The sequence below is a fragment of the Hyperoodon ampullatus genome, assembly GCF_949752795.1.
Source record: "Hyperoodon ampullatus genome assembly, chromosome: 4".
NCBI lineage: Eukaryota > Metazoa > Chordata > Mammalia > Artiodactyla > Ziphiidae > Hyperoodon > Hyperoodon ampullatus.
This window is the reverse complement of record NC_136917.1, coordinates 147835562-148412277: the sequence shown is the minus strand read 5'-3', so window position 1 is coordinate 148412277 and position 576716 is coordinate 147835562. Positions and strand designations below refer to the sequence as shown.

Sequence of the window (576716 nt, the reverse complement as noted above, 5' to 3'; positions counted from 1 at the left end):
CAATAAAATAATTTTTTAATTGTAAAATTGAACTGATAGGTGCTATAAAGAGAGCTACAGGAAGCTATCAGAATATATAACAGGGAGACTTGCCCCATCTGGTAAGGGTGGTCAAGAATGGTTTCCCTAAGGAAACGATGCTTAAGATCTAACAACTAAGTATGTGCTAAATATGCAAAAAAAGGACGTGGGGCAGGCAGAGACGATGGGGAGAATAATCTCAGCAGGTACAAAAAAATCTGTGGGAGAAGACCTGAGAAATAAGGTCACTACGGTTCAGTTCAGTGTACGGTGGGGAAGTGGGAAAGCAGGGCAGAGGACCTCAAAGCCATGACTATCTTTATACTGAAGACCACTTAAAGAATTTTAAGCTGGAGGTTGCCATGATCATATTTGTATTTAAAAATACTATTCAGGTGCCATGTGAAAAATGAACGCAAAGTCAGGTTAGGAGGCTACTGATTATTGAGCTTCATGGAAGGATGACCCTGAAGGTGGCAAGCTGTCGAGGGCTGATGTTGAGAAAATAAAATCCACAAAACTTGGTGATGGAGTATATAAATTATAAACGAGCTCATTGATTCTGATTCTGATTTCAAATCAGCAACTGTTTTAAATTGGCTGGTAAAACAAATGAAAATAGAGCCATTGGATTAAAAACACTGAGACCTCTGAGTGAGAGAATCCCTGGGGTCGGCGTGGTTATTTTCTTAAGCAAAAGTTTCGCTGCATTCTCATGGGCTCTGTGGAAATGCTCCCCGATAGACTGGCGGTGGCGTGTACAAAGCAATGTCCTAGGAAGGGCGCTCGCCCCTGGATCACCAAGGCTTGGGTCTTGGGAACCCTGGACTGCAATAAGGAGGGCTCGGTCGGTTCACCGCCACGGACTTCGGGGCCCTGAGTAGTCCCCAGAACTCAGCAGTCACACCAGGTCGTGGCGCCGAAGCAGCACGGAACTTCGGCCTCTATTCCGGTGTTCAACCCACTGCCAGGGATGGTATTCAGGTTGCCGGAGACTTGCCGGAAGCTCAAGACTTAGCCCCTCTTCTTCGCTACGGTGGCCGAAAAGGCCCTGGAATAGTAAGCCAAGTCAGAGCGAAGAAGGCGCACGCGCATTGCGGACTTCTGGGCTCTGGGGAAGGCCCAATACCTGACGGGCAGAGAGTGCAGGTTTAGAGTCTGTAGTTTCCTCTCCCGCCCCGCCGCACCCTGATTTTCTAGAAGGGTTGTCACCCAACAAGCTTGGTTTAAAGAAAGGAGGACCCGCCATTCCCCGTTGTCGATTAGCTGCTCGTCATCCATCAGGTTAGGAGGCGGAGTTTGGGCGCTTTCCTGTTGCATCAGCAGGTCCCTCCCGGACTACGTGGCGCAAGCGCAGTGTTCCTGGGCGTTCCAACCCACCTTTGCCTGGCGACTTCTGTCCTTTCCTCCTGATCGAAGTTTTGGGGTTTAGTTTTCTCTTAGTGGTTTTCCGGTGTCCGAGGAGAAGGCCAGTAGCCCTTCAGGGAAAATGGGAGACGAGAAGTCGGTGAGTGGGTTGAGTGGAGCCTGGAGGCCGGGCTGGGGCTCTCCTGGTACCCGTGTTGCCCAACCGGGGGAGGGAGGGGGTGGAGGAACCCGAGGGGGGCGATGGAGCTCCCGGACAAGTCAGGGCCCCCTTTGGAGAGGAATCTCAAATTGATAAAGCAGGGCGGGGCTTAAGATCGTCTCTGGGTCCATCCCCTTTTTGTAGATGAGGACACTGAGACCTTGAGTGTCTTGCTCAGAGCCATACAACTAATTAGAAGCCGCGACAGAATTAGAATCTAGGGCTTCGGACTCCTAGACTAGGGTCTCTGGCTCACTTTAGTCGGGAAGAATGTTGCAGAGCCTCATTTACTTTTAAAACGACGTACGGGTAAAAAGCCCCAGTTTAAGGAAGGGAAAACCAAGTTATCGAGATCTGCCCAAGTTTGGGGTGGTTTATAGTAAATGGTGGAGACCGGATGACCCCAGCTGACAAACTCTAGAAAAGTTACACACTTCCCTGCGTGGTGGTGGAGGCATGCCTTATCCCATTCATAAATGCTCATTTCACCTCTGGACTTTCCCTTTAATGTCATAATTTGCTTAGGAACATCTTCCCAATCCTCTTCTGTGTACCAACTTTTGGGTTGAAATTTTAGATTGCTTTTACGTTGACATATAATATGTAAACTCGCCCATTTTTGTTTTGTTTTCATTGGAAGTAAAGAACAGTTGCCCATCGTGATTTCACTTGTTATAGGAAAGGTGAAATGGGCCTCAAGGTTCCAGAGAGATCCATTTTAACGCCCTGGCTCTACTGTTTACTAGCGATGTACGAATGGGAAATTACTTACTCTTTTTGAGCCGTTGTTCTCATTTGTAAAATGGAGAGGTATTTAGAAGACAAAAAAACGTGATGTTAATTCTCTTCTTCTTTACCTTTATTCCTGTTCATTTAGCAAATATCCATATGATCAAAACCAAAAACATTTATTCAGAGAAATAGAATTATTTCCCTCTCTTTCTGTTTTAAAGCTATACAGGCAGACTTGCAATTAATTTTTCCCCTCTTTTTTTAAAAATAAATTTATTTTATTTATTTATTTTTGGTTGCACTGGGTCTTCGTTGCTGTGCGCAGGCTTTCTCTAGTTGTGGCGAGCAGGGGCTACTCTTTGTTGTGGTGTGCGGGCTTCTCATTGCGGTGGCTTCTCTTGTTGTGGAGCACTGGCTCTAGGCGCACGGGCTTCAGTAGTTGTGGCACAATGGGCTCAGTAGTTGTGGCGCACGGGCTTAGCTGCTCCGCAGCATGTAGGATCTTCCCGGACCAGGGCTCAAACCTGTGTCTCCTGCATTGGCAGGTGGATTCTTAACCACCGTGCCACCAGGGAAGTCCCTTTTTACCCTTCTTTTCACCTGATATATTTGACTAGTTACATTAATCATATAGTATGGTGAAGGCATGCAGGTAATCTTATAATCATGTTGGTTAGTACTTTACTTGATTAGAATGCACTTAAGGTGTGTTCATTGTTCATCTATTGACTATAAATGAACCTTCAAAGTTCATTAATTCATGAATTCCTGAGTGGGGGAAGTGTTAGCTCAACATGAAATTTGGAGTCATATTTTTAAAATTTGTTTTGTTTTTTAAATTATACAAGTCATAAGTTTTATGAAATTGAAAAGAACAATCAGAATGTCCACAAGGGATAAATGGATAAATAATGGAATGTTATTTGGCAATAAAAAGCAGTGAAATACTGATACATGTAACATGGATGGTCTTGAAATCATTATACTAACTGAAAGAAGTCAGTCAGAAAAAAACTAATATTGAATGATTCCGCTTATATGAAATGCCCAGAGTAGGCAAAACTGTAGAGACAGAAAGATTAGTGGTTGCCAAGTGCTGGGGAGAGGAGAGGACAGGGAGTGACTGTTAATGGATACATGGTTTCCTTTTGGGGTGATGAAATTGATCCTGGTGATAGTTGGGCAACTGTCTATGCACTAAAAACCATTGAATTATATGCTTTATGTGGGTGAATTTTATGGTACAGAAATATATCTTAATAAAACTTTTTTAAAAAACTCAAAGATCAAAAAATATATGAAACAAAAGTCCCTCCGACACATCCCCAGTTCTACCCTCAAAACTCCTTCACTGCTGATGATCACATCCCCCCTTAGAGCTGACCACTGTCAACATCTGGGTGGGTATCTTTTTTTCCTGCCACTTGTAGGTTTTCTGAACCTAGAAAAATCATCTAACTTTTTAAAATTTAATCTTATCTATAAAATGGGAATAATAATGATAGTCATCTCACAGTGTTTCTATGAGAATCAGATGTGATTGTGGAGGAACTTTGTAAACTGTAAAACTTTATGTAGTGAAATTTGCATTAGGATGTTTCTATCTGAGAAGTTACAAAGAAGTAAGTAATTTATTCCTGAGAAGATACTCTTTGGAGTATCCCATAACGTGGTTCCATGTTTCTCGACCTCAACACTCTGGACATCACGGACTGGCTAATTCTTTGTTGTGGGAATCTGTCCTGTGCGTTGTTGGATGGTTAGCAACCTCCCCGGCCTCTACCCACTCTCTGCCTGTTGTACATACCACACCACACCGCCCTCCCACCTTCCCCCCACTCCCCACCTCCGGTTGTGACAACTGAAAAGGTTTCCAGACATTGCCAGGTGTCTGCTGGGGGCAGAATTGCTTCTGGTTGAGAACCACGGGTAAGACCAGTTCTTGCCATTGGTTGCCTTTTTGCACAGGACTTATTGTAAAACTTTCTATGACTTCCTGGAATTGAATTGAATTGAATTCTAATTGAAGTCCACATCTTTATGGTAACTTTTAGTGCTTGCTTCTGTCTAAGCCCTCATCTGTCTTAACTGACAGTGTTTCCTAAAAGGTTTAGTAATTCTCTCTCTCTCTCTCTCTCTCTCTCTCTCTCTCTCTCTCTCTCTCTAACATTTCCAACAATAAGTTTCTGTGTACACCTAGAATGAAATTTCCTCCATTCTCAAAATCCAGCCTGTTGAAATCTTCTCCATCCTTTAAAGCCCTAACAGTTACTAGTGTCTTAGCTTATCTGACATCTGATCAGAGTACTACAGCTGTGTTCTTTTCTCCTCCAGGAGTTTCTCACATATGTATACCTTACCTTCCCCAAAGAGATTAAGTTTGTACATGGTAGGGATTGGGTCTTATGTTTGCTTATTCTACAGGGTTTAAAAAAAAATACTGTGAGCACAGAGGCTCTGGGTAGTACTTGTGGAATGGATGGATATATATTGCATTAGACTTTTTTTTTTCTGAAAATACTACTGAATAAATTGCATGCTTCTTGTAGCTATATATTTAGTATATGTCCATTTAAACCTGAAGCGAGAGTCATGTGAACAGGTAAAATGAATGAAATTTGAGGACTTGAATATTATCAAGTAACTCTTCTACTTTTTTAGGGCTTGTCTTTATTGTAAGTTGTTAACTTGTCTTTGACAGTGGTGAAATTTTCTAGTCTTTCAAAATCAGATTTCCACTTAAAAAAAAATAGATGCTAAAATAACATCCTCAAAACTTTTCTGGAGGCAGCATGGATGGGTGTCAAATGAGATTAAAATGTAAAACCTGGGCTTCCCTGGTGGCGCAGTGGTTGAGAGTCCACCTGCCGATGCAGGGGACACAGGTTCGTGCCCCAGTCCGGGAAGATCCCACATGCCGCGGAGCGGCTGGGCCCGTGAGCCATGGCCGCTGAGCCTGCGCGTCCGGAGCCTGTGCTCCGCAACGGGAGAGGCCACAACAGTGAGAGGCCCGCGAATCGCAAAAAAAAAAAAAAAAAAAAAGGTAAAACCTTCATGTCTTTTTTGCTTATTTAGGTAGGTGCCAGTGAGGAGAAACGAAAGGAAGGAGGCAAGAAGAAGAACAAAGAAGGCTCTGGGGATGGAGGTCGAGCAGAGGTAAATGTTTTCAGGGCTCTGTCATCGAAGATTGACAGAGGCAGGGAGCTGTCTCAGACTCATCCTATGCGAGATTCTAATGGTTTTCGTGGGGTTTTTAAGATGGCACTAGATGGAAAAATCAGGGAGAAGAATTAGGAAATTCTGAGAGGGGGAGAAAGACTTGGAGTTACTTGTTATTGAAAAAGGAAAACAACTGAAGTATGATTGTAAAATAATGTGTGGGATTAGATATGAAAACTACTGAAGTATGATTGTAAAATAATCTGTGGGATTAGATATTAGAGAGAACAAACGTTGGTGAAAAGAGGACTGTGGTAATTAGTTGCCAGGTTGAATGCTAGCTGTCTGACCATTTCATTCGATGAGACGTTAAGAGACTTGGTGTTTGGGCTTTTACTGACCACAACAGAAACCAAAGAAAGCCTTGTTCCTTCACCCCATTAGCACTGTTTCCACCTGGACCTGCCACTGGAGTTTGGTTTTAAGCCAGGACAAATCTCCTTGATGCCTCTCAAGTGTAGAGAAAAGGCTTTCAGTTCACCAGGCTCACACTAAAAGGAACTGGCATTTCAAGAGTCATCCAGAATTGACCTGGTTCCTGGGTCTTGCTTTAGGAGGCAGTTAAGCTTGTCTTCCTACTTAGTTTTTGAAGTTGAACTGCTGTGAACCGTGCTTGACTTTTTGCTTTTGTCATTGCAACCATTTTATTAGAGACTCTTTAGAAAACGACCAGAATGCAAGACAAAGGAATAGGCTTTTAAGAAGTATGCTATATAGCACAGTAAACTGACTTTAAAGAGTTGTTTTTATAAATGTTGCATTGCTAAATTTATAGTGCTTCCACTTAATTTAGGGTAAGTTTGTAGATGATCAAGAATCACTAAGTGTTGGCGAGAGCCCTGCATGACCGCTTCTGTTGTGTTTTGTCCATTATATCCCACCGTAATTGTGGGGAATTGTTGATTGTGAATTTCAGAATTTGCAAGTAAGTAAGAAAATGCATATGTTCCCTAATTTCCTTTTTGTACTTTCAATACAAGTAGTACATGCTGTTCTGTTACAGCTTGAGATTTAGCCTGGAAATAGGAAACAAAGGGTATAATTAGAGGACTTTTTTGAATAGAGAATTGTGCATGTGACATGTGGTTGATTATATATGTTTTAAATGATCTCTCTGGAACAAAAGTGTACAGTGAGATGTCGAAGACCTTTCTTCCTCCTCTATGCTCCCATCATTTGTGTACTTGTCTTGTTCCCCTTCTAAGGGCAGTGGGCAGGTCTTACTCTTCTCTTGCATCCGCAGAGCCAGGCCCAGAGAGTATCTGCTCCATGAATGTTGAATAAATTACGTTTGACACTAAGTTCTTCTGATCAGGAAGTGCCAAATGGATGTGGAGATAAACTGTAGTAAGATACAGAGGGTCATGTGGGTGGATAGGACTGTAGTGATGTCTGAGTATGTGGGACCATGTAATGTGCTTTGGCCTGAGGGATTCAGAGCAGGGTTGTAGAATGATAGGCTTTGAGCTTTTAGTTAATTTATTGATGCTTCTTCATTGAGGATTATGGACCCCTGTGACAATTTAATGAAAATCCCCCAAAGAGCACCTAAATGACTAAAGAAAGGGAAGGACTGTGGTCGGAGGGAATTATAAAGATATTAAGGCTCTTCCATTTAAAAAATTGAAGGACAAGAAAAAATATGATTGAAATGAGAAGGAAATTTTGTGTAAGGGAAAAACAATAAAAGCAGTACTTCATATAAGGTAAACTTTGTTTTTATTATTTCTTCCACTTTTCTAAAAAGGAAAGCAAGTGTGTACTGATTATTTATTTCTTCATTTGTTGTCTTGCAGTTGAATCCTTGGCCTGAATATATTAACATACGTCTTGAGATGTATAATAAACTAAAAGCAGAACATGATTCCATTCTGGCAGAAAAAGCAGAAAAAGATAGCAAGCCAATTAAAGTCACCCTGCCTGACGGTAAACAGTTGGATGCAGAATCCTGGAAAACTACACCATATCAAATTGCTTGTGGAATTAGGTATAAGCTATACCTGTCTTGACCTTCTGTTGTTTGTAACTAAACTTTTTTTTTGTTTTATCTTGCCAAGTTTTATCCTCATGATATTTTTATGTTCCTGTTCAATGTTTTTATTGTTTAATTTACCTTATTTGGGATTTTAAAAAAATCAAAATAATGTACAGCTTTATAGTCAAGATTCAAAGTTAATATCTGAAAGAGTCAACTTTGGTCTTATTTTACAAAAGATTTTATATAATTAGTTCTTCTACTTTGATCATAAAATGTCACATAACCAAGTAGAGAGTACTTTACTTATTTTGACTAAAAAGTCTCAGTTTTAAAGCTAAAAATGAAGGTAGCTAGCTCATCTCAAAATGGGAAAGTTAAGAAACTAATATATGAAATATATTATGAAACTATATATGAAATATATGAAACTAACACATGAAAAAATGTACTGTTTTTATAAAGCTAATGTTAAAACTTTTGTCGGGCTGGGGAGAAGTTATTTCAGGTAACTGAGAATTAGATGCATACTTTGTAATAGAGTAAATGCTTTCCTAATCTAATATGATTGGGATGAATAGTTGGTAAGTTTATCAAAAAAATGATAAAGTTGGGAAGGCGTAAATTGGTACATGTATCTTCCACCAAGTGTTGGCAAACTGGTCCTAGCCTGTTTTTGTACAGCTCAAGAGCTAAGAATCGTTCTTATGTTTTTAAATGGTTTGAAAAAAATAAGACAACTAAGAATATGCAACAGAAACCATGTATGGCCTTCAGTCTAAAATATTTATATGGCTCTTTACAGAAAAAGTTTGCCAACCGCCATTTAAACATTTTAACTTAAAACATGTATATATTCATTTATTCACTAATATGTATATAAGGCCAAAGTTTGGGGGGTGGAGTGCTAATTAAACTTTTACATTATCTTACCACACTTGGGAAGCCATCTGAGTGCAGAATCCTTCCAGATTTTTATGTAGTTGTTTCATCCACACCTGACTTGACAATATTTTTTTAGTGACTTCCCTTTATCAAGTCTTCCCAAACATTCAACTTGGTTTGAATGTAATTCAAACCAAGAAACTGTAATTCCCTCGTTGTGTTACTTATATATTTCTATTTATTTATAATAATTACATATTGAGCTGAAACAAATGAAATCATATATGAATTGTCAAAAGTGGTTGATTATCATCAATTTCATATTGTTGAACCTAAGACATAAAATAACAAGTGCATAAACAAATTTGGGAACCATCACAGCTGATTCTTGGTAAGCCTACTATGCAACTGGTGGGAGTTAGGCCCACGAGCTATGTATTCGTATATGCCCTGGCCTTCTTACAAAAGGAATGGAATGTTGCTGTTAATTTGACAAGTACTTCTACCTAACATACTTCTGCCTTACTCCAAAGGAAGTAAGTAAGAAAGTTGTAATGTTAAAGAAGTTTCCATGTGAGATCATAAGTAACTAGATAGACCTTTAAATATCAGTTCAGCCTTTCACTTGAGAGATAATTTCGCAGGTGAGGTTAAAAGATTCCTCCGTTGTTGCACGATGAGATTGTAGCTGTGTCAGTACTAAAATCCAGGCTCCTGTTAGTGCAAGAACTTTTTCTCTACATGCTACAATATTGTTCTTCAGATTATGTTGTAATTTATCAAGTGGCCAATTGGAAAACTAATTTTCTCTTTTTTTGAATTAAAACTTTTATTGCGGTGTAAGTGTCATAACATATTAGTTTGAAAATATTTGAGGCGGGAAACTGCTAGACTATTATAGACTGTCATTTCTCTAGCTGCACATTCACATCTATAATCTGACTAACCTTACTCAATTCTGCTTGAGCCACCTAGCTTCCTGGACCTCTCCTAACATATCTCTGCTTGCATCCATGCCCATTCTCAACATTTGAAGTGCCATCTCCTCTCCTTTTCTTCCTGTCCAGATCTTTTGATGCTTCATCCCCTCATTACTTTATTTTTTAAAGCCTGTTCAGACTACTCTGAACTATGCTGCTTTCCCCTCCTCAGAACTCCTGCGACTTCTACACTTGGTGGGTCTAACATCTCATCACTTGAGGAGAGAGTTGTCTTTTGTACTGTGTACTGTACATTTAGATGACATTTTTATCCGTATTATAAAATGTTTCATTAAATAGTATTTCACTTCACCTGTATATTTGTTATAACTAATATCATCTTAGGCATTTGCAGAATTATGAGATTAGCGTTGCTTCTCAGAGGAAAGATCTGTTATAGATTTCAAGCAGGATAAAAGCAGAGAGATTATTTAGAAGCACCTCCACCCCCCTTTTTTTCCTTTGGAATCTAAATAGCTTGGCTTTATGGAAAACTACTTTTGGAGAAATTTAAAGATAAACTACTGGAAATTGTTATTGTTTATTACAGTTGCCATGTCTGCTTAAACAATAAGCATTAAATGAGGTCAAATAATAGTGTTCTGAATTTTCAGCATCTTCTAGTTATATTCTTAGGGACTTTTTTGAATTTTGTCACTTTTTCATTTTATTTCAGAAAGGTAAATGTACATCTATATATAATATACAGGCATACCTCAGAGATGTTGCCGGCTCAGTTCCAGACACCACAATAAAGCGAGTATCACAGTAAAGCAAGTCACACAAATTTTTTGGTTTCACAGTGTATATAAAAGTTGTTTACACTGTATTGCAGTCTATTAAGTGTGCAGTTGTTTGTTAAAAAAAAGTACGTCGTAATTTAAAAATACTTTATTACTAAAAAATGCTAACTATCATCTGAGCCTTCGGTGAGTCATCGTACTAACATCAAATATCACTGATCACAGATCGCCATAACAAATACATATAATAATAATGAAAAAGTTGGAAATATTGTGAGAATTAACAAAATGTGACACAGAGACACAAAGTGAGCAAATGCTGTTGGAAAAATGATGCCAATAGGCTTGCTTGATGCAGGGTTGCCACACACACACACAAAAATGCAGTATCTTCACAGTGCAAAAAAAGGAGAGATATGCCTGTATATAATGTTTATTTTCCTGTTCTTGTTCTCAAATTAACTGTTGTGCTGCAGAAAATTCTTTTTTAGAGTCTTGTGTTTTTATACATCTGTGTATGTTTTTTAAAAAGTCAAGGCCTGGCTGACAACACTGTTATTGCTAAAGTGAATGAAGTTGTCTGGGACCTAGACCGTCCTCTGGAGGAAGATTGTACCTTGGAGCTTCTCAAGTTTGAGGACGAGGAAGCCCAAGCAGTAAGTTTTTATTCAGATTCACATTTGCAGACTTTTCCAGCTTATTACTAAAGCCAACGGGTGGCTAAAGTTGATTGATGTCTCATTGTCATATTTGAAATCTTCATTTTGTCTTTCATGTAGGAAACATAGTAAAAGTGCTTGTCTTATAAAATTAAGAAGTGCACTTATTCAAGTTTATTTTTACTCTAGATACTTCAGTGGGGAAAAAGTGCTGGGAATTTTATTAAAAATTGATTAAGCAAGTAAAAATTGTTTTTTGCATTATTAGTCAACACTTAATCAAGATGCATATATTTAACAAATTCAAGCATGATTTAAAGTTCTCTTCTATTGGGCAATTGATTTCTGTATTTTTCTTGCCTTAAAATGCAGATCTGCTGAAAGCACTGTAAAAATCAATCTGCATTTGATGGCAAAGTTTTCTCCTTATTTCCCCATGATGGAATACCATATAAGAAGTAAAATACGTTGTTTTAGTGACAATGGTTTACTTATGTATGTGAATCAGTGGTTTTCAAATGTATTCTGGAGTCCTTAAGTTTTTTATGAGAATTTAATTTTACTTATTATTTATTTACTGAAGTATAGTTGACTCACATTATTAGTTTCAGGTGTACAGTTTTTATGAGAATTAAAAAAATTTTTATTTTGGTACCTTACTAATTAATCTTAAAAACATTGCTTTGGGTATATTCTGTCTCATCTGAATTACCACCTTAAAACCAAGTACTACCTTTTGATTTCAAAGCCCGTATGTTGGTCCTTGGTTTTATAATTGTATTGTAGGGTCAAGTTGTACCATCTTAGTTTTGTTTGGGGCCAATAAGAGAAAAGCAGCTATAATTCTTAAGTGATGTTCCACAGCCAAGTAAAGGCCAGAGCATAGCCTTTACTAATTTTGGAGAAATTTAAAGATAAACTACTGGAAATTGTTATTGTTTATCACAGTTGCCATGTCTGCTTAAACAAGAAGCATTAAATGAGGTCAAATAATAGTGTTCTGAATTTTCAGCATCTTCTAGTTATATTCTTAGGGACTTTTTTGAATTTTGTCACTTTTTCATTTTACTTCAGAAAGATAAATGTACATCTATATATAATATACAGGCATACCTCAGAGATATTGCGGGCTCAGTTCCAGACCACCAACTCAGATATTTTGAGTCAGTTCCAGGGATTGACTCAAAAGATCCCATGGCCATGGCAGTTAATAAGACAATCACATTGTGAGTGCCTATTGTTTTCAGGAAACAGAATCCATCCCGTTTAATTAATGATGCTAAACTTGTATTTTAATTAGTTTGAAAACAACTAAACCAGATAGATAATTTCTAAGGTACAAATACAATTTAGTAATTAGAATCATTTTAAATTATTTTGGCTCTGAATAGAATCACACTGCAGTCTATAGATTTGTAAATTTAGGTTTTCACGTCTTGGGTTTATTTATAATAAACTTTATATATCTTTCAAAACAAACAAATTAATTTACAGCTTGTATGCCCAGACTCAAACCATCCCATTTTTCTTTGATTTTCAGGTATATTGGCACTCGAGTGCTCACATAATGGGTGAAGCCATGGAAAGAGTCTATGGTGGGTGTTTGTGTTACGGTCCACCAATAGAAAATGGATTCTATTACGACATGTACCTTGAAGAAGGGTAAGTTATGTAACTGGATAAAGAAAAATAAAATCTGAATTACTGTGGGTCCATGCATTATTTTTAAAGAGTTCTCAGTTAAGGAGGAATGATATAAAACTTATTGCTTCATAGTCACCAAGTACTCCCACTAACAAAACTTAAAGTGTTGTAGTAACTCACGGAGTAGTAGAGAGTTCTCTTCTAGATCAGTGGAGGTGGAACCCTAAGCTATGTAGGGAAATAAAATGAAGCTTGGACCTCTCCTGTTCTTTAAACCCAGTTATAAAGTTAGAGGAGTGTTCACTAGTTGGAATGGTCTTCATGACGACGAAGGTCAAAGCCACTGAAATTATGAAAACAGTTTATTAAAAATGTCTAGTTTAAAATTCTTAATAAATGATGCAGGGGTCTAATTTTTTATATTAAAACCCTTGAAGTATTCTAAAGAAATGTTTCCCCAAGCTGCGGTGTGAGTGGAATGGAATGGAAAGAGATTAATTATATTTTCTTCTTCAGGGGTGTGTCCAGCAACGATTTCTCTTCTTTGGAGGCTTTATGTAAGAAAATCATTAAAGAAAAACAAGCTTTTGAAAGATTAGAAGTTAAGAAGGAAACTTTACTGGAAATGTTTAAGGTAAATTGAACTGTAACATGGCCTCCACTTTTATTTCACTCATTAATGTTACGTAAAGTACATTGGGCTCTACGCAATGCTCTGTGGTGACCTAAATGGGAAGGAAATCCAAAAAAGAGAGAATATACTTATATGTATAGCTGATTCACTTTGCTGTATAGCAGAAACTAAGACAACATTGTAAAGCAACTACTCCAATAAAAATTAATTAAAAAAAATAAAGTACATTGGGGCTTAGTGTACTAAGTTCTTTAGAAAAATTTAACAATGTTTTTAAAACATGAAATACATACTTATATTCATACGGTGCTTAGATGTACTTTGAATTGTATTTTAGCTATAGTATTTACAAGTAAAAATTAAAGGATGGTTATTTAAAAAATAATTTTTCCTATTTTCAGTACAACAAGTTCAAATGCAGGATATTGAATGAAAAAGTGAATACTCCAACTACCACAGTCTATAGGTGAGAATATCAATTGTCATTAACTACCATTGGTGTATATGTCATTTTAAGTCTATGTTAAAATTCCTTTTAATTTATCTCTAGGTGTGGCCCCTTGATAGATCTCTGCCGGGGTCCTCATGTCAGACACACTGGCAAAATCAAGACTTTGAAAATACACAAAGTAAGCAATGTAACTTTGAAGGCACTATATAAACATATTTGTATACTAAAGATGTATGTTTAAACTTGCATTCGTTTCTCTTTTCAGCCATTTTTCTCTTGCATATTTAAGTGTGGATTTTTTTCTCGTGCTGTCTACTGACTGTGGGCACTACATGTCACTAGCCTTTATTTTAACTAAAATTCTCTCAAGCACTGACTGAGTGACTCACCACTCATCACCAGAGCACACGGGGATGGAGATTTGGAGGATTTACAAAATCACAGTCATGGGCCATCTTGGCTCTAAAAGCTTTGAGACTCACTGTAGGAGTGTGTGCTCTTGCCTTTTGTATGTCTAAGGTAGTAATTACCCAAGTTCTTTTTTAACCAAACTAATCCTGCCAATCAGATTTTTTTTTTTTTGGCTGGTTGGTTGGTTGGTTTTCCATTTTTGCTGAATCATCTTGTGGGAGATGCCCCTGCAGTCAGTCTTATTCGTGGAGTTGTGGTGTGAGTGGGTCTTGAGGGCAGGGCAATTTCAAGGGCATTAAGCAGCCAGCTTTGTGCTGTGGAATGAGTACAACCACCCTAGCGAGGCCTCAGCAACTGAGATGCTTACTACATGTGCACTTTCTGTGCCATTTTTCTTGTCATAAGGACTAAATATGAATTTGACTCATGATGTGACTAAGAGAGAAAACATCAAACTCTTAAAATAAATGATATTAAAAAATTTGGGGACTTCCCTGGTGGCGCAGTGGTTAAGAATCTGCCTGCCAATGAGGGGACACGGGTTTGAGCCCTGGTCCGGCAAGATCCCACATGCCACGGAGCAACTAAGCCTGTGCTCCACAACTACTGAGCCTGTAGTCTACAGCCCCCATGCTCCACAACAAGAGAAGCCACTGCAATGAGAAGCCCATGCACTGCAAGGAAGAGTAGCCCCCGCTCGCCACAACTAGAGAAAGCCTGCGTGCAGCAACGAAGACCCAATGCAGCCAAAATAAATAAATAAATTTATTTTTCAAAAAAATTTGAATATAATCTCATGGTTATTCCTTCTTTTCAGAATTCCTCCACCTACTGGGAAGGCAAGGCAGATATGGAGACTCTGCAGAGAATTTATGGCATTTCATTCCCAGATCCTAAAATGTTGAAAGAATGGGAGAAGTTCCAAGAGGAGGCTAAAAACCGAGATCATAGGAAAATTGGAAGGGTATGTTCAAAAAGAATAAAGATGTGTGTAGACTGCGTTTTCTTTATTTTCACTTGAATTGAAATTGTATTACGTACCAGGAATTTACTTCTGCAGAGATGCTGTAGCTTTCAGTAATTATTGTACTGTCCTGTGAAAGCTATAAATTACTTACTCATTGTCCACATTATCTTTCTAGAGTGTGTTCAGTACCGCACAGAAGTTCATTTTGACTACTCCTTTTATTGAGAACAAATGCTGATGACCTACATTTTTCTTTAAAAAAAGTATAGCAGCATAGCAGCATTTCATAGAGCTGGGAGATGCTTTAGAAATCCCCTGGTCTCACTGACTTATTTTAAAGATGTGGAGGGCTTCACTGGTGGCGCAGTGGTTGAGAGTCCGCCTGCTGATGCAGGGGACACGGGTTCGTGCCCCGGTCTGGGAAGATCCCACATGCCACGGAGTGGCTGGGCCTGTGAGCCATGGCCACTGAGCCTGCGTGTCCGGAGCCTGTGCTCTGCAATGGGAGAGGCCACAACAGTGAGAGGCCCGCGTACCGCAAAAAAAAAAAAAAAATATGGAAACTCAAGTCCCAGGAAGATTCATCTGTTTGTTGCCCAAGATGACACAGCAAGTCATTGATGGATTCTGTGGTGTCCTTTTCTTTATTCTTCTACCCCTGACTGTTTTCTAAGCTGGCAGTTAGGTTTGGTAAAAATACTCCCTTCTAGAAGAGTGTTTACTCTGTGCTGGGCGTCAGGTCACGGCTGTTAGGTTGTGAAGTTTGAGCAGGAGGCAGCATCCACTGTCCTGTGCTGCTGACTGCCTGAAGTAAGATCCAGCAGGAAGGAGGCCGGCAACAATTGGTGGGGTCCCTCCCTGAGGACTTGGGCATTTGGTGGGCAAGAAGGTAGGAGGGTGTGCTTCTTTCACCATGACCCAAAGTTGCCAACTTCTTCTCCATCTTCTATTTCATTATCAGTGTCTTTTACTCAGTCTCCTTCCTGCTGTTCTTAGAAAAAAAAAAAGAGAAAGAAGAAAAGGTGGGGAGGGAGGATCTTTGAGCTTTGAGGGATTAAGACTCTGAGAGCCCCTGCTGTGCATCGTAGAAGAGAACTAAGACCCTTGCTCCGTGTGACTCTTGGGTAAACTTGACTGGATTCAGGAATGTAACAGTCAGAGAATGTCAGAGAATGCACTTGTGCCAAGTGGTAAAGCACCTGCAACACCAGAAATGTCAACATGTTTTCCTTGACTTGGGAATGACACCAATTAAAATATGAAGCATCATGACCATATTCTGAACTCAAGAACCCTGAAATTTATGTTGATATTATATACATATATAAACTTTCTTTTGCTTTTGTTTTACCCAGGACCAAGAACTATATTTCTTCCATGAACTCAGCCCTGGAAGTTGCTTTTTCCTGCCAAAGGGAGCATACATTTATAATACACTTATTGAATTCATCAGGGTAAACCATATTCATTACTTTCTTCTGTAGATTTAAGACATAAGTTGATTTTATTAAATAAGATCTGCCAAAGGGAAAGATAATCTTTTGTTTGAGAAGAAACATTTCAAATAATAAATGAAAATGGACGTATTAGGTCTCATAAAATGTTTAAAAAATTCTTTCCTTCTAATACATGATCTTGTCCACATACATGGGTGTGCACGCATGAGACAAGCTGGTGAGCTTGAAGTGGGGCCTGTAACCCTTTACACAGGAGCTCTGTGGCTTTCTGACCGTTCATTTGTATTTTCCTAGAAAAAGCAAGTTAATCTTTACATTGCTTTTTTTCTTTGTAAACTATGAAGTGTTTCAAGCATAAATTTATAGAGAATAATACCGCCAACATCTCTGTACTCACCACCTAATTTAACACATAACTGCATTGGGCTATATTTGCTTCAGATGTTTTAATTGAGGTAAAGTAATACGTATACAGTAGGGGAAAAAAACCTCCCCTTTGAGATCCCTTTCTGATCCATTTCCCTCCTTTCCTAGAAGAAACTACTGTTTAGAAGTTAGAATGGATGGATCCTTTTTGTCCATGTTACTTTTACATCTATCCCATAAATATGTATCCTAATTTATAGTGTTTGTTTGTGTGCTTCAAACTTACATACATGAAGTCTCATTGTATATCAGTCTGCACTGTGATTTTCACTTTAGATAGGTACAGATCCAGTTTGTTTCCAGTTGTTACATATTAGTCTGTCATATAACTACCACAGTGTTCATTTCTTTACTGGGGGACACTGATGTAATTTCCCATTCTCCCATATTACCAGCTGTGCTGCAGTAGCCGCCTTATGTGCATGTGCAGGAGCTTCCTCTTTGGTGTATACCTCCAGGTGGAGCTTCTAGATTATAAGATGTACATCTTGAACTTTACTAGATAGTATAAAATTGCTCTTGAAATTTTTACTTCCACCAGAAGTATAAGCATCTATTCCTTACACAGGCATTGTATTTGTTTGCTAACAGAGTGAATATAGGAAACGAGGATTCCAGGAGGTGGTCACCCCAAACATCTACAACAGCCGACTCTGGATGACCTCGGGCCACTGGCAGCATTACAGCGAGAACATGTTCTCCTTTGAGGTGGAGAAGGAGCTGTTTGCTCTGAAACCCATGAACTGCCCGGGACACTGGTATTCTGCAATTTTGAGTTTCTATCAAAGATTTTCTTGCAATCAGTCCCAGATTGTTTTCCCTCCTTTGAAAGTATTTTGTGAAAAGCAAATTATGTAATCAGAAGAGTATTTAAATGCACCATCATTGTGGTGTTGTAACATCTTCTGTGCCCAGCTAGATCCTCAGATCTACAGATAGTCAAGAATGGAACTGGGGTAGCAGCAGTGAACAGGCAGAATACAGAACAGGGGCGACTGAATGTGGGGCACAGCAGATTTTTTTTTTTTTTTAAAGAAACATGTATCAAAATCTACTGCTGATGAATTGACCTCCTTGGAAAATCTTCCTTGCCTTGAGGCCGCTCACTTTCTATCCTTGGAAGTTGGGTGAAGAGCAGCGTGGCGGCAGACTAGGGAGCGCTGTGGCTGTGGGTAGCTGAGTCATCGCTCCTAGCACTGCTCCCAGTAGCAAGACCTCGAGGGCAGAGGGCCGAGACAGAGGAGTCTCCACGAGGGGACTAGCTTGTAGGTCAGGGAACCAAGGTCAAGTTCATTCTTAGTTTTCCCAGATTCTTCAAAGTTTCTGAAGCACTTTCAGACTAAGAGGGAACTGAAACACTTTTGAGAGCAACAAGAAAGTACAGACTTTAGTTTCTGCTGAAATAAATGATTTGTATATAGCTAAGATTTTCTTTAAAATATGAACCTTAAAGGCAGTCCTCAAATTAATAGAGATTGAGCACAAGACTTATGGGAATACATTTTTTATTTTCTCTTAGTTATAGATGGTTGTATTATAATTTATTTGCTACTTTATTCATGCAAGTGCTTACACTGTTGTATGAAGCCCAGACTTTGAAAAGTGTTGTTTATGTGAACAACTAGAACCAGTAGCTTTTTGACAGCCTTCCTTATAGTATTAGAGAAGCAGTTTTATTCTTGTGAAATTAAATATCAGTGGATTTTACTTTTCTGTTTTCTTTAGCCTTATGTTTGATCATCGGCCAAGATCCTGGCGAGAGTTGCCTCTGCGAGTAGCTGATTTTGGGGTGCTTCATAGGAATGAGCTGTCGGGAGCACTCACAGGACTCACTCGGGTACGAAGGTTCCAGCAGGATGACGCTCACATATTCTGTGCCATAGAGCAGGTATAAGACTCTGGGGTGAAACACTTGGAAAAGAAGTGTCACAAAACTTGAGGAAAATTAATGACCACTGTGTCCCTGTTTTTTTTTTTTTTTAATTTAAAGATTGAGGATGAAATAAAAGGTTGTTTGGATTTTCTGCATACAGTATATAGCGTATTTGGGTTTTCTTTTAAACTGAACCTGTCTACTCGCCCGGAAAAATTCCTTGGAGAGATTGAAGTATGGAATCAAGCTGAGAAAGTAAGTGGTGATTTTCAGCATGCTTCAATATTAGTTGACTGAAATTGGCTTGCACCGTAATGTGAGAAAGCAAAGCCTCTTTAAATGGATAAAAGCAAAAGAAAATTGAAAATGGTTTCTAGGCTTGTATAAGCTAGTTTTTTTTCTTTATGATTCTGTATTTTAGAAATGGTTGAATGTTCTTTCAGTCATCAAGCTGTAACCTTTAAAAGGGTTTGTGTATGAGTATGTCTAGGTGGACAAAATGGTAAAGCAAAGAATAGTGACACGTGAAAGTAGTTGTAGTATTTTTAGTCTCAAATTAGGCTGGAAGAAGTTGCATTTGAACAAAAAGTTAAAATCATTTTGCTTTATCCTTAGCAACTTGAAAACAGTCTGAATGAGTTTGGTGAAAAGTGGGAATTAAATCCTGGAGATGGAGCTTTCTATGGTCCAAAGGTCAGTACCAAAGTCTATTTGAGAGTAATATGTCTTTCATTTTTGGGTGAAGAAGAGATTACTTTAAAATAAGTTTAAAAAAATTCAACCCTAATACAACCGAATCTTTGCTTCTTAGATTGACATACAGATTAAAGATGCCATTGGTCGGTACCACCAGTGCGCAACAATCCAGTTGGATTTTCAGTTGCCCATTAGATTTAATCTTACTTTTGTAAGGTGAGTTTCTAGTGTCTGCTCTGAATATTCTTCTTCAAGGACAGAAAAAGGAATACATACATATAATAAAGCAAAACAAATCTTTTCTTTCTAGCCATGATGGTGATGATAAGAAAAGGCCAGTGATTGTCCATAGAGCCATCTTGGGGTCATTGGAAAGAATGATTGCTATCCTCACTGAAAACTATGGGGGCAAATGGTAATTTTTGTCATTGTTTCCTTCTGTTTTGGTCTGGACCATGTAAATGTCACGTGTAAATGTTTTGTCTGACCGTGTAAATGTCAGAAACGTCTGCTGTCCAATTTAGTTATATGATGGAAAGGAAGAATGATTCTAGTTGGTCACTTCTAATTAATGATAAATATTCACTAAAAAGTAAGAAATCACAATCTAAACCCAAACTTTTTAGCTCTATGAATGTTTGTTATGAGTAATTATTTTTATTTTAGCACTTGATTTGTTTGAATATTATACAAATGCCTTCTAACTAGGAATTATTATTCAGTAAGAAGCTTATTGTTTTGATTGCTTTTCAAGTAACTCTGGGCATTTATAAAACTTTGATGTTTTTGTCTGAGTAAACAAGAGTAGGCTTTTAGCAATACTTTGTTCAGTGTTGCTGATCATAATAAACAAGTATTTTAGGCTCTTTAGAAGCCAAGGTTTTTTTTTTTTTTTTTGATTGTAAGTACAGACTCCAAACTGATCAACATTTTTGTGTCCTATTTCTAGAAGCTTATGTTTCTACTGGCAAGATATAAGCACATGACTTGCATTTTATTTTCTAAGCAGCTTTATCTGGGCCCACATTTTGTAAAGGCAGTTGAAAACAGCACATGGTTATAAAACACCCATTTTGTAGAGCCTGACAGACTACACTGCAGTCATCTCAGTTTCATTTGCAATTTGGTTAGTTCAGACATGGGGTGGGGTGGCGGTGTCATACTTTAAATGAAATAAGCTAATCTTTTAGTTATATTTCATGAAATCAGATCAAATGTGGGCAGTATTCTCTATGCACAGTCTAGAGAATAGGGGGATCCTCAGATAACTGCTCTACGAAACCTGAAGTAGGTGGGGGAAAGCCCACAGTTTGAGTAGAATTTAGTGCCTACTCCAGCCTTTTCCCTAATGTAACAAACAACTTGAACATAGAGGAGTGATCAAGAGAAACACTGGCCTGATGTCTTCAGCATGGGGAGGGGTTGGACACCTGAAATACCTGAAAGGTAGAATTGAGGATGGGGTCACCTTTTAATAAGTAGTGAAAACACACTCATTTTTACCAAGTACCATCACCAGTTATTATCGGTTCCAATTTGTTGAATCCTGCAAAATGGGTCTTGAATAAACTGAAGGTACAGTCTTTGTCCCCCAGTGAAGAAAAAGTAATAAAATAACCCTTGAACAAAATAACTTTTTGAGTAAAATAACTTGAATCACTAAGTGTTTCTTAATCTTTGTTAAGCCCTCTGGCAGCAGGCATATGGTGTTCTGTTACCTGATGTGTTGATTTGTGGGGTGTAGTCCCTGCCCTCTGTTTGCTTTGCTATATCTGCTTAGCGAGACAAATCTTAGTTACAGATTTTCCTGATTTAGGGTTAGTTTTCTGCTCCTGAATCTCCCTTTAGTTCTTTTCGGATATTGAAAAAAAGCCAAGTTTTTTAGAGTGGCCCTTGCATGTTTCAGGAAATGATACTGAAGAGTGAATTAAGAAATGTGCCATCCTTGTTGAGGAAAGTGCACAAATCCACATTAAATGTTTTTAATTTCTTCTAAAGGCCCTTCTGGCTGTCTCCTCGCCAGGTAATGGTAGTTCCAGTGGGACCAACATGTGATGAATATGCCCAAAAGGTAATCCTTAAGTATGACTTACTTTAAATTTAAGAGCTGTCCTTCAGCTTTTCAATCTCATAAACTACATGTATTCTTGGTAAAGCAAGCTGCTTGCGATATAGAGAAATGTTTCTATTTTCAGTCTGTGGTAAGCCTCAGTAGATCATATTACCTCTTTAATGCTTTTTTATGTGGTTCCATGCTTAGCAGACTTAATTTAGAGAGTGTTTTGTACATACTTGTATTTTTTAGTTTTTAGCATTAGTAAATAGCAAATACCTCAGTATGACATGTAAATTCAAATGCATAGTGCAGTTTAAACTGCTCTTTGACTCAGTAATTTTGCTTTGTTTCAAATGCACATTTCTTTAATTTGAAACTTTTTTTCAGGTTAATGGCATGACAGAGAAATGTTTGCCTTACCTACCAAAAAGCTACCTTACTAACAAATATACAAATATCCATTCATACTTCATACCTTAAAGACTAAAACAGTCTGTTCTGTTATAGCAACAATTTCATACTAAGAAATTTCAAATTATCAAAAGCTTTTTTTAAAAAAAGCATTGTTTCATAACTGGCAAAGTAATAAATTGGCTAGTTAAAACAGACAAAAATCTAAATATCAATGAATAACATTGTAACATCAAAACCACCATGTTTTCAGGTCATCAAAATAAATTGCACTCGGGTCTCAACTGTCTTTAAGAAATAAATGATCATTAAAACAGCTGATAGGCAAACCATTCAAGATATACCATGTTCCTATTACTGCACATGATAGTTTTAGTTAGAAATGATCAGAATCAGCTATGCTCCATGTTTAATGGATTTTACTTTATTGTATTCGCATTAAGAAAGCTCACACAGTAGGAAAAAAGTCTGTATTAGTTAACTCACTTTTCAACTGGATATAGTACTGACTTTCTCCTTTCCATCTGGGGGTGGAGTAGCGTTTAGAATTACGTGGGGTGGATTTTGGTTATATTGAGTGGAGGGGAGGGTGAGCACTGCTATTGATACTTAATGACTAGAGACCACAGTTGTTAAACAGCCTAAAATTACCAGGCTTCCTCCCCAATTACAGAATAGCTCAACTCACATGTGCAGAGGACTCATGTTAAAAAAAAAAAAAAAAGACACTGGTGCTTTATTCTTTAAAATAGGTTACAGTTGAGAGTGTAGTCTTATCCTGGCACTCTAATAAACTAAGCAAGAACCCTTCTGAAATTTGCATACTTATAAAATCCCAGGAGGTTCATTGGTTAATGATCACTAAGGCACAACAACCTGTTAGTGAAATAAAAATGGTTCATTCAGATCTTTTTGTCTTATTAGTGGTAATTGGTTGTCAGATAGATGGAAAATGTAAGCTAGTTTATTTAATTTAATTCACAATTTATCTCTCGAGCAGAGTGTGTAGTTTTGTAGTTCTAAGTCACAATAATATATGCTTCAGTATATCTATTAACATTCCTTTTTAATGCTGGCATGATTATCCAAATTGTTTGTTAAATAAAATAATTTAAGATCAAAATATAATTCTGATTTTAGATCTGAAGAATCCTCTATCTCTATTTAAATAGGTACGGCAACAATTCCACGATGCTAAATTCATGGTGGACATTGATCTGGATCCGGGCTGTACATTAAACAAGAAGATCAGAAATGCACAGTTAGCACAGTATAACTTCATCCTAGGTAAGAAAGGAGACTCACCAAAGAAAACCTGCCAACCTTTAGAGAAACTTGAAATGCTGAGACTTAGGCTTAAGAGAACTGCGGTCATCAGTAGTTCTTTCCAGTCCTGATCTCAAACTGTATGTTTGTTCTGTTGATGTAACAAAGAAACACTTTAGTTTGAAAAAGAGTACTTGAAAGGTTTGTCTAAAAATCTCCCCTTCACCTCCTATTTTTTCATATGGTGAATTTTTATTAAGTTGGCTGGATTAAGTGACTTAGTAAACACAGCAGTTCTAGTCATTGCAAAGTGGTGAGTTGGGGTTTTTTGTTTTGTTTTTTAATGACTAGATTTGGTCACTGGTACATTTTAATGAATCAGAAGCTACAGGGTGGATTTCTGTTCCAATATTCAGTAGGAGTCCTTTCACCTAACAAAACTTTGTGGGTTTTGGTTTAGTTGTCGGTGAGAAAGAGAAAACCAGCAGCACTGTCAATATCCGTACCAGAGATAATAAGGTGCACGGAGAACGTACTATTTCTGAAACCATCGAGTGGCTCCAGCAGCTCAAGCAGTCCCGCAGCAAACAGGCAGAAGAAGAATTTTAAGGAAGAACTTTGCCCAGATTGGCTCAATGGAAAAGGATGAGCATGTTTCCATAACAGTAACTTTGTACAATTGAAAACATCAGCTTCTACTGACCTTGGAATAGTTTGGCAGAGTCCGCAGAGATGACTGCAGGATCAACCTTTTTTGACCTAGACAGATTTTAGAAAATATGTATTTGAAGGAGGTAATTAAAAGTGACACAGTAAAGTGATTTTATTCATTAAATTTCTGAACACTGGAATAAAAACATGAGGAATGCTCTGATGTAATGTGGAAGAATGGTTTTGTAAATTTAATACAGCTAAAATAAAATTTTTTTCAAATTTGATTAATGGAAAAGAAAGATGAGAATTGGATTCTGATATAGAAATAAAAACTTTTACTCATGTAAGTTTCAACTGCTCTGTCCCTCGTGTCCATACAAACCTACCTGGAACAAATTGCGTGATTCAATATTTATCTTTCATCTTTTATAATACAAATGATGTAAGTTGGGTGGAGGGGTAAAATCTGTAGTGTACTGCCGTTCTCAAACTGGGGTATGAACCAGGTGCCTGCTTCTCAGTCACAGGGTGACATCGTGTAGGAATGTCACTTAACTGTTTTGGTATACAAACCTTTTAAAACAAAACCAACCATGAAGCTAATTTAGAGTAGATTCGCACAAATTTTTAAGAAGAAGGATGAGTCTTCAAAGAAATGCATGCTTCACAGATGTAGAGAACAAACTAGTGGTTACCAGTGGGGAGAAGGAACAGGGGAGGGGCAATAATAGGGGTAGGGGATTAAGAGGTACAAACTATTAGGTATAAAATTGGCTACAAGGATATATTGTGCAACACAGGGAATATAGCCAACATTCCATAATGAATATAAATGGAGTATAACCTTAAAAATTGTGAATCACTATATTATACACCTGTAACTTATATAATATTGTACATCAGCTACACTTCAATAAAAAAAAAAGAAATGTGTGTTTATGGCAGACTGTTCTGGGCCATAGAATCCTTTATACAAATTCCCTGTTGTCTCATAAAGGGTAATTTATGATTTTTTTTTAAACCATTGAATGGTGTTTGGGAGAACACCACAAAATAAGGAATTTCTTATGTGGATACATATCATTTCCTCTTTAGTTATTTTAAAAGACAACATCTTGTCAGTTTGTCAGTAACTCCAGTAGTTTGTTTGCTAGGGTCACTTCAAAACAGAGCCCATTTGCATAAATTAATCCTCACTTTAATAAAGGAGATAAGATCTTTAATCATAGGGATTTTTTTTCCTGAAACTTCATAATTAAGCCTTGCTTATGACTGTCTTATAACTTAGCCTTTGATAGGTTTGTAATTAACTTCTATGCTTATCCTTAGGAAATTAATTTTGTATTTGAACCAGAACTTTGCATTCTCAAGTCATGACACCAAAATTTCTGATTCATTTTAAAACTGTATTTGACTTTTATTTTTTTTAATTCACAGTATCTTAGTTTGTATTTTTCCTCAATTAAAAAAAAAAAATCATATTACAGCATTATTTTAAATGGCTTCTGTAATTAACATAGTCCAAAGACCAACTACGATTTACATAGATTTTTTTAGTACCTGTTTTACACTTAAAGCAACAAATGGCTTGTATATTAATAATTTCCTTGAAATATTTGGAGGAGCTTCATAAATCTTACAAAACTTAAGACATAAAAGTATAATAAAGACATAGGTAGGCAGGACTGGGAATCAAACACTCTTTGTAACTGACACCTTAACTTAGTCCCCGCTTCCAGTGGAAGCATACGGGACCACTCTTATCCCATCAAAGCTCTTATGTCTGTAGTTTGTTTTCTTCTCCTTCTCTTTTCTGGAGAGCAGAGACTTCTATCATTGTACCCTTCTGATCTCTTCTGGCATATAATGAAGAATTGACTGAACCCAATTGCTGGGAATTCCCTGGCAGTCCAGTGGTTAAGATTCCATGCTTCCACTGCAGGGGGCACCAGTTTGATCCCTGGTCGGGGAACTAAAATCCCACATGCCCTGCGGTTCGGCCAAAAAGAAAAGAAAAAAAAAGAAGTGACAGAACCCAATTGCTACGACTATCGAGAGTTATATGATCTGGTAATGAAATATACAGACAGGAACTATGTGAGAACAATGACATCTGCGAAGACAGATTTTGTCAAGTAAAATAGGTACCAAAAATAAAGTAGGTACCAAGATGTGTAAAACAGGCACCAAAACCACAATCAGGTTAAACCAGAATCTGTAGAGACATAAAGTCAGGAGTACTGAACAGGCAGGTAAAGATGGTTTAGGCAAGTGAAAGGGCAAAGGGCCTGGGACAGTGAGCTGAGGTCACACCTGAGCCCCTGGTGACCTCGTGTGCCCAGTGCATTATCCACTTGCTTCACTTCCTCACCTTTATACATCCCCAGACATCTGTGCTGTGACTGCTAGACTGTGCTTCTCAAATTGTACTGGACATGGGAATCAGCAGGAGATAGCGTGAAAATGTGCATTCACTCTGTAGGTCTGGGTCCTGGGATCCTGCATCCAACGAGCTCCAAGTTGATGCTGAGAAGCACAGTCTAAGGAGAAGGTAAATCAAATTGCAGTAAAAGGCCTATAAGGAAACCAGCCTATTGTACTTTGGACCCTCATCTGATTCCCATGCTCCCAGGCAACCACTTTAGCCATGCTGGTGTAGGCTTCTGTTCCTGTTTCTAAATATATTACTCTCTGATTCATCACTTTTAAAATGCTTCTTCCAACTTACTGTTTTAGAAGATGTGGATTTTAATTTACACCTGTTATTTCCTCTCTCCATCCTAATATATCTCAACTTTTTGTTAAATCCATAGTAGGTGTTATTGTTACTATGTCCACAAATATTATGGTCTAATAAATCATATTCTGTGATTACATTTTCCTAGTACAACTTTTTTTGGGGACTTAATTTTTTCTTTTAAAATGTTTTCCTTAAGTATCTGACTTAAACAGCTCTTTGTTATACCTTTCATTACAGTTTTCCCAAAAGTCAATTTTCTCCTCAGCTTTATTGAGGTATTGACATATATGTAATAAGTTTAAGATGTACAATGTGATCATTTGATACACATAAATATTGCAAAATGATTTACTGCAGTAAAGTTAGTTAACATCTCCATCCCCTCTAATTACCATCCAAAACTCAAATCTGACAGACAGTTCACTAGTTCCATTTATCTTCCAAGGCAAGTCTCTTCTAGAATCTTCCAGTGTCCTGCTCATGGCAGCCCTCACCTGGGTCAGCTCCCACCTTCCTTCCATGTTTGATCCTCTTCCCTGGATTCCATGTCTTCCTTTCTCTTCGTTTACTGCTTCATGTTGGTGGACAGGATTTTCCAGGTGCTTTTCAAAGAAGGATGCATGAGGTTAGGTATAGAATCCTTGGTTGAAAATAATTTTTTTTCTCAGACTTTGGAAGACATTGCTGTCACTTCCTTCTGCCTTCTAGTGTTTCTCTGAGGAATCTATTCCAATTCTCAGTCCTTTGTGTGTTACCTGTCACTTTTTTCTATGAAAAGTTTAGCTCTCTTTTCTTTAGGCTTATTGTTCTGAAATTTCATGGTAATGGTGTAGGTCTTCTGCCTCCCATCCTGGCGAGCAGCCTTTTCATTCTGGAGATGGTGCCCTGCAGTTCTGAGAAATGCTTTTTGTGTTGTCTTTGATGGTTTCCTCCCTTACCTCTGTTCCTAATGGGCCTTCTATTATTTAGGTGTTCTACTTTAGGAGAGATTTCCTTAACTTTCTCTTTCCATTATTTCATGTGTGTGTGTGTGTGTATACATGCACAGACTGGAGAACTGTACTGAATTGTGATCTGGTGGGCAGTTTATTTTTCCTTCTGTTCTTAGTGGAATTTCTATCATTTAGGTGATTTACTTTCAAGAGTTCTCCTTAACTTTGTCTTCCCATTCATTCTATTGATTAAAAAAAAAAGGTTTCACCTGTCACTTTCTTAGGTTTCCAGCATTCTTCTTTGTTCTCAGCCTATTCCTTATATAATAACATACTGTAGGGGTTATAAGTTTCTTTAGAAAAGTTTCTTCCAATCTCCCTGCAAGGTAAGCCTATGGCTTTTTGGCGTTGCATGCAGGAAGGGTTTGGGAGGGGAAGTCTTATCATTCAGTATGCAGACTGTAACTTAACTCTCCCAATGTCCAGGCAGAACCTCATCCTTTTGTTCCTTGGACCCTGGTGTCCCAGAAGGCTACAATCTCTCTGATTCTCCAGAGAATAAACCAAACAGTCTTCTGGGAGGTGCAGCATGGAACAATCACCTGACTACGCAGGTAGGGTTGCAGACAGAGGTCTAACTACTCTTTATGAAGACTTTGAAATAATACCCTTATATTTAGTCCCCTTTCTTCCATTGTACCTAGTGCCTCTAATTCCTGAGACTTCCTGGGTTCTTCAGGGCAAATGATCTTGCTCTTTCTACCCTTTACAGGAATTTAAATTTGACCTTCCTTTTCTCTGCTGCATCATATACCAATGCCCTGTTTACCTTCTGTTACCACAAAACTGGGTTCGCCTCTTGGTGGGTGTTGAGCCAAAAGACACAACCAAGCCAAAGATCTGGAGAAGGAAGGATTAATTACTTGCAGGAGATAAGGAGAACACTGGGGATCTCTCCCAAAGTAGTATCTCCCCAACAGCAAAATTGGGGAAGTTTTAAGCTAAGGGTACCCGCATATTCATGAAGCGGTTTGAACAGAGGAGAATTCAGCATAGAATTGGGGCAAAGGTTGACAGATGCCAAGCTTTAGTTGAATGAAGTCACAAGGGTCAGAAAATGTCAACATCATCATCCCTTAGTCTCCAGTTGATCAGGTGGTTGAGTGCTCAAGGGGGGTTTAAATTCTGCAAAAATGTGCTTCAGGATAATCCTTACCATGGAAGCAGAACTGGGAGTCTTTACAACTGATTTATTAATCTGTAGATACTATCCTTAAAGCAGACATTCCTCAAATTCAATTATTCCTAAAAAGATTACTTAAAAGCTCTTATCTCAGTTACCTCTATTTTATTTACTTAAAAGTTTTTGACAGCCAAAAAAAAGGAATTCCCTAATTCCCTGGCTGTCCAGTGGTTAGGATTCCATGATTTCACTGCCTACGGTGCAGGTTCAGTCCCTGTTCGGGGAACTAAGATTCCACAAGCTGTGCAGTGTGGCCAAAACAAAGTTTTTGTCATATTATTATTTTTCTTGCTGACAAAATTTGTAACAGGAATAATAAGGTCTTATTTTATTTCAGTAAACCTAGGTACGATAAAAGTATTATACTTAATGTTGAGGACTCTGAATTAATCAAGCCAACAAGCTTAAGCTAATGTTAATACCAGGTATTAATTCAATACTGAATATTTCCCAGATCACGTGAACCTGAAATTCATTCTGGCCAGCTTCTTTTATATTTCTTGAGTAAGTGCTTAATTTCCTTTAAACCAATTAAATAGACCTTTCACAAATTAATTTTGGCAACTCCATACATCTACAACACACACATAGATATGTACAAACACACAAACACAGAGACCATGAGTTCTCATTCCAAAATTTCAGCCATGAATCAGGCACAACAATGTAAAACCCATCACTTACAAAGGAGGTTGGATTCAAGTTGGGTTTCTGGTAGATGGAACAAATTAAAGTCACCTGTCTAGATGACTAAACCCTCTCTACTAATATTTATGGAAAAGACCCCCATAATATATTTGCATTTAAAAAAGCTGGCAGAAAGAAGGGTTCCTGGAGAAGTGCAGGTAGAACACTTGCATCTCAGAGGCATAGGAGGAGAAAGGCAAGTTCCTCCTTGGAAAACTTTGTTTCCTGAAGGCCAGAAAAAAGTCTTTTCCTCAGTACTTACAAGCCTCTTAAGATAAGTAGGGGCAGTTTGGGGAGTGGTAAAAGGATTGATGGGTTTTCAGGTTATTTCTGGAGCCACACCTCTGGTCTCATAAAGACTAGATTTGTAAAACAAGGACAGTTCTTTTTTCCTCAGAGAACTGGGTGGTCACCTCAATGAGATAGAAGGACTGACACACCCGGTCCCTGTGTTGGAATGCTTTACTCTCCCTCCTTTTGCTTAGCAGAGAAGGTCTCCCCACCAAATTCCTATCAGGCTCCAAATATCAGCTATGGTCAGTTTAGTCAGACTGGTGGCCTTGCATTTTGGTAACCTATTTACAACCACTTTTGGGGGTCACACACCTCAAAAGTGCTGTGTGATCCCAGAAAAATTTCTGGGTTTAAGAAATTCTTCAACTATGGCCCTCAGTTTGGCCTTTGGTCTGAAGAGATTTGCCTACAGCCTCAGGTAGTCCCATTTCCAAAGGTAACTGTTTAGTAGTGTCTTCAGAATGGACAAGCAATCAGATAGAAGATCACTAGAATGAGTACTCAAAGAAGGATAGAGGGGAGTGGTGGTTAAAGTTTTAGGTACCTTTTATACCATTAATCTTTCATTAGCCTTCTACAACGTATCTTTCAATGAGGCTATTTTGGAATTTTGAAGCCCTTTGGGGCTTCTGCATACCAATTAAAATAGGTACAATAGTTTAAAATGAGGGCTCTCTAAAATTTTAAGTTTAGATATTTCTCCAATTCAAAGGATCCGTGGAGTTAGCGCTATGAATATTTTCCCCTGCTAATAAAAGATGAAAATGAAACAGGAGGGAAGGGCAGGGGACAACCTTTAAAAGCATGACATAGTCATAGGACGTGACAAAAACTTAAAACCAGCTAGGTCCAAGATAGCAGAAGATTCAACTTCCAGTAGAACTTGAGCCTCATTATATGCTCATTGTAATACATTAGCATATGCTAAATGACACATCCACTAGCACCATGACCATTCTGAGGCCAACCATAAAAGGTCAAAAAGTGGGCGGTGAACCAATTCCTGGAAATCTCTGCCCCTTCCCCCTAAAATAGTCGGAATAATCCTCCCACTCATTAGCCAATGAAATTACCTAGCCCATAAAAACTGACCACACCATATTTCAGGGCTTCTCGCCTTCTGAGATGATCCACACTCTGTGGAGTGTGTTTCTCTCTCTAAATAAATCCACTGCTTAACTATCACTTTGTCTCTCATTGAATTCTTTCTGAGATGAGACATCAAGAACCTGAGCTTCATTAAGTCCTGAGACCAGGTGTGTGATCTCAATTAAAAGACCGTGGGTTCACGTCCCAATCCGAATTGCACGGTTTCAAAAACATTTACTACTGCTGTTTCCAGTAGACCCTGCAGGCACAGATCCTGAAGACTGATGGCTTTAACTGTGCACTCAAAATTGTTTTGGAGTGTCAAAAGAACCCCAGCTTGGCCATTTCAGGGCCTGATTTCCTTTAGTTCCCAATTAAGTACTTGCAAGCATACATAAGCCCGGCTGGTATTCCCATAGGTAGCTGTTTGGCTTTTGAGGCACAATTTCCCAGTATTAATTTCATAGTTCAATTCAGATATGAGATATCCGAACAACTTTCTGAGGACAGTGTAGTGGATCGCACATGTGCTGCTTCTGAGTCTAGCTCCCCAAGGAGGGTCGGTTTGACTTCTTTTATGAGGCTTGGTTTCTCCCAATGCCAGCCTAAAACCATCGCGGGTGCTCAGAGGCGCTCGGTGATCAGTTTCCATCAAGCCCCCTAGACGAGCACTATTTACTTAGTGGTCATGGTGAGGGTTCCCCTATGGGACCACTGCGTGTCACGAGGATTGATCCTCAGACACTTCTGCAAGGTCCTCAGTCACCTGAGGATGCCGTGTGGCTGGAAGGAGAAAAATATCCTTTTATTCTTTGGAGCTGAATAATTCAGTCTCTCATTTCACTAGCAAAAGTTTTGTTCAGGCCATATATCAACTCATTTTTTTCCAATTTAAGCCAAATTTAACAAAAACCCGACCACCTATGTTTCCCTGGGCCTCTTGCCCAGACCCCCTAGTCCTTGCCTAGGAAATGCACCAGTGCCCCTTAAGATTCCAAGTCTTAAGTGAAAACCAGCTCAAATAAAATTTTGAGGATCATCACCCAAACAATAAGATCCAAATATCAGGAGAACTCACCGGAAATCCTGAGGAGTACCGAGAAGCAGTGGGGCTCAATGGGTCATGCTGGTACTGAGGGCCAGTTCCAGGTGGACGCCAAGTGTCCTCTGCCAGGTGTCTCTGATATCCTGATGACTACACCAAGCATATGTCAATGAAAAATAAATCAGTCGATCTAAAAAAGAAACAGAAATCTTTATTCAAGCCAAATTTGAGGATTATAACCTAGGAAGAGCATCTCAGAAAAAGCTCTGAGAACTGTTCCACCCATCAGAAGTCAAGGCACAGTTATATAAGTTTTTTGAGACAGAAGCTGTACACGAAATGACATATTATTGACAGTTTACACAATCCAGGTCTAAGCACCATGCGACCCCTATCAAGAAGGAATGTTATTTTTAAGGAGTTGTCTTATTAATGCTAGGAGAATGTTGCCCTTTATGGTTGAGCAGGTATTTCCACTGATGGGGGAGGTTTGGTCAGTGCATAATGCAGACACACAATGCACAGTTGAGGGAGAGAGGAGGCTAAAGGGCAGAGAAGGATTTCTACATTTAAATTTTTCTTGTCTCACCATAAAATATGAATTTTATTTCACACAAGAAAGAAGTGACTGGACATGGGAGGGAGATGGGATGGGGGGAGTTTTGGGGAATAAGAGGCAGGGTTACTGTGGAATTGAGGATGGTATGATTAAGGGATGGTGCCGTCCTAGGAGGTACTGCATAGATAATTGTATTTAGACTCACAGTGGCCTGTGTGAAATGACATTTATATGTTGACTTTGAAAATACAAAGTCATGTGCTTTCTAGAGGCTCTTAAAGATAATCAATCTGGGAGAGATTTAGGTAGAACAGTTTCTTCGAGGTATGACTTCTTGGAGTTTTCAATATCTCAAAGTTCATTATGAGTCTCCAATGATGCCAGAACTTCATTTACGCAGGGAAAGCCTGATCTATGAATATTCACGTCTATTTTACCTCTAAGCAGCAGAGGGCAATCTTGCCCTCCTTATGCAGATCGACATACATTTGACAAGATTGAGATAAATCAGTTAAAATAACCTTAGCTAGTTGCCACTTCTCTACAAAGACAGAATTAAATTCTTTCATACAGTCCAGGCAGGGCTTCGAAACCCTCTCCTGATAAAATGTGAGGCAGAGAATACCTGCTTCCTGGACTAGTTGGTTCACAAGAGGAAGGGGATAGGGCTGATTGGACACAACTGGCTCTTTCTCCTCTATCAGATAACTGTTCCCTTAGTTGGGGAGTGGGGAGTGAAGTGAGCTGAAGAGAGGGACCAGGACACTGGGTCTAAATAGGAGTAGAGAATAAACATCCCCTCTTAGAAACTGTTTAGATTCTTATTCCTATTCAAAGTTACTCCAGCCAGTGAGAATGCCCAGGTAGATAAGAGAGAATTCACACACGCATATTTTGGCTGCAAAGGTCAAAACTTCAGCCCAGGCCTTTTCTCTGAAATATAAGTGAGACTCTGAATTTTTTTTCTGTAGCCACTATTTTCAAAAAGCATCTACCACTTGGAACCTCAATTATCCTCAATTGACTGCATACACAGAGGCCCAAGGTCTTGGTTTATGTGATCTGGAATGAATAAATTCAATACACCAACAAGTCTCAGCACCAGCTCATGCACTAAGAGAAGAAACAGCACTTATGTGATAAAACCTACATCTGTGGCTGATCCTGGGCAATGTGTAAGCTGGACATGGGTGGGGCAGTGGGGGGTGGGAGCGGAACTGAAGGGGAAGGCGGGGGACCTGGGCTCCAAAGTCCAACTAGAAGTGGTCGAATCCCTTCCCCTCTGTGGGCTTCAGTTTCATTTCCTGCATAAAATGAGAGGTTCGAATATGGTGGCATCCTTCCACCTTAACACGAGTTCTATTTTAAAAGTACAAAAGGAATAGTTTTTTTTACTAACGATGCGCCTATGTTAAAAAAAATCAGTAAAGTGGATGTGATGACATTTCAGATAAAGAATAAAGGTTTGTAGATGGCAGAATGGACAATTACTGTTCTCTATCAAGATTCTTAGCAGAGGGACTTCCCTGGTGGTGCAGTGGTTAAGAATCTGCCTGCCAATGCAGGGGACACGGGTTCAATCCCTGGTCCAGGAAGATCCCACATGCCGCAGAGCAACTAAGCCTGTGCACCACAACTACTGAGCCTGCGCTCTAGAGCCCATGAGCCACAACTACTGGAGCCTATGAGCTACAACTACTGAAGCCCATGCACCTAGAGCCCGTGCTCCGCAGCAAAAGAAGCCACCGCAATGAGAAGCCCGTGCACTGCAAGGCACAAGTAGAGAAAGCTCACGCACAGCAATGAAGACCCAACGCATCCAAAAAATAACAATAAATAAATAAATTAATTAAAAAACCAAAAAAGTTTCTTAGCAGAAAACAGCAGAACTGGCTCTAGATCCGGTGGAGAAGAGCTCGTTAAAAGATACTTCACAGAACCTCCAGGTCAGGATTGGGGTTGGACGTGGAAACTGTGCAAGAAGGAACAGCCCAGAGGGCAGTGCTGGATTCCTGGTGGAGCCCTTGTTGCAGCCTCCAGAGGACTCCAGCTCACCGCGCCTGCGCTGGGGCAGGGCTCCGCCTCGCATCTCCACCAGGGCTGCCTAGTAAAGCTGGGCATCTCTCGGCCATCATCGTTCATTCCCCTCTCTTGGCCAGCTGGATTCTCAGGGTGCCTGCCTCCTTCTTCCCAGTGAAAATCTTGCTCCTTGTGCTCTAGTTTCAAGGGAGGTAACATGCCTTGCCTCAGGGAGGTAACATGCTTTGCCTCAGGGAGGTAACATGCCTAAGGGAGTAATTGCCCAGATGTAGGAACAGAACTCAAAAATATTGCATCACCAAAGAGTATAGCAAATGTCCCTGCCCACTGTTATTATATCATCCTACAGGCAGAAATCCAGGAAACTGAGATTTAATGCATCACTTAATGCATTTGATTTGCTTGTGAATGCTCATACATCATGGGACCAGAGAACCACCCTATGTTAATTTGCCATCACATGAAAAATATTTAAAAAATCAATTCTGGGAAGTGAAAGTTGTTACTGTGCTCATGGCTCTGGAAAAGGACGTGTTAGGTTAAATGACTCATTGAATACTAATTCAATGTGCAGCTAAATGGAGAGGTTGGTTGAATAAGCTGTCTTAAAGAGGATTTTTGAGGGGAGGAAGAGTAGTTGGGCAGAGGGGTCAGTCAGCTCTTAAGTGTTTGTGTTGCAGTGGTTAGCTCTTTTAACACATTTCAAAATCACCTAGGGTCCTTGTTAAAATCTTGGGCTGATTCCTGACTTAATGAATCGATATCTGGGGAATATCATCTGGAATATACGATGGTTATAGTGGTGTGAAAGCAATACACATTCAGTAGAAACAGTGCTTTGAATTTTGAATTTTGATCTTTTCCTGGACCAGCGATATTTCGTACGATCCTCTCTTGTGATGGGGGCAGCAACAGCCAAAACTCCCAGTCAGCCATGTGATCATGAGGACAAACAAATGATACAACCATTCTGTTTTTCACTTTCAGTACAGTATTCAATAAGTTACATGAGATTTTCAACACTGTATTATAAAATAGGCTTTGTGTTAGATGGTTTTGCCCAACTGTAGGCTAAAGTAAATGTTCTGAGCACCTTTAAGGTAGCCTAGGCTAAGTTATAATTTTTGGTGGGTTAGGTGTATTAAAAGAATTTTCAGCTTATGATATTTTCAACTTACAATGGGTGTAGGGGGACGTAACCCCATCGTAAGTGGAGGAAGTCCTGTATAGTTTAACAAGCTCCTTAAGTGATTTCTTTCATATACCAAACCTTGAGAACTACTGCTTTATATGGGAAATATAGGTACCTTGAGGAAACAAAGCTTAAAAATTTAAAGCTTATTAATTAATTAATATAGCAGTATACCATTTACACTGTATTATTTATTCTAGTCTCTGTTGATTTGATGTAATATCTGCTATTTACTTTGTAGTCTACAAAATTCGAAGTGACAGTGTTTTACTTTTATCAGTACATTTGAATTTCAAATGCCTAAACGTTTCCTAGGAGTCCTTAGTCCACATTTTTCTAAGCCAATCATCACAATCATGGCACAGCTTCTTACCTAAGCTTCTAAATCATTGTCTTTGATAGCAGAACTGGAAATAGGGCTTGTTTCCCCTCCTACTGGGCTTTTAGCCTGGAATTGGCATTTATTTTTTGAAATGTAAAAGTCATCCTCCTTCAAGGAAAAATATTCCATCAAACTTTCCCATTAGCTAAGTTTTTGAAGCCAGTACTTCCCAAACTTAATGTGCATCAGAAAAACCTAGAGAGCTGTGGAGTCTGCAAGGCTTCTGACTCAGTGGGCCTGGGATGTGGGTGGGGTCTGCACACTGGGCACTCACCCCAGTGGATGCTGGTGCACGAACCACCCTTCAAACTGCTTGGACTGCCCCAGATCCCCTTGTGATTATCCTTCTGTCATAATCACAGGAGGATAGCTGAATTGTGTAGGACAGTTTCTAATGAGTGAAGTCTCAGGCTCAGGAAGAATGCAAACAAATTGGGGTGATCAAAGTGTTGCATCATGTGTACAGAAATTCCAGGGCTGTGCCCCTGTGTTGGCTGTACCTGCAGAGACGCTGCAGTGACCTGCGGGGGAGACATGGAGCCTAATTGTTCATCATCATTTCTCACCTGTGGGCTGTGCTTCCTGAGGGCAGTGATATGTAACCACCTCTTACACAGGGCTTTAGGAATTTAATACTTTTGCTTATTCCTTTCAACAACCCTGTGAAGAAGGCATTATTATGATCAGCCTCATTTAAAAAAACTGAAGGTCAAAGAAGTTGCCTTGCCGGAGATCATGGCCTGAAAACCGTCACCAGCTACCAGTGAGGATGGATGAACTCCTTAGGGAGCCTTAGCACATGGCTCTGAGCTCAGGTCACTGGCAGCAAAGCTCAGGTGAGAGCAATTGAGCTGCCCTGAGCAAGCCAGCAGAGCTTCCCCTTACCTGGGAGGGAGATGCAGCCTTGGGTTGACACCTGACCCCTTCTAACAAGGCACTTGCAGCTGTGGGATCTTGGGAATAACCCTCCTCTCCTCCTTTCCCCGAAGGCATGTCATAGGGTCTGAAATCTGTCCAAGGAGTATTTTTTCCCTTTGCATTTAAATAGAGCCCATTTGGTCTTGGTGTTATCTGTAAGGTATACCATTTCAAGACCCTGCAAGTACCATTTCCTCTGCAGAAATGGGGACCCAGGATGGCACCTGGCCCATAAGAGGTAGGTACACACTGAGACTCCCCAGACTTGAGCTAGTCTGTGGTGGGCTTAACTGTGTGGTGGCTAGTTAAGGTTACAGGCGCAGGTGGTGGCTATGAAACAGAGGGGTGTTGATGAGTAAGGATAAGGAAAGACAGGACCCTTCTAGTGCCCAGCCTCAAGACAGGGGAGAACTCATTCTAGGTATGCTCTGGACTGAATTAGAAAGACTACAGAAACTCATGCACCAGCATTTGGGTAAGGCTTCTCTCTCTCCCTCCCTTCCTTCCTTCCTTGTTTCCTGAATAATTTAGTCCAAATATCACTAGGTAGAACTGAGAAAAATTGGGACCACCTATTGTAAGGGGAGGGGCAGGACCAGAGCAGGGTGTCAGAGCCTACACGGGGTGAGGGAGGCACTTGTGTGGGTGAAGGAACGACATGAGCAGAGGCCCTGCACCCCTGGTAGTCTTGGCAGGGTGAAGAGGGCGTCCATGTTGGGTAGCGGTGGTGGCCCAGAACCGGAAGTCAGAGCACAGGGGAGGGACGGGTCAGTGGGAGGTGGGGGGAGGTGGCGGTAGGAGATGGGAGAGGAGCCCACAAGTACAGTTATGGAGCAGAGTGGGAGTCAGGGAGTTACAAATATGAAGGGAAACTCAAATCAATCTGCGGTACTGCTTTGGAACTGAAGATATCATTGTGGACCCATGATTTTCAGTATATATAGATAGGTATGAAAATAAATATAGCTATGACTGTTCATGTGTACATACCCACACTTACACAGACACCACCTCAAACAAGTGATCCAAAAAAATTTTTGTTTTGGTTGTGTCTCACGTCTTGCGGGGTCTTGGTTACCCGACCAGTAAAAACGTGGAGTCCTAACCACTGGACCACCAGGGAATTCCCAAGTGATCAAAATTAACATTAGTAGCAATGGGACAATTTCCAATGGTGTGCCCCCAATAGAATTCAATGAGAAGATTATATCACTTCTGTGATATTCCTGCCAAAAATCATAACGTGAATCTAATTATGAAAAAGTATCAGGCAAATCCAGATTCAGAGACATTCTACAAAACAACTGGCCTGTAATCTTTGGACGTGTCAAAGCCATAAAGGTCGAGGAAAGACTGATGAATTATTCCAGACAGAAGGAGAATATGATAAGTAGATGCAAGGTGTAATTCTAGATTTGATCCTTTTCTATAAAGGACGTTACTGGAACAATTGGTGAAACCTGAATGGTGTCTGTGGATTGGATGCTGGATGGGTATCAATCTTGAGTTCCTGACTTTGATGGTTGTTTTGCAGTTATATAGGAGGAGGTTCTTGTTTATGGGAAATATACTGAAGTATTCAGGAGTGATGGGGCATCAGGTCAGCAACTTATTCTCAAATGGGTTCAAGGAAGAAAAGTTCTTTGCGCTATTATTGGAACTTTTCTGTAAGTTTGAAGTTATTTCCAAAAAAAAGATTAAAAGATGTATGTATTTCTTTAAAATTGCTTTTGGGATTTAAGAAGTTCCTCTTAACTTTTTTTTTCTCATTGAGGTATAATTTACATGCTAAAAATTCAGCCCTTTGGGTTGTATAATTCAATGAGTTATAAATATTAAACATTTTATTACAATTCCCTTTCAAATATTCAGATATGGAACATGTAATACTAAAATACATTTGACTTTCTTAAACAGGTTAGAAATCGTATGATAAAACAAGCAAAGGGGCATGGCATGAAATCTGCCCTTCACTGCAGAGAATGTTTGCCTCTCCTGTCCTTTCCCCATCAACGTGGAATTAGTGCAGTGTGGGGAGAGCGATGTACCTCTGCCAGGAAAAGCCTCATTGGCAGCAGGGAGAAGCCCTACCCACCTGCCCCTCGGCTCCCCAGGCACCTTCCTCAAGATGCCACTCTCCCCACAGCTAAGAAACACACCTAGACGCTCCACTGTGGTCTGCAGGCACTTAACTTCCTTGTCCTCCAGTCAGCTAATGGGCTGTGAGGTACGGGCTGACACTTGCTCAGACACAGCAGAGACCAATGCTGTGAGCTGGGGCTCAGCTCTCACGGTGGCTTGGAGGGAAGGAGTCAGAAATGGATCATGTTCACTGCAGCGCTATTTACAAGAGGCAGGACACAGACGCAACCTAAGCATCCATCAACAGATGAATGGATAAAGAAGAGGTGACACATATATACAATGGAATATTACTCAGCCATAAAAAGAAATGAAATTAAGTTATTTGTAGTGAGGTGGATGGACCTAGAGTCTGTCACACAGAGTGAAGTAAGTTAGAAAGAGAAAAACAAATACCGTATGCTAACACATATATATGGAATCTAAAACAAAAACAAAAACAAACAAAAAAAACTGGTTCTGAAGAACCTAGGGGCAGGACAGGAATAAAGACACAGATGTAGAGAATGGACTTGAGGACACAGGGAGGGGGAAGGGTAAGCTGGGACGAAGTGAGAGAGTGGCATAGACATATATACACTACCAAATGTAACATAGATAGCTAGTGGGAAGCAGCCGCATAGCACAGGGAGATCAGCTCGGTGCTCTGTGACCACCTAGAGGGGTGGGATAGGGAGGGTTGGAGGGAGGGAGATGCAAGAGGGAGGAGATATGGGGATATATGTATAACTGATTCACTTTGTTATAAAGCAGAAACTAACACACCATTGTAAAGCAATTATACTCCAATAAAGATGTTATTAAAAAAAGAAAGAAAGAAAAAATGGATCACTGAGCATGAGATTCATAGGTTCTTTCCTTAATTCATTCTCTAGCTTCCCTGCCGACATTCTTGCAGCCAGACAGAAAAATTCAGCTCATCACAACTCAGAGGTTCAGAGAAAGGGAGACTATTTTTTCTGTAATCGGAACTTTCTCCTGAGCCCTCTCCTGTGGGATACTAGGCAAAAATTAATTACATCTCCAATCCTGTCTAAAGTGTATTCCCTTTAAGTGGGGTTCAGTTTCCATTAGTTAAAAATGCTCAATCCCTCATATAGCTTCTCTTCCCATCTTTATTATTAGGATTGTGTCTGATTTTGAAGAATATAGCTTACTTGACCTTGTGGCTCTGCAGGGAAGTTGGGGTCCCCAGGAAGCCCTAGAGACCTGTGCTGCCCAATAAATCTCCTGGTTTCTGGATGATTTGTCTTTCCTGCTGGGTAACATCTGGGTGGGTATGACTCAGGGTTGTTATTGTTCCATAGGCAGTGCACTCAGAGGTGCTTTCTGGGTGGTCTTATTTCATCTCAGCTCCTGCTGGCACCATGAACAACTAGAGAGCAGGCTAAGACACTCATTTGTCTCCAGCTTCTGCTTTTTGTCCTGCAGGATTTTCTGCAGGACCCCGTTGTCCCAATTAAAACTTCTGGCAATTTCCTCAAGACAGACAGGCAGGTATGTCCAGGTCCTGTGCAGCTACAGTGGACAGGGCCATGGACCTGGGATGCTGGGGAAGTGGCTGAACCTCTCTCTCCCTAAGATTCTTCATCCATAACATGAATATAACAGTAGCTAATGTTAATTGAGCACTTACTATATTTGGCACTCTTCTGTGTTCTTTATAATATACCAGGTAGTTCCTAAGTCAGTGCCTCTCAAATTCTCTGAGAATGACTAGTTTCAGAGAAACAAAGAAACAAATGACTAGTTTCTTCTTTAATTTCCAATTTTACACAGAGCAATGTTTTTAAAAAATACAGTAAGTATGAATTAATAAAAAGTTACATAGAAAAAAACTATAAAACTTGTACATATTGTCCATTGAAAGTTGTACATATTGTCCATTGAAAGACTAATACAATCACTATTCTATTATTAATACCTTGTTTCTTCACAAGCATAACTTCACAGAGTAGAGTAGTGACTCCCCATATTAAGGGCCTTTATACACACTTTGAATAAATGCTGTATGTGTCAATATTTAGAGTTTGTAATGTGACAGATGAGCTTTCTTTTTGTTTATAAACTCATCGATCTAAGTTTCTCTACTTAACTATACTTTCATATTGATCTAGTTGCAGACTGGTAGCAAGCAATTTGTGGATGGCATTCATCCATAAAATACTCTTTGTTTTTGTTTTTTAAGAATTATTATTTTTTATTGAAGTATAGTTGATTTACAATATTGTATTAGTTTCAGGTGTACAGCACAGTGATTCAGTTATATATATATATGTATATTCTTTTTCAGATTCTTTTCTCTTATAGGTTATTACAAAATATTGAATATAGTTCCCTGTGCTATACAGTAGGTCTTTGTTGTTTACCTATTTTATACATAATAGTGTGTACATGTTAATCCCAAACTCCTAATTTATTCCTCCCCCCTTTTCCCTTTGGTAACTATAATTTTGTTTTCTATATCTGTAGGTCTATTTCTGTTCTGTAAATACGTTCATTTGTATCTTTTTTTTTTACATTGTACATATAAGCGATATCATATGATATTTGTCTTTCTCTGTCTGGCTTACTTCACTTAACATGATCATCTCTAGGTCCACCCATGTTGCTGTAAATGGCATTATTTCATTATTTTTATGGCCGAGTAATATTCCATTGTATATATATACTAAGTCTTCTTTATCCATTCATCTGTTGATGGACATTTAGGTTGCTTCCATGTCTTGGCTGTTGTAAATAGTGCTGCAGTGAACATTGGGGTGCATGTATCTTTTCGAATTATAGTTTTGTCTGAGTATCTGCCCAGGAGTGGGATTGTAGGATCATATAATAACTCTATTTTTAGTTTTTTAAAGAACCTCCATACTGTTCTCCATAGTGGCTGTACCAATTTACATTCCCACCAACAGTGTAGGAGGGTACCCATAAAATACACTTTGAAAAGCACTCTTTCATATGTTTTTACTTGCATTAACTAATTTAATCATCACAATAAGTCTATGAGGACAATATTATTATTATACAGCTAGTGAATTCATCTAATAAGTGTCAGAGTTTGGGGACCCAGGTTTTGAGACTCCAAGGCCCCTGTTCATACCTTGTTGTAAAGGGATGAAGGGATGTGCCAGGTAGATTTTTCTTTCCTGGGTCTTGGAGACCCCTGGTGGAGTGAACTAATGATCAGTAGCCTGTGGAAACCAGCAAACGAGATGAGGTAATTAAGGGCATGGGATGGAATTAGAGTGGGCTGGAGTGGTCTCTGCCCTCCAGGACCAATGAAAGTAATGGGCAAAATCAAAGAAGCTGTGGTGGGGTCCCGGCTCCTGGTCCTGGGGGTGTGGGGAGGCCCAAGACTAAAGAGGCCCCTGTTGTTCAGTGTTGATTATATCATTCAACCAGAAGATAAGGAGTAAAGCATGCAAAGGATTGCCATTTCTTCTGCAAACCAAATGGCTGATATGGACTGTTGATTGTAGATAGCAGAACAATCGGACTAATTAACCAAATGCAGCTGAAAGAGATGCTTGACCCAGCTGTCCATCCTGCTGCATTCCTAATTTAGGAGGGAGGCTTGGCTCCTAATAAGTCTTTATTTCTAAAAAGTTCTAGAAACTTCCCTTTTTAAAGTAAAGTGTTTTACTGGAAAGAGAATAAAATGTTTCCAATACCTTACCTTACTCTTGCAACTTAAATAAGATCTTAAGGATTTGGGAAACATCTTCTCCATGATAAAGCAGATAAAGAGGTAGAGGGTATATTTCTTGAATTATCTTATCAAAAGGAGTCTGGGTTAGAAACAGGTGATGCTATTCAAGCTGTTCTTGCCAAATGCAGGGAGGTGGAAAGAAACCAAGAGATGGTAGTGTGTGTGTGTGTGTGTGTGTGTGTGTGTGTGTGTGTGTGTGTGTGTGTGTGTGTGTGTGTGTGTGTGTGTGTGTGTGTGTGTGTGTGTGTGTGTGTGTGTGTGTGTGTGTGTGTGTGTGTGTGTGTGTGTGTGTGTGTGTGTGTGTGTGTGTGTGTGTGTTTCTCCACTCTGGGTGGCAGCTCTCTGACTTCCTCACCAATAAATTCTGATCCAGCCTGACTCCATAGAAGTAGAGGTGACTGCGAGTCAGCAGTAAGTAATGGGACTATCTCGTTTACAGAAGACTCTCAACTTACTAGGGGTAGACATGAGTGAGGCCGAGGTTTGAGAATTGGGGTACAGATGTCCATCTGAAGTACTGCACCTACAATTTCTCTTCCTCTGTTCCTTGGACAGGCCTTTCTCCAAGACCTAGTATAAGGCCCAGGTCTGGAGTTCCATTTGACAGTACCCCATCCCCATGCCAAGCTACAGAGAAAAAGAACACACCAGTTTAGCCTAAAACACAGTATGATCTCTTGCTTAAAATGCTTTAATGACCCTATCCTTAGGCTAGAGTAAAAATTTCTTTAAAAAGGGTAACAAGGCCCATTGTAATCTCAACCTTTATGGTAGGCGGAATAATGGCCTCCCAAAGCTGTCCATGTCCTATTCCCAGAGCAACCCGTGAATATGTTAGGTTACATGGCAAAGGGATATTAAGACTGCAGAGAAAATTAAGGTTGCTCATCAGCTGACACTAATCTAGGGAGAGTATCCTGGGTTATCCAGGTGGGTCCAATGTAATCACAGGGTCATTATAAGTTGAAGAAGGAAGCAGAAGAAGAGAGTCAGGGGAATGTGATGTGAGAAGAACTTGCCTAACTGGTGCTGACTTTGGCGATGGGAAAGGGAACAATGAGCCGACGCACGCAAGACGCCTCTAGACGCTGGGAGAAGCAAGGAAATCAATCCTCTGCTAGAGCCTCCAGAAGAAACAGCTCTGCCAACACTTCGATTTTAACCCAGTGAGACCTCAGTTGGACCTCTAATCTACAGAACCGTAAGATAATGTTTTTCTTGTTTGAAGCCACCGAGTTTGTGGTAGTTTGTTGGAGGATTTAAGCTCAGCTTCCAAAGAGGAAAGCCAGCAGTATCGTTCTCTCTTTTCTTTTTTTCTCTTCTGTTGTAGTTCTATCATCAATTTCACCTCTCTCAATGCACGGTTAAATGAGAGAAACATCCTAGAGCAGGTTAGCAGGTTCTTTCTAGTACTCGGTGGGAGAGCTATTATGAAAATTATTCAAGATTATGAATGTAAAAGGATTCATTCCAGGGGCTTCCCTGGCGGCGCAGTGGTTGAGGGTCCGCCTGCCGATGCAGGGGACGCGGGTTTGTGTCCCGGTCCGGGAGGATCCCACATGCCGCGGAGTGGCTGGGCCCGTGGGCCATGGCCACTGAGCCTGTGCGTCCGCAGCCTGTGCTCCGCAGCGGGAGAGGACACAGCGGTGAGAGGCCCGCGTACAGCAAAAAAAAAAAAAAAAAGGATTCATTCCAGAATGCCTGTGATACCCAGCAGATCCTATAGGTAAAGCATAGTTCTATCCATTTAAATGTATTTGCTCTATTGCTCTCTGGAATTATAAGCCCGGGATGTGGGTCCTGGCTTGAAATGCCTCATATAGACTGACCTTGGTCAGCCGTGCTGCAGGGAGCAGCCCAGCTGAAAATGATGAAGCTGAAAGGAACGAGGATATGTCCTTATAACAGGCTTAGTAACAGCCCTTTGCTGACAGTTGCAGAAAGGTTTTCAACATGGTGGTAGGACCAGGGAGTATCAGTGGCAGTGCTTTCACTTCTGATTCCCCAGCAGGGATTGACTTTCCCAAGACAATGGAGTTCTGAGCTCTGCAGTGAGCTGAGCTTTCTTCCCTGCCCTACTGCCCCCAGCTGGTCCCTCAGGGCTTTGTTCCGTTAAAGGGCTGTGTGACCTCAACCTTTCTGTGGCTGAGTCTCATCTTAAAAGGAAGCTAGAACCTCCCTCCCAGAGACCTGAGAGCATAGCTGTTTGTAGTACCCAGGGAGCAAACGCTGAGGGCTGGGTTGTATGTGATTAAAGTGACGATGATAATGGTTCTATATAATTAATTCAGTCATGTTCTTAATTACAGTTGTCATGTGCTTCTCTGTTCATATGAGATCTGTTTCCTTTTTTTCTTTTATAATTTTTGTTGGAGTATAGTTGATTTACATTGTTGTGTTAGTTTCAGGTGTACAGCAAAGTGAATCAGTTATACATACACATGTATCCACTCTTTTAGCTTCCTCCCCCTTCCCCCCTTCCCCCCCTTCCCCTCTTTCTTTCTTTTCTCCCTCCCTTCTTCCCTCCCTCTCTCCCTTCCTTCCTTCCTTCCTTCCTCTCTCTCTCAGGATCATAGTTCCCTAACCAGGGATCAAACCTGTGCCCTCTGCATTGGGAGCACAGAGTCTTAACCACTGGACTGCCAGGGAAGTCCCCATAAGTTTGTTTTCTATATCTGTGACTCTATTTTGTAGATAAGCTTATTTGTACGATTTTTTTTAGAGTCCACATATAAGAGATATCATATGATATTTATCTTTCTCTGTTTGACTTAGTTCACTCAGGATGACAATTTCTAGCTCCATCCATGTTGCTCCAAATGGCATTATTTTGTTCTTTTTTTATGGCTGAGTAATATTCCATTGTATATACGTACTTCTTTATCCATTCTTCTGTTGGTAGACATTTACGTTGCTTCCATGTCTTGACTATTATAAATAGTGCTGCAATTAACATCTCATGCAGCTTAATATCAAAAAAAAAAAAGAAACTTTCAATAGCAACCTAGATGGAGTGATCAGGGCTTCATCAGCTGTTCATCTACTCATTTACTCAACAAATATTTATGAGCAGGACTACGTGCCAGGCAGCATTTTATACACTGGTGACATGGGAGAGAACAGTCAAAGATCTCTGCACTCATAGCATGTACTCTAGTGAGGGATCAGTAATAAAAATAGGACAAGTGCTGTAGAAAAATAAGGCAGGGAAGGGGTCAGAGGATTCCTAGAGATAAGGATAGTGAGAGAGGCCTCTGTGAGAATTGAGACTTGAATGAAGATCAGAGGATGTGAGGGAGGAAATTATGTGTATATCTGGGGGAAGAGTTCCCAAGGCACGGGGGCAGCAAGTTCATCACCATCGGTCATTATCTGTTAATCAGAGAATTGTTAATATTACTCCCTATCCTACTCTCTGTACAGCAGGGCCAACCACTATCTGGTCAAACGTTCTGGGCTTGGGTCAGTCTCTGTTCCTTAGCTTCCAAAATTTTACATACACCTGCTCCCAATGTCTGAAATATTGGATTGAACCATATGAAATTGCCAATATGCAACCATATTTGACCCACAGAAATGGAAGCTTCACATGGTTCAACCTAATACATTTGGCAAGGTCCCAAGCTGTAATGAAAAGTAAGTGTAAAATACAAGCACCCCAGAAGTGGCTTGGAGGAGGCATTTGATGTATGTTAACTCTCTTCTCTTACCCTTTCCTCTCTGAGAAAGTCTGGTGATTTAACTTCTTCCACACAAATGTGTAGGGAGCTGATAGTTGAGCCTTTTCTACAAGCTGGCATTAATGATGGTCGCTCTAACTTTTCCAAGCATGTTTATGCTTTAAAGTTTATGTTCCCTGGGTGGTTGGCCATAGGGAACTCATATATACACCTACCCATGGCGGGCGTGGTCTTATCCAACAAGTCAACCAATATCTCAATACAATTGGCCGTAAGGGTTGAACACAACAACAGGCAGGCAACCCTCCTTCCAAGTGCTTTGTCTCATGTCTCAGTTTTTCTCGTAATGGTCCCAGCTAGCTCTGGGGCTTGAACAAAAAGACAGTGCACAGGAGATGGTGAGAAGAGCTGCCAGTGGATGTTGAACTTCCTCAAGGCTTTAGGTCTGCTCTGATGGCCCTTCAGGACCATTATACACGTACATTGTACCGAGTGAGGCTGACCTCTTCAGGGAGGGCTTCACATTTAGACTTCTGCTGTTTACCCCAAATGCAGTTGAATGTGTGTGTGTATACACCTATTTTTATAAACATTCAAGATTTACAATTTTCATAACTTTGCTTCAACATTCTTTCATTTTTAAAAAATATATTGGAATCCTTAAAAAGTCACTTAGCCTTCTTTAAGAGCTTTGTGAAACCCTAGGTCAATTTCACTGAGAGGGTCAAGGAAATGAGAAAGTAGAGGACTTCTCTGTGACCCTGGGACCATCTGGATCACTATCACCTGCAAATTCTGGGGCCTTCTCCTGCCTACTGAGTCAGAATCAGTGGGACTGGGGCCAAGGAGCCTACATTTGAAGAAATATTCCCATGTAACTTATACAAACTCCAGTTTGACAGCGTAAGGCTAGGGAATTGGATGGGTCATTAGACACTGGATTTCCCTAGCAAAGGACTAGGGCTGAGAATGGAAGGAAGTCAAAGACCCTGGTGAATCTGGGGCCGTGACTAATGGTGCCAGAGATGAGGAGTGGAAGAGGGATGTCAGGTGGATGGCATGACTCTCAAGGAGGAAGTCTCTCCCATGAGTGGCCAAGTAACAATGGATGTGTCCTGGGCCCACCAGATTTTCCAGGCCCTTCCCTGGACATCCTCTTGTTGGAGCTCCACAGCTGCGCTGGAAGGTTCTGAGGTAGATCAAATAATATCAGAACCACCTTACCAAAGAGGAAAGGGGTAATGAACATGCTCTCTCCTGTCCTTACCCTGCGCTCCCTCCTTGACATCCCACTTCTGGTAACACCCAGATGGGCACAGCAGATAGGAAACTCCCAAATGGTTCTGCTCTTATTTTAATCCCCAAATCCATATACTATGCTTGATGGTGACTTGATAAGGAGTTACTGATAGTTTAGCTTCCTAGAGTGAAATGTGGGAGCTATTTGTGAAATCCCAGCAATTTATTAATCCTTCAGGATGACCTCTAATCAGGAGGAAAATTGGCTTCTTTGTCAAGTGAAGAGGAAGGATAATTGGTGTATTTGAAATAGGCCTTGTCCACATAGCCCCCCTACCCACTTCTTTTGCTTCCAGGCCTTCTGTGAGTCACATCCTTGACAGTGGGCAGAGCCAGTAGGCAGGACAGAAGGGGAACACACAACAGACTTTGAACTCAAGACACCCTGAGTCTAGCCTACTGATCCCAGCCTGGCCAGTCACAGCCACAGCTTAGCCTGTCTTCCTAGGTGGCTTTCAGAAACCCAGGCTTCCAGGCTGGAGTGACTCAGCCACCCATCGGCCTTGTTGAGGCAATGTTCCCCACTCACTCAGCTATCCCATTGTGCAAGAGAAGCCTGGATCTTACCGTTCCCTTTCCTCAAGAGTCTCTGCCCCCAGCTGTGAAATTCCCATGAACTGCAGTGCTGTGGGCAGCACTGTCTTTAGGCCTGGGCAGCAGGGGCCCCTGGCCTAAGCCTTGGCTTGGGATGGACATGTTACAAACACTGAATCACAAACACTTCTGCCTTTGTGGTCTAGTAAGAACATTTTTTAAAAGTTTTGGAACTAATTAAGTAAGTAAGAGTTATCAGAAAGGAATCCTGAGGTTTTTTCTGATACCAAATATGTCATTCCAATGGCAACTGGCTGACCTACAGTGTAATTCAATTTTGACACTACTTGGAATTAGCACAGACTCCACAGGTTAAGGGCTCAATCCCACCAGACTGTCCCCACTTCATATGCCAGTCACAAATGGGGTCTGCAGGCACCTGCAATGCTGCCCAGCTGACTACAAATTCAGGGTTTCCCATAACCCCCTCTTCAGGTTCCATAATTCACCAGAATGACTCACAAAACTCAGGAAAGCACTTTACTTACAATTACAGGTTTATTATAAAGGATACAAGTCAGGAACAGCCCAATGGAAGAGATGTATAGGGCAAGGTATGGGAGCTAGCACAGAACTTCCATGCCTTCTCCAGGCATGCCACCCTCCCAGTACCTTTCCTTTTTTATTTTCTTAATAAATTTATTTGTTTTTGGCTGCACTGGATCTTCGTTGCTGCACGCAAGCTTTCTCTAGTTACGGCAAGCAGGGACTACTCTTTGTTGAAGTGTGCAGGCTTCTTATTGCAGTGGCTTCTCTTGTTGTGGAGCATAGGCTCTAGGTTCGTGGGCTTAGTAGTTGTGGCTTGTGGGCTCTAGAGCGCAGGCTCAGTAGTTGTGGCACCCGGGCTTAGTTGCTCCGCAGCATGTGAAATCTTCCCAGACCAGGGCTCGAATCTGTGTCCCCTGCATTGGCAGGCAGATTCTTAACAACTGCGCCACCAAGGAAGTCCCCTCCCAGCACCTTTCTGTATTCACCAACCCAGAAGCTCTCTGAATCTCGTTGTTCAAGAGTTTTTATAAAAGCGTCTTTATGTAGGTGTGATTGATTAAATCACTGGCCATTGGTGGTTGAACTCGATCTGCAGCCCTTCTCTCCTTCCAGGAGGCCAGGGGCATGGGGTTGACAGTTCCTATAATTTTGGACTAGCACCCTGCCTCCCCCTTGAAGCTATCTGGGGACCTTAGCAAGAGTTATCTCATTAGCGTAAACTCAAGTAGGGTTGAAAGGGGCTCTATGAATAACAAAAGTCATCCTATCACTCAGGAAATTCCACATTTAGGAGCTCTGTGCTAGGAACCAGGGATAAAGACCACATATTCATTTTTTAAAAAATTATTATACTACAGATATACACACCGGCCTCCCCAGGCCAGAGAAGAATGTGAGTCTGAGAACCTATAAATTCAGGCTAGGGAGGTAAAAATCACAGCCTGGACCCAAGGAAACCAGAGAGAGAGACTAGCTGCTCTGGCTTAAAGGTGGACACCCCAAGGCACGTAGGGAACATCTAGGGGCCCTGGGCATACCTGGTTTCCCATTAAACTGTGTTCCCTCTCTTCTCTCTGCCCTAATGATGTGGTTTGGGAAGGCGTTTAGAACTGACTGCAGATTATGAATTGGAAAAGTAAGACACAGGGGATGGGAACCCACCTGTCCTGACCTTCTGGGGAGCTTGGTCAAGTCAATCTCCATAATGAATTTGGGTTCAGTCTTGGGTCTGGGCCACAAGCATCTCTGCAGGTAGTGCTGGTCCAGAGATGGCTCATTTAGCCTCTCAGTCATGAGAGTGATCCTGGGGGAGTGGGCAGGGCCCAGGACGTAGCTCATTTGATAACTTTTAAACATTTAGACTTTTGGTATGTGGACCTTCAATCGTTCTCTTTCTCCAGGCCCCACAAATGCTAGGAGGGAGCCTAAAGCAAGCATCTCTCAGGGCCTAGAATGGGCAGGGGGGACACCAACCTCTTGCCTGATGCAATAACCTACGGCAGTTTTAGCGAAACTCTGCCGTATGCCTCCCTCTCCTGCCTGGGTTGCAGAAGGCAGGGATTAGCACAGACAGGAGGAGGGTGCAGATTAATGCAAAGACCCTGAGATGGCCCCGGCTGTGTGCTTGGTCTCCTGCCATGGTCAGTGGGTAGGGCAGGACACTGTGTCTGCATTTCAGCCTCTTTGGCATTCCACTCCTGAATTCTCCTCCTCGACCCAGTACACACACCCATCCACCCACTATGTTCTCCATTCCAAATGGGCTGCTTTCATGTTCGTAAGCATAACCTGGGCATTCTCGCCTCTGCCTGCTCCCCGTCCTCTGTCAAATTCCAACTTCTTGACCACACATCTCTCCTATGAATTCATGAACAGAAGAAAAGATGTTCTTAAAAGATGTTCTTAAAAGATGTTTAATGACAGAAGTTATTAAATTCTTACTATGTTCCAGGCACTATGTTAAACATTGAAATTCTCAGAACATATTATCCTTACCAGTCACTTGCCAAGTGAAATCAGGATGAGTAGAGGTTTTGATGTCATAGTGGGTGGTCACACTGGATCTCAAGAGGTGGAATTTTGGGGAGGAAGGATCAGTAATAGTCCAAGGTCTGACCTTCAGTTTAGAAACAGAATTTTATGTGATTTAGAGGTATTGACTTACACTAACCAAACTCACAGGAAATTGATGTATAAACCAAAACATCAATTTACTATATTTCCAGGAGTACTTTATCAGATGATGGTGATAGTTGTATAGGGTGATGAATGGTTTTCTTCTTTTGGAAAGTAGTGGAAAATGACATGTGTAGTTTAATCTTTGCCTGCCTCCTCTAGGCACTATGAAGAACAACCACTGCTTTTTCCATGTTTCTCCCTCAAGAGATCGATTTATCAATTGGGGCCTCAGCTGGCTTTCACAGGTTGGCATAGCTAGGCTGTATTTGCATTTCCAAATTTTTAATGCTTCGGCTAGGAAAATGAACACAGATTTTGTCAGGGTTCCATGAACTCAAACCTAAAGCTAGATACTAGTGAGCCTTTTGCTAGTTAGAAGTGAATAAGCTAAAATAGGAAAAAATTATCATTTTCTTCCAAACATTTTTTTCCCTGAGACATAGGTGACTGCTATTCCTTCTTTGCCAGGAAAAGATAGCAGAAGCCAAAACAAATGAACATGGAGCAAACACATATTAACAGATGATCCTTCTGCTTCACTCAGACATGTGTACATATTATGTTTATAGCATGTGTTACAGAGTATGTATTGAATTGATTAACAATTCTCTGAATGTGAAACAACTGGAAAGGAGATGAAAATACTGTTTTAAACATAGCTGTAGGTTTTAAGTTGCACTCCTTCAAGCTCTTTGGGAGAGACTAGCAGAGTTTGAAATTACTTTCCACTTGCTTTTGGTGGTGGGACTCTATTCCTTTGAATGAGACACTGAGCAGAGATTGGGTTTCTGAGATGATTTTTCCAAACTGTGATCTTTCCAAACTGTGATGCCTTGTTATTCTGATTCTCTATGTACTAACTATTCTGCTTCGTGGTGTATTTTGAACTATTCCCTTTTAAAGTATTTTACTTTTGAATTTTTCTTCTTAGAAGTTTGGGTTAGCTCTCTGATGGATGGCAAACTCCTTGAGGGTGGAGACTTGTCTTAATACTTCTTTGAATCGATGAGAGCTTAAAGTACAATGCTGGTTGCATAATGGGAAGTCAATAAAATCTTTAGTGAACAGGTGAATGAATGCAGGAACCAGGGAATTATGCCAAGGCTAGGTTTCCACTGTCTCACTTACAGTCCCTACATGACAGCAGGGTAGTTCTTATTCACCGAAGACCCTGGACAATGCTATGGCAAACTAGACATGGCCCAGAGGGTCATCTGCCATATAACCTGATAGGAGCCCCAGAACACCCTTCTTTGTTTACTTGGCCAGAGTGGATATTTTCTCCTCTTACTTGGGACCTCAGAGGTCATGAGTAATAGACCAGTAAATGCATCTTGAGCGAAGCTGGCCTTTGGAATCGTCTTATAAAAAAGTATAAATGTGAGCCTAGGGATACTGTGGCACAAAGAAATAATCAGCAAGATTTCAATTTGGTGATTATCTTGAAAAAAAATCCCAACAATGGAGGCCCATAGCTGTACCGCCTTCAATTCTGATCTCCCTGCTCCAAATACTCTGACAATTTAGTTTAAATTGTTCCCAGCATTGTAGCTCCCTAAGAAAGAAGGAAGGGAGAAGTGTTTGTCTGTTTGTATCTTCCTTCCTCACCTTCTGAGGTTCAGATGCATCAGGTGCCCATGTCCCAACCACCAGACAATGAAGAAGAGTTTTCTTAATGCTCTGCTCTTTAGTGGATCACAAAGGCAATAAAGGACAGCTGGCTCCCCAACAGTACATAACAAATCCATTTCTCAATCCACAAGGGCCAAGGAGAGCTAATTTAACCTCATACTTCATTAGCTCATCCCTTGTCTGAAATCAAAACCAAATGCAAGCCAATCAGCCGAAAACAAATTGCCATTTTGTGCAGCCACAGGTTTAAGCTGGTCCCCTGTGGCTCCACCCATCGGACTCTGTTTGCAATTATTTCCACGGAGTTGGAGAAAGGTGTTCCTGCTTATTATCTCATCAGCACCGTCATTATCTCCCACTTTAATTTCTCCTCACAAGGGGCTTGCTTTCCTATTGAGACTCATATTCCTTTTATTTGTTTGTTTGTTTGTTTCTTTATTTTTTGTGGTAAGCAGGTCTCTCACTGTTGTGGTCTCTCCCATTGCGGAGCACAGGCTCCGGACGCGCAGGCTCAGCAGCCATGGCTCATGGGCCCAGCCGCTCCGCGGCAGGTGGGATCTTCCTGGACCGGGGCACGAACCTGTGTCCCCTGCATCAGCAGGCGGACTCTCAACCACTGAGCCACATGGGAAACCCTCGTGTTCAAGTGAGAAGTGCCAGCTCTGTGAGTTGCCAGGGGGGCACAACTTTTTCTCTTCCTGAAGACAAACCACCAGGGGCAGCCACGCATGACCAGGTCCAGGTTTGTGACCAAGGTGATAAGGATGACCTGGGGCCACGTGGAACTGAGTAGTTTGGCCTTGGATGTCTGAGATGAGGCAAAACCAGGAGAGGTTTGGAAAAGGAAGGCAGTTAGGAGGCCAGGAGAATGACCCTTGTCCGGGAAGATGCCTAACATCAGTCTCCAGAGATGCTTTGTGAAGGGGCTGGGAGGGAAGTGGACATGTGAGTTTGTGAGCCTGGCCGCCTGGGTGTGAGAGCAGAGGGCACCCAGGGCTGGGCTTGTTGTCCCCAAATACCTCCTCACTGTGGGTTGATAATACTGCATTCTGTGGATTCCAGAGAGCTGTTGTTATTGTTCCTGTAAGTATTGATAGTTTCTGTAATTAATATTTGGGGATTGGGGTGAGCCTGAGACACAGACACCCCGAGGTCTCAGAGTGGGAAGGCCCGACCATAGCTGGCTGCTAGTGGCCTCATCAGTTTACTGCAGTGGGCTGTGCATGTATGATCATCCTTCTAGGTTCCATATCTGAAGAGGTTGGGAAATGCTGTTGTAACTAATCCTTTCCCTGACAGACAAGGGTCAGGCAAAGTGACTTAATCTCAAGGAAACAGGATCTGCTTCTGAAATTTCAGGCATTAAATTTGTGATCAGGAGACTTTCAAAGGGGCTCAGAGATCAGGCAGAGCATCTGGAAAACTAAAGGTCAGAATCCAGGGAGTGTCCAGAGAAATAGGCATGACTGACAAGCAGGAAGATCAGAGCTTGATACCCAGCCATTCATACTCATCCCTGCAACCCTGGAACTCTGACTCAACCAAGACCAGACTATGAGAACAGGTACAACAGATTCTGGTCTGCAGAAGAACCGAGTAGGCACCCTAGGTTCAAACAGAAAACACCAGATCTAATAAGGAGGTCGCACATTCAAAGCCATTGTCCGCCATCTTTCTTCCCTATACGTCAGATGCTGCCCTTGTGATCATATTCAGCATCCTTTCATCCCCCAGCATACACACAGTTATCTTAGTTTGGGTTCCCCTACAAGCAGAGCCTGAGACAAGGACTCGGATGAGAGCTGTTTACCCGTGAGGTGATCTCAGGAAACAGGTGAGGGAGCAGCAACAGTGAAACAGGGACAGAGGAAAAGCCAGCCTCAGGGTGTGTTACAGAGGTTGCTCTGTGGGCAGCTGGGGCTCAACAATGCCAGGACCTCTGCGAAGGCTGCAGCATCCTCTAGGTTTGTGCACCTGGCAGATGGGGGCCAGAACATTTATTCACTACTTTATTCTCCAATTGTTGAGAGTTGCCGCCAGCAGTCTTAACTCCCCCGTACCTCAGAGCTGCACGTACACGAGGGTGCTCTGGAGCAGAAAGCAGACCCATGCATGGCACGGGCTTGAAGCAAGAGACCCTGGGCTCATGTGGGACTGAAGTAGGGCCTTGGGAATGTGACGAGGGCACCAGAGTTGTCTGCTATATCAGTCAAGCAAGGCTAGGTTACAGCAGCTGTTCTTAAAGTGTGATTCCCAAAACTAGCTGCATCAGCATCACTTAGAAACTTATTGTTATTATTTTTTATAATTTATTTATTTTATTTATTTATTTTTGACTGCGTTGGGTCTTTGTTGCTGCATGCGGGCTTTCTCTAGTTGCGGTGAGCAGGGGCTACTCTTCATTGTAGTGCACACGCTTCTCACTGTAGTGGCTTCTCTTGTTGTGGAGCACAGGCTCTAGGCGCGAGGGCTCTAGGCTCGCGAGCTTCAGTAGTTGTGGCATGTGGGCTCAATAGTTGTGGATCTTCGGCTCTAGAAAGCACACTCAGTAGTTGTGGCGCACGGGCTTAGTTGCTCTGTGGCATGTGGGATCTTCCCGGACCAGGGCTCGAACCCGTGTCCCCCGCATTGGCAGGCAGATTCTTAACCACTGCACCACAAAGGAAGCCCTTTATTATTATTTTTAAAAGAAATTTTTATTTTATATTGGAGTGTAGTTGATTTACAAAGTTTTGTTAGTTTCAGGTATACAGCAAAGTGATTCAGTTATACATAAATCTATTCTTTTTCAGAATCTTCTCCCATATAGGTTATTACAGATTATTGAATAGAGTTCCCTGTGCTATACAGTAGGTCCTTGGATTATCTATTTTATATATAGTCGTGTGTGTACGTTAGTTCCAAACTCATAATTAATCCCTCTACCCCACCTTTCCTTTGGTAACCATAATTTTGTTTTTGAAGTCTGTGACTCTGTTTCTGTTTTGTAAATAAGTTCATTTGTATCATTTTTCTAGATTCCACATATAAGTGGTATCATATGGTATTTGTCTTTATGACTTACATCGCTTAGAATGACAATCTCTAGGTCCATCTATGTTGCTGCAAATGGCATTATTTCTTTCCTTTCATGGCTGAGTAATATTCCATTGTACATGTGTACCACATCTCCTTGATCCATTCATTTGATGGACATTTAGGTTGCTTCCATGTCTTGGCTATTGTAAATAGTGCTGCAGTGAACATTGGGGTGCATGTATCTTTTCAAATTATAGTTCTCTCAGGGTATATGCCCAGTAGTGGGATTGCTGGGTCATATGGTAGCTTTATTTTTAGTTTTTTAGGACCCTCCATACTGTTCTCCATAGTGGTTGTATCAAGTTACATTCCCACCAACAGTGCAAGAGGGTTCCCTTTTTCCACACTCTCTCCAGCATTTATTGTGTGTAGATATTTTGATGATGGCCATTCTGACTGGTGTGAGGTAATACCTCATTGTAGTTTTGATTTGCATTTCTCTAACTCTTAACCATGTTGAGTATACTTTCATGTGCCTCTTGGCCATCTGTAGGTCTTCTTTAGAGAAATATCTCTTTAGATCTTCTGCCCATTTTTTAATTGGGTTTGTTGTTTGTTGTTTTGATATTGAGCTGCATGAGCTGTTTGTATATTTTGGAGATTAATCCCTTGTCAGTTGCTCGTTTGAAAATTATTTTCTCCCATTCTGTGGGTTATCTTTTGTTTTGTTTATGGTTTCCTTTGCTGTGCAGAAGCTATTAAGTTTAATTGGGTCCCATTTGTTTGTTTTTTGTTTTTATTTTCATTACTCTAGGAGGTGGATCCAAAGAGATATTGTTGCAATTTATGTCAAAGAGTGTTCTGCCTATGTTTTCTTCTAAGAGTTTTATAGTATTTGGTCTTACATTTAGGTCTTTAATCCATTTTGAGTTTATTTTTGTATATGGTGTTAAAGAATGTTCTAACTTCATTCTTTTACATGTGACTGTCCAGTTTCCCCAGCACCACTTATTGAAGAGACAGTCTTTTCTACATTGTATATTCTTGTCTCCTTTGTCATAGATTAATTGACCATAGGTGTGTGGGTTTTTTTCTGAGCTTTCTAGCCTTCTATCTGCTTCCATTGATCTGTAAGTCTGTCTTTGTGCCAGTACCATACTGTTTTGTTTTGTTTTTTTGGCTGTGCCATGCAGTTTGTGGAATCTTAACTCCCCAACCAGGGGGATTGAACCCAGGCCCTTGGCAGTGAGAGTGTGGAGTCCTAACCACTGGACTGCCAGGGAATTCCCAGTACTGTACTGTTTCGATTACTGTAGTTTTAGAGTATAGTCTGAAGTCAGGGAGCCTGATTCCTCCAGCTCACAGAATGAGTTTGGGAGTGTTCCTTCCTCTGCAATTTTTTTTATTATTTTAATTTTTTTTATTAGTTTCTGCTTTATAACAAAGTGAATCAGTCATACATATATATCTGTTCCCACATCCCTTCCCTCATGCAGCTCCCTCCCTCCCATCCTCCCCATCCCACCCCTCCAGGCGGTCACAAAGCACCGAGCTGATCTCCCTGTGTTCTGCGGCTGCTTCCCTCTATCTATCTACCTTACGTTTGGTAGTGTATATATGTCCATGCCTCTCTTTCGCTTTGTCACAGCTTACCCTTCCCCCTCCCCATATCCTCAAGTCCATTCTCAAGTAGGTCTGTGTCTTTATTCCCGTTTTACCCCTAGGTTCTTCATGACATTTTTTTTTAAATTCCATATATATGTGTTAGCATACGGTATTTGTCTTTCTCTTTCTTACTTACTTCACTCTGTATGACAAACTCTAGGTCTATCCACCTCATTACAAATAGCTCAGTTTCGTTTCTTTTTATGGCTGAGTAATATTCCATTGTATATATGTGCCACATCTTCTTTATCCATTCATCCGATGATGGACACTTAGGTTGTTTCCAGCTCCGGGCTATGTGAATAGAGCTGCAATGAACATTTTGGTACATGTCTCTTTTTGAATTATGGTTTTCTCGGGGTATATGCCTAGTAGTGGGATTGCTGGGTCATATGGTAGTTCTATTTTTAGTTTTTTAAGGAACCTCCATACTGTTCTCCATAGTGGCTGTACCAATTCACATTCCCACCAGCAGTGCAAGAGTGTTCCCGTTTCTCCACACCCTCTCCAGCATTTATTGTTTCTAGATTTCTTGATGATGGCCATTCTGACTGGTGTGAGATGATATCTCATTGTAGTTTTGATTTGCATTTCTCTAATGATGAATGATGTTGAGCATTCTTTCATGTGTTTGTTGGCAGTCTGTATATCTTCTTTGGAGAAATGCCTATTTAAGTCTTCTGCCCATTTTTGGATTGGGTTGTTTGTTTTTTTGCTATTGAGCTGCATGAGCTGTTTATAAATTTTGGAGATTAATCCTTTGTCAGTTGCTTCATTTGCAAATATTTTCTCCCATTCTGAGGGTTGTCTTTTGGTCTTGTTTATGGTTTCCTTTGCTGTGCAAAAGCTTTGAAGTTTCATTAGGTCCCATTTGTTTGTTTTTAGTTCCATTTCTCTAGGAGGTGGGTCCAAAAGGATCTTGCTGTGATTTATGTCATAGAGTGTTCTGCCTATGTTTTCCTCTAAGAGTTTGATAGTTTCTGGCCTTACATTTAGGTCTTTAATCCATTTTGAGCTTATTTTTGTGTATGGTATTAGGGAATGATCTAGTCCCAAACTTTTACATGTCCCTGTCCAGTTTTCCCAGCACAACTTATTGAAGAGGCTGTCCTTTCTCCACTGTACATTCCTGCCTCCTTTATCAAAGATAAGTTGGCCATATGTGCGTGGGTTTATCTCTGGGCTTTCTATCCTGATCCACTGATCTATCTTTCTGTTTTTATGCCAGTACCACACTGTCTTAATTACTGTAGCTTTGTAGTATAGTCCGAAGTCAGGGAGCCTGATTCCTCCAGCTCCGTTTTTCGTTCTCAAGATTGCTTTGGCTATTCGGGGTCTTTTGTTTTTCCAAACAAATTTTGAAATATTTTGTTCCAGTTCTGTGAAAAATGCCAGTGGTAGTTTGATAGGGATTGCATTGAATCTGTAGATTGCTTTGGGTAGTAGAGTCATTTTCACAATATTGATTCTTCCAATCCAGGAGCATGGTATATCTCTCCATCTATTTGTATCATTTTTAATTTCTTTCATCGGTGTCTTATAATTTTCTGCATACAGGTCTTTTGTCTCCTTAGGTAGGTTTATTCCTAGATATTTTATTCTTTTTGTTGCAAAGGTAAATGGGAGTGTTTTCTTGATTTCATTTTCAGATTTTTCATCATTAGTGTACAGGAATGCCAGAGATTTCTGTACATTAATTTTGTATCCTGCTACTTTACCAAATTCATTGATTAGCTCTAGTAGTTCTTCGGTAGCATTTTTAGGATTCTCTATGTATAGTGTCATGTCATCTGCAAACAGTGACAGCTTTACTTCTTCTTTTCCAATTTGGATTCTTTTTATTTCCTTTTCTTCTCTGATTGCTGTGGCTAAAACTTCCAAAACTATGTTGAATAAGGGTGGTGAGAGTGGGCAGCCTTGTCTTGTTCCTGATCTTAGTGGAAACGGTTTCAGTTTTTCACCATTGAGGACAATGTTGGCTGTGGGTTTGTCATATATGGCCTTTATTATGTTGAGGAAAGTTCCCTCTATGCCTACTTTCTGCAGGGTTTTTATCATAAATGGGTGTTGAATTTTGTCGAAAGCTTTCTCTGCATCAATTGAGATGATCATATGGTTTTTCTCCTTCAACTTGTTAATATGGTGTATCACGTTGATTGATTTGCATATATTGAAGAATCCTTGCATTCCTGGAATAAACCCCACTTGATCATGGTGTATGATCCTTTTAATGTGCTGTTGGATTCTGTTTGCTAGTATTTTGTTGAGGATTTTTGCATCTATGTTCATCAGTGATATTGGCCTGTAGATTTCTTTCTTTGTGACATCCTTGCCTGGTTTTGGTATCAACGTGATGGTGGCCTCGTAGAATGAGTTTGGGAGTGTTCCTTCCTCTGATATTGTTTGGAAGAGTTTGAGAAGGATGGGTGTTAGCTCTTCTCTAAATGTTTGATAGAATTCGCCTGTGAAGCCATCTGGTCCTGGGCTTCTGTTTGATGGAAGATTTTTAATCACAGTTTCAATTTCAGTACTTGTGATTGGTCTATTCATATATTCTATTTCTTCCTGAGTCAGTCTTGGCACGTTGTGCATTTCTAAGAATTTGTCCATTTCTTCCAGGTTGTCCATTTTACTGGCATAGAGTTGCTTATAGTAATCTCTCATGATCTTTTGTATTTCTGCAGTGTCAGTTGTTACTTCTCCTTTTTCATTTCTAATTCTATTGATTTGAGTCTTCTCCCTTCTTTTCTTGATGAGTCTGGCTAATGGTTTGTCAATTTTGTTTATCTTCTCAAAGAACCAGCTTTTAGTTTGGTTGATCTTTGCTATCGTTTCCTTCATTTCTTTTTCATTTATTTCTGATCTGATCTTTATGATTTCTTTCCTTCTGCTAACTTTGGGGGTTTTTTGTTCTTCTTTCTCTAATTGCTTTAGGTGCAGGGCCAGGTTGTTTACTTGAAATGTTTCCTGTTTCTTAAGGTGGGATTGTATAGTGCTATAAACTTCCCCCTTAGAACTGTTTTGCTGCGTCCCATAGGTTTTGGGTCGTCGTGTCTCCATTGTCATTTGTTTCTAGGTATTTTTTAATTTCCTCTTTGATTTCTTCAGTGATCACTTCGTTCTTGAGTAGTGTATTGTTTAGCCTCCATGTGTTTGTATTTTTTACAGATCTTTTCCTGTAATTGATGTCTAGTCTCATAGCATTGTGGTCAGAAAAGATACTTGATACAATTTCAATTTTCTTAAATTTACCAAGGCTTGATTTGTGACCCAAGATATGATCTATCCTGGAGAATGTTCCATGAGCACTTGAGAAAAATGTGTATTCTGTTGTTTTTGGATGGAATGTCCTATAAATATCAACTAAGTCCATCTTGTTTAATGTATCATTTAAAGCTTGTGTTTCCTTATTTATTTTCATTTTGGATGATCTGTCCATTGGTGAAAGTGGGGTGTTAAAGTCCCCTACTATGATTGTGTTACTGTTGATTTCTCCTTTTATGGCTGTTAGTATTTGCCTTATGTATTGAGGTGCTCCTATGTTGGGTGCATAAATATTTACAATTGTTATATCTTCTTCTTGGATTGATCCGTTTATCGTTATGTAGTGTCCTTCTTTGTCTCTTCTAATAGTCTTTATTTTAAAGTCTATTTTGTCTGATATAAGAATTGCTACTCCAGCTTTCTTTTGATTTCCATTTGCATGGAATATCTTTTTCCATCCCCTTACTTTCAATCTGTATGTGTCTCTTCGTCTGAAGTGGGTTTCTTTTAGACAGCATATATATGGGTCTTGTTTTTGTATCCATTCAGCCACTCTGTGTCTTTTGGTGGGAGCATTTAGTCCATTTACATTTAAGGTAATTATTGATATGTATGTTCCTATTCCCATTTCCTTAATTGCTTTGGGTTCGTTATTGTAGGTATAGTCCTTCTGTTGTGTTTCTTGCCTAGAGAAGTTCCTTTAGCATTTGTTGTAAAGCTGGTTTGGTGGTGCTGAACTCTCTCAGCTTTTGCTTGTCTGTAAACGTTTTAATTTCTCCATCAAATCTGAATGAGATCCTTGCTGGGTAGAGTAATCTTGGTTGCAGGTTTCTCTCCTTCATCACTTTAATTATGTCCTGCCACTCCCTTTTGGCTTGTAGAGTTTCTGCTGAGAGATCAGCTGTTAACCTGATGGGGATTCCCTTGTGTGTTATTTGTTGTTTTTCCCTTGCTGCTTTTAATATGATTTCTTTGTGTTTAATTTTTGACAGTTTGATTAATATGTGTCTTGGCGTATTTCTCCTTGGATTTATTCTGTATGGGACTCTCTGTGCCTCCTGGACTTGATTCACTATTTCCTTTCCCATATTAGGGAAGTTTTCAACTATAATCTCTTCAAATATTTTCTCAGTCCCTTTCTTTTTCTCTTCTTCTTCTGGAACCCCTATAATTCGAATGTTGGTGCGTTTAATGTTGTCCCAGAGGTCTCTGAGACTGTCCTCTGTTCTTTTCATTCTTTTTTCTTTATTGTGCTCTGCATCAGTTATTTCCACTATTTTATCTTCCACCTCACTTATCCGTTCTTCTGCCTCAGTTATTCTGCTATTGATCCCATGTAGAGTATTTTTCATTTCATTTATTGTGTTTTTAATCAATGCTTGATTCATCTTTAGTTCTTCTAGGTCCTTGTTAACTGTTTCTTGCATATTGTCTATTCTATTTCCAAGATTTTGGATCTGGGAAATAGAATCTTGGATCAGCTTTACTATCATTATTCTGAATTCTTTTTCAGGTAGACTGCCTATTACCTCTTCATTTGTTAGGTCTGGTAGGTTTTTATCTTGGTCCTTCACCTGATGTGTGTTTTTCTGCTTTCTCATTTTGCTTATGTTACTGTGTTTGGGGTCTCCTTTTTGCAGGCTGCAGATTCGTAGTTCCCATTGTTTTTGGTGTCTGTCCCCCGTGGCTAAGGTTGTTTCAGTAGGTTGTGTAGGCTTCCTGGTGGGGGGGACTAATGCCTGTGTTCTGGTGGCCGAGGCTCGATCTTGCCTTTCTGGTGGACAGGTCCACGTCCGGTGGTGTGTTTTGGGGTGCCTGTGGCCTTATTATGTTTTTAGGTAGCCTCTCTGCTAATGGGTGGGGTTGTGTTCCTTCCTTGCTAGTTGCTTGGCATAGGGTGACCAGCACTGTAGCTTGCTGGTCGTTGACTGAAGCTGGGTGCTGGTGTTGAGATGGAGATCCCTGGGAGATTTTCGCTGCTTGATATTATGTGGAGCTGGGAGGTCTCTTGTGGACCCGTGTCCTGAAGTTGGCTCTCCCACTTCAGAGGCACAGCACTGACTCCTGGCTGCAGCACCAAGAGCCTTTCATCCACCCGGCTCAGAATAACAGTGAGAAAAAGTAGAAAGAAAGAATTAGTAGAAGAAAGAGAGAGGGAAAGAGAGGAAGAAGGGAAGAAAGGAAGGAAGGAAGAAAGAAAGAAAGGAGGGAGGGAGGGAGGAAGGATGGAAAGAAAGAAGGAAAGAAAGGAGGAAGGGAGGGAGGAATGAAAGCAAAAGGAAGAGTGAATGGAAGAAGGGAGGGAGGGAGGGAGGAAGGAAAGAAAAAGAAATTGGAAAGAAGAAGGGAGGGAGGGAGGGAGGAAAGAAAAAGAAAGAAGGAAAGGAGGAGCGGAGGGAGGGAGGGAGGAAGGGAAGGTAGGAAAAAAAGAAAGAGCAGGTAAAGTAAAATAGAATAAAGTATGAAATATAGTAGCGTTATTAAAATTAAAAAGTAATTATTGAAAAAAAACGGACAGATAGAACCCTGGGACATATGATGGAAGCAAAGCTATACAGAGAGAATCTTACACAGAAGATTACACATACACATTCAGAAAAAGAGAGCAGGGGGAAAAATCAAAAATCTTGCTCTCCAAGTCCACCTCCTCAATTTGGGATAATTCGTTGTAAAAAGAGGAAAAGGGCGAGAAGTCTGAAATCTTGCTAAGTCCACCTCCTTAATTTGAGATAATTCGTTGTAAAAAGAGGAAAAAAAAAGGGGGGGAAAGTCTTAAATCTTGTCCTCAAGGTCCACTTCCTCAATTTGGGATGATTCGCTGTCCATTCATGCACTCCACAGACGCAGGGCACATCAAATGGACCGTGGAGCTTTAATCCGCTGCCTCCGAGGCTGCACAGAGAGATTTCCCTGTCTCTGCTCTCACAACTCCCGGGTCTCAGCCCTGGACCTGGCCCCGCCTCTGCGCGTAGGTCGCCGGAGGGCGTCCGTTCTTCGCTCAGACAGGACGGGTTTAAAGGAGCCGCTGATTCGGGAGCTCTGGCTCACTCAGGCAGAGGGGAGGGAGGGGCGCGCAGTGTGGGGCGGGCCTGCGGCGGCAGAGGCCGGCGTGACGTTGCAGCAGCCCGTGGCGCTCCGTGCGCCCTCCTGGGAAAGCCGTCCCCGGGTCCCGGGACCCCGGCAGTGGCGGGGTGCACAGGCCCCCCGGAAGGCGGGGCGGACAGTGACCCGCGCTCGCACACAGGCCCCGCGGCGGCGGCGGCGGTGGCGGCGGCGGCGGCGGCGGCAGCCCCAGCGTCCCACACCCGTCTCCGAGGTCCGCGCCCTACCCGCGGCTCGCGCCTGTCTCCGGCGCCTCCCCAAGCAGCCCTCTTAATGCCCTCTCCTCGCGCACCAGGCAACGAAAGGGAAAAAAGTCTCTTGCCTCTCTGGTAGCTCCAGACCCTTTCCCCGGACTCCCTCCGGGCTAACCGTGGTGCACCAACTCCTTCAGGCTCTCTTCCTGCCGCCAGCCCCAGTCCTCTCCCTGCGCTCTGACCGAAAGCCGATACCCGAGCCTCAGCTCCCAGCCCCGCCCGCCCCGGTGGCGGAGCAGACAAGCCTCTCGGGCTGGTGTGTGCCTGAGGGCACCAATCCTCTGCGCCAGAATCTCTCCGCTTTGCCCTCCGCACCCCTGTTGCTGTGCTCTCCTCCGCTACTCCGAAGCTTTCCCCCTCCGCCACCTGCAGTCTCCGCCCGCGAAGGGGCTTGTAGTGTGTAGAAACCTTCCCTCCTTCACGGCTCCCTCCCACTGGTGCAGGTCCCGTCCATATCCTATTGTCTCTGTTTATTCTTTTTTTTTCTTTTGACCTACCCAGGTATGTGGGGAGTTTCTTGCCTTTTGGGGGGTCTGAGGTCTTCTGTCAGCGTTCAGTAGGTGCCCCGTTGGACTTGTTCCACGTGTAGATGAATTTCCGATGTATCTGTGGGGAGAAAGGCGATCTCCGCGTCTTACTCCTCCGCCATCTTCCCTTTGTCCTGCAATTTTTTGAAATAGTTTCAGAAGGATAGGTGTTCACTCTTCTCTAAATGTTTGATAGAATTCGCCTGTAAAGCCATCTGGCCCTGAACTCTTGTTTGTTGGAAGTTTTTAAATCATGGATTCAATTTCAGTACTTGTGATTGGTCTGTTCATATTTTCTATTTCTTCCTGGTTCAGCCTTGGGAAATTGTACCTTCCTAAGAATTTGCCCATTTCTTCAAGGTTGTCTATTTTATTGACATATAGTTGCTTGTAGTAGTCTCTTATGATCCTTTGTATTTCTGTGGTATCTGTGGTAACTTCTCCTTTTTCACTTATAATTTTATTGATTTGAGCCCATTCCCTTTTTCTTGTGATGAGTCTGGCTAAAGGTTTATGAATTTTTTTTTATCTTTTCAAAGAACCAACTTTTAGTTTCATTGATATTTTCTATTGTTCTCTTCATCTCTATTTTATTTATTTCTGCTCTAATCTTTACAGTTTCTTTCCTTCTACTAAGTTTGCAATTTGTTTGTTGTTCCTGTAGTTGCTTTAGGTGTAAAGTTAGTTTATTTGAGATTTTTCTTGTTTCCTGAGGTAAGATTGTATTGCTATAAACTTCCCTCTTAGAACTGCTTTTGCTGGATCCCATAGGTTTTGTACTGTTGTGTTTTTGTTTTCATTTGTCTCTAGGTATTCTTTGATTTCCTCTTTGATTTCTTCAGTGATCCATTTGTTGTTTAGTAGCATATTGTTTGGCCTCCACGTGTTTGTGGGGTATTTTTTTACAGTTTTTTTCCTGTAGTTGAATTTTAATCTCATAGTGTTGTGGTCAGGAAAGATGCTTGATATGCTTTCAATTTTTGTAAATTTACCAGGGCTTGCTTTGTGGCCCAGCATGTGCTCTATCCTGGAGAATGTTCCATGTTCCCTAGAGAAGAATGTGTATTCTACTGCTATTAGATGGAATGCTATATAAATATCAATTAAGTTCACCTGGTCTAATGTGTCATTTAAGGCCTGTGTTTCCTTATTGATTTTCTGTCTGGACGATCTGTCCATTGATGAAAGTGGGGTGTTAGTTTACCCCAGTATTATTGTGTTACTGTCGATTTCTCCTTCTATGGCATTTAGTATTTGCCTCATATACTTAGGTGCTCCTATGTTGGGTGCATATATATTTACAAGTGTTATAGCTTCTTCTTGGATTGATCCCTAGATCATTATTCAGTGTCCTCCTTTGTCTCTTGTAACAGTCTTTATTTTAAAGTCTACTTTGTCTCATAGGGGTGTTGATACTACCACTTTCTTTTGATTTCCATTTGTATGGAATAGCTTCTTCCATCCCCTCACTTTCAGTCTGTACGTGTCCTTAGATCTGAAGTGGGTCTCTTGTAGACAGCATATATATGGGTCTTGTTTTTGTATCCATTCAGCCAGTCTATGTCTTTTGGTTGCAGTATTTAATCCATTTACTTTTAAGGTAATTATCAATATGTATGTTCTTATTGCCATTTTGTTAATTGTTTGGATTTGTTTTAGTAGGTAATTTTTCTTCCCTTCCTCTTTTGTTCTCTTCTCTTGTGATTAGATGACTAATTTTAGTGTTGTGTTTGGATTCCTTTTTCTTTTTTCTGTGTGTATCTATAGTAGATTCTTAGTTGGCAGTTACCATGGGGTTTGATATAGCAGTCTATATATATACAAGATTGTTTTAAGTTGCTGGCCTCTTAATTTCAAATACATTTCCAATATCCTGCATTTCTACTCTCCTCTTCTCATGATTGCTGGGTTTGATATCATATTTGTGTGTGACTGATTTTCTACCTTTACTGTATGTTTGCCTTTACCAGTGAGCTTTCCCATTCATAATTTTCTTGTTTCTAGTTGTGGCCTTTTGTTTTCCTCCTAGAGAAGTTCTGTTAACATTTGTTGCAAAGCTGGTCTAGTGGTGCTGAATTCTCTTAGTTCTGCTTGTCTGTAAATCTTTTGATTTCTCCATCGAATCTAAATGAGATCCTTGCTGGGTAGAGTATTCCTGGTTATAGGTTTTTTCCTTTCATCACTTTAAATATATGGTGACACTCCCTTCTGGTCTACAGAGTTTCTGCTGAAAAATCAGCAGATAACCTTATGGAAATTCCCTTGAATGCTATTTGTTGCTTTTCCCTTGTTGCTTTTAATAATTTATCTTTGTCTTTAATTTTTGTCCATTTGATTAATATGTGTCTTGACGTGTTCCTCCTTGGGTTTATCTTGTATGGGACTCTCTGTGCTTCCTGGACTTGGGTAACTGTTTCCTTTCCCATGTTAGGGAAGTTTTCAGCTATTATCTCTTCAAATATCTCAGGCCCTTTCTCTCTCTCTTCTCTGTATGGGACCTGTATAATGCAAATGTTGGTGTGTTTAATATTGTGGCAGAGGTCTCTTAAACTGTGCTCATATGTTTTCATTCTTTTTTCTTTGTTGTGTTCCATGGCAGTGATTTCTACCATTCTGTCTTCCAGCTCACTTATCCATTCTTCTGCCTCATTTATTCTGCTATTGATTCATTCTAGTGTATTTTCATTTCAATTATTGTATTGTTCAACTCTGTTCTTTATATTTTCTAGCTCTTTATTTTATTTATTTATTTATTTATTTTTGCAGTACGCGGGTCTCTCGCTGTTGTGGCCTCTACCATTGGGGAGCACAGGCTCCGGATGCACAGGCTCAGCAGCCATGGCTCACGGGCCCAGCTGCTCCGTGGCATGTGGGATCTTCCTGGACCAGGGCATGAACCTGTGTCCCCTGCATCAGCAGGTGGACTCTCAACCACTGCGCCACCAGGGAAGCCCCTCTTCTAGCACTTTGTTAAACATTTCTTGTATCATGTTGGTCTGTGCCTCCATTCTTTTTTTGAGATCTTTGATCATCTTTACTATCATTACTCCGAATTCTTTTTTGGGTAGATAGCCTATCTCTACTTCACTTAGTTGTTTTTCTGGGGTTTTATCTTATTCCTTTGTCTGGAGCATATTTTGTCTCACTTTCTGTGTTTATGATCTTCGTTCTGCAGGCTGCAGGATTGTAGTTCTTCTTGCTTATGGTGTCTGCTCCCTGGTGGGTGAGGCTGATCAAAGAGGCTTGTGCAGACTTCCTGGTGGGAGGTACTGGTGCCTGCCTACTTGTGGGTGGAGCTGGGTCTTGTCCCTCTGGTGGGCAGGGTCATGTCAGCTGGTGTATTTAGAGGCAACTGTGGGCTCAGGTAGACTTTAGGGCAGCCTGTCTGCTTATGGGTGGGGCTGTCTTCTGCCCTGTTGGTTGTTTGGCCTGAGGTGTCCGAGCACTGGAGCCTACAGGCTTGGCTTGGGCCAGGTTTTGTTTTCAAACTGGGGGCTCCAGGAGAGCTCACGCCAATGATTACTCCCCAGTACCTCCACCACTAGTGTCTTTGTTCCCACAGTGAGCCAACACCCTCCCCCCACCAGCTCTCTAGGAGACCCTCCAAGACCAGCAGGTATTTCTGGCCCAGGCTTCATTGCTTTTTACCCAGGGTCCCAGTGTACATGAGACCTTGTGTGCACCCACCAAGAGTGGAGTTTCTGTTTTCCCCAGTCCTGTGGAGTTCCCGCAATCAAGCCCCTCTGGCCTTCGAAACCAAATGCTCTGGGGGCTCCTCTTCCTGATTCCAGACACCCAGACTGGGGAGCCTGACATGGGGCTCAGGACTCTCACTCCTGTGAGAAACCCTCTGTGATATAATTAATTTCCAGTTTGTGGTCACCCACCAGGTGGGTATAAGATTCAATTGTATCACAGATGTGCCCCTCCTACCATCTCATTGTGGCTTCTTCTTTGTCTTTGGATGTAAATTTTTTTTGGTAATTTCCTGTCTTGTTTTTTGATGGTTATTCAGCAGTTAGTTGTGATTTTGGTGTTTTCATGAGAGGAGGTGGGCTCAAGTCCTTCTAGTCTACCATCTTGTCTACAACCTCTGGAAACTTAGAAATGCAAATTCGTCAATCTGAATCAGATATTCTGGGGGTGGAGCCCAACAGTGCTCCATATGCCTCTTGCTAGTCAATCTCCACTCCCGCCCAACCCCTATTTTGAATTTTTCCGCTATAAGTTGGTTTTGCCTGTTTTCAAATTTTATTTTAAAAAATTATCCAGTATATATTCTTTTTGATAAATTTTCTTGTCTTCAGCATAACCTCTTGAGTTTCTTACATATCATTACTTGTATCCACAGTTCATTCCTTTTTACTGCTGAGTGGTATTCCATTTTATATATATATCACAGTTCATTTGTCCATTCTGCTATTGATGGACACCAGATTGTTTCCAGTGTTTTGAATATTTCGAATAAAGCTGTGTGAGCATTCTTATTATTATGCAAGATTTTTTGACTGGTAATGTACTCTTGAAGGTTCATGATAAGAGAATACAACATGAATGCTGTACTCCAACACTCGTGGTTGTATAATGCATGTTCTGCGGTGATTACTCTAACCCAGTGTTTTCTCAGACTTGAGCACATCACAGCCACCTTGTTCTTAGGAACTCCAGACAGCACTGCACTTGGAGGCCATTCTAAGGAGAGAAATCACCAATAAAAAGCACTAAAATGTGAAAAACATGGCACTAAATAGACGATGAAACTTTTTGCAGCTGTGTACTTATCCTAGAGCATGGCTAGTATGTGATTTTGGAGTTAAAAAATACATTTTAACAAATAGGCAAATTCACAAATGTGGAATCTGCAAATAATGAAGTCCTATTGTCTATAAAGCTTGGAACTTGGTGCATGTGGTAGTTTTAAATCAATTTGGCACTTTTTTCTTTGAGAGTTTGGTCGATGTCCTCTCCCCTTGAATATGAGAAGGGACCTGTGTGTTGTGAGCTCAATTCCAATCTGTGTAGAGGTGACTCCTGGAGAGTGGGGAGGGGTAATGAGTGGGGGCTCAAGCAGAGAAGGAAGTGAAAAATTGCTAAAATCAGGTAAAAGTGTTGGTCAGTGTCAATGTGATTAGGTCATCTATGTCTGCTAACTGGCATTTTTCAAAGTTAGGCTTCTACCCTCCCACAGAGACTGGGAGATAAGTGCTTTATCCTTCCCAATGATTACTTTTCAAAGGAATGGCTTTCAGGTCCTTTACAAAGACACGTCTGGATTATAGGTGATACATATACATCTCAAAGAGACAGAGGAAGGATTTACATTAGTAAGTTTTTAATAAATGTTCTGAGAAAAGGGAGGTCAGGGGCCTACCTATCCAAGTGTTGGCTGGAACAAATGCTTAATTCTTTTGGCATGCTTGAGCTTTTCCAGACAGGAACTCAGCAGGGGCTGGGTCATCCCAGGGACACGGCCTTAAGCTGCTGGAATCCATGCTAGTGTTTTGTCAAGTCTCTTGCTGCAAGGGTTTGGACAGAGTCATTCATGCCAAGTTTTTGCAGTTCTCAACACCATGGAGCAGAGACAAGTTATCCCTCTGTGTGCTCTCTGAATCCCTGACACACAAAATCTGTGAGCACAATAAAGTAGTGGTTTTTCTTACACCACTAAGTTTGTGGGTAGTTTGGGAAGCAGCAATAGTACCTGGGACATTTCAATTTATCTCATCTGGTAGCAGTGACCCCACAGCCTTCTGCCTCTCATTAGTGTAAACAAACCAGCCCAGCTGGTTAAAGGGCCTTGGATGACTTGCTCATTCCATCCTCAGTCATGGTATAAAGAACACTCAGCAGTTGGCTGCCATGGGTTGAAACAGGAAGAGTACCACTGTTTTGATGGGCATCCTGCCCGTGATTAGCTCCAGGGTAGTGTAGGGTGGTGGAGGTGTGGCAGGGAGAGAAAAAGGCAAGTCAGGAGACAGCAAAGCATTAATGATTGTGCCAGGAAAATTTAGATTAGCAAGTAAAGAGCCCTTGGTGGAGAGATTGCAGTGAGGAACTGTGTGGCAGGGGAGGGACAGAAGGTGATGTCCAGTGGCATTTTCACTGGCCAGATTGTGAGAAGTCATCATATTACAGAATATCAGAGCAGATCTGACTTCAGAGGGCACTGAATCCAGCCTTAAGCATTTCCACCAAAGAATCCCTAAGGCATGAGAGAGGCCCAGAGGCTTGACTGAAGTGGCCTCCACGATTGAGGAAACGTCCTTGAAGTTTCCTATTTTATGTTAAAAATTTTACTCCAGGGCTTCCCTGGTGGTGCAGTGGTTGAGAGTCCGCCTGCCGATGCAGGGGACACGGGTTCGTGTCCCGGTCCGGGAGGATCCCGCATGCCGCAGAGCAGCTGGGCCTGTGAGCCATGGCCGCTGAGCCTGCACGTCCGGAGCCTGTGCTCCGCAATGGGAGAGGCCACAACAGTGAGAGGCCGGCGTATCGCAAAAAAAGAAAATTTTTACTTCATACTCCACAACATATATTTTATTTAAAAAATTCTTTCCTTCTCCAAACTTTGTGCCAAATTGATGATTTGGAAGCTGCATCATTTTTTTCTGTGCTTTTAACATCCCTTGGACACTTGGACTTAGTTCAACACCCTTGTTTCATCAGTAGAGTCATCCACACATCCATTGGTTTAACTTTACCAGGTGTCCTCCCCATGTCAGGCATGGCATGAAGAACTGGATGGATGATGATGAATAAGAAATGACTCTTGGGGACTTCCCTGGTGGTCCAGTGGGTAAGACTCTGAGCTCCCAATGCAGGGGGCCCTTGTTCAATCCCTGGTTGGGGAATTAGATCCTGCATGCATGCCACAACTAAGAGTCCACATGCTGCAACTGAGTCCGCATGCTGCAACAAAGATCCCACGTGCCACAGCTAAGACCCAGCACAGCCTAAATACATAAATAAATATTTTTTAAAAAAGAAATAACTCGCCATTAGGGAGCTGATCATACACTGGGAGAGACAGAAATGGAATTGAATTATTGCCTGAGACATGACCAATGTCCACAACTTGGTGGTGGCAGAACTGAAAACTAGCAACCAGTTCTTCTGCCCCCAGTTTAGTCAGCTTGCTTCTCACCATACTGCCTCTCCTTCAAACACTGGGAAGACCTCAGAAAGAGGATTAGCATCAGACATTAGTAAAGTAGAAACACTGGCCTCATAGTTTCAGCCCCTGGATCCTGCACAAGAAAGTATTTTGCAAGGCACATCATGTTTTCCAGTACTGTGGAGTTATAAAGAGTTGCTTGAATGTTTCAGGTGTCTATAATTAATTACTAGCTATGAAGATTAGCTTATCTCTGTGTGTTGGTTCTGAAAGGATTACCAAGTTCAGCTTCCAGAATAATCTTCCATTTCTCAGTTGCTAAAAGCCCTTCATGTGTTCCACCAACTTAATTACCTTGGCATCAACACATTTTTATTAAGTGCTTACTATGCACTAGACTGTGGGCTATGGGTCCAGGAACAGAAATACTAGACAATAGTGTCCCTCCTCAAAGGGCTGAGTCTAGAGGAGCAGCATGTAAGCAATAATATTGTTAGAAGCGTCCTTGCTAGCCTGGGTTTAAGAACACAGTGTTATTGATGGTTGAGTTAGTTTTTCCCCGCTTCTGTTTCTACCTGCTCTGAGGGAATTCCAGTCTCTGTAAATTCATCCCCAGTAGTTCTAGGAGGAACAAGAGAATGTCTCCTGTAGACTAGTTTTCTCTCTCTTTCTTAAAGAAATGTTATTGAAGTATAGTTGATTTACAATGTTGTATTAATTTCTTCTGTACAGCAAAGTGACTCAGTTATATATCTATATATATCTACATCTGTATATCTGTATCTGATCTTTTTCATATTCTTTTCCATTATGGTTTGTCACAGGATATTGAATATAGTTCCCTGTGTTATATAATAGGACCTTGTTGTTTATTCATCCTATATATAATAGTTTGCCTCTGTTAATCCCAAACTCCCAATCTTTCCCTTCCCTACCCACCTTCCCCCTTGGCAACCACAAGTCTGTTCTTTATATCTGTGAGTCTGTTTCTGTTTTGTAGATAGGTTGATTTGTGTTGTATTTTGGATTTAACATATGTGATATCATATGGTATTTGTCTTTCTCTTTCTGACTAACTTCACTTGGTATGATCATCTCTATGTCCATCCATGTTGTTGCAAATGACATTATTTCATTCTTTTTGATGGCTGAGTAATATTCCACTGTAGATATATACCACATCTTCTTTATCCATTCGTCTGTGGACATTTAGGTTGCTTCCATGGCTTGGCTATCGTAAATAGTGCTGCTATGAACACTGGGGTGCATGTATTTTTTCGAATTACAGTTTTGTCTGGGAATATGTCCAGGAGTGGGATTGCTGGATCATATGGCAACTCTATTTTTAATTTTCTGAGGAACCTCCATACTGTTCTCCATAGTGGTTGTACCAATTTACATTCCCACCAAGAGTGTAAGAGGATTCCCTCTTCTCCACATCCTCTCCAGCATTTGTAGACTTTTTAATGATGACTATTCTGATTGGTGTGAGGTGGTACATCAATTGTAGTTTTGATTTGCATTTGTCTAATAATTAGTGATATTGAACATCTTTCCATGTGCCCATTAGCCATCTGTATGTCTTCTTTGGAGAAATGTCTATTTAGGTCTTCTGCCCATTTTTGGATTGGGTTGTTTTTCTTTAATTGTTGAGTTGTATGAGCTCTTTGACATTTTGGAAATTAAGCCTTTGTCAGTCGCATCATTTGCAAATACTTTCTCCCTGTCTGTAGGTGGCTTTTTGTTTTGTTCATGGTTTCCTTTGTTATGCAAAAGCTTATATGTTTGATTAGGTCCCATTTGTTTGTTTTTGCTTTTATTTCTATTGCCTTAGGAGACAGACCTAAGAAAATATTTGTACAACTTATGTCAGAGAATGTTTTGCCTATGTTCTCTTCTAAGAGTTTTATGGTGTCTTGCCTTATAGTTAAGTCTTTAATCCATTTTGAGTTTATTTATTTATTTATTATTATTTTTTTGCAGTATGCAGGCCTCTCACTGCTGTGGCCTCTCCTGCTGCGGCGCACAGGCTCCAGCCGTGCAGGCTCAGCGGCCATGGCTCATGGGCCCAGCCACTCCGCGACATGTGGGATCTTCCCAGACCGGGGCACGAACTGCGTCCCCTGCATCGGCAGGTGGACTCTCAACCACTGTGCCACCAAGGAAGCCCCTGAGTTTATTTTTGTGTATGGTGTGAGGGTGTGTTCTAACTTCATTGATTTACATGAGACTGTCCAACTTTCCAAATACCACTTGCTGAAGAGACTGTCTTTTCCCCATTGTATATTCTTGCCAACTTTCTTGAAGATTAACTGGCCATAGGTTTGTGGGTTTATTTCTGGGTTCTCTACTCTGCTCCATTTATCCATGTCTGTTTTTGTGCTAATACGATGCTGTTTTGATTACTGTAGTATTGTTTGAAGTCTGGTAGGGTCATCCTCCTGCTTTGTTCTTTTTCCTCAGGATTACTTTGGCAATTCTGGGTCTTTTATAGTTCCATACAAATTTTAGTATTATTTGTTCTATTTCTGTGAAAAATGTCATGGGTAATTTAATAGGGCTTGCATTAAATCTGTAGATTGCTTTGAGTAGTATGACCATTTTAACAATATTAATTCTTCCAATCCAAGAGCATGGAATATCTTTCCATTTCTTTGAATCATATTTAATTTCATTTATTAATGTTTTGTAGTTCTTGGCATATGTCTTTCCCCTCCTTGGTGAGGTTTATTCCTAAGAATTTTATTTTTTTGATGCAATTTTAAAAGGGATTGTTTGTTTACATTCCCTTTCAGATATTTCATAGTTAGTGTAAAAAATGCAACTGATTTCTGTATGTTAATCTAGTATCCAGCTACATTGCTCAATTTGTTTATCAGTTCTAGTAGTTTTTGTGTGGAGTCTTTATGGTTTTCTATATATATTGTTATGTCATCTGCATATAATGACAATTTTACCTGTTCCTACCAATTTGAATACATTTTATTTCTCTTTTTTGCCTGATTGCTGTGGCTCGGACTTCAAATACTAAGTTGGAGAGAAGTGGTGAGTGTGGGCATCTTTGTCTTGTCCCAGATTTTAGTGGGAAGGCTTTCAGCTTTTCACCATTGAGTATTATATTGGCTGTGGGTTTGTCATAAATAGCTTTTATTATGTTGAGATATGTTCCCTTTATACCCACTTTCATAAAGGATTTTATTATGAATGGATGTTGAATTTTGTCAAATGCTTTTTCTGCATCTATTGAGATGATCATGTAGTCTTTGTCCTTTCTTTTGTTAATGAGGTGTATCACATTGATTTGCATATGTTGAACCATCCTTTTACTCTGGAATGAATACAACGTGGTTGTGGTGTATGATCATTTTTATGTGTGCTTGGACTTGATTTTCTAATACTTTGTTTAGAATTTTTGTGTCTATATTCTTAAAGATATTGGTCTGTAATTTTCTTTTTTGGTAGTATCTTTGTCTGGTTTTGGTATCACGGTGATAGTGGTTTCATAGAATGTCTTTGGGAGTGTTCTTTCCTCTTTAAACTTTTGGAAGAGTTTGAGAAGGATCAGAATAAGTTCTTCTTTGTATGTTGGTAGAATTCCCCAGTGAAGCAATCTGATCTGGACTTTGATTGTAGGGAGTTTCATTTTGTTTTTTTATTACAGATTCTATTCCATTTCCAGTGATTTGTCTGTTCAGGTTACCTATTATTCTTAGTTTTCAGTTTTGGTGGGCTGTATGTTTCTAGAAAGTTGTCCATTCCTTTGAGGTTGTCAAACTTGTTGGCATATAATTGTTCATAGTATTCTATTATGGGTTTTTGTATTTCTGCAGTGTATGTTGTGATTTCTACCCTTTGACTTCCTGTTTTGTTTATTTGGGTTTTCTCTCTTTTCTCTTTTATTTTTTACATCTTTATTGGAGTATAATTGCTTTACAATGGTGTGCTAGTTTCTGCTTTATAACAAAGTGAATCAGTTATACATATACATATGTTCCATGTCTCTTCTCTCTTGCATCTCGCTCCCTCTCACCCTCCCTATCCCACTCTTCTAGGTGGTCACAAAGCACTGAGATGATCTCCCTGTGCTCTCTGGTCCTGGGCTTTTGTTTGTTGGAAGATTTTTAATCACAGTTTTCAATTTCAGTGCTTGTGATTGGTCTGTTCATATTTTCTGTTTCCTGCTGATTCAGTCTTGGCTGGTTGTGCATTTCTAAGAATTTTTCCATTCTTCCAGGTTGTCCATTTTACTGGAATAGAGTTGCTTGTAGTAATCTCTCATGATCCTTTCTATTTCTGCAGTGTCAGTTGTTACTTCTCCTTTTTCATTTATAATTCTATTAATTTGAGTCTTCCCCGTTTTTCTCCTGATGAGTCTGGCTAATGGGTTATCAATGTTGTTTATCTTCTCAAAGAAGCAGCTTTTAGTTTTATTGATTTTTGCTATCGTTTCCTTCATTTATTTTTCATTTATTACTGATCTCATCATTATGATTTCTTTCCTTCTGCTAAATTTGAGGGTTTTTTGTTCTTCTTTCTCTAATGGCTTTAGGATCAAGGTTAGGTTGATTATTCAAGATGCTTCCAGTTACTTTATTTTAAGTTTTAAAAAATAGTTTTTATTGAAGCATATCATATGATAATGCTTATCATATTTATGATCAAATTTTGCTTTTCTGAAAAACAAATATGCATCACACTAAGATGAGTCCAAAAGTAGAGTATACATGAAGCTTCTATGGTAACTGTATTCATCTGTTTTTTTAAAAAAATCTTTATTGGAGTATAATTGCTTTAAAAACGTGTGTTATTTTCTGCTTTATAACAAAGTGAATCAGTTATACATATGTTCCCATATCTCTTCCCTCTTGCGTCTCCCTCCCACCCTCCCTATCCCACCCTTCTAGGTGGTCACAAAGCACGGAGCAGATCACCCTGTGCTCTGTGGCTGCTTCCGATTAGCTATCTATTAAACTTTTGGTAGTATATGTATGTCCATGCCACTCTCTCACTTTGTCACAGCTTACCCTTCCCACTCCCCACATCCTCAAGTCCATTCTCTAGTAAGTCTGTGTCCTTATTCCTGTCTTACCCGTAGGTTCTTCATGACATTTTTCTTTCTAAAATTCCATATATATGTATTAGCATAAGGTATTTGTCTTTCTCTTTCTGACTGACTTCACTCTGAATGACAGACTCTAGGTCCACCCACCTCATTGCAAATAGCTCAATTTCGTTTCCTTTTATGGCTGAGTAATATTCCATTGTATACATGTGCCACATCTTTTATATCCGTTCATTTGATGATGGACACTTAGGTTGTTTCCATCTCCAGGCTATTGTAAATAGAGCTGCAATAAACATTTTGGTACATGAGTCTTTTTGAATTATGCTTTTCTCAGGGTATATGCCCAGTAGTGGGATTGCTGAGTCATATGGTAGTTCTATCTGTAGTTTTTTTTAATTTTATTTTTTTTTAATTTATTTTATTTTTTATTAGTTTCTGCTTTATAACAAAGTGAATCAGTCATACATACACATCTGTTCCCACATCCCTTCCCTATTGCGTCTCCCTCCCTCCCACCCTCCCTATCCCACCCCTCCAGGCGGTCACAAAGCACCGAGCTGATCTCCCTGTGCTCTGCGGCTGCTTCCCACTATCTATCTACCTTACGTTTGGTAGTGTATATATGTCCATGCCTCTCTTTCGCTTTGTCACAGCTTACCCTTCACCCTCCCCATATCCTCAAGTCCGTTCTCAAGTAGGTCTGTGTCTTTATTCCCGTTTTACCTCTAGGTTCTTCATGACTTTTTTTTTTTTTAATTCCATATATATGTGTTAGCATACGGTATTTGTCTTTCTCTTTCTGACTTACTTCACTCTGTATGACAGACTCAGGGTCTATCCACCTCATTACAAATAGTTCAGATTCGTTCCTTTTTATGGCTGAGTAATATTCCATTGTATATATGTGCCACATCTTCTTTATCTGTTCATCTGATGATGGACACTTAGGTTGTTTCCATCTCCAGGCTCTTGTAAATAGAGCTGCAATAAACATTTTGGTACATGACTCTTTTTGAACTATGGTTTTCTCAGGGTATATGCCCAGTAGTGGGATTGCTGGGTCATATGGTTGCTCTATGTGTAGTTTTTAAGGAACCTCCATACTGTTCTCCATAGTGGCTGTACCAATTCACATTCCCACCAGCAGTGCAAGAGTGTTCCATTTTCTCCACACCCACTCCAGCATTTATTGTTTCTAGATTTTTTGATGATGGCCATTCTGACTGGTGTGTGATGATATCTCATTGTAGTTTTGATTTCAATTTCTATGATGATAAATGATGTTGAGCATTCTTTCATGAGTTTGTTGGCAGTCTGTATATCTTCTTTGGAGAAAAGTCTATTTAGGCGTTCTGCCGATTTTTGTATTGGGTTATTTGTTTTTTTATTAATGAGCTTCATGAGCTGCTTGTAAATTTTGGAGATTAATCCTTTGTCAGTTACTTCATTTGCAAATATTTTCTCCCATTCTGAGGGTTTTATATTGGTCTTGTTTATGGTTTCCTGTGCTGTGCAAAACGTGGAAGTTTCTTTAGGTCCCATTTGTTTAATTTTGTTCTTATTTCCATTCTGCTAGGAGGTGGGTCAAAAAGGATCTTGCTGTGATTTATGTCAGACAGTGTCCTGGCTATATTTCCTCTAAAAGTTGGATAGTTTCTGGCCTTATATTTAGGTCTTTAATCCATATTGAGCTTATTTTTGTGTATGCTATTAGGGAGTGATCTAATCTCATATTTTTACATGTACCTGTCCAGTTTCCCCAACACCACTTATTGAAGTGGCTGTCCCTTCTCCACTTTAAATTCCTGCCTCCTTTATCAAAGATAAGGTGCTGATATGGGTGTGGGTTTATCTCTGGGCTTTCTATCCTGTTCGATGGATGTATATTTCTGTTTATGTGCCAGTACCATACTGTCTTGATTACTGTAGCTTTCTAGTATAGTCTGAAGTAAGGGAGCCTGATTCCTCCAGCTCCGTATTTTGTTCTCAAGATTGCTTGGCTATTTGGGGTCTAGTTTGTTTCCATACATATTGTGAAATTTTTGGTTCTAGTTCTGTGAAAAATGACAGTGGTAGTTTGATAGGGATTGCATTGAATCTGTAGATTGCTTTGGGTAGTAGAGTCATTTTCACAATGTTGATTCTTCCAATCAAAGAACATGGTATGTCTCTCCATCTATTTGTATCATCTTTAATGAATTACTTCAGTGTCTTATAATTTTCTGCATACAGATGTTTTGTCTTCTTACGTAGGTTTATTTCAAGATATTTTATTCTTTTTGCTTCAGTGGTAAATGGGAGTGATTTCTTGATTTCACTTTCAGATTTTTCACCATTAGTGTATAGGTATGCCAGAGATTTCTGTGCATTAATTTTGTATCCTGCTACTTTACCAAATTCATTGATTAGCTCTAGTAGTTTTCTGGTAGCACCTTTAGGATTCTCTATGTATAGTATCATGTCATCTGCAAACAGTGACAGCTTTACTTCTTCTTTTCCAATTTGGATTCCTTTTATTTCCCTTTCCTCTCGGATTGCTGTGGCTAAAACTTCCAAAACTATGTTGAATAAGAGTGGCGAGAGCGGGCAGCCTTGTCTTCTTCCTGATCTTAGTGGAGATGGGTTCAGTTTTTCACCATTGAGGACGATGTTGGCTGTGGGTTTGTCAAATATGGCCTTTATTATGTTGAGAAAGTTCCCTCTATGCCTACTCTCTGGAGGGTTTTTATCATAAATGGGTGCTGAATTTTGTCAAAAGCTTTCTCTGCATCTATTGCGATGACCATATGGTTTTTCTCCTTCAATTTGTTAGTATGGTGTATCACGTTGATTGATTTGCATATATTGAAGAATCCTTGCATTCCTGGGATAAACCCCCCTTGATCATGGTGTATGATCCTTTGAATGTGCTGTTGGATTCTGTTTGCTAGTATTTTGTTGAGGATATTTGCATCTATGTTCATCAGTGCTATTGGCCTGTAGTTTTCTTTCTTGGTGGCATCCTTGTCTGGTTTTGGTATCAGGGTGATGGTGGCCTCGTAGAATGAGTTTGGGAGTGTTCCTCCTTGTGCTATATTTTGGAAGAGTTTGAGAAGGATAGGTGTTAGCTCTTCTCTAAATGTTTGAAAGAATTCGCCTGTGAAGCCATCTGGTCCTTGGCATTTGTTTGTTGGTAGGTTTTAAATCACATTTTCAATTTCAGTGCTTGGGATTGGTCTGTTCATAGTTTCTATTTCGTCCTGATTCAGTCTTCGCAGGTTGTGCATTTCTAAGTATTTGTCCATTTCTTCCAGGTTGTCCATTGTATTGGCAGAGAGTTGCATGTAGTAATGTCTCATGATCCTTTGTATTTCTGCAGTGTCAGTCGTTACTTCTCCTTTTCACATCAAATTCTATTGATTTGAGTCTTCTCCCTTTTTTGCTTGATGAGTCTGGCTAATGGTTTATCAATTTTGTTTATCTTCTCAAAGAACCACCTTTTAGTTTTATTGATCTTTGCTATCATTTCTTTCATTTCTTTTTCATTTATTTCTGATCTGATCTTTATGATTTCTTTCCTTCTGCTAACTTTTGGGTTTTTTTGTTCTTCTTTCTCTAATTCCTTTAGGTTCAAGGTTAGGTCGTTCTTTCAAGATGTTTCCTCTTTCTTTTTTTTAAGTTTTAAAAAATAGTTTTTATTGAAGCATATCTTATGAGAATGCTTATCATAGTTATGATCAAATTTTGCTTTTCTGAAAAACAAATATGCATCACACTTGGATCAGTCCAAAAGTAGAGTATATATAAAGCTTATGTGGTAAATATATTCATTGGATTTTTTTCCTACATCTGTATTGGAGTATAATTGCTTTTAAAGGATGTGTTAGTTTTTGCTGTATAACAATGTGAATCAGTTATACATAGACATATGTTCCCATCTATCTTCCCTCTTGCGTCTCCCTCACTCCCCCCTCCCTATCCCTCACCTCCTCCCTATCCCTCCCCTCTATGTGGTCACAAAGCAGCGAGAGGAACTCCCTGTGATTTGTGGCTGCTTCTCACTAGCTATCTCTTTTACTTTTGGTAGTATATGTATGTCCATGCCACTCTCTCACTTTGTCACAGCTTACCCTTCCCACTCCCCACATCCTCAAGTCCATTCTCTAGTAGGACTCTGTCCTTATTCCTGTCTTACCCGTAGGTTTCCATGACATCTTTTTTAAAAAATTCCATGTATATGTATTAGCATAAGGTATTTGACTTTCTCTTTCTGACTGACTTCACTCTGTATGACAGACTCTATGTCCATCCACCTCATTACAAATAGCTCAGTTTCGTTTCATTTTATGGCTGAGTAATATTCCATTCTATGTATGTGCCACATCTTCTTTATCTGTTCATCTGATGATGGACACTTAGGTTGTATCCACCTCTGGGCTATTGTAAATAGAGCTGCAATAAACATTTTGGTACATGACTCTTTTTGAACTATGGTTTTTTCAGGGTATATGCCCAGTAGTGGGATTGCTGGGTCATATGGTTGCTCTATGTGTAGTTTTTAAGGAACCTCCATACTGTTCTCCATAGTGGCTGTGCCAATTCACATTCCCACCAGCAGTACAAGAGTGTTCCCTTTCCTCCACACCCTCTCCAGCATTTGTTGTTTCTAGAATTTTTGATGATGGCCATTCTGACTGGTGTGTGATGATATCTCATTGTAGTTTTGATTTGCATTTCTCTGATGATTAATGATGTTGAGCATTCTTTCATGTGTTTGTCGGCAGTCTGTATATCTTCTTTGGAGAAACGTCTATTTAGGTCTTCTGCCCATTTTGGGATTGGGTTGTATTTTTCTTGGTTATTGAGCTGCACGTGCTCCTTGTAAATTTTGGAGATTAATCCTTTGTCAGTTGCTTCATTTGCGAGTATTTTCTCCCATTCTGATGGTTTTCTTTTGGTCTTGTTTATGGTTTCCTTTGCTGTGCCAAAGCTTTGAAGTTTCTTTAGGTCCCATTTGTTTATGTTTGTTTATATTTCCAATTGTCTAGGAGGTGGGTCAAAAAGGATCTTGCTGTGATTTATGTCAGAGAGTGTTCTGCCTATGAGAGTTTGATAGTTTCCTCCCTTACATGTAGGTCTTTAATCCATTTTGAGCTTATTTTTGTGTATGGTGTTAGGGAGTGATCTAATCTCATACTTTTACGTGTACCTGTCCAGTTTCTCCAGCACCACTTATTGAAGAGGCTGTCCTTTCTCCACTGTACATTCCTGCCTCGTTTATCAAAGGTAAGGTGATGATATGTGCGTGGGTTTATCTCGGGGCTTCATGTCCTGTTCCATTGATCTATGTTTCTGTTTATGTGCCAGTACCATACTGTCTTGATTACTGTAGCTTTGCAGTATAGTCTGAAGTCAGGGAGCCTGATTCCTCCAGCTCCGTTTTTCGTTCTCAGGATTGCTTTGGCTATTCGGGGTCTTTTGTATTTCCATACATATTGTGAAATTTTTGGTTCTAGTTCTGTGAAAAATGACAGTGGTAGTTTGATAGGGATTGCATTGAATCTGTAGATTGCTTTGGGGAGAACAGTCATTTTCACGATGCTGATTCTTCGAATCCAAGAACATGGTATATCTCTCCATCTGTTTGTATCATCTTTAATTACTTTCATCAGTGTCTTATAATTTTCTGCATACAGGTGTTCTGTCTCCTGAGGTAGGTTTATTCCAAGATATTTTATTCTTTTTGCTTCAGTGGTAAATGGGAGTGATTTCTTGATTTCACTTTCAGATTTTTCACCATTAGTGTATAGGTATGCCAGAGATTTCTGTGCATTAATTTTGTATCCTGCTACTTTACCAAATTCATTGATTAGCTCTAGTAGTTTTCTGGTAGCACCTTTAGGATTCTCTATGTATAGTATCATGTCATCTGCAAACAGTGACAGCTTTACTTCTTCTTTTCCAATTTGGATTCCTTTTATTTCCCTTTCTTCTCGGATTGCTGTGGCTAAAACTTCCAAAACTATGTTGAATAAGAGTGGCGAGAGCGGGCAGCCTTGTCTTCTTCCTGATCTTAGTGGAGATGGGTTCAGGTTTTCACCATTGAGGACGATGTTGGCTGTGGGTTTGTCAAATATGGCCTTCATTATGTTGAGGAAAGTTCCCTCTATGCCTACTTTCTGGAGGGTTTTTTATCATAAATGGGTGCTGAATTTTGTCAAAAGCTTTCTCTGCATCTATTGCGATGACCATATGGTTTTTCTCCTTCAATTTGTTAGTATGGTGTATCACGTTGATTGATTTGCATATATTGAAGAATCCTTGCATTCCTGGGATAAACCCCCCTTGATCATGGTGTATGATCCTTTGAATGTGCTGTTGGATTCTGTTTGCTAGTATTTTGTTGAGGATATTTGCATCTATGTTCATCAGTGCTATTGGCCTGTAGTTTTCTTTCTTGGTGGCATCCTTGTCTGGTTTTGGTATCAGGGTGATGGTGGCCTCGTAGAATGAGTTTGGGAGTGTTCCTCCCTGTGCTATATTTTGGAAGAGTTTGAGAAGGATAGGTGTTAGCTCTTCTCTAAATGTTTGAAAGAATTCGCCTGTGAAGCCATCTGGTCCCTGGCATTTGTTTGTTGGAAGATTTTAAATCACATTTTCAATTTCAGTGCTTGGGATTGGTCTGTTCATAGTTTCTCTTTCGTCCTGATTCAGTCTTCGCAGGTTGTGCATTTCTAAGTATTTGTCCCTTTCTTCCAGGTTGTCCATTGTATTGGCAGAGAGTTGCATGTAGTAATGTCTCATGATCCTTTGTATTTCTGCAGTGTCAGTCATTACTTCTCCTTTTCACATCAAATTCTATTGATTTGAGTCTTCTCCCTTTTTTGCTTGATGAGTTTGGCTAGTGGTTTATCAATTTTGTTTCTCTTCTCAAAGAACCAGCTTTTAGTTTTATTGATCTTTGCTATCATTTCTTTCATTTCTTTTTCATTTATTTCTGATCTGATCTTTATGATTTCTTTCCTTCTGCTAACTTTTGGGTTTTTTTGTTCTTCTTTCTCTAATTCCTTTAGGTTCAAGTTTAGGTTGTTCTTTCAAGATGTTTCCTCTTTCTTTTTTTTTAAGTTTTAAAAAATAGTTTTTATTGAAGCATATCTTATGAGAATGCTTATCATAGTTATGATCAAATTTTGCTTTTCTGAAAAACAAATATGCATCACACTTGGATCAGTCCAAAAGTAGAGTATATATAAAGCTTATGTGGTAAATATATTCATTGGATTTTTTTCCTACATCTGTATTGGAGTATAATTGCTTTAAAAGGATGTGTTAGTTTTTGCTGTGTAACAATGTGAATCAGTTATACATAGACATATGTTCCCATCTATCTTCCCTCTTGCATCTCCCTCACTCCCCCCTCCCTATCCCTCACCTCCTCCCTATCCCTCCCCTCTATGTGGTCACAAAGCAGCGAGAGGAACTCCCTGTGATTTGTGGCTGCTTCTCACTAGCTATCTCTTTTACTTTTGGTAGTATATGTATGTCCATGCCACTCTCTCACTTTGTCACAGCTAACCCTTCCCACTCCCCACATCCTCAAGTCCATTCTATAGTAGGACTCTGCCCTTATTCCTGTCTTACCCGTAGGTTTCCATGACATCTTTTTTTAAAAATTCCATATATATGTATTAGCATAAGGTATTTGTCTTTCTCTTTCTGACTGACTTCACTCTGTATGACAGACTCTAGGTCCATCCACCTCATTACAAATAGCTCAGTTTCGTTTCTTTTTACGGCTGAGTAATATTCCATTGTATATATGTGCCACATCTTCTTTATCTGCTCATCTGATGATGGACACTTAGGTTGTTTCCACCTCCGGGCTATTGTAAATAGAGCTGCAATAAACATTTTGGTACATGACTCTTTTTGAACTATGGTTTTCTCAGGGTATATGCCCAGTAGTGGGATTGCTGGGTTATATGGTTGCTCTATGTGTAGTTTTTAAGGAACCTCCATACTGTTCTCCATAGTGGCTGTGCCAATTCACATTCCCACCAGCAGTACAAGAGTGTTCCCTTTTCTCCACACCCTCTCCAGCATTTGTTGTTTCTAGAATTTTTGATGATGGCCATTCTGACTGGTGTGTGATGATATCTCATTGTAGTTTTGATTTGCATTTCTCTGATGATTAATGATGTTGAGCATTCTTTCATGTGTTTGTCGGCAGTCTGTATATCTTCTTTGGAGAAACGTCTATTTAGGTCTTCTGCCCATTTTGGGATTGGGTTGTATTTTTCTTGGTTATTGAGCTGCACGTGCTCCTTGTAAATTTTGGAGATTAATCCTTTGTCAGTTGCTTTATTTGCGAATATTTTCTCCCATTCTGATGGTTTTCTTTTGGTCTTGTTTATGGTTTCCTTTGCTGTGCCAAAGCTTTGAAGTTTCTTTAGGTCCCATTTGTTTATGTTTGTTTATATTTCCAATTGTCTAGGAGGTGGGTCAAAAAGGATCTTGCTGTGATTTATGTCAGAGAGTGTTCTGCCTATGAGAGTTTGATAGTTTCCTCCCTTACATGTAGGTCTTTAATCCATTTTGAGCTTATTTTTGTGTATGGTGTTAGGGAGTGATCTAATCTCATACTTTTACGTGTACCTGTCCAGTTTCTCCAGCACCACTTATTGAAGAGGCTGTCCTTTCTCCACTGTACATTCCTGCCTCGTTTATCAAAGGTAAGGTGACGATATGTGCGTGGGTTTATCTCTGGGCTTTCTGTCCTGTTCCATTGATCTATGTTTCTGTTTATGTGCCAGTACCATACTGTCTTGATTACTGTAGCTTTGCAGTATAGTCTGAAGTCAGGGAGCCTGATTCCTCCAGCTCCGTTTTTCGTTCTCAAGATTGCTTTGGCTATTCGGGGTCTTTTGTGTTTCCATACATATTGTGAAATTTTTGGTTCTAATTCTGTGAAAAATGACAGTGGTAGTTTGATAGGGATTGCATTGAATCTGTAGATTGCTTTGGGGAGAACAGTCATTTTCACGATGCTGATTCTTCGAATCCAAGAACATGGTATATCTCTCCATCTGTTTGTATCATCTTTAATTACTTTCATCAGTGTCTTATAATTTTCTGCATACAGGTGTTCTGTCTCCTGAGGTAGGTTTATTCCAAGATATTTTATTCTTTTTGCTTCAGTGGTAAATGGGAGTGATTTCTTGATTTCACTTTCAGATTTTTCACCATTAGTGTATAGGTATGCCAGAGATTTCTGTGCATTAATTTTGTATCCTGCTACTTTACCAAATTCATTGATTAGCTCTAGTAGTTTTCTGGTAGCACCTTTAGGATTCTCTATGTATAGTATCATGTCATCTGCAAACAGTGACAGCTTTACTTCTTCTTTTCCAATTTGGATTCCTTTTATTTCCCTTTCTTCTCTGATTGCTGTGGCTAAAACTTCCAAAACTATGTTGAATAAGAGTGGCGAGAGCGGGCAGTCTTGTCTTCTTCCTGACCTTAGTGGAGATGGGTTCATTTTTTCACTATTGAGGATGATGTTGGCTGTGGGTTTGTCAAATATGGCCTTTATTATGTTGAGAAAGTTCCCTCTATGCCTACTCTCTGGAGGGTTTTTATCATAAATGGGTGCTGAATTTTGTCAAAAGCTTTCTCTGCATCTATTGCGATGACCATATGGTTTTTCTCCTTCAATTTGTTAGTATGGTGTATCACGTTGATTGATTTGCATATATTGAAGAATCCTTGCATTCCTGGGATAAACCCCCCTTGATCATGGTGTATGATCCTTTGAATGTGCTGTTGGATTCTGTTTGCTAGTATTTTGTTGAGGATATTTGCATCTATGTTCATCAGTGCTATTGGCCTGTAGTTTTCTTTCTTGGTGACATCCTTGTCTGGTTTTGGTATCAGGGTGATGGTGGCCTCGTAGAATGAGTTTGGGAGTGTTCCTCCCTGTGCTATATTTTGGAAGAGTTTGAGAAGGATAGGTGTTAGCTCTTCTCTAAATGTTTGAAAGAATTCGCCTGTGAAGCCATCTGGTCCTTGGCATTTGTTTGTTGGAAGATTTTAAATCACATTTTCAATTTCAGTGCTTGGGATTGGTCTGTTCATAGTTTCTCTTTCGTCCTGATTCAGTCTTCGCAGGTTGTGCATTTCTAAGTATTTGTCCCTTTCTTCCAGGTTGTCCATTGTATTGGCAGAGAGTTGCATGTAGTAATGTCTCATGATCCTTTGTATTTCTGCAGTGTCAGTCGTTACTTCTCCTTTTCACATCAAATTCTATTGATTTGAGTCTTCTCCCTTTTTTGCTTGATGAGTCTGGCTAATGGTTTATCAATTTTGTTTCTCTTCTCAAAGAACCAGCTTTTAGTTTTATTGATCTTTGCTATCATTTCTTTCATTTCTTTTTCATTTATTTCTGATCTGATCTTTATGATTTCTTTCCTTCTGCCAGGTTTTGTATTTTTTTGTTCTTCTTTCTCTAATTCCTTTAGGTTCAGGGTTAGGTTGTTCATTCAAGATATTTCCTGTTTCTTTTTTTTTAAGTTTTAAAAAATAGTTTTTATTGAAGCATATCGTATGATAATGCTTATCATAGTTATGATCAAATTTTGCTTTTCTGAAAAACAAATATGCATCACACTTGGATCAGTCCAAAAGTAGAGTATATATAAAGCTTATGTGGTAAATATATTCATTTGATATTTTTTCTACATCTGTATTGGAATATAATTGCTTTTAAAGGTTGTGTTAGTTTTTGCTGTATAACAATGTGAATCAGTTATACATAGACATATGTTCCCATCTATCTTCCCTCTTGCGTCTCCCTCACTCCCCCGTCCCTATCCCTCACCTCCTCCCTATCCCTCCCCTCTATGTGGTCACAAAGCAGCGAGAGGAACTCCCTGTGATTTGTGGCTGCTTCTCACTAGCTATCTCTTTTACTTTTGGTAGTATATGTATGTCCATGCCACTCTCTCACTTTGTCACAGCTTACCCTTCCCACTCCCCACATCCTCAAGTCCATTCTCTAGTAGGACTCTGTCCTTATTCCTGTCTTACCCGTAGGTTTTCATGACATCTTTTTTTAAAAATTCCATATATTTGTATTAGCATAAGGTATTTGTCTTTCTCTTTCTGACTGACTTCACTCTGTATGACAGACTCTATGTCCATCCACCTCATTACAAATAGTTCAATTTCATTTCTTTTTATGGCTGAGTAATATTCCATTGTATGTATGTGCCACGTCTTCTTTATCTGCTCATCTGATGATGGACACTTAGGTTGTTTCCATCTCCGGGCTATTGTAAATAGAGCTGCAATAAATATTTTTGTACATGACTGTTTTTGCATTATGGTTTTCTCAGGGTATATGCCCAGTAGTGGGATTGCTGGGTCATATGGTTGCTCTATGTGTAGTTTTTAAGGAACCTCCATACTGTTCTCCATAGTGGCTGTGCCAATTCACATTCCCACCAGCAGTACAAGAGTGTTCCCTTTTCTCCACACCCTCTCCTGCATTTATTGTTTCTAGAATTTTTGATGATGGCCATTCTGACTGGTGTGAGATGATATCTCATTGTAGTTTTGATTAGTATTTCTCTGATGATTAATGATGTAGAGCATTCTTTCATGTGTTTGTTGGCAGTCTGTATATCTTCTATGGAGATATGTTATTTGAGGCTTCTGCCCATTTTTGTATTGGGTTGTTTGTTTTTTGGTTTTGAGCTGCATGAGCTGCTTTTAAATTTTCAAGATTTATCCTTTGTCAGTTGCTTTATTTTCAAATATTTTCTCCTATTTTGAGGGCTTTCTTTTCGTGTTGTTTATTGTTTCCTTTGCTGTGCAAAAGATTTGAAGTTTCATTAGGTGCCATGTGTTTATTTTTGTTCCTATTTCCATTTCTCTAAGAGGTGGGCTAAAAAGAATCTTGCTGTGATTTATGTTGAGAGTGTCCTGCCTATGTTTTCCTTTAAGAAATTGATAGTGTGCTGCATTACCTTTAGGTCTTAAATCCATTTTGAGCTTATTTTTGTATATCGTCTTAGGGAGTGATCTAATCTCTTTGTTTTACATGTAGCTGTCCAGGTTTCCCAGCACCACTTATTGAAGTGGCTGTCCTTTCTCCCCTGTACATTCCTGCCTCTGTTATCAAAGATAAGTTGACCATATGTGTGTGCATTTATCTCTGGGCTTTTTATCATGTTCCATTGATCTGTATTTCTGTTTTTGTGCTGGTACCATACTGTCTTGATTACTGTATCTTTGTAGCATAATCTGAAATCAGGGAGCCTGAATCCTCCAGCTCCATTTTTCATTCTCAAGATTCCTTTGTCTATTCGGGGTCTTTTGTGTTTATACATATTGTGAAATTTTTTGTTCTAGTTCTGTGAAATAGCCAGTGGTAGTTTGGTACGGATTGCATTGAATCTTGAAATTGCTTTGGGTAGTAGAGCCTTATTCACAATATTGATTCTTCCATTCCAAGAACATGGTATATCTCTCCATCTATTTGTATCCTCTTTAATTTCTTTCATCAATATCTTACAATTTTTTGCATATAGGTCTTTAGTCTCCTTAGGTAGTTTTAGTCCTAGATATTTTATTCTTTTTGTTGCAGTGGTAAATGGGAATGATTTCTTGATTTCACTTTCAGATTTTTCATCATTTGTGTATAGGAATGCCAGAGATTTCTGTGCATTAATTTTGTATCCTGCTATTTTATGAAATTCATTGATTAGCTCTAGTCATTTTTTGGTAGCACCTTTAGGATTCTCTATGTATAGTATCATGTCATCTGCAAACAGTGACAGCTTTACTTCTTCTTTTCCAATTTGGATTCATTTTATTTCCTTTTCTTCTCTGATTGCCGTGGCTAAATCTTCTAAAACTATGTTGAATAAGAGTGGTGAGATTGGTCAACCTTGTCTGATCTTAATGGAAATGCTTTCAAGTTTTCAACATTGAGCATGATGTTGGCTGTGGGGTTGTCATATATGGCCTTTACTCTGTTGAGGAAAGTTCCCTCTATGCCTATTTTCTGCAGGGTTTTTTTTTTATCATAATTGAATGTTGAATTTTGTTGAAAGTTTTCTCTGAATCTATTGGGAAAATCTTATGGTATTTCTCCTTCAATTTGTTAATATGGTGTATCATGTTGATTGATTTGCATATATTTTAGAATCCTTGCATTCCTGGAATAAACCCCACTTTTTCATGTTTTATGATCCTTTTAACATGCTATTGGATTCTGTTTGCTAGTATTTTTTGAGGATATTTGCATCTATATTCATCAGTGATATTGCCCTGTAGTTTTCTTTCTTGGTGACATCCTTGTCTGTTTTTGTTATAATGGTGATAGTGACCTAGGATAATGAGTTTCAGAGTATTCCTCCCTCTGCTCTATTTTTGAAGAGTTTGAGAAAGATAGGTGTTAGCTCTTCTCTAAATGTTTAAAGAGTTTGCCTCTGAAGCCATCTGGTCCTGTGCTTTTATTTGTAGGAAAATTTAATCACAAGTCCAATTTCAGTGTTTGTGATTGGTCTGTTCATATTTTCTATTTTTTCCTGATTCAGTCTTGGCACGTTGTGCATTTGTAAGAATTTGTCCATTTCTTCCAGGATGCCCAGTATACTGGCAAAGCATTGCTTGTAGTAATCTCTCATGAGCTTTTGTATTTCTACAGTGGTAGTTGTTACTTCTCCTTTTTCATTTCTAATTCTATTGATTTGACTGTTCTCCTCTTTTTTCTTGATGAGTGTGTCTAATGGTTTATCCATTTTGTTTATATCCTCAATGAACCTGATTTTAGTTTTATTGATGTTTGCTGTTGTTTCATTAATTTCTTTTTCATTTATTTCTAATCTGTTTTTTATGTTTTGTTTCCTTCTGCTAACTTTGGGGTATTTTTGTTGTGCGTTGTCTAATTTTTTTAGGTTCAACTTTCGGTTCTTTATTCAAGATGTTTCCTGTTTCTTAATGTAGGATTGTATTCCTGAAACTTCCCTCTTAGAACTACTTTTGCTGCATCCCATAGGTTTTGGTTCATCGCGTCTCCATTTTCATTTGTTTCTAGGTTTTTTTTTAAGTTCCTCTTTGATTTCTTCAGTGATCACTTCCTTATTAAGTAGTGTATTGTTTAGCCTCAATGTAGTTGTATTTTTTACAGATTTTTTCTTGTAATTGATATGTAGTCTCATAGCATTGTTGTCAGAAAAGATACTTGATATGATTTCAATTTTCTTAAATTTACTGAGGCTTGATTTGTGACCCAACATATGATCTATCCTGGAGAATGTTCCATGAGGACTTCAGAAAAATATATACTCTGTTGTTTTTTGATGGAATGTCCTATAAATATCAATTAAGTCCATCTTGTTTAATGTATGAATTAAAGCTTGTGTTTCCTTTTTTATTTTCATTTTGGATAATCTGTATATTGTTGAAAGTGGGGTGTTAAAGTCCCCTACTATTAATGTGTCACTGTCGATTTCCCCTTTTATGGCTGTTAGTATTTGCCTTATGTATTGAGGTGCTCCTGTGTTGGGTGCATAAATATTTACCATTGTTATATCTTCTTCTTGGATTTATCCCTTAATCACTATGTAGTGTCCTTCCTTGTCTCTTCTAATAGTCTTTATTTTAAAGTCTACTTTGTCTTATGTGAGAATTGCTACTCTAGCTTTCCTTTGGTTTCCATTTTCATGGAATATCTTTATCCATTCCCTCACTTTCACTCTGTATTTGTCTCTAGGTCTGAAGTGGGTCTCTTGTAGACATCATATATATGGGTCTTGTTTTTGTATCCATTTAGCCAGTCTGTGTCTTTTGGTAGGAGCATTTAATCCATTTACATTTAAGGTAATTATCAATATGTATGTTCCTATTCCCATTTTCTTAATTGTTTTGGGTGTGTTATTGTAGGTCTTTTCCTTCTCTTGTGTTTCTTGCCTAGAGAAGATCCTTTAGCATTTGTTGTAAAGCTGGTTTTGTGGTGCTGAACTTTCTTAGCTTTTGCTTGTCTGTAATGGTTTTAATTTCTCCATCAATCTGAATGAGATCCTTTCTGGGTAGGGTAATATTGGTTGTAGGTTTTTCTCCTTCATCACTTTAAATATGTTATGCCAGTCCCTTCTGGCTTGCAGAGTTTCTGCTGAAAGATCAGCTGTTAACCTTATGGCGATTCCGTTTTGTGTTATTTTTCCCTTGCTGCTTTTGATATGTTTTCTTTGTATTTAATTTTTGACAGTTTGATTAATATGTGTCTTGGTGTGTTTCTTCTTGGAGTTGTCCTGGATCTCTCTGAGCTTCCTGGACTTGATTAACTACTTCCTTTCCCATATTAGGGGAGTTTTCAACTATAATCTCTTCAAATATTTTTCAGTCCCTTTCTTTTTCTCTTTGTCTTCTGCATCCCCTATAATTCGAATGTTGGTGCATTTAATGTTGTCCCTGAGGTCTCTGAGACTGTCCTCAGTTATTTTCTTTCTTTTTTCTTTATTCTGCTCTGCAGTAGTTATTTCCACTACTTTATCTTCCAGGTCACTTATCCGTTCTTCTGCCTCAGTTTTTCTGCTATTGATCACTTCTATAGTATTTTTAATTTCATTTATTTTGTTGTTCGTCATTGCTTGTTTCATCTTTAGTTCTTCTATGTCCTTGTTAAATGTTTCTTGCATTTTGTCTATTCTATTTCCAAGATTTTTAATCACCTTTACTATCATTATTCTGAATTCTTTTTCAGGTAGACTGCCTATTTCCACTTCATTTGTTCGGTCTGGTGCATTTTCATCTTGCTCCTTCATCTGCTGTGTGTTTTTCTGTCTTATCATTTTGCTTATCTTACTGTGTTTAGGGTCTCCTTTTTTCAGGCTGCTTGTTCATAGTTCTTGTTGTTTTTGGTGTCTGTTCCCAGTGGCTAAAGTTAGTTCAGTGGGTTGTGTTGGCTTCCTGGTGGAGGGTACTAGTGCTTGTGTTCTGGTGGATGAGCCTGAATCTTCTCTTTCTGGTGGGCAGGCCCACGTCTGGTGGTGTGTTTTGGGGTGTCTGTGGACTTATTATGATTTTAGGCAGCCTCTCTGCTAATGGGTGGAATTGTGTTCCTGTGTTGCTAGTTGTTTGGCATAGTGTGTCCAGCACTGTAGCTTGCTGGTCGTTGAGTGAAGCTGGGTGTTGGTGTTGAGATGGAGATCTCTGGGAGATTTTCACAGTTGGATATTACTTGGTGCTGGGAGGTCTCTTGTGGACCAGTTTCCTGAAGTTTGCTCTCCCATCTCAGAGGCACAGCACTGACTCCTGGCTGCAGCACCATGAGCCTTTCTACCATACGGCTCAGAATAAAAGGGAGAAAAAGTAGAAAGAAAGAAAGTGGATAAAAGATAATAAAATAAATAAGGTAAAATAACATAATTATTAAAATAAAAAATAATTATGAAGAAAAAAAATTTTTTTAAACTTAAAAAAACCAACCAACAAACAAAAAAAACCAGATGGATAGAACCCTAGGACAAATGGTGGAAGCAAAGTTATACAGAAAAAATCTCACACAGACGCATACACATACACACTCACAATAGAGGAAAAGGGGAAAAATAATAAATCTTGCTCTCAAAGTCCCCCTCCTCAATTTGGGATGATTCATTGTCTCTTCAGGTATTCCACAGATGCAGGGTACATCAAGTTGGTTGTGGGGATTTAATCCACTGCTCCTGAGGCTTCTGGGAGAGATTTCCCTTTCTCTTCTTTTTTCGCACAGCTCTCGGGGTTCAGCTTGGGATTTAGCCCCGCCTCTGTGTGTAGGGCGCGAAGGGCTTCTGTTCTTTGCTCAGACAGGCCGGGGTTAAAGGACCAGCTGCTTCGGGGACTCTGGCTCACTCAGGCTTGGGGGAGGGAGGGGTACGGAGTGCAAGATGAGCCTGTGGCAGGAGAGGCTGGCGTGACATTGCACTAGCCTGAGGCGCGCCGTGCATTCTCCCGGGGAAGTTGTCCCTGGATCCCGGGACTCTGTCAGTGACGGGCTGCACAGGCTCCCCAGAAGAGAGGTTTGGGGAGTGACCTGTGCTCGCACACAGGCTTCTTGATGGTGGCAGCAGCAGCCTTAGCCTCTCATGCCCGTCTCTGGGATCCGTGCTGTTAGCCGTGGCTCTTGCCCATCTCTGCAGCTCCTTTAAGCAGTGCTCTTAATCCCCTCTCCTCATGCACCAGGAAACAAAGTGGGAAGAAAAAATCTCTTGCCTTTTTGGCAGGTCCAGACATTTCCCCAGACTTCCTCCCGGCTAGCTGTGGTGCACTAACCCCTTCAGGCTGTGTTCATGCTGCCAGTCCTCTCCCTGTGCTCCGACCGAATTCTGAGCCTCAGCTCCCAGACCCCGCCCACCCCGGTGAGTGAGCAGACAAGCCTCTTGGGCTGGTGAGTGCTGGTTGGCACCGATCCTCTCTGCGGAAATATCTCCACTTTGCCCTCTGCACCCCTGTTGCTGCGCTCCCTTCCATGGCTCGGAAGCTCCCCCCCACTCTGCCACCTGCAGTCTCTGCCCACAATGGGGCTTCCTAGTGTGTGGAAACCTTTCCTCCTTCACGGCTCCGTGCCACTGGTGCAGGTCCCGTCCGTATTCTTTAGTCTGTTTATTCTTTTTTCTTCTGCCCTTCCCAAGTACGTGGGGAGTTTCTTGCCTTTTGGGGGGTCTGAGGTCTTCTGTCAGCGTTCACTAGGTGTTCTGTAGGAGTTGTTCCACGTGTAGATGTATTTCTAATGTATCTGTGGGGAAGAAGGTGACCTCCGTGTCTTAGTCATCTGCCATCTTCCCCCTCTCCCTCTTCTTTCTTTTCTTCATGGTGAGCCTGGCCAGAGGTTTGTCAATTTTACCCTTTCAACGAACAAGTTCTTGATTTTATTGACTTCTTTTCTATTATGTTTTAACCTCTATTTTATTTATTTTCTCTCTGATCTTTATTATCTCTTTCTTTCTACTGACTTTAGGTTTTGTTTGTTCTTCTTTTTCTAATTCTTTTAGGTGGTAGGTCAAGTTTTTTATTTGAGATTTTTCTTGTTTCTTAAAGAAGTCCTGTATCACTATGAAATTCCCTCTAAGAACTGCTTTTGCTGCATCCCATAGATTTTGTATGGTTGTTCTTTCATTGTCATTTGCCTCAAGGTATTTTTAAATTTCTTCTTTGATTTCATTTTTGACCCATTGGTTTTTTAGTAGCATGTTTTTTAGTCTCCATGTAATTGTTTTCTTCTCATTTATTTTTCTGTGGTTGTTTTCTATTTTCATGCCATTGTGGTCAGAAAAGATGTTTGAAATAATTTCCATACTCTTAAATTTGTTGAGGCTTGTTTTATGCCCTAGTATGTGGTCAATCCTAGAGAATGTTCCATGTGCAGTTGAAAATAATATGTATTCTGCTGTTTGGGATGTAATGTCCTGAAGATGTCAATTAAGTCTAACTCTTCTCTTGCATCATTTAGGATCTCTGTTGTGTTATTGCTTTTCTGTCTCAAAGATCTGTCCATTGATGTGAGTGGGGTGTTAAAGTCTCCTACTATGATTGTATTCCTGTTGATTTCTCCCTTTATGTCTGTTGGTATTTGTTTTATGTAATTGGGTGCTCCTATGTTGGGTGCCTATTTGTTGATGAGTGTAACATCCTCTCCTTGTACTGATCCTTTTATCATTATATAGTGTCCTTCTTTATCTTTCTTTATAACTTTGTTTTAAAGTCTATTTTGTCTGATATGAGTATTGTGGGCTTTGCTTTCTTGTCATTTTCGTTTTCATGAAATATCTTTTTCTATCCCCTCATTTTTAATCTATGTGTGTCCTTTGCCCTAAAGTGGGTCTCTTGTAGGCAACATATTGTAGACTCTTGTTTTTATACAATCTTGCACTCTGTGTCTTTTGATAGGAGCATTTAGTCCATTGAAATTTAAGATAATTATAGATAGATGTGTATTTTTTGCCATTTTAAACCTTGTTTTCCTGTTGATTTTATATTTCTTCTTTGTCCCTTTCTTTTTCTTTTTCCTTTTGTGGTTTGATGAGGTTTTTTTGTATTATGCTTATGTTCTTTTCTTTTTGGTTTTTGTGAATCTATTTTATGTTTTTGATTTGTGGTTGCCTTGTTTTTCAAGTATGTTAACCCCTTCCTATGTCTACTTGCTTTAGACTGGTAGTCATATAGGCTCAAACACATTCTAGAAAAAAATCCTACACTTTCTTACCCTCCTACCCCACATTTTATGAATCTGATGTCTTCTTTTGCATCTTCATGTTCATCATTTTGCTGTTCATTGTGGTTATCATCATTTTCACAGAAGTTTTTTTATTTTTATTTTTTTTAAATCTGTGTACTGGCTTATTTAAGTGATTTACTTTCCATTTATGATGTTCTCTTTCCTATTGATTCTTTTCTTTTTTTCTTTTTTTTGGAATTTACAAAGGGATAGGTTTACATAGAAACAATATTAAAGGTATTTACCAAAATTGAAAAAAGATATACATCACCAGATAGAAAATAACGGTGTCAAAATAGATAGATTCAAGTAATTTCAAAGACTTCCAGTAAAGTGTGAAATTGCTAATATCCCCAGTACCCATTCTTCACTTTGTTCTTTTGGTTATAGGACATTCTGAGTTTTATCTGGGTTCATTTTCTTAAGTTAATTAAAATAACATGCATGACAAAAATCAATTTCTATTCTCTGTGGGCTTTTTTCTCACTATTTCCTGATTTTTCTTCTTGTTGGAAGGAATCTTTCAATTGTTCTTTTAGTGAGAATCTGTGTGTACTAAATTCTTTTAACATTTAAATATAAGGAAGTGTTTATTTTCCCCTACTAATAAGTGACAGTTTATCTGGATATAATATTCTAGAATTACAGTAATTTTCCTTCAGCACATTGAAGATTTTATTCCCTTGTATTTAATATGAGACTCCATTGTCCTAATTTGTGACCAGGGCCCAATGCCTTCAGGGTAATGGGAACCAACATCTCTTGCACTTGATGAAGTCTGTTGCCAGTCCAACCATTGTTCTTTCTTTTTTCTTCTTTTTCTCTTTTTAAAAGAGATAAATAAACTGACACCAAGCATTGTAAATGGATGACCACAACAAAAGCAACAATGATTGCAATTACCAAATACGAAACACACTCATACTAGGTCATAATACTGGCATTCAGTCCAGTAATCCTCCACTGTAACAGCTCCTTTACTTTGCAGTGAAAATTGATTTATATATTTTTTGCCTCTGAGTCCTTGTGGGATTTTTTTTTATTCAAACAGAAAGTCACAAAAATTATAATCATCCTCATCAGTTCACTCAGTCCCATGTATTTTTTTTATCTTGATCTTTTGTTAACACTTTTATGAATTCATCAGTTTTCCATTAGAGTTCTGAAAGTGCTTCCTCATTCAGTTCAGCAGTATAGTCAGTTACCAGAAACCTGTGCTTGTCAGAGTCTTTTCCATGAATTCCTTGAAGATGAAACAGTTTTATAGGGACAGTTTTGCAAACGCATCAGAGTACACCCAGAACTCTCTGTAAATGACAAAATTAAAAATGACCATGACTAAAGATTTGATGAAAGTTCATAATAATGCAATTGTAAAGGAAATTTATTTATTTCTGATATATACATTTTAAAGTAATAACTAGAATTATGACTTATAACATTATACCAGAACATATAACATTTTAAGAAATTTCATATAATGTCTGAACCATTTATATTAACATATTTCCATACAAATAACTCAAAGAAAGTTTAGTATTAATTGTTCTTTTTGTTTGTATGTTTGGTTTTCTATACTGCAGGTTCTTATTAGTCATCAATTTTATACACATCAGTGCATACATGTCAATCCCAATCGCCCAATTCAGCACACCACCATCCCCACCCCACAGTGGTTTTCCCCCCTTGGGGTCCATACGTTTGTTCTCTATATCTGTGTCTCAACTTCTTCCCTGCAAACAGGCTCAACTGTACCATTTTTCTAGGTTCCACATACATGCGTTAAAATACGATATTTGTTTTTCTCTTTCTGACTTACTTCACTCTGTATGACAGTCTCTAGATCCATCCATGTCTCAAAAAATGACTCAATTTCATTCCTTTTTGGGGCTGAGTAATATTCCATTGTATATATGTACCACATCTTCTTTATCCATTCATCTGTCAATGGGCATTTAGGTTGCTTCCATGACCTGGCTATTGTAAACACTGCTGCAATGAAGCCTGGGACGCATGTGTCTTTTTGAATTATGGTTTTCTCTGGGTATGTGCCCAGTAATGGGATTGCTGGATCATATGGAGTTCTATTTTTAATTTTTTAAGGAACCTCCATACTGTTCTCCATAGTGGCTGTATCAATTTACATTCTCACCAACAGTGCAAGAGAGTTTCCTTTTCTCTCACCATCTCCAGCATTTGTTGGTTGTAGATTTCCTGATGATGCCCATTCTAACTGGTGTGAGGTGATACCTCATTGTAGTTCTGATTTGCAATTCTCTAATAATTAGTGATGTTGAGCAGCGTTTCGTGTGCTTCTTGGCCATCTGTATGTCTTTTTTGGAGAAATGTCTATTTAGGTCTTCTGCCCATTTTTGGATTGGGTTGTTTGTTTCTTTAACATTGAGCTGCATGAGCTGTTTATATATTTTGGAGATTAATCCTTTGTCCGTTGATTCAATTGCTAATGTTTTCTCCCATTCTGACGTCTGTCTTTTCGTCTTGTGTATGGTTTCCTTTGCTGTGCAAAAGCTTTGAAGTTTCATTAGGTTCCATTTGTTTATTTTTGTTTTTATTTCCATTACTCTAGGAGGTGTATCAAAAAGGATCTTGCTGTGATTTATGTCAGAGTTCTTCCTATGTTATCCTCTAAGAGTTTTATAGTGTCCAGTCTTACATTTAGGCCTCGAATCCATTTTGTGTTTATTTCTGTGTATGGTGTTAGAGAGTGCTCCAATTTCATTATTTTACATGTAGCTGTCCAGTTTTCCCATCACCACTTATTGAAAAGACTGTCTTTTCTCCATTGTATGTCTTTGCCTCCTTTGTTATAGATTAGCTTACCATAGGTGAGTGAGTTTATCTCTGGGCTTTCTCTCTTGTTCCCTTGATCTATGTTTCTGTTTTTGTGCCAGTACCATATTGTCTTGATTACTGTAGCTTTGTAATATAGTCTGAAGTCAGGGAGTCTGATTCTTCCAGCTCCTTTTTTTCCCCTCAAGACTGCTTTGGCTATTTGGGGTCTTTTGTGTCTCCTTGCAACTTTTGAGATGATTTGTTCCAGTTCAGTAAAAAATGCCATTGGTAATTTGATAGGGATTGCATCAAATCTGTAGATTGCTTTGGACATTATAGTCATTTTCACAATATTGATTCTTCCATTCCAAGAACATGGTATATCTCTCCATCTGTTGGTATCATCTTTCATTTCTTTCATCAGTGTTTTATAGTTTTCTGCATACAGGTCTTTTTTCCCCTAGGTAGGTTTATTCCTAGGTATTTTATTCTTTTTGTTGCAATGGTAAATGGGAGTGTTTCCATAATTTCTCTTTCAGATTTTTCATCATTAGTGTACAGGAATGCAAGAGATTTCTGTGCATTAATTTTGTATCCTGCAATTTTACCAAATTCATTGATAAGCTCTAGTAGTTTTCTGGTGGCATTTTTAGGATTCTCTATGTATAGTATCATGTCACCTGCAAACAGTGACTGTTTTACTTCTTCTTTTCCAATTTGTATTCCTTTTATTTATTTTTCTTCTACGATTACTATGGCTAAGACTTCCAAAATTATGTTGAATACTAGTGGTGAGAGTGGACATCCTTGTCTCATTCCTGATTGTAGAGGAAATGCTTTCATCTTTTCACCATTGAGAATGATGTTTGCTGTGGGTTTGTCATATATGGCCTTTATTATGTTGAGGTAGATTCCCTCTATGCCCACTTTCTGGGAGTTTTTATCATAAATGGTGCCGATTTTTGAAAAAGCTTTTTCTGCATCTATTGAGATGATTGTATGGATTTTATTCTTCAGTTTGTTAATATGGTGTGTTATGTTGATTGATTTGCATATATTGAAGAATCCTTGCATCCCTGTGATAAATCCCACTTGATCATGGTGTATGATCTTTTTAATATGTTGTTGAAATCTGTTTGCTAGTACTTTGTTGAGGATGTTTGCATCTATATTCATCAGTGATATTGGTCTCTAATTTTCTTTTTTTGTAGTATCTTTGTCTGGTTTTGCTATCAGGGTGATGGTGGCCTCATACAATGAGTTTGGGAGTGTTCCTTCCTCTGCAATTTTTTAGAAGAGTTTGAGAAGGATAGGTGTTAGCTCTTCTCTAAATGTTTGATAGAATTCACCTGTGAAGCCATCTGGTCCTGGACTTTTGTTTTTTGGAAGATTTTTAATCACAGTTTCAATTTCATTATTTGTGATTGGTCTGTTCATGTTTTCTATTTCTTCCTGGTTCAGTCTTGGAAGGTTATACCTTTCTTAGAATTTGTCCATTTCTTCCAGGTTGTCCATTTTATTGTCATAGATTTTCTTGTAGTAGTCTCTTAGGATGCTTTGCATTTCTTCAGTGTCTGTTGTAACTTCTCCTTTTTCATTTCTAATTTTATTGATGTGAGTCCTCTCCCTCTTTTTCTCGATGAGTCTGGCCAACGACTTATCAATTTTTTTTGTCTTCTCAAAGAACCAGCTTTTACTTTTATGGATCTTTGCTATTGTTTTCTTTGTTTCTATTTCATTTATTTCTGCTCTGATCTTTATGATTTCTTTCCTTCTGCTAACTTTGGGTTTGTTTGTTTTTCTTTCTCTAGTTCCTTTAGGTGTAAGGTTAGATGGTTTATTTGAGATTTTTCTTGTTTCTTGAGGTAGGCTTGTATAGCTATATACTTCCCTCTTAGAACTGCTTTTGCTGCATCCCATAGATTTTGTATCATCCTGTATTAATTGTCATTTGTCTCTAGGTATTTTTTGATTTCTTCAGTGATCTCTTGGTTATTTAGTAACATTGTTTAGCCTCCATTTTTTGTGTTTTTTACTTTTTTTTCCCCTGTAATTCATTTCTAATCTCATAGCGTTGTGGTCAGAAAAGATGCTTGATATGATTTCAGTTTTCTTAAATTTACTGAGGCTTGATTTGTGACCCATGATGTGATCTATCCTGGAGAATGTTCCATGTGCACTTGAGAAGAAAGTGTAATCTGCTGTTTTTTGGTGGAATGTCCTATAAATATCAATTAAATCTATATGGTCTATTGTGTCATTTAAAGCTTCTGTTTCCTTATTTATTTTCATTTTGGATGATCTGTCCATTGGTGTAAGTGAGGTGTTAATGTCCCCCACTATTATTGTGTTACTGTTGATTTCATTCTTTATAGCTGTTAGCAGTTGCCTTATGTATTGAGGTGCTCCTGTGTTGGGTGTGTATATATTTATGATTGTTATATCTTCTACTTGGATTGATTCCTTGATCATTATGTCATGTCCTTCCTTGTTTCTTGTAACATTCTTTATTTTAAAGTCTATTTTATCTGATATGAGTATAGCTACTCCAGCTTTCCTTTGATTTCCATTTGCATGGAGTAATCTTTTTCCATCCCCTCACTTTCAGTCTGTATGTGTCCCTAGGTCTGAAGTGGGTCTCTTGTAGACAGTATATATATTGGTCTTGTTTTTGTATCCATTCAAGGAGCCTGTGTCTTTTGGTTGGAGCATTTAATCCATTCACCTTTATGGTAATTATCGATCTGTATGTTCCTATTCCCATTTTCTTAATTGTTTTGGGTTTGTTTTTGTCGATCCTTTTCTTCTTTTGTGTTTCCCACTTAGAGAAGTTCCTTTAGCATTTGTTGTAGAGCTGGTTTGGTGGTGCTGAATTCTCTTAGCTTTTGTTTGTCTGTAAAGCTTTTGATTCCTCCATTGAATCTGAATGAGATCCTTGCTGGGTAGAGTAATCTTGGTTGTAGGTTCTTCTGTTTCATCACTTTAAGTATATCATGCCACTCCCTTCTGGCTTGTAGAGTTTCTGCTGAGAAATCAGCTGTTAACCTTATGGGAGTTCCCTTGTATGTTATTTGTCATTTCTCCCTTGCTGCTTTCAATAATTTTTCTTTGTCTTTAAATTTTGTCAGTTTGATTACTATGTGTCTTGGCATGTTTCTCCTTGGGTTTATCCTGTATGGGACTCGTGGCACTTCCTGGACTTGGGTGGCTATTTCCTTTCCCATGTTAGGGAATTTTTTGACTATAATGTCTTCAAATATTTTCTCTGGTCCTTTCTCTCTCTCTTCTCCTTCTGGGATCCCTATAATGTGAATGTTGTTGCATTTAATGCTGTCCCAGAGGTCTCTTAGGCTGTCTTCATTCCTTTTCATTATTTTTTCTTTATTCTCTTCCTCAGCAGTGAATTCCACTGTTCTGTCTTCCAGGTCACTTATCCATTCTTCTGCCTCAGTTATTCTGCTACTGATTCCTTCTAGTGTAGTTTTCATTTCACTTATTGTATTGTTCATCTCTGTTTGTTTGTTCTTTAATTCTTCTAGGTCTCTGTTCAACATTTGTTGCATCTTCTCGATCTTTGCCTCCATTGTTTTTCTGAGGTCCTGGATCATCTTCACTATCATTATTCTGAATTCTTTTTCTGGAAGGTTGCCTATCTCCACTTCATTTGGTTGTTTTTCTGGGGTTTTATCTTGTTCCTTCATCTGGTACATAGCCCTCTGCCTTTTCATCTTGTGTATCTTTCTGTGAATGTGGTTGTTGTTCCACAGGCTGCAGGATTATAGTTCTTCTTGCTTCTGTTTTCTGCCTTCTTGTGGATGAGGCTATCTAAGAGGCTTGATGGGAGGGGACTGGTGGTGGGTAGAGCTGACTGTTTCTCTGGTGGGCGGAGCTCAGTAAAACTTTAATCCACTTGACTGTTGATGGGTGAGGCTGTGTTCCCTCCCTGTTGGTTGTTTGACCTGAGGCAACCCAACACTAGAACCTACCTGGGCTCTTTGGTGGGGCTAATGACAGACTCTGGGAGGGCTCACGCCAAGGAGTACTTCCCAGAACTTCTTCTGCTAGTGTCCTCATCCCCATGGTGAGCCATAGCCACCCCCCACCTCTATGGGAGACACTCCAACACTAGCAGGTAGGTTTGGTTCAGTCTCTCCTGGGGTCACTACTCCTTCCTCTGGGTCCTGATGTGCACACTATTTTGTGTGTGCCCTTCCAGAGTGGAGTCTCTCTTTCCCCCAGTCCTTTGGAAGTCCTGCAATCAATTCCCACTAGGCTTCAAAGTCTGATTCTCTAGGAATTCCTCCTCCTGTTGCCAGACCCCCATGTTGGGAAACCTGACGTGGGGCTCAGAACCTTCACTCCAGTGGGTGGACTTCCGTGGTATAAGTGTTCTCCAGTCTGTGAGTCACCCACCCAGCAGTTATGGGATTTGATTTTACTGTGATTTCACCCTTCCTAGCGTCTCATTGTGGCTTCTCCTTTGTCTTTGGATGTGGGGTAACTTTCTTGGTAAGTTCCAGTGTCTTCCTGTTGATGATTGTCCAGCATCTAGTTGATTCTTGTGTTCTTACAAGAGGGAGTGAGAGCATGTCCTTCTACTCCACCATCTTAGTTTCTGTACCCTACTTCTTTTCTATTTAGAGAATAACTTCCATTATTTCTTTTAGGATAGGTTTAGTATTGCTGTGTTCTTTTAGTTTTTGCTTGTCTGAGAAATTCTTTATCTCTCTTTCTATTCTAAATGATAATTTTTCTGGGTAGAGTATCCTAGGTTGCAGATTTTTCTCTTTCAGGACTTGGAATGTGTCTTTCCACTCCCTTCTGGCCTGCAATATTTCTGTAGAGAAATCAGCTGATAGCCTTATGGGGGATAGCCTTGTAATTAATTCTTTGTTTTTATCTTGCTGCCTTTAGAATCCTTTCTTTAACTTTTGCCATTTATCATAATATGTCTTGGTGTAGATCTGTTTGGGTTTATCTTGTTTGGGACCCTCTGTGCTTCCTGTATCTGGATATCTGTTTCTTTCTTTAGGTTTGGGAAGTTTTCAGCCATAATTTCTTCAAATACATTTTCAATATCCTTTCTCTTTCTTCTCTTTCTGGGATTCCTATTATGTGTAGATTGGCATGCTTTATATTATCCCACAGCTCTCTTATACTGCTTTCATTTTTTTAAATTTGGGTTTCTGTCTGCTGTCTAATTGGGTGATTTCCATTATTCTATCTTCTAGATCACTTATTTGTTCTTCTGCATTATTCATTCTGATATTCATACCATTTAGTTCAACTTTTATCTCTTCAAATGAATTCTCTCCTAATTTTTCTTGGCTCCTCCTTATGCTTTCTAGTTCCTTTGTATAGTCATCTACATTTCTGTTGATAGCCTTTCTTAATTCCTTCAGTATTTTCAGTATCTCTTTTTTGAACTTGGTGTCTGTTAGACTGAAGAGGTGTGTTTCATTGTTCTTTCAGGGGAATTCTCTCCATCTTTTAATTGGGAATGGTTCCTCTGCTTCTTCATTTTACTTATGTTTGTCTTGCTCTATAAGTTTAGGAGAAACAATTATCTCCTGTGGTCTTGGAGGGCTATTTTTATGTGGGAATGTTCCTCTGTAACCTGTGTGGGTTTAATATTTTTTCAGTGTGAGGGCTGTTTTTAGTATGGATGCCTGTCACCTCTTTCCTCAGTGTATGCTGGCTGTTATCCCCTTGATAGGAGGTGTCACTTGGACACCTCCTATGTGGAGGTGTGGAGTAGGAAGGAATCTGCAGGGAGTGGGGAAGGAAGGATTGATAGCATCCTTCTCCGGGTTGCTGAATTCCAGTGTTGCTCTGGTGGGTGGTGGGAGTCTCGCAGTAGGGGTAAATGAATCACATGGGAACACCAGTGAGTTTGGCCATTTATTGATGCCACACAATGGCAGGCTATGGTTACAGTCTGGTTTTAAATACTGAGGTACCCACCAAGGTACCCCTTAAGGAGGCTGGGCCTGGCAAAGCAGCAGAGATGCAGAGAGGACAATGGATGAGGCCGTGTACCACATACAACCACTTCGGAGGACAGTGATAGGTAGAATTGTGCTTCCCCCAACCAGGTTTTTTTTTTCTTTAATGACATAACTTAAAAATAATACTACTAATAATATTTGAACTAGCAATACAACAGAAAAAGAGTAGCATCAAATATGTTGGCTAAGTTTTAGCACCAGACAGTCCATGTCATGTCGTCTGTCTCTTGAAAGTGAATTGCTATGCACAGATTCATTGTCCCAGGGCTTGATCCTATAGTCAGAAGGGAGAAGAGCTAAGACCTGTAATCTCAGGGGTAACAATGTGTAGCTTTCAGAGTTTGGAGGATTTTAGCCAACTGATTGGGAAATTATGATCTGAAACAATATAAATCCCTCAACTTGTGTTCCAGAAATGTGATAAAAGTTATCAAAAACATTCACTAAATATCTGAAAGCATCACACTGGGATGACTCCACCAATTAGAGATGGTTCAGGAGATTGGATGGAGGTGCATTCTTGATTAAGAAAACCAAATATTAAAACAAGTCATTCAGGGCCTCCCTGGTGGTGCAGTGGTTGAGAGTCCGCCTGCCGATGCAGGGGATATGGGTTCGTGCCCCGGTCCGGGAGGATCCCATATGCCGTGGAGCGGCTGGGCCAGTGAGCCATGGCCGCTGAGCCTGTGCATCCGGAGCCTGCGCTCCGCAACGGGAGAGGCCACGACAGTGAGAGGCCCGCATACCGCAAAAAATAAAAAATAAAAAATAAAAAAATAAGTCATTCCTACAAAGGGGCCATTGCTTGTATCACAAAATGATTTCCTGTTTTACAAAAATATTCACTACTTAGTCTCTTAAAATATTGTTTTCTTGTCGTGTGTTGAATTATGTTTCGATGTTTAAGAATTAAACTAAACCACACCTTTTCAGAGAAGAGCTAACTCTACCACTGGGAAAGGCAATGTAAACCAAATTGGGTTTGAGAACCTTCATGTATTTAAGCACCAGGCCCTGTGGCGGCCTCTCTGATTCATGGTAGATGTGTATCCAGTGTCTCTTGCTACACATCTCAGTTGCTTGTTCAAGGTGGGAAGAAAGGAGGCCATGGAAGAAATAAACCAACAACGCTACTTCATGTTGGCCCCCATGAGCACCAAAAGGATGGTCAGACTCCATTCAGGTTCTTGCTTTCAGAGTCTTCCTGTTAATCTGAGGTCCCTCTCTTATTGCAAGCATGGGGACCTGTCAAAACCCTGATGACCCAAAGCTGAGCGACTAAGGCAACAACCATGTTAAATGACTCTAGTAGCAAGTGCTGACTTGATTCTGATGTCCAGAAGGACATCTGCTACCCAAATGTCTTACAACACAGCCCCACACAGGAAGTGAATGTCCATGATGCAGGGCTAAGGGCCAATATTCTGCCTTTGAGAAACTAGAGAAAGGACTAGAATGGAGCACCTGGACAGACCCTTCCTACATTTCTACCATCTTTGCCACATGGGTCATAAATAACATTTTGCATATTGGGAAATCTGGCTTAGTTTAGTTTGCTGAGGTCAGTAGGAATCGGAGTTTGTTCCTGAGTTTTCTAAGACTGGTCATATCCAGGTCTCTGATGACATGCATGATCCTAGGGTAGCAGAGTACCAGGTTAAGTTAAATCCATCCAACTTACTAAATTAATCTCCCTGAAAGCCTACACTATACTTCAGGGACAGTTTTTGAGAACTGCCTCATTAGAAAAAATCAGGTTCTTTTCTACTCACATCAGTGACAATGTAAGCATCTTCTTGATAAAACTTATTTCACCAGAGACTGTCACTGGCCAGCAATGTTTAGATTTAAAGACAGAATACAAGAATATAATTATATAGAAATAAGTTCCCTGGTTTTGGTAAACATTTCTACTCACCTCCTGTTTCTGCTCTATCTCAAATTTCATCCCAACCTCAGTGTTTTATTTCCCACAGGCATTTATCAGAATAATACACAGTAATGGCTTGGAAAAAATGCATAATATAAAAAATTTAAGCTCCTGGTATCCAAACAATAGAACTGGCATTGGCCAGCAACACCATTACAAATTTAACAGAAGATGAATGTGGACTTGCCCACTTGTACATCTATCTATATGTTTATATTTGTTCTGCCACCAACTAGATATTAGCACCATTTTTCAATAGCACCATTCTGCTGAATGGATAGATAATTCAAGGGAGAGATGGGATACTGTGCTCCATGGTGAATGTTAACGGTACCTGTGCATGAGACTGAAGACACGCTGCCCACTACATGAAGCCCACTCTCCTGCCTTCCCCTCTGTCAAGAGCTGATTCTGAGGGCTTCTTCTCCTGGGGGCTCCACACGCCCCCCCATTTTCCACGTTCAGTTCATATAAATACCTCCCCTTACAAACCAGGAAATTCACCTTGAATCTGAGACCACAGCCTACTTTGTCCTGATGGGTGATGGGGACATCCAGAAGAAGCATTCTAGCTTTCATTTCACTTTTTTGGACTACCTGACTCACCTGTTCCACACACACCCTCCCAGACAACAGATCCTCAAAAGTAACTATTGGGTGCGCTAGAGAATAGATCAGATTTACCTCACTTTTGAAAAGACTTTTTTCTCGAGACTAGAAGTTTATACTAAGCTTTTCTATACTTAATACAATTTACCTGGTTCTCGGAAATATTTTAATCTAGAGCTCCATTTTCCAACCTGAGGGTAGGTGGGGGCAGGTTGCAGCTGTGGACCTGGCTGTAGCAGTTGTGGTGTGTAAACCCCTAGTGGTGAAAAGATGTTCACCCTGAACTGAAGACTCAGGCAGGGAATATGCTAGAGAAGGGAAAGCCACACAGGAAGACTCATTTGCTTTTCTGCAAAGGAATGGGTATTTGCCAGGGAAGTGGGAAGAACAAAAAGCCCATGTTCTTCCCTTCCTTATACTAGCAAGACATTGATTTGTTAATTTGATTTTTAACAGTTTTCATAGAAATTATCCTTAAGTCAGAAATGTCTTCTGTATAACTAACCTAAATCCCTTAGGTTTACTAAAGCCTACAGTTCCTGCCCATGTCCTCTTCTTCTAGTGCTTCCAGGAAGGAATGGGAGTCCCAACAGCCCAGATGAAGAGTCCATAGGGATTAGGGACAGACTGAGGGTGAAGCCAGCACTTTCTCTTCCTGCCCCAGTTGAACACAGGGTGAAGAAAGCAGTCCCCTGCCTGGAGGAATTACAAGAATGTTCCTGAAAGCTCTCCCATGACATTTTAAACAGCAGCTGCCCCAAGTAGGGAGACAAAAAAAGGGTGATTTCACCAAGGTAAGTTAATAAGATTATTTGTTCCCTGGATAAGTGTGGCTCTGTTTCCTGATAACTCTTGAGGTAGTCTGGGAAAAAATCTGGTCTCTCTGTTTTTTTCTTTAAGGGAGGAACAAAAGACATCATTTCACAGACTTGCCCACCTTGGTACCTTTCCCACGAGCTGATCTCACGAAAGGCCCGATTCTCCTGGATACCTCACCTGCCTATCAGGGAGAGGTGAGTATTACAGTCCCATGTCTCCTATGAGGGACGTTTTGTGGCTAAAGAACAGTGGGCTTTGTTTAGTTATGAGCCAAAGTTGAACCTGAAATACACAGAGTAAAAGCACAATGAAGTGGTCCCTGGGCCTAGAACACGTCACGGTCAGCAGGCTGCTGCAGTCTGTGGTGGAGGGTGGCTTTCTTCTGGACTTAGGGTGCTCTGGGGTTTTTGAGTGGCTGTCGCTTTCTTGGCCTTTGGGTGTGGGCGATGTGTGTCTGGGAACATGAGAGGCAGCACTGAGCCCTCACGGTAGGCACAGAACATTTCTTCATAGTTTTTAGTGTCTGGCAGAAACTGGCTGATAAGTTGTCCTTGGTGCAAAGTAAATCTGTGGGAGGAGAAAAAAATAGGAAAAAAACAAAAATTATCCTTTTGTAAGTGAATAAGTGCGACTTGTATTAATGGAAGACTTTATGTGTCTACTGAGAAAGGCTCCATAACAATTCATAATGGTTGACATCCACTGACATTCACTCCTGTGTAGCAATGTTATACATTCCCACCCTTGCCATGGCCACCTGGTGGTGAATACTTCCCCACTCCTGGACTTTGGGTTCAGCCCTCTGACTTGCTTTGGACAATGGGATGTTAGTGCACATGATCCCTGCAGGGCCTTAGAATGTGAGGGAGGATGAGGCTGCCCTGATGAGCTTCTGCCATCACCGTTAGAAGACTCTGGCTCATGCAGCCACTGGACCAAGGAGGATGAGACATATGGAGCAGACCTACACCCAATCTATAGCTTGCAGCCAAGGCCAACCACAGCCAAGCTAGATCAGCTGAACTTGAGCTGAGCACAAAATTCACGCTTGTAGTTTTAAAGCACTGAGTTTAGAGGTGGCTTGTTATGCAGGATTGGTATGCAATAGTTGAATGCAATATTTTACTTGCATCACTTCATTGAATCTTCACAGCAGTAACTATCAGGTAAATACAACTGTTCTTTCCATTTTACAAAAGGAGACGTAAAGCCTACAGAAGTTAAGAACTTGCACAATGTTATCCAGCTGATAAGTGGCACAGTCAGATCTGAACATGGGCAGTTTTGACTCTAGCTCATGCTTTCATCAATCATATCATCCAGAGCACCAAGCAGTCACCCCGTCAGCCAACTAACCAACGCTTCCTGAGCAAAGGATATAGATATATAAAATGTGGTCACTGCCCTCCAGAAATGTACCATGTAAATGAAGGCATAGACATGCACAAATAATTCCCAGGGTAAGGATACAATTAGTTACTTGGGTACTAATCCTTGTTCTACCCTAACTCTGGGCAAGTAAGTTCCTGAATTATTTTGGCCCTCCTTTCCTCATATATGAAACAGAGAATTGGACTAGATTTCTCAGGGACCACCCTTGCATATTCTATGGGTGGTACTCAGACTGCACTGGCCCATGTACTTCTGGTCTGGAAAGAATTCAGTAAGGCCCCAATAACACATTTTTCTTTTATAAAGTGAAATTGTTTCAAACTTTGCTTCAGTGCCCCTCAGAGCTCTGGTTGATCTTTCTCCATTACAGAAAAGATTTGAACAGTCCTAAAGAAAAGCTTTTCCCTGAACAGGCTGCTGTCCTTTGTAAATAGAACTGTCAGTAAAAGTAGAAATTGAGGTAGTATCCTCTTTACCCAAATCTGTGACAGTATTTTTGCCTCTCTATGCATTTTTCACCTTCAGGTCATGAAGGCAGAAAAATGCTTTTTATCTTCTCAGAACTCATCATTTCCTTGACTGTACCTTGTTTTTTCATGAAGAAATGTCTTCTGTTAGCTTTCAGAATTCCATTTGGTTTGCAAGTGTTAAGTGTGCTTGGGAGTAGGTAACATATAATGCTTCTAGAACCCAAAACCTCTTCATTGCTGATTATTTTCTTCTTCAGGCCTCTTCCTAAACATTTCATAAAAATCAGTGCCCTCTAATGCCCCAGTAAACTTCTGTACATGATCTGACATTTCAGAAGGAGTACATATTTCTGCCAAGTGTTCCTACTGTGGAATAGAAATCTGAGCTCTTCATCTCCCACGTGCCCACCAGAGCAGCAGGTGTTCTCCATGGGGCTTGGATTGTGCATCGTGTAGGCTGCTGTTCAGAACAAGGCAGGGCTTCCTCCCTAGGCTTCTGGCATTGGGTCAGGGCCCAGAATGGAAGCCTAGGCATCACAGGGCTGCTCTGATTTCTTAGCCAGCCTCTCCTAAATTCCTTATGGATGGTGGATGGAGAAGGTGCATCTAGGGTAGCTCTTTGCCCCACATTCTCCCTGCCATGAGTATGTGAGTGCTCTGGGGCTACTACAAGAAAAGAAGACAGAGGAAGTATGAAAGCTTAGCTTCCATTCCTTCTCTCCACAAAGCTTTTGGCCACGTTGGACCACAAGGATCACTTCTGTCCCAATCTCCAAACTTGTATTATTATTGTTAACATTTGCTCAAACATGGCACTATGTTCTATCTTGAACTGTTCTGTAAATGGTGTTGAGCCTTTTCTGCTAAAGGCTGAAGTGTGACCTCTCTCTAGGGTGTCTACTGTTCTAAAAAGGCCCCTTAGAGGACCCCAAAGTCTTTAACTTTGTTCTGAGTTGAATTGGATCCTCCAAAGTTTAAGTGTTCCCCCAGAGCTGAAGTCCTAACCATTGGTACCTGTGAATGTGATGTTATTTGGAAATATTTCCTTGCAGATGTAAATTAAGATGACTTAATCAACATGACTGTCCTTATAGAGAAAAGACAGACACATGCAGTAAAGAGAAAGCCATGTGACGACACAGACACACAGAGGAAGATGGCCATGTGATGATGGAGGCAGAGATTGGAGTTATGCAGCTACAAGCCAAGGAAAGCCAGTGACTACCAGAAGCTAAGAGACAGAGAGCATGGCCCTACCAAGAACTGTGGTTTTTGGACTTCTTGCCTCCAGAACTGTGAGACTAAATTTCTGTTGTTTTAACAACACAGATAACAATTTCTTAAGCACTTACCACACACTAGGCAATGTGCTGGGCATATTACTATCTCATTTGATCTTCATATAAATTTACTTACACCTGTTGTTCTCCCTTTAAAACTGAAGTTCCACAGAGGCTTAATAACTGGCCCAGTGTCTCATAGCTAGAACAGAGATGGTGGTATTGGAATCTGAATGCTGCCTCGGTGCCTCTAAAGCACTGCCACCAAGAAAATGAATCTCTTGTGCTGGCTATGGGGAAGGAGGGGCCCACATGGACAGGTCTTCCCTGACCAGAGCAGCTTCATTTGTTCAACCAAGGGCCCCCACTTTTTAGGTCAACATCTACATGACTGAAAGAGGCTCAACCAAGCCTGGTGTCCTTGCCTGATCTTGGGAACCACTGGATCATGAGCCCAGCTTTTCAATGGTCCTCAGAGCCCTGGGAACATGTGGGTCCTGGAATCCTCCTGTTTAAAAGTGGGAAACTGGAAGAAAGAGTGGAGGATACCGGTGACCTACATTGGGAGCCTGTGTTCCAGACCTATGTTTAGCAGCTCATTTAGACAATGATTGGGAGCCCAACATCATGGCAGGGCTTAATTGCACCAGTTCTCATTATTATTGTGAAACAATGAAGGCTGCTGTGTTCATCAGCCAACTGGTTCCCAGCTGAAGCACACAATGCTTATAATTGGGGGCAACTTAGAGAAGACATCCCAATTTGCCTATGCCTGTTTAATAGAAATCATACGTGGAAATGTAAAGGGACAGTTATAAGCTTCTTCCCCTGATGTCGGTTATGTCTAGGTTGAAGGGATAATATTTTGCCCACAAAAGTTGGAAAATAATTTCAATGTTGTTGGCAAATACAGTGTCTGTAAGACTTTGGGTTTCGTGAGGCCAGGGAATGTGTCAGACTTGTTTCTGTGTCCTCAGTTTTTAGTACTTGCCTGAGACATATCTTGTGATCAGTAATATTTGCTGAATAAATGAAAGTTCTGTTCATCTGGAAGAATATCTTTCAGTAGGAAGACGCTAAGCTCACCTCTGCCCACAGGCACACCAAAATTACAACTATTTACAGAGCAACTATTGATGTGAAAGATTGGAAGACTGGCAGAAAAGCTCTTCTAAAAGTATAAAGAAGGAACCACAACGAGACAGGTAGGAGGGATGGAGATGTGGTATAGTCAGGACCCCTGGGTGGGTGAACCACAAATGGTAGAATAATTACAATTACAGAGGTTCTCCACGAGTGAGGGGCTTGAGCCCCACATCAGGCTCCCAAGCCCGGTGGTCCTGCATTGAGATGAGCCCCCAGAACATTTAGCATAAAGGTCAGTAGGGCTTAATCAGGAGATCCAGGGGCTATGGGGAATAGAGACTCCACTCCTATAGGGCACACACAAAATCTCACAGGACCTAGCACAGAAGCAGTAATTTGAAAGGAACCTGAGTCAGACCCACCTGCTGATCTTGGAGAGTCTCCTTCAGAGACAAGAGGCAACTAGAGCTCACCCTCGGGACACAGACACTGGTGACAGCCATTTCGGGAAGCTCGTTTTACCACGAGGACACTGGTGCTGGCAAGCACCATTTTGGAATCCACCCTCCAACACTAGGACCAGGCTCCACCCACCAGTCTGTCAGCACCAGTACTGGGATGCCTCAGGCCGAGCAACTAGTTGGGTGGAGACACAGGCTCACTCACCAGCAGCCCTGCTGCCTTAAAACCCCCTGAGCTGCTTTGGGACCTGGCCCTGTCCATCAGAGGGCCTAGGGCCCAACCCTGTGTGTGCTGAGACTAGCCTCAGGACTCCCGGGTCCTGGAGCCAACCCTGGCTCCACCCACCAGTGGGCAGACACCAGCTCCAGGACCCTCAGGGCCCTGCAGCCAGAAGTCTGAAGACCAAGTTTCACCCACCAGTGGGTGGACACAAGCCCCAGGACTACTGCAGCTTGCCATGTCAGTACCCCCTGGGCCTGACCATCAGCAGGCTGACATCTGCTATGAGACACCTTAAGTCCCTCAGCCAGCAGTCCCAGGATCTGGCCCCACTTACCAGTGGGGTGACACCAGCTCCAAGACACCTTGTATCTCTCACCAGCAGGCCAGCACCAGCTTTGGAACACCCTGGAACTCACAGCCAGCCATGTCAGGAACCGGCTCTGCAGTCACCCACTCCAGAACCCAGCTCTGCCTACAAGCCCGCCAGGATTACCCAGGGGAATCCTGGGACTCTGCAGCCAGCTATCTCATGCCCTACCCTGCCCCACCAACTAGTAGTCTCCACACAAGGCAGAGCCTCACAGCAACTTAATAAGAAGCCAGGCACACCTACCAGACCACCCACAGTAGTCACCTCATCACAAAAAGAATGACCCATGCAGCCCATGTAGGGGGCACCCCTATAGCATATAGCTCTGGAGACCAGAGGGGAGTATGCTGCTGGGACACACAGGATGTCTCCTACAAAAGGCCACTTCTCCAGGGTGAGAAAATATAATCAACCTACCACATACATTGAAATAAAAACAGCAAATTAGGGAAAATGAGGCAACAGAGGAATATATCCCAAATGAAGGAATAAGATAAAACACCAGAAGAACTAACTGAACTGAAGATAGACAACCTATCCAATAAAGAGTTCAAGGTAATGATTGTAAAGATACTCAAATAACCTGGGAGAAAATTGGGTGAATACAGTAAGAAGATTAACACAGAGAAAGAAACAGCTGAAGAATAGAAAAACTGAAATTAAAAATACACTAAAAGGATTAAATAGTAAATTAGATGATACAGAGGAATGGATCAGTGAACTGGAAAGCAGAGTAGTGGAAATAACTGAAGTTGAACAGAAAAAAAAAATTTAAAAATGAGGACAATTCAGAAACCTCTGTGATATAACATCAAGTGTACTGACATTCACATTATATGGCTCCCAGATGGAGAACAGAGAGAGAAATGGGAAGAGGACATATTTGATGATATAATAGCTAAAAATTGCCCTAACCTGCAATAGGAAATACACAAGCAGGACCAGGAAGCACAGAACCCAAAACAGGAACCCAAAGATAATCATACCAAGACACAATGTAATTAAAATGGCAAAAATTAAAGATAAAGGGAGGAAATTAAAATCAGCAAGGGATGCCGGAGAGGGTGTGGAGAAAAAAGGGAACCCTCCTATATTGTTGGTGGGAATGTAAACTGGTACAGCCACTATGGAGGTTCCTTAAAAAATTAAATATAGAACTACCATATGATCCAGCAATCCCACTCCTGGGCATCTATTTGGAGAAAAGATACATGCACCACAATGTTCACTGCAGCACTATTTACAATAACCAGGAAATGGAAGCAACCTAAATGTCCATCAACAGACAAATGGATAAAGAAGATGTGGTATGTATATACAGTGGAATATTACTCAGCCATAAAAAAGAAAAAATAATGACATTTGCAGCAACATGAATGGACCCAGAGATTGTCATACTGAGTGAAGTAAGTCAGACAAAGACAAATATCACATGATATCACTCATATGTGGAATCTAAAAAAGGCTACAAATGAACTTATCTACAAAACAGAAATGGAGTTTGGGACTTACCTGGTGGTCCAGTGGTAAAGAATACACTTTACAATGCAGGGCACATGGGTTTCATCCCTGGTCAGGGAACTAAGATCCCACATGCCATGGGGCAACTAAGCCCATGCGCCACAAATACTGAGCTTGCTTGCCTCAACTAGAGAGCCTGTGTGCCACAAACTATAGAGCCCATGTGCCCTGGAGCCTGCGTGCCAGAACTAGAGACAGAAAACCTGGACACCGCAACTAGAGAGAAGCCTGTGCACCACAACAAAAATCCCACGTGGCTCAATGAAGATCCTGCGTGCTGCAACTAAGATCTGATGCAGCCAAAAATAAAATAAAATAAAGAATAAAGAAATCTTAAAAAAACCGAAACAAAACAGAAATAGAGTTACAGATGTAGAAAATAAACTTATGGTTACTGGGGGGTATGTTGGGGGGAGGGATAAATAGGAAGATTGGGATTGACACATACACACTACTACATATAAAATAGATAACTAATAAGGATCTACTGTATAGCATAGGGAACTCTACTCAATACTCTGTCATGGCCTATATGGGAAAAGAATCTAAGAAAGAGTGGATATATGTATATGTATAACAGATTCAGTTTGCTGTACACCTGAAACTAATACAACACTGTAAGTCAACTATACCCTAATAAAAATAAAAATAAAAAAAATCAGCAAGGGAAAAGCAACGAGTAGAAAAGAACTCCCATATGGCTATCAGTTGACTCTTCAGCAGAAACTCTGCAGGCCAGAAGGGCACGATATATTTCAAGTGATGAAAGGGGAAAGAATACTCTACCTGGCAAAGCTTTCATTTAGATTTGATAGAGAGATCAAAAGTTTTACAGACAAGCAAAAGCTAAAAAAATTCAGCACCACCAAACCAGCTTTACAAGAAATGCTAAAAGGAACTTCTCTAAGTGAAAAAGAAAATGCCACAGTTAGAAACATGAAAATTATAAAAGGAAAATTTAAGTGGTAAAGACAAATATGCAATAAAGGTAATAAATCAACCATGTATAAAGCTAGTAGAAAGATTAAAAGGCAAAAGTAGCAAAATCATCTATATCCACAATAAGTAGTTCAGGGATATACAAAACAAAAACATATAAAATATGTCAAAAACAGTAAACATGGAAGAGGGGAGTAAAAATGCAGGGTTGTTAAAATGCATTTGAACTTAGAGATCAGCAACTTAAAATAATTATATATATATATATATGGCTATATATAAACCTCATGGTGGACTTCTGGGGAAGATGGCGGAACAGTAAGACGCGGAGATCACCTTCCTCCCCATAGATACACCAGAAATACAGCTACACGTGGAACAACTTCTACAGAACACCAACTGAACGATGGCAGAAGACCTCAGACCTCCCAAAAGGCAAGAAACTCCACACATACCTGGGTAGGGCAAAAAAAAAAAAAAAAACCAAGAAAAAACAGAGACAAAAGAATAGGGACAGGACCAGAACCAGTGGGAGGGAGCCGTGAAGGAAGAAAGGTTTCCACACACTAGGAGCCTCTTCGTGGGCGGAGACTGTGGGTGGCGGAGGGGCGAAGCTTCGGAGTAGCGGAGGAGAGTGCAGCCAGAGGGGTGCGGAGGGCAAAGCGGAGAGATTCCCACACAGAGGATCGGCGCCGACCGGCACTCACCAGCCCGAGAGGCTTGTCTGGTTGGCCACTGGGGAAGGCGGGGCTGGGAGCTGAGGCTCGCACTTTGGTTGGAGCGCAGGGAGAGGACTGGGGTTGGCGGCATGAACACAGCCTGCAGGGGGATAGTGTGCCACGGCTAGCTGGGAGGGAGTCCGGGAAAAGTCTGGAGCTGCCAGAGAGGCAAGAGAATTTTTCTTCCCTCTTTGTTTCCTGGTGCGCGAGGAGAGAGGATTAAGAGCACTGCTTAAAGGAGCTCCAGAGATGGGCGCGAGCCGCGGCTAACAGCGCAGACCACAGAGACGGGCATGAGACGCTAAGGCTGCTGCTGCCACCACGAAGAAGCCTGTGTATGAGCACAGGTCACTATCCACACCCCCCCTCAGGGGAGCCTGTGCAGCCCACCACTGCCAGGGTCCCGGGATCCAGGGACAACTTCCCCGGGAGAACGCACGGCGCAACTCAGGCTAGTGAAACGTCCCGCCAGCCTCTGCCACTGCAGGCTCGTCCTGCACTCTGTACCCCTCCCTCCCCTCAGCCTGAGTGAGCCAGAGTCCCCGAATCAGCAGCTCCTTTAACCCCATCCTGTCTAAGCAAAGAACAGACGCCCTCCAGCGACCTACACACAGAGGCGGGGCCAAATTCAAAGCTGAGCCTCGGGAGCAGTGAGAACAAAGAAGAGAAAGGGAAAACTCTCCCAGCAGCCTCAGAAGCAGCGGATTAAAGCTCTACAATCAACTTGATGTACCCTGCATCTGTGGAATACATGAATAGAAAATGAATCATCCCAAATTGAGGAGGTGGACTTGGAGAGCAAGATTTATGATTTTTTGCCCTTTTCCTTTTTTTTTCTGAGCCGTGTGGATGAAAGGCTCTTGGTACTGCAGCCAGCAGTCAGTGCTGTGCCTCTGACATGGGAGAGCAAACTTCAGGTCACTGGTCCACAAGAGACCTCCTAGCTCCACATAATAACAAATGGCGAAAATCTACCAGACATCTCCATCTCAACACCAGCACCCAGCTTCACTCAACGACCAGCAAGCTACAGTGCTGGACACCCTATGCCAAAAACCTAGCAAGACAGGAAGACAACCCCATCCATTAGCAGAGAGGCTGCCTAAAATCATAATAAGTCCACAGACACCCCAAAACACACCACCAGACGTGGACCTGCACACCAGAAAGACAAGATCCAGCCTCATCCACCAGAACACAGGCACTAGTCCCCTCCACCAGGAAGCCTACACAACCCACTGAATCAACCTTAGCCACTGGGGACAGACACCAAAAATAACGGGAACTACAAACCTGCATCCTGCAAAAAGGAGACCCCAAACACAGTAAGATAATCAAAATTAGAAGACAGAAAAACACACAGCAGATGAAGGAGCAAGATAAAAACCCACCAGACCTAACAAATGAAGAGGAAATAGGAAGTGTACCTGAAAAAGAATTCAGAATAATGATAGTAAAGATGATCCAAAATCTTGGAAATAGAATAGACAAAATGCAAGAAACATTTAACAAGGACCTAGAAGAACTAAAGATGAAACAAGCAATGATGAACAACAAAATAAATGAAATTAAATATACTGTACATGCGATCAATAGCAGAATAAACGGGCAGAAGAACGGATAAGTGAGACGGATGATAAAATAGTGGAAATAAGTACTGCAGAGCAGAATAAAGAAAAAAAACAATGAAATGAACTGAGGACAGTGACAGAGACCTCTGGGACAACATTAAATGCACCAACATTCGAATTATAGGGGTTCCAGACGAAGAAGAGAAAAAGAAAGGGACTGAGAAAATATTTGAAGAGATTAAGTTCAAAACTTCCCTAATATGGGAAAGGAAATTGTTAATCAAGTCCAGGAAGCACAGAGAGTCCATACAGGATAAATCCAAGGAGAAATACACCAAGACACATATTAATGAAACTGTCAAAAGTTAAATACAAAGAAAACATATTAAAAGCAGCAAGGGAATAACAACAAATAACACACAAGGGTATCCCCATAAGGTTAAAAGCTGATCTTTCCACAGAAATTCTGCAAGCCAGAAGGGACTGGCAGGATATGTATAAAGAGATGAAGGAGAAAAACCTGCAACCAAGATTACTCTACCCAGCAAGGATCTCATTCAAATTTGATGGAGAAATTAAAAACTTTACAGACAAGCAAAAGCTGAGAGAGTTCAGCACCACCAAACCAGCTTTACAACAAATGCTAAAGGAACTTCTCTAGGCAAGAAACACAAGAGAAGGAAAAGACCTACAATAACAAACCCAAAACAATTTAAAAAGTGGGAATAGGAACATATATATCAATAATTACCTTAAAAGTAAATAGACTAAATGCTCCCACCAAAAGACACAGATTGGCTGAATGGATACAAAAAAACAAGACCTATATATATGCTGTCTGCAAGAGACCCACTTCAGACCTAGAGACACATACAGACTTAAAGTAAGGGGATGGAAAAAGATATTCCATGCAAATAGAAACCAAAAGAAAGCTGGAGTAGCAATTCTCATATCATACAAAATAGACCTTAAAATAAAGACTATTAGAAGAGACGAAGAAGGACACTACATAATGATGAAGGAATCAATCCAAGAAGAAGGTATAACAATTGTAAATATTTATGCACCCAACATAGGAGCACTTCAATACATAAGGCAAATACTAACAGCAATAAAAAGGGGCAATCGACAGTAACACATTCATAGTAGGGGACTATAACACCCCACTTTCACCAATGGACAGATCATCCAAAATGAAAATAAATAAGGAAATGCAAGCTTTAAATGATACATTAAGCAAGATGGACTTAATTGATATTTATAGGACACTCCATCCAAAATGAAAATAAATAAGGAAATGCAAGCTTTAAATGATACATTAAGCAAGATGGACTTAATTGATATTTATAGGACACTCCATCCAAAAACAACAGAATACACATTTTTCTCAAGTGCTCATGGAACATTCTCCAAGATAGACCATACTTTTGGTCACAAATCAAGCCTTGGTAAATTTAAGAAAATTGAAATTGTATCAAGTATCTTTTCCGACCACAATGCTATGAGACTAGATATTAATTACAGGAAAAAATCTGTAAAAAAATACAAGCACATGGAGACTAAACAATACACTACTTAATAACGAAGTGATCACTGAAGAAATCAAAGAGGAAATTAAAAACTACCTAGAAACAAAAGACAATGGAGACACGACAACCCAAAACCTATGTATGAAGCAAAAGCAGTTCTAAGATGGAAGTTTATAGCAATACAATCCTACCTTAAGAAACAGGAAACATCTCGAATAAACAACCTAACCTTGCACCTAAATCAATTAGAGAAAGAAGAACAAAAATTCCCCAAAGTAAGCAGAAGGAAAGCAATCATAAAGATTAGATCAGAAATAAATGAAAAAAATGAAGGAAATGATAGCAAAGATCAATAAAACTAAAAGCTGGTTCTTTTAGAAGACAAGCAAAATTGATAAACCATTAGCCTGACTTATCAAGAAAAAAGGGAGAAGAGTCAAATCAATAGAATTAGAAATGCAAAAGGAGAGGTAACAACTGACACTGCAGAAATACACAAGATCATGAGAGATTACTACAAGCAACTCTATGCCAGTAAAATGGACAACCTGGGAGAAGTGGACAAATTCTTAGAAATGCACAACCGGCCAAGACTGAATCAGGAAGAAATAGAAAATATGAACAGACCAATCACAAGAACTGAAATTGAAACTGTGATTAAAAATCTTCCAACAAACAAAAGCCCAGGACCAGATGGCTTCACTGGCAAATTCTATCAAACATTTAGAGAAGAGTTAACAACTATCCTTCTCAAACTCTTCCAAAATATAACAGGGGGAGGAACACTCCCAAACACATACTACGAGGCCACTATCACCTTGATACCAAAACCAGACAAGGATGTCACCAAGAAAGAAAACTACAGGACAATATCACTGATGAACATAGATGCAAAAATCCTCAACAAAATACTAGCAAACAGAATCCAACAACACATTAAAGGGATCATACACCAGGACAAAGTGGGGTATATTCCAGGAATGCAAGGATTCTTCAATATATGCAAATCAATCAACGTGATACACCATATTAAAAAATTGAAGGAGAAAAACCATATCATCATCACAATAGATGCAGAGAAATCTTTTGACAAAAGTCAATACCCATTTATGATAAAAAACCCTGCAGAAAGTAGGCATAGAGGGAACTTTCAGAAAGTAGGCATAGAGGGAACTTTCCTCAACATAATAAAGGCCATATATGACAAAACCACAGCCAACATCGTCCTCAATGGTGAAAAAGTGAAAGCTTTTTCCACTAAGATCAGGAAGAAGACAAGGTTGCCCACTGTCACCACTCTTATTCAACAGTTTTGGAAGTTTTAGTTACAGAATTCAGAGAAGAAAAGGAAATAAAAGGAATCCAAATTGGAAAAGAAGAAGTAAAAATGTCACTGCTTGCAGATGACATGATACTATACATAGAGAATCCTAAAGATGTTACTAGAAAACTACTAGAACTAATCAATGAATTTGGTAAAGTAGCAGGATACAAAATTAATGCACAGAAATCTCTGGCATTCCTGTGCACTAATGATGAAAAATCTGAAAGTGAAATCAAGAAAACACTCCCATTTACCATTGCAACAAAAAAAATAAAATGCGTAGGAATAAACCTACCTAAGGAGACAAAAGACCTGTATGCAGAAAATTATAAGACACTGATGAAAGAAATTAAAGATGATACAAATAGATGGAGAGATATACCATGCTCCTGGATTGGAAGAATCAATATTGTGAAAATGACTCTACTACGCAAAGTAATCTAGAGATTCAATGCAATCCCTATCAAACTACCACTGGCATTTTTCACAGAACTAGAACAAAAAAATTCACAATTTGTATGGAAACACAAAAGACCCCGAATAGTCAAAGCAAACTTGAGAGAGAAAAATGGAGCTGGAGGAATCAGGCTCCCTGACTTCAGACTATACTACAAAGCTACAGTACAATATGGTACTGGCACAAAAATAGAAATATAGATCAATGGAACAGGATAGAAAGACCAGAGGTAAACCCATGAACGTATGGTCACCTTATCTTTGATAAAGGACGCAGAAATGTACAGTGGAGAAAGGACAGCCTGTTTAATAAGTGGTGCTGGCAAAACTGGACAGGTACATGTAAAAGTATGAGATTAGATCACTCTCTAACACCATACACAAAAATAAGCTCAAAATGGATCACAGACCTAAATTTAAGGCGGGACACTATCAAATTCTTAGAGGAAAATATAGGCAGAACACTCTATGACATAAATCACAGCAAGATCCTTTTTGATCCACCTCCTAGAGAAATGGAAATAAAAACAAAAATAAGCAAATGGGACCTAATGAAACTTTAAAGCTTTTGCACAGCAAAGGAAACCATAAACAAGACCAAAAGACAAGCCTAAGAATGGGTGAAAATATTTGCAAATGAAGCAACTGTCAAAGGATTATGCTCCAAAATTTACAAGCAGCTCATGCAGCTTAACAACAAAAAAACAACCCAATCCAAAAATGGGCAGAAGACCTAAATAGACATTTCTCCAAAGAAGATATACAGATTGCCAACAAGCACATTAAAGAATGCTCAACGTCATTAATCATTAGAGAGATGGAAATCAAAACTACAATGAAATATCATCTCACACCACTCAGAATGGCCATCATCAAAAAATCTAGAAACAATAAATCCTGGTGAGGGTGGGGAGAAAAGGGAACACTCTGGCCCTGCTGGTGGGAATGTGAATATGTACAACCACTATGGTGAACAGTATGGAGGTTCCTTAAAATACTACAAATAGAACTACCATATGACCCAGCAATCCCACTACTGGGCATATACCCTGAGAAAACCATAATTCAAAAAGAGTCATGTACCAAAATGTTCATTGCAGCTCCATTTACAATAGCCCGGAGATGGAAACAACCTAAGTGTCCGTCATCAGATGAATGGATAAAGAAGATGTGGCACATATATACAATGGAATATTACTCAGCCATAAAAAGAAATGAAACTGAGCTATTTTTAATGAGGTGGATATATCTAGAGTCGCTCATACAGAGTGAAGTCAGTCAGAAAGAAAAATACAAATACCGTATGCTAACACATATATATGGAATTTAAGAAAAAAATGTCTTGAAGAACCTAGGGGTAAGAGAGGAATAAAGACACAAACCTACTCGAGAATGGACTTGAGGATATGGGGAGGGGGAAGGGTAAGCTGTGACAAAGCGAGAGAGAGGCATGGACATATATACACTACCAAACGTAAGGTAGATAGCTAGTGGGAAGCAGCCGCATAGCAGAGGGAGATCAGCTCGGTGCTTTGTAACCGCCTGGAGGGGTGGGATAGGGAGGGTGGGAGGGAGGGAGACGCAAGAGGGAAGAGTTATGGGAACATATGTATATGTATTACTGATTCACTTTGTTATAAAGCACAAACTAACCCACCATTGTAATGCAATTATGCTCCAGTAAAGAATTAAAAACATAAAATCAAAAAAATCAATAAAATAAACCTCATGGTAACACAAGCCAAAAGTATATCATAGATACACAAAAAGGAGAAAGGAATCCAAATATAACACTAAAGATGGTCAACAAATCACAAAAGAAGTGAAGAAAAGAAATGAACAAAAAAGAACTATAAAAACAATTAAAAAAGTGGAAATAAGTACATATCTATCAATAATTATGTTAAATATAAATGAATTAAATTATCCAATTAAAAGACATAGAGTGGCTGAAGGGATACAAATACAAAACCTGTATGCCTATAAGAGACTCACTTCAGATCTAAAGACACAGACTGAAAGTGAGGGGATGGAAAGAGGTATTCCATGAAAATAGAAGTGAAAAGAAAGCCATGGTAGCAATAAAGGTATCGGACAAAATAGACCTTAAAACAAAGATTGTAACAAGAGACAAAGAACATTATACAATGATCAAGAAATCAATCCAAAATGAAGATATAACAAAGGTAAATACATATTCACCCAACATAGGGCGCACCTAAATACATAAAGCAAATATTAACAGACATAAAGGGAGAAATTGACAGTAACTCAATAATAGTAGGGGAATTTCACACCATGCATATATCAGAGGGCAGATCATCCAGAAAGAAAATCAATAAGGAAACACTGGCCTTAAAGGTACATAAACAGTCTCCCAGAGGAAGCTTTTGCTACTGGTTCAAGGACCACATTAACACAGATTGGAACAGGGTCCAAGGACAAGATGGTGGAGTAGAAGAACCTGAGCTCACCTCCTCTTAAGAAAACACCAAAATCACTACTAACTGTGAACCATCAACAAAAAAGACTGAAACCCATGAAAAAAGATATTCTACTTCCTAAACAAAGAAGAAGCCACCCACAATGAGTTGGTAGAAGGGGTGCATCTGTGATACAATCAAATCTCAAACCTGCTGAGTGGGTGACTCACAAACTGGAAAATAATTATATCACAGAGGTTCTCCCATAGGAGTCAGAGTTCTGAGCGACATGTCAGGCTTCCCAGTTTGGGGGTTTGTAATTGGGAGGAGGAGCCCCAGGGAATTTGGCTTTGAAGCCCAGTGGGGCTTGATCACAGGAACTTCACAGGACTGGGGGAAACAAACTCCACTCTTGGATGGTGTGCACAAAGTCTCGTGTGCACCAGGACCCAGGGGAAAAAGAAGTGACTTCATAGCCACTTGGGCCAGACCTACCTGCTGGGCTTGGAAGATCTCCTGGAGAGGTGGGGTGTGCATGTGGCTGTGGCTCACTGTGGGGACAAGGACACTGCTGCCGAAGGTACTGGAGACTACTCATTGGTGTGAGTTGTCCTGTAGGTCCCCATTTTGATGCCAAGACCTGTCCCTACCCATTTAGAGAAGAGTTGACACCTATCTTTCTAAAATTATTTTTTAAAAGTTTAGAGGAAGGAACACTCCCAAACTCATTCTATGAGGTCACCATCACCCTAATACCAAAACCAGACAGATACCACACAAAAAAAGAAAGAAAGAAAATTACAGGCCAATACCACCAATAAACAAAGATGCAAAAATCCTCAACAAAATACTAGCAAACTGAATCCAACAATATATTAAAAGGATAATACACCATTATCAAGAGGGATTTATCCCAGGGATGCAAGGATTTTTCAATATCCACAAATCAATCAGTGTGATACACCACGTTAATAAAGTGAACAATAAAAACCATATGATTATCTCAATAGATGCAGAAAAAGCTTTTGGCAAAATTCAACACCCATTTATGATTAAAAAAACTCTCTGGAAAGTGGGCATAGAGGGAACATACCTAAAATAATAAAGGCCATATATGACAAACCCACAGCTAACAACATATTCAATGGTGAAAAACTTAAGACATTTTCTCTAAGATCAGGAACAAGACAAGGATGTCCACTCTCACCACTTTTATTCAACATGGTTTTGGAAGTCCTAGCCACAGCAATCAGAGAAGAAAAATAAATAAAAGGAATTCAAATTTGCAAAGAAGAAGTAAAACTGTCACTGCCTGCAGATGACATAATACTATACATAGAAAATACTAAAGATGCTACCAGAACACTACTAGAGCTCATCAATGAATTCAGTAAAGTTGCAGGATACAAAATTAATACACAGAAATCTGTTGCATTTATATACACAAAGAAAGAAAGATCAGAAAGAGAAATTAAGGAAACAATCTCATTTATTATTGCATAAAAAAGAATAAAATACCTAGGAATAAACCTACCTAAGGAGGCAAAAGACCTGTACTCTGTAAACTGTAAGATATTTATGAAAAAAATCAAAGATGACATAAGCAGATAGAAAAATACCATGTTCTTGGATTGAAGAATCAATATTGTCAAAATGAGTATACCACCCAAGGTAATCTACAGATTTAATGCAATCCATATCAAATGACCAATGGCAGTTTTTGCAGATCTAGAACAAAAAACTTAAAATTTGTATGGAAACACAAAAGACCCCAAATAGGCAAAGCAATCTTGAGAAAGAAAAACAGAGCAGGAGGAATCAGGCCCCCTGACCCCAGGCTCTACTATAAAGCTACAGTAATCAAAACAGTATGGTACTGGCAAAAAGACAGAAATATAGATCAATGGAACAGGCTATACAGCCCAGAAGTAAACTCACACACCTACAGTCAATTAATCTATAACAAAGGAGGCAAGAATATACAGTGGAGACAAGACTGTATCTTCAGTAAGTGGTGCTGAGAAAACTGGACAGCTACATGTAAAAGAATGAAATTAGAGAATGTACTAAAACCATACACAAAAATATACACAAAATGGATTTAAGACCAGATACTATAAAACTCTTAGAGTAAAACACAGGCAGAACACTCTTTGACATAAATTGCAGCAATATCCTTTTGGATTCACCCCCTAGAGTAATAAAAATAAAAACAAAAATAAACAAATGGGACCTAATTAAACTTAAAAGCTTTTGCACCACCAAGAAAAATATAAACAGATATACAACTCACAGAATGGGAAAAAATACTTGGAAATGAAGCAATCGACAAAGGATTAATCTCCAAAATATACAAACAGCTCATGCGGCCCAATATCAAAAAAACAAAAAAAAACAATCAAAAAATAGGCAGAACTAAATAGACATTTCTCCAAAGAAGACATGCACGTGGCCAGAAAACACATGAAAAGATGTTCAACGTCACTACTTACTAGAGAAATTCAAATCAAAATGATAATGAGGTATCACCTCACACCAGTCAGAATGGCCATTGTCAGAAAGTCTACAAACAGTAAATGCTGGAGAGGGTGTGGAAAAAAGGGAACCCCCTTACACTGTTGGTGGGAATGTAAATTGGTGCAGCCACTATGGAGAACAGTAGGGAGGTTCCTTAAAAACTAAAGATAGAGCTACCATATGATCCTGCAATACCACTCCTGGGCATATATCTGGAGAAAACCATACTCCAAAAAGATACAGCCACCCCAATATTCATTGCAGTACTATTTACCATAGCCAAGACATGGAAGCAACCTAAATGTCCATCAACAGATGAATGGATAAAGAAGATGTGGTATATATGTATAATGGAATATTGCTCAGCCATAAAAAGAATGAAATAATGCCATTTGCAGCAACATGGATGGACATAGAGATTATCATACTAAGTACAGTAAGTCAGACAAAGACAAATATCATGACATCACTTATATGTGGAATATAAAAAACATATAAATGAACCTATTTACAAAACAGAAACAGACTCACAGAGTTAGAAAACAAACTTATGGTTACCAAAGGCAAAAGGTGGGGGAAAGGGATAAATTAGGAAGTTGGGATTAACATGTAGACACTACTATAAATAAAATAGATAATCAACAAGGACCTACTGTATAGCACAGGGAACTCTCCTCAATACTCTGTAATAACCTATATGGGAACAGAATCTGAAAAAGAATGCATATATGTATATGTATAACTAAATCACCCTGCTGTGCACCTGAAACACAAAAATTGTAAATCAATTATACTCCAATATAAAATAAAAATTAAAAATATAAGTAGAAGAGCTCTAAAAAAAGATCACTGATCACAGATCACCATAATTCAGTAGTAATGAAAAAGCTTATAATATTGTGAGAAGTACCAAAATGTGACTCTGAGACACTAAGTGAGCAAATGTTGTTGGGAAAATGGTGGCAATAGCCTTACTCAACTCAGAGTTGCCACAAACCTTCAATTTATAAAAATGTAATATCAGAGAAGCATAATAAAGTGACAAACAATAAGAAAAAAAGAACACAGCATGGATCAGCTTGACTAGAGAATATGTACTTCACATATGTTCTTTGAATTTGGCAATGGTATCTTGTGATTTAAGGGTTTTCCTTTTGGTTGGTTGGTTTTTCTTCAGATGAACCTATCCTTGATGAAAATGAGATCTTAATGAAACCTTAATTTAGACACTGCAAATCACAAACACACTCCATGTATGAAAGAAACAGATAAATATCCCCACATTTCTTTCCCAGTTCCAATTACCTATTTCAATAAAAAACATTTTTTCTTAAAAAATGATACATTAAACCAAATGGAGATACACACACACACACACACACACACACATATATATATATATATATATATATACCTTCCATCCAAAAGCAGCAAATAAACATTCTTTAACATGTACATGGAACATTCTACAGGACAGATCACATTATGCCACTAAACAAGTCTCAGTAAATTTAAGATAACTGAAATCATATCAAGCATCTTTTCCAAATACAGTATATGAGACTAGAAATCAGCTACAAGAAAAAACTTCAAAAACCACAAACATATGGAGACTAAATAACATTCTGCTAAGCAACCAATGGATCACTGAGGAAATAAAAGAAGAAATCAAAAAATACCTATAGACAGACGAAAACAAAACACAAAGATCCAAAGTCTGTGGGATGCAACAAAAGCAGTTCTAAGAAGGAAATTTTAGCCATACAAGCCTACCTCAGGAAACAAGAAACATCTCAAAAATGAAAAAAGAACCCCAACATTACACCTAAAGGAATTAGAAAAAGAAGGACAAATAAAACCCAAATTTAGAAGGAAAAAGATCATATACATAAGAGCATAAATAAATGGAGACTAACAAAACAATAATAAAGATCAATGAAACTGAGAGCTGGTTCTTTGAAAAGATAAAAGGAGGGCCCACATCAATAAAGTCAGAAGTGAAAAAGAAGTAACAACTGATACCACAGAAATACAAAGGATCATAAGAAATTATATGAACAATTATACACCAATGAAATGGAAAACCTAGAGGAAATGTACAAATTTCTAGAAATGTACAATCTTGCAAGACTGAATCTGGAAGAAATAGAAAATGTGAATAGACTGATTACCAGTAATGAAAATGAATCAATAATAATAATAAAAACTCCCAACAAACAAAAACCTGGAGCCAGATGGCTTCATAGGTGAATTTTACCAAACATTTAGAGAAGAGTAACATGTATCCTCTTCAAACTATTCCAAAAAATTGAGGAGAAAGAAACACTTACAGATTCATTCCACAAGGCCAGCATTGCCCTGTTTTCAAAACCAGATAAAGAGATCACAAAAAAGAAAATTGTAGGCCAGTATTATTGATGGACAAATACAAAAATCCTCAACAAAATATTAGCAAACCAAATTCAACAATACATTCAAAGGATCATACACCATGATCAAGTGGGATTTATCCCAGGGGTACAAGGATGGTTCAGTATTTGCAAATCAATCAATATGAATAACAAATTGAAGAATGAAATCATATGATCATCTCAACAGATGCCAAAAAGATTTTGATAAAATTCAACATCCATTTATGATTAAAAAAACTCTCCAGAAAGTGGGTTTAGAGGGAACATACTTCAACACAATAAAGCCCATATGATAAGCCCACAGCTAACATCATAGTCAATGGTGAAAAGCTTAGCGCATTTCTTCTAAGATCAGGAAGAACACAAGGATGTCCACTCTCGCCACTTTTATTCAACGTAGTATTGGAAGTCCTAGCCACAACAATCAGAAAAATAAAATAAATCCAAACTGGAAAGGAAGAAGTAAAATTGTCACTGTTTGCAGATGACATGACACTAAACATAGAAAATCCTAAAGATGCTACCAGAAAACTAGTAGAGCTCCTCAATGAATTCAGTAAAGTAGCAGGTTACAAAATTAATATACAGAAATCTGTTGCATTTCTATAACTAACAATGAACTATTAGAGAAATTAAGGAAACAATCCCATTTACAACCACATCAAAAGGAATAAAATACCAAGGAATAAATCTAAGGAGGTAAAAGACCTGTACTTGTAAAACTATAAGACAATGATAAAAGAAATTGAAGATGACACAAACAAATGGAAAGATATCCTGTGTTCATGAATTGGAAGAATCAGTATTGTTTAAATGACTGTACTACCTAAGGAAATCTACAGATTCAGTGCAATCCCTATCAAAATACCAATGACATTTTTCACAGAACTAGAACAACTAATTCTTAAATTTGTACAGAAACACAAAAGTCCCCAAATAGGCAAAACAATCTTGAGAAAGAACAAGGATGTATCACGTGACCTGATTTCCAACTATACTACAAAGCTATGGTAATCAAAACAGTATAGTACTGGCACAAAAACAGATACACAGTTCAATGGGGCAGAATAGAGAGCCCAGAAATGAACCCACTCTTATATGGGCAAATAATCTACGACAAAGCAGTGAAGAATATACAATGGAGAAAAGACAGCTTCTTCAACCAACAGTGGTGGGAAAACTGGACAGCTACATGGGAAAGGATCAAACTGGACTACTCTCTCACACCATGCACAAAAAGAAATTCAAAATGGATTAAAGACTTAAACCTAAGACTGGAAACCATAAAGCCTCTCAAAGAAAACATAGGTAGTATGCTCTTTGATGTCAGTCTTAGTAATTTTTTTTGGATCTGTCTGCTTAGGCAAGGGAAACGAAAGCAAAGATAAACAAATGGGAATACATCAAACTAAAAAGCTTTTGCACAGTGAAGGAAAATATCAACAAAACGTAAAGGCTGCCTACTGAATGGGAGAAGAAATTCATATTTGCAAACAGTGTATTTGATAAGGGGTTACTATCCAAAATATACAAAGAACTCATACAACTCAACATCAAAAAACATAAAAGCTGATTAAAAAATGGGCAGAGGATTTGAATAAAAATTTTCCAAAGAAGACATACAGATGGCCAACAGGTACATGAAAAGATGCTCAACATCACTTATGAAAAGGGAAATGGAAATCAAAACCACAATAAGATATCATCTCACACCTTTCAGAATGGCTTGCATCAAGAAGACAACAAATAATAAACATTGGTCAGGATGTGGAAAAAAGGGAACCCTTGTGCCCTGTTGGTGGAAATGTACACTGGTGCAGCTACTATGGAACACAGTATGGAGGTTCCTCAAAAAATTAAAAATATAACTACCATATGATCCAACAATTCCACTCCTGTGTATTATCCAAAGAAAACAAAAACACTAATTAGAAAAGATATATGCACCTCTATGTTCATTGCAGCACTATTTACACTAGCCAACATATGGAGGAAACCTAAATGCCCATCAATAGATGAATGGATAAAGAAGATGTGCTATATATATATATATATATATATATATATACACACACACACACACACACACACACACACACACACACACACACACACACAATGGAATATTACTCAGCCATGAAAACGAATGACATCTTGCCATTTGTGACAATATGGATGGACCTAGAGGCTATTATTTTAAGTGAAATAACTCAGAGAAAGACAAACACTGCATGGTCTTATTTGTGGAATCTAAAAAACAAAACAAAACAAAAACAGACTAATAGATACAGAGAACAAACAGGTGGTTGCCAGAGGGGTGTGGGGTAGGGGGAGAAAAGATATACGTGAGGGAGGTTGAGAGGTACAAACTTCAGTTATAAAATTAATGAGTCATGGGTATGAAATGTACAGTGTGGGGAATATAGTCAATAATTATGTAATATCTTTGAATGGCGACAGATGGTAACTCAACTTATCATTGTGATCAGCTTGAAATGTATAGAAATATCAAATCCCTATCTTGTGTGCCAAGAACTAACATGGTGTTGTTATATTTCAAAAATAAACTCAGAAAAATAGATAAAATTTGTTGTTACCAGAGGTGGGTGTAGGGGAGGAGGAAGTGGAGGAAGGCAGTCAAAATATACAAATTTCCAGTTACAATACTAAGGATGTAATATACAACACGATAAATATAATAAGCACTGCTGTACAATATATATGAAAGTTCTTAAGAGTAAATTCTAAGAGTTCTCCTCACAAGAAAACATTTCTATTTCTTTAATTTAGTATCTATGAGATGATGCATATTCAGTAAACTTATTGTGATAGTCAGTTCCTAATGTATGTAAATCAAATAATTATGCTGTACACCTTAAATTTATACAGTGCTATGTGTCATTTATATCTCAATAAAACTGGAAGAAAAAATTTTACGTCTGCTGACTCAAATGTTTATTTGTATCAACTTTAAGTACTAACCTTAGCACTTTCCTTATTTTTCTATTGCATTCTGTACCCCTCATTCCCCAAATTAAACAACAGCAACAATCCAAGAATGGTGTGCATAAGGGTTTTGCTTTTGTTTTTTAATCATCATGAATATAATGCCTAGAAGATAGCTGATATTCAGTAAATATTTCTGGATGATTTTTTTGACTTTTTAAAAAATTGGTGTATAGTTGATTTACATGTTGTGTCAGTTTCTGTTGTATGATGAAGTGAATCAGCTACACGTATACATATATCCCCTCCCTCTTGGACCTCCTTCCCACTCCTCCCCTATCCCATCCACCTAGGTCACTGCAGATCACCGAGCTGAGCTCCCTGCACTATACAGAAGGTTCCCACTAGCTATCTGTTTTACACATGGCAGTGCACATATGTCAGTCCCAATCTCCCAATTCATCCCACTCCTGCTTTCCATCTTTGGTGTCCATACATTTGCTCTCTACATCTGTGTCTCCATTTCTGCCTTGCAAACAGGTTCATCTGTACCATTTTTCTAGATTTCACATATATGTGTTAATAGACGATATTTGTTTTTCTCTTTCTGACTTACTTCACTCTGTATGACAGTCTCTAGGTCCAACCCATGTCTCTACAAATGACTCAATTTTGTTCTTTTTTATGGCTGAGTAATAGTCCACTGTGTACATATGTACCACATCTTCTTTAGCCATTCATCTGTTGATGGAAATTTATGTTGCTTCCATGTCCTGGCTATTGTAAATAGTGCTTCAGTGAACATTGGGGTGCATGTTGCCCTTTTGTTTTTCTTTGTTTTTTAATATCTTTATTGGAGTATAATTGCTTTACAATGTTGTGTTAGTTTCTGCTGTACAACAGAGTGAATCAGCTATATGTATACATATATCCCCATATCCCCTCCCTCTTGCATCTCCCTCCCACCCTCCCTATCCCACCCCTCTAGGTCATCATAAAGCACTGAGCTGATCTCCCTGTGCTATGCAGCAGCTTCTCACTAGCCATCCATTTTACATTTGGTAGTGTATATATGTCAGTGCTACTCTCTCACTTCGTCCCAGCTTCCCCTACCCTGCTGTGTCCTCAACTCTGTTCTCTACATCTGCATCTTTATTCCTGACCTGCCACTAGGTTCATCAGTACCAATTTTTTAGATTCCATATATGTGTGTTAGCATACAGTATTTGTTTTCCTCTTTCTGACTTGCTACACTCGGTATGACAGACTCTAAGTCCATCTACCTCATTACAAATAATTCAGTTTCGTTCCTTTTTATGACTGAGTAATATTCCATTGTATATATGTGTTACATCTTCTTTATCCATTCATCTGTTGATGGACACTTAGGGGGCTTCCATGTCCTGGCTAATGTAAACAGTGCTGCAATGAAAATTGTGGTACATGATTCTTTTTGAATTATGGTTTTCTCAGGGTATATGCCCAGTAGTGGGATTGCTGGGTAATATGGTAGTTCTATTTTTAGTTTTTTAAGGAACCTCCATACTGTTCTCCTTAGTGGCTGTATGAATTTACATTCCCACCAACAGGTCAGGAGGGTTCCCTTTTCTCCACACGCTCTCCAGCATTTATTGTTTGTAGATTTTTTTGATGTTGGTCATTCTGACTGGTGCGAGGTAATAATACCTCAATGTAGTTTTGATTTGCATTTCTCTAATAATTAGTGATGTTGACCATCCTTTCATGTGTTTGTTGGCCATCTGTATGTCTTCTTTGGAGAAATGTCTATTTAGATCTTCCACCCATTTTCTGATTGGGTTGTTTGTTTTATTGATATTGAGCTTCAAGAGCTGTTTGTATATTTTGATGTTTTTTTAACCCATATGCTTGGAAAGAGTTCTATAGCTCCCACTATGGAAACAGTAGTTCTGATTTATATTTTAAGTCATTAACAATTTAGATGGCACCTAAAGAAAATAAAATGGCCTGGAGGAAAACAAACCTTACATGAATTCATACCTGATTTTACAAGATGGGCATGGGGGCATGTTTACTGTGATGGCTGGCTGGCTGAGAAGAATCTGGGCATTGAGTGGCTTATTTTCAAAGCATTTTAGAGGGTACAGGGGTCAGGGTGGGTGGTTGGATTTTTTTAAATCAAGAAATTTCTTAATTTCATTCTCTACGTCTGCATCTTTATTCTTGTCCTGCCCCTTCAGAACCATTTTTTTTTTAGATTCCATATATATGCGTTAGCAGATGGTATTTATTTTTCTCTTTCTGACTTACTTCACTCTGTATGACAGACTCTAGGTCCATCCACCTCACTACAAATAACTCAATTTTGTTTCTTTTTATGGCTGAGTAATATTCCATTGCATATATGTGCCACATCTTCTTTATCCATTCATCTGTCGATGGACACTTAGGTTGCTTCCATATCCTGGCTATTGTAAATAGTGCTGCAATGAACATTGTGATACATGACTCTTTTTTTTTTTTTTTTTTGAGGTGACAGAGGAACATGTTTTATTTATTTTTTAAATTTATTTATTTATTTATTTATTATTAGTTTCTGCTTTATAACAAAGTGAATCAGTCATACATATATATCTGTTCCCACATCCCTTCCCTCATGCATCTCCCTCCCTCCCACCCTCCCCATCCCACCCCTCCAGGCGGTCACAAAGAACTGAGCTGATCTCCCTGTGCTCTGCAGCTGCTTCCCACTATCTATCTACCTTATGTTTGGTAGTGTATATATGTCCATGCCTCTCTTTCGCTTTGTCACAGCTTACTCTTCCCCCTCCCCATATCCTCAAGTCCATTCTCAAGTAGGTCTGTGTCTATTCCCGTTTTACCCCTAGGTTCTTCATGACATTTTTCTAAAATTCCATATATATGTGTTAGCATACGGTATTTGTCTTTCTCTTTCTGACTTACTTCACTCTGTATGACAGACTCTAGGTCTATCCACCTCATTACAAATAGCTCAGTTTCGTTTCTTTTTATGGCTGAGTAATATTCCATTGTATATATGTGCCACATCTTCTTTATCCATTCATCGGATGATGGACACTTAGGTTGTTTCCATCTCCGGGCTATTGTAAATAGAGCTGCAATAAACATTTTGGTACATGACTCTTTTTGAACTATGGTTTTCTCAGGGTATATGCCCAGTAGTGGGATTGCTGGGTCGTATGGTAGTTCTGTTTTTAGTTTTTTAAGGAACCTCCATGCTGTTCTCCATAGTGGCTGTATCATCTAATTATAATTCTTGATAAACAACTGGGAAGGGTAAGCTGGGATGAAGAGAGTGGCATGGACATATATACACTACCAAATGTAAAAGAGATAGGTAGTGGGAAGCAGCCTCATAGCACAGGGATATCAGCTTTGTGATCACCTAGAGGGGTGGTATAGGGAGGATGGGAGGGAGATGCAAGAGGGAGGAGATACGGGAATATATGTATATGTATAGCTGATTCACTTTGTTATAAAGCAGAAACTAACACACCATTGTAAAGCAATTATATTCCAATAAAGATGTTAAAAAAATCAAAAAAAAAAAAGAAATTTCTTGCAGCTGCTCTTTCCTATTGTTTCTATATGAGTAAGCATGACTCTGCCTTCGAGAGAAACTTGTAATTACCTTTTGTTGCCCTGATAATTTTTGGTGAGTGGAATTCATTTTTATTTACATCCATTGTCAGCTAACCATTAGTCATCATCTCTTCAGTGTGAGATTTCAATGTAAAAAATACCAGATATGCATTTAACCCAATTTTGATGATTGAAAATTGTATTCAAATGTCTTATTTCTGGGCAGTGCAATGTACATTTAATTTTAAAATAACCAATAGAGACTTCCCTGGTGGTCCAGTTGTTAAGACTCCACAATTCCACTGCAGGGGACATGGGTTCAATCCCTGGTTAGGGAACTAAGATCCCACATGCTGTGTGGTACGGCCAAAGACAAAAAACAATAACACTAGGCATGGTCAACCAAGACTGTGCTGCTTCCTCAATTATAAAAAAGCCATCACAGCTTAGAAGGATTCTATACTCTCAGCATTTTAGAAACATGGTACCAAAGAATGTGATGAAATGACATGAAAGGAAATGTCCCAAATTGACCCCTTGGTCTAGAACAGGGTGCTTCTCATGAAAAGATGATCATCACCGCTAATTATTAGAGAAATACAAATCAAAACTACAATGAGGTACCTATAGATTATCACACTAAGTGAAGTAGTTCAGAAAGAGAAAGACAAATAGCATATATCACTTATATGTGGATTCTAAAATATGACACCAATGAACCTATCTATGAAACAGATACAGATTCAAAGACACAGAGAACAGACTTGTGGTTGCCATGGGGGATGGGGGATGGGGAGGGAAGGATTGGGAGTTTGGGATTAGCAGACACAAACTAGTATATATAGAATGGATAAACAACAAGGTCCTACTGCATAGCACAGGGAAATATATTCAATATCCTGGGATAAACCATGATGGTAAAGAATATGAAAAATAATATGTAAATGTATAACTGAATCACTGCTGTACAGCATAAATTAATGCAGCATTGTAAATCAACTATACTTCAATAAAATGTAAAAAAATAGAACAGGGTGCTTCTCAAACTTTAACGTGCATCCAAATCACCTGGGAATCTTGTTTAAATGCAGATTCTGATTCAGTAGGTCTGGGGTGAGGCCTGAGATGCTGCATTTCTAACAAGCTCCCAGGTGATGCCAATGCAGCTAGTCCAGGGACCACACTGAATAGCAAGAGTCTGGAAGGCTAAAACTTAATAATACCTCTGAAAATGAGCCCTAGGTAGCTCTGTTTGGAGGTTCAAATAAGGTCAATGATAGCCAGCCTTAAATGCAAGTTGGTCAGAAAGAAGTTGCATGTGATCATTAGACCTGAAGCATTTTCCCCTCAGTGCACTGTGTTCAGGATTTCCAGCCCACACCTCTCTCCTGACCTCTGCACCTGTGTAAAAACCAATCACAGACCACTCCTACCTAAATGATTTATCTACTCCTCAACAAACATGTCCCAAACAGAATGCATTACCTTTCCCCATTCCCAAAACCACTCCTGGGCTTCGTCTCTCACAGAATGGTAGCCTCATCTACTCAGCTGCCCAAGTCGGAAATCTGGGCTTTGTTCTCCCTCCTCTTTCCATGGCACAAAGTCCTGTCAGGTGTCTCTTTTAAGCAGCTCTTGAATCCACTCACTTCTCTCTATCTGCGCTTCTGCTGCCTTAGTTCATGCCACGTACACCTCCTGCTTGGGGTGCAGCTGTAGTCTCCGAACTGGTTCCTTTCTCTATCTTCCACAGTGCAGGCTGCATGACTTTCTTATCATCACTCCCCTGTTTGGAATACTTCAATGGCTCCCTTCTGTCCTAGGGATAAAGTCCAAACTCATCAGCGTTGCTTCATGAGGCTCTTTATCCTCTAGCTGCAGCTTACCCCTCTAGCCCTGCTGTTCCCTAACTCCCCTTGAACTGTGTACTGCATTTAGACTTATATGCCATGACATCATCTTCTTCCTGCTTACTGCAGACACTGAAAGCCGCTCCTGGAACCTCTCCCCTGACCTCTCTACTCATCCATCACTTCCTCTGGAGGCCTTCCCTCCTCTCCCCAGTGTACATATGATGCCCTTCCCAAGTGCTGTCATAACGCCCTTACCGCCCTGATTAGTATCTCACTGGTTGGTGATTTTGTTCCTTGTTTGACATTATGTTTAACACAAAGTAAGTGCTCAGCAAATATCTGTTAAATAAATACATGATTTGTAAATAAACAATCTCAGGGAAACTATTCTCAGGGTATTAACTCTGACAGCAGTCTCTGTCGAATGTCAGCCCTCAATGCTTGGAAGGAGGTAGGAGCGGATTAATAAACAGCAGGTTTCACTACCTCTCATCCTTAAGAATCTTTGGAAAAAGACTACCACTGGTAGAGAGCCTTAAATACCTGCAAATCCACTTTCCCTGGATAGCTGTTGGCCAGTGGCTGAAAGGTGTGGGTATGTGAACGCTCAGCTCATTGGCCTCAAGAGCAGACAACTCTGAGATATAACTTTCACCCTGGAGCTTCACTGTGGGAGCAGGCTGAAACTAGGAATGTGCCTGAGATGGCAGCCCAGCTGTGCTTCCTCCCTTTTCTGTCTTGTTTCCATCTCCCTTAGCTATCTTCCCTGGGAGCACTTCCTGAATGAATCCCTTGCACACAAGTTTGCACCTCAGGGTCTGTTTCTATGGAACCTGACCTCAGACAGCAGTGCAAGATTGATAGAAAGGTCCATTCAGTACTTGACTGGGTTCCTGAGAAAGGCTAGAGCATTTCTCAGAAATCTTTGAAAAAATGGAAGTGATTCTCATTTGTGTGGGATGAAGTCAGTGTAAACGTGCTTTGAGATAGGAAAATGGATGAGATAATCCCTCAAGGAATTAATGTCGAACTTCACGGAATCAGACAGATGGCTCCCAGGGGAGCTGGCTGGCCTCTTCAGCATTAAGATTCTTAGCTCTGTAAAAGGGGATTAAAACTGCCCACAAATCAAGTCATGCAGGACAACTTATTTATGAAAAGCTCTGTGCCCCTGAGCAAAGTCATTCACCTACCAGCATTCTTCCTGCAGGCCTGCTGGTTGCATTTTTGGAATTCTGGGGGTCTGGGTTCGTGATCACACAGGCATCGGTCCTGGTCCTCAGTTTTATTGTTCTCTGAGGCAACACAATGGACAGTCCTCTTCTGAAAGCCACCTCCACAGGATGCAGTGCACTGGAAGAGAGGGGCACAGGGAGAGAGTCAGAATTCTCCCCCAGGATCACCAGGAGAACTCCAGCATATCTGCTTTAACCCCACAGTTGTCAGATAGGGGCAAGCCTCAATTATCACAAGGTTTTTTGAAGGAGTCATAGAATAAAGGCACTAATAATTTGGAGATGTGAATTTAGGAAGAGTTTATATTATAGATTGTGTGAACTGAATTTGGCTTAATTTACAATTGGGTTCTCCGAAGAATGTGGTCAGAGGTTGAACTGCAAGCAAAATAGAAAAAAAAATTCATATCTGGACTCTGGTGCCACACCAATCGTTTCTCTGAACTGGTTTTGATTTGGGGCTGGGAGTCAGATGTGAGGAGAGGGGATAGAGCTACGAGGAAAGCTGAGAGAGGATCAAAAGGGAAGAGGGAGAGGAAAAGCAAGGTGGAACGGAGAGGGAATTTGGAATGGACCTAGCTGTACCATGTGTGGCCTCAAGCCACCTAACAGACAAGATTCATGTCATGTCATGATGTGGCTGCCTGGAAGCAGAAGGGAGAGTCTCTGGCCTGGGAAACCATCCTGGGGATGTAAGAAAATGTGCCTGAATTTATTATATATACATACACTCTTAAAAAATTTTTTTATTGTGGTTAAAATATATAAAACATAAACTTTACTATTTTAACCATTTTTTCACTATACCGTTCAGTGCCTTAAATACATTCACATTGTTCTGTAATCATTACCACCATCCATCTCTAGGAGTTTTTCATCTCTCCAAACTGAAACTCTGTACCCCCAACCTACCCCATCCCAGTCCCTCGCAACCACCATTCTATTTTTTGTCTATTTGGCTATTGGAGGTACCTCATATAAGTAGAATCATACAATATTTGTCCTTTTGATACTTGCTTCTTTCAATTAGCATAATGTCTCCAGGTTTCCTCCATGTTATAGCATGTGTCAGAATTTCCTCTTTAAGGTGGGATAATATTCCATTGTATGTAGGTACCACATTTTCTTTATCCTTTCAACTGTTGATGGACATTGGGTTGCTTCCACCTTTTGGTTACAGTGACCCACATATACTCTTATGGTTTACATTCCATTTCATGTTTTACTACTTTTTGCCTCATCTGTCTTATATAATCAAAATCTCCCAGAGGGCAGAAACCAGTTCCTCTTTCTTTGTTCTGCACGGTAAGTAGGTGAGTGCTAAACACAGCCTGACCATTCAGTAAATACCCATTGATTGGCCGAAAAAGACTGCTGCATGGTAAATTCTGGAAAAATCTCCAGGCCCTAAATATCCCATTTGCCATTTGAAATATTATTGGTCAACAAGATTACTAGGCTTAAAAAAATACCCACACTGGACACCACTGAAACTCAGAATACTGTTACCAAACCCTGTTTTCCATAAAACTCCAATGTGGGATAAGAGGAGAAACATCAAATTCTTCTGAACATCCACTACTTTATTTTACTCTACTCTTCATAAAGCCTAGAGCAAGGCAATCAGCATGTAACTTTATGTCTGTTTTATAAAGTCAGAGATTACTCTGATTAAACCTAAACGTAATTTTATTCAGTGGATTCACATCAAATTTTCCATGGATATTGACAAAAGAAAAGTAAGAACATAACTACTCAACTGATCCTGAGTAAATAAAAGTGTGCAACAGAGGACAGAGGGAAGAACAAGTGAAATTAATCAAGCCAGAATATGATAAAGGGTACTGGAGGTGCTGGACCAGAATTCAAGAGAGTTGGGCTTTTTCACTCACTACACATTGTCCTGGATCTCATTCAACCTCTCTTTTTCTTCCTCTGTTAAACAAGGTTCTTACAGGCAAGAATATACAATGGAGAAAAGATAGCCTCTTCAATAAATGGTACTGGGAAAACTGGACAGCTACATATAAAAGAATGAAATTAGAATACTCCGTAACACCTTGCACAAAAACTCAAAATAGATTGAAGACTTAGATGTAAGACTGGATACTATAAAACTCTTAGAGGAAAACATAGGCAGAACACACTTTGACATAAGCCCTTGCAATATCTTTTTGTATCTACCTCCTAGAGTAACGAAGATAAAGACAAAAATAAACAAATGGTACCTAATCAAACTTAAAAGCTTTCACACAGCAAAGGAAACCATACACAAAACAAAAGACAACACACAGAATGGGAGAAAATAGTTTGCAAACAATGCAACTGACAAGGGATTAATCTCCAAAATATACAAACAGCTCATGCAGCTCAATATCAAAACCACAAACAACCCCAATCAAAAAATGGGCCAAAGATCTAAATAGACATTTCTTCAACAAAGACATACAGATGGCCCAAAAAACACATGAAAAGATGCTCAACATCACTAATTATTAGAGAAATGCAAATCAAAACCGCAGTGAGGCATCACCTCACACCAGTCAGAATGACCATGATCAAAAAATCTATAAACAATAAATGCTGGAGAGGGTGTGGAGAAAAGGGGACCCTCTTGCACTATTGGTGGGAATGTAAATTGATACAGCCACTATGGAGAACAGTATGGAGGTTTCTTAAAAACTAAAAATAGAACTACCATATGACCCAGCAATCCCACTACTGGGCATATACCCAGAGAAAACCATAATTCAAACAGACACATGAACCCCAGTGTTCACTGCAGCACTATTTACAATAGCCAGGTCATGGAAGCAACCTAAATGTCCATCAACAGACGAATGGATAAAGAAGATGTGGTACATATATACGATGGAATATTACTCAGCCATAAAAAGGAACGAAATTGGGTCCTTTGTAGATACATGGTTGGACTGAGAGACTGTCATACACAGTGAAGTAAGTCAGAAAGAGAAAAACAAATATTAATGCATATATGTGGAATCTAGAAAAATGGTACAAACTGGTTTGCAAGGCAGAAATAGAGACACAGATGTAGAGAACAAACATATCGACACCAAGGGGGGAAAGGGCAGGTGGGGACAACTGGGAGATTGGGATTGACATATATACACTAATATGTATAAAACAGATAACTAATGAGGAACTGCTGTATAGCAAAGGGAACTCCACTTCACTGTACAGTAGAAACTAACACATTGTAAAACAACTATGCCCCAATTTAAAAAGAAAAGGTTAAAAAAAAAGATGTGGTACATATATACAATGGAATATTACTAAGCCATAAAAAAGAACGAAATAATGCCACATGGATGGACCTAGAGATTATCATACTAAGTGAGGTAAGTCAAACAGAGAAAGACAAATATCATGGTATCACATGTAGAATCTAAAAAAGTGATACAAATGAACTTATTTACGAAACAGAAACAGACTCACAGACTTTGAAAACAAACTTATGGTTACCAAAGGGGAAAGGTTGGGGGGAGGGATGTTAGGAGCTTGGGAGTAACATATACACACTTCTATATATAAAATAGATAGTCAACAAGGACCCACAGGGAACTGTACTCAATATTCTGTAATAACCTATATGGGAAAAGAATCTGAAAAAGAATGGATATATGTGTATGTATAACTGAATCACTTTGCTGGACACCTGAAACTAGCACAACACTGTAAATCAATTATACTCCAATATAAAATAAAAATTAAGTTAAAAACAAAACAAACAAACAAAAACGATGGAAGAGCTAATTCCAAACCAAGCACAAAAATAAGCAGATAGGTCACTGCCCGTGCATTTATTAGCTAATTTAAATAACTTGTGATGGAGAAGATGCATGAATCTGTGTTGTATTAAATTAGAGGATTAAGCAGGAAGCATGGTTACTGATTTGGGTTTTGTTAATTATGGTAACGCTGTGAGTTTGGGGTTTTAGAGACAAGGTAACTCTCTTAATGTTCAGTTCCACTTCTTTGTATCCAATAAAAATAAGGGATCTTTGTGCAGAACTGAGCACCCAAAATAGGGATGGGGCTTAGTTGGGGCTTAGCTCTAAGCTAAGATTGCTGAGCAACTGAATTGATCACACCCTACACTGAACTCTGCACTATCCTCTTTCAGTCCTGGATGCTTCTCTTCAGCTTAAACTGGTCTGTTTGGAAAAGTTGATGCCCAGGGCTCAGCAGGTGATCAGCAAAGAATCTCTGTAAGAAGCTATAAAATAGACACATGAAGACTGGACTCAGTGCTATCACTCAACCAACATAGATCAAATGAAGAAACCATTTGATGATTTAAAACTGGTACAAACTAATGCAAGCATCTCAATTGAATAATTTTCTTTTTAAAAAAAATAAATTTATTTATTTAGTTAGTTAGTTTTGGCTGCATTGGGTCTTTGCTGCACGCAGGCTTTCTCTAGTTGTGGTGGGCAGGGGTTACTCTTTGCTGAGGTGCACTGGCTTCTCATTGCAGTGACTTCTCTTGTTGTACAGCATGGGCTCTAGGCACGCGGGCTTCAGTAGTTGTGGCGCATGGGCTCAGTAGCTGTGGCTCGTGGGCTGTAGCGTGCAGGCTCAGTAGTTGTGGTGCACAGGCTTAGTTGCTCCGTGGCATGTGGGCTTTTCCCAGACCAGGGCTCAAACCCACGCCCCCTGCATTGGCAGGCAGATTCTTAACCACTGTGCCACCAGGGAAGTCCTTTAATAATTTTCTTGCACTTACTATTAATATATGTCAGGCACTGTAAGTACATAGACAATATTCTTGAGCTCAATTCTTGGAACAACTATGTAAAATAAGATTTGTTTTCGGGTGTTGTAGAATCAGATATTCCTCTCCTCTGACTTTTTTCATAGCATTTAATGAAGAACATGGGGGCACATGTCCTTCAGTTTTGGAAAATTTTTCTTGTATTAATTCTTTTTTTTTATTGGAGTATAATTGTTTTACAATGATGTGTTAGTTTCTGCTTTATAACAAAGTGAATCAGTTATACATATACATGTGTTCCCATATCTCTTCCCTCTTGCATCTCCCTTCCTCCCACCCTCCCTATCCCACCCCTCCAGGCGGTTACAAAGCACCGAGCTGATCTCCCTCTGCTATGCGGCTGCTTCCCACTAGCTATCTACCTTACGTTTGGTAGTGTATATATGTCCATGCCTCTCTCTCGCTTTGTCACAGCTTACCCTTCCGCCTCCCCATATCCTCAAGTCCATTCTCTAGTAGGTCTGTGTCTTTATTCCTGTCTTACCCCTAGGTTCTTCATGACATTTTTTTTCTTAAATTCCATATATATGTGTTAGCATACGGTATTTGTCTTTCTTTCTGACTTACTTCACTCTGTATGACAGACTCTAGGTCCGTCCACCTCATTACAAATAGCTCAATTTCGTTTATTTTTATGGCTGAGTAATATTCCATTGTATATATGTGCCACATCTTCTTTATCCATTCATCCGATGATGGACACTTAGGTTGTTTCCATCTTCGGGCTATTGTAAATAGAGTTGCAATGAACATTTTGGTACATGACTCTTTTTGAATTATGGTTTTCTTTGATAATTTCCTCACTTCTATTCCATCTCCATCCTCCCTTTTTTATTATTTTTTTTAATTTTAGTTTATTTTTTTATACAGGAGGTTCTTATTAGTCATCAGTTTTATACACATCAGTGTATACATGTCAATCCCATCCATCCTCCCTTTCTGAAATCTTATTATTTTGATGCTGTGCCTGCTGACCTGATCCTCTAATTTCCTTACGTTTTATCTCAGTTTGTCTTGGTCCTGATTTTCTTGAGAGATTTCTTCACATTATTTTCACAATCTTATGTTTGAATTTTCACTTTTGCTATTCTAAAAATTTCTAAATTCTCCTTATATTCTCATTATATGCTTTTTATATACCTTTAATAAGAAGCTAGCTCATGGATATAGTCTCTTATTTCTCTAAAGAGACTAATTATATATATTTTATGAGGAGTTCTTTCATTTCTTTCATGGTCTCTATTCCTTGGAGTTCCTTTTGTTCTGTTCATTTTGTTATTTTGTTCTTGGTGTGATAGGTTTTCTCAAATGTCCAGAAATCCTACGCTATCTATGTATATTTAAGATGAGGCACCAATGAGCTGACTGGATGTTCCATGTGTGGCAGTTGTTGAGACATGGCTTCATATAAGGTGAGAAGGAAGAGGTCTCTTATGTAGTTTTTTTCCTCTTGAGGCTAAGCTGGTCCCCTGCCTTTGTGGAGCTCTGTTGGGGAGGGGGATATCACACTATTTACTGTGTGTATTTTCATCACTTAATCACTGGTGAGACAATTAATCCTTTTGCCCTGATCAACTATGCCTGATTCCAAGGTATCAGAGAGAAGACCTCCAGGCTATGGTTGGGATGTAGGAAAATTTCTAAAGATCCAACTGCTTCTCTTACAAACTTTCAACCAACTCCCATTTTCCCTTACCCTCACCTCTGCCTTCAGATGTACCTGGAAATCTCTGCTATAGATAGTTTTTAGCTTTCTCTGACATGCTACGAAGTCAATTGTAAGTTTGGGTATATACCTTTTTTTTTTTTAGAAAATAAAAACTTTATTTTTTCAGGTTTATAAGATAGTTCCCATTACAGATAACATTATGGTCAAGGACTCTACAGCCACAAAAGCCCGCAGTCACATAAATATATCCAATCAATGCCTTTTCCTGCTAAATGAGGCATCTGATGTCCAGAGGGTCATGTTTTGTGTAGAAGTCGTCCTTAATGGGATGGCTCCTATCAGTGCATTAGGAACTAGCCAAGTAACCTTGCTTGCTAGAGCTGTCTGACTCAGAGGAGAGGAACGGACAGATGGCCTGCTGATCAGAGGTGGGACAGAACTAGACTTTCTCTCGTGGTTTAAGATATTTCAAAATCTCAGAATTCAGATTTGGCTTCTACAGCATATTTGGAGGAGTTCCAACTTTGGGATGAAAAAGGAAACCAATTTAGTGGTTAGAAATAGAAGACTGCTTAAGAGGGGTCCTAACTGCCCCCTTCCTGCAGGAGTGAGGAGAGGAAGACCCCAAGCTCACCGGCCCTTGGCTTAGACCATCCCTCTCCCAGGAAGAGGGAGAGCATGGCTCCGCCCCTCGACTCCTCTCCCCCATGGTTCAGTGGCACTGACACTCATTCAAGGTAGTGAACATCTAGAAGTTCCATATGCTGCAGCTGGAGTTTGCCAATCAGATTCTGCTTGGAGCTTTAATGTGAACAAGTTTGTGTAAACTGCAAACAAGCCGTGGCACAAGTCTCCTGGGACACTAGCTTTGCTCCCCCAACTTGCAGAGCAGAAGACAGGAATACCCCAAACCCAATAAAAGCCCAAATAGGCATGTAAATCTGGAGCAGACATTCATTCTGCTGGACACCACCAGCTGTCCCAGGGTGATGCTAAGGCACAGTCAGTTTTACATTCGAAAGTAAAGCCACCTCTTAAACCCAGGACACAGCTGGCTATCTACTTCTATCTTCCAAAAGTGTACTGACCCTATCACTTTGCTGTTGTCTCCTGTCCTCTTCTCTGTCTTCGTGGGTTTGTGCCACTTTTAGCTGTTTTTTTTTTTTTCTTCTTCTTCTGGCTGTTTAATGGAGTTTGGGGAACAGAGGCAAATGTATATATTCGATCCATCCATATGTCTTACTTGAACTCTGGTAACTTCTCCTTTTCTCTTAATAATAGGTAATGAGGTGAAGGACAATCCTAAAGGCTGGCTTGGTAGGTGGAGCCACCTCCATTGTCCCCTATTTTTTGATATGCACAACTGATGAATTAGTAGTACATGGCTCTTCCAAGGAAACTTTAACTCATCTCCACCTCCAAGAGACTGCTACTTCTACCTCCCTCTAAGGAAATTCTGTACTTCTGCTGTTGGAAACTTTTACATCTCAGAAATACAGGTCTACCTCATTCTTAAAAGGGCAGTACTATAATAAATTAATAAATTATCCAGTTCCTCCATCAATGGACATTTAGATTATTTTCAGGAATTGCTATTATAGCAAGGTGGCAATGAACATTCTTTATAGTCATCTAGGATTACATCTGGTGGTATATCTGTGGGTTAAATTATTAAAGGTAGAATTACTGGGTCAGATAGTCTATGGATTTTAAATTTCTCACTGATTTTAATACTTTCTATTCTAACTTCATACAGATGATTATAACCAAAGAAATGCACTGGAAATCTGGCTAAAGAACAACTACACAAAACTTCACAAGTTACAACCTCAGTGTTACCTAACACTGACATTACCTAAATGTCAAAATGAGGAGCAGCCTGTATTCTTACAGGAAAATGGGAATGTTTTTGACAATTTCCTCTTCTCATTGTGTACCCTGAGAGCTTATGTTTCACACATCATTATTACTGTCATATTTACTGGGATATCATCATCATTCTTGCCAGAAAGAAAACTGCATTATCCAAATTTCCTTTGCAATGAATGATAAGGTACTAGAGCCTCGGGGAGTTGACAGTGACACTTAAAAATGTTTATCTGTAGTTTTTAATCTATACGATTTTTCTCCCCTGAATGGGCCCAAATTTATAGCATTCTCATGACAGTTCAAAGTATATCAAATTTTCTTTTCTGATGGTCACATTTGATTGATTAGTGATGCTTATAATTGTTACACAGGGCTCCAGGGTATTTATGAAAAGCCTAATCCTGAAACACATCTTTATCTGTTGAGGACAATTTTTTCAGGTTGTGAAATCAAAGATGGATGAGGAAAATTGGTTTTAGAAATAACTGAACCTCCAATAAATAGGAAATAAAGTATATTTCCAAGGGAGATATTGTAAGATGCCTAAATATAAATTAAATTTTCTTCATATGAAAAATAATACAACTGTATGACATTGTTTTCTGTTGTTCACATGACCCATGGGGGTAGGGTGAAAACTGGTCCTGGACCTGGCAGACAGCTTAGTAGAATGTATAACCAGAAGCTTGCCCAGACACCAGAATCTCCTTTGGCAATTCATCATGAATCAGCATTAGATGCCAATTAATATAGGGCATTCATAGAAAATACTATGGGTTCTGTCTAAGGGAATGATTGATGTCATTCTTCATTGTCTACTAGGCATTTTTTAAGCTATAAAAATAGTAAAATATGTAATTTTTACTTGTTGCAGGCTAACTGATTAATGTACAATGTTCCTTTAGCAATAACGAGTCATCTTGTTCTTCCTGGATTTGGGAAGAGACCAATACAACCTTGAGTTGGATGCACCAGCAGGAGCCTTTTTTAAGAGTACATGTCACAGGACTTTCCTGGTGGTGCAGTGGTTAAGAATCTGCCTGCTAATGCAGGGGACAGGGGTTCAAGCCCTGGTCTGGGAAGATCTCACATGCCGTGGAGCAACTAAGCCCATGCGCCACAACTACTGAGCCTCTGTTCTAGAGCCCATGAACCACAACTGCTGAGCCTACGTCCCACAACTACTGAAGCTGTGCACCTAGAGCCTGTGCTCCACAACAAGAGAAGCCACCGCAGTGAGAAGCCCGCGCACCACAATGAAGAGTAGCCCCTGCTAGCCGCAACTAGAGAAAGCCCACGTGCAGCAACGAAGACCCAACACAGCCAAAAATAAATTAAAAAAAAAAGTACCTGCCATCATTCAAATTGATCATGGCTATGCAGGTAAAACTACACAACTCTAACAATGGCAATTGCTAAGAACATAGCAAACTAAAAATATCTTGGGACATTATGTTTGGTAAAATACTGCATTAGCGTCTGTTATAATTATAACCATCAAAATATACTTACACAAGAACAAGTTACTTTAAAAAATATTAATAGTTGAGAGGTTAGTGTATCAGATCCTCTTGGCTCATCTGTCTCCCAGATGTTGGCCTTTGATGGGCCCCAGCTGAGGTGGCAACCAGCTTCATGGAAGCTCATTGGCCTGCACCTCATGCATGCCCTTGCTGTGTGCCTTTTACCCTGACAATGGATTTTCCTGTTGCCAATGAGATGTGAGACACAGTGGGACCTGCCCACACATAAATAACCCAGGACAATGGGGGATGCTACCCATCTAAGGGGAGACTTTTTACACAATCCTGGGAGATAGGAGCCGGTAGATAATCTCCTCTCTTCCTGCCTCTGGACAAACTGCTCCAAGAGACAGTAGTTCAACCAGCTTTTAAAAGACCTTCTTTCGGGCTTCCCTGGTGGTGCAGTGGTTGGGAGTCCGCCTGCCAATGCAGGGGACATGGGTTTGTGCCCTGGTCCGGGAGGATCCCGCGTGCCGTGGAGCGGCTGGGCCCGTGGGCCATGTCTGTTGAGCCTGCACGTCCGGAACCTGTGCTTCACAGCAGGAGATGCCAAAAAAGATCTTCTTTCCAGAGCAGACAATCAGTTGCTCTTGACACCAAGCAGTGGTCAGTTAGGAAAAATGGTCAGCCTGGTAATGCACCACCTCATACTTGATTCTCCTCCTTCCCTGCCTCCTTCCTCTTTTCTATCACTCCTGATTCCCTGACATTGTATTTCCTTATAAAGTATTAGATTTTGCCTCAGCTTTATTTTCTAGAGAACCTAGAATACAATAAGTCAGAGTAATGGAAGAATCTGTGTGTGGAAGAATTTTTTTTATTTTCAGTGTCACTGATAGTCTTATTTCTACAATAAACTTTGTAAGAATCATAAATTTTTCTCTCATTTACAATTTAACTATTTCATTTGTCCTTCCATCAAACATTCTGGCCATCTAGCAAACTGATAATCTGCAGGTTGACAAGAGACCTGAAATTCACTAAATCATGCTAAGCCTCAAGCTTCAGGGTGCATGCAACTCCTATTTGCTCTGCAAAAAGCCAGAGGATCCAAGATGTTAGGACCCCAAATCACTTTTCCTTAGGCTTTGTACCTTTGGGCTAGTTTTCGGTATTTGATCTTTTCTCTTTTGAAAGTATTTGATCTTTTTATCTTCTGAACTCAGGACAGTTAACACTGACCACCATGTCAGCCATGGGTCAAGTTTTAGCAGACTTAGAGGTATTAGAGAAAAGAAAAGTAAAATACAGAACTGAAATATATAGAAACACACTTTAAATCAGTGTATACATTTAACATTTACAGGGATTATATATGACTTTTAAAATCAAAAGGAAACAAATGCTATTTTTAAAAAATAAATGAAAGAGATTATAACTGACTCTTACCAGGTCCCAGTTCCCAGTGGCCCAGTGACAGCAAGGGTGCCCATTGCAGGGTTCAATGGATGTGGGCCTTATCGTCCAGTCACACAGGCCTCCTGGACAAGTCACTCCTCTCTTCTGAATTCCGCCTCCACATGACCTGGAACACTGGTCCACAACAGGGACAAAGTCAGGTAAAAATCACATGGTGTCATTTTCAGAGATAAAGGGTAGGGACGTGTCTTTTTTCACTGTGTCTTCAGTGCCTGACACAGCTCCTGGCAGATGTGAATATTCAGTAGATGCTGAATAAATGTTTACTTTATTTAGAAAAAATACTTGACAGTTCATCTCTAGTTCCACACCCTGTATGTCAACCCATTCCCCCCTAATTATTTAGTAAGAGTGTTCCTTTTTCAGTCTGGAAATAAAAAAATGAATGTTTCAGGTAAGTCTGGAACAAGCATTATTTTTTCTATGTCATATTATTAAGTTACAAAGGTATACATGTATATAGTATAAAATATAACCTATCTTTAGAGCAGAAATTCCTATGATTACTGAACAAATATTCATGATTACTGAATATTTCACGTGGGGATTAAAAAATCAGTTTGGTAATCACTGGTTCAGCATTACTTGAGATAAGGCATACCTTATTGCAGTACATCACAAAGTTGGTAGCAACAGTTAGGACCAGCTATATTAACTCCAAATCTAGGTAGCTTCGTATAATCACCAAAACATGTTCCTAGTGTCTGTCTGAATTCACAATCATGTGTATTTAGATGTTTTTCATCAAAGTATGCTAGAATAAAGAATTTAGATTGCCAAAACAGCTATTATTAATTTTTAAATAAAGAACTCAAGAAAAGACAGAAAAACTCAATAGAATTATATTTTCTTTAAATGCTTTTACTATTATTTTTGCTGTGTACACTGTTACTAAGAATATGTCTATTGGAATCTGGAACATTTGTGCCAGGTTCCTTACAATGACCGCTCTGTCATTTCAAATGACAAAGGTGAAATAAGCCCCAGGACTCAGCCCTTCCATCAGCAGGTGAGCTCCAGACCCGGACCCCACAGGGCCCACTGCCACCTGCACTGGAACATTGCCCCGCCCACCAGTGGGCCAACAATAGCACCAAGATCACCAGGCCATGCAGCTAGCCATGTTATGAGCTGGCCCTTCCCATCAGCATGCCAGCAGCCACCAGATGAGGCAGGGCCTAGGAATCAACCATATTAGGAAAAAGCCCACCTACCAGAGCTCCTACAGTAGTCAATCCCACCACAATAGAAGGGCCCATTCAGCCCACATAGGGGGCACCCCTAGAGCACACAGCTCTAGTGACCAGAGGTGAGTGTGCTATTGCCCCACTGGACATATTGTACATAAGGCCACTTCTGTAAGATTGGGAAACGTAACCAACCTACCTAATACATAGAAATAAACACAGAGAATTAGGCAAAATGAGGAGTCAGAGGAATATGTTCCAAATTAAGGAACAAAACAAAATCTCAGAAAAAGAACTAAATGAAGTGGAGGTAAGCAATCTACCTCATAAAGAGTTCAAGGTAAAGATCATAAAAATGCTCGACAAACTCAGGAGAAGAATAAATGAATAAGGTGAGAATTTCAACAAAGAGTTAGAAAATATAAAGAAGGACCAGACAGAGGTAAAGACTACAATAACTGAGATATAAAGTACATTAGAAAGAATCAACAGTAGATTAGATTATACAGAGGAACATATCAGTGAACTGGAAGAGGAGTGGAAATCACCCAAGCTGAACAGAATAAGGAAAGAATTTTTAAAAATGAGGATAGGTTAAGAGACCTCTGAGAAATGCAAATCAAAACTACAATGAGGTATCACCTCACACTACTCAGAATGGCCATCATCAAAAAATCTACAAACATGGGCTTCCCTAGTGGCGCAGTGGTTGAGAGTCCACCTGCTGATGCAGGGGACATGGGTTCATGCCCCGGTCCAGGAAGATCCCACATGCCATGGAGTGGCTAGGCCTGTGAACAATGGCTGCTGAGCCTATGCGTCCAGAGCCTGTGCTCCACAACGGGAAAGGCCACAACAGTGAGAGGCCTGCATACTGAAAAAAAAAAAAAAAAAAAACTACAAACAGTAAATGCTTGAGAGGATGTGCAGAAAAGGGAACCCTCTTGCACTGTTGGTGGGAATGTAAATTGATACAGCCACTATGGAGAACAGTATGGAGGTTCCTTAAAAAACTACAAATAGAACTATCATACTACCCAGCAATCCCACTACTGGGCATATACCCTGAGAAAATCATAATTCAAAAAGAGTCATGTACCACAATGTTCCTTGCAGCTCTCTTTACAATAGCCAGGATATGGAAGCAACCTAAGTGTCCATCGACAGATGAATGGATAAAGAAGATGTGGCACATATATACAACGGAATATTACTCAGCCATAAAAAGAAATGAAATTGAGTTATTTGTAGTGAGGTGGATGGACCTAGAGTCTGTCATACAGACTGAAGTAAGTCAGAAAGAGAAAAACAAATACTGTATGTTAACATATATATATATGGAACTTTAAAAAATGGTTCTAAAGAACCTAGGGGCAGGACAGGAATAAAAATGCAGATGTAGAGAATGGACTTGAGGAGACGTGGAGGGAGAAGGGTAAGCTGGGAAGATGTGAGAGAGTGGCATGGACTTATAAATACTACCAAATGTAAAATAGATAGCTAGTGGGAAGCAGCTGCATAGACAGGGAGATCAGCTCGGTGCTTTGTGACCACAAAGAAGGGTGGGATGGGAAGGGTGGGAGGGAGATGCAAGAGGGAGGAGATATGGGGATATATGTATATGTATAGTTGATTCACTTTGTTATACAGCAGAAACTAACACACCATTGTAAAGCAATTATACTCCAATAAAGAAGTTAAATTTAAAAAAAAGAAAGAAAATTACAGACTAATATCACTGATCAACATAGATGCAAAAATTCCCAAAAAATATTTTAAAAAATATCTAATGATACATTAAAATGATCATACACCATGATCAAGTGGGATTTATCCCAGGGATAAAAGGATTGTTTTTGATTCAAAATCAATCAGTGTGATACACCACATTAACAAACTGAATAAAAATAATCATGATCACATCAATAGATGCAGAAAAAGCTTTTCACAAAGTTCAACACCCATTTATAATAAAAACTGTCAACAAAGTGGGTACAGGGAACATACCTCAACATAATAAAGGCCGTATATGACAAACCTATAGTGAACATCATACTCAACAGTAAAAAGCTGTAACTATTTCCCCTAGGATCAGGAATAAGAAAAGGATGCCCACTCTTGTCACTTTTATTCAACATAGTATTGGAAGTCCTAGCCACAACAATCAGACAAGAAAATAAGAGGAATCCATATTGGAAAGGAAGAAGTAAAACTGTCACTGTTTGCAGATGACATGATACTATACATAGAGAATCCTAAAGATGCCACCAAAAAATTACTAGAGCTCATCAATGAATTTGATAAAGTTGCAAGATATAAAATAAATATACAGAAATCTGTTGCATTTCTGTAACTAAAAATGAACTAGTAGGAAGAGAAATTAAGGAACAATCCAATTTACAACTATATCACAAAGAATAAAATACCAAGGAATAAATCTAACCAAGGAGGTAAAAGACTTGTACTTGGAAAACTATAAGACACTGAAGAAAGCAACTGAAGATAACACAAACAACTGGAAAGATACACTGTGCTCATGGGTTGGAAGAATTAGTATAGTTAAAATGACTATACTACCCAAGGAAACTACAGATTCAGTGCAATCCCTATCAAAATACCAATGACATTTTTCACAGAACTAGAACAAATAATTCTTAAATTTGTATGGAAACACAAAAGACCTCGAATAGGCAAAACAATCCTGAGAAAGAAGAAAGGTGGAGGTGTCACATGCCCTGATTTCCAACTATACTACAAGGCTATGGTAATCAAAACAGTATGGTACTGGCACAAAAACAGACACATAGTTCTATGTAAGAGGATAGAGAGTCCAGAAATAAACCCATACTTATATGGTCAACTAATCTATGACAAAGGTGGCAAGAATATACAATGGGGACTAGACAGCCTTTTCAATAAAAGGTGTTGGAAAAACTGGACTACTTTTTCACACCATATACAAAAATAAACTGAAAATGGATTAAAGATTTAAATGTAAGACCTGAAACTATAAAACTTCTTGAAGAAAACATAGGCAGTAGATACACTCTTTGACATTGGTTTTAGCTATATATATATATATATATATATATGTATATATATATATATATATATATATATTGATCTGTCTCTTCAGGCAACAGAAAGAAAAGCAAAAATAAACAAATGGGAATACATCAAACCAAAAAGCTTTTGCACAGTGAAGTGAAATATCAACAAAATGAAAAGGCTGCCTACTGAATGGGAGAATCGATTTTCAAACAATATAGTTGATAAGGGATTAATATAGAAAATATACAAAGAACTCATACAAGTCAACATCAAAAAACATACAACCTGATTAAAAAATGGGCAGAGGACCCAAATAGAATTTTTTCCAAAGAAGACATACGGATGGCAAACAGCAATGTGGAAAGATGCTCAGCATCAATAATTATCAGGGAAATGCAAATCAAAACCACAATGAGTTATCACCTCACAGCTGTCAGAATGGCTATCTTCAAAAAAGACAACAAATAACAAATCTTGGCCAGGATGTGGAGAAAAGGGAACCCCTGTGCCCTGTTGGTGGGAATTTAAATTGGGGTAGTCATTATGGAAAACTGTATGGAGGTTCCTCCAAGAATTAAAAATAGAACTGCCATATGATCCAGCAATTTCACTCTTGGGTATTTACTGAAGAAAACAAATACCAATTCAAAGAGATATATGCACCTCAATATTCACTGCAACATTATTTATAACAGAAGATATGGAAGCAATGTAAGTGTCCATTGATAGATGAATGGATAAAGAAGACGTGGTGTGTGCGTGTACACACACACACAAAATGGAATACTACTCAGCCATAAAAAATAAAATCTTGCCACCTAGGACAACATGGATTGATATATAAGTGAAATAAGTCAGACAAAGAAAGACAAATACCGCATGATCTCACTTACATGTGGAATGTAAAAACAAAACAAACAGACAAAACAAAATGAAAAGAGACACATAGATACAGAGAACAAATTCTGGTGTTTGCCAGAAGGTAGAGCTGTGGGGTAGGGGGGAAAATAGGTGAAGGGGATGAAGAGGTACAAACCTCCTGATGTATAATAAATACGCCATGGGGATGTAATATACAACATAAGGAATATAATCAATAATATTGAATTAACTTATTATGGGGACAGATGGTTACTAGAGTGTGATGATCATTTCATAATGTATGCAAAAGTCAAAGCATCATATAGTACACCTGAAATTTACGTATTATTGTATGTCAACTATATTTAAGTTAAAAAAAGAGTCATCAAGACCTGAATTTAGGGTGGATTATTAAGAACACATTAAATAAACGACCACCACTACAACAACAACAAAATTCAACCTTTCACACTGCCAAGATACATACCCTGCTAGTATCTTTGCTATGCTTGTTATGGGCTAAATTGTGTTCCCCCCAAATTTGTATTTTGAAGTCTTAACCCCCCAGTACCTCAGAATGTGATGTATTTGGAGGAAGAGTCTTTAAACAGGTAATGAAAGTAAAATGATGTCATTAGGCAGGGCCCTAACCCATTATGACTGGTGTACTTACAGGAAGAGGAGATTAGGACACAGACACACATGGAGGGAAAACGACAGAAGACAAAGGAGAAGACAGCCATCTACAAACCAAGGAGAGAGGCCTCTGAAGAAACCAATCCTGCCAACACCTTGATCTCAGACTTTTAGCCTCTAGAACTGTGAGAAAAAAATATTTTTGTTGTTTAAGCCAAAAGGCAATAACAGAAACAAAAACAGTGGTGAAACAAGGCTTAAAGAAAGGAGACTGATAAAGGAAATTCTGGGGATAAGAGGAGGGGAAAAAAATCAGAAGATGCTAAATAGTTCAGTATGTCAAATGGAAGGAATTCTGGTCTAGAAACCAAAATGTAAAATGTAGATGTTTTTATTCTGATTAGTTCTGACAGCCCTAATGGAGAGCATAATTCTGCAATGCAATTTTGTTCATCTATTAAAACAGGATTCAGCCTTCTTTCCCCACTACACAGAGCTTTAGAATTAAATTTGTCCATCTTTGGAATAGTGATGTTGATAGGTTTTCTAAGGGTCTGATGAACTGGCTGTAATGCTCACAAAATAAGTTCGAGATGACAAGTTGGATTCCTGAGGGATATAATTCTAAAACATGTCAAGTTTTTGCTCACTAGAATAATTTCCTAAGTTGTACTGTCTCATTTTCCTGAGGTTTCTAAGAGGAAAGTAAATAATTCACCAAGAATCTTTGAAGAATGCTTTTGAGTACTTGAAAAGTACTTTGAAAGATCTTAGTACTTTGAAAGATCTTAGTACTTTGAAAAATCTTAATTATGACATGGTAACAACAACAAAACAATTATGATTGCCAATATCATGCCTATCACGACAGGCACTGCATGTGTGATGGTAACCATAGAAAACAGGGAAATTATATACAATTAACATTTTCTGCTCAATAAAAGAACTAATCTATTGCTTTCACAGTATTCCAACATGGATCTTTTCCCACTTATTCACTGTTTTTAACCCTATATGAGGAGGGAAGGAGAGGAATTCCACATTTGGGATCCTGTTGCATACCTACATTTGTGCGTATAGATCAAGGGCCACCTAGCCAAGTAACCTCCAGGAAAGGGGGGATAAAGAAGGTATAAACTAGTGGTTCTTAAAGTGTGGTCCCCAAAGCAGCAACTTCAGCATCTCTGGGTACTTGTTAGAAATGCGAAACTTCAGGCCCTACCCCAGACCTCTGAACTGGACACTGTGGGCATGAGGTCCAGACATCTGTGTGCTGACAAACCCTGCAGGTGACGCTGAAACATGCTAAAGTTTGAGAACAAGTGGAGACATTTCTACAGTTGAAATGCATCTTCCATTGCAAGTAGTCTGGGCTGGCTGACATTCACTGCAAGACCCCAGAACATTCCCATGAAGGCATCCGTTAGACAGTATGTACAGACAGAACATCATCATGATGGCTCAGGGAAAGCACCTAGTGCCCAGTCCCTAATAGTCCCTCAACATTCCCAGGAAAATGTTCAACCAACTTCAGCATTTTCTGTCTTTACTGCTCTTTCAGAGGGAAGTCTTCCAAATTTGTGGTTTGCTCAGAACAGAGCAATTTAGAAAGGAGGGTGTTGGGAGGCCTTCAGGAAACAGGTTCATGATTGGGCTCCCAGAAGCTACTGAGGAAGCATATAGAATACATCTTTCTCACAACCAGAGAGCATATATGATTGCTCATCTTGGATAACTTGCAAATGCAATTTCTCTGACAAGGCAATCTAAGCACCTCTGCAAATTCCAGGATTCTGGAAGCTGTCACCAGACTCAGCAAACATGGAGGCCTAAGTTCAGAGCATGGGAGTAGAAGGTAATTTATGTCCTCCAGAGCTGGACAGGGAAGGAAGGAGAAGAGGGGACAGTGGTGGTTTTTGCCCCAGAAAACACCAGGTATTGACCCAGGGCCTCAGGAATCAACATGGCTGCTTGACCCAGCAGACAGTAAGAAGCTTGAGGGGGCTCAGTCTTCCAGGGTTGAACACTAATTCTGTATCCTACACTTGTGGTTCTTTATCTTCCCTTCCTTGGCATGTGGTAAGTTTCCCTGAAAATACTTATTGACTCACTCTTTCTCCTCAGTTCGCTCTTTGCTCCATGTCCACTGGACTAAATTCTACAGTAGAAAGAGTACAGACATCAGAGGCAGCCTTAAGCTTGAATTTAATACTCCACCATTTATTTTCTAGTTGTGTGACCTCATGTACGCTTCTTAACCTCTGAGTCTCAATTTCTTCACCTATAAAGTGGAATTAATAAGGCCTATCATCCAGGTTGTTGTGATAATTAAAACAAGTATTGTAGGTAAAGGGTCCAATGTATGGACACACTCAAAATATGTTGCATTCTTTCTTTCCCTCTTCTTTCCACCATGCATGGGTACAGTTGGGAGTCTTTGTTTGTTTGTTTGTTTTTAAGCTACTGAGGCCAATAGGCAAATGAAATCATTATATCTCACCAAGGAAGAGTAACTTGTTTTCATGTACTGAAGTAGGACAAAGACGCAGCAGAGCCTCAGCCCTCACAAAACAGGATGGACACACACACACACACCCCTCTTTTTATTTGTGTAAACGAGGATCTGGGCATATAACTGAGTGGTGGAACTCTGAAATTAAATACTGTGTGTGGAAAGGATCTGACCATTGCCCCCAGCCCCACTGCAGAAGCCTAAGAGGGGCATGTGATGCTCTGTCCTAAATGCCTCTCACCACAGTGGTACACGTACATCTCCCCAGAGGGACCCCAATTCCCCAGTATATCCATTGAGACTAGGTTGTAATAAACCATTGAGCAGTCACAGTTTAAATCACACAACATAGCCTTCAAGTTGTTGGATCTGCCCCGCCTCCCCACCTGTCACCAAACAGGACCCTATGGGGCTTTCCCAGAACAGCCTCGCCCCCTCATCCCATCATGTTCTCCACCTGCCTCTTGTCTATAGAAGCATTTTAGCCTCCTAGGCCTTCCCCGATCTCCAAAGAGTAAATTTAATCAGTGAGGTGAGAAGACTCAGAAAGGAAAACAGTCAAGCAAGACAAAATAATAATAGTTTAGCTATTAAACAAAGTCAAGGACCTTTAGTTCCTCCTCAAGGTCTATAGATAATATTCTGAGCCACATCTTTTGAGCTATTTTGCAGACTTAAACACCCACCAGGTGGAAGAAGTTAACTGTATGGTGCCCACAAGCACATAGACCTCAGACGGGTTGGAATCAGAAGGTTCGTGATGCTGATGATGCTGACTCCCCATTACCGCACCACCAACCAATCGGAAGGATGTCCACAAGCTGATCACAACCCCTCCTCCCTCAACCTGTCTTTAAAAACCTTTCCCTGAAAGCCTTCGAGGAGTTCAGGCCTTTTGAGCACTAGCTGCCCTGGACTCCTTGCTTGGCGCCCTGCAATAAACGCTGCACTTTCCTTCACCACAACCTGGTGTCAGTAGATCGGCTTTACTGTGTATGGACAAGTGACCCAAGTTTGGTTCAGTAACACACCCAATGGAAGGTGGCTGAATGGAGGCCTGGCGCTGGCTTGATACATGTGTGGTCTTCCCCGACATCTAGACTCACAAGGTAACACAGAGATTCATGGTTGCCAGGTTGTCCGGATGGTGTACTAGGCGCCGTACCTGGCTCCAAGGCTCCACCTGCCACTCCTCGCAGGGCTCCAGGTTACAGCTCATGCTCAGTGGAGGACGAGGGCCAGCCAGGAACTGGCAGTGAAATGGCCTCAGGCTGCGGTGGTCCCGGCTGTCCACACACTGAATCTCCCGGATCTGGAAGCCCCCGCTGCAGTTTCTGGAGCACTGTATGGAGAGCGAGAGAAAAGGGGACACCTGAGACCTTGGCATCAGACCATCCATGCCTGGATTCCCAGGGGTTTCACAAAGCATCACGAAGTTCCAGGCTTCCAGTCATGAAGAGGGGTTAGTAAACTGTCTTCCCTCAGAAAGGGAGTCACTTGAGCAGCTTCCCAAGAGGGGCCTCCCAATGACAGAAAATGCAGGTGTGGAAGGGTGAGAACCAGGTGAAAAGTCCAGTTCTGTCACTCACTCATAGTGAGCCCTTGGGCGAGTTGCAGAAACATTCTGAGCCTCAGCTGTCATATCTGTAAACTGGGATAGTAACCGTTACCTATGGGGCTGTCACGAAGATTACAGCCGCAGGGGTGGGCTTGGGGTGAGGCTGGTGCAGCATCCTCTCAGTGGGCGGCCGTTCCCTAAGATGCCTGTGTTCATTTGAGGCAAACGGAACCACTGTCAGGGGAGCTCTCTGCAAAGCCACAGCCACCTGTCCCTCAGAATCCTGCTGAAAACCTGTTTTCTCCCTGAGTCTGAATGCAGGATGGGTTCCTTGTTACAAGGGAAGGGCCTCTATAAGGAAAATAAACTGAATAACTGCTCAGTGGTTTGATTCAGGGAGTGGGCCAACCCTGTCCTTGCCCCTACTGCCAGGTTTCCCCATACAGCACCATCGCCTACCATCCTTCCTTCTATAGCCTCCATCGCCAAGGGTTTTCTCAGCATGTGCCTGCAGCAAGCCCTTACAGAGGCCCCCCTCAGGCCCCCTACCCTGTGCCCGTACCTTGCACAGCGGCCCCTGCACCCTGCTCTCAGTAAAGGGCACTGTTCACTCGCAGGCTGCTGATTTCCTTAAGACCATGATAAACACGGCTGAGCCCGGGTCACGTAAAACCAGAGTTTACGTGGCCTATTCTGGAGGACTTCTCTGGTTCACCCTCTGACCTCTTGGATTCTGGAAGCTTCTCCATCCCCCACCTAGTTAGATTTTACTTAATCGTAACTTGAGCTTCCAAGACTTGGTCTGTCTACAGTCTGTGTAGAATGCTAGTGCCATCAGTTTCCCTTCAGCTCGTCTTGCCTGTGCATCCTAGTCTCTCAAGGCCAGTCCTAGCCTGTCTTGTCACTGCCCACACTCAGGTGGGGACCCGAAGTAGGTGGCATGGAGCCTGACCCCTGTGCTCCTCAGCCCCTCTCCCCCAGATTCTCCGTGGATTAACAATATGTCCTGTGGTCCTCGTGCCCCAAATCTTCCTTCCTCCACGCTTCACATTACTTGCTACTGCCCTTCCTTTAACTTAGTGTAAAAGTCACCTTCTCTGCGAGGCCTTCCTTGAATACCTTCTCCAAAGGATACCTATCCCTCTTGTTATTTATCTCAGATCCTTCTTTGTTTCCATCAAAAGAACTTGAAATATGAAACAACTTTTATTTATTCTGTCCATCCTTTCTATTAAGCTATCACTGCCCTGAAGTTGGAAGCCTATCTACCCTGGTCACCATTGTGTCTTGAGCATCTAGCATGGGGCCAGTCACAGCATAGATGTTACCCACAGCTTGCTGAATGAATATATGAATTCTGAGAAAACAGCAACCGGGGGCTCCCAGTGGACTAAAGAGATCTGTGGTCGCTATACGGAGCATCCTTCTTCAACCTCTCAATTCTTCCATTGATGATATCATTACAGTCTTGGCTGAGAAAATGCACCACCACCAAGCTGTGCCCATTGCTGTAAGGCATATTTTCATCTGGCCCTCTCTCTACATGGTAAAATATCATGCTCTCTTTCTGGTTATGGTGGCATAAACATAATTGTAGGGTTGTGGATGGTGAAAGAAAATTCCTCAAAACCTTTCAGTAGAGGTATATCCCAAAATACTGATCCCCATTCTTCTGCCACCAGGCAGATTGCACAAGTCACCTGACATCAAACCTTGGGCTGTAACATAGAAGATGTGGGCCCATATGACAAGGGGGCAGATTGAGGCTCTAATGTTTCCATAAATCAAGTGTGTTTAGCTTCTCAGAAATAAGCAACACTTGCCAGACAGCCCCCCCAAAAGCAAATTCAAAATTTCATTTGCCTGCCATGCTGTAAGTACACAGAGAAAAAAGTAACTGCCAATTTAAAATCAGCCACAGAATAGGAGCTTCTGGGTTGGAGAACACATGGAGGTGCTGGGAGAGTGGTGTGCCTGAGGAAGGCATGGGAACTCCGCTCCTATTCCCTGTGCCTTGCCCTATGCATCCCTTTCATCTGGCTGTTCCTGAGTTATATCATTTTATGATCAACTGCGGATCTACCGTGTGGCTGACAGGGTCTTGGTGCTCTGGCTGGGGGTCAGGCCTGTGCCTCTGAGGTGGGAGAGCCGAGTTCAGGACATTGGTCCACCAGAGACCTCCCGGCTCCACGTAATATCAAATGGTGAAAGCTCTCCCAGAGATCTCCACCTCAACGCTAAGACCCAGCTCCATTCAACAACCAGCAAACTACAGTGCTGGACACCCTATGCCAAACAACTAGCAAGAAAGGAACACAACCCCACTCATTAGCAGAGAGGCTGCCTAAAATCATACTCAGTTCACAGACACCCCAAAACACACCACAGATGCGGTGCTGCCCACCAGAAAGGCAAGATCCAGGCTCATCCACCAGAACACAGGCATTAGTCCCCTCCACCAGGAAGCCTACACAACCCACTGAACCAACCTTAGCCACTGGGGGCAGACACCAAAAACAATGGGAAGTACCAACCTGCAGAATGTGAAAAGGAGAGCCAAAACACAGTAAGTTAGGAAAAATGAGAAGACAGAGAAACACACAGCAGATAAAGGAGCATAAAAACTCACCAGACCAAACAAATGAAGAGGAAAGAGGCAGTATACCTGAAAAGGAATTCAGAATAATGACACTAAAGATGATCCTAAAATTGGAAATAGAATGGAGAAAATACAAGAAATGTTTAACAAGGACCTAGAAGAACTAAAGAGCAAACAAACAATGATGAACAACACAATAAATGAAATTAAAAATTCTCTAGAAGGGATCAATGGCAGAATAACTGAGGCAGAAGAATGCATAAGTGACCTGGAAGATAAAAGAGTGGAAATAACTACTGCAGAGCAGAATAAAGAAAAAAAGAATGAAAAGAATTGAGGACAATCTCAGAGACCACTGGGACAGCATTAAATGCACCAACATTTGAATTATAGGGGTCCCAGAAGACGAAGAGAAAAAGAAAGGAACTGAGAAAATATTTGAAGAAATTATGGCTGAAAACTTCCATAATATGGGAAAGAAAATAGTCAATCAATCAAGGAAGTGCAGAGAGTCCATACAGGATAAATCCAAAGAGAAACATGCCACTTCACATATTAATCAAACTATCAACAGTTAAATACAAAGAAAAAATATTAAAAGCAGCAAGGGAAAAACAACAAATAACATACAAGGGAATTCCCATAAGCTAAAAGCTGACCTTTCAGCAGAAACTCTGCAAGCAAGAAGGAAGTGGCAGGACATATTTAAAGTGATGAAAGGGAAAAACCTACAACCAAGATTGCCCTACCCAGCAAGGATCTCATTCAGATTCAACAGAGAAATTAAAACCTTTATAGACAAGCAAAAGGTAAGAGAATTCAGCACCATCAAACCAGCTTTACAACAAATGCTAAAGGAACTTCTCTAGGCAGGAAACAGAAGAGAAGGAACAGAACTACAATAACAAACCCAAAACAATTAAGAAAATGGTAACAGATCATATATATTGAAAATTACCTTAAATGTAAATGGATTAAATGCTCCAACCAAAGACATGGATTGGCTGAATTGATACAAAAACAAGACCCATACATATGCTGTCTACAAGAGACCCACTTCAGACCTAGGGAAACATACAGATTGAAAGTGAGGGGATGGAAAAAGATATTCCATGCAAATGGAAATCAAAAGAAAGCTGGAGTAGCAATCCTCATATCATACAAAATAGACTTTAAAATAAAGACTATTACAAGAGACAAAGAAGGACACTACATAATGATCAAGGGATTGATCCAAGAAGAAGATATAATAATTGTAAATGTTTATGCACCCAACACAGGAGCATCTCAATACATAAGGCAAATACTAACAGCCATAAAAGAGGAAGTTGACAGTAACACATTCATAGTAGGAGACTTTAACACCCCACTTTCACCAATGGACAGATCATCCAAAATGAAAATAAATAAGGAAACACAAGCTTTAAATGATACACTAAACAAGAACACTTAATTGATATTTATAGGACATTCCATCCAAAAACAAAAGAATGCACTTTCTTCTCAAGTGCTCATGGAACATTCTCCAATATAGATCATATCTTGGGTCACAAACAAAGCCTTGGTAAATTTAAGAAAATTGAAATCATATCAAGTATCTTTTCCGACCACAATGCTATGAGACTAGATATCAATTATAGGAAGAAATCTGTAAAAAATACAAACACACAGAAGCTAAACACTATATTACTTAATAACGAAGAGATCACTGAAGAAACCAAAGTGGAAACCAAAAAATACCTAGAAACAAATAACAATTAAAACACGACAACCCAAAACCTATGGCATGCAGCAAAAGCAGTTCTAAGAGGGAAGTTTATAGCAATACAATCCTACCTCAAGAAACAAGAAACATCTCAAATAAACACCCTAACCTTACACCTAAAGTAATTAGAGGAAGAACAAAAAAAAAAAAACCCAAAGTAAGCAGAAGGAAAGAAATCATAAAGATCAGATCAGAAATAAATGAAAAAGAAATGAAGGAAACAATAGCAACGATCAACAAAACTAAAAGCTGGTTCTTTGAGAAGATAAACAAAATTGATAAACCATTAGCCAGACTCATCAAGACAAAAACAGACAAGACTCAAATCAATAGAATTAGAAATGAAAAAGGAGAAGTAACAACTGACACTGCAGAAATACAAAGGCTCATGAGAGATTACTACCAGCAACTCTATGCCAATAAAATGGACAATGTAGAAGAAATGGACAAATTCTTAGAAAAGCACACCCTTCCAAGACTGAGCCAGGAAGAAAGAGAAAATATAAAGAGACCAATCACAAGCACTGAAATTGAAAATGTGATTAAAAATCTTCCAACAAACAAAAGCCCAGGACCAGATGGCTTCACAGGAGACTTCTATCAAACATTTAGAGAAGAGCTAACACCTATCCTTCTCAAACTCTTCCAAAATATGGCAGAGGGAGGAACACTCCCAACCTCATACTATGAGGCCAACATCACCCTGATACCAAAACCAGACAAAGATGTCACAAAGAAAGAAAACTACAGGCCAATATCACTGATGAACACAGATGCAGAAATCCTCAACAAAATACTAGCAAACAGAATCCAACAGCACATTAAAAGGATCAAACACCATGATCAAGTGGGGTTTATCCCAGGAATGCAAGGATTCTTCAATATATGCAAATCAATCAATGTGATAAACCATATGAACAAATTGGAGAAAAACCATATGATCATCTCATAGATGCAGAAAAAGCTTTTGAGAAATTCAACACCTATTTATGATTAAAAAAAACCCTCCAGAAAGTAGGCATAGAGGGAACTTGCCTCAACATAATAAAGGCCATATATGACAAAACCACAGCCAATATCATTCTAAATGTTGAAAAACTGAAACCATTTCCACTATGAGCAGGAAAAAGACAAGGTTGTCCACTCTCACCACTATTATTCAACATAGTTTTGGAAGTTTTAGCCACAGCAATCAGAGAAGAAAAAGAAATAAATGGAATCCAAATCGGAAAAGAAGAAGTAAGGCTGTCACTGTTTGCAGATGACATGATACTATACATAGAGAATTGTAAAGATGCTACCAGAAAATTACTAGAGCTAATCAATGAATTTGGTAAAGTAGCAGGACAAAAAATTAATGCACAGAAACCTCTTGCATTCCTATACACTAATGATGAAAAATCTGAAAGAGAAATTCAGGAAACACCCTCATTTACCATTTCAACAAAAAGAATGAAATACCTAGGAATAAACCTACCTAAGGAGACAAAACACCTGTATACAGAAAAGTATAAGACACCCATGAAAGAAATTAAAGATGATACAAACAGATGGAGAGATATACCATGTTCTTGGATTGGAAGAATCAACATTGTGAAATGTCTGTACTACCCAAAGCAATCTACAGATTCAATGCAATCCCTATCATATGACCAATGGCATTTTTCACAGAATTAGAACAAAAAATTTCACAACTTGTGTGGAAACACAAAGACCCCGAATAGCCAAAGCAATCTTGAGAAAAAAAAATGGAGCTGGAGGAATCAGGCTCCCAGACTTCATACTATACTACAAAGCTACAGTAATCAAGAGAGTATGGTACTGGCACAAAAACAGAAATATAGATCAATGGAACAGGATAGAAAGCCCAGAGATCAACCCGCACACATATGGTTACCTTATATTTGATAAAGGAGGCAAGAATATACAATGGAGAAAAGACAGCCTCTTCAGTAAGTGGTGCTGGGAAAACTGGACAGCTACATGTAAAAGAATGAAATTAGAACACTCCCTAACACCATACACAGAAATAAACTCCAAATGGATTAAAGACCTAAATGTAGGGCTAGACACTATAAAACTCTTAGAGGAAAACATAGGCAGGACATTGTATGACATAAATCACAGCAAAATCCTTTTTGAACCACCTCCTAAAGAAATGGATAAAAAAACAAAAATAGGGCTTCCCTGGTGGCGCAGTGGTTGAGAATCCGCCTGCCGATGCAGGGGATATGGGTTCGTGCCCCTGTCCGGGAAGATCCCACATGCTGTGGAGCAGCTGGGCCCGTGATCCATGGCCGCTGAGCCTGCGCGTCCAGAAGCCTGTGCTCCGCAATGGGAGAGGCCACAACAGTGAGAGGCCTGCGTACCTCAAAAAAAAAAAAAAAAGAAAGAAAAATAACCCCAAAAATAAACAAATAGGACCTAATGAAACTTAAAATCTTTTGCACAGCAAAGGAAACCATAAACAAGATGAAAAGACAACCTTCAGAATGGGAGAAAATATTTGCAAATGAAGCAACTGACAAAGGATTAACCTCCAAAACTTACAAGAAGCTCATGTAACCCAATATCAGAAAAACAAACAACCCAATCCAAAAATGGGCAGAAGACAGGAATAGACATTTCTCCAAAGAAGATATGCAGATTGCCAACAAACACATGAAAGAATGCTCAACATCACTAATGATTAGAAAAATTCAAATCAAAACTAAAATGAGGTATCACTTCACACCAGTCAGAATGGCCATCATCAAAAAAGCTACAAACAATAAGTGCTGGAGAGGGTGTGGAGAAAAGGGAACCCTCTTGCACTGCTGGTGGGAATGTGAATTGGTACAGCCTCTACGGAGAACACTATGGAGGTTCTTTAAAAAACTAAAAATAGAACTACCATATGACCCATCAGTCCCACTACTGGGCATATACCCTGAGAAAACCATAATTCAAAAAGTGTCATGTACCACAATGTTCCTTGCAGCTTTCTTTACAATAGGATATGGAAGCAACCTAAATGTCCATCAACAGATGAATGGATAAAGAAGATGTGGACATATATACAATGGAATATTACTCAGCCATAAAAAGAAACAAAATTGAGTTATTTGTAGTGAGGTGGATGGACCTAGAGTCTGCATACAGAGTGAAGTAAGTCAGAAAGAGAAAGACAAATACCATATGCTAATATATATATATGGTATCTAAAAAAAAAAAAAAGCATTCTGAAGAACCTAGGGGCAGACAGGAATAAAGACACAGACATAGAGAATGGACTTGAGGACATGGGGAGGGGGAAGGGTAAGCTGGGACAAAGTAAGAGAGTGGCATGGACTTTAAAATACTACCAAATGTAAAATAGCTAGTGGGAGGCAGTGCGCGGCACAGGGAGATCAGCTTGGTGCTTTGTGACCACCTAGAGGGGTGGGATAGGGAGGGTGGGAGGGAGATGCAAGAGGGAGGAGATATGGGGATATATGTATATGTATAGTTGATTCATTTTGTTATAAAGCAGAAACTAACACACCATTGTAAAGCAATTATACTCCAATAAAGATGTTAAAAAATAAAATAAAATCAGCGCCAGAACAAATGCAGAAGCATGCTAATAATTTCCACACAAAGCAGCCATTTGTCTAACAAACAGATTTCCAGGAAATAACCCATGGCTAAAAGAAGAGGGCTCTTTATTAGAAAGATGAATTTTCTAAGACATAAGTGTACAATGGGGTTTTGTTTTCTTATTTTTCATTTGTTGCTACTATCTGTTATTCCTAGATTTTTCAAATTTGCATTACCTTTCTGTCAAAGAGTACATTCACATTCAGTGGGAAATGAAGTTTATTAATATGGTGAAGTAAATAATAAGGGAAGATACTCACTAAATCTGTGACTCTTCTGTTTCATGTTCAGAAGGGCCTCTGATTCAGTTAGCAGGAGTGAAGTGGCAGGATATTAACTCACTCCACTTCAAAAACTGTTTTGCCTTTGTTTGCTGAATGCAAATATTATATTCATTTTCTTATTGCCCTAAAGGAGGGTTATTTGTATTCAAGTTTTCCTAACCTGGGGTCTGTGGACCAGACTGAGGACAGGAGCCAGACTGAGGAGAATGGAAAGACTGGCTAATGTACAGTTGTGTCCAAACAGGCCTAACCATTTTCTGCTTCTTATACCAGTTTGTTTAACTGATGTGATCAGCAAACCAGACTGAGTTAGAAAGAAAATTCCTCTTAGTTTACAGGAGCTACTGGCAGAGAGAAAATGAAATCATAACCATTTCTTCCTTGTGTTGATTCTGATTTATGGAGTCATCCTGATACACTTTCCACATTAGACTGCTACCAAGTGTTCAGATGAGTATAATGAAGTTAACCAACGTGAGATTGGGAGGTCAGCAGATCGCATTCAAGTATGACCCTGACACCAAGTGGCTACGTGACTTCACCTGTCTAAGCCTCCGTTTCTCCATCGGTATTAAAAGGAGGATAAGCTGGATGGTTAAATTCTCCCAGCATTCTAGAGTGATATGTGTCTGGGATCACTGGACTTGTATTCTGCTTTGATTTCAGAATGCTTTCTTGCTCTCCAAGTACTAAACCAGGATATGGAAATAATTCTTTTCTGCTCCTTTCCTTATGTTAAACAGATTCATAAGACCCTTAAGATCAAATAATTCATTCCAAAAATTCTGTGTTGAACAGCATCCAAATTCATCTGTCCATCTTCCCCCCACCCCATTTCCACTTCACTTCCTCCCTGTTATTGGGCACTTAACTATATTCCAGCTTCTGTATCCCAATCTAGCAGAAGGAAGAAGTCATGTAATGAGTAGAAGTCGTAAAGATTCTATGTCATAAGTCGTTCATGATCTAGTGAGGGAACAAAGGAGGTGGTGGTCAATTTCACCTGAAGAAGCGAGGCAGGGCTTGAATAGAGGAGCCAAAGCTTGAGCTGAATCATGTAAGATGAGTAGATGCTCACTCAGCAGGCAAAATAGCGTGGGGGACATTCAAAGTGGGGGCAATGGCATATACAGGTGCAGTGCCATGAAGCAATAAGGCTTGTTCAGGAACATGTCCATCAGAATGCTAGAGCAGAGGGAAGGGGTGGACAAAGAGAGATGGGAAGGGGCCATGATGGAGGGCCTCACAGTCTGGACATCAGTCCTCAGCTTGAGTCGTCTTGTGTTCATGCTTTCTGTGGTCCTAAAGGTTTCCAATTGATTGCTGTTCTTTTCTCTACTTGGGGATTCCTTCATCTAAAACACTTGGGGCTTCCAAGAGTGGGTGACAGTTTAGATGTACAACAAATTATATCAAGAGAAAATAAATGCAGTGATTTTGAGTGTATTATTCACCTTCCAGCTGGTCAGTTTTTGCTCTCTGGGCACAGAATCTCCCCCATAACGTGCAGTTCTGTTTTGACTTTTGCACATTGGGCTTTAATGTATGTTTCTGGGAACATGTTATGTATGAGAGTCAGGGACTGTATTTAGCAAGACAGGGCTCTTTCCCTATTTTATTCATTTGTAAAAGTTCAGATCTAAAAAAATGTAGCACTGAATAGTATGAAACTCAAGGCCATAAGAAAAGGCTGCCACTTTTATTTTCCAAAAAAAGCTACAGGTAATAATGTCAGCTACTGCTAAAATAAAATTGCAACACTTCCTAGGTGGGAAGACAAGGCATTCCAAGAAAATGTAAAAATCTTTGATTCATTTCAGAAATAATCAAGATCTGTTAGACTTAACTACAAAAAGTTATTATCATTCTAAGAAAGATAATAAAGTTTACAAAACTGCAGGAGGTACAGGCAAAATGTTCAATCAGGAAGTGTGTGGGGCTGTGAGGATGCATAGCTTTGGTGTCAAACCCAGGTGAAGGTTTTTCAAGCTCATTTTGTCACTTACAGCATTTCTTCCAGCACAAGAATCACCTTTTTTCTTATGCAAATTTTAATGTTCTGAAATTGGCATGTGTCTTACAACTGATGTACATATTTATTGTGTAGTGTTTCCTTTCTTTCTGAAAGGCTGTCATTAAATTGATGATCCGTCCCTCAGTTGATGGTTTCTCAGAACTGAGAGTATTAATACTAGCTGATCATGTGTTAGTGACTTAAACCCTCCAAGCCTTCATTTCCTCAGTGGGAATTATAAAGAAGGTCGTTTATTGGATAAAAATAAAATTGTTTACCTAAAATTCTTGTGCAGTGTCGGGCACTTGGTGATATTTGGCGAGTGCCAGGATGCAAGGTAGGTCAAGTCCTCCAAAGCTCATGGTTCACCTTGTCTGCTTAATCCTGGGGAGTGGAGACCTGATGGATGGACAGGACTTACTCCACTGCCACCTTTCCACAACACCCCTGCCCCAAGTCCAGGAAGCCAGAAGTTAGCAAACGCCTGAGAACTACTCCTAACCTTTACCCAGAGCTCAAAGTTTGCCCAACGCTTCATCTGAACAGTCTTTTACCATTTACAAAGTTGTTGCACACACACTCTTTTGATCTGTACAACTTTATAAGATTAGTAGCTGCCGTAGGATCCACTTCATTTCTCAGAGGTGAGAAAACTAAAGCTCCTAAGAGGTTGGAAGAAAGGACAAGCATTCTATGCTGGTGACAAAGTGGAGCTGCCAACCCAGACGTGTCTGATCCCAGGCCCAGTGCTGCTTCCAGGATTCAATTCTGCAGAACTATGTCTTCTCAAGTACACCTCTGGGACAAACTTGAGGACTATGACCTGGAATTTGTTTCAGACAGATCAATGCATGAAGAAGAAGCAAGCCATTCCAAAAAAAAAAAAAAAAAAAAACCAACTTCTAGACTTTTTAAAGGTAAAGATCTGAATGTACAGGCTCATTGTACTGCCACATGTATGAGAAAGTGTCCATAGCAGTTGCATCAGGGCTCCATCATGGAGATGAGTGGTGCTGGAAACAGAAGCCAGTAAAACAGCTACAATTCAGACAGCAAACACAGCAGTGGGGAGTTGCTGGTGAGTAACCCGGGGCCTCTGGTGTGATCCCTGCGGGTTCAAGTGAGGCTGCAGAATACCCTTAGTCCTACAAGATTAAAGTGCCTCTGGATCTGGGATAGTGGTCAGTGGGATAATGCAGAAAGATTCATGATCAAATTAGAATTCTTCCCTCGGAGAAAGTATTTGTGAAAAGCTAAACCATCAAGTTGGCAGAATCTAAACCCTCTGGATATTTAAAGGCAAAACCAGGGTGTCTATTTTCCTACTCTAGGGTTTGGAGGTTGGCCACTGAATAAGTTTAAGAGTCCCGATAGAATAGTGAAACTAAGGAGGCCTTCAAATCTTTCCTAGTGTATGATTTGGACTTTAGACATGCATATGAACTGGTTAATAAAGTGGTAGTCAAAAGGCTGTATCATTCAGTCACCAAAAATTTAAGATAAAATTTAAATCAACATTCCTAGGGAAAATGGAAGTCATGTATTCAATGTCCCCAATGATAGAAAAAACAGACGTCAGGGCAATTGACTATCAGTAGTTAAATAGTGTCTTTGACATAAGGTTTATCTATTATTCTGAGAGAGGAGATATTTTCCTTACTGATAGGAATGCAGTAACTTTGAGGGTTTGAGTTTAGATGGGTGGTTACCACATTCTGGAAGAACTTGGTGATGTGTCAGAGACAGCTTCTACGAAACACCAGGAGTCTACAGGGTTAATAAATACATCTACAAGCCTCCCGGCCATGAGAGAGAAGAGACCCAGAGACAGACACCGAAAGGATGAGCTGGCAGAGCAGGGCTTTCTTTAGGGGGTGTGACCCCAGAGAAGAGCTCCCGGATTTCCCATTCAGGCTTTTATATCAGCTAGAATTCCTAGAATTTTACAGTGGAGGGACCTTTTTAAAAGTGTGAGCTAGTTCACACATCTGTCCTTTCTATGAGCCATGTAATTTCCAAGGAAAGGATTAGTCCCAGTGATGGGAAAGTGGAACTTCAGGACTTGGTCAACATTTGGCAAGGTCAGGGATAGAAATGTTGCTTGAGATCCTTCTGGATATGGAAGAGAACTTGTAGCCAGGCATTTAGTCCTTTTGTGATCTTGAGTTTGTTATGAGTTGGAAGAGAAAGAAAAAAGAACCAGCATTTGTTCCTGAAAGAAAAGTGGTATAAAAACAGAAAAAGGGAGGTTGGCAGGCATCAGAGAAATGCGTGGTGATTTTCTCAGGGAGTCACACTACTTCCTCTCTTTTGCCAAAGATCAGAGCCTTCCTTTGGGAAAAGGGGCCTAATACAGATAAATGACATTCCACACTCCTGTCTGTCAGATAAGTCTGCCAGGAGAACCAGAGACGTCCAGTGGGACACCTCATGGCCCTGCTTGTCTGGGGACGTGAGTTTTCTACAAGATGAGGGCGCTAACATCTAGAGGGGATGCCAGCCTCCCCAAATTTCTGGGTAGCTCTTTTCCCTTCTGTGTCAAGGCCATCAAGGGAAACAGGCTCCCCAGAGAGAAGACAGGAGCCTGCAGGGTGTCTTACAGGTGGGTGTGCTTCACAAACAGAAGGTGTATGCACAGCTCATACCTCTCACTCCTTCTGCCAAACAGCTCTTAACCCCACCTCTGACCAATGTCTCTATGACCTGGCTGCATCTGTATCCCCCAGGGGCTGGCTCAGCCCCATCAGGGTGACAGGCAGGTTGGGCCTGACTGGTGCCCAGAAGAACCAAGCCTGACTAATCCTAAAACCTGATAAAGCCTTTCACGAGGGACTATGCAGGCAGCACAGAAAAGTGAGTAACCACAGCTAGATTAGCAAGGACAGGAAAATTGCACTTCAGAAAGATGAATATAGGACATACACTTTTAAAGACCAAATGTGTCTTTCTGTTTCAGTTTTCTTTTCATTTTGAGTCTGGCAGATTCAGTGCTATACTTGCTTTGTGAGCAGCTGCTGAACGATGATTTAATTACACTTGTGCTAATGTATCATTATTAATTATAATGCTAAATTTAAGCAATTTAGAAATAGTGTTGCATGCTGGACAAGCACTTAATTACACAAATTAAATTTTTTTTTCTCAGTTTATCCAGTAAGGGAAGACAGGCAGATAAGAACATGTGGGCTACTGAAAACTCTGCTTGTTCTCAGGCTATTGTGTAACTTGAAGCAGGCCTCTGGTAACACCTGATTTACGCACTCACCAGTTTATCAAAGCAAAGGGCAGAAAGGAGGCAGGAAGGGAGGAAGGAAACCTGCTTTAGCAAATGACTCTCGTATAAGTCCCTCCCCGCCCCCCCAACACCTCCAACACTGCTGAGCCTGATCAGTTACCTTGCTCCAGTTTCCCACTTTCCAGCCAGCGCAGGGACGGAGGTGGCACCTCTTAGCAGGGTCAGGCCTCTGCAGGGCAGCGCAGTCGGAATCCACGTGGGTGCTGCACTGCACGCTCCGCCAGTAGGCCCCCAGGCCACATGTGGTGGAACACTGCCAGGGGCGTGGAGGGGAGGAGAGAGAAGAGGCTCAGGGCTGCTTTCTCAGACACACCCCACCCCACCCTGGAGTCGGGGGTCCTCAATCTTGGCTACTCACTAAAACGGCCTGCAGAGCTTTTGAACAAACCAGCGCTGAGGCTCCAACCCCAAACCATCTTAACGCCTGTGGGTAGGGCTCAGGCAGGAGTATTTAAGAAACAAATCCCAGGTGATTCTAATAAGCAGCCAGGCTTGCGAATCCCTGATTTCTCTGTGGGAGGAAAACCCAGTGCAAATGGAGATGTGCTTCCCTTTAAAAAGTATCCTGGTGGGTGGACCTAGAGTCTGTCATACAGAGTGAAGTAAGTCAGAAAGAGAAAAACAAATACCGTATGCTAACCCATACATATGGAATTTAAAAAAAAAAAAATGGTCATGAAGAACCTAGGGACAAGATGGGAATAAAGACACAGACCTACCAGAGAAGGGGCTTGAGGATACGGGGAGGGGGAAGGGTAAGCTGGGATGAAGTGAGAGAGAGGCATGGACATATATACACTACCAAGTGTAAAATAGATAGCTAGTGGGAAGCAGCTGCAGAGCAAAGGGAGATCAGCTCGGTGCTTTGTGGCCACCTAGAGGGGTGGGATAGGGAGGGTGGGAGGGAGGGAGACGCAAGAGGGAAGAGATATGGGAACATATGTATATGTATAACTGATTCACTTTGTTATACAGCAGAAACTAACACACCATTGTAAAGCAATTATACTCCAATAAAGATGTTAAAAAAAAAAGAAAAGTGTCCTGGCGTGAAGGCCTGAGGAAGTGGGTGAGCTGCAGGCACACTGCCGCATTTCACCAATGCTGCTCATAGAAAGGGAAGAGCAGAAAATAGCCTCGGTCAACATTTTTTCAACTGGCTCATTTATGGAGGTAAATTCTTCTCCTTAAAATTCTTTAGGATTGGATTTGAATCTCTCATAAGTTCCTAGCTTTTTTTCCTCTGTACTATATTATGTGTGTATATATATATGGTATACATATATATACGTTAGAGATAATAACAGCTGAAGTGCATAGATTGATTGCACTAGTGGCCCCATTGTTCACACCTATGCTCTTTTCAATGGACTTCACAGCTCCTCTCATCATATGGTGAAATGTATTTCCCCAGCTGCTGAATCAGGACTGTTCTTGCAACTTTCTTTTGCCAAGAAATTGCAGTGGATGCTTTTGTGCCAGTTCTCAAGAGGCCTTGCTGGTTCTTGTTCTCTCTTGGACCCTTGTCTCTGCCATGAGAATAAAACTGGGCTAGCCTGCTGGAGGATGAGAGATCATGTGAAACCCAGCTGGGTGACCCAGCCAAGCCCATCTCAGACCAGCCAGCCTTCAGCTGACCCTTCAGCAAATGCTTGACAAGCCAAGCTGAGGTCAGCTAAGCTCAGCCCGGGTCAGCAGATACTCCTAGCTGACCCAGAAACTCATGGACAAAAATTAATGTTTACTGAGACTTTGTGGTTGGTTGTTATATAGCATTATTGTGGCAATGGACAACTGATACAACTATACAACAGGTACCTTTCCTATATTTTCTCTAACCTCTGAGACTCAGGATGCAATTATAATTCTGCAGTTGACTGTGCAATCTTTTGCAGTTTCCTAACTTCCCTAGCATGTGAAACTGGTGATAACACTTAAGACCTCATTTATTAAGTTGCTGTGAGAACAACAGAGGTAACACACACACAAAGTGAGTGTTCTACAAGTGTTACCTATTAAACATAGCGTACCTGCAAGGTCAGCGTTATGAGTCCCACTTTCCAGATTTCCGGGGCCCGGAAATCTGCTAAGAGAGCTTAGCAGTCACGCTTAAGATAACACAGACAGTACAACGTTAATTTCACATTACGACATGGAGAAAAACATGACGTTTGCCCCAAACCCAGGACAGGAGCTAGTGAGACCAAATCCCCAGGCTACTGATGACCCTGGTACATCACAAGTGATGTCTACAGTTCTTTGTACCATATTTATGTTGTAAATAAACACATGTCTCTGGAGCTCTGAATCTAGTCCTGTTAGATTCAGATGTTGTGAGTAGACATTTGTTTAATTCCTTTTTGACAATTTCTATTTAGACAGCAAATGAGTCCAAAGGTGAAGCTGACAGGAGGATGTCCATGGAACGCAGTAAGTAAAAGGGGATTCCACTGATTGTCTCTTAAGTTAGTTTCAAATTAGGAGTGCAGGGGGGAGGTCAGAGAAGGGAGGAGGACCCTAAGGAGGCAGAAGGGACAACTTGCTTGTTCTGGGAACTTTCTCCCTCGTTACAGCTAGTGACCCTATGACAACCGATTTACCAGGTCAAGGAGCAGGTTTGGGGGTGTTCAGAGCTGGAACTAATGTGCAGCTCTCCATCAGAATCCTGCGAAAACTGCTATGAAAGGCTGTGGAAAATTTTACTGTCACTTCCATTTACAGGACTGAACAGCATACATTTCACTGACTGGCCCAAGGGATCCGACTGAATGATGAGGCAATTTGACGAGAGGTGATCTTCTGTCAAAATGAGATCCACACCCATGCATACTGTGAAGCACCTACATTTTCTGTCTTATAAACAGATATCAAAGCCAATGCTTACTGGTACTTACTATGTGCCTGACACTCTCCTACACATAGTTATTCCTTTTATCTCATAACAATCTTATGAATCAGGCCTCGACATCATCCTCATTTTAAAGATGAGGAGATGGGTGCAGTGAGAACATACAGTTAGTCAATGATGGAGCCAATACTCAAACCCAAAGCATCTGCTTTCTAGATTTATGTCTATTTACAGTGTTAACTCGGTTTTTACATCAATTCTTTAGTAATTTTCAAAATCACAGGTAGTTAGAGGAACATGCTGTGTATGCTGGGGGACATGAACACCCCTTCAACACAGGACACAAAGGGAGGACACAGAGAGAAATTTCAGATCGAATGTTAAGGAACTTTAGAAATTACAATACTTCCAATCTTAAAGAGCAGGAAAGGCTTTATGCAAGAAGAAGCTCAAAGCTTGATACTGAACAACAGGTAGAACATAAAAGGACAAAGGAGAAAGAGAAGGAAATTCCAGGCAGAGGGAACAGCATAAACAAAGGCATTGAACTGAGACGAGCAGAAGGTTTAGTGGAAACTGAGCAGTTTAGATTTGGTGAAGCTTACGATGGATGAAGTCATAGGAGGAAGTAGGTTGAAAGCAGAATTATTCGAGAACCTGAAGGCTGTTGGATATTAGAGTGGATTTTATCTGATATGTAATGGAGAGACATTAATGATTTGTGATCAGGAGTTTGGAATGATTCGAAAATTCCATTCAGAAGAGTAATATGGCGGTCTTACATCTCTCGTGACGATGTATGGAAAGCATTGGGGAGGGGAGAGATTGGAAGCGCCCAGACCAGTAAGGGCAAAGGCAAAAGTCCTAACCAGAGTAGTAAGCAAGGGTTCTCCATTCTCAACTATTGGGGCACTATTGGTATTTTGGACTTCCCTCAATGTCACAGGACCCTCATTGTCTTTGGCTCTCAGACACTGAATTCTGGTAGCAGCCTCCATCCCCCATCATTGTAACAAACAAAAGCATCCCTACTCTTTTCCAGATGCCTCCCACTGTTAGACTGGAAACTCCTGAGCCTAACTGACAGGAAATGAAGAGGAGATGACAGAAATGATGAGATGACACAGACTTGAAAAACTGTTAGGGTTTTTCTAGTAGGACAAGGGAAGACTGATACCAGTGGTGATCCTGGGGTTCCTAAGGTGTGGTGATTGAGTGGCCAGTGACGCCATTACAGGGAGGGACAATCCTAAAGAAACAACTTCAGATATGGGTAGAATAAAAAATCAGGGGAGAGTGGGAAACTCAAAACCCAAAGTCTTCATTCTGAATCCTGATCCTCTCAGACAATTCTGTGTATTAAACATTTTGTCTCAAAAGGTGCATAAAGGGAGCAGGCACCAAGCCTCCTGCCAAATGTGGAACTCTGTTCTTGTAATATCCTTGTAGCTTTACAAACCTCTGCAGTCTGGGCCAATTCCCCCTTTCCAGCCAAACTGCCTAGAATTAATAGCTCTCAATGGCTCCACCACGGTTGTCAAATTTTTGGTGAGCTATGATGTATTCAATAAGAGACTTTATTTCTGTCAAAGGTATGACATGAGGTAGAATTAATTTTTGTATCTTGATCTACTAAAATCAAAATGCGTCAGTTAACCTCTGGGCTCAAACAGTCATCAGGGTTGATAGGTACTTTTATTTAGGTTTAGTTTATTTGGATATAGTAACTTCTCATTAGATCAATTAATTAACATGTATTAAATATCCTCAGGACAAATGCGTTAAAATACATTTACATAAGAGCATGGGAAAGGAAACTAATTTCTGGGTCATCCTAAAGCTACTTTTTAATGAAACTTTTGTATGAACTTTTGGACTGAGAAGAGCTGTCCATCTTTATTAACAGTCCTAATGTGGGGACTGTCCCATCTGAGAACTGCGATAGCCTCCAAAAGGGTCTCTCCTTTGGGCTGCACTTTGGTATCCCCTTCCATCTCAATACTATAAATGTTCTCCCCAAAGTCACCAGTGACCTTCTAATTGTAAGATCCATTAGGCCCACTGTCAGTCTTCATGTTCCTAGACGTCTGTGGCACCACATTTCTTGATTTAAGCCTTAAATATTAGACTGTTCCTTACCAGTCTTTCACATGGTATCTCTTTGTCAGCCAGCTCCTGAAAATGTTGGTGTTTTCCAGAGTCCCAACCCTGGACCACTCCTCTTTGCAGCCTACAGGCTGTGCTTGGGTGACCTCCTTCACTTCCAAGGTTCTAACTTCTACCTATTGATCATGGCTACCAAATTTTATCTCCAGTTTTCACCTCTCTCAAGAACCTCAGACCCATACACACAAACATCTGCTGGTTATCCTTTGGATATCCCACAGGTCCTATCAACTAAATTTGATCTGTAACTGAACTCATCAACCTTCCTTTCTTTGTCTCTTTTGAAACTTACTCTTCCTATACATTGTACTATATCTCAGTTTATAGGAGCATCACCTAACGGACACCCACGATTCCAACAGAATAGTCATGACAGACTCCTCCTCTCTTCTCTACTCTTCATACCCCACCATTCAATTCCCCACAAAGTCCTGCTGATCTCAAGTTCTCAGTGACTCCTGAATTCATCTTCCCTTCTTCATCCCAAGCATTCTTGTCCTAGTTCTCATTCCTCATCTGGACTACTGTAGTATCCTCCCAAAAGGTCAAATCCCTCATCCTCACTGCTTCCAGAATGAGCTACCTAAAACACACAGTGGGCCATGTCATTCAGTGGCAGAGACTGCTAGATACTCACTACAACCTTTTTTCCTCATTTTCCTGGGTATACAATTAGATTACATTTTCCATCCACCTTGCTGTTTGGTTTGGTCATATGACTGAGTTCTAGACAATGGAATGTGTGCAGAATTGATAAGTGCCCCTTCTAGGCTTGGCCCATAAAACCTCTCATGGGAGTGCCTCTGTGCTCTTTTCCCTTTCTGACTGTGACTAGGATGGTGACCCCAGGGCAAATTTGAAGACGGGAGGATGGCAGAGCCATTGTCAGACTGGATTCCCAGCATCATTTTCTACTACCACCACTGCAGACATGGAATCACCTTGTATTATTATGCTGAGTGAGAAATCAATTTCTGGCAAACCATAACTTGTTTGGCTCTATTGGTTAACAACAGCCTAGCTGTTGTTGTGTGTGTGCGTGATTTCTAATTACATACATATACTGTACACATGTCATTCATACTTTATTCTGATACTGATCCCATATATATGCCTTTTATGATCTACACTTTCACACTCTGTTTGACCTAGCTTGTATTCTTCTCAAGGCCCACAGTGTCTTTAATGGTAGGTACTTTCAGACTTCATCTCCATTGGCTAATTAACAAAATCCTACAAATTAACTAGTAGCCTCAGTTTCCATAACTTGTTCTCTTTGTCTTTGAGTATGGACACACTGTCCAGACTGCTTTCTTGGATGCAGAACAATAAGCCTATTTATCTGTCCTTAAGGGATGCCCCATGCTTTTGGAAAGAAAGATACCCTTGGGTGGTACTACTTAAAAGGATATCATTCATAAAACCTAAATAGAACATTTTTATTTCAAAATATCTAGGCTGAACCCACTGCAGTGACATTATGTGCACCATTTGCCCCTATGAACTCAAAAGTAACCATGGAGCCCTCAATGTTATTTTAAGTTCCTTCTTGTGAACTATGTGATTTTCTCATCTGTCTACCCAGGGTCACCACATAACTGGCATTGTTTTTATGTCATATGACCAAAGAAGAAACAAAAATAGCAGAAGGTAGAGAGAGTGGTGATGTTTTCTGATTTGCAAAGCAATGGATCATAGGCTATGAAGTCTGTCTGCTTGGGTTCAAATCCCTGCCATGTCACTCATGAGTGTGTGTGATTCTGGCTTCACCTTTCAGCTCCAGTTTCCTTATCTCTACAATGGGGGGCAATATTACAAATCTCCTTGGCCTGTGGTGAGGATTCACACATTCACATGAATGCATGTGAATTAGCATAAAATCATGCTATAAAGCATGGCACACACTTTATAGATGTTCATTGTCAACATCCTCCTCATCATTAAGAGCCCATTAGGACATTCCTAATGGAAAGAAACCTGACTAAAATGTCAGGGATCATGAGACCCACTCCTCTCCTTTTTTACAACAAATAGGATTACTCTTAAGCATGAAAATCTTTTCTCCTCCTGAACCCGGATTCTTTACTTCCAAATGGGGATAATAAGATGCCCCTCCATTGACAGAAAATGAAATGAGTGTGATTTAACTTTAGAACTTAAAGTAAATCAATGTGAAACATAGTTCAAATGCAAACAAAAAATTTTGGAAGTTTGAATATACCTTTTTTATTGCCACTATAGTCAATTTCAGGACCAATGATGCTGATTAATTCAAACAAAAGAATTTTATATAGCTAAATTGTCGATTGGTACTAAAATTCACTAGAGAGACAGCAGATAAGAGCAGAAAGATTTAGAAGATTCATCATCCAACTGACATGTCCAAAGACAAGTTACTTAACTGTTAAAAATCTTAGTTTTTCTCTACATAAATTGGTATAAACAAGACCCTACCTACTCCCCAGGACTGTCAAAAAGAGAAAATAGTAGACTACATATGGAAGTGGTTTGGAAATTAACATGCTTCATAAATGAAATATATTATTATTTTATATTAGCTGTTAACACTTCTTTTTAGCTAGAGAGATGAGTCATGCGTTGTCATCAAAAATGCTGAATGACATCAACATGTGATTATTTTGCCACAAAGTCCTCTTTTGCATTGTCAAGTTATTTTTAACAAGTTCAAATACTATGCATTTGAAATTCAAGTGGGTGAGAAATGATTTTGATGCTTCAAAGGATGTAATTAGCTCTAGAAATGAAGAAACAAATATCTAGCCAAATTCCTCAAACCTGAAAACAGGGACCAACACTTTGTCCTCATGTTTATTTTCTTCTTCCTCTATCTTCTAATCCTTTTAATAAGCTAAAACGATTTTTTTTAATGCAGGCAAACACTGAGTCCAAAAAGAAAAGAAATGCTTGATACACTGAGCTATAGAATACTTTTAAAGAAATTTGTCTTAGATTTCCATTCGAATTGTGATTGCTTGACAGGTTTAACCCAGAGTCTCAACACTGGCTTTCTGAATGAAATATGAACTCAGGTCCTTCCAGTGGTCCCTCTTCACAGCATCATTACAGTTTGTAGCTGGAAGGGACACTGGAGAGGAGCGGTGATCTACACTAGTTCCACTGTTCTGTAGATCAAAAGCAGGCTCAGAGAGACAGACTGAATTCTCCACTGTCACACATCTGGCTGACTCAGGTCTCCTGATTTAGTTCCAGGTTCTTTTCACTATATATCACTACATTTGTTCTCCTTCCCTGGATTTTTTTTTCTTTCATTTTTGGAGTTAAGGAGGTGAAGAGGGAGGTGAGGGCATGGACCTGATTGCTTCACTTTTTTGTACATTAGACTATGTTTTACACAAGTCCATTTTGAAATTTACACAGGAATACAACACCCTTAGCTAATTTCCATATAGAATCAGGCCTGGGTAAGAAATAGAACTCCTACCTCGCTCCAGTTTCCAACAGTCCAGTGCACAGGGCTGCGGCCTGTTGAGAGCTGCTTGTAATCTGAGGCATTCAGCAAAAACCCTTCAGCAATCAGACTTGTTGCGTCTTCCTCAGTCAGGACTGGTCCGGAACTCTGTGTTAGATTCATGTTGCTTGGAAGTTCTCGGGGGTGATGGTTTACTGGCTTTTCTGAGTATGCTGGCTGGTGGTCTCCTCCCAGAGGCAGTGGAGTGTTAGCTGGCTTTTCAGTGACCATCCCCTCAGCTCTGGGTGCACCATTTTTGACAGTGGTGGGCCTTTGGCTGGGCACCAGTCCTTCCGACACTGTGCTGAAGGGTGGCCACAGGGATGCCCCTCTAAGATAAGGTGTTGGCGGAGGTCCAAGTGGCATTTCTGTACTTCTTTCCACTGGAGCATCACTTCCAGGTACTCTGATCTGGGTCCATGTCACAGAGTTGTTCTCATCTTTGTTCTCAGGTTGTTCACGGTCTTCCCCTGAGCCACTATGAATCTCCATTTCTGGCTCTTTGGTCAAGGGATTATAAAATGGAGTCACCTGCCATGTCACAGGATTGCTGGAAGTTGACAAATCAGAACCACTCATTGTTGTGACTACAAGGTCTCCCTCTGAGATAGGACCAGTGTCTGGATTGGAAACATTCTCTTCATTTGGCTGGGTACTCAAAGACCAGGAAGTGAGGATGGGCTGGGAAGTACTTCCAGTGGAAATGACATAATGGGAGTCCAGTTCAGTTTGTGTTGAGCTATTCTGCCACTGTTTCCCATCCAGGTCTCCTTCTTTGGAGGCTGTGGTAGGACCAGGGCTGTTGATCGTCAGAGCACTTGTGCTCATAGGCCCAGGCACTGTGGGTGTAGTCAGCATCCTAGGACTGGGTGTAGTCAGCATCCTAGGACTGGGTGTAGTCAGCACCCTAGGACTAGGTGTAGTTGGAGGGATGGGCTTGAAGGGGTCAGTTGTTGGTAGCTTTTTCCCATTGGAAATTGTGCCTTTGTTGGGTTTTAGAATTCTCCGGCTAGATGGGCATTGCTGGAGGCCACATAGAGCTCGGCTATTGGGTTTCTTTGTCACATCGCAGGGCTCATTGTGGTTCTTGGCACATGTGACACTGCGAATCCGCACTCCACCACCACAGGAAACAGAACACTGGAAAAGAGAGACGGCTGTTAGTCTAGTTTGGTGGAAAGATGTGTTGGTTCTCATGCTAAGGTTTATGGCAAATCAGGACAGGCCCAGTAGAAACTGAACTGTGCAGCTAAAATCGTTCTCTATCTTTGTATAAAGTTTCTGTTCAATTTTAGTTTCCCATGTAAATATGTATCTCTGGGAGACCACCTAAGGCTCAGGACTAACCATTTACCCTTTACAAACTGAAAATGCAAACCATGAAATAGTAAAACTGAAGTCTCCCTGGGCTATGCCTGTTGGATAGTAGATCCACAAAGAGTGAAATGATTTAAACAGATCACTTAATTTTTAAAAAGAGATAGTAATATTATCTTCCCTAGGGTTTGATGCTATTAAATTAATGTAAACTGTTTACGTATTTTTTGGAATCTATTAGTTTAATGATATGAGCTTTTCCCTTTATATCCATATAGCCACATAGTCTCACTCAGGCATCCTAAGCTCCGTTTTCTTGCCTGTGTCAGGTGGACTCAGATTAAAAACTAGACAAAAACCATACTCACACATGTATACAGATCCAGGACCTTTTATGAAATTTAAAGATGGGTAGTTAACCAAAGGTGGGGAGATACCATTTCCAAAGAGTTAGGGGAATCCTGTAGCATGGCGCTGATACACACATGGACGCCGTGGCAGGTCCCTCTCCCTAGTGGTCCCTCCAGGCTCTGTAGGGCACAGGCAGCTAGACTGCCTTCAGGGGAAACCTAATAGGACAGTCATTTCTCAGGATTCATGGTAAAGACTATGTCATCAGTCTTAGCAGCTGCAAACCACACATAGTTGCTACATAACACTAAATTTCTTGATATTTTGAAAAAAATCCGTATTTTTACCAAACTGCTCCATTTTTAGCCTTCCTTTCCAATGACATTTTAAGTTAACCACCAAATATTGGTTCTTGAACATGGACTGTCCAGGAGTCTGTGCTGACTGTTTTGCATTCGTCTATCTCATATCTCTGACCCTAAAGTAGGTTTCTTGAAGATGGGGACTACATAATGTTTCCTAGATTTCAAAGGGCTTCACAGCCATTATTCTGTGTGATACTCTGTGAATATGAGCCCTGTGAGATTTATAGGGCTGTGAGATTTACAAGGTTGGAATTATTATTCCATCTCTTCCAAGAGAGGAAGCTGACACCCAAGAACCTGCTTGAAAGGCTGTAAGTCAGTGGCAGAGTAAGAATTAGATTAATTCCATACCCCTCCCTACAGACCAAAAAAAAACCTAGCACAGGGCTTCCCTGGTGGCGCAGTGGTTGAGAGTCCGCCTGCCGATGCAGGGGACATGGGTTCGTGCCCTGGTCCAGGAAGATCTCACATTCCACAGAGTGGCTGGGCCCGTGAGCCATGGCTGCTGAGCCTGTGCATCCTGAGCCTGTGCTCCGCAACGGGAGAGGCCACAACAGTAAGAGGCCCGCGTACCACAAAAAAAAGCCAAACAAACAAACAAAAAAAAAAAAAACCACCTGGCACAGCACAGTAGAAAGCAGTTTGTCTACTGAATTTACTTATTGACTTAACCAAACTTTTGATTTCTGAAAACTTACCCAAAGGCAGAAACTGTTTCTTATCCGTAACTGAATTCCAGGATAGTTCTTGGGATACAATGATCACTTACTACATATTTATTACATGACTGTTCTACTTGGAAAATAATCAGGAATGGGAAAATTCTTCTCCCTATGAACTTATGCATTTTTCAGCTTGAATTTCTGGCCTTCTCAAGTCCTGTTTTCAATTTCCTCTCTATTGGAAAATAACTCCCCGCTTTATTTTGCTCCAATCCAGCATAATCACTCATTGATGTATGATAGCTTTGTTGAAATCAGCATCTTTGAAAAGCAGGAGAGACACGTGAGCACAGAAGACTGTGCAGCTCAGGGAATGTTCAACTGCAGGTTTGGGGTCAACCAATAAAGCTGTGAGTTTAAGATGTCAACAAACACTCAAATGCCCAGATCTAAGACTGAACTTCCAAGTTCTGATATAATATTAATTAATCTTTGGTGGGAACAGTGCTTCATGGACCAAGACATGCACACTTATTTCCAACCATGTGGAGACTACCAGCTAAAGCTCTCAGAGCCCAGCAGTGAGGAAATGGTTTCTTCCAGCACTTTCCACAACTCACTTCACTTTGGAGCCTGGGACAGGCAGGCTGGGGGTATTTATTTTCCTGGTTTACTACAATATTTCTGCTCTTCTTGTGTATGGAGACACTTTATGCTCCATCCATTTTAGTCATCCTGAGTCACTTCTCCACTTATTACATTCTGATCCCATCTCCTAGGGTTTTCAAATCTCCACTTTGTAAAAATGTATCAGTCTAACCAAATAATCCTCCATGTATGTCTGAACATACTTCCACGATGGCAACCTCAGGTAGGCTCTGATCCAGAGGTGATTCATAAATGAGGACCCTGCTAACACTAATGCCAACTATTCTCAAGCTGCAGGTATACTCTGCTTTGAGTTTTCTTTCCAAGAAATGTCGGAGTAGACAAAGCTCATAGTAGGAAACTCTTTGATTTTTCTTTTCTTTCTTTTCATTCCCTTTTTGTTTGTTTGTTTTGATTTGCAATGCCCCTAACACCCACAGACTTTACTGTACAACTTTACAAACATTTCTAAAAATACAAAAATATATGGGTGTGTGCCCTCCACCCCAGGTTGAACTATGAAGTAAAAGAGCTATAAAACCTGTAAGAAATAGCTTAAAGACCTCAAGATGCCATTATTAACTCCATGCATGATGCAGGGACTAAGCCTCAGAGCTTCCTCATCTAGAAATTGAAAGTAATACTCACGTTTCAAGGCTGCTGTGAATATTATATAAGAAAACAACCTTAACATAGTACATAATATATAGAAGAAATTGGGAATTGGAAGCTATTATTATCACTGTTATAATATTGATGCTGATAATAACAATAGTAATAATAATAACAAACGGCATGGGGGTCCCCAATTTCTACTATCCTTGTGAAGCACAGAGTGACACATGGACCTGTCTTAGGGCATGCTGTGAAGTGAGCAGGTGTCTGAGTAAAGCAGTTGTAGGCACAAGTCTAGAAGACACCTGTAAAGGCCCATATATCCCATGGGTTTATTGCTGGATTTTCTTTTAGATTCAGGTTTCCTGGGACTAATAGATGGATACGTTTTTTATTTTTAATTTACAAATTACAAGTATTAAATAATCTTATTCACTGTGAACTTGTTCAGCCTCAAAGAATAAAGCAGGAGTAAATAATCACTATCTAGGTGGTTGCTTAATTAAAATACATTAGCTTTTGATCTTTCAAAACAGAAGATTATTTTAGAACAGAAATGCCAAAGTGGCAGCCTAAGGGCTACATGTGGCCCACTGGCATGTATTCTTTGGTCTGCTCAACCTCAAAACAGACAAGCAAGCAAACAAAATACAAACACCAAATTAGCAGCCAACATTTAAAAATGAGCAGATATCATTTTCAAATTCCAGGTTTTTAGCTTCTCTTGAAAAAGCAGATGATCTGTAACTATTGCCCCATTCCCAAATGGCAATTCAAAACTTCATGAATGGATACCTGGGTCTGGGAGAGTTTATATGTTTTCCACCTACCATTCATCCCCGTCTGCTTTCCTTACTCAGGAGACACGAAATCTTTCAAATAATCGATGGATACCATTCCTTCACATTGGCGCATATTGTGCCCAGTGGGAGAGTCAGTGTTAACTATCTACCAAGTATATTGGGCCTAAAAACTCAGTTGCCTTTTCTCATAGTCACAGCAGAACAAGTAGTGTTGTTGTGCCTTCAGCCCATGCTTCTTCCAGTACATCTTCCAACTGTGTTTATCTCCTTAGAAGCTGTCAAACCCTTCAGATGAGATAAATGCAGGACACAAAGCCACACTTAGAACTCATCTCAACTGGTAGTTTCAGGATTCTCAAAACCAATTTCCACTATGATTATCTTACCACCTTACCTTATAATTCTGACCCCGGTACCAGGCAAAGCGCTTGTCAATCTGTTAATGTCCTCCCTGGGAGTTATCTTGCCCTTATTTGTCATCAATCTTAGATTAAGGTCTCTGGGGGGAGCCCGCTGAGAAAGAGGTCTGCTGCTAAATTAGTCAACTCCACCCATCCGAGGTGCACTGTGCAGTGGGGGGGACCCCCAGTTGGCTCAGAGCTATAGTGCTAAGAGAGAGTTTATTCAAAACCACAGTTGAGGTTTCTCAGAGAGATTGGGCTAAAGGGATGAACAGGGAAACAGCTAATGCTTTGGGCATAAAAACATTTAATGCACAGTCTCAGGAATTTATAAATGAATGATTGGACCTCATACTAAAACCATTTTGAAAGTAAGCTATAACCCTTAGGTTCCTGTTATTGGCTGAATTGTGTCCCTTCCAAACAAGATATACCGGAGTTCTAACTCCTGCTCACCCTCTTCACTTGTACGTCAGAATGTGGTCTTATTTGGAGATGGGGTCTTTACAGAGGTAATCAAGTTAAAATGAGGTCACTAGGTTGGGCCTTAATCCAAACTGACCATAGTCCTCATGGAAAGGGTAAATTTGGATACAGAGACACACATATAGAGACAATGCCACGTGAAGATTAAAGCAGAGATGAAGATGATGCATCTACAAGCCAAGAAACACCAAAGATTCTGAGCAAAGCACTCGGGGTTAGGAGAAAAGCATGGAAACGATTCTCTCTCACAGCCCTCAGAAGGAGCAAACTCTGCTCACACCTTGATCTTGGACTTCTGGTTGCTGTGAATGAAAAATGTTGCCTGCCATATCAGTAAACAAAGGATATTGCAGCCGTGAAGCCACTACAGCTGCCGATGGTGAGCCCTGAGGGGACTCAGGATGGGGAAGAATAGGATCCTGGCCTGAGAGAGCTAAGGTGCACATCAAAGGCATGATTTCAGTGAGCCCAGACTCTTGCATCTTCCCATACATAGAAAAGTGCTAAATTCCTTAACTTGAGATATCCGGTTTTCTTTAATTAACGGTAATCTTTAGATGTTCCAACTACCCGGTCTTTGTCACAAAAACCCCTCTATATGTCAATCCCAGTCTCCCAATTTATCCCTCCCCCTTCCCCCCTTGGTAACCATAAGTTTGTTTTCTACATCTGTGACTCTATTTCTGTTTTGTACAACATTGTAAATCAACTATACTCCAATAAAAATTAAAAGAAACAAACAAACCCTATATATCCTGGCTCGTCCCTTACCTCTTTGGAGCAGTCCCTCAGAGCTATCTGAGAGGCCGTGTCCCAGGCTTAATGCCTCAGTTTTGTCCACCATATAAAACATAACTCTCGACTTTTAGGTTGTGCATTATTTTCAGTCAACATTACAAAAATGGTGAGACAATACATTTCTATTGCTTAAGATACCCAGTTTGTAGTACTTTGTTATGGCAGCCCTAGCAAACGAGTATTCTAGATAATTAAAAACAAATCAGACATGATGCAGAGAATCAGCATGGGTCCAGATTGGTTTTCTGTGAGTAGCTGTTTCAAACAAGGGTGCTCACATGTGTTTTCCAGGCAGGAAACCTGGCAAAGCATGGGCTGCTGACATCTGGGAAGGACTGAGATGTTGGCACTTGCAGAGGTCCCAAGCCAAAAGAGCAGGCAGTTGAGGCTAAAGCATCAGGTGTCCAGCCTCACAAGAGTGTCCTGGACCTTGAATGAAACTAGGGAATACTGAGGGTAACGACTCAGCAATGTCTCCTCACCTTCCATGCTGTCTCCCTTCAGTTTGCAGGAACTCCTATGGCCTTCACATGAATTTTGTTTGCCTGTTTGTTTTGCTTTTCATTTAGCTATAGATAAGCCATTGGCACTTGCTGCAGTGCCTTCTGTTTGAAGAGCCAGGAGAGCTTGTTTGTGAAACATTTAATCTATCTGGTCACTTGTTCAAGCCAACACCCGAGTGAACAGCTTTGCACTTAATACATTCTTAGTAGCTGGGCAAATTAATTGCTTTGTTCATTTGTTTGATTGTGTGCTTTGGTCAGGCACAAAAAGGGTGGATTAAAGATCTTTGCAGACCCTGGGCAGGTCTGCTTTTGGAGGTTCCACCCTACAGCCCATCAAATATATTAAAAAGCATCTCTAGTTTCAAGTGAAATATAATCTTCTTCTGTAAAAACAATTTGAAAGGCTTTTTATTCTTTTGCATTTGAAAATAAGTATTTGGTGAGGCCAACTCATTTAATTTATGAGTGGCTCTCATTTCTCAGCAATCATCATGCATAATCAGGAATTCCAGCAAAATGAGAAAAGCCGATCTACAAATTGTTTCCAAACATAATACATTTTTTATGAATACTGAGAGCTGTCAAATTGTTACATTTTGCAGACTTCTGAGATGCTTTATGCCATAGTGTTCAGCCTGCCTTCAAACCCTAGCTTCATCACTTGGAGGTTGTGCAACCTTGGACAAATTTCTAAATATCTCTAATGCCTCAGTTCCTTCACCAGTAAAATGGGGCTAATCAGACCATTGTGAGATATTGTGCTAATACCTATAAAGGTGCTTAATATACATACTAAATGTTTGATAATTCTTTGCTTTTAATATGTAATTTAATATTGATTTCTGATTTTGCAGTGTCCTTTGCTTTACTGGAACAATACATTTGTTTCCCCCCACCCCCCTCAGGTCTCAAACATTTTTGTAGGCCCATGAAAAACTTGCAGGCTCTAATCCCTGTGCTTACAGTGCTCCCCATCTAAAATATCCCTGAGCTCAGGGAGGGAGTTAGATGAAAATGCAGGGGCCACCGATCAATTCTGTCAGGGGACTTGGGTGCCACTGACTGGACAAGACTTGCAAAATTAGAGTAGCGTGGAAAACAGACCCTTGTCTTCTTGCCTGATAATAAAGTTTCTATTTAGTGAACGCTTACCATTTGCTAGGCACTATGTGAAGGGCTCACATGGATTATCATCAAACCTTCCAATAACCTGTCTTTCTAAATGAGTAAAGGCTGGGAGAGGTTTAACACTAGCTCAGTTAGGGCTTGCCAGAGCTGGAAAACCTTGACAGGGAAGGGCAGATCATGGATTTCCCTCTTCTGCTTTCCACCTTGGTCAGCCCAGGGAGGACAACTCTACAGGATTCTAGGAGCCTCACAGTTCTTAGGTCTTTTGACCCAGTTACATGATAGCTTTAGAGTGACCAGAGTGACCCAAATAGCCCAGTACAGACCAAGTGATCAGGTATTGCTGGAACACTACTTTTCATCAATGTTGATCTCAAGACAAAATCCAGACCATAAATACTATGTGTAGCAAGAATCACTATAACATCTCTTAAAAAAGTATCCCAGCATAGAATGTCAAAGACATTCAGCATATTTCAGCAAAGCTCATTAGAGGGATAATGTGTACAGACATTAGCAAGACAGCAAAGGGAAGAAAGGAAGAGCCATTCAATGAATATTTTGATGCTGATTTAACTAAAAGCACCTCTCTTGACCACACCTCTTGAATGAAGGCAGCGGTTCGGTCTCTCTGTGGATGCTGGAAACTGTATTCCATGTCTGCTGTCACTATACTATGCAGTGGCCTCTATTTGGAACAACAGACTTAGTACTTGTCACATCGTGCCAACTTTTCAGGCCCTTGTTCTCCAGTTACGCACATCATTTTGCTCCCCAGAAACACAAACACAATGAAAAGAATTCCTCAGCCAAATGTGTAATTGCAGTCCTTTGAAAATACATGAAGATTCCAGCAATTAGTAAATTCTACATGACAAAAATTATTAACTGCTTTGGATGCAGCCAACGCACTTTTGGTAAACAGATTTAATGGACCAGTCACAATACCCCATTCAGCCTTATTTTGACAACACTGTAATTTAAGGCAATCGAGGTTGGCAGTGGACTAATAGGTCAGGCCAGCCACAGGCTGTGACTGTACCTTCCAGGAACAGCAGGGGGGATATTCTGGCCTATTACTGATGTGTACACATGCATCAGTAACACGCCTGTATTAGGCTGTAGGTATGTTTTCTTTACATGTATACCTTTGTCTTTTCTTTCTTGGGGTCTTACCTCTCCCATTTGATAAGTTCTTACAATAAAGGGACCATATCATTTTTATTTTCACCCAGGTGCTCCAGAGAATATTCTGAACAGAATTAGAAACTAAATAAACCTAAACTGTGACTCTGAGCTAATGAAATAGTTTTGGAAATAAGGTTATCAAACTGGCTGTATTCAAATGAGTGTTTTCTGCTTTCAAATAGTTATCTTCAGAAATGGAACCTTTGCTTATAAAAAATTTTGAATTCTTCTTTAGATAATACTTTATAAGCTATGAAAAGCAATTGCATTTATTTATAATCAAGTATCACTTTAAACACAAAGGTTTTATCCAAATGGATCTGATTACTCCTTTGTCCATCAGACTTAATTCTAATCAACTTTCTGTGGCATTCTCCTGAATCAAATATTCTCCATTTCTCTGAAGGTGAGTCTAAGAGGAATTCCTAAGACTCTGGTTAATGGTAAGCATTATTGTGGAAACCATGTGGCTTCCCAAGGAAGCTCATAAGAAGTCAGCATCTATCAATAAATTCTGGCCTGTTGGTTTTACAAAATCATTTATTTTCTAGTCATTCCTTAGGTAACTGACTGAAATATGCATAGGGAAGGAGAGCAAGGCCCCTGGAGACTCCAGCACCCTTGGAGAAAGCAGAGGTCTACTTCTACTACAGACTCTGGGAGCACAAGGCCTGATAGTTCCGGGTCCCACGGTGACCCAAAGAAAATTAAAGCCTGGGAGTCTTTCATGACCTCCTAGCCCATGAATTTCTAATTATATGCAGAGAATTAGATCAGATTAATCTTGGGGAAATGCAACACTATTTGAATTTATGTGGCTAATACTATTACATGTCTTAAACCTTGATCAGGATTGAATAGATGGATGATGTGAGGGGCTTCTCCAAGTGGCAAGTAAACTTACTGTCTATCATGCCAAGTAGAGTGACCCACATTTGGTTTTCTAGTATGAAGCATAACTACCAGTAAATGTTTGACAAACCAACTCTTGGAGTAGGTGGGGGAGCCCTGATTTGCTACCAATGGTTTAATAACGGGCCAGCAAAAATCCTGAGGATTTTTCAATGATCTGTCGTGAGTCTGAGCGAGCAAGATCCAGCTCATCCCTGGCGGGTATTTGACCACTGGGCAGGTGAGAGGAAGATCCTGTGAGAACGGAAAACAAGCACGATAGGACACTGGGAGGTGGGAAATGCAGGAAGTAGGCCAGAGGTTATAAACACTGGCCATTGTGCACTTTTACCCCAGGTCACTTTGGATAAGTTAATGAAGAGGACTGGGTGGGGGGCTGAGGAAGCATGAGTAGCGCTGGCCTTCCTTTGACCCCTGAGCTCACCTCACTCCAGTTGCCCACTGTCCAGTCCGATGGACACAAGATGTCTCTGTTGCAGGAGGTGAGGGTCTTGGGCTTCAGCAGGTGCTGACAGTCTTGAGCTGGGAGAGCCTGCTGCTCATCAGAGCCCATGGTCTGGATGCACAGCACTGTTCGCTTCTTCTCTCCATGGGGCCCACATGTCGCCGAACATGCTTCCCACTCCCCTGCCCACCACCTGTAGACACACATGGACATGTCAGAGAAGATCACCCGGAGGAGACACACATTCACTTCAGCCACTGGCAAGAAACTGGGAGCAGACGCTCTGATTACAGAACTGGGAAGTCCCTGAAGATGCTCCAGCCCAGCAGAGGGAGCTCTGCAGACAGGGCCATGGCTAGCTTGTTCAATCACAGCTCCGGAAGCCAGCAAACTACTTGGCATAAGTAGATGCTAAGTAATGATATCTGTAAATGGAAAAAAGAAAAAAAAAATCCCTCTTTTTTCAGTCAAGAAAACTGAGGTCCAGTTTTCTGTTATGCAACCTCAGGAAAGTTTAGGCCTTACTCTCCACATCTGTTAAATGGATGTAACGACACTGACTTTAGATGAGTGATGTGGATGAAACAAAACAGCAGTTTATGTACAGTGCATAGTACAGAGCCTGACATAATACAAACTCAATCATTTGTAATTATTGTTCTTTGGACTTCTGCTTTTGACTAAAAGAATCCAATCAGAATCTAAGTCTCCTGGCTCCTAATTGAATGTTTTTCTATTTCAGTGAGAAGCAGGTACTTAAATACTTATTAATTTTCAATTATTTAGGAGATGATCAATCAGGGGCATGGCCTCCATTGACACCCCTCTCCCATCTCCTTCAGTCTACCTGTTAACATTCTCACTGGTCCCTTTAATAAGAAAGGAGTAGAAAAACAAGAAACTTATGAAATAATTTCATTTTTTGTCAGCTGTTCTTGATAAGTTGAATAGTTGAAACTGTTGGCTAAATTAACATTTTAGATTCTCCATGGAAAAATGAAGATGTGTGCTCTTCCTCTACCTGTTATCATGGAAGATTGGCTCAAGATTCTGGGATGTGGGCCCAGTAGTTTCACAGAAGTTGCTTTTGAAAGTGGCGAGGAGCCCTCTTCAGAGACCCCTCTTTTCTTCCTTCCCCATCATTGTGCAAATCTTCCTCAACACAAAATACAGAACAGGTGTCTTGACCCAGTGTGGTTTGGGTCCACCGTTGCTATAGACGTATGGTCTGCTTATTCATCCCTCTATGCAGGAATAAAATGGAATATTTGTTTTTCATGGGAAAACAGTACAGCATGTGAATTCCTTCATTCCTAATTTTAAGGAAACCTTCTGATCTTGAGACAGTATTGAATTTTTAAGAAGATTAAACTTTGTACTATTACGTATATTTACAAAATATTGGATTTATTTAGGTAGAACTTCTTTGATTCTTATATTTTTAATCTCTGGTTAAAAATACTAGAAGAAAGCTCTCCCTCAAGTCTGTTATACTCTTCAGTTAATAAGATTACTTATTTATTCTTTGGTGTTTAACATCTGGCCATCTGGTGTGGATAAAGAGCTAATATTGGAACCATATGATATGACACCAAATAAATGCCCACTCTATTATTCTAATTACTCTGTCCTACCTCTGACATTTCTAAGGGAGGCCAGACACACTATTGAATAGATCAAATGCCATTCTGGAAGGGCCTTAATGTGAGCTGACTAAAAGTCTAATTTATCTAGTTACTTGCTACAAGGCTTTCTGCTATGTCACTGCAAGGTGATAACAGACTTCCTTGTTTCTATTTCTGAAATTTCCTCCACAGTCTCCTGGGGACATCTTGCATATGTTTGTCCCTAGTTTAAAGTGAGACCCATCCTCTTTATTTCCCTGCAAACGTTTTCCAGGCCCAGGACTCAGGAGCTATTGCCAAATTGTTCTCTGTTGTCCATCTCATTTTTTTCAGTGTCTGCCATAATCATACCTCTTCTAGGAGATTTATAACAGAAGACTGTTTACATGCTCTGAGTGATTGGTGAGAAGGACAATATAACATGCAAAGAACTCAGCAGGACAAAAGGCCAAGCACACCCATTTATTCACCCCCAATAAGACAACCTTTCTAGTTTCATCAGCATAGAATCAACAACAACTTAATGACTTTTTCCATTTTTGCCATTGATTTTTCTCTTGACAAAAGTCCATGACACCTGTCAAACCTAACGTACAGTTGGATAATTGATCACGCGTTGTCTTGGATTGTTCGTTAGTCCCTATAATTTGTCAATCTTATCATTCCAGTTACTTTGTAAAAGTCCTAAGGACTGGGGCTCTATCAGTGATTCTCACTGTACCATCACCTGGAGAGCTTTAAAAAAGTTATCAGTGTTCAGGCCCCATTGCTATATTGGATGGCCAGAATCTCTTGGGCATAGGGCCAAGGTATCAGTGTTTTTTAAGAGTTCTTCGATGACTTTCATATGAAGTCAGGATTAGAAACCACTGGTGTTATGATACCAAATAAATGGATTTGATTGTTTATCTTAAAATTTTCCTACCCCAAAAAATGGACACTGCAGTTTTAGTATGAATTATGTGTAATACAGAAGTGTGTGTGTGTGTGTGTGTGTGTGTGTGTGTGTGCGTGTGTGTGTGTGTCGAGACCCTCAAAGAACCTGTGGCTGCCCTGGAAAAGTTTACTATAGTTTGGAAGTCAAGTACAGAGATCTGTATCTTCTACCCACACCCATATCAGTGCTCACTCAGGAAGCTCTGACTACCAATAAACCAATAAGTTACAAAAATTAACTCTTTCTAACCCTCATTACTCAGAAAACTGACAGTCCTAATCTGAATTTGTTAAACTCTTGCTCAGAATAGTAATTTCCTTTAAAATATCAATTTTTATAATTACTATCTTTGTACTAATCTTTTCCCTAATAGCATTTACATACATCCCAAAATCCAATTCAATTGGCACTCTACATTCCAACATAACAATCTTTATTACAATATAGGCACTATTGCTTCCTTGATCTTTATACACAGTGTATCCACATTCTCACTCTATCCTGTTCATTCCACCTCATTTTCTCTAGCTTTCTTGTTGTCTCCCATGCACACCATGCTCATTGCTCTCCCACCTCTCATGGACTTTTCCCAGTCTCAGTGACCCCATTCCTTTCATTTAGATTGGTGGTTCTCAACCAATGGAGATTCCCACAGCCACCTCCCCAGGGGACATTTGGGAATGTCTGAAGACATTTTTGGTTGTCACAAATGAGGGTAGAGGTGTGCTCTTGGCATCTAGTAGGCAGAGAACAGGGATGCTGCAAAATATCCTACAATGTACAGGACACCCCCCACGACAAAGAATTATCCAGCCCAGAGTGGCTCTAGTGCTGAGGCTGAGAAACCTGGATTTAAATCATGAGCAATTCTTTTGGCATTGAAACCTACATGCAGCTGCCACAGTGGAAAGAGTTTATGGAGTTGGAGTTTATGGAGCATTTGGATATGCTGGGCACCATCACAGCTGTAGGCTAGCAGAGCTTTACTTTGTTGTAAATCAAAGTTCAGAGAGAGGTCCATATAAAGAAGAGACTCAAATGATGTCTTTCTGGAGTCAGATACACTTTCAATTCCAAAGAATTTCTTTCTTGACAGGATATTCCATCCTGGAGTGTGCTGCACAAGACTTTCATTCTGAAAGCCATTGACCATATAACACACATTTCTTTATATACATATATATATTTTTTTAATTTTAATTTTTTGGCTATGTTGGGTCTTTGCTGCTGTGCGTGGGCTTTCTCTAGTTGCAGGGAGCGGGGGCTACTCTTCGCTGAGGCGTGTGGGCTTCCCATTGCCATGGCTTCTCTTGTTGCAGAGCCTGGGCTCTAGGCATGCAGGCTTCAGTAGTTGCAGCATGTGGGCTTGGTAGTTGCGGCACACGGACCCCACTAGTTGCGGCGCGTGGGCTCTGGGGCGTGCAGGTTTTAGTAGTTGTGGCGCATGAGCTCAGTAGTTGTGGCTCATGGGCTTAGTTGCTCCATGGCATGTGGGATCTTCCTGGACCAAGGATTGAACCCGTGTCCCCCACATTGGCAGGTGGATTCTTAACCACTGCACCACCAGGGAAGTTCCCAACACATATTTCTTATGTTTAGATTACCAGAAGCTTTTATTAAATCTTTAAAATCTGTCTTAAGTACCCAATTGGGAAAGAACACAGAATGCCCAAATTGGATGTAGAGACAAATTATTACTGAAGGACAATAAACCAGAAATAAAAGATTAAATCTTGCATATGAAATCATTTTAGGAGGGGGAAATGACAGCTCTGAATGATGGGTATGAACTTTTCAGATAGCATGAAAATTACGTGATAGAGGAAGATATTGCAACTTGAAATTCATATCCAAGGAAACTACTGGACTAAGCTTTCAAAAACAAATAATATTAACACAGCTATCGACATTTATTATTTATTTTTTAAAAAAGCAAATTAACTTAATTTCCTTTTTTTAATCCCCTTGTGAGTTTGCAGTCATGATTTAGCTTTGAAGTTAGAACTTTCTGCTTGTTTATAACATTTTCATTGTGTTTTAATGTGTGAGAAATATTGTAAATTTTGGGAACCTGATTTTACCAAAAGCTGTTCATCCTGAGATCCTGGGCAGCAACATGGTGTACTAACACCAGCATAGAATTCTCAGTAGACCAATCAACGTTCAAATCTAGACTCTACCACTTATTGTTAAGTGACTTGGGAAAATTTTTGTGAAGACTTTAGTGTCCTCATCTGTACAATGAGATAAAAGTATCTACCAATCAGGATTGCTAACATGAATAAATTGTTTGGTAATATGGAAAGGGCTTGAAACAAAATGGGTTCTCAATCCAGAAATCACGCTCCTTGGTATTTACCCAAAGGAGCTGAAAACTTTTTGTTCACACAAAAACCTGCATATGGATGTTTACAGTAGCTTTACTCATAACTGCCAAAGCTTGGAAGCAACCAAGATGTCCTTCAGAAAGTGAATGGATATTCCATCCAGACAATGGAATATTATTCACACTAAAAAGCAATGAGCTATCAAGCCATCAAAAGACACGGTGAGGGCTTCCCTGGTGGCACGGTGGTTGAGAGTCTGCCTGCCGATGTGGGGGATGCGGGTTCGTGCCCCGGTCCGGGAGGATCCCACATGCCACGGAGTGGCTAGACCCATGAACCATGGCCGCTGAGCCTGCGCATCCAGAGCCTGTGCTCCACAACGGGAGAGGCCACAGAGGTGAGAGGCCCGTGTACCGCAAAAAAAAAAAAAAAAAAAAAAAAAGACACGGCAAAACCTTAAATGCATATTACTCAGTGAAAGAAGACAATTTGAAAGGTTATATACTGTATGATTCCCACTATAGGGCATTCTGGAAAAGGAAAAACTATAGAGACAGTAAAAAGATCAGTGGTTGTCAAAGGAGGGAAGTAGAGATGAATAGCCAAAGCACAGAGGATTTTTAGGTAGTGAAAATACCCTGTATGATAACATAATGATGGGTACATGTCATTATATATTTGTCAAAACCCATAGAATGTACAACACCAAGAGTGAGAACCCTATGGTAAACTATAGACTTTGGGTAATTATGATACGTCAATGTAGATTCATCAATAAAAAAGTAAATAAATAAAGCAAAAGAAAAAAGTAAAAATAGTGGGTTCTTAAAAATTGTTAGTTACCTCTCTACCACCTGGGAATACTAACCACCTTTTACTCCCTGACTTTATGATGAATCTTTTGGGAAGCTGAAATGCAATCATAAGTAAGAAGGACTTCTGTAAATTAACTATTATGTTGGAATATTTCATGGCATTCTATTTAGCTTATCATATGCTACTTCAGAATGCATTTTCAGAAATTGTACCTGTTATGTGCTGTATTTACTTAACATTTTCAGGAGTCAAATATCTCTAACCAAGTTAGAGAGCCTTATCTACTTCAACAGAAATGAACTGTGTAAGAGAAGCACCATAGGTGAATTTGCCAGTTGTTATTTTGATAAAGATTTAGTCCAGATGCATTAAATAAACAAGTACAGATTCAGGGAAAAGAACACATATACAATACTAGGACAAATACATATTAAAAATGAAATTTCAATAAAATTAGCTAGCTGGGGTGAAGTACAGGTACCATAAATTTTAAACATAAATGTATGTATGTATGCATGTAATTTTGTGTGTGTGTGGTGTGTGTATCACCTTCAGTATAAAAAAAAAAAAACAAGGGCATACATTTTACTTTCCAGTTTAAAAAGCCACCACTGGGGGACTTCCCTGGTGGTCCAGTGGTTGAGAATCCGCCTGCCAATGCAGGGGACATGGGTTCAATCCCTGGTCCAGGAAGATCCCACATGCTGCGGAGCAACTAAGCCCGTGTGCCACAACTACTAAGCCTGTGCTCTGAAGCCCGCGAGCCACAACTACTGAACCCACATGCCAGGACTACTGAAAACCGCGTGCCTAGAGCCCGTGTTCCCCAACAAGGGAAGCCACTGCAATGAGAAGCCCGTGCACCGCAACAAAGGGTAGCCCACGCACAGCAATGAAGACCCAACACAGCCAAAAATAAAAATATAATAATAATAAAAATAAATTAATTATAAAATTAAAAAAGACACCACTATTGGGATCATTAATATCCCTCTCTGAAGGCTGTGCCTTTAGCCTGAGGTCTGAACTGGGTAAATTCAGGCTTGATCTGCTAATTTGTTGATCTTGAAGTATCACAAGCTGGAGCCCACGCATTAATCATGTACAGAAACTCAAGAAACTTGGAACTTGGGAAATAGATACCAGACAGAGAGAAATCAAAACAAAAATTGCTACCAAATATTAAGGATTTAAAAAGACTTGTCAAATTGCATATGCTTTGCTCTTCTTCCGCAAGTATAATCTTCAAATTGTTTAGAGGGAATTGGAGGAAATTATGTTTCCAACACAACAGCAGAAACTGGAAATAGGATGGATTGTTTTCCTCCCTTGAAGTACAGTGGTGTAGAATGGCAGAAGCAGCAGCTGCAGAAATGATCACCAGCTCACCAAGAAAACCTGGGCACCGGATGTCACATTTGTGCTGATTGGGACAGCACAGTGACTGCCTGGTAACCTGGTTCCAGGTATTTGTAGCCATCAGCACTTCCATTCTAACTGCCAGGGCTTCATTACTGATTTTGTCGGAGGGGGTTGTGTAATTGGTCCATTCCAAAATTTTGCTCTGAATCAACAAACTGCATCCATGCACTCAGCTTAGGAAGCCTTCCAGGAAAACAAAAACCCAAAGTATTGTTTACCTTGTTCTAACAATGCCGCTCTTAGAACTGAGAGATAAAGAGATGTGAGGTAACCACAAAGCCCCAGGGAGGACAGGGACCATAGACAGCGATGAGGAGGGAAGGCGTTAGGAAGGCATCCAGATGCCTGCCTGCTGGTCCCAGCCCTGACAGCAACAGCTCCATCTTGCTGGTGTGCGTGTATCTCACATAGCCCTCCTGGCTGTTAGCTTCCTTAGGAAGTGACATATTTGTGTTACTTCAGAAAATCCTTTGCCATATGCTCTGAGGAAACCCTAATCACGTGGTTTTCCAAGTTTTGGTGCTTCTATGACTTGGTGGAAGGATTGCCTCTGCTCTCCCCCTGCTTTTACATTATGCTTACATTAATTAGTATGCTGCCTGTGTTAGTTTCCTAGGGCTGCTGTAACAAATCACCACAAACCTGGTGGCTGAAAACAACAGAAATCTAGTTTCTTATAGTTCCGGAGGCCAGACATCCAAGTCAGTATTACTGGGATGAAGTCAAGGTTTTGGCAGGGCTGTACTCCCTTCGAAGGCTCTAGGGAAGATCCATTCCTTGTCTCTTTTCAATTTCTGTTGGCCGCCAGCACTCCCTGGCTTGTGGCCCATCACTCAAATCTTTAGGCCAGTGTCTTCAAATCTTTCTGCTCCAAATTCATATTGTTTCTCATGTGTGTGTGTGTGTGTGTGTGTGTGTGTGTGTGTGTGTGTGTGTGTGTGAGAGAGAGAGAGAGAGAGAGAGAGAGAGAAAGTTCCCTCTGACTCTCCTATAAGGACACTGTGATGGAATTTAGGGCCCAAGTGGGTAATCCAGCATAATCTCATTTCAAGACCCTTTAACTTAATCACACCTGCAAAGACCCTTTTTCTAAATAAGGTAACACTTGCAGGTTCTAGGGACCAGGATGTGGATATCTTGGGGGCTAGTTTTTAGCCACCATATGACTACACTCAGAGCCAACTTCAAGTCCCCAGAGCTCAGCCTGTATCACTTAAGAATTCCTCTATCAAGGCTCCTCCTCTGTGTCTACCAGGCTTCAGTCTCAGCTCATCTCCTGTCTGCCAGCCTCTGGACTCTTGCCCCAGTATCTGTCTCCTTCTAGTGCTGGTTGTATCTTTTTTTTTTTTTTTTTAAATAAATTTATTTATTTATATATTTTTGGCTGCATTGGGTCTTCATTGTTGTGCGTGGGCTTTCTCCAGTTGCAGCGAATGGGGGCTACTCTTCGTTGAAGTGCATGGGCTTCTCATTGTGGTGGCTTCTCTTGTTGTAGAGCATGGGCTCTAGGCCCGTGGGCTTCAGTAGTTGTGGCACACGGGCTTAGTTGCTCTGTGGCATGGGGGATCTTCCTGGACCAGGGCTTGAACCTGTGTACCCTGCATTGGCAGGCAGCTTCTTAACCACTGCGCCACCAGGGAAGTCCCTAGCACTGGTTGTATCTTATTATAGAGTCGCCTTCAACTAGAAAGTTCTGTAGTTAGAGTGCAGAGGTATGTAAAGATAACCACCCTATGGCAACTGAATTCCAAAAATAGTGAAGCCAAGATTTTAGCTACAGGTGAATAAGAAAATGTCAGATACCGATTGATGTCTCCTCTAAAATAGAGAGCTGCTACAATCTTCAATCCACAATCTTCTTTGACCGTGTTGCTTTTATGGACACGACTAATATCCCCAGCTATACCTTGGCCCCAGCAGGTAAGTGCCCGCATCAAAATCTTCTGGTGCCCACCACACCTAGCAGAGTGCTTGCTTTTCCTCAGACACAGATTGAGTAAGGGGTGAGGTGCATGCCTCTTTGAGGAGTCTGCTGTATGTCGACCTGCTGCAGGCTTAGAGCTAGTTAGCCTTGAGTATTAGGAGATCTGCCTGGAACCAGGTACCCAGACACATATCTCTTATTATTATTTTTTTTGTGTGTGGTACGCGGGCCTCTCACTGTTATGGCCTCTCCCGTTGCGGAGCACAGGCTCTGGACGCGCAGGCTCAGCGGCCATGGCTCGCGGGCCCAGCCGCTTCGTGGCATGTGGGATCTTCCCGGACAGGGGCATGAACCCGTGTCCCCTGCATTGGCAGGCGGACTCTCAACCACTGCGCCACCAGGGAAGCCCCATATCTCTTATTATATCACAATATCACAGTGCTCAGTAAAGGGTAACTGTTATATGGTTATTATCACTGTCGTATCTCTCATGGAAAATAATGAATGCTTAACAAATAGTTGCAGGTAATATTAAGGCCCAGGCAGACTAAGTAAAATAATAAAAATGAGAACCTGAACCCCAGGGATAAAATTAGTTTCAAGAAATAAACAGCTGTGGTTTTAAAAAGGTAGCCACTCACCAGGGAGGGTGGCTTTGAAAAGTGAGGTGAGAAGCCCAGGCGTGTATGCAGTGGTAGTCAGCTAGTGAGGGCAAGAGGAAGTGACTGATGACAGTCATTAACTCTGAGGGAGAATAAGTATGCTGGAAGCCCATAAGCTCCGAGGCGTGGTAGGCTGTTGATTAGATAAGGCTAGCGATAAGAAACGTTTCTCTTGGGCTTCCCTGGTGGTGCAGTGGTTGAGAGTCCGCCTGCCGATGCAGGGGACATGGGTTCGTGTCCCGGTCCGGGAAGATCCCACATGATGCGGAGCGGCTGGGCCCGTGAGCCATGGCCGCTGAGCCTGCGCGTCCGGAGCCTGTGCTCCGCAACGGGAGAGGCCACAGCAGTGAGAGGCCCGCGTACCGCAAAAAAAAAAAAAAAAAAAAAAAAAAAAGAAACGTTCCTCTTTCCTGGCTCATTCTTCCCTAAGAAGGAGTTATACAAACTGCGATTACATACAAAACCTGGGGTGGGGGGGATGGGGAGGGTGGGAGGGAGGGAGATGCATGAGGGAAGGGATGTGGGAACAGATGTATATGTATGACTGATTCACCTTCTTATAAAGCAGAAACTAATAAAAAAAAAAAACCTAGAGGGGCCAAATCCTGTGCTCAAGTCCCTAGTTCTTCCCAGCAAGAGAGTTACAGGGAGGAGCAGCAGTGAGGTGAGGGGACAGCAGCACCTCTGTCCTGCCTCAGTGGAGCTGGGGTCCAGCTCTGGACCTCACAGCCCCCTCTGTACGTGGAAGAAACCACAGAACTGGATAGAGAGTCAACTTGACTCTGAGATGAGAACTCCCTGGCCTCTGGGACCTCGTTGTTCGAGCCTATAAGAGACTGACACTGTTTGCCTTAACCGACTTGTCTAGAGTCTTCTTTTTGACCTAGTTCTCTGGCATTTATCCCATTCTTCCAGCTCTTCTTTAGAATTCAGCCTGTCACTTGGTAGATTGATTATGCCAACTGGCTCCCTCCTGTTAAACTAAACTCTTCTTAATGTCTTCTTGGGACTGGAATGAATGCCTGATGGAATCTGCAACTGAACTACATCCCTGTTTAAGGACAAGAGAGAATGAAGACACTCCCCAGAATTAATTCTTTCTTTCCTTTCCTCTCTCTTTCTCTCTCTCTCTCTCTTTCTTCCTCTTCTCCACCCCTCTTTCTCTCTCTTTCTAACAAAAGCCCCTAATAATAACATCCCAGCTACCTTCTAGAATCTTGAAACAATACAATTAGGAGCAAGTGAATACTTGTATAACAGTGGTTCTCAACCAAGGGAGATTGTGCCCCCAGGAGACATTTAGCAAAAAATGTTTGGAGACATATATGGTTGTCACAGCCTGGGTGGGGAAGATGGAATGCTACAAACATCTAAATAGACACAGGTCAGGGATGTTGCTAAACATTCTGCGATGCACAGGACAACCCCCTACAGCAAAGAATTATACAGCCCCAAATGCAGCAGTGCTGAGGTGGAGAAAGCCTGGTCTGTAAGTCCACTCTTCCAGGCAGCGATCTGAACGTGTCAGCATGTTATCTAGAAGCTTCTGTTGCACTGGTTGGTAAGTGCTCTTGGAAAAGCCAAGCCCAATTAGCTAAAGAATTTTTGGATGATTTACATACCATTCTCTTCAACAGCGCTTTGGGACTTAAGTCTTACCAAATAATTAAACACAGATCACACAAGCTTTGTAGGAAATACTGCTCTCTGGGGAGAAAATGTCCCCTTCACAGCTTGTCACGGGTTCCAACAGCATAGCCACAGAAACCTGTGACAGCTTTCCTGTATTTATTCTAATAACAAAGCCACACAGCCTCTTGCAGCACCGAGCCCTGGATTACTGTTAAACCAGCCACCACTGCAGGCAGACACACAGATCTCCAGCTGTTACCGACGCTTACCTGGGTGGACAATCCTTTTCATGGCACTTCTTCTGTCTCCCACTGGGTTGTGTTTCTGGGTCACAGAACGTAGCTTTCACCATCCCGTGACCCTTCTTCACGCAATGGGCAGTCTGGCGGCGTATACCTGGGGGTCGGGCGGAACGGTTCACATATATTAAATTCCGAGCCTACATTCTCAGTGTCAGGTGAGGCCCCTGGTCATGCCTATAGCTGATGGGAAGGTTGCCCATAAAGTATTTGGTTTTAACGTAGGGATGAGGAATGGGGACCTCTTATTCTCTCTACTCATGCTACAGAAGGCAATGGGTGGAAAAGATCTTGCTTAGGAAGGACCACGGATAATATAGGCAGATTAATATATAGTCTAATATAAAGATTACAATCTAGCTGTGGAGACAAGACTAACACACATATGCCAAAAAAAAAAGCCAGAAAAAAAAACAAGGTGAGATTTATATAGTGAAAGCAGATATCATCACCAGTTGTTATAACACAATCATACATTACTATTTTAATGAAGGAATGGAGGAGTTGGGAGCTTTATATTAGTTGGAGTTTATAAACTCTGAAAGACAGGAATAAAATTCAAAATAATGTTGTGAAGTTTGAGAGGTTATGTTCTTTAAAGTAGAGGGTTTTGATAGCAGAGATTGATAATACTGCTGCTTTCTGAAATCGGGTTGGTAAGTAAGTAAGTAAGAGAAGCACACGGTAATGGCCAGGTCCACAGGCAAACAACGCACATGTGTGGGCTGGATTTGACTTTGGATATATAACAATAGTTAACACATGTGGTGCTTGCCTTGCCCAGGGCACTATTCAAAATTGTGTATGTGTATGTGTGTGTGTGACTACCTATATATGTCCCAGACAAATATATATACATACATGTGTGTGTGTGACTACCTATATATGTCCCAGACAAATATATATACATACATGTGTGTGTGTGTGTAATGTAGTACCTATTATCCACCATGATATGTAATGACTGAAACCTCACAACAACTCAATGAAGTCAGATGACGAAATGGAGGCACAATGAAGTCACATAGGTTGAGAAGGGAAAAGAAAGGACCAGTGGCTTTGCTAGCAGCTAGGACATCATTAGCAAGAGAACGCAGAGGAGTGGCCAGAACCTCACGGACTAAGAGGTAAATGGCAGTGGGAAAGAGAGTCATCAGCTCTCCCGAGAGGGCTAATGCTTCTTTCCATGTGAAATGTGAAAGGCTGGGTGAGAAGACTGAAGACAGAGGCTCTGGGGATGGAGCCATCAGTCTGCATGGAGTGGGGCACCCTGAGCTCTCAGGGCATCCAGGTCTCGAGTGGGCTCACTGGTGAAGCCCAGAATTGGAAAGGCCATGAGTGCACCCATAAGATAGTCACCTCTTCACTTTAGCACCCATGACTTGGAGGAGCTTCCCCACAACCACAAGGCTGGTGGGACCCTAACTGGGGCGGCTCCCCTACCACCTACTGCCTCACACTCCCTCACGCGGACTCCTCCAGTCTCCCAGGCTGGCTGCATACTCAGGTGCCAGACATTGCATCTCGCCATTTAAAAATGTCAGAGGGAGTTGCAGAACAGTAAATGAAGCCTTTAAAATGAATCAACAATATTTTACTGTTAAATTAATGCTATTTTATTCGTGTAAAGAGATAGGTAACCTTTCAACCACTCAGGTTTTCTCAACTGATAGACTACGTGTTCTTTTTCTTTTGTCATATAAATAAAGCACTAGGAACAGCTGGAAGCAACATTACAAAAGAAACTTTCATGGCACAATGAGTGAGTCATTGTCTGGAAAGACACGAACACCTACAGAGAAGTCTTAGACAATATGAGTGGAGTGGAGACCAAAATGGTTGAAGCCAGAAAAGCTGACATGTATCTGCCATCATAGAAGAAAAAAGAGAAAAAGCTTAGAAGTTTCATTAAAACTTTGGGTAGTTTGGCAAATTCTTGATTTCAAAAATAAAAGGCAACTGTCAGGTGACTCTCAGAGGTTGGAAACATCCCCCAAAATCCTTGTTTCTGTGCATGAATAGCAAAGATAAGCATGCTCAGGGCTTGACTCCAGAAGTAGTAGGAAGGCACAGAACGTTATAAAAAGTCTCCGCCAGGAAGTTAATAACATTTCATGGGTCAATCTGCTGGATCAGCAGCCAGATGAACAGATGGACGGGCCAGGCAGATACTGCCAAGTGCATGGAGGAAAATTAATAACAACGTGTCAGCGTTTTTCTGTTGGAATTAATGGTTGTGGCGACCACTAATCTTCTATTCTTCTAGCTCTTGAGTTCTCACTTGACAGATACAAAGCTAAGCCCAAACCCTCCAATGAGGGGTTCCAGCTCAGAAGATTGATTTCTCCCATGTTATAGGAACACAATACCTGGCCAGGTGCTTCTGCCTCTACTTTGATGCTTGTGTGTTCATTTTGTAAAATTTAATCTATAATTTCATTCCTTATCAAATTCTGGTTAAATAAATAAAACCCAAGGGTCCTGGGTTCTAGTGTCTACTTTTCCTTCTACCCATCACTTGGCTAACTGCAGGAAAACAAGAATAATGACATTCAGACTGTTTAAGGGCAGGATGCTGAGGTAGTTGATTTCTGGGAGTGTCTTCCACATTTAAAAATCTATAATCTGTGACGGGAAGATAAAGTTTAATCATTGAAAACTTTGGCTAATAAGAGGATTCTGGTTAATGTAATTTTACCATGAACTTGGAAAATAGTTTGTTGCAACTATTCTCAGAAGGTTTCAAAATTATTAGTTCATATTGCCTTAGTAAATGTGAATATGACAAGTTGTATTTTCCAAAGATGGCTGCAACAATAATCTCTCATCTGGCATGTTCTTCTACAACATGACCACGATATCACTCCATCATGACATGGAGTCTAGTTACCCTGGCCTGGGACTGAATGCAGAAATGAAGTTGTGTGAGTTCAGAGGCTAGGTTATAAAAGACCATGCAGCTTCTATCCGATTCTTTTGGATCTGTCACTCTCAGGAGCCTCCGTTGCCATGGGGTAAGAAGCCTACACCCTTGGAGAGGCCAGGTGTAGGTGCTCCAGTTGACAGTCCCCATTGAGCCATCCAGTCCAGGTGCCAGTCATCTGAGCACAGAAGCCTACAGATGACTCCAGCTCCCAGGCATCTGAGTCATTCTTAGCCATCTAGGTCTTCCTAGGTGAGGTGCCAAACACTGTGAAGCTAAGACACACCATCCCCATTGCACCCTGTCTAAATTTCTGACCAGGAGCATAGTAAAATAATGGTTGTTTTACTATACTAAATTTAGGTTGATATGTTATATAGCAGTAGTAAGTGGAACAGTACTTAATAAATGCTAGCTTTCTTCCTTTCTCAAGACAAGACCCAGAGCTACCACCCCGCTTGGCTTGCTAGGATACTAACCACTACTGATTTTACTGACTTTTCATTTCATCCTCTCCTGTGTTACACTTTTTCTGTTTCCACTCCAGATCCCTTCTGCAGCTGCTCGGAACCCTGGGAAGCTGATGATATAGATTGCTGTGGCTTCCAGTTGGATTCGGGGAATGGAGGCGCTGTCTCTTAGGATAACTGTTCCTTCTTTTACTTCTCCAGGCCTAGGATGGTAGCCTTGTTCCCCCAATCCTCTACTATTAATGGACAGAGGTAATGAATCATATTTCTTGGTTTCCCTAAGTCCAACCCACACCTTTGAAAGTAGTCAAGATATTCCGTTTGGGTGTGCAGGGCACCCTGACTGATAATGTCTCCTTTGTATTAAAAAAAAAATCAAACCATCAATCTTGAGTGACACAATCATTAATTAACTCTATAAACCAACTGCTGGAATAACAGAATCTTTCTTTGACATAGGATATTGTAATACCTCTTGTGGAGGGGGTTAACATGAGGTCATCCTATTAAGAGCAGTGATCATGATGTAACACTGCACATGAAGAAAGTAGAAGAGCTTAAGGCTGAATCTGTAAGACCTTGAAATTTCCCTGGAATTCAAAAAAGACAACCGATATTGGCTTTTAATCTGGCTTTGCCTTTGGCCCCTTTCTCTTACACATTGAACACAGTCCCCAAAGAAATTCTAGTTAATTAAGGATGCCAATCAATATACTGGCCCAGAACTAAGTTAGCTGCTTATCTAGAAGTATTTACTTGAAAAGGGCATTAAGTGGAAATCAATAACATTCTAAAATATGTGACAATCAAATTCAAAATATTATTTATAGAGGATTCTGAGTTGCTTTCTCCACATAGCAATGAGAGTATCACCATGCACCTGTAAATATTTGGTAAATCTTATTAGATACTAGCAGTGAGAGATCAGTTAAGACCATTTACTTTTTAAGAATTATCTTCAGGAATTAATCACCAATGCCTAAGAATTTAATCAACCATGCCTGTGTAGTGAAGCCACCATTAAAATACAAAAGGAGGGGTTTCAGAGAGCTTCAAAGTTGGTGAAGCAGAATGCCTCCACGTGCCACTGTGCTGGGCTCCAAACCCCAAGAGGATTGAAGTTTCTTTGTCCTCGACCTAACGCTATGAATCTCTTCATCTGGCTGTTGGTGCCTGTGCTTTAAAATCCTCAGTAATAAACTACTCATCTGCCGCGTGGCTAACAGGGTCTTGGTGCTCTGGCTGAGTGTCAGGCCTTTGCCTCTGAGGTGGGAGAGCCAAGTTCAGGACACTGGTGCACCAGAGACCTCCCAGCTCCACATAGTATCAAACAGCGAAAGCTCTCCCACAGATCTCCATCTCAGTGCTAAGACCTAGCTCCACTCAACAACAAGCAAGCTACAGTGCTAGACACCCTATGACAAACAACTAGCAAGACAGGAACACAACCCCACCAATTAGCAGAGAGGCTGTCTAAAATCATAATATGGTCACAGACACCCTAAAACACACCACCAGATGAGGTCCTGCCCACAAGAAAGACAAGATCCAGCCTCATCCACCAGAACACAGGCACTAGTCTCATCCACTGGGAAGCCTACACAACCCACTGAACCAACATTTGCCACTGGGGACAGACACCAAAAACAATGGGAAGTACGAACATGCAGCCTGTGAAAAGGAGACCCCAAACACAGTAAGCTAGGCAAAATGAGAAGACAGAGAAACACACAGCAGATGAAGGAGCAAGGTAAAAACCCACCAGACCAAACAAATGAAGAAGAAATAGGCAAACTACCAGAAAAATAATTCAGAATAATGATAGTAAAGATGATCCAAAATCTTGGAAATAGAATGGAGAAAATACAAGAAATGTTTAACAAGGACCCAGAAAAACTAAAGAGCAAACAAACAGTGATGAAAAACACAATAAATGAAATTAAAAATTCTCTAGAAGGAATCAAGAGCAGAATAACTGAGGCAGAAGAACAGATAAATGACCTGGAAGATAAAAGAGTGGAAATAACTACTACAGAGCAGAATAAACAAAAAAGAATGATGGGCTTCCGTAGTGGTGCAGTGGTTGAGAGTCCGCCTGCCGATGCAGGGGACACGGGTTTGTGCCCCAGTCCGGGAAGATCCCCCATGCCGCAGAGCAGCTGGGCCCGTGAGCCATGGCTGCTGAGCCTGTGCATCCGGAACCTGTGCTCCACAACGGGAGAGGCCACAACAGTGAGAGGCCCGTGTACCAAAAAAAAAAAAAAAGAAAGAACAAAGAATAAAAAGAATTGAGGACAGTCTTTGAGGCCTCTGGGACAATATTAAATGCAAAAACATTTGAATTACAGGGGTCCCGGAAGAAGAAGAGGAAAAGAAAGGGACTGAGAAAATATCTGAAGAGATCATAGTTGAAAACTTCCCTAATATGGGAAAGAAAATAGTCAATCAAGTTCAGGAAGCACAGAGAGTCCATGCAGGATAAATCCAAGGAGAAACATGCAAAGACACATATTAATCAAACTACCAAAAATTAAATACAAAGAAAAAATATTAAAATTAGCAAGGGAAAAACAACAAATAACATAAAAGGGAATCCCCATAAGGTTAACAGCTGAACTTCTAGCAGAAACTCTGCAAGCCAGAAGGGAGTGGCAAGACATATTTAAAGTGATGAAAGGGAAAAATGTACAACCAAGATTACTCTACCCAGCAAGGATCACATTCAGATTTAACAGAGAAATTGAAACCTTTACAGACAAGCAAAAGCTAATAGAATTCAGCAAACCAGCTTTACAACAAATTCTAAAGGAACTTCTCTAGGCAGGAAACACAAGAGAAGGAAAAGACCTACAATAACAAATGCAAAACAATTAAGAAAATGGTAATAGGAACATACATATCGATAATTACCTAAATGTAAATGGATTAAATGCTCCCACCAAAAGACATAGACTAGCTGAATGGATACAAAAACAAGACCCATATATATATATATACTGTCTACAGGAGACCCACTTCAGACCTAGGGACACATACATACTGAAAGTGAGGGGATGGAAAAAGATATTCCATACAAATGGAAATCAAAAGAAAGCTGGAGTAGCAATTCTCATATCAGACACAATAGACTTTAAAATAAAGACTATTACAAGAGACAAAAAAGGACACTACATAACGATCAAGGGATCATTCAAGAAGAAAATATAACAATTGTAAACATTTATGTACCCAACATAGGAGCACCTGAATACATAAGGCAAATGCTAACAGCTATTAAAGGGGAAATTGAACGTAACACATTCATAGTAGGGGAATTTGACACCCCACTTTTGTGAATGGACAGATCATCCAAAATGAAAATAAATAAGGAAACACAAGCTTTAAATGATACATTAAACAAGATGGACTCAATTGATATTTATAGGACATTCCATCCAAAAACAACCAAATACAATTTCTTCTCAAGTGCTCATGGAACATTCTCCAGTATAGATCATATCTTGGGTCACAAATAAAGCCTTGGTAAATTTAAGAAAATTGAAATCATATCAAGTATCTTTTCTGACCACAATGCTATGAGACTAGATATCAATTACAGGAAAAAATCTGTAAAAAATACAAACACACGGAGGCTAAACAATATACTACTTAATAACCAAGAGATCACTGAAGAAACCGAAGAGGAAATCAAACAATACTTAGAAACAAATGACAATGAAAACACGACGACCCAAAACCTATGGGATGCAGCAAAAGCAGTCCTAAGAGGGAAGTTTATAGCAATACAATCCTACCTCAAGAAACAAGAAACATCTCAAATAAAAAGCCTAACTTTACACCTAGAGCAATTAGAGAAAGAACAAAATAACCCCAAAGTTAGCAGAAGGAAAGAAATCATAAAGATCAGATCAGAAATAAATGAAAAAGAAATGAAGGAAACAATAGCAAAGATCAATAAAACTAAAAGCTGGTTCTTCGAGAAAATAAACAAAATTGATAAACCATTAGCCAGACTCATCAAGAAAAAAAGGGAGAAGACTCAAATCAACAGAATTAGAAATGAAAAATGAGAAGTAACAACTGACACTGCAGAAATACAAAGGCTCATGAGAGATTACTACAAGCAACTCTATGCCAATAAATTGGACAACCAGGAAGAAATGGACAAATTCTTAGAAAAGCACAACCTTCCGAGACTGAGCCAGGAAGAAAGAGAAAACATAAACAGACGAATCACAAGCACTGAAATTGAAACTGTGATAAAAAATCGTCCAACAAACAAAAGCCCAGGACCAGATGGCTTCACAGGCAAATTCTATCAAACATTTAGAGAAGAGCGAACACCTATCCTTCTCAAACTATTCCAAAATATAGCAGAGGGAGGAACACTCCCAAACTCATTCTACAAGGCCACCATCACCCTGATACCAAAACCAGCCAAAGATGTCACAAAGAAAGAAAACTACAGGCCAATATCACTGATGAACACAGATGCAGAAATCCTCAACAAAATACTAGCAAACAGAATCCAACAGCACATTAAAAGGGTCATACACCATGATCAAGAGGGGTTTATCCCAGGAATGCAAGGATTCTTCAACATATTCAAATCAATCAATGTGATACACCATATTAACAAATTGGAGAAAAACCATATGATCATCTCATAGATGCAGAAAAAGCTTTTGACAAAATTCAACACCCATTTATGATAAAAAAAAAACCCTGTAGAAAGTAGGCATGGAGGGAACTTAACATAATAAAGGCCATATGTGACAAAACCACAGCCAGCAAAATTCTCAATGTTGAAAAATTGAAATCATTACCACTAAGATCAGGAACAAGACAAGGTTGTCCATCTCACCACTCTTATTCAACATAGTTTTGGAAGTTGTAGCCACAGCAATCAGAGAAGAAAAAGAAATAAATGGAATCCAAATCGGAGAAAAAGAAGTAAAGCTGTCACTGTTTGCAGATGACATGATACTATACATAGAGAATTGTAAAGATGCTACCAGAAAACTATTAGAGCTAATCAATGAATTTGGTAAAGTAGAAGGATACAAAATTAATGCACAGAAACCTCTTGCATTCCTGTACACTACTGATGAAAAATCTGAAAGAGAAATTAAGGAAACACTCTCATTTACCATTGCAACAAAAAGAATAAAATACCTAAGGAAAAACCTACCTAAGGAGACAAAATACCTGTATACAGAAAACTATAAGACACTCATGAGAGAAATTAAAGATGATACAAACGGATGGAGAGATATACCATGTTCTTGGATTGGAAGAATCAACATTGCGAAATGTCTATACTACCTAAAGCAGTCTAAGGATTCAATGCAATCCCTATCAAATGACCAATGGCATTTTTCACAAAACTATAACAAAAAATTTCACAATTTCTATGGAGGCACAAAGAACCCCGAATAGCAAAGCAATCTTGAGAAAGAAAAACTGAGCGGCAGAAATCAGGCTACCAGACTTCAGACTGTACTACAAAGATACAGTAATGAAGATAGTATCGTACTGGCCCAGAAACAGAAATATAGATCAATGGAACAGGATAGAAAACCCAGAGATAAACGCACGCATATATGGTCACCTTATTTTTTATAAAGGAGGCAAGAATATACAATGGAGAAAAGACAGCCTCTTCAATAAGTGGTGCTGCGATAACTGGACAGCTACATGTAAAAGAATGAAATTAGAACACTCCCTAACACCATACACAAAAATAAACTCCAAATGGATTAAAGACCTAAATGAAGGCCAGACACTATAAAACACTTAGAGGAAAACACAGGCAGAACACTCTATGACATAAATCACAGCAAGTTCCTTTTTGACCCACCTCCTAGAGAAATGGAAATAAAAAGAAAAATAAACAAACGGGACCTAATGAAATTTAAAAGCTTTTGCACAGCAAAGGAAACCATAAACAAGATGAAAAGACAACCCTCACAATGGAAGAAAATATTTGCAAATGAAGAAGCTGACAAAGTATTAATCTCCAAAATTTACAGGCATCTCATCCAGCTCAATATCAGAAAAAGAAACAACCCAATCCAAAAATGGGCAGAAGACCTAAATAGACATTTCTCTAAAGAAGATATACAGATTGCCAACAAACACATTAAAGCATGCTTAACATCACTAATTATTAGAGAAATGCAAGTCAAAACTACAATGTGGTACCACCTCACACCAGTCAGAATGGCCATCATCAGAAAATCTACAAACAATAAATGCTGGAGAGGGTGTGGAGAAAAGGGAACCCTCTTGCACTGTTGGTGGGAATGTAAATTGATACAGCCACTATGGAGAACACTATGGAGGTTCCTTTAAAAACTACAAATAGAACTACCATATGACCCAGCAATCCCACTACTGGGCATATACCCTGAGAAAACCATAATTCAAAAAGAGTCATGTACTACAATATTCACTGCTGCTCTATATACAATAGCCAGGACATGGAAGCAAGCTAAGTGTCCATCGACAGATGAATGGATAAAGAAGATGTAGCACATATATACAATGGAATATTACTCAGCCATAAAAAGAAATGAAATTGAGTTATTTATAGTGAGGTGGATGGACCTAGAGACTGTCATACAGAGTGAAGTAAGTCAGAAAGAGAAAAATAAATATTGTATGCTAACACATATATATGGAATCTAAAAAAAAATGGTTCTAGGGGCACAACAGGAATAAAGACACAGACATAGAGAATGAACCTAGGGGCACAACAGGAACAAAGACGCAGACGTAGAGAATGGACTTGAGGACACAGGGAGCGGGAAGGGTAAGCTGGGACAAAGTGAGAGAGTGGCATGGACATATATACACTACCAAATGTAAAATAGATAGCTGGTGGGAAGCAGCTGCATAGCACAGGGAGATCAGCTCAGTGCTTTGTGACCACCTAGAGAGGTGGGATAGGGAGGGAGGGAGGGAGACGCAAGAGGGAGGAGATATGGGGATATATGTATATGTATAGCTGATTCACTTTCTTATAAAGCAGAGACTAACACACCATTGTAAAGCAATTATACTCCAATAGAGATGTTAAAAGAAAAAAGAATTATCTTCATATACCCCTGAACCTGATCATTTCAAGTGGAAATTATACCTTGATATAAGGACAAGTAAAGTTTCTTATGTCCAAAACCAGAACAAAATAAAACAGTGACATAGCTCATCATATTCTCAATTCAATACTGAGATTGTAAAATAAAGGGAGACTGTTATATGGTTAATTTAGTTCGTATAAGATTTTTCTCGCTCAAAAATTCAAGTTAGGAAGGGTATAGAGAAAGCAAGTAAAGACAACTTATTGTAATCACCTATGATAGAAAATGCAATATTTCCTACTATATCAAAATTTAAGATCAAAGGTACTCAAGCACTGAATATTTAATCACATCACCTGAAAGAGATTTGAAGTACTGTATACTTAGTTTTTAAAATACTGACAAATACCAAGATCCCTTTTTATAACCACTTGAACACAAGTTAAGCAGTATAAGTTAAATTTTACACTAGGATATAATCTATAATTCTGCTAAAATTGGATATAACATTGATTTTAATAATGTGAGATGATAAAAATTCTATGACTCAATAGAGGGCACTGCCACAATTCCCTTACAATATACAGAAATAACATGTAACCTCATAGAAGATGGGAAGAGTAGGAACTGTATAGCCATATATCTTGTTGACAAGTCCATCCTAAATCTACCAACTTTCAATTTCAGTTCCCACTAAATATTTACTTTGTATTTTCTGGCTCTTTGACCCCCTTCATCTCTGATTTCCTTGATCAATGCGTTCAGATCTATCCTTCATAATGAAGGCTCAGGCAAGAAGAACTTGAGTCCCATCACTGCAAGAGCTCAAACACATTGCTTTTATTATCCATTGCTGAAACCCATACTTCTCACAACATTGGTAAGACTCAAAGCCAATAGTTTTTTCCTCCCTGAAATCCCAATGAACTGATTACATACATTGACTGTCATGGTCAGAAAGAAATTATATAAGAAATACGTAAGAAATGTTCAAACAGGAGCATTGCTGGTGCTTGAAGAATGCTTAATGGAACAAGGTAGGAGCCATTTTCAAAATTTACCACGATCAAGAAGTATTCCTTCCTGTTTATAACTCCTCTTCTGCAGCCACTGTGTAAATCAGGCAAAGCACACACTTAAAGAAAGTCAGAGGCCTGCAACATCTCACAAAACTCACAGGGTTAACAAGTAAAGCAAACATTCAGCATTTTTCAGGGTACATTGAACAAAGCAAGCCTTCAGAGAAACCAACTGAGAAATCCCCAGCAAGTGCACTATTAGGGAACAAAACTAAGGTCCTGGAAACAGGGGAGGGACTAATCTCTGCTGGCTGTATGTGATAAAAATGGGATGGGATAGGACTAAGATGACCAGTAGAATAAAAGAATATTAGATTAGCCACCTTGGAAAGAATTCTGGTTAAAAGTTCCACATGTAAGTAACTTGGAAGTTGCCACTCTGTTGTAATGACAAGTAAAAAGCTGAACAGACTGAAAAATCAACAATGCTTCTTGGATATGAGAGAGGAAAGGGCACAGGGCAAACTGCTGCTCCCAACACTGGATAGACAGACGAGTGAATAGAGGGAGTCAGAACTTCCCAACTTTCCAGAGTAGAGACTCATAAGCTGACTACCACGGGAACCTGAATTTTGGCAACTTAATATCAGATACCAAACCGTGGATCCAGGATACCCCAAAACAGCAAGTATAATAAATGCCCCAAAAAAACTACATCTAGGCATATCACTTTCAAATTACAGAAAATCGAAGACAAAGAAAAAGTCCTGAAAGAAGCCAGAGGGAAAAAAACACCTTACCTACAGAGGCACAAAGAAAGAACTGCATGTGACTTCTCAGAACTCACGCAAGCAAGAAGAGAGCAGAGTGAAATATTTAAAGTGTTGAGAGAAAAAAAACCCACCAACTTAGAATTCCACATCCTGTGAAATTACCATTCAAAAGTGAAGGAGAAATAATTTCTCAGACAAACAAAAACTGAAGGAATTCATTGCCAGTAGACCTGCAGGAAAGAAATGTTAAAAGAAACTCTTTAGAAAAAAGGAAAATATTAAAAATCAGAAACTTGGATCTATATAAAGAAAGGAAAAACACTAAAGAAGCAATAAACGAAGGTTAAATAAAATCTTTCCTTTTTCCTATTCTGAGTTGATCTAACAGAAAACAGTTTGTTCAAATTAATAATACCAATAATGTATTCAATTATTTTGATTATGATGCTTATGTATATATGATATATATATATATCATATATATATAAGTGCTTAGGCACACATATAGAAATGAAATGAATCACAAAAATGATACAAGGGATGAGAGGCAGGAACCAGGATTATTTTGTCATTATAAGGTACTCATACTGCCTATAATTTTGTTATTATAAAGTACTCATAACACTGAAGTGGTACAGTGTTATCTGAAAGTGGATTGGATTAGCTGTAAACATATATTGCAAAGTCTAGGGCAATCACTAAAAGAAAGCAGATTAGCTACTCTGGGCTAAGAGTTTTCATTAGTTCATTAGTGAAGTTCAACTGGAAGGTTGTCAGGTCTCCACTGTGTATTACTCATAGTTTATTTTATATATTTATGCATGTGGTAAACTATATAATCCTCATTCCATAGCATATGTTTAAATGCATCTCAATAAATCCTACTATTTTTATGAAGTTCCACCTATTAAAAAAATCCTCCAGGGCTTCCCTGGTGGCACAGTGGTTGAGAGTCCGCCTGCCGATGCAGGGGACACGGGTTCATGCCCCGGTTCAGGAAGATCCCACATGCCGCAGAGCCGTGGCCCTGAGCCGTGGCCACTGAGCGTGCACGTCCGGAGCCTGTGCTCCGCAACGGGAGAGGCCACAACAGTGAGAGGCCCGCATACCGCAAAAAAAAAAAAAATCCTCCAGATATTTTTAGAGATCAATATCTGGACTTGGTTGATCCTACCTGACAATTACAGAGGACAAAGTCAGACGGATTAGCGCCAAGATGAGTGCAATTTTAAAAAGTCAAGGAAGTATCTGACTCTGATTTTCTGTCCTCTAAACGTCACTATATGGTTACCCATCAGGATCAGAGTGAAATATGTGCCCTTATTTATTATTCTCATGCTTTATCAAGGATATGTGGACATATCTCAAATGCACATGATTATTTTGAGCCTTACTAGGAATACTGTCAGTCTCTGTAAGAATTAGTTTCAGTGATGTAAGTATCTGTTCTACATGTATTTATTTCTAATGAACATGATCTAGTTTCTAAGGCAGTTTAGAACCGTTCAAGCAGTTTCCAGGAGCTTCACATGGTCTTTGGAGTTTTCTTTTTTCTTTTAATTGGGGTATGGTTGTTTTATGATGTTGTGTTAGTTTCTACTGTACAGCAAAGTGGAGTTCCCTGTGCTATACAGCAGGTTCTCATTAGTTATCTATTTTATACGTTAGTGTATATATGTCAGTGGAGTTTTCAGTATTTGCCTTTTCCTATCAGAATGTGACGTTCCTTAAACAAAGGAACAATGACTACGCTCCAAAGAGAATTCAGCCAAGCGGGGTGACGTCCACGGTGGGGCAGAAGAAAATGTCCTCCCTTTTGTGCAGGCCGTTGTTGTGCTTCTAGACCAAAAACACAGCACAGAGGAGACAACAGAGCACACAACTGGCAAAGGTCACATTCAGAAGGGATGACCCATTGTCTGACAGTAGTGCCATTGCTGTAAGTTTTATAAGACACATGGGAATTCTGGTTAGACTATATTACAACTGACAGATTCCTGCAGTACTAGGGTTGCCATGGGGCAAAACTGTGGCTTTGACATTTTTAGGAAAGCGATCTTGAGGTTTTGCCAAAATATTTTTTTGTTTAATAAGGAGTCCTGAAGCTTCCTACTGAGACCAGCATCTGTGTGAAGCCATTTCTGCAGCTGTTCCTCCACAGATAATCCATTGGTTGCACTTTCATGGTTGATCTTTGGATGGGTGACCGGGGTAAATTTTCTTCAACAAGCCTCTTGGAATGAATGGTAGCACTTGCTATTCCATTCCCTTCCAAAATTTCCCAAGGGACAGCTAGTCCTAAATTCTCCCAGAGTCACCCCAAAGTCATGCCCCACAGATAAGGCAAGAGTGAAAGCAAATATGATGGAAAGGACAGCAGAACGAACACTAGTGGAGAGAGAGGCCCGTTGCCGGTATACTGAGTCCTCTTTACCTTGGAAAAGTGGGCTGTGGAAAACAAGTGGGCTGGCTTTCATGACAGTTAGCTAAATGTATAAGACACTCCTGCCAATTTTTCACATGGATGTCTGCTCTTGAACAAAGATGATAAAAATTTTTAAATAGTCTAACTAAGGAAATAACATCTTGGTGAATTTTTTTTTAATCATAAATTTTATTTTATTTTAAATAACTTTAACTACCTCGGCTGTTAATAAAATAAAAGCAGAAAGAACAGGCTGCCTTTTTTCCAGATTTAATCACAAAATTGTGTCTACAATCATCGACATAACTCGCTTCTTGTCCTTCACCCATCTCATCAAAAATCATTGCATTTTCCCTCAAATTGTATTTTTTGGATTTCTCTGTGAATATACTCATTTTGTCCTCGTTCCTGGAGGCATCTTGGTTTAAATCCATCCTTTAAAAAAGGAGAAGGGGTACATATGTGGAGGCAAAATATTCTCTTGAAGCAAACAGATACAGAGTTGCTAGAAGAAGCTGATTGTAAACACAAGCTGCCTGGTTGGGAAGGGGAAGTCTGTTGATTTAGAGAAGACGTGTGACAGCCTTTGGTGGACGGGCATAGGCAAAGCCCCACTGGGCCCTTCTTCCTTGGCAGGGTCAGGACTGAGCCAGCGGAGGCGGAGCTTCATCTTCCCCTTGGAACTCGTTGTTTTGATTCTCCTCCAAAAGCCTTCATCCAGATAAGAAGCCAATGACTGATTGCATCTTCTTGAATTTATACTTAACCAGCTCTTTGCTCCAAATGCACAATGTAAATTATATGTAAAATATAAATTATAAAATTATAACTATATAAAAAGGGAAGACCAAAATGTCACAATGCTTAAATGTAGGTAAACATCCTGGCAAAACGGTGAGCAGGACTTAGATGAAGTGTTTGCCGGGCTCTCAGCCAGAAGCTGTTGGTGGGTGGTGGCCATGTGCGCAGCCCCCGTGAAATATGAGGGCTTTAACTGCTCCACCTGAGATGGGAAGGAGACCACCATCACCACAAACTTCTTAGAGCCTTAACTCTTGATGACTTTCAGGCCTAGGAAGGTTGTAAAGTAAGGACTCAGCTTCTCATGCGAGTGCTCAGTCAATCTGCCAGACTGGCTCTGTGATAATTCCTAACGTATTTTCAATGTCACTAGGAGAGGCAATTTTGAACCACCTTAGCAAGTCCTGTCCTGAAATGAGGTCCCAAAGTGTGGTCAGGAAAAAACTGCAAAAACTAGAAAGAATGGGTACACAGAGAGAGAAAAAGGGAGGAAAGGGACAGGAAAGAGAAAAATAAAAGAAACTAAAAGGAAATCACACTCAAATCAAGCTGGTTGATTATTATTCCAAAATCCATAAAGAAATATAATACCAAGAAAGACAACAAAATAATTACAACAGGAGTTCACTCTGGATAAAATAAGTTTGTTAGGACAGTGCTATGGAATGAATATGTCCCCTTAAAATTCATATGTTGAAGCCCTAACCCCCCAGTGTCATGGTATTTGGAGGTAACACATTTGGGAGGTAATTACGTCATGAGGGTAAGGTTTTCATGATGGAACTGATGCCTTTACAAAAAGAAAAAGACACATAAGATGTGAAGATACAGCGAGAGGGTAGCCATCTACAAGCCAGGAAGAAGATTCTCACTAAGAACTGAATCTGCCAGCACCTTGATCTTGGACTTCCCAGCCTCCAGAACTGTGAGAAATACATGTTTGTTGTTGAAGTTACCCAGCCTATGGTATTTTGTTATAGCAGCCAAACTGACAAAGATAGGCAGTCTGACCTACTTTTTAAAATAAGCATGTTACTTACTGCCTTTGGGTATTTTCACCTGGAAATCTCATAGGCACTTTAATTGAACTCATATAATCATAAACTCCTCTTGGGATGTTTCTTGTCACATGTTCCCTGTTTCAGTGAGTGACACTACCATTTAGCCAGTTATGCAAAGGAGAACACTGGGTGTCACCCTTCAACCCTCCCTCATGCACAAACTACTCTCTATCAAAAGGTAAATGGAATCAACCATTAAGTTCAGTCTAGTACAGCTCCTAAATATGTCCACATTTGCATGATTTTTCCATCTGTACCACCTTAACTTTAGTTCAAGCCACTATTATTACTTCCCTAGACCACTGTCAAGATCTTCTATCTCTTTTCCTTCCTTTCTAGTGTTTCTCCAACATGGAAATAAAACATTGACCCTAGTTAACTCTGGGGGAAAAGGAAAGGGAGTGGAGTTAGGCAGTGCTCTTCAAGTGTATTCGTGCAATTTCTTACTCTTTAAAAATGAAGATTGAAACAAACATGACATAATAAGATCTGATAAAGTTGAGTGGTTGATTTACAGGAGTTTGTTACTGCATTCTCCTTTTTGCTGGGACCTTTGCAATATTTTCCAGTGAAGAAGTGTAAAACTAAAATAACACGATAACAAAATAAAATAAAGTAAAATAAAATAAAATGATTGCTACTACCTGTTGGTAACCTTGGGAATCAATGGGAATCAATTGATGGGAATCAATGTGGTAGTAAGTTTCTTAACATTTGGTATAAGTATGTTACTTTTTGAACCTAGAACTTCCATCTACAAATTAAAATTTAATGAGATCATTCTTTACATGGGCCCAAAGATGCTCATCAGAGGATTATGATCAATAAGGAACTGGCTAAGGGAATTTTGTTTTGTCTTGCCAGTGAAATATAATGTATCCACAAAAATGATAGCTATGGATACTGAATAACACATGGAATGGTACCCACATTATGATGTTAAGTGAAAACATGTGTACATAAATACATCCATATGCACACAACTACATACATCTATGATGAGAAAAAATAATATTGAAAGGCAATAAAGCAAAGTACCAAAGTGCATGTATGTTAGGGTGGTGACTTTAATTTTTTCAGTAACATATTTAACTTAGTTTTATAATATAGAAAGTTTTAACTTAAAGGAAATAAAAATACATCACTGAGTGATTCAGTGTTTCGGCAGTCTTCCATTTTTATATTTAGCAGTGAATGTCTTATGTGAATATTAGCTTTTCATTCTCTCTGTCTGAGAGCGTGAAGGTAGATATGCTGTCATCCTTCTCTGCCAGAATTAAGAGAGCTCACTGCCACTCGAATAGATAGCATGGCTGAAATTCAGGTAAGCACATGGGCACTATGCTAGCTTCTGTTAAGGTTTAATAACCAGAGTGACATTTGCCCAAGTCAGGCAGAGATGCTCCTGAAGGATCAGGCTGTATCAAAGCCAAACGCCCGCTGTTTGGTAAGGCTGTTTCATTTCCTTGCTAAATACGAATATATCTTTATGATCACTGCACAAATAAGCCATTTATATTGTATTTCCCATGCTCTGAAATACTACACAAGCAATGCAAAGGGTCCGGCCCATGCTGAAATAGAAGGGGGTGTGGGGTGGATAATCTCGTGTTTCTCTGAGAAGGCCCTGCTCAGGCAGGACTGGCTGAGTTTCTCTCCATAGTGTCCTAGAATAAATGATTTAAACTTAAAGCTTAAACCTGTACGTCACTGCAAAAAAGAGAGCAAAAGGGATGCAAAATCGTAAAAGTATTTGTTAACTACAGTCCCGATGACTTCATTTTCCTCCCAACTTCTCCTCAGGGAAATACTTTTCACCAACTTATTTTCTGCTTAAATTGCTTTTGCTTCTCAGCAAAAAGATCCCAGCCCTCCTGGGCAGCAGTGGGAAGAGAGCACGGCTGACTCTTACTGATACCCTTTACGGCTGCTGCCAGATTTGACCTAGACAGATTTCCAGAGGTTTAGGATTTTCAAGATGTCACACATGTTGAAATGAACATAGGATTCCTGTGATTTCTAAAAGTGAGCTGTTGGTTTTCTATACTGAAGGAGGGAAAGAAAGAAATCAGTAATACAAAAATTGTTCACAAGGCTGATGGGCCACGACTCAACGTCTGTCCCTGGATCTCTTTCCACCACTACTTCCTGGGGGGTGGGGGTGGGCGGGTGGAAGGAGCAAGGGAACAAATGGAGCAAAGTACACGAGAGGGAAGCCAGGGAGGAGGAGGCTGTGCTCTCCTGACCCCTTCTCTCCATCACTTTGATTCCCTTTGCTATAGTGCTGATTCTGGCACTTCAGCCAGTAGCTGCCCTAGTTTTATAGGCAGCAGTAACAATAGAGGCAGAAAGTTCCTGAACAGACTTGGACAGGATGCAAAAGGAGAAAGCCCCCAAATGAGTGAAGAGCCCCAAGGACCAGAACAGCCCCGACCCCTGCCCCCAGAGGCCCCAGAAATGTTCATCTAGCACTGCGGCCACAAGAGTCCGCACTCTACAAACACATACTCCTTTACAGTTCCCAGCCTCTCTCTGAAGTTGGATTGGGCCCACAGGGCTGAAGCCAACCAAAGAAACATGAGCAGAAGTGGTTTGCGTCACTCCAGGCCAAGGCCGTTATTAAGGCCCAGTCTGCCTTTTCAATTTCTCCCTTCCCCTGTGGGGCAATTTCAGATGTCTCAGCTACATGAGGAAGCAGGGCTATCTAATCTGTGCCAGATTTAGACTGGGTTAAAAATAAACCTTCATTGTGTTCTTAAGAGTTTGATTTCTTTGTTACCATAGCAGAACTTGTCCCATCCTGACACACGTGACAGCAAGGAATCTCTCCAATGCTTGATTTATGAGAGAAAACTGTTTTTCTTGTAGCTATGAAAAACTGGTAAATTGGAGACAGAAGAACACTGGGCTAGGAATTAGGAGAGATGGTTATGGTCTGGATTTGGCCGTGATTTAAAGGATACCTCTGGTGGGTGGTTTGACTTTTGTGGTCCTCAGGTCCTCAACCAGAGAAGTTATAAACCTTTCTGGTCTGCTTTTTTAAAAAAGACATGTAACCCTTTCTGCAAACAAAACCTTTCATGGAGGACAGTATGTAAAACTGATAAAAGAAAAAGTGCCTCTTTCTTTAGACCATGACCAACACATTTACTCCCCATAGAGGCCCCTGGGCCATCTTTGTGGAACCCTGCAGACCTAGGGGCAAGAGTGCAAACTGCTGGCTTAAACTTCCTCCATGGCCTATTCTGAAGCTGACATGGATTCATAGAGAGAGGAGCTTTTCTCACCCGTCCCACATGTTACACTGCACTCTGTCCAGCGGCCATACTGCCAGAAATACATCAGCTTTTCCACGTCATTGTCAAGGCCATCTTTCCGGATTGTGTACTCATACTTGATGCCAGGGTTAGTCACCTGGAATAGAAGCTAAAGGACAAGAGCGGGGTCATGTCAAACTCTGTTGTGACTTTATACTGCAAACCACAGTCATATAAAAATGCTGTACAATGTCCATCATCTTAAAGTAGTCATGGAGGTGTGCACTGGAATACATACCATTAAATAAATACCTCTACTTCCACCTGCATGTCTACATACATCTATAGTTAATCTGCTCCTATTCTATTATTTCTTGACTGAATTCTCATGGGTATTCATGGGAGGCCTAATCATACGGGAATTACTCTGAGGGAATGACCAGAGTGTCCTTTCCAACAATAGGCTGGTAGGTCACCTTGTGCCCTTGCGTACTTACTAACTTTGTGGTTATGGGTACGTTACTTAATCTCTTTGTGCCTTACTTTCCCCATCTACAAAGTGAGGATAATCATAGCATGACTAATAGGGTGCTTTTAAGGGTTAAACAAACGAAAGTAATGTGACTAGATATGATTGGATCGTGTCTGATATATAGCTAGCACTCAGTAAACAGTAACTTTTGTTGCCGTTGTTGTTGCTGTATGGTGTCCTTCTCTGGCTCTGAGGCTGGTTAGTTTTCTTGAAAGCATATAGTTCTGGGGTTAAACTGGTCATGGGTTTTAGCCAAGGCGTAAAATTGGAGACAGAATTCGGGACCCGCCCCTCACTTCCCTCTCCTGCAGGCAATCTACTTACCACCTGTTTGAAATGGATTAATCTCACACTTCGAGGCGGTAGACTGGTTGCTCCATGGGGTGGGTCTATAAGATGTAAGGTCTCCTGACATTTATGGATCATAGCTGTCAAGCACTGACCTCCAGCTTCTGTGAATGCTCTGATCTCTGGCTCTGAAATGACTTCCTTCTAACTTCTGAATTACAGTTAGATGTGACTGTCTTGGGCCATCCATCATCCCCAACCTGCCTTGCTCTGCTGGTATAATTACCCCACTCCTTTTCTACAGTTCTTTGCTAGTATGAAAGACAAATCACTTGTGCCTTTGAAGAGCACATGCTACATCTTTACTCCTCTCTTCCCCAACAGTTTCACGAAGTCAAACCTTTTGCCTGAGGACAACCACATGATAACATGTGAAAGAACCATGTCAGTTCATCACCACTGCTGGAAAGATGTTTGGAAACTCATGCCAGGCTGACATAGACTGGTAGTATCCCTTTTATACCTGAGGAACGCTCACTCTGAAATAAATAGCCTGTCAACCATACTGGAAACTAAATTCAACAGATGATTTTAGGGCCAGTGGCATTTCATCACAAGGGCTTTGCCAATTTTAGGCAATAAAGAATTAGCAGCATAAACTAATATTTCACTTCCTTCCCTGTTCCTTTGCTAAGAGAAGGTTTAAGGATTCTTTTTTTTTTTTTTTTTGTGGTACGCGGGCCTCTCACTGTTGTGGCCTCTCCCGTTGCGGAGCACAGGCTCTGGACGCGCAGGCTCAGTGGCCATGGCTCACAGGCCCAGCCACTCCGTGGCATGTGGGATCTTCCTGGACTGGGGCATGAACCCGTGTCCCCTGCATCGGCAGGCGGACTCTCAACCACTGCGCCACCAGGGAAGCCCCTAAGGATTTTTAATGAATATCCCCTAGCAAACACCTTGGACAAGAAAATTAGAAAGATCCTAACTAGTGCACATGTCAGCAGTTTCCTTTGCTTCTGCGTTACCTGGATCCACACTGACTCATTGGTGGGACCTGTGGCCATCAGCTTCTCCAGGTCTCCTTTCCTGTCATATTGAAAGACGGTCCCTGCCAGCTTGTAGTTCCCATTCCACTGGATAATAAATCCTCCATTGAGGTAATATTTTTCAGGGTCTTCACTCCTGATGGCCAGAAAGTTTCCAGCTCCCTCAACCTCCATTACCCGTATGTCCCTGGCTCCTTTTGGAATCAGCCCGATGTCAACATAACCTAAGGAGAGAAGAGAGGCATGCAAGCTTAGCTGAACACAGTCTGTTTCTGACTCATCATCCATCCTCTTCCCAGCATCTCCATCAGTTAGTGCCCTTGTCTTCCTGCTGGGTGATTACTGGGACTGGCAGATGCACTAATTATGGGGAACTTTAAAAGCTTGGCCGTGAGTAGAATTCTCAGGAGCCATGTGACTCATTATGTAATCAGTTTTATGAGAGGAAAGGTGAAATAAATGCAGATTGAACTCTGAACCTTTAGTGGTTGATCCAGCATTTATTTTTCTGTGATTTTCTGTTGACAGTTCAAAATGTTACAGCCCCTAGCCAGCTCCCCATTAGCATTTCTGCTTCTGCATTTGTTGCTGCTATCAGATTAATCTCCCTAAACATTGCAGTGGCTACATCCTTTCACTCATCCTCATTCTAAAGACAGACTCTTAGAAGTAATTTAATCATAGCTTAAATTCATTAAGAGAATTCTGGAGGGAATCTTGGATTGATTGCCACCTGGTGCTCTTGAATACAGCTTGTGATGAGAAACTCAGCTCTGAGCACAGCTTTTTATATTGCTGGACAATTATATTCATTAGAAAGGGTTTTTTTTCACATTTTTTCTTATGTTTTGATGAAATATAAACTTTTGCTGTTCTCATGTGTTCTAATCCAACATTCTGAAAAAGCACAGAGGACATCTACTTAAAGACCATGATCAATTCTAGCTACAGTCTTATCTTTGCTTATTGGTTAGTACGGTAGGAGACCTACTGGGGAGAAATGGAATGAACACATAATGGCTGCCTCTCTTTGCCAGGCTCTAGGCTAAGCCCTTTATGCATTCATCCTGTTTATGCTTCAAAAGAACCATCATCTCATAGCTGTGACAGAATGGAAAGATGCTGGGGCTGGCATTGGGTAAGGGGTACTGGGGCATGGGAGTCAGACATCCGATTCTAGTTTCTGCACTGCCACGAACGAGCTCCATGATGACTTATCTAACTTCTTTGAATATCATCTGCACAATGAGGGACACTGAATGAGATGAGAGCTTGAATGAGATGATGTCTGACATCCCTCCCAGCTCTGCTAATCGATTATTTTGTTCTTTTCTAAGCTAAATTTTCTTGGTTCCTTTACCTTTTCCACACAAAACTTGATTTTAAGACCTTGATCATTTTCCACTGGATATACACTAAGTTTTTTTTTGACTAACAAACACACCCTCATCTCTGTCACCTAAAAGTGCCCTGACTGCTCTCTTTCCCTCAGACATTAACATAGCATGGGATCCTGGGAGTTAAAATCCACGTCTGGCCAGCAGGAATGATTTACTCAGAAGCTGGGTACAGGCAACAACCTCAGTTCTATTTTTTTGAACTGGCAGCTCCCATCCAAAGGAGTGAAGTATGGGGCCTGAAGTACTTGATTAAATTCCACTGGGCCCTCACACACTTGCCTGAGACAGCTGATTGAAACTATTAAGTTACAACTAGCTCAGGGAAAATATGTAATCACATGTAATTGAGGGTGATGCAATTGTTTAAAATGCCTTTGGAGCGTTGTTCCCTGCAGCATAGCAGAGCTTCTCATAGCAGAGCTCACGCATAAAGTCAACTAGCATTAAAGAATATGGCAACCACCATATGCTTTGTTTAAAAACAAACAAAATACCAAGCCAAAACAAAAAACAGTGAGAACTAGATGAGAAAAAAACCCAAAAGAGTCTAAAATCTTCCACTTAAGAAAGTCTAAAATTAGAAATACTTTGTGTAGATTCTGTCTTATCAAAAGGTGAAGTACATCAAATTTAAAATAAAAGCTTTCATTGAATATAATTGCTGCTTCCGAACAGTTTGTAGAAAGAAGATGTAAACGGAGGCAGCTTTAGCCATGAGCAAAAGCAATACATATTTGTAATATATTTTTGCAAAAGAATATCTAAGAGGAACCCAAAAGATAAAATTGTGGTGTTTGGAGTCGAAAAGAACCATAACATAGCCACCAGACTCCTTTACACATGACAAAATAACCCACAATAGAGAGAAGTATAAAATGAAAAGTAAAAGTTTCCATTTCCTCCACCCAGAGCCCTATGTCCCAAAGATAATTACAGTTAATAGTTTCTTGGATTCTCTTTAAAAACCTTTCTTTGCATGTATAAACACACATACACATACTTTTTTAAACAAGTGAGATCATACTATGTGAACTATTTTAACTATTGCTTTTTAAATTTCATATACCTTACATATCTTTCCACATTTTTTTTAGCATTTCAACAACTGCCAAAATGACATAAACCCATTTATTTAATAAGCCAACTGTTAATGGACATTTAGGTGGAAGGGAGTGACCATCAATCTCTTTATCTATAAAACGAGGAAACTGAGTTCCCAAGAGAGGAAGAAATCTATGCTACATCACACGGCCACACACACACAACACACACACACACACACACACACACACACACATCTATAACCAGGCTTTGCTGACCAACACCTAATACAGCGTTTTTAATGAAAAAATGTGATAGGTAGAACAGAGATGAAAAAAATCCCCTTGAATATCTCATCCTCATGGGTCTTCTTTACAGAAATGAGAATCATAGTAAAAAGTTGTAGGGGGTGAAGGGTTATTGAGACATTCATTCTATGTCAAGGTCAGATTTTCAGGGTTCGTAAGAATATCTCCAAAGTATTAAGAACGATGAATATATTCATTCAGTAAATCACTTTTCTTCCATTTTCCTCAGTAAACACGATTCTTTTGCACCAGTATTGGTGGAAGTGGAAAACATAATCTTGACCTCAAAGAAGGAGCCTCTAGGCCCATGGAGACCACCTGGAGAAATCATCCCATTACTGAGTCTTGAACACCTTGAGCTAAAAGAATATTCAGGGCCTTTGAGGATGGAGCAGAAGACCTGCCTCACTTCTGAAGACATATCATAAGAGTGACAATGGATTATTGGTGCTAATGTGCATCTTATTCAACTATTCTAAAAAAAGGATTTACCCACTGGCATATTCGGTTTCCAGTCTGTCACTTCAAATAAAAATGTGTTTATAAAGAGGTCATACTATTAACCCAGGCAATTTAACTACAACTACCAGCTTGTCTTTTTTTTTTTTTTTTTAAGATTTGTGCTGTCAGTGTGTGGCAAGCAAGACAATCCTCACTGCAGGCCAAGATGCCATGGTTTCTGTGAGGGGCTCCTGGGAAAGATAGATCCATCTTCTGAAGCCTGGCTTGACAGCAGTGACACGTTGCTGTCTGGTTCAGATCCAAAACTGCATTTGACCTGCTCACAAATCACAAGGAGGAAGAGCTATGTACAAATACATTCGCCAGGCAGATGTACTGAGAATTAAACTGCCCTGGATCTGGAGTTTTAGCCTCACTTATTTCAAAAGAGGGTTGTAAGGGGCCTGGAGTCTTGGAACACACGGTGAGCAACCATAATCCTCTTGCTAGAAACCAGTGGAAACATAGCAGAGGGAATAGACACCGACAGGGGCTTCCTGACTCTAAATGCTTCCTCACAGCCCTGAGCCCTGGAGGTCTTTCAGCTCTTTTGATGGGAAAACTCCCATGTAACATGTCCAGTCACTCTCCCTACCCCTTCCAACTCAAGGTTTCCTGGAAAGCATGACATAGGACAGTCTCCAAGTAAGGTGGTATTTTGGTAAATGTGGTTTCAAGAAAGCCATGTCCTCTCTTACCATTATGTCCTACCTTCTGCCTCTGATTCTGTCTCTGGAATGCTTTCTTATATGATTCTCATCCCCTTTACATGAACTTCTTTAGTCCAGGCCCTTATCTCCTGAACCTGGGTTAATGTTTGGGTTCCCAGCACCGGGCTCTCCTATTCTGGGCAACTTTGTATGTTGCTGGCAAACTAGTCTTTCTATGACACTGAACTCCTCACATCATGCACCCTCCCTAAAACCTTAGAAAGGTCCCTATTCTCTCTTGAATCTACAGCAAAGAAATTGAACCTTGCAGAACAGCCTACGAGCAACTTTGAGTCATGAAGCCGTATCATTTCTTCCTAAAAGGGTCTCATGTCCCACTGCCCAGACTTGTATACACCCTACACCCACACTGCGGCCACAGCCCTCCGACCTGTGCTGTGTTCTTAATGGGTTCCATTCGTTCATGATCATTCTCATTTTGTCACAGAGCCTAGGGAGCCGCAAGCAAAAGTCCAGAACATGCCTCATTATGGGATTAAGATGGTAATTTTAGCATAATTTGTAATTGCTGTTAATTCCTAACTCTATATGAATTTAATCTTTTGACCATAAAGATCAGTGGCAGAGTCTAGGGAGCTACAGCCGGAAGAACTAAGCACATAAACACACAGAATCAATAAATAGATGGGATCCAGGTGGTCAGGTACACACATAATTCCAGGCAGCTGCTGCTTTTACTCCATTTCAGGAATCTCCTATTCTAAAGATATGGATACTGGCAGCAAGAGTTGAAGAACAGGGACATTCTGTGTCTTTCCTCTGCTTTTTAGATTATAGATTTTTTTCCCCAACATGTTGAATTGTAAAACTGAAAAATTGTATGTGAAATATATCAGACAGTGGAAATTGAATTAACTTCTTGTGCCAAAAGACTTAAAATTACTATGTGCATCAAATCTACTCAATAAATATACAAATGTATCATTTAAAATATAAAATTAAAGGTGAATTTTATATGGTAACTGTTCTAATTCCATAAAAAGATTTCAAACAAAAGTTGAGCACATTCTGGTTATGATTAAATAAAAGAGGTAGGAATCAAGGCTGGTGGTTTGGGCACTGAGTTAAGTGACACAATTAGTCATAGGGGAGTTCCAGAATGCTCAGAGAATGTAGTCCCTTGTTCCCAGCATCAAAACAAAGCAGGCCAGTGTGAGTAAGACCAGGATTTGATTCAGTGGTCAGAGGGCCTGTCATTGGTGAGGTCTAGAGAAGCCAATTAAGGCCAGAGGAGTCTAGAGGGGTAGTTTTAGGAAGTCAACGGATTAAGTCCAAATTTTGGTGATGTGTGCTAGGGAAAAATAGGTCATTTAATGACCACACCGGATACTCAGGGGCATACTCAGTAACTTCATCCCAGGTGTTAAGCAAGTCTAGAAGGGAGGTGCCCCACTATATCTGACTTCCACCCTAGGCATCACCCCAGTCCCAGCGTGGGATACTTCCCCATCCCCTCTGGCTCTACCTGGGTGGTGCACCCTGGCCACCCTATTTCTGGCACCTGCATTCCTTGGAATTTAGAGAATTAACAACCAGATACCCCCACCTCCCCAAAGCAGCATCAAGCTATGCCTAGTGGGAGCTGGTGTGTACTGTCTCAACACCTTCCCTCCTGGGTGGGGAAACTTTGGAAGTACAACTTCTACACTGGCTCCTATATAATAACTGGCTTAATGACACTCCCTTTCTGGCTGCCTTCCTTTCTCTGTTTCACTGCCTCCAATGCCCTGCTGGTGTTTCCCAGGATTCTCCGACCTCCATACAAACTAATGGTACCTGAATTCTTGTCTCAGGGTATTTCTTGGGGAGGAGGGGACGAGGGGGGACTAAACTAAGATGCTCTCAGTTGTCTTCATTACCTCCAGGCCTAACTTAGCCTCCCCCCAAGATGCCTTCAGCAACTGCTGGTGCCAAGGGATCATGGGAACTGTGTTTACTGAAGACAGTCTGCAGGGTCACAGCTGATTTGGGATGAGGATGGGCTCTCCATGCCCCGAGGATTATCAGCAGCCCAAAGCTGCACAAGGAAGAAACCTCGAAAAAGGTAATCATGGGAAAGGAATAGTGCGATGTGAGTAAGGAGGGCACGTTAGGTGGGAGAAGCCACCTGGAGAGCCTTAAGGCACCACTGGCTGGGACTCCCTTACAGGGAGGAACTGGGAATAAGAGCAAATTGAAGCAACCCTGCCTCACCTCTCCTCTGGTCCTGAAGCTACACCCCGACTCTTCTGCCTTTAAACCCACTGTTGGCTTCTCTGCCCTCAGTTACAGAACCTGCTCCTATGTCTGCATCCTCCTCAGCCAGCTTTTCATCTCTTCTCTCCCCCAGGTCTAGGTCCATTGGCCTTCAGCCCTGGATCCTCTCCAAGGATCACACTCTTAAACCTGGTCCTGTGCACAGCCACTAAGCCATCTTTGATCCCTAGTGCAACGTGATGCTTCCTGTAATTGCTTAGCATTCAACCCCTTTCCTAAAACTGCCAAGGAACCTTCATCCCTTTGTAGTGAAGGCTATACCCATTTTGAATTCTGTGAAAGTCACAATCTGCTTAAAACGAGTAAGACTCCATCTTGACCTTCATTCTCAGTCCCCTGCCACCTCAATTATTTATTTGTTTATTACCAGATCCTTCTTTCTGTTGAAACACCTTCTTCACAGTCTGACAGGCTGAGCCATCCCCAAGGCACACACCACAGCGATCCTCCGTAGCGTTGGAATCGATCTCATAGTCACAGCCGACCATCTGTGGGGAAGAGAGGTTGAGGACGAATGACACAGGCAAGAGAGGCCACACCTGCCCTGGACTTTTGACTCCTCCTTCCCCCCTTTGCTCTGGATGAGATTGTGGCAGGGGGCAGATACAAGATAAATGTTTCCTCTTCCTGGTGGTGGCCAGAAGAATACCCAAAGCACCCACTGATGCTAAAGGAAATACTTGCTTTGAGGGGAAAGAGGTACACACTGAATGCATCTGTAATCTCCCCTGAGTGAGAGGCAGAATTGAACACACTTCCAAGAATGGAACCATGAAAATGTCTTGGAATCATTGTCGGTGGAGCAGCAAATCCCTTTCAGATGTGCAAACCTCATGCCCCCTCCTCTCTAATGAGATTCCCAGGGATGATGGAATGACTCTACTTATACTTAGTTGTTCATTCCCTTTACTGGGGATGTTCTCTCTGGTTCCTGTCGGAACTGGCAGCCCTGGGGGGAAAACCTGGCTTCATGCTGGGACCACTCCAGTCCCGTGAGGGATGAGATCTCGGACCTGCAGACCCATCAGCAGATCCTTTGGAGCCTGCTATGACCCCAGCCCCACCACCTGTCACATGTAGCCATATCCCAGCCATCCTGACCTCCTTCCCTCCAGCTGCGGAGGAGGAACTGGTCATTTCTCCCCTGAGCCAGGCCTAATCTTGTTCCTGTGCTCTGGACCTGACCACTTCTCAGTGTTCTGTCCATTGGTCCTCCCAAATCATCATCCTTCCCTCTCCACTGGTTCCTTCTCCTCCACCCCCCAATACGGCCAAGCCTTTCCCATCCAATTCCCATTCTGGAAAAGGAGAGTAATTAAACTTGGGGTGTTTGGTAGCATCAAATACCAGAGAATCGTTAACACCCAGATGGAAAGTCATGGAAAACACGTGAACTTCCACTGAAGTCTTCGTTCCTTGCTCTCTTCTATGGCCTATATTCCTTAACCACATTTCAGTGGTAGAAGAAAGAGGAAAAACTACACCATATTATATATATTTTTAAATTTTTATTTATTTATTTATGTATTTATGTATTTATTTATTTTTGGCTGCATTGGTTCTTTGTTGCTGTGTGGAGGCTTTCTCTAATTGCGGCGAGTTGGGGCTACTCTCCTTTGCAGTGTGCGGGCTTCTCACTGTGGTGGCTTCTCTTGTTGTGAAGTACAGGCTCTAGGCACATGGGCTTCAGCAGCTGTGGCTCGCGGGCTCTAGAGTTCAGGCTCAGTAGTTGTGGCACACGGGCTTCGTTGCTCTGCGGCATGTGGGATCTTTCCAGACCAGGGCTCGAACTCGTGTCCCCTGCATTGGCAGGTGGATTCTTAACCACTGCGCTACCAGTGAAGACCCTACACCATATTATATTAACTGGATTTTTCTTTTCTGTTTGGGAAGAAGAATTGTGCCCAGGTAGTTTTTTCCTCTCTCTCAAAGATAATTTCCTTTCTTATTTTAAAGCCACCTCAAATCGACTGAAAGGAAGAACCATTTAGGTCTTTAAATACACCCTCCCTCCACCTTAATTCTAAACAGAGAATTAAGGCCCACAGACAAAAAATAGCACCATTACTCAGGTTAACCATGTCTAACTTCCTTTAGATCGAAAGACGGTGCTACTTGACCCAGTTGGGAAAAATAAACTGCTAAGAGATTAAAAAAACTTAACGACACTAATCACAATGGAAAAGAAAGAAATTGTCTGGATGTGTGCCTTCACTGGTTATAAGCAAAATGCCAACCCGTCACAAGTGATATGTTTACGTCAAGCTTGAGCATCCCCTAATAAGCTGACTTTTACAAATCCTATTCTCAGTGACCGTCATTCCTTCACTGATTTGGAACCAGCCAGGGAAACATACTTTGCAACATACTGAAGTGCTTAAAAAAAATCTCTAGCAAGAGGGGATGGATTAAAAATGTGAAGGAAAAAGGAGAGAAAGCCAGAAAAACAAATACCTTGAGCCCATCTTTCTCCCCCAGCAATAGTTGCCTGCATCCCTGGGGGGCAGGGGCAGAGAAGGAAACACACACACCCCAGTAGGCTGGCCCACGGCATAGTGCATGGTTCTTGTGGAGACTTCACCCTTCTGTTCCTCCATCATCTGCGCACAGCACGGTCAACATCGAACTGAGTACATAACCGAAGGCCTAGGACGGCAGAAGCCCGTCCTCCTTGCTATACAGAAAATGTAAGGCTCTCAGGGGAAAATGAACAGACATTCCTCTCTTCCACATCCTGTGCTCTGGCAACAGGGCCACAGCAATACTGTCTTTCTGCCTTCAGCCGGATCAGAGGGGCTCTGATCCAGTATGGCTCTCCTCCAATGTACCTCTAAGGAGGCCAGATAGCCTCCCAACAGGCTGCATTTCTTTTTAAAAAAAGAAAATCCCTTTAATTTCCTATCATTATTTCTTTCTTTAAAAAACAGCTTTCTTGGGGGTGTAGCTGATATATAAAATACTACACATATTTAATTTTATAATTTGTTGAGTTTGGACTCATACAAACACCTGTGAAACCATTGTCACAATCAAGGCAATAGACCTATCTATCAGCTCCAAAAGTTTCCTTGTGTCCCTTTTGTGTATGTGTGTGGTAAGAACACCTACCATGAGACCTACCCTCGTCACAAAATTTTAAGGGCACAATACAGTGTTGTTAACCACAGGCAATACGTTGCACGGCAGAGCTCTAGGACTCGTTCATCTTGCATAAATGAAACTTTATACCCGTTGAACAGCAACTCTCCACTGTTCCCTTGACAACTACCATCCTCTTCTCTGCCTCGATGAATTAGACTATTTTAGATTCTCATATAAGTGGAATCCTGTAGCATTTATCCTTCTGCGACTGACTTGTTTCACTTAATATAACATTCTCCAGGCTCATCCATGTTGCCAAAATATCAAGATTTCCTTCTTTTTTAAAGTTGAGTAATATTCCATGGTATGTATATACCACATTTTCTTTATCCATTTGTTGATGAACATCTGGGTTGTTTCCATCTGTATCTTGGCTAGTGAATAATGTTGTTATGAACACGGGAGTACAGATGTCACTTCAAGATCCTGATTTCATTCTCTTGGATATATACCCCAGAACTGGCATTGCTGGGTCATATAGTAAAAATTAAGTCTTTTTAATTTAATTAAAAAATAAATATTTTAATTTAATTAAAATAAATATTTTTAATTTTTTGAGGAATCTCCATACTATTTTCCATAATGGCTGCACCACTGTACATTCCCACCAACAGTGTACAGGTTTTCAATTTCTCCGCATCCACACCAATACTTATTATCTTTTGTGTTTTGGTAATAGCCATCCTAACAGGTATGAGGTGATATATCATGAGTTTCACTTGTATGTCTCTATGTTTAATGATGTTGAGCACTTTTTCATATACCTGTTGGCCATCTGTATATCTTCTTTGGAGAAACGTCTATTCCAGTCCTTGGCTCATTTTTTAAATCAGGTTATTTGTATTTCTGATGTTGAGCTGTAGGAGTTTCTCATACATTTTAGGTATTAACCCCTTATTGTATATATGGTTTGCAAATATTGTCCCCCATTCTGTAGGTTGCCTCTTTATTCCGATGACTATTTCCTTTCCCATGCAGAAGCGTATCATCAATTCTTGACCCTGTCATTTGAACTGAAGAGCATCTTATCTTGAGTATTACTTAGAGAAGTCAGGTCCCAGTCTTTCACTAGGCTTTCAGCCCTACGTGAGTGAATAAGTAATACGTATTCTTACCAGTTCTCATTTCTTCCTTATGAGTTTTACTGTTTTACTTAGTAAATTCTCAAGTAACTGAGGACTGAAATACCAACTGGTGCCTTGACCTAATCCACTTAGAATGTCGTCATTTCTTTCTACAGTCCCTTGGCAAAGGTAGAGACTGGAAAGATGCATGGTTTCAAGAGGAGATTCATTCCCAGCTAATGAAACTTTAGTGTGAAGATAATGCCAGTTATGCTTAGCTGAGAAGAACAGGTAAATGATATTGTCCTTTAATAAATGGGACAGCAGCAATAATGCTTTCCTCACCATAATTTTAAGGGCCAAGAGATAGGATGTGACCTTCTAGAAAGACATCTGGCCCAGAGAAATTGATTTTGGGGTGTTCAGTCAATCACTGAGATGGCCAAAATGACCTTGAGAGAGAACAAAGAAGGTTCAGGAGTGTTTCTGAGAGCAATGCGAAGGGGAGCTAACTTAGGGCAGGTAGGAAGATTGTCAAGTAAGGTTAAGGACTCGGCTGGGGTTGAAGACACTGACTTTGTAAGGGCACACATTCACAAAGTTGAATTATTATTTTAAGAAGTGTATAGTAGACTGCTTGTAAGAACAAAAAATCATTGTGGTTGGGTTGGTCAGAATCAGGGTCCTGGGGAAAGAGGTTGATGGAAGGCTGAGAGGAGAAATCTAGGGGATGGCTGATGTGCTAGTTCAGGGCATCCAGGCTGTTTGGGGAAGAAATGAAGCCAAAGCTTTGCTGACTGGGAGAAAAGGGACGAGTGAAGGAACTGAAAGTCAAAGGTTACCAAGAGAAAGGGGTGAGCAAGTTGGATGGTTAGCAGCCTTTCTTAAGACAGCAGGTAAGACTGCAGAGCTGGGACAGTTGGAAGAGGGGTGGGAATATCTGCTCATATATTTAAAAGCTTACTGCATGTTGTACTTGTGATTAAAAAAGGAAAGGAGAGACACAGCACCACAGATACATCAGAAATTCATCTACACGTGGAACAACTCCCACAGAACACCTACTGAACGCTGACAGAAGACCTCAGACCCCCCAAAAGGCAAGAAACTCCCCACATACCTGGGTAGGGCAAAAGAAAAAAAAGAATAAACAGAGACAATAGGATATGGACGGGACCTGCACCAGTGGGAGGGAGCCGTGAAGGAGGAAAGGTTTCTACACACTAGAAGCCCCCTCGTGGGCGGAGACTGCAGGTGGCGGAGGGGGAAAGCTTCGGAGTAGCGGAGGAGAGCACAGCAACAGGGGTGCGGAGGGCAAAGCGGAGAGATTCTGGCACAGAGGATCGGTGCCCTCAGGCACACACCAGCCCGAGAGGCTTGTCGGCCGGGGCTGGGAGCTGAGGCTCGGGTATTGGCTTTCAGTCGGAGCGCAGGGAGAGGAATGGGGCTGGCGGCAGGAAGAGAGCCTGAAGGGGTTAGTGCACCACGGCTAGCCCGGAGGGAGTCCGGGGAAAGGGTCTGAAGCTACCGGAGAGGCAAGAGACTTTTTTCCCTTTTGTTTCCTGGTGCGCGAGGAGAGGGCATTAAGAGGGCTGCTTGGGGAAGTGCCGGAGACAGGCGCGAGCCGCGGGTAAGGCGCGGACCTCGGAGGCGGGCGTGGGACGCTGGGGCGGCCGCCGCCGCCGCCGCCGCCGCCGTGGGGCCTGTGTGCAAGCGCGGGTCACTGTCCGCCCCGCCTTCCGGGGGGCCTGTGCACCCCGCCACTGCCGGGGTCCTGGGACCCGGAGACGGCTTTCCCGGGAAAGCGCACGGAGCGCCACGGGCTGCTGCAACGTCACGCCGGCCTCTGCCGCCACAGGCCCGCCCCACACTGCGAACCCCTCCCTACCCTCTGCCTGAGTGAGCCAGAGCCCCCGAATCAGCGGCTCCTTTAAACCCGTCCTGTCTGAGCGAAGAACGGACGCCCTCCGGCGACCTACGCGCAGAGGCGGGGCCAGGTCCAACCACGGCTCAGACCCGGGAGCTGTGAGAGCAGAGAAGAGACAGGGAAATCTCTCTGTGCAGCCTCGGAGGCAGCGGATTAAAGCTCCACGGTCCATTTGATGTGCCCTGCGTCTGTGGAATGCATGAATGGACAGCGAATCATCCCAAATTGAGGAAGTGGACTTTGAGGACAAGATTTCAGATTTTCCCCCCTTTTTTCCTCTTTTTACAACGAATTATCCCAAATTGAGGAGGTGGACTTGGAGAGCAAGATTTTTGATTTTTCCCCCTGCTCTCTTTTTGTGAATGTGTATGTGTAATCTTCTGTGTAAGATTCTCTCTGTATAGCTTTGCTTCCACCATATGTCCCAGGGTTCTATCGGTCCATGTTTTTTTTCAATAATTACTTTTTAATTTTAATAACGCTACTATATTTCATACTTTATTCTATTTTTACTTTACCTGCTCCTTCTTTTTTTCCTACCTTCCCTTCCTCCCTCCCTCCCTCCGCTCCTCCTTTCCTTCTTTCTTTTTCTTTCCTCCCTCCCTCCCACCCTTCTTCTTTCCACTTTCTTTTTCTTTCCTTCCTCCCTCCCTCCCTCCTATCTTTCTTTCTTTCCTTCCTCCCTCCCTTCTTCCATTCACTCCTCCTTTTGCTTTCATTCCTCCCTCCCTCCCTTCTTTCCTTCTTTCTTTCCATCCTTCCTCCCTCCCTCCCTCCTTTCTTTCTTTCTTCCTTCCATTCTTCCCTTCTTCCTTTCTCTCCCTCTCTCTTTCTTTCTTCTACTAATTCTTTCTTTCTACTTTTTCTCCCTGTTATTCTGAGCCGGGTGGATGAAAGGCTCTTGGTGCTGCAGCCAGGAGTCAGTGCTGTGCCTCTGAAGTGGGAGAGCCAACTTCAGGACACGGGTCCACAAGAGACCTCCCAGCTCCACATAATATCAAGCAGCGAAAATCTCCCAGAGATCTCCATCTCAACACCAGCACCCAGCTTCAGTCAACGACCAGCAAGCTACAGTGCTGGTCACCCTATGCCAAGCAACTAGCAAGGCAGGAACACAACCCCACCCATTAGCAGAGAGGCTACCTAAAAACATAATAAGGCCATAGGCACCCCAAAACACACCACCAGACGTGGACCTGTCCACCAGAAAGACAAGATAGAGCCTCAACCACCAGAACACAGGCATTAGTCCCCCCCACCAGGAAGCCTACACAACCTACTGAAACAACCTTAGCTACTGGGGACAGACACCAAAAACAACGGGAACTATGAATCTGCAGCCGGCAAAAAGGAGACCCCAAACACAGTAACATAAGCAAAATGAGAAGAAAGAAAAACACACAGCAGGAGAAGGAGCAAGATAAAAACCTACCAGACCTAACAAATGAAGAGGTAATAGGCAGTCTACCTGAAAAAGAATTCAGAATAATGATAGTAAAGCTGATCCAAGATTCTATTTCCCAGATCCATAATCTTGGAAATAGAATAGACAAAATGCAAGAAACAGTTAACAAGGACCTAGAAGAACTAAAGATGAATCAAGCATCGATTAAAAACACAATAAATGAAATGAAAAATACTCTAGATGGGATCAATAGCAGAATAACTGAGGCAGAAGAACGGATAAGTGAGGTGGAAGATAAAATAGTGGAAATAACTGATGCAGAGAAAAATAAAGAAAAAAGAATGAAAAGAACAGAGGACAGTCTCAGAGACCTCTGGGACAACATTAAACGCACCAACATTCGAATTATAGGGGTTCCAGAAGAAGAAGAGAAAAAGAAAGGGACTGAGAAAATATTTGAAGAGATTCTAGTTGAAAACTTCCCTAATATGGGAAAGGAAATAGTGAATCAAGTCCAGGAGGCACAGAGAGTCCCATACAGAATAAATCCAAGGAGAAATACGCCAAGACACATATTAATCAAACTGTCAAAAGTTAAACACAAATAAATCATATTAAAAGCATCAAGGGAAAAAAAACAAATAACACACAAGGGAATCCCCATCAGGTTAACAGCTGATCTCTCAGCAGAAACTCTACAAGCCAGAAGGGAGTGGCAGGACATAATTAAAGTGATGAAGGAGAGAAACCTGCAACCAAGATTACTCTACCCAGCAAGGATCTTTCAGATTTGATGGCGAAATTAAAATGTTTACAGACAAGCAAAAGCTGAGAGAGTTCAGCACCACCAAACCAGCTTTACAACAAATGTTAAAGGAACTTCTCTAGGCAAGAAACACAACAGAAGGAATATACCTACAATAAAGAACCCAAAGCAATTAAGGAAATGGGAATAGGAGCATACATATCAATAATTACCTTAAATGTAAATGGACTAAATGCTCCCACCAAAAGACACAGAGTGGCTGAATGGATACAAAAACAAGACCCATATATATGCTGTCTACAAGAGACCCACTTCAGACCTAGAGACATATACAGATTGAAAGTAAGGGGATGGAAAAAGATATTCCATGCAAATGGAAATCAAAAGAAAGCTGGAGTAGCAATTCTTATATCAGACAAAGTAGACTTTAAAATAAAGACTGTTAGAAGAGACAAAGAAGGACACTACATAACGATAAAGGGATCGATCCAAGAAGAAGATATAACAATTGTAAATATTTATGCACCCAACATAGGAGCACCTCAATACATAAGGCAAATACTAACAGCCATAAAAGGGGAAATCGACAGTAACACAATCATAGTAGGGGACTTTAACACCCCACTTTCACCAATGGACAGATCATCCAAAATGAAAATAAATAAGGAAACACAAGCCTTAAATGATACATTAAACAAGATGGACTTAGTTGATATTTATAGGACATTCCATCCAAAAACAACAGAATACACATTTTTCTCAAGTGCTCATGGAACATTCTCCAGGAGAGATCATATCTTGGGTCACAAATCAAGCCTTGGTAAATTCAAGAAAATTGAAATTGTATCAAGTATCTTTTCTGACCACAATGCTATGAGACTAGACATCAATTACAGGAAAAGATCTGTAAAAAATACAAACACATGGAGGCTAAACAATACACTACTCAATAACGAAGTGATCACTGAAGAAATCAAAGAGGAAATTAAAAAATACCTAGAAACAAATGACAATGGAGACACGACGACCCAAAACCTATGGGATGCAGCAAAAGCAGTTCTAAGGGGGAAGTTTATAGCAATACAATCCCACCTTAAGAAACAGGAAACATTTCGAGTAAACAACCTGACCCTGCACCTAAAGCAATTAGAGAAAGAAGAACAAAAAACCCCCAAAGTAAGCAGAAGGAAAGAAATCATAAGATCAGATCAGAAATAAATGAAAAAGAAATGAAGGAAATGATAGCAAAGATCAACCAAACTAAAAGCTGGTTCTTTGAGAAGATAAACAAAATTGACAAACCATTAGCCAGACTCATCAAGAAAAGAAGGGAGAAGACTCAAATCAATAGAATTAGAAATGAAAAAGGAGAAGTAACAACTGACACTGCAGAAATACAAAAGATCATGAGAGATTACTATACGCAACTCTATGCCAATAAAATGGACAACCTGGAAGAAATGGACAAATTCTTAGAAGTGCACAACCTGCCAAGACTGACTCAGGAAGAAATAGAAAATATGAATAGACCAATCACAAGCACTGAAATTGAAACTGTGATTAAAAATCTTCCATCAAACAAAAGCCCAGGACCAGATGGCTTCACAGGCGAATTCTATCAAACATTTAGAGAAGAGCTAACACCCATCCTTCTCAAACTCTTCCAAACAATATCAGAGGAAGGAACACTCCCAAGCTCATTCTACGAGGCCACCATCACCTTGATACCAAAACCAGGCAAGGATGTCACAAAGAAAGAAAACTACAGGCCAATATCACTGATGAACATAGATGCAAAAATCCTCAACAAAATACTAGCAAACAGAATCCAACAGCACATTCAAAGGATCATACACCATGATCAAGTGGGGTTTATTCCAGGAATGCAAGGATTCTTCAATATACGCAAATCAATCAATGTGATACACCATATTAACAAGTTGAAGGAGAAAAACCATATGATCATCTCAATAGATGCAGAGAAAGCTTTCGACAAAATTCAACACCCATTTATGATAAAAACCCTGCAGAAAGTAGGCATAGAGGGAACTTTCCTCAACATAATAAAGGCCATATATGACAAACCCACAGCCAACATTGTCCTCAATGGTGAAAAACTGAAACCATTTCCACTAAGATCAGGAACAAGACAAGGCTGCCCACTCTCACCACTCTTATTCAACCTAGTTTTGGAAGTTTTAGCCACAGCAATCAGAGAAGAAAAGGAAATAAAAGGAATCCAAATTGGAAAAGAAGAAGTAAAGCTGTCACTGTTTGCAGATGACATGATACTATACATAGAGAATCCTAAAGATGCTACCGAAAAACTACTAGAGCTACTCAATGAATTTGGTAAAGTAGCAGGATACAAAATTAATGTACAGAAATCTCTGGCATTCCTGTACACTAATGATGAAAAATCTGAAAATGAAATCAAGAAAACACTCCCATTTACCATTGCAACAAAAAGAATAAAATATCTAGGAATAAACCTACCTAAGGAGACAAAAGACCTGTATGCAGAAAATTATAAGACACTGATGAAAGAAATTAAAGATGATACAAATAGATGGAGAGATATACCATGCTCCTGGATTGGAAGAATCAATATTGTGAAAATGACTCTACTACCCAAAGCAATCTACAGATTCAATGCAATCCCTATCAAACTACCACTGGCATTTTTCACAGAACTAGAACCAAAAATTTGAAAATTTGTTTGGAAAAACAAAAGACCCCGAATAGCCAAAGCAATCTTGAGAATGAAAAACGGAGTTGGAGGAATCAGGCTCCCTGACTTCAGACTATACTACAAAGCTACAGTAATTAAGACAGTGTGGTACTGGCATAAAAACAGAAAGATAGATCAGTGGATCAGGATAGAAAGCCCAGAGATAAACCCACGCACATATGGCCAACTTATCTTTGATAAAGGAGGCAGGAATGTACAGTGGAGAAAGGACAGCCTCTTCAATAAGTGGTGCTGGGAAAACTGGACAGGGACATGTAAAAGTATGAGATTAGATCACTCCCTAACACCATACACAAAAATAAGCTCAAAATGGATTAAAGACCTAAATGTAAGGCCAGAAACTATCAAACTCCTAGAGGAAAACATAGGTAGAACACTCTATGACATAAATCACAGCAAGATCCTTTTGGACCCACCTCCTAGAGAAATGGAAATAAAAACAAAGATAAACAAATGGGACCTAATGAAACTTCAAAGCTTTTGCACAGCAAAGGAAACCATAAACAAGACCAAAAGACAACTCTCAGAATGGGAGAAAATATTTGCAAATGAAGCAACTGACAAAGGACTAATCTCCAAAATTTATAAACAGCTCATGCAGCTCAATAGCAAACAAACAAACAACCCAATCCAAAAATGGGCAGAAGACTTAAATAGGCATTTCTCCAAAGAAGATATACAGACTGCCAACAAACACATGAAAGAATGCTCAACATCATTAATCATTAGAGAAATGCAAATCAAAACTACAATGAGATATCATCTCACACCAGTCAGAATGGCCATCATCAAGAAATCTAGAAACAATAAATGCTGGAGAGGGTGTGGAGAAAAGGGAACTCTCTTGCACTGCTGGTGGGAATGTGAATTGGTACAGCCACTATGGAGAACAGTATGGAGGTTCCTTAAAAAACTAAAAATAGAACTACCATATGACCCAGCAATCCCACTTCTAGGCATATACCCTGAGAAAACCATAATTCAAAAAGAAACATGTACCAAAATGTTCATTGCAGCTCTATTCACAATAGCCCGGAGCTGGAAACAACCTAAGTGTCCATCATCGGATGAATGGATAAAGAAGATGTGGCACATATATACAATGGAATATTACTCAGCCATAAAAAGAAATGAAATTGAGCTATTTGTAATGAGGTGGATAGACCTAGAGTCTGTCATACAGAGTGAAGTAAGTCAGAAAGAGAAAGACAAATACCGTATGCTAACACATATATATGGAATTAAAAAAAAATGTCATGAAGAATCTAGGGGTAAAACGGGAATAAAGACACAGACCTACTAGAGAATGGACTTGAGGATATGGGGAGGGGGAAGGGTAAGCTGTGACAAAGCGAAAGAGAGGCATGGACATATATACACTACCAAACGTAAGGTAGATAGATAGTGGGAAGCAACCGCAGAGCACAGGGAGATCAGCTCGGTGCTTTGTGACCGCCTGGAGGGGTGGGATGGGGAGGGTGGGAGGGAGGGAGATGCATGAGGGAAGGGATGTGGGAACAGATGTGTATGTATGACTGATTCACTTTGTTATAAAGCAGAAACTAATAAAAAAAATTAAAAAAAAAAGGAAAGGAGAAAATAACTTAACTGTAAATACCACTTTACTTAAAAATCTTGGCCTTGTTTAGATACAGTTAAGTAAATGAAATAGTAGAAAAAAATTCAATAAATAGAGAAAAAGCAGCTTAGGATTTCAGGACAAGTTAAAAAATTGGGGGAGGGGCACACACAAACACTTCCTAAAACAAATTCAGTTCTGATCAATGATCAATAATTTCCTCAACAACAAAATCTGCAAATCTATGATTCCAAAATGTTGGCAAATATCGTAATTTCCAAATAGACAGCTAAGTATATGAGTATAAGCAAATACAAGTATTTATAGGAATATAAGCAAATATTTTCATATCCACAAAGAAGATGAATTAGGCACATATATATTTTTTTCTGATGGTGTAACTTTTTATTTCAATACACGTTCAATGCCCTTTGAAAAAACTGTGGTAAATGAATAAGACGACTAACAAAAGCTGAAAATAACTACAATCTAGATCTTTAAAAGATAAACTATATTTAGGCTATTAAGGTAAACTTGATTTGACATATTTTTTTCTGCTTAAAAACTTAATTCAGTGTGGTGTAGACAGAAAGTAATTAAAGCTTCTAAAAGGCCTTAACTAGCATCCAGAAAGAGAAAGGCAAGCTGAGAGAATTTGGCTTATTCTATTAAGCTGATTTAACTGGTTTCAAGAGAGACACCCAAGACCCCTTAAGTTTTGTTCAAAATATCTGTTTTTTCCATCACAAGCTAAAGATACTGTCTCTATGCATGCAAAGGTATTTAGGTCTAAAAGATAAGTTTAGCATCACATTCATTTTTTGATGACTAAAGTTCTCAGCCCTAGCAGCATATGGCAATCACCTGAGGAGTTTTAAAAATACCAATGCTGGGCTTCCCTGGTGGCGCAGTGGTTGAGAGTCCGCCCGCCAATGCAGGGGACATGGGTTCATGCCCCAGTCCGGGAGGATCCCACATGCCACGGAGCAGCTAGGCCCGTGAGCCATGGCCGCTGGGCCTGCGCGTCCAGAGCCTGTGCTCCGCAACGGGAGAGGCCACAACAGTGAGAGACCCGCGTACTGCAAAAAAACAAACAAAACAAAACAAAAACAATGCTCAGGACCAAATCACAGCTACTCTGAATTAATAGGGTGGAGATAGAGCCAGGCATCAGTAGGTTTTAAAAGCTTTCCAGCTGATTCTAATAGGCAGCCAGGCCTGAGAACCACTGTATTAAATGGCAATGGGGCTGTTTGGGCCTAAATTAGCTAAATAAACTTTTTCCTGCTCTAGGGAACAGGTCTAACCTAAAATATATTAATTATTTTTGGCTCTTTGTAGCTACAGTGGTAATTAGTGTGTCAGGAAGAGAATTCTGCCTGAGCTCTTTCCAATTTAGAGTCTGATTATGGCTTGTTGTTAGCTCACTCAGTCCTGGGAATCATCATGTTGCCTCCTGTGCCTTGGTCATTACTGGAATAAGTCCACCAGTAACTGCAGGGTGATAAATTCACCTTCCCAGGGTGCTAACAATTTATGGGCAGGAGCTTTTCATAGCAACAATTTGGTCCAGTGGAAAAAACTGTGATAATTATTTGCAAAAACAAATAAAATATATTAAGCGTTTATTGTGTGCCAGGGGCTCTGTTAAGGGCTTAACCTATATGACCTTATTTAATCTAAAATATGTTAATATCCCAATTTTATGAAAGATAACTGAGTCTTAGAAAGATGTATAGAGTTATACAGCTAGGAAATAGTGGTATTGGGTTCATATTCTAGAGCCTGAGCACTAAGCCATTATGCTTTACTAATAGTTAATTGAGTATTTGTATATAGTTTCTTTTTTCACTGATTAAAAACACCTTCTCTTTAAACTGAGATTTATGCCTGAGCGTTGGATCACAAAACTTGTTCATCAGTTCCTTGCAAAACAGACTGTGAGCAATGGGGATAAATTCTTCAATGTTTGTACACATAAAAGCATTAAAAAATCAGATCTAAGTACTTTATATAAAGGCAGAATTTTTTAATGGAGTCAATGTGAAAAAGTTAAATCGAAATCAGAAGACCTGGTTTATAACTACCTGTCATGCCATCTCTCTTCCTAAGGAGCTCATGTTGGTGATAAATGGAGAATGAAATGTCAAAATGCTCTGTGAAAAACACTATACAATTATTAATTTCAGTTTTTCCTCAAATTTAACTAACTCTGTTGGCAAGTAACCAACAAACAATTCAATACCACTGAAATAATCCGAGTTGCCTTTTCCTAGTAATTCCTCCTTTAATTTGGTTCTTCTTCAACTTGACCCAGCTTCATGCCTAAAATAATATCACAGAGCGCATCAACAGATCAAGAAATGAAGACGACAGCAGGAGGACGTTCAGTTCCTAACTGTGATTTTGATGAACACTGAAAAGTCTTGTCTCACAGACCATATAAAAATACCAGACCACATGCAAATACCGCGAAAGTAAAAGATTAGCACACCTGACTTCCCGAATTAATAAAAATCATGGTTTATAAAGTTGTAGATTAAGGAAACATACCCAATACCTTACATATGCCATTAATACAGACATTTCTGCTGTTGCCGCCTTCAAAGCAAGGGGTACCATCAGTGACAGCATCCAGCATTTTCTCGGAAAACTGGCCATCTATGGGTCGGCAGTAGAGCTCACAAGGACGTGCTGAAGTGAAAAAGAGACAAATCCTTGCAAGTTAGCTTTCTTGCTCAGCACCCTTCCCCCAGGATTTTGTATGTATGAATCCCCAAGTGTCATTCATCTGGAGATTCCCATCTTTTACCTTGCTGTGACACATGCTGTAATGCAGTCTTCTTTCTTTTAAAGCATTTTACAACAAATTAAACTGGGAAGATTGCTTTAAAATGCTACGCCTTTTGTTACAAATGATGAGACCTTTCAACCCCATGTTGAACTGTGCTTATAAAAATAAGGCAGTGAGCATCTGGGGTTAACCTAGAAAATAAGTCATAGCAACCAGTGATGCAGGACTCCAGACAAGCATCATGTTTGCCTGTTATTTTGCAGCAAAGTAAGCAGACCACCAGGGGAGATGCTCCCGTGCGGCCAGCTCATTACTAACACCACTGCCACTATCATAAACCACCCCCAACAAATATTCTCCCTTGTTCTCCTCAAGTCCAAGAAGTCCTCGGACATAGGTTTACAACCACATAGAAACAAAAGATCTGCTGCTTTGCTAAAGCAGAAGCCACCTTGCTTATCATAGTGGTCCATCCCATCATGCTGGGTCCTGCACTGAATTCATTCTAAGGTTCAATTTTCTGTTCCCTGGTGAGTGATCTCCTGCACAGAATCGTTCTAAAGATTTACTTAATAAAATGTGTATCTATACGTAGGTACTTCGAAATAAACAGAAAAAGAGGTAACTTTTAAAACATAAATTGTCCTAAAATTTTTAATAGGTAATATCTGTATATGATAAGAATTCAAATAGTTAATTTTCTTTGAATGTTACGTCTTCTCTTTAAGTGAAAAATTTGAGAATATCCTCTTCAGAAAGATCCTTTTGGGATCTCTTCTGGGTCTGTTTACTGCGGGAAGGGCTGTTAGTTTCTTGGTGGTGTGACCAGCTGAGGGCTCAATGAGACCACCCGTAAGGCCATTTGCCTTGGACCCACCTCAGTGTGGATGGGCCCCAAATGCAAGGCCAGCATGCACAGCTCTAGGGAGGGCTGCTCAAGGATGCAATGCTCCATGTGGTAAAGAAATAAAAGTGTACAACGTACACAAATATAACTTAGAGTAAAACTCAAACACTGAAACTCTGGAGGAACTTGAGACAATTTCTAAAGCATCTGTTTAAAACTTAAAGGAGAAAGGTAAAAACAAATAAAGAATACCAACTGATTTTATATAAACTGCAGTGGATAAGTTGTTTGAGCAAATGAATAAAGTTAAAATGAGTTGGAGAGATCACAAAGTGCCATCGGAAAAGGGCCAGCAGACTCCAGAGACAAGGCATAATTCAGTATTACTGTAAATCTTAATTCCTGGCAGCATGATTAGCTCTGTGACTGCCTGAACTGGAATAGAAGTGCTTAGAGGGAGCCACCTGGGAGCAATTCTGCTCTCTGAGCGATGAGAGCATCCATCCAGGTGTGCTGAGTCCAGGGAATCATTTCAGGAAACATCAAGTAGAAGGATGGAGGCAGGGGAAACACTTTTTCAAAAGCTTTGATTTGAGTTTTAGAATTTAGATTTGAGATTTTCTATTTGGACACATGAAGCACAAAGATGAAGCAGCCCTGAATTATTCTGGAGTTTTTCTAAAGGAATTACCTGTTCCAGCCTGCTGGGGAGGGCTGGGACTAGAGGTGCCTGAGGGTGCGAATTCTAAGAAGGCATTCACTCTCAGGGTTGTAAAAATGGGTCCTCACAGCAAGTAAACCCCCGTCCAAAGGCAAGCATTGCACTGAATTCCAGAATGGTGAAGTTCCAATGTCTGCCTTAGTTTTACTCCCTCTGGGCTTGTGCTGTTTGACTCCCTCCCTGAAGGATGAAACTACCCAGAGGCTTTTGCTAGTCTTGTTTATTTAGTGAGCTAAGGGAATGTTGCTTTGTTAAAATAACAGCCAATGTATTACTTGAACGTTATTTCCCAGATCTTCTTGTGCTTTGCAGTGGTTATCTGATTTCATTTTAACCATCACAACTACCCTATGATGTTAGTTCTTTTATTATCCCCATTTAGAAGAGAAAATTTAGGCGCAGAGAGATTAAGTTTTCCAAGATCTCACAGTATGCGTGGTACAGTAGAAGCTGATGGTTTAGCTTAGAGCTCACGCTATTAACCCCTAACCTACAGGCACATAATTATTTTTAACAAAAAATAAATGCTGTGATGAGATATTTAAAGTAACCACTCTTCGTGTTATTAGGCAATGCATTTATTCATGGATCATATCTGAGAAGCAAACTTGGTAGAATACCCACTGGACTCCATTTTAATAATCTTTCATGGGTCTTAAATATGGTGAGAATCACTAGCCTCTGGAACCATTACTTCTACAGAGAGCAGATGTAAAAGCCATTACTTCTACAGAGAGCAGATGTAGCAGATTCTAGCGCATGAAAGTCTAATATTACCTTGAGAAGTTACTTAACCTTTCTGTGACTCAGTTTCCTCGTCTGAAAAATGGGGATAATAATACCTACCTTGCAGGGTAATTAATAGTGAGGATTAAGACAGAGACTGTATGTCAAGCACTCAGCGTTGTACCTGGTACACAGTAAGTGCTTGACAAATGACAGTTGTTATGGCTGCTGATTTCACCTCCTTATCGTAACCTGGTGAATTCTAAAGGTCCTTGCAGTTACCCCATAAGCTGTGCTTCTATCATTCCAATCTTCTTTCAGAGCAGACAAAAGCTGGCTGAATTCTCTTTCCCACACATATACCAATCTTTCCTGAAATATCCTCTTCTCCTTCAGATTATTCCATTGTGCCATTTCTAATCAATTCTGCACTGATTTCATGCTTTGTTTTACCATTTTCTAAATAATCGCTGTCTTGTCAGTTTAGCATAAAGAATTCTATATCCTGCTAGGTCAGTCGGTGGTTCCATGACTTTCCTTTTCTGTGACTATGAACCTGGTTCAAAGCTGGTACAATGCCTACTGAGGTCCTCCCGGCTCTATGCTTCCAAGACTATGGATTTTACAAGCTCCTCAACCAAACTGCAATGTCCTCAAGGGCACCCCAGTCATCTGTGCATTGATCAGCTGCTACTGGCGCCCACAGTGTGAGAAGGAGGAACCAGACACACACTGGTGAGGACTGAAAAGCACGGGAGGAGGCTCTCCTTCACATGAGTGTTGGAGTTAGATGCATAGGGGCTCAGATCCCAGCCCTGACTCTTACTTCTTGCCCAAGGCCTTCTTGGTCTCTGCACAGAGGGGACTGTCAGAGGATAGCACACTGAAACCTCTAATAAGGTATCTGGTTGTTTTAATGTGGTAGTTATTACCATTAACCTTTCCTAATGAATACCAGCAGATCATTACACTCAGCAAAGGCTCTTAACCCATGTTTACTAATTAACTGACATGGCAGGGATCGATACTGTTAGGGAGAAACCTTTGGACCAAATGGCAAAGAGATCAACTCGATCCTAAGAGATTATCAACTCATTCATAAAAATGAACCTTGACCTCAGTGACAGAGGTTAAGGATGTTCATTGCGGCAATTCACTTTTTATCCAGCAAGAAACGGACAAATGAATTAAGTTGCCTTTACATAACGGAAGGCTATGCAGTCACTAAGGAGAATGAGGTGAGCCGTAATGCCATGGTGTTCTTCTCCATCAGTCAAAAAGTTGCAGAGGGCTTCCCTGGTGGCGCAGTGGTTGAGAGTCCACCTGCCAATGCAGGGGACATGGGTTCGTGTCCCGGTCCGGGAGGATCCCACATGCCGCGGAGCGGCTGGGCCTGTGAGCCATGGCTGCTGAGCCTGTGTGTCCGGAGCCTGTGCTCCGCAACGGGAGAGGCCACCACAGTGAGAGGCCCGCGTACCGCAAAAAAAAAAAAAAAAAAAAAAAAAAAAAAAGTTGCAGGACTGGCAAAATATGAGTCCATTTGTGCACAAATGGAAACCTGCAGTTAACAGCACTCGCCTCTGAGGAATAAGTGTGGTGGGCTAAGAAGAATTTATTTTTATTTCATTCTATTGTATACACTTGCATTTTTATAAGAAGCATATATTCATTTTATAAATAATGTCTTGGCCCTCAAACAAGAAAACTGGAAAGGTCTCCTTTCCCCTGTGATAATCATGACACATCTCTATGAGGAGAGGCCCTCATTTTGAGACTTCCCTTTATCTTGCTCCTGTGATACTGGATTTGTACATCCTTCAAGATTAGACAGGCTAACTGAAGTAAGGAAGAAACAGATTTCTAGGGAATGTAAGTACAGTGGTCTATGGAGTCTTAGGAATACCTAGTAAATAATCTGTGCTAAAAACAACAGCAGCACACAGACCTGCTGCTGTGACCCCCAGCGCCTGCACACCTATGACCCACAGGCGTGTCCAAGGCCAGAAAGAACGCTGTGCTCGAAAGCGGGCATTGTGAATTGAAGGTTCAGGGCTATTGAAGCAGTTTACAAGGTGGACTCTGAAGGCCTGCTTCCCTGCCCTTTCGTCTGGCCTCTCTGTCTTTCCTGGTGCTCTGGGTATGTCATTAGGTGGGCCTGTGACACAGGGCGCTGCCCCAAGAGGCAGGAGGAGCAACGGATGGTCTTAGTTCTCAAAGGCAACCCAACTATCAGAGAGTCTCTCTCCCAGATACCAACCTCATCGGTTCCATAACATCCACAGACTTGAGTGTTTCACCATCTCAGGTACACTCACCTGCCTAGACACATCCTTTCGTCGGGCTCGTGTGATTTTTTTCTTCTAGCTTTTCAATCCATTTTTTTCAGCTGAGTGAAAACTCTAAAACTAATGGACTGGTGAACTCTCCCCTCACACTGTCTGATTAATCCTCTCAAAGGAAGCTTAGGGAACTGAATGAACTCACTGAATCAAAGGCTGAATTTTCAATTCTGCTAAAATAGGGCGGCCCAACATTTTTGGATAATGATCTTACGAAGTGATCATTAGAAGCGAAATCTAAAACTTGCTAAGAAGGATAAAAATTATTTCTTAGGTCAAGGAAAAATTTGGGTGCATTTCATGTTCTGTGAGTAGATTGAAATTTGAGTTTCACCATTTAAAAAAATCCAGTTTCTAAAATCCATTTACATGCAGGGCTCCTTGGGTGTGAGTCCCGTGCGGACACCCTGGGCCTCACACTTGGTTGAATGCTCTGTTGTCACTGTCTTAAAACTCTTAATAGTTTTACGTCTGAACTTGTGCCTTGTAAGTGAAGTCTGATTGGACAATGGAACACATGCATGAGCAGAAGAGATTTGTGATGTGCATGTGTGCGGTTCCTTGCCGGATTTTAAGAAATACTAAACCTTAAGCAAAAGACATAACTTAAAAATGTTTTATTGCTTTAATAAGTAACATTTAACTTAAAAAAGAAGCCCAGTTTAATGACCAGGCTCAGATCAGCTTGAGGGAAAACAAACAAACAAAAACAAAACCAAACAAGAAGTCCTGACCAAAAACCCAGCCAAAAATCAGTCAAATAATTACCAAAACTCTGTAACTTCAGCTGGTCTAAAATAGTATTTTTTTACTTTCTGATAAGGTAATATTGCAATCTCCAAATATATCAAAATATACATCAAACATAAGAAGGCATTAAAATTAATATATGCTACCATAACTATAGAAAGGTATGAAAACAGGAATAGAATTAATTGTTAAAAATGAATTAAACCCACTTCATTGATGTTTTAGACTACGCTAAATGTAGCAATGTTTGCTATTTACTGTACGTTTATGTTCTGTCTTTTAGTTAAAATGGTTAGGAACTGTGACACTAAATTTGGAATTGCAACTTATTATAAATTGTTTACTAAAAGTAATAATTTTGTCAGAATGCTTAAATGTTTAAAAAATTGATTTCCAAAGGCAAGATACATAAGTTTAATAAACCTAGCATTTGTCATAATACAAAGAGTTTTGGGGGCTCTTCTCCTCCCACCAGAGCTCCTTGGCCATAAAATCATCTATTTAAAAAAAAAAAAAAAACATGAACATCATCTTAGGTAAAATTCAAAATTCAATGCATTGTTTTTAAGGTAATGGGCCTATCCCAGTCTCTGTTTCTATGGTTAATATTTAGCCTGCAGAGTCAGGCCAGGGCTAACTCTTGGCTTTATTGTACAGTCTGAGTTTAAGAAGTTACTCATTCTCTAAATCTATTAACATATCCATAAGAATTAGATCAAAACCTTAAATTTCCATGTAGGATTTTCTTGTGGGGATAAAATTAGGGAAATGCATACAAAGTGTTGAGTGTAAGTACCTACACAGAACAAATACTGATATAAGTTTAATATAACCTGTTCTCATTATCAGTTAGAAATGAGTTTCACTGCAAGTAGCAAAAAAAAAAACAGAAGAAAAGAAAAAGAAAAAAAAATGTCGCTTCCTTGTTTTAAACGGACAGGAATTTATTTTTCCCACATGACAAGAAATCCAGGGGCTATACTCCTTCTGTCTTCCTCTCAGCCGTCTCAGCATGTCTGTGATAGGACTGCTGTACCCCAGGCAGCACGAGGGCAGAGTGAAAGGCAGAAAGGCAGGGGGCCGAGGGCAGCTTGGTCAGTACCAATTAAAATCCTTCCCAGAAGCCTGACCCAGTGAAGTTGCCATCTTTATGTCTTTGGTTGGAACTGGGGCTCCCAGGAATACAGTTTAGCAAGTCTTCTAGCTTTCCCTCTTCTCTTTTTTTTTTTTTTTTTTTTTTTTTTTTTAGCTGTACGTGGGCCTCTCACTGTTGTGGCCTCTCCTGTTGCGGAGCACAGGCTCCGGACGCACAGGCTCAGCGGCCATGGCTCACGGGCCCAGCCACTCTGCGGCATGTGGGATCCTCCCAGACCGGGGCACGAACCCGTGTCCCCTGCATCGGCAGGCGGACTCTCAACCACTGCGCCACCAGGGAAGCCCTCCCTCTTCTCTTGTAGAGGATAGTGAAGGGGTTGTGAATGGCTTTGGGGTGTCTGCAAACATCATCCTTATTATTCCATCATTTTCCCTCCTGAAACCACAGATTCCTAGTCTGTGAAATGAGAGGCTTCTGGCTAGATCTCCCAGGTTGCTCCCCGCAATGACACTCTCTTTAAATGCTGTTTCTTTCTAAACACCAAATACTCTTGTAATCAACTCTATGCACGGCGCCCAGGTCCTCCCAGGAGTGCTGCCAGCACTGGCCCTCAGTTGTCACCTTGGCCTAAGAGAGCTTCCTTGCACAACGACACTCACTCCATCCTGGGGCAGACCACACCAATGTCTGGGCCACGTGGGGCTTCAAGGACTGGCTGCCCCACCTCACCTGCAGCAACTCTGAAGGTCCCTTGAGCTGTAGAGCCTCCCGAGGGGTGGAGAAGCCCCCTGCTGAGACTGTGTTCTGCACCCCAGCTTCTCCCCCTGCCCAACCCCTCTTCCTTCCCTCTCCTTCCGCACCTGTTGAACTACCCACACACTGGTATCTGTCTTAGAGTCTGTTTCCTAGGGAATGCAATTGCAACAATTCCTTACAGATGTCCCTGAAGGATCCTATCCCAGGAGGAGCAGACTGTTGTCTGACCTCATGTCAGACCTTCCACATATGCTGGAAACTTCACTGGCAGCAAGCATTGATAGGGTTGAAATATTCAGAAGCAACAACTAAAAAATTAGCCTTAATAAGGAGTTGTTTGGGGATTCTGAGAAAAACAACCAAAAAGGAAGAGAGATTCCAAGAAAGTGATGGCACCAAGATCAGGTTCTGGCCATTTCCTAACAGATGATGCAGGATGTAAACATATTTCTATTCACATAGGCTAATCAAGTTCCTAGGAATATAAGTTAGTATAAGTATCTCAGCTTCTTAATCAAACAGATTGTATTTTTCAATTCCAGCTCCATTATATAAGACACTATAACCCTGAATAAGTTACTGTCCTCTCTGAGACTACATTTCTTCATCTCTGAAGGATGGGGATGGGGGTAAGTGAGAACATGTATAGCCTCAGCTCTTCACATGGGTGCTTCCATGAATATGATCAAGTGGAGTTTGGATGCCTTTTTTTTTTTTGCCAGGAGTGTTGGTAAAGGAAATGTCTATATTGGAAAGTAAGTTGATTTAAATTAGTAGTTTTCAAACCCTTTAGGCAGAAGAATTATTTTTCTTTTATCAAGATATTGCAAATAAAGCAGATAAAAATCAGGATTTTATTAAGCAGAAATTTTATAAGTTCAAGTATATAATGCTTAAAAATAGTTCAGTGGGATCCAAAGAGACTATTAAGATGAATAGAAAATTTTGAAATCAAGTTTACAGATGGCAGTTACAGACATATGGCTGCAGCACCTAATTTTTTTCTGCGGGTTTTCTTGTTTGTACAGCATTGAAAAATCTTGACTCACACAAACAGCTGTAAATGATAACAGTTTAGAACAACCTGACCTGTAATCTCAGGATAGATATTCCTCAATTAAATTGTGTTGATGGGAGACTTTTATTCTAAGGTCTGTAGAAAACCAAATTAATTTGTGTAAGTTAACGTATTGGTGTTTTTTGATATGTTACAACTCAATATATACTGTTTTTGAGTGTAAGCATTGTTCTTTATTGCACTTTTAAAAATAGTTTAAATTATTTCTTTTGGAAAATGAAATTATAATAGAATCAAACATTTTTGGAAGCCCTGGAACAGAGTTTGAAAACTACAAGGTTTGATGGACATTCTATGCTTATTCCATATGTTTGAACCTATGATTCTTCTTCTGTCATTGGCTACTTAGCAAATCTGCCAAAGGTCACTTACTAAGACACTTAACACCGTCTACTGAATGGGTAGAAAACTCTGCTGTAAGTTAGTTTATCCTCTGGTGGCTTCTAAGGAAAGGCTGGGAGGGTGTAAAGTGCTCAATGCCTGGCACAGATTAAGGGTTCTGCACAGAGTTGTCATGAATGCCACATTGTTGTCACCCGGGATGCCCAGAACTAAGAAAATAGCAGCTCTGTAGGATAGAGGTTGATGGGGGAAGGAAATCAGTGTGTTGGTCAAGGTGGTAGTTACTTGGGTTAGCAGGTAAGTCATTATGCTCAAATGACAGCACAGGAGCCTGTAAGAAAACCACTGGGATGGAGAATGGAGGCTTACAGCCCAGGTAGACGGTGAGTTAAGCAGATGGCACTCAGCTAAATTCCCTCACATGGTTTATACAGCCTCAATACAGATGCAAACTGATCACTCTAAAGTGAGTGAAATCTGTGTCTACTTTTATAGCTCTCATTTCTTTAATACCTATTGCTAGGCTATGCAAAAAGTGGGCACAAGATAAATGCTTGTAAATCAATGAAAAGTCAAGCTGAACCAAATCTTTTAATTCTAAATCCAGCTACTTGAGCCATCAGAGTCCAGCAGACACAAATTCAACCCTGAATCTGGCTTGTGTGGGGATCCCAAACTAAGCACCTGTCACAACACTGAGGCAGCTATGCCATTTTAGTCCTGGAAGGGTGTTCATTCAGTGTCTATAGTACTCCTGACTCAACTAGTTCCAACGAAACAGAATGTCCAAAATACAGGTATAGGTAGTACCAACTGGCTATACCTTTCAAAACTATCTTTGTTTTTTTTGCACCCATATGAGTATATACATGAGCTCTCCTGTATTCGAGTGCTTGGATCATAAAGTAAAATTGCACCAAAAACCAAATGACTCACTCCCCTAGAGCATGAATGATGCTAAACAATGGGAGACAAGGAGCAGACGTTGCCCATGACAACCAACAGCCATTAGGATATTTTGGAGACGCAAAAAAGAAAAAGCACTATTTTTTCCAAAAGCAATTGACTATATCATTTTCCTAACAGTCCAAATATGTAATTTTCATTCATTGGCTGACATCTACAAGTCCTCTTCTGTTCTATCATGCTGCATTTCAGAAACTGAATAATCACAAAAAACGTGGTTACTTTTCACTACCTTGTCTCAAATCTCCTTAACTCAGGAAAATCTTTCTTACATTCTCTATTTGAATAACAACAAATAGCACAGATACTCTTTGAGGCTAATCTATAGCTCACAGTCAATGATTCTTCCTCATTTTCAGGAGAGAATGCGTCACTGGTGCTGATTCAAGGGAAGCACTGCCAAAGCTGCTGCTCCATTCTCCAACTCTGTTATGCCCCCATCCTCTGATATGCATCCTTTAGATGCTTGATTTTACTTTTTACCCTGCTTATACTGTCCTATACATTAAAAAATGTTGATTTCTGGCCCAGAGCTGGCTTTTACTCATTTCTGATCAAGTTTCTCATTCATTTTCTACCATCTTGTCTTTCCTTGTGCTTTTCTTCTCTCACTTGGAATTGATGACTCTATTTTGAATGGCTTCCCCTTCCCTTATGCCAAGAGAAATACTACTCATGCTTAAGAATCATCAACTACTTCCTTGGAAGACTTCTTTGAAATTACTCCAAAACCAAAATGATCTTCTTTTCTGAATTTCTGCCAAAATTACATTCAGTTCCACATGCTCATCAACAATCACTTTCATCAGTGATTAGTTTCTGAATACCTACAAGCCCCACTTATTGCTTAGTTGCACCTCAGCTGTTTTGAAGTGAGCCATCATGTTCGATAAACTTCTCTTTTATCTCCAATAGAGCTCAGCATGGAGTTGGAATATTCACCTTCAACATTTACTGATCCACTTAACTAGGTCAGTGTCTCCACCTCCTAAAATATAAAACTCTTGATGGCACAATTCTCTTTTTGTTGAACTTTGCAAGGCATCACAGGTACCCTGACAGATAAATGCTTTCTGATAATGGCTGTAGTCTTAGATCTGGAATATACTGTTATAGTTCCTTACCTGGATTAAAAACTGGAAACCAGTGGTAGAATTCATTCTTGTAGGGAACAGTGTCAAACTCACTGCACTGCATCTGCCGAAATGTTGGTGTATCCGGGCGACAGGGGTGAACGTTACACAAACGATAGCGTTTTCTTTCTCCGGTGCAGTATTTCCCTCCAAACTTTGGTCTACACATGAAACACACAAACTCTTCTTTAATTTCCTTAAAGGCCAGCATTTTCTGTTAAAAATCCTCTGGTATCCGGCCATGCCCCTTCCTTGCCAAACCATGTCCCTCTCTAGCCTCAAAACTCACCGTCTGAATAAATTCTTCAAATTTCCCACATTTTTTGCTGTTGCCTATGAACATTCAGTCCCAAGTATATAGTTGCCTGTTTTGAAATAGTTTGACCCCATGGTCAATTAGTTACCTGGTCATCAGTTGTGACTTTAGTTTTGTTTCCTCCTTTTCATTCCCACAATCACCAAACTAGTTCACCCCTTATCTCCATTCCTGTCTGCCCTCTTTTTCCTCATTTAACCTACTGTACACACTCTTCTCTGGCTAATTTTTATGATTGCCTTAGTTATTTTAGTTTCCTGTTTAAAAATCTTTAATGGCACCCCATGGCCACAGAATCCAGTCCAGCCTCTTGAGCTTGGCATCCAAGGCCCTCATGATACTGACTTACCTCACCTGAACAACTTTTCTTCCCACACTCCTCCTCATTTGCACACTGCTCCCATTGATACAGGCTGACTTATTTGCTTTTATTTTTTCTGTGCCTCTAGATAGATTTCCGCTCTCTTAAGTCTCTAAACATCTACATACTGCCTGTGATTTAAGGACCAATAAATGCTATCTCCATCTCCATCATGAATTCTCCCTGAATTTCTGCCAGAAGTAATCTCCTTCTCCTCTTAAATGACACTTTATTATCCTACTGTAGGCACTTCCTGCATTTATCACACCCAAAGATAATTCTTTGACCAAGGCAGTTCACATTCATTAACTCCCTGTAGGCGGGACTAAGAATTGTCCTTGAGAGTTGTGGGTAGGCTGGCTTCCTATTTGTGATGATGGAGTGACACTCTATGACTTGGCACCTCTCCAAGTCATTTCCATCCAAGAGCCTTTTGTGAGCCAAGCCCTGCTGGGTTCTCACTAGACAGCTGACTGATACATATCAAAGATACAGTCTCAGCATCAGTTGGTAATGCACTGACCTGAGTCTGTGACCTGAATCACAGAATTGAATCTGTTACTGTGTTTCCATTGTTATGGTTCTCAATGAACTGAAGCAAACCACCTACTGAGAGCAGACATGGTCACTCATCCAAGGAGACTCTAAGACAAACTGTAGCTTCTGAGATGGGAGTTGGGGCCATTTTTTCTCCCTGAAGCCAAGTTAGAGGATCATCTTTCATTTCCTCAACAAGGATGTCCCTTTTCTGACAACCATGGATCATTGGCCATCCTCCCAGGAAGGCTACAGACTGGTAGTGGCTGATACAGGACAATGACAATAGGTCCTAGAACAAATCACCTGTATTTCCTGATCTCTGAAATGGAAATCACTTTTCTGATCACATTGAAACAAACTATAAAGATATTCTGTAAAAATACTTTTTAAGAGATTTCGGGTTTTGAATTTTTGAAGTCTCAGGAACCTTGTATTTAAACAAAAAGGTAAGATTTTAAAACAATTTTGTCCAAATTCCTCAAATGTACACTTACTTATATGCATGGGAGATGGTAAAGATAGCATAATAACTACAATTTACTGACAATTTTATTTAGTAGATATTGTGTTAAACTCTTCATAGATGTTAATTTATTAACCCCTAGGAGAAATTATATATATATATATATAGTTTATATGTATATATATATATAGTTTATATGTATATATATATATATTCATGCAGATATATACATATAGAAATATATTTATTATAAAAAGGAGAAGATTTGGAACTGAAACACTGAGAGAATTATAACCATATTTATCACTTTTAAAAAATGTGATGCTTACTCTTTAATGCAGACTAATGTAAATCTAGGTAAAAGAAGTTTAATACAGTTTTTACTTACAGGAGGCATTGTAGTACACTTTTTAAAAATTATACTTGGGAACTAGTATACTGAGAAATAATGAAATTAAGAATGTAATATATATTTGGAAATCAAGGAAATATAAATTTAATTCATATATAATATCATTATACAAACTTAAAATATGAAAAAAATAAGTAATTTGATTAAAAAGTTGAAAGCCACTTGTGAAATAACATCTATGGAATCCTTGACAGGCTAATATGGAACTCTGAGGTTTACAAAATCCTAATCTAAAACATTAAAAATAATTATCCTCAAAAAATGTGCCTAGCTATTTAATTAGTCACCTAAGGGAAGAAGAATATTTTTATAAAATTATACATTCATTATGATGGAAAGAAAGCTGCCATCTTATCAGCAAAATTGGGTATAACTAATCCCCACTGATAGAATGGGGTTATTTAGAAGGATTTAATTGTGTAATCTCCTAAAGTCTTTCACATAGATTGTACTTTTTTAAAAAATTTGCTTATTTCTCCAAATGATGGAATCAGCTTACTTACCCAAGTTCTAGTAAGAATCCAGTGCCAAGCCAAAATGAAACAAAGCAAAAATGAACCACCATTTTTTTTCACACTCTATGAATCTTCCTCCTGTCTCCCTTTCATATTTGGGAACATATTTGATTTCCCTCAGGAGGCCTGGGGTGACTGAAGTCATGCTGTCCACGACTAGTCTCCCAGTGCTCATGGAAGGAAGGGAAATATCTTTGGCTGGACTTACTCAGGGCTGTTGCAGAGCCTCTCTGCACTCTGGGCTCCAGCTCCACAGGTCCTGGAACAGTGGGACCAGGGTGACCAGCGGCCCCAGCCTCCGGGAATACTCTCTGGTTTCTTGCCCACTGTGATACACTTGCCAGCCATACACCACTGGAAAGGGAAAAGGCAGGAGATGCATAAGTCAGGAAGGTTCCCATAGTAAGCTGAGTCAGGAAACCTAGCAGTCTAAGCCCAGTTCTCCCAGAGCAAGCAGACTTCCTACAAGTCACACATCAGATGTAGCACAAAGAAAGCCTCATAAAAGAATTTCCTCCAAGAGTCTTGGGTTTTAGAATCACAGAATTTCAGGAATTAAAGGGAACTTTACAGTGCCTAGCTGCAGTGAATGCAGGAGTGTTACTCAAAGTGTGACTGGCAGATTGCACACCAGAAGTAAGTCAACACACTGCTTCCTTCACTGAGAAAGTCTCGCTATGAAAAGCATGTCAGCTGAATATGCTTAGTAATATAGTTGTTCAGTAACATAATTGATTTACTTTCTGGTGCAAGCTTCTTATTTGTTGAAGACTGTAACAAACATTTTGCAGACTGGCACTGTGATAACACTTCTCTATAGCCTCTGTGGGTATTTAATGTTTGCAACAGATAACATCCTCCTGCAAAATGTCCACTCATTGCCAGAAAACACAAGTTGTTAAGAAGCTGAAGTTAGGCATCAAGAAAAAATTCTGCTTTCCTATAACTCTACCCATTGTTTCCAGTTCTGGTGTTTCAAGTGGCTCAGGAAGAAGTCCACTCTCTCCCTCTTCAAGGGAATCCTTCAACAACTACCAGTTTAGGAGGGTGAATACAGGAAAAGGGAAACAAGAAATGCAAGTTGGTTGTTAGAAATGGCCATATTTCCTGGAGGATCTGGGCATGTTTCATCTGCTGGCCTCCTCTTTCTCATTATTTCTGGTCACCGTGTATTCTGATCAAGTTCTGTAATCTCAGTGATGGGTCAGGCCACACTCAAGCTGTGTAAAAATGACCACTAAACACATAAATCTTAGGCTCACAATGAACCCAAATGGTGTCGTTGAGCAGCAGGTATTATCCTGTTCTTAGGTCGTCTGGAGGGTATCTGACATCTCTGAGTTCTTGGGTATATGGCTTTCCTGCTCAGTAAGGTGCATAGGACTTCAAGAAATGCAATCAGGTCAGATGATGAGAAAGAAGATAACAAGTGGTCTAAATTCAGCATCTTTGGAAAGAAGAAGCCACAGGCTTGTCCTTCCCAATGTCCAATATGGAGGGGGGGAAAATGTCAAAATGAAGGTTGATGATAAGCCCAGCAGATGTGACTGACCACAAACTCCACAGAAATTCATCGGGAAAAGATGGGCCAGATGTTTTATAATTGGAGCATGGCCCTCTCTCTCTAACTACTTGTTTCAAGTGAAGGCTCAAAAGGAGTCACGGAAGTGGAATCCTTTCCTTTGGCAAGTCTGACTGCATGATGATCTGCCTTCACCCAGAGGCAGCTGCTCTCCAGGGCCTTCTCCTCTGCTCTCTCCAAGAACACTAAGCCCTTCACCCACCACCTTCCTTCCTCACATCACTGACACGTCACTGACACGTCACCTTCTTCTCACCACATCGCGTCCCGTCTGCAGCAGCGTCCAGCTTGGAGCGACAAAAGCCTTTCACAGAGCACCACAGTGTCTGGCAAACATTCTGGAAAACAAACATGGGATCGTACTTTTCTTTTTACTGTCAAAACTTGCACAAAAGCATTTCTACAGTGATGGTAAAATATACACACACTCACCCACATACCCACAATAAATGCTGCGGTTGTTAGTGAATAATGTGATGCAAAGCAATCACACAAGAACCCTCAGTTTAAACTTAACTTGGACTTTGTCATCATTCATAAACAGTGGTCTGTAGGCCATTCTAGGCAATATGAAAATGGGAGGTAAAACACATTTCCCAGGAGTTGAATTTCTATACCTGTGGCACAATATCCAGTACTCATTGCCCTTAGGCAGGGCAACCGGTGACAGTAGTCATCAAAGAGCAATCCAGACTGTGATGGAAGGTGATCTGATTACAAACAGCTGTGCGGTTATAACTTGAGCCTGCTCATTGAAGGAAAGTGAAACTATTCCATCCAGAAAACCTCAGCTTATTTACTTATTACCCAAAATAGCCAGCTTGTTTTAGCTGCCAGGGAGTGAACTGAATATTCCCTCACATTTCTCCTCCTGCAGTAGAAACAAGGGAAGGTTGACAAGATTCTTACATAGCATCTGAAATGGCTCAGCTGCTTCCATTCACCTTTTAGTCTTTCTTCTATCCACCCATCTGCCATCATTCCATCTACTTACTGTACTCTATCTATATTCAATATGCTTCTTCATCATAAGATCTTGTATTTTTAACTATTTTAGAAAATTCTTAATTTTTATCTTTCTAACTCTTGCCTCTCCATGATTACAACTTTTGCAACTATTCTCTCCTTTTGCAACTCACAATTATTGTTGATGAATCTTCCTATTCCATCCTTCATGTTTCAACTTTACTTTCGTATTTTTTAGCTCTCAATTTTCTTATACATAAGAGTTGAAAAAGCCTGGATTTCTTTCAGGAAAAGGACAGCCTCTCCTCCATCACACAACTCTCAGAAACACTCAAGTGGGAAGGGAAGTAATTTTCTCAACTCTAAACTTCAACTGATTGATTTTTTCTTCAGCTCTGTCAAGTCTGCTGTGTAACTCGTCCACTAAATTTATAGTCAATAATGATATTTTTCATTCCTAGAGGTTGTAATTGTTCTTCACATCAACTTTAAATATATCATATAGTGCTTTTTTTCCCCTGTTCTTATATAAAACTCCTCTTTTATGCATCTATTTTATTATCCTTACCTAAAAAATTCAATTATCCAAAGCTCTTGAAGGTTTATTGTCTTTCCTCATTTAGTTGAAGATAGACGGTCTTACATTTTTAATTAGGTGCTGAATTGTGAACTCAACTGAACAGAGCTTTATCTATTGGAGTTTTGTGCATCCTTAGCTGAGTGTTCCTCCAGGGCAGTTTTTCAACCTTTGTTTCTACAAGGCATCCCATGGTAGTATCAAGTCAGAAATATTTTCATGTTAATTTTTTTTGGCATGGGGGTTCTCAAACCATGCAAGAGTATAAATATGAACTCTAAATTGGCATGAGGCTGGCCCATGGTAGCAAGTTTCTAGTGAGAAATTATCCACCAGCATCCTTCTCCCTCAAAACTCAGGCTGAGATAAAAGATGCTTCTCTGTCATCTCCCTTTGTTGGTGGTGGATTTCTTCTAATCTACTCTGTCATGGAGGTGTAACAGCTCTTAAAGCCTCCCAGCTTCAGGTAGGGGTCTCAGCCCTAACTCACTGTGCTGCTCAAGGTGAACATCTCATTGTCTGTTGCCATTCAGATGTTAAAATCAAAGCCCTTTAGTTATTTGATGCTTATCACTCCTTTTTTGTCCCCCCCCCCAGGATATTTTTAAACTTTCTTATAAGTTCATAATGCATTTATAAAGAACAATATTCTGGGTGATGATACACAAGAACTCTCTGCCCTATTTTTGCAGCTTCTTTTGAGATGTAAACTATTTCAAGATAAACAAAAGTTATAATAAAGAAGGATGATGCTTCATTCTCTAGTATTTTAGGTTTTTTTTAATACTGAAAATGATTAGGTTATCTTGGCTGCAATATGCAGGGATTTGAAGACTTTATTCACTTATTGATAGAGTGCCTACTATGTGCTAGGTACTGCTGAATGTCAGGAATAAAAATTCCCTCAGAAAGCTTACAATATAGTAGGGGAGGGTATAAACAAGTAAGAAGCAACTATAATATAGTCTAGTAAAAGCTCTGTCAAAAAAAATACATAGACGTGAACAATAGGATGTGAAGTGATATTTAAGCCCAGACTCAAATGATGAGTAGGAGGGATCGTCCAAAGGAATCAGAGCATGTAAAGTTCTGGAGGTAGTGGAGAACCCAGCATTTACAGGGAATGAGGTTGTTCAGTATGGATAAACAGAATATAAAAGAAGATTTGACCAGAGATAACCAGAAAAATCCTTACCTCTATAAAACATCTACAATCCTGGATAAAATATTCTAAATGTTTTAAACACATTCCTGAATTGGTAAGAAAGTAAGGGAAATCCTCAGAGGCTAAAAATGTAGGAGAAATTGTTAATCTGAAGATACAAACCTAGTAACTTAGATTTTAGTTTTGATGGTCACTTGGGCACTGGAGAAAATACCTCACGTCTATGTAGGGTGGGAAGTTGGATTTGATACATCATATAAGGCCATAACCCCAAAGGACTACCCCCTGACTGAAAGAAACCTTGGAACACAGCTGGGAAACTTGTCTGTTTTGACTTTAACTCTAGAAGGAGTGGTAAAATGTTACCCCTGAGAGTTTGTATCCATAGTGGCCCTGATCTCAGTCATGTAGGTAGTCAAACAACATCCAACCAATAATTTATTTTAAATGGACTCAGGGATGGCAGTGAAATTTCTCTCTGAAAGAATGTACCTGCCATCTAAACCCTAAAGAATAGCCTGACATGAAGTTTCATAACCAAGAGTTCACAATAAAAGCAGAAATTGACAAAAGGAAATAATACATAATAAGTGAGACCCAGAAGAAACCCCAAATAGGAGAAGCAGACACACACAGACTCTGGACATCAGAATTGTCCATTATAATTTGAAATTATAAATTGCAAAATAAATGTGTCTTATATGATTAAAGAAGGAGAAGATCATATTGAAAGTCTGAATTAGAAATAAGATCTAAGAAAAGCAGAGAAAAATCTAGAAAAATAACAAAAGAAACTGTTCTAAGTTAAAAAAAAGTACCATAAATGAGATCAAAAAGTCAATAGACAGGTTAAACAAAGGACTGGACATATCTGAAAAGAGAACTAGTGAGTTGGAAGGGAAAGAGGAAGAAATTACACAAAATGCAGAGATGTGAAGAGATGAAAAATATGAAGGAGAGATTTCAAGATACGAAAGATTAGTGATAAAATCCAACAAACATATACTTAGAATTCCAGGTTAGAGAGTGGAGGGTTAAAATAATATTTTAAGAGATAAGGCCAAAGAGTGAGAGAGAGGGTGAATCCTGAAGCCCCTTTTAAACCATTTTAGAGAATTTGAATTTTATTGTAGGGGCATAGGGAGGCTGTGAAATATCTTAATAAGAGAGGAACACAATCAGATTTCCTTCATAAAGGTCGATTTGGCTGTGTTTTGGAGAATGAGCAGAGTTGAGGGGAGGTGGTCAGAGTCTCAGAAAGGAGACCAATCAGGGGACTACTGAAATCATAGGAACAGGTGGTCTTTAGAGGTATTTTGGAGGCAGAATTAGCATAACTTGGCAACCAGTTCGAAGTAAGGTGAGGGATTTCTGCGACAACCTTACCTTGTCCATTGTCTTGCTTGATCTGTCTGAGCAGTTACTTCCTCTTCAGCGTTCTCTCTATGTCTCTTTTTGTATTTATCTGACTGTATTGAAATTTTTCTGTCTGCCTCCCCAACCAGAGAATGAGTTCCTCAAGGTCAGAGAATTTACCTTATTCGTTTTTGAGGTCTCATCTTTTTCACCCTATTCAGTACACAGCACAGAATCTGGCAGGGGTCAATGAGACCTGCCTTGTTCACGTCTGTGTATTAACACCGACACTTGCACACTAAAAGGGATGAGTTCAGAGAATAGGCAAGATCCAGATCACAAAGGGATGCCATACAAAGGAGTTGGGACTTTATCCTGTGGTCAGTGAAGACCCTAAGAGCAGAGAAGAGCCACGGTTAGATTTGTGTCTTTTTGAAATAACTTAAGCAAGAGTGTGAAAGAGGGAGAGGTTGGGTAGGAGGTAATTACAATAGTAAGGAGAGGTAATGAGAAACTGAATCAGGAGAACAGCGGTGAGAATGAAGATGACAGGTCAGAGCCACAAATGCCATCAGAGGTTAAATGTCAGGGCTTGACTTATCACTTGGATGTTGAAGAAAATAAAGGAGAAGAATGAATTAGGGATAAATCTTATTCCTACTTTGGCATCTGGAGGTGCTCTTCAATCAGAAAGGAAATTCAGGAAAGGGAGCAACTTAAGGGATTAAGTTGGTTGCTATGGAGTCTGCAGGTGTGAATAACTGTGATTCTTGAAAATCACTGTAGAATTTTCTTAACCACCACCCAGTTGCAAAGGATACCAAGGAGGTGGGTCAAGGAATATAAATGACCTCAACTTCAGTCCTTCTGCCTTACAGACATCTTGCCATGAATAGAAAGTTTCCATTTCTGGATCTTCGGATTTCCAAATATTTCCTTGGCCCTTCCTTTAGCATGCTGGATCTCAAGCCCTGCCCATACCCACCAGAGGCACCAATATACCCAACACTTACTTCTACTTCCTGGCAGAAGGTAGCATTGGGGCCATACTGCAGCTGGCATTGGTGGTGAACATCATAGATCACTCCAGGGGCAATGACGTTGGACTTCAAGCCTTTCTTTTTGGGGTTGTCATCAAGACAGGACCCCCAGCCTCGACTGAAAATGAGTTAATAGAAATGAGAGCGGTTGCTTATGATCTCCTCCTAAATGAAAGATTTAGTCTTTCATTCAAGAGCAACTTCCATTCCTCTAGTGTACTCTGTCCTTCAAGACAACTTTATTTCTATCAGGCCCAAAGTGAGAGTTGTCTAAAAGGAAATGCAAATCGCATCTCACGCCATTTGTTCAGATGTGATCTAAGAAATACAAGCAGTGGTAAAATGAGAAAATCACCATCTTACCCCAAATGGGGTACAGTGACCACTGACTTGTCCTGGTTGCTTCTGCCTGTCCCCAGGGACTTCACTCACGATCAGGTCATAAAGAGCCACCTTTAGACAGAAGCAAGCTGAAGTGGGGGTGGGGGGAGACGGAGTATTCACCTGGCTGAGGCTGGAGGCAAAACCCACCTAGATCTCAGGGTCAGAAAGCAGCAGTGAGGTCCACCCCTTCTGTTGCCACCCTCATCCTGTGACCTGTGAGAGGAACTGAGACTTTTCCGGGCCTCGTGTAGAACTCAAAGTGACTTCCGGTTTACAGAGAACCAAGTGAGGCTGTCCTGAGATGTGTGGTCACTTACTCCAGGAAGCGGGTGATGTACTCCTTGCTGCACTTGGACCACGTCAGTGGGGTGGGATTGTACTGGAGCTGGCGGGACATGATGGACGGGTGCCTGCCCATAGGCTCACAGTCATTTTCCTTCCCGTCATGCTGGATGCCGAAGCTGCAGGGGGCACAGACACAAGGATATAAAGGAGGCAGGCGTGAAACAAGGAGAAAACCAGTTTCTCCAAGGTGAAAATAACCCATGGAGAGCCACCTCTGTGCAGAAGGCATCTGATTACAAAGCAGGCCTTTGAAGTTGGAGGGGTCTAGCTAATTTTTAACTCAAAAGCACAGGAAACATTTCAGGCATGGCTTTGTTTCAAATATGCAACCCTGGGAGCCATGTGGCTAATTCAAAAACTTCTGTTTGGCAGAAAGCTAAAAGCTTCCAGTTTGGCTTTGGCTTCTGTGAGACTAGAGTCGGGGGGCAAATCTTGCGTCCAGCTGTCCTCTTTCTCCTGCTGTAGCAACCGTAGCACAAAAGAGCAAAACCTTCCTCTTCCCTTTTCATCATAATTTAAGGGAGAGCATGAGAGGGGAAGCCTATGGAAGACTTTGTCAAAGGCCACAAGCTTGGAGGGGATGGATTTCTTTCTAGTATTGTTATGAGCCCTCCAACATCAGACATTAGGGAGACCTTACAGTACAAGGGTTAAGAGCGGGGTATCTGAAGACAGAAGATTTGGATTTGAATTCCAGCTCTGCTACTTAAGGATCTGTGAGTTACTGAAACTTGCTGAGTTTCACCGAGCAGAAAATGGAGTCATCATCATAGTCCTGGGATGAGATTTGAGTGGAATAAAGTTTGAAAATCACTTAGCAAGGTGCCTGGCATATATATATGTTGTATAACTGACAGCAACTTTTTATTGCTGTTTTTATCACTGTCTAGCTAGCTTATTTTCCTTTTCTAGATAAGTAAGTTGAGAGTTTGAGATTTGTCAAAAGTCATGAGCTAGTTTGTGGCAAAACTAGGTCTTCTGCAGATCTTTGTGCTCCTAAATCAGTGCTCTTGTCTGTGTCTTGCTCGGTTGGCTCCCTGACCTCCCACTGCCAGGGATGACGAGGTGAAGCAGCTTTGAAAGGCCCTAAAGTGCTTAACTGACTCCCATGGCAAGGAGGTGTGTGGGAAACAGGCAGACTGAGAAGTGTCAGTTTATAAGCCAAATCCTCAGGATCACCATCAAGATGACTTCTGAGTCCCCACAAGACCCCTCTCCGCTGGAATCTGCTTATTGGACACTTACAACCTAGAGATGTTGGCTCACTTTCCAAATCTGAACAGAGGAAAGTATGACCTTTTACTCTGCTAGTGAAATTCAATCCCTCTGACAGGGAAGCTCATATCTAACTTTAATAAAATCTCCTGATCAACATTAGCAACTCTTGCAGAAAATAGTCTTTGGGGGATTTAGGGATTTTCTTGTATTATTTTTAATGCATTAAGATGTTATCAACTTACTTACAGACTCTGATCACATTCCACATGAATACAATACTCACAAAGGAGTCAGAGAATTAATCTACAGAGCTCTCACCACCCAACCACAAAGAATTTAATTCAATGAAAGTTGGGTTTTTTTCCCCCCCGCGAGCAAGCCTTCCCCAGCCTGTTGCAAATCCAGTCCTACCCAGTTCATAAAGTATTCCACAAGTTCACCTGTTCAATAATTAGGAAAAATCCTAAACAAGCATGGTTCTAGAAATCTCCATGAATAATTGTTTTTCTAGCACTGGCTATTCCAATAAGCAAGCGGGACTTCCCTGGGGGTCCAGCGGTTAAGACTTCACCTTCCAATGCAGGGGGTGCAGGTTCGATCCCTGGTCAGGGAACTAAGATCCCACATGCCTCGTGGCCAAAAAACCAATAAGACAAGCCATATGGCTGGATCCTATATACTGAGTGGCTTCAAACCTATACTCTAAATATATTAGTTCCCCCAAAAGGAACTGATTTTGTTCCCTCTAAAGTTTTTAATTCACTAAAGCATTCCCCCTCTAGCTTTATCACTCCTCTGTGCTCCCATCCAACAAAAGAAAAGCAGTGCTACGAAACAAAGGTCCCTCTGGACATGTCTACTTTCTCTAAATGGGGGGAGCACTCCTGTCACATGGGATCAGTGGGTCAATGAATAATGAGAGACAAGGAAAGCACATGGGGTCCAAGGGATGGAAGGTGTTTCCAGGAAGCTACTTTCCAGCAGGTGGGATGAACCTCAAGAGCAGCTTGGAGTAAGGAGACTACTACAGTCTGAAACAACTAACTGGGCTGTTGGATTAGCCTGCTTTACTACATCTTTGTTTTGTAATTCCTGTTAGATGGGTTTATGAAATTATAGACATGAAATAGTAAGCTAAGTCACTGCCTGGGTTTCAGGGTATCACTTGGTGAGACATTCCCTGCCTTTTACTGTTTATTTTATGGTGCAGCAGAACCAGCAGAGAACAAGAATCATCAAAGTATGAATGTGAGCTTTTCTAACGCATTCAGAAAATATCAATTGGGTATATGCAACGAGCAAAGCTCTATAAATGAAATAAATGGAATATCACAATCCAGAAGAGTGGTATGTATTGGGTGGATATTGCATTTTAAGTGTTCATCTCTATCGTGATATTTTCATTACTTAAAGGAAAAGGATGCTAAGTCTCAGAGAGGTTTTTAAATTTCCTGCTGGAATTCCATCTTCATTTTTTGTATTTCACCCAATAAGGGATGAGAGCTTAGGTATGGATAATGGATATAATCCAGGCTTCTCATAAACAGAATTTTAAATTTTCTCAGAATAAAAATCAAATTATTTATTTAGGCCATAGCATAAGTTAGTTAACTTCACTTTCTGTTTTGCATCCTACGCAATCAGTGATGAAACAACTAAGTTTTCAAGAACAATGGGGTATCTTAGTCATTGAACGATAATGAGTATCTTCTTAGGATAGTAGCTTATTGTATCTTTCTTTTTCCGGGCAGCTGCAGGCCATTTCATTGATCTGCCCAGTGTTTCTCAGTTTGGTCCACAGCTAGTTAGAACTTTACACCTAAAGAAAGAACTAAATACCTCAGAAGCATCTTTAGCTATGAACAAGTTTCTCAGGACACTCCAGAACACTCCTAATGTCTTCTCTTCTTCAGTTTTGTGTCTTACCAAAGCATTTTTTTCTATCACTCAAACTCAAGGTTATATGTCTTCCTTCAACTTTGTCTTTCTTATCAGTGACCCAAAACTTTTTCTTTTGCCATTTAGAAGACAGTGTTCTATTTAGGTCATCTGTACATGGCCCAAGGTCCCCTTTTAAAAATTAAACTTTTAATTTATTATATTTATATATTAAATTTATATTATTATATCATTATAGATTCAGATGCAAGTTGTAAGAAATAATACAAAGAGGGCCCATGTACGCTTTAACCACTTTCCCCTCATGGTAACATCTTGCAAAACTGTAATACAATATCACAACTAGGATACTGATGTTGATACAGTCAAGACAGAACATTTTCACCATCACAAGGATTCCTCACGTTGCACTTTATAGCCACACCCACTTCTTTCCCTCCCCCATTCCCTCCTCAAACCCTGGCAGCCATTAATATGTTCTCTATTTAGATAATTTTGTTATTTCAATAATGCTGCGTAAATGGAATCTTACACTATGTAACATTTTGGGATTGGCTTCTTTCACTGAGCTTAATTGTTCAAAGATTCATCAAGGTCATTGCATGTATCAATAGTTGGTTCCTTTTTCTTGTTGAGTAGTATTCCATGGTATGGATCCATCACATTTTATTTAACCATTCACCATATTGAGTTGAAACAACCCCTGGGTTTCTTCCAGTTTTTGGCATTAAGATTAAGCCTCTATAAACATTCATGCAGAAACTAACACAACATTATAAAGCAATTATACTCCAATAAAGATGTGCAAAAAAAATTCATGTATAGGCTTTTTGGTATGAACATAAATCTTCATTTCTCCAGGATAAATGCCCAGGAGTACAATTGCTAGATCACATGGCAGTATTACCACTAGTTTACTTTTTAAAAACTGCCAAGTTGACTTGAGTATATAAAGGATCCATTCTTTGGACACAAGTGGTGAGCATTTGAGAATGTCTTCTCCACTTTTCTTTAGCTTGGGCATACCATTGCTGGGAATGTCTTGAGCAATCATTTCTCAGTTTGACCTAGTTATATTCACTTGACGTTGCTTGGTCAGCAGATGCTGCTGATACCAATGACTTTATTGGAAGTTACAAGGGACAGTCCTTCCACATATCAGGATTGAGGATGCCTATACATTTGCACATACTAATAATTTTCATTTTGCCTACTTATTATCAACATGCCAACAACTATGGCCTGGTCTTTTCAAGACCTAGCATTCTGTCCCCAATCATTATTTAATCATAAGCAAGTCCCTTAACTTCTTTGTATTTGAATTTTTGATAATTAAGGATACTAGAATATATCACATTTATCTCTCAGGGCTTTTTGGTAAGGATCAAAGAAATCACAGTACCTAATTCAACCTACTCATTTCAGAGATAAGGAAATAAGCGCAAAGAGGTGAAGGGAATTCTCTAAGGTCATAATACTGGTTGATGGAAAAGCCAGAATAAGCACTCACTTTTCTGACCTCCCAAGCCGATACTCTGGTTTTGTACTTCAGGTAAAAGTATTTTGAAAAGTTCCAATATTATATGAGAAAAATGGTGGGGAAGCTCAGGCCAGAGAGGTTGGGCCTTGAATAATCCAGTCAACAGGGTTCTTCCTAATCCCACCTCCTTTTCTGCCTGGATACCCCAAACGTGCCCAGTGTTCTGCTTCCTTTTTGGAGGGGGGAGACCCAGGCTGGTGGCTACATAACAGGCAGGGGTGTAGTCGAGCCATTGACAATGACTCCCCACTCTGAGCTTCCAACCAGTGTGCTCTTCTCTTATTTGTGGTTAATACATACACCAATAAATTATGAATAAGCTGAGATCTTGCCTCCATGGGAACTTCTGACACCTAGAGAATCCAGAATCCTCATTATTCCTTTATTCAACCTTTCTGAAACCTGCCTTCAGTCAATTCACCGAATCAAATTCACACATTTGTGTGACAACTTGGACCTTCTGTTAACTGGTGTTTGTCTGCTGGGCTTTCCAAGTTTATAGCAGTTTTCCATTTTTTCTTTATTCAGTGTTCTCCTTTAATACATATAAGTAAAATGGGACTAACAATAGTATCTACTTCATAATGTTGTTGAGAGGATTCAGTGACACAATGCAAAGCGTCTGGCATAAAGTAAGGGCACAAAATGTTAAGGTTTATGACTTTTTAGTGATATTAACAATATTACAATTTCATAAGAACTAAATAGGGATTGTTACTCCTGAATTAATCAATTAAGTTAAAGCTTATCTCCTTGTTTCTGCTCGCTTCATTCTAACTCAGAGAATTGCAGTGGCCTCTTTGATTCTGTGATGTCGATGGTACAAGGGGTCAGAGCAGAGAAGACAGTGGAATCTTTGTCATGTGTGATTCCCCATTTCCCCCTTTACAGATGAGGAAGCACAGATTTAAGAGGGTGATTCTCAAGCCACAATGCAAACAGATTCTCCTGACACCCTGTTTAAGTTTCCCTCCATTCCCTCTACTGATACTGATGCATGAACATGAGGAAGAGATCTCAGTTTCCTTGGCCCTTTACCTGTGTCCAAGCTCATGGGCTATTGTGAAAGCCAAGGGGAGTCCAGAATCTTCATTGATGTTACAGCTACGGTGAGGCTGGCACATTCCCGACAGGTGGGACAGACCCAGAGTCTCACAGGGGCGATTGACACCAGCACAGATGTCTTTTCTGAAAGTAGAGAACAGAGATGAGTAGGTACCCAAAGAAACATCTGGAAAAAAAAAACCCTCCTGGAAAAAATCTGGGTATTAATTCACATTCAATATGGTCTGTAAAGCTTGATTAAAATTGTTTTAATAGTCCATACGAATTAGGGAGCAATTTTGAATTCACTAGAATTATTCTGATTTCACCACTTGATGATTGAATATCACTAACACCTGAAAAAGGTAGGAAAATATGGCAAATGTTTTACTTTGAGTTGCTTTTGCTCTTAATCTTAATAATTATATTATTTGACCCATAAGGGAAGGATTTGATTGAAAACTGGAATTAATTTGAACTTTTAAATAGGGAAGGGACAACCATCAGTGGCTGAGGTTTTTTTCAAACATGAAACACATTTTTGGTCGTTCTGAGGTCTGTCATCAAAACTCATCTGAGAATTTTTAGTCATTCATGAAAAAGGGAATTGGTGCAATCAACCCATCCAGAGATCAAATTAATGTTCTCTCCAGTCCCACCACCCTAACAATACTGCATATGGGAGGGGATGGACACACAAATAAACACTCCTAGCATCTTAAAAATACTAGTTACAGCTTTTAAATATAAAAATGTGCTCCCATATCCTAGAAGGGCTCATTTCAAAGTGACAAGAGTTTTGAAGAGTTGTTAATTAATCATATGGTTTTCTTTAGTTCAAGAAGTCTTTGCCAAGAAAGACTAGCACAAATGTCAACAGAGTCCTGAGCTTTAACTGGTTGCAGACCTTCAGATCATGGGGTTTGTGTGGGTGCGATATCTGGCAATAAATGGTCTGCTTTTTGTGTCCATTGGGCCATAGGAAAGGTTCAGGCTCTGAGAACCCCCATAAGTAAGTTCTCAGTTCTCCAAGAGGCAATGCCTGGGACAATGGAACAGGAGAAAGTAACTGTCATCTCCCAGCATGCGCAGCAGATGTGAATCCGCACCCCTACTAGTAGTGGTAGTTCCATGTTGGAGAGTTAGACTGGATCATATAGCCCAAGCATTTCAAATAATTTCTGATTCTGTGGGAGGACCGACCAAACACTTTTCCACCCCTACTGCTAGATTTACTTTTTATTATTTCATAAAAAAAAAAAAAAGTCTAGGTCTGCATGGGGCTGCTGGGAAAAGATGAATGATGGTTTTTGGTAATCTACCAACTTTCTGAAAGTGCAGGAAGTTGGGTCCCTTAAAAAACTGTTCACTGAGTGCCTATTAAGTATCCAGCACTAAAGAAGATAAAAGCAGGTAACAAAAGGATTGTAAGATAGGGGTGGTCTTGCAGGCAAAGAGCTTAAGCTCCCAGGAGGAGACCAGCTCCACCTCCACCATGCACTGGGGATACTAAAAGAGAAAACACGCCTTGGCATGCAACCACCAGCCCCATTTCACAAGGCGTGTTCACACCAAACCCACCTTCTACTGAACGCACCTCTATAGCGAGCTCTGTTGAAGTGGATCTCAGCATAGTCCTCCAGAGGCAAGTTCAGTCTTATACTTCCCTCCCATCCTGAGCCTACCTACTTCTTCAGAGCAGAGGTTCTCAACAGGGGTTGATTTTTGTTCCCGCACCCTCCTAGGGAACATCTGGCAATGTCTGGAGACAGTTTTGGCTGTCACAACTTTGAGGAGGGTGCTACCACCATCTCATGGATAGAGGCCAGGGATACTGTGTTTTGTTTTGTTTTGTTTCTGATATTTATTTATTTATTTTTGGCTACATTGGATCTTAGCTGTGGCATGAAGGATCTTTTCTTGTGGTGCATGGGCTCCAGAGTGCGTGGGGTCTGTAGCTGTGGCACACAGGCTTAGTGGCCCCATGGCGTGTGGGATCTTAGTTCCCAGACCAGGGATCAAACCCACGTCCTCTGCATTGGAAGGTGGATTCTTAACCACTGGACCACCAGAGAAGTCCCCAGGGATACTGTTAAATACACTTCAATGCACAGCCCCTCACAGCAAAGAATTAGCCAACCCAAAATGTCAATGGTGTTGATATTGAGAAATCCTGCTTCAGAACTTGAAATTCCCTCTACTGTCTAGGACTTGGTGAGGTTCATCAAAGCTTGAACCTGACCCCTGTTCTAAGGAAGAAAAATTATAACAATAAGAAAAAAAGGAGAACAGATCCTTTGTATTCTTACTGGGTAATAGTATGGCTATTGGGGTCAAGCTACCTGGATTTAAGTCTCTACTGTACCTGTTAAAAGCAGTGAGATTTTGGGCAAGTGACATAATTAAGCCTCAGTTTCCCCATCTGTACAACAGGAATGATTGACAGTAATGAACCACCAGGGTTGTTGTGGGGATTAAATGGAATGATGATTGTTCTAACAGATGTAGCATAGGGCCTGGCCCGTGTCAAATACTCCCTAAAGGCCAACTGTCATTAACTCACTGATTTATGCATGTGAGAATGAGAGGAGAAACTACTTCTGCTTTCAGGGAAAGAAAAGAGACGGTGCTGAGACACAGCTGCCAGGTGGCCAATGCTGGTCCCATGATCCAGGGTTCTTCCCTACAGCCAGGTCCTGCCTAGACCGAAGTCTTCCCCTGGCCACTTGCCTGGGTCCTCATGTTCCCTGGCTGCCTGCTGGATCCCCAAAGCCTCTGTGCTTACATTCTACACCCACACCAACCTATTTCCCAGGGGAGCTATGATCAACCCAGGTGTCATAAGACCTAATGAACCTAATGTAATAGGTTTATTCCACGGACTTATTTTGGAACGTATTTGCATTCAACCGAAGTTTTGATACTATCACTCAAAAGAGTGATTCTGATGATTGGAATTTGGGGTCAGGGTAAGACAGAAATTTGGATAGGGTGGGGGCTGATTATCATCCCTTGTACATAACCTATGCACTGGGATAACCCTGTCAAAGGGACAGATGACAAGCCAAGTTGTTCAGGGTCAGCCTGTCCTCCCCAGGGACGACAAACAGACACCCAGGGCCTTTCCGCTCATGAGGGTCTCTTCAGCTGGAGGGCCAGGCTGAAAGGCCTCTTCCACTACACATCTCTGGATTTCAGGATGTCTCTGAATGTGCATAGGATTGCCCAGTGAAAACTTACTTTCTGCCCATTAAGAGCTTCATCTGTCTAGATTAAAATAGTGTCTGTTACATAGTAGGTACTCAAAAATATTTATTGAATCAATGTGCAAACATAGCATTCCAAGAGCCTTGGTTGATCAGGTAAATTCACTAGCTTTTCACAGCTATGAGTCCTAGAAGGTCTGACGGTTCTTCTTTAACACCATAGGGTCTCTCTGTAGTCAGAACAAATAGTATCTTCATGAGAGTAAAAGGGAGAAAGGTGCAAGCAAACCACTCTGCCTATTCAGGGGAGGACCTTCTCCCCATATTCTGTCTTCAACATCAGTCAGAGATGGATTACAAGGAGGACTGATTTCTGTAGAGATAGTTGCAGGTTTCTAAATTGGAGGAAATTTTTAAAAAGAAAATTAAAGGATGAGAAATTCCATGTTTAAGAGTTAAAGGAGCCTTTAATGAGGATCTGCTAACAAGCTTCCTGATTGGTTATATAGCTGCACCGAAAAGCCAGTTTTAAAGATGAAATAATCACTGGGATAGGAAAGAGCAGATGCAGTTTATTAACACAGAGAGCTGTGCACATTTAGCACGTTTGCTGACTGCTCCCTTACTGGTATGGGAGTCAGGAAGTGTCTAGTTGATAGACGCTGCCTTTTAAATGACAAGAGCAGCAAAGAGCAAAAGAATCTCATGAGGTTGAATACCTGGCAATCCTTTCACCTGCCAGCCCTCCCTGCCTTGCAGCCCCTGGCTCTGGGGTACCTGGTGAGAAGGACGGCCACATCATGATGGGCAGGGTTGAGGTCACTCTTGGGATTGATGCTCTTCTGCCACTTACAGAAGCTGGACAGTGTCTTCTCTGCATGGTGAACTATTTTCAATCCTTGCTGGAGAAAGAAGAGGAAGAGATTGGCATGGGTGATTTTTCTGTGGTCAGAGCCCATCACTTTAGTCTTCAGAAGCAGCTAAGTGAGATGAGCTCTGGGTGGGTGTCTCAGACATCTGGCAAGAATTTGGGGAGGCCAATGTACTCCTCTGGGCCAACCCCCTGCTCTAAACACTGTCATTCCCATGACTTCCACTAAAAGAACGTAAAGGGGAGAACTGCAGAATAGAAATTATTACTGGGACAAGTAGTCCTTGAAGAAAAACTAAAAATATATTAGCAAAGACCAAGATCTGTTTGAAGTTCTATTTCTACTGGTTATCTTCTTCCTAAGCCAATACAATTCCAAAGAGACATTTTTATTTCTAATGCAAAATGAATAGATTTTCAACAAAAAGCATCTTCCTTTCATGGGGTATCCTGCAAGGATGTACTGGATGTTTCCTTGCCCATGGTTTCCATCTTGGTTTGACATCTGTGGGTAAAGGGCAGAGGGTGACATAATCTCTCCAGGCTTTTAACCAGTTAGGATCATTTATTGTCTGACAACAATTAGGACACTGGGGTAGATGCCCCAGCCTGCAACTTCAAGGGCTCCCGAGTCATATCTAGCTGGCCCGCAGTTACTATTGGAGATGGAAGGAGAGGGCTTGTTCTAAATTAACTGGATGACACTTGCCAAATGGGAGAGAAGAAAAAAGGGGTAATCAGCCCTAGAAGGGCTCCAGTTTAATTCGAATTTCTAAAGGAGAAATTCCTTTCCCTTACCTCATTTCTTTGGGGTCTCTATATAGAGCCATCTCTTACACAGGGTGGGTTCTACGTGGAGAATGACTACCTCCCTTGGCTTACTTTAATCTGAGTCTATTACTCTGGGCTCGGCCCAAGATCTTCAGGGCCGTCTCTACATCCAACTATGAGCTTGCTTCTCTATATTCTGTATTTTGCTAAGGCCCACACCCAAATCCAACAAGGCCTGAGAGGCTTCAGTTGCCTGTCAGAGGTACTCCCATGTCCCCGTACCCATGCTAATTGACTACCATAGATCACCTTCCCTTCATGAAAACACAGACAGGTGGCTCATCACTCACAAAAACTCACTGAACTCCCTAGTGTAAAGAATTTAAATAAAAGCAACAGACTTCATTATTTAACAATACTCATCATTATATCATCCATTATAGGGTATACGGTGGTGGAGGGAGAGAGGTTCTGGGGACTAGCTGGGCACAGGTGAGTCAGTCTCCTATTCAACTAGTCAAACTGTAGTTAGAAGAGGAATCCTACTGGAACAAACATCCCACACCCACCATAAAGAACTGGCTCGGTGGCATGAATTACGAATGGAAAGGAAGAAAAGAGGAGGAAAGAAAAGGAGTGAGGGTGGAGGGTAGAAGGATGGGAAAGGAGAAAAGGAAGGAAAGAAACATTTCTTGATCATTTACTCATGTGCCAGATATTTTCGCATAAATTCTCTTATCTAATTTAATTTCATCTTCTCAGCATTACTTGTAAAGAAAGCATTGTTATTTTCATTTTATAATAAGAGGAAGTTAAACCTCAGAGAAGTGAAGAACTAGCTGAAGGTCACTCAGGTCAGTTACTGAATCAAAGACTATGAGAACAGGGGCTCCTTGATGAAGCTGTACTTCTAATTGGTGACCAGCCTCATTAGAAAGGTGCCTTACTTCCCCTTCAGACAAGAAGGCAAGTTATCAGACAAAACATCAGCTATGATTAGATTGCTTTGAGGTTTGTTTTAAACCCTACATTTGTTTGTTTGTTTGTTTGTTTGTTTGTTTTGGGGGGAGGAAGTCTCTGAAAGAATACTCATTAATTAAAAAATAATGCCATTTTGCATTGTTCCAAAGAAAATGAAAGTGGTATGAATCTAACAAAACATGTACAGGATCTATATCTGGAAAATTACAAAATTCTGAGGAATGACATGAGTCTTGATCTAAACTTCACACCTTATACAAAAATTATCTCAAGATGTATCACAGACTGAAATGTAAAATGTAAAACTATAAACCTTTCAAAAACAATCATAGGGGAAAATCTTGGGTCCCTAGGGAAAGAGTTCAGAGACTGGATACTAATCAGATGATCCAGAAAAGGAAAAACTGAAAAATTGGACCTCATCAAAATGAAAAACTTTTGCTCTGAGAGAAGCTTGTGAAGAGAATGAAAAGATGAGCTACAGAGTGGGAGAAAGTATTTGTAAGCCATATAGCTGTCAAAGGACTTGCCTCTAGAAAATCTAAAGATCTCTCAAAACTCAACAATAAAAGAACAATGAGAAAACAGACAAAAGACATGAAGAGACATTTCACTGAAGGGGATATACAGACGGCGAATAAGCACAACAAAAAGATGTTCAACCTCATTAGCCATCAGAGAACTGCAAATTAAAACCACAATGAGATATTACTACCTGCCTATCAGAATGACTAAAATTTTAAAAAGTGACAGCACCCAAACAATGGTAAGGATGTGGTAAAATTGGGTCACTCATACGCTGCTGGTGAGAATGTAAAATGGTATAGCCGCTATGGAAGACAGTTTGAAGTTTCTTAAACAACTAAACATGCAACTACCATATGACCCAGCAATTACATTCCTGGACATTTGTCCCAGAGAAATGAAGACTTATGCTCACACAAAAGCCTGTAGTGGAATGTTTATAGCATGATAGCAAATAGCAGAAATAGTAGATAGCAGATAGTTCATGCATGATAGCAGAAAACTGGAAACAACCCAAATGTCCCTCAATGAGTGAATGGTTAAATAAACTGTTATATACCATGGAATGCTACTTAGGACCAAAAAGAAACAAACTCTCCATACACACAACTTGGACGGATCTCAAGGGAATTACACTGAATGAAAACAATCTCAAGAGGTTATATACTATACGATTCCATTTATATACCATTCTTGAAATGACAAAATTATAGAGATGCAGAACAGATTAGTGCTTTCTAGGAGTTAGGTCGGTAGGCAGAAGGGAGGTACAAAAGGGTAGCATGAGGGATCTTTGTAATGGAACTGTTCTGTACTGTGGCAAATGTTCCAGAAATCTATACATGTTAAAATTGCATAGAACTGTGAATACACACACACACTCACACTCACACATCAATTAGTGCTTGTAAAACTGGTGAAATCTGAATAAGGTAGGTGGTTTGTATGAATATCAATTTATGGGTTCTAATGTTGTACCAAAGTTATACGAGATGTTACCACTGGGGGAAACTGGGTGAAGGGTATATGGGATTTCTCTGTACTGCTTCTTACAACTGCATGTGAATCTACAATTACCTCAAAAATAATTTTAATATCTTAAAAATAATAACTGATCTGAATCAAGGCTAGAAGGTTGCAATAGAAAGTCTTATAAAGCAGGGGTCCCCAACCCCCGGGCCATGGGCCGATAGCAGTTCGCAGCCTGTTAGGAGCTGGGCCGCACAGCAGGAAGTGCGCAGCGGGCAAGCGAGCGAAGCTTCATCTGCCAGTCCCCATCGCTCCTCATCGCTCACGTCACTGCCTGAAACCCCCTGCACCCTGATCGCTGGCATTACTGTCTGAACCATCCCCCCCACCCCCATCCGTGGAAAAATTGACTTCCATGAAACAGGTCCCTGGTGCCAAAAAGGTTGGGGACTGCTGTTTTAAAGCACTTTTCAGTATGAGTCTATGTGGGTTACTTACTAATTAAATACGTGTGAGTTCCCAGAGTTTTGAATCAAAGGGAACCTATAATCTTTCAGATGGGTTACAGTGGGTAGGAAGAGCCCATACATCACAGACCCACATACCCACACACCCACTCTGAGGTTCAGTTAAGTTCCCTATTTAAATAGCCATGAATGTAAAAGCTTGTTAGAGCCAAGGTGGCCACACAGGCAGAAGCAGATGGATCCCCTCTCAAAATGTCCTCCTGCAGCTCACAGTCCCTGGAGGGGGCACACAGCTCAAGGTGAGATATTGCCAGACTGGAAAAACTCAATTTTTTGCTTCGATATTGTCCTTTTTTTTTTAACATCTTTATTAGAGTATAATTGCTTTACAATGGTGTGTTAGTTTCTGCTTTATAACAAAGTGAATCAGCTATACATATACACATATCCCTATATCCCCTCCCTCTTGCATCTCCCTCCCTCCCACCCCTCTAGGTGGTCACAAACCACCTAGCTGATCTCCCTGTGCTATATTCTCCTTTTATACATTGGCTGGACTCACAATTTTGGAAGAACTTACATACCAATCCACATGTGTCTGTTTGAGGAAAAGTGAATGTTTACAAACATCCACTGTCCCTGGATTCTGAGCCAAATTCAGTGTCAGCAAGGACATATCTTCACCATCACGGGGAAAGCAGTCATCTTCCAGATGCCGCAGCATAAACTCTGCCTCCAATTTTCCCATCGTTACTACGAGCCCATTTCCCTGAAGGATCTTAGGAACTTTAAATCCAAACCTCTCATTTAAACAATGAGGAAATCCAGTCCAGAGAGGGGAGTAATTCAGCAGGTTTTGGCAGAGCAAGGTTGTGATGCAAGGTATGCAGCTACTAATCCAGGAATGGTGGTTTCCAAACTATTGAAGACTTCTCTAAACCTTTTGCTTTGAATAACTGGAAAGATTTAGCAATTCACCTATCAATGGTTATCGCTTATTTATCTCCCCCACCTCACACTCCCACCACCAGGAAGGAGATAAATGCAGGCAGAGACCCTCTCCTTCCAAGATCCCCAGCTCTCCTTCCTCATTTTACTCTCTGGCCACTTCTTGGGCTCCTTTATGGGCTCTTCTCCTGCCCTGCTTTTGGCTCATTGCTAGTTCACTCTCAATCACAGTTGTATTTTGGGAAATCACCTATACACTATTAACTCTCAAATCTCTATCTCATTCCGAACCTCTCCTGGAGTTCAAAGTCATGTACCAAAATCTCTTGATGGACACCCCCTTCCAGATGGCACCACAGGTACCCACAGCTCAGCATCCCTGAAATCCTTTCTCCCCACATTAACCTGCTATTCTTCCTGCATCCTCTTAGTTACAGGAACCACCATCAGTGTCCTCCTGCTGGTCTCTCCTCTCTCCTTATTCGGCATCCCAATCTGTCATGATGTGCTGCTAACTTTACCTCCTCTCCATCTTTACTCCCAACTGCCCTAGCTCAAACCCTCATCATTTTATGCTTGGATTAATTCTTACAGCACCTCTTAACTGTTCTCCTTCTTTCTTCTTTCTTCTCTTTAAATCTATCCTCCCAGGACTCCCCTGGTGGTCCAGTGGTAAAGAATCCGCCTTCCAATGCAGGGGATGTGGGTTCGATCCCTGGTCAGGGAACTAAGATCTCACATGCCGCAGGGCAACTAAGCCCACGCACCACAACTACTGAGCTCACGTGCCTCAACGAGAGAGTCCACGTGCCACAAACTACAGAGCTCACGCGCCCTGGAGCCTGTGCGCCACAACTAGAGAGAGAAAACCCACATGCCACAACTAGGGGGAAGCCCACACACCACAACGAAGAGCCCACAGCACAATGAAAAAACCCATATGCCTCAACGGAGAACCTGTGTGCTGCAACTAAGACCTGATGCAGCCAAAAAAATAAATAAATAAATAAATAAATAATTAGATAAATCTATCCTCCTTGCCATTCCACGTTAATCTAGCCAAAATCGAAGTCTGCTCATATCACCATGTAAGACTCAAGACTCTTTAAAGTCCAACCTCCAGGAAGCCCTCCCCTCATTTTCAACCTCATAGTTTATGTTAGAGCCACATTCAAACTGCCTGTATTACCATTTCCCCCAGGCCCACGCACACATTATTTTTCTCCTTGCTTTCTTCTGGCTGCTTGCACTGCCTAGAACACCTCCTTTCTCTCATCATTTACTCCCTTTAACTTACTCAGCATCCATTAATTCTTTAAGATTCAATTGGGGCATTTCCAAGGAGCATTCCCTGCCCCCAATCTGGAGTAGTTTCCTACAAATACATCTTGTGCATCTTGGTTCACAGCACTTGCTACACTAGGTTAAAATGTTAAAACTGTGTGAAGTTATTCTCAGAGCTTTCTGAGAATCTGTTCCCAGATTATAACCCTCAGTTTAGCTCCAATAAAATTCCCTTTTTTTAATCTTCTTAACTTGATAGTTAATTGAATTTTCATTGACATGAGAAAAAAAATGTTGGCCCAAAGTCTACCCCCAAATCTTGCTTGCTTTCTCCCTGTTGCCTCTGTCAGTTCTTCTTACAGACAAAGCAAGTGTAATTAACTGAGTTGCTGGTCACTTGTAGCTGGGTGCCTTGCCCTTGTGCAGAACTTTCATCAACAATATGTGGAATTTAACACAAGTTCAGTGTTTACTGCTTGTCTGCTAGATGTCGTGACTCTTCCAGGAAGTTTGTATTAAGCACCACTTTTTTCAGCCTCCTCAGCCTTTTTATCTCCAAGTCTCATAAGAGGTTAAGTCTAACACTTTCTCAGTTTCTTGGATGTACTTGATCCCAGGAGCCTTGGTTAGTGTTATTAGCTACACCTCAACACCATGCAGCCCTCAGTACACACAAGATACAGAAGAGCTTTGGAGAGCTCACACTGGCACACAATGAATAAAGGGAGACTTGTACAGTACTAAACATTTCCTATAAAGCATCCTCGTCATTATTCGAGCTTGTCAAAACAAACCCCCATCCAGACAAATTTTCTCGTATTTCCTTTGAAAACAAAAATAGATTTCCCTTTTTGTTCTTTCATCATTTTTTCTCACCTCATTTTCTGAAACAAGTCCAATTCACTTCCCACTTCCCCTTTCCTATTTATTTGAGTATGTGACCTGATTGGACAGGGAGGTGACCTAGAGGAAATCAGTGGTGGCTTGCAGAAAGAGTCCCAAATGGGAGAAAGAAGATGATTTTGCAAGAACATGGCTTTTATTATAAATTGTTCTCTTTGTAAGCTCTCTCTTTACAATGAAAAACAAAAATCATGTATTGATTTCCTTGAGAATTTGCGATTCAACGCACAATCTGATCATGCTCTGCTAGCCAGGCTTAGGTTCCTGGAAGAAAGAGAACAGGCAGAGAAGGGAAAAGCAGTAAAGAGGAATAACTGATCTGATGATCAAAGGAAGAGATACTTGATTTTTTTTAAAATTAATTTATTTAGTTTTGGTTGCACTGTGTCTTCGTGGCTGCGCGTGGGCTTTCTCTAGTTGCAGCAAGCGGGGGCTACTCTTTGTCGCGGTGTGCGGCCTTCTCATTGCAGTGGCTTCTCTTGTTGTGGAGCACGGGCTCTAGGCACGCAGGCTCAGTAGTTGTGGCTCACGAGCTTAGTTGCTCCACAGCATGTGGGATCTTCCCAGACCAGGGCTCGAACCCATGTCCCCTGCATTGGCAGGAGGATTCTTAACCACTGCGCCACCAGGGAAGCCCAAGATACTTGATTTTTTTAAAAAGTGATAAATGTACGAATTCATTTACCATATTCTTGACATTTATCTTGAAAAAGCAGCAGTTCTATAGGTTATAACAGACCCACAAATCATGCTGGGGGCAGGGAAGTCACCAGCCTGAATTGCCAGAGTTAACAGGCTTTTAACCCCAGAGGCTCACAGAAGTGAACACAACACTAAATCACTCTGAAACCAAGAGGGAAATTCTCTGTGAAAAGTCATCTCCCTCCCACCTGTCAGCCCTACTGCTGCTCCTTCAAGCCAGCCTGACACCCGCAGGCTCTACCCCTCAATGGCCCAGCGACCTGGGGCCCATCTGGCTGGCGTCATCCCAACTCACTCCCATCCCAGTTTTGGCTCCATCTTGTTCTTAAAAGAAGTCTCCAACTTCTTATGATTCTAATCTTCTCCTTTAGGTTTTTTGTTTTCTGTCAAGGACTTTGGTACAGCTTCCTCATCTGTGAAATGAGTATTATAGTAACAAGTTTCCAGGGTTGTTGTGGGACCTGATGATGATGACAATGATAAGAATAAGAATGATACTGCCAAGTAACACTGATGGAGTGGTTCCTACAAGCCAGATAAGAGGCTGACTATTACATAAATTAACACGTTTGATTCTCATAGCAACCCTAGGAAGTAAATATTTACCAAACGAAGAAATGGAGACACAGATAAGTAACCTACCAAAGGTTACATGACTAGAAAGAGGGGGGACTGACTATAAACCTGTGCTCACTACAATGTTAACTGCTCCCAAGAGTAGGAGGGAAGGGAGCAATCCTATCCGTAACTCCAGCCCAAAAGTAGAGCAGGGAGGCCATTGAATGAGTTGGTCTAAAGTGGAAAGGGCTAAAGGTTAAGTTTGTGTCCGAGTCCTTGAGGGAGAATGGAAATTCAAAGGATAGGATTAGGGTCATAAAGTGGAAATGAGAATTTGATTTAGGGCTGAATGGAGGCAGGATAGGACAGAGAGCAAGCTGGCTCATCTCTGAAGCCACTCTGATTGCTTGGCCCCTGATGTCTTTTTATTTTTTTTAATTTTTAAGAACTTTTTTATTATGGAAGATTTCAAACATATACTAAAGTGGAAGGAGTAGTGTAATAAATCCCCATGAATCCATAAGTTAGCTTCAAGAATTATCAACACATGGCCAATCTCATCTCACCAGGATGTCTTAATATGCTAGACAAATCTTTCCAGCTCATGGTTTTGTATACCTGAGTTTCCACTGGTCCAAAATATGACCCTCTATTCTTTGAGATGTCTCCAGGATGCTCCAAAATTAGTATTGCATCAGACTAATTTATTCTCAAAATGTGATAAAATTCCACAGTGGTTTTTTACATGGCAGTAACTGACACAGAGAAACTGTATTTTATGTATGTAGGTTAATCACCAAGTCTCTGGAACCCACCACAGAAAATGAAGTCCAAAATGGTGTTAGCTGTCAGGTATGACTCTGAATAAGAAAGATGAGAGCCATAGAAAGTCAATGATGGAAGAGACCTACCTCAGTGATCCCCACCTCATGTCACTTCCCACAGAGCCCCAGAGCCATCTCTCTAATGCCTTTCTCTCCATTTCATCTCTCAGTTTGGAATCATCCAGAGACTCCCACAGGATTAGATCCAAACCCCTTTATGGGGCCACAGGCTTGTCATGACTTGGCCACTTATCTTCACCCACTGACTGCTGGCCTCACTCATTCACTCTTTCTCTTATCTGTTATATACCAGTAGGGCTAAGTGGCGAGCAACACCAGACCCAACCTCTGCCAGACCCAGTCTTACACACTAACGGAGGAAAGTGTTTCAGGCAAATAGATGTAAAGTTACAACTCGGATATGGGCTATGAAGGAGAAATGCAGTATTGTGGGAGTATATAATAAAATATTACTGGGCATGGACATCAGGGAAGGCTTCCCCAGCCAAGAGACACTTGAGCTGAGATCTGAAGGATGAAGGTGTTAACTAAGTGAAGTCAAAAAGGAAGACAGGGCTTCCCTGGTGGCGCAGTGGTTGGGAGTCCGCTTGCTGGTTCAGGGGACACAGGTTTGTGCCCCGGTCCAGGGGGATCCCACATGCCGTGAAGCGGCCCGTGAGCCATGGCCACTGGGCCTGCATGTCCAGAGCCTGTGCTCCGCAAAGGGAGAGGTCACAGCAGTGAGGGGCTCGTGTACCGCAAAAAAAAAAGGAAGACAGTCCAGGCAACAAGAAGACCAGCAGCAGGAGAAAGCATGATAAGTCGAAGACTATCACTCTATCTCAAGGGCAAGGAGGGCATAGTAAGTGATTAGAGGGGGAATCAGAAAAACACTGGATTGCTTTAAACCAGGGATAGGCTTTGGAAAGGGGTGTCAGGAGGGTAGAGATAATCAGATTACCATTTTGAGATCATCCTGGCTGCAATGAGAAAACAAGATAGAAAGGAATCCAAGCAGACCAGAAAGTACATACAACTATAGCCCAGGAAAGAGATAACTGTATCCTGAATTAAAGTGATGTAAATGACACGGTCAGAGAAAACTGTCAGTACATGATGATGGGCTGGATACGGGGTGGAGGGGGGAGAAGGAGGTGTCATGGATACCTTCTGGGTCTTTGGCTCCTACAACAGGAAGGATGACGATGTCACGCACAGAGACAGGTAACACTGGAACAAGACCGGGTGTGAACGGAGGTGGGCAGGTTTTGATTGGCTGTTTTCTCTCCTGCCTCTGACAAAATCTCATTGTTTCCTTTTTTCACAAAAAGGTTTCTGAGCCTCCCATTTTGTGGTTCATGATCAGTGATGTGTTCACAGCGCCTCACAGATAAATGGTCTAGCATATACGCATGCTTAGTGCTTAGTTTAAGCACTAAGGCTACTGTCCTTACTTCTAGGTTCCCCTACCTGGGATGTCCTTCCTCACTGGTTAATTTCTTCTCATCCTCTAAAACCCAGCATAGACATCCAAGTATTCTTCCTTATCCCACGTACTCTTTTGCTTTTCTTTGTATTCATGACAATCTCAATATGAAAAGTTCTATTCTGTGCCTTTGTGAAGGAGATGCTAAGCTCTTCAGAATCAGGAATACGACGTTGATTCATATTTGTACCCTCACCAGCTAGCATAGTATGTGACATACAGTTGACGTACCACAACTTGCTTCTCATTTACAGATGAAGAAAAAAGGAGGGATGGAGCAATGATGTGACTTTCTCAGAGTTACCTACGGGATGATGACAGAGTCAGGACTCGAACTCAGGTCTCCTTGTTCAAGAGCAGTCACCTCCCAATACCTCACACTGTACTTTCTGCCTGTGGCTGCTACCCTGATGTAAGGTAAGGGCTGGAATCATTGCTGTTTGCTGTTGATGGGGCTGCTCATGAGTCCAAGATGTGAAGTATAGCTAGAGCCATGATCTGGGAATCAAGAAAATGGGAATTGTGAATTGCAACTCTCCAATGAGCTGACCATTCTGTTGTCAAGTTATGAACCTTGTACCACTTGGAGATTCTATAAAAGCTTGAATGAGGAAGATATTTGGCAAGTGGGAGAAAGGAAGCCATGGATTTTTGCAGCAAATCATTTGTGTCTCATTGCACTTGAGAAATGAGGAAGGGAAGAAGAAAAACAACGTAACTGTGATGGGGTCAGAGAGGTAATGGCCAATCAAGTTCTTTCAAAGGATTCCACTGGAAGCAAGACTTTGGCGGCATTGTTTCCTGGAATGAAGAGCTACAGAGTTAAAAGGGGCCCAAAATCCACAGAAGCCACATGTTGAGCTCCCACTAGTGCAGCTGTTGACACTGCAGAGGGTAAAGGTTTTTCCTTCCCACACCCAGAAGAACCTTCCTGTTTTCCCCCTGTAGCTAAGCATGCATATATGCTAGACCATTATACAGTAGTGAAAATTTGTCCTCCAACGTATCCAGGTATAATTTTCAAAAAGTTAAAAACATAATTGTCATACAGATATATAGTGAGCACATGTTCAAGATATATTTAACTCACTAATAAGGAGACAGGCAAGATGGCAAAGCTGGTTCGAAGGCAGATACATGAAACTGATGCAACTATAGTCAGTTAAAAAAAAAAAAGAATGCTGGACTAAGACAGCTACATTAGATACAAAATTATATAATGTTCCACAGACCTATAAAACCATAATCTTTGGAGTTATCTTCTTGCTGGACACAAATCATTTCCATCTCTACTGTCCAAAACCCATTTGTACTCTATCAGTTTCCTGCATGTTAACACCTAACTTTACCATGTCTAGACCCTAATCAATCATGAATAATAATCAAACAAAGTTACCTTCCCATAGAGTGAGATAGGTCATGTTAGACACTGAAAGAACACATAGTTTTTGTTTTGCCTGGTTTCTAAGTTTTGGGTAAATTTTCTTAACAAAAGGTTTACAGGAAGGGAAATAATATATCCATCGGTATTCCAAGATACCCAAAGTATATCTTGAGTGACTAAGGGAAATAGGGGTGGTAGAGGGGAGAAGAAGGAAAAAGGATCAGGCTCCAGAGATCGCTGTTTTAAAATCTTCTGCCTGGAGGCTTCTACTCAGAAAACAATCAACCCTGCCTTGAGCATTTTGACCTCAGATCTCTTGCTGATGAAGATTTGAATGATGCCCTTTTTCACATATCTCAGCCGCTGGCTAAGTGCTATAGATTGCAAAGTCATTTCATCAGGTTGGCTGGTTCAGTCATTCATTACATTTTACTTCATTCATTTATTTATTCATTCATTCATGGCCAGGCACTGTGTTCAGTGCTGGAGACAAAGCCAAGGATAAAGGGACATAGTTACCACTCTCATGGAATTCACATTCTGATGGTGGCTGAGATAAATAAGAAAAGAGTAAACAAATACACAGACTGTTAATGAATTGCAAGAGTGGTATCAATAAAGGAAGTAAATAACTTTCTGTGATGGAGAACAGTTAAGTGGGACCAGTTTTGGGTAGGCTGGTCATTGAGACCTCTCTGAAGAGGCAGCATTTCAACAGAGGCCTGAGAGGTGAGAAGGTGCCACCACCAGCAGAGCCAGGGCAGGGGTGCTTCAGGCACTGAGAACCTCAAGTGCATAGACCATGAGGCTGACGGGGGCCTTGCGTGTTCTGGAACCTATCTGAAGTCCAGTGCGGGGGCGGGGGGGGCAGAGTGGGGGGATGTGGGGTAAGCGAGGCAGAGAGTGACACAAGGAAAAAATGGAAAGGTGGATGGAGGCTAGACCATGAATGTCTCTGCAGGACGCAGTAAGAAATGCTGAATTTGTTCTAAAAACAACATAAATCCATTAAATAGTTTTGCTCAGTGGAGCAACTCAATTTGTATTTAAAATTGCCATTCTAACTGCTACGCAGAGATTGGATTAGGGTGCTGGGGGTGTCAGGGAAGGCTTAAAATAGGAAGAGCATTTGGGATTTCACTGTGGTAGTTTAGGCAGGATATGATAAAAGCTATAAACCAACACAATGACTGTGGACATGATGAACAGTGGGTGATTTTGAGATGCACTTTGAAGGTAGGAGCACGGTGGGCCTTGCTGTGGAACGTGGAAGATAAGAAAGGAGGGAAGCAAGAGTGACTCCCAGGCTTATGTAACAGTGCACAATAGCACGGTTTACTGAGATGGGTAAGATGGAGGGTAGGGGAAGGGTGGAAGGCAGGGCTGAGATGATTCGGGCAGGGAGTGATCGAGAATTCCATTTTGGACTAAGTTTCCAAGTTCAAGTGGATTAGAACACATCCAGGTTGAGATGTCAAATAAGCAACTGGATGTAAGTTTGGAGCTCAAGTAGGAGGTCTGGGCTTGAGGTATCAATTAAGTCTCAGCATACACATGCTCTCTAAGTTTCTGAGAAGAGATAGAATCCCCAAGTAAAAGTGCAGAGAGACAAGTGGGCCCAGATCCGAGAGACATGTATTAATATGCAGGAGGTAAATAAACGGTGTAAAAGGTTCAGTATTTCCATGTCTCTCCTAACTTTTATTGAAATCACCCAGCCATAACATGATTTAGTCTGTTTCCACTGTGGAACATTCTTAGTCACTGCTGTCAATCTGATTTGTGAGTTACTAGATACAAAGACTGTCAGGTGATTTCAAGTCTGTATATCTTGGAAACGTTCTCTATCTCCCACTTGACATCACTGAATTCCCAAGAAAATAACACAGATGGGCTTCCAAACATCTTTCTGGTACCCTCTTTCTTGTCCATCCACAGCTCTTCTGAAGGAAGCAGGTAGGGATTGTGAAGATCCAGGTCACAAGACCGGTGGGGAAACTATTCCTTACCTCTTCTTCTTCAAGTAGAATGAGCCGAACCACAACGATGTGAATTGCATTGCCAATGCTTGGGTTATGGAACAACCCGGTGACCTAGAGTCAGAAACGGAAAACCATTAGCCTCACATGAACAGAGAACAGATAAATGCTGGGGGAGGGGAAAAAACAGAACTGTAATGTACTTGAAATAATTCCTTATCTTATAGATCAAGAATTTTTGGTGGAGTGCAAAGATGAGTGAGATACGACTATGTGGGAAAGCAGGAAGCATTACAAGGCAAAATGGAAGCTTCAAATTAGAGGTCCTTAACTTTATTCCAATTCTAGCTCCAACTACCTTGAAGAAATCATGTTCTAGTTCTTTGTCTCAGTTTCCTCATTTGTGAGCTTACATAAATCAGTGAGGAAAAAATCATACTAAAATGACTGAGTCACTTGATAAGTAACTAGTGGAAAATGTACATGATAAATTATAAGTATTCCTAGGATACATGTTTTTAAGAGAAAGAATAATTTGTCCTTAATTATCTAGGCATGGAATATATTTATAAATATAAATACAAATATATACATATATATATTATATATAATATGTATAATATATAATATATATAATATATAATATATTACATATATAATATATAATATATATAATATATTATATATATATTATATATATATATATTAAAAGGACCAGGGAATTCCCTGGCAGTCCAGTGGTTAGGACTCTGTGCTTTCAGGGCCAAGGGCCCAGTCCAATCCCTGGTCGGGGCACTAAGATCCTGCAAGCTGTGCAGCCAAAAAAATAAAACATAAAAAAATTAAAAAAATAAAGGGATCAAAAGAAGGTCTCTTATTTGGGGGATGGAGCATCTCTAGTGGTATCTATTTACCAGCTGCCCCTGTCCCCACGTGGTCTGACGTACCATGTTCATGATGGTGAGGATATAGGACTCCACATTCTCGCTCCCATGGTACTCAATCATCTTCGTGTCGGCCACCACCAGTGTCTCCACCCACCTCTCCTTGCTGATGGAACGCCGAGAGAGGCTTCTGCCTGGCAACTTGTTCCTCTCCCACTTCTCTCTCTGTAGCTCTTGCTTCTGGGAGGTGCCAAGACTGTCTAAACATTAATCAGAAGATAGGGGGTTCATTCTCTCTCTCTCTCACATATTACTCACTTATGTTTATAAAGATGCAAGGCTGTAAGTTTAAGTTATGTTTAATAATGCATGAATACAACGTTCTTATCTATTTGACTGGAATGGAAGAAGAGATCAGTTTAAATGAATATGACCAAGATAAGTGAAATTGGAATATGACAGGGAGGTTCAAATGTACTGCTCTGAAATAATTATTACCTGTTTCATTAAATAGGTCCCTCATTAAAAAGATATTATAATCAAAAATGGGAACTTTCTTCTCCTTCTCCGGCTCCTCCTCCTCTAAATTATTCAGGGCTTACTGAACGCAAGGCAGGGTACTACTACGCTTTAAAATGTTAAGTTGCAGGACTTCCCGGGTGGTCCAGTGGTTAGGACTCCGCACTCCCAGTGCAGAGGGCCTGGGTTCCATCCCTGGTCAGGGAACTAGATCCCGCATGCTGCAACTAAAGGTCCTGCATGCAGCAACGAAGATCCTGTGTGCCTCAACTAAGACCCAGTGCAGCCAATAAATAAATAAATATATTTTTTTAAAAATGCCAAGTTGTTTATCCTCATGAATATCTGAGGTGCATACTGCTATCTCCATCTTGCAAATGCAGAAACTGATGCTCAAAGTGGCTGGTTAAATAACTCCCCAAAGTCACACAGCCCATAACATCCGTGGAAGATCCAGGATTTTCTATGCCCTAAAATCATGCATTTTCATATACACCACACTGCCTCCCACAGAGTAAATATGCAGAAAACTGCAGAAATGTAAGCTGGAAAAGCTGCATGTGGTTCAGGATATCCTACTTCACGAAGGTATTTTTAAAAAGCTGGAAAAGATCTAGCGAAGCACAGTAAAACTCTCAAGGTGACTCACAGGTTTAAGTATGGAAAAGACAATATAGGAGGATCATAGTCTGGAAGGCAAAACCCAGAAGAGGCTATAGAATCATGAAGAGAATTAGAATCATTCTCAAACTCCCAGAAGTTTGAGAAGCACCTCCTTGAAACCCGAAAGAGGTCTATTTAAAACCAAAATAAGAATAAAGTGCTACTTCACACATGGGGAAGCTTAACCCAAGTGGTGGTCAAGTCTAAAAGGTTTCAATGGGCTCAGAATGGTTTAGAGAGTTGACAAAAGATCAATTTACCAAAAGAGTAAGTAAGGAAAGGAGCCTGGGATGATGGAGAAGCAGAGTCTCAGTCTTTGAACATTTCTATCAGGAAGACAGCCACACACCTGCTACCTACTCTCATCGGCACCCTGGACCGCTGGCCGGGGCGGAACAGGAGAGCAGAACAGCAAAGCTCACGCCCCCTTCCTCCTCTCTGGTGATGGCCACCCAGCCTCAGCTTGAATACTTCCGGGGCTGGGGCCACACACCAATTCACACTTCTCTCCTCCAGTGAGCTGGAACTTCCTCCCTGGCATTTCCACTTATTAGTCTGGTCCTGTTCTTCCGAGCCGTCTAGAGCCACAACTCCTCCTGATGCCCTGCCTCAGACATGGAATAGGGACAACTAAAACCATATCCTCTCCTCTCCCCACAGTGCTCTCTGGATTGTACAGCTGATTACATTGGTTTGCTATGTAACCCATCCTGGTTCCTCAGTTTTGCTTTCTATGTGAAGTTAGAACACACTACACTGAATAATATTTACAAAAGAAATGACACATGACCATAGGGCTAAATAAATTCAAATTCTATTATTGTGAGTTTTCCTTGAAAATAATAAAGCTGTACTTTGATATGAGACTTTTGAAAAATAATTCAGGATTGCAGAAACCTTAGGGGGAAGTGTGTGAAGACTTACAAATGGGGAGATGGTTAACTCCTCATCTGCGGTAGAACAACTTTCTATCTTCCTTCTCCATTTACTTTGCATGGATAAGTATGACTTCCCTAAGGACTCTCCAGAGAGTTGATTGATGGTTTCTAACTCTGAACCCCTATTGACCTCCTGTCTCTCACCTTTTCATCTCTTTTTGAAGCTCATGGGAACATTTTCAAACTACAACCTGTTTCCAAATCTCTCTGCACAAGCCAGGGAACCAGCCACCCTGAGCCCAGGTGGGGTCTGGGCTTCTGGGAGGGGTGTCAGCAGACTGGGCCAAGTAGAGGAACCTTACCAACATGGATGAGGTGCAATCTCCTTCTCCTGTCCTTGCCGTGTGGGAATGGGTCTCCTCCAAGGTGCAAGGATGCTCAGTGCTCTCCACAAGCTCACCTACCCGGGCAACTCAGTGCTCTCACAAAGCCCTTGGTCACACGGTCCCCTCCTCTCCCTTGGCTCCACAGACTCTGCATCCCTTCCCTGGGTGCTGGCCCCCTCATATAGCCCTCAGCTCACTGCAGTTGGCAGACACCATGCAATATGCAGCCCTTTCATTCAAGAGGACCCTGTGCTCCAGGCTGCAGCCTTGGATCCCTGGCTGGCTGTGGTTCCCCCTTCCCACCTCCTCAGGCCCAAACGTGTCTAAGGTCAGGAATGGCAGGAGGCCAGCACAGGTAAGACACTGGTAGAATAAAGGCGATTTCTCTGCTTCTCCCAGTCCTTTCTTTCTTTCCTCACTTCTCCTTCTCTACTCTCCCTCCTCTACCTTTTATCTCCTTGATATTAAGAAACAGAGTTTAAAGCCCATCAGGTTATCTTCATTTTTCCAGCAAATAGGTGAGTCACTCAGTAAATGGTCTTGCAGGAGGAAACATGGAAATGAGAGACGGGGTCTGGAAAAGACATATATCAAAAAGTTTTCAACAAGACCTACACCAAGCACGTGCTAAAGGCCAGATCCTGTGCTAAGCACTCTATACACAATGCTTCACTCATGGTGCCAGCAAATTCATCTGATAAGCCCTAATATTATCACCATAGTACAGATGAGGAAACCAAAGCTCAAAGAGGTTAAGTAATTTTCCCAGAGTCACGTAGTAAACCACAGAGCCTAGATCCAGCCAAGTCTGTCTGAGGACAGCAACAACAAACACTTATGGACCAGGCTCCATGGGCAAGCCTTACTCTACCTTCCTAGGAATAGAGGCAAAGAAATAAGTGACAAGATCTTTGCACTTATGTGACAGTCAATCTAATTGTGGGTAAGATAACAAGAACATATGAAAATGTCATGATCAGGTTTCAAATAATTCCCAAGGAGAGAGATATCAGTTCTATTGCAGATAGTGCCAGAAGTGGTGGGATTTGAATTGGGCCCTGTTGGGACTGAGTTGGGAGACAGGACTGTACATATCTAGGCTGACTTTGCTGAGTCCTGAGGAAGTCATCCCAGACTTGGCTAAGAAATTTTATAAACTACAAGAAGTCAGCCCTACACATTTATCTTCAAGGCCTGATGACAAAGCCAGACAGTCCTTCGGGGGCAGGTGAGGTGCCAGCAATTCTGGGAAGCTCCTATCTCCCCAACCCCCACCCCCTGCCCCACTGCCCCTCAAACACACACACATATTATCTTAGCTCAGACTGCCACAACGAAATACCATCAACAGAAATTTACTTTCTCACGGTCCTGGAAGCTGGAAGATCAGGATGCCAGCATGGTCAGGCTCTGGTGAGACCTCTTTTCCTGGCTTGCAGACAGCTACCTTCCCACTGTGTGCATGTGGAGAGAGAAAGGGATCTCTTTTTCATCCTCTTCTCATATGGCCATCAATCCAATTGGATTAGGACCCCACCCTTATGATTTCATTTAACCTTAGTTTCCTCCTAAAAACCCTATGTCCAAATACAGTCACACTGGGGGTTAGAGCTTCAACATGGGAAATTCAGGAGGACACAGTCCATTCCATATCACACACATGCTGTTTAGAGATCCCTCTTCTGGGCTGGGATAGCTTCTGAGCACTTTCTACCCGGCTGTGATATCCTGCTGCTTGGGGAATGTCCAGTGAGGCTTTAAGTACCTAAAGGGCGAGAGCTCCATTAGCTTTGTATCCAGTGCCTAATACTGTGCTTGGCAAACAGTGACACCCAATAAATGCTAGATGCATGGGTGAAGGAAGGAAAAACTAAAGATGAACTGGAACAGATTTATGAATCACAAATAAAGAAGAACTGTAAGAGTTGTTTACTTTTCTCCCTGAGAGGACTGTTTCAGTTAGAGGATTCTCCATGCTGAGATTGGGAAATGTTTGTTTTAAGGGAAGAAATCTAGCCAAGTGGGCAGTGTAAGTACAGATGATTTCCTGTCCTGACACAGGACTGACTTCCCTAAACTGGAAGCTAAGGAAGAGCAGGGATGTGTCCAGGGTCCACTGAGATGTCCAGAACACCCTGAACACTAGCACAGCAGAGGCCCTGAAGATCCCTGGAAAATACAAATAATTCAGCTTTTTTTTTTTCTCCTTTCCCAAATGCTTTAGGCAGCTCTTCACAAAGCTTGCTCTCATTTAGAGCTTTCTCAGGTAGCGGAACATTTAACTGCCGCCTCTCTCTTAGACTCAGGGTCACCTTCAGACAGGAACAGACCAAGCCTTGAGGAAGTTGCCTGGAGGCAGCTCGAGTATTATCAGGTAGCAGGGAAAGTGAACACAGAGCAGAAGACTCTGGAAATTATAGTTTCCTGTACTTTCAAGGGTGCCTTTTTAGCACGCTGGTAGCTTCTAGAAGCTACCTCTTCTGCTTAGGGAATTGCTCCAGGCTCTGTCTCCTACCTCAACTCAACTCTTCCCTCATCTGGATTCTCTTCTGCTGCCTCATACGCAGAGCTCCCACGGAGAAGGAGGATTTCTGACTAGCTTAGAACTGTTTACCATTAATTGGAAACTAGCCATGAATTGTACCGACTGCCAGGTTTGAGATCCAGTTTCCCCCAAGAAGATCCTCTCAAGTTAATCTTTGCCAGGCCACACTCTATAGCTTCCAGATAAGTGAGACCTAGTACCCTTGTTCCCATCTTCCTGCCACCAGCATGAGTGAGTTTCCTGAAACACAACTCAGCAAGAACACAAACACTAATGGCCACCTCTGACAGAGCACCTATCAAGAGCCAGGCCTGTGATGAACATTTTTTCATATCTGACATTTATTACAGTCACCCTTCTGTATCCACAGGGAATTGGTTCCAGGAGCCCCTGCAGATGCCAATATCCATGAATATTCAAGTCATTTATATACAATGAAATCATATTTGCATATAGCCTATGTACATCCTCCTGTATACTTTAAATAATCTCTACATTACTTGTAATACATAATATAATGTAAGTGCTATGTAAATAGTTATAAATACAATAATATGCTATGCAAATAGTTGCCAGTGAAAAACAAATCCAAATTTTGCTTTCTGGAATTTTCTGGATTTTTTTTTTCTGGAGTATTTTCCATCCAAGGTTGGCTGAATCTGTGGTTGGTTGAACATTCAGATATGGAGGGCCAACTGTATTTAATTCTCAACAAGTTTTGAGGTAAGTCTTATTATTGCCAATTTTAAGTGAGAAAAATGAGATTCGAAGAGGTTATATTTATTCAGATTTGTTCAAAGTCTCATAGCCACTAAGCCGCAGGTGAGCATTTTAGGTTAGTTAGTCTGAATCTTATTTAGATTCGTGGCATAGAGATGGGGGTGGAATTCCCAGGCGTCACTTGACTGGAAAAGGGAAGAAGAATGTCTTAAGTCTGACAGGGCCTAGACACCTTGTCCAGGCCCACTGTTGACTCACTCCCTATGGGCCTGGCCTGAACCACTTCTGCACTGAGCCACTGGCAAGTCCCGTGACCATGGACAAATGTTCTCATCACCGGTCCCCCCAACTCCACCCCAATGTAATGAGGAAAATGAATTGAACTCCTACTATAAAATTTTATTTCACTTACGGAACTCTTTCTTCAAACAAAGATTATGCAAAAAGCAACGAAAAGAAAGTGGTTCTGATCACTGGGTTGTGGCAGATGACCCTGAGGGGGATTCCACACAACACAACTTTAAGCCACTAGATACCACCATCTCTCAGGGACCTGTCAGCTCTGGTGTTGTCAGAGTTGAGCCAACACACCTTTCCATTGCCCGTGCACAACTGTCAGCAGTTTGCTGCCATCACATACTTGCAACAAGATCCCCTTCCTGGCAGAACACTGTGGCCTTTCCCAACGGAGCTGAAGGTCAATGCTGGAGCCATGTCCTTTAGCAATGATGGCTGAGCTGCCAGACATGTTCATCTCTTCAGGCTGGCTTTGGGTAGATTTAAAATGCATCAGCTTTTGCACAGCAAAGGAAACCATAAACAAGACCAAAAGAAAACCCTCAGAATGGGAGAAAATATTTGCAAATGAAGCAACTGACAAAGGATTAATCGCCAAAATTTACAAGCAGCTCATGCAGCTCAATAACAAAAACAAACAACCCAATCAAAAAATGGGCAGAAGACCTAAATAGACATTTCTCCAAAGAAGATATACAGATTGCCAACAAACATATGAAAGGATGCTCAATATCACTAATCAGTAAAGAAATGCAAATCAAAACTGCAATGAGATATCATCTCACACCAGTCAGAATGGCCATCATCAAACACTCTAGAAACAATAAATGCTGGACAGGGTGTGGAGAAAAGGGAACCCTCTTGCATTGTTGGTGGGAATGTAAATTGATACAGCCAATATGGAGAATAGTATGGAGGTTCCTTAAAAAACTAAAAATAGAATTACCATACAACCCAGCAATCCCACTACTGGGCATATACCCCGAGAAAACCATAATTCAAAAAGAGACATGTACCAAAATGTTCATTGCATCCCTATTTAAAATAGCCAGGACATGGAAGCAACCTAAGTGTCCATCAACACATGAATGGATAAAGAAGATGTGGCACATATATACAATGGAATATTACTCAGCCATAAAAAGAAACGAAATTGAGTTATTTGTAGTAAGGTGGATGGACCTAGAGTCTGTCATATAGAGTGAAGTAAGTCAGAAAGAGAAAAACAAATACTGTATTCTAACACACATATATGGTATCTAAGAAAAAAAAAAAGGTCATGAAGAACCTAGGGGTAAGACGGGAATAAAGACACAGACCTACTAGAGAATGGACTTGAGGATATGGGGAGGGGGAAGGGTAAGCTGTGACAAAGTGAAAGAGTGGCATGGACATATATACACTACCAAACATAAAATAGATAGCTAGTCGGAAGCAGCTGCATAGCACAGGAAGATCAGCTCGGTGCTTTGTGACCACCTAGAGGGGTGGGATAGGGAGCGTGGGAGGGAGGGAGATGCAAGAGGGAAGAGATACGGGAACATATGTATGTGTATAACTGATTCACTTTGTTATAAAGCAGAAACTAGCACACCACTGTAAAGCAATTATACTCCAATAAAGATGTTAAAAAAAAAAAAAAGGCTCAGCCAGGGAGCTTATTTTCACTAAAAAAAAAAAAAAAGTTTACCTCATTCACTGGGGACTAAAAATATTTTTACACTTCGGTAATAGACTATCCATTTCTCAAAACTGGTCACTATTAAAGTAAAACAGCTGTCTTTAAAGACACACAAGTGCAGTTACATAAACTAAGTGTTAGTAACTAGTATACGTCAAAACAAGAACCCCCCAGGTTTAGGATTGTGGACATAAATAAGAGAACCTGAAAAAATAAAATGAAATATACTCTCCAAAGGCTGACTGGTCTTGCCTTACAAAGTCCTAACTTTATTCAGAACATGCCAAAAAAACAACAAAAAAAGAGGAAATGATGGACCATTTTGGAAATGGGAAACTTCCCAAAATAACAACATAATCAAATCAAGTATAAGTGAAAGGGAGGGTTTAAGATCTCTCTGGAGAGTCAATCAGAAAGAGAATTTATCAAACAATTTAATCCATTAGTATATTATTTAATTAAATAATTTAATTTTTAACATCTTTATCTGAGTATAATTGCTTTACAATGGTGTGTTAGTTTTGGCTTTATAACAAAGTGAATCAGCTATACATATATCCCCATATCTCCTCCCTCCTGCGAATCCCTCCCACTCTCCCTATCTCACCTCCCTAGGTGGTCACACAGCACCGAGTTGCTCTCCCTGTGCTATGTGGCTGCTTCCCACCAGCTATCCATTTTACATTTGGTAGTATATATAAGTCCACGCCAGTCACTCACTTCGTCCCAGCTTACCCTTCCCCCTCTCTGTGTCATCAAGTACACTCTCTACATCTGCGTCTTTATTCCTGTCCTGACCCTAGGTTCTTCAGAAATTTTTTGCTTCCTTTTTTTTAGATTCCATATATGTGTGTCAGCATACAGTATTTGTTTATCTCATTCTGACTTACTTCACTCTGTATGGCAGACTCTAGGTCCATCCACCTCACTACAAATAACTCAATTTTGTTTCTTTTTATGGTTGAGTAATATTCCATTGTATATATGTGCCACATCTTCTTTATCCATTCATCTGTCAATGGACACTTAGGTTGCTTCCATGTCCTGGCTATTGTAAATAGAGTTACAATGAACATTGTGGTACATGACTCTTTTTGATATATGGTTTTCTCAGGGTATATGCCCAGTAGTGGGATTGCTGGGTCATATGGTAGTTCTATTTTTAGTTTTATAAGGAACCTCCATGCTGTTCTCCATAGTGGCTCTACCAATTCACATTCCCACCAACGGGGCAAGAGGGTTCCCTTTTCTCCACACCCTCTCCAGCATTTATTGTTTGTAGATTTTTTGATGATGGCCATTCTGACTGGTGTGAGGTGATACCTCAGTGTAGTTTTGATTTGCATTTCTCTAATGATTAGTGATGTTGAGCATTCTTTCCATGTGTTTATTGGCAATCTGTATATCTTCTTTGGAGAAATGTCTATTTAGGTCTTCTGCCCATTTTTGGATTGGGTTGTTTCTTTTTCCGATATTGAACTGGATGAGATGCCTGTAAATTTTGGAGACTAATACTTTGTCAGCTGCTTCATTTGCAAATATTTTGTCCTATTCTGAGGGTTGTCTTTTCGTCTTGTTTATGGTTTCCTTTGCTGTGCAAAAACTTTTAAGTTTCATTAGGTCCCATTTGTTTATTTTTCTTTTTATTTCCATTTCTCTAGGAGGTGGGTCAAAATGGATCTTGCTGTGATTTATGTCAGAGAGTATTCTGCCTATATTTTCCTCTAAGAGTTTTATAGTGTCTGGTCTTACATTTAGGTCTTAAATCCATTTTGAGTTTATTTTTGTGTATGGTGTTAGGCAGTGTTCTAATTTCATTATTTTACATGTAGCTGTCCAGTTTTCCCAGCACCACTTATTGAAGAGGCTGTCCTTTCTCCACTGTACATTCTTGCCTCCTTTATCAAAGATAAGGTGACAATATATGCGTGGGTTTATCTCTGGGCTTTCTGTCCTGTTCCATTGATCTATATTTCTGTTTTTGTGTCACTACCATACTGTCTTGATTACTGTAGCTTTGTAGTATAGTCTGAAGTCAGGGAGTCTGATTCCTCCAGCTCCATTTTTCTTTCTCAGGATTGCTTTGGCTATTCAGGGTCTTTTGTGTCTCCATACAAATTGTGAAATTTTTTGTTCTAGTTCTGTGAAAAATGTCATTTGTAGTTCTATAGGGATTGCATTGACTGTGTAGATTACTTTGGGTAGTACAGTCATTTTCACAATGTTGATTCTTCCAATCCAAGAACATGGTATATCTTTCCATCTGTTTGTATCGCCTTTAATTTATTTCATCAGTGTCTTATAGTTTTCTTCATACAGGTCCTTTGTCTCCTTAGGTGGGTTTATTCCAAGGTATTTTATTCTTTTTGTTGCAGTAAATGGGAGGTTTTCCTTAATTTCTCTTTCAGATTTTTCATCATTAGTGTATAGGAATGCAAGAGATTTCTGGGCATTAATTTTGTATCCTGAAACGTTACCAAATTCATTGATTAACTCTAGTAGTTGCTGGTAGAGTCTTTAGCATTCGCTATGTATAGTATCATGTCACTTGCAAACACTAACATCTTTACTTCTTGTTTTGCACTTTGGATTCCTTTTATTTCTTATTCTTCACTGATTGCCGTGGTTAAGCTTCCAAAACTATGTTGAATAATAGTGGTGAGAGTGGGCAACCTTGTCTTTTTCCTGATCTTAGAGGAAATGGTTTCATTTTTTCACCATTGAGAACGATGTTGGCTGTGGGTTTGTCATATATGGCCTTTATTATGTTGAGGTAAGTTCCCTCTATGCCTACTTTCTGGAGGGTTTTTAGCATAAATTGGTGTTGAATTTGGTCGAAAGCTTCTTCTGCATCTCTTGAGAAGATCATAGGGTTTTTTTTCCTTCAGTTTGTTAGTATAGTGTATCACATTGATTGTTTTGCGTATATTGAAGAATCCTTGAATTCCTGGGATAAAACCCACTTGATTCTAATGTATGATCTTTTAATGTGCTGTTGGATTCTGTCTGCTAGTATTTTTTTTTTTTTTTTTTTTTTTTTGCAGTACGCGGGCCTCCCACTGCTGTGGCCTCTCCCATCACGGAGCACAGGCTCTGGACGCGCAGGCCTAGCGGCCATGGCCCATGGGCCCAGCTGCTCCACGGCATGTAGGACCCCCCTGGAATGGGACACGAACCCATATTCCCTGCATAGGCAGGTGGACCCTCAACCACTGTGCCACTAGAGAAGCCCTGTCTGCTAGTATTTTGTTGAGGATTTTTGCATGTATGTTCATCAGTGATATTAGCCTGTAGTTTTCTTTCTTTGTGACATCTGTGTCTGGTTTTGGTATCAGGGTGATGGTGGTCTCGTAGAATGAGATTGGGAGTGTTCCTCTCTCTGCTGTATTTTGGAAGAGTCTGAGAAGTATGGGTGTTAGCTCTTCTCTAAATGTTTGATAGAATTCGCCTGTGAAGCCATCTGGTCCTGGGCTTTTGTTTGTTGGAAGAATTTTAATCACAGTCTCAATTTCAGTGCTTGTGATTGGTCTGTTTATATTTTCTCTTTCTTCCTGATTCAGTCTTGGCAGTTTGTGCATTTCTAAGAATTTGTCCATTTCTTCCAGGTTGTCCCTTTTATTGGCATATACTTGCTTGTAGTAATCTCTCATGATCCTCTGTATTTCTGCAGTGTCAGTTGTTACTTCTCCTTTTCCATTTCTAATTCTGTTGATTTGTGTCTTCTCCTTTTTTTTCTTGATGAGTCTGGCTAATGTTTATCAATTTTGTTTATCTTCTCAAAGAACCAGCTTTTAATTTTATTGATCTTTGCTACTGTTTCCTTCATTTCTTTTTCATTTATTTCTGATCTGATCTTTATGATTTCTTTCTTTCTCCTAACTTTGGGTTTTTTTTTTCTTCTCTGTCTAACTGCTTTAGGTGTAAGATTAGGTTGTTTATTTGAGATGTTTCTTGTTTCTTGAGGTAGTATTGTATTGTTATAAACTTCCCTCTTAGAACTGCTTTTGCTGCATCCCATAGGTTTTGGGTCATTTTGTTTTCACTGTCATTTGTTTCTAGGTATTTTTTGATTTCCTCTTTGATTTCTGCAGTGATATCTTGGTTATTAAGTAGTGTATTATTTAGCCTCCATGTGTGGGTATTTTTTTGGTTTTTTGTTTGTTTGTTTGTTTGTTTTGCGGTACACGGGCCTCTCCCTGTTGTGGCCTTTCCCGTTGCAGAGCATAGGCTCCGGACGCATAGGCACAGCAGCGGCCATGGCTCAAGGGCCCAGCCACTCTGTGACATGTGGGATCTTCCTGGACCGGGGCAGAAACCCGCGTCCCCTGCATCAGCAGGTGGACTCTCAACCACTGCGCCACCAGGGAAGCCCTGTCCTCAATTCTTTTCATTCTTTTTTCTTTATTCTGCTCTGCAATAGTTATTTCCACTATTTTATCTTCCAGGTCACTTATTCGTACTTCTGCCTCAGTTATTCTGCTCTTGATTCCGTCTAGAGAAATTTTAATTTCATTTATTGTGTTGTTCATCATTGTTTGCTCTTTAGTTTTTCTAGGTCCTTGTTAAAAGTTTCTTGTATTTTCTCCATTCTATTTCCAAGATTTTAGATCATCTTTACTATCATAACTCTGAATTCTTTTTCAGATAGACTGTCAGTTGCCTCTTCATTTGTTTGGTCTGGTTGGTTTTTACCTTGCTCCTTCATCTGCTGTGTGTTTCTCCGTCTTCTCATTTTGCTTAACTTACTGTGTTTGGGATCTCCTTTTTGCAGGCTGCAGCTTCATACTTCCCATTGTTTTTGGTGTCTGCCCCCAGTGGCTGAGGTTGGTTCAGTGGGTTGTGTAGGCTTCCTGGTTGAGGGGACTGCTGCCTGTGTTCTGGTGGATGAGCCTGGATCTTGTGTTTCTGGTGGGCAGGACCACGTCCGGTGGTGTGTTTTGGGGTGTCTGTGACCTTATTATGCTTTTAGGCAGCCTCTCTGCTAATGGGTGGGGTTGTGTTCCTGTCTTTCTTGTTGTTTGGCATTGTTTAGCACTGTAGCTTGCTGTTCGTTGAGTGGTGCTGAGCCTTAGCATTGAGATGGAGATCTCTGGGCAAGCTTTCACTCATCATTTTCATTATGTGGAGCTGGGAGGTCTCTGGTGGACCAATGTCCTGAACTCGGCTCTCCCACCTCAGAGGCACAGGCCTGACAACCACTCGGAGTACCAAGACTGTGTCAGCCACACGGCTCAGAAGAAAAGGGAGAAAAAAAGAAGAAGGAAACAAAATAAAATAAAATAAAGTTATTAAAGAGAAAATAAAAAGTAATTATTAAAATTTTTTTAAATCAAAAACTAATTAAAGAAAAGAAAAGAAAAAAAAAGAAAGGAAAGAAGAGAGCAACTAAACCAAAAAGCAAATCCAACAATGATAACAAGTGCTAAAAATTATACTTAAAGGGCTTCCCTGGTGGCGCAGTGGTTGAGAGTCCGCCTGCCGATGCAGGGGACACAGGTTCGTGCCCCAGTCTGGGAAGATCCCACATGCCACGGAGCGGCTGGGCCCGTGAGCCATGGTCGCTGAGCCTGCATGTCCGGAGCCTGTGCTCCGCAATGGGAGAGGCCACAACAGTGAGAGGCCCGCGTACCGCAAAAAAAAAAAATTATACTTAAAAAAAAGAAGAAAAAAAAAACGGACAGACAGAACCCTAAGACAAATGGTAAAGGTTAAGCTACACAGACAAAATCACACAAAGAAGCATACACATACACACTCACAAATAGAGAAAAAGGAAAAAAGTATATATATCGTTGCTCCTAAAATCCACCGCCTCAATTTTGGTATGATTCATTGTCTATTCAGGTAGTGCACAGATGCAGGGTACATCAAGCTGATTGTGGAGATTTAATCCGCTGCTCCTATGGCTGCTGGGAGAGATTTCCCTTTCTCTTCTTTGTTCGCACAACTCCTGGGGCTCAGCTTTGGATTTGGTCCCGCCTCTGTGTTAGTTCGTCTGAGGGTGTCTGTTCTTGGCTCAGACAGGATGGAGTTAAAGGAGGAGCTGATCAGGGGGCTCTGGCTCACTCAGGCTGGGGGGAAGGAGGGGTATGGAATGCGGGGCAAGCCTGCGGCAGCAGAGGCCAACATGACGTTGCACCAGCCTGAGGCGTGCCGTGCGTTCTCCCTGAGAAGTTGTCCCTGGATCATGGGACCCTGACAGTGGCAGGCTGCACAGACTCCTGGGAGGGGAGGAGTGGATAGTGACCTGGGCTTGCACACAGGTTTCTTGGTGGCTGTAGCAGCAGCCTTAGTGTCTCATGCCCGTCACTGGTGTCCATGCTGATAGCCATGGCTTGTGCCCATCTCTGGAGCTCGTTTAGGTGGTGCTCTGAATCCCCTCTTCTTGCGCACCCCGATACAATGGTCTCTTGCCTCTTTGGCAGTTCTAGAAATTTTCCTGGATCCCCTCCCAACTAGCTGTGGTGCACTAGCCCCCTTCAGGCTGTGTTCACACAGCCAACTCCAGTCCTTTCCCTGGGGTCTGACCTCCGAAGTCGCCGCCTCAGCTCCCAGCCCCCACCCCCCGGGCAAGTGAGCAGACAATCCTCTCGGGCTGGTGAGTGCTGGTCGGCACGGATCCTCTGTGTGGGATCTCTCTGCTTTGTCCTCTGCAGCCCTGTTGCTGCGCTCTCCTCTGTGGCTCCACAGCTTCCCCCCTACCCACACCCCCATCTCTGCCAGTGAAGGGGCCTCCTAGCATGTGGAAACCTTTCCTCCTTCACAGCTCCCTCCCACTGGTGCAGGTCCCGTCCCTGTTCCTTTGTCTCTGTTTTTTCTTTTTTCTTTTGCCCTACCCAGGTACGTGGGGGAGTTTCTTGCCTTTTGGGGAGTCTGAGGTCTTCTGCCAGCATTCAGTAGGTGTTCTGTAGGAGTTGTTCCACATGTAGATGTATTTCTGATGTATCTGTGGGGAGGAAGGTGATCTCCACATCTCCCTCCTCCACCATCTTGAAGGTATCTCTAGTATTTTATTTTAAATTATCAATTTCATTCACTGGTAACATTTGGAATGACAAGGAATTCTTCTGATTTGAGATCTAATCCCACACACGTCCTTTCCATTCCTCATCTTCTGATAGAAATGTACTGATGCATTTCTCACAATTAAGACCAGATGTGGAGGAGGCGGGGGGGAGGGGCGGCAGAAGGAAGACCAAGAAAAACTGAATAATCAACCAAGTGGATAATGAGTCCCAGCATGCTTAAACATTGATAGAACTCTGGTGACACATTTTCCTCAGCTTCATGACTGAAGGATTGGTGAATAACTCAGGGACCTTCACACTTCACCCAAGGCACCATGAAAGGCTTCTGAGAGGCTCTAAGTCCTCAGTGGTGAGCTCTCATTTTCTGCAGGTATCAATAGTTTACTCCTGCACAATTACATTTTCATTTAAGGTATGGAATTTTGCCAGCCTATAAAAATTAATTATATTGTGAATCTCCAAGTGGGGAATTTGGTACTCTTTTTTCCCAAGCTTTCTTGACCTTGGGACTCGTTTTCAGAGCTCCTGTTAATACCTAGACTTCCATGGCACATTACTTGCAGAACACAGCTTTAAGGAAGAGAAACTCAGGAAGGAATTTAGATTAAATGACTGCCAAAGCCTCTTTAGATTATATGAATCTCTCATTCTAAAATTACCTGCATTAAAATGAAGAAAAAATGTCTTGTACAGGAGTTACAGAGTGAAAAAAGAAACCCAGGTTGCTTTAAGTAGCTTATGCTTTCTTTCTAGGTCTTAATGAAGGTTTACATATTGATGGACCAGAAAGACCTATTACAAAAGTAAAGCCACTGAGGCAGTGGGAGAGACCAGAGAGCGGTCACTTGGAGAATGGAGCTCTCTTCCATCTGTGGGGATATGGGTGATGGACCAGCATGGGGACACCTTACAATTTACCTAGGGCTGGTCCTGAGCCTCATCAGGACCTTCCAAGGAAGGGGCCACTCTGAAACTCCGTATCTACCTCCCTACACTTTCTGGCAGTACTTTTTAAAGATTACTGAGCTCGCTAAACATAGTATGTGCTGAACAAATATGGTGCAAACTACTTAACAGGCTTTTCTTAATGGTAAGATGGACCTACAGGCAAGAGTTGTCACAGAAGGAAAAATGAATCAGTGCTCTCCAACAGATCTAGGCCACTCTAAGGTGGTGGGCAACCTAAGGTGGGTACCCACACAATGCTCCTTCTCCATCTGTCCCTTTTCTGTTGTTTGTGTCAGGTCCTTAAAACTACCATATCAAGCCTAAGGGAACTTGTGCCTGACTTTATGATGACTGTGTCAGACTACCAGTTACCACAATATTTTTTCCTCCTCCTTGATATTTTTGCTGGGCACACAGCCTCCTAGAATATAGACTAAATGTCTCAGCCTCCCTTGTGGCTAAATTCTGACCAATGGGACACAAGGGGAAGTGCTATATGTAACTTACAGAACTTAAAGGGAAGGCCTGGATACCTCTTTTATTCTTCCTCCTTCCTGGTCTGAATCTGGATGGTCTGGATAAGGAAGTGGAAGCCAGATGTCAAAGAAGATAGAACAACAAGATAGAAGACAGACAATATGAGTCTGAGTTCCTGAAGATTGTGGAGCACTACACCAGCCTTGGACATTTTATCTCCAAATTTCATTGATGTGAGTGATAAAAGTCCATTTTTCAACTAGAATAAAAGAGGGCTATTTTGTCTGTTTTATTCACTCCTTTATTCCCAGTACCTAGAATAGTTCTTTGCAGTCAGTAACAACAATAATTTAAATAAGTAAATCTTACATGGGGTTTTCTGCTACACATAAACATATCCTGAATGATATGATGACTTAACCACCCCCTCCATGTTTGTAAGCACTATCTCTTCTCACCCATGACCCTCAGAGGGTGGGCTGCTTTCATCACCAAGTGGTAGCATTTGATCCAATCCCTCAGCTCAGCAAGTTGATTAAACGTAAATAAACAGTGGGTTCTCTTTTAGTACCTCCACTCTGTCACTAGCAGGAATAAGACTGATCTGCCCAACAGCTTCCAGAAACAGTATATTCATAAACGTTACATGCCTACTCTCGTTCTGGAGAAAACAATCCCATGAGTCCTATGTATGGTCGTCTTAAGAGATCTGAAGGTACCAAGGTTTTGTGGAAAGGGGAAGAAAACACTGTGCATGGTTGGGAACCTCTATTCACATGCACTTTAAAATGCAGCAAGAAAATTCTGGGTGATGCCTACTGGATTGTTCATTTATTAACACTCTATCCAGCGGCATCAAAGGCTCAACGCATCTGTTACTAAGAAACCTAATAGTCAGATATTTTTGCTGCTGCTGCCTCCCAGATCACACATGACTGCTTGATTTTTCACCCACTTGATGCCAGGGCTTAAATAGGTCTAAGCTCTTCCCGCACCCCCAGAGTCCCTGAGTAAAAAAATATCGTTAACTTGGCGAGACAGCAAGAGTCAAGCTGCAAGTCACGAGTAGAGAAATCTCTGAGCCCTCTAATCAGAGAAATAGATCACAGAAACCTTGAGAAATCATCTGCCTCATTTCTGAGCAGACAGCAACAGAACAATTCCAGCCTGATGAGATAATTTTTATTATATTTTTATCTGGTCATATTTACATAAGTATGGGTGTGTAACATATGTACATATGGACATATTTGCAGTTCTTTCCCTCTACTTAACTACAAACGTGCACACATATCAAAACTGGGCAAGTTTTGTTTCCTAAAGGAAACACTATTCTGGAGTCAGGTGCCCTCCTCACTCTAAGGGACAAGGGAACTCACAAAATAACAAGGTGCTCCCCCCTTCCATTTTGAAATTTCTCAGAAGCTCATTAGAGCAAGTGAGACTGTGGGTAATTTTTCTTTTATCCACTCTACTGTATTTTCTGTATTACTTTTTAAGTTAGAAAAATGAACTTTAAAAATAAGGTGAAGGGTGCACATTCAAGACAGTGGAGGAGTAAGATGCGGAGATCACCTTCCTCCTGACAAATACATCAAAAATACATCTACATGTGGAACAACTACAGAACACCTACTGAACACTGGCAGAATACCTCAGACTTCCCAAAAGGCAAGAAAATCCCCACATACCTGGAATCGTGAGGGAAACCTACACGCAGAGGTGGGGCCAAAACCAAAGCTGAACCCCAGGAGTGGTGCAAACAAAGAGGAGAAAGGGAAATTTCTCTGGGCAGTCTCAGAAGCAGTGGATTAAATCCCCACAATCAACTTGAGCTGTGTGGCTGTCAGGATCTTGGTGCTCTGGCCTGGTGTAAGGCCTCTGCCCCTGAGGTAGGGGGCCAAGTTCAGGACATTGGACCACCAGAGACTTCCCGGCCTCAAGCAATATCAATCGGCAAGAGCTCTCCCAGAGATCTCCATCTGAATGCTAAGACCCAGTTCCAGCCAACGGCCAGCAACCTTCAGTGCTGGACACCCGATGCTAAACAACAAGCAAGACAGGAACACAACCCCACCCATTAGCAGAGAGGCTGCCTAAAATCATACTAATGTCAAAGACAACCCAAAACACACTACCAGAAGCAGCCCTGCCCACCAAAAAGACAAAGTCTAGCCACACCCACCAGAGCACAGGCATCAGTCCCCTCTACCAGGAAGCCTACACAAGCCACTGAAGCAACACTACCCAGTGGGGGCAGACACCAAAAACAATGGGAACTATGAACGTGCAGCCTGTGAAAAGGAGACTCAAACACAGTAAGTTAAACAAAATGGGAAGACAGAGAAATATGCAGCAGATGAAGGAGCAACATAAAAACCCACCAGGCAAACAAATGAAGAGGAAATAGGCAGTCTGCCTGAAAAAGAATTCGGAGTTATGATAGTAAAGATGATCCAAAATCTTGGAAATAGGATGGAGAAAATACAAGAAACATTTAACAATGAACTAGAAGAACTAAAGAGCAAACAAACACTGATGAACAACACAATAAGTGAAATGAAAAATTCTGTAAAAGGAATCAAGAGCAGAATAACTGAGACAGAAGAACGGATAAGTGACCTGGAAGATAAAATAGTGGAAATAACTGCTGCAGAGCAGAATAAAGAAAAAAGAATGAAATGAATTGAGGACAGTCTCAGAAACCTCTGGGACAACAATAAATGTACCAACATTCAAATCATAGGGGTCCCAGAAGAAGAAGAGAAAAATAAAGGGTCTGACAAAAAATTTGAAGAGATTATAGTTGAAAAATTCTGTACGATGGGAAAGGAAATAGTCAATTAGGTCCAGGAAGCATAGAGAGTCCCATTAAGGATAAATCTAAGGAGAAACATGCTAATACACGTATTAATCAAACTATCAAATATTAAACAGAAAGAAAAATATTAAAAGCAGCAAGGGAAAAGCAACAAATAACATACAAGGGAATTCCCAAAAGGTTAACAGCTGACCTTTCAGCAGAAACTCTGCAAGCCAGAAGGGAGTGGCAGGACATATTTAAAGTGATGAAAGGGAAAAAGATACAACAAAGATTACTCTACACAGCAAGGATCTCACTCAGATTCGAGGGAGAAATCAAAACCCTTTCAAACAAGCAAAAGTTAAGAGAATTCAGCACCATCAAACCAGCTTTACAACAAATGCTAAAGGAACTTCTGTAGGCAGGACACAAGAGAAGGGAAAGACCTACAATAACAAGCACAAAGCAATTAAGAAAATGATAATAGGACCATATATATTGATAACTACCTTAAATGTAAATGGATTAAATGCTCCAACCAAAAGACATAGACTAGCTAAATGGATACAAAAACAAGACCTGTATATATGCTGTCTACCAGAGACACACTTCAGACCTAGGGACACATACAGACTGAAAGTGAGGGCATGGAAAATGATATTCCATGGAGTGGAAATCAAAACAAAGCTGGAGCATCAATTCCCATGTCAGACAAAATAGACTTTAAAATAAAGACTATTACAAGAGACAAAGAAGGACACTACATAATGATCAAGGGATCAATCCAAGAAGAAGATATAACAATTATAAATATTTATGTACCCAACAAAGGAGCACCTCAATACATAAGACAAATGCTAACAGCCATAAAGGGGAAATCATAGTAGGAATTTAACATCCCACTTTCACAAATGGACAGATAATACAACATGAAAATAAATAAGGAAACACAAGCTTTAAATGATACATTAAACAAGATGGACTTAATTGATATTTATAGGACATTCCATTCAAAAACAACAGAATACACTTTCTTCTCTAGTGCTCATGCAATATTCTCCAGGATAGATCATATCCTCAGTCACAAATGAAGCCTTGGTAAATTTAAGAAAATGGAAATTGTATGAAGTATCTTTTCTGACCACAACACTATGAGAGTAGATATCAATTACAGGAAAAATATCTGGGAAAAATACAAAAACATGGAGGCTAAACAATGCACTACTAAATAACCAAGAGATCACTGAAGAAATCAAAGAGGAAATCAAAAAGTACCTAGAAACAAATGACAATGAAAACATGACGACCAAAACCTATGGGATGCAGCAACAGGAGTTCTAACAGAGAAGTTTAGAGCAATAAAATCCTACCCAAGAAACAAGAAAAATGTCAAATAAACAAACTAAACTTACACCTAAAGCAATCAGAGAAAGAAAACAAAACAACCCCAAAGTTAGCAGAAAGAAAGAAATCATAAAGATCAGATCAAAAATAAATGAAAAAGAAATAAAGGAAACAATAGCAAAGATCAATAAAACTAAAAGCTGGTTGTTTGAGAAGATAAACAAAAATGAGAAAACCGCTAGCCAGACTCATCAAGAGAAAAAGGGAGAAGACTCAAATGAACAGAATTCGAAATGACAAAGGAGAAGTAACAACTGACATGGCAGAAATACAAAGGATCATAAGGGATTATGACAGGCAACTATATGCCAATAAAATGGAACCTGGAAGAAATGGACAAGTTCTTAGAAATGAACAACCTTCCAAGACTGAACCAGGAAGAAATAGAAAAATAAACAGACCAATCACAAGCACTGAAATTGTAACTGTGATTAGAAATCTTCCAACAAACAAAACGCCAGGACCAGATGGATTCACAGGCGAATTCTATCAAACATTTAGAGAAGAGCTAACACTTATCCTTATCAAACTGTCCCAAAATATAGCAGAGGAAGGAAGACTCCCAAACACGTTCTACAAGGCCACCATCAACCTGATACCAAAATCAGAAAAAGATGTCACAAAAAAGAAAACTACACACCAATATCATTGATGAACATAGATGCAAAAATCCTCAACAAATCCTAGCAAAGAGAATCCAACAGCATATTAAAAGATCATACACCATGATCAAGTGGGGTTTATCCCAGAATGTAAGGATTCTTCAATATACACAAATCAATCAATGTGATACACCATATTAACAAACTGAAAGCTAAAAACCATATGATCACCTCAATAGACGAAGAAAAAGCTTTTGACAAAATCCAACACCAGTTTATGATAAAAACTCTCCAGAAAGTAGGCATAGAGGGAACTTACCTCAACATAATAAAGACCATATGTGAAAACCCCACAACCAACATCATTCTCAATAGTGAAAACTTAAAAAACATTTCCTCTAAAATCAGGAACAAGACAAGTATGCCAACTCCTGTCACTATTACTCAACAGAGTTTTGGAATTTTTTGCAATAGCAATCAGAGAAGAAAAAGAAATAAAAGGAATGCAAATCGGATAAGAAGAAGTAAAGCTGTCACTGTTTGCAGACGACATGATACTATACATAGAGAATCCTAAAAATGCTACCAGAAACCTCCTAGAGCTAATCAATGAAATTGGTAAAATAGCAGGATACAGAATTAATGCACAGAAACCTCTTGCATTCCTATACACTAATGATAAAAAATCTGAAAGAGAAATTAAGGAAACACTCCCATTTACCACTTCAACAAAAAGAATAGAATTCCTAGGAATAAACCCACCTAAGGAGACAACAGACCTGTATGCAAAAAAACTGTAAGACACTGATGAAAGAAATTAAAGATGATACAAACAAATGGAGAGAGATACCATGTTCCTGGTTTGGAAGAATCAACACTGTGAAAATGACTACACTACCAAAAGCAATCTACACATTCAATGCAATCTCTATCAAACTACCAACAGCATTTTTCACAGAACTAGAGCAAAAAATTTCACAATTTGTATGGAAATGAAAAGACCCCGAATAGCCAAAGCAATCATGAGAAAGAAAAATGGGGGCTTCCCTGGTGGCGCAGTGGTTGAGAGTCCGCCTGCTGATTCAGGGGACACGGGTTCGTGCCCCGGTCTGGGAAGATCCCACGTGCCGCAGAGCAGCTAGGCCCGTGAGCCATGGCCACTGAGCCTGTGCTCCGGAGCCTGTGCTCCGCAAGGGGAGAGGCCACAACAGTGAGAGGCCCGCCCACTGCAAAAAAAAAAAAAAAAAAAAAATGGAGCTGGAGGAATCAGGCTCCCAGACTTCAGACTATACTACAAAGCTACAATAATCAAGACAGTATGGTACTGGCACAAAAACAGAAATATAGATCAATGGAACAGGATAGAAAGCCCAGTGATAAACCCATGCACATAAAATCAGCTTATCTTTGATAAAGGAGGCAAGAATATACAATGGAGAAAAGACAGCCACTTCAATAAGCGGTTCTGGGAAAACTGGACAGGTACATGTAAAAGAATGAAATTAGAACACTCCCTAACACCATACGTACAAAAAAAATTCAAAATGGATTAAAGATCTAAATGTAAGGCCAGACATTATAAAACTCTTAGAGGAAAACATAGGAAGAACACTCTTTGACATAAATCACAGCAGGATCCTTTTTGACCCAACTCCTAGAGAAATGGAAATAAAAACAAAAATAAACAAATGGGGCTCCCCTGGTGGCGCAGTGGTTGAGAGTCCACCTGCCGATGCAGGGGACACGGGTTCATGCCCCGGTCCAGGAAGATCCCACATGCCGCGGAGCAGCTAGGTCCATGAGCCATGGCCACTGAGCCTGCACATCTGGAGCCTGTGCTCCACAACGGGAGAGGCCACAACAGTCAGAGGACCATGTATCACACAAAAAAACAAATAAATAAATAAAAAATAAACGAATGGGACCTTATGAAACTTAAAAGCTTTTGCACAGCAAAGGAAACCATAAACAAGATGAAAAGACAACCCTTAGAATGGGAGAAAATATTTGCAAACAAAGCAACTGACAAAGTATTAATGTCCAAAATATACAAGCAGCTCATGCAGCTCAATATCAAAAAAAAAAACAAACAACCCAATCCAAAAATGGGCAGAAGACCTAAATATACGTTTCTCCAAAGAAAATATACAGATTGCCAACAAACATATGAAAGGATGCTCAATATCACTAATCAGTAAAGAAATGCAAATCAAAACTACAATGATGGGCAAAAGCCTCTTAGATAGCCACATCCACCAGACGGCAGAGGGCAGAAGGAAGAAGAACGGAAGCCCTGCAGTATGTGGAACAAAAACCACATTCACAGAAAGATAGATAAGATGAAACGTCAGAGGGCTACGTAGGAGATTAAGGAACAAGATAAAACCCCAGAAAAACAACTAAATGAGGGGAGATAGGAAACCTTCCAGAAAAAGAATTCAGAATAATGATAGTGAAGATGATCCAGGACCTTGGAAAAAGAATGGATGCAAAGATCGAGAAGGTGCAAAAAATGTTTAACAAAAACCTAGAAGAACAAACAAACAGAAATGAACAATGCAATAACTGAAATGAGAATTACGCTGGAAGTAATCAATAGCAGAATAACTGGGGCAGAAGAAAGGATAACTGACCTGGAAGACAGAATGGTGGAATTCACTGCCATGGAACAGAATAAAGAAAAAAGAATGAAAAGAAATGAAGACCGCCTAAGAGAACTCTGGGACAACATTAAATGCAACAAAATTCACATTACAGGGGTCCCAGAAGGAGAAGAGAGAGAAAAAGGACCCGAGAAAATATCTGAAGAGATTATAGTTGAAAACTTCCCTACCATGGGGAAGAAAATAACCACCCAAGTCCAGGCAGCACACAGAGTCTTAGGCTGGATAAACCCAAAGAGAAATTATGCCACGACACATAGTAATCAAACTGACAAAAATTAAAGACAAAGAAAAATTATTGAAAGAAACAAGGTAAAAACGACAAATAACATAGAAGAAACTACCATAAGGTTAACAGCTGATTTCTCAGCAGATACTCTACAAGCCAGAAGAAAGTGGCATGATATATTTAAAGTGATGAAAGGGAAGAACCTAAAACCAAGATTACTCTACCCAGCAAGGATCTCATTCAGATTTGACGGAGAAATCAAAGCTTAACAGACAAGCAAAAGCTGAGAGAATTCAGCACCACCAAACCAGCTCTACAACAAATGCTAAAGGAACTTCTCTAAGTGGGAAACACAAGAGAAGAAAAGGACCTACAAAAACAAACTCATAACAATTAACAAAATGGCAGTAGGAACATACATGTTGATAATTACCTTAAACGTGAATGGATTAAATGCTCCAACCAAAAGACGCAGGCTTGCTGAATTGATACAAAATGAAGACCCATATATATGCTATGTACAAGACCCACTTCAGACCCAGGGACACATACAGACAGAAAGTGAGGGGATGGAAAAAGATATTCCATGCAAATGGAAATCAAAAGAAAGCTGGAGCAGCAATACTCATATCGGATAAAATAGACTTTAAAATAAAGAATGTTAAAAGAGACGAGGAAGGACATTGCATAATGATAAAGGGATCAATCCAAGAAAAAGATATAATGATTATAAACATATATGACCCAACATAGGAGCACCTCAACACATAAGGCAACTGCTAACAGCCATAAAACAGGAAATCAACAGTAACACAATAACAGTGGGGGAATGTAACACCTCACTTACACCAATGGACACATCATTCAAACAGAAAATTAATAAGGAAACACAACCTTTAAATGACAGAACAGACCAGATATATTTAATTGAAATTTATAGGACATTCCATCCAAAAACAGCAGATTACACTTTCTTCTCAAGTGCACATGGAGCATTCTCTAGGAGAGATCACATCTTGCAACACAAATCAAGCCTCAGTAAATTTAAGAAAATTGAAATCATATCAAGCATCTTTTCTGACCACAACGTTATGAGATTATAAATCAATTACAGATGAAAAAACGTAAAAAACACAAACACATGGAGGCTAAACAATACGTTACTAAATAACCAAGAGGTCACTGAAGAAATCAAAGAGGAAATAAAAAATACCTAGAGACAAATTACAACAAAACATGATGATCCAAAACCTATGGGATGCAGCAAAAGCAGTTTTAAGAGGGAAGTTTATAGCAATACAAGCCTACCTCAAGAAACAAGAAAAATATCAAATAAACAATCTAACCTTATACCTAAAGGAACTAGGGAAATAAGAACAAACAAAACCCAGAGTTAGTAGGAGGAAAGAAATCATAAAGATAAGAGCAGAAATAAATGAAATAGAAAGAAAGAAAACAATAGCAAAGATCTATAACACTAAAAGCTGGTTCTGTGAGAAGATAAATAAAATTGATAAACAAGTAGCTAGACTCACCAGGAAAAATAGGGAGAGGACTCAAATCAATAAAATTCGGAATGAAAAAGGAAATGTTACAACAGACACTGCAGAAATACAAAGCGTCCTAAGAGACAACTACAAGTAACTCTATGCAAATAAAATGGACAATCACAATTAAAGGGAATGAGTGAACTGTGTTTTTCCCAATAACAGCATGTACCTTCACACGATCATAGTTGCTTTACTTACAAACCTGGGAGTAGGAGAGGAGGTATTCCTAACCCCATTTTCCAGATAGGCCAATTGCATTTTAAAAAGCTTAAATTAAAATCACAGACACATAGATCAATGGAACAGATTAGAGAACCCAGAAACAGACACACATGAAGAAGCCTAACTGATTTTTGACAAAGGTGCAAAGCAGTTCAATGGAGGAGATGCTGGAGCAATTGGACATCCATAGGCAAAACAAACAATTTTGTTTGTTTGTTACAAACAAACAATTATAACCTAAGCCTTACTTCTTATATAAAAATTACTTCAAAATGTATGAATGTGTGGACTTAATCATAAAATGTAAAACTACAACATTATTAGAAAAATAGGAGAAAATCTTTGGGATCCAGGACTAGACAGAGAGTTCTTAGATCATCCTTAAAAGGAAAAATTAATAAATTGGACCCCATCAAAATGTAAAGCTTTTGCTCTGCAAAAGCCAATGTGAAGTACAGAGCTTCACTTTGGGGTGATGAAAATGTTCTAAAGTTGACTGTGATGATGGTTGGATCCCTCTGTGCATATAATAAAAACCACTGAATTGTACACTTTAAATGGATAAATTATATTTACATGGATTATGTCTCAATGACGTTGTTATTTTTTTTAAAAACACTATGTGAAGAGGAGAAAAGACAAGCTACAGACTGGAAGAAAATATCTGCAAACCACATATCTAACAAAAAACTAGTATCAAGAATATTAGAGAATTTTCAAAACTCAATAGTAACCAAAAAAAAAAAAAACAACCAAAAATCAAACTAAAAATGAGCAAAAGTCAGGAACAAACATTTCACTGAAGAAAATATACAGATGTCCAAAAAGCACATGAAAAGATGTTCAACATCATTATCTATCAGAAGATGCAAATTAAAACCACAATATCACTACATATCTATCAGAATGGCTAAAGTTAAAAATAGGGACAATGTCACTATTGTGGTATTGGATGTGGAGCAACTGGGTCACCCATACACTGCTGGTGGGAATGTAAATTGATACGCCTCTCTGGAAAACGGTTTGACATTTTCTTATAAAACTATGCATGCATTTAACCCATGAGCCATCAATCGTATTCTTGGGCATTTATCCTAGAGAAATGATGACTTATGTTCACCCAACACCCAATAACTAGATACAGGCCAGCTGTCCTTCAAAAGGTGAATGGTTAAACAAATTATGGTGCATACACACCATGGAATACTACTCAGCAATACAAAGGAACAAATTATTGATATACACAACTACTTGTGTGTCTGGATGAATGTCTGGGGAATTATGCTGAGTGAAAAAAGCCAACCCCAAAAGGTTACATACTGTATGATTCCATTTATATAATATTTTGAAATGAAAATATTTTAGAAAAAAAATTTTAGAACAGATTAGTGGTTGCCAAAGTTTATGAATGAGGGACGGTGAGCATGGGAGGGAGGTGGGTGTGGTTATAAAAGCACAACATGCGGGGTCCTTCTGGGGACAGAACTATTCAGTAACCTGACTGTGCCAGTGGATTATCACAGTGCCACATGTGATAAAATTGTGTATAACTAATTACACATACACATAAACGTACACATGGGCACAGGTAAAAGTGGGGGCATCTGAATAAGATCAGGGGATTATGTCAATGTCATTATGTTGACTGTGATATTATGCTATCATTTTGCAAGATGTTACCATTGGGGGAAACTGCATGAAGGATACAAAGGATGTCTTTCTGTTATATTTTACAACTATATGTGAAACTACAATTATCTCAGTAAAATTTTGTTAAAATAAATTATTTGTCCAAGCTCACACAGAGTAGTAGAAAAGCAAAAACTAAACCTAAATCTCCCAATTCCTAGTCCGGAGCCAGTGGCTCACCACTACTTCTCTGGGTCAAACAGCCCTTCTGAGCTCCTGATCTATGCTTCCTGCTTGAGTGAACTCAGCACCAAGCAGAGCAACTGCTGAGGAACGAGAGTAGGGGAGAGACAGGGAAAGTGCCCATAATAACAAGAGTTTGCATGATACAATCCCAGGTGTGGGGAGTTAGAGGTGTGTGCATAAAGAAATAAAAGCAAACAAGATGAAGGTAACTCAAATACAATCAGCCTAAAAGAGGCCTAGCTGGGCTGTCACCTGCTGGCAGAATTCCTCCAGGTTCTGCTTCCCAACATCTGAGCACCCTTAGAAGCTTCAGCCTCTTCTGGTTTCCCTGGTGAGGCAAGGCTACTGCTCTCTTCTAAAATCTTTCTTCATACCTTCCTCCCTTTCTCCCTCCATCCCTCCCTCCCTCTCTTCCTGCCTCTCTTCCTTCCTTCCTTCCTGGGCCTGTGGCTGCCTGGTTACTCCTTTTCTTAAGATGACCCAATGAGCTCCATGTGTATCCATTATGGTCCATACAGCAGTGTTCACTTCTTTTTCTTGAGCTTCCCTTGAAGTGGCATTGACAACCCACCCATCCTTCCCCACCCTGTCCCAGTGTAGCCCCTGGGAGCAGGTCTGGATCCATAAGAAGGTATCCTAAGCTGGATCCTAGAATTACTGAGAAGCTCTCCTCGGATTTTATGTGTTCAAAATATAGAAGAAAATTATACAAAATTAAAAAGCTCTGAGGTTCTCAGATTGCCATACAAAGCGGTAGATAACCCACGGCCTTGACCTTCCAAAAAACCACATTCAGAATTGACAATCAGGACAGGGACTCTAGTCGCTGGTTCCACTGTCAGCTGGAGACCTACCCTGTGGGGATAAAATTGAAGAACCACACAACCATCAGCACAATACCTTGCCCATAGCCTTAAATGGCCTTAAGCCATTGCAAATGAAGATGGAAAATCCCCCAAAGCCACAAAACCCAAAACATCCCCGTCATTTTCCTTTTTCAGGTTTCCTATTAATGTCAACCTACAGGACAGTGACAACCACCCACAGCAACCTTTAAAGGATTTTGTAGTGCATGCCCTAGACTAAATGGATTTTCTGGGTATTCACAGATGGCTAAAAACAGACAGATTAAAGTCTCCCATAACGAATCCCATAGAAGTGTTATTAACATGACACTTAATGATTGTGTTCACGGAACCTTAACAAGCACAAAGTTCAATCTCATACATAACTGGGGCATCATTCTCCCCATAGACCCCCCCTTTTTTGTTAACAGGAGAAAGAGAATTGGCCAAATGATAAAGACATTGATATCAATAATTTATGTAAAGCAACTTATAGCATTTGTTCTAGAATCAGCCCAGCTTCCCTACAGGATAGTCTTTCTTCTGCTACAGTGTTACATGGCACCGATGGTGATCATGAGCCTGTGAGGCTCTACACATGCCTTTTCAATCATCAAAGAAATCCTTATGCCCATCTTTCTCCTGTTGAATACTTTCTATCACCTTCTGTGCTTTTAAACATTGAGGAGGTGTGGGGACACAGAGTGTTAAGTCAAACAGAAGGTGCAATTTCCCTGAACTCTGCATCAGCGAATAGTTCTGGATAAAGAAGAGTCTACTGTACCACGGGCTTCAAGTGAGCCGACTTACCCAAGACAAAAGCAGTGATCAAAGTGCAGGTGAGTGGCAACTAGCACTGATTCTATTTTTTTTACCTCAGTCACCACCAACTCTCCTAGGTGAGAGCTGTTTTCTCTTATGAACTAACTATGCATTTCTTTTGAAATCACAGTTTCCCTAGGACCTTCTCATGGTACTCTTGAGATATGGAGAACTTGGTGGTATTGGTGCAGGTTCAGTAGAACCAATGAGCTGAAATCTGCAGTTTCTCAATGATGTTGGCAAGTGACGTAAGTTTGTCATCTGCAAAAGAAGGCTAAAAACAGCATCCACGTCAGGGCTGGGTCTAGCACAGAACCTGGCATATAATAAATGTTAAATAAATGGTAACCTCTCCTTCCCTGAATCCCATATCCTCCTGTTGAAACCAGCCCAGTCTGTCTTTTCTCCTACCTACCTAATGCTCCAGCCTATTTCCTCTTCTGCTCCTTACTCTCTGAGCTCCATCCTCACTAGGCTTATCTCGATTTCTTGAACGTGTCCTGCTCTTTCCCACCACAGGGCCTTTCTATAGGGTGTTTGTTCTGCCAGGATTGCTCTTTCCTTCCTCCTTCATCTCAGTGACTCCCAGTCTTCTCCTTCAGATCTCAACTCAAATGTCTCTTCCTCCCTAACTAGAATAAATTCCTTATAAATGTGCTCTCCTCCCACTATCCTACCTTTGGAGCACTTAACACACTTGTAATTTTACATTTATTTAAGTGTTTTTACTTTAACATCAATCTTCACCACTAGACTTGTAAGCATTTTGAAGGCAGGGACCACATTTGGGGGCCACAACTACACCTGCTTTTTAAACTTTTCACTTAGAAATAACTTCAGATTTATAAATCATCTGCAAAAGTAGTACAAAGAGTTACCATATACCCTTCACCCAGCGTCCCCAATATGTTAGCATCTTACCTAACCACAATACAATGGTCAAAGCCAGGAAATTAACATTGACATACAATGCTGTTACTCTACAGACCTCATCAAATTTTGCCAAGGTCCAATTAATGTTCTGTGTCTACTGTAGGCTCCAATACAGAATCCCACATTGCATTTAGTTGTCACGCTTCCTTAGTGTTCTTAAATCTGGCTCAGTTTTTCAGGTTTTGTCTTTTATGACCATGACACTTTAGAATAGAACTGGCCAGTTATTTTGTATAATAATAACCCTCAATTTGGGTTTGTCTTGTTTCTTCAGGTTTAAATTAGATTATGCATCTGGGGCAAAAATACCACAGACATGATGCTATGCTCTTTTCAGTACACGATATCAAGAGTTAGATGAGTCAGTATATCTCAATATTGATGATGCTAACTTTCATCACTCGATTATGGTGGTATCTGCCAGATTTCTCTACTGTAAAGTTACCGTTTGTCCCTTAGTAATTAATAAGTATTTCGTAGGGAGCTACTTTGAAATTATACAAATATCTTGTTTCTCATCATACTTTCACCCACTAATACTAGCAAACACTGGTGATTCTTGCCTGAAACAATTATTGCTCTGCAAATAGTGATTTTCTATTTCCATCATTCCAGCTACATTTATTAATTGGAATTTTACTGTAAGGAAAACCTTGCCCCTTCACCACCATTTTTTTCAATTATTTATTTATAACAGTTTGGACTTATATTTATTCTGTGGGCCATAATCCAATACTATCATCATTTATTTTGTTGCTTAAATTGTCCCAGCTTTGGCCATTGGGAATTATTTCAAGTTGGCTCTGTGTGCTTTCAATATGTCCAACATTTTCAAGTACTTCCTTATTTTCTGGCACCATAAGATGGTCCAGGTTCATCTTGTATTTTCTCTGCCCTAGACATGGAATCAACCACTTTACCAACAAACCCAGGTTCTTTTATTGGAGAATGGTATTAGAAATCAAGATCTGGGTGCTAGATGTGCTTGTTGCTACTGGGGTGTCACTGCTTCTAGGCCTTCTCATCAGAGAGAGCTGGGAAATATATGTATGCACACATCTATATCAATGTCTATATCTATTTGTCTGCCTATCTATCATTCCATCCATCCATCCACCTCTTAAAAACCATGAGTTCTTACTGATACCTCTGGGTATCCAACATCATAGGGTTTATTTTAGCTTTCCTCTTTTTTTTTTTTTTTTGTTTATAACTTCTTTCTCCACCGCTGAGAAGCCTAATTCTTATTATCCACAATATATTTACTTATCTGCTCAGTTCTCTATTACATGTAACATAGTTTCAGATTTGCTAACCCATACCTTGTGAAATGTGAAAAACAAATCTACTAACTAGAGTACTGTATTTGTGTGTTTTGTTGTGGTCTTTAGCCTTACAATGCAGTCAAAACACTGTTTTAGGTTAGTTCTTTTCTTCCCCACCCATTCTACTGTGGTTAAATCATGCATTTATAATATAGTCAGGTTTATTTGCTACTGCTTGTATTCCATATTGATTCCTCCCACATCCCAGTTGATTTTAGTTCTTTCTTTCTTTCTCTTTTTTTTTTTTTTTTTGGGAAAATGTGAAACGTCTCTATAGTTGTAAAAGTCGGAACTATACACAAAGGCATACTCAGAGGAGAAACTGAGAGGAACTTCAGGGACACAGCCAAAGTTATGGATACAGAAAAAGATCAAAATTGCATAAGTGCAATCTACCACGAAAATAACATATACACATAAACAAAACACATATTGTTTGAAAAAATGTAATAAAAAGAGCAATCCATACAAACCAAAGGTCTTGTATTCTGATCCCATCTGACAATGGGATAGTCTCTTCAACTCTCCAAGGTTAGTTCCTCAGCTCTGAAATGGGATTAAAATTGTGTGTCCTGTCAGTTCCCAGGGTTATTATGGTAATCCAAGGATATTCTAGGTATGACCATTCTATGACAAGTTCTATATACATATTAGGAATTAGTAACTGATATTACTTCAGACTTATTCTTAAAGATTTACATTAAAAAAAAACCAACTCTGGAAGTCTCACACAGCCTGTCAAATCACCAATCAGATCAATTTTCTGCTTCTTCACTCAAGTCTACATGCCAACCATCATAATAAAGAGAGCCAGAGAATCTGCATGTAGAAATGATTCTGAATCCAGAATCAATCCACTGGAGCATGGAATCAAGAAGCGGAAGCTGTAGGTTGGATCCCATCACAAACCATTCCCAAGGCTCACCATGACTCTTTTTTCTTCCTCCCCCTGCCTGCCTTTGAAACAAACATTCATTAAGCATCTACTCTGAGCTCATCACTGTACTAGTAGCTGAGAGACAGCAGTGAGCAATAATGACATGGTCTCTGGCCTCATGGAGTTTAGAATCTGATGATGAAGAGTCACTACAAATAAGTGAGACAATCAAACCGATTAGAGGTTGTAATACGCACCAGGAAAGACATGACAAGCAGGCTGATGGGAAAAACATCAGCATAGGTGAGGAACGTATTTTAGACCAGACGATCAGGAAAAAATACTTCGAGGGAGTGACATTTAATCTGAGACTTAGATGATGAGAAGTCCATGTGTAGACATAGAGGGAGAATATTCCAGACACAGGAAGGATCAAGTGTGAACTCCTATGACAAACTAGAAACTATCAGAAAGGATTAGCTGGGACATAGTGCATGTGGGGCAAGTGGCATAAGAGATTACCCTGAACAGAGGGCAGGGCAAGATGATACATGGCCTTGAGCGATGGCAACCAAGGAAGCACCTTAGAGATGATGTGATCATTTCTGCCTCTTCTTTCTTGCACTGAGGATTCCAATAAAAACTTTCACCCCCATCATTTTCAAATGCCATGTTCTGCCCCCTAAGCCAGCTTTATCCTCCGCTTAGGACCCAGCCAGACAATGTCTTTCACACCCATATCAGAGCCCGGTGAGTAACTGACTCACCCTACTCAAATTATTCCCAGCACCCTGAAACTTCTTTTCCCTTCCAGCCCCACTGTGGCCTCCCCATCCAAATTAACATGGAACTTTCCAAGGCACTTTGTTATGGATTCCCCACAGGGGTGACAACCATTGGTAACCTGGCCCCGTTGTTAGATATCATACAATTTTTACAGCTGACTTACTGTCTGTGCTTCCTTTTCAATGATTATTTTGAAACACATATGACATACTTTGGATGCAAGTGGTTGAGGAAATTCTAAATTAAAGTCCTTGCTGAGCTTAGCTGGCACAGACTTGGGGTCTATGCTACACAAACAGACTTTGGTGCCCTTCCAACTATACTACACGCTCCAAGCGCAACTCCCTAACATCAGTCTCTGAAAGAATGAAATTATATCAACAGATACACAGGCAACACCCTCCCATAGAAGCAAAATGTAAAATTAATGCCAGTAAGTAAACATCACCATTTGCCTTCCTCACTGCCCTTCTAATTTCCTCTTTGAAAACATCTGCAAAGTTAGTATTGCAGTATGTATTATCTTCTCAAACTCAGAGGTACAAATACTACTTAAACACTGAGAACACAATAGACCCTGGAGAGATGGAGTGACTTTGAGGTCATGTGCAGAACACAGAACAGTATCTTAATCTTAGTTCTGACCATAGAGTGCTCTTTACATGCAGAGCTTCAAAGCCAAATTAGCACTGCTTCTTAGTAACTCCTGCATGACTCTGGATGATTTATTTGAATTCTCTCTGCCTCAGTTTCCTCAACTGTAAATTGGGAAGACACTGGAATTTAACTTACAGAATTATTACAAGCATTAATGAGTTGATGCATAAAATACGTATAATAGTATCTGGCACACTAAAAATTTAATAAATGTTATCTATTACTATTAATAATTGATCCAATAAATAAAAACTGGCTGGAAAACTAAAAAGACTCAATTAATAGCAAATTGGGCTTTGGACAATGAGAGCAATTTTTAACATATCCCCCAAATGCACACACTGCCCCAGAGAGCTAAAAAGTTTTCAAATGCTCTTCAGAGGTAGGCCTCAAATATAGATGAGGATAAAAGTTTGGGGATGGAAAAGAACTACATAGAGGAGAGAAAGCAGTTTGTGAAAAGCAAGTCACAAAATCCTCAGCTTTGCAGTAGAATTGCCTCTTGCAGGGGTGGGATGAGTTTACAGCACTAAGCTGCATGGATTCAGGTGAGTATGAGTGAAGAGGATACCATAGGTTTTAGGGGTTTCAGAGGTGGGGAAAAGAATGGATGAGGCTTGACACGGTTAAAGAGACAAAGCCAAGGCCAATACCACTGAAGTTAGGTGAGAAGCTATGATGATTTATGTAATAAACTAGCAAAGATGAACTAACTTGGCCTCTCAACTCAAACATCACTCCTCTTGAGCCTACTGAGTCCCTCTTGGACTAAGAGATGAATCCAGATGAGATAAGCTAATATAGTGTCTGCCCGCTGGACCCTAGGACTTTGGTGCATTCAACACAAAATCTGGCCCTTAAGATCACGAAGTTGCCTGTGGACCACTGGCTGGGTCATGGCCTGGACCCAACAGCAATTCAGGTCATCACAGAACATGGGGATCTAGTTACATTTGTGTAGTTTGGCCTCATTTTAAAATAAATTTGGGACTTGGTAGGGATTCACATCTTGATTTGAAACAAATACTAGTCAAATACCCCAAATTCCACACGAGATGTGTAATTGTGGAAGGCCCATAACCTGGGGCCTTAGGACTCTGAATTGATGTTTCTGAAACTAAGGAGATGCTTTCCATCCAGTTCTTAGAGTTTGATTCACAGTGTGAAATGCAACAAAGGGAACAATCAGTATTATCAAAAGGGCCAATCAGGGAGCTATACATACGACTCCTCAGTGCATACTGTTTTATCAAGATTTATTGTATACAGATGTGTCCAGTCAACAACAGCAGTGATTCCTATTAACTCATTGCTGAGGAAATCAAGTTCTAGGGAAGCAAAAACAGAACACAAAAAACAAAAACCACCAACATACAAAATAATGTCATTACATGTTCTCACAAGAGCTTTTGGAAAATACAGATTTAAAGCTAGAACAACTTTTTTCTTGTTCATTCTAAATCATTTTCAATCCTCAAAACTACAGGGGCATCACAAACAGAAATTTGGAAATGGATCCAGGATGGGAATTTGATTGATATATATATATATATCCTGTTTACTTCACAAAGGAGTTATTCATGTGCTTCCCAAATATGGACACTGACCAGATAACTTAAATTAGAAGACAGCAAGAAAGAAAAAAAAATAAGAGGAAGAAGATAAAATGAGTGAAAAATGATGAGACTAATTTAAAAAACCATTCTTATCTTCTGTCTTTCCTTGCTGTGTTTGGTCCACAAACTTGGCTTCGGCTCTAGTCATTACTGAGAAAAGGGAAATGTGATTAGTTATTTGACTTTCACTGTTCATATGACAAAAACCCACTGGTTAATAGAAGCAAAATTATTTCTGAGATCTGAAAAATATGTTAAGGTCTAGTGATTCTGCTTATTATCATTCAGAGTGAGAGTCTCAAAGATCTAGTTTGACAACGATCTCCTTTCCAAGGTGAGAGCATAGGCAACTTGGTTGGACACCTGTCTGCCATGTAGAGACTAGAAGCCTGGGTGTGGACTTTGGTTCTGCTATCACTTGTTTGTATCTGAATGTCTGATTAAATAATGGCCCACAGCTATGTATATGCTATGGGGAAAGCCTCTCTTAAAAAATGTAGAGTAATTATCGATTCTCAGGGTCTGCTGATCTTGCAGGGCTTCTTTTTTTTTTTTTTTTTTAACTCCAGACAGGAGTTTGTTGGTTGGTTGGTTGGTTTGATTATGTATCTGTGTCTGTATCTGCATTCCACCAAGTTGTAGAACTGAAGCTGTAAGCTCCTAGCTCGTGTATGTGTTAAACTGACGTGTATGGCTTTACTACATTGTGTTACTTGTGTTCATCAACTTTGCTAGTCTGTTAGGATGCTTCTGTATAACAGATGGTTGGTTCTTAAATATTACCTCCCAGTTTTCAGTATGAAAAAAAAATGAGTTACTTTAGTTAAAAGCTGTAAATAAGATGAGCGGTTGAGACTACACTGAGAACAGTGCCTAATAAATAGGTATATATGTATGTAAGATAGCAGGCTGTGTTTTGGTTTACTAATGAAAAAGGAAAGTAATTCTATCTTATAGTAAAATATCTGGTTGTGCTAGAATGTGAAAAAAGATGGCAAAAGCGAAAACCTGCATGGGAACAAGATGCAGAGGGTTCGAAGAAAAGGAAATTTTGCCTTAGTTATAAAACCTGCAAATTTAAGACTGAAAAAAAGAAATTTGCTTAAAATGTTGACGAAGCCTGGTTCGATTTTCATTTTTAAAATGCTCATAAATTCTTTACTGTTAGATACTATATTAATGCAAAATAGAATGTGGTATTCTTTCCACTAAAATGATAAATTACTCTTGAGTTCCCTGGTGGTCCAGTGGTTAGGACTCGGCACTTTCACTGCCATGGCCCAAGTTCAATCCCTGGTGGGGGAACTAAGATCCTACAAGCTGTACCGTGCAGCCAAAAATTAAAATAATAATAAAAATAAAATAAAATGATAAATTACTCTTGGAATAGTCTGTCTGTTCTTAACAAGAGGTAATTAAATTTATTCTTTATCTTTTGGGTAATTTGTTCAGATAATAGAGATTTTGCTTCTCCCCAGAATATTTCTGTGCTTTCTGCCGATTTTGTATGGCCTCGATTTTGAAAAAACAAAGAAAAGGGTACTGAAACAACTAAAGTTCCTTACAATTATGTTATTTTTGACATATTTATCATTAAATATTGGATTACCGTTCTGGTAAGTAGGTAGCAAAGTAAAGCCATTCACTGTTGTTTGGTACTTAGGCTTCTGTTTGAATAAAGTATCTGTTTTCCTTTGATAGTTCTTTTTGATGTTACCTTTTTCAAGATAAGACCCTAAATTCAAAAAATATATATATATTATTGCCGAAGTATTTTTAAGAGCCAAATCATTTTTGGCACTTACTACATGGCGAAAATGCCAACCACCCACTTCTTAACTTTGGCACCAATGCTATTACCCTCTCACGGCAAGATATGTTATTTACATAGATTATTAAAAACCTGTCCTTTTTTTTTAAACAGAGATATAATTGAACAAATTGATTAGTAAACTTTGGCCATACCTAGAGTATCATACCTGAGTTAAATCTCATGTCACCTGGTATGACAAGCAACAAAAGTTGAGTGTCTTATGTGGACCTAATGTCAACAAAGCCATGCTGGGAAACTGGTATGTGCTTACAGGGGTCTAGCCTTACAGGCAGTAAGGAGGATCACTTCCTGGCCGCCAAGGAACTTTAGCAATATGGAAGAGAAAAGAAGAATTCACATGCAGTTGTAGGCACTGTGGGTGAAATCCAGATGGACATGCACTTCTTAATTTTGTTTCTCTACCTTCGGAATAAATAGCATATAAGAATGATTAAAACAGACAGACATTTGGGGAGATAATCTTTGTAATAATAGAGGTTACGGAGATGCAATCCTAGATTCTTTACAAAGTTTCCAGGACAAAGCTAATTCTCTGGCTTCTGTATCACTTGGCTTCTCATGGTTATAGATTTGCTGGCTGCACAGCAAGAATGGTGGTATGTGTTATACATGCTGCTCCTCTGAAAAGGAAGCAGGCAAAGAACACAAAACACAGTGAAACCAGCCTTTTTGGCAATAAAAAATAATCTTAGAAGACTGTTTATGACCACACAAAGGACTATTAAGAAAAATTCCCCAAAACTTGGAAGAAAAGCAAAAAGATAACTGAGGGAGTTGTCTAACAAGCCCACCCAAGTTTCATCGGACTCTAGGCTTGGGGGTAGCTTTGCTTGACTTACTATTTACCATTGATAAGAGGCCAGGCATTTTACAACTATGTAAAAACAGATGTTAATTTGTAGAAAACTTATAAACTACAAATGCTTTTTGTCCAATAGACAAGATAACCTCAAAGGTTATGGTTTTATTGCCCTGTAGGAAATGAACCAGTTGTGCATCAAACTTAGCAGTCTTATCGCAGTTTCTTCTTTTCTGCATGTTCTTTTTCGTTCTTCCTTCACTGGCTATATACATGTTAGTTTCTCATGTCCTCCTATGAATCAGCTTTGTCACCCTGCTGGTTCCCTCATGACTGCAGTAGTTAAAACCTTGCACATGGTCACCATAATTGTTATCAGAATGTGCTTTTTTATTCACTGAAAATTATATTTTGATAAGAACAGAGGATCACAGTTCAGACACTAACAAAATAAATTTATAATAACTCAAGCAATTTACTTGCAATGATGAATCATCATGACAAGGATCAATGTCTAAGCTCATAGCATCCCTCTAAAATTGCCCTGGAAATCTCCTCCCCTAGCCTAAGCCCAAGCCCAAGGGTTTCAGATTCTTCTCCATTTTCACTTTCCTCTGATTCCACACTACAAAAGCCCCCAAAGAACTGGTCTAGTAGGACTAAACCCTACTCAAAAGATAAGGGGAGAGTCATTGAGCTTGCCAAAACAGAATCCTTTATTTATTGGTTTGGGGAGGGAAAAATCTAAGAACATGAATACAATTTTGGTCCCACCACAGAGATAAAGAAACTCCATGGATTTAGAGGCTGGAAAGCCAGGTGTAAGTAGAGATTGACTGAGAAAGAATTCTATATTTTTTGGCTTCTTTTGTGCACACCACACAAGAGAGGTGCTGTGGGTCAGGAAAGGCTGCAAAGGAAGGTTGTCCTATGTCCTGGCATCATGGGGATTAGCATGGCTTATATTTCCTTGCTGAAGCCTTGCCAGATGAGCCATGAGGAGGAAGAAAGAGGTACCCATTTTATGGTAGCCACTGTGTCCATCAAATAGTTAAAAAACTGAGGCTCGGGCTTCCCTGGTGGTGCAGTGGTTGAGAATCTGCCTGCCAACGCAGGGGACACGGGTTCGAGCCCTGGTCTGGGAAGATCCCACATGCCGCGGAACAACTAGGCCTGTGAGCCACAACTACTGAGCCTGCGCATCTGGAGCCTGCGCTCCGCAACAAGAGAGGCCGCGATAGTGAGAGGCCCGCGCACCGCGATGAGGAGTGGCCCCCACTTGCCGCAACTAGAGAAAGCCCTTGCACAGAAACAAAGACCCAACACAGTAAAAATAAATAAATAAATAAACATTAAAAAAAAAAACTGAGGCTCGTGCAGGCAATATTTTTAAATAGATAAGACAAAATTTGTATCTCTTCTTTGACACTTTCTTTTAACACCATTCTGCCTATTGTTTCAGGCAGAAAAGCTCTGTTATTTCAGGTAAACTGCCTTTCTATGCATCCTAATTTCAGCTAGTCTTATGAAGGGGACTCAGAGCAGAATTTTCATCCTCTTGTCAATGGAATAGTTAAGTGCATTGAAGAAAAGGAAGCAATGAACTAATAATAATAGCCCTAAACTAATAATAATGGCCCTGTGCCAGATCCTATTAGAAGTGCTTTGCATATATTAAGTCATTTAATCTACACAATAAATCTGTGAGGCAAGTAAAACTGTTATCCCCATTTTACAGAAGACATAGGTTCCTGACTAGATGTCACACAGATAGTAAGCGCAGAGTAAAGATTTAAACACTGGCAATTTGGCTCTTAACCACTGCACTGTCTCTCATAAATATTGTCCCCCCACCACCAACCATCCTGTACCAAATAAAAGACCTTGATCACTGTAAATAATTTAACAGTCCTAATCTTGATATCTTTATCATTATACAGGTGTTCCTTAACTTGCCCAATTTGTCTATTTCATAAGTTATTGTGAAATTAAAATCGTACATATGCCAACTCCACAAATGAGAACTTAACAGTTCTTCCCATCCACTTGGGTTTTAATTTAACTCTTAGGTAGGAAGGTAGATGAGTTGGGTGGATGGATAAAGTAGATAGATAAATAAGTAAGCTGTAAAAATGTGCAAAATATGAGCCATAGAGAAGAAAAAGATAGATGCCAAGGAAATGAAAAGTGGAGCTGTGAAAGGAGGGCTTCTAAAAAGAAGCCAAGAGCAATTTATTTTTATGACAGGTTTTAAAAGAGGTGATGAGAGAAAGAGATACTCTGGTAGACTGTGGATTGAGTGAAAGGTGATGCAACCTTTCTGACCACAATCTGGCAATATTTCTAAAATTTTTAAATATACTTACTCTCTGACCTAGCAATTTCATTTCTAGAAATTTAGCTACAAAATAGTGGCATACATGATTAACTTGCTCTTCTGACTAGGTAGTCATAAGATGGTCAGATGGCTAGGTTGTCCAATGAGTATCTATTAAGTCCAGTGGTTTCACAGCACTGTCAATTTCTAAGAATCTTAAGGGGGTTCATCATGCAAAGTGGCATTTGAAATCCCTTCAGGCTGAATATCTTACCCACAGGACAACTCCTAGCCACTGGCTTTTGTCATCTTTTCTTGCTGGAACTTAAGTTAATTTATTAGTAAAAGGCAGCATGGAAAGCAGAAATTTTACTAGTTTCCTTAAAAGTAGAGAAGTTACTATGACAGATGAATGCTATATTTAAAAAAAAAAAGTCTTTTGCCCAAAATCCAATAAAGACTTTGTTAATTATTGAAAGATATAATTTAAATACTCAGAGAGAATGGGAAGAAGAAGCGGGGAGTCAAAACACTTATATCCAGTTTAAATATTACTTGCTGGTTGACTTGTATGGTGACCTTACCCATCTACAACTTCAAATCCAAACTATTGCAAATGTTTGCCAAACATTCCACAAGAAAATATGCTGCCTGTAAAAACATACAAACAAACATCCACAATGGAACCTAACCAGAGACTTTTAAAATTGTGAACAACTCATCCAATTGGACAGTGGGATTAAAATGAATTCTTTGGTGAGAATGAAAGAGATTTTTGGCATCAACATATTGTTTCTTAAATAGGCTCTTAAGAGCTTTCCTTCCCCTCAAAAAAGAGCAATTGCCAATTCCAAAAAGTGGCTTCATTTCCCAACTCCAGTATGTGTTTTTTCCAGATTCAGGAATAGGCTTTCCAAGTCCTCCACCCTTCTTGTTATAAATAGGTTATGAAGACTGTCCTTTGATGGCAACCATCAAGAACAGATGCTCAACGGTCAAGGAAAAACCAAAACTGAAGATCTGATCAGTGTGTATATCACTAGGGACTTGATGGCTCCACGGATAAATCTCATCAGTCAGACAGAGCAGCTGAGGTGAGCGGCCACGACATTAGCTTCCACTTTAAAAAGAATGTGAAGTTGCCTATCGGAAGTAGGATTGTATGTTGCATGTTATATGTGCTTATTCCATGTGCAGCCTGTCATCCTGGCCCTAGGATCTAGGGAGACAAAAGTTGAATGGAAAGCAAATGGAACCCCCATACTCTAAACTGATACAACCATTTTATAAAACTGCCAGTATCAACTGAAGCTGAACATATGTGTATTGTATGACACAGCAATTCCACTCCTAGGTGTGAAGGGAGTATGTGTATATGTGTGTGTGTCCCCAATGCACACACATATATCCCCCCAAAATGTGCACGTGCATTCACCAAAAGACATGTACTAAAACATTTATAGCAACACTAGTCAAAAAGCCCAAATGGAAACTGCGGAATGCCCATCAATAGTATTCACGTGATGGAATTCTCTACAGTGAAGAATGATCTCCAGCCACACACAACGTTATGGATGAATCTCACCAATGCGATGTCCAGGGGAAAAGCCAGGTACAAAGAATACATATTGAATTATTCCATTTATATGAAGTACCAAAAAGGCAAAAGCAATCTATTCTGTTAGGATTTTTTTTAAGTTGAATGAATAAATTAAGCTTAAAAATTCCATGTCCAGTCAATCCGTTGGAACAGGGCAATCAGATCAGGATGCAGGATAAATCAGGAGAGGGATCCTTGCCTTTTCCCTTCTCTACAGCTCCAAGGTGGCTGGAACAAAGGGCTCCATTGTCTCCCAATGTGGAAGGGTTCCTTTTCCCTAAATCTGGATTTCTACCCAGAAGATGCTAAGCATTGGTATTTTAAAGGCTTCAAGTTTGGTAGTGACAGAGAAGTGGCAAGATAGATGATATTGCTGAGAGAGCAGAGAGAACGTTCAATGCAGGCATTTCTGTCAATGCCAGAGTAAATATTTTAATTCTGCATCCTGAGTTGGATTGATCTCAGCTTTCCTGGGTCTATTCCACAGCTTTCCCCGCTTCACCACCTGCATCTTCCCTTGTTTGTTTTCAAGCAGAAGCCTGTGCTGAGAGCGAAAACCAGCAGATCAGCCTCCCATCTTACTAAATGAGACTGCCTTCTCTCAATGGTCCTCTGAGCCTCCAAAGAGCTCATCCCAGATGCTATGGTCTCTGCTCACAGGGATCTGATGCTGAGATTTCTTTATATAAACAAGCATTAGGATGAGTGTGTGAAGACTTTTCCTTTCATTCTGATGGCAATAAGATTTCCCCCTTATCCTGGCTTCAATAAAACTTTCCCTTGTGACTTGAGATAAAAGCAATTCTTTGGTCACAGTATTTCCCATGGCAAGAATATAAAACTGCAGTACGACTGACACAGCAACCACACTCCCATCAAACTCAGAAGATACCTTTCTATATTTGAACCTAATGAAATGCCATTATAACCAAAATGGCAATATGGTCCACCAGTAATTATCTGCTATGAGAATAAAGCAAAGCAGTGACACAGGTTTTTACAATGTCCAAATAATAGAACCATTATCACTACTGACACCGTGTTTAGGAACAATACACTAGGAACACTTGTGTGTTTAGGAACAATAATGATGATGGTAAACAGTTATATTATTCTTACTACTGTTCTAAGTTTTAGATATATTTATCCTAATGTTTTAGAGATACTAACAAGTTTTAAGGTTTAGAAACACACTAAGAGGTAGAAACTACTACTATCTCCATCTTCCAGATGAAGAATGAGTGAGGCCCAGAGAGAGTAAGCAAACAGCATAGAGTCTGAGAGTTCATTGGGGTAGAGCTGGGATGTGAACCCAAGCAGCCTCACTGCCTCTCCTAAGAAGGCTGGATCTTCCTAACTTTTTCTTAGACCAAATATCAAAATAAGCTTGACTCTTTCCAGTGGATTTTAGCTACGCAGAGTTGAGGACTGCCGTTAGCAGGAAGGATGAAAAGAATATAGAGGGGACAGCTACTCTATTAACAAGAATTCATCAGGAATAATTCCGGAAGCAGGTGAGTCAAGGCAGGCAACCGAGGGATCACTAAGTCAGGACAATGGTCCAAGCAGTGACCACCGAAGTCTGATGACACTGGAGCAGCAAATTGGCCTCCCCGAGGCAGGGCAGGTTGTGTGCAAGGGGGAAGTGCCCAGCATGCAGCCTCAGTAGCCACAGAGAAACCAGGGACAGTGGTAGCAAGGAGGGGCAAGGTGACGGGGGAGCACAGGTCACAGGATCCAATGCAAACCTGGGGCATCTAATTACTCTGCTCTTTTCCTCTCCTCTCAGTGTGGGCAGATGCCTCCCCTCCGCTTTGTACTGTCATTTGTCACTGTAATCACAGGTTTTGTATATAGGCTCCATCGATCCCCGTATTCACAGGATCTATAAACTGCTCTCTTATTCTTCCTTTTGTGTAAGAGGAAGAGAAATAATCCCATCACTTTCTGCTTGCTAACATTTTATCTGTGCTTTTAATCCTATTTTTCTAAGATCTTATCCATCTTCCTTCAACCTCCTGTCTACCTGGTCCTGCCTCTCTGCCTCCAAAGTGGGGATCTCTTCTCCCTCACAGCAGTTCGGCTTTGGGCGCCTCGTCTCCCATGTCTCTTTCCCTAACAGAATGGGAGAGAGACAAGAGCCCTAATCTTCAGTCGGATCTGGACTCACATGCTGGCCACATCAGTTCCAGCCTGTGTGGCACTGGTCAAGTGGCTCATCCTCACTGATCAAGTTTCTCCTCTAGAAATTAGGAGATAAAAACAGCAGAAGATGAAGCACGTGGGCACCCCCAAATCCTAGGCAAGGCAGAGGTAGTCAGTGTCCACCGAGCATTCCCTGGGCTCCCAGCCTCCCTTGCGCTCAGGTTGGGGCCAATGGCCTGCACACAGATGTGACCTGTGTTTTCAACTGCTCTGGAGTTCAGGGCCAGTGAACCAATTCCCTTTGCTTCTTCCTCCACAGCACTTCAGAGACCACATGTTCCTGGTGGGAAAGATGGAAGACTCGAGAAAGCTGCCTGACCCCTTCAGATGTGATATGAGGGGAAGACACCTTTAGTGGGTTCTGCTGAGATTTGGGGAGTGACTTGTGGCTGAGCCCAGCATCACTGTCCTGACTGCCCCAGGGCTGTGGTACAAGGTGAGGTTGGTCCTCTTCTGTGCTATGAACCAACAGTGTGACTGTGGGCAAGCTGTATCACCCCTCTGGACTTCTGTGTTCTCTTTTCTAAATGGAGATTTTTATGTAGATCTGGTTTCTGAACCCCTTTCAAAACATAAAGCCCTTTCTTTCACTGAAATCTGATGTAGGGAACCAAAACAGAAAACGGACAACTGTGCAGGTGGTCTAGTTGACTGAGAAGGCAGGGGAGGGGCAGAGACTCATACAGCAACCACTCCCCTGGGTCCTAAGAACTGAAGCCCACATAATCCCCTTTATTTCTTTATGCTAAACAACACTGGAAACAGACACACTTTCCTGTTCCTATCTTAAACAAGTCTGAGACCCAGGGGGGAATACTCTAGCTGTGTGTTCTGGACGTTTCTTTTCCTGGAGGGTAAGGCTATGAATCATGACTAACAGCTTGTTTATCAGAATCCATTTTAAGACATTAGCCTTGCTGAGCCCACCAGTACCAAGCTATTAGGTCATAAACTCTTCTGAATCCCAACCACTTCCTCCCTTACAAGACCTGCCTTGAAATCACCCACCTCAGGCCCCCAGATCCCATCAATGCCCTGCCCGTTATGCGATACCGCCAAGCTCTCCTTTACCCCAGCATATCTAATCAACCTAGCTTTGCTTGCTCAGCAAGCTGGTGGTCTTTGAAAAGTGGACAATCAGCAACGCTGAAACAGCCCCTCATGTGGTTCTGCAGAAACACTAGTTTTTAAAAACCTCTGAGTTGGATGATCTTTAAGCCCCACTAGCTTTAACATTCTGCTTTAAATTCCAATCCTGATTTCCTCGCACTGAATCCTCCCAGGTTGCCTGGCTCTCTAGATATAGTTTCTCTTTATCTGATAATATAAGGCCAAACATTAAAGGACGGTATTTAGCACAAGAGCCAGCCCTTCCTTTCTTGCCTTATCATCTCATCCAGCCCTAGAGAGTGAGATTTTTCATTACTCAGAACTCTCCCCCTTTAAAATATCAAATTGTTGCCATCCGAGAGCTCAGAGCTCTCTGAAATATTTAAAGCTCTGTATGTCTAAACTTGACAAATCAGAGGAGGGAGGAAAAAGAGGGCTGAGATGAAGCATCTGAAAGTAGACTGCATCCATCAAAAGACAGAATCAGGAGCTGGGCCCCATGTAGAGACCCCCAAGGAAATAGGCACAGGACCTGTAGCTGTGAAAGGCCTTGCCAGATGGGTCAGTGAGAAAACCCTCACTTTGTGGAGTTTACAATCGCAGCTATAACTCAGCTTGAAGATACCTTAGGAACATTCCATCTCAAAGTAGACTCCCAGGACCAGCAGCATTAGCATCCCCTAGGAACTTGTTAGATATTCACATTCTTGGGCTCCATTCAAGACCTACTAAACCAGAAACTCAAGGAGGGCACCCAGAGGTCTGTGTTTCAACAAGCCCTCCAGGGGATTCTGATGCACGTTCAAGTTCAACAACCACTGCCATCTTAGAAAATACATCCCTAGCTCTTTAATTTATAGCTGAAGAAAAAAAAATGGAGGCCCAGAGAGGCTGAGTCACTTGCCGCAGACCACACAGCTCATTAGCGCCAGGTTCAGGCCAAGAACCCAGGTCTTCTGTGTCCCGTTCTAGTCACCTTCCACTACATGGCCTAAGCAATGACCATCAAACAGACTCAGTGTACAGTGGTCACCAGAAAGTCTATAAACAAGGGGCTTGAGGCAGCAATCTGGTCGAAAGGGGGAGGTCCAGAGGGCTGTCTTGAAGCCCCCTCTACTTGGTGAGTACACTGATTTCTCTCACATTGGAGGCTTATTTGAGGAGGCCTGGGTGAAGGGCAAAGGGCTGCAGATATGGGCTCCTAAAGAAATTCAGTGGCTGAGCTCCAAGTCTCTGGTCAGGTGACCACCTAGAAATCATCAATCTGCCTTTAGTACCTCCCTAAAAAGTATCCCTTATGCTTCTTTGGTGTTCTGCACTTTATGAAGTGCCTTCACTCTCTGAAGCCACATGAATCCACCCTTTTGGAAGGCCAGGTCCAGAAATCTGCCTGTCAAGGCAGCACTTCCTTGACTTGGCTCTCTGCCAGCTGCTGTCTTCTCCCTGTGGCTCCAGAGCAAGCTCCAGCTCTAATCAAGGCAGCTCATCACCCCATGGACAGAGGCTCCCACAAAGAGTCCTCTCTCCTCTCCCTCCCTTCAAGGGGTGTTTCCACCTCACCCGCTGGGTCACCATGAATCAGAGCTGCCCTGGTCTTGGAAGTCTGGGTCAAGGTCAGGTCCAGCCTGGAGGTCTGGCCTGGGATGATACATCCATGTATGGATCCCTGCATTTCTGAATAAACTCAGTGATCCAAGAGCAGGTCATTCAGGTTTGTGCCTCTTTTCTTTCTCTTTAGAGGCATCTCACAGCTTTGCAGCTGCCTCTCTAGAGAAAGAGCAGCTGTGAGCTTCTACTGTGAGCTTCTACTTTGAAGAGAGAATTATTCAAACGTTAGCTTTACGGATTCTGTTCTGAGGTCTCCGTTTCTTGGGCATTTCCATTTTCCAAACTTCCCAAGGCCTTTGATTATTATAGATACATGAGTGATAGCTCAGGGCTTATTCAAGGGGGCTCCTGGCTTGCTCTCCAAGCTCATTCCCTTGATTTTATTCCTAAAATAAGCTAAGCTGTCTGTGCTCAAGGCCTTTGTGCATCTTGCTCCCGGATTTTGAGTGGATGTCTCCTATCGTTCCATTCTCAGCCTACGAGCGTTGCAGAGCATCTTAGCCTCCCCTTTGTCCTCTACTGCTCTATGTTGCTAATAGCATTTCTGGTTTTTATTGGTTTGCATTTGTTTTTTGTTTATTTGTATTATTTATCTCTTTCTTTATCAGTCTTCCTATGAGACCATGGGCTCCTTGAGGACACACTGCCTGTTCACAATCCACCCCCAGCATCAAGAATGTAGGCACTCAATACACATGTGCAGATTGATCAAAAGCACAGAGACCGAAATTCCTCATATTTTCTAAAGAAAAAAATGAATTTAACAAAACTTGACTCAAAGTCCTGGCATGTCCATGAAATACTCAGGTGGCAGTTCAATGAGTCTTGGACATCCTGTCTCCCTCCGACCCTGGGCAGCCTGAGACCACCCTCCTCTCCCAGAAGGAGGCCCCATTCTTTGTCTGCCGCCCAGATTCCCTAAGGCTGGAGGAAGTTATTCTACTTGCGATGTTTACTGAAATAATACATTTCTGCTGAAAACTCCACAGGCTAAAGGAGAAGAAAGGGGGAGGGGAGGAGCAGAACCAAAGCACCGCCTAAGGAAGGACCCTGGGAGGGAGGCCTGGGAGGGAGCCAGGCTCCTGCCCACTGCGCGCTGTCTGCGGTGGGCGGGACGCTCCCTCCAGGTCCCTGGTTGGAGGCGGCTCTGCCACAGCCTGTGAGGCAGACAGAACAAGTTTCCAGTGCCCCCCGCCTCCCAACGGTGCCCCTTTCCCTCCACAGAGGTGTGACCCCTAGACTCATAAGCCCTCTGCCTGGTGGCCCTCACATCCTCTCAGTGTGTGGTCAGTGCAATCAGCCCGTCCCTGGACCCTCTCTGCTGGGGCCATTTGCTCTTGAAGCCTCGCGTCTCCATAGTGAGGGAAGGACGGTGTGCCTGCCAGCAGGGATTCAGGCCTCGGGCTAGCACTGGCTCTTCCACAAAACCTGTTTTCACCCCAGGCTGGGAAAGGCCACCCGGCCTTGTGGAGAGCTTATGTGTAACAGAGGGTGGGCCAATGGGAGAGAAAGAATTTCTAGAATCAGATGACTAACCAGGAACATCAGGTATGGCTGGACAGGTCATTTAACTTCTCAATTTATAAAGTATCTCATTACAAAATAGCATGCATCATGTATATATATGTCTCTGTGTGTGTGTGTATACATATATACATGGACATACCTATGTGTATCCATTATGTATGTATGCATAGGAAAACTGATGCACATGAAATATGAAATGTTAATATTAGCTCCATGTGATACAAGTACACCAATATTTTATATTCTTTATACAGACATAACTTACACAATCAGAAAAAAGAGCTTAACAGGATAATAATTTCCAGCTCATGAAGTGTATAGGTAGATATGTTATCCAGTGGGATCGTGCTCTAAAGTATTCTGAAGAATCAAAAGCATTGCCCAAATGAACATATGGGATTTTGGCAACTGGCAGGTCAGGCAGACCCTGCTTACTAGCACATGGCGGATTCTCCCAAAGTTTCCTTCCAAATGAAAGGAAGAGATACTAGCAGTGGTGAGACCCAGAACACCCAGTTTCATGCAGTAGAGCAAGAGGGTTGAAAACTGTATGTGTGTGTATTATGAACCACTGGTACAGAGTATATGTAGCTGTTCAACAAGTACTTATTACATACCCAACTTTTCTAAATACATAATAGTTAAGGATGTGTCTATGGGCAAAAGTTCAATTCTGGAACTACAAGCAAGGTCACAGAATAGAAGACTCCTTTCTCCCACCCTGATGCTCTTAACAATGTCCTTCACCACCCGCCCAGGGTTAGAAGTGAGACCCTTCTAGCATAGAATCAATGTATATCTTTCTGTGTGAAATGGGATCATACACAGTTATGCCAATAGTTGCAAAAACAGTATATCTGTGAAATTCTTTAAGTATCAAAATTGCACAAGGCCACAAGATGGCATCATTATGCTATCAAAGTCCGATGGGGTATGTGTGTATGTGTGTGTGTGTGTGTGTGTGTGTGTGTTAATAGTTAATCCTCTTTGGAAGGGTAGATGGACAGAAAAGTGTGAGGTGGGAAGGATCACAGAATCTTTCCTACCCTATGTGTCCTCCTGCTCTTGTACTTATTCCTATATATGGTTAAAATATAGTTTAAATGCCTATTTTTATTTTTCACATAGAATTTTTTTTTTTTTTTTTTTTTTTTGCGGTACACGGGCCTCTCACTGTTGTGGCCTCTCCCGCTGCAGAGCACAGGCTCCGGACGCGCAGGCTCAGCGGCCATGGCTCACGGGCCCAGCCGCTCCACGGCATGCGGGATCCTCCCAGACCGGGGCACGAACCCGTGTCCCCTGCATCGGCAGGTGGACTCTCAACCACTGCACCACCAGTGAAGCCCTCACACAGAATTTTGATTCATTATCTTAATCTCTAAGAGAATGGATAAAAATCTATAATTTTGTTATTTTTTAATAAGAGGAAAATATACTAAAATCAATCAGCAGTCTTCCAAAGACTGGTTCCCACCACTGATCTACATGAAGCAAGTGTCAAAAACAGAACAGTCCCTCTTCCACCTAATTACACAGCAGAGATTGTTTCATTGGGAGCCCCTACTTCATATAGTGTTTTCCACACTGGTATGATATCATTAACCTCACTGATATATTTTAACACATTCCTAACTGTGGCCATGAAAGGCAACTCTGCATAATCCCCTAACTTTGCTTATTTAGGATAATCTAATTATTTTCCTGATGCCCTTCAGCAACGGTTAATAGCTTAGGAGTCAGACTGACCTGGATACAGATCCCAGCTTCACACTTACTGATTGGAAGATCTCTGACCTGCCTTGGTTTTCTCATCTATAAATAGGGATATTTAAAATGGCCTCAGAATGTTATTGTGATAATTAAATATATGATATTTGTACAGTATTTAACTCAATGTCATGCATACAATAAATGGCAATTTATTTTTAATCATTGTTATTATGAATTAAAAAACACCAGTTTCCCCTCTGCTGGTTTTCTTTTTCTTCCTCTACAGTACAGCGAGTACTGAAGACAACAGGCATACATACAGAAGCTCCTGCTGCCTTTTTATCCAATCCCAAGCTTCATTCAGATGTGCTCAGATATGGCCCTTATCTAATGCCTTGAAAAGGTATGAGTGATAATGAGGGAAGACAGCCAGGAGAGGGCAGGTCATGGTATCCAGCTCCAAAAGAGGGGCCAGCGGTGTCCACTAAGATGAGAGGTCAAGTCCTAAGACATCAGAGGAAGCAGAAAGGAGCAAACACCTTCTTGAGGACCACACTGACAGATCCAGAATTGAGGCCAGTTGGAAAGGCAGCACGAGTGATAGGAATAAGATGGTCTGTCCTAGCAGAGGCTGTCCAGCAGAAAGATGACAGAAATCTGCAGATGGCTTGTGACCCTGACCAAGAAATGTTAAGATTGCACATTATTAGACTGTGTGTTATTATGAACAAGACTATACATTATTCCACAAATATATGATTTATAGGATACTTAGGATTTTAAAACTATTCATCCATTGTCAACATCAGAGAATCTGTTCTTCAGTAGAGATGGCGAAAAGGTATATAATCTCATGGGTCAACTCTGACTGGCTGCTTATGGCTAGAGCTACAGCAGCACTGAGCAGTATTCTAGGGCTGCATCCAGGCTGAGCAGGATAGGATGCTGTGATAGATTAGTAATGTCTGGCCAGACACCAGGACCCAGAAGCAGCAATGAATGTGCCATATACCCATCATCTCTCTTCTTATTCAAAATCCAATTGTAAGCCATGAAGAAGGTACCAGAAAAAAAATAGGTGAATACTTATCTGATACTAAGATGGGAAAGAATTTTGTAAGCATAAAAGGAATGGAAGAAATTACAAAGAAAAATATCTAAGCAAAATTCTAAAATATCTAGGTATCAAAAAATATTTAAAATTGGGCTCCCCTGGTGGCGCAGTGGTTGAGAGTCTGCCTGACGATGCAGGGGACACGGGTTTGTGCCCTGGTCCGGGAAGATCCCACATGCCGCGGAGCGGCTGGGCCACTGAGCCATGGCCGCTGAGCCTGCGCGTCCAGAGCCTGTGCTCCGCAACGGGAGAGACCACAACAGTGAGAGGCCCGCGTACCACACACACAAAAAAAAATTAAAAATTTAAAAAGCAGAAAAAGTATTTTTCACAAATGACAAAGGTATTGTATATTTATATAGGAAGCACTCTTATGAATTATTAAGAAAAATGCTAATGATCCAATGGAAAAATGACAAACAAATATGGAGAGATGATTCTTAAGGAAGAATTTTAAATGACTCAAAAGCTTAGATTACAAATGTGCATACTTATATTCAAAGAAACAATAACTAGAGCACTCATGAGATAACATATTTTGCACATAAAATTAGAGAAGATTAAAGATACATTACTCAATTCAGGTAAGAATATAAGTAGATACTTATATGTTGCTTTAGGAATATACATTGCCTTTTTGAGAATACTTGAAAATACTTCCAGTAATTCATCTATAGGAATCTAATCTAAGGAGTATTTTTAAATGGTGGCAAAATTTACAACACAAGAATAATAATCATACAGAATTTTACTATAACAAAATTTGGAAAAAAATCTAAATGTCCAAATTAGAAAATGGTTAAATAAAATTTAATTTATCCAACAGAGGAGTTTTAATCAATCCTTAAAATTGCTTTGGAATAATTTTCCTTTATAACCTACATGAAAAGCTTTTGCACATCCCAGTTGTGTGTTTTGTTATCTATTATAGCATATTATATTTTTATCCAATATTAAATTAAATTATATTGTCATGTCATATATGTCATGACATATCAAAAATAAGTAAAATATCCACAAATACTGGTTATTTTTGGTTGTGTGATTATGAGTAGTTTTTATTTTCCTCATTTTATTATTCTACGTTTTCCTAGTGGAAAATAATTTATATTTATTATTTCTTTTTTTAAATATATTTATTGATTTTTTATATTTTTGGCTGCATTGGGTCTTCATTGCTGTACACGGGCTTTCTCTAGTTGTGGCGAGCGGGGGCTACTCTTTGTTGCGGTGCATGGGCTTCTCGTTGTGGTGGCTTCTCTTGTTGTGGAACACAGGCTCTAGGTGCACGGGCTTCAGTAGCTGTGGCACACGGGCTCAGCAGTTGTGGCTCGTGGGCCCTAGAGTGCAGGCTCAGTAGTTGTGGCACACGGGCTTAGCTGCTCCGTGGCATGTGGGATCTTCCTGGACCAGGGCTCGAACCTGTGTCCCCTGCATTGGCAGGCAGATTCTTAACCACTGCACCACTAGGGAAGTCCCTATTATTTCTTTTAATTGGGAAATTTTTAATTCTATTTGATTAAAACTGTCACATGAAATTTGTTTCAAGCAACCTAATCATAGAAAAGAATCCTGGAGCATAGTGACTCAGAACAAGTACTTTAGTCACACAGACCCTTGACACCTTTAACAACGTGAACTTGCATAAGTCACTTAACCTCTCTAAGCCTCAGTTTTCTTGTCTGTGAAATGGGGAGGATAAGAGTGCCTACTCATAAGACAGCTATGAGTCTTAAGTAAGAGATATCCTCAAGTGGTTAGTATGGCTCCTGGCCCCTAGGAGGTACTTAAAACACTGAACACTAGCTACTCTGAGGGGAACTCACCACCGGCTTTGGATGAATTAGACTCAGCCGGTGAAAGTGGCTATGGCACCCTGGGTCCTTACATTCCAAATGCATGCCTACAGGGCCATGCTTTGTGCAAGTCCAGCTGGATTTGTGGTTGGCCAAAAGAACCTGTGTTGGCTGGAGTTTCCTGAGAATCATCGTCAATGCCATTTCATAAACCATCTTTCCACACGTCGTCAAGGAGATGCGTCAGTGAGACACAGCTGCTACCAGCTCCCGTAACAGAGGCCAGCACTTACTGAGCCCTTCATCCTCTCCAACTCGTGCAGACACTGAGCCAAGCGAGGACCATGTGCATTTTACAGATGAAGACAATGAGGCTCAGAGAGCTTCAGAAATTTGCCCAAGATGACAGAGAGGCTCAGAGCCAAGATTTCACACCCACATCCATGTGATGTCAAAACCCAGACTCTCCCACCACCATCAACACACATACACACATACACATACATACATACACACACACACACACACACACGCACACTCAGCTTTTAGTGTCAAGATTCCTCCGAAGATGGCTTAAGCAGTCAGGGAGGGTCACAGCCCCTGAGCAGGGGTCAAGTCATCAGAGACGGTAGCGAGGCCCCAGTTTCCTCCTTTCTCTCCTCCACTCTATAACCAAGGGATGTGTCCCCTGCCTCTCCTCCTGGTAACCGCAGATCAACACCCCTGTCTCTCAAGTGAAGTAGTCATCACTCTGCCACCCTGGAGGAAAGCTGCCTCCACAGGCAAAGAGGGACCCGCCCTCAGGTGCTGCCTGAGATGGTCTGAGTGCTCCTGGGTCAGAGCGGGGGACACAGCCTTGCAAAGCCGCCCTCAGGAAACACAGCCAAGGAGGAGGCCCAAATCCCCTGAGGGAGAAGCAGCATCAGCCAGAAACCTCAGCTGACCAAGAGAACTTTCCGCTTCTCTTGACTTTAACCAGCTTGAGACTTAGTCACCATATGTTTTTGAATAACAATTACAAACTTTAAAAATTATAACGACAGCAGCTAACATGTAGCACATATTCAATTCACCGTGCTAAAACATATATAGCTTTTAAATTCCCTACAACTACCCTATCCCTAGAGTGATTTTTATGAGCTCAATTTCCTGATAGTGATTCATGATGACAAAGTATGCGTGCTTACGTCCAAGGTGGGTGAGGAAGTGGGACCCTGCTCCAAAGAATGAAAACCCCCAGAGGCCTGACAGGAAGGGTGCTGGTGCCAAAGCAGGGGAAGAGGGCTGGAAGGGCACTTCCTTGGAAGATAGAGCGGCTGGGGTGTCTGGTCAGGGCTGGAAACACATCCCAGAGCCTGGCTGGAGGAGGACCCGTGGGCCACCCTGATGGGGTCTGCGGCCCTCAGCACCCAATTTCTAGACCAGTATCTGAATTCCTCCAGGACATACCTTGCTGCAGGGTACCTTGATGAGTTCTAATAAAATCTCAGGTCTCTGGTAAGTTCTCTTGATTTTCAGCTGACCTCAGATCTAATAAAAAATTTTTTAAGGTGTTGTGGATAGGAGTTTATTAATTAATTTATTTATTTTGGCTGTGTTGGGTCTTTGTTTCTGTGCGAGGGCTTTTCTCTAGTTGTGGCAAGCGGGGGCCACTCTTTGTCACGATGCGCGGGCCTCTCACTATCACGGCCTCTCTTGTTGCAGAGCACAGGCTCCAGACGCGCAGGCTCAGTAGTTGTGGCTCATGGGCCTAGTTGCTCCGTGGCATGTGGGATCCTCCCAGAACAGGGCTAGAACCCATGTCCCCTGTATTAGCAGGCAGATTCTCAACCACTGCGCCACCAGGGAAGCCCTAATAAAATTTTTTTAGTAACAATAAATGTGAAAGAACCACTAATATGCATTGAGCACTTACTTTAATATGTTGAACATGCTTAGCTCTTTTAATCCTTACAAAAACACTTCCTGATAAAGGAAGTGTTTTGTTATACAGCAGAAACTAACACACCATTGTAAAGCAATTATACTCCAATAAAGATGTAAAAACAAACAAACAGACAAACAAAAACAATTAGGATCATATTCTCTATATTACTGAACATCCCTAGCAAGGTCTAGGGTGGTACCCCGAAATCAAACACATTGATACGTCTGCAACAAAATGCACAACTAGTCTCAGTAGGATAAATGAAAATCATACAGCCTCATATCAATTCAGGTAACATTTTGCCACAAAGTAAGTTTACTGAATATTCACTGAGAGACTTTTGATTTTCAGCAGTCTCTGGAATTTAGAATTGCAGCTCAGGAACTACGAGCCTGTAGCTCCCACTGACCTCACCCTACCCCACCTCAGTAAGAAATGTTCATTATCCACAGTTTACAGATGAGAAAATAGAAACAGGATGCAACAGGAGTAGGAAAATAGCCACTGGCCAAAGGTCGGTCAGCTTGTGGAAATGCAAACTTGCCTAGTTCAACTGCTGAGGCTTCACCTTGACCCCAGGCTAATGTGGACACAGATATGGTCAACAAAAACCGGAATCCTAAAGAAGTCCCTTGAAACTCAAAGAAGATCCCAGAGAATCCATCCCAATATGGTGCTAGTGGAAGGTGTGTGAGACGGAGCCATTGCATTTTGACACTGACCTCTCCCCTTGGAAGGCCACAACCCGCACTCTTACCAAACTCATGTCACTCCTGGAACCAGAAACATGAGCAGGTCAAACCACTACTCAGTCCCTGGGGACTGTCCTTTGATTTTTTGTTTGTTTGTTTGTTTCTCAGCCTGAAGCTCTGATCAGTGAGCTTTTGCTTCCCTTCTCCCTAACACTAATCGCCCACTTTTGATTGAAGCTGTTCCCCAGAAGTAGAAGGTGTGCAGATTAGAAGTGTCTTTGATTCTCTCAATCTGGCACATCTCCTGTGTATTCCTAGGAGAAATGAGGCCAAGAGAGATCTGAAGCCTGATAGAGCTAACGAGAAAAAAGCTTCTGGCTCTCATTGCTCACATCCGAGGTCTGCCCTGTCCCTTGGTTAGGGATGCTTCATAATCGCAGATATTGTATCAACTGATCTTCGTAGCAGACCTGCATTGACATCTGTCTGTCTTCTGCACATCAACATGGGCACCATGGGAGTCACTGCGGGGCAGGCTTTGCATCAGGGCACTGAACTGGCTGAGGAAGGACAGTCCTCAATGTCTCAGTGCACGCTGGCCCCATTGGGAGAAAGCACTAAAGGGCCAAGGTTTGGGGTTCCAGAGCAGCTGATGAGAGGGGCTGACTCGTGACTAAATGTTTCCTGAGGGTGGAGTGGGGAGGAAGTGGCCTCAAGGACCATGATCCTCCTGCCCCTTTCTATGCGCTTCAGCAGCTGCAATCCCCTGGGAGATGCGGCCCCCGTGCTGGGTGCTGCTGGCAGAGTTGACACTGGCACTATTCCTCGCACGGTTTCTCAGCAAGGGAAGCCTTTTTTTTCTGAGGAGTTTGGACTCTCCCTCCTCAGTTAAATTAAACAAAGAACTCCTCTGTTGACGAGAGAATACACTGGGCTTTTCGGGGTGGAATATTTAACGAGAATGGAAAGAACGTCCACAAAACCCTGAGTCATCACAGCTGAGCAAGCTGTCTTTGCCTCCTGGGGCCAAAAGTGTGGGATGGGTGTGTTTAAACACATCTACACACAACACACACACCACTCAGGCTGAATGTAGCTAAAACATGAGGTTCTGAACTTAGAATAACAGGCCCACTATACTTGACATCACTTAAATATATATGGGGCTTTTTAACTAAGCACCACATTTCAAGAGAAATGTGTGTGTGCGTGCATGTGTATGTGTGTGTGCACGCACAAACGCACGCTAGAGCCATGCCTGGGTAAGTAGACCCTCTAATCTTGCTAACATTCATGCCCTCACCTCTCTCCTCTCCCAGGTATTAGATCTCGGGTCCAGACTCGGTTCTGGACTGCCCCTCCTTCCCTTTGACACACTGACTCATGAGGATGGACCAGAAACATCCACTAACTCAGGACCCTGAAGTTCTGTGGCCCCAGCTTAAGGCCTCCAAAATGCTGGTCCTGGCTGGCTCTCCTGGGTCAGGGGAAGGGTGAAGGGAGGGATGGGTGAAGCCTGTGCTTCTGTTCCAGGTGTGGCGGTTTGGGATGGGGCAAGGGTATAAACGGGCAGAAGGCTTGCAAGGAGAGAGCACTTGGGAGCCAGGCCCTAGGGATACCTAAGAGGTGGGTCAAGAGCTTCAACATTTGAAGACGCTCAACATCGCTACTTATTAGAGAAATGCAAATCAAAACTGCAACGAGGTGCCACCTCACACTGGTCAGAATGGCCATCGTTAAAAAGTCTACAAATAACAAATGCTGGAGAGGGTGTGGAGAAAAGGGGACTCTCCTACACTGTTGGTGGGAATGTAAGTTGGTGCAGCCACTATGGAAAACAATATGGAGGTTCCTCAAAAAACTAAAAACAGAACTACCATATAATCCAGCAATCCCACTCCTGGGTATATAACCGAGCAAAACTATAATTCAAAAAGATACATGCACCCCTATGTTCATAGCAGCACTGTTTACAGTAGCCAAGACATGGAAACAAAGTAAATGTCCATCGACAGGTGAATGGATAAAGAAGATGTGGTACATATATATAATGGAATATTACTCAGCCATAAAAAAGAATGAAATAATGCCATTTGCAGCAACATGGATGATCCTAGAGATTATCATACTAAGTGAAGTATGTCAGAAAGACAAAGAAAAATACCGATGATATCACTTATATGTGAAATCTAAAATATGACACAAATGAACCTATCTATGAAACAGAAACAGGCTCACAGACATAGAGAACAAACTTGTGGTTGACAAGGGGGGTGGGGGGAGGGAGGTATTGGGAGTTTGGGGTTAGCAGATGTTAACTATTATGTACAGAATGGATAAACAAGGTCCTACTGTAGAGCACAGGGAACTATATTAAATATCCTGTGATAAAACATGATGGAATAGAATATAAAAAAGGATGTATGTATGTATAACTGAATCATTTTGCTGCACAGCAGAAATAAGTACAACATTGTAAATCAACTATACTTCAATAAAATATATAAATATATATACGGTTTAAAGATCTTCGCTGTTTAAGTGGGAGACACCAGTGTGTACAAACCCTTGTGTCATGTTAAACCACACTGGTATGAATGAAGAATGTCAACAATGCTTTGTTTCTAGATACTGCAGGATAGAAACAGCAACATAGTCATAACATATGAGAGTTAAAAGAATCTGCTAAGATCTTCCACAACCCTTTCATCTTACTGATAAGCAAATGGAAGCTGGGGTTCCTGTAACTTATCTAAGTTACATAACGACAGAAGTGGCATAGAACGTGGTTCTCCCAATTTCCAGTCCATTTCTCTCTAAATCCTACTGTGAAAAGAGAAAAATGTAAAACTCGTTTGCCTGTATATGGGCAAAACTAAAAATAATGATGCATAATGATTGCTTTCTACCTCTGGCTAATTATAAGTAATCTCCATTAATATGTGTCAGATTCACTTTATTTCTGCTTTGCAAATAGGTTCATCTGTACCATTTTTCTAGTGGCGATCATTTTGCAATATACACAAGCATCAGATCATTATGTTGTTTACCTGAAACTAAATGTTATATGTCAGTTATATCTCAATAAAAAATAAAGTGGGGGAAAAAATAAAGTGGGGGAAAAATATGCATCAGATTCACTTTAATCTTTTGCAAGCAAAGCAATTTTAAACCCAGGGCCAGCCACATGATTTGCAGAGTGCATCACAAAATGAAAACACAGGGCCCTGGCCAGGGGCAGGGACCTCAATCTTTCCTTCCCACGGCCCACCACCTGAACCCACAGCAGATGGGCGACCACCAAGGAACTTCCAACAGCACCCCGGGATATGTTCAGTACCTGAACGGGAAGGGGATGAGAAGTCCCCTTCCTAGCCACCTGCCGCATGTCAGCTTGGGGTGGGGAGGACTGCTGTCACCTCACCTCAAGACACTGTGGGATGCACACTCCAACTTGAACCTCTGAGTGCATGCCCAGGCTCCCACTGGGGGGCAGAGGGCAGCTATGGAACACAGGCCTCTGCCCTCACCCAGGTGCAACCTAGTCACTGCCCTGGCAGGGTCGCAGTGAAAGTGGCGTCAGGGTGCAAAGCAGGAGGCCAGGAGGGACTGGGCACAAAGGGGCAAGAAAGTGGCTGAGAACCCATCCTAGGAAGGCAGGGAGGTGGCAAGAGTCACCTGTAAGAGCAGAGGCTCCAGGCCCACAGCACTTGCTCCATCATCCTATCAGACTTCACTTACGAGGCACAAATTCGAAGATAAAACCATTAAGAATTTCAAGATGGCAGACCTCTTCTGAGTATGGCCCTGTGAGACTACACCAGTCACCATGAAGCTAGCCCTGACTGAACTTTACTGTTCTGTGTACAATCTTCTGTTGCTCAGACAGCTAACTAACTGCTCAAAGCAGCCTGAAAGAACTAGAGGATCACTGTGCAGGTAGCCTAACAAATAGACACTGTATTAACCTGCTAGGGCCACCACAGCAAAAAAGTACCACAGGCTGAGTAGCTAAAACAAGAGAAAGTTATTTCTTCACAACTCTGGAGGCTTGAAATCCAAGATCAAGGTATTATCAGGGTTGGTTTCTCTAAGGCCTCTCTCTTTGGCTTGTAGCTGGCTGTCTTCTCCCTGTGTCTTCACATGGTCTTCCCTCTGTGTCTGTCTAGGTCCAAATTTCCTCTTGTTTTTCCTCATACTGGATTAGGGCCCACCTTAATGACCTTATTTGAATTTAATTTCCTCTTTAAAGATCCTATCTCCAAATACAGTCACATTCTGAGGTACCAAGAGTTAGAACTTCAACATATGAGTTTGGGGGGACACAATCAATCGCTAACAGACACCATTCCTCAAATGCTGGATACTCTATAGAGGTGATCTCAGGGAAAACAGCTCCCTAAGAACCTATACGCAGTCTATGGCTTCTCTCAGGGAGGCCTTCTCTAAACCTCCTGATCAATCAAGTGCCTCTTGTAGACACTCTAATAGCCACAATGTTCGTGCCCACTAATTTTAGAATTTTTAAATTCTCCTCCCACTAGATTATAAATCCGTGAGGGCAGGATCCAACTTGGAATGTTCAGAGTTTTGTCCCTTAGTATTTGGTCCCTAGGAAGCACCAAATTAAAATTTTCTGAAGGAAGGAAGGCCAATCAATGACACACAAACCAATGGAAATTAAACTGGAACCTTCTAATTTTTGGCTTCTTGGCCCAGGAAACAGCCTGGGGATCTACTTCCTGGGCCTTTGGAGGAGAGGATTTAGAACATAAAGTGCATTGATAATTTCTTCAAATATTTAATTTCAAATCTAACAAGTAAACGTCCTTCCCCATAAAGAAACAAGTTTGTGGCTATTTAATGAGACTTCCAGCTGCTGCACAGAAATGGGACTGTGATGTGGGGGGTAGGAATGTTTGTTTTCCCAAACACTGGCATTAATCAAGCTGTGGGATGAACACACACTTAACATTAATCGCTTCCAAAAGAACACATTTGCCTTGACTCAGTGACTCAGAGCACTCCTGGAACGCTGAGACACTAGCCCAGGTAAGATGGGTGTCCTGCTCGCACCTGCAGGACCCCACTGCAAACACACATCATGCACTCATTCAATGGACAAACATTTATCAAACAAACGAATATTATGCATCAGACACTGGCCTTAGGATTCAAGTGTCCCTGACACTTGGGCTGCAAAGATGAGTCTCGTGGTGAAAACAGAATACAAGTTCAACAGAACAATCGTGAATGAAGCTATGATTCATTTGTTTACTTATTCATTCAATATTTACCAGGTGCTTACTATGAAAGACTCTGTCCAAGACATCAGGGATACAGTAGAATTCAAAAGTGAGGAAGGGTTTGCTCTGGTGGAGCTTACATTCTTGTTGGGGAGAAATGGATAATAAACCAATAAATGAATAAAGAAATAAAATAGGGGCTTCCCTGGTGGCGCAGTGGTTGGGAGTCCGCCTGCAGATGCAGGGGACACGGGTTCGTGCCCCGGTCCGGGAGGATCCCACATGCCGCGGAGCGGCTGGGCCCGTGAGCCATGGCCGCTGAGCCTGCGCGTCCGGAGCCTGTGCTCCGCAGCGGGAGAGGCCACAGCGGTGAGAGGCTGTGGCGTACTGAAAAAAAAAAAAAAAAAAAAAAAAAGAAATAAAATAACATCAGAGGATGACAAGTGCTATGAAAATAACTAAAGCAGGAGAAATGGTTTACAAAGTGACAGAGAGAAAGCTATCTAACTTAGCGGTCAAGGAAAGCTTCTTTCATTGGGTGATTTTAAGCAGAGACCTGAAGAGCATGAGAGAATGAGCCATGAAAAAATCTTGGGGAGGGCTTCCCTGGTGGCGCAGTGGTTGAGAGTCCGCCTGCCAATGCAGGGGACACAGGTTCGTGCCCCGGTCTGGGAAGATCCCACATGCCACGGAGCAGCTAGGCCCGTGAGCCACGGCTGCTGAGCCTGCGCGTCCAGAGCCTGTGCTCCACAACAGGAGAGGCCACGACAGTGAGAGGCCTGCGTACTGCAAAAAAAAACAAAAAAAAAAATCTTGGCGAGGTGTATTCCAGGCTGAGGGAACAATAAGTGCAAAGGCCCTGGGATGAGCCCACACCCAGGAATGCCTAGGAGGCAGAGAATGAGGGGGACAGTGGCAGGAAGGAAGGTAGAAGGCAACCAGGGGCCACATCAAGATACAGAGTGAGCTCAGGAAAGGGGCACATCAGTCCTACATGGGGGTGAGGGAGAACCTCACAAGGAGGTAGCATTTGAAATGAGACTGAAAGGATGCCAGCGATTTGCCTAGTGGACCAGCTGAGAACTTGTCTTCCCACTCTCCACAGGAAGCTGAAAACCATGTGTGCTCTATGTTCAGAGACCAGCAGTCGGAGTGCTAACGTGACTGCAGATGACTGACCTGGTTCTCTCTGACGCACTCATCTTCCAAGGCATCTGCTCTTCTTTACTCTACCAAGAGAACACACCTGTTCCTCCCTAGTTGATGGGTCTCTCAGGCCCCCTTCTCTACATTCCTGCCTGGACCGATATTATGTTCACCATTGTATCCCCAGTTCTAGAACAGTGTAGGGCACAAAGTAGGAGCTTGTTGAGTAGGTAAATGTCACTTGTTTTTTCTTATTTATCCATCCATCCATCCACCCATTCTTCTTCTTCTTTTTTCCAAAACAAGAATTCAAAGTAGTTGTCTTCAGCTACATCCTCAGGCCACATCTTTGTCTTACATATTCCTGTTCAATTACGAGGTATCAGAGTACCCACTAAATTCCTTCAGGAAGGCATGGCTATTCTGAGGGCTTAAACTGGCTCCACTGAGGTAAAATGTAAGTATCCAATAAGCTGCCAAATGCAGCACAGATGGTCAATAAGTTCTGTCTACAAGAGACCCACTTCAGACCTAGGGACACATACAGACTGAAAGTGAGGGGATGGAAAAAGATATTCCATGCAAATGGAAATCAAAAGAAAGCTGGAGTAGTAATTCTCATATCAGACAAAATAGACTTTAAAATAAAGACTATTACAAGAGACAAAGAAGGACACTACATAATGATCAAGGGATCGATCCAAGAAGAAGACATAACAATTATAAATATTTATGCACCCAACATAGGAGCACCTCAATACATAAGGCAAATACTAACAGCCATAAAAGGAGAAATCGACAGTAACACAATCATAGTAGGGGACTTTAACACCCCACTTTCACCAATGGACAGATCATCCAAAATGAAAATAATTAAGGAAACACAAGCTTTAAATGATACATTAAACAAGATGGACCTAATTGATATTTATAGGACATTCCATCCAAAAACAACAGAATACACTTTCTTCTCAAGTGCTCATGGAACATTCTCCAGGATAGATCATATCTTGGGTCACAAATCAAGCCTTGGTAAATTTAAGAAAATTGAAATCATATCAAGTATCTTTTCCGACCACAATGCTATGAGACTAGATATCAATTACAGGAAAAGATCTGTAAAAAATACAAACACATGGAGGCTAAACAATACACTACTTAATAACCAAGTGATTGCTGAAGAAATCAAAGAGGAAATTAAAAAATACCTAGAAACAAATGACAATGGAGACACGACAACCCAAAACCTATGGGATGCAGCAAAAGCAGTTCTAAGACGGAAGTTTATAGCAATACAATCCCACCTTAAGAAACAGGAAACATCTCAAATAAACAACCTAACCTTACACCTAAAGCAATTAGAGAAAGAAGAACAACAACAACAAAAAAAAAACCCAAAGTTAGCAGAAGGAAAGAAATCATAAAGATCAGATCAGAAATAAATGAAAAAGAAATGAAGGAAACAATAGCAAAGAGCAATAAAACTAAAAGCTGGTTTTTTGAGAAGATAAACAAAATCAATACTTAGAAGTTCAACATTTTTAAGTTCCTACCCTGGCCAGAAACTCTGCCAGATCTTGGGGACACACCTGTGAGTGAGCAGATGTGATTCTTATCACTGTTGATCTTATTGCCTAGCGAACGACACAGACAGATGTTCATCATATGATAAAGCCTGTGGCAGGGGAAGTAACCGGTGATAATAGTCACAGGAAAGGCACCTAATGCAGATGGAGGGGCAGTCTAGAAGGTTTTCTAAAGGAAGTCATGTGTGAGTCCTAGAGAAAAACAGAAGTGAGTCAGTAAAGCATTGGGGAGAAAATATTTCAGAAGAAGGAACATAAGGGCAAGGGCTGGAGGCAGCTTCTTTGAGGAATAAACACTAGTTCAGGATAGTAAGGCTATATTTGGAGTGATAAGAGATGAAACTGGAGAAAAAGGCAAAAGTCACACAGAGAAGGAGATCCTAAAACTTACTAAACAGCTGGGTCTTTATTCTGAGGGTACACTGGAAAGCTTTCAGCATGGGAGAAAGATGAGCTGATTTATGTATTAGAAATATTTCTCCAATTTATAATGGACGAGATCAAGGGCAGGGAGACTTTGCAGTAATTCAAGTGAGAGGTTATGAGGTTGAAGGCAGACATATTTAGAAAACTATTTAGGTGGCAGAAATGACAAGACTTAGTAATGTGGGTTGATTGAAGACATGAATAAAAGAAGAAAACCCAGGAGTTTGTTTGACACACAGAGCTTTGAAGCTAGAGACTGAGTCATCCATTTTTTAGGGACAGTATCACTGTCCAGTAAGGGTCACTGATGGCTCCAGTGGTGAGAAGACCAGAGTGGGATGGAGCGATGAGACCACTGTCTCAGTCTCTGCAGGCAGCAGGAAGAAGCCAGAGGTTGGTCAGAACAGGATAAACCTCCTCCCGTCCCCACCCAAGTCACACGGAAGCACAAGGATGACCATGGGCAAAGCCAGGAGCCACTACTCATGAAGATACCTCACGTGTTTCCCTACAGAGTTGTAGGAAGTGAAGTAGAGTTTAATAGCTAACAACTCACATAACACTTCTTCAAACTTAAAACTTTCTGCCCTATAAGAGAATCATCTTTTAGTTGAAACTGATCCTTTGCACATACTGATCCAAATCCCCTTCCCAGCCTAGCATGCACTCCCCAGTGTTCTCTGTCTTTCCAGATTCTACCCAAACTTGGGTGCAGTCCCAGCCACTCTGACAGCACATGCTCAGCACAGAGCACTGCAGGAGGTAAAATGAGCAGATGTCATGTTTCCTAGGGAAGCTGTTTCCTGTTTGGGGAGCGAGAATGTATGTACCTGAAATGAGTCAAAAATTGTCAAGTGCTGAGAAAATGCAAAGAAAGGAATTACTGTGGTGAGATCTGGCTAATGAATAGAGGCTTTTGACTGGATAAATGAGTATCTCATTGCCACAAAGAACTGTGCTGAGATGTCGGTGCTCTGAGTTCCTGTAGTCTTGGTCTTGGATTTTACTAAGCAAACAAAACTCACTGGGTTACCATTTTATCTTCCCATACATTCACACATGAAGTATTTCCCCAAATTCTCTCCAACAGTTTTCTCAGTCCTCTCACTAGTAAAAGCTTGAAGCACTTTGCCAATCCTCTTACCAGTCCTGAAAGCAGGTAATCAAAAATAACATGACACTTCACTAAAAGAAAAAATTTAAAGTACAGAACAACAATTAAAATATTAACTACCTCATAGCAAGGAATAGCATGGATCACTGTAGAGAAGTTATAATCATAAGGAAATCAGGTAATCAAGAAATTCTAGATAAGTCTCAGGCAGGTTGTACCAAGAAAGTTTGCTGTTAGCCAAGGAAAACCAACAGTGCATTTTAGACTCAACATGGAGTATGGTGATTGCTTAGATCTTCAACTCACTCAATTTCCATTAAATCGGAACAAAACTATAAACAATACCTTCCCAACATGATATCAGATTAGTGATCTGATATGCTAATTCTAATGAGTGATTGTTAATGTTATTATAATACTTGATATTTGTGCAGCCCACTTAAAAAGCAACTCAAAGATTTCCAAATGACTTAGGTAAGGAATCCACCCAGGACTTCAATATGATAGACTAGATATTCTGAAAAACTCTCCCAGTATTAAGCCCCTAACAAAGTTTACAGCATTAAGAAAGGGGGTAAGTCCTTAGAGGTCAAAAATCAAAAGAAGAAAAATACAAAGAAATCAGAGAAACTCAGAGAGAAAAGTAAAAGATGCAGTGTGATGATCTTTTTTATGTGTCAAGTCGGCTAGGCTACAGTCCCAGTTATTCAACCAAACATTAACCTGGGTGCTGCTGTGAAGGCATTTTGTAGCTGTGATGGAAGTCCATAATTGGTTGACTTTAAGATTATTCTTGATAATCTAGTAGTCCTGGTTTAATCAGTTAAAAGACCTTAAAAGCAGAGCTGAGACTTCCTAGATGCAGAAATTCTGCCCATGGACAGCTGCTTCAGCCTGTGCCTGAAAGCTGCAGCCTGCCCTTCCTGACAGCCTGCCCACTGATTTTGGATTTGCCTAGCCAGTCTCCACTATCATGTAAACCAATTTCTTGCAATAATCCTCTTAATATCTACTTCCTGCTGGTTCTCCTTCTCTGGCTAAGCCCGATTGATGCATGGAGCTCACTGCTGATCTGGGGCAACTGCTGCTCCCTACTTCTGCTCTGGAGAAAAGAGGCAAGTTTAGGACTCACATAGGTGAAAAGTCAGATTAGGATCCACTGAGTGGAAATGTGAACCAGAAAACAAAGAACAAAGTAAGCAAACCTAAACTTGGCTCTCGGGGCTTCAACTCTGAGTACAGGGTAGAAAACTATTCATGGAGAATCTATAGCCACAAGCCATAGATTTGGGACCCAACTCCACCATGGAATATGTGTAACTTCAACTTTGAGCATAAAGAGATACCACTTCATATTCACCAGACTGGCAAAATTTGTAAGTGAGAATATCGAGTATTAGACAGAATATGGAACAATAGGAACTATTAGATTCACTGCTCTTGAACAACTTTGGAAAGCCTTTTTGCATCACCTGGTAATGTCATAGATGTATATATCCTATGAGATAATGATTTCATTCCACTACTAGGTATATGCCCTGGAAAACCGTATGAATCTGTGTTCTAAAAAACATGTACAAGATGGTCTGTGCAGCATAATGTATAATAGCCCCAAACTGGAAGCAGGTCAGATCCACTCACAGGAGACTAGTCCAAGTGGAAGAGTCACATAACGGACTATCTACAACGGAGAAAATGAATGAATTACAGCTACATGTCCTGGCACAAACACAATGTGGTGTAACAAAAAGCCCAATACATATATTAAAATTTCATTTCCTTTCATGGTCTTATTACATATTTTAAAGATAAAACCTGGACCAGATCCCTACTTACCCACATCCTATATCCAGGCTGTCAGCTCTTCAGACCAAGATTTATATCCTATTCACAACTGTACCCACAGAACCTAGGAGAACACCAGACGTAAAAAGATACCCAACAGATACTTGTTGAATGAATGAATAAATTTTGAACACAAAAATGCATGCCAAACCTAGGGGCAGGACAGGAATAAAGACGCAGACGTAGAGAATGGACTTGAGGACATGGGGAAGGGGAAGGGTAAGCTGGGACGAAGTGAGAGAGTGGCAGGGACATATATACACTATCAAATGTAAAATAGATAGCTAGTGGGAAGTAGCTGCATAGCACAGGGAGATCAGCTCGGTGCTTTGTGACCACCTAGAGGGGTGGGAAAGGGAGGGTGGGAGGGAGATGCAAGAGGGAGGAGATATGGGGATACATGTATATGCATAGCTGATTCACTTTGTTATAAAGCAGAAACTAACACACCATTATAAAGCAATTATACCCCAATAAAGATGTCAAAAAATAAAAAAGAAAGAAAAAAAAAAAAAACGCATGTCAGGAAACAGACCCTGTGTTTCTAGCCTAGTGTCCTGATGCATGAAATCCCAAACCCTGATTTTACCTACCTGGACCCCTTCTGCCGTAGATGACCCTGCAACTGTTGTCATCTGACCTATCTGACTCCTCTTCCCCAGGTTCCAAAAACCATACTTCCCCTGGATACTTCCATCTAAGAGCCACTCAAGTCCCAGTGTGATACATTGCCATCAAAAACCCTAAGAGAAGGGAGCTTGTCAATGTCTGTAAAATGAGGTTTTGAAATGTGCTCTAGATTTAATTCCGGCAAGTTGTATTTTCCCATGATTTAACACGGATTCCAGAAAGTTGGAGTAAACAAGAACTTTGATAGGGCCAGCAAATACAAGGTTCAGAACAGCAAACAAAACTGCTTAAGAAATTTTAGTTCAAATTGATCAAATTGATAACAAAATAGTATCACATTAAAGTTCTGAGGGAAAAAAAGGAGTTAATTACATTGGGCCATATTGAAAAGGGACTTATTATGAAATTCCTGAGTACCTTTCTATTTGGGAAATAAACATAAGTGAGGGGACACATTTTAGGGGAAAGTAATTGATACACTTTCTCTCCTGAAGTACTAGAGTACTTTTAAAGTACATCTTTTTTTCAATACCAAGGGTGTTCCTGTTTTGAACATTACGAAGAAGGAATGTTTTACACAAGGAAAGGTGGTCTTTCTTGGTACAATCACAGTAATTCAATCTGGCAGCACTGACTTCCCTAAGCACGAGGTGTACCTTAACGTGGCTAATGACATGCCTAGTGTCGGTGAATTTCATCCCCTCTGCAGGGTAACATGGTACAAGAACACTGCAATTACCTGTTTTGGGGCGACCAAGCACATTTCAGTATACTAAGATTTTTAAATTCCAAATGTCAAGTATACTTTAAGAATAATCACAAGCACATTAGCTTATTCTGCAATCTCTAGCTGTCATTTTAGTATTGAGTCACAATTATTGTCTTAGGGAGGGAGATCGTCACAAAGAACTGACACTTCCTTAACATCTAGAAATCGCACATTTCTTTCTTCTGTTATGTTATGTGGACTGGATGCCAGCACACTCTAGATTCATCTATGTGGCTACAAGTCACTTTTCATTTCATTTCAATGATTTACTGATTTTCCAGTTTGCACCTGACACTATGTTACATACTGTTTGGGAAGGGAGTTCCTACTCTAATGGGGCTTTCCAGGTAGTTGATAAAACAAGATTTATATTCAAGGAAGACTTAAAGAATAAACATGACAGAGTATAAAGCCCGAGGTATGATAGAACCTTGACTTAGGAGCTTGGTTATATTCTAAACACCAACTGCCTCGACGCTTTTGAAAATTCACTCCCTCATCCCTTGTGAGCCACAATTGCTTCTTTGGTGAGAGAAAGAGGCTACATTAGGCACTCTCAAAGGTCCTTCTGACAAAGCTGTTCACTTCTGACATTCTGGGTTTTAAAGAAGTATAAGAGAGTAGCTTTTAGAAGATGTGTGTGGAGAAATTCACAATGCAAAGACTGCTCCAAGGTGGGATTAACCAGAGAAGGTTTCATAGTAGTGGTAGGTCTTAAGGTTGGCCTAGAAGCACAATTATGAAATGGTATTGCAAGCACTATAACGTGGTATTGTGTGTGACCTATTGGGTGCATCACATTTGTAAACCTCATTCTTTTCCTATTCATCTCTTCTGCCTTTATGACTAAACACATGCCATTCTCAACACGTTATTACTCAACTCTACCTCAACAAGGGAGTTATAAAAGAGAGAATGGGTTCAAGTGGGTGGATGAGGAATAGCCTAACTCATTTCACAGAGCAACCATGCCTACAGGAGCAATTACCCAGCCAAATTCACTCACTGTCCTAGTAACTTCCTCTGCCATATTAATTACCTAGTGATCTAAAAACTATCAAATCACACATACAAAGTGTCATCCATCACCCAAGATTAATAAGAATTGGGCAATTATTAATAGGAGTTGGGCAATTATTCCAACTATTCCAATCCTTCCAGATGATTGGGTTGGTGACAGAGTCCTAAAATTTCACACTGAAACTAAATTATCTGGAATGGTACCTCAATCAATCAGACTGACCAGATGATGCATCTCTTCTCTTGGTGCTTTCTGGAAGGAGATTTAGATAGTAAGTTATCTAATTTAGGTCAGAGTTCCAATAGCTTATTAAAGTAAAGGAATTTAAGCAGCTGTCCATTTTTGTATACAGATAATATAGACTCAAAAATTTCTTATTGGGCTTCCCTGGTGGCGCAGTGGTTGGGAGTCCGCCTGCCGATGCAGAGGACACTGGTTCGTGCCCCAGTCCAGGAGGATCCCACATGCCGCGGAGCGGCTGGGCCCGTGAGCCATGGCACTGAGCCTGCACGTCCAGAGCCTGTGCTCTGCAACGGGAGAGGCCACAACAGTGAGAGGCCCGCGTACCAAAAAAAAAAAAAATTTCTTATTGCTTACATACTCTGCTAAGATTACAGAAGAAACTCCCAGGAAAGTTATCATCTATCTTAGGGTCTGGATGATGTCTGCAGAGAAATTACTCCTCCCCTTGTCCTTTCTTTCTCCTTCTTGGCAAAGCTCAAGTTCTGAGTCCTCTGAAACCCTTATCAGAATCTACTATCCCTAATTCCTTCCTCATCTATTTTCCCTTTGAGGTCCATGGTTTCTAAATCCTTAAGACACATAAATATTATTATGGATTCCTTTTGTTAACTGTCTCCCTAGTCCACTATTTTTTTCCCCTGAAGAAAGGAGAAACTAAATAATAATTTTTTACAGTCCCAATTTCCAGTGGCCCTTTATGCATTACTATTATCTCCTACATATTAAAGAGAATATGGGCATCGCAAAGAAATAACTTGGGTCAGTTTAGCTCTGAAAACTACCTGAAACTCTTTAGTACAAGGCAGAGAGGAGCAGTTCAGATCATTCCCAAGGCACGGGGTCAGATAACATACTTTGCAGTGGACTACAAACAAAACACAGCCAAAAGAACCTTAGCTGAATTCATCATTTGATAACGTGTTGATATTTTCTCCGTTCCTCTTCACACATCATTATCAGCATCATCAAATATTTAAATCTGCTTTCCATATGCAGATATGACAAGCTGTCTAGTAATATTCCATGCTAATGTATTATAACATTGCTGATACTACAAAGCATAGTTTGTAATTTAAACTATTTTCCTCCAAGGGATTCAGAAGAAGCTTAAAAAAAATTTACCATTATGAATACCATCAACCAATGTGGCAAGGATGTAAGAGATACCTTTCTCCTTTCCCGTTAAGAATACAGAGACTTGAGTACAGAGAAGTGAAGGGTACAAGGGTACATATCTTCTGGCCACAGAATGGGGAAGAGATAACAGATTTGAAGAAGAGCAGGTCTCATTGTAAAAATAAACAATAATAGAACAGAACAAACTCCTCCATCCAGTGAGGAGATTAAGTCACAGTACCCTTTAATCCGCAGGTTGGCTCCTTCATCTCTGGGACGCCCAGCCTCTGCCTCCTGTACATGACATGTGGGTGGTATACTCCCTCAGCCAGCAGATGACTTTTGACAGGCTCAATGAAAAAGTCTCCATGTGGCAGATGGAAAAATCCAGTCTGTAAATACATGCAGTACAAAGGTTTTATTTGGATCAATTCTTTACTGAGGCAAAGAAAATTAGTAAAGTGAAAATTATATAGATTATGATGAGCCCTGAAACTCATAAGACCGGTGCTTTCATCGTCCGCCATTTGATCTCGCAGAAGAGCTACACGTAAATAATTTAGTGAAATGTCTTCATAGTCCTAGTTATTAAATGTTTTGGGGTCATGATCCCTTTGAGACGCTAATGAAAAAAGTGTATATATACACACATATCCAAAGGTAGCATACAATTTTTCAGGTTCGTGGATTCCCTCTACCCCTATAACTCATTGCTGGATATCTATGAATCTTAAATTAGGAACCAGTGCTTCCCGGTTGCCCTGTTATGGAACTGGTACTTATAATCCATATTTCATTGGCAACCTTTGGGAACATTTACCTGTAAGTGAGTAGCAGTTTGACTTGAAGTGTGTAATGCCATTCTGCTCTTAAGGAAACAAAGAAATATAATACTAATGCCCTGATCTGAGCCTGAGTTTCCAAGAGTCTAAAGAGGGCACTCTCATTTCACAGATATGGGAATCAGTCATAAGTTGGAGAATGCTGGGCAATGAGTAACTCTTTTTGGAGGTCAGGTCTAGAAGCGGTATAGCTGACAACTCTGTTTTCTCTTTGGGAAAATTTCCTAGTGCCCATTTAAGATGTTTAGAAATTGCTTTGCCAATGATCTCCTAGGATGGACTTAGCTCTCAGGATGTGAATTCTATATTGATGAAAAAGAGGGCTTGCCCTCGACGCCCTCCTGGCAGCTTCACCTTGAGGTGACCAAGAGCTCAGACTCTGGAATTAACCCGGGTTCACATCCCAGCTCCTCCACTTTTTAGCTCTGTGATTTGGGACAAATGACTTGCTCAGGTTAAGCCTTCTCAATTGAAAAATGGGGATAACCAAGGGATGCTGTGAAGATTAAATGAGTTAATACATGCGAAGCTCCTAGAAAAGGGCATGGCCCGCAGTCTTGTCTGTTATTAGACTCTTGCCAGATCTCAGATTTTACGGCTTTTCATTGTCTCAGGGTCTCCGGAGTCAATATAGCAGTTCAATGAATATTAAGTTTGCAAAAATAAACCTGGAAAGTTTGAGGTTAGGAAAAATATGAACAGGTCCCAAAGTTCAAGGTCCCTCACCACATGTCAGCAAGCTGGGGATGCTCTGCTACACAGACGAGTCTGAAGATGGGGTGAGTGGGGTCAGGAGGCAACAGTGGCTCTGTGAAGGGAGATGCTCTCTGTTGAACAGGCTTTGACTTGGGGGTCTTTCCAAAACGTTTGCTGCACTGTACCAGTAATACAACCAGATCTAAACATAAACCTCACAATTGGCTTCCTATTTTGATCACTGACCTTAAAGTATCTTTGATAACAGGGAGAACAGAAAAAAAGGAACACTTTACTGAAAGTCATATGAATAGCTGTGTGACCATGAATGGGTCACCCAACCTGTAAAATGTGGATAATGCCTACCACCTCATAGGGCTGTTAGGAGAAGCAAATGAGCTGAAGCTTATCAAAGTGCCATGCGAACTGCTTTACAAATGCAGGGTGGTATTATTTTAACTACCAACTCCAGAAGCAGTTATATCTGACTTCAAATTTGCTGGCATTTCTTAGGAGACATGATATTTTTTTTCCTCAGCCTCTTTCTTTGAGGAAAAACCTCTGGGACAGGAAGCACTGACAAGGTCCAGACTACAATAAACTAGCTGGAAACAGACTTATGCAGGACTGAGATTGGGTTCTATTTCTACTCTGAGACAAAGACCAGGGACACAAAGAGATGGTGGGCCTATTGCTAATGAAGCTCATTTGTTCCATGGAAACAAAATAGAAGGCAAGGACTCCTCGGGGATGGCTGGCGTGGGGTCCCTTTGTGCAACTGCCATCAAACTAATACTAAAGTCCTTGAAGAAAAAAAATAACATCAACAAGAAGGATATATTGGTATTTCTCCAGCCTCAAATTTTGGACCCAGGTGGTGCAGAAGAAACAGATGGGGTGCCAGTTGAGAACATAATAACTATTTTATGGGCACTATGAATGAGGGTGTCTGAAAGCCAAACAAGCATTTTCTTAAAGGCTTCCTTCCATTTCCGTTCCTGCACAAGGCCAGCTTTGCCAGTGTGTACCTGGAAATCACCTGTACAGCCTAAATATTTCTCAGAAGCTGGATGGAGACTTAGGAGAGCTGGGTGACCCACCAGCTGGAGGGGAAACAGAACATCTGCTCATATGCAAGTGGGGCTGTTGGCCCCAGGACCCCATGTGTGTCACAGAGAAGGGAAGGGACAGGATAGGGGATGAAGGGACATCGCTGGTTCAGGGAGAGTGAGGCGGGAAGATTTCCCAGCTGAGCTCTGCACCTCCCCTCTTCCCCAACATATAACCACAGAGCTTTGTACACCTGGTACCCAAATGGCCATGGGTCACTGGTCTCTTCTCATCTAACCAGAGCCAGGTCATGCTCTGGTTAGAGCATACACTGGTTTTCTTTCCACTGGAAGGAAGGACTGGCTCCACTCTCTCCCTGAAGCTAACTGCCAAGAGAACCATCTTCTTTCACTACCAGCTCTGGATCTGGACCAAAGAAGGTGCTCTTCGTTCCAGTCTTCTCTACAAACGGCTCACCTCTTATATCTTTGAAGGAGAATGAGAATGGACTTGAGGACAAGGTATCCAATTCACTGGGGGCTTGAACAGGTTCCCGGAAGAACCAGAGCGAGATGAGCCCCAGGCAGAAGCTCAAAGCGGACAAGTTTGCCCTTTTACCTCCATCATCTCCTCTTCTTCCTGTCAGTATCCAGTATCCCAGCACACTGCTAACTGTCCTTTGGAAATAAACTCACCTCCTTGTTTTAACTAAGTTATAAATGTCTGTGAATGCTTCCTGAGGCTCTCTTCTAAGAATTGTTTTAAATAAGCTGTATTTTGAAGCATTGTAAACATACAGAAAGATATGCAAGTTATAACTGTAAAGTCCCATAAATCTTTCATAGAGGGCACATCTAAATGCAGAAACAGAACATTCCCAGCAGCCAAGAAACTTCCTGTTTCTCTTCCCAGTCAATATCATCCCCAAGGGTAACCTTACTCTGATTTCCAACACTAATACATTTGTTTTAAACCTATCCTTAATTCTTTACAGGAAGCATTACTTGATATACAAAAAAAATAATGTCTTCTAGTTCGTATCGAGTGTTAGGGACTGGTCAATGGAAGAAATTTAAGGGAGGGGGATTTCTCAAGGCCCATTAAACCAGACTCTTCATACTGCTTCCTACTCGTCCCAACCAGTGGGGATGAGACAAAGGACTGAGCTACCTTAGCATGAGTCATTTGGCATTGAACCTCTACTGCCCTCTGCTAAGGAAGGAGGGGGAAGAAGCTTAAGAGTCTTTAGTATCAATTTATCTTTCCTAGTGGGAAACTGGTAGTGTCTTACAAGCAATTTGTGAATAGAATGTTCTAGAATTGCAAAGGCCAGAGACCTTGAAGAGTCACCTAACCTATGCTGTCATGCCTTCAGGTTTTACCACAGGTGAAAACGGCACACCAAAGAATAAAAACAATGGTATTGTAAAAGACATAGGGGGAATTTATCAAATCCAGCACTCAGGGCCCTGTGTTGCACAACTCAAGGGGGTGCTCTTCACATAGAAAAAACTGTGAGTGGCACCCCCTGGAGGTGTGAAGTGAAACATTGTCACTAAAACTCATCAACCGGTCCTGGAAAGAAATTCCTTTTTCACTTGAAAATTTCAGAAGTTAACAAATCAATCTGTTTCTTCCCATGGTGATGAAGACAACATGATGAACATATTCTGAAATCAAGAACAGAAAAAAACTAATTTGGGATAAAGAGGTACCCAAGATACTCAATTATAGCGCATGGATCACTGGGAAAGATGTCACCTGTGGCTCACTATATACACAGGAAAGAAGATAAAATCAGACCCCCAAATCACCCTTATTGATTATCAATCTGCATCTATCACATGGCCAGCCCAGTGCTAAGAGCTCTCAGAGGGGCAGTGACCCCTGCCCTCGAGGTTTACAACCCAGCCAGGAAGATAAGACTCATATCCATAAAATAGCAGAAAGGAGAACAACAAGGCACTAGAATGTTTGTGTTTAAAAAGGTGTAGTGTTCATATGTCCCAAGACACTAGCCCATGAGCTTTGATGTCACTGGGCCTAGAGGTCAGAACTTAGGTCCTGTATCACAGACCCTTCCCCACCTCACACAGCATCTTTGCAGAAGGTGAGGGGAGGTACCTCCCTAGGTGATACAGATTCCAGTGCCGTGTCCCAGGGGAGACAAAGGCCATTGAGGGCAGATGCTTTTTGAGGGCACAGGCAGAAGATTGAACTCCTATAGTCTCTAATACACCTGGTCCAGTCCTAAAGCCATTACAGCCTTCCAGAGTTATTAACTTTTTTATTGCTGGGGTGCAAGATGCAGAAAAACTTTCTATCATTTAATATGCAGCCAGGACCCTAAGTCAGAAGTCAAGGGAGGACAGAAGCCTCAGCATACAGAGATGAGACCACTGGGAAGATTCCTCCAGGAATAACCTCCCCTCTGCTCTGATGCCAAGAGCTCCCTGACTGGCCCCCATGGAGCCAATGGGGAGTGTAAACTGGTAATGTCATTGATTCACAAAGATTTTGCATGTTAGTCTTGGTAGCCCTAGGTAAAGCTCAAGCCAGGAAGACATTCTCTGCTGCATCCACCTGGCCACACATGTGCCAGGCAGGTTTTGCAGCAATACAGATCTGGTCCCTACCTCCTAAAACAGTGCTGTCAAATAGAACTTCCTGCGATGACAGAGATGTTCTATATCTGCACTGTCCAACTCAATAGCCACTAGCCACATGTGTCTATTGATGTGTGGCTAATGTAACAGTGGAACTGAATTCTTAACTTCATTTAATTCTAATTATTATCTTTAAACAGCCCCAGGTGGTTAATGGCTACCATACTCACATATTTCTACAGAGTGGCTGACTAGTGAAGGAGAGGGATCCATATGTGTATGCATTATACAGTGACGAGTACTGGAATCCAGGGAAAATTTGAAGACTTGTCTTAGAAGAAAAACAAACTAAAGAAATGTGACATTTCACTATAATAGTTGGTTTTTTTGTGATCAAGCCAATCAGGAGCCAACTTGGAAACACCAAAGTAATGCACACAGTGGAGAACTGAAAGAAGCAACTAGGTATAAAAAGTGTAACATTTACCAAAATTACAATGAATCATGTTGAGTTCATTTTTGTGTATGGTGTCAGGAAGTGTTCTAATTTCATTCTTTTACATGTAGCTGTCCAGTTTTCCCAGCACCACTTATTGAAGAGACTGTCTTTTCTCCATTGTATATTCTTGCCTCTTTTATCAAAGATAAGGTGACCATATGTGTGTGGGTTTATCTCTGGGCTTTCTAACCTGTTCCATTGATCTACCTTTCTGTTTTTGTGCCAGTACCATACTGTCTTGATTACTGTAGCTTTGTAGTATAGTCTGAAGTCAGGAAGCCTGATTCCTCAGGGAGATCAGCTCAGTGCTTTGTGACCACCTAGAGGGGTGGGATAGGGAGGGTGGGAGGAAGACACAAGAGGGAGGAGCCATGGGGATATATGTATATGTATAGCTTATTCACTTTGTTATAAAGCAGAAACTAACACAACATTGTAAAGCAATTATACTCCAATAAAGATGTTAAAAAAAAAGTGAATCCTGGGGAACAAATCTGGCAGGACAAGGGTTGTGTGAGGGAGCTGCCGTTGTCCTGAGGCCAGAATGGAAGGGGCATGGAGGTATCAGGAAAAGCCAGGGACTGGGGTTGTGATCATACAGAATCGAAAGCCAAGCTCTACTTCTAGAAGGAGCTGTCCCCGTTAGAGCCCTAGAATATCAACCTACATGTCCTCATACCTCTCCGATGTTCTTCAGAGGAACCTACCCAAACCCTAATATACACAAGACCACATCCCATACACTGGCTGGCAGTTCAGGGTCCAAGTAGTAGAAAAAAAAATCCCTGCATTAGAAAGTTGATGAGTTCAAAAGATATATAAGATCAAAAAGTTATGACAGGGTTTAATCAAAATAGCATGAGTTGTGGTCAAATTAGTTAAAACGTTGAGCCCCAGTTTTCTCATCTATAAAATGGGGCAAAATCTATCATAATTAGCATGGTTATAATAACTATCAAAGACACTGTATTAAAATGCGTAGCAGAAGTCTTGACATATATATGGTAGGTAGTCATAAATGCACAGTAGCTCATTTTATCATAGCATCATCCACAGTGAACACGATATAAAGGGGTGACTGAAAGCAGGTATTCTCAAGTGCAGCCATTTGGTTCATCTCCTAGCTGCACGTAACTTAAGCTCTCTGGGCTTCAGTTTTCTCGTGTGAAAAATATAAACAGAGGTAGTAACTTGTTAACTGGCTTATTAAAAAGTGACATGTTTATTAAATGAGTTAGTGTAAAGTGCTTGGATGAGTGTCAGCACATAGTATGTACCTAATAAGTGTTAGCTATTATGATAGTCTAAGGAACATTCCCCCCAGATCCCTGATGTGATGGATAATTTTATGTTTCAACTTAACAGGCTATGAGGTACCCAGATTAAACATTATTTCTGGGTGTGTCTGTGAGGGCGTTTCCAGATGTCATTAGCATTTAAATCAGTGGACTCAGTCGATTGCTGTCCCTAGTGTGGGTGGGTATCATCCAATTTCATGAGGTTCAGATCTTCTTCAGCCCTCAGACTGGGATTTATACCATCAGCTCCCCTGGCTGTCAGGCCTTCAGCCATGGACCAAATTACACCATGGCTGTCCTGGTTCTCCAGCTTGCAGATGGCAGATTGTGAAACTTCTTAGCCTCCATAATCGTCTGAGCAAATTCTTCATAATAAATACACTAATTAGGGGAGAATCAGTGGTGCCTGGACGTACATTGAACTGTCTGGAAAAATCTGAGAGGAGACAGAATTAATAGCTTTCTCTTTCTTGCTTTTTGATAGTCTTAGAGCTGGAAGCGATGGTGGAAGGCTTCTCATCAAACTTCACACAATGCTCAGCCTGAGAGGTTGGTTTTCAGGACATCTCTCAGAAAGATCAAGCCTGATTCTCAAACTGGGATTTCTTCAAATGAATTAAGGCTGAAATCTTCAATAAACTTAGTTTCCAAGTCTCTAGGTCAACCACGGGAGCCAGGTCCTGCCCTCCCCCTTCTCCTACTGGAAACAGAATCTACAGCACAGTTTGTGTTCCACTAGTGGAAAAGCCAGACTTTGGAGACGGGGCTGAGTTCAACACTCAACTCCAGCACTAGCAAGCAGGGTGGTAATTTGCACAAGTAATTTGGTCTCTCTGAGCCTCGGTCTCCTCATTTGTAAAATGGCGACAACATATTCTCTGCTGAGGAGTTTTGATAAGAACAGAATAAGATAATATTTAAAAATGACCCTGAACAGTGCCTGGCCTGCTGTCCCCATGGTTTTCCTCCAGGTGATGGTGCTTGGACTCTTCCCTGTGACTCAGTCAATCACTTCCTCATCTTGCAGCATGCTTAACATGGTTGTTTGTTTCTGGAAGTACTCAGTTTTGGGTTCCAGAAGAAAACCTCCTGCTCACATAAGGTAGAAAAGTTGTCCCTTAATTAATTTTCTTTGTTTCTTACTTGATAGTACTTGGAACTGAGTGCATTTATTCAATTACAATTCCCAAGAGCTGTTGCCACAGATTCACTCACTATTTTTCTTATGGGAGGTTAGACAGAGAGAGAGAGAGAGAGAGAGAGAGAGAGAGAGAGAGATAGGACAGCCACTCAGCCCAATAAAGTAGATTTTTAGAAATTTAAAATGTAACCACCAAAGAGAATGAGGCATCCGATGACCCACTTATCTCTAATTTTAGCGTGCAAAAGAACCACATGGAAAGCTATTAAAAATGCATATACCTGGGAGCCTTGTCCAGAGATTCCAATCAGTAAGTCTAATGTGACACCCAGGAATCTGCATTTTAGTAAGCACCTCGGGGTTGCTGATATAGATAATTCATGTATCATACTCTGAAAAACACTATGCTATTCCACTAGGTAGTGCTTGATTGTTTTTAACTTCTCTCACCATCAAACTGGCATTAACACTACGGATATGGTGAAATACTTGTAACGGCCCTAATTAAACATTTAGTTCATCTCAATCAAAAGAAGTGTCAGCAATAATGATTGCTGATTGCAGTTTGTACAGAATATCCCCCTGAATCTGAGGTTTGCAGAGAAGGCCCTTAACATCTTGGCAGATCAGGGCACTTAAAAGATGCCAAAAAATAAAGTTTAAACCATTCTAGGAAGTAGGTGAATAAATGTTTTGGATTTGAAATGTGAAATAAATGTGAAATCATTTCACACCAAGAAGAAAATGTGCAGTCTGAAAGAAGTTGACCTGACACAAATGCTGAAGAATCCTACCAAACCTACTATTCTCAAAAATTAAAGAAGAAATTTTCATTACATCTCAAACCATGTGTTCTTAGATAAGCCAACAGAGTCAAGGAACATCATCTATGAGTCACTGTAGCAACCAATAACTCAACAGAACTTCTCTCTCATGCTGTCTTCAGGGACAGGGTGGGAGCCTCATAGATGACAGTGTCTTAAAAAATGTTCTTTCTAATCCCATCAGACACTTAAGGTCATTTCTGACTCATTCTCCCAATAATCTTCTATCAGAACAATTTCTTTGTTTCTCAAAATTTCTCTATGTCTTTGCATTTTTTGGTCCCTCTAAGCAGCAATCCATGTTTGTCATCACTAGAAAATGAAAAGCCCAACTAAAAGGAAGGGGGAAAAATTAGCTAGTACCTTGGGAGCCCAGGAACCATGCTATTAAGGAGAACAAGTGAAAGCACTTTCTTAAGTGGGGAGCAGAAAACCATTATGGTAGATTTAGCCAAGACACAACACTATTCTTTCATGAACACCCAGCAGTCCATCATTCTCCAACTAGAAACCACCCTCCACTGTAAGGATGCAAAGCACCCACCCTGGGCTGTGGAGAACACGGCCCTGGCCCTGCTTCTCTCACTGTGATGGGTGACAATCCCTGATGGGCAACAATCCCTGATCAGGCAGAGCTCCCAATCCTGGAGGGAAGAGCACAGCAGCCTGTCAAGACTGTTGATATGGCCACCAAAGTGATTTTGAACTGAAACAGAGCATTCCAGGGATGTTTACCAATGGCTCAGGGCCAAAGGGGAATGCCTTGTCTCGTGGCTTAGCCATGGGAGTTGGCAAACCATGAGAGAATTTGATGGTCCATTAACTTCACTAAGTGCCACGGCAGAGAAAGGGGGAAAAAATGAAGAGGAGGTCTAGTGTGTGATGCTAAAGACATGAATGTGACCACTGAGAAATACTTATATCCTCATTACATGTCTAGAACGAAATTGGTTAAAGGAAGATTTGCCTTCCCAAGGGCTCTTCATGAGAGTGTAAGTCCATACTCACTGTCTCTACTTTCTATGCCACACTAAAGTCACAACTATAGTGGAACAAATTTATTTTAGTTATTTGTAATTGCCCACTACCCTGTGAGGAGAATGGGTCTGGGATATTACAGTACATTTAGGCCAAGGGCAAAAGAAAACCTTACTACTCAGTAGAATAGACTTTGACCTCCTTGAAGACAACATTAAAGTGGTGTGAGGAAGGGAAATAGCAACTGAGGAAGTCCTAAATAAGGGTGTTTAAGAAAGAAGGGAGAAGCTGGGAGTCCCAGAAATAATCCAGATGTAGATAAACTGGCACCTGGAGATGGAGAGGCTGAAAAGGAAAAAACCCATAGAAGATGCATCAGCTGGCAGACAACGTGAAAGATGTGCAAAAAAGAAAATGGGGATTTTTGCTTGGAGCACCATAGTAAATGTACAAGGTAAACTCCTTTATGTATTTTACCTATGAAACCTTCAGTAAAACAAACACTGTTCTCTAATACTTTTTTGTGTGTGTGTGTGACTAGAAATGCTGTATCCTCCCTCAAAGGTGGCACAGGGAGAAAAAGAGAATCACTGAAGCAATACATATGAGGAATCTCTTTAAGTAGAGGGTAAAATTGTCTACTTGAGGCAAGTAGGAAAGGCATCTGGGAAACTGCTCTGAAGAATGGGAGAAGGCACCAACCTTTGACAGAGCCCAGTTGAAGCCTCAGCTGAGATCGTGAGCCACTGAAAAGCAAGTCAAAGGAGATGACAAACGAGGCAAATGCAGAAGAGTTTGTGGTCAGAAAGGGGAATATTAAAGTTTAAGCATTCAGAGTTTATAAGGGAAGCCTGGTGTGGTAGGATGAATATGGCCCCCAAAGATGTCCACATCCTAATTCCTGGAACCTGTGCATAGGTTGCTTTACATGGTAAAGGGGACTTTGCAGATGTAATTAAGTTAAGGATTTTGAGATGAGGAGATTGTTGACTCAGTGTAATCAGCAGAGTCCTCTAAGAGGGAGGCAGGAGGATCAGAAGGAGTAGTAGAAGAGGTAATGACAGAAGCAAGAGGCTGTAATGAGACAAGGAAGAGGCCACAAGCCAAGGAACACAGGCAGCCTCTAGAAACTGAAAAAAGTGAGAAAACAGATTGCCCTGAAGCCTCCAGAAGAAATGTGCCCCTAATGACACTCATTAGTCATGACCTTCAGAACTGTAAGAGGATAAATTTGTGTTGTTTTAAGGCACTGCATTTGTAGTAATTTGTTACAGCAGCCTTAGGAAAGTCATACACCTGGGGAGTCGTCATAGGAATAGGTCACCAAAGGGAACCCAATCAAAGAATTCTAGGGAAGGGAAGTCAAGAAGGTGAAGGGTCCATGAGGTTAAGGTGTTCACCTTGACCCGCAGTTAAAAATACATTTCAGGGCTTCCCTGGTGGTGCGGTGGTTGAGAGTCCACCTGCCGATGCAGGGGACATGGGTTCGTGCCCGGTCCAGGAAGATCCCATATGCTGTGGAGCGGCTGGGCCCGTGAGCCATAGCCGCTGAGCCTGCACGTCCGGAGCCTGTGCTCCACAACGGGAGAGGCCACGACAGTGAGAGGCCCGCGTACCGCAAAAAAAAAAAAAAAAAATACATTTCACATTGTGACCCGAGTATATAGCCAAAACATTTCAGGAGGCAATGCTTCCCTCTTTTGCTATGTAGAAGGCATTCTGATATATTCCATTCTGTGTTATTCAATTTAAATTATGGTTCTAACACATTAAGTTGATTTCACATCATGTAATGGATTACAATCTGCACATTCAAAAACACCAATATGGTGGGGAGAGCTTGGACTTTATTGCTAAATCTGGATCTGAGTTCTTATCCTGGTTCTATACTTTCTTCCTGTGTGACCTTGGTCAAGTAGTTGATTGATGAGTCTCCGGCTGTTCATATGAGAAATGGGGATTGCCTATTTGCTAAAACTGTTAAGAAGAATAAATGAACCATTGTGAGGAAGCACCTATTACAATGGCTGGCATGTAGCATTCATTCAAAAATAGTGGCTTCTTATAAAATTAGAGAATCTTATCCTAAGACTCTTTGAGGGTCAATTTTTCAGCAGATACTGGAATTGTTTCCTCACCTCCACTCATCCACATCATAAACGCTCTTCTAATGAGGAGATACTTCTCAAGGCATCTGCTATTGCTAAAATAATGATTAGAACTCTCTTCCCTTTATGGTGTTAAAAGTCTGTGTGCCTATAACTCCCACTCATTGTCTTAGTTCTGCCTTGTGGAGCTATACCAGATACGTCTAATATCTTTTATACATAATATCTACTTAAGTATATTGGATAACATTTATCATGTGTCACTAAGTCTTCTCTTTTCAGCCTAAATATTTTAATTTCCTTCAATCATTTTTCGTTTCTTATTGTGCTAATCCTTTAGCAGTCTGGTTAATCTCCCTGACTACAGTTTGTCAATATTTCTCTAAAAATGACACCAGAATTGGTCATTGAGAGCCTAGCACTCCAATGCCATCAACTTTGGAGAAAAGGAATAGTGGGAAAAGTATATATATATATATTTTTTCCCTTCACAATAATCAAATTCTTCAGGGAAGAAATTGGTAAGGCAAAAATTTGGTCTAATAAGGACTTACTTCTTTTACTAGGACTTAACGAAATGATCTATTTTCTCCATGGTGTTATATGGAGTCCAGGAAATGGGCTTCAGAATTGGGGAAAATACATAGTGACAACACTGAAGACAGAATGTCTCAGTACTCCCTGAAGTTTAATGATTTTTTTCTTAAACAACACCCTGAATTGACCAGATATCTTCTTCATTAGAGTTCGATTTCCCTGCCATTCTGACAATTCTTTCAGCGTCCAAGTGGAGATGGTCGGTAAACAGTTCATGGCAGTGCTGTTTGGGATATGAACAGACCACACCAAAACTAGCCCTCTGAAAACAGTTCCAATCTCTCTGCAAAATGGGCTGGCAGTGCCTGGATGTTATTGCAGGGAAAAAGTTGGACTAAGAGTACATGTAAGTGATTTTTCTTTTCCCAACTTTTTATTTAGAAAAATTTCAGAAGTACAAAAAACCTCAAAGAACAGTATAATAAACATCCATATGTCCCCACTTGGATTAAAAAAATATTAATATCCTGCCACTTCTGATATATATGTGCTGCACTATTTGAAGGTGACTTGCAGACACTGTGGCAATTCAGCCTTAAGTACTTTATCAAGCCTGTCCTAAGAAGCGGGCACTCTCCTATGTAACCACAGTTCCATTACCTCACCAAAGAATTAGCAATCATTCCACAACATAATCCTAATCTCATTCCATGTTCTAATTTCCCATATTGTCCCCCAAAACATCTTTTAGAGCTATTCATTGTTTCTTTCTTTCTTTGTTAGTAATCTAGAACTAATCAAGTTAATACAATGCAGTTTGGTTGTTTTATAATAAATTATTATTATTTTTTAAACATCTGGAATGTATAATTTTATTGGTATACATTAGACACACTGTTGGATCAAGAGTTTTAGGTTGGACTTTTAAATTAAAATCCACTGAAACATAATTTTGCCAAAGTTTCTTAAATTCGCAACTTACAATATATTGATAGTCTCCTATCTCCCTAGGTAGCTGATGTTTTGTAAAATCCCCTCCTCTGAGTTAGATTTATGCCTTCAATTTGCTTATATTATTATGCTCTTGGGCTATTCAGTAACCAGACATCTGTTCAGAAATCCCTCTAGAAAGTTTCCTACATTATTTATGTCACTGCTAAAGCTATTTCCCCTCCCTTAAAAAACAGTTGCTTTACGTACAAAAGAAAAATCATTATTTAGCCAGAATGTTGATAAATGATTCTAGTTTCTTTTCTCTGACCCATCATTGTCTTTTATACACTTTCTTATACATATGAGATTTAGACAGAATTCTAGAGGATGGAAAGTGGGACAATTAATAACCAATGTTTCATGGCCAAGTGAGCCCAACCCCAGAGTGTGCATACTGGTGGGATGTAGACAAGAAGGAAATTGATTTGACCCAGGAACCACAGAGCATTTTGGAACTTAGAAGTGCTGGATATGATGGAGGGAAGGCAGGGAGAATGGAGGCATGGGGCTGAAAACAAAATGGTTGTCTGCTTCTGTACTTCAGGCAGAATTACTACAGGCAGGTGTCTATCCTTTAAACTATAGACTAGATTTTCTTCTCTGCAGGAATTAAATGGTCCACAAAAAAAGACTGTTACATTCTGGCATTTAGGAAATCCTCCAGCCATAAATATTAGGTACCTACCAGATTCCCACTTGAACAGTCAGAAGTCCTTCATACATACACAGAGCACGTCACTAGCTTTTCAACACTCCCTCATACATATGGATGGATGTCAAGACATTTTAGGAAAACTTCAACAAGAAAGAAGTAGAGCAAGGTAAATAAACAGGAAAAATTAACTTTGAAGATAATGCAGGAAACAGAAAGGAATGCATCAAACAAATAGGCAAACCTCAAAAACCTGTACATAGTGTCCTTGGAAGTTTTCTGGAGTAGATTTTGTCCATAAAACAAGAAGAGGATACTGTGAAAAAGGAACAGCTAGAGGCCAAGAATGAGATCTCTGAAAAAATGATTGATGAAATTTATAGGAAATCAATAGAAATGTTGGAAGATAAAGCCAAGAGAATCTCCAAAATGTAAAGAAGACTAAGATTTGGAAAAGATGAGAGAAAAAAATTAAGGAGAATGGAGGAGCAGTCCAGAAGATCCAACATCCAAGAGTATTTTTTCATAACTGAAGGGCTGAAAAACGCAGTATCCAGAGTGAGATGGTCTATTGAGTGTCCAAAACAGTGGATGAGAGAAGACTCACTCAAAGGCACATTATTTTGATATTTGGCAAAGAACATGGGTAAAGAGATGACCCTAAACCTTTTGGGGAGAGAGGGTGTGGACACCCAGAAAGGACTGATATTCAGAAAAACTTCTCAGTTTTGAAAATGGGTGCTGGAACAACACACATACAGATGTGAGAGCCATAAATCAGTAGCTCTAACCTGGAGGTGCCATCAAGGGAAGTCCCTCAATAGGATAGCCCAGGGCTGGCCTGTGAGCCGCTAGGCAGGAGCAGGGAGACGGCGAGCTTCAGGGATGTCTCCAAGAGAAAAAGGGACTCCATAGAACAGTGCTGATATGTTGAGGATGTAAAAAGAATGGATTGTAACAACAGGGAAGACAACACAAGATAATGGTTATCTTCTCTTTTATACTTTTGCTGAAAACTCTGAATTTGCCACATTGGATATATATTTGTTTTATGGTAAAATAAAGTGATCTTCAAAACATTTGCTAGTGCTTTTCTTTGTGTGATTTGATTACACATAATTTTTGTTTTCCTCTTTGTGTCTTTCTGAATTTTTCTAATCTCTATACTGGCACACGATATTTTAAAAACCAGAGAGTATGTATAAAATGTTTTATTATACTCTGTAAATGCAGTGGTTTGAATGGTAACACACATTTTAACCAGGGAAAAACTTTTAAGGATACCGAGTGCTATACACAGAGTAACATGTTAGGGGATATTTAATTAGGAAGCATGATTTTAAAGTGCTTTTAAAATACATTCTGTTCCTGATATCAGTCACCAGTTTGTCCAATTACATTGCTAATTACAGGTCCACAGATGAAGCAGCTGAGAGCAGGGAAGAGGGAGTGGGGTTGGAGAATGTGCAGGGGGAGGAAGACAGAGAGAAGAGGGAAAAGACAAATACAACAGAAAAGAAAAAAGGAATTACAGAAAAAGAGGTAAAGGGAAGAGTGGGAAGGATGGAAAGAAGGCCAGAAAGAAAGAGCAAAACATGTACTGCTCTCAAATCTAGGAAGTAGGAAGTTGGAAATTACATGAAATAAACTCAGTAAAAGGCAGTAATAATACAGGGTTAGAGATGTTCTTAATCAGTCAATAAACCAACCGGGTTATATCAGGAACGAATTTTGTTTAAAAATGTGTCATAGCTGTGAGAAAATGTCCTGGGGAAGAGATCATTCACGCCTGCGCTAGTCAATATACAAGAGCTCTGTGTGTAAGAGACATACAGGTGGTCCCCATGTTGTCCTCGGAATGGGTTGTCCTGCCCATTAATGGTGCTCCAGCCCTCTCCCACTTCCACTTCCTTTCTCAGTATCACTTGTTTACTTCACAGTGCACGAGGGAGAAGTGTAGATAATTTCTGAAAAGCAAATCTCTAAAGTTGGAGGGGTGATTTTGAAGACAACTGCTAACCACAGGGAAATAATAATACCATTAAGCTTTTGGAGGCTTTGGGTGATCAAAATCACTATTTCAAAAGTCCTTCTAAATCATAAGAAAGGGAAATTCTTATTACCTAAGTATTTTCTGAGTGTCTGACTTGCCAAGATATTAGTTTTCTATCATATGTAAATGATGCAGGAGAATTGTACTTTGCCTGCTTTATAATTTTCGGTACATTGAAAATGCAAAATGCAGTTATTGGACAGAATACATTCACATTTGTTTATGGTTTAATATTATTATTCCAACTAATTTAAAAAGGTTTTAATGTTTTTGCTTTTCACTTTATAGCATATTGTGGGTTTTAGCTATAATTTATTTGGTTTAAATATTCCTCATGGGAAAATAGAATCCCACATATTACCCTTTTCAGGAACATTTAGTGGCGCAATAAGAAACTACCCAAGTTGTTATACACTAAAATGCACATTGTTAAAAAGAGACAACTAGAAAACAAAACAATGCATGTGTGGTAGGCAAAATAATGCCCCCTACCGAAGACGTCCACGTCCTAATTCCCAGAAACTGTGAATATGTTGATTACATGGCAAAGGGGAATTAAGATTGCAGATGGAATTAAGATTGCCAATCAACTGACCTTGAGTTTGGAAAATTAGCCTGGATTATCCAGGTGGACCTCATGTAATCCAAAGGATTATTTTTAAGTGGAAGAGGGAGGTAGAACTAGAGAGATGGCAGTGTGAAAAAGACTCGGCCCAGTATTGCTGGCTTTGATGATAGAGAAATGGAACCATAAACCACGAATGCAAGTGACCTGTAGAAGCTGGAAAAAGCAAGCAACTAGTTTACCCTCAAGTCTCCAGAAGGAATACAGCCCTGGTGATGCCTTGTTTTTGGCTCACTGAGACCCATTTCAAACTACTGACCTCCAGAACTGTAAGGTAAGGAATCTATGTTGCTTTAGACCACACAGCCTGTGATAATTTGCTAAAGCATCAAACAGGAAACAAATACAATATTTGTTTGTATTACGTACATCAAGTGCAAAAGGACAGGCTGCCAGCTGGAATTGGCTTGCTAGCTCCAAATAAAGGAAGATTACCTAAAGTTCGATGGAAAATAGTACCTAACCATGGGATTGATGGAAAGGGCTAACTTTGCTCCCTGGGAATTTTAGTTACTTGGTCCAGAGCTAAAGCGTTTGAAAGAACTTAAAATGAGGTCATTGTATTCACCTTAAATCAATTACAGTGATGTGAGTTCATCTCAGCCCTCCAATTTTCTGCCAAATCAGTACAATGAAAATGCCAAGCTTATTAAGGTTGAAAACACAATTTCTACTAGGAAGAAAAATTAGAAACATCATTAAGATATTTAGTTGTCTTTCTAGAAATCTTAACATGATTTGGGACTCTCAGGTGGAATGCAAGGGGTGAAAAGAAAGGACTTAAAGGACGCTGGTCTAGCAATTAGGAGATGCAGTCATACCTTGGTATGTGACCTTATGCAGTCATGGAATCTCTCAGATCTCAAGTTTTGCAAATGAAAAATGAAAATTATAATACCTGCCCTGCCTTCTTTCCATGGGTATAGTGAAAAGCAAACGAAACTATATATGAAGCTGCAAGTAATACATATATATAACCCTATATTAGTCTCAGTTTAATAATCACAATCATTTATTTTGTGCAAGATAAATTATGATTTTCTGAAAATCACAATTATGCTTTAGTAATAGTTTTCTTTCAAATAAACTCATGCCTAGAGATGGTGGGTGGTTTCTCTTTTTATAATGTGACAGTCCATCTGACAAAGTGTCATCTATGGAAAGCATGAGCTCATGGTTTCAAACATGTCTTCATTCCAAAGGCTCCAAAAAGACCTTCCCAGAACAATCTGTTAAACCTCAAGGGCCTTAAGGAGGAAATGGCCCTTATGCGCTGGGTCCTGGTTGTTTCCAATTATGAACTGAGTATAGGAAAATGTGAAATCTGTGGGGAGCAAGAGAGCCCATTCAGATCAAGTTTTAACCTTCCTGCAGCCCACTGGGAAATTGTGGGCACATCGCTGGATCCCTTCTCACTGCTTTTTTTAAATTTGTAACTTGTACATTGTTTGGGAGAAGGAGAAGTTTTCAACTGCCTGTGATTCAGCTTCTCCCAGGACATATTAGGAACTCTGAATAAGTCCAGCTTTCATTGAAATATGTCCACAGCTTTTCTGGGGTTGTGTGGCAATGTAAAGTGTTTCTCAAACCTGTCTGAAATATACATTCAAAACAATTCAGGAGTCTAAGCAGATAGTCAGCTGTGAATTAGACCCAGGCAGGATGATTGAGATAATGTTATTTCACGGACCTTGCTGTGCCTTCATCCTCCTCCCCCAGACATATGTGCGCTTATGGTGTCATCATCTAGAAAGTCCTTCCCTGACCATGCAAACAAAAATGTAGACAGCCCCCACCCTAGCACTCCCTACCCGCCCTACATCCTTTATTTTTCTTCAAAGCACTTATTACATACTATACATAGGTATGTATATTTACCACTTTAATCTTGTCTCATGTCACTCTCCATGCTAGAATTCAGTACCATGATGGAAGGAGTTTTTAGCTATTTTGTTCAACCCTATATCTCCATTGCTTGGAATACAACCCAACACATGGTAAGTGTTCAACATATATCTGTTCAGGGATGAATGTTGACTAACTGATGCCTAAAATCCATAATTAGATCTTTATTCCTTTGGCTTAAGGTAACTAAGGAATCTGTTTCCTGAAAAATAATTAAAATGACTTTGGAAGCAGTATCTTAGTAAGTTTTTTTAATCTGTATGAAGGAGTGGGTCTCAGTCCTTTTCTTGGAACAGATGTTGATAAATCAGAGACAAACTAAGTCAGAGCCTCAGTGAACAGAGAGGCATTCACCAAGACATTAATTGTACCATTCTAATGATATTCTTCCTCTTTCTTATTTTCTTGTATATTCTAAACCTCCTAAAGCGATTAGTTTTTATTATTAAAAATTTTAAATAAAAAAGAAATATCCAAAATAGTTACAAAAGAGGCTTCTAGTTTCTGGTTCTGCATGTAAGGAGCTTGAAAGCCACCACTCCATCCTAACAACACTTAAAAAGCTGAACAGACTGAAAAATCAACAACTCTTCTTGGATCCATAAGAGAAGGGAGGACACAGAGCAAATCACTGCCCCCAAGACTGAAGGGACGGATGGTAAGTGCAGGAAGTAGTGGCTTACCAGAGCAGAGGCTCACAGGTGGAGACCACCATGGGAACCAGTGCCGAGGTAGAAAAACCTGAACTGTAATTGATGAACTGCTGGAGGCTTAGTGTGGACAACTCTGAGAGTTAACTCCAGGGGGACCCAATTACAAAGGGCCTCTACAATACTGTGAGACTTACATCCAGGAGCTCAACCAAATTCCCACAGTAAATACCAGAGAAAAATGCTATCGTGCTTCCATCAGGAGGAGGACAAAAGGAATCATTTTAAAATGTGCCACTCTGTTCTTAACAAGATCTGCCCTCAGGGGAACAGTAGACCAGTGCCTAACCTGCCAGGTGTGATCAGAGCCTAACTGACCTTGGGGAAGGGAAATACCCAACTCTAAACAGCTCTAGCCTTCTACATAGCAGAAAGGAAATATTCAACTCCAGCCCACTCTAGTTATCCTGTCCCACCTAAGGGGGGGGAAAAAAACTGAAAAACACTTGTTAAGCTAACAATCCAGAAGCACAGGCTCACTTAAACACTGAGACACCTAAGTATTAGACTGCAAAACACTTCCCCTTCTCTTACACCTCACCACCATATTACTAAAGGCCTATTTCCTGCAGTTCCTTTTACCCCATACATAATGTTCACCTATCAAGAAAAAATTACCCCCCCAAACATAACTACATGAGGAGATAGATAAGTTAATTAACTTGACTATAGTAATCATTTCACTATGTATATGGAAACATCATGTTGTACACCTTAAACATATACAATTTTTTTTTAATTACAAGGCATACCAAAAGGCAAAAAACACCATTTAAAGAGACAAAGCAAGCATCAGAACCAGACATGGCAGAGATGTTGGAATTATCAGACCAGGAATTTTAAACAGCCATAATTAATATGCTAAGTGCTCTAATAAGTCATGAAGACAGCATGCAAGAACAGATGGGCAATATAAGCAGAGAGATGGAAATTTGAAGAAAGAACAAAAAATTGTTAAAGATTAAAAACACTAACAGAAATGGAAAATGACTTTGATGGGCTTATTAGTAGATTGGACACATGGCTGAGGAAAGAATCTTGAGCTTGAGGATATATCAATAGAAACCTCTAAAACTGAAAATTAAAGAGAACAAAGACTGAAAAAAAAAAAAAAAAAACCAGAATATCCAAGGACTGTTGGGACAAATACAAAAGGTGTAACATCCACATAATGGGAATGCCAGGAGAAAAAAAGAGAAAGGGACAGAAAAAATGTTTGAAGAAATAATGACAGAGAATTCCCCCTAAGTAATATCAGACACCAAACCACAGATCCAGGAAGCTCAGACAACATGCAGGATAAATGCAAAAAAACAAAAACTACACCTTGGCATATCAAAAAACACATGATAAAGACTATCTACAAAAAACCTACAGCTAACATCATACTTACTGGTGAGAAATTTAAAGCTTTCCCACTAAGATTAGGTGTAAGGCAAGTATGTCCTCTCTCAGCACCCCTTTTTGACATTCTACTGGAAGGTCTAGATAATGCAAAAAGACCCCCCCAAAAAAGGAAATTAAAAGTACACAGATTAAGAAGGAGGAAATAAAACTGTCTTAATTTGCAAATGAAGTAATCATCTATATAAAGAATCCAAAAAAAAATTCCTGGAACTAATAAGTGATCATAGCAATGTTGTGGGAAACACTTTACAAAAGTCAATCACTTTCTCATATACCAGCAATGAACAACTGGAATTTGAAATTAAAACACAGTACCATTTACATTAGCACCCCCAAAATGAAATACTTAGGTATAGATCTAATAAAATATACACAATACCTATATGAAGAAAACTACAAAACCTTGATGAACAAAATCCAGGAAGAAATAAATGGAAAGATATTCCATGTTCATGGATAGGAAGACTCAACATTGTCAAGATACCTGTTCTTCCCACCTTGACCTACAGATTCAATGCAATTCCAGTCAAACTTCCAGCAAGTCATATTTGTGTATATCAACAAACTGATTCTAAAGTTTATACAGAGAGGCAAAAGGCCCAGAATAGCCAACACAATATTGAAGGAGAAGAAAAGTTAGAGGACTGACACTACCCAACTGCAGTAATCAAGATAGTGTAGTATTGCAAAAGAACAGACAAATAGATTAATGGAATAGAACAGAGAACCCAGAAAAAGACCCACATGAATATAGTCAATGAATATTTAACAAAGAAGCAAAGGTAATCTTTTCAATAAATGGTGTGCTGGACACAGACTTCACACCCTTCACAAAAACTGACTCAAAATAGATCATGGACATAAATGAAAAATGCATAACTATAAAACTCTTAGAAAATAACAACAGAGAAAACTTAGATTACCTTGGGTATGGTGATGACTTTTTAGATACAATACAAAGGCATGATCCAAGAAATAATTGATAAGCTGGTCTTTATTAAAATTAAAAACTTCTGCTTTCCAAAAAAAGTCAATAAAATGAGAAAACAAACTATGGAATAGGAGAAAATATTGCAAAAGACACGTCTGATAAAGGATTGTCATCAAAAAATATACAAAGAACTCTTAAAACTCAACAATAAAAAAAAATCTGATTAGAAAATGGGCCAAAGACCTTAACAGACACATCACCAAAGAAGATATACAGATGTCAAATAAGCATATGAAAAGATGTTTCCCATTGTACATCATTACAGAAATGCAAATTAAAACAACGATATACCACTACACACCTATTAGAATGGCCAAAATCTGGAACACTGACATAAAATGCTGATGAGGATGTGGAGCAACAGAAACTTTTTCATTCACAGCTAGTGGGAATGCAAAATGGTACAGTCACTTTGGAAGACAGTTTGATGGTATCTTATAATACTTAGACATACTTTTACCATACAATCCAGCAATCACACTCCTTGTTTTTTACCCAAAGGAGTTGTAATCTTATGTCCACACAAAAACCTGCAATTGGATATTTATAGCAGCTCTATTCATAATAGCCAAAACTTGGAAGCAGCCAAGATGTAATTCAGTAGGTGAATGGATAAACAAACTGTGGTCCATCCAGACAATGGAATATTATTTGGCATGGAAAAGAAGTGAGCTATCAAGCCATGAAAAGACACGGAGTAAACTTAAATGCATATTACTAAGTGACAAAAATGATCAGAAAAGGCTACATACTGTATGATTCCAACTATACAACATTCTGAAAGAGGCAAAATTATGGAGACAGTAATAAACTCAGTGGTTTCCAGAGACTGGGGCGGGGGGGGTTGTTTAATAAGTGGAACACAGAGGATTTTTAGGGCAGTGAAAATACTCTGTATGATAACATAATGATGGATACATGTACATGTCATTATACATTTGTTCAAATCCATGGACTGTACAAAACCAATAATGAACCCTAAAGTAAAACTATGGTCATTATGATGTGTCAATATAGGTTCTTCAATTGTAACAGGTATATCACTCTGGTGGGGGCGGCCATGCATGTGGTGGCGGGCACGCGGGTATATAGGAAATCTCTGTGCCTTTCTCTTAATTCTGTTGTGAACCTAGTGCTGCTCTTTAAGAAAATGAAAGTGCATTAAAAAAGTACAGGGTTTAATAGGTATAAAGTTTCAGTTTTGCAAGATGAGAAGCATTCTGTGAACAGATGCATTCTATTCACAATATGAATGTACTTAATGCCACAAAACTGCACATGTAAAAATGGTTAAGACAGCAAATTTTATATTATGTGTATTTTACCACAATATAAAAAAAACTGCAAAAAAAGAAAAGAAATATCCATTGTCCTTAAAATAACACCGTCAAATAAAATTGTGTTGCAGAATAGATAGGCTGTGCTGTCCCTTTCAATAAGTAAATTCTGTCTGGTTTTAATTTTAGACTCTCAGCAGCCATCTCCTTGCACAAGAGCTACCATAATCCACCTAGACCAGAGATGGCAAAAGCTGGGTCCACACACTGCCACCTGCCTCACCTACATGGCCCTGTACTGTGTTCACAACAGTCACTGCTGTTCATTCGTGGCACACTGTCCACACCTTCTACTCACCTTATAGACCCTCTCAACAGTGGTTCAGGCATCCTCTATCAATTAATCAAATTTGACAATGTGAGATGAAACTTACTTACCATTGTGATCTAGACATAACTCCTCCTAACGTGTTCTATTACTCATTTGGAAAACATATGGGAGGTCAGGAGATTGAGCAAAAATAATGGCAGAATTTTAAAAAAATACTCTAGGAAAAGAGATGGAGAGAGTTCCCATGTGTGCCTACATGCATACGTAATAAAGTGTATGCATGTGAATGAAAAATGAGATCCTCTCTCTCCAGGGTTCTTGAAAAGGAGCCACTAGGCTGTGTTTCAGCCTTTTGCATAATGAGAGTTCTGTCTTAAAGGCAGGTCTGCACGAATCTTAAGAAATTGAGTTAGCACTAGATATGATTCCACTGGATTTGATTTATTTTGAGCAGACTCTTTGAGGTGCATTACGGTAAGCCCCATCACATGTGATGTATATATGAATAAGGCTTGTATTTTGCCTTCTAGGTACAGACATGAATAACTAATTCAAAGTGAGTAGTGAGAAGGAACAGATCTCACGCTGTGGAGGCTCTAATGAGAAAGCAATTGATTCCATCTGCGAAGGTTTCATAAGGGAGGTGTCTGCAATCTGGGCCTTGGAGAATGAGTAGTACTTTACAGTTTGGGAATAGAATCTTTATGGCAGCTGAAAAGACTCTGCACAAGGCTCAGATTTGGAAGGTAGAAGGCATAGCCGAGATTCCAGAACATAGAAGCTGCTCTTGATTGAATCTCCTGCTCCAATTCATCTGTGTCTTGAGAACAGCTTTTGCTAGTTTTCTTTTTGTTCAATGACATTTCAGGCTCTAAAGCTTGTCCCTTTTTGAATTTAGGCTCAACACAGTAAGTCTTTGGCCAACTTTCCAATAATCAGTCTATTCAACGCTAAGAAAGGTCACGATCTCAACATTTGGGTGGAAGCCTGGTAGAGAGCAGGCAGAGAAGTTTTCACAGCTTTAAGAACCTGCTCCCTAGAGTTTTCATTCTTCTCACTTAGGGAGTTTTAAAGTGAGAACTGGCTGGTGATGGGTGAACTATGGCCTTTATAAAATGAAAGCCTGCTGCCAAACAGTTTATGGCCTGGCGTGTGCTCTAGATGTACATGTGTGTCATCTACCGAGCCTCCTTCATGGCTTGTCAGAGCTCCACCACTGTGGCCATCAGGATTATAAACTAGGGTCTATTTTTCTATGTGAATTAGTCATTAGACTCAGAATTAACTGCCTCCTAGTAGTAGAATGGACCTAAGTATATGCATAAAACTGGTAAGAAAAGAGACCAAAAATACCACTTTGTCTACCTTACACCTTGCATCCTGGTTAACCCCAAGTAGGTGTTGATGATGGTGAGTGCTTTCTTTCCAGAAGCTAACACAGCACCATACACACTGAGCTACTGAAGAAAATAGCTTTTTTTTAGGATGCTGCTGATGATTTTTTTGCAGATGCACAGATAACCTTCAATCCTTTCTGTTGATAGGGAAAAATAGGGTTGAGTTGGTGCTTAACATTGTTAAGAAGTGGCTGACCATCAAGCATTGCCCTAGGAAAGCAGCTGGTTGGGCTTCCCCTGAATCCAATGTATTGGACTTTTGTTTAACTTCACACTAACCTGCTCTGAGATCATCACTTTCATCTACCCAATCTAGAAGCATTTATTAGGTGTTTCCTGTGCACCAGCTTCTCCTTCAGAGCCCTGAGAATATAACACTGAACAAACTAGACATTCCTGCCCTTGTGAAGTTCACAGTCTACTGAAGAACACTAGAATTAAATAAGTAATTTTAATATATGTATTGTAATAAAAGTACTGATAAGGAACATGTGGAATTCTGTAAGAGCACATGAGGGCTTCCAGGAAACTGACACTTAAGCTTAATTTGGCACCAAATAGCATGTTTTGCTTGTATGTGGGTGAACTATGCTGTTTTTTTCTAAGTATGGCTGTACATAATGTTATGAAAAATTACCCAAAACTTGGAAAGATGCAAAAGGAAGACAGCATGTCCTTGTGATTTCACACTGGCACATTGTCAAACAGGCCCACTAAAAGGCTGTCTAATTCTCTAGAGGAATGTATTCTTACTTGAGTTACTTTTTACCCTTGATAAGAGTCCAGACTCTGTGAAGTTAGAATTGACTTGTAGAAGATTGAAAAGTTGAAATGATTTTTGTCCAATGGAAATGTAAATGGTTACCTGTCCAGTAGAGGAGAGAACCCTGAAGATTAATTTTTATTGCCTTACATAATATTAGACCATTTTGTATCTGGCTTGACATTCTTATCCCAGCATTCTCTTTCATCATTAACTCTTACTTATGTTCTTGTTTTACCAGCTTTATTATGCTGCTTGTTCCCTCTTTAATGAATTAATTAATTTTTTAATTCAATTAAATTAATTAAAGAGATAAATAAATATATATGAAAATCATGTTTTCAACTTTTTGAAAATTACCCTTTGACAGTGAAAATCACCTAGGGGAGGGAAGGCAAAGTTATAGGACACAAGATCAATATAAAAAAATTAATTGTATTGCTACCATTTTTAAAAAGTATTTCTATACTAGAAACAAACAATCCAAAAATGAAACTAACAATTTCTTTAAAATGCACATCTCTTAGAGAAGAGAACAGTATTTGCCTGGGGCTGGGATGGGAATTGACGTGCAAATAGGCATGAGTGAACTTCTGGGGTGATAGAAATACTCCAAAAATGTATTGTGGTGATGATTCCACAACTGTATAAATTTACTAAAAATCTTTGAACTGTAAATTTATAGTGGGTGAATTTTATGGTATGTAAATGATACCTCAATAAAGCTACTGAAAAACATTTCCCCAAAAAATCATTTCTTTTTTTGGGCTAGTGGTTCTCCAGTGAGGGTGAGTGGGGATGGGGGTTGGAGGCAGGGAGGAAGACAGGAGGTAGCATATTAGAATTATCTAAGAAGCTTTTTTTTTTTTAACACACACATATATATATATATATATTTGCTCCTCCCTATAGTATAATACCAGAAATCAAAGAATATCATCATCTATTATGGGAAGGTTATATGTAGTTTGCAAATACTCTCCCAGATGATTCTGATATACATTACCCACACATGTACCCCTAAGAATCTCTTCTTGATCACATTGGGTCCCAGAAGTCTATGTTTTCAATAAGCAAAACAGGTGATTTTTGTGATCAGATAAGTTTAAGAAACTCTGCCCATGTTCTAAAATGCTAGGAACCTTCAGCATCGTGGCAGGGCACAGTGAAATAAATGTTACTCTGGGAAGACCTATTTTCTGACCCTTTTTTAATCACATCTACCCAGTCCACCTCCAGTGCCAGACACTGGGGACAGCCAATACCTAATGATTTTAGTGAATTAAACCAATAATTAAGACTTCCAATTCCTCCACCTTTGGTGGGGATTCTGGTCCATTGAAAGGAATCCCTCTGAGCTCAATACCAAAAAGGTCAACCATTTTGTTATGATTATGACCTAATCATACTCATAACACATATTAGCTATGAGATAATCTGCTATATATGTGCCTAGTTGTGGTCCTCTAGGTTGAAAAGTGTTTTGGGTCTTGCCAATTCAGTGATTATGAGACCATGAGAATATACTTCTCCTTTTAAAAAGTTTTGTCTTTTCCTTTGAAGCATTTTGTCATTCCTTAGTCAATAGAAGTTTCACATTCTTGGAAGGATGTAGGAAACATAAAAAATATACAGCATTTGCAGTCATCTCCTATTGCTTTATTTTCCTGATTTTAAGTTTGCCAGAAAAATCAGATTGCTGGAGATGAAGGCTAAATGTTCCTATTATTTTTAGAAAAAGGACAGCTTTGTAGCAGAGAGAACATGGGGACTTCAACAAAATTAAAGTGCTACTGCTATCCATCGAAGGGTTACTGCCAGCTCTATGCAGGTCAACAAGGCTCCAGTCTAGCAAACTGCCTGAAATCCCTACCATTGTTTAGCATGGTGGACAAAACCTTAAGCATTCCCGTGAAGGCTGGTTCATGATGAATGCGTTTCTTGAGAGAAGAAAGCAACTATGGGCAATTTAATTACCACATATATAAGGGTGCTTTGGTGGTAACATTAGTCATGGGAACCATGAATTGAACGGCATCAAGTCAACAGGACCCCCTGTGTTGTGGTCCATCCTTAGGAAGGCCTATTTCCTGGACCCATGTTCTGGTCCCTGGGGGACCCTCAGACAGGACAGCTTCTAGGAATCATTACTACATCCCTGTGTGGGGATACAGAGAGTCTCCCATATAGAAATGGGAGTGATGATTGTTTTCAACATGTTACAGAGGCCCTGGGAAGCAGGGTAGAAAACAGATGTTTTCTTCTGACTCTTCCACACGAATTAAACAGACACTTACTGAGCGCCTACCACATGTGAGGGAGCGCTCCAGTGTGAGACAAGTGAGATAAACATAACACAGTCCCGGCCACCAAGGAGCTCCCAGCCTCACTCCACGGGAAAGAACAGGCAACTCTTAGTCACCTTCAATCAAGATGATCTCATAAGGATGCCAATGAATTCCAGAGCAGATGGGCGCCCCATCCTTGCCTTGATCACCAGCTAATGGCTGTGGAATGTGTCCAGGTCCTTGCATTGCAATCTGTTCTGGGACACGAACACCTGCCCACGTATGGCTCCTTCTAAACAGTCTGCAGTGTTCCCATCACTTAACAGGCCTCGGACTAATGCACCTCCTCTCACTGAAACAAACAAGCAACTTTGGGAGAGACCTGGATCTCTCTCTCTCTCTGCCTATCCAATAAATGAGTACATATCCAAGATGATACATGTAATTAAATTTGATAACAGCCCACTGGAATGGTATAAAAATGTACCAAGAAGTGAGACAGACTGGCACCTGGGACCCTTTACTGCAGTGCTTGCACCTAGACAAATGTCTCCTACAGCAATAGAATACAAAGAAACTATAAAGGACTAAAAATAACTGCATGCATGCTAAGTTGGGGCAAATTATGAACAACAAGATGCAAAAAGACCAAAATCCCAACTGCCACTTCTGAGGTATCCCGAGCAAAAGCAGGAACTGCGCATGATCCCTCACATAGCGCCACCAAGGGGGTGGGCGGACCATCTAAGCCACTCCTCCAGCCGGACCCCTGAACCTGCCCCTACCCTCACCCTATAAGGGACCAGCCCACCCCGCCTCAGGGAGTGAGCAAGAGAACCTGGTATTTTTCACTCCCTCGTGCTGCAGCACATAAAGCCTTGCCTGGACTCTCATCAATTTCTATTGATTAAAGAGTCCAAAAACCCTGGTCGGTCTCACAAGGAAGGAAGGAGGTGAGAAGGAGAGAGAGGAAAAGGAGGAAGGGAGGGAGGGAAGGGAGGGGAGGAAGGAAAAGCGGTGACTACTAAAATATACCAGGTGGAGGTGCAAGAACAAACAAATGTCGTCTTTCTCTGGATAGTTCCATGGGATTTCATTTTCCAGGGACTCCAGCTGAGTGGGTGGGGAAAGGAATGAGGCATGATTAGGAGAAAACACGGAAGTAGGTGCACCAGGAAGCGATTTTGAATTTCTTCAGTTGAGAGCGGATCCTTGGATCACAGGCTTAGAGAAAGACAGGGGCTACCTAAGAGGAGGAAGTGACTCTCGCCATACGCAAGCCTAGTCCACGGAAACCCCGTGTCACGTGTGCAGAACACCTGAGCTTCGAAAGCACCTCTACACACATTCTCCTTCATTCCCCCAATCACCCTGTTAGAGAGGCAGGGCAGGCATCACCACCCTCTCTGTACAGACGCAGCAACTGAATTTCCTCCAGGCCCTCTGACAGTCCCCACAATGCTCTGCAGGGGGTTCTCCACTCATTCCAGGAGCCTGGAGACTTCAGTCTCTCAGAGTGAAGTCCCAGCTCGCTGAAAATGTGATTCAGGGCACGGAAGGTTGACTCATGCAGACACACACGCTCAGGATGCACAGATCCTGTAAACCAAGGGTGGTTTTGCTCTGAGTAATGCTCAAGATCCGTGGGAACGTGGGAGCTCTAGTAGGTTGTGGACACTGTGTGAGTTCCCTACTGGACAGATGGCCACACACACTCAGCCAGGGGACAGCCTGACAGCTGCCAGGACTCAGGCCCATGGCCTCAGATCCCCAGAGGACCAGCTGCTGCCCCACGTGGGTGTCGTGAAATGTGGATAAGGACACATCTGTCATTCAACCGCCAGCCGGTGCCGTGCTGCCCACACATTCCGTCCCTGGGCTGCGGTGGGCCACCCCCGAGGGGAGTGAGCAGTGGAGAAGCCTGCACTCCCCAGGGCCATGGAGAAATCCATGGGAGCCTTCTGTGGTCCCCCATGGGGCCCTCAGGCAGGAAAGCAGAAAGTAGTATGCGGTCCACGGAGGAGCGATGCTGCTGGTGGCCAAGGGGAGCCCGGCAGCCACATTCCCAGCAGGTTTGAAAAGAAATAATGAACGTGTTTGCAGTAGCAACGTTTTGAAAGTAAAACAGAAACAAGGCTCCTGACACCCTGTCACTGGCATTTCAGCGCAATGGTTTGCTTTCCTCTATTTTGAAATTACTTTGATGCTCCTGACAAATTGACCAACTCAGGGGAAAGGACATTTCCCGCGAGTGTTCTCAAGTCCACTCTGGGAGGGGAAGGTGTGCTGGCCTCTGTGGCCTCCTCCCTCTAACTGGACACCTCAGTCCCACCCCTCGCACCCCCTCTTGGGCTGAGAATAGGTCCACACTTGTTGCTGAAGTATTTTTAAGCAAATCCCAGACATATTGTCATTTCATCCCAATGTTATACTTAAATTTATGGACATTTTCAAACATAACCACTATGCTTTATAATACCTAACAAAGTGAAGAAGTAATTTTTGAGTGTTATAAATAATCCAATTTTGCAATTTTCTCAAAATAAAAATCTCTTTACAGTTCATCTGTTCACATAAGGAGAAGACAAGTCCACACTTGACATTTGGTTATTTTGTCTTTTACATCTGTTTCATTCTAGAGCAGGTCAACCTGTCTTTCCTTCCTGCAGAACCAGGTCAATTGTCCTTTAGAACATCTCATATTCTGGATTTTCCTGTTTGCATCTTTGTGGTTTTCTTTAATCCTGTTCTGTAAACCGGTAAATTGAGTTAGAAGCTTGATTAAATTCAGGTACATGGTACATGTATGTGTGTGCATATACATATGTGTGTGTATATATTTACACACACACATATATATATATATCTGAATCAAATCAAGCTTCTAGCTCGATACATACATATATATGCATATATATATACACACACACATGTCTGGCTAAATAGTGGATACCAGCTACTTTTACATATATATAGGCAAGAGTCATATATACATATACACGACCAAGAACACTTCATAGGTGGTGCTATGTTCTTCCTGCTGCATCCCACATGAGGTATCCCTAACATCTAGCTAGGTCGCTCACATTTAGTGATGCAAACATTGATCAGAGGGTTACCAGGCGATCCCCCCACTGTAAAGTGTGAGAGCAGGCTCTAATGATGAAGGCAAATCAAGCCCGGATCTAAAAGCCTCCAGGAGATGGAGGGCAACACCTCTGGCCTAAGCTCTGCCCCTGATTCCTCACCCCACTTGGTCACAACTTCTCACATGCAGGGCAACGTAACCAGCCCCTAACCCCTGGCTCTCAGCAAGAATTAGCTACCTGGTAGCTACTGGGTTGAAAGAGCCCATAGGAGTGATCAGGAGTTTTAAAATCTTAAACTACCCAAAGGAGAGGGCCTGAGCAACACGGAGTTTAGGAAAGTTTGAGATCCTAAACCTAACCCTGACAGCCACATGCTCTGTAACCCCAGACAAGTCACTTAACCTTCTCTGAAACTCCAACTGTAAAATGAAAAACTTGATCTCAGTCTCTTCCAGCTCTAAAGCTAAAAATTCCTAAAAATAAAATTCCTAAAAAATAAAAATTTTTATTCAGCCTTTGCATACACATCCTTGCTGTGTCCAGACCCCTTAAAAAAAAAAAAAAAAAACAGGGAGGACTCAATGAGAAAAGAACCCAGAGGAGTGTTCGAGCCAATCAGAGTTTTATCTTCTGAGAATTAGAACTTGGCACGCCTGTGCAGTGACTGTACAGTGGCAGCTGAGCCACGTTAACAGAAATCCTCTGGAGAAGATGTCCACAGACACTTGTTGCTTTGGTTCCTGAAATTTCTCACTCTTAGTTGTTCTATCCATCTGTGCTTCTCTGAGATACTCCAGATATCCTTCCAAACCTTCCAATAAATTCCTTTTTTTTTTTTTTTTTTGGCTTAGGATAACCACATTGGTTTCTGTTGTTTGCTACAAAAAGAACCTTTACTGATACAGTGCCCATCTTCCAAGGTCCCGCTCAGATTCTGATGCTTCTTGAAGACACTTAGGCTACATCAGCCACAGTGAGAGCTCTCTGTCCATATATTATGGGGCTAATTACCTGTGCAACTCACCTACAACATCTGAGGTATTCGCACCCAAACTTAATTCCCACGTGCTTCTACACCTTATTAGTCCACTAGATGGGGAACAAAGTGACCCTATACCACAGAGGAAATCCCCTTGATGCCCGGAACGTGCATTTCATGTAGGTAGCTCCCATCTTCCACCCAGTTCCCATTCTCATAAGAGGCTGGACGAAAATTGTTATCATCTGTAAGTACTGGTTTTCACTGACCTTGTAACAACACAACTCCATATTTTACATGATTGAAGATGCATTCCAATTACTGCATTGGTGAAGTTTCCTGTACTTCTCTTTATCCCCCAAAGAACCTTGTGCAGTGGTGGGGGAACACAGGAGATGCCTGGCAGATACAGACTCAGCTCTCCTGCCACTGCTGCTGTCCCTGATCCTGTGTGGAGTCATCGGTGATGGGTCTGGGAGGAAAAGTGACAAATCTATAGAATGTCTGAGGAATCCGAGTACTTTTGACCTGTCCTGAGGCTGCTGTAAAACCGTAAGAAGGATCAGAGACTTGCCCCTGGGCTCACTGGCCTTGGTTACCAGGCTGCCTCCACAGGGATAGAGCAAAGTCAAGAAGAACAGTGCCCTTGCAAAGCTAGTCACAGCCTCAGGGCCACTCTTAAGTAAAATTTAAAAGATGCCCCTTCCTTTCTATACCTGCAGTCCAACCAGTGGAGAGCAACGTGGTGAATGGAGTATGAGCTGGATTCCAACCCCCACTCGTCCTTTGGCTGGTGTCTTTGTGCAGAGCACCGTCCGAGCAACCAAATACAGTCCAGTCCTGGTACCCTTGGACTGACCCCAAAGCCAGCCTCTCCAGGCAGCCTTCCAGGATTGAGCCCACACCTCTGTTCCCTCTCCCCAGGGCACTCCCTAAACACCAGGCTCAACTGCGGACTCTGGGCCAATCCATCCTCCCTCGGGCTGTGCCCTGAGGGCATTAGACACCTCTTCTCTGCCACTTCAGATGATCTGGGCTTCACCTGTCTCAGGGCTTGGGCCACTTGTTCCAGCCCCTGCCACCACTCTAACGACCAGCTGCCTGGACTGTGATCAACTCCACACGGCACAGCCAGACGGCGCCCAATAACCGCTTTGCCTACGTCTCACCTCCTCTTCTGAGACTTCTCTGTTGACTCTGAGGTGAGAGGTGCCACGACACCCACTCATGACACCCAGCCATGCACACTCTGGAAGGGCAGGGGAATAAGATCTCACGGGAAGATCTTTGAGCAAAGGAAGACAGAGCCAGCAAATACATCTGTTTCCCCTCTGTCCCTAAGCAGACTGCCCTGAGGAACAGGCCTCTGTGTTGTTTCTCAGAAGCAGCTACTAGACACACGTGATGCCAAGGGCTTCCCAGGTGGGCGGTGCACCCCCTTCCTCCCCTGCCTCACTCTGTTCCCCTACTCCTGCCCCCAGAGACTGCGGTCCTCAACAAGGGAGTGGCACGGAAGCCTTGGTCCCAGGCTGTCCTTTCTGAAGGACCCAGGAGAACGCCAGCTTCCTATTTCTCTGCTGGGTTATTTTTGGTGTTCCATCTTCCCCCCTCCCTCAAACTAAAAAGTTCTTGAGGGCAGAGGCCAAGTGTTCAGATTCCTTTATAACTCCCCAAAACACGTGCCTGGGTCCTTGTGCTCCCTGCCTTCACAGGCAGGCAGCAAATGGCGAATAGAAGCTGCAGTGGGTGTGAAGGGCCTTCCTCTCCCAGGCTCCACCACGGAATCACCCCTGCAAGGACAAGGCAGGGGGGCTCTGGAGACTGGCTGCCCCCAGACTCATCCTAGGGCAGGGTAGCAGAAGAGGATTGAAGGAGCGCAATCCCACAGGGGATATACCTGAGCTCTGCTTCCTGGAGAGGAAGGAATTCAGACGTCACTCTGCATGCGTGCAACCCTTCAAAGCAAGGCGCACTGCGCCCTCAGGTGCCCCGGGCCTCACCTCCGCAGTCCCTCTCTCCTGGTCCTCACCCGCACTCAACACTGCAGTCACCGTGTGAACTCGGGCAATTCCTTCATCTCTCAGAACCTATCTGTCAAATGGGGGACATCGCTCTCCCTCTCATTCTCTCCCTCTCCCCCACCCCCAGCTCCCTCCCTCTCTCATCCCCTACATCTATCCCTCACTCTCCTTCTCTGGACTTTTGCAAGATTCAAGTGATATAACTATGAATAGGCCCTTCCCTGGCATCAATTTATTATTGTATTTCCACTATAAGACTTCTAGAGAATATTCTATTTGTCAAATGGCGCCCTTTTCTAAATGAATCTCAAAGTCTGGTACTATTAGCAAGATGGTACCAGCAATAATTAGTTATTGCATGCCCCTGGGCTCTAAAATAATATAGAAGTAGTAAATAGTCTTGACCTCTTAGACCAGGAGAGAAAAGACGCATGTAAAACCCGACGAAGACCAATCATCATGGAGCACTAATTATCATCAGTGTTAATAATCAGGGACAAAATCAGCAATGCAGGCCTCTTAGGGGGAGTGGAACCGAGAAGGAACCTTGAAGGAAGGATACAATTTTAGAAAGATACTGGGGAAAGGGAATAGGAAACTAGAGGAACAACTGGATTTAAGACCCAAAGAAAGAAATGGCAGAGAAGAATAAATATCTGGGCTTGATTGGAGTACAAGGGGCTGTCAGAAGGCGTGAAAGATTCGTGTGGAAGAAAAGGTGGAGATTAACTTCTAATCAGCCTTGGCCATCTCAAATAAACTCAATATTCATAATTGGGGGAAAGGTTGACCAGATGATCCTTCAGCGAAGCCCAGCAATTCTCTAGTACAATGTGTAATGCATTTTCTCTCCCTCTGAGCATACCTGTCCTTGAGGAGTCATGGCTGATGCACAGAACACGAGGGGAACAATAAAATACAGCATGTAAACAAGTGTCAGAGTGTGGCACACACTTGGAAAGTTTCAAGAGAGGACAGATATGTGTTTTTAGGAGAGTCAAGGAAGAATTCCTGGGGGAAAAGAGACTCAGCTGTCTCTTCAAGCATCCTTATTATTTAAGAAGAGTGCAGTTGAGGGCACTCACCTGGTTGGGGGTGGGGGGAAGCTGGAAAGAACCTTGTTTCTTTGGATCCAGCCTGGTGCATGAGCTCTCACCATGCTGTACTTTCTTCTCAATTTACAGCACAGACACTCAATCAAGTAAACCAAGTATGTGATGTCCCCTGGATTGGAGACCGTGGTGCAGGTAGGGAGTGGTGTGCCTACCGCCTAGTGGATGCCTTTCCCACACTCTGTTGCCTTTCGCATCTGCCAATGTGGGTGGCATGTTAGCAGCAGAACAGGCAGCAGCTGCCCGTACAGATGTCGTGGAGGTTCTCTCAATAGCCTCTGGTTTGGTAGGCATGTGAGGCACCCACCTGAATATTCTCCTCAGTCTGCAGTGGGCCAGCTCCCCAGAAGTTGAGGGAAAAGCAAGAAAGCAGTGCACTTTCCAATTCTATGAATCACGTCTCGGGCTGTCACCTGTCAGAAATTCAGCTCCAGAAATAACTTCATTGGCAGCTTGAAATATTCTTCAAGGGACAGCTCTCCAAGGGTGTCCTTTTCCTCCCAGAGACACTGATATTTACATCTTGCTTTTAGTAACTACAAAGTTCTAAATGTTTTAAAAAGACACTTGAAAAGTTTGTTACTTTTGGGCAGCCAGTCGTAAGAACAGACTTTCATGTACAGCAAAGTCTGGGTTTTATTTCGAAACTCTAAAGGCATAGCAGAGGAAAGCTGGGAAGAACTTTCTCTATATTTCCAGCCCTAAAGCAAACACGATAGGACCCATGGTCTGAAAGACTCAAGTAAGTCCTTTCTGTAAGCATCTGCCCTGGCTCTTGGTGTGCTTACAGCAGCACTACCCTAGCAGTAAAGACGAGAGAATCATTAGGCTGACAAGCTTAGCGATTTGAAATATCTCCATATGTTATAATATACCAACCCTAATATAACATTCTGTGGGAACAAAATAAAAAAAAGTGTCACCTGCACCTAATGCCCTACGATGGAGGACACTAAATACATGAGAGGAATCTGGGAAAGACAGTGCAGAAACAAACAAACAAAAAAATTACAGCTCTCCAGACACCCTAAATCATGTGAAATGGATAATTTAATAGGGGGGAAAAATCTACTCATAGGACTAAAATGAGGAAACAGTCTGTCTTAAATCAAAAATTTGGATAAGTGTCTACCATGGGTAAAAGAGACAGCTAGTGGGAACCTGCTGTATAGCACAGGGAGCTCAGCTCAGTGCTCTGTGATGACCTAGATGTTGGGGAAGGGAGGTCCAAGAGGGAGGGGATATATGTATACATATAGCTGATTCATTTCATTGTACAGCAGCAACTAATACAACATTGTAAAGCAATTATACTCCAATAAAGATGTTAAAACATTTGGGGAAGTGTCATCCAGAAGCACATTTGGGAGAAAAATGAAAGAGGACTCTAGGAAGGAAGCTACGCAGAGGAGCAGCAGTGGGCAAACAAACTCCTAGAGCTCTGTGCAGGGGAGCCGGGATGCAGCAGTCCAGCAGGGATGCATAACGCTCCTCTCAGAGCCCATCCCTCTCACAGTCAGTAAGGGCCACTGCAGCCCAAACATGGAGGGCTCTGAAAATCTGCCATGTTTCCCCCACCATCTGAAGTAAAGGCTGAAGAGAATGAAGGGACCAAGTACCTTAGGCGAACTGCTTCGGTAGCAATTAAATGCTGAAGTCAACTGAGGAAGAGCCCAGCAACAAGCACCTGGTAATTCCACTTGGAAAGCTCCACTGTACAGAGTCCCACTGGCACCTCCATTACAAGAAATAGAATCTTTCTGAGCATGTAGAGAATCAATAGGATTCGCAATCCATTCCCCACTGTTGGTGAGAGAGAAAGACTTGCACAAGTGCCCAAAGATATACGCACAGTGGTGTTGCCTACAGCATTATTTGTATTGTTTAAATGTCCGAACAATAAGGACATCAATAGGACAACAGATTGCGGTACATACCCACAGCAGATACGCTACATAGAGGCTGCACAGAGTGCACCATGAGGGCAAGGGCTGCCATGCCCATGGTATTCACTCCAGGACCCAGCAGAGGGCCTGGTGTATGGTAACACTGGAGAGATGAATCAACGAATACAATAAACACACTACTGTGCAAACTTTAGAATAAGCAAGAGTTTCATATACCGACATTGAAAGATGCCAAGGTATACTGCTGCATGAAAAGCACCAAGTTATAGAACAGTATGACTCCATTTTTACTGTTAGTGATATATACACATTTATTTCTTTAGATCTTTTTCATTCTAAAATTATGTATGTTCACATAGATATGGAGTATTTATACACACCTGTAGTCACTGTGTTGTTCACTGATGCCCACACTTCTCTCCTTCCAGGCACAGGGAAAGCTGAATTTCCTGGCCCCCTTAAGTTGGGTGGGGTCACATGTCTAGTTATGATCAAGGAGTTGTGAGCATAAGTGACATGCGTCACTTCCAGAACAGAGCATTTACATACCAGCATGTGCCTCAGAGTTCTCTTCCCCCTCCCAAGTTTACCTTGAAAGTAAGTGTTGAGATCAAACCTCCAGCAACTGGGATCTTGAAGTGACTATAATGAGCAGATCCCCTCAATATGCACAAAATATGGGAGTGAGAAATAAACTTTTGTCGTGTTCAGCTGGGTTTGGGGTTGTCTGTTACCCCAGCATAATCTAACCTATCTAAAAACTACAAAACACACACACACACAGGCACACACACACACACACACACATATATACACACACATATATATATACACACACATGTCTATACATGTATGCATATATGTGTATATTTACAAATACATACATGCAAATATCAAAATGCACAAAAAATCTGGAAGAATAAAGAAAAATCAGATAAGAGTTTTATCTCTGAAGGCAGGATTAGGGAGAGCAGCTTTAGCTATTTCATGTAATTCTCTATTTTAAAAATTAAGTTTTAACTCTACGACATAAATCACAGCAAGATCCTTTTTTGACCCACCTCCTAGAGAAATGGAAATAAAAATAAACAAATGGGACCAAATGAAACTTAAAAGCTTTTGCACAGCAAAGGAAACCATAAACAAGATGAAAAGATAACCCTCAGAATGAGAGAAAATATTTGCAAATGAAGCAACTGACAAAGGATTAATCTCCAAAATTTACAAGCAGCTCATGCAGCTCAATATCAAAAAAACAAACAACCCAATCCAAAAATGGGCAGAAGACCTAAACAGACATTTCTCCAAAGAAGATATACAGACTGCCAACAAACCATGAAAGGATGCTCAACATCACTAATCATTAGAGAAATGCAAATCAAAATTACAATGAGATATCTATCACCTCACACCAGTCAGAAAGGCCATCATCAAAAAATCTAGAAACAATAAATGCTGGAGAGGGTGTGGAGAAAAGGGAACCCTCTTGCACTGTTGGTGGGAATATAAATTGGTACAGCCACTATGGAGAACAGTATGGAGGTTCCTTAAAAAACTACAAATAGAATTACCATATGACCCAGCAAGCCAACTACTGGGCATATACCCTGAGAAAACCATAATTCAAAAAGAGTCATGTACTACAATGTTCATTGCAGCTCTATTTACAATAGCCGGGACATGGAAGCAACCTAAGTGTCCATCGACAGATGAATGGATAAAGAAGATGTGGCACATATGTAAAATGGAATATTATTCAGCCATAAAAAGAAACAAAATTGAGTTATTTATAGTGAGGTGGATGGATCTAGAGTCTGTCATACAGAGTGAAGTAAGTCAGAAAAAGAAAAACAGATACCATATGCTAACACATACATATGGAATCTTAAAAAAAAAAAAAATTTGGTTCTGAAGAACCTAGGGGCGGGATGGTAATAAAGACGCAGATGTAGTAGAGAATGGACTTAAGGACATGGGAAGGGGGAAGGGTAAGGTGGGACGAAGTGAGAGAGTGGCATGAACATATATACACTACCAAATGTAAAATAGATAGCTAGTGGGAAGCAGCTGCATAACACAAGGAGATCAGCTCGGTGCTTTGTGACCACCTAGAGGGGTGGGATAGGGAGGGTGGGAGGGAGACGCAAGAGGAAGGAGATATGGGGATATATATATATGTACAGATGATTCACTTTGTTATAAAGCAGAAACTAACACACCATTGTAAAGCAATTATACTCCAATAAAGATGTTAAAAATATATATATGAAGGGTAATAATAAGTTAGTTTTTGTGATTATTGCATTAAATAATTCATACACAATAAACTAGATGTTGATGACGATCCAAAAAACAAAAATAATAAAAAAATAAAATTCAGTTTTACACTAAACACAATCACATCTGTAATTAGTAACTTTGACTGCTCCTAACACTTGACTTACTTGTCCATGTGTAAGGCCAAATCAGCCAACATGCAATCTTAACCTGTAGCTCTCTTTCAGTTTCTGATGCATTCATCTCCTGGCATCAGGCAGATTTAGAACAGCTGGAAATCATTTAACTGAGCTGGTTAGAATGGCAGGGGAAGCTTTCCACCTGGGCTAATCTAGCAAAAGTGAGATCTGAGAAGCCTGTCTTTCCTTCTTTCAGCTTTCTTGTCTGTGCCTTTCTCTTCTCTGCTCTCTCCTTGCTTTTCTTCCCTACCTATCACGTCTACTCCCCAGCTACCCAAACACCCTATGCTTCTCCTCCAGCCCCATCTAAACTTCCACTGGCTCCTTCCTCTAAGCCACTGATTCTAAGCTCGGCTGTACAACAGAGTCACCTGGTGAGCCTTTAAACATCCCAGTGTCAGCTGCATCCCAACCAACTGAATCTGAATTCCTGGTGTTGGGACGGAGGTGCCAGAAGTTTCCAAAGCTCCCCAGGTGATTCTAACATGCAACCAAGGTTGAGAACTGCCTTGGGGAAAGGAACTGATGGAGAACCACTGCTCTAAACTGAAAACAGCTTGGACAGTTTTGTGACTGCCTCCAAGGAGGAAGCATATTTTAACAAGGAACAAAATCTGAAGTTAAAAGACTGAAGCTCAAAGGGAAGACACAAAATGGAACCTGCCCCAAATCTCCAGAAACCAAAGCCTGTCTCACCCATCTATCCTTGAAGAATAGAGAAAGGGAAAGATGGGAAGAACTATTTGTCTGACAATGAAGAGGCATCCTGATAAGCCAAACTTTGCCTGCTACAAACTGGAATCTTTTTTATTGTATATCAAGTTATGTCAATTCCAACTTTGTAATTGTTAATATCAAGAGTGCTACTTGCCATTCCCATTCCATGACAAAGCTGTGGTGCCAAGGGCAGTTTCAAAACCCCATCCCAAGCCCAAATCTCAGCCACATCTTCACTTTATTTAAAAGGTTAAAACTAGGGGGTGAGTGAAATGGTTGAAGGAGGTCAAAAGGTATAAACTTCTAGTTACAAAATAAATAAGTCATAGGGATGTAATGAACAGCATTCTGACTATAATTAATAAGACTGCACTGCATATTTGATGGTTGCTTAGAGAGTAGATCTTAAAAGTCCTCATCACAAGAAAAAACATTCTTTGTAACTATGTATGATGACCGATATCAACTAGCCTTCTTGTGGTGATCATTTCAAAATATATACAAGTAACGAATCATTATATTGTACACCTGAAACTAATATAATGTTACATGCAAACTATACCTCAAAAAAATAAGTAAAAGATCAAAATTATGTGATTTCAAATGAGCGCTGTGTAGATTTAACTGCCTTTGGGTATGGAAGACTGGATGATGGGTAAAACTTTGCGACTACTGATGGCCAGAGTCCTTCAAAGCAGCCTGACCTCTTTCCAGCTATTACAGGATCAAATCACGCCCGAAATAAAAAGCAAAGAATTCACAGAAGGCAGGATTGAAAAGCATCTGATAAACCTTCTTTTATAAAAGAATCCCTAAATTCAGGCATGAGAAGGTAATATTTTTAGCAAGCAATCCTTTAGCTTATGTCATATCAACAAATTTAGATGCCTAGCCTCCCACAGTCCCAGCACCAGTTGCTAGACAAAAAGAACTTACCCTTCTCTTTTGTGCTCTTAAAAGTGGTCAAGGGGCTTCCCTGGTGGTGCAGTGGTTGAGAGTCTGCCTGCCGATACAGGGGACACGGGTTTGTGCCCCAGTCCGGGAGGATCCCACATGCCGTGGAGCAGCTGGGCTTGTGAGCCATGGCCGCTGAGCCTGTGCGGCCAGAGCCTGTGCTCCGCAACGGGAGAGGCCACAGCAATGAGAGGCCCGCGTAACACAAAGAAAAAAAAAAAAGGTGCTCAAGGATCTGTAGTCTTCCTGGCCAAGCGTGTTGAGGAGGGCTCCTGCCCTGTAAAACTCAAGGAAACGCCATTCGTGTTGTAGTCTATTTAAATGCTATTGCCTGAAACTCACACACCTGCTAGGCGTATCCTCCTAACACCTAACACCTGTTAGGTTAGCTATCCCTTCATACCTGTTAAGATAGCTATTATCAAAAAGAGAAGTTGATGGGAGTGTAAATTGCTACAACCACCATGGAAAACAGTATGGAGGTTCCTCAAAAAATTAAAAATAGAACATATGGTCCAGCAATCCCACTTCTGGGTATGTATACATCCAAAGGAAACAAAGTCATTATCTCAAAGACATATTTGTAATCCCATGTTGACTGCAGCATTATTCACAATAACCAAGGTATGAGAATGACCTAAGTGTCCATCAATGGATATATATAAAAAAAAAAGTGGTATGTATAATACACACAAACAATGGAATATTATTCAGCCTTTAAAAAGAGGGAAATCCTGACACCTGCAACAACATGGATGAACCTGGAAGGCATTATGCTATGTAAAATCAGCCAGACCAAAAAAAGATAAATACTAAATGGTATGTATCACTTATATGTGGAATCTAAAAAAATAAAAAATCGAACTCATAGAAATAGAGAATAGAGAAGTGGTTGCCAGGAGCTGGGAGGTGGGAGAAATATGAAGAGGTTGGTAAAAGAGTACAACTTTCTGTTATGACATGAATCAAGTCTGAGAGTCTAATATAGGACATGATGACTCTAGTTGATAACACTGTATTGTATAATTGAAATTAGCTGAGAGAGTAGAATTTAAATGTTCTCACTAAAAAAAAAAAAGGTAAGTATGTACGGTTAACAGATGTGTTAATTACCTCAGTTGGGGAACCCTTTCACAACGTATACCTGTCAAATCATGACATTATACTTTAAACATCTTACAGTTTTGTCAATTTTATGTCAATAACACTGAAAAAAGAAAACCCACTATCTCCTGGAGTTACAAGAAATAAAGGTTAGTAAACCCTGGGATTAAAAGAGTTATGAACAGCCTATGTAACTGCTCACAGTTTGATAAGCTTTCTCTCTAAAATATGACCCCCTTCCAACCATTGTGAAATAGGGTCTCCCAGGAGAAAGATTCTGGGACCCAGAGGAACACAGCAACATTGACCCCTAGGTGACCGCGGCTGAGCACAGAAGCCAAAGTGAGCTGGCTCATGATGCCAGAAATTATAGATGATGGTAGGGATAGGCTTCTCCACAAGAGAAATTCAGCACATTCTGGACTACTTTGGACTATGGATGCATTCTCTGTAAAGTGGGAATTATAATACCTGGTTTACTGATTGACCATCCATATTCATTAGGCACCTTCATTCCCCAACTATTTTATGTACATGCTGACTCACTTCTTTGGCCATTCATGAATCTCATCATCCATAAAATGGGGATAAGGCCCCATTGGCTAGGTTGTCAAGGGGAGTAAATAGAAAACTATGTTATAAACCACGTAGTCCAATGCCGACATAAAGTATATGTTTAATGTGTTTCCTCTCTCTTTCTTTCTTGGATGATCAGAAGGATTGAGTGGCCATCTGAAAGCAAGATTGTGAAGGCCAGTAAAAGGGGCTGTGTCTGGTCAATGCCCTGGATCCAACAAAAGACCAGGAGGGCATCTCAGAGTGCACCCCTTTTACATGCTGCATGCACCATCTCCCCCCTCAACCCAGGTAGAGGGGAACTGGGGCAAGGTCACTAGATAAAGGAGCAGCAGAGAGCAGAAGGCCATAGTATGTTCTGGGACTAGAGGGATATGGGACCAACATTCTTGAAACTGCTCTTGGCACCAGGACTGTGGCCTCCTATGAGGGCCCAAGCAACACAACCTGTGCCAACCAGGCACTGGAACCAAAGAAGATGCCAATATGATACAGGACTTGATAACTTTAGAAAAATACAAGGCCTGTTCAAGCTTTCACTCATTCAGCAGTCTCACACTCACACACACAGACACACACTTCACTTTGGTGAGTGGCTCAGTTACTTGGTACAGAACAAAAGAATCATGGAGGCGTTAAGTTCAAGGTACTGTTCTAGCCTTGCAGAATTGGGTGCAGGGGGAAGGTCAGGGGTAATGAGGAATCCTAACACACAATCCTTGCCCAATGAGCTTAGTCTCATGAGGAGGATGAGACAAAGGACATGAGGAAAAATAAAAACAAACAAAAACACTCGGGACTGGAAAATCTGACCTGAGGGGAACATTCAGAAACTGAATCATTGCAGATATGTGGGTTTTCCAAAGTGCTCAATACTGTGTAAATTTTGGCCATGACCCATTAAACCCTCTCACCAAGCTACAAGTTTTAACCATGTTCCTGAGCCTTCAAGTATTCATCTCTACAACTGGAGGTTTTTCCTAGAAATAAACAACCAACGCGGTTTTACATTAACTAGCTTTTGGGTTGTAACTAAGGTCTCCTCTAGACAATTCAGGAGTACATTTTAAGTACGAGCTCATACTGGCTTGTACCAGACTGAGGATTGTAGAAGACACAAATTAAGGAGCAGCCCCAATCTTTTCCTGCAAGGAGCTTACATTCAGTGGTGTCCTGAGCCCCTTGTACCTGCTGTGAGAACCATTTGCTAAATAATTAGACACTTTGTCAGCTGGTTGTTAAATAGAGGTATAATTGCTTGAATAATGGCCCTCCAAGAGATATCATGTCCTAATTCCTGGAGTCTGTGAATGTTAATTTATATGATAAAAAATAAAACAACTTTGCAGATGTGTTAAGGATCTTGAGATGGGAGGATTATCCAGGTGGGCTCTAAATGCAATCATATATAAATGCTTATGAGGAGTGCAGAAGGAGATTTGATACACACAGAAGGGGAGAAGGCAACGTGACCACCATGGCAGAAACTGGAGTGATGTGGCCACAAGCCAAGCAATGCCAGCAGCCAACAGAAGCTAGAAGAGGCAAGGATTAGATGACCCCTTAGAGCCCACAGAGGGAGCGTGGTCCTGCTGACACCTTGACTTCAGCCCAGTGAAACTGATTCTGGACTACTGGCCTCCAAAACTGAGAGAGAAGAAATTTTTGTTGATTTAAACTCCTAAATTTGTGGTAATTTGTTTCAGCAGCCACAGGAAGCTAATACGGTGGGTGGCTTGAAATCAGCCATGATGGAGTATTTATACCACAGAAATTGGCAATGCTACAAATCAGGGCTTTTGGTTTCACAGAGCTGGTGTGCACTCACATTATAACTGGGTAGTTTGGCCTGAGATAAACAACTAGAGAACATGCTTCATGGCATGACATGGCATGATGTACTATGATGTGATGTCATGTGACATCATACACCAGAAAATGCACTTAATTTGTGAACAGGATCTTCATTCTGATTCTGCCCCAAACAGATTCCATCTGTCCTCACATAGATCTCTTTACTTTTGTTTGTGGTCTCCTTCCTGAAAACTAACAGCCTCAAAACAAACACATTCACTCTAGAAACATTTACTAAACACCTACTGTGTACTAGAAACAGCATTGGAGGTACAAAGATGAGCAAGACACGATGCCTGTCATTGAGGAGGGGACGCTATTTGTGACATTAGATAGCTAAGTGACCAAAAAATGCCTATGTGAGGTAAAGGTCAAAGGTGACTGCTAAGGTATCCCATCTCCATGATGTTCACTCTTTCCGATCCCAGTGCTAAGTCACTGAGATATTTTGTCACCGGGGAGTGGACCCCTCAGCGGGGGATGCTTTCCCAGACTAATCAAAGAGCTTTCTGAAAGGGGATAAATTGGAAAGTTTGTTTCTCTGTTGAACACATACCCAAGCTACTATCTCCTAGAAAAACTAAACTGGGCCAGGTACAAAATTGGATCCTAAGTACTGGCAGGTCTCATTTGTCAAACAAGAGGATGCCACCCACAGTGTCGCTTATCACCAGAGACACCTCTGTTCCATTGATACTACGGTAAGAGCAACGTGCAAACCACGGCTCGGATGGCCACCTGGGCCCCTACTCTCTGCATCTTCCCCCATTACTCCTCATAAATGTCCTCACCCACTCCTCTGCTTAAAGTTTTATGAAGACTTCAGGCAATTTCCTCTGGTGGCATCTGAAGTTAACACCCAGGGGTAGCTAATAGAAAACAATCTAACTTTCTCTAAGACAACACATCTCTGAATCCTTACCCTCCCCTCATCCCCCCACCCCAATAAACCCCTTGGACATTCTTTCAAGCTATAGATGTTAGCAACAGCCAAGCAGAGTGAATATCCCATGACTTGTTTTTTATGGGAGAGGTACTGTAATTGCTATTACTGGGTAGTTTGCACAGGCTAACAAGTTTATTCCTCCAGGTATGGGACCTATTTGTAGCAAAATCTTGTCTATTCATTCGTTTAAGAAATGCTTATTGAGGAATTCTATATGTCAAGGATTGAACTAGGTACTAGAGATTTAATACAATTAAAAAGCAACCCCTACCTTCAGAAGGAGACTTACACAGAATCAGCAAGGGTCACTGGTATTATGAGATAAAGATATCTGGTATCGTGGGGTCCAAAGGAGGTGGTAGTGAAGTACTCTGGAGCAGAGATCCCCAACCACTGGGCCGCAGACCGGTACTGGTCCACGGCCTGTCAGGAACTGGGCCACACAGCAGGAGGTGAGCAGGGGGGCCAGCGAGCGAAGCTTCATCTGCCGCTCCCCGTGGCTCACCATCACTTCCCATCACTCGCATTACCGCCTGACCATCCCCCCCGCTTCCCCCCAACCCCATCCATGGAAAAAGTATCTTCCGCGAATCCAGTCCCTGGTGCCAAAAAGGTTGGGGACCGCTGCTCTGGAGGATCAGGAACAGTTCCATAAATGATCAGGTGTATAGATTCTGGGAAGATAAAAACACTGATGGTATTGCTTTTGAATCTCCCCAAATTCCCCATAAAAGGAGACAGACTAGAATAACCAAACCCCAAACCCACAGACAAAATTACAACAAAACCCAAAAGAAGATGATGGGGACAAACAACTGGCAGCATCAGAAACATTACTGGGAACAGGACATAAACCCCGTCAATGAGAAGCTTACACTTAGAGAGAGACAACTGAGGACACGTTCCATGCAACCCAAAGCATGAAGTGCTATCGCCAGGGAAGAGGCCAAAGATGATCACACAAGTTCACTCTTAACTGCGTGGAAGTTTGTGATGTACCGGCCTGAGCCATTCTGGCTTCCAATGTTCCTTAGGATGCCATCAACAAAGGACACTGAGACACACGCACAGCCACGTTCATGCTCTCCAGTGGCAGCCCAGAGGGCAAAGTTCTCTGTGATTCATGGGAGATCAGGTGGGGAATGAGACAATGCAGGGGAAGAAGACAGGAGCCCAACCGTCATCTACGGACTGGACATCCTTTATCAAATGTCTTTAACCTCTTTAAGCCTTAACTGCTCATTAAAAATGGAGGCAGATACAATAGGTACCTCAAAGGGCTATTGTAAGGATTGAATGACAGTTCATTTAAATACTGATGTATCTTCATAAAAGCAACAGAAGTCATTGAATATTAGTTGACAAGGTTAAAATAAAGACATCTTCACAGATATTTAAGAAAAGTATAGGTAACTCTTCCCTAAAAGGTTAGAAAATTAATGTACACCCATGATTAGTAAATAATTAGCCTCTGTTTTTAAACCATGTAAATCACAATTCTCAAATCATTATATTAGGATAACAGGAATGCTTCTGAATTCTATTAATCTGTATTTTTTTCTAGTAATGTAGAATTATTTTTATTCAGAAATACTTTCATATTCACTAACTGTTAATTAAAAGTTTAAAAATTCAAAAGGAATACAACAAATTACGTGACTTAGAAGCTATGTCAAACATGCAAGTTTTAAGAGTGACATTTGTACAGTGTAATTTAGCCTTCATAAGCAAGTTCCTTATAATCAAATTATTACAATAGGAATACAAACATACCATATATTACTCTTTAGATTTTTGTTTTACAGTATGTTCTTGTCAATGGGACGCTTCAAAGTGTTTAAACCTGACAGAAAAACATTTTTTAAAAAACGTACCATGGAAGAAAAAAAAGCATCAGCAACACTCCTGTCCTCTACATGGTGTGGAGATGGGAAATATTACAATAAAAAAACTCTTATTCCATTCTCCTGGGGAGCTCTTCTTGAATATTTGCACTTGGGTCTATTGTTCTTTAAACAATTTTAGATTCAAAATCAATTCTTTATTCCAAAGTGAGAAACATGCTCACTTTCAATATTCATTTTCATTAATATCATCTGAATTTTCCTCTTTAAGTGGTTGGTTTCTGGGTCAGAGTTCGGCAGATACACACACTGTATAAAGGAAATCCTGCCTTACAGCTAATGACACACAGTTAGCGGTGACAATAACGAGTTAAACTGCTTTAGGAGTTAACATGGGAATCAGAACTATCCCTAGGATATTGTAATTTGGGGAAATAATCCTTGATTTGACATTTCGGAAGCTCTAAGTTTTGGAGACGCAGCCTCAAGAAGGAAGAAAGAGACGGCTGCTCAGCTAAATGGACAAGTTTGTCTGTCCTTACCTCTTCAGCTCCCACTGTGACAGGCCATGCCAGCCTGGCCTGGTCCTGCCCACTGGGATGGGCCTGAATGGGATTAATCTGTATTTTGATCTAGGATCATACAGTGGATTATGAAAGAATTTATTTAGACTATTTGTGAGTTTAATAGATTTTAATTAATAAAACTGAATGGGTTTTAGCATGTTAAAAAAAAAAGTGGGTGGAGGTCTTTGCACAGTAAAAACTGCTCCAAAATGCCCTTTCACTCATAGCCCACAGCAGATCAGGTTACTGATCATATTCTCTCCCTCTTCCTCCACCTCCAAGCAAGGAGACACCTCTCTGCTCTTTGACTTTGGGCTTGTCCACATGACTTATTTTGGTAAAGGGATGTAAGCAGACGTAGTGCAACCAAATTCATGAATTAAGCTTGCACAGTGGCGCTCATGCCACTTCTTCACCTCTGCCACTGCCCTGGAAAGAGCTTCTCCCAACAGCTGCTGGCCCCCCAGCCTGCCCCCAGAAGGCTCAAACATGGAGCAGACCTGAGCTCACCCTGCACGGGAGCCACGCCCAGCACACTCCCAGCCGACCTGCAGATGTATAGGCAACAATAAAGGATTGCTGTCTTGCAACAATCAAGTTTTCACCTTCCTCCTCAGACTGACAGGTCCTAGGAATTTGACAGCACTCTAGAAATCATTTTGAGAAAATGTTTGCAATGCAATTCATAAGTGAAAAGAATGTTTTGGCCAAAAGGAGGAACAGCGGGTGGGGGAGTGAGTGGTATCAGAATCACTTGGAAATTTCACTTTACACATACCTGACCTGCTCAACATCCCCACTCCTCACAACCCTGTGAGCTTGACCTCACTCCTGTGAATAAGGAGGGAAGTGGACAGAACACTGCATTCTGATAAGTCCTATTAAGAACACACAATAGAGAAATATTTGTAAGTCAATGGGAATCAGCACAGCCAAGATGAAGCTCCTATTCTTCACAGGGTACTTTGTCCCCTCAACCAACAAACAAAACTAGGACCAGTGTATTCACAAGAGCAAGTGTTATAAAGTATGTAACTTACTGTAAGATATCTGGGTCTAGTCAGTATAATATTTTGTATGCACCAATTCGTTTAAGTTTAAATTCCAAGACTGGCCAAGCTGACAATATGCTTGATGTGCAGCCCAGGGATGGTCAGCTGGCATTAAAATAAAGAGCCACACTCCCTGAGTGGCTCCCACTAATCCTACTCTTTGGGTCAACATCAACAGTCTATACCTTGCTAATTAGCACCGTGTACATAAAAAAAACCCACTTGTGAGATTAGGGTCTTGTTAATTAGCATAATGTGTATTAGAAATGCGATCTCCCTGAAGAAATGAAAGAGGCTGAAAATGTATAAACTGCTGAGATAGTTGAGTAACGCTCTCTGTTCTTACATGAACAAAGTATAAGAATCCAGCACAACCAGAAACATGGACAGGGTACGTAGGGCTTAATCTTCAATCAGACTCAGAACCACTGATGGGATTAGGAGGATGACTGACTGCACAACATCCTGCCTTGCAATGCGGCCACATCTGCCTGGGATGAGCGGTTTCATATAGAGAGGGGCAGTGCACCTAAGAGGAAACAGAGCTTACAGAACAGATGTGTGCACTGTTTTGTGCCTGCCTTGTTAATTAACGTTTGTTTAATAAATGTCTGCATGTGTGACAGAAAAAAGAAGTTATGATGTCTATGCTATACAAGAAAAAAAGCCTTTTCTAATTTGGAAAAACATGGCTTTGTAAAGAATGTAAATTATAGAACGCTTAAAAATAAATTAAATATAATTATGTTTAACTAGAGTCTACTGCAGTCTAAGGAGTAAATAAATACAAATGTCTAAAATTAGATGTGTTTCTTTTATAATTCTAAATAAGAAGATGAAATATTAAAAGGATTTGTGCTTTAAAGTCATATAAATCCTGGTTCTTCCATCGACGAGCTACAGATCTGCTGTGAACTTCAGCTTCCTCATTTGTAATACGCCTATATCTTAAAGGAGTGCTGTATTAAAGGGGATACTGCATTATAATAATTACAGAGTACCAACTAAGAGTGCTTAGAGTAGAAGGTCTCGAACATCGGAAGAAGCACTGTGCATTTTCAAAAGGTATTAGTTCCCTCTCTCCCCTCGCACCCAATATACAGAAGTCACTAAAGAATCTAGAAATGTACAGTGGACACTACATATCTGCGGGTTCCACATCATCCGCTGATTCAATCAACCACAGATCGAAATTCGTTGAATTCTCAGATGCGGAACATGTGGATATCAAAGGCCTACCATACCAAGCCATTTTATATAAGGAACTTAAGCATCCAAGATTTTTGAATCCCCCGTGGATACCGAGGGACGACTGTATTCAGTATATACACAAAGATATAATTAATGTAAGCACAGTCTCTTAAGGATGTAAAGACCATTCAAGATGGCAGCCTAGCTAAGTCCTTTCTCAGTACTGGTCTATGGAATGAAATGATGCTGGTCAGTTACAGCTGCAAGTGGTTGTAACCTTTTAATATCCTTACATGGAAAAGTGAAAACATCAACAATCTCATGCCGACCTTTTACTTTTTAAAAACTATTCACTGAAATCCGAGTCGAGGAATCCCAGGTCTAGTCAAGTGATAGAGTTGGTGATAAAACTCCCAGTCTCCATGCTTCCTGTCAAGAGTACATTTCAGGCTCTGTCTGAGCTTTTTTGATGGGAAAAATAAACAGATTACTGAGGCAAAAACCCAGAGGAACTTTTCACCTTGTGACCATTTTTAAAGAAACAATGGTTTTTAGTGTAGAATCTAGGTTCTAAATCCTCTAAATGTGCTAGTTACTATAGAACTTAGGGAAGAAAAGTTTACACTTTTTAAAAAAATGAATATTCTCATGTTACAGATTTCCAATGTATCCTATTTATTTGGATCATACTCCTACAGGAAGAAGCACCATCTGGGTGACCCTGAACAAGTTAAATCTCTATGTGACTCAGTACTTCCCTTCCTGCTGTGGGAGTTGACAGGCTTTGTGACTGGGCCATACTGTGGAAAGAATGCTGCCTGCAGTCTGGTAACCTTGGCTCAGGTCCCAGCCCCACCCCTGAATTTTAGCTATGTCACTCAAAATGATGTGACTTTGGTGAGTGCTCAATTCCTCTGAGCCTCAAGTCTCAGTGAAAGAAGAAGCTGATGGAGATTGTGCCTAATATTTTTTCCTCCACAAACATTGCATAAGAATAAATTGGTTAAAAATAGCTACATGCTAATTTTGGTCTATTCAATCTGGATAAACATTGCTTATGATGGCTCTCTTTGAATTCCATACAATTTTCTATTTGCCCATGCCCTGTTATGTATTTATTGATCTTTCACTGGATATAAGTAATTTACTGCCCATTTTTGAAGTGGTTCCATATTCCACTTGAATGAATTATTTATGGCACCATTTTTATGACTGCATTAGATTTAAATTCAAAGAACCAAGAAACGAGCCAACTGATACTGCTGATGATGATGATAATTAAATCAGCAACACAATACCAGATTTTCATTTAATGTTTACTATGTGCCAGGCTTTGTAATAAGAATTTTACACCTACCATCTCACTTCATCCTCACAGGTACCCAACAATAAAGGTTCTACCATCATCCCCATTTTATAGATGAGGAAAGCAAGGATTACAGAAGAGTTAAGTCATTTGATGAGGGTCACACAGCTAGTAAGTGATGCAGGTAAAAGCTGAAGCTAAGTGTGTCTGATCCTAGAGCCACACTATTGTCTTTCTTTGTTTTACTTTGGGATTTTAGTTGTTTTCTAATGAAGAAACAGATGAAATTTCCATCGGTAAGTCACTTCCTTCTTCCGAACTTTAGTTTTCTTACCTGTAAAATGACTATTTCAGGTAGAGGGAGATAAAAAGCAGCAAGGACATTTGTCTTTCTCTTTCTGACTTACTTCACTCTGTATGACAGACTCTAGGTCTATCCACCTCATTACAAATAGCTCAATTTCATTCCTTTTTATGGCTGAGTAATATTCCATTGTATATACGTGCCACATCTTCTTTATCCATTCATCCGATGAAGGACACTTAGGTTGTTTCCATCTCTGGGCTATTGTAAGTAGAGCTGCAATTATACTCCAATAAAGTTGTAAAAAAAAAAAAAACAGAAAGAAAAACTGTGGAGGCAACTAATATGGTACTTAGAAGTAAACACATTGCTTAAATGCTTATATTAGGAAAAAAAAGGAAACATCAATAATGTATCTAACTTAAGTTGAGAAAATACAACCACGCTGATCTATAGTAGTAGAAGGAAGGAAGTGATAAAGACAGGAGTAGAAATTAAAAAAAAAAAAGCAGCACGGACAAAGACCCAAAAGGCAGAAGGGAATGTGGAACTCTGGAGGAGATAAAAGTCCAACATTGTTGAAACAGAAAGAGAAAAGAGAAAAATGATTGGAGACACAAAGGAGCCAGAGGGAAAAGAGCTGTATAAGCTGTGGGAAAGGGTTCAGACTGTATTCTGAGGTCATGGAAAGAAGACATTAATGGGTTTTAAACAGGGAACGACACGAGCAGATATACATTCTCAAAATACACAGAGGCAGTAAGTGGAAAATGAATTCCAGGGGTTAGAGAGCAGGCAGGAAGCAATCTTTAATCTGCAGTCATGGTGTGGTGGACAGCACTGAGAAGATGGTAACAGGATGCATGACAGTGATAGTGAAGAGAAATGTAAAAGGTAGAATGAACAGGATGTAATGAGGCATCAGCTGTGGGAGAAAACAGAGGAAAGAGCCAGGAGGATGTGCAGGATTCTGGCTTGTGCCACTGGGTGATATTGGTGCCATTTACTGAAACAGCAACACTGACAGAGAAAGGGTTGGAAAGGACAATGAATTCAGCCTTGGACAAATAGGGTTTGTAGGACATCCACATGGAGATTATCAGTAAGCAAGCACTTGGAGCTCCAAACAAAGATCTGGGGCAAAAAAACAGAAATTTACAAGTTATTTCACATAGGTAGAAATGGGGGAAGATGAGATAGAGAGCATGGCATAACAAAATGAAATGAAAGATATGGAACTAAGCTCTGAGGAAGATGAAAGCCAGTGCGCGGGTGTGGGTAATGTGCGGGGTCGGGGAGGGGTATGAAGTGAACTGAGTACTAAGAAGCAACTTAAGAAAGCGTGAAATTCTTAGAAAACCAAGGGAGAGCCTTGAGGGGACAGGGCACAGCTGACAGCATCAAATGCTATTGAGGGTTCAAGCAAGTTAAGCCCTGAAGTGTATCCATTGAACCCAACAGTCTGGGAGGCACTGGTGACCTTGATAAAAGCAGTTTTGATAAAAGGTGCAGATGTGGAAGGCAGAGAGCAGTTGGTTGATGAAGGGTTGGAGTGGGAAGGGGATAGCAGACATCTCTGTTCACATGGGAAGTTTTACTACAAAAGAGAGAAAAGAGGTGAGGTGGGGGAAATCTTTTTCCTCTGGTGATTAGGGCATGCTGAAATGTCCAGGGACAATGGGATGGGGATGGAGCTAGTAGTAGAGACAGCAACGTGGAGTGCAGGATGGAGAGGTGATAACTGCTTCTGCAAAGTACCCAAGGGAGTGAGGATGATAGGATCCAGAGCTTAGGAAGAGGGCAAGCATGAACTTTAGATAGGAGGAAGGACTCCTCTTCTGATGTAACCAGAGGAATTAGACAGATGTACATCTTTACATACACTAGTGTGACTTTCTGCAATGGCTGTGGGGAGCCACCAAAAAGCAGAGCCTGGGAAAAGCTATTTCCATTTGCAAAGATGCTTCAAACACAGGGGACTCTCTGTCAACAGTGGTTCTCAAAGTTGGCTTAGCTGTGGACCACCTGGGAAGCTTTTAAAACTCCTGACCTCAGGTTACATGCCATACCAAAACTAAATCAGTATCTCTGAAGTAGGACACAAGCATCGGTAATTAGGAAACAACAACCACCCAAGAGATTCTAATGTGCAGTCGAGTTTGAAAACCAGTCATCTAGAGATAGTATGTGATTTAACATTTACCATTAAGAATGAATTATATATGTTTAGAACCAAAAAGAGCTTTAGAGAGCCTTGTTTTATCTTCTTCAAATCAAAGTACAGCAGCCAATTTATAAAGGAAACAGAATAGAAAACATCTAAGCCCATAGAAAGGAAAAGCACAATTCTGATTAACATTTTGTTTAATTGCATAGGTTCGTATTTCTTATTGCGGGTCAGGGTCAAACAAGTTTGAAAAACAGTGACTTAGACTCCTTTCACAGATGAGAAAATTGAGGTTCAGATAGATTAAAAGTTTCCTTTAAAGTCAAACACATACATGCACACACAAAGCACACCCACGAATGATGGCCAGTTTCAGACTAGAATCTAGTTTTCCTGACAACTACAAGGGCACCTTTGATCCTCTGTTTCCTGTGTGTGTTGGTTTCCCTTCTCAGCAATATGGTAAACTCCCTGAGAGTAAGGATTATGTCTTCAATTCTCTAGGTTTGCCCACATAGGCCAATTTCTTTGTTTCCCACATCCTTTTTCTTTCCTGTGGGTTCAATTTCCTTCTTATTGAAGTAATTTTTTTAGCAAGGTTCTCTTATTCTTGATTTGAAAATCTGTTTGTTTTGGTCTCATTTTGAATAATTTAGTTTAAGGAGTCACAAACTGTAATGAGCAGATAAAACACCTGGGGATCTTATGAAATTACTGACTATGATTCAGTCAGTCTGGGGTGGATCCTGCATTTCTCACTTGCTCCCAGGTGATTCCAGTACTGTTGGTCCTTGGATCACACTTTGCATAGCAAGGGTTTAGCAGATTCAGAATTCAATGTTAACAGTTATTTCCCCCCAGGGGCTCTGAAGATATTGTATTGTGGTCTGACCTCTACTGTTGCTAATGCGAAATTCTATACCAGTCTAGTATTTGTTTTTAAGAATTGCCTGCTTAAAGGGAAGAGTCTCATTCCCTTTGGTGACTTTAAATTTTTTTTTCGTTGTCTTTGGTGACATGTACTAGATTTATGTTTATTTGTCCTACTTGAGACTTGGGATGCTTCTTCGATCTGAGGATTGAGTCTCTTGTCAATTCTGGAAAATTATCAAGTCATTGCTTCTTCCCATATGGACTTATGGATCTTACACTACATTCCAGCAGAAGAAGACACACAATAAGCACCAAACATAAATAAGGAAAATGGTAACTTAAGGGTTGAAAGGTGTTATGGAAAAAAGAAAAAGTTACTATTTGGGTGTGGAGGAGTGCAATATCATATTTGATGGTCAGGGTCAGCCCCATTGGGAACATGACATTTTAATGAAGATATGGAGGATGTCAAGGGGAAGAGTGTTCCAGACAGAGGGAAAAGCCAATACAAATCCTCTAGTGGAGGTGATCTGGGGGTGGGGACCATGTAGGTACTAGCTTGTAGACCACGGTAGGAGGATTTTGGCTTCTACTTAGGATGGGATGAGGAGCTATGCAGGATTTTAAGGAGAAAGTGACATAAGCTGACCTATTTCAAAGGATCACTATGACTGCCATGTAGGGGAGCTTCTTTTAGAAGCAAGGAGACAAGGTGAAAGTTTTCTTTCAATCATCTTTGTAAGAGATTACATAGGGATGTTAGCATGGGTTGTAACCATGATATTGGCAGTGGAATTGGTGAGAAAAAAATTGAGGTCAGGATGTTCCAACTATCAGCAGTCTTCTTGAAAGGTAGAGGCAACAAATTCCTAATGGCTTGCACGGGGAGAGAGAGAAAGATAAGAGAGGAATGACTCCAGGGTTTTTTGGCTTAAGCAACCAAAAGGATGTAGTCATCAACTGAGATGGGGAAAGCTGTGGGTAGAGCAAGTTTAAGGAGTGAGGAGTGGGGAAGTCCAGAGTTCAGTCTTGGATGTGGTAAGTTTGAGATTTCTAGTAGACATCCAGGTGGAGATGTTGAATAATCAATTCGATGAACATGAGTCTGAAGTCTGAGGGAGAGGAATACGGACTGCCGATATTAAGTTGGGAGTCCTTGGCATATATCAGCCTATATTTGTGATCGGTGACATCACTAATGAGTAGAGACAGAGAGGAATAAAAGTTGGCTAAGGGTTAGTTTTAGAGCACACTTACTTTAAGAAGTCAAGAGGGGCCAGCAAATGAAACAAAGAAGGAGTGACCAACCATATGGAAAGAGTTTGGTGTCCTGAAAACTATGTGAATACAGTGCGCCAGAAAGGAGAAAGAAATCATTTGTGTCAAATGCTGCTGATTGGTTCACTAAGACTAAAACTGACACCTGACTACTAAATTTATCACGGTGAAGGTCATATGAGAAATGGGTCATTAACTGTCCCATTCCACAAAAGGGGAAACTGAAGTTCATGATTTGTAAGCGTTGGAGCCAGTACACAAACCAAAGCTTCTCGGCTCTAAATCTCTCACCCAGTATAATCCTAGATGAGAATTCAAGGTCAAATTTTGTCTTTGATCTGACTTTACAGTCAAACTCATTTGACAGATGGCTGAAGACTTTGTAGCTTTTAAAATATTGGGGGCCTGTAATTGAGGGAGTACAGAAGAAGTGGAAGACATTTCAATCCTCAAGAAGTTTAAATTTAACTTGCAAACTCAAGTTAAAAGCACTGAAGACAGTGATACACAGAAAAGTGCCAAGTCATAGAGTGCTAAGAGTGCTTAGAGCAGCAGCAAGAAAAAAAATGCTTTAAAATAGGCTAAAATAAAAATCCACTAATGAAGTCAACGTCCCTTAAATAAGATTTGCATGATGGGTTCCTTTTAGATTGCATACCCCTAAAATTTCCACGTCCCTGTAACCAAATATTGAGCATGTTTTAGTCAGGCAATAACTCTTACTTTTCATTTTCTCTCCAGCTTTCAGAATGATGAAAATCAAATGTTCTATTTATAGTAAATTCACTAGCAAAAAAAATTTTTGGCGTTTTACATACCTCCCCACATACACTATTTATCTTTTATGCTTATGCTACTGGTCCTCTTAAATCGTAAGCTATCTCAAATCTACTTATAAGGGAAGTTGGAGGGAAAGAGTATAAAATGTAAGTAAAACAATCTAGAAATTTGGACCTGATTCTTATGTAAATACTACAGAATATCTGAGAACACTAAGAGGTCTGTGAGCACCAGCAAAACAAGGAATAAAGCTGGGAGGCAACCTAGATGTCCATAGACAGAGGAATGGATGAAGAAGATATGATGCATATGTACAGTGGAGTATCGCTCAGCCACAGAAAGGAATGAAACTGTGTCATCTGTGCAGATGTGGATAGACCTAGAGACTGTCATACAGAGTGAGGTGAGTCAGAAAGAGAAAAGCAAATATCGTACATTAATGCATATATGAGGAGTCTAGAAAATGGTATAGATGATCTTGTTTGCAAAGCAGAGATAGAAACACAGGCATGGAGAACGGACGTATGGATACTGGGGTGGGGGGGGTGGATTGGAGGATTGGGACTGACATATACACAGCTGTGTATAAAATAGATAACTAATGAGGGCCTGCTTTGTAGGGCAGGGAGCTCTACTCGGTACTCTGTGGTGACCTAAATGGGAAGGAAATCTGAAAAAGAGGGGATATATGTATACGTATGGCTGGTTCACTTTGCTGTACAGCAGAAGCTGACACAGCAGTATGAAGCAACTATATTCCAATTTAAAAAAAAGTAACATGACAGATGTTGCTTCACGGGGAACTTCCCCACATAAAAGATATTTAACAGGGCTTCCCTGGTGGTGCAGTGGTTGAGAGTCCGCCTGCCGATGCAAGGGACACGGGTTTGTGCCCCAGTCCGGGGAAGATCCCACATGCCGCGGAGCGGCTGGGCCCGTGAGCCATGGCCACTGAGCCTGCACGTCCAGAGCCTGTGCTCCGCAACGGGAGAAGGCACAACAGTGAGAGGCCCACATACCGCAAAAAAAAAAAAAAAAAAAAAAAGATATTTAACAGAGGGAGTAAGTGATGTGTGAGTTTTTCACACTGAGAAGTCTACCAATATTTAAAATATTAATCTAATTGCCAGTTTCCATCTAATGGAGAAAATGTTTCAATATAAGTGCTCGATTGCCATGCAGATTACTGAAATAACTGTAACCTATAGAAAGCCACAGCTTTTAGCTTCATTTTCATCCATGACACCCTATTTTCTCCTCCTTATAGTAAACAAGACAACACAATAGTTTTAACAAGTAACACACAAAAAAATACACATTCCAAGTTTTTTTAGCTGTGGACACAAATAAATAATCGTACAAGTTTAGAAGTTGAAATCTATGATGAATGTTTAGCAGTTTAAGAGTTAAGAGACTGGAATTAGGAATATAAAAATACCTTGGTTTTAATAAACCCTCATATTTACTTCAATAGTCTTTATTTCAAAAGTGCAAACATAAAATGCAGCTTTCTGACACAAATGCATCCTAGCACCTATACCCAGAAAGGTCATTTAAAAAAACAATTTTTTAAACAGCTTTATTGAGGTATGACTTACATACCATAAAATTCCCCAATTGTAAGTGTACACTTTAGTAATTTTTATTAAATTATGGAGTTATGCAACTATCTCATAAGCCAGTTCTAAAACATTGGAATATCTCTCCATTTATTGAGATTTTCTCTAATTTCTCTTAGCTGTGCTCTATAGGTTTTAGTGTTCAGATATATTGCACTGCTTTTGTTAAATGCATTGCTAAGTATCTTATTGTGAATGAAATTGATTTCTTAATTTCAGTTTTGGGTTGTTTATTGCTTGTACACAGAAATGTAACTAATAATTGCATAATAAGCTGTATCTTTCAATGTCATAAAATTCTTTAATCCATAATTAAAGAAAGTTTACTTACAAAAAAAAAAAAAAAAAAAAAACAAGGAATATAATATCACAGTCCCGGAACTCTGCTCTGAAATTGAGGGATTTGGAAGGATCTGCCCTTCTCTTGCTCCACTTCCAGCCTCTGGACATGGAATCAAGCCAGAACTGTCCTTACTTGACTCCACAGCAGTCTCTGGGGACAACGGGCTAGCTGTCTCTTAGCCAGGGTCCGTAATTTTTCTGTCCACATACTCACCACCCCCATCCTGCTTCGTAACTAAATTAAGTCCTGGTCACTCCCTCTGCTCCTTGGCCCACCTCTTTGCTGGGCTCTCTCCAATATCTCACCCGCCCTTTAGTTACAGCTGTTTGCCATAGGGGATGATATAGAAAGAACATCGGCCTTGGAGTCAACTCCTTGAACACCAGCATACCAGTCTTGGCCCTGCCACTTTCTAGCACCATGACCTTGTTCTCTAAGCCTCAGTTTCCTCATCTCAACAAACAACAAATTTGGAGCTAATGGCATATGTTCTGCCAACTCACAGGGTAAAATCACACTCAATAACAGGATGCAAAAGCACTTTAAAAGCAGAATGGTCAGAACTAGAGCTTCCCAAACTTTAAGTTGCTTCAAAGTCCCCCAGGGAATTTGTATAAAGGGGAAAGACAAATAATATGCATAACAAATAAGGAAAATATATAGTTTGTTAGAAGATAAGAAGGACAAAGGTGAAATTCAAAACACGGCAGGGGACTACAAGGGAAGGGTATTTTAACTAGGGTGGTCAGAGTAAGATTCATGAGAAGGTGAGGTCTGAAAAAAGACTTAAAGAGGTGAAAGCCATGCAGCTTTCTGGGGGGGAAATGTGATCAGGGAGAAGAAATGGGAAGGGCAAAGGCCCTATGGGGAGGGTGCACAGGCTGTGCTCAAGGAACAGCAAGAAGACCAGAGTGAAACGTAAAAGGATGCAAGAAAAACAGCAAGGAAATGGGGCCACATCCTCCAGACCCCATAAACCATGTTAAGGACTTGGGCTTTTACTCTGAGTGAGATGGGGGCCACTGGAGGAGTGCCGAGAAGTGACTTGAGTTTTGAGTGGATCATCTGGCTGCAGTTCTGAGAACCCGCATGTAGCAAGGGTCAGAGTGGAAGCTGAGAGACCAGTTAGGAGACTATAATGGACCAAGGTGTCCTGGACCAAAATGGTTCCATTTTGGTGGAAAGTGGCTGGAAGCTAGACCTATGTTGAATAGCCAGTAAGATTTACAGATGAATTTGGGGTGTGAGAGGAAGAGAGAGTAAAGTCAGAGATGACTCAAAGGATAGGGGAGCCATTAGCTCAGATGGGAAGATTTGAGTAGTGCAGGTTTTGGTAGGAGGATGAGAAGTTCAGTTTTAGACAAGTTACTATCTTTATCTCAAGCAAGCATACAGAAAAATGCACATATCTTAAATGGACAGCCCAAAGAATTTGTACACAAAGAACATACCTGGGTAATCACCACCAAGATCAAAAAACAGAATAGTTTTGCTAACACAGAAGCTTTCATCATATCCCCCCTCATCACCACTCACCCTAAAGGTAGCTGTTATTCTGACATCCATCACCATAGATGAGTTTTGCCTGGTTTTGAACTCCATATAAATGAAATCAAAGAATAAGAACTCTTGTGCCTGGCTTCTTTCATTCAATATTAACTTTGTCAGAAGCATCCACATTGTTAAGTATAGCAATGGTTTGTCTTTTTTATTGTTGTCTATTATTCCATTGTTTGAATACACAACAATGTATATATCCACTCATTGTTGATGTATATGAGGTTTGTCTCTAGATTGAGACTATTACTGATACAACTGTTGGGAACATTCTTGTACTATATACCTTTTCTTGCACATATATATGCATTTCTTTGGGTCCATATCTGTATGTACATATATGCTGCTTCCTCTCACTTGGAACCCAGTCACCATGCTATGAGGAAGCCCAGGAAGCTGCATAAAAAGACTCATGTGAAGAAGAATTAAGTTCCCTAGCCAACAACCCCAGCTGAACTCTCAAGGAACAGCCAGCACCAACCTGCAGGCCATGTGAGTCATCTACAGATCATGCCAAACAAATTCCTAATGTTGTGTATTAATTTAAGTCCCCAGCAGCAGTATTTAAGAGTTCGGGGATTCCCTGGTGGCGCAGTGGTTAAGAGTCCGCCTGCCGATGCAGGGGACACGGGTTCGTGCCCCAGTCCGGGAAGATCCCACATGCCGCGGAGCGGCTGGGCCCATGAGCCATGGTCGCTGAGCCTGCACGTCCGGAGCCTGTGCTCTGCAACGGGAGAGGCCACAGCAGTGAGAGGGCCGCGTACCGCAAAAAACAAACAAACAAACAAAAAAGAGTTCGTATCGTTCCACTTGCTCACCAATGGCTATAAAGTGTGTTTGTCTGTTTGTTCATTTTAGCCAACTGATTGATGTGTACTGGTATCCTGCAATTTTAACTGGTATTTCTCTGATAAATGTTATTGAGCACACTTTCATGCCATTGGTAATGTTAATATCCCTTATTCACAAAGTACTTGTTCAAGTCTTTTGCCAATCTTTTAATTAGATGTTTTTCAGTGGATTAAAGACGACAAAATTTGTTGTAACCATCCCACACACAGTGAGAGATGGAATATACTTCTCTATCCCCCTGAATCTGCACTGGGCCATTCAATATTTTGCTCAATAGGATATAGCGGAAGTGATGCAGTGCCAGTTCTGGGCCTACCCTTGGAAAGGGCTGACGGCTACTATGTCCTCTCTCTTGGAACCCAGCCACCATGCTGTGAGGAAGCTCAATAAGCCATGCAGAAAGACCCATATGGAGGAGAATTAAAGTCTCTGGCAAACAGCGCCCTCTGAATTCCCACGCGACAGCCAGCCCCACTTTGCAAGCCTAGGAGTGATTTATTTTGCAGATGGATCTTCCAGCCCCAATCACTTGATGCTACATGGAGCAGAGACGTGGTGTCTCCACTGAATCCTGCCTGAATTGCAAAATAGTGAGTAAATTAAACATTCCTTTTTAAGCCACTAATATTTTTAGGTCATTTGTTATGCAGCAGACAATAAGTAAAATGACGTTCTGTCTTTTCCCATTAATTTTTAGGAAATTGTTAATATGCTGCATATAAATATTATGTTGTATGTATGTTCTGCAAATATCTTCTTACAGTCTGTGGCTTGCTCTTTCCTTCTCTGAATGATGTCTTTTGATGAACAGAAGTTCTTAATTATAATGAAGTTCAATTTATCAACCTCTTCCTTTATCTCAGTGCTTTCAGTGTTCTATTAAAGGAATCATTCCTTCCCCCAACATTATGAATATATTCTCTTATGTTATCATCAAGAAGTTTGATGGTTTTCCCTTTCATCTTAAAACCTAAACTTCATCTGGAACTGACTTTTCTTATGGAGTGAGACATGGGTTGAGATTCACTTTTTTTCCACATGGATATCAATTTCACCAGCACCAATTATCGAAAAGGCCATTGTTTTCGTGCACTTCCGTATCACCTGTGTCCTAAACCAAGTGATTGCATATGTGATACTCTACTTATGGGCTTTCTCTTCTGTTCCATATGGACAAGTTAAACTTAAGTTTTCTATTAAATCATCAAGCAGAGAGGTCAGTTAAGCAGTTAAATATATGACTGAATTTCAAGGAAGAGGTACACAATGAAGATATAAATTTGGGGATCACACATGCATAGGTTTCTTGAAAGCCATGAAACTGGATAAAATCACCAAGAAAATATAAGAGGGGAGGGGTGAGGTCCAAGGACTGAGCCCTAGGACTCTCCACCATTAAGAGGCTGGGAAAAAGATAAAGAACCAGCAGAATGGAGAAGGAAGTATACAAAAAACAAAGTGAAGAAAGTTCTTCCAGGAGGACAAAATAATCAACTGTGTCAATGATGCTGGTAAGTCAAGAAAATCAGGACTGAGATTTACCATCAGCTTTATCAATGTGGAGACCATTGGGACAGACCAGAGAAACTGACAAGACACTCCTTGAAAGGAGGAGTGATAGAGGCAAATGCCTTGGAAGAGTTCAGGAAAGAATGGGAAATGGGAGACACAGGTGACTTCAGGTTCCTGGAAAATAACTCAGGCAAGCATCATATTGTTTAAGCTATCTGCCTGTTGGAGGACACGCATGTCTCAAAATGAACTTGATTAGTGAAGGCAGGTGAAATGGCAAGGGGATTAATGCCCTTATAAAAAAAAAAAGAGGAGAAAAGGGAGTTATATCTGTGTGTGCACCAAGGAAGACATGGTGAGGATGTAACCAGGAGGAGGCCCCTCACTGAGAACCTGACTGTGCTGGCACCATCAGCTTGGATTTGTAGCCTCTAGAACTGGGAGAAATAAATGTTTGTTGTTTAAGCCACCCAGTGTAAGATACGCTGTTGTAGCAGCCTGAACTGCCTGAGACAGCACCTTTATCATTATCTTGGGCACATGGGTCCAAGAGGCCTGTGACCCTCAAATTCACTCCAGTGGCTATCATTCAGGCCCCAGGGAAATGCTTCTCCTGCCTCCTTTCCTTGAAACTAAAGACTACCCGTGACCAAACGTGAAGGCTTGAGGTCTGCTGCTATCAGTGTCAGAAAAACACACTGCCTTACAGTGCGAGGAGGATTCACAGAGCAGGAATGTCAGGAGACAACCTAGGTTAAATCCAACTTGCCGGGCTTCCCTGGTAGCGCAGTGCTTAAGAATCTGCCTGCCAATGAAGGGGACATGGGTTCGAGCCCTGGTCCAGGAAGAGCCCACATGCTGGGCAGCAACTAAGCCCATGAGCCACAACTACTGAGCCTGTGCTCTAGAGCCTGCAAGCCACAACTACTGAGCCCACATGCCACAATTACTGAGCTCACATGCCACAACTACTGAAGCCCACGCACCTAGAGGCCATACTCCGCAACAAGAGAAGCCACCACAATGAGAAATACGTGCACCACAACAAAGTGTAGGTGCTGCTCACCACAACTAGAGAAAGCCCACATGCAGCAACGAAGACCCAACACAGCCAAAAATAAATAAAATGCATAAAATTATTTTTTTAAAAAATCCAATTTGCCACATACTTGATTTCTACTATTGCATAGTAGAACATCAGTGGAAAAACACCACACACAGCAATGTGGCTGACAGGGTCTTGATGTTCCGGCTGGGTGTCAGGCCTGAGCCTCTGAGGTGGGAGAGCCAAGTTCAGGACATTGGGCCACCAGAGACCTCCTGGCCCCAAATAATATCAATTGGCAAGAGCTCTCCCAGAGATCTCCGTATCAACACTAAGACCCAGCTCCACTCAACGACCAGCGAGCTCCAGTGCTGGACAGCCCATGCCAAACAACTATCAAGTCAGGAACACAACATCACCCATTAGCAGAGAGACTGCCTAAAATCATAATAAGGTCACAGACATCCCAACACACACCACTGGACACAGTCCTGCCCACCAGAAAGACAAGATCCAGCCTCATCCATCAGGACACAGGCAGCAGTCTCCTCGATCAGGAAGCCTAACCAACCCACTGAACCAACCTTACCCACTGGGGCCAGACACGAAAAACAACAGGAACTATGAACCTGCAACCTGCAAAAGGGAGACCCCAAACACAGTAAGTTAAGAAAAATGAGAAGACAGAGAAATACACAGCAGATAAAGGAGCAAGGTAAAAACCCACCAGACCAAACAAATGAGAGGAAATATACAGTCTTCCTGAAAAAGAATTCAGAGTAATGATAGTAAAGATGATCCAAAATCTTGGAAATAGAATGGAGACAATACAAAAAACGTTTAACAAGCACCTAGAAGAACTAAAGAGCAAACAAACAATGATGAACAACACAATAAATAAAATTAAAAATTCTCTAGAATGAATCCATAGAAGAATAACTGAAGCAGAAGAATGGATAAGTGACCTGGAAGATAAAATAGTGGAAATAACTACTGAGAGCAGAATAAAGAAAAAAGAATGAAAAAAATTGAGGACAGTCTCTGAGACCTCTGGGACAACATTAAATGCACCAATAGTCAAATTATAGGGGTGCTAGAAGAAGAAGAGAAAAAGAAAGGGACTGAGAAAATATTTGAAGAGATTATAGTTGAAAACTTCCCTAATATGGGAAAGGAAATAGTTAATCAAGTCCAGGAAGCACAGAGAGTCTCATGCAGGATAAATCCAAGGAGAAGCACGCCAAGATACCTATTAATCAAACTATCAAAAATTAAATACAAAGAAAAATTATTAAAAGCAGCAAGGGAAAAGCAACAAATAACATAAAAGGGAATCCCCATAAGGTTAATAGCTGATCTTTCAGCAGAAACTCTGCAAGCCAGAAGGGAGTGGCAGGACATATTTAAAGTGATAAAAGGGAAAAACCTACAACCAAGATTACTCTACCCAGCAAGGATCTCATTCAGATTTGATGGAGAAATTAAAACTTTTAGAGACAAGCAGAAGCTAAGAGAATTCAGCACCACCAAACCAGCTTTACAACAAATGCTAAAGGAACTTCTCTAGGCAGGAAACACAAGGGAAGGAAAAGACCTACAAAAACAACCCAAAACGATTAAGAAAATGGTAATGAGAACATATATATTGACAATTACCTTAAATGTAAATGGATTAAATGCTCCAACCAAAACACACAAACTAGTTGAATGAATACAAAAACCATATGATAATCTCAATAGATGCAGAAAAAGCTTTCGACAAAATTCAACACCCATTTATGATAAAAACTCTCCAGAAAGTAGGAATGGAGGGAACTTACCTCAACACAATAAAGGCCATATATGAGAAACACACAGCCAACATCATTCTCAATGGTGAAAAAATGAAACCATTTCCTCTAAGATCAGGAACAAGACAAGGTTGCCCACTCTCACCACTCTTATTCAACATAGTTTTGGAAGTTTTAGCCACAGCAATCAGAGAAGAAAAAAGAATAAAAGGAATCCAAATTGGAAAAGAAGTAAAGCTGTCACTGTTTGAAGATGACATGATACTATACATCGAGAATCCTAAAGATGCTAACAGAAAACAACTAGAGCTAATCAATGAAATTGGTAAAGTAGCAGGATACAAAATTAATGCACAGAAATCTCTTGCATTCCTATACACTAATGATGAAAAATCTGAAAGAGAAATTCAGGAAACACTCCCACTTACCATTGCAACAAAAAGAATAAAATACCCAGGAATAAACCTACCTAAGGAGATAAAAGAGACCTGTATGCAGAAAACTATAAGACACTAAAGAAAGAAATTAAGGGTGATACAAACAGATGGAGAGATATACTATGTTCTTGGATTGGAAAAATCAACATTGTGAAAATTATTATACTACCCAAAGCAATCTACAGATTCAGTGCTATCCCTATCAAACTACCAACAGCATTTTTCACACAACTAGAACAAAAAATTGCACAATATGTATGGAAACACAAAAGACCCCAAAAAGCCAAAGCAATCTTGAGAAAGAAAAATGTAGCTGGAGGAATCAGGCTCCCTGACTTCAGACTGTACTACAAAGCTACAGTAATCAAGGCAGTATGGTACTGGCACAAAAACAGAAATATAGATCAATGGAACAGGATAGAAAGCCCAGAGATAAACCCATGCACATATGGTCACCTTATCTTTGATAAAGGAGGCAAGAATATACAATGGAGAAAAGACAGCCTCTTCAATAAGTGGTGCTGGGAAAACTGGACAGCTACATGTAAAAGAATGAAATTAGAACACTCCTTAACACCATACACAAAAATAAGCTTAAAATGGATTAAAGACCTAAATGTAAGGCCAGACACTATAAAACTCATAGAGAAAAACACAGGAAGAACACTCTCTGACATAAATCACAGCAAGATCCTTTTTGACCCACCTCCTAGAGAAATGGAAATAAAAGCAAAAATAAACAAATGGGACCTAATAAAAGTTAAAACTTTTTGTACAGCAAAGAAACAATAAACAAGACAAAAAGACAACCCTCAGAATGGGAAAATATTTGCAAACAAAGCAACTGACAAAGGATTAATCTCCAAAATATACAAGCAGCTCATGCAGCTCAATATCCAAAAAATAAACAACCCAATCCAAAAATGGGCAGACGACCTAACTAGAAAGTTCTCCAAAGAAGATATACAGATTGCTAACAAACACATGAAAGGATGCTCAACATCACTAATCATTAGAGAAATGCAAATCAAAACTACAATGAGGTATCACCTCACAACAGCCATCATCAAAAAATCTACAAACAATAAATACTGGAGAGGGTGTGGAGAAAAGGGAACCCTCTTTTATTGTCAGTGGGAATGTAAATTGATACAGCCACCATGGAGAACAGTATGGAGGTTCCTTAAAAACCTAAAAATAGAACTACCCTATGACCCAGCAATCCCACTACTGGGCATATAACCTGAAAAAACCATAATTCAAAAAGAGTCATGTACCACAATGTTCATTGCAGCACAATGTTCATTGCAGCCAGGACATGGAAGCAACTTAAATGTCCATCGACAGATGAATGGATAAAGAAGATGTGGCACATATATACCACGGAATATTACTCAGCCATAAAAAGAATCGAAATTGAGTTATTTGTAGTGAGGTGGATGGACCTAGAGTCTGTCATTCAGAGTGAAGTAAGTCAGAAAGAGAAAAACAAATACCGTATGCTAACACACACACACACCCACATATATATAATCTAAGAAAAAAAAAGGTTCTGAAAAACCTAGGGGCAGGACAGGAATAAAGACGCAGACATAGAGAATGGACTTGAGGACATGGGGAGGGGGAATGTAAGCTGGGATAAAGTGAGTGAGAGAGTGGCATTGACATATATACACTACCAAATGTAAAATAGATAGCCAGTGGGAAGTAGCTGCATAGCACAGGGAGATCAGCTCGGTGCTTTGTGACCACCTAAGGGGGTGGGATGGGGAGGGTAGGAGGGAGACGGCAGAGGGAGTGGATATGGGGATATTCGTATACGTATAGCTGACTCACTTTGATATAGGGCAGCAACTAACACAATAATGTAAAGCAATTATACTCCAATAAAGCTGTTTAAAAAAAAAAAAAGAAGGGGAAATGGGTGTTTAGAGATAGTGAGTTTTGTTTTAAATGTTGTAAAAAGAAGTTTTTCTGTCAATGAGGGGCAGAGAAATGGGTTGCTAACTGAGAGTTGGGTCAAGAGTGAGGATTTTTTTGTTTGTGATTGCTCTTAAATATGAGATAAATAACAGCAAGATGGTATGGTGGAAGGGAAATTAATGTGCAGGAAAGATAATTTGCCATTACACATCAGTATCAATTACTTTTGGAAGTTAGCATCTCTTTGCTTGTGTGGCCTTATGGAACCAGTGAGATCAGAAAACAGGTCAGGAAGTTTTTGGAGGATCATAGGGAACAAGCTTAGGTGGGGCATTAAACTCGGAGACTTTGCACAATGAGGGAAGGCAGACATCCTGGGGTCCTGCCAGATGAAGGACAGGAAAACGATGGTCCTGAAAGTCTGGAAAGACAAACTTTACCCAGATCACAAATGTTTCTAGGTCGTGTCCTAATTCCAATCTCCTCTAAGTATCTAGAAATGATTCATCTAAATTTCTTATGATGTTATTGAAGACTCACTCCTCTTTCTTCTCTTTCCTTTTATAGCTTCTGTGAACCAGTACCCATCACTTCATATACCAACAGAATTCAAAGAGACAAACACCCAGTACCTTCTCATGGATCCTCCCCATCTCAGTTTTCAAACTCATCACCAATTCGCCATCCTTTAAGTAATAAGTAGTGTGATACTTGGAAAGACCACGAGCACCAAAGTCTGGGTTCTGGTCTGGTCCTACCACTTGTGACTTTGACCAAATTAGTGGACCTCCCTGGGTTTCAATATCCTTAAGTGAAAATCAGACACTGCCTCTAGGGTCCATTTCTGTCTTCTGGTTCTATTTTCCTCTCCTTCATAATTATATTCTATTTGCCTTCACTGACATTTTATCTAAAGCATCCAATCAAAATATGACTGTTAAACACATGTACTTAGTCCTCTGCTAAGAGCTGAGTTACAGTAAGCAAAGATAAATTATAGGCTAGTGGGAGGATTTCAGTAAGAATAAAAAACAGTAGAAATGCTAGGATGAGGGAATTACAGAGTTTTCTGGGAGCACTTTGGGTTAGCATGAGGAATTGAACAGCAGATGAAGAGTGAGTGAGTGGGATTATTCTGAATCAGGTTTTAACTTAGTTGCATACTTTTACATCTTTGCCCCAGATATCTCTACCTCTAGCTCCTTTTGTATTGACCACTGTCAATACCGAAACCTTTCTGCACAGAACATTCTCTAATTCCTAAGTCTTTCAGTGGGAGATAAAGTTTCTAAGCAACATAAACCTATTGATGGGGAGAGAAATGGGGGGATGGACAAAATAGGTGAAAGGGATTAAGAGGCACACACTTTCAGTTATAAAATAAATAAGTCATGGGGATGTAAAATATAGAACAGGGAATATAGTCAATAATATTGTGATAACTTTAAATGGTGACAGATGGTAACTAGACATGGGGTGATCACCTCATAATGTATATAAATGTTGAATCACTATATTGTATACCTGAAACTAATATAACATTGTGTGTCAACTGCACTTCAATTAAAAAAAAAAAGAAAATCATAAAAAAAAAAACCTAAGGGTCCCTTCAGTAAGCATCTGTGTGGTTTTCAGTGCTCCCTGCCTGGGGTTCCAGAGGCAAGAACAAGAAACAAACGGCCAGTAGTCTATGAGCAGATCACAGTATGTGCTGTGTTAGCCAACTCAAGTTGAATTTTTTTTTTGGAATGTATTTTTAACATCTTTATTGGAGTATAATTGCTTTACAATGGTGTGTTAGCTTCTGCTGTATAACAAAGTGAATCAGCTACACATATAGATATATCCCCATATCTCCTCCCTCTTGTGTCTCCCTCCCACCCTCCCTATCCCACCCCTTTAGGTGGACACAAAGCACCAAGCTGATCTTCCTATTCTACGCAGCTGCTTCCCATTAGCTATCTATTTTACATTTGGTAGTGTATATATGTCCATGCCACTCTCTCACTTTGTCACAGCTTACACTTCCCCCTCCCCATGTCCTCAAGTCCATTCTCTATGTCTGTGTCTTTATTCCTGTCCAGCCCCTATGTTCTTCAAAAACATTTTTTTTAGATTCCATATATATGTTAGCATATGGCATTTGTTTTTCTCTTTCTGACTTACTTCACTCCGTATGACAGTCTCTAGGTCCATCCACCTCACCACAAGTAATTCAATTTTGTTTCTTTTTATGGCTGAGTAATATTCCATTGTATATATGTGCCACATCTTCTTTATCCATTCCTCTGTTGATGGACACTTAGGTTGCTTCAATGTCCTGGCTATTGTAAATAAAAGGAAACCATAAACAAGATGAAAAGATAACCCTCAGAATGGGAGAAAATAATTGCAAACAAAGCAACTGACAAAGGATTAATCTCCAAAATATACAAGCAGCTCATGCAGCTCAATATCAAAAAATTAAACAACCCAATCCAAAAATGGGCAGAAGTCTTAAACAGACATTTCTCCAAAGAAGATATACAGATTGCCAAGAAACACACGAAAGGATGCTCAACATCACTAATCATTAGAGAAATGAAAATCAAAACTACAATGAGGTATCACCTAACACCAGTCAGAATGGCCATCATCAAAAAATCTACAAACAATAAATGCTGGAGAGGGTGTGGAGAAAAGGGACCCCTCTTGCACTGTTGGTGGGGATGTAAATTGATACAGCCACTATGGAGAACAGTATGGAGGTTCCTTAAAAAACAAAATAGAACTACCATATGACCCAGCAATCCCACTACTGGGCATATACCCTGAGAAAACCATAATTCAAAAAGAGTCATAATTCAAAAAGTTGAATTATTAAAACATATTGGTTAGACTTCTCCTGAAAACAGCTGCTTAGAGGACAAAAGGAAGGATCCCATTCTGCCCTTTCAGAAAGGCAATGGGAATGTAAATTTGTGTAGCCACCATGGAAAACACTATGGTGGTTCCTCAAAAACTTAAACACAGAACTACCATATGATCCATCAATTCTCTTCTAGGTGCTTATCTGATGGAAATGAAATCACTAAGTTATAAAGGTATCTGGAGAGTTCCCAAGATGGTGGACTAGGAAGACCCTGAGCTCACCTCTTGTTGTGGGCACACCAAAATCACAACTATGTACAGAACACCTATTTATGAAAAAGACTGGAACCTACCAGAAAAGATCTTCTACAACTAAAGATACAAAGAAGGAACCACATGAGATGGGTAGGAGGGGCAGAGTCATGGTACAGCCAAGACCCATACTCCTAGTCAGCAACCCACAAAGAAGAATAATTACAATTGCAGAGGTCCTCCGCAAGGAGCAAGGGGTCTGAGCACCACATTGGACTCCCCAGCCCGGGGATCCTGTGCCAGGAAGATGAGCCCCCAGAACATTTGGCTTTGAAAGTCAGCAAGTCTTACTTTCAGGAGTCCCAAGGGTTGTGAGAAATAGAGACTCTACTCTTAAGAGGCTCACACAACATCTCACATGCTCTGGGACCCAGGGCAGAAGCAGTAATTTGAAAGGAGCCTGGGTCAAACCTACCTGCTGATCTTGGAGAGTCTCCCAGGGAAATAGGAGGCAACTGGATCTCACACTAGGGACAAAAACACTGGCAGCAGCCAATTTTGGGAGCTCATTCTACCACGTGGACACTGGTGCTGGCAAGGGCCATTTTGAAATCCTCCCTCTCGCTTATTAGCCTCAAGACACAGCTCCGCCCCCACCCACCAGCCTGAAGGCACCAGTACTGGGAGGCCTCAGGCCAAGCAACTTAACTGGGCAGCCCTACCCGCCATCCAGACAGGCTGCCTTACGACTCCCTGAGTTCACAGCCACCCCTGGTGTGTCTCACACACCAGTGTGTAGGCACTAGACAGGTACCCCCAGGGCCCTGCAGTCAGAGAACCGGAAACCAGCTCCACCCACCAGTAGGCAGGCACCGACCCTAGAATTCCCTGGGCCCCATCCCTGCACACCAGTGAGCCAGCTCTAGCCTCAGAAACAGCCTCACCCACAAGTGGGCAGAAACCAGCCCTAGGATAACTGCAGCCCCACAGTCTGCATTGACAGGTCCCAGCCCACACACCAGCAGGCCAGAACCAGACATGAAACAGACTGGGCCCTGGCTTGGCATACCAGCAGACCAACATTAGCTCTGAGACACCCTGGGACCCTCAGCCAGCCACCCTGGGATCCAGTCCACCCACCAGGGGTCTAACACCAGCACTGGGAACCCTGGACCCTGCAGCCAGACCCACCAATGGGCCAGCAGTAGCCTCAGGATCTGGCTTCACCCACTGGTAGGTGGGTACCAGCTCCAGGATCTCCTGGACCCCAACCAGCCAGCACTAGACCCAGGGACCCCCAGGATTACATAGCCAGGCACCTTGTAACCCAGCCCCACCAACCAGCAGCCAGCAGCCTCTGCACAAGGCAAGGCCAGGCAACCAACCAGATCTGGGGCCAGCCACACCTACCAGACTGCCCACATAGTCAGCCTTCCACAACAGAAGGACCCACACAGACCACTTATGTGGCACCCCTAGAGCATATAGCTCTGGAAACCAGAGGGGAGTGTTGTCAGGATACATAGGACATATCCTACAAAAGGCCACTTCTCCAAGGTTAGGAAATGAAACTAACCTACCAGATACACAAAAATAAAAACAGCAAATTAGGCAAAATGAGGAGACAGAGGAACATGTTCTAAAAGAAGGAACAAGGTAAAACCTCAGGGCTTCCCTGGTGGCGCAGTGGTTGAGAGTCCACCTGCCAATGCAGGGGATACAGGTTTGTGCCCCAGTCTGGGAAGATCCCACATGCCGTGGAGCAGCTGGGCCTGTAAGCCATGGCCACTGAGCCCACGCATCCAGAGCCTGTGCTCTGCAATGGGAGAGGCCACAACAGTGAGAGGCCCACGTACCGCAAAAAAAAAAAAAAAAAAAGATAAAACCTCAGAAGAAGAACTAAGTGAAGTAAAGATAGGCAACCTACCCAAAAAAGAGTTCAGGTAATGATTGTAAAGATGACCAAAGAACTCAGGAGAAAGAACAGTGAGCAGAACAAGAAGTGAGAAGTTTTTAACAAAGAGTTAGAAAATATAATGAACAACCAAACAGAGATGAGGAACACAGTAACTGAAATGAAAAATATACTAGAAAGAATCAACAGTAAACTAAATGATACAGAGGAACAGATCAGTGAGATGGAAGATAGAATAGTGGAAATCACTGAAGCTGAACAGAAAAAAGAAAAAAGAATAAAAAGAAATCAGGACAGTTTAAGAGATCTCTGTGATGACAACAGCTAAACTAACATTTGCCTTATAATGGTCCCAAAAGGAGAAAAGAGAAAGGGGCAGAGAACAGAGAAGACAAAATAGCTAAAAATCCCCTAATCTGAGAAAGGAAACAGACATCCAAGTACATTTAGCACAGAGATCCCCAAACAGGATTAACCCAAAGAGGAATACACAAAGACACATTGTAGTTAAAATGGATAAAAGTAAAGATAAAGACAGAATATTAAAAGAAGCAAGGGAAAAAAACAAGTTATACAAAGAGAGCTCCCATACAGCTATGATCTGATTTTTTCAGCAGAAACTCTTCAGGCCAGAAGGGAGTGATACAATATATTTAAAGTGATGAAAGGGAAAAATATTACAACCAACAATATCCTACCTGGCAAGCCTCTCATTCAGATTTGATGGGAAGATCAAAAGCTTTACAGAAAAGCAAAAGCTAAAAGAGTTTAGCACCACCAAACCAGCTTTATAAGGAATATTAAAGGGATTTCTCTAAGTGAAACAGAAAAGGCCATAACTGGAAACATGAAAATTACAAAAGGAAAAAGCTGATCTGTAATGGCAAATATACAGTAAAGGTACAAAATCAACCATGTGCAAAGCCAGTAGGAAGGTTAAAAGACAAAAGCAGTAAAATTATCTATGTCCACAATGAGCGGTTAAAGGATACACAAACAAAAAGATGTTAAATATGCTGTCAAAAACAGAAACTGTGGCAGGAGGGGAGTAAAACTGCAGGGTTGTTAAAATGTGTTTGAAATTAAGAAATCAGCAACTAAAAATAATGATACGTATACCTATATCTATATAGATAGATAGATAGATAGATAGATAGATAGATAGAATGCTATATACAAACTTCATGGCAACCACAAACCAAAAACCTATAGTAGATACACATACAGAAAAGAGAAAGGAATCCAAACATAACACTAAAGATAGTCATTGAATCACAAGGGATGAGAACAAAAGAAGAAAGAAGAAAGGAACAAAAAGAACTACAAAACAACACCAAAACAATTAATAAAGTGGCAATAAGTACATACCTATCAATAATTACTTTAAATATAAAGGGATTAAATGTTCCAGTCAAAAGACATAGGGTAGCTGAATGGATACAAAAACAAGATCCATATATATGCTGTCTACAAGAGACTCACTTCAGATCTAAAGACACACAAACTGAAAGTGAGGGAATGGAAAAAGGTATTCCATGCAAATGGAAATCAAAAGAAAGCCAGGGTATCAATCAGAAAAAATAGACTTTAAAACACACTGTTATGAAAGACAAAGGACATTACATAATGATCAAGGAATAAAACCAAGAAGAAGATAAAACCACTGTAAATACATATGACCCAACATAGGAGCAACTAAATACATAAAGCAAGTATTAACAGACATAAAAGGAGAAATTGACAGTAATACAATAATAGTCGGGAACGTTAACACCCCACTTACATCAATGGATAGATCATTCAGACAGCAAATCAATAAGGAAACACTGGCCTTAAAAGACACATTAGAACATAAGGACTTAATTACATATAAAGAACATTCTATCCCAAAGCAGCAGAATACACATTCTTTTCAAGTGCACATGGAACATTCTACAGGGTTGATCACATGCTGGGCCACAAAAAAAAAAGCCTCAGTAAATTTAAGAAAATTGAAATCATATCAAGCATATTTTCCAACCACAATGCTATGAGACTAGAAATCAAAATGAAAAAAACTGCAAAAAAATATATATCACATCAAGACTAAACAGTCTGTTACTAAATAACTGAATGGATCACTGAAGAATTCAAAGAAATAAAAAAATACCTGGAGATGAATGAAAATGAAAAAACAACAATTCAAAATTTAAGGGACACAGCAAAAGTAGTTCTAAGAGGGAAAATAGTGGCACAAGCTTACCTCAGGAAACAAGAAAAATCTCAAATAAATGACTTAACCCTATACCTAAAGGAGCCAGGGAAAAAAAGAAAAAACAAAGTTCAAGATTAGTAGATGGAAAGAAATAAGAAAGATCAGAGATGAAATAAATGAAATAGAGACTAAGAAGCAATAGAAAGATCAATGAAACTAAGAGCTGGTTGTTTGAAAAGACAGACAAAAATTGATAAACCTATAGCCAGACTCATCAAGAAAAAAAGAGGGCCCAAATCAATAAAACCAGAAATGAAAAAGAAGTTACAAACAATACCACAAAATACAAAGGATCTTAAAACATTACTATAAACAACAATATGCCAATAAAATGGACAACCTAGAAGAAGTGCACAAATTCTTAGAAATGTATATTCTCCAAAGACTTAACCAGGGAGAATTAGAAAATATGAACAAAGCAATTACCAGTAATAAAATTGAATCAGCAATTTAAAAAAAAAAACCTCCAAGCAAACAAAAATCCAAAACCAGATAGCTTCACAGGTGAATTCTACCAAACATTTAGAGAAGAGTTAACACCTATCCTTCTCAAAAAATTCCAAAAATATTGCAGAGGAGGGAGTGCTTCCCAACTCATTCTATGAGGCTGGCATCATCCTGATACCAAAACCAGACAAAGATATCACAAAAAAAGAAAATTACAGTCCAATAACACTGATGAACAGAATGCAAAAATACTCAACAAAATATTAGCAAATCTTATCCAACAATATATTAAAAGGATCATATACCATGATCAAGTGGGATTTATCCCAGGGATGCAAGGGTGGTTCAATATCCATAAATTAATCAATATGATACATCATATAAACAAACTGAATAAAAACCATATGATTATCTCAATAGATGCAGAAAAGCTTTTAATAAAATTCAACATCCACTTTTGATAAAAACTCTCCATGAAGTGGGTGTAGAGGGAACATACCTCAACATAATAAAGGCCATTTATGATAAGCCCACAGCTAACCTCATGCTCAATGGTGAAAAGCTGAAAGCATTTCCCCTAAGACCAGGAACAAGACAAGGATGCTCAGTTTCTCCACTTTTATTCAATGTAGTATTGAAGTCCTAGCTACAGCAATCAGACAAGAAAAAGAAATAAAAGGAATCCAAAGTGGAAAAGAAGAAGTAAAACTGTCACTGAAGATGACATGATACTATACATAGAAAATCCTAAAGATGTTACCAGAAAACTACTAAAGCTTATCAGTGAATTTGGTAAAGCTGCGGGATACAAAATTAATATACAGAAATCTGTTGCATTTCTATACACTAACAATGAACTATCAGAAAGAGAAATTAAGGGAATAGTCCATTTTACAATCACATTTAAAAGAATAAAATACCTAAGAACAAACCTAAGGAGGTAAAAGACCTACTACTCAGAAAACTGTAAGATGCTGATGAAAGAAACTGAAGACAACACAAACAGATGGAAAGCTTACCATGTTCATGGATTGGCATAATTAATACTGATAAAATAACTGTACTACCCAAGGTGATCTACAGATTCAATGCAATTCCTGTCAAAATGACAATGGCATTTTTCACAGAACTAGAACAAATAATTTTAAAATTTGTATGGAAACACAAAAGACCCCAAATAGACAAAAGAGTCTTGAGAAAGAAGAACAGAGCTGGAGGTATAATGTTCCCTGACTTCAGACTACACTACAAAGCTATGGTAATCAAAACAGCATGGTACTAGCACAAAAACAGACACATAGATCAACAGAATAGAATAGGGAAACCAGAAATAAATCCACACACTTATGGTCAATTAATCTATGACAAAGAAGGCAAGAATATACAATGGAGCAGAGACAGTCTCTTCAATAAGTGGTGCTGGGAAAACTGGACAGCTACATCTAAAACAATGAAATTAGAATATTTCCTCACACCATATATAAAAATACATTCAAAATGGATTAAAGACCAGAAACCATAAAACTCCTAGAAGAAAACATAGGTAGAACAGTCTTTGACATAAGTCATAGCGATATTTTAGGGGGAATCTGTCTCTTAAGGTAGAGGAAACAAAAGCAAACATAAGTAAATGGGACCTAATTAAACATAAAAATTTTTGCACAGCAAAGGAAAACATCAACCTATCAAAATGATAAGACAACCTACTGAATTGGAGAAAACATTTGCAAATTATAAGATTGATATAGGTTAATATCCAAAGTATAAAAACAGCTCATACAACTCAATATCAAAAAACAAATAACTTGATTAAAAAATGAGTAAAAGACCTGAATAGACATTTTCTCAAAGAAAACATACAGATAGCCAATAGGCACATGAAAAAATGCTCAAATTGCTAATCATCAGAAAAATGAAAATCAAAACCACAATGAAATATCACCTCACACCTGTCAGAACGGCTGTCATCAAAAAGACCACAAATAACAAATGTTGGTGAGGATGTGGAGAAAAGGGGACCCTTGTACACTGTTGGTGGCAATGTAAGTTGGTGCAGCCACTGTGGAAAACAGTATGAAAGTTCCTCAAAAAACTAAAAATAGAACTACTATATGAACCAGGAATTCCACTCCTGGATATATATCCAAAGAAAAGGAAATCACTAATTCAAAAAGATACATGCACCTCAATGTTCACAGCAGCATTATTTACAATTGCCAAGACATGAAAGTAACCTAAGTGTCCATAATGAATGGATATACACATACACACACACACACACACACACACACACACACACAATGGAACACTACTCAGCCATAAAAAGGAATGAAATTTTGCCATTTGCAACAGCATGGATGGACCTGAAGGGTATTATACTTAGTGAAATAAGTTAGAGAAAGACAAATACTCTATGTTATCACTTCTACACGGAACCTAAAGAATAAAACAAATGAATGAATATAACAAAAAAGAAGCAGACTCACAGATATAAAGAATGAACTAGTGGTTACTAGTGAGGAAAGTGAAGGGGGAGGGGCAATTTAAGAGGAGGGGATTAAGAGGTACAAACTACTATGTATAAAATAAGTGAGCTACAAGGATATATTGTACAACACAGTGACCATAACCTATATTTTATAACTATAAGTGGAATACAATCTATAAATGTTTTGAATCACTATGTTGTATACCTGAGACTAATATTGTAAATAACTATACCTCAATTTAAAAAACCCTTAAAATAATAAATAAATAAAATGGGGGGGAGAAAAGATATCTGCACCTCCATGTTCACTGCAGCATTATTTACAATAGCCAAGATATGGAAACAGTTAAGTGTCTATCAATGGATGAATGGATAAAGTTGTGGTATATAGATACAATCGAATATTATTCAGCCATAAAAAAGGAATTCCTGCCATTTGTGACAACACGGATGAACCTCGAGGCATTACGCTTAATGAAATATGTCAACAGAAAAAAAGACAAATACTATACGTTGTATCTCATACTTGGAATATTAAAACAAAACAAAACAACAACAACAACAAAATAACCTAACTCACACATATAGAGAACAGATTGGTGGTTGCCAGAGAAGAGGGGTGAGGAATGGACAAAATGGGTGAAGGTGGTCAAAAGATACAAACTTAAACAACAAAAAAAGGTGAGTCAAAATGCAAGTTCAAAGCATGTGAAACTCAGAAGGGAACCTGGACTACAAAGTATGATGTTGAATAAACAAGTAAGAAACCCTGATCTGGAAACCTACAGGTGGTAATTAGTCCGTGTTTTACAGGAGGGGCTAACTTGAACTTCACTGGAAACTGCTCTGCACTAGAATCAGAAGAACCACATTTAGTTACTAATTCATTCATACCTTCAATTTATCATTTTTTCAGTCAAGAAATATTTATGATACTGCAGAATGGAATTTCCTCCACCCTCCTCGGTCCTCCCTCTCTAAGCCTTGAGTATTCAAGGAGCTCGAGCTCCTGCATTTTCCATTAAACATCCTAATAGGAGTTCTTTACCTTTTTTATACAGAAAATAGTAAACATTACAAAAATAGAATCATATAATAAACCTCCATATACTCATCACCTACTTTCAACAATTATCAATTCGTGGACAATGTCTTTTAATCTATACTTCACCTATTCCCCACCCCATGCCCTGGATTATTTTGTGGCAAATCTCTGACATCAGATAATTAACTCAGAAAATAGTATGCACCTCCAAAAATATAGATTTATATATATATATATATATATATAACTACGCTATTATCGTGCCTAAAGAAATGAACCATAATTCTTTTAATTATATCAGATATTCAGTCAGTATTTAGATATTCCTGATTGTCTCACTATTTTTTTTAAATGTGTAACATTTTCTTCCCCTGCTTTTTTATCATTTACTGTTACATCATGCAAATCATCCCATAGTATGATACAGAGATATTTAAGCAAGGCTTTTCTTTTTTATTAATTTTATTTATTTGTTTGTTTGTTTGTTTGTTTATTCATTTTTGGCTGAGTTGGGTCTTCCTTGTTGCACACGGGCTTTCTCTAGTTGCAGTGAGTAGGGTCTACTCTTCGTTGTGGTGCGCAGGCTTCTCACTGAGGTGGCTTCTCTTGTTGTGGAGCATGGGCTCTAGGCATGCAGGCTTCAGTAGTTGTGGCATACAGGCTCAGTAGTTGTGGCTTGCAGGTTCTAGAGCACAGGCTCAGTAGTTGTGGCACACGGGCTTAGCTGCTCCGTGGCACGTGGGATCTTCCCGGACAAGGGCTCGAACCCGTGTCCCCTGCACTGGCAGGCAGATTCTTAACCATTGAGCCACAGAGGCTTTTCCTCATGAAAAGAAAACTGTATCAGCAAGATAGGGATTTACTTGTCCTGTAGATGCTCCACTCAAAAGAACCTGAGAGACCCAAATACTTCCCACACGAAGCACTGAGGAGCCATCCCAAAATGGTGTCATCAGTGATGTATATACTTCCTATTCTTGACCTGGATGGGCAGGGCAGAGGGGCAGAAAAGAGAAGAGGAGGGAGCACAGAGAGAAAGAAGTATTCACATGGAGCTAAAAGTTGACCAGCTGGGAAGGGAAAAGGAAGAGTCACCATTCTCTGGCCACCATTTTGTATTTGTGATTATCTAGTAGTAATTTCACTTCCTTTCTGTTAATGGATTACACATTCAGGCCCCTTAAGATGTTGTTGGCCATAGTGGGCTGATATTTACTTAGGCATCTCTGGCATTGGCTAACCGTGACCTTGGGAAAATACTTTTATTTCTCTGGGTCTCAACTGTACCATCTATACATTCTGAGTCTTTTCAAATGCTAACATTCTATGCTTTCTTTCAAAAAAATTGAAACAAAAAAATTGAAATCGCCATAATTGTTAGTGATATTTATAAAATAAAAAAAATCAGGGCTTCACTCCGCAGGGGGAACTTCACTCTTTGAAACCAACAGCAGTAGATTTAAGTTAAATACAGAGCAGACTGTTAACAATCTAGCTATTATCACGTTGGAATAGATTGAAAGAGCCACAAGGATTGTTCGCTTCTAAGAATGCTTTATGTGAGGCCAGTCTGGAAACTGTTAGAGAACAGCTTTATACATACAAGCTTTAAAAATGTATTCGGTAGATCATGTTCGGCATTTGCACAGGATCTTAAGACAACTGCAAAATACTTAATGGGTAGAGGAGATAATAAACTACTCTTTAGTCAACAGAACTAAAGCCAGTGTCAGCTGAGAGAGGAAATTTCAGTTTGATTGTGGGGTTGGGGTTTTTTTTTTATTACTGAACTATAAATTTTTATTGCTAAATTATAAAGAAAACTTGGGAAATATAGCTTAGGAAAATAATATCAGGTGATTATAATACCAGTAATGACCACTGATGACATTCTTGTAGCTTTAGTAATATCTATGGTCTTTATAATTTAAAATTTTGACTCATATCATGTTATTTCTCACATTTAACAATATTATGAATTCTTTTCTTCATCATTAAATAATCACCCAAGATACTGAGAATGGCTACATAATTTTCTATTGTATGAAGATACTCTGATTGAGCATTTCCCTATCATTGGCCATTTGGTACATTTTCAATTTATGTTTTTTGTTATTATGACCAATGCTTTTGCAAATATTCTGGTAGCTGAATTTTAGAGGATACTCTGGAAATAAAATCCTAGAAATGGAATCGTTGGGTCATACTTCATACAAAATTTTATTTTGAGCTGTATTTACACACTGCCCTCTGAACACTGGTACCATAATCCATTCCAAGCAGCCATACATGGGTGTGCCCTCTCCCCTACCACTGTCAATACTCAGTAACTTTAAAGTAATTGAAATCTGATGGGCAGCAAATACATTTTACTTTAAATTTTAAATTAAAAAAGAGTCATTCCTGTGGCTTAGCTACTTCAAGCCATATTTTACTCAAATCCATCAAAGTGCTTCCTTCCTTTCTCTAGCTTTGAACTTCCTCTGCAGATCCTAATTACCCACCTTCACTCCTTCAAAAGCTTTACTGAAGAGTTTTCAATACAGTAATGGATCTCTGCCAACCAAGTCATTGATCACTAAACTTCATCTCTTCCTTTAAAATTGCTGGATTTGTGATTTGCCGAAACTGTCTACTCTCTGTTTAGACTAAGATAGTAACACATGTTATTTTGATTAAGATTTGGGGGTCCTGAAGTCATGTTCCGTTTCATTTTTACAAATGTTTCTTTATGATATTACTTCTAAATAACTATTATATTTTTTCTTCATCCCTAATCCCCTCTCTATTCTTAGAATCTACACTTATCATCATGGAATAGTCCATCTTCCACAGTTACAGACCTCCTACAAGTCTTTTTCATGGCACTCTGGGGAAATGCCTTAAACCCGGATCACTTTCATTTTAATGCCTGGAAAATAAAAAGCCACATGATGCTCCATGTGGTCTCTAACCCTTCTCTCTCAGTGGCAAACCTCATCCTGGGGACATACAACTGCCTACTTGAACACCCAGAACACAGAAGCACTGCTCTGGGAGGTAGATGCGAGTCCTAGCTTTGGTTGTGTGATGTTACTCACTATTCCTCTGGGCCTCAGGTTTTCTCATTGAAAAATGAGGGAATTGGGTTATATGCCCTATAAAACCCCTTTCACCTCTATGGTCTTCTCCAAAAGTCCCTAAGTTCCCAATGAAAAGGGAATTTCTAGACATCAGTAATTAAGAAATGTCACTGCACGGCAATTCAACTCAATCAAGAAAAACACAAAAGCCCTCCTCCAGACTGCCCATAATATTTACCACCCTATATATTGTGGTACTTAATGATATTTGATTAACATCTTTTTATCCCCAGGTAGCCAGCTCAATTACCTTCAGGGGCCAAAGTGGTAATATAAATGAGTGAAGCATGCTGGCTTTTATTCTTTCAAAATTGGCACATGCTTTATACTTAGATACAGGAATGGTCTTCACTTTCACAAAGAATTATGCTTTCTCCCATTTTCCAGATACATTTAACACAATTGGTCTATCTTTTGTTTCTCTCTCTTTTTTATACAGTTATGCATGAGAAAAACAGTATCACTCAACAATTAGAAAACAAAAGTACAAAAACAAAGATAAATGGTGACTGCCCCATTAGTGCCCAGCCTTAGTGTCAGGTGAAATACAGGAAGTGGTGGGGCGTGCAGTGAATTTGACAGGAGTCACCTAACCACTAGGGGAGAGAACACTCAGCCCTCATTGACTCTGGCCTCACTGGCATGCGGGCCTATTCTTATAAGATCTTCTGGTTTTTTGAGTAACAGGAACTTCACATTTTCAGATAGAAACTCCTGATATTTTACCTGCTAGCTCTGGTTGATTACAGTACTATGCAAGCCAGATAAGATATGTCATATGTCTTTGTACAGTCAGTTTAGACTTACCCTGTTGAAAAAAAATTAGAGAGAACCATCTGATGAGACAAAATTGTCATTTTAGGATCAAAAAGTGAGAGTGAATTGGGGCAGAAAGGGAGAAGCATGAAGAAAACCAACCTCTAAAGTTTGAAATTAAAGATCCCAAAGCATAAGTGGGTCATGAGGCAACTCACCCACTGAAGAGAACCTCTTCCTTCTAAATAACAATAGACAACAATAAGAACTAAAATATACCAAGAACTATATTCCAGATACTGTGCTAAGTCTTTACATGGTTAATTTCACCTGAACCTCAAATTCAAACAGTTTCAAGTGCATGACCCAGGACTCAAACCCAAGACCATGCTCTTAACTTCTATGCTCTACCCCATGAAGCCCCCAGCCAGAGGAAGGAAGCAATGTGGGATAACTTGTGGGTTTGTAGGAGCCCCGCTGAAGAGCTACAGATCTCAAACAGCCCTTGAAGGTAGCCTCCTTTCTCCAGTAAAGTTCATTTTAGCAGAGAAAATGGCCCCTAAGTTTAGTTTTGCAAGCTTCAATGAGGCAATTCAGTCCACATAAAAATAAAAAACAAATGAACAATAAGAATATAAACCTGTCTGGGCTTCCCTGGTGGCGCAGTGGTTGAGAGTCCGCCTGCCGATGCAGGGGACGCAGGTTCGTGCCCTGGTCCGGGAGGATCCCACATGCCGCGGAGCGGCTGGGCCCATGAGCCATGACTGCTGAGCCTGCATGTCCAGAGCCTGTGCTCCGCAACAGGATAGGCCACAGCAATGAGAGGCCCGCATGCCGCAAAAAAAAAAAAAAAAAAAAAAAAGAATATAAACCTGTCTGAAAAAATAGGTTCCCCCATTCTAAATCAGTCAGTCTTCATCCAGAGCAGAGGGGAAGAAGAGCGCCCTGCTTGTTGCCGAAGGAGAGGAGCCAGTCAGCTGGCTGTTGTTAAAGTAATTAAACAAGGAGGCCATTAGACTGAAGGGGCTCCAGTGCCGTGGTGGTCCATATAAGCAAACCAAAACCCAATCCTGTAAATGTCTCAAGGTTATGACATTGAAACTTAAGGATAACCAATCCCAATCAGTCAACTAGGCTTTAAGCTACAGCCAATCAAATGATTTCCTTTCTTTGCTTCCACACCTTGTCTGTATAAGTCTTTCCCCTGGTTCCTGTCAGCAGAGTACTCCTATCCACTTCCAGTCTGGTGCTGCTTGATTCCACTAATTTGTGCTCAAATAAACTCTTCCAAATTGTTTTTCTGCATAACTGAAGGTTTTATTTTACCTCAGCTTTCCTTTGTCTCTATAATACTTTTGATTCATATCCTTTTTTATTTCTTTTTTAATTGAAATATAGTTGATGTACAATATTATGTTAGTTTCAGGTGTACTACATAATGATTTGACCTGTGCAGACATTATGAAACGATTACCATGATAAGTCTAGTAACCATCAGTCCCCATACAAAGTTATGACAATATTATTGGCCATATTCCTCACGTTGTATATTACACCTTTGTGACTTATTTACTGTATAACTGGAGGTCTGTAACTCTTAATCCCCTCACCTATTTCCGTCAGCCCCCCAAGGAGCTCCTCTCTTCTGGCAATCACCCATTTGTTCTCTGCTTCTATGAGTCTGTTTTTATTTTGTTTTAAACTCTTCCAAATTTTAATATGCCTCAGTGTATATTTCAGCACTCTGAAGAATGGCTGTCTAGGGACAGGCCATTAGTTCACGAGTACAAATGTGAAAGAAAGGTCCTGCTGTGGTATTTGTGGCTAAGCCTGCCTGTCTGTTCGCCAATCCCATTTCCTCTTTCTGGCCACACAAGACAGCCTCACTTCCCAGCACCCCTTTCTCTGTAAAGTTATGCAGTCATGGCTAGGATGACACTTACTGATCTGGCCCCTAAAATCTCCTAGGAGATCCTCAGCTCACAGACCTTGATAGCTTTTCAGCAGTTGGGAAGTAAAGGACTCCAACATGGCAAAGCCACATGATGAAGGAAGCTAGGTTCCCTGAGTCATCACTGGAAGGGGAGCCATTTTTTGGAGGACAGCCATACAGAAGAGATGTTGACCCAGACTGGGCAATGATGTGAATAAGAAACAAAACTTATTGTGATTAGCCACAAAGATTTGGGAGCTATGTGTTAAAGTAGCTGGCAAGCATATCCTAATAGAGTTCCCAAGAAAACTAGAGTGATTTCATCTGAGCCTAACCAAGGATCCAGTGTGCACAAGCTTTTCTGCCCTTCAAATGATCAAAGTTCTTACTCTTGATGAGGTCCCCAGAAATGACCCCACAAAACCTGCTGAAAATACCCTTACCTGTGTAAAGAGTCAAATCACCTACTGAAATTCCAGACAAGCCCTCCTTGGGATACCTACCGATGCACTGTGGACCCAAATTCTTCAGGGAGGGAAACTGGGCTGGCTGGTATGCCATTTCACTGGACAGGAGTTTTAGTCAGTGGCCAAACTTTGATGACTTTCAACTGATAAAGCAATGATTGTGGCAGAAGCTTTTGCCAAGAGGGAAGTTTATACATCAAGGATTTGTATTTCAGATGCCACACAAAACCAAAAGGGTTGTTTTTTTAAAAAGCATACAAGGCTCTTAACTAGTTGCATAAAACTATTTAATCAAGATGCAGTACTTAAAAAAAAAAAGAAAGAAAAAGATCAGGTGATTTCCGGTGGGTAATTCTAAATGTAAGGGTTTTGCTCAGCAAATCATGATTGAGAAAGAAGTAATAATTGATTACATGAAGATTGTTTGGAAGTGAGAGAGAAAGTTGGACCAAACTACAAGCAATTCTTCCCCATATGAGTCCTTGCTCAACTCTTCTATAGAGAAATCGCTGGAAGCACTTCTGTCATGTGGGTCCTCAATTATGTAAGCTGAAGAGTATGCTCCAAACTAGAATCAGGCTTGGTCTAGAGAATGAGGCTGAACCAGGTCACATCTGAAAATTGGATTTAGAAAATGTCACACTGGAACAGAACCCTCCCTGGCCACAGCTGAATAGGCTGGATGTATCATTTGACGCAGTTGTCTGATTGCAGTTGGGTGAAGGGGAAACGTTAAAAAGTAAAAAGCTCCCTCCAAAAGAAAAAGGAGATGAAAACATATGATATTTTCACCTGTGTATTCCTAGATATCTGTTGGTGATAAGAGAGACATTTCCAAGTGAAGTCAAGAAATAGATAGGTTTTTCCACTTTTTTTCTAAAATTTTTTATTCAATTTGTGCCTATTCAATTTGTCCACAGTAGTGTGCTCAGAAAAGAAGAGCTCTCCTTCCTAAGCCATGGAACTGAAATTTTTTTTGTAATGGCAGTCTACCTGGAGGGGGAAAAAGATTCACTGCTCACCTAACTCACCAATTTTGTTTTAATTGTTAATGGAAAAAAATGTGACAACAGTACTAGCAGATTTGGGGGAGATTATACACATCGATTTGAACAACAGGGTATGAGTGGTTCAATTTGCACCTCAGTATATACATGCATATACATTTACATACATATATACACCTTATAGTCTAATTGTTTGAAAACATATGTCAAAAATATTCTTGATAAAATGTGTACCACTCTACATTATTTGATTAACTATATAGCAAATAACAAACTAAATTAATAAGTGCAATTTGTAATTAAAAAATCAAGAATAATAGCAAATACAAAAAACTAAGTACCACCCTGATTATAAACTGGTTAGAAGCTTCTGTCCCAAAACTACAGAACTGCAGCCACCTACGTGTTTGGAGGGCAGTGGGCCCCCTGCTACATTGCCAAGCATTACAGGGCCACCGGGTTTCTTAGTAAAATACTGAATTAGAGTCCATTATAAACTCCAGTAATGCACTAATTTGAGTTCATGAATACTAAAACTTAACAACCCTTAATAACACATGATTGGTTGCTATTAAATAGCTCTCAGTCATCCACAAAAATTAAAGTCGATGGAACTGTATGCATCACTCCCCTCATAAAGACCTGGCCCTTTCTCAGCTCATTAGGAGGCTGCTCAAGGCTGGCAAGTGGGCCTGGGGCAGCGCTTTCAGGATCAACCCTGATGAAACCCCCCCAATCCTGACCACCATCAACCAAGATCAGGTCTCACAGGGAGGTAGGAGCAGGGGAAGGTCAGTCTTATTTACATCAAAGAAATGGATGAAAAGATACAGCTAGAACCTTGTACATGTAGCTCAGGAAGATTCTATTTGTTAGTCAATCCACAATAATAAAACATAAGACCCAAATGTTTTTCTACTTAATTATTTCTTTAGCGGTAGTCAGGAGAAGTTATAGCTTAAGGATAAGAGCTGAGTTCTGAAGTCACAATGGAAAAGCAAACCTAGCTTTTCTACTTCTTAGCTGTGTGAAATTAGGCAAATAAGTTAATTTTTCTAGGCTTTAGTTTCCTCATCCATAAAGTGGAAATAATAATAGTCTCTACATCTAGGGTTCTTATAAGGATTAAATGATATAAATTCAAGGGTTGGCAAACTCTGGTCCATGAGCTAAACGAAGCCCACCTGTTTTTGTAAATAAAGTTTTATTGGAGCACAGTCACGCCGGCTCATATATGTATTGTCTATGGCTGCTTTCACACTGCAACAGGAAAAATGAGGAACTGTGACAGAGACTGCATGGCACCCAAAGACTAAAAAATTTGCTATCTAACCCTTCACCCCAAAAATGTGCTCTCCTCTAACAGAATCCATGTACATCATTTTGCACCACTCCTGGCAAATAAACATTTAGCTATTGTTTTATGTTTAGGCTTTTGCATTCTGTTACTTACAAAAATTAATTTGTGAATTGTAAGGAGATATGAAGCAGAAGAGAACAGTCAAAAACAAAAACTAGATTCTTGCACCAGGACCTCAGAACACTTGACTTCAAGGAAAAGTCACCCAGACATATAAACATATAAAATGGTTAAAAACAGAGTTGCATCTGTTAACCCCAAACTCCCAATCTAACCCTCCCCCAACCCCGTCTTGGCAACCACAAGTCTGTTCTCTATGTCTGTGAGTCTGTTTCTGTTTCGTAGATAAGTTCATTTGTGTCACATGTTAGATTCCACACATAAGTGATAGCATATGGTATTTGTCTTTCTCTTTCTGACTTACTTCACATAGGATGATAATCTCTAAGTCTATCCATGTTGCTGCAAATGGCATTATTTCATTCTTAATGGAAAAGAATATAAAAAAGAATGTGTGTGTGTGTGTATATATATATATATATATATATATATATATATATATAACTGAATCACTTAGCTGTATATCAGAAATTAACACAACATTCTAAGTCAACTATACTTCAATAAAAAAATTAAAAGTTAAAAAAAAACAGAGCTGCTTTGATTGAAGCCATGGTGGGGGGCCTGGAAAAATATTATATCATACATGCATAATTATGTAGGCACTCCTTTTGTAGGTTCTACTCCTGTAGAACCTACAAAAATTAATTGAAAATACAAAGTCCAAAGTCTAAATACCAGACGGCTTTTTCTTTTATTCTCATGTGCATTTTTATTCTCATCTATTACTCTAGAAAGGCACAAAAGCAATTAATAGCAATAGCATAAGGTAACTAAATCCCCGATATCCCTCCTAGAATACATGGAGATGAATCAGTGGATTCTTAAGTCACTCTGGCTGTATAAAAGTCTTTTGCTTACCTCATATTTTCTACTCTATGCATTTCCAACGGAACTACTTTGCAAAAAAAGACATGGGCAGATGTTAGACTTGCTTGACAACTCCTGAGCGTGGACTGGGGAGGAAATCTTGACATCTCAGGCAGAATCTTTAGTCTGAACAGTCAGGAGGCTGCATTTCTGATACCAAGCAAGTAAGCACTAGAAGATGATGATGCAGAAGAAAGCTGGGTTCCCAGAAGGCCAGGAAAACAGCCCTGGGCTAGGAGGACCTGGAAAATGTAACCAAAAAGCTATTCTTCAAAGTCAGTGGTGAACAACATTCAACCCCTTCTTGGGGAAATGCACCTGCTATACTTGGCAAGCTGTTGGGAACAGATGAGGCAGCCAGACAAAGTCAAGTCACTCACAAGAACATGGTGTTTTTGCAATGTTTGGAACACAGACTTCAGCTTGATAAGCCTAAACTGGCTTCCTATATAGCAGGACTGCATGCAGCTCATTATATTCAAGGCAAGATCGAGTTCCTCATAGCACATTCTATATTTACTCCCAGACCAAGTCAAGATTTAAGATGAGGATGAAGTCTCTGCAGGCTAAGGATGTCAAGTGAGGACTTCTCCAGTGGCACAGTGGTTAAGAATCCGCCTACCAATGCAGGGGACAATGGTTTGAGCCCTGGTCCGGGAAGATCCCACATGCTGCAGAGCAACTAAGCCCATGTGACACTACTGAGCCTGCTCTCTAGAGCCCATGAGCCACAACTACTGAGCTTGTGCACCAAAGCTACCGAAGCCTACACACCTAGAAACTGTGTTCTGCAACAAGAGAAACCACCGCAATGAGAAGCCCACGTGCTGCCAACTAGAGAAAGGTCACGCGCAGCTACAAAAACCCAACACAGCCAAAAATAAATAAATAAATGTTTAAAAAATAAATAAGTGAATAAAATTCTTTAAAAAAAATGTCAAATGAACACACTAATTAAAAACAAATGTGAAACTCTTTCCAGGAGATCAAGGACTGTGAAAAGAAAAATATCTGATCCCAAGGTCAGTGTGGTAGGTAGACATCAAAAATGGTCCCAGTCCACTTCAGAAGTTCACAGCTTCTCCCAGTTATTCAATGGAACACTAATCTAGTGGCTGCTTGTAAAGGGATTTTGATGACATCATTAAGGTCCCAAATCAGTTGACCTTAAAATACGGAGCTTATCAGAGTGGCCATGATATAATCACATGAGCCCTTTGAAAGTTTTTTCTGGCTTGTCACAGGGGAAGAAATCAGAAATGGGAAGCATGAGAGAATTTGATGTGTCACTGCTAGCTTGAAGACAAGAGGGGGGCCATGTGGCAAGGAATGCAGGTAGATTCTAGGAGCTGGTAGTGTCTCTGGCTTACAGCCAGCAAGTACCACAGTCCCACAACCACAAGGAACTGAGTTTAGGGACAGACTTTTCCCCAGAGCCTCTAGATGAAAACTTAGCCAACCAAACACCTTGATTTCAGACATGTATTACTCTCAGAAAAGAACCCAGCCAAGCTGTGCCAGGTTTCTCACCTACAGAACTCTGAGTTAATAAATAGGTGTTGTTCCAAAGCCACAGAGCTTGTGACAATTTGTTTTAGTAATAGAAACCTAATGCCTCAGCAAATTTCCTTTGAGCCTCACTCCCCTTCACTCATAGGCAAACTGCTCTGTTTGTGATTGACATGTATACTTGAATTTGTATAGGTTCCTTAAAAAAATATATATATATATGAATATATATTCATTCTTGTTTTATATATATAGCTTAATTTATATCAATAGTATTGTGCCCTGTATGCCATGCTATTTATTAATTTTTTTACAAGATCTATCTTGTTAAGATCGATCCATGTTGCTGTGAGTATAACCTTCCAACTGCTGTGAAGTATGTATTCCATAGTATGTATCCACTACATTTTTATTAACGCATTTTTCTAAATTGGCCTTCAATTCCCTGGTACCAAAACCAGCACTATAATAAGCATCCCTCATAGATGTTTCCTCATGATCTTGTCTAAGAATTCCTCCAGAGTACATACTGAGGAATAGGATAAATAGGTCATAGGATATATGATAGTTAATTTACCTGTGCATTATCAGATCACTCTCTCAAATGTTACACTAGGCTACTCCCCTGACAGTGCAAGGGTTCCTGTTTTCTATCTATCTCTTCCAAGATTTGACATTACCAACTTCCTAATCTTTGTCAATCTCCAAGGTATAAAGTGTTACCTAGTTCATTTAATTTGCATGTCTCTGAATCAGTGATTTTGAGTGTTACTTCATATATGTATTAACAATCTGGATTTCCCCTCTTGTGAATTTCCTGCTCATATTCTTTGCCAATTTTTTATTATGTTTCCCATCTTTTTCTAGATTTGACTTGCTATTGATTCCAGAAATTGATTTCTAGAAAGTTCTTGTATCTTTTGGAGACCAGATTCTTCTGGTATCTCCCAATGTAATATTTTCCTGTTAACTCAGAAATTCTCAATTTTATATAAGCACATTCATCAATGTTTTGCTTTACAGCTTGTGCTTTATTGGAATCCTTATTAAGAAATATTTCCCACCATTAAGTCACTAAAATAGTATCCAGTATTTTCTTCTCTTGACTTCATATTTTTACCTTTCACATTTCAGTCCTTAATCTACCTAGAGTCCAGATTTGTGAGACTCTAGTTTTACTCTTCTCCATATTGTAAGCCAGTTTTCTTAGCACCATCTGCTCCACAATACCCTGGGTAAAAGTAAGATGAGAAATGCAGATGTCGGTGGGGGTGGAAAGCCAAAGTCATCCCACCATCCTCTGGAGAAGAGCATGATACAGTGACTCAAGATGTTGGTGGTGGGAAGAGATAAAGGGAAGGGTCCATCCCAGGAGATACTCTCCTGAACATCCTATCTGGCCCATGTGTTATAATTACTAATCTCTGATTTATCTTCTTCTATTGAAAACTAGAGTTCCTTTCCACTTGGGGGGTGGTAGAGAAAGGGTCATGCTGACATATACCATGTAAGCCTTGGTTACATCAGCAGCTGGCATTACCCACACTGCACTGGACGTGTTCCATTCCATCTTCAAATCTTTTTCATCTCAAAGTTGATGAAGTCCCAATAAGATAAACAAATGGTATAGTTCCTTAGGCCAGAGATGGGAGAAGAACCCATTAAAAGGACCACACCTGTGAGCTGCACCTCCCCAAGCTGGCCCTCCCTAAACATTACAAGATGGAAGACTCTCGGGCCAAGTAGAGGACTTGGTCTCAGAGATCAGGCGTCCTGACCTGCCTGGTTAAAAAGGCCTTCACAAGACACATCTTTCATGATGTACTTTAAACTAACTGTTCTTTTTTAAAGCTTTGTGGGAAAGTTTTTCATTCCTCTTCTCTTCTCATTCAGCCAGGGTATTCCCTCCCCACCTTTCCAAAGAGCACACAACTGACTTTCTGCTTTATCTGTTTCCCTCAACTTCTAATTCTGCCTGGAAGTTCAGAAGTGATTTCCCAGGAACCACATGGAAAGAGGATCTGACCCTTGGCCTTTGAGCTGCCCCTGCCTTCTTTAACCCCCCTGGGCTTTAATAATTAGTTCCTCTTGAGGACTCTCTATTCTCTTGAACTCATTCCCTGGAAACAGTTCCCCTATACAGCTGTGAGCAGATTCCACTGAGTTAACCAACCACAGTCAGCAAGCACAAAGCCTTATGGAAGGGCCCTTTCCAGCCCCACTAATGTCAACCAGCTCTCTTTAATTTCATGGAATTCAGCCTTGCTTTACTGAGGAATCCATTTGGCACCATAGATGGAAAGTTCAGGCCCTTCCCAGGCCAACAGCTTCAAGGCTCCTCGGTGGCACTCAGAGAGCCCTCTCCACTACCTTCTTGGTCAGCCTCTACCTCTGACCCAATAAAATGTTAGCATCCTAAACCCTAACATTATGAAGGAAGGTGGGCAAGATATCCCAGACTAGAAAGAGGCCAAGGTCATTGAATATAAATCAAAATAGGAAGAGGATGCAGCAGCCATTTCTGGCTACCCTATGGGAATGGGGATTTGATGGATTAAAGGAGAAGAAAGGATGGGACAACTGTGGGGTGAAGGGGGAGGATCTATGAGGAAGGCAGACCTGAGTGAAACTGCCCAACTAGAGGGGTAGAGGGGAGGAGTGATAGGAAGAGACTAGTGGCAAAATGGGTTAGGACAACTGGAATGCAAATTTGATCTGCATCACCATTTGACATGAGGCCAGGCTGATTACATGCTAATAGTTATTTTCAAAAAAGAAGATAATCAGAAAATGGTCCCCCCACCAAGAAAGTAGTTGATTGATACAGAGCAAAGAAAGGTCTAGGGGCAGGGGGTCCTAACAACTTCAAAGCCACTTATTAAAGAATTCTGCCTTTTCATCAGTTTCTGTTAAAAAAAAAAAAAAGACCACACTGTAACTGTTGACAGTTGCTGACTTGATGCCTCTGATTCCTGATTTAATTCCATTTTCAAAATGATTTCCATCATAATATGTGACAGACTCTTGCCTTATGAAGTACACAAACATGCACACACACATAACTCAGAACACACCCAGAATCCGAATGGAAAAAAATAATATTGCAATAATAATAAGAGAAAACAACAGATAATATTTATGACATTCAAGACACTCTTTTAAGACATGTCATGTGTTAACTCATGGAATCCACACCCTATAAAATAGTTACTATTTACATTCCCATATATTGAGGCAGATGGAGATTGAGTATCTCGTCTAAAATCATACAGTGAGAAGGGATAGAACTGGGATTCCAATCCACGCGCTCTGGCTCCACAATCTACCACTAAAACCACTCTGTTACACAGCCTCTTCAATAATGGTGATTTATCTGCTCGGCAGAAATAAACAGTGGCATTAAGTCAAGCTTCATTGTAAAAGATTCCTCACTAATAGCTGCTAAGGGCAAATATTTTGCTTGACTTATTGCATCTTAAGTAACTAATAGCAAGAGACACAACATGGGTTCCAATCGAAGGGCGCTCTTTCCATCTTCTGTCTTGGTGGTCCTCACCCTGGATGAGTTCTCACCTCCTCAAACCACATGGGAGACAGCTCTTCCAAGCCAAGAGCTTGCCTCCATCTGCATTCCCTTGTACTGCTTAATTACTGACAGAATGCTAGGTACAAATTAACCTGGCTCCCTCATTATCTTCTTTTCATTCTGGCTACTCTCCCAAATACTAGCCCACCTACCTTCCCAGGAAACAAAATATATTGCCATGGCAAATGAATAGGTCCCCAAGATGAAGACTCCAGGTGGCAGAGACAGTCAGGAAAGCCCTGCCCCAAAGCCAAGGTCACTGCGGGAGCTAGAAGCAGGCAGGTACTCTCAAGTACCTCCCGACACCCAAGGAGAGTCCTGCCAGGAATGATAAGGTAAGAAGTGTTCCCTGTCAGGAGACAGGGGGTTCACAGGATTCCTGAAGGGGAGTTGGTACCAAGCATAGCTCCCCGCCTTTTGAAGAATGCAGCCATTTCCACAGGTTTCAGGTGATCACCAAGACCACCATTCGTGACCTGTTGCTAAAATTATCTGGAATATTTCGAATGGAAGAAGGGGAAAGAGTATCTGCCATTTACTTTCTAACGGCAAAATCTGGAAGTCTGTGTGAGGGTGTGTAGATCGGTGTTTAGGGTAATTAAAGAGGAAATTAGATCTTTTATTCATTTCTAAGTAGTACCACTGACTCGTGTGAGCTTCATCAAAATCTGAAAGCTTTCCATGCCTCAGTTTCCTCATTTGCACTATACGAGGTTCCCGCTTGACAATGTGTTTTGCAAAGAGAGTGACCTAATAAATAAATGAACATTTTGTGAGGAAAAAAAAAAATACCTATGGACGTGGGCACCGTACACCCATTTACAGTTACAGCCTGAAAACCGAAAATAATCAATGTAGTTGGAATTTTCACAAATGCAAAATGGAATTTCCTTTTCTTGTTTCAATTGAGTTCCATTCAACTGACATGCAGGCAAATGCATTATGTGTTAAAAACTTGACAACGTGTAATGTGGACAGTTTCTCCCATTTGGTACAGTGCATGCTCAGAAAGAGAATTTCCACTCAGCATTGGATGGGTGGTGGTGTCTTCCCTTGGCACATTTTGATTTGGGGACAATGATTCAATGTCTGCTTATTTGGAATGACTGTTTATAAAAGAGCTGGATTTCCCCTTCTTTAAATATAACCCATATGAGTTTTCCCATATAAACCCATATTTTGCCTCCACTTAAATCAGTCTAAATATAAGGCTCACTCTGTCTGACTCTCACTTGTGTAACAGAGACAACCATGGGAGTCAGGGGCCAGACTAAAAGTGTGGCCTGCATCCAAAAAGGCCACTCGCTTATTTCTCCATCCTTTGGAGAAACTTTTCTTCTTCCTTTTTTTTTAGCTTCAAGTCAATACAGTCCTCTTATTAGCACAGACTCCAGGAACATACTTGTTTCTCTCTAATAAGAGATCTTCCAGGAGTACAATGACTATGAATAAGTCACCATGAATAAAAGTACAAGATGTGAGTCACTGTCCCCATCGTTTTATAAAGGCACAGGAATTAGTGTGAAATGATAAGGATGAATAACGAAGGTGGGGATGTGATGGCGGAGGAGAGGAAATAAAATTTCTGTTCGAAAAAACTTTGTTTTGAAAAGTTCCAAGTGTGCCTCAGGCCATAGAGCGATACTTGCTTTTTTAGTTCTGAAGTCGCTACACAAGCTTCATCGGACTTAAGGTCATAAAGACGTAGACATAGAGAATGGACTTGAGGACACGGTGGGTGGGAGGAGGAAGCTGGGGCGAAGTAAGAGTAGCGTGGACATATATATACTACCGAATGTAAAATAGCTAGTGGGAAGCAGCTGCCTATCACAGGGAGATCAGCTTGGTGCTTTGTGACCACCTAGAGGGGTGGGATAGGGAGGGTGGGACGGAGATGCAAGAGGGAGGGGATATGGGGACATATGTATATATATGGCTGATTCACTTTGTTGTACAACAGAAACTAACACAGTATTGTGAAGCAATTATACTCCAATAAAGATGTTAAAAAAAAAAGAAGAAGAAAGTGGTGGGATGAGGGGCGAATTTCATTTTTCTCTTTAGTATTTTTATGAATGTTTCAAATATTCTACAATAAGATATGTTACTTTTATATTTAGAAAAAACAATGAAGGTTATTTTTAAAACAAGTTCTTCACATTCTTGAGAAATGGAAAGGCTTTCCTGCAAAGCTGCCTCCTTAACACTGAGCTGACTGCCAGGTATGTGTCAGGGAATGACTTACCCTTCACGTGGGAAACCATGACCGGCTATGAACACTTGGCTTGCGTTCCAGAGGGTCCGGGCCTGCCCTTCTCCACAAAACTCCACTGAAGGAGTCAGAAGGGCAAAGCCCATCCACCAAAGTCAGATCAACCGCTCTTAACCCCCCTGACCTCACACACGCACATTTCACCCAAGTTCCCTGGGCAGATAGGAATTTAGGACAGAGGTCACCAGTTTCTTGGAGGATTAGGACACTGTGTTCCAACTGTGAGACACACACGCTGCTGTTGGCCAAGAATGCAACTTTCAAATGCCTGCTTAAAAATACATATTTAGGTTACAAGTAAAAGGATCAGAGCCCAAGCCTATCTCCAGAGCCCCATTCATATCCATCCACTCAGGAACATAAGCTCCACAAAGGCAGGTCCCCAGTGGGGTTCATAAAGAGTATCTGTTGAATAATGAAAGAAGACCAAATAGCTTGCCCCACACACACACACACACAAATTTGTATCATTTACTGAGAACCGACAGTGCCCAGTAAGAATCTGTCAAGTATTATCTCTAGTCTTTACACTAATTTTGCAAAATCAGTATCATTATCCCCATTTTAGTACTGATATAACTGAGGCTTGGAGAAATTAAGTCTGTGCAACATTCTCAGGATTGAAAAATACAGCAGTATAGGATTTTCCCCCGCCTGTAGAGAATTTATGATCAAACTGAGGAAAACATCCATCCATTTATCTATCTATCTACCTACCCATCACCTATCACCTATCTGTCTATCATCTAGCTAGGCAGTTTATGCTGAGACCCAAATGCAAGACATGTGCTGCAGAACCTAAGTACAGACATAAATATTGCTGGTTTTATTTGTGTTTTCTTGAAATCTACACCGCCTGTACATTAAGTTATCACAAAGCATTCCTCCAACTGAGAAAGCCGAGCAAACATGAGTGCAGAATCTGGAAACCACTTGGCCACACCTGCTGTGGTTTTGTTGGGTGGAGGGAGAAAGCTGTTCACCAGCCACAAGACCCCCTCAGCCTGAGGAGCAGGTGGTGCCAATTTGAAATGGCTTGAAAGCAGTCAGGCAGCCGCTCCACCCCTAGAAAATGTCCCTCCCTTCAACCCTGACTTTCTCCAATGGGTGATTCACTCCCTGCGTTGGCGCCAGCCTTCTCCAAATATCCTCTTTGAAAATGCAAATCCCCAAGTGGAGTAGCACATTAAAATTCTGGGAGGGGAAGATAAAAGTCAGGACAACCAGGGAGGCTGGAAGCAAATTCATTCATTCAACAAATCTTTAATATTCACTAGATATTAAAGATATAACAGAGAACATATGTGAACAACACAAGGATTCCTCCCCTGGTCTTGGAGGAACTTCCATCCTAGTTGGGGTGACGGGGAGACAGACACTAGGTTTCAGGCAACGAAGAAGCAAACTTTACATTCTCTGCTGGGAAAGAGAGCAATGCGGAAATGGAGCAGCGAATAATAAGGCGGGGCCGTGCTCGGCCGACTCTCAAAGGAGGTGATACGTGAGCAAGTGAAGACCTGAAGGACCAGAAGGAACCAGATGCAGGTAAAGGATGTTCTGGCCAAAGACAGCAGCACGTGCGCAGGGCTGGGGGCTGGGGGGAAGAGCTTGAGGCATCCCCAAAACATCAAAGGCAGGCAGGGTGGCTGCAGCCCTGAGAAGCAGTGTGCAGAACAGGCACACCAGAGCCTGCAGAGAGAGGTCATGCTCGGCCTCTGCAGCAGTGGGGATTTTAAGCCAAGAACGGTGGGGAACCACAAGTCCAGTTTATGTCTTTAAAAGGTCTCTCCAGCTGTTCTGTGTAGAATGAATCATACGGAGGTAATGAGACCAGGTGGGGTCGGGGAGGGGGTGGACTAGAGAGAGAGTGGACATGGGGAGAAGGGAAGGACTTGAACTATACTTTGGAGCCAGAATCAACAGGGCTAAGGATGGCCCCAGCTGTGGTGACAGACAGGGGAGGGGAGATCCCAGTCCCCTTGCATTAGGCCAAAAATGAATTATAAGAAAGTCATATAAGAGCTCTGCTCACCACACCCACACAAATAAACAAATTCTTTTGACAACTGACCACCTGGGTCCACCAAGAAGTTCTTGAAAAGCATCCATTTCTTGTAGGAATCTGATCCCGTAGGGCATGTCTTTGTTTCCAGATGAATGGGATTCCTGGGTTGAGGTACAAGTATTTCCCACTACCTTCCCAGAATCTGCAGATGCTTTCCTGCCTGCTGCTCCTTGGAAGGTATTATTATTTTGTGAAAGAAAGTTTTAAAGAATGTGTGGAGTATGATAGTAACACAGCTAAGTAGACAGATCCAGGACAGGGACTATCCGGACTCGATCACTGCATTGTCAGCACACACTTCCTACACCCCGAACACTGCTGAGAAGGAATTATTGAAAGAAACCTCACTTAAAACTTTTTACCAGAGAAACAGATTTCCTACTGAGCAAGACCTGCCTTTCAGAAAACTTATTAAGAAGTTTAAAAGTTGTATACAATAGAGAGTATGATATAAAAACTATTATTTACTAAGAACACTGAAATGCCGCAATTACATTAGATCAGTATTTGTGGTTCAGCTTAACATCTCTCATTTTTTTAAAGAATTTTCATGAAAAATCACATTGCATTTTAATTACTCTCCACAACATCGCCACAGAAATGCTCACATAGAAATTCCCCCCGATGCCTCATGTGGACTCACACGGGTGTCTAGACTTCCATGATGAGCAAAGACTACACAAATTTAGAAAATATGAAGCAATGGAGTCATCTTTCGAGAGTCTGAAGGATTAAAGATGTTCAATCACAAGACCTGTGTCAACTACATTGTTTCTTAGACCCCATCAGCCAGACTCAATGGAGTCAAAGGATACAAAAGAAAAAATTTTAAATAGAAAATGACAGCATCAGAGGAGAAGGCAAGGAAAGAAAAGGGAAGCAGAAGGCAAACAAAGAGCATTGTGGAGAACAAAGGGATTCGAGGAGGAGAAGAAACTGGGGAGAGGAGGGAGGGAGAAAGGAAGAAGCAGAAGCGGGGGAAAGATGGCGAGGGAGAGGAGGACTGGGGAGGGGATGTGGGCACAGAAACGTGTAGGAGGAGAAAGGAGAGAAGAAGAGCTTACCACAGAACACGGAAGGTCATTTCCTAAGAGAACATGTGTCCCTAAACCAGACGATTGACTGACACACTTGGAAAGATAGCATGGTTACAGTAACTTCCTCTTCTCCTGATTGAAAAACAACTGGACTCAGAATGTGCCAATGCTGACGTTAACCTGAAGAGCTACCCCAACTCGGAGTCCAACCTCCCTCAACTGCAGTTCCCTCATCTATAAAGTGAAGCTCCTAAAACAGGTCTTTTCAAACTTGACTCTTCTGTGATTTAAAAAAAGGCAGAACGGTGCCGAGACTAAGACCACAGGAACAGGAAGTCAGCTGCTTCAATCTCCTCTCGATGTGTGTCCTTTAGAAAGCCACTCAACTTACTTGTGCCTCAGTTTCCTTGCCTAGAAATGGGAGGTGATGATAATATTTATCTGTAGGGTTCCAGCAAAGATTAAGTCAGAATGGAGCCTGGTCAGAAGAGTGAGCTATCTATTGGCAGAGATATTTTATTCCAAATTTCAAGTATCCACTAATCCACATGGGGGGTGTGGGCTCTAACCATGTTTTAGATCAGAAGTTTGCTGCCTGCTCTTGTTAGACGTTTTACAGTCACACTAATTGGCACGTGCTCTTCCCAAGTCTACACATTCTTGAGTCACACTGAGGCAAGGCGCTTCCCTTTCTTTAGAGGATCCCAAGCCAGTGTGGTTGGTCCCCTGGCTCCAACCTTGGGAGGGAACAAGAGAATGGATGTCTGCACTCCATGCTGAGGGAAGCAGACTGGACAGGGGGTTCCTTGCTTGGTTCCTACTGAGGTCAAGCTTCTCACCTCCTAGGTTTGACTATCTGGCCACTTCAAACCCCCTTCTGCAAATACTGTGCTCTCCCGCCCCTATCTCCACCATCTTGCTCATTCAGAAAGGTTGTGTAAAGCTGTTCACTGAAACACAAGCAGTAAAAACATAATAGTTTAGCCTTGCTCCCCTGCTTTTGTCCACCCTTTTATGTTCACTATAAATAAACCACAGTATTTTGCTTGGTACTTTCATGAAATGGGAAGAAGAAAACTCTCCTGCATTTCAATAGGGTCGAATAAAGTGACTAGCTGTGAGGGAGAGAGATAATACAAAACAAAGATGGCTTTGGCATTAAAGAATTCAAAGCTATTTTCCTAAATGTATTTTGACGAAAAGATGATTTTTTTCTAAGCAAACCCCTAATTCCCCATTCACTGACATTCCTGTACGGATCCTAAGTGGGTAGCATCTGCAGAAAGATGCCAGACTTTGATGAAGGAGTAAATGCCTTGAAAAGGTGTTACTTAACGTATTTTCTCTAAAGTTTTACAAAAGCAGTGAGATCCAGGTCCGGGACTCAAAAGATTAGCATGGCCTATTTTATTCCTTTTCTTTCTTCACCCTTGTCTTTATGAGAGCTTAATTTAAGACATAACAAGGCTCATACCCTAGGGTCCCACTGCAGTGTTCAAATTCCTCTCTCATCACTAGCTGTGACCTGGCAGGTTTCCTACCCTCTCCCTTGCCTCAGTTTCTTCACCCCACCTTTGAACTGATCATGGTTCAGTGTGGCATTTTCAGAGCTCAGGATCAGGGACCCAACAGCCTGGGTTTAATCACCGCTTAGCTGCTTACTAAATGCAGAAACTCAAGCAACTGACTTAACTTCTCTGTGCCTCGGTTTTTTCTTCTAAACAGTGGAGATTATCATAGAACCACCTCATAGATTTGGGGTTAAGGTTAAATGAAATAAAGAGGTAGAATAATGCCTGACACACACAGTCAAGTGTTCAAGCTGGTAATAGTCCTAGTAGTAGTAATCACAGTATCAGCTCTCTGCCCAAGACCCCAGGAATGCAGTGGCCTTCCTGCAGCCCTGGTCCTCTGCACGCTGAGACTCTGGATCCCCAAGGCCAACCAGCAGGGCTAGGAACGATCTTCAGCCCGCAGACACAGCCCCCAGCTACCAGCTCAAGCCCCCAGCTACCAAGGCCAGTGGTTTAATGCAGAGGTTCCTGAGGCTAGAAACTTCCATGTCTGCTAATCTGAACGGCCTCCACACCCAGTTCTGGCATGCTCGCCCAGTCTTTGTGGCTGGCCTTCAGCATAGTCTCTTGGTTCATAGGCCAGCACTGGATTTTCACGGGGAACTCCAGACTACTCAGCCAGGCCCTGATACCCACAGCCCTTATCAGTTCTGACCAGGGTTCAGAGGCTCCGGGCACTGCTGGAGCTCTTTCACTTCCTGTCCCCCAACCTCACACTCTCTGCGTCTTCTCCCACCTTCACCTTCACCCTCCCTGTGTTAGCAGAAGGGATCAGACGCTGGTGTCGGGCATCTCCGTGGCCACTGGCAGCCTGGCTGCACCCCAAGCCCTTGTCCTGAACATGCTCTGCCTGCCCTTGTACATCCTTGCAACGTAGCTGCGACCTGTGAGCAGGGAGCCGTACATCACCTGCAAGGAGGAGTAGCTGGCCAGCCTCGTGGGTGCCACGCTGGTCTCCAGCCTAACCTGCCGCTGCACGCCCAAGGGCGCGCGGAGGAGGGAGGTCTGGAGCCTTCTTGAGGCCCGCCCCTACCAAGCCAAGCAGCTCTTTGTCCTCGAAATCTAAGTGAAGATGAGGCAGGGGGAGACCTTGGTCCAGGCTGGGGACAGCCCCCAAGTGGACGCATGTCCCTCAGGGGCCAAGGTTCCACGGAAGCTGGAGCTGCGGAGAGAGGGGCGCAGCCACGAGCAGCGGCTGGAGCGCATCCTCCAGAGGGGGGCCCTGGAGGAGTTACCTGAGACGGACTTCTGCCGTTGTGCTGGCATCATGAAAGCTGCAGCCCCGAGACCTACACCGGCCGATCTGCATAGGGGCTCTGCGCACGCGCTCTGCGCATGGGCCCTGCTGAGTGTAGGAGGGACGTCGGGTTCAGTTTCAGGCGGGCATCTCCAAGGCAGTGCGATGCGACCTGCACATGAGCGACCTGCTGCAGCCCCGGCCCAGGCCAGACGCCCCCGAGCTCCACACCAGACACTCCCATCCACGCCTGACACCCCTGATCCATGCCCGATGCACCGTGTCCACACCCAATACCGCGGCATTGCTTTCTCTCGGCTAGAAAATGTACTAAAGCACAGACACCTTCAAAAAGTCATTATAAAAATCACACCTTTAAGAAGTAAAAAATTAAAAATTAAAAATTCCCAACTTAAGGCAAAGTCGTCTTCTCACTGTGCTCTGAGTCTTGGACCCCGTTATTTCCTCAGGGTCCATGTTTCATCAGCTGTCCTCTCTCTGTATGGTCAACCTCTGGCTCCTGGTGCCTTCCCTCAAGTCTCTCCCAACTTCCAAAAAGAAAAGTCAGGGCTTCCCTGGTGGCACAGTGGTTGAGAGTCCGCCTGCCGATACAGGGGACGTGGGTTCGTGCCCGGGTCCAGGAGGATCCCACATGCCGTGGAGCCTGCACGTCCGGAGCCTGTGCTCCGCAATGGGAGAGGCCACAGCAGTGAGAGGCCCGCGAACCACAAAAAAAAAAAAAAAAAAAAAAAGTCAGTTCACACATAACCCTTTCTTTCTCTCTATCCATTGATGTGTATTTTTCTTTCCTTCAGGAAGAGTTGCCTACAGCTGGAGATTCATTTCCTCCTATTCACTGTTCTGTGTAATACACTGTGGTTTCTGCCCTCGCCACATCACTGTTCATGCTCACCACGACATTCCAGACCCTGACACCTCTTCATTTTCCTCTTACCCCACCCCCTTCCTGACTCCTTAACCTTCTTACACACCTGGGTACCCAGGTGAAGAGAATTAACAACATGCATGCATCAGATAATCCTGTCATGCCCCTTCAACCATCTCTCAGCAATGCTTCTCAATTGCCAGAACAAAAGAACTATGATTTTACTTTGTTAGGACATCTAGGGATATAGGCCCAATAGCTAATTGGATAGGTTCATGTGTAAGTCACAACAGAGAGAAAATATTGGGCAATCCTAAGCCCAGAAGTGTAACGTGTTCTCCTCGTGCTCTTTCAATCTCCATCTCCCTTTACTGATTCCCATTCTTCCTTTTTAATGCTTACATAAATTTAAGGGTGCTTTACTTAGGGATATATTTCAAGTTATACAGCTGAATCGATGGTCAAATAGAATTCACTTTGGGGATGGCTCCTGTATAAGTAAACTTACAGGGTTGCACCTACCCACAAAGGGAGGGTTAACAAAAGTATGTCTCCATCTCATAAAAGCTTTTTAGAGCAAAAGGAATTTAAAACAGGAGTTGTCCACACTGCGATTTTTAAACAGACCTTTCACACTGAAACTAGCGTAAAACGTACTTAATATCCACAGTGCTTCATAAAGAACTATTGAGAAAACTCCAGGGGCAGCTGGAAAAACACAGGGAAATAGGAAGCAGGCATGGTGCCAGGACCTGCAGCAGCTAAGCCCTGTAACATTTGGTGGAGAGGCCCTGCAGATGACACATATAAAGATAGAAGACCCCAAGATACCAAGACAGCGGGCCTAACACCAAGAGCCAGGGTAACACTGAGGTGTGAACGCTAAGGATGGAAGCAAAGGCCAGGACAACTACCAAAGGCACAGCCTCACGTGGTGGGCACACAAGAAATACCAAGGAAGAACTGGGAATCTGTGACCAACCCAGCATGGGGTCACAGAATATCTGAATTGGAAAGGTATTTGGTGATCACCAAGACAAACATGGTCAAATTTCAGACAAGGTGCCCTTCTCTCTCCTTGCTCTCTCTCTACTCTTCGCTTCCTGAACAATTCAGTTCTAAAGCCCTTAAGTAGGGCAGAGTAAAGTAGGCACCTGCAGGGCTGGGGTAAGGAGGTTGGAGGTGCAGGGAGAGCTGCGGTGGAGGAGAGCAGAATGTCAGTGCCTGAGCAGAGTGAAAAGGATACCTGCGCAGGAGGGATGCATAATGCATCCATGTTGATGGAGAAGGGGTACAGTGCTGAGTTTCAGAGCCTAAACAAAATGAGGTGACAACCCCATAGGGAGACAGCCTAGCTAGGAAAGTGAAGTCCAGTGGGCTGGCATGAGGGTCAGAGCCCAAGCAGGGTGAGGAGGGCACTCACATGAGGCATCTGGGGGTAGCCAGCATAGAATGGAGGAGGTCAGTTCAGGTAACAAGGGCATCTACAGAAGAAAGGAGGTGGCCGTAGCAACGAGAGCAATGGGATGTTGGTTATAAAGATGGGGACTGATCAAATGAGTAAACATGCAAAGAATAACGGGAGCCAGTTTTGTCATTGTCAGAGAAGATAGTTTTACAAATTTGGAAAGAGAGAAAACTAGAAGAAATCCTATTGTTGGACTAGAATTGAATGTATTGATATAAATTCATAATTTTCTATATGTATAGATAGATTAATAACTATAGATGTGACTGTGTGTTTTGATTTACATACATGTATGCGTGTGGACATACATGCTCCATTGAGTGGGCCTGGAACAGCAACGCCCAATAGCAGTGAGCACATCTAGTGCCCAGATCTTTGCTCCTACATACCGCTCTTCAGGAGAGGGAGAAAACATTCCCTGATGAAATGACTGATTTTAGGGCTGGGAAAGTACAAGATGAGCCTTGAACAGCTTACTGTACCCAAAAACAACAGAGTGCTCAAACAGTGATGGGTCAAGTCAAAAGGACACAGAAGCCAGATTGAAGGACTTCCACTGACCAAATTGAGACAATTGCGCATCACAGTAAATAATGATTTATTAGCATGGACACAAGTTCATACTAATATAAATAAACGAAAGGATAAATTGAAAGTCTATGAGAAAGAGAATGTTTACATAGTTTCAAAATTTTCTTTTCCCCCTAAATATTTATTAATTAGAGAGAGTAAAAAGACTTTCTCTCTGCTTTCCAGTCACACCCCTTTCCTGCAGTTCCTCCAAAGGGCTTCCTTTGCTCCTTCCTGCCCCATGGCCTGTACACATGTTCCAGAAATGCTGTCTTCCACCTTTTTCTCCTATTTGTCCTTCAAACTCAGATTAAAAATTATCTTCTTATGGAAGCCTTCTCCAAAATCCCAGACCTCACTGCGTCCCTCTTTTATATGCTCCTATAGCATTCATAGCACTTATGAACATCCGAATTATATGTTTACAATTAGTTATCTAATATCTAATACCAAGTGCTAGGCACAGTGACATCATTCTGATACTGTGGACATTTATTAATGGTAGCAGTAAGATGCTGATATTTGCACTTTTCCATGTAAGCATTCGCTGTGGAATGTTCCCACGGTGGACATTGACAAAATTCACAGAGGACCTATAGAGAATAGTCAAGGGGTCCCTTACTGCACCTAGGTGTCAAACCCAACTCTTTGAAGCAAGCTACAATCACAGGCTTAAAATGCAGATCTTCTGGCTCCAAGTTCAGAGCTTGGCCCTACTATGCCACAAGGCTCCAGCTCTGGTCTGGGAATTCCACGGTGCCTAATTTACATACAACTTCTGTTCTCCACAGAGACATTGAGATTTTAAAAGTCTACAGTAAGAATTTTCTTCCTTTTTAAGCAGTTGATAACTTATACTATTCAACCTTTAAAGGAAGTATACAAACGGCCAACAGGTACATGAGAAGATGCTCAACATCACTAATCATCAGGGAAATGTAAGTCAAAACCACAATGAGATATCAACTCACACCAGTCAGAATGGCTATTATCAAAAAAAAAAAAAAGCTAACAAGGTTGGGGAGAATGTGGAGAAACTGGAACACTTATACGCTGTTGGTGGGAATGGGAAACGGTGCCACTGCTCTGGAAAATAGTATGGCTATTCCTCAAAAAACTTAAAAATAGAATTACCATATGACCCAGCAATCAGACTTCTGGGTAGGTATCCAAAAGGAATGAAATCAGGATCTCAAAGAGATATCTTCACTCCCACATGCATTGCAGCATTATTCACAAAAGCAAAAACATGGAAATAACCCAAATGTTCATCAATGGATAATAGACAAAGAAAATGTGATATATATGTATATGTATATATATATATATATATATATATAGAGAGAGAGAGAGAGTGAGAGAGAGAGACACATACATGCACACTCACACGCACATGCACACACACACACACACACACCCCATCATGGAATAATATTCAGCCTTTAAAAAGAAGAAAATCCTACCACTTGGGACAACATGGATGGACCCTGCATGGTAAACGATGGTATGTTGGTGATCGTAAGTACCTTGGCCACAGGCTGGTCACAGTGTCAGTGGTCCTGAGTTCTATGAAATCATGGATATTGTTCAGCCTTCATTTCACAGACAAGGAAGCTGGAAGCTTGAGGAATTAAGGGACTTGCCTCAGAGCTCCTGAGAGCCAGGAGCAGTCAGACATAAAGTACAGGTTTTTCAACTCCAAGTCCAATGTTTTTGATTAATAAAATACTCTTCTTAAACCTTACATCACAGTGGACTGGACTAGAGATTGAATTAAAAGGGAAGAAAAGCCCACTTGTCAAACTTGCATCTCTTTATTAAAACAGTTGAATGGAAACAGAATTAACTAGTAAAAGACTGAATCATTTCCAGAGGAAGGATGTAAAGCATTTATCAGTAGATCTCAAATCCTTTCCTGTTCATTTGTCAAGGCAAATGCCATCACAACCTTCCAGAGAGAAAAGAATACCCAGTCAGAAGAGAAGCTAGATGAGTGCCTTCTATCCATCCTCCAAGATCAGACGTGCCCTTTGCTCCAGTGCAATTTCAAACAAATGATGGTCAAGGATGTTTTACATCTTCAGCTATAACAGTCGCTGTGATTTCATCCATCTTCTGAACCACAGCTTCAGATAAAAGTTGCTTTCTGTAGACATTCTCTATTAGCTATCTCCCTCCCTCCCCCACTCCTAATACACACACACACACACACACACACACACACAGTCTGCTTCTCTACCTGCAATAAACACCAATTTGTCTGGAAACTCTGCTATAAGCAGCTCATTTCCAATGTTCTTTCTCTATCAAGTTATGTAGAGTTTGGAAAAGAGGTAAGAAATTTATATAAATTATATAAGTTAAATAACTTATGTTGTATGTTATATGAGTTAAATGTATATATTTAAAATTATATATAATGTAAACATAAAATATATAAATTATTTTCAAAGCTAAATATACACATAAGTTTTAGAAGTTAAATAAGCCTTATTCAATGAACAGCTCAACCTCATGTGTTCCTTCTGAAGATGTGCTTTAAAAAATTGTAAAATAACTAAAATACAGCAAAAGCAAGAAAGAGAAAGGAAAGCCAAAGGGAAAGCCCAGAAAACTCACAACCGGGGAGGGTAGGGAGATTGGTCATTAAGAGATAAGCCGAGAATGTTGGAGGATCGGAAAGAGAAAAGTTCAGTGGTAAACTTAAAAAATATTTTTTTTTTAATTTGCTAGAAGAAAGGAAGCCTGCTTGGAAGGAAAGTAGTGCTATCTGATGACCCAGTCAGAGACTGGAAGCTGTGCATTTTTTAATTGTGTGACTCATTCTTTGGGGCCAAAGCAGAAATCAAGTGAGGAAAAAATTTCCAGAGAAAAATCTGTCTGTAAACAGGGTGGCGGGTGGTCAGGGTATGGTGGATTGGTGAAGGGGAGAGTCAATGACATGAAATGGGACCGTTTAGTATGAACTTTTGTAACTGATAAATCTGTTTCTCAGAATAGCTTACTGTCATCCCAGCCAATTTCACTGCAGAACCATGAAGGGATTGCAGTGAGAATGTGTGGTCTGGAAGTCAAAGAAGCTGGGTCTGGAAGGAAGCACTGGTGTAGGAAAGTCACTCTTTTTAAGTGAACTCCTGGATTATCTCAAGCAGGGAAATCAACAGATCCAGCAACATACACCATTGGGGAATCTCAGAAGTTAATTTTCTAATGAGTTTGTTTAGAGGAAGATTTTCAGTTTTTGACTATTTTTAAAGTCTTAAAAGCAAATAACCAGGTATAATCTATGAAGAATGCAAACAGGACAACTGTGGTGTTAACAGATGGTTACAGACAAGTGGAAAGAGAAACATATGCACACTTTCTCTAAGGCCCCAAAGTATTTAGTCAAGGATATAGAACTTAATGGAAGTAAGGTGGCCAGGCTCAGGAGCAGAGGCCGTGTCTCCTGTCCCTGTGGTCTAGGGGGTGCACTGCTGTAAGTGGCCCGCTCTGCACGGATAGTGTCCTCCCAGAGCTGAGAAGGGAGCCCCATTCTTGCTTTGCCTTTTATACCTCGACTTTCACAAACATTCTGGAAAATGCCACACTTATAATCTCTTAAGGGAATATTTATAAACATCAAGGTGTCTTCATTCTTTACCCAAACTTACCATCAACAAGGCTCCATCCCTTTGGGAAGGGGACGAAAGTCTAAACAGTATCAGTTGTTATTGTCTCTCCCAGCCTTCCAGGGCCCAGAAAGCTTGTTTCTTCTCAACAGTTTAGATGAAGACACAGAAACAAGAGATTGCTACTTAGCACAGGCACCAGAGAGATGAGAATGAGTCTGAGAACCACCAGAAGTTGTCCTGGTAAGAGCTGCCATGCCAAAGACATGGGCTCTAACATAACAAAACACTTCAGAGGACACAAGAGCAGCGAAGGATGACAATGGGTACCTGACCACTCGAACCCATCTTATTTGGCTCCCAAGGTCACATGTACCTTCTCAGTCTTTTTCTGGGTCACATTATCTAAGATTCCTCTTCCATCCTTTCACTCATCCACACCGATTAGAATAGCAGCATCTCCCGCCCACTGCTTCTATGCGTCATTAGGCATTTGAGCAAAAGATTTGCCAAAAGGATGCAATATGTAAAAGACTGAACTCAAATAGAATTAGGGAAGCTGGGTTTGATGGGCCAGTGCCTGTCAAATTTTAATGCACATACAAATCCCATGGGGATCTTGTTAAAATTTAGGTTCTGATTCAGCAGACAAGAAGGGTGGGATCTGAGAACCTGCATTTCTAACAGGCTCCCAGGTGGTGCTCATTCTGCTGGTCCATGGGCCACACATTTAGTTGCAAGGACCCAGTCCACTCAAATAAGAGACCCAAATGGGCAAAGGATCCCATCTAAGGTTACATCGTTAGTAAGTATTGAGATTGGACTTGAACTCAGTTCCTGTGACTCCCAAATCCAGTGGGACTGCTCCATGTGAAAAATATGCCATCTCCCCTGACTTGGCTGTGTCTCTCCGACATGGGTTATATGGTGGTTAAAATTAAATCAGTCCTATCACCCTGAAAGATCATCTCCAAAAGTCAAGTTAAAACGTTATTTTCTATTATGAAAACTAAAACCCAGGCCTCTTGTTTTCTCATTTTTCAACGTCCTTATTAACAACTGTCAGTCAATGGAGACATTTTTGAAAAGAACCAGATCTTTCTGAAAGCTAATATTTAAGCTCCTTTGACCTATGATTCATGCTGGATCAAAAAAGAAGAGAAATATTAATATATGAACATCTAGTGAGAAACTCTGGACACCTAATCTTCGGTCTCTGTAATGAAAACAGAAATGAGATTCAAAGTAAAGTCTCCAGAGAAGAGAAGAGTAACATCTCCATGCTGCACTTGTGTGGACCCGTAAGCCAAGTAAGTAGCCTGATAATAAACAGAACATCCAGCCTCTCATCTCCCATCACAGCTGAGGGTCATTCCTCTCCTGGACCATAGGGAGGATCCCTGATTCACAATCAGTGTTTCTTGAACTACTGATTCTTCAGGTCTCTCTCTCACTTTCAATCTGTCAAGCTGGGAACTCACAAAATGAACCTGATGAATTGAAAAATAAGCAGAAAGACAAAAAGGGAGAGAAGCAGGGGGGGAAATGTTCATATCTATGAGCCTGTAACACAAAGCATTATAGTGAGGAGAGGAATCTCCCGCCTGCTAGAGGCCCCGTTCCAAAGTCTAATGTCTGAGTAAGCATGGGTCTTACCAGGCAACCCCCAAAGGTCAGGGGTCACGGAGAATTCCTCGGCCTGGGAGCAGAGTTGGGAGATACACAGAGCATTTCTTTCCTTCCCCCTGGCGAGGAACAACAAACTCTGACACACAGGCACCTCACAACTCAAATGAGCGCTTTCTGCAAACAAGCCACCAAGTTCCACGTCGGGAAGCAAGGCAAGAAGCCACGCTGAGAAAGTTTTCCCACACAGTCCTGCCAGCGGGTTTCATTCCTCAGCTACATCACCCCAAGCTTCAGCTGAGTTCAAGAACAAGAGGGCAGAAACGGTTGCATTTTTTGATTGTATGTTAAAGGAACCAGCAGGGCTTTCCATCTGGGCCAAGAACTCAACAGCACTCGAGGGAGTGATATGGTATAAAGTATATCCCTCTCAATAGAGGCACCATCATAAAGCAGAGACTTTTAAATGTCACTAGTCTCATTTGTAGCATTCACATAGCAAAACGCAGAGAACACTTAATTCTTGCATTTTTGGACATCGGAACCTAACAAAATTTAAACTGTTAAAATTATTGTAACAGCCCATCCTAGCAAAAACTGATACCTTGCTGGTGAGAAGCTGGAAAACGATTCCAAAGTTCCATACTGTCCTGCATCCGAAGATTGAATTTCTTTTCAGAGTATCCCTTCCATTTGTTCTGGTGACAAAGATTAAAATTCTATTCACTTCAGTGTGAAGATGGCTAAGCAAAGAAAGAAAAGGATGCCTTCAAGCATGACTCTTGGGTATATATTTCAGCAGAAATGTTTCACTGCAGTTTTGGGAATCTGTATGGGAGAAATGTTTTTTCTCTACACATATTTATAGAAACTGAGCCTTTATGTATCAATAATTGTTTCTTCTTGAGAAGACCCCCTCCCTTGTGTTCCAGCTCAAGCAGTTGTTCACTGGAGATCAGTAGCAAAGACCCCCGAGTTTCAGGAAATAGAACAGACTTGTTCTTCACCTTGAAGCAAAGGGGAGATTGGGAAAGGCACTGGGTCAGGACTTGCTGCAGCTCAGTGGAAAAGGGTCTGTTACTAATGCACACCACCACCCCCATCTCTCCACACTGTTATCTGAAACTGAATACCTCAGGCTTTGGGGAACACACTGGCCGTGGATTGTTGTGTTCTCCTGTGATTGTCACTTGGGGGCCACAGAGCCAAGTCCTATGGGAAGGGGGGTCCAGGGCTACTGCAGTAGCACACATTTGTGCAAATTGCAAGAGGAGGCAATTGCAGGGGAGGCAGATGAAATTTTAACAGATGCCCCCTCCAGACAGATGAATTTTAAAAGGCACTGCATCTAAGTAGACAAATTACAAAAAGATGCTCCTCTTTGAGCAAAGGGATTATAAAAATACCCCTTTTCCTCCTGGAGCCAGGACATGCTTCGGCTGGCAGAGCCTGAGATGGATTTCAGCCCCAACTGGTCCCCTGGATGGGGTACCTTTGTAGGGTTAGTAACACAGAAACTGCCCGGTGGGACCCAGCACCTTTAGGTTGGGCATCCTTCTGAAGAAAGTAGTTATTCCTTGAAAGAAACTCCTGTAAAGGAGAACTAGAAACAAAGATGGGCCTGAGGCTAGGGAAATTTCCTCCTTTCCCAGCGGCCTCATGATTGGGCCCAGGCCTCAGGAGAGAACTATGTTTAGGTGCATCCCTTACCCTGGAGACTGCTGTAGGGTGACTCTTGCTACACAACGAAAGCCCAAGTGCTTGGTTAGAGATGCTCTTGAAGTTCAGCCTAGGCCCTAAGCACAGCCAAGGTGAGCAGCAGTTTTAGGTTATTATTTGTGTTGTACTTCTCTTCCTTTTACATGCAAACCTTCAAAGAAAGCTTGCTGAAAATTATAGTTTGGACTCTGATGTGTTTTACAGAGCTAAGGAAAGGCCTGAATGAGACACAGAAGAGAATAGCAAAGTTGATTGTGGTGTTCCCTTGCCAAAGTCAACATGATGGTGGCAGTCACCATGCTTGTAGAGTGATAGACCCAGGAGGATCTTGTAGCAGAGGTAACATCACCCAGCCATGATGGGGAACCAGCACCCTGGGAACCTATCAGAAGTGGCTCAGGGAACATTTAAGCAGACTGCATTCTGGAGTTCAATAGATGACATTCAAGTCATTGCTTGGGTAGCTGAGGAACTATAATCTCATTGTGAAGCCACAGACTGGGAGGGTCTACAGAAACTTGGAGCAGCATAAAGGCTAAATACTGAAATAAGCACATCCATTCAACCACTATTTACTGAGTGTTTATTATGAAACACAGCTGAACATGTGCAAATAAGACAGGGTGAGAGGAAGAAAAGTTAAGCAAAAAAGAGAAGAAAATATCAGGTATTGTAGGTTTTTTAAAAAATAAAATAGGCAATGCGATAGAATACCGGAGGAGTGTAGACTTTGTGTAGTCAGGGAAGACCACAAGCTGGGATCTGAAAGACAGAAGGAGAAGGAGCAGCTATGTAGAAATCCGAGGGAAGAGTGTTGTAGGCAGAGGAAACTGTCCATGCAAAGACAATGAAGCCAGAGTGTGCCTGATACTTTGAAAAACAGAGAGAAGGTCAGTGTGGCTAGAGTACTCTGCAGGAGGGCAACATGGTGGGAGAGGGCTGCAGGGAGGTGGGCCCCCCAGATCAGAGGGAGCTTTGGAAGCCAGGGCAAGTTATTTGGATTTTCTTGAGAGAGGGAGGACCAAGCATCGTGGACTTAAAGCCAGTAGAAGATTTTAAGCAGAAGAACGCACTGCTCTATAAATGTGTTTAGAAGTCCAGTCTTGTCACTCTGTGAGTAACAGCTTGGAGGGAGTTAAGGGGAGAAGCAGAGGAGCCACTGGGGAGGTCAATGCAATGGTCCAGAGGAGAGAGAATGGGGGCTAGGACTAGGGCACGGTTTCTCAGCCTCGGAACAATTGACACTTTGGACCCTATATTCCTTTGTTATGGGGCTGTTCTGTGCATTATAGGAAGTTTAGTAGCATCCTTGGCCTCACTAGATGCCAGAGGCAATCCTCCCCTCCCCCAGGGGTGACAACCCAAAATGTCTCCAGACATTGCCAAATGTCACTTGGCGGGCACAACCAGCCCTGCTGAGAATTTCTGGACTAGGGGGTTAGCTGTGGAAGTGACAAGAGTGGTAAATTCTGCATATATTGATATTTTGAAGGAAGAGCTGATAGGACTTGCTGATAAGAATAGATACAGAGTGTGAGAAAAATAGATGAGTCAATGATAGAATAATGCCATGGGTTTTTGACCTGGGCAACAGGGAGAAGGGAGTTACCATGTACAGCAATAGGGAAGAGTGTGGGAGCAGGGAATTGAGGGTGTTGCTTTGAACATGTTAAATTTGAGATTCCTTTTCGGCATGTGGAAATGGCAAACAGACAGTTGAAGTTCCAAGAAATGTCAGAGTTAGATATACAAATGTAGTAGTTAGTCACATACATATACATATGAGATAGAGATAGAGGATATAGATAATAGATAGACAAATAATTAGATGATTAGATTGATAGATATAATGATGATAGATAGATAGATAGATAGATAGACAGATAGATTGCAAAGGGCATGTTGGAATGAAAACAGTCACTAAAAAGAAGGTTCTTGCCACAACTTTCCAGATAGGTTGCACATTTAAAAGCTTATAAAAAGGCAGTCAAATTAAAAGGGCACTGAAGTCCTTCAGACTGAAAAGAAATCATAGATCATACTACTGAGGCACAGAAACTTATGTTACACCAGGACACTCTTCTCCAAGCATGCCCTAAATCGATGAGCCAAATCTCACCTATGAATAAAATGTGGTCATCCCACCAGCCCCCGTCTTTCCATGATGGGGAGACAGTGAAGCTCAGTACAGAAGAAATTGCTATCATTCTACCAGACTAATTTAGAATCAGGAAACTTTCCAAAACAGAATATTTCAAGAATTAATATGACCGAACAAACCAGGGGAACAAATTTGCAAAAATGTTCACTATTTTTTTCCCCAAATAAATTATCTGATCCAGAGGGGAAAAAAAGGTAACTGCTGGAGTTTATTTAAGAGAGTCATTCTCTACCCACACTAACTACCCTATGGGTGGGATAGGTCTGCTGCCCCACAAGGACAGCCCACCCAATGGGTGATATTATAAGGGTGATGGGCTGGAAGATTTCCTGTAAGAAATGCCATCAGAGTGGGATTTAGAATTCCTCCCCAGAAGGCTATATAACTCTCACCTTGGGAAAGAGGGAGGACCAAGCATCGTGGACCTTTCAGTTCCACCAGTCAACCTAGATAGGTCTCATGGGCAGAATTGGAAGAGACCTACCATGTTCATGGATTGGAAGACTAACGTAGTAAATATCAATTTCCCCAAATTAATATATAGGTTTAATATAATTCCTGTCAAAAAAAATCTCAGCAATTTTTTATCATCAGATTATTCTAAAATTTATATGGAAAGGAAAAGAAGTTAGAATTACTAAAATAATTCTGAAAAAGAAGAATAAAATGGGAGCGATCAGTCTACTTGATTTCAATACTGATTTTAAAGCAATAGTAATGAAGCCATAAGAATGAAAATTCTATTGGTAGACTAGAACATAAAACTCAGAAATAGATTCACAGAAATATGTCCAACTGATTTTTGACAAGTGCAGAAGCAATTTAATAGAGGGAAGGTAGCCTTTTAAAATATGGTGCTAGAGCAATCAGACATCCATAGGCAAAAAAAAGAGAAGAAAAAGGAGGGAGGAAGGATGGATGGAAGGGAGGCATGGAGGAAGGGAGGGAGGGAGGAAGAAAGGGAATGAACCTTTACCTAAGTCTCACACTTTAAACAAAAATTAACTCAAAATGATCATGAACTTAAATATAAAATGGAAACATAAGGAGAGAAAGGAGGCAGGAAGGAAATGAGTGTGCCTAAAAGGACAACATGAGTGATTGTTTTGATGGTAATGTTAGGCATCTTGACTGTATCAATGTCAGATCCTGTCTATGATATTATATAGTAATTTTGCAAGATGTTACCATTGGGGGAGAAGGGGACCTCTCTGTATAGGTTCTTACAATGGCATACGAAACTACAGCTATCTCAAGATAAAAAGTTTAACTCTAAAAAAACTAAAAATAACACCTTTTCAAAATTTTAATCCATAGTTGAGCTTGAAACAAGACAGGAAAACTCAATAGGCCCAAAGGGAAAGCGAAAGAGAGTTGAGTAGGAGTTGAAGTTGAATAACACTGCTATTCAGATTAGGGGTCAGCCTTCAACTCCTCAGCAGGGCCTGGAATTGAGGCGAGGGTTTAGGATGGAGCCAAGAACTGTATTCACTTTAATAAAGACTGAGTTGAGAAATACTGTGCCTGACTGTGAGTAAAAATTAAAAATTTTTTTTTTACTGACTCAAGGATGCAGTCTAGATAGTGGGTGCCTAGCCCAAGCCCCTTGGTGGAAGTGGGGTACTCCATGAAGAGGCAGAACCCCAATCCTGTGCCACACGTAAGTGTGGAGTCTAACACCTTGCACTATCCTCCCAGTCCAGAAATCTAAACTGAAATACGAACGGCAAACTAGCCTGCAACACATCCTGTAGGGCCCTTGATAACAGCAAATCCAGCACCACCCCAGGGTTCTCACAGGTAACAACTCCCACTGTGGATGAATTCCGAATCTAATTGATTAAAGAATACAGTTTCTCTATCAAAGAACATAGAATAAAACAAATCAACCAAATTGTTCAAAAGAAACAAATTCCATAACTTCAAAGTTTATAAAAGTGTTGAGGGGAAAAGATGGTGAAAATGGTGAAGATGACAGAGAGAAAGTTGCTGAGCCAACTTTCAGATGGGGACTGACCCGGTCTGAAAGCAGCTTCCAAGAGGATGGGTACCAGAGCCGTGTGAAAGGATATGAACTGGAGGAAGGAGGTCATCCACATCTTGTCATGGGTGACCTTTCTTGGGTCTTCAGTTTGTAACCATTTGAGTCTTCTCCAAGCGAGACTAGATGAACCTCAAATTATAGAAAACTCCAAGAGAACACAGCCTCCAACATTAGGATGACCCCATCTGAAGCAAAGAATATGCCAGCCCTGAGCCATACGAACAAGAAGCAAATGTCCTGCTCCACACAAGAGGGTTTCCTGCCTCAGAAAGCCTTCCCCAATGCCACCTCTGTCCCTAGGAGTGCTGGGAGGCTTAGAGGCAGCATATCCTAAGCCTGCCATCCTGTGAATCTGAGTGTGGGGTCATCCCTGGGTGAAAAGGAAAATAAATATCCTGGAGATCAGGCCCCAGACAACTGGCCAGGAGAAATCAGACACAAGTCCAACCACTACCTTTTGACTAGAACCACTGTAGATGAGCACTGTGAAATGATGGCACATGAGCAAATGAGCTTGAAGCCAGCCAACTTGTGTACTCACAAAAGAAACTCATTTGGTTTTTGGTGCCTTTTTTATAATCATCCATTAATTGTCCAATTACGTGTGAAAAGATCCAAAATAATCCCAGTGGACTGGTTCTCCTGGAAAAACATCATTCAGTGATTTAGATCTAAAACTTTCCATCATCTTGGCCACCACATAAGTCTATTAGTTCACATTTGTTTCTTTGTGCTCCTGTGCTTAGCATGAATCTGAAATCTGAATCTGAAAATGGCCACATGGTGGATCTTGCAGCTCTCTGGGGCCATTAGAAATTGCAAAGCTCCCAGTATTCTATTCCCAAGCTTGGAATAATGCTAAACAGTATGCAATTTCCTTTAGAGAAAACAAGATGGAAGTAGGGAGAAATTGAGGGCAATGGTCCTCAACCCTGGCTGCACACTAGAATCACCTGGGGTGAGCGGCTACTTTAGAGCAATATTGGCTAATACTGCTAATTAATGCCCACTCGCACTAATCCAGTGATTGGCAACACCTAATGCACATCAGAATCTCCTAGAGAGCTTTTAAAAATACTGATGCCTGGGCTCCACCCCCACTGACCAGTCAAATCAGAGCATCTGGAAGATGGGTTTGTGGCATGCGTACTTTTTTAAAGCTCCTTAGGTACTACTATACAGCACAGGGAATAACTATTCAGTAACTTGTAATAACCTATAATGAAAAAAATCTGAAATATATATATATATATATATATATATATATATATATATATATATATATATAACTGGATCACTTTGCTGTACACCTGAAATTAACACAGTATTGTAAATCAACTATATTTCAATTAAAAAAAAAAACTCCTTAGTTGATCTAATGTTCAGCCTGGGTTAAGAATGACTGCCCTAGTCCAGGCCTTTAGGGAGCATCAGAATCTCCTGAAGAGGTCATTAAATCAAAGGTTTCAAATAAAGCAGTTAACAGACACCAAAAGTAGATTAGAGGCTCCCAAGGAGGAAGGGAGATGGGAGGATTGGAGAGTGACTGCTAAGGGGTTTCTTTGGGGGCTAATGAAAATGTTCTAAAATCTATTGTGGTGATGGCTGCACAACCCTGTGAATATATTTAAAGTCATTGGATTGTATACTTTAAGTGGGTAAATTGTATGTATGTGAATTATATCTCAGTAAAGCTGTTAAAACACACTCACATAGATTTCTGCCCACCCCCAGGGATTCTGATGCACTGGTTCTGAAGTGGAGCCCATGAATTTGCCTTTTAAATGAAATCCCAGGTGATGTTGATTCTGTGAAGTCACAGACCAAACTGATCTAGGCCACAGAAAGGCAATGGCATTTAAACTTTCTAGGATTTTATGAGCATGATAACGGTTTATGAATGGTTAATGGTTAATGACTATATGTTCGTTCCCCCATCAGTGTTCTCTGGAGCTGTGTGGCTTTTGCATGTTTGTTTTGTGGATCACTTCACTCCTATGTGCCTGTCCTTCTAGAACAAGAGCTCTTTCTTCTGTTACCCTAGTCGTAGAGGATCAGGTGACACTGATGCTTCCAGGGTTGTCTCATAGAAAGGAAAGCAGAAATTGCAAAGGGAAAATGTGATATGAACCCAGAGGAAACCCAGAGGATTAGGACCATGGAGCCAGGAGATATCCCTTGGTTCAACCAAGCACTGTATGAGACCCTGGGAGAAGAAGAAAAGAATAGGGCATCTTTTTTTATTTTGTGTCATTTATGAAATGATAACTAGCTACATATGAAAATCTAGATTTACCAAAAAAAAAAAAAAAAAAGGCAAAGCAAGACTTTCCACTTATCATACAAAACGATTCATCCCCAGAGGTCCTTCAGAATATTGAACTTTTTTGGTACCTTTAAACTGATGTACAAAGTTTTACATTAATTTTCCCACAGTTTTCAAGGAAAGCCAAACTAGACAGGTACAGGATAAGCAGACTCTTAAATTATGAAGAGCAGGATTCTCATCAAACTGTAGGTAAGGATGGGAGGATTTGAGATGAGCGCTTCCTGTAGGAATGTGAATGCCACCAGAGGGTTTGCCCTGCAAAACAACCCTTGTCAGACTTCCCTGGTGGCGCAGTGGTTAAGAATCCACCTGCCAACGCAGGGGACATGGGTTTGAACCCTGGTCCAGGAAGATCCCACATGCCGTGGAGCAACTAAGCCAATGCACCACAACTACTGAGCCTGTGCTCTAGAGCCCGTGAGCCACAACTACTGAGCCCACGTGCCACAACTACTGAAGCCCACACGCCTAGAGCCCGTGATCCACAACAAGAGAAGCCACCGCAATGAGAAGCCCACGCACCGCAATGAAGAGGAGCCCCCGCTCGTCACAACTAGAGAAAGCCCGCGTGCAACAACAAAGACCCAACGCAGCCAAAAATAAACAAACAAAAAATTAATTAATTAATAAATTTTTAAAAAAAGAAAAACAGCCCAGGTACAGGTGCCAAGGCCGACGCCCAAGTCTCTGCCACAACTGTCCCCAGGACTCCGGAGGCTTTCCGCTCGCAGTCAGTCCCTAAGTACCCTTGGTTAGTGCTGGTGCCTGCCCCCTACTCCAGCATGACAAAACCTCAACATAAGTCCTAGGCATTGATTGCCATGCAGCTGCCAGTGGGGCTGTCACTGTTGTCACTGCTAGAAGTAAGGGGGAACAAAGGGACCACTTTTTTTAAGGTTTAAATTTTGAAAAACAAGCTTGGTCACATTTTGAGATGCAGCACAGAACGAGACTTGGGCTCAAATTAACAACAGCACAGTAAAGATATTCAACATCTCCAAGCTGCATCATCTGTTAAAACATAGCTAAACTGGTGGCGGGGCGGGGGGACCTTGTAGAGAGGACAATGTGCATAAATCACATAATAAGCCACACATTCCAGTGCCTGGCATATTAGAAATATAAATAATAATAATAGCAGCCAATATTCATTGAGTATCTATTATTTACTAAATACTCTTCTAAGATTTATATATATATGAATTCATTTAATTCTCATAGTACTCTACTACAGGGGTCAGCAAACTTTTTCGGCAAAGACCAGATGGCAAATATCTGGGGCCTCGTGACCCTATACGGTCCCTATCCTGACCACTCAGCTCTGCTGTTGTAGCTCAAAAGCAGCTGTAGACAATATAAACACATGGGCATATCTGTGTTTCAATAAAATTTTATTTATAGAAACAAGAGGTGGTCCAGATTTGGCCTGTGGGGTGTAGTTTGCCAACCCCTGCTCTGTGAGTTGGGTGCTATCATTATCTCCATTTTACAGAGGAGAAAATGGAGACACAAAGGAATCAACTGACAGCCCAAGGGCCCACATGAAATCTGATTATAAACTACCCACAGTCAACACTTAGATCATAGCAGCTGCTGCCATCACCATCCCATCTGTAAGCCTCGCACTCAGAAGGGGCTGGCCACCCAGTCCAGATCCAGGTTTTCCTAACTCAAAAGGGGCTGGCCAGCCAGTCAGTCACCAGCACGCTCAGAGCTGCCTCAGAGGTTGAAGACCCAACTCCGATCCCCTCCTCTTCTTGCCCTGATATTCCTGGTTGAAATTCTTCCTGGACCCTCAATGTCCTTATTCCCCGCACCACCCAGACTGATTTTAATTTTATGCATTTCCCCCCCCACCAGCCTGTTTGGAAGCCCGGACCATGCACATCACAAGTGCACAATTCCTATGTGTTAAATGCATCTACGAACCCACTGGCAGTGGGTATGCAGGCCACGACAGTCAGGGACTGAGGGCAGAGAAGTAAGGGGACTCACCAGTCCATGGCAGGCACTGAGGGCTGCAGTCCCAACCCTGGTGCCTTGTTGCAGAACTGTGCCCCTGAGATGGCAGGGGGGACCTGAGGAAGCCTCCATCTTCACATGGGAAAGGTTCCCATATCTCCTCTCCACGATGTAGCTTTTGGAAAGTAATCCCTGACTGACCGTCAAGTTAAAAAACAGGTCCTTCTCCTCATGGGAAATTCTATAGTACACCCGGTCCTCTGGGCCATCCAAATCTCTCTTCCTCCTGCTGCTGGTGACAGGATGGTGCAAGCCATAAGATAGAAAATGCCCGCTCGCGTCGACTCGGACAGGAGCCACCACGTGGTATTCTGGCAGGGACTTGACAAAATGCTCTGGAAAAAAAGGAGGCGCAGAATAAGCCTAAGAGATCCCTTCTGAGTCTGTGGCAAGACAAATACACCTTGTTTGGAACTTAGATTTTACCCTGTTGATTGCAAAATCCTACTGTTGAAGTGTAGAGATCGTTTTCACCATACAAACACCATCAATATCAAATTCCCTGAACAACACAAATTTACCCGGGGCTCTCTCGTAGATGACAGGTGGCTCTCTGAGCTGACACCAAGACATAGCTCTGGATGTCAGATGTTTCACTGGAGACAAACTAAGACAAGAATTAACTCATGAGGAATATGGTTAGGAAAGGGGCAAGATCATTATGACAAACAGGAACATTTCAGGTCTAGAGTTCATTAATACAAATCACAGGGCTTCACTGTTTATTATAAGGAGCGTAAATGCCTCTGGAATTTCCAGTTAAGTCACGTTGGAGGAAAAATGCAAAAGCACAGTGAACCCATCATGTTAACTCTAACAAACCTTGCACGGTTACAGCATAAGTGTTCTGTAATGTAGCAATGAGTACTTAAAAGAACTTGGGTGTTTCTTTTTTATTTTTATAAAATATACAACATAAAATGGTAAGGGAGCATATTAGGATCAGAGGCATGGGTCAAAATATGAAAATTGCCACTTTAAAAATGCAAGACACGCACACTTCTTCCTTCCTTCCACACACGAGAACACAGACACCTTTTGACTTCCTCAAATTGAAATCCCCACCACTGCCTCTTCATTTTCCTGTTTGAGAATAACAAGGAATCTAACTAGTAAGGAGTAAGCATCAGGCTCTGGATTACAGACTACTTAAAGCAAACCATTAACCACTTACGCAGATAAACGAATCTTTTGCTTCAGGCAAAAAAAAAAAAAAAAAAAAAAAAGAGGGAAGGAAGGAAAGAAGAAAACAAAAGGGGAAGGAGAGGGAGAAGGAGAGAGAGAAAAGGGGAAAAAATTCTACTTTTTTCTACTTTTCTATTTCCACCTCCCAACTGTACCTCTTGCACTTTGTAACTTGTGTTACTTTGTTCAAGTTACCTCCCCAACTACAATGTCTTTCACACTCTCTATCAAAATCTTATGTTTAACATAATCTTATGCTTATTTTTTAAAGTCCCAACTCAAATTCTCCCTCTTCTTTCTCCTAATGTCCTTGCTTAAAGTTCTTTCTCCCTCCCCTGAACCCCCATGTTCTTACTTTCTGTAGCTTCCAGAACAGCCCAATTTTACAAAGCCTTTTGTTTATTATATTATTTACTCCCAAACCCTTTAGAGGTCAGAATCTTGCACATCACAGGTACCCAATTCATTTGTGTGGATGTAGCAGCGAACACATTTGTAGCTGGCTAAACAAAAGAACTGGACTTGACAGGGTACAATTATAAAAGAGTTTTTTTCCAGACAACTGCCTTCAAACACACTTGTCGTTCATCTGTGCCTTGGATGAAATATAGGACAGACAACATCAAAAAACAACCCAATTAAAAACACGGGCGGAGGACCTGAACAGACATTTTTCCAAAGGAGTCATACAGATGGCCAACAGGCACATTAAAAGATGCTCAACCTCACTAATCATTGGGGAAATGCAAATCAAAACTACAATGAGATATCACCTCACACCTGTCAGAATACCTATCATCAAAAAGACAACAAATAACAACTGTTGGCGAGGATGTGGAGAAAAGGCAACCCTTGTACACTGTTGGGGGGAATGTAAGTTGCTGCAGACTGTATGGAAACAGTATGGCAGTTCGTCAAAAAACCAAAAATAGAACTACCATATGATCCAGCAATTCCACTTCTCAGTATTTCTCCAAAGAAAACAAAAGCACTAATTTGAAAACATATATGCACCCCAATGTTCATAGCAGCATTATTTACAACAGCCAAGATACGGAAGCAACATAAGTGTCTATCAATAGATGAATGGATAAGGAAGATGTGACATATATATACAATGGAATATTACTCAGCCCTAAAATATTACTAGGCATAAAAAAGAATGAAATCTCACATTTGCGACAACATGGATGAACCTAGAAGGTATAATACTAAGTGAAATAAGAGAAAGATAAATACCCTATGATCTCACTTATATATGGTATCTAAAAAACAAAACAAATGAACAAACATAACAAAACAGAACAGACTCATAGATACAGAAAATAAACAGGTGGTTGCCAAAGGGGAAGGGGTAGGGGGGTGAGTGGAATAGATGAGGGAGATTAAGAGATACAAACTTCCAGTTACCAAATGAGTTATGGGGATGAAATATACAGTGTGGGGAATACAGTCAATAATATTGTCATGGGGAAACCTTCAAGATGATGGAGGAGTAAGACATGGAAATCACCTTCCTCCCCACAAATACATCGGAAATACATCTATATGTGGAATAGCTCCTACAGAACACCTACTGAAAGCTGGCAGAAGACTCAGACTTCCCAAAAGGCAAGAAACTCCCCATGTACCTGGACAGGGCAAAAGAAAAAAGAAAAAACAGAGACAAAAGAATTGGGACGGGACCTGCACTTCTGGGAAGGAGCTGTGCAGGAGGAAAAGTTTCCACACACTAGGAAGCCCCTTCACTGGTGGAAACAGGGGGGTGGGTTGGGGGAGAGCGCAACAATGGGGGTGCGGAGGACAAAGTGGAGAGATTCCCGCACAGAGGATCGGTGCTGACCAGCAGTCACCAGCCTGAGAGGCTTATTTGCTCACCCGCTGGGCCGGGGGGTGCTGGGAGCTGAGGCTTGGGCTTCGGAGGCCAGATCCCAGGGAGAGGACTGGGGTTGGCTGCGTGAACACAGCCTGAAGGGGCTAGTGTGCCACAGCTAGCCGAGAGGGAGTCCAGGAAAAAGTCTGGAGCTTCCGAAGGGGCAACAGACCATTGTTTCGGGGTGCACGAGGAGAGGGGATTCAGAGCACCACCTAAACGAGTTCCAGAGATGGGCGCGATCTGCGGCTATCAGTGCAGACCCCAGAGACGGGCATGAAATGCTAAGGCTGCTGCTGAAGCCACGAAGAAGCCTGTGTGCAAGCACAGGTCACTGTCCGCACCTCCCCTCCCAGAAGCCTGTGCAGTCCACCACTGCCAGGGTCCCGTGATGCAGGGACAACATCCCAGGGAGAACACACGGCACGCCTCAGGCTGTTGCAATGCCATGCTGGTCTCTGCTGCCACAGGCTCACCCCACATCCATGCCCCTTCCTCCCCCCGGCCTGAGTGAGCCAGAGTCCCCTAATCAGCTGCTCTTTTAACCTCTTCCTGTCTGGGGGAAGAACAGACGCCCTCAGGCGATCTACACACGGAGGCAGGGCCAAATCCAAAGCTGAACTGCAGGAGCTGTGTGAACAAAGAAGAGAAAGGGAAATCTCTCCCAGCAGCCTTAGGAGCAGTGGATTAATCTCCACAGTCAACTTGATGCACCCAGCATCTGTGGAATACCTGAATAGACAATGAAACATCCCAAAATTGAGGAGGTGGACTTTGGAAGCAACTGTGGACTTGGCGTTTGCTCTCTGCATCTAATTTGTTTCTGGATTTATGTTTAACTTACTTTAGTATTTAGAGCTTATTATCATTGGTAGATTTGTTTATTGATTAGGTTGCTCTCTTCCTTTTTTTTTTTTTTAGCATAGATATATAATTGTTTCCCCTTTTTCTCTTTTTGTGACTGTGTATGTGTAAGTTTCTCGGTGTGATTTTGTCTGTATAGCTTTGCTTTTATCATTTTTCCTAGGGTTCTGTCTGTCCTTTTTTTAAAAAAATATATATATAGATTTTAGGGGTTTCTCTGGTGGCGCAGTGGTTGAGAGTCTGCCTGCCGATGCAGGGAACATGGGCTCATGCCCCGGTCCGGGAAGATCCCACATGCTGCAGAGTGGCTGGGCCGGTGAGCCATGGCCGCTTAGCCTGCACGTCTGGAGGCTGTGCTCCGCAACGGGAGAGGCCACAACAGTGAGAGGCCTGCGTACCGCAAAAAAATAAAAAATAAAAAAAATAAATATAGATTTTAGTGCTTATTATCTTTGATGGATTTGTTTTTGGGTTTGGTTGCTCTGTTCGTTCTTTCTTTTACTTTTTTTTCTTTTGTTTATTACTTTAAAAATGTTTTTTAATTTTTAATAATTAAAAAATTTTTATTATAATAACTTTATTTTATTTTATTTTTCTTTCTTTCTTTCTTTTCTTCTCCCTTTTTTTCTGAGCCGTGTGGCTGACAGAGTGTTGGTGCTCCAGCCGAGTGTCAAGCCTGTGCCTCTGACGTGGGAGAGCCGAGTTCCAGACATTGGTCCACCAGAGACCTCCTGGATCCATGTAATATCAAACAGCAAAAGCTCTCCCAGATATCTCCATCTCAACACTAAGACCCACCTACACTCAACAAGCAGCAAGCTACAGTGCTGGACACCCTATGCCAAACAAATAGCAAGGCAGAAACACAACACCACCCATTAGCAGAAAGGTTGCCTAAAATCATAATAAGGTCACAGACACCCCAAAACACACCACCGAATGCGGTCCTGCAAGAAAGACAAGATCCAGCCTCACCCACCAGAACACAGGCACCAGTCCCCTCCACCAGGAAGCCTACACAACCCACTGAACCAACCTTAGCCACCGCGGGCAAACACCAAAAACAACGGGAACTACGAACCTGCAGCCTGTGAAAAGGAGACCCCAAACACAGAAAGTTAAGCAAAATGAGAAGACAGAGAAACACACAACAGATGAAGGAGCAAGGGAAAAATCCACCAGGCCAAAAGATGAAGAGGAAATAGGCAGTCTACCTGACAAGGAATTCAGAGTAATGATAGTAAAGATGATCCAAAATCTTGGAAAAAGAATGGAGAAAACACAAGAAACGTTTAACAAGGACCTAAAAAACTAAAGAGCAAACAAACAATGATGAACAACACAAAAAATGAAATTAAAAATTCTCTAGAAGGAATCAATAGCAGAAAAACTGAGGCAGAAGAACGGATAAGTGACCTGGAAGGTAAAATAGTGGAAATAACTACCACAGAGCAGAATAAAGAAAATAGAATGAAAAGAATTGAGGACAGTCTCAGAGACCTCTGGGACATCATTAAACACACCAACATTCGACTTATAGGGGTTCCAGAAGACGAAGAGAAAAAGAAAGGGACTGAGAAAATATTTGAAGAGATTATGGTTGAAAACTTCCTTAATATGGGAAAGGAAATAGCCAATCAAGTCCAGGAAGTGCAGAGAGTCCCATAAAGGATAAATCCAAGAAGAAGCACGCCAAGACACATATTAATCAAACTATCAAAAAATAAATACAAAGAAAAAGTATTAAAAGCAGCAAGGGAAAAACAACAAATAACACACAAGGGAATCCCCATCAGGTTAACAGCTGATCTCTCAGCAGAAACTCTACAAGCCAGAAGGGGGTGACAGGACATATTTAAAGTGATGAAAGGGAAAAACTACAATCAAGATTACTCTACCCAGCAAGGATCTCATTCAGATTGAATGGAGAAATTAAAATCTTTACAGACAAGCAAAAGCTGAGAATTCAGACCCACCAAACCAGCTTAACAACAAAAGCTAAAGGAACCTCTCTAGGAAGGAAACACAAGAGAAGGAAAAGACCTACAATAACAAACCAAAAACAATTAAGAAAATGGTAATAGGAACATACATATTGATAACTACCTTAAATGTAAATGGATTAAATGCTTCAACCAAAAGACATAGACTGGCTGAATGGATTCAAAAACAAGACCCATATATATGCTGTCTACAAGAGACCCACATCAGACTTAGGGACACATACATACTGAAAGTGAGAGGATGGAAAAAGATATTCCATTCAAATGGAAATCAAAAGAAAGCTGGACAAGCAAGTCTCCTATCAGACAAAATAGACTTTAAAATAAAGACTATTGCAAGAGAGAAAGAAGGACACTACATAATGATCATAGGATCAACCCAAGAAGAAGATATGACAATTGGAAATATTTATGCACCCAACACAGGAGCACCTCAACACATAAGGCAAATGCTAACAACCATAAAAGGGGAAATAGACAGTAACACAAGAATAGTAGGGGACTCTAACACCCCACTTTCAGCAATGGACAGATCATCCAAAACATAAATAAATAAGGAAACACAAGCTCTAAATGATACATTAAACAAGATGGACTTAACTGATATTTACAGAACATTCCATCCAAAAACAAGAGAATACACTTTCTTGTCAAGTCCTCATGCAACATTCTCCAGGATAGATCATACCTTGGGTCACAAATCAAGCCTTGGTAAATTTAAGAAAACTGAAATCGTCTCAAGTATCTTTTCTGACCACAATGCTATGAGCCTAGATATCAATAACAGGAAAAAAATCTATAAAAAATACAAACACATGGAGGATAAACAATACTCTACTTAATAACCAAGAAATCACTGAAGAAATCAAACAGGAAAACAAAAAATACCTAGAAATGAATGACAATGAAAACACGACGACCCAAAACCTATGGGATGCAGCAAAAGCAGTTCTAAGAGGGAAGTTTATAGCAATACAATCCTACCTCAAGAAACAAGAAACAGCTCAAATAAACAACTTAACCTTACACGTAAAGCAAGTAGAGAAAGAAGAACAAAAAAACCCCCAAAGTTAGCTGGAAAGAAATCATAAATATCAGATCAGAAATAAATGAAAAAGAAATGAAGGAAATGATGGCAAAGATCAATAAAACTAAAAGCTGGTTCTCTGAGAAGATAAACAAAATTGATAAACCATTAGCCAGACCCATCAGGAAAAAAAGGGAGAAGACTCAAATCAATAGAAGTAGAAATGAAAAAGGAGAAGTAACAATGGACATTGAAGAAATACAAAGGATCATGAGAGATTACTACAAGCAACTCTATGCCAATAAAATGGACAAACTGGAAGAAATGGACAAATTCTTAGAAAAGCACAACCTTCCAAGACTGAATCAGGAAGAAATAGCAAATATAAACAGACCAATCACAAGCACTGAGATTGAGACTGTGATTAAAATCTTCCAACAAACAAAAGCCCAGGACAGATAGGTTCACAGTCGAATTCTATCGAACATTTAGAGAAGAGCAAACACCAATCCTTCTCAAACTCTTCCAAAATACAGCAGAGTGAGGAACACTCCCAATCTCATTCTATGAGACCACCATCACCCTGATACCCAAACTAGACAAAGACGTCACAAAGAAAGAAAACTACAGGCCAATAGCACTGATGAACATAGATGCAAAATCCTCAACAAAATACTAACAAACAGAATCCAACAGCACATTAAAAGATCATACACCATGATCAAGTGGGATTTATCCCAGGAAGGCAAGGATTCTTCAGTATACACAAATCAATCAATGTGATACATCATATTAACAAATTGAAGGATAAAAACCATATGATTTTCTCAATAGATGCAGAAAAACCTTTTGCCAAATTCAACACCGAGTTATGCTAAAAACCCTCCAGAAAGTAGGCATAGAGGGAACGTACCTCAACATAATAAAGGTCATATATGACAAACCCACAGCCAACATCGTCCTCAATGGTGAAAAAATGAAACCATTTCCTCTAAGATCAGGAATAAGGCAAGATTGCCCACTCTCACCACTATCATTCAACATAGTTTTGGAAGTTTTAGCCATAGCAATCAGTGAAGTTAAAGAAATAAAAGGAATCCAAATCAGAAAAGAAGAAGTAAAGCTGTCATTGTTTGCAGATGATATGATATTATACATAAAGAATCCTAAAGATGCTAACAGAAAATTACTAGAGCTAATCAATGAATTTGGTAAAGTAGCAGGATACAAAATTAATGCCCAGAAATCTCTGGCATTCCTATACACTAATGATGAAAAATCTGAAAGAGAAATTAAGGAAACACTCCCATTTACCACTGCAACAAAAAGAATAAAATACCTGGGAATAAACCTACCTAAGGAGACAAAAGACCTGTATGCAGAAAACTATAAGACACTGATGAAAGAAATTAAAGATGATACAAACAGATGGAGAGATATACCATATTCTTGGATAGGAAGAATCAACATTGTGAAAATGACTATACTACCCAAATCAATCTATGCATTCAATGCAATCATTATCAAACTACCAATGGCATTTTTCACAGAAGTAGAACAAAAAATTTCACAATGTGTATGGAAACACAGAGGAACCCAAATAGACAAAGCAATCTTGAGAAAGAAAAACGGAGCTAGAGGAATCAGTCTCCCGGACTCAGACTATACTACAAAGCTACACTAATCAAGACAGTGTGGTACTGGCACAAAAACAGAAATATAGTTCAATGGAACAGGATAGAAAGCCCAAAGACAAACCCACACACATATGGTCACCTTATCTTTGATAATGGAGGCAAGAATATACAATGGAGAAAGGACAGCCTCTTCAATAAGTGGTGCTAGGAAAACTGGACAACTACATGTAAAAGAATGAAATTAGAACACTCCCTAACATCATACACAAAAATAAGCTCAAAATGGATTAAAGACCTAAAAGTAAGGCCAGACACTATAAAACTCTTAGAGGAAAACATAGGTAGAACACTCTCTGACATAAATCTCAGCAAGATCCTTTTTGACCCACCTCCTAGAGAAATGGAAATAAAAACAAAAATAAACAAATGGGACCTATTGAAACTTAAAAGTTTTTGCACAGCAAAGGAAAACATAAACAAGATGAAAAGACAACCCTCAGAATGGGAGAAAAGTATTTGCAAATGAAGCAACTGACAAAGGATTAATCTCCAAAATTTACAGGCATCTCATGCAGCTCAATATCAAGAAAAAAAAACAACGCAATCCAAAACTGGGTAGAAGACCTAAATAGACATTTCTCCAAAGAAGATATACAGATTGCCAAGAAACAGATGAAAGGATGCTCAACATCACTAATCATTAGAGGAATGCAAATCAAAACAACAAGGAGGTATCACCTCACACCAGTCAGAATGGCCATCATCAAATAATCTACAAACAGTAAGTGCTGGAGAGGGTGTGGAGAAAAGGGAACCCTCTTGCACTGTTGGTGGGAATGTAAATTGATACAGACACTATGGAGAACAGTAATGGAGGTTCCTTAAGAAACTAAAAATAGAACTACCATATGATCCAACAATCCCACTACTGGGCATATACCCTGAGAAAACCATAATTCAAAAAGAGTCACATACCACAATGTTCATTGCGGCTCTATTTACAATAGCCAGGACATGGACACAACCAAAGTGTTCATTGACAGATGAATGGATAAAGATGTGGCACATATATACAATGGAATATTACTCAGCCATAAAAAAGAAATGAAACTGAGTTATTTGTAGTGAGGTGGATGGACCTAGAGTATGTCATACAGAGTGAAGTAAGTCAGAAAGAGAAAAACAAATACCATATGCTAACACACATATATAGAATCTAAAAAAAAAGGCTCTGAAGAACATAGGAGCAGGACATGTAGAGAATGGACTTGAGGACACATGGAGGGGGAAGGGTAAGCTGGGACAAAGTGAGAGAGTAGCGTGTACATATATACACTACCAGATGTAAAATAGATAGCTAATGGGAAGCAGCTGCATAGCACAGGGAGATCAGCTCAGTGCTTTGTGACCACCTAGAGTGGTGGGATAGGGAGGTTGGGAGGGAGACACATGAGGGAGGAGATATGGGGATATATGTATATGTACAGATGATTCACTTTGTTATAAAGCAGAAACTAACACACAATTGTAAAGCAATTATACTCCAATAAAGATGCTAAAAAAAAGATATAGAATGGCTGAATGGATAGAAACAATACATAAATAAACAAATAAATAAAGAGAAATTTAAAAATACCTTGAGACAAATAAAAATGGAAATACAATAAACTAAAAATCTACGGGATACAGCAAACATCCTTCTAAGAAGGAAGCTTCTAGTAATACAGGCCTACCTCAAGAAACAAGAAAAAATCTCAAATAAATAATCTAACTTTGCACCTAAAGAAACGAGAGAAAGAACAAATGAAGCCCAAAATTAGTAGAAGAAATAAAATAATAAAGATCAGAGAGGAGATAAATGAAATAAAGACTAAAAAGACAATACAAAGAACAATGAAACTAAGAGCTAATTCTTTTTTTAATAAATAAATAAATTTATTAAAGAAAAAGAGGAATTTCAAATTTACAATAACACAACCACGACCAGTTTAAAAAGAAGGAAACTAAGGTTAGATTTGCAAGAATAATAGGCCTGGATTTATTTACCTGTTGGACTTTATGATGGTCATTGACTTATTTTCTCTCAGCCCCAAATTCACCCTATTTGAGTGCTGTAATGAAAATGAATCTGAGCCCTTTAAATAAATTGCCAGCGGGCTCTGAAGTTTTGCCAGCAGAGGGCGCTGGAGAGGCACCGTAGGAGGAAAGTCTCTTCCGGTTCTGAGGCCACCTCTCCTGGGTCCTGCCAGATGCCTGGCTTCCCCAGTGCCATCCTGCTGCCGTGCACAGCAGCCGGCAACACTCAGTGGCCAGCAGCTGCTCCCAGCAGCTCCCTCAGGTGGTTTTGTAGCAGAGTGCCTGCAGTGAGACACCTCCTGTGAACAAGTTTCCCCAGCATGCTAGAGGGCTGATTTCCAATAAGCTCCAGAGGGCGGGTGTCCAGCAAGGTCCTCAGGTGGCACCACAGCAACCTGTCTGCCTTTCAGTAGCTATGGCTAAGCCTTTTCCAACAAGGTCTGCTTCTCAGTTCATGGGGTGAGGGGTGCCTATTAGATATACTATCATGTAATACTATATCTGCTATTATATATCTGCTATTCCTACATTCTTTAGAGTTCTCTTTACTTCTTTTTTTTCTTTTTTTTAAATTAGTTTCTGCTTTATAACAAAGTGAATCAGTTATACATATACATCTGTTCCCATATCCCTTCCCTCTTGCATCTCCCTCCCTTCCACCCTCCCCATCCCACCCCTCCAGGCGGTCACAAAGCTGATCTCCCTGTGCTATGTGGCTGCTTCCCACTAGCTATCTACCCTACGCCTGGTAGTGTATATATGTCCATGCCTCTCTCGCGCCTTGTCACAAGAGCTAGTTCTTTGAAAAGACAAAAATGACAAACATTTTGCTAGACTTGCTAAGAGAAGAGTCAGAGCTCAAATAAATAAAATTAGAAAAGAAAGAGGAGAAATTACAACTGATATCAAGGAAATACAAAGTAATATAAAAGACTATTATAAACAATTTAACAACAACAAATTGCACAACCTGGAAGATGTGTATACATTCCTAGAAATACATAATCTTCTAAGACTGAATCATGAAGAAATTTTTTTTAAATATTGATTGATTATTTGGAAAGAGGTTGAGTCAGAAAAAAATAAAACTCTCACCAAAAAAAAAAAAAGTCCAGGTGAGTTCTACTGAACATTTAAAGAAATAATAGTTACACTTCTCAAACTATTTTAAAAAACTGAAGAAGAGGGATGCTCTCAAACTCATTTTACAAATCCAGCATTACTCTAATACCAATCCTAGACCAAGAGACCACACACATTCATACACACACAAATTACACAGATGAACATAAATGCAAAAATCCTAAACAAAATATTAACAAGCTGAATTTAACAATACATTAAAAGGATCATATACCATGATCAAAGGGGATTTATTCCAGCAATGCAAGGATGGTCAACATCTGTAAATCCATCAACATGATACAGCACACTAACAAAATAAAAGATAAAAATCACATGCTTGTATTAATAGATGCAGAAAAAACATCTGAGAAAATTCAACATCTGTTTATGATAAAAACTCTCAATAGAGTGGGTGTAGACTAAACATACCTCAATATTACCTAGGCCATATATGACATACTCAATGGTAAAAAGCTGAAAGTTTTTCTTCTAGGATCAGGAACAAGAAAAGAATGCTCACACATAGGACTTCCATTTGACATATTTTGGAGTTCCCAGCCAGAACAATAAGGCAGAAAAAATAAGTAAAATTTATCCAAATTTTTTGGGAAAACAAAAAATTAAAAGTAGAAATACCATATGATCCAGCATTTCTGGTCATTTATCTGAAAAAAAACAAAAACTCTAATCAAAAAGATATATGCACCTTATGTTCATTGTGGCATTATTTACAATAGCCAAGATATGAAAAAAAACAACTGTGTCAATCAGTAGATAAATGGATATGAAAGATATGGCATATATATATATGTGTATATATATATATATATATATACACATATATATACATATACACACACACACACAAAAGAATACTACTCAGCATTAAAAAAGAATATAATCTTGTCATTTGAGACACTAATGGACTTTGAGGATATTATGCTCAGTGAAATAAGCCAGACAGATAAAGGCAAATACTGTATGATTTCACTTATATGTGGAATCTAAAGGACACAACTGAAAAAATAGACATAAAACAGAATTCAGGGGCTTCCCTGGTGGCACAGTGGTTGAGAGTCCGCCTGCCGATGCAGGGGATGAGGGTTCGTGCCCCGGTCCAGGAAGATCCCACATGCCGTGGAGCGGCTAGGCCCGTGAGCCATGGCCGCTAAGCCTGCGCGTCCGGAGCCTGTGCTCCACAACGGGAGAGGCCACAACAGTGAGAGGCCCGCATACAGCAAAAAAAAAAAAAAAAAAACAGAATTCATAGATCTACCGAACAGATCGGTGGTTGCCAGATGGGAGGAGACTTGTGGGGTTGGGCAAAATGGGTGAAGGGGATCTAGAGCTATAAACTTCTCATTATACAATAAATATGTCATAGGGATGTAATGTACACTATGGTTACTATAGTCAATACTACTTTATTGCAAATTTAAATGTTGCTCTCATTATAAGAAAAACAATCTTTAACATTTTATGGTGACAAATGTTAACTAAACACGGTGGTGATAATTTTCACTGTATACAAATATTGAATCATTATGTTGTACACCTGAGTGGAATGTCATATATCAGTTATACCTCAATTTAAAAAAATTTGCATAAAGTGGTGCCATACTCTATCTAGTGTCTTGGTGAGGTGATAAAAGAGAAACAGACATGTGAAGTGTGTAATCACTAAGTTTAAAAGTCCTATCTTTTCTTTTTTATTTTTTTTGCGGTACGCGGGCCTCTCACTGTTGTGGCCTCTCCCGTTGCGGATCACAGGCTCCGGACGCACAGGCTCAGCGGCCATGGCTCACGGGCCCAGACGCTCCGTGGCATGTGGGATCTTCCCGGACCAGGGCATGAACCCGTGTCCCCTGCATCGGCAGGCGGACGTTCAACCACTGCGCCACCAGGGAAGCCCAAAAGTCCTATCTTTTAAGGAAGCCTATTTGCTCTAAAATACTGGGGGCGGAGGTGGGAGTGAGGGGGATTATAGATGAAACAAAACTAGCCATAATTTGTAATTATTGAAGTGTTGGGTAATGGGAGTTTATTATATTATTTTCTTTAGTGTACATTTGAAAATTTCTGTGATGAAAAGTTAAAAATAAATAAAGGCTTGTTTTGTTAACATAAAAAAAAATGTGGGGGAAAACCGCATGCCTAGGAATCAATGAAGCAAAATATCTGTGATCACGTCTTACTTCTGGTTGACATTGGGCCTGGAATCAGAGGACAGGCCAAGTTCTCGCTCTGCCACTCACCAGCAGTGGGACCTTGGGTTCATCACCTAACTTCTTAGCTTCTTCAAGTATAAAATAGAGATAGTATCAGTTCTGTCTACCTTACACAGCTGTTGGGAGGAGCTAATGAAACAATGAGAGTGAGAGGGCTTTGCAAACTATGGTGCCAAATAAATGTACACATTGAAAGGAAGAGAATTCCAAGTCTATAAGGCCTCTGAAGGCAGGTTCTAGATGTGATTCACCTCTGTATCCTCCACTAGGTCTAGCTGCATCATTCATACAGTAGATGTAGAGATGGCCATTTGTTGTTCCTATGGCTGCCTTGCATCTGAACTTCTTTACCACATTTGGGGAGTTCCTCATCATGAGCCTTGGGAACAGAGCCCACCGCCCAGGAGAGAAGATGCAAGTGCAGGAAACATGTCCCTTACCAGTCTAGCAGCTCTGGAGCAACCCATACACTCATGCTTCATTCATCAGAGGCACTGCCTTGACTTTGAATCCAGAAGCAGTGATACTAAGAAGCAGGGATTATGGTAGCGGCCCTGAGATGAAGGAGGAGCTGGGGCACCCAGCATCCAGCCCCAGTGGATGAGCATCACAAGCTGAAGTGTCTAGGACACGGCAGAGGCAGTGGCAGCAGAGGCAGCCATATTCTGACCTTTGTTCCTCCTGCAAAGCATCCACACTTGGCTCTCAGCTCTCCTGGCATTTCTTTGAGCAATCCAGGATCCCTTTAATAAATTCTTCTTCTGGGCTTCCCTGGTGGCACAGTGGCTAAGAACCTGCCTGCCAATGCAGGGGACACGGGTTCAAGCCCTGGTCTGGAAAGATCCCACATGCCGTGGAGCAACTAAGCCCGTGCGCCACAACTACTGAGCCTGCGCTCTAGAGCCCATGAGCCACAACTACTGAGGCCTGCTCGCCTAGAGCCCATGCTCCACAACAAGAGAAGCCACCGCAATGAGAAGCCCGCGCACTGCAACAAAGAGTAGCCCCCGCTCGTCACAACTAGAGAAAGCCCGAGTGCGGTAACGAAGACCCAACACAGCCAAAAATAAATGAATGAATTAAATAAATTAAATTAAATTAAATTAATTCTTTTGCTAAAATCTAAAATAGTAATAATAATAATAATATTGTCATATCTTTGTAGGGTGACAGATGGTAACTAGACTTACCAGTGATCATTTTGAAATGTATAGAAATATTAAATCACTATGTTGTGTACCTGGAACTAACAGAGTGTTGTAGGTCAATTATACTTCAATAAAAGAAAGAAAGAGGGAAATATGAGACAGAACACAGTTTTCACTCTTAGGTACTAACCAATAGTCTCAATTTTTAAGAGACTATTAAAAGTCCAGACCCTTGTTTCTGACTGCAGCAAGTAAGAGCAACAGAGCACAAAGCAACATGAACAAACCTTAAAAACAATGCTCAGTGAAAAATAAAAAACAAGTTAACACAGAGCCATTTCCATTCACGGAAAATACATGCAAAAACAATAACACAGAGTTTGCCAGAACATACTCGAACAAAAAAATACATATGGAACCCATTAAAATGGTCTTCTATGCGGAGGAATGGGAGTGGAGAATGGGGACCAAAATGCGTAAATAAACAAAACAAGAAAGGTGTTTTACACAAATTAATAGTGCTAATGTACCACACACTAGGAGTCAAATTGACTCAGGCCTCTGTACTGCCTGCTCCCCAAGGAATATCTGGACCTCATTAGTATCAGAGCTTCACTGCCCTTCAGAGTTCAGTGCTGGTCCATGGCCTGTTAGGATCTGGGCCACACAGCAGGAGGTGAGCAGGGGGACCAGCGAGCAAAGCTTCATTTGCCGCTCCCCATCATCCGCCATTGCTCGCATTACTTCCTGAACCACTCTCCCCATCACTCGCATTACAGCTTGCACAAACACCCCCCAACCCGTCCATGGAAAAATCGTCTTCCACGAAACCGGCCCCTGGTGCCAAAAACGTTGGGGACCGCTGCCTTATAGGACCTGTCTCTGAAGATACATCTCAAAGAATTAAACATGATTTAAATATAAAATGAAAGACTAACTTGCCTAAACCCCAGCACCTATTGCCCAAAGAATAAAAGAGCAAATACATATACAACTTTTGACCCAGTTGCTTTTGATCTAATGTGCTTTTAAAGAGCCAGCATAAGCTGTCTGTATAATCATATAATTATAGTAACCATTTAATGAACACTTGCTACAATACTCCTCATTTAATACACACAACGACTCTGTGACACAGATTCAGTTACTATCCCCATTTCATAGAAAAAGAAACAGAATGTAAGAGAGGTCACAAAGCCAACATGTAATGTTACTTGGATTAAAATCTTGTGCTTCCTATTTCAAAATCATGTTCTTGGCCACTGCATTTTGTGTACATAAGCAGTTGTACTTGGCAGCGGGGATAGCAGAGGAGAGGTAATAGCACCGCCCCTGGGGATGATGATCTGACAATAAGAGAACTGCATGATTTCTTTAAGAGGCCTCAAGTCACTCAGCAATAAATGGAGAAAATAACTGCTTCTTTATCAAGTGAAGTAATGGGAGATAAGATCAGTTTCACCTCTTGATTTTACTGCAAAGGAAGGGGCTAAGCCACATCTGCCAATAGGTGTGGATGGAAACAGGAGGCCACTTACAGAGTGTAGCTTCCGTGGGTGGCCCAGCTGCACCTGCCTCATCTACACAATGGGCATAACAATAATAGTATTCCCTCCTAGGGTGGTTGTGAGAATTCAATGTAGTAATATATGTAATAGATTTGGGACCGTGCTTGACAGATAACACTCACTAGCTAAACACTAGCTACTTACTCTTGGTATTAAAGATAGAAAATTGGGGGAGTTCCCTGGCGGTCCAGGGATTAGGACTCTGCACTTTCACTGCCGAGGGTTCAGTCCCTGGTCGGGGAACTAAGATTCCCGCAAGCCACAAGGTGAAGCCAAAAATATATATAAATAAAGATAGAAACTTGGCTACTAGGGATCTCTGTGGCCATAAATACATGGAAGCTCCAGGCAATGGGGGGAGGCTTGCACTCCTCTTGGCTTTCTCTCAGTAGGTGTTTAGTTTGGAAGATTAGCTAGCTATCATCCTGGCCAATAGCAAGAAGAGTTCAGAGGGGATATGACAGGGATGGAGAAATAAGATGTCAGGAAATAATAATAACTCCTAAATTTTACCATTTCTATGGTCAAACATGTCATTTAGAGTATACCAACTTGGTCTTGGTCATCCTCACAATTATCTGGAATATTATTAACAAGTGTCCTTTGTCTTAGCCTTCATCCCCACCTCTGTAAAAAGACAATAAAGAGGAGTGAGGATTCCTGCTGTGGCAATCTGACCCCAGAGCCCACCCTCCTAACCTCTTCTCTCACTACTTCTCAAGAGGCAACCACCGAGAGCCAGACATCAAGGTAGGGTGTCAACAAGGCTGGGGCCGTTGTGGCTCACAGGCTCAGTAGTTGTGGTTCGTGGGCTCAATAGTTGTGGCTTGCGGGCTCTAGAGAGCAGGCTCAGTAGTTGTGGTGCACAGGCTTAGTTGCTCCGCAGCATGTGGAATCTTCCCTGATCAAGGCTCGAACCCGTGTCCCCTGCATTGGCAGGCGATTCTTAACCACTGTGCCACCAGGGAAGCCCTGTGAGGGCTCTTCTTACATTAAGATCTGAAATCATTTCCTCCTTGCAGAAGTTATTTTTTGTAAATGGCATAAATACATGATTATGACATTGGTCTTGAAATGCACTGCAGCGCTCCCTCAGTTCTGACCATGTCCACGCAGCCTGGAGCATGTCTCTAACATGGGATGAAGTGCCGGCCCTCTCAACTTCATGGAGTTGTCAGCAGCAAAAGAGATTGTGGAAGTGACTGGTGACTTGTAAACAGTACAGGGCAAAACGAACCTGAGGGGATATCGTCAGCTATAGAAGAGAGGCCATGTGTTGTGTGCAAGATTAATACTTCCTATTGTTCTGATACTTGGTTGGGAGCCTTGTGGAGGTCATCACACAATTGTGTATGTCATCACTGAGTGATGTGGAAAGAATAGTTGGCTGAAATTGCCCAATTTACCTGTTTCTAGTCCCAGAAAGGACTGCATTTATTTCCATGGTCCTTCCTAGATCTAAAATCCCGACTCTGCCTGCCCCTTAGAACTAGAAAGACCTTAATAGTCATGGAGGTTCTGAGTCGGCCTCCTACCGCAGGACCCTGTGTGACCCCCTTGATGCCGCTGCTGGAACGGCAGTTAGTAGGTGCTAAGTAAATGCATGTTGACTGACGGACCAGCTGGGCCACTCATTCCTCATCTGCAAAAATAAGGAGGATAGCAGACATGACATCTGAAGTAATTTGAAAGTTTAAATGTTCAGAATTTGGGTGCAATTCAAAAATGTTGTCAGAGTGGAAATGGAATTCTAGGGAGATGGCTTAATTATGAAGCAGCAAGCAGGTCATGTGGAGGCAAAGCTCTGGTCATCCTATTCCCTGGAAGCCTTAAGGATTTCCTTCTCAATGCAAATCAAAACTACAGTGAGGTACAACCTCACGCTGGACAGAATGGCCATCATTAAAAAGTCTACAAATAACAAATCCTGGAGAGGGTGTGGAGAAAAAGGGAACCCTCCTACACTGTTGGTGGGAATGTAAATTGGTTCAGCCACTATGGAAAACAGTATGGAAGTTCCTCAGAAAACTAAAAATAGAGTTGCCATATGATCCAGCAATGCCACTCCTGGGCATATATCCAGATGAAACTCTAATTTGAAAAGATACATGCACCCCTATATTCATAGCAGCACTATTCACAATAGCCAAGACATGGAAACAACCTAAATGTCCATCAACAGTTGAATGGATAAAAAAGATGTATTACATATATACAATGGAATATTACTTAGCCATCAAAAAGAATGAAATAATTCCATTTGCAGCAATATGGATGGACCTAGAGATTATCACACTAAGTGAAGTAAGTCAGAAAGACAAAGACAAGTACCATATGATATCACTTATATGTGGAATCTAAAATAGGACACAAATGAACTTATCTACAAAACAGAAACAGACTCACAGCCATAGAGCATAGACTTCTTGTTGCCAAAGGGTTGGGGAAGGGATGGATTGGGAGTTTGGGATTAGCAGATGCAAACTATTATATAGAGAATGGATAAACAATAAGGTCCTACTGTATAGCACAGGGAATTGTATTCAATATCCTGCCATAAACCATAACGGAAAAGAATATGAAAAAGAGTGTATATATATGTATAATTGAATCACTTTGCTGTACAGCAGAAATTAACACAACATCGCAAATCAACTCTACTTCAATAAAATTAAATTAAAAAAAAGAATTTCCTTCTCTAACTAGCTTGCCCTCATTCTCATTCTCATTCTCTCACTTCTCTCCCTCTCTCTCTGTCTTAGTTCTACATGGAAATCTGCTCAGAAATTTCTCTTTTGCGCCAAATGGGGATTACTTGTAAATCCACTGGTGAGTTGATTGAGAACAAATATTTTGATGAAAAAAATTTTAAAAATCTGACTTTTTTTCTAGTTTCATTTTATTTATTTATTTATTTGACGTTATTACAAAATAATGGCTGTGTTTCCCTGCGCTGCACAATATACTCTTGTAGCTTATTTATTTTATACATAGTAATTTGTATCTCTTAACCCGCTACCCCTGTCTTAACCCTACCCCTCTCTCTCCCACTGGTAACCACTAGTCCAGTCTTTATATTTGTGAGTCTATTTCTGTTTTGTTACATTCATTTGTTTTATTTTTTAGATCCCACATACAAGTGATATCATATAATATCTGTCTTTCTCTGACTAATTTCACTAAGCATAATACTAGGTCCATCCACATTGTTGCAAATGGCAGAATTTCATCCTTTTTTATGGCTGAGTAGTATTCCATTGTATATATATATATATATATACCACATCTTTATCCATTCACCTGTTGATGGATACTTAGGTTGCTTCCATACCTTGGTGGTTGTAAATAGTGCTGCTGTGAACACTGGTGTGCATGTATCTTTTTGAATTAGTGTTTTCATTCTCTTCCAATATTTTCCCAGCAGTGGAATTCCTGGATCATATGGTAGTTCTGTTTTTAGCTTTTTGAGGAACCTCCAGACTGTTTTCCATAGTAGCTGTACAAATTTACATTATCACTAACAGTGTACAAAGGTTCCATTTTCTCCACATCCTCACCAACATTTATTACTTGTTGACTTTTTGATGATAGCCATTCTGAAATGTGTGAGGTGATATCTCATCATGGTTTTGATTTGCATTTCTCTGATGATTATTGATGTTGAGCATCTTTTCATGTGCCCGTTGCCCATCTATATGCCTTCTTTGGAAAAATGTATATTCAGGTCTTCTGCCCATATTTTGATTGGGTTGTTTGGTTTTTTTGATATTGAGTTTTATATATATATATATATGTGTGTGTATATATATATATATATATATTTTGGATCTTAACCCCTTATTGGTTATATCATTTGCAAATATTTTCTCCCATTCAATCAGTTGTCTTTTCATTTTGTTGATGGTTTCCTTTGCTGTGCAAAAGCTTTTAAGTTTAATCAGGTCCCATTTATTTACTTCTGCTTTTGTTTCTTTTGCCTTAGGAGACAGACCCAAAAAATATTTCTACGTCCTATGTCAAAGAGTGTTCTGCCTATGTTCTCTTGTAGGATTTCAATAGTTTCAGGTCTTTAATTAAAATCTGAAAATTTTTTTGGAAATTATTTTTTAAATCTATATATCTGTGCATCACTAATAAGCTCAGAGTACTGTACAGCATTTTTTCAGTATCAACTCCTCTCAGCCCATAACCCTAAAGGTGACCAGGGAAGACAACCATCTCTCGCTTTTTAGAGAGGAGAAAGCAAGTCCCAGTGGAGTCTGTTGCACACTAAGCTGAATTTGCTTACAAAGATGTGGAACAAGCAGAGCTGAAAACCAACCCAGGAGAATGCGTGTCTTTGAACCAAATCATCTCCAAATGCCCTGGGAAGTGCTTGCAGGCTTTGTTTGTGCTGCCAGCAAAAGAGAGACTTTTCACAAAAGGGCTGTTTTTCAAAGAACAACAAACGCTATTTTAAACTTGGGGGTGGGAGATCATATCTGGACCGTTTACACAAGCGAGTGCTGGCTGACTGACATCTCACCCCAGTGTTTGCCCGTTCTGGCTTCCCAGGAAAGCAAAGGGACCTGCTTCTGATGGCTCTGGAAGTGAACAACAAATGAGGTCTCCAGCAGTATTTGAACTTTGCAACGTAGGCAGAAACCCTCAACAAGGTCAGGCTGGTGATGTTTGCCACCCAAGTGGTCTTGGGCATTAAAGGGGGTCAGGAAGCTATGGAAGCTTCCCGAGACTTAAGCACTGTCAGCAGACACAGGACTTAATGGATGCTAACCCCATGTTGTCTCTGTGTGTGTGTGTGTGTGTGTGTGTGTGTGTGTGTGTGTTCTCCCTATTTTTGTTCTAGGACAATGCTGCTTGTCTGTAAGAAGCCAACCTCTGGAGTCTGGCTACCTGGCTTTAAAACCTCACTCCACCATAGCTAAGCCCATAAACTCCCCAAGCTTCAGCTTCTATGGGTGTAAAGCAGGGATGGTAACAATGGTCCCTGCACCCCAGGCATCTGTTGTCAGTGGTCAAGAGGCTGACACACCAGAGTGCCTTAGCAGTCCTGGCACATGGGACACACTCCAGCCACGCAGGTCATTGCTATTGCCATGACTGTTTCCCCTCAGAAGTCCAACGAACTCCCCACCAAACAGGAAAGTGTGTCTGACCCTTGCAAGTCCAATAAAAAAAAAACAGAGGCAACAATACCATCCTGCTCAGGGTGTTAGGTTTTAAAAATATATAATAACAACAGCAACAACAACAATAATAATAAATTTTCCATCACAACTTCTCCAGTGCTTTCTATAGCATTATAGAATTCCATGAAATTCTGAAAGAGAAGCAGCCAGCTGTGACCAGCAAGACAGGACAGGGAAAGGTGCACCCCTATGGTAGGAAATTTTCTCTAAAAGGTCTGTTATTTTTCCAACACAGCCCTAAATCTTTCCAGGAAAACACAGCCAAGCTCACTCAGCAGGGGGGATGGAATCACATTTCCCCTTACCTCACCAGAAGTTTCAAACTAACTAAAACCATGGCAATGACTGCCAGTGGCCGGTTGGAACTTTTTTTTAAAAAATCATTTTCCGTTTTCAGAATCTGAAAAGTAGGGATTGAAACAGTGCAGCATTCAGAAGAGACAAAAGAGACAGTTGGGGGTGGTTCCTAGCTACCTCTAGAGTCTTCACTGCAGCATCTTCAGTGTAAAAGAGATGTGGATCCTCGCCTTTCTGTAAAAAGTAAGGAATCTACACCTTAAGCACTGAAATGTAAGATGCTCCCAGCCCAGATTTCCTCGCAACTCAGCCAAACGGCTTTGCGGAGCTCAGCCGAGTGGGGGAAGGGAAAAGAGAGCAACCAACTTTGCTCGCGTCTTACCCCTGCGGTTTTCAAAGGAAATAAAGAAAAGCCACTAACCTTGCCTCCTGTCCGGGAAGAGCACAGGGCCCGGCTGAGGTTGTCTCCCATAGCAAAGGGTCCCCAAGTTCAGGAGCTGAGCCACCACGGAGAGCTTTGCAAGCCAGCTCCTCTGTGCACATGGCATGATTCAGTTGTTGCGGAGAGAAAAGTCAACAAGTTTTAGCTCAAGAAATCAAGTGCTCGCCTGTGGCCGAGCAAGAAGATGCAGGGGTGCATGGTCCAGCAGTGGGGAGGGGGAAGCTGCGCTGCCCACGATCTCCGTTTGCTCTTTTAAGGCAGAAAGGGGCTAGTTACCTTTCCGTCCCCTCCCTCCTCCCGAAAGTGGAGTGATTCAGCTGACAGCGTCTGCTTTCCTTGGGGTGCGGAATGGGTCAGAGCGGGAGGGCGCAGCCCACCCCCGATCCCCACCCCTCTGCCTTGGGCGCCAGGCCTCCTCGCAGACAGCTCCGCGCATCTTCCTCCGGGACTCCCACCCCCGCGCTCCGCCGGCCCCGCCCAGAGCCCGGCCAAGCCGGCCAAATAGGGGAGCCCCGGGGAGAGTCACCCTGGGCGGGACTCCGAGTGAGAGGCCCCCCCCCGAGGCCAACCCCTCATACAGGCGGAAAATGTTGAGCGCAGGGATGGGGCAGAGAGGACCCCACTCCCTGACCCTCCTCAGCTCAGTGCTGCCCCCTTTCTGGCCTTTCCCAGTTCCCGAACTTTTCCTACCATTGCGCTACCAAGACTCCTCAGCCGGTCTCTGAGATTCTCTTCCAGGCCTGGCTAGGGCTTCCATTTGAAAAAGTAACATGCAATTTTTCTCTTTGCCAAGTCACACAAAGGGAAGTGGTCTGTTCAAATGCTAGTTCAACCCTGGACAAGTCCCTTCATCTGTACCATGAGGCTATGCATAGGACCAAAGGACCATGAGCCACTCTGAGTCTGCAGGTCTCTCTAGTGCTTTTCTAATTTCCTAAGCCTACCTCCACTCACCCAAAAGGAAACCAGGAGAGCAGAGGAAGTAAGTCAGCCCAAGAGGGTGTCAAGGTATTTCTCCAGTTCACCTGCACAGGCTGCCCTTGGAAGGGGAAATCATTCAGAGGTTCAAGCTTTACATCAATGAGCTAATGCTGCAAACTAGGGTGCTTGTCAGGCATCCTAAGAACTTCCTGGGATAACCCAAACAAGGTTTTCACCTCTGGGCTGAAACAGGCCTCCTTATTCCATTCAGGAGGAATTTGGCCCCATATTGGTTCTCCATGGCTTCCAGCCAACCATATGTGCTCAGTGAGAGGAGGGGGGCAGGGTACCAACTCATCCAACCTTGCCCATGGCCAGTGCAGCCAAGTCAAACAGTGATCCAAGTACAAGGTGGTACTCACAAGCCTGGGGCGGGTAGTTTGAAGGACTTTGACTGGATATGTACACACCACGACACTTCAAGGGGTAGATATAAGACTCCTGTTATTGCCATTACAAATTCCCAAAAGTTTGGTGACTCAAAACAACACAAATTTAGTATCTTACAGTTCTGGTGGTCAGAAGTCTGAGATGGGTCTCCCTAGGCTAAACCAAGGCATTATCCCAGCTGCATTCCTTTCTGGAGGCTCTTTCCTTGTCTTTTCCAGGTTCTAGACGCTGCTCACGTTCCTTGGCTCATGGCCCTCTTCCCCCATTTTCAAAGCCAGTAAGGGCCAGTTGGGTCTCTTAAGTCGCATCATCCTGACACTATCTCTTTTTCTTCCCTTTTCCATTTATAAGGACCCTTGTGATTATGTTAGATCCACCCAGATTATCCAGCTTAATCTTTTTATCTTAGAGTCAGCTGATTAGCAACCTTAATTCCATCTGCAACCTTATCCTCTTTGCCATACATTACAGGTTATATCGTGCTGTCATAGGCCAGTCATAGAACTGCTCTGAGCCTCTTGTCCTGTTACATAAATATTAGGCAAGAAGAGCATAGTTTGAGTCCAAAGGAGATACAGAGAAGACAGGCATGTCTAGTGAAATGTCATGAAGACCCAGTAGAAGGGCAGTTGCAAAGGCACTGAAGAGCCACTCTGGGCTAGAACTCTTTGTTTCTTTCCCTTCTCTCCTCTTCCCTCCCCACCCCCCCTGCCCTTCTCCTCCTCCCTTCTTCCTCCTGTTTCTTCTTCTTTTTTTTTTTAATTGGATTATAGTTGCTTTACAATGTTGTGTTAGTTTCTGCTGTACAACGAAATGAATCAGTTCTTCTTCTTCTCCTTTTAACAGCAAGCAGGGTCTCACCTGAAGGGTGAGAAAAGGAGTTTTCTACTGCCATTTAGTGGGTAAAGGCTGGAGATACTGCTAAACAGCCTACAATGCATAACACTTCTCTCCACAGCAAAGAATATGCCAATAGTGTCGAGGTTCAGATACCTTTTTCTAGATACATGTATGATAGTCAGAGCTATGCTTCTGACACTCAGTTCTTTTATACTTTTTGCCATTGAAAGGACATTCTTTTTAATTGGAGTCTAGTTGATTTACAATGTTGTGTTTGTTTCAAGTGTACAGCAGAGTAATTCAGTTATACATATATATATATATATATATATATATATATATATATATATATATATTCTTTTTCAGGGTCTTTTCTCCGCTTTTTTTTTTCCAAGTACTGTGGAAGTGACTCACATAATTGCACCTACTGGTGCAACTACCAATTCATGTCTCCAATTTCAGCAAGTTTTCAACATGGCTCAGCACATATATGCATCCTGCTATTATTCCAAGACTGAGTTCCTCTTACTCTCTCCAGAATTAATAAAATTCCTCCAAAGCCTGGTGTTACCTAGGGGTAGAGGGAAGAATTCATCCTCCTCAACTTTTCCTCTGCTCAATGGGAAAAAGAAACAAATCCTTTTGGTGACCAAGGTTGGTAGCAATAAAAAAGCCAACTGCCTTTCCTGATATGTCCTCTATAGAAAGCACAGCTGTGAAGCAGTGCATAGTCTCCAAAATATCCCATGGCTGATGCAAATATGCTACCATTGAAAAAAAACTACAAACACTTGTAAAATCCAACTGTTAAATAAGAGGTAGGAACAGCAAACATTTACCACATGCTGACTATTTACTGGGCATTGCCCTGTATCTGCATTACTTTATTTAATCTTCACAAAAACCTATTAATTAGGCAGGTAATATTATTATCTTTGGTTTGCAGATGAGAAAACAGACACTGAAAGGTTAATAACTGCCTAGGATCACATCACTGTGAAGTGGAAAGCTAGGATGAAGCAGTGAAGGTCAGAGAAATGAAAAGACTTAGCCAAGACACTAGGTAGAATCAAATATATATCTGTCTCACTTACTTGTAATGTCTTCATCCACAAAGAGTGAAGGGACTAAGAATACCAACATATAGACATTATCATAGTGTCTCAGGTAGTGGTTTATTCTTATGGTAAACTGTTTTCCATGTAAGAAAACAAACTGAGACAAAATATCTAAAATGCTTCACAAAGAGTTTCCTCTGTTACATAGGCAAATAAGGCATAAAAAAGTCATACTTTCCTTAAAAACCTGTAGAAGAACAAGGGATGGCTGAAATTCAAGGAAAATTAGCTCAAGGCATTTTTCAAAGCTGTCATTAACACTGGAAAGACAAAAACCTGACATCGGCCAAGAAAACCAAGCTTGACTTGGCCCCAAGCATCACAAATGAATATGCCACAAAAAGAGAATTAACATCTGTTAATCCTACCCAAATACCACAACCACCACTTCATAACGGCAATCATAGTATCATACTCTATAGTTTACAAAGTTATTTTCGTAAGCCAAGTCAGAGGCTGGAAGGGAGAAAAGTCTTCCTCTGAGATTTTCGAGCGTAGTTAGACCTTAACTGTGCTTGGAAGTCAAAAAATATTGCCTTCAAAAATCATACATTTTAATATTGTTGTCACAAGTACTATTTTCTTTTAAACCTCTCTGCAGTCCTTGAAAGAAGATGGGGATGGTATTTGTAACCCTCAGGACTGTCAGTTCACTTTTATTCTTCCACCCACTTGTATTCAACATATAATTGGATCAATAATCAGCACTGCTCACTCTGTACATTCCCAACACCTAGGGAGTTTGTCTTCCTGGCTCAATTTGAAGACCCTAGAATCTATTCATTGCAGATTTTGTAAAGCTACTTGGCTTTGTATTAAGTGAATGCCATTGGACCATTCCTCAGACGTTGTAATTAATCCATTCGATTAAAGAAACAATGTCATGCCAATGCCCCTTTGAAAGCCATGGCTGAGAAGGCTATGGATCCCTGATTATTAAAACATACTATTGGCTAAAAGAAAACAGTGCATCTCAGAAAAAAAATGTGTAGCACTTGGATCAAAATGTTGCAGCAAATTGAAAGTAACATCAGTTTGGGATCAACTTAAGCCTAATCAAAATGAAATGTTAACAAGGGTTTATTAGGGTTGGTGGCAGGAGATCCACATGGGTGTCCTGCCAGAGGGAGCCCAGGTGAGGTGAGGGGGGAATAGGGCTTGTGGAAAGGGGTCAGAGCCTCAGCAATGTAAAAAGAACATCCGTGTAGGATAGCAGTCCAATGCATTGTATCAGAGCCAGAGCAGAGTGAGAAGGGCACCCACCTAAGAGGGGATGTCCCAGCAGGGTGTTGAAATACTGGCAGGGTAAGGAGGTGTGGGGTGATGGTGGCAACTGAGGCAGTGACTGGAGGTTGGTTACATACAGGGGGATTGATTAAATAAGTTAACACAGCAAGGATAATGGGAGTCAAGTTTCTCACTGCCAGTGAAGAGAAGTACCAGTCAGAAAAGAGAAAAAAGTAGAATGAACTCTGTGATGTTGTATTGTAACTGAATCCATAGTTGGAACCCATAGTTGTTGATGTATGTATCGATGCATACAGAATAAAGATATAAGTGTGCATAAGTGTTATGTATATGTGTGTATGCGTACATATATTCCCTAGGCCTGTCTGTTTGAGTATGTTGGAGCAACAACACCGCAAAAGCAATGAACACATCTGACACTCAGATCTTGGATTCTAAATACCATTCTCCTCTAAAGGAACTAGGACTCCTTAAAGAAATGGCTTAGAGAAAACAGAAGATGAGCCTGAATCATTTTATTGCTCAAAAAACAAAAAGACAAACAAGAAAACAACAAAAAAAGCCAACAACAACAAAGAAAGACTCAAAGAAAGATGAGAGCACATCTAAAGGAGAGAGGAGCTAGCATGAAAGAGCACCCACTAGCCAAATCTAGGAAAGTTTAAGCAAAAATACACAATAGTAATAAATTATTAGACATATAATAAAATAAGAACCATGAATCCATACTGATACAAATAGATAAATGAATAGAAAGGTCGATGATGGATGGAATCTTTATATAATTTTAAAGTACCTCCTCCCAAATATTTATTAATTATAAAGTACTCAGAAGAGTAGAGTGCAGAAGCCTAGCAGGTATCACCCTAATCAAGTTAACAAAGTAAACAGAATCAGTGAGGTGGAAAATCAAAACTGCACACTCCCTGATAGGCTTCAGTGAGAACAACATCACTTGTGTGAAACCTCTGCCAGAGATATATAGCCTGAATGCAGAAACATCAGGCAAACCAAAATTGAGGGACATTCTACAAAATAGCTGGCTTTTATCTTCAAAAGGCCATAAAAATCAAAAGAAAATGGAAAAACTCTTCTAGATTGAAGGAGACCAAAGAGATATGACAACTAAATGCAACACATGAGTCTGAATAGGATCCTTTTGTTACAAAAGACATTGTTGGATCAATTAGTGAAACTTGTTACAAAAGACATTGTTGGATCAATTAGTGAAACTTGTTACAAAAGACATTGTTGGATCAATTAGTGAAACTTGAAAGGGGACAGAGGATTGGATGGTAGTACTGTTTCACTTAATTCCCTGATTGTGACTGTTGTGGTTTTGTAGAAGAATGTCCTTGTTTGTTAGAGGTATATACCTTAAAGTATCAATATTTGAAGGTGATGAGACATCTAGTTGACAACTTAAATAATTTAGAACACAAAATGTTTTCTGCTCTTTTTTTAACTTCACTTCCAACTTTTCTGTAAGTTTGAGATTGTTTCTAAATAAAAGACATCAAATGTAACAATCTGTTCTCATTCTTTAAAATAATTTAACACTTGGTGGAGATGCTATAGAATTGGAAATTAGAGAAGCCTAATAATGAGAGGTTAGTAGTCAATTAAGTGCCCATGTATGGTAGTCTCTGAGCACCCATTCGGACAGCTGTGGATGTTACCATTGTCAGACTGGTCCTATAATGGTCCTGAACCACATGGGCACCAGTTCTTTTCTATCACTCTGCCTTAAAGATTAAGCCTGAATTAAAGAATAGTGTGCTCATTGTTCCCAAAGAGAGGAAGAAATTAGGGATGGAATGTATCAGGGAACCTTTGAATACTACTACCTTAGCAAAAAGAGAATACCTCATTTATTCATTCAACAAATATTTATTGATTGCCTACTATGTCCAGGCATTGAAATTATAGCAATGAAGGAAATAGAGACTCTTTCCTCATGCTTGAATATGTCTTAGTTTGGGGTTGTGGGAATCAGGGGTAAAGGAAATAAACAAACAAACAAATATATACTATGTAAGATAGTGGTAAGAGCAGCAGAGAACAATAAGCAAGCTAAGGAGGACAGTGAGTGACTGAGAGGGGTGGGTTTCTATTTTATATAAGGGGGCCAAAAATGGCCTCCCTACTAAGATGATATTAACAGAAACCTGAAAAAAATAAGACTCTGAGGAAAATAGCTATCTGGGAGAAGAATATTCCAGGCCAAGGAAACAGTAATAGCAAAGATCCTCAATTGGGAAGAAATATGCTAGGAGGACATGGAAAATTGAGGAGTGTGGTGTGGCTGGAGTATGTGGGCAAGGCGAGAGTGGTGGGAGAGGGAGAGAGGGGAAAGCATGAAGGTCCCTAGTGGGGACTTTAAATTTTACCCTGAGCAAATTAAGAAGCCATTGCTGGTTTTGAATAGAGAAGTGACTTAGGATTTACAAGGATCTCTTTGGTTGCTGGGTTGAGAATGGTTGTAGGGAGGGAAAGGCAGGAGCACAGAGAGCAGCTAGGAGGTTACTGAATTAACTCTGGTAAGAGATAATGGTGGGTTACATCAGGTAGTAGCAAAAGACGTGGTGGGAATTACTCAGATTCTGGATTTATTTTGAAGGTAGAGCCAACAAGACTTTCTAATGAATTGGATGTATGGTATAACAGAAAGAAAGAACTCAAGGATGATTACAAGGTTCAGAATTGCCAATAATTGAGATGAGGAAGATGGAAGGTAGAATAGGTTTGATAAGGGTGGGGAAATCAGAAGCTCAGTTGGAGACATGTTAAGATGTCTCTTAGATATTTGAAAGGAAATGTCAACAAGGCCATTGGATATACAAGTCTAGAGTTCAGAGAGGTACAGATTGAAGGTGTACATATGGTCATCATAGGCATATAGATGATATTGACAGCCATGAAATAGAATGTGTAAATGTAGCAGAGAAGAAAAGAGGCATGAGGACTGTACTCTGGGTACTGTAGACTAAATATCTGTCTTCCCAAAATTCATATGGTGAAATTCTAACCCCCAATGTGATGGCATTAGGGGATGGAGTCTTTGGGAAGTGATTAGGTCATGAGAGGGGAGCCTTCTTGAATGGGATTAGCATCCTTATAAAAGAGAACCCGGAGAGGCCCTTCCCCCATCAACAATGTGAGGACGCAGCAAGAGATGGCTCTCTCTGAACCAGGAAGCATGTCTCACCAGACACTGAATGATCCATTGCCTTGATCTTGGACTTCCCAAGCTCCAGAATTGTGAGAAATAAATATCTCCCATTTATAAGCTACCCAGTCTATGGTATGTTTGTTACAGCAGCCCTAATGGGTTAAGACATTGGTGGGGGGATGAAATAAAGAGGAATCAGCAAAGAAGACTGAGGGGCAGCCAACAAGGTAAGAAGAGAATCAGGAAAGTGTGGTATCTTCGAAATCAAGATACCACAGTGATTCACTAGCTCTAACTGGAGATAAGGACAGGAGAGGAGTCTTGCTCTCTATACCCACCTGTGTGGAAGAAAAAATGGAAGAAAGAGACCAAAGACTGATTTTGTTCAGTTAAGAAGCAATAACTCCACCCACTGATATTGGTTGGCCAAAAAGTCCGTAACAGACTTTTTGGAAAAAAGTCTTACGGAAAAACCTGAACGAACTTTTTGGCCAACCCAATAACTGTAGCTCAGTCAAGGTTCTTGAAACCTGACCAAATTAGAAATTCTGTCATGGAGAGTGGTGTCAGGAAAGGATGGGAGTACCAAGGAATGTCCACAACCCTAGCTCACCTCACTCTTTATATTCTCTGAACATGCTGAGCTCAACCAGAGCCTACAAGTAGACTGGGCTGAGGTTCTCGTCAGAGACCAGCTAAGTGTCAGTATTTATCACTGTTCTTTGATCTCTTCCTGGGATCACTGAGGGCAGAACATCAACTGTGCCCTTAAGAAACTTTGAAGTGAGTAAATGAGATTAGTTCAGGTAACAATAAGGATATATAATAATAGTACCCACTCTTTTTTTTTGCTTTATTGAGGTATAACTAACATAAAATAAACTGAACATGTTAAAAGTGTACCGTTTCATGTGTTTGTACATACACACTTGGGAAACCACCACAATAAAAATTTGACATGTACATGTGTGTGTAAGCATGTGTGTGTATGTGTGTGTGTGTACGTGTCAGACCTGAGTTTCCTCTTGCTCATTTGTAATCCCTTCCTCCTGTCCTTACTTGCATCACCCCCAACCACAGGAAGCCACTGCCCTGCTTTCCATCATTGGAGATTAGCATTTTCTAAAATTTTACATAATGGAGTCATATAGTATGTACTCACTTTTACCTGTCTTCATTCACTCAGCATAATTATTTGTATGTTTTGTGTGCCAATACTCTGTTCCTTTTTATTTCTGCATAGTATTCCATCATATGGATCTACCACAATTTGTCTATTCATTCACTTTGTTATTAATTTATCTGCTAACCACTGGAAAAATGATGGAGATAAAGCTTGGTCATGGGCACCTCATCTAAAATCAGGCAGATGTGTGCATACCACTAGTTCATGTTAGAGATCTTTCCTCGACATTTATGAAGGTCCCTAATTGCTCAAAAAACCTTTATTTCCATGGACAGTATATATTTCTCCTCAGGATGAAGTGCTTTAAAAGATACACATCAAAATAATGAAAATCATCTTTGAAGTTGACCTTGAATTAAGAGAAAAGATCTCTTGATGGTGTTGTAGAGATAAACTCCCCTGCCAGACCCAAGGAGAGGTTATCTTCACAGCCATGGGATGAGTCTTTGTAGCACTTTGATTTTCCAGAGCACGGATAGCCAGACTCAGTGCTCTCGCGAGGCCCAGGGGATGGCTGGCAGAGGGCAAGATGCTCTGCTAACACCTTTATCCACCTTGGCTATTCTCTCCAAATGGTGCTGCCAGGGTTGCCTCCTTGGCAACGAGAAGACCTCCTTTGTTGCTTCATAGCCCTCTGAGTGTTGCTGATAACACAGACTCACACTATTAGTTACTTGTTTTGCTGTCCTGCTAAATCTGTACCAAGTCTCCTGAGAGGTCCCCAAGAGCAAAGAGTTGTATTGATTCAGTCACTGCTTCCTGCAGCGGCCGTGATCAGATTAAGGTGCTGCGATTCATCTTTTGAAGGGGAGAGAGGTGATATGTGTATGGATAGACGGATGGAGCCTTTGAAACCCAGTGTGAGAAAATTCAGTACATAGGCTATGCTTATTGAACATATGGCTTAGTGTGTAAGGCAGGCAGAAGTCTATGAAAGACATATAGAAAGAAGTGATGTTATCATGTGGTGAATTAAAAAGTGACAACTGGAGCTGCATTTCCTGCAGTGGGATTCAGGTTAATGAATCTTATGACTGGTTATGATTATTTTCCACTTGATTATACACTGAAGGTACAGACTATGTTTTATTTCTGCATTTCTCTCAAAGATAAAAATGGTAAATGAATGTTTGATCGGAGGATGGGTGTGTGGGTGGGTGACTTACTGGAGAATATTCTGGGGAATGATCTGCCTTGATGCCCATGGAAATGCCCCTCTGTTAAGAGTTGGCTTCCTCTCCCCAATCCTACCTGACCTTGGGAAATCGATTCTGGTCTTAGTATTAGACTATCCTCTCCTCTCTTTGCCCTCAGGAATAAGTACTCTCCTGTGCATATTTGCTAAAAGCAAACGTAACAATAGAAATCACCAGTCACTGCAACAAGGAGAGGTTTGTTAGCACTGATACTTGTTACAACAGAACGTAATATGTACCTCAGCAGAAGGTGGGCATCGGCCACTGCTCAGGGGACTGTGGCAGCACTCTGAGCACCCCCTCTCTGTCACTTCTGCACGTGGTCCTGGCTCCAGCATCAAATCTTGGCACATAGACAAGAAAGAAGATCCCCTGGCTGGCGCTCTGCTGGTGAGGATTTGGAAAGTGAAACCAAAATCCCAGGTCCACAGGCAAATTTTTACTGGGGAGAAGGGGATACAATATCTACAACTTACTTCAAAATATTTTTTATCAATAATATTGGTATGTATTGCTTTTAATGTACACCCTAGAAAAACGATATGAACCTTGAGAAGGGTTAGGTAATATTTAATCAAGAGTTCACATTGGGACTTCCCTGGTAGCACAGTGGTTAAGAATCTGCCTGCCAATGCAGGGGACACAGGTTTGATCCCTGGTCCAGGAAGATCCCACATGCCGTGGAGCAACTAAGCCTGTGCGCCACAACTACTGAGCCTGCGCTCTAGAGCCCGTGAGCCACAACTACTGAGCCCACGTGCCACAAATACTGAAGCCTGCACGCCTAGAGCACATGCTCCGCAACAAGAGAAGCCACCACAGTGAGAAGCCCGTGCACCGCAACGAAGAGTAGTCCCCACTCACTACAACCAGAGAAAGCCTGCCCACAGCAATGAAGACCCAATGCAACAAAGATAAATAAATAAATAAATAAATTTATTTTTAAAAAAAAGTTCACACTACAAGTCAGCAATTAAAAGTACTTCAACTATCTTTATCTCTGATAAATGCCAGATGTTTTTAAACTAGAATCCTGAAGATATGTGGCTTGAGGAGGATATTGTAGAGACACGCCCAACCTTGTACAAACAGGATGTAATATCTAGGAAAAGGGATTTCCACTTTCAATCTTGATGGGGGAACAGAAATGTAATTTTCCCTTTTGGTGTAAATGACTAAAAATATAATGGGCAAAATATATGAAACCATGGTTTCAGACACTACAACAAGCAGCACAGGACTACAATCCCTGAAAGAAGGCAAACAAGTGATGCGAACCCAGCAATTACCCAGATTACTGCCTAGAGAGAGTATCAAGGCTGCAGTGCAGGGAGGGGGACCCCAAACAGCTTAATGGTCTCTCTGAATTGAGGATGCAGTTAGGAATTCGAGGAAGCCAAAGTAGCTAAGAGTTTGCAGGACAGATTATGGAAGAGGAGAGACATGAACAGAGAGGTCTGTTGCATGTAGAGAGAGTTTCAGAAATGTGTAGCAGATTCCCTGCAAGCCTTTAACTGAGTACTTCTCAGCCCATGCATGGGAATAAACTATCTGAAGCAGGAGGAAAATTTTTAAAAAAGAAAACACTGGAAAGATTCAGATGGAACGACTCCAGTGATTACACAGTGCTAGAAATAGTTTGCTTTCCCACCAGTCAAATTGGAAAATAGCCTTACAATACACAAGGCATCAGAAGGATGTTGCCTCAATAGTGGAACAAAATTATACCTGGAATAAATGTTGTCCTGGTCTCACTTAACAAAACTTAAAAGCAAGCTCTCATGGGATTAACATATACACACTACTACATAAAAAATAGATAACCAACAAGGAGCTGCTGTATAGCACAGGGAACTATACTCAATATTTTTTAATAGACTATAAGGGAAAATAATCTGAAAAAACAGAAATATATATATATATATATATATATATATATAATGATTTCAATAAGTGATGCTGGAAGAACTGTATAACTGCATGAAAAAAATTAACTTTGTCCCTGAAATTACAACATATACAAAAATTAACTTGAAAGACATCGTGTTTCTCTTTCAAGTGAAATTTAAGAGCTAAATATATCGAATTTTAGAAGAAAACTGGGGAGAAATCCTTACTTAACTTGGGTTTGGCAAATATCTCTTAAATAAAACCCCAAAGCACAAACTCTAAAAGAAAAGAAATCAATTAATTGGCCTTCATCAAACAACACTGTGATGAAGATAAAAAGGTAAGTCATGGACAAGGAGAAAATATTTACAAAACATATATCTGAAAAATGGCACGTCTCTTAAATATATAAAGATCTCTTACAACTCAGTAAGAAAAAGACAAACAACCAATAAAAATAGGTGAAATATTTAAATGGGAACTTCACAAAAGATAGCTAATAAGCCCATGAAAAGATTATTAACATCATTTTTCATTAGGGAAATGCAATTTGAAACTACAAGATATAATAAAACATGGGCAGAAGATGTAAATAGACATTTCTCCAAAGAAGACATACAGATGGCCAACAGACACATGAAAAGATACTCAAAATAACTAATTAGGGCTTCCCTGGTGGCACAGTGGTTGACAGTCTGCCTGCCGATGCAGGGGACATGGGTTCGTGCCCCGGTCCGGGAAGCTCCCACATGCTGCGGAGCAGCTGGGCCCGTGAGCCATGGTCACTGAGCCTGCGCGGCCGGAGCCTGTGCTCCGCAACGGGAGAGGCCACAACAGTAAGAGGCCCACGTGCCACAAAAAAAAAAAAAAAAAAAAAAAAATCAGTAATTATTAGAGAAATGAAAATCAAAACTACAATGAGGAGACAACTCCTTCCATTCCCTTGGCGTCCACCGCAGACACCACTGAATCCCTGAGATATCCTGTTCCACCTGTGCATGAGTGCCTCCCACTTCCAGGTGTAAATAGAGACCGGGTGGAGGGAGATCACAGACTGCAAGAGGAATGACCATAAGCAGGAGGGAAATTTGGACACAGATACCCAGGAGGAATGCCATGTGACTACTGAGGCAGAAATTGGAGTTATTCTGCCTCAAGCCAAGGAATGCCAAGGATTGCTGGCCAGCAGCAGAGGCCAGAAGAAAGCTGTGTGACTGACAGGGTCTTGGTACTCTGGCTAGGTGTCAGGCCTGTGCCTCTGAGGTGCGAAAGCCGAGTTCAGGACATTGGTCCACCAGAGACCTACCGATTCCATGTAATATCAAATGGCAAAAGGTGTCCCAGAGATCTCCAGCTCAATGCTAAGAGCCAGCTCCACCCAGTGATCAGTAAGCTACAGTGCTGGGCACCCTATGCCAAACAACTAGCAAGACAGGAACACAACCCTACCCATTAGCAGAGAGACTGCTTAAATCATAATAAGTTCACAGACACCCCAAAACACACCACCAGATGCGGTCCTGCCCACCAGAAAGACCAGACTCAGCCTCATCCACCAGAACACAGGCACCAGTCCCCTCCACCAGGAAACCTACACAACCCACTGAACCAACCTTAGCCACTGGGGGCAGACACCAAAAACAATGGGAACTACACACCTGCAGCCTGCGAAAAGGAAACCCCTAACACAGTAAGTTAAGCAAAATGAGAAGACAGAGAAACACACAGCAGATGAAGGAGCAAGGTAAAAACCCACCAGACCAAACAAATGAAGAGGAAATAGGCAGTCTACCTGAAAAAGATTTCAGAATAATGATAGAAAAGATGATCCAAAATCTTGGAAATGGAATGGAGAAAATAAAAGAACCATTTAACAAAGACCTAGAAGAACTAAAGACCAAACAAACAATGATGAACACAATAAATGAAATTAAAAATTCTCTAGAAGGAATCAATAGCAGAATAACTGAGGCAGAAGAACGGATAAGTGACCTGGAAGATAAAAGAGTGGAAATAACTACTGAGAGCAGAATAAAGAATAAAGAATGAGGGCTTCCCTGGTGGTGCAGTGGTTGAGAGTCCGCCTGCCGATGCAGGGGACACGGGTTCATACCCCAGTCTGGGAGGATCCCACATGCCGCGGAGTGGCTGGGCCCGTGAGCCATGGCCGCTGAGCCTGCGCGTCCGGAGCCTGTGCTCCGCAACGGGAGAGGCCACAACAGTGAGAGGCCCGCGTACCGCAAAAAAAAAAAAAAAAGAATAAAGAATGAAAAGAATTCAGGACAGTCTCTGAGACCTCTGGGACCACATTAAATGCACCAACATTCGAATTATAGGGGTCCAAGGGAAGAAGAGAAAAAGAAAGGGGCTAAGAAAATATTTGGAGAGATTATAGTTGAAAACTTCCTAATATGGGAAAGGAAATAATCAATCAAGTTCAGGAAGCACAGAGAGTCCCATACAGGATAATTCCAAGGAGAAACATGCCAAGGCACATATTAATCAAACTTTCAAAAATTAAATACAAAGAAAAAATATTAAAAGCAGCAAGGGAAAAACAACAAATAACGTACAAGGGAATCCCCATAAATTTAACAGCTGATCTTTCAGCAGAAACTCTGTAAGCCAGAAGGGAGTGGCAGGACATATTTAAAGAGATGAAAGGGACAAATCTACAGCCAAGATTACTCTACCCAGCAAGGATCTCATTCAGATTCAACTGAGAAATTAAAACCCTTACAGACAAGGAAAAGCTAAGAGAGTTCAGCACCACCAAACCAACTTAACAACAAATGCTAAAGGAACTTCTCTAGGCAGGAAACATGAGAGAAGAAAAAGACCTACAATAACAAACACAAAACAATTAAGAAAATGATAAATACGAACATACATATCGATAACTACCTTAAATGTAAATGGATTAAATGCTCCAATGAAAAGACATACACTGGCTAAATGAATACAAAAAGAAGACCTGTATATATGCTGTCTACAAGAGACCAAATTCAGACTTAGGGACACATACAGACTGCAAGTGAGAGGATGGAAAAAGTTATTCCATGAAAATGGAAATCAAAGAAAGCTGGGGTACCAACTGTCATATCAGACAAAATAGATTTTAAAATAAAGACTGTTACAAGAGACAAAGAAGGACACTACATAATGATCAAGGGATCAATCCAAGAAGAAGATATAATAATTGTAGGTATTTATGCACCCAACATAGGAGCACCTAAATACATAAGGCAAATGCTAAGAGCCATAAAAGGGGGAAATTGATAGCAACACAGTCATAGTAGGGGATTTTAACACCCCACTTTCACCACTGGACAGATCATACAAAATGAAAATAAATAAGGAAACACAAGCTTTAAATGATACATTAAACAACATGGACTTCATTGATATTTAAAGGACATTCCAACCAAAAACAACAGAATACACTTTCTTCTCAAGTGCTCATGGAACATTCTCCAGGATAGATCATATCTTGGGTCACAAATCAAGCCTTGGTAAATTTAAGGAAACTGAAATCGTATCAAGTTTTCCAACCACAGCACTATGAGACTAGATACCAATTACAGGAAACAATCTGTAAAAAATACAAACACATGGAGGCTAAACAATACACTACTAAATAACCAAGAGACCACTGAAGAAATCAAAGAGGAAATCAAAAATTACCTAGGAACAAATGACAATGAAAACATGATGACCCAAAACCTATGGGATGCAGCAAAAGCAGTCTTAAGAGGGAAGTTTATAGCAATACAATCCTACCTCAAGAAACAGGAAAGAGGGCTTCCCTGGTGGCACGGTGGTTGAGAGTCCACCTGCCGATGCAGGGGACACGGGTTCGTGCCCTGGTCCGGGAAGATCCCACATGCTGCGGAGCGGCTGGGCCCATGAGCCATGGCTGCTGAGCCTGCGCGTCCAAAGCCTGTGTTCCGCAATGGGAGAGGCCACAACAGTGAGAGGCCTGTGTACCGCAAAAAAAAAAAAAAAAAAAAAAAAAAAAAAAAAAAAAAAAAGAAACAGGAAAGAGCTGAAATAAACAACCTAAACTTACACCTAAAGCAATTAGAGAAAGAAAAACAAAAAAACCCAAAGTTAGAAGAAGGAAAGAAGTCATAAGGATCAGAGCAGAAATAATGAAAAAGAAATGAAGGAAACAATAGCAAAGATCAATTAAATAAAAGCTGGTTCTTTGAGAAGATTAACAAAATTGATAAACCATTAGCCAGACTCATCAAGAAAAAAAGGAAGAAGACTCAAATCAATAGAATAAGAAATGAAAAAGGAGAAGTAACAACTGACACTGCAGAAATACAAAGGCTCATGAGAGATTACTACAAGCAACTATATGCCAATAAAATGGACAACCTGGAAGAAATGGACAAATTCTTAAAAAGCACAACCTTCTGAGACTGAACCAGGAAGAAATAGCAAATATAAACAGACAAATCACAAGCACTGAAACTGAAACTGTGATTAAAAATCTTCCAACAACCAAAAGCATAGGACCAGATGGCTTCACAAGCGAATTCTATCAAATATTTAGAGAAGAGTTAACACCTATCCTTCTCAAACTCTTCTGAAATATAGCAGAGACAGAAACACTCTGAAACTCATTCTACAAGACCACCATCACCCTGATACCAAAACCAGACAAAGATGTCACAAAGAAAGAAAACTACAGGCCAATATCACTGATGAACATAGATGCAAAAGTCCTCAATAAAATATTAGCATAGAGAATCCAACAGCACATTAAAAGGGTCATACACCACGATCAAGTGAGATTTATCCCGGAATGCAAGGATTCTTCAATATATGCAAATCAATCAATGTGATAAACCATATTAACACACTGAAGGAGAAAACCATATGATCATCTTAATAGATGCAGAAAAAGTGTCAAACAAAATTCAACACCCAATTATGATAAAAACCCTCCAGAAAGTAGGCATAGAGGGAACTTACCTCAACATAATTAAGGCCATATATGACAAACCCACAGCCAACCTCATTCTCAATGTGAAAAACTGAAACCATTTCCTCTAAGATCAGGAATTAGACAAGGTTGCCCACTCTCACAACTATTATTCAAGAAAATTTTGTAAGTTTAAGCCACAGCAATCAGAGAAGAAAAAGAAATAAAAGGAATCCAAATCGGAAAAGAAGAAGTAAAGCTGTCACTGTTTGCAGATGATATGATACTATACGTAGAGAATACTAAAGACGCTACCAGAAAACTACTAGAGCTAATCAATGAATTTGGTAAAGTAGCAGGATACAAAATTAGTGAACAGAAATCTCTTGCATTCCTATACAATAATGATGAAAAGTCTGAAAGAGAAATTAAGGAAACACTCCCATTTACCACTGCAACAAAAAGAATAAAATACCTAGGAATAAACCTACCTAAGGAAACAAAAGACCTCTACGCAGAAAACTATAAGACACTGATGAAAGAAATTAAAGATGATACAAACAGATGGAGAGATATACCATGCTCTTGGATTGGAAGAATCAACATTGTGAAAATGACTATACTACCCAAAGCAATCTACAGAGTCAATGCACACCCTAACAAACTATGAACAGTATTTTTCACAGAACTAGAACAAAAAATTTCACAATTTTAATAGAAACATAAAAGACCCTAAATAGCCAAAACAATCTGCAAAAGAAAAATTGAGCTGGAAGATTCAAGCTCCTGGACTTCAGATAATACTACAAAGCTACCGTAATCAAGACAGTATGGTACTTACACAAAAACAGAAATATAGATCAATGGAACAGGATAGAAAGTCCAGAGATAAACCCACGCACATATGGTCACTTTATCTTTGATAAAGGAGGCAAGAATATACAGTGGAGAAAAGAGCCTCTTCAATAAGTGGTGCTGGGAAAACTGGACAGCTACATGTAAAAGAATGAAATTAGAACACTCCTTAACACCATACACAAAAATAAACTCAAAATGGATTAAAGACCTAAATGTAAGGCCAGACACCATAAAACTCTTAGAGGAAAACATAGGCAGAACGCTCTGTGACATAAATCACAGCAAGATCCTTTTGACCCACCTCCTAGAGAAACGGAAATAAAAACAAAAATAAAGAAACGGGACCTAATGAAGTTTCAAAGCTTTTGCACAGCAAAAGGAACCATAAACAAGACCAAAAGACAACCCTCAGAATGGGAGAAAATATTTGCAAATGAAGCAACTGACAAAGGATTAATCTCCAAAGTTTACAAGCAGCTCATGCAACTCAATATCAAAAAAACAAAAAACTCAATCCAAAAATGGGCAGAAGACCTAAACAGACATTTCTCTAAAGAAGATATACAGATTGCCAACAAACACATGAAAGGATGCTCAACATCATTAACCATTAGAGAAAAGTAAATCAAAACTACAGTGAGGTATCATCTCACACCAATCAGAATGGCCATCATCAAAAAATCTAGGAACAATGAATGCTGGAGAGGGTGTGGAGGAAAGGGAACACTCTTGCACTGTTCGTGGGATTGTAAATTGATACAGCCACTATGGAGAACGGTATGGAGGTTCCTTAAATAACTAAAAATAGAACTACTATATGACCCAGCAATCCCACTACTGGGCATATACTGTTAGAATCCATAATTCAAAAAGAGTCATGTACCAAAATGTTCACTGCAGCTCTATTTACAATAGTCAGGACATGGAAGCAACCTAAGTGTCCATCAACAGATGAATGGATAAAGAAGATGTGGCACATATATACAATGGAATATTACTCAGCCATAAAAAGAAACGAAATTGAGTTATTTGTAGTGAGGTGGATGGACCTAGAGACTGTCATACAGAGTGAAGTCAGTCAGAAAGAGAAAGACAAACACCATATGCTAATATATATATATGGAATCTAAGAAAAAAAAAAGGTCATGAAGAACCTAGGGGCAAGGCAGGAGTAAAGACACAGACCTACTAGAGAATGGATTTGAGGATATGGGGGGGGAAGGGTAAGCTGTGACAAAGTGAGAGAGTGGCATGGACATATATACACTACCAAACGTAAAATACATAGCTAGTGGGAAGCAGCCGCATAGCACAGGGAGATCAGCTCGGTGGTTTGTGACCACCTAGAGGGGTGGGATAGGGAGGGTGGGAGGGAGGGAGACAAAAGTGGGAAGAGATATGGGAACATATGTATATGTATAACTGATTCACTTTGTTATAAAGCAGAAACTAACACACCATTGTAAGGCAATTATACTCCAATAAAGATGTAAAAAAAATAAAAAATAAAAACTTTAGGCACACAAAAAAATGAAAGAAAAACAAACACCATATGCTAACACATATATATGGAATCTAAGGGGGGAAAAAAAGGTCATGAAGAACCTAGGGGCAAGACGGGAGTAAAGACACAGACCTACTAGAGAATGGCCTTGAGGATATGAGGAGGGGGAAGGGTAAGCTGTGACAAAGAGTGGCATGGACATATATACACTACCAAACGTAAAATAGATAGCTAGTGGGAAGCAGCCACTTAGCACAGGGAGATCAGGTCGGTGCTTTGTGACCACCTAGAGGGGTAGGATAGGGAGGATGGGAGGGAGACACAAGAGGGAGGAGATATGGAGATATATGTATATGTGTAACTGATTCACTTTGTTATAAAGCAGAAACTAATATACCATTTTAAAGCAATTATACTCCAATAAAGATGTTAAAAAAAAAAGATGAAGAGACAACCCTCAGAATGGGAGAAAATATTTGCAAATGAAGAAACTGACAAAGGATTAATCTCCAAAATTTACAAGCAGCTCATGCAGCTCAATATTAAAAAAATAAACAACCCAATCCAAAAACGGGCAGAAGACTCAAATAGACATTTCTCCAAAGAAGACATATAGATTGCCAACAAACACGTGAAAGGATGCTCAACATCACTAATCATTAGAGAAATGCAAACAAAAACTACAGTGAGGTGTCACCTCACACAAGTCAGAATGGCCATCATCAGAAAATCTACAAACAATAAATGCTGGAGAGGGTGTGGAGAAAAGGGAACCCTCTTGCAGTGTTGGTGGGAATGTAAATTGATACAGCCACTATGGAGAACAGTATGGAGTTTCCTTAAAAAACTAAAAATAGAACTACCATACGATCCAGCAATCCCACTACTGGGCATATACCCTGAGAAACCACAATTCAAAAAGAGTCTTGTACCACAATGTTCATTGCAGCGGTGTTTACAATAGCCAGTACATGGAAGCAACCTAAGTGTCCATTGACAGATGAATGGATAAAGAAGATGTGGCACATATATGCTATGGAATGTTAGTCAGCCATAAAAAGAAACAAAACTGAGTTATTTGTAGTGAGGTGGATGGGCCTAGAGACTGTCATACAGAGTGAAGTAAGTCAGAATTAGAAAAACAAATACTGTATGCTAACACATATATATGGAATCTAAAAAAAAAAAAAAGATTCTGAAGAACCTAGGGGCAGGACAGGAAGAAAGACGCAGACGTAGAGAATGGACTTGAGGACGTGGGGAGGGGGAAGGGTAAGCTGTGACAAAGTGAGAGAGTGGCATGGACATATATACACTACCAAATATAAAATAGATAGCTAGTGGGAAGCAGCCACTTAGCACAGGGAGATCAGGTCAGTGCTTTGTGACCACCTAGAGGGGTAGGATAGGGAGGGTGGGAGGGAGACGCAAGAGGGAGGAGATATGGCGATATATGTATATGTATGGCTGATTCACTTTGTTATAAAGCAGAAGCTAACACACCATTGTAAAGCAATTATACTCCAATAAAGCTGTTTAAAATAAATACATGTTCTGTATGATTTCAATCGTTTGAAATTTGTTGAACCTTGATTTTGACCCAGCATATGGCCTATTTTGGTGAATGTTCTGTATATAGTTGAATAAAGTGTGTATTTTCTCGTTGGTGAGAATAGGTGTAGAACTTACCGTTAAGATGTGCCTCTTCTGGGGTTTTGACTGAACGCCTGCACTATTTACCTGTTCTCCTCCACTTTATTAGGCTTGAACTTCAATCTCTGTTGCCCCAGCACCTTGTGGCTGTTGAAATGTCTGCTCAGCTGAGTAGCCCTTCAACTCTTGGATATTGTGAGCACCTGCCCTGTTGTAGTAATCAGCCTTTAAGATAGTCTCAACAACCCCTGCTTCCTAGTAATCATACTCTTGTTTAACTCCCATCTCCTTGGGTGTGAACTTGATTTACTGACTTGCCTCTAAAGAATAGAATATAGCAGAAGTGGTGGGCATGTCTCTTCTGTTGTTACATTCTAAAAAGACTTCAGCTTTCATGCTGGGTTCTCTCTCTCTTCCTCTCTCTCCCTCTCTACCCTCCCTCATCACTCACCCTGGTGGAAATCAGCTGCAGTAATGTGAAGCAGCCCTGTGGAGAATCACACATGGTGAAAGTTGAAGATCTGCCAGCAAGCATGTGAGTGAGCTTAAAGGCAAATCCCTCTCCCTAGCACTCATGCCTTCATATAAAACCACAGCCCCAACTGATACCTTAACTGCAACCTCAGGAGAGACCTCGAGCCAATGACACTATGCTGCACCTGGATTCCTGACCTACACAAACTGTTGAATAATGTTTGTTTTTTAAGCCATAAAGTTTCAGCATAAATCATTATCTCAGAAGAGATAACTCATGCAGAGAGAAGTGAATAAATGGGAAGAAGTAGATCAATTCAGGAATTTTTTGGTCTTCGGGGTTTTTGTTTCTGTTCTAGAGAACAGGATAACAGGACCTACTAGATTGGGTTAGACTAGTTTTATGGGAAAATGAGAAATAAAGAATCAGTCTTGGATTTTAAGCTTGCACAGTTAAGTGAATAGTAATGCCATTTACTAAGATTGAGAAAACGGAAGGAAAATCAGAAACCATGTAGAAATGTCAAGTAGCAGTTGAATATACAACTCTGGAGTTCTGGGGATAAAAGTCGGGAAATCAGATTTGGTATAACAACAGTATCAACCTCACCCATTGTGAGCATTGGGTGAGATAATGCAGAATATTTGGCACAGTGCACACGGCTGTTATCTGTAGTGGGTAGAATTGTGTCCCCCCAAAAATATGTTCAAATCCTAGCCCCTGATTCCTGTGAATGTGATCTTGTTTGGACATAGGGTCTTTGCAGATGAAAGTAGTTAGAATGAGGTCATCCTGGATTAGAGTGAACCCTAATTCAATGACCAGTGCCCTTATAAGGAGATAAAATAGAGACACAAAGATAGACATGGAGAGAATGCCATCTGAAGACAGAGACAGAGATGAGAGTGATGCAATTACAAGACAAGAAATTACCTTCGACCTCCTCAGAAGCTAGGAGAGAGACATGGGATGGTCTCCTTCTTGGAGCCTCCAGACGGAACTAACTCTGCCAACACCTTGACTTCTGACTTCTAGCCTCCAGAACTGTGAGATAATACATTTCTGTTGTTTTAAGCCACCTGGTTTGTGGTAATTTGTTACAGAAACCCTAGGAAAATAATACAGCATCCAAACAAATGTGATATGTGATTGGTTATCATCACTTCTATCATTACTTATACTGTGTCATTGATGTTTTTGTTGTTAATTGTCCAAACACCTAACACATTGCATCGCACATAGTAAGAACTCAATTTATAATTACGGTAGAACAAAAGATGTGATACTTGCAGATTAAGAAGAAGTAATGCAGAGTGAGCGGTGCCTGTACATACTCCAAAGGGATCTTGAGAGGATGGATCCTTTTCTCCTCTCTCTTATCTGAAAACACACTTTGCTTTGTAGAATCCCAGACTCTAAAGTTCTGATTATATATCTTCTCTCTAATCTGACTCTCGGAGTAATTTCCTGTTCTCTTATCTAGATCCAGCTCAAGTTCTTCTGCCCAGCAGAAATCTTCCCAGAACAAACTACCCCAAACTCACATCCTAGACTTTATTTACCCGTTAATTATAGGTTACCTTATTTGGATTATAACTTTATATGTTTACTCAACTTTTCACATCAGTATATGATCTCTGTAATTTTAAGTACCGAAACATCAGACAGTCTTTATACTTGTTTCAAAACACAGCAGAATGACTCTCTTAGACATATGAATGTTACTACATCTTTACCAGACATATTTCCTCATCGTTACATCTTGAAACCAGAAAATGAGGTCATACTTTTTAGTTATATCTCCAGTGCTCATTTTCTAAGCCCCATCCCAAGGAAAATCCATCCTTACCTTGTATTCTACTTGCAAAGAAACCACAAAAATCCAGGAAGAATGCTTGAATACTCCACAAATCCGTCTGGTGGTTGTTTAGCCCCTTCTGCCAACAATGTGAACTTCAAATGAATCACCCGTGACCTTGGAAAATCAGGTCACAATGTACAATCCTATAATTCTTTTTCAGGCTATTTTTCTCTCCCGGCACCAACCCACTGTAGGCATGAATTCAAATCTCTTCTTTCATTCCCACTTAAATCCAGGCGATGGTTTTTAACAACTCTTCTCTAAACACTTGGAGGAGGAATTTCACAGAGGACTGCTTGTCCTGCCACTAGCCTTGGCTACTCTTTTGAGGCTCATAATCTGAGTATCTCAGCCCAACTCCCTCCACAGGGAAGTCCAGCCCTCCCAGACAACCACCCAGCCTGAAGTCCAGCCCTACAATTGCTTCAGTCCGAGAGTAGATGATGCCTCCTTTTCCACAGCCTATGGTTCAAAGTTTGTTTATTGACAAAGAGGACATCAGGGAAGAAAAGAAACATCATTCCCACTCCAAGGTGAGTTCTTCCCTCTTTGGGTCCAAAGTTATCACAGTGGTTGGCATCAGAGGGAACGGAAGAGGGCAGGGAGTAGGCAGGGAGACCTGGATCTTGCACTCGCAAATGGCATCAAACTTAGGCTTTTGCATCATCTCAGTCTTTAATTACATTAAAATACCAAATGTTTAAATAGTAAATATGTAAATTATAACAATATTATTTTGTCATTTGTTTTTGGCATGTTTTCATTAGAGTGCATATCATTATGTAAACTATATCTATATCTGTATTTATCTATATTAGGAGCCTTAGGAAAATATTGGAGGAGTCCCAGGCCTCTCTTGATCTGTGAAGGACCCCAGGTAATAGTATATCAATATTTTCTGTATTTAGTGAAAATATTTATCACATTCTTCAAGGCCTTAGTCCTAGTAAACATATGCTCAACTTTTCTTTTTAATATTTTCTATTTGTCTCTATTATCCAGATTCAGCTTGGTGGAGATAGTTCCAGTTTTCTCCAAGAGAACTGATTTTTAAAATAGATAATAAAATTAAAATGTTCATTATGATAACTTCCTCCAAAAAAAGTCATAGAAACTTCATTTTAAGAAACTGACTTTCCTGTACCACCCATGTTGGCTCAGGTCTTTTTTTCTATGCTCTCTCTCCTTGAATGATTTCATCTGTTCTTATAGCTTTAAAGATCAGTCCAGTCCTAATTTGCAAGCTCCACATACATACCCATGTTTTCAACTGCCTGTTTGACTTCTCCAACTGGAGGTCAAAAAGGCAATATGTCCATAAGAAATCTCTTGATCTTCTACCAAAGTCTTTCATTTTCCAGTCTTTCTATCATACTAAATGTCTGTTAGCCACCTAGGATCAGGTCCTATTGGAAACTACTTTTCCTCTCACCTCTAACCCCTTCCAACCCATCATCATTACCACATCCTAGTGATTCTACTGTCCAAATAAAAATTCAAGTCAGGACTTCTCTCCACCTCCACAGTCACCACCCTTAAGCTGGACTGAATGTTTATGTCCCATCAAAATTCATGGGTTGAAATCCTAACCCTCAATGTAATGGTATTAGAAGGTGGGACCTCTGAGAAGTGATTGGGTCATGAGGATAGAGCCTTCATGAATTGGATTAGTGCCCTTATAGAAGAGACCCCAGAAAATTCTCTTGCCCCTTCTGCAATGGAGGACCCAGCATAGAAGAATAGGAGATGACCTTCTATGAACTAGGCCTTCACCAGACACCAAATCTGCCAGTGCCTTAATCTTGGACTTCCCAGAATCTGGAACTATAATAAATAAGTGTTTGTTGTTTACTTTACCTGGTCTCCGGTGTTTTTGTTATAGCAGCCTGAATCGACTAAGGCAAGCTGCCACCATCGCCCACCTAGACTGTTGCAGTAGTCTTTTTCCAGGCTCCCAGTTTGCACCCTTCATGCCTTATAACTGTTTTACCAATCAGTATGGTCTTTATAATGTGTGAGCTGGATTGCATAATTCCCCTGCTGTCCTGATTTGGACTCCCCCCAAATCAGATCCAGAACCAAAAATTCTAGTGAAAGTAGTTTATTTGGAAGGAGACCCCTGAAAACACTGAAAGTTAAGTGTGATAGGGAAGGGGAGAAACCCAATAAGCATGTATTGTCAAACAAGTTGCCACTCTGCCAGCTAAAGCTTACCTCTAAATTCTGGAGAATAAGTTAAAACACAGAATCAGAGTTACTCTGACAAAGGGACAAGGAAGCTGGGGTATTTATACACCAACCTCCATCAGTCATTTGTTGTAGGCTCCTCTGAGAGGTGAGAGTGGGAGATTAAGTCCCCAACCACCTATAGGCAGCCCCACAAATCAGCAAAGCAGCTTCAGAGAAAGGCCACTGGGAAAGAGTCACAGGAGCTGGTATTTGAAGGTCAAGCTGGCAACTAGGGAAATGGCATGTGAGGAGGGGAGACGGGCAGGGCACCAACAGCATCTCTAAACCTACTTAAATCCCTCCAGTAGCTTGCTCTTGAGTTTCGAATGAAATCCAAACTCTCAGTCATGGTCTCCTAGGCTCTGTGTGATCTGACACTTGCTCATCCTGGTCTCATCGTGTGCCATTCCTTCCAGCATGGTCTCCCACACAGGGTCAACTTTGGTTCTTTGCTGTTCGCCTGCTGGAACAACCTACCTAAATCTGTTGGCCAACTAGTCTTTGGAGTTGGAGTAAGAGGACTTTCAACCACCTCCAGACATATTACCCTGCTCTCTTCCTTTTTAAAACAAATATTCTTCTTCTGGAACCCATGAAAACAAACTTGAGTCCACGTCTGTCTCTCACTGCCTCCGATATCGCCAGTGAGAGGCCTGGAGAAGAAAGATGACAGCTTTTGGCATGGAGCTGCATATGTGGCTGGCTGATGACTCAAAAAAGTTGAAGGAAGAGATCTGCTGGGCATTGCAGGAGCTGTGACCCCAGCTGCTGCCCAACGCCGAAGAGGTGAGCCAGCAGATCCCTGAAAATGTGGGCAAGATGCAGCAGTGCCTGTTGTCCTAAGTGGAAACAACTGCTGCTTCACTTCCACCTCTGCGTCTTTGAAATCCTTGATGATAACACTTATTTCTCCAAGATTCCTTCAGGTAGGTGGTATGGTCTTGGTTTACTATTTTGGTAGGTAGAAGCAGTTCTAGTAGCTTCTACTTGGTCTTTTCTACCTTAGTAACAAAGATAATTATTAATTCCAATGGAGACAAAATGTTGTGAAAGAAAAGAATAACAATCATATACTATATATGGCTCAATTGTTAACGTTTACATAGTCATTACAGTGAAAATGCTGGGGACGGATCTTTCAAAAGTACAATATAACTAAACTGGGGGGTGTCAGAATTTTGGGAGAAGTGGAAGGAGAGGATGTGTGAGCAAAAAGCTAAACTTTCACCTTCCATGGTAGGGAGTAAAATATTAATGCCTACAATGAAAAAATAAAATACCAATATCAGTATTTCAACCAGAGTTATGCAGTATATAGCAAAAGAATCAGTTAAAAGATTTGAATGTGCCTCTGGGCAAAAGAAATACGGAGGGTCCAGCTGTAGGGGAGCTGCAATTTTTTATAATAAGCCCTATGGAACCACATATCTTACTCTTAACAAATGATTCCCATTTTATTGGTGTAAGGTCGGCACTGGGCATCAGTACTTTTAAGTGGTTTTAATGTGCAGGTGGCTTTATAGATGGAGGTCTAGCTTAGGTAAAAATGAAAGGTTTTTTAAATAAATCAATTCCCTGGAGTTAGACTTGGATATTCTATAGGAGTAGATAGTTAGGGGAAACGTGTAAGTTACCTTTTAAGGAATTGCCTTAGTAGGAAGATTGCATCTGAATGCAGAGTCCAATGAATAAGTATGTCCTGTGCCCATACATGTGAAAAGTTTGAACCCAGCACTAAGGGCAAACAACAATGATGATGATAGATGCTCTGCCCTGGCAGGCTGACACTCTTAAACAAGGTAAGAAATATTCAGAAAGAGCTGCAGCACTTCTTGATAGGGAGGCATGCCTTAGAGGTGTGCTGATAGAGGGTTCTGTGATAATTGAGAGGGGAAAAGATCAATATCTATTTCTCAGAGAATTCAGAAAGCTTCCCCCCAGACAGTAACCTTTTGCCAGTAATATTAAACAGTGTAAGTAGCATCGAAATATGTTGAAGTGGGGGAAGAGAGAAATGAGAATAGAGGAAGAACTTGCACAAGAACATTGTTAGCAAAGGTACTAACTTGGGAAAACAGACTGGCAAGTGTGGATCCTCAGTAATAAAACTTGACAAGCAATTAGATTAATGGGGCAGGAGGAGGGGTAACAGCTGGCTTAAAACCAACTAAAAAAGCCCCTCTTTTAATTTTTCCATAAGGTTGATCCTTATGGATCAACATACAATTTGACAACATTGCCAATTTTCCAAAGTTTACGTTGGGAATTTATATGGTAAGATTTTGGTAATATTTTAACAGTATACCTAAATTATATTTGACCATGACTGATATGCCTCTCTCTTTGAATATTTTAGATGCTGGTTGAGAAAAACATGGCCCTTGCCTTTAAGAAAAATGGTCTAAAATATCTTAAGGTCATACTGAAAAAGAACTTATTTGAAAAGGGATTTTTTTCTTCCATGACACAGACTTAATTAAGTGATACTATAAATTCCTGCTCACAATGTGTGCTTCATTTTCAGAGAACAGACTTGGAAATGAAGAGCCTTCTAGGCTCGGAAGCACCCTGGCCGCATCCTCTGGGAGTCACACTTGGGAAGAGCCTCTCCTGGGGGCTCAGTCTGAGTCCTGCTGCCGAGTGCTCAAGGCCTGGCAGACCTCAGGAGCACATCGTCCCCCCTGTCCTACAGTGAAGAAGATATCACTATTGGGCCTAAATGTGATTTTAAGGAAACTTGTTGAGACCCCTTTCTCTTCCTTTGCTTCCAATCCTAGTATGGGATCAACCACCAGTGGACATTAATATTTCTTTGGGACTTAAATTTTTTCACATGGAGAGACAGAAAAGGAATAAAAGTTAATCCAGGTGTTCCGAATCTTGGGGGAACATTAGTATCACCTGGAAGAATGTTTTTAAAATGTAGATTGTTGAGCCCCTTTCTGACTCCACTGAGAATCAGAATCTCTGTGGCTGCATGGGGTTGGGAGGAGAGCAACAACTTACATTTTAACAAGCTCCCCAGCTGGCTCAGATGTCACCTGCTCAGCACCTATCCTCAGAATATTTGAAAACCATAATTCCTCCCATGTACATACTAGGAAACCGAGGCAAAAAATTTTCAGGGTATGCTCTCAGCTTCCTTGTTTTTCAACAGCACCTTAAAATATTTTTAAAACTTTTTTTTAAATAAAGGAGAAATAAAAATCTGATGGAGAAAGAGCTAGTAAAAATTTGAGTGAAAAGTAAACTTGAAGATGAGGCTACTAAAGCAGGGATAAGAGATGTACACAGAAGCGACCTGTGTATCCGTTCGCGCAGAGCTGAGTTTCTCCAGATCAGAACTTCTCAAAGGAAGTGGTTTGGTTTGGTTTGGGTTTTCATTAAAGCCTTGGCGCCCTCTAGCGGGTAAACGGAGTAGACCAGAGACTACCGTGAAGCGTGTTCTCCGGAGCTGTGTTCCCGCTTTGGAATCAAGATTGTTTCCGTTTCCCTTCATATGTTTTGGGGACCGCGTTTCTTTTTCACTATGCTTTTTCTATCACCTCTGCTTTCAAGTCACAAACTCTTTATCTCTGTAAGTAAAGTCACGAGCTCTGCAAGAGTGAGGACAGTTACGCGTAAGATACTTTTGTTTCAGTTTAGTCCCGGACAGTGAGGAAAACATTTCAAATTTCTTAAGTTTATCCTAAGAAATGTACATTTTACACCACAGCGGTTGATCTGGCATTTAAATAAACTGCAATTTAAGAAGTAATTCAAATGGTTTATATCGGTTCCCGTTGCCCAAAGGAACTTAAAAGAGTCCTTAGAATTTACTTCCACTGATCTGGAAAAAAAAAAATCACTGGTTAAGAGTTCTGATTATAATAGTAGTGGAAATAGGGGGCTGGTGGTCAAAAAACAGCCCTATGACATCCTCTATTCCAACTGCATCAAGGTAGAGTGTGGTTGTATATGAGTAAACAATCTGTTGAAGAGCTCTGGGCTGAGAGCTAAACATCTAATGTCTGTGAAGTCGGCGCACCAATTACATGCTCTGCTTTGCTTCAGTTCTCAGAACACACCAAAGCAGAGAGCAACACCTGAACCCAGAGTTTTGTTATGTGAAGACGCTTTGAAAATCCTGACAGTCACAGACACCAATTAAAGTGGTCAGCTAATTAATAAGGGGAAGTGGAGCTGGCGTTTGTGTATTCAGGAAGAGCCCTCATCTGATTTAAGGTCTGGGCATGAAAAAAGAGGCCAGAAGAACTAAATAAACATTTCTCCAAAGAAGATATACAGACTGCCAACAAACACATGAAAGAATGCTCAACATCACTAATCATTAGAGAAATGCAAATCAAAAGTACAATGGGATATCATCTCACACCAGTCAAAATGACCATCATCAAAAAATCTAGAAACAATAAATGCTGGAGAGGGTGTGGAGAAAAGGGAACCCTCTTGCACTGCTGGTGGGAATGTGAATTGGTACAGCCACTATGGAGAACAGTATGGAGGTTCCTTAAAAAACTACAAATAGAATTACCATATGACCCAGCAATCCCACTGCTGGGCATATACCCTGAGAAAACCATAATTCAAAAAGAGTCATGTACCAAAATGTTCATTGCAGCTCTATTTACAATAGCCCGGAGATGGAAACAACCTAAATGTCCATCATCCGATGAATGGATAAAGAAGATGTGGCACATATATACAATGGAATATTACTCAGCCATAAAAAGAAATGAAGTTGAGCTATTTGTAATGAGGTGGATAGACCTAGAGTCTGTCATACAGAGTGAAGTAAGTCAGAAAGAGAAAGACAAATACCATATGCTAACACATATATATGGAATTAAAAAAAAAATGTCATGAAGAACCTAGGGGTAAAACAGGAATAAAGACACAGACCTACTTGAGAATGGACTTGAGGATATGGGGAGGGGGAAGGGTAAGCTGTGACAAAGCGAGAGAGAGGCATGGACATATATACACTACCAAACGTAAGGTAGATAGATAGTGGGAAGCAGCCGCATAGTACAGGGAGATCAGCTCGGTGCTTTGTGACCGCCTAGAGGGGTGGGATGGGGAGGGTGGGAGGGAGGGAGACGCAAGAAGGAAGGGATGTGGGAACAGATGTATATGTATAACTGATTCACTGTTATAAAGCAGAAACTAATAAAAAAATATATCATTGCTTTTAAAAAGAAAAATGGGGGCTTCCCTGGTGGCGCAGTGGTTGAGAGTCCGCTTGCCGATGCAGGGGACGCGGGTTCGTGCCCTGGTCCGGGAGGATCCCACATGCCGCGGAGCGGCTGGGCCCGTGAGCCATGGCCACTGAGCCTGCGCGTCCGGAGCCTGTGCTCCGCAACGGGAGAGGCCACAACAGTGAGAGGCCCGCGTACCGCAAAAAAAAAAAAAAAAAAAAAGGCAGAAGATTGTGCATTTGGGAGTGAGAAAGAAAAAATTCTGTTATGTTTGAGAATAAGAAAGGAAAGGCGATCGCAAATCAAAGCCGACTTTCTCCAGCAACATAGGAAAATAAAGTGTTACGACCACTTCCTTTTGAAGCTGAAGAGGAAAAGGGAAATTGGCCGCTGGGCTTTTCCTGCCGCGCACCTCTCCCCGCTCCCCCGCGGCGGGCGCGGCGAAGTTCAGCACCTCGGAAAGCGCCCCCTTTCCCGGCGCGGGGGTTACGCAGGCTCCTCGGGAGCCCGCGGCCGCGGTTTGGCGGGTGGGGATGCAACTCGCGGGAACGCTGCTGGCAACTCCCTGGGAGCTGACAACAGCGGAGAGACGGAGACACGAAGCCGCGAGGGCAGCATCGAAAGCCCTGCAGAGAGTCAGAGCGAGGTAGACAGAACTCTGTTCAGAAGCCTCGTCCACGCAACTGCGGAGGAAACCGACAAAGGTATTTGAAAGAGAAAGATAGGGCCCCCAATAGCGGCCTTGAGCGGCAGGGCGGGTATGCGCTAGTGACCAAGTGACAGCGGGAAACGCAGGGGGTAAAGTCTGACTCTTACAGTAGGGACCCGGAGACTGCCACCTTGGCCAGAGAACCTCTAGACGCCGACCGCTCGCCTTAGATGCTGTGGTCCTAGGCTCTCAAATTCCCCTTCAGAACAGACGCTCAGTGCAGAGTAGTCCTTTCTTGAGGCTGCTCAGAGAGCGGGGATCGAACAATCTACCCATCCAGCTGCCAGTTTTGACAGAGGTGCTACTGTTGTTCTCTTTGGCGACCTAGTTTGGGATCAAAAAACAGGTCATGTAGACACCTACTGGTGTGCTTATTTTAATACCATAAATAATCATTATACAAACATGTCTGCTTAAATAGCCTCTGGAACTGTCAATTGTTTTGTGATTTTGTTGGAAATTCCCAGTAGCGCCTGAGATTTAAGGCTCAGAATGTGAACTGCACGGCCCCAGCGTCCCTGGCCCTGCTTTCGGTTAACACACACAGTGCAAACATTCAGACCTTGCCACAAAAACAAAAGCTGCCTGACATCCTCAATCCTGAGTAGCCTTGAGAAGTTACCTTTTTTAGAAAACAGAAAAATGCTTTTGTTTAAAAGTAGTCAAATTAGTCTCTCTTTGCCCTTTAGAAAGAAAACCTACTGATATTGATATTGAGGACCAATGGGCTAATAAAAATTGAACTGTAAGCCCTCCATGTCTCCAAAATACAAAATAAATGAACAAGTAAACACCCACAAAGGACAAATAGTAGCATGGTAGTGTATCTATGTGTAACGCTGATATTAGACATTGATGGAGAGATTCTCTTTATTAAAGCAACTTGCCGTTTCAATTTTGGTGAGAAAATAATGTGTGGGTAGCCCAGGATTTTTGGGAAAATATGTTGAAGTGTGTGCTTCTGGTATGATGGGCACTAGAAAAACAGAAGGGGCTGGGGGCAAGGACCTCGTGAAAAAACTCTATGAAACTAGTCACCTCGTCCCCACCCAAACCCGAGGACTCCTGAGAACACGGCTAGAGGGAGCAAAGACCAAGATTTCTGTCTGCCACAAGGACAAAAGCATCAACAAGGAAATGGTCAAACCCACTTGACATCAGCAATTTATTTTTGGAATGCTTGTTGTGAGCCTAGCTCTATCCTGAGTGCTGGGATCACAAACACATTCCTGACATTTAGAAGGGGACAGCGCCATGTACACAAGGCAAATGAGTCATGGGACAGTGAGTTGAATGTCATAGTAAGGGCTAAAAGAAAGTGCTATCTATAGGAACACAGGGATGGAAAGCTTGATTCTACTGGGGGATCAGAGACTTCCTGGCCAAAGCAGTATTTGAGATGGACCTAGGAATATAGGTACACTTTAGATGGGCAGATCTGGCAGGTGGGACAGGGAGTGGGCACATAGAGAGGGTGTCTGAAGCTGAGGAAATGCAGTGATGGAAGGCTTTGAGGTTGGAATGCCAGGTGCATGGTGGGGGAGGGAAGCAAAGCAGTGTGGCTTCCCTTTCTCCTGCAGGATTTCCTAGGATTTCTGTGAAGAATGTAGATAACCCTATACTTGCTTTATTTGTCTGGGAATGAGACATTTTTGTCTCAGAGAGGATATGTCATTGGTATACTAAGAACAAGTACTTAGGTTCCCAAAGGTGGTTAAAGGCTTTTGAAACTGGATTCTATCCACTCATTCAAACCTCAATGAAGTTAAGGGAGTAAAGTATTTGAATATTTGAGTGTGACTGTGTGTGTGTGTGTGTGAGAGAGAGAGAGAGAGAGAGAGAGGCTGTGTGCTCTAGCTCCCTTCTTCATCCCATAACCCACCCAGTGGTTGGTCAGAGATGACTACTCTCGACTTCTTGGGGGGTCCAGGTAAGAGGACCCTCAGCCGTAGGTCACCCTCCCAGCTCACCCATTCATTCATTTCAAAATCTTTAATCACCTGAGCAGTCCTTGGAGAAATGATCAGGACATAAACACTGAACTCAGCACATAATTCCATTTCCGCAGCTTGCAGAGGTCAAGAAGCGGTAGGTGAAGCAGCAGAGGCAGCTGGGTGCTGTTTCTTTCGTAATGCTGGGTGCTGTGTCACGTGGGGTCCTGGAAGCCCTGGCTGCTCTTCACCCACACTGTGGGGTTGGGGGCAGGTGTTCTCCCTGGTCACTCCTCTAAGTCAGTCATGGCCCTGCTGTGCTCAGATGGATAAGGTGAGGCGGAGAGGGAGAAAGGAAGACTGGGGAAGATGGAATATTTTTGCATGTGAATGTGGTAACTTCCTGTGGGGGTGAATATACCAGTAGAAGGCAGGCGGACCGGATTGGGGGGCAGAAAATAAGTGCCGCTGTGGAGAGGAGGAAAGCAGGGCTCAGGGGTTGATAAGTGAAGCAATAGCACGCTCAGCTCTGAGGAGAAAGCTCAGCCCAGTCTGGAAAAAATTAATCTGGTGAAAATGGGATAAACTGTGGGAGCCCAGAGAGCCTGTTGCCAGATAAGCAAGCTGCGTGTTTTGCAGGAGGCAGGAAGGAGTGACCGCTTCGGTGTAAGTCCCTGCTTTCCTTCCCCTCACCACCCCCCACACAAACCAGAAGGGCCCAGATCCACAGGGGTGCCCCCGATGTACCGCCCCACACGCTAGCACTGCCCCAGCCACGACCCAAGAGCAGCAGAGATCAGGCTCTTAAAACAAAACGGAGGCAGCCAAGAGAACTGCAGCAGCCTGGAAGCCCAAAAGTAGCGAGAGGAGGGCTTCCCTGGTGGCGCAGTGGTTGAGAGTCCGCCTGCCGATGCAGGGGACATGGGTTCGTGCCCCGGTCCGGGAAGATCCCACATGCCGCAGAGCGGCTGGGCCCGTGAGCCATGGCCACTGAGCCTGCGCGTCCGGAGCCTGTGCTCCGCAACGGGAGAGGCCACAGCAATGAGAGGCCCGCGTACCGCAAAAAAAAAAAAAAAAGTAGCGAGAGGAGAGTGAGTGTGAGAGAGCACAGACCCAGCCTGAGACCACTGGAGAAACTGGGAAGAAGAGGGGGGCTGCCACGCGGTGACAGTGGACCTGGCCCTGCCCTTCGGCTGGCACTCTTTGGTCCTCCCCTCAGACCCAGGCAGCCAGGACCCCTGCCCTGGCTCTGATGATTAGAGGGCACTGCTCAGTCCTCCCCTCCCACCTGTACCCCTTCCCACGTGGCAAGGAATCCAGAGCCGCCTGGAGCCTGAACTCCACAGCCACACCTTCTAGATTATGCTCCGGCACCCAAGACGTCAGAATTCCCCATCTAAGTGGCCCTGAGTCTACAAGGGCTCCGGGGGTCCTGTCCTCCAGAAGGTGAACGACACCGCTGAGCCTCTGCACACTTAGGTGTGAGGGGAGGCTGAGGGCGGCTGTTTGCAGGTGTGGTAGAGGCTGGAGGGGTTGGGAAGGCTGTGGGTGTGCAGGTGCCCAGGTGCACACAAGGGCCCTCACAGTGCTGGGTGGGGCTAAGGGTGGGGGGAGGAGGGATGGGCCTTCATCAGGGTTCTCACCCTGGGCCCCGGAAAGGAGAAGTTGGGAGTGGGCCTGCGCCCCTTGTGCCCCCAGCAGTTTTGCGAAAGAGAACCCGAAGAACCCCCAGAGCACGGTTCCTCTTCTCAGAACCGCTACCCCCAAATGAGCTGCCACTGCTGGGGCCTGGCCACTCTACCAAACCATCTATCCTGCTACACAGGAGAAAAACCAGAGAACAGCCCAAATCCCCATGTTCCTGTTCTCAGAGCAGCTCATTTCCTTTCTCCAAATTCCCTTCTAACATGGGAGGTTTTGATAAGCTAGAAATTCACCTGAGGCAATGACTACACTATCAGACTCTAAGATGAGGCAGGAGGAAGAACCACAAATTTTTTTTAACTTGTAAAAACATGGGGGCAAATCATTCTGCACCACTCAGGCACATCTGGCCTTATTCAGACAAACACTTATGAAAGGCTGGGGATGGAAGGATCGAAGTCTGGGAGAGCAGGACGGCGAGCCTTCAGAAACAGTGACAATGGCTATCATTTTTCTAGTGAAGACCAACTGCCAGCCCAAGTGCTGCTCTTACCGGAAACAGCAGAGCCGGAGCGCCTGGGGTCGAGGCCCAGCTCTGCCACTTAGGAGTTGTGTAGCTTCAGACGAGTTCTGTAATGCCTCTCTGCCTCAGTTTCCTCATCTGTAAAATGGAGATCAGTAACAGCAGCCTCTCTCAAGATTGCTGTGTTAACACAGGTTAAACGCTGAGAAAGGTGGTAAGCACTCCGTAAGTGTTAACGTATTACAAATGGTCACACCTCTCTGGGGTAGGAATTGTTACCCCAAATGTACAGATGAACGAGTGTGGTTTGGGAGGGTCTGTAGTTTGCTGGGGAGCAGCAAAGCCAGGATCCCAAACCAGCCCGGCTCTAAAGCTCATGGTCTCCCTATTAAACCATGCTGCCGTCAAGAGCGGGAAGGGTAAGCTGTGACAAAGCGAGAGAGAGGCATGGACATATATACGCTACCAAACGTAAGGTAGATAGCTAGTGGGAAGCAGCCGCATAGCACAGGGAGATCAGCTCGGTGCTTTGTGACCACCTGGAGGGGTGGGATGGGGAGGGTGGGAGGGAGGGAGATGCAAGAGGGAAGAGATATGGGAACATATGTATATGTATAACTGATTCACTTTGTTATAAAGCAGAAACTAACACACGATTGTAAAGCAATTATGCTCCAATAAAGATGTAAAAAAAAAAAAAAAAAAAAAGACCTCTGGCTGAGAAAACGGCTTCACTTGGAGAAGAGAAATGGGAGGCAGTTCTTTGAAAGGCTTCCATAGAGACTCCAGCGGCTGGAACAAAAGTGCAGACTGGAGAGAAAGATTTTTATTGTGTCAGTAAGATGAGCTGTTTCAAAGTGGTAAATCCTCCAGCATGAGATGTTCAAGCAGACTTGTCAGGGATATTAGAAATTAGCATGAATTAATTATGAGCGAGTTAAATATGAATTAAAGATGAGTGGATTAATATCTTTATATAAATCATTGGCAATATTTTGAGTTACAGTGAATTTGATGAAAAATATTATTCCCCCCCGCCAACTATACATGGACACCAGGTTTTAAAAAAAAAAATCACACCACAGAATAAATCCCAGCATCACAGGGATGTGCTAGTCTGCTTCTCAGGTTTCATCAAGGCCTGAAATGCCCTGTGGAAAACAGACCCTCCCTCTCCATTCCGCTGCACTGAGCCGGAGGGAGAAAGGGGCGGGGAGGTGCTGTCACCCACACTTGCCCTTTGCCCCCAGTGAATGGAGGCATAGTCCAGTCTCTCCTAAGACAAATGATGCCTGAAATAGGGAAACGGATGTGCAGAGGGCCGGCTGAGAGTGCGGGGCGGGCTGATCACCGCAGCTGAAGTCGGAACACGTGGCATCCACTGGGCAGATACAAACAGTGCAGAGCTAAAGAAAAGATCGATTTCCTGCCGTGTGCGCCACTGTGTCTGGGGTTAGGAACGATGTCTCTTTATTGACCTAATCCATATATCGAACAAAGAGAGCCACAAAACAACAGCCAATCAGTGCCACCGCAGAGGCTGTGATCACCACGACGATGACGCTCCCGGCCATGTTGACCAGAAGGCCCAGGCCACCTCCGACCAGGATCTGAGCCAGCTGCACCATGCAGGTGAGGGCGGCGCAGTCCACGCCCTGCCCTCTCACGCTGCCATCCGGGCCCCCGCCCTGGGGCTGCTGCCTCTGCAAGGGAAGCACAGGAACAGCATTTGATCTGCACCAACTGTCCTTCAGGGCAGAAGGCAGCAAGCAAACGTTTTCTATGAAAAGCCAGATAATAAATACTTGCATCTTGTGGGTGGTATGACCTCAGTTGCAACTACACCCCTCTGCCGTTGCAGTGCAAAAGCAGCCACAGAACATAAACAAGTTGGCATTCCAACAGAACGCTATGACACGGGTATTTGAATTTCATGTAATTTTCCCTTGTCACAAATATTATCCTTCCACTGATGTTTTAAAAATCGTTTTAAAATTGTCAAAGAATTCCTAGAATTCCTGTCGTGTCCGTACACGACAGACTGTACAGAAAAGCAGGTGGCAGACCACGTTTGGCCAAGAAGACAGTTTATCAACTCCTGATTCAAGCTCCACCCCCCTGCCTGCACCTTTCTTCCCCACCTGCCACAAAGTCTTAAATTCCACCGTTCACACCTATGGGAGTTAAATGGTTAAGAATGCAGAATTATCTCTTCAATAAATCAATAAGTCAATAAATACAATGCGGTAAAAGCTCAATAAATATCCCATTCCTTCTCTTCCCTAGTGTTTAAAGTTCAAACATTTTTAGAAGGATGTTGAATCACAGATATGTGTCGGGGTAGCAACATAAAAAAGCAATTCAACCTTTCAAAATATGGTTGCTTTTTGCTTAGTAGATTAATATTTGATTAGTTTGATATTTGGTCGGAATTGGTTGATAACATTGCCATTTATTGGGTATCATATATGTGCTAGGCCTTGTGCAAGGCTCTTTCACATACCTTACTTCATTTCATTCTTACCACCTCCCTAGATGCACATATCATAATCATTAACCACATGATAACAATACTACCTACCATTTTTCGAGTCTTTGCCAGGTGCCAGGTAGGCATTATGCTAAGCAGATTACCTACACTATCTTGTTTCATTTAATTTTCCAACAACTCTCTAAGGTGGGTGTAACATTCCCACTTCATTGATTAGAAAACTAAGGCTCTGAGAGTTTGAATGATAATTCCTAGACTATTAAATGAAAAAAAATCATTGTGCAGGAAAACGCACATTATCCTTTGAATAAGAAAGGGAAAATAAGAAAAAAGATTCATAATCGGTGGATTTTCATTAAAAGATACTGGAAAAATAGACAAAGACCTGATGAGAGTGGTTACATGTAGGAGCCCAGGCTGGGGAGGTGAGGACAGGGAAAGGGTGGAGGGAGGGGTCGGCGGGAGCCACGTGACGCACACTTGTGTATCACTGTGGTTGTTGAACCATGTGATTGTATTAACCCATCTAAACATGAACTCATTTTGAGTGATATTTAATAAATAAATGAATAAGATCCCTAGTGTCACATAGCTGTCCAGGGGTGGGGGGCAGGATTTGAATCCAGGGTTCTCTGAGTCCAAAGCCTCTGTGTTTTGGGCCTAGTGCCATCCAATTCCCTCTTGGAGGGATAGTTCTTTATGACAGCTGTCTCTTTAGCAGCAAAGCATCTGTCATGCATTGAAACATTAGTGACCATGTCTGCCAGGGAAGAGGACAGCTACAGCTCTTGTTTAAAAGGTTTTAACACCTGGTGCAACTCTCTCCTGCTGTGTTTACCAGATCAAATGATGAAAAAGAAGGCCAGCGTTGCAGTCACATGGACGCGTGTTCAGCGTTTTTGCAGTTTCCTACTGTGATAGATTAAGCTAATAGCCATCTCTTTAACTTTTACAGTTAAAGAAATGTAAGCCTATTTTCAGGGGGAAAACTTGCATATCTGGATAAGAAAACGTGATAATCTTAGAGCAGAAATACCGAACCTAGTGCTTTTTTAGGGCAGCATAGGGTCTTGCCCTCTGGCTTGAGTTCCGAGATGGAGATGGGGCGGGCCTCTCTTGTGGCAGCTGGTGAGATGACCACCTGCGACCAGCTTTCCTCCCTGCACACAGGGCATGACTTACCAAAACCCGGACTTCCAAGGAAAACATTGCTCAACCAGTAACTCCCAGAAATTGCACCAGGCACCTCTGCAGTGGTTGAGGGGCTGGGCCCTCGTTGTGGCATCCAGAAACACTGCAGGTGCGCTGGACAGGTCATGAGCCCAGAGTTTCCCTTGCTTTGTCTCTGTGTGATTGTGGGCTGGTTTCTCAGCATTACCAGCCTCACCTTTCCTAATCTGACAAATGGGAGTAATGGTACCTGCCCGACTGCTCCCAGGTGCACAGGGCTTCAGAGTAAGGAGGGGGTGGGCTGGGAAAGGGGTCAGGCCTTGGCTAGACCATTGTTACATCTGGCTGGACATCTTAGTGCTGCTGTTTCAAGAAGCCCTGCTTTCCAGCTCTGCTCTCCATTTTCCTAGCAAGCTCCCCCAGCCTCCAGTGAGTCCGGGCGTCACTCAGTGCAGAGGTTCAACAACACACCTGCTCTTCCTGCTGCTCACGGTGGTACGCGGTGATGAGGTTAAAAGGCACGGTGTACAGGGTGCTGGACATCACGCCAAACAAGGTGCACATGACCAGGCTGGAGTAGACATTCGGAAAGAGCCCGATGACGCCCGTCCCCAGGCCAAACAGCAAATACCCCATGAAGTAAAGACCCTTTAATCCGATGTAGGGAACCAAAGCTTTCTGAAAGTCTGTGTGTGGGGAGAAGAGAGGGAGAAATTACAGCTGGCAGTGCCTCACAACATCTCATAGCTTCAGACAACCTTTCCTTTTGAAGATTCACTTTTTTTAGCCTTCCTTTAATACTGAGTCAGAAACAGAGGAACCTCCTTATCTGTGCTTGAAAACAGCTGGCTTTTGGAATAAGTTTTGAATCCTTTGTGTAAAGAAGAGCTGGAGATTGCCTTGCTGGGTTGATTTTCTTTTCTGCAGGGAAGGACCAGGCACTGTGTACAGGGCAGCTGAATAGCAACGGGACGCAAAAGAGACGATTGAAAAGCCCACCTTGGCTGTGGGACCCTGGGGCTGCAAGCCATGGAAGAAAAGCGGGTATCTTTCCGATTCACAGAGATCTAGCCTAGCAAGACCAAAATGACAATCCAGGTCTCTATTAGCCCCACAGCCCAAAGTCAGGTTGGAGGAAATTAACACAAACAGATTGCACAGAATGATCCAACTCATTCAGTTTCTTTGCCCCACCTGAATGCCATCTGCACAACCTGAGAAGGAAGTAAAGAACGTACATCACCTGTAGATGCTCTCCCTGCCTTGCCAGCCCTTCCCAGGCTGGTCAGGGGGTCCTGCTGCACCAGACACCTCCCCCTCGCTGGCACCTTCACCCTCTATGGGCAAGTTCCACAACTTCTCAAAACCTCAGTTTCCTCATCAGAAAATGGAACTAATAAAACCCTTCTTGGTGGTTGTTACCAGGATCAAATGAAGTAAAACGTCTAGGAAATCACCCAGCCCAGTGCCAAGCGCACAGAAGACATCCAGTTAATGGTGGCTATCGTTACTTCAATAAATACAGAGTTTGCTGAATATGGTTGACTCTTAACTGGGGTCCCCTCCCAGCAGGTAAACTTGGCTTGCTCATAGAGAACTCACGGTAGAGCTCATTTTTTAAAATTGGAAATTCAGCTTTAAAACATTTTACCATGTTTTCCACCACAGTAGGGAAAATTCCTTAAAAAAAACTTTATCTTCCTTTTTTAATCGGTTATTTTTTTTTTACTTTTTATTTTATATTGGGGTATAGTTGATTAACAATGCTGTGATAGTTTCAGGTGTACAGCATAGTGATTCAGTTATACATAGGCATGTATCTATTCTTTTGCAAATTATTTTCCCATTTAGGTTGTTACATAATACATGTCAATCCCCAACTCCCTAACTATCCCTCTCCCCTCCCCCTTCCCCCCCTGGCAACCATAAGTTCTTTCTCTAAGTCTGTGAGTCTGTTTCCATTTTGTAAATAAGTTCATTTGTATCATTTTTTTTAAGATTCCACATATAAGTGATATCATACGATATTTCTCTTTGTCTGACTTACTTCACTCAGTATGACAATCTCTAGGTTCACCCATGTTGCTGCAAACGGCCATACTTTCCTTCTCTTTCCTCTGCCCCATTCTACTGGAACACATGGACCCAGGGGATATACAAATGATAGATACTAGAAATGTGCCTATTCAAGAGTGAAATTTTCCATATCTATTCCAATAATTATTGGATTTACATTGCATAGACAAGAAACCTAATATTTATTACATTTGTATCAATTATGTATTACATTTGTATCAATTATGGAATTCTGAAAATGTTAAATGGGCAACAGTGCTTCCTCTATTAAATTCATGCCATGCTTGGAGGGCTGTTGTCAAGGTTGAGAATAAAAGCAGTATAAATTTAGGTCGGTTTCTGTTTGCTTAACGATTACATTTATGCGGAAAATGTAATCTAAATTGTCTCAGTACCTAAAAGATACTATCAGTATTCATTAGGGAAATGCTCTCACTAAGTGTATAGGGCAGCCAGGAAGGAGGCAAAAGAGGATAAAGAGGTATTTGGAAACGTAACTAACTTCACGACGAAGACAGAAAGTCTGGCAAAGAATGCTTTATTCATAAAGAGAAAGCAGTACGTTTAAGGGCCACGTTGACTTGTCCTCTGCTGGGTCTGACACCAGCTCCTACTGTGCCTCTCCTGAGGATTGTAGGGAAATGATTGATTTAAGCCCCAGCTATGGATAGTAGTGTATGATATGAACAATTGGCTATATTTCAGTACTCAGTGTGGCTATTCTCATTGATCTAAGTGTGCCTGCTGTGCAAAGGAGCTTAAAAACAAGTCCCTTATCACCATTCCCCATGCCCCGCCCAGCAGCCAGATAACCCTGCTACGCTCTGTCTGGATAGAAATTTTGGGTCTGCGTCTGATGTTACGCGATGAGTCCAGAATACAGGGTTATCCAGTGTGCTCTGGAATTGAGGGAAATGATTGATTCTACCCAGAGCGGGTTGGAGTGCAGAGGGAGAGACTTGAAAGATGGCACAGAGAGGGACATATTGGAGTTGGGTCTGGGCGGGGAGGGAGAAACAGCAGTTCGGGTGGAAGAAACCAAAAGCAAATACACAGAGGTGAGAACGTCTGTGCAGTGGGTCATTGGAGGAGCTGCTGCGTGGGAGTGACAAAGGTCCAAGGGTGAGCCCGGCCAAACTGTGAATCCCGGAGTGCCAAGATCAGGACTTTTACTCGATCTTATGGGCACGAGAGCCCCTGAAGATCCTTGGGCAGGGCTGGTTGGTATTTTATAAAGAAAATTTTAGTTCTAATTCACAGTGATAGGGATCCCATAGATTTATACATTAATATAACTTTGGAAAATTATTCAAATAGTAGGAATTCTTTATACACAGGGATTTTAACTGGAAAGGCCCTAAAAAATAACATGCTTTTGAATTTTCAAATGCCATGAAATTCATATAGGAACTCAGACTACACTAATGGAAGGGTCCCTAGAAGGGATTTTTTGAGGAAAACAAGTTAAGCTTGACACAAAATTCAAATACTAATGACTTTTAGAAAAATGTTTTCCTCTTACAAGAATGAGAATAGTAGTAAATATTCCCCCCACCTCTTGAAAGCACAAAGGGATTGAGACGGATAATTTATTAAATCCTTTCAGTCTTAACACTCCCTGATTCTAGGTAGTTGGAATCGTACTCCTGGAGTTTTCTTTTCTTTCCTTTCCTTTTAGTATATGTGCTGCCGAAGCAAGCACCCTGGAGTTTCCTTAATGCGTACACTCTAAGGGGAAAAACATGGGTTTGCTGAGGAAATGTATGCTTTAAGCCACCACTATTTGGTTACCATAAATTTGAAAGTAATGAATTTTATGGTTTTATGATTATTGGGCTCATGAATATGCTTATATTAGGTCCCCTTTTCCCAATTGTGCTATACTTTGAAGAGATTTTTCTTGATCTCGAAGCAGGTTTCCCACTGTGCTATGGCTGGGCAAAGGGCTAAATGCCAGACTAGGGGTCATTATATAGATTCAACCTCCATCCCCACAAGAAGCACAGTTCAGTGACAGAATGATAACCCCTGAGAATGGTAACAGGGATTGTCCCCTATCGCCTCCCCCCAACCTGGGCCATACCCCTGCTGTCCCCTGGGCCTGTCCAAAGCCTGGAGCTCTGCCCTGGGGACCAGCTATTCTCCCCACAATGCTGGAGAAGCTCTGAAATTTCCACTCCAAATGGGGGACCTGCATATAAGCCAGAGTTTTTACTTAATTCAATGTGTACAGCACTTGGAGATTTCCATACAAGTTAGCAAGCACAAAATGAGCCTGTGTGATGCCCTAGAATTGAAGTACATCCGTTTGGACTTATTTAAAACCAATCCCAGAAACCCCTTTGTTTACAGTGTCCTCACAGGTAATCTTAGCCAAGGGGAGTTAATAGACTCCAGACCCCATGGAAAGCTGGTGTCTGAGAAGGAAAGCTGTTGTTCTCAATCTGGAAGAGTGGCCCTGTAACATACCCACCCATCTGAGCTTAAGTTATTTTATATGTTCATTTTGTCACCTAGCATGTTAACCATCCCTCATTTTCTGTCGAGACTGATAAGCACATCTATGAAACGCTACCAGTGATCTTATTCCAGCAGAACACAGACCTACCGTCAATCAATAATCTTGGCTGTGACTACCCCACATCCATCCAATACTTCACCATATTGTTTACAAGATTTCCTGTTACTCTACAAAGTATTTTGATCAGGATCCCGCTGATTGCAAGTACAAAGTAATCACTGAGGAAAATGATACCCAGGATTCACTAGGGAAAAGGCTACTTGATGTGGTCCTTTCTAAGGAAATAGTTTTTCCTGACCTCCATATATTTATCAAGAATCTGGCATCTTAGAGAGCAAAAAAATAAATATAGAAATACAGATGTATAAAATCCAAGATTTCGCTAGCCCTTAGAAGACATCCTTAGGGGGAGGAGACTCACAAGAATAAAGTGAGGAAAACACAGAGTTGATGCACAAACCCCAACATCCAACCTCGACCCCTCTTTGGTAGATGAGGAACTCTGTGGAGTTGTGTGCGCTGTAGGGGTTCCCATGGTACACGATCTGCAAGAGAGATTTGGGGCTGTTGAGTTACCAGTGCAGGGTGGTAAGGACCCCTGCTCACAGGTTCTGCTTCTTCACCCCTTCCTGGGGCTCAGACCTCATTCTCCCATAAGCATGTCACCCTTTCATCCTTTCACACCTCCATTCAAGGACCCTCAGGAGGTCTTAATGCATAAAGTCTAAACAACATCCCCCTGGATGTTTAACACCTCTCCTTCTGCCTAACAGCTGGCTCTACCCGCCATAGGCAACCCGGCCATCCATATTCTGGTACCACCAACAGGCTTCTGACTCATCTCTACACATGCCATTCCTATCCCTGCCTAGAATGTTTTGTTTTTTCGTTTTTCTGTTTTTTGTTTTTTGTTTTGCGGTACGCGGGCCTCTCACTGTTGTGGCCTCTCCCGTTGTGGAGCACAGGCTCCGGACGCACAGGCTCAGCGGCCATGGCTCATGGGCCCAGCCGCTCCACGGCATGTGGGATCCTCCCAGACCGGGGCACGAACCCATGTCCCCTGCATCGGCAGGTGGACTCTCAACCACTGCGCCACCAGGGAAGCCCTGCCTAGAATGTTTTCTCCTTCACCCCTCCCTCTCCAACTCCTTCTCACCTTTCAAGATCCAAATCACACTGCACCTCCTTTATTAAGCCTGCTGTGACCACTACAGTTCACCTTGATGTTTCTTCCTTATTTGTTGTATTTGATCAAGTACTGGTCCCATCACATAGTGTCCTCTAGTTGTGTAGGGTACAGTAACTTCCCTCTGGAACCTGTCTGGAAGCCAGCTCCTTGAAGGTGCTCTTTCCTACACTCTTACTGTGCCCATCTTAGAGGCCAGCTCAGAAGCTCCACAGGGGCTGATGGAGGGATTGGTGTGTGAGATAATGCGCGTGTGCACAGACATGTCCTTTACCTGGCCCATGAAGTCTGTGAAGAAGAGCATGTTGGACAGGAAGGCGGTCCATCCAATGAGGTGGCTGATGCAAAGGCAGCGGTAGTGGGAAGGCATGCTCATCAGCACCTTCAGCAGTGACTTCATGGTCACTGTCCTCCTAGTCTGGAATAAAACACCAAACAGATGTGACACTCAGTGTAGACACACAGCCAGCTGTGGGAGCAAAGCATACAGCCATGTTACATATCTGTCAGTAGACTATCACACGAGGTTGCACTTCCTGGGCATGGTGCCAAGGTTTTCATTGGGTGTTCTCATAAGAGGTGTTAAGTACGTGCAGATACTTAGTAGTTTCAGGTCAGGAACAGGGCTTTGGGGACATAAGGGTGAAGGGACTGGAAATATAGCTTGCTTTGAGCCAAGACGTAAGACACATCTAGCTTCCTATCTTTGAACAACAGAACCACTGCTGAGGATGAAGCTCATAGATGTAAGCCAGCCCCTAGATGGTTATAATTCTTAGATTTCTTGACTCTGTTTTTTGTTTGTTTGTTTTTGGCTGCATTGGGTCTTTGTTGCTGCGCGTGGGCTTTCTCTAGTTACAGAGAGAGGGGGCTACACTTCATTGAGGTGCGCAGGCTTCTCATTGCAGTGGCTTCTCTTGTTGCAGAGCACAGGATCTAGGCACATGGGCTTCAGTAGTTGTGGCATGCAGGCTCAGTAGTTGTGGCTCATGGGCTCTAGAGCGCAGGCTCAGTAGTTGTGGTGCACGGGCTTAGTTGCTCTGTGGCATGTGGGATCTTCCCAGACCAGGGATAGAACCCATGTTCCCTGAATTGGCAGGTGGATTCTTAGCCACTGTACCACCTGGGAAGCCTCTTTCTTGACTCTTAAAACATAGTAGTCTGAATTCCAAGATGGCCTCTATGATCTCCATCCTCATGATTCTGTGCTGTTACATGGCAAAAGGATTTTGCAGATATAACTAAGGTTACTAATCAGTTGGCTTTGAGTTAATTAATAGGGAGATTACCTGCGTGACCCTAATCAAGTCACATCAGCCCTTTAAAAAACATAGAGTTTTCTCTATGTTTCTCCCAGTTGGCTGGGAGCAGAAGGGGAAGCCAGAAAGTCTCAAAGCTCAAGAATTGCTGGCTTTGAAGGTGGAAAGGACCTGGGTGTGGCCTCTAGGAAATGAGAGTGATCCCTGGCCAACATCAGTTAACAAGAAAACAAGGACATCTACAACCACAAGAAGCTGGATTCTACCTGCATGAGCTCGAAGCTGATTCTTCCCCATTGAAGCCTCCAGATGAGAAGGCAGCTTCACCAACACCTTGATTTCAGCCTTTTGAGACCCTGAGCAGAGAATGCAGCTTAGCCCACCCAGACTTCTGACCTACAGAACTGTGAGATAATAAATGGGTATGGTTTTAAGCTGCTAAATTTGTGGTAGTTTGTTATGTAGCAATAGAAAACTACCACATAAAGCCAATCAGCTCCCTGCTCTGGGCCAGGTACCTCCTCCTAGTTTATTTCTCTGGATCCTGCCATCAGCCAACAGGTGTAGACGAGCCCTATGTCAAGTCAGAAGTGAGAACATTGTAGAACACACACACACACACACAAGGACTACATATGCCCACAATTCTTTAATCTAGACTTAAATTATGTTAAAACCAGAGGCTATAATTTATTGGTATCAGTAGCCTTGAGAGAATGAAAAATTTTGAACTATTGACACAACTGTTTTGAAATACAAAAAAAGGAAAGAGCCTTTAATAGCTTGTCATATGAGAAAAGAAAGAAACCTCAGGAATGTTAAGCAATCACCTGCCCTGAAGACACTGAGACAATAAACATTAACCATGATGGGGTAATGGGTCTTTCTTGTCAGATTTTTATTTATTCTGAGTCTTGACATAATGATATTGGGTCCTGGCTAGTTTACTTATAAGACAGTCTCCTGAGATTTTCTCTTTTAACTATAATAGCAAATTGTTTTATAGCTCTTAACTTTATATGATAATGCTTTTTATTCTTTGATGCAGAAAATTACATTTACTCATTGTAGGTTTGTCGTACAAGTTGATTTTTTTAATTCATCAGTTTTGTAGTATTTATGACTATGCCTCAACTGATTTTTTTGTACTTAATCAGTATTAAAGAGTATAGACATTACCTTGGAGTTAGGAAAAATAAACATTTTCTGCATGTAGAATATGGTATTTGTCAAAATAAAGGGTGACCATAACAGAAATCCATTGAAGAACTATTACTTTTTCCCTTGACCACATGAAGAAGCAATTAAAGTATAGACTGGGAAACAACAGCCTAATTTTCATGCCTCAGACTAAGTGATTTATCTTCACTTTCTTTCCTTTCCAAAAATTCAAAATTTTAAAAAGTGAATCTGACCAGCAAGTATTCAGTCTCATTCCAAACATTAATTTATGCTTCTGCCTTATACATAATTTTCAGCCTGCTTTCATTGTTAACCTAATTTTTTTTCTTCCAAAAAATAAATATGAGCTTCAAAATTGTGCCTAGTCTTTCTGTAAAAGCTGTGAATGTAAATACTTAAAGTCCCTTTGGGTATTTTAACTCAGAATGAAAATTCAGCTGGCATCTTATTCACTGACGTGTCAATTCCCTTTGTGAAGCCCTTGCAATGATTCTGAGCCATTGGGAACTGTTTTACTGCATACGTTATGCACCTTTGTCAACTGGACATTGGGTGGTGATGGATTTATAAGTGAAAAACGCACAGAGCCATCAGGGGGAGAGAGAACTGTACAAAAGTGCCACCAGAAGGAGACTAAATATTGAAGGCAGTAACTGATGGCATGGAGGAACTAGAGATGGATTTTATGGTAGCCAGTTTGAACAATAAATGAAATAATTCAGGCCTCTTGCCATTAAAAAAAATCCCAGTTCTCAAATTGCACAGCCACCCTCGTTTTGGAAAGTAATGACTTTGACAAACAAGATGGCCAGGGCCTTGGCCCTGACACCTCGGAGACACCCACTGCTCAGCTGGAAGCTCCCAAGATGCACTTTTGGAATAGAGGTGTCAGATGCTTGGCTTTGAGCCTAAGATATGTTTCTCTTTTTTTTTTCTTATGTTGTTTTGCTTTTATTTTTTAAGTCGCATAATAGAACCATTCAGAGCCTTCAGTGTTGTGCGTGTGGCACATACTAATACAAGTTAATTACATTTGATGCATTTCTTTTCTTAATGGTGTGGAGGGTTTTATGCCTTTCAAAAGACTTCTCCTCACTTGATTACATTTGATCATCACAACGGCCTCAGGGTAGAATAAGACAGCCTCTGCTGGGTGACCCTTTGAGGGCAAGTCATAATCTATCAATAGGGCAAAGAGGCAGGCATAATCTATAATAGCTACTTACCTTTAGTAAACCCTGCCTTGTTTTGTTCCTTAAACCCTGACATTATTTTTCTTTATTTTCAAAGTAATACTTGTCTATTATAGAAATGTTGAATATACTGAAGAGTTTAGAAAAGAAAATGAAAACCACCTGTTAGCCCATCACCCAGAGATAATAACTTCAATTAACGTTTTGGGTATGTATCTTTTCTATTATTTCTCTGTATCTGCGTAGCTTTTCCCACAATGGAGATCATTTTGTATATGTATGTGTGTTTTATCTGATATATTATGTCTTAAATAAATCTTCAAAAACACACAGATCTTTTAATGATCGAATGGGTTCCATTGTAGGGCTCTTCCATGATTCCCGTGCTGCCTTGCAGAACTGCACAGCAAGGGGGCTCCACCCTAACTGAGATCAGCAGGGAGTGTGAGTGTTCTCCCCCAGGTAGCCTGGGGCCGCAAAGGTTTAAGCAGGTCTCCGGAAACCTATATTCTCATATTTTCTCTATTTACTGTGTGATCAAGATAAAATGAAGGCTTCATCCCAATAACCTCTTAGTTCCTCCAGTTCCCTTCCCAGGGATGCTGTTATTTGGAATACAAATTTGTAATCCTAATCTAAGTAGTGAAGATACTTCTTGTGTCCTGAGGATGATTCAAGGCTTCTCTTATGGCCTTACATTTTTCAACTGGCTTCATTTTCCCTGGTTTGATGGTCTGAAAAGAGTATGAGACAGGAGGACTAGAAGAAAATGCACACATTTTTCTATTAGGTTTTAATTCCAAGGGATAATAGCTATTGGGGATTTGAGGATTCACAAGACTTTTCGCATCAAATAAGCAAACAAAACAAAGACAAAGAATAATTTTTAAAAATCTGAACAAAAGGCAAGAACAAGAATATTTTTCCTAAAGTAATAAAAAAGAATTTGCATCTTTACCTGTTCAGCAGGATTTTTGTTTCTTTCTCCCTGCAGCGCCAGCTCTGGGTTTACATAACCATTTTTAACTTTCTCAATAGACCCGTACTCATACATTCTGTCTGATGACAATGCAAGGTCCTGAGGGGCTTGCTGTGGGGGAATGTCCTTGGCAACATCTCTAAGTGGGGCTTCAGGGATACTGCACAGATGGATAATAAAACACAAAGTGAGCACCAACGAGGAGAAGAAGAACATGACCTGGAATTCTGTGCCCATCAGTCTTCCCAGTTCCAGGTGGGCCCAGTCGATGGCACCCAAAAGGTAACCCAGGGCACCTCCCAAACCTGCAAAGCAAGCAAGAAAGAGCTGTATTAGCATTATTTAGAAGCATCTTCTCTTTCCATTTTCTTCAGTGGGAAAGCTCCCTGAAGACAGCGTAGGCAGCCTGGTTATGATGCGAGAAGCTAAGACACCTTGGCCAGGAAGCATGGGTTCAAGGCCTGGCTCTAGCATGCACTTGCTGTCACCTTGGACTTCCTCACTTGTCATATGTGGATGATAATAAAAAAGCAACCTACTGGTAGGGTCACGACTGGAAAATGGACTAGTGCCAGACACATAGTAAGCGCTTAGTAAATATTACCACCATCTGAAGTCCTCCAGCTTTCTAAACTGCACTCTCAACACTGCTTAAGAACTAAAATTCCTGGTCCTAAAGGGCTCCAAAGAAAACCAGTTTCTGACTGCAATAAAATATAATTATGTATTGTTGTTGATCTATTAATAAGCTTCTTAGGGTGACACAAGTTTGCAGAGACCTAACAGCCTTAGAAGCTGTCTTCTTTCATCTATGAAAAGCTTAAGTGTGGGTGGAGGGATAAATTAGGAGTTTGGGATTAACAGATACACACTACTGTATATAAAATAGATAACAAAGACCTACTGTACAGCACAGGGAACTATATTCAATATCTTGCAATAACTTATAATGAAAAAGAATCTGAAAAACTATATATACACATATGTATAACTGAATCACTTTGCTGTGCACCTGAAACATTGTAAATCAACTATACTTCAGTAAAATAAAATAAAAAACAAAAAAAGCTAAAGGTACTTGTTCCCAGTTGATAGCCACAGAAAAATAATAACAAAAGCTTAAATATGAATTTTAAAATATCTTATCCTCTCACAGGACCTGGACCTGAAGTCTTTCTGGTGCTTTCTTTACCTGCTTACACTTAAAGTGTAAGTGACCTTTAAGTGACCTGAGGGAGGAAGGACTTCTCAAAATCAATCCTGCCCTTATGGTCTAATATTTGAAATTCTACCACTAGTGATTCATTCATTTGGGTTCCTGTTTTAAAAAGCAAGTGCTCCTGGTATAGACAAGACACTGCATGTCTCAGCGCCAAAATAGTAAGTGCTCCTCAGATGGTCCTTCTGGCAGCAGGCACCAGTGACATCTGAGAACACCGGGCTGCAGCGGGGGTGTACCATGCGGTGGGAGGCTGTCCAGGGAAGTAAGCAGATGAATGCCAAACACAACTTCTACCTACATCACAAGCTTTCGTAGGGCTGATCCTCTGGCAAATACCTTTACATATCAACCTCCCATCATGCCTTACCAAAGACAAATATTTACCTAGTCAGATCAGCTTTCTGTTTGTTTGGTTTTTTTTCTTGTGTGAGTGAAGGCTCCATTTTATTTCCCAGATAAAGACAACATCCCCACAAATCAGAGAATCAAGGAAGAAAACAGAGCTAAGGAATTCTCTATCTCTAACCCTAAACATGTAAACTTACATAAACTCTGACCCCAGGAACACAGATCTGAACGCCAAATAATATGAAGCCTAATTTATCCAGAATGGTGGAAGAATGGATGATTCTGGTGACTTCACATCCTGTCTAGTTGCAATTTATCATAGAGGATATTTACAGATAAACAACAGTTTAACCATTGAATTCCAAAAAGACGGCATCATTATCATGCCCTGAGTGACAAAGCATTTTAAGGTGGAATTATGGGAAATGGTGGCCAATGGGGTGCAATGAAAAACATGTTCTCTGCCAGCAAGGAATATGTGGCCTAGTGATGGGTGATGTGCATATATATAAACAGATCAGTGGCACATACAGTGACCTGTTTGGACGGTGGGCACCCTGTAGCCTCCGAGAACGGAAGGCCCTTGAGGGGGTCACACTGTTGCTGATTCAGAGGGCAGCTCTGAGACATATGGTGCGTCTGGATCGCCATTAGATGATGATGCTCTTTATTCAATCACGGAGATGCCGTGGATGTCAGAGGTCGTGTGCTGAGTCAAGCACTCAACCAAAAAGAATGTACTAAAAGTCCAGCACTGTTTGAGGGTCTATCTAAACCAGGGTTTCTCAATCTCAGCACGACTGACATTTGGGGTTGGATAATTCTTTCTTGGAGGCTGTTCTGTGCATTGTAGGATATTTCGCAACATGTCTGGCCTCTCCCACTAGATGCCAGTACGACTTCTCCACTGGTTTTGACGACCACAAATGTCTACTGACATTGCCCAATGTCCCTCATGGGGCTAAATGGGCCCCAGCTGAGAACCCCTGATCTTTTTTTTTTTTTGCGGTACACAGGCCTCTCACTGCTGTGGCCCCTCCCGTTGCGGAGCACAGGCTCCGGACGCGCAGGCTCAGTGGCTGGGCCCGTGAGCCATGTGAGATCTTCCCGGACCGGGCCACGAACCCATGTCCCCTGCATCGGCAGGCGGACTCTCAACCAGTGCGCCACCAGGGAAGCCCAGAACCCCTGATCTTAATTAACCCTATGAAAAGCTTACACATTCCGTTTTCAAAACTATCATTTGTAACTAGATCAGTGGTTGTCATACTGCCATTAAGTTCTCCTATCACGTATGCCTCTTTCCTTCAAACTTATTTTTCCACTGAGCAGAGAAAACATAGAACAGAAGACCCCTGCCCATTTGAAAGAACTGTTGTGTGAAATAAATCCTCCACTGTGCAACAGAATGGTGGCTTTATTTTATGAATACAAATATGTGGATATAAACATAATGGATTTATATTAAATATTGACTCGAACACTTGAGTCCTACAATTGAAGGGTTTCCTAGTCTAGTTTTGCATCCACTAGTGTTGTGTACTTCAATAAATATTTATTGAGTACTAAATATATATATAAAAACGCTACTAACTTCTGAGATATAAACATAAATAAGCCACAGCAGCCCAATCGCCTCCTCCTCAGAAGATAGTTACAGGCAGAAGAAGCAGATAAGTAAAAAGCTGCTTTAAAAAAAACTGTAATAAATGATGTGAGAACTGTGGGCTGGGTACTCAAACAGTAGAGAGGCGCTCTGAAGAGTTTATTTATTATTACAGAATTCCTCTTAATTAGCAGTGAAGCTCATAAGAGTTCAATATATCAAGGAATCCAAAGATTTTAGAGGTGGAAGGATGGGTGTAGTTCGTCTAGTTGAATTAGATAAGAAAACCGCAGGCTACAGTGGGTAGGTGACAGGAGACCACATAGAAGGAAGGGTTTGTAATTATGCTGATTTCAATTCTCACCTGTGTGTTTTCTAATCATGTGACCTTGGGCACTTCTCTGAAAATGGGGACAGTGATGCCTCCTTGTATGAGTCTTGTGAGGGTTAACATGATAATACATGTAAAGCACCAGCACATATAGTGCCAGAACGAGGTCCCAAACCAAGTGCCCTGTTGACTTCCTACAGAACCCTAATCCCAAGGCCTCACCCAGAAGCAGGAGAAGCTGACTGCTGCACAGAGGGTGACGATCTGCCTGGAGCTGGCCGAAAGGACCTTGTCATTCTAGGCCCAGTGACTAGAATCGGGGGCTCATGCTGAGGGCTGAGGCCTGGGCTAACCACTGACCTAGTGTGGCCTGTAGCAAGTATGGTGGAAAAAATATGTATCTCAAACCTGGAAAGAGAACTGTTTAAGAGCCTGATCTTTAAAAATATCATTATAAAGCAACACTTCTGAGACTTCAATGTGCACATGAATCACGCAGATGTTTTGTTAAAATACAGGTTGTCTTAGTCCATTCGGGCTGCTATAACAAATATACCATAAACTTGGTGGCTTATAAACACCAGACATGTCTTTCTCACAGTTCTGGAGGCTGGGAAGTCCAAGATCAAGGTGCCAGCAGATTTGGTGTCTGGTGAGGACCCACTTCCTCACTGACAGCCATCTTCTCACTGTAATCTCACTTGGCAGACGTGGCAAGGGAACGTTCTTGGGCCACTTTTATGAGGGCGCTAATTCCGTTCACGAGTCTTCATGACCAAATCACCTTCTAAAGGCCCCATCTCCTGAGAGCATCACATTAGGCATGAGGTTTTCAACACATGGATTCTGGGGGGCACAAACACTCAATCTATAGCACAGGTTCTGATTTTAAACATGTAGGTATAGGCTGAGGCTCTGCATTCCTTTCACGCTCCCCAGTGATACCACGGCTGCTAGTCCAAATAGCACTTTCTGAGTACTCAGGTGATAGAGCAGTTTGCAAGCAACCTGCTCCACCCTCACCTGATATTCTTGGGAATGAGACTTTATTGTCATAGGATATTTGACCAACAAGCCACAATTGATAAAGCACAATGATGTGCAGTCCTGTAAAACTAAGGATGTTTGCAGATATTAATAGGTTTCTATGATTTGTAACCATGCTTTTGTAACCCGGTAGAACTATCACAGAGGAGTTATAGTTATATTGCCTTTAGAAGGTTAATCAGATTTGTATCTAACCTAGTATTTTTTTCTTTTGCTAAACACACACACACACACACATATACATTTATCCTGCAAGAACTTGGGGAAACTGTTCTTTATGTCTTCCCTGTCGGTTCCCTCACTAATCAGTTAAGTAAAACATGCTACAAGTATCTGAAAGTATTCCAATCCTCTCTTCTCTCGAGGAAGGGGGGAAAAATAAGCAAAATGATTTTGTTTGTCCCAAAGCTACTGTGAGACTTAACTAAAAGTTAGAACATGCCTTGAAGGAATAGTAGGCCATTGGGGATATTATTTGACTAGGCACCATATTAAAACTCTGTATGGAAACATTTAACTTTATCTATTCACACCTTCAGGTATGATGAGGGCCAGCAGAGGGCTGTAGGAACTTACTGAATGCTTTACTTTTTACTTCCTCTGCTTAAACTAAGAATTTTATCTTCAAAATAGTCTCCTAAACAAAGCCTAGTCGTCGCAGCTGCAACAGAGGTTAGCATCAACTCCCATGTTTACATCCAGGTTACATTTATCTCTGCTGCCAACACCAGCCTCCCTGGGGCTCCTGGAGTCAATCTCCAGTCTACTGGCCAAATCATAAGCTGGAGCATCCAGCTGCCACATTAGATAGCCAGTCTTTATGAGGAAGGGTCCACAAGTGGTCCAGCCTTCTTTATAAAGAAGGCTCCTCCTTCACAGAGCCAGGCCGTGATGTCAAACTCATACCAGAGCCAACCCCATGAGAGTGAATGGCTCAGCAGACAGATATTGTATTTCATAACTAATGATACAGGTTGAACAATGGATCCTCCTGGAAGAAGTCCAAGCATATAGAAATATGTATTATTTTTTCTTTTGTTCACAACTCTAATAGGTAAAATAGGAAACTGGGAGAGTTTCAGGACCAAGGAATCTAGAGAGTCTGTCTGAGTCAAACGCGGCACATACCACGTGCCTAAAACTGCTTCCCTGCTTCAGGCGTGTGACTGAACAACCTCCACGCTGATTGAGAAAGAGCTCAAGGTGAGAGAGCTAGCAGTGTGCTGCCAGCTTCCATACCTCAGCAAGGTGACAGACGAAAGACCTCCACATTCCCAGCAGGCTCATGAGAGAGTCGTTCTGATTATTTTCTATGTGCTCAAAAAATAGCAATGAAAGCGTCAGACTAAGTTCCTACCTACACCAAACACATACACACTAAATTCCAGAGAGCTAACACAAGTACCAGTTACTAGGTGTGTATGAGTGTGTGTGTGAGAGAGAGAAAGAGAGACCTTGACCCCATTTGTTTATCAATAGAAATTGACGGAGCACTACTCTCACCAAGAACTGTGCTGGGCACTGAAGATACAGCAATGAACAACACAGACATGACCTGCCCTCCTGGAGGCTGAGTGTACAAGGAAAATCAATCAAAAAGAGAGAAGACACAAGCCGACCTGACACTCCTTTAGATTTACAAGGCAACTCATCTCTTAAGAGATGTGAGATAATATATTTAAAGTACTGACAATGGTTTCCGTCCACCCACAACTACCCCGGTATCTCCCTGTGCCCTTCCTTCACATTCAAGCTAAGCCAGGATGCCTCATTGCTTGGGGGAAGGACATGAAAGTAGAAAGCAGAGAAACAAGAATGTGTCTCCTTGCTTCTGAGTTTCAAAGGCCCTTAGGCTCCAAAGGCATAGATGGTAGATTCAGTAAAAAATGTGATTTAAGAACAAGGCTTCCGCTAGGAAGCCAAGGCAGCACAGGCTCAGGAGTGAGAGTGGGTCCTTCCTTCATGATGGTGGGTCTGAATGTGCATCATGGCATCCACCGCAGCCTAACCACTGAGCTGCTCACATGGGCCTCTTGGAGGAGGTTCTGTGAGCAGCCCCTCCAGGACCCCAGGAAGCTTCTCATGCTGGAATCCATCCTACATTCTGCTCAGCCTCAGCTACCAGCTCTGCTAGGCCCAGTGGATTACTGTGTGATGTGGCCCCTTCTCCAAGAAACCTAGGCCTTGGTCACCGTGACCGTCTGGGGGCAAGAGTGCTGCACATGGCCATTTACCATCAAAATTGGGCAAGAGAGGACCTTGCTCCCCCATGTGGAGCAGCCCTCCCTCCTCCTGTGGACCAGAGTCAAGAGGCCCTGTCTGTGACCCAGGCATGAAAAACAAAGGGGCATCCAGAGATCTTAGGTCAACGGCACTTTTTTTTTTTTTTTTTTTTTGCGGTACGCGGGCCTCTCACTGTTGTGGCCTCTCCCGTTGAGGAGCACAGGCTCCAGACACGCAGGCTCAGCGGCCATGGCTCACGGGCCCAGACACTCCACGGCATGTGGGATCTTCCCGGACCGGGGCACGAACCCGTGTCCCTGGCATCAGCAGGCGCACTCTCAACCACTGCGCCACCAGGGAAGCCCAACGGCACCTTTTTGTATCACCTGAAGGAAGCTTTGGGAAACAGAACTTCTGAACCCACAGAGCCCAGAGCAGCAGGGCTGGAGAGCATGAAGTCACCAGTGGTCCAGGAAACGACAAGAGACAGAGCTGCCCAGTCCTGCCCTGGGGTCCTGGACCCATGTATTCTACCTACAGCCACACAGCACCTAATAGAGGCCTTTGACCTGAGGGCTAACTGGAGCCAGGAGGGGTGCCCACCCTCTGCTTGGTCCAGTGGGGTGGTAAGGCGTGGGACGTGACTGGCAGACCCAAGCCTGTGTTCCCATCACTGGGGATGACATATGATGTGGACTCCTGTGCAGGGTCAGTGCTCCGAGTTCCTGAGGGGTGCAACTGAGGTCTAGGAGCAGTACTGGCAACCACACCCAGGTACACGCTTCTCCTCTGGGGACAAGGGTCCAACGAAAGTAACTTGCTTGCCGCTCTGGCCCTCATCCTGGTGTTCGGGCCGCCCCTGAGTGGGCTGGAGTGCAGGCCCCAACTGCGGCCAGCCATCTCCCTCACAGTGAGCTGACCGATGGAGAACCGGGCTGGGAATTCTTCCTTCCCCATCATCTGGTCCCAAGGGGATCCCCCTGCAGCCCCAGGTGTGAGCCTGGGGACAGGCCCTGGGAAGCAGTCGTGGATGACACAGGGTCACAACCTGCTTGTTTGACCTGGAATGCTCCAGGTCCATCCTTGAATGCATTGCTGCTGGACTAAACTGTCAACTGAAAGACACACACACAATGCAAGAGCTGTGAGATTTGTAGGAGCCTCGGGATCCAGCCTGCTGAGCAAGCAGAAGAGCAAAGAAACGCTATGCTTCCTTGAAGGCCAGGTGGCTCCAGCAAGTCTGCAATCTGCCTTCACCCTCTAATCTCAAATCTTCCCGCTTCCCCTTTTCCCTCCGCACAAAAGAAGCCCAAATTCTACCCCGAATGAAGATGATTCTCTAGGAACCATCTTCTTGGTTTGTTGGCTTCTGAATAAAGTCACTATTTCTTCCCCATCAAAAATAAAATAAAATAAAATAATTTTAAAAATTAAAAAAAAAAAACAAGGCTTCCCAGGGTAGGCAGGGCATTCATGATGGGTGTGCCTATATTGGTGAATGCCTAAGGCAGTGGTGGCTGTGCTCCTTCCTCCTTGGGCTTAGTTGGGGTGGGAGGATGGAAGGTGGGGAGCAGAACCTCCTGCAGGTAGCTTGGGGGATCCAAGAGCAGAAGGCACCAATACTTTATTTCCTGGAAAGACCCCAGGGGGACATTAAGACCTCAAGAAAGAAATGGCTATGCAGTGGATGGAGATAGATGAACTTGTGTGTCAGGCTCTGTTCTAGGTGCTTGACATTTACGACTCATACAATCCTCAGAACAACCCTTTGACGAAGGTACTACCACTGATTCTTATTAGTAGTTACGTTCTAGAAAGTCTCCACAAGCCCTGAATTCGTGAATAGTAAACTACTGCTCTGAGGGGAAATACAGTGTTAAGTTCCTGTGAACCTCTAGTCTCATTTTCATCAACTGATCAACATATAACCTAGTTTTACGTGTGTTTCTGCTTAAAGATATCTTATTTAATATATAGTTGTTTCATTAACATGGAACCCATGGCTAACAGCACTATAACCCACACCTGAACAAAACTTATTAAACATAATTTCTCCATAAGACACATCACAATGTTCTTGTACTTATGAATCCAAGACAGTGCTTTCAGCACCACATTTAGGGCCGCTGTAAATAGTGAAAAAAGTGCAAAGAAAAAAATTAGCACTAAATATTCCAGTAAAGGGACATCTGTTTACAGTGTGAGAATCAAAACAAGAAGTCAGAGTGTCACCTTGGTCAACCACAGCCGGGAACAAGCACATGGGGCGACTCAAAGTTTTTCTCCTCCACTCTGCAGATGCCTGCAATGATCTCAAACAAGCTACAAGTATTGATTTTGACGGCAAAAATAAATTTTAGTGAGCAGATGACTTCACAAATACAGAATCCATGAATAAGGAGGATCAAGTGTATTTTTATCTCTATTTTAGAATCAAGGAAATCAGAGCACGGAGAGTTTGCAGCTCACAGAGCTCCCCTCATATGGGCAGGCGTGGGAAGAGCGGAATGGCATTGGGGGTGGAGGGACCTGAGAATCTCCGCGTTCTGAAGGGGCCCTGCAGACAAGGATGAGAGCGAATGCAACTGTGACCAGTTGAGCCTGACCACTGAGACACCGGGGGACCAGGGACAGCCCAGTAAATGCCAGTGTGAACACGTGATGCTAAAACCCAGATCCTCCCTGCCCTGAAACCTTTCTACTCTAAGCTCTCAGAATTTAGATGCAACCCTTGGGGAAAGGGGTGGGAGAATATTCCAAAGGGACTGACACTAAGTTTTCTCCATCCTGTGCCAATGGGGCTTAACACAGACGCAATTAAATTAAGTTTGGGGTTTGGGATTCACACCCAGTTCAGACATGAAGATTCACCCAACATTTTCCATTACTGAGCATCGGTTATGCTGTAGGCTAAAGAATTTGCAGCAAAGCAATGCCAGAATCGTATACGTCTTAATCAAACACACGCACGCAGAGAACTGGGGGAGTGTTTGCTACAGAGGGTAAGAGCACTGAGACCGCATTTTGTGTTCCTGTGAAAGCTGCTGACATGTCTAATGCAATAATGGTTCCCATAAAAGCATTCACCTTATCTCAACATTTTCTAAAGGCAAGTTTCTTGATTTGAGTCTATGAATGACTACTGCTACCCTAATTCAGAGAAGGTTCTTGAAACTTCTCATTTTCTGACGTGACATGTAAAATCTGACTCCTGTTCTTGCTTAAAGATTAGAAATAGTCAAGTCATTAATTGGCCCGATTCTGGAGCCATTTGTGGCTTCCATGAGTTTTCTTTAAGTCTGCAGAACTAATGTTTTAGTTCTGAGTTGCAACAGCTCATTTTACTGTAAGGTAACTTGTTGAGCACTTTGCAAAATGCTTTAAATCCTCCTAATGGTGACCAAACAACATGGAGCACCTACGCTAGAGTGAAAAAGCTCAGGACTAAGTCATGAGCTGAATCAGGCAGCCCTTGTGGACACGGCAGGTCCTCTCGGTACCCCCATCCCAGTCCTTTCTCCAGCAGCCACTGCGATGACCAGTTCTAAGCTAGCCTTGGCCCTCTTTGCTCAGGTACCTTGCCTGAGGGAACCCACACTCAGGTGGAGCAGCACCCACACAAGGGAGGTTAAAACCCATGGGAGCACCCTTGGCTGGTGGAGACCGGAGCCAATGCATTCATCTCCCCGACTTGATCCTCCCAACTGGAGAGTTCTGAGATGCACTTCATAAGGCTCCTTGGAGGGTCCTGGTGAGATAGAGGCAGCCACTGAGAGCAAAGGCCAACTCTGTAATGCTTCCTGTATTGGCCTGTTCCACTCCCCCCATTCTCTCACTCTCAATCTCTGGAATCCTTTCCTCAATAAGCTATGTGCATACAGACCTTCTCTGGGGCTCAGCTTTGAGGTGAATCCAAACGACAGCATAACCCAGGTCTTTGGTTGGCTGGCTGGCTGGCTGGTTGGCTTCTGCCCCTAGTCTAGTCTACCGCTACTCAGCTCTGTGACCTTGGGTTAGTCACTTACCTCTTGGCAACACAGCTTCCTCATAGGTAAAATGAGGATGCTAAAATAGAATATTGGTCTCATCAATATTTCTTCAGCATATTCCCAGAACTATTCTAAGCACTGGTGATACAGCAACAAACAGGAAAGATAGTATTCCTGTCTTCAGAGAGTCAGAGAGCTTATATGTTGGCTATAGAGGCAGACAATAAACAACAAACAAATGAACAAATAATATATTATCAGGTAACCAGGAACACATCACTGAGGAGGGGCTATGCGACCAGATTGCAACAAAGAGTGAAAGCAAACCAAGCTGGCCAACTGGCATCTGGGGAAAGATTTCTGGCAGACAACGCACTCAGGGAAAAATGCCCTCAGGGGCTCCCTTCTCTAACCTGCCTTTGAGATTCTTTGAGAGGTAGGTGCTGAAATGGGAAAAGAAATGGCAGTTTGGAGACATTAACCGTTTTGCCCTAAGTTATTCACATCATCCTCAAAGCTGAAGTTCCTGTATCCTGGCTTCTGCTCTGGCCACATCCTTTCCAAGCTGCCTGAGTGAGTCGATATGAAAGTTCACCAGGGGCAGAAACTTCAAAGGGAACTCAGTTGATGAAAGAAATCCACTCATGCGGCAATGAGCCCTAAAGGAGAAGTTAAAACTGACTCTAACGTGAAACGTGGCTTCTTTCCACGTGTATAGGTTTGGTCAAAGGGGCCCATATCTGAAATTTATTTTTAGGACTCGTTTTGTTAGTTCTTAATTATTTCTAATCTGAGCATTTGTTTCACTAGCATTTTAATGCATACTTTGAAATATTAAAGAAACAGAAAAATCAAAAGAGGCTGAGCCTAAGAAGTTACCCATTCTTCTTCCAAAGATGTACATGGGGCAAGTTTCTCACTGAGTCATTATATACAAATAAAACTTTCACAGGTTCGGCGGGAATGGAGGAAATCTAGTACATATAAACATTTGGTGTTGAATCCTTTTAAATGGTTTCTTGCTCTGGACCTGGGACCGTTTGCCAGGATATTAATAACTAGCATTGTGTAGAGATTCACACCACTGTGAAGAAACAAAAGTTCAGAAATACTACGGCGACTCAGCAGGAGGAGGGGCCAGGATGTGACCTGGGACGGCCTTTACCACCATGTCTGGTCCCAGCCTCCTCTGGTGGGATGCAGCTCGCTGCTAAGGAGAGCAAGGCCTTGGGTTAATCTAGCAACACAGGATTGGTTAGAAGCATTCTGACACAAGGGAGGAATCTCCTTCTGGTGAGTGTGGGTTCCACAGCCTCAGAGGCACCCAAAGGTGAAGGCATGGGGTGAAGGGATGAGGGTGGATCCACTAAACACAGCATATCTACCACATTCGCCAGGGATGGAGGGCAGATAGAGTTACCCTTAAACATAAGAGACAGAAGAAGCTGGAGTACTAAAATGTCCTCCAGTAGGAAGCCAGTAGGGTCTTTTCTTAAAAAAAAAAAAAAAAAAAATCAGAAATATGCTGGAAAATATTTTGGCAGTGAACCCTTTGACACTGACTCACAAAGCATTTGGAATTGCTGGGCCTGGACTACAGCTCTGAAATAAATAAAAAAGAATTTCAATTTACTCGAATGATTGGATTCCTCAGGTAAATGATACCTTGCTATGATGAAAATCAAAATGGGCCCTAAAATTGAACATGACTTTATTATAAAATGCTTGTTTCAAGCAGAATGTTATAGACATCTCTTTGCCAAGTTCATGTAAATTCGGGAGGTCTGGCATGTATGCAAAGACTAAGCAAAGTGATAATGCGCTGCTCATTATTTTTCTCTCCATTTTTTAATGTGGTCTACCATTCAGAGCAAGGACACCACAGTGGGGCCACACATCCATGTTTAACTCAACAGAATTCAACTATTCACACTTTTAAAAGAGGGAGAGAGAGAGCAAGAAAGATAAAAAGAACATTTTAAATAATATGGGTTGTCCTATCTGCTATTCTGTTAATCGAGTCCATGTCCAGAAGTAAACACTAAAGAGGAGATGAATCTGCAGATATATTTACCTGTATCCATCACTATGCAGATCTATATACATAAAACAAGGTATACTGTATTTTATAAATGATCTGAGAGGTGTTAACAAATAATGTGGACCCTCTGTGATTATCACTTAAGCAGGGACTTTAGAATCTAAACTTTAAATAAGGTGAGACTTACTGTTTTATAGGAGGAAGGTATTTTAAGTTGTTTTTTTCTAGTAGAGGAAAGAACTTGCTTTGAGCCATCCACACACCCTCGGGGGTCCCCCTATAGCCAGAGACAGTTGACTGAGGTCCAGAGTTCATGTTGGTCAAGAGACAAAGCAAGGTAACTAAATGAGCATATTCATCTGATCACTGTGATTTGTAAAACTGCCCGAAATACAAGCAGGGTTATAAAACCTAGAGTCTCTTTTTAAATAGCTAACACTTCTAAGTGTCTGCTAATGGCAAGACAATGAGTTGGAAGCCATGGGAGTTTGCAGGTGAATCTTCATGTTTTTACAAATTTGTAGTTTACAAATCTTGTAGAAGAGATGGATAAATCCCCACTGAGTTATCATTCAGGAGAGAATGTGAATATAATAAATGTGATCAGGTAAAACTGTGAATATGAGTATAACTTTAAAATGTAATTACCTCTTCATTATGCACTAAGAGATGGGGATTTGGAAGCTCTGGCTGTCACTTTCTTACAACAGTCTTGGTCTTTAATTATTCTCATGAGGCTAATACTCATTGTGTTTGTATTCTCTGTGGTAGCTACTAGTTTTGGCCTATTCAGTATTAATAATTACCCCTTCCTCCTGGCTAACAGAACCCCAATTTGATTCAGAGATATGCTCCCCATCCCCCAAAATACCCTCTCTCTTTTCCAACCTCCAAGGCCCCTGGGTGCTCATGTGACCTAATTCTGCCCCATGAGAAACAAGCAGAAATCTGTGGGGTTCTAGGAAAGCTTTTGCTTTCTTCATTAAAAGACATATGTTGAAGCCCTAATCCTAACATATTTGGAGATAGGGCCTTTAAGGAGATAATTAAGGTTAAATGAGGCCATAAGAGTGGGGCCTTAATCCATAGGACTGGGGTCCTGAAAAGAGGAAGAAGAGGTACCAGGAGTGCGTGCACAGAGGAAAGGCCGTGTGAGACCACAGCAGGAAGATGGCCGGGAGCGAGCCAAGAAGAGAGCTCTCACCAGAAACCAACCCTCCTGGCACCTTGATCTTGGCCTTCCAGCCTCCAGAACTGTGAGAACATAATTTCTGTACTTTAAGCCCCCCAGTGTGTGGTATTCAGTTATGGCAGCCCAAGCAGACCACACAGGCCACAAGGGAAGTAAAATTCAGGATATGTGTATGGTGAACTGTAACCTCCACTATCTCTTCCTGCTGGAATTATCCATTTCATTGATACCTGATGAACTTTTGTGCTTTGATTATGCTGTGGGTGGAGCCTCTGACCAAATTAGAAATTAAGTGTGCCTGCAATTTGGAAGAGAATTGAGGGGGCTTCTCTCTAGGAAGTGGGTAGAAGAAAGTTTCTAAGCAGCTTTGATTTCCACAGGGAGAAAAGGGGGAAGGGAATTTCAGTGTGAGTAAAGCCCCAGAAGCTGGAAAGGAAAGGGCAGTCTCCTTGGTTTGTTCCATTAATATTCACTTTGAGCACCTACAATATGCCAAGCAGTGGTGGCGGTACAGGGATACAGTGAGTAAAACAGTCCTGGATTCTGCCCCTGGGAACATGCTGGGAAACTGCTCAGAGCACAGAGGATGTGGTGGGAGTAATGGGAAACAAAGCTCGAAGGGCAGGGTGGGAACAGATTGTGGGGAGTTTGAACCCTGTCCAGGAATTTGATCTTGATTCAGTAGACAAATGGGGAGTGATGAAATAAAATTCATATTTTATGGCAAGGTAAGAAAAATTTAAACATAAAATGTTCTCTCTGCCCGTTTGCGCCTCCATCCTCCCCTTTAGTGTGCATCGTGCATCTGTATTATACATTAACCATACCTCTGTATAAGACACAGGAATACTTGCTCGATAAGGAGCTATTTTCTCCTGGCACCAGCAAGGTAACCCCTTAGGAAATAACATTCCTTTCTTAATCCTGTAAGTGGTCCCGATGACCCACTACTCAACTTGTATGTGCAGATCTGGACTATGTAAACTGTCAATATGTCATCTGATGTATAATCCTTTGTCTCAAATCTAACTGTGTTTTGACCTCTAATGGGAGGAACAGTTTTAGAGCTCTCTGAGAGACTGTGTCCTGGTTTATAATCTTCAGGTTGGCTTGACTAAAATTCTCTATCTCTTTCTTAGATTGACTGTCAATTAATTCATAATTTGTCAACAGGAGCCACTGCAGGTCATTGAACAGGAAAGTGCCCTGGTCATAGTTGTCTTTTAGGAATATGAAGCTGGAAGCTATGTGTTGTTTCAGTTGGAACAGGAAGAAATTAGAGACTGGAAAATCAGTTAAAGGATAAGTACGAAAGATACAGTGAAAGCCTAAACCCAGGTCACGTTTGCTGAGACCACTATACGCTAATATCAGTAGAAAACTTCAAGACATTTTATCGAACTCAATAGAAATACTACCATGCGTTAAACTTGGAAAAGTTCCCAAAATACAGGGCTCAGTCTTCTAACACAGAGGCAGCAAAGCAGAGGTTGTTTGGCCAAGACTAACGCTGATGTAAGCCGGGAAGGAGTGGCCATATTGCCCAAAGTACTTAGAGCAATAAGATTCTCAGTGTGTCAGGTTCAAAAGCCAAGAAGTCTCCCATGATGCTGTTGTAATTAATTTGCAGATTATGATAAAGCAGCAGGAACTGTGGGATTTCAGTTAGGAAGATGCAGTTTGAATCTCTATTCTGGGACCTTCTAGCTGTAGACAGGGGGCTCGGGGGCCCCACAGACGGGCTGGACTCTTACTCTCTCTCTGCCCTGGAGCACAGAGGAAATACCCTCTTCTGGGCAGCCCCATCCTTCCAGGGCTCACCAACCAAATATTTGCTCTAACAACAAATTACTGAGCCAATGGCTTCCGTGAAGGTGCCGCTCTGGGCTGCAGAGACACAAACTGGACAAAACTCAAGATTTTGCTTCTCATGGGACCTACCTGGCCATGGGAGGAGACAGAATATGTCAAAACATAAAATACATTGGCTGGGCGATGAAGACAATCAAATAGAGTCCCCATGAGTAGACACAGAAATGCTCCCAGGCCAGGATCATGCTGTCATCTTGTGCATGACACCCCAGTCCCAGAAAAGTCCTAACTGGAGCTCTATAAATTCATGCTGAACATCAGTAGCATTGCTCTAAATGAAGGACCCAACAGCAACCAAAGGAAGCCGGCAACGGCCCCAAGAAATGGAGAGAGCCCCCCATGTCCTCCTGGCATGGCCTTTTCCAAACCAGGAGGTTGAGGAAATGCCAACTCTTTTTTTTTTCTTTTTTTTTTTTTTTTTTTTTTTTTTTGCTGTACGCGGGCCTCTCACTGTTGTGGCCTCTCCCGTTGCGGAGCACAGGCTCCGGACGCGCAGGCTCAGCAGCCATGGCTCACGGGCCCAGCTGCTCCGCGGCATGTGGGATCTTCCCGGACCAGGGCACGAACTCGTGTCCCCTGCATCGGCAGACGGACTCTCAACCACTGCGCCACCAGGGAAGCCCGGAAATGCCAACTCTTTATACAACTATGAAACCTCTAAAACTTGGGGCTTTTTATTTGCTTGGTTTAATTCTATTTTTGTTTTTAAATGTGATTCTTGGGATACTTGCCACAGAATCATCTGGGGTAGTCATTAAAAATGCAAATTTCTAGGCCTCACCTCAAACCTACCGAATCAAAATAACTGGAGGAGGGGCCCAAGAAGCTGCATTTTTAACAAGCTCCTAAGTAATGCTGATGCTACACATTACTGATTAAAAGATAAAACAAAACAAAAAATAAAGTCAAGTCTACAAGGCCTCTTTTCATTTTAGTTGTAAAGGTCTCCACAAATGGCTCTTCAGAAAGCCCTTGTATAAACTTCCTTTGCAAAAACTCCAGTCTGGTCACAAGAGAAATGCACTGGAAGACAGAGCCCGCGTGATGGGAGAAGTCCATCAACGGATCCATTCATTGAAAAAGTCTGAGTGCTGAGACACTGGATGGCTTCAGTGGAAGGGCCTCCCTATCTGGGGAGCTGAAGGATAGACTTTCTGGAATATTCCCTACCTGTGAAGAGGGCATGGTAGTGGAGGCCCCTCTCCTTATCTCGATGGGTGCAGACATCAAATAAGTACGCTTTGATAGGCCCATCAATGAAGTCAGCAGCAAAATCAAAGAGAACCACACCTATCATGGTGATGCTGATGGCCCAAATCAGCTTCCTCCTTGGGTCAGCAATCAAAGCTAAAAGAGAAACAAACATTGGTCTCCTAAATCCTGGTTTAGAATGATCCGCATTTTTATTTCCACCCACACTTCCTGTCATCAAATTATTTCCCTTTACTTTCATTTTGCTTTGCTTTTCCAAATAAGAAATAGCTCCATTATTTTTTCAAGTTTTAAAAATGATGCAGTGAATGTCCAGAAAAGGCAGCTCTCTAGAGATAGAAAGTAGACTGAGCAGTTTGCCTAGGACTGTCAGGGAGAAGGAAATGGGGAGTGACTGCTAACGGTTACCAGCTTTCTTTCTGGTCAGGGGGACGAAAATGTTGTGTAATTAGATAGTGATGGTGGTTATACAACCTTGAGAACATATGAAAAAGCACTGAGTTGTACACTTTTAGATGGTGACTTTTATGGTATGTGAATCATCTCTTTAAATAAAGCTGTTTAAAAAATTATACATGCTGATTGTAAACCATTCCAACCATATAGAAAAGCTGGGGAGATGCTTCTAGATCCCAGCCCCTAGATCTGTCATCCCTCAGACATCCCTTTATGCACTACTGTAGAGAGGTGTGCACCTGTGCCCTTATGCAGTGCTTCTCAAACTTCAGCGTGCTTAACCACCACTTGGACGACTTGTTAAAACAGATTGTTGGGCTCCACCTTCTGTGAATCTCCTGTGATTCATCAGTAGGAGGGAGGTGGGGCCTCTAACAGCCCCCCACTGAGGCTGATGCTGCAGGCTGGCCCCAAGGACCGGTTCCGTGGCCCGGGGGTTGGGGACTCCTGGGTTGGAGGACTCTGCTTTGAGGAGCACTGACTAAGGAATCGTGTCGTACATGAGCATTTCAGGTGATGAAGGGCAACTTCACAGTGTTAACAGCTAAACAATATTCATCCTGTGGCTATGCCACAGTTCACTGACTCACTCACAACTATTTCCCTTGCTTTCAGTTTATTTTTTAAACCTAATATGTAATGTATGCACCTGTTATTTTTTTAACATCTTTATTGGAGCATAACTGCTTTACAGTGTTGTGTTAGTTCCTGCTGTATAACAAAGTGAATCAGCTATATATATACATACATCCCCATATCCTCTCCCTCTTGCGTCTCCCTCCACCCTCCCTATCCCACCCCTCTAGGTGGTCACAGAGCACTGAGCTGACCTCCCTGTATGTACCTGTTTTTAAAAATACAGTAAAAAAAATACGTGAAAAATAAGCCTACTCTCCCCCTCACCCCAGCCCTTGAGTACTCCTTCCCTATTGGCAACAATTCTTTTCAGGTTTTTTGTAATTTCTTCCAGAAATACCCTACATTTATAGATTTATGCCCTCTTTTAAATATATACAAATAATAACTGATTATCCTGTCTCATTATCATCCATTCTGCTAGCCTGAGAGTTATTGCTCCAAAAATGTGTGCTATTTTTAAGTTTAACGGTTCTTTTCTCAATGCAATATGTACTACCACCAATTACTGACTAATTGGTGGTTGTTGATTAATGGCTAGAAAAAGTGCTCACCATCAGGTTTATGTCCACAATTTGCAGTGCAAAAATGTCCCCTTGAGCTACCAGGCTGATGCCCTGTACCTATTAAAAGACTCCACAGAAAGCTGTGAACATAATTAACTCTCATCTGGACACAAAGTTACATTTATTGTAAAAATTTATGGAGCCATTTGGCAGCTGGTTAATTTGAGAAAGTACTAAATAAGGTATAATGGGCATAAAAAAACCCCATAATTGATAAACATGTAAAAATATGTAATTTAATAAAATAGGTAAAAATAGAATCCTACTTTCAAATTCTCACAATTGAAAAATAATGTATCCTGATGTTTCTAACCACAGAATTTGGGTCACTCAAAGGTGGAAACTCAATGTAACTTAGGAGAGAGAATCAGTTTTAACCGATTTCTGACTGTGGCATAAAGAAATCTGCATTCTCCTTTCAGCGAGCTGCATAACAGGACCCTTCTCCCGGCCTGCCCACCTTGTGCTGCCCACTGACCTGATACGATAGCGTCCCCGTTAAGGTACATAGCCATGCCCAGGAGCATCACGACGCCCAGCGTGAGGATGTAGGGTCTCCGCCGTCCCCACTGGGCCTGGCAGTGGTCGCTGGCCAGTCCCACCACGGGCTGCAGCAGGAATCCCAGGATAGGGCTCAGGAGCCACACCATGCTGTAGAGACTCCTGGGCAGGCCCACGCTGAGCAGGACTGGGGTCACGTAGGCCGCCTCCACCGCATAGCAAAACTCCCGGCCGAACATGGCCATGCTGTGCATGACCAGGCTCCCTGTGGGTCTTTTGGGCGGCTCCACAGAGCCGAAGGGGCCCTCCTCAGCAAGGGATTTGTAGGTGTGGATGCCAGGCTGCCCACTGCTGTCGCCCATGGCCACTGGGTGAGGAACCTGCCTGCAAGCCCACCACCTCTTGCGTGGCCCTGGGGTTTGCACTCCCAGCTGGATTTGAGGTGGAGCCCGGCTGAGCGGCCAACGGAGATGGTCAGGCTGGGGGAGGGGCTCAAATTCTTTCATGCCTCTAAGATCACAAGTTATGATGAGAAGGAAGGGGGGTGGGGCCTGGAAAGCATGATGGAGATTAGCTGCTGTGAGCCCTCTGGCTCCTTAGAATGTTTTTCTAAAAGAGTCTTCCTTTGTACTGTTCTCTCTGCCTCTCTCTCTTTCTCTCTCTCTCTCTCTCTCTCTCACACACACAATCTATGTCACACAATCACACACAGCTTTGAGACAATAAAGCCCTATAATCCAGATGTTAAGTATGAATGAGCCGATATCTTTTTTCTAAACTTTTTCTAGGTATAAATATTCTGTCCTCTCCTGAACACAAGCTTTCTACACACACACATATAGTCAATTAACTAGACTTCAAACAGTGGGAGGTCGCCCCTTCCCCTAAATCACTAGCTCTCTCACAGCACTGTGATAGTTTCCTTCATTGCACTTAACACACTTCAGATAGTTCGTGTTTATTCTCCTTCACCTATGTTGGTCTTTGATCCCCTTATCAGCAGCGATCTGGTCTGTTTTGCTCATTATGGCATCTAGCATGATACCTGGCACCTAGTAGGTCCTCAATAAACATGTGCTAAAGGAATTATAGAATGAATAAAGTGTATACACAACATTTTGTAATGCCAGTCAACTGCCTGTTTGCTCAGATCCATTCCCTCCCCCTCATACTATGCTCTATACCATAAGGGACTACATTTCCCAGGTTCCCTTGCTCTCTGGCTTCTAGGTAGATTTGTCCAATCAGAGGCACTGGTGGGAAGACTGAGGGCAGGAGAAAGGAAGAAATCAGGATACTTCCTCCCCTCTCTTTCTCCATCCTGAGATGTCTCTGGCAGTGGCTGCATCTCCATTGTGGGTCCAGCTGCCAACCTTAGCTTCTGGGCCCCTATAACACTACCTTTCCCATCGATCCTGCAGCTATGGGAGTGGTCTTGGCTTCCTGTGGTTGCTCGTATC

General features: G+C 41.1%; 3 protein-coding genes across 5 annotated transcripts; 1 reads left to right on the top strand and 2 right to left on the bottom strand.

Annotated features, from left to right (window-relative positions):
* Positions 1–1494: 1494 nt before the first annotated feature.
* TARS1 (threonyl-tRNA synthetase 1) lies at positions 1495–24069 on the top strand. The gene is made up of 19 exons (XM_079703906.1): positions 1495–1528; positions 5396–5476; positions 7336–7526; positions 10655–10778; positions 12322–12443; positions 12942–13059; positions 13461–13525; positions 13610–13688; positions 14739–14885; positions 16244–16342; positions 17363–17529; positions 18497–18659; positions 18762–18899; positions 19260–19337; positions 19456–19556; positions 19651–19755; positions 21339–21411; positions 22980–23094; positions 23534–24069. Exons 1-19 carry the CDS (start codon positions 1511–1513, stop codon positions 23680–23682), a joined length of 2133 nt encoding a protein of 710 aa, XP_079560032.1. The 5' UTR covers positions 1495–1510; the 3' UTR covers positions 23683–24069.
* An 84295-nt stretch (positions 24070–108364) lies between these two features.
* ADAMTS12 (ADAM metallopeptidase with thrombospondin type 1 motif 12) lies at positions 108365–506524 on the bottom strand (the record flags this gene model as incomplete). Its single annotated transcript, XM_079701994.1, has 24 exons — positions 108365–108543; positions 138264–138423; positions 149554–149697; positions 158996–159172; positions 173064–173216; positions 181441–182607; positions 192072–192285; positions 203707–203833; positions 223578–223716; positions 225393–225637; positions 232018–232138; positions 246845–246978; positions 257824–257993; positions 260648–260793; positions 262267–262359; positions 267099–267243; positions 267827–267970; positions 273550–273699; positions 277539–277663; positions 291444–291527; positions 292361–292557; positions 363271–363421; positions 483730–484091; positions 506398–506524. 24 exons carry the CDS (start codon positions 506522–506524, stop codon positions 108365–108367), a joined length of 4854 nt encoding a protein of 1617 aa, XP_079558120.1.
* A 36413-nt stretch (positions 506525–542937) lies between these two features.
* On the bottom strand, positions 542938–575633 carry SLC45A2 (solute carrier family 45 member 2; the record flags this gene model as incomplete). Of its 3 annotated transcripts, none has more annotated exons than XM_079702978.1 (7): positions 542938–543660; positions 546090–546304; positions 550637–550760; positions 551676–551819; positions 555994–556319; positions 573056–573232; positions 575234–575633. In XM_079702978.1, the coding sequence occupies 7 exons, from the start codon at positions 575616–575618 to the stop codon at positions 543436–543438; spliced, it is 1596 nt and encodes a 531-aa protein (XP_079559104.1). In that variant the 3' UTR covers positions 542938–543435. The 3 variants fall into 3 exon arrangements, with proteins under 3 accessions (XP_079559104.1, XP_079559105.1, XP_079559106.1); XM_079702979.1 differs by having other exon boundaries at positions 542938–543654; positions 575234–575618; XM_079702980.1 differs by having other exon boundaries at positions 542938–543651; positions 575234–575618.
* Between the last annotated feature and the right edge of the window lie 1083 nt (positions 575634–576716).

Bases quoted from the DNA above. Each gene is read 5' to 3' on its own strand.
- TARS1 (XM_079703906.1), top strand. The intron at 5,477-7,335 runs GTAAATGTTTTC...GTTGTCTTGCAG, and splicing joins GGGATGGAGGTCGAGCAGAG to TTGAATCCTTGGCCTGAATA. The intron at 16,343-17,362 runs GTAAACCATATT...GTTTGCTAACAG, and splicing joins CACTTATTGAATTCATCAGG to AGTGAATATAGGAAACGAGG.